This window comes from Molothrus aeneus, chromosome 32 (assembly GCF_037042795.1).
Source record: "Molothrus aeneus isolate 106 chromosome 32, BPBGC_Maene_1.0, whole genome shotgun sequence".
Taxonomy (NCBI): domain Eukaryota; kingdom Metazoa; phylum Chordata; class Aves; order Passeriformes; family Icteridae; genus Molothrus; species Molothrus aeneus.
Genome location: NC_089677.1, coordinates 1943156 through 2519871, shown reverse-complemented (window position 1 = coordinate 2519871; position 576716 = coordinate 1943156). Strand labels below are relative to the sequence as shown.

At 40.9% G+C, this 576716-nt stretch overlaps 12 protein-coding genes across 17 annotated transcripts; 5 read left to right on the top strand and 7 right to left on the bottom strand.

Moving 5' to 3' along the window:
• Positions 1–1087: 1087 nt before the first annotated feature.
• Positions 1088–4196, top strand: TMEM52B (transmembrane protein 52B). The gene is made up of 5 exons (XM_066568453.1): positions 1088–1135; positions 1721–1764; positions 2436–2474; positions 3378–3544; positions 3946–4196. Exons 1-5 carry the CDS (start codon positions 1088–1090, stop codon positions 4194–4196), a joined length of 549 nt encoding a protein of 182 aa, XP_066424550.1.
• Positions 4197–11372: 7176 nt separating this feature from the next.
• On the top strand, positions 11373–20510 carry GABARAPL1 (GABA type A receptor associated protein like 1). Its single transcript, XM_066568400.1, has 4 exons — positions 11373–11590; positions 15186–15264; positions 16394–16512; positions 17846–20510. The coding sequence occupies exons 1-4, from the start codon at positions 11501–11503 to the stop codon at positions 17909–17911; spliced, it is 354 nt and encodes a 117-aa protein (XP_066424497.1). The 5' UTR covers positions 11373–11500; the 3' UTR covers positions 17912–20510.
• Positions 20511–40085: 19575 nt separating this feature from the next.
• Positions 40086–53422, bottom strand: STYK1 (serine/threonine/tyrosine kinase 1). Its single transcript, XM_066568446.1, has 10 exons — positions 53380–53422; positions 46272–46376; positions 45271–45414; positions 44056–44304; positions 43625–43806; positions 41805–41888; positions 41365–41573; positions 41116–41156; positions 40736–40832; positions 40086–40290 (listed from the first exon to the last, which is right to left on the bottom strand). Exons 2-10 carry the CDS (start codon positions 46336–46338, stop codon positions 40086–40088), a joined length of 1278 nt encoding a protein of 425 aa, XP_066424543.1. The 5' UTR covers positions 46339–46376; positions 53380–53422.
• Positions 53423–58655: 5233 nt separating this feature from the next.
• SYCE3 (synaptonemal complex central element protein 3) lies at positions 58656–61418 on the top strand. Its single transcript, XM_066568447.1, has 3 exons — positions 58656–58742; positions 59545–59653; positions 60592–61418. The coding sequence occupies exons 2-3, from the start codon at positions 59545–59547 to the stop codon at positions 60759–60761; spliced, it is 279 nt and encodes a 92-aa protein (XP_066424544.1). The 5' UTR covers positions 58656–58742; the 3' UTR covers positions 60762–61418.
• A 4283-nt stretch (positions 61419–65701) lies between these two features.
• Positions 65702–82988, bottom strand: YBX3 (Y-box binding protein 3). 2 transcript variants are annotated; one of them, XM_066568426.1, is made up of 9 exons: positions 82763–82988; positions 78655–78718; positions 76890–76923; positions 72026–72115; positions 71266–71388; positions 69995–70089; positions 67791–67962; positions 66651–66751; positions 65702–66242 (listed from the first exon to the last, which is right to left on the bottom strand). In XM_066568426.1, exons 1-8 carry the CDS (start codon positions 82971–82973, stop codon positions 66686–66688), a joined length of 855 nt encoding a protein of 284 aa, XP_066424523.1. In that variant the 5' UTR covers positions 82974–82988; the 3' UTR covers positions 65702–66242; positions 66651–66685. The 2 variants fall into 2 exon arrangements, with proteins under 2 accessions (XP_066424523.1, XP_066424524.1); XM_066568427.1 differs by having other exon boundaries at positions 69995–70086.
• Positions 82989–117253: 34265 nt separating this feature from the next.
• On the bottom strand, positions 117254–173014 carry PACSIN2 (protein kinase C and casein kinase substrate in neurons 2). 3 transcript variants are annotated; one of them, XM_066568366.1, is made up of 11 exons: positions 172902–173013; positions 145204–145314; positions 134062–134218; positions 133093–133328; positions 132239–132394; positions 130993–131168; positions 128424–128544; positions 126228–126352; positions 125438–125554; positions 124293–124489; positions 117254–119414 (listed from the first exon to the last, which is right to left on the bottom strand). In XM_066568366.1, the coding sequence occupies exons 2-11, from the start codon at positions 145261–145263 to the stop codon at positions 119302–119304; spliced, it is 1458 nt and encodes a 485-aa protein (XP_066424463.1). In that variant the 5' UTR covers positions 145264–145314; positions 172902–173013; the 3' UTR covers positions 117254–119301. The 3 variants fall into 3 exon arrangements, with proteins under 3 accessions (XP_066424463.1, XP_066424465.1, XP_066424464.1); XM_066568368.1 differs by lacking the exon at positions 145204–145314 and having other exon boundaries at positions 172902–173014; XM_066568367.1 differs by lacking the exon at positions 125438–125554.
• Positions 173015–180202: 7188 nt separating this feature from the next.
• On the bottom strand, positions 180203–198119 carry TTLL1 (TTL family tubulin polyglutamylase complex subunit L1). Its single transcript, XM_066568415.1, has 10 exons — positions 198017–198119; positions 194908–195040; positions 193502–193710; positions 192141–192321; positions 190939–191073; positions 190662–190770; positions 187563–187706; positions 185661–185747; positions 184378–184541; positions 180203–182847 (listed from the first exon to the last, which is right to left on the bottom strand). The coding sequence occupies exons 2-10, from the start codon at positions 195018–195020 to the stop codon at positions 182718–182720; spliced, it is 1272 nt and encodes a 423-aa protein (XP_066424512.1). The 5' UTR covers positions 195021–195040; positions 198017–198119; the 3' UTR covers positions 180203–182717.
• An 18426-nt stretch (positions 198120–216545) lies between these two features.
• Positions 216546–219215, bottom strand: MCAT (malonyl-CoA-acyl carrier protein transacylase). The gene is made up of 4 exons (XM_066568448.1): positions 218563–219215; positions 218378–218465; positions 217893–218110; positions 216546–217621 (listed from the first exon to the last, which is right to left on the bottom strand). The coding sequence occupies exons 1-4, from the start codon at positions 219004–219006 to the stop codon at positions 217199–217201; spliced, it is 1173 nt and encodes a 390-aa protein (XP_066424545.1). The 5' UTR covers positions 219007–219215; the 3' UTR covers positions 216546–217198.
• Positions 219216–219272: 57 nt separating this feature from the next.
• Positions 219273–228696, top strand: TSPO (translocator protein). The gene is made up of 4 exons (XM_066568411.1): positions 219273–219354; positions 225180–225380; positions 227063–227201; positions 227950–228696. Exons 2-4 carry the CDS (start codon positions 225193–225195, stop codon positions 228124–228126), a joined length of 504 nt encoding a protein of 167 aa, XP_066424508.1. The 5' UTR covers positions 219273–219354; positions 225180–225192; the 3' UTR covers positions 228127–228696.
• Positions 228697–229757: 1061 nt separating this feature from the next.
• On the bottom strand, positions 229758–255319 carry TTLL12 (tubulin tyrosine ligase like 12). The gene is made up of 14 exons (XM_066568410.1): positions 255181–255319; positions 248271–248446; positions 246048–246246; positions 244702–244861; positions 243980–244110; positions 241374–241450; positions 237259–237375; positions 236937–237131; positions 235297–235408; positions 234364–234515; positions 234209–234290; positions 233698–233766; positions 232084–232222; positions 229758–230265 (listed from the first exon to the last, which is right to left on the bottom strand). Exons 1-14 carry the CDS (start codon positions 255298–255300, stop codon positions 230114–230116), a joined length of 1881 nt encoding a protein of 626 aa, XP_066424507.1. The 5' UTR covers positions 255301–255319; the 3' UTR covers positions 229758–230113.
• Positions 255320–260788: 5469 nt separating this feature from the next.
• On the bottom strand, positions 260789–453459 carry SCUBE1 (signal peptide, CUB domain and EGF like domain containing 1). Its single transcript, XM_066568428.1, has 23 exons — positions 453372–453459; positions 450506–450628; positions 422769–422897; positions 402598–402732; positions 355609–355734; positions 347506–347622; positions 344617–344706; positions 329257–329373; positions 308969–309091; positions 289669–289785; positions 287564–287686; positions 284082–284201; positions 282925–283017; positions 281262–281378; positions 279460–279618; positions 278251–278454; positions 276637–276798; positions 273220–273387; positions 272195–272356; positions 270597–270794; positions 268975–269127; positions 268426–268505; positions 260789–267395 (listed from the first exon to the last, which is right to left on the bottom strand). Exons 1-23 carry the CDS (start codon positions 453457–453459, stop codon positions 267243–267245), a joined length of 3057 nt encoding a protein of 1018 aa, XP_066424525.1. The 3' UTR covers positions 260789–267242.
• A 55263-nt stretch (positions 453460–508722) lies between these two features.
• On the top strand, positions 508723–573335 carry MPPED1 (metallophosphoesterase domain containing 1). 3 transcript variants are annotated; one of them, XM_066568422.1, is made up of 7 exons: positions 508723–508813; positions 522275–522537; positions 527513–527698; positions 540052–540273; positions 560768–560883; positions 565485–565598; positions 569074–573335. In XM_066568422.1, the coding sequence occupies exons 2-7, from the start codon at positions 522386–522388 to the stop codon at positions 569190–569192; spliced, it is 909 nt and encodes a 302-aa protein (XP_066424519.1). In that variant the 5' UTR covers positions 508723–508813; positions 522275–522385; the 3' UTR covers positions 569193–573335. The 3 variants fall into 3 exon arrangements, with proteins under 3 accessions (XP_066424519.1, XP_066424520.1, XP_066424518.1); XM_066568423.1 differs by lacking the exon at positions 508723–508813 and adding an exon at positions 509306–509374; XM_066568421.1 differs by lacking the exon at positions 508723–508813 and adding an exon at positions 509482–509778.
• The last annotated feature ends 3381 nt before the right edge of the window (positions 573336–576716 follow it).

Below are 576716 nucleotides of genomic sequence, written 5' to 3'. Positions count from 1 at the left end.
AACACTGTGCATAGCCATGAGCACTAACAGAAATTTTAAGCAATTCTACAAGACAGAGAAAATTAATGGGTCATTGAATGAAGCATGTGAATATAACCAGCTGTAGGATTAATAGTATCCAGGACAGGAGAATCAACGTGTAATCCCTCTGCTGCAAGGGATTGAGGGAGATTTATCTGGCCTTGGAGGAAGTTTGGGAGTGGGACCTGTGAGTGAACAGGGACCTGTGAGTGAACAGACTCTCAGCTGCAGGAATGACATAGCAGGACATGAACAGGACATGAACAGGTAAGAGGGATGATGGCAGAGCCTTAAAATGGGAATACAAGAGTTGCTGCATATGAATATATATATATATATATATATATATATATATGCATACATGTTGCATATATATACACATATATATGTTTATATACATGTAACTGCATATATATATATATATATATATATATATATATATGTATTTATTTATTGCTGGATATAGTTATTATATGGCAAATTCTTTCACTTCCAAGTCAGTAGATTGGATGGTCAGAGGTAGGACAATGTGAGTGCAGGAGCAGAAAAGGTACTGGAGGATGGAGAGGAATCTGAACTCCAATTAAACAGGTCAGTAACATGACCTTCAACCCACTCCCCTCAGGGTAGGGGCGGGGAGAGAAATAATTGGGAATGAACAAACTCAGAGACCCTTTCTGCTCATAGAAGGGAAGGGTCAGGCCCGCAGAGATCTCATGATGCCCTTCAGTGAACAAGTTAAACATCTAAAGCAAGAACTTGTAGCCACTGCTCTTCTCCTGATCTGACTGGAAGGTTTTAAAAATCCCTTCAAAAGAGGAAGAGAACTGGGCCAATAGAATAACAAAGAAAGGCAGAAAAAATCAGGAATTGCCAGTGATAAAAAGGAAAAGAGGGAAATCAAAAACCTGAAGGACAGAAAGAAGCAGAGTAGGATTCAATACACAGCACAGAAGCTGCTCCTTCTCCTGGCCACTGGACTGGTGAGGATGAACTGAAAGTAGAAAGGACAAGAAGACTCCAAGCAGCTTGAAACACCAAGAGGCCACAAAACTACCTTACAGGGATGCATAACTCAGACGTGATCTGCTTTGTTGTAGGGAGTTTCTTTTGGGTAAGTCATCTTTGACTTTCCTCTTCATGGGGTCTCTGCTTGGCTATGGAGTTACCTTGGAAAGATGGAGGGCCATTAGGAATAATAATTTCCCAGATATTAGAAAGAGCTGGACATTTAAAAGGTACACACAGCGAAGATAATATTTGCTACTATTGCAGGGATGGTAATTCAGACATCAGGGTACCCAAGGAAAAGGAATGAAAAGGGTAGGAGTGCTGGAGGGACAGAGCAGTTTTCAAGCCAGGGTGGGTATAATAGGAAGCAGGGTATTTCGATGTTCTTAATATTTGAGCGTGGAGAAGGATCTACAGCTGGAGAATGACATGGCTTGTAGTGGAGGAAGGGAAGGTTGTGGTGATAATGAAGTTCAGAACAGTACTAAGTAAGATTTTAAGGACCACAGGAAGTTAATAAGAGTAACTTCAAATCTACAGCAAAATATACAATAGAAACAATGGAAAATAGATAACAGTGCATCTTTACCATAGGAGATCCAGACTCATAATATGAAAGATATACAAGATGCATTTGACAAAGATTTAATTCACTCTAGCTGTGTCTTTGCTGCTTTTTTCCTTCTAGCTCCCCCATGTGAGAGGTGAGGAAGGCTGCCTTAACACTGAACTGTTAAGTATTTGTCAATCTTGCTCTTCTTTAGAGAAAAGGCAATACTGGACATGGGCATTATGACCTGATGGTTGACATTTTCCAGAAAATCTTATTTACTTGTATTAAAAATTCATATAAAATCACCATTACTGTCACTATGAACTGTATCAATTACTATTTTTATTGATCAACATGCTGATTGTGTGGTACTGCTCCTGCTGCCTATTTGCATTACTGCAATAGTTAAGAGCCTTTTGTAATTTCAATTGACTGGGATTATGAATTTAGAATCAAACTTTCCTTGAAAAAATGGTTTGAAATATACCACTTTGCTGAATATTACTATCAGTGATATCATTTTTAAGAATAATCAAAATTATATATTGACAAAAAAGAAAAACAAACATGAATGCAGATCTCTAAAGTTTGCAAAGGGAATTGGGCAAGGATAAATATCAGGAAAACAGTCAAGATATAAATCCAAGAGAAGGGTTGACCCAACAGGGATATTGATGAGGTTGGACAGCTGTGTCCTCTACAAAGCACAATGAGTATTTCATCATTGTGGCATCTGGAATTTGGACAGTAAGTGGGGAGCATGAGGGGAGAGGGAGGAGGGTACCATAGGGATCTTTGCCTTTATTTGGTGTTCTGTGGATAACTATTTCTTGTACCCTCTTCTCTTCAGCTGTTCAGGTACAGAATGGGACCGTCTGTGGTATATCTGGTAAGATAACATGTTTACTCTAAATATCTGCATCTCTAGACAATTGCAGTAGCAAAGGATGGGATTAAATGTGACCTGCTCAAGAGTGATGCCACCCCCTCCTTTTTCCTGGGATTCTCTAAATCTCTACAAGACCAAGGCAACCCCTCAGATATCTCACTGCCTTTAACAAAAGTTGACCCACCAGCCTCCTTTTTTATTCCACATATTTAGTCATATGAACACTATTAATAAAGTATTCATGGCACAATATGCCTTTCAAAAGACTGATTTTTAAAGTAAATTCTGTCTGATTTCTTAGTTATTCCCACCAGGATGAGATTAAGAAGGATGGTAGTTGCTGAAAATCTGGAAGGCTGAATTGATAAGGGTATGCCAGAAGATTGCAAGATCCAATTTTTCCTCTCTGCTTGTCACTCATGACGAGATGTCTGGCATTCCTAGTTTTGGTCCCCTAGTACAAAACAGATGTTGGCAAACTGAAGCCAGTCCCCTGGAAAGCCAATAAAAAGAACCAGGTTTCTTCAGCCTGGAGGAAGCTAAGGGGATAAAGTAATTGCAGTTTTCCACTACCCAGGGGGGATCTTGAGAGAAAATAAAGACAGAGACTTCTCAGAGGTGCTCAGTAGAAGCACATGAGGCAGCTGACCAAACTGCAGAGAGGAAAATTCTGATTAGACAGGAGAAAAGATGCTTCCCCTGACGATGGTGCAGCACTTGAACAGGTGCCTGGAGGGAATGATGGATCTGCATCCCTGGATACTGTCCAAACTCAGCTGGACAAAGCCCCAGGTGACTTTGTTCAGCTTTGAGGTTAGCCGTGCTGCAAGCAATCAGAGACATTAGGAGGTGTCCTGTAAACAAAACCTTTCTGTCCTAATTCTGTGTGCCCTCCCGTTGCAGGCTGGTGCTGGTGCTCGGGGGGCTCCTGCTGCTGTGTGGCCTGGTCTCTGTCTGCGTCAGGTGCTGCTTCCAGTGCCAGCAGGCAGGGGACGAGGCGGGCCCCCAGCCCTACGAGGTCACCGTCATTGCCTTTGACCATGACAGCACCCTCCAGAGCACCATCACTTGTGAGTTGGCCTTGCCCCATCCTGGGGACTTCAGCACCCTGCGAAGGGAGGGGCTGCACTGTAAAGCCCAGCTGGTGACACCCCGGGGCTGGCAGAGGGAGGGAAGTTCATGGCCGGATGGAGGGGAAGCGACCTCTGTGCGTGCTGCAAGCTAAGGTGTCAGCTGTGAGACACGTTTGGGTGGAATAAGAGTTCAGTGGCATTTCAGGAGAGAGGAACTGTGGGATGCTGCTGGCAGGATTTCACACACATACTCTTTTAGGGAAAACTGAAGGAGCAGGAAAAGGAAACATTCTGGCTGTGGGAAGAGAAGATCCTATGCCCTGTGGGTATCCTTGCCCTCCTCTAACCACGTGATGCCTTCAGGGTGAGGCAAACAGCTTTGGTCTCCTCTCTTCCAGCTCTCCACTCGGTGTTCGGGCCTGCTGCCAGGAGGATTTTAGCCGTGGCACGCTCCCACAGCGCTGCCCAGGGCACCCCTCCCCTCTCTGCGCCTGACACCCCTCCCGTGTACGAAGAAGCTCTGCACATGAGCAGGTTCACCGTGGCCAAGGCGGGGCAGAAGGTGCCGGACCTGGACCCGGTGCCGGAGGAAAAGCCGCAGGCGCCCGCTGAGGGCAAGGACGCCCAGCCAGCCTTCCCAGGACACTGATGGATGTCTGGTTTTACCTGATAGCAAAAAATACAGGATAGCTGCATGCAGAGACTAATTCAAGTGGGCAGGGCTTTAAGAATTTCAGATTAACTCCCTTAGTCAATTGAGAAGGGGTGGTGGGGGGCGGGGGGGGGGGGGGGAAGAAGCAACTAAAATTCAAAATATTTTCAGATCTAGCATAGTCTAATGGCTCTCTTTGACACCTCCTAAAGATAATTTGCATTCTCCAAGCCCATTCATTACATGCACACAACACTAGAATCACACTTTGCACAAATAAGCAGGCAGCAGGATCAAGGTGTTGAGCCATTTTGTAGGCTATTGTTCTGCAGGGTGCCTGCAGATGCAGTCTCATTCCTCTTGCCTTTAGCCTAAGTTTCCTCAGGATGGCAAGAGGTCTTCAAAACAGAAAAAAAAAAAAGAAAAAAAGAAAAAATAAAAAAAAGACTTTTGCAAAGGTCTGTTGCAACCCAATATTAACATCAAACTTCTGGAAATTGACAATCATTTATAGTAAATTAAAAAAAAAAGGAAACAATCTGCTTGTAAATGAAAGACAGCATAGATACAGACAGTATGTACACAGTGTGCTCTTAATGCCCTGCAGGATACACAGAATGAACAGAGTCTGGTTCTGAATGGGATATATAGCAATTCTGAAATGGTAGTCACAAGCTCTTATATTTGAATTAAAAAATATTATATATGTACCAACAGATTAAACAAGGGGAGGAGCAAGAACACTACCTCTGAAATAAAGCTCAATCATATTTTCAATGCATTCATATAGTATCATTTATTAATTCCTAATGTTGGTGTCAAAACCAGATCAATTGAAATAAGACCATTTAAAACATGCAAAACATTTCTCAGACTGAATAATTTGTGAGTCTCTCCTAGTCAATACAAATATGCTGAACCATCCAGAAATATTAATGAAACTGGATGAACATAGGTATGGCCCATCTGTAAAACCTTGGACTAGGCTGTCAGGAGAAGGTGAGTGTTGAACCACATCAGTGTTGTCTCTACCCTGGATTCAGCACCTGAAAACATTAAAGCAGCACAACATTAAATATCACATGATGATTCATTCAGCCATGAATAAATTGCATGTATATGTTTATGTTGATATGAAGTTACAGGTCACATCTTTTTGAAATGCCTGCATGGCCCTTCCCACTGAAGTACCCAAATTCCCACTTTAGTTAATATGCTGGTCTCTTTTCCTGTGAAATACAGAAAATACAGTTATTTTGTAGATAAGAAGAACAAGGACAATGTTGGACAAGGTCCAACTACTAGGACTAGGTCCCAAACATGTTTAGGAACTGAACTGCTGTTGAGATTACAACCACAGAAAATTTTAGAGAAGATAGAATAAAGCTAAATTAAACAACCAAAACATCTTTGATGATGCCCCAGACCTTGTCCAGTCACTGGAATTTTGTATTTAAAGGAATTTAATGAGGGTCTTGATTTTGAGGTCACAAACTTCTTCCTAACTTGTCTAGTCATTATTAACTGTATCAGTAGCAAGTGAGAAACTGGAATGGAATAAGTAAAGAAGTGACATACAAGTTTATGTCCCTTCTGCTATTACACCTTTCTTCAGTCTTAGAATTGTAGAATGGTTTGGATTGGAGTGGACCTTAAAAATCATCGGGTTCCAACCCCCCTGCCATGGCCAGGGACACCTTTGGCTAGACTAGGTTGCTCAGAGCCCTGTCCAGCCTGGCCTTGAAATAATAATAATTATAACTGCTTGTGGAACACCTGTTGGAGTGACCTCTTTTATTAGCTGCTCTCTGAAGTGCTGTTCAGGCCTGGCTGCACCAAGCTGCAGAACATTTCCTGGAAGGCTCTTGTTTACTCCACAGTAAAAGCCTGAAGCAAGCCGAGACATTTGAGTCTGCTGAACATATGTCAAGTACTGTCAAGCCCAGAAACTCCCTGGAAATCTTCACAGTGCTTTCCAGGGGGAACATCCAGCTCATCCTGCCTGCAAACCCGAAGCTGTCCTGGCATTTAACACGTGATGGTGACTCTGCTCTACAGGGCAGCAATTCTGCCTAGAAAGCCCAGTAGTCCCAGTAGTCCCAGTGCAGGAGCAGACATTAAAGCATCTTTCAATTCCTGAAAACCCTTCCTGCAGTCAGGCTCAGCTCTCTCTTAAAAAGGGGCTCAGGATTGGACAGATAGCCTCTTTTCCCTCCTGGACTGAACTCCTTTGTCCTTGTGAAACAGTAAATATCCTAAAGCGCAAGTCCAGGTCTGAGGTGAAGCCTTTCCACATGATGTTCCCTGAGCAGCCCCAGTGCTGAGCTGCACCAGTGCCTCAGCTGCAGGACAAACTCACCCAGCTCATTGTGGCACAGGAGCCCGCAGCCACACGCTTGACACTGGGGATTCAGCCTGGACTGCAGCCAGAGCAGCACCTTTTGAGTGGCTTCCCATCCCTTCTCTTCTAATGCTAACACCATCAGATCTCTAGGCACATGCATACATTCCTTCCACTAATCAGGATTATTCCACAAATAAAAAAATTAAAAAAAAACAAAAAACAAACAAACAAACAAACAAACAAAAAAAAACAAAAAAAACAAAAAAAAAACAAAAAAAACCCCACAAACCAAACCCCCCCCCCCCAAAAAAACCAACCAAAAAACCAAAGCAGCATAAGGCAGGTGGTCCATTGCCTTCCTTTTACAAAACAGCATTCTTTGCAAAATGGTATTTGTAATTTGCAGTCCCATTAACTGGTCACTTTTCACAACCATTAAGTTTATGTATTGGCCACCAATGATTACAATATTCAACAAGTTGTTTTCGTGTCAGGGGTTCATCCCTCCCAAACCCCCAACCTTTTCCAGTTCCTTAGGATACAGCCCAAAGGGGAATCTTTGGGGGGAACCTTCATAGCTCTCATGGGAGCTATGAAGATAGCCCCACTCCCATACTTACCATCTTAAGAAAAAACTTTTAAACACCTTTAAAACCTTTTACAAGCTTTCTATAACTTCTTACAATCTTTTACAACTTTTTAGAACCTTTCCCAAAAACCTCTGAGCCTCACACTGCAAACTTTCTATTAGTGAAAGTTATGGGCAGGAAAAATACCTTTAAATAAATTACCTTAAGTAATGTTGTATTCCTTTTCCCAGAAAGGGTAGAGTGATCTACTCACCAGAGCAGGAAACAGGAAATTCTCCCTGAAAGTATTTTGGTGTGCACTGGAGTGCTGATGGTCCACTGAGCTGGCACCTCTTTGTCCCATCTGGGGTACCAGAAACTAGGCATCAAAAGCTGGGAAATAAACTCTTTAACCAATTTGTTAGAGTAGAAAGTCAACATAACTTTATTCAGTATTCGGGTACATGGGGATATCTCCACAGAACATGCCAGTTATCAAACCTTTAACGATTTATACATTTGAGCAAACAAAGAAATTAGTGTTCATTGGCTTACAAGCTACAGAGTTCTTTTCATTAAGTATTCTATCACCTATTGTTATTTATTTATTGCTTCTAATGCAAATTAATCCACATTTTTAGTCTTTTTATTATTTATTTCTTTTTCCCAGATAAAGAGAATCTCAGTAATTGTCTTTGTTAGTTTCTCCCTCATCTCCAGTTTCTGTATGTGTCTTTGATTATAAATTCTGCATTTCTTGTGTCCAGGTCTCAACAACAAATTTCTCTCTCTGGTCAAAGAGCATTGAAGCACGTCAGTCCCTAAATTTGTAATTTGTTTTTCTAACACATGGGCATCACCCATAGCTTGCCTGTCATCTATTACTCAATTCATGGATTAAATCTCCTTAAAGCAATTCCCTCCCCACACTGCTGCACAGGCTCCTTTTAAAAGAAATATTAACTTGTTTGGTAACAGTGCCACCTTTAGGTTCCCCTAAAACACAGAGTACTTGAGAAAAACCGGTTTTCAGAAACATCCCACTGGCCCCACTGTTGCTGTCGCTCCTTTGTTTTCACAGGAACAATGATGCTCCTCCCCAACAGGCCACCCGCAGTCACTGGCTGGAACAAATGGATCTCAAACTCTTCTTTGCGTGTCTGGGCTGTTGTCCTTTGCTGCTGCATTTGATCATGCAGCAATTGTGATTGTGCCCCTTAATCTCCTCAGAACATCATTTGTATGCCTTTAAGCAACTTCAGCTGAAGATGGACCATACAAGAAGTATGGTAAGAAAGAGCATCTTTTTTTATTAAAAAAAATTTAAGAAATTGTAGAAAATAGAGCAGCAAGACAGCAGCCCAGCATGGACAATACTGAGTGCTTTCCTAGAGGAAAGGAAAACATTTACACAATTAGACATTGTTTACTGGGAGTGACTAACCCTGTGCCCTCATCCAAGACCAATGTGCCCATACTGGCTCTGAAGGTGCTACAGATCCAGTGCCAAGAGAAACTGGTGACCAGTCATGAGGGATACAGCAGGGACACCAGGCAAGGACTGTGCCATGGGTGGCAAGCAAGCAAATCAGAAGCATAAGTACCCTCAGGTATGCCATCTGTGATTTAATCACCATTCAGACCACAAAGCACAAATTTTCTGACAAAAGAGACTTTGATATGCAGAGTCCATAGTTAAGATTCTAAAAAAAATTTTTAAAAAATTAAAATTAAAAAACAGTCTGTAGAGGCATAAATTACCCAGGGGGAGGTAATAATGAAATAAATATGCAAGGGAGTCCAGAGTTATAATTAGGAGGACTGTATAGTACGGCACAGGCTGCAAACCCTGCCCCCAGGTTCTGTGCAAATATTTTTGTCTCCTGCTCCTATGGCTGCAGCATTGGCCACACTTGGGAAATCCCTTGTGGAATGTACCCACATGACCTGCAGACACAGCAGTACAGTACGTGCTCAGAGCTGTGCTGATACTCTAAGTTAAGAAAAAATATATTGTTTTGACAGTCCTTGAAGGAGCACTTTGTGCTGGCAGTCCAGGGGAGGAAAATTAGCCAACACCATTTCCAGTTCCTCCCTCTGGCAAACGAATCCAGAACGTGGGGTTTGTCACATGCCCATGGGCTGACATTTTAACAACCCTAAGTCAGATGTTTAGGTGTTTGTCACTGCTTCTGCATGTATCATCTTCCTGCCTGCTTTGCCAGTGACGTTATTGTTATTATTGAGGCTGAAGGAGAGAGCTGGGAATTCAGTGCCTGACGAAGTGGGGAAGCAGGAGGAGCGAGTCTTGGGGCTGCACATCCAGGGCTGCACATCAGGGCAGGGAGAGACTTCAGTGAGGAGAAGTCACCCAGCAATCTGCTCACAGGACCATGTCTTTGCATCAGAACAGGAAAAAAAAAACAAAAAAAAAACTTCTCTCTGATTTGTCATGAGAAACTAAAACCAGGTGTTACCTTAGCTGCCTTGGGAGCAGTCCTGGGGATAAAAAGAGCAATTCACAGGAAAAGAGGAGTTTGAGATCAGTCTGTTTAAATTGCCAGAATATGTTGGTGGCTTAGGTGAAACAGGCTAGAAAAGTTTCTCTCTTTTGTGCTTGAGGAAGAGGCATCACTACAGACCTTCAGTACACCTCAGCAGCTGCTGTGCTGCAGGCAGTTAGGAAGCAAGGAGGCCAACCACAGGCCTTATATAAAAGTTTAATGCCATGAAACCAGAATTTTCCTTGGATCTAAACCCTGGGGTTCCTTCAATCCAAGCTATTTGCTATGGGACTGCAAATAGTTCCTTCTGACTTCCTTCTGACTCACCCCTCTGATCTCCTCTGACCTGGCAACCACGGGAGAATGTTTACATGTCCTAGGACAGACAGAAACATGTTGATGGTGCTTCCTATACAAACCTGAGGCACACAAATAGTGAGGGCTGGGACACACTGGCTGGTGGCATTCCCGTTGAGAGCTGCTTGATCCTTAGGAGATTTGGGCATGCACCTGCTGGAACTGACCATTAGCAGGAGGTCACACTACCCCGTACTAAATAAAAGTATTTGGTATAAAAAAGGTACCAGTAATAAAAGCTTAGAAAGTAAAGGACCCGCCAGAGTTTATTGCAGACACACTTCAGCCATCCAAAAGTAGGTGTCATGATTCGGGTGAGAAAAATCACACCCCAACACACCTTTTTCTACCCCTGTTCATCCTCAGGCAAGACACTGGGTTGAATTAGGAAATCTGTGTCTTTTACCTCTGCCTTTGGTGTGGCCATGGAGAATCACCTGGCTGTTCCACTCATATTCTGCTACAGCTAAAACACCTGCACAGATAGAAGATGAGCCTTGGCAAAATTCTGCTTCCTGTAGGTAAAGGATGCAAAGCAGAAATAATTTAACACAATCCAACTCATTGTCCCTAGGGTAGCAGCAATTGATTTTTATCCTGATTTCAGCATGCTGAGCCATTCATTAATATCTGCTCTTCTGCTGATCAGTGAATAATTGTGAGTGATCTACTCCTAGGGGAAAAAAAACCCGGATATTTTACACATGAAAACAGTACGTGCCAGCTGAGTAACTGGGCCGAAATTGGCTCGCTGTTTCGGCTTGTCTGCAGACCTTTGGGTGTCTGTTGTTTGCAACACGCATCTGGTGTGACACATCACATGGCACACTTTCTGCCACCGACAAGCCACTAACAAGGCAACAGCCCCGATCCAGCAGCCACGGGGACGAGAACAAGCAATTATTTTTGTGTGTGCGTGTCACACCTCGCAGCCGCGGAGAGCGCAGGTGACATTCACTCGGACCAGCGGGGGCATTCGGGCCTCGCCCGGGGAGCCCCGAGCCGCGTCCCCCAGGACGGGTGCGGTGCCCCGGTACGGCTAGGGCCGTGTTCATAACCCTGAGTCACGCTGCGGAGGGCGGGCGGCGCTCTGCTGCCTTTAAGCTAAAAAAAAATTTAGTTTTTAAATATTTATTTGTTTGTTTGTTTGTTTACGCATTGCCGGGCAATAAATCTCTGCCCGAACGGGACGCGCCCTCCCCTGTCCCCTCACCTCTCCCCATCCCGGGCACCGCGGCACCTCCCCATGACGTCAGAGCGCGGCTCGGCTCGGGGGGCATCTCCCCGTGACGTCACGGCTCGGCTCGGCGGCGGGGCCCCTCCGCGTGACGTCACCCCGCGAGGGGTCGGGGCGGTGCCTGTCCGTGACGTCAGAGCGGCGCTGTGTCGGGCAGCTCCGCGCGGGGCGGGAGCGGCCGGAGCGCGGTGGGCGACGGGGCCGGGCGGAGCTCTGTGCGCAGCGCGGCCGGGGCGGAGGCAGCGCAACAGCAGCAGCCGCAGCCGCGAGCGGAGGGACAGCCCGGCGCCATGAAGTTCCAGTATAAGGAAGACCACCCGTTCGAGTACAGGAAAAAAGAAGGGGAGAAGATCCGGAAGAAATACCCCGACAGAGTCCCCGTGAGTGCGCGCTGCCAGGGCGGCCATGGCTGCGAGACCGGGCTCGGCCGCCTTTGTTTTCCGTGCTGGCCGTCGGCTGCTGCTCGCCTTCTTTTGAAGGCGAAAGAAATGAGTTTAGTGCAGATGATGGTGATCTCGCTGGTCTGATTCAAACCCCCGGCTGCTTTTCTCCTTAGTGCGAAGCTGGGGCTATTTATGATGCGCGAAGGGCTGCAGTGTGGGTAGGGGGTGGAATACACCTTTTCCCCTGGGATCCGCAGTAACTCCAGTGGGAACGCTGCTGGTCTTTTTCTGGCATGCGTGGGGGTGAGTGGGGAAGGAGCTCACCCTTGTTTCTGTGAAAATGGAGATCCGTGAGTGGGCTAACCGGGTACTCTTCATACTAAACATGGTCTGCATCCGGGTCATCTCATACGTCCCTGTTATTTTTATTTTTACTTCAGTTTGGCATGTCTTTTCTATATAGCCTTGCTCTTTTCCTTTGCATGAGCAAAAACATGATACTTCTCAACCCTTTCGCCCTCCTGTTTAATCATTCTGTGGAGAAAATGTCACTTGGAATGCAAGGTCATCTAGCTAAATTTTGCTTCCTCATTCTTAGGCCCCTTTGGAGTGCCTGTGGGAAACTTCTGGCTTCGTAATTCCGAATAATTATTGGGATGAAAACAAAAAGAAATGACAAATCTAATTAAGTGTAGAGTGTTTTTTCCTTTTTAATAAACATTTTGCAAGTATTCTTTTTTCCTATCCCCACTGTAGAGGTCTGCCCTAGATTTACTGCACAGGTGTACTGCATTTAAAAAAACTGGGATCGCCTTGTAAAACTAATGACAGAGGGGGAACAGTTACACTCCATGTTTTCCCTGCAGGCTAACAGCATGTTTTTTCTTGGGAGGGACCCTCAAATAGATTTGAAAAAGTGTTTGGAAGTCAGTATTTGGGTGTCTTTGTTCTCTCTGTTTTTGGGAGGCCTGGCATAGCATAGGTTGAGCATGCAGCTTGAAGTGTGTGGGGTTGGGCATTTATGATGAGGGCTCTGTAGGTCGGCCGAGAGAGAAGGTGTAAATTGAGGATTAACGTGGCAGATTGCACAGCAGGCCATGACAAATGTGTCAGGAAGAACCCTGTGGGGAGCCCAGGACGAGGCCCAGTCTGGCAGGAGATAAAGGAGGTCAAGATAGGGGGGGCATCAGCAGAACTTTGTGAAGAAAACTAGGACCAGAATAACAGGGTGTGCTGGAGCAAAGGATCATTGGAATGATGCATGGCAAGGCCCAGATGTGGATTATTAGGGATAGCCTCTTGACAGAGCTGCATACAAAGAAATGAATGCAGCACTCTGTTCTTCACATCACTTCTGTGTCTGCCCTTCCTGACAGCAGGATCCTTGAAGATGTCATCCTTTTGGCTGCCTACACTGCAGTACCGTGATACATCTCAGCATTTTGATGAGATTTCGCTGCCCTGCATTGTCACAGTCACCACTCAGCAGCAGCTCAAATGTAGATAGTCTGTATTCTGCCCTTAGGATTTTCCTAGAAGGCTTTTTTAGGTATGTGAATGGTTTAGTGCTTCAGAAGAGACAACCTGCATTATCCAGCAAACTGACTGCAGTTGCCAGTCAGATTAGCAGAGCACCTTCATTCCTTCTGTGCATCTTTGCAGGAAGGAGATGTTTCTTAACATCTCTTAAGTCAGTGGTCATCTGATTTAAATCTTTCCTAGGGGATTATAAGCCCCAACACTCACCTTGTTCTTATAGGCATGACTTCTTTTCCTTTATTATCTAATGATCAATCTACAAGCCCCCTCCTTCCCCCCCACCTCCAGTTAGGGTAGTCACAGCAAGCAGTTTGGCTTGTCAGTAGGACTTTTTAACTGGAGGCAAGAACTAAAGGTTTCTTCCCACTGCAGTTTACTGTGTTAGATACTGCTTTGTTTGGCTGTGCTGGTAAAAAGTGTGAGAAGTGCTGTTGCTGTTCAGTGAGATTGTGGTACTGTCCTTCCCTCACAGCATTTACCAGCTGCATCTTGTACAGAAATGCATGTCCTACCTCATACTGCCTGAAGGAGCTTGAGTGTCTTGTGCTAACTCAGGTACTTGAAAATCTTGAAGTCGCTGAGGCAACCATGTTTCTATTTTAAAATCAAACCCGGAAATTTCAGGGGATTTGGCTGTGCTGGCCACATTGAAATGGAGCACAGGGAAAATGTGTCCTACTTGGTACCTCTCTGGTGTGAGATATTTTGCAGACACTCACTTGGCTCTAGAAGGATTCAGGTTAGCACAGCACCATGTCCAGGCTAAAATACACCAAGCTCACAATAACATTTTGTTCTGGTGTGGTGTCTCACTGGTGGGGCAACATCGTTTTGCTTCCAAAGAAGGCTTAGTCCACAGCAGTTCAACCTTTTCTGTTACACAACAGCTGTATTTGCTAATTGGGGTTGCCAAAGAACAATGGGAACATGGAACCCTTAGAAATTAGTCCCACGGTGTTTCAGGTGGAGTATTTACTAGTATAGGGCCTAAGGGAATTAAAAAATTTAGAAAGTTCAGAAAATCCAGGTTTAGATTTAGTGTGGGTGGTCAGAATGGCTTCTGCAGAACAGCAAGCCACATAAATTGAAACGTGATGGATCTTTTACCAGTTCAAAAATACATATCACAAAAAGACCTGCATTTTTTTTTCTGCACAAACACAGCAGTTCCAAAGGTTTCAATGGAAAAGGAGATCAGGTCACTTTGGAATAATTCCTGTTTCTGAGGTAAATATTTTGCCTAGCTCTGCTAACAAAAATTATCTTCTAGCAAAAGACCTCTTGGTCTGTTTGATCTTAAAGCTGCTGTGCTTTGTATATTTCTGTGTTGGAAGGAAACTGGTATTTTTGTCAAGAGATCTCAATGGGTCCAGTTGCCCAGATGGTAGGCTGGTTTTAATTATTGTATGTTTACTTGACTAAGGAAATTTCCATAGCTATGTGAAATATGGATAATAAACTTAAAGGATATGAATTTCAGAGTAGATGATAACTCCTGAAGAACTGGAGATTAAAAAAAAAATCCCCAATGAGCTGTAGTTTCTCTTTAATTCTTTGCTTCATTCTAGAGCACTTGGTGTTGGTGAAAGTAGAAATTAGGATGTGGGACTACTGGGAGTAGGGCTGATTTTGTGCAAGGCAGTTTGGAACTGTAACCTGGAAACAGTTTAACTTACTTGTGTTTGTGTATTAGCCTCCTGACAGCTTCTTCACACAAAATTAACCTGAATTGGGAACATCAAGGTGTCCTAATTATTTTTTTTCCTCAGCCATTGTGGTTTATTTTTATGTCTCTTCTGGACTCTTTTTTTCACTCACCATGCTCGCTGCTGCAGGCCTGGGCTCCTAGCACAGCTATTGGGAGTGATTTTAGGTTGTCTTCTGTTCTTCTTCTTTGAGTCATCTCACCTGTGTGTTCTTTAATGTTGTGTATTTGTTACAGATTACCTAAAGGCCTGGTATGAGATGGTAATATCCACTGACACTTTTTGGACCATTTTGGTTTATGATACTCATCATCTGTTTCTTGCATTCTCTCTCTCTCTCTTTCCAGGTAATCGTGGAAAAAGCACCCAAAGCCAGAGTACCTGACTTAGACAAAAGAAAGTATCTCGTGCCTTCTGACCTCACAGGTAACAATGCCTACCTCCTTTCTTCCTGATTTTCAGTTAGAGGGTACACAGTGCTCTTGTTCTGAGGGTATTGTGTTTCCCATCATTTCCATCAGTATTAGAAGGGCTTACTCTGAGGGCTGGGAACTCCTCAGCAGTGAGACATGAAGGTTGGGGAAAGGAAGGAAAAGAAGTGCTTTTTACTCTGTGATCAGCGCAAAGAAAATATCCAGACAGGCTCAACATCTCATTTATCTGCTGTCCTTGTTATAGTTACACGTTATAGCCTGGATTACAACATGCAGAATTCTCTGAGATCTTTTGAGGTATCTCACTGGCTTAGCTAGCGTGTCATAGCTGAGTTCCAACCATGACAACAGTGACTAACTAAATTGTGTATCATGGGCAGTGTCATGGCCAGTCAATGATGACCTAGCTGCAGAGTTGCCAGAGGCTGTACGCTTGTTGCAGGAAGAGACAAGTTCTTGCAATAGTCCCATCCTTTTTCCACTGCTGTAGTCATAGCTACAGAATTCTTTTTTCTGAATGGTCATGGTGATCTTGAGTGTGATTACATCTGTTTTTGTTTAAGAACATGCAGGCGAACAAGAACATGAGTTAAAGGAACAGCATTTCTTCTTCTTGCAGTATTTAATGGACTGTGAAAAACTTTCTTGTGCAATATAGTTCAAGTAAATAATAAGGATTTTTTTTTTTTTCAGGAATGATATAACCATTTACACCAAGGCTAAATTCTCTAAGGTGTCTTTGATCTGTAGGATGTAAAGGTTAAGCTAGTTAAAGGTCTTCTCACCAATTCCCCTCAGTAGAGCATTTCATACCATAGTAGGTGGAGTGTGGCATAGTAGATGGAGAGGGGACGTGGCATGGGATGTGTACCTGAGAAACTACCAGCTCTGAGTGGATTGGCTGCTCATGTGGTTACAGTCATGAAGTTACTGCTTTCTTCTCTTGCTTTTTTCCTGCATTGTTCATGTTCTCCTACTTTTTATATACAGCATGTGACTTCCACCATCAAAAGAAAACAGTCATGGTTAGGGTTAAAATACAGAAATAAACAGCAACAACAACAAAAAAAACCCCTCCAACATTCCTTCTGCATCTAAAGGCATTCTTTGTTCCTCTTCAGTTGGTCAATTCTACTTCTTAATCCGAAAGCGGATCCACCTGAGGCCGGAAGATGCTTTGTTCTTCTTCGTCAATAACACCATCCCTCCCACCAGTGCTACCATGGGCCAGCTGTATGAGGTAAGCCTGGCCCTTTTCTCTTGCCTTTCATTGGCAGGAGCAATGTCCAGAAGTGTCAGTGGTTTCAGCTTGGTCACAGATGCCTGAACACAGGCACCCTCTTGCCCTGAGCTGTATCCCATCACCTGGTCAGGGGAGTTCCATCCCCCACTTAGGAGCCTGGGGAGCCTTATCAATTCAGCTGTTGTTTGCTGTTGAAAAGGTTGTGGCAAATACTTGCCCCAGCAATGATCTATTGCTCCTACTACTTTAAGAAAGTATTGAAATAAACCACTTCCTTTTCACAGATTGGGGCTAGGGAGGGTGGCGAACATAAGTTTTGTTGTGTATACAAAAGAGATTTCCTTTTAGCCAGTAAAAGTAAGTAAAAAGCCAGTAAAAGGGCCAGTATCACTGGACATCCATCTGTCTATGAATACTTTCTTGAGGAACACTTATTCTTTGCCTAGAATTACTTTTTCCTCGCTTGTACTGTGTAAGTGAGGATTACATAGGATGCTGCGAGCATTGCTGCCCACTATTTCTACTCAGCAGTGTTATTTGATCAATCTTAAAGGCATATTGGATGCCCATATTTCTCAGCTCTATAGCCATTATATCATGGGTGGCTTGCAGCCTGGATTGATTTCTCCTTGATTTCTCCTTCTGCTGGGTGTTTTAATAAAAGAGCTCTGACGTGGTGCTGTGAGCCTTGTTTGGCCTGTCACTTTTTGACAGTAACTGGATACTTCATCAGTCTGTGTACTGATGAAGATAATAAAAGATAACACAGGCAGGGTGCTTTTCAAATCTGAACATGTCAAAGGAAAGTGTCTGACTGTCCAGAGCTGAGGTCAGATCTCTGTTGCTGGCACTCCACAGAACTTTTGTGTCAGTGTAATCACTTAACATATCAGCTCTACTGCTCGTATATAAAACAGGACTTAGAAATACAGTCACTTGTCAGAGCGTTCTGAAAAATTAAAAATACCATCTAGAGGTGACTTTTGACTTGTTAAATCCTTCCAATTCTCTCTCTCAGTCTTAAGACCACACCACTGCTGACATACTGGTGAACAGTCAGAGCTGTTTCTGTTGCATGCTTGCAACACAGCCTGGCTGTGGCTCTTCAAGTAAATTCCCTGTGTACAGAAATGTGTCCTGCCTGTGGGTAGAAGCAGAGCTGTGGCCAGAGTTCTCTTTGGTCTAGGGAAGCAAAGCCTTCAATGTAAATGGAGAAGAGCAGTGAAAGAGAAGTTACCTGCTCGTGTTACAATGATCTCTGGGTTGAGCTTTCTCACATGCAGTGAGTTCCCAGCTTTGGCTCCTCACTTTGTCCCTTTGTCCCTGGCAGGATAACCACGAGGAGGACTATTTTCTCTATGTGGCCTACAGCGACGAGAGCGTCTATGGCAAGTGAGCAGCAGCCCCCCAGGCATGCAGGCTGGATGGACTGATGGAATGGATTGGCGGGGAGGAGGTTGCTGGAGAGGCAGGAGGAGAATGCATGAGAAGAGAAAAAGAGAACTGGAAGTGAACCACATGCACAATGTCATCAGCTTCCACGCATTAATTATCACCGTTATTTTTTAAATTGAGGGGGAGTCAGGGTAGGGGGACAGGGTGAACTTGAAGACTAAGGAGAGGTTCCACATTGGGGGGTGGGGAAACTCCACTGTTCACAATTCTTCTCTTGCCACAGCTGGAAGTAGTTAGTGCTGGAGGCTGCTAGACAAGCCAGTGTAGTGAAGCTCCAGGAGAGTGACTGGGCAGGATGGCCATTTTCATGTAACCCTTTCATTGGATGAAGAAGGCATGCCACATATTGTCACTGACCTTGTCCTGTCTTGTCCATGGCCCCCATTCAGTGAGCTGTGAAATACTTCACTCTGCCCACATGAGGCTGTCCTGTGCTGACAGTCTTCCCTCCAGGTACTACCTGTGAATTGTTCTGAGGGTATTGTGTTTCCCATCATTTCCATCAGTATTAGAAGGGCTGGTAGCTCTGTCCATCAGTATTAGAAGGGCTTACTCTGAGGGCTGGGAACTCCTCAGCAGTGAGACATGAAGTTTGGGGAAAGGAAGGAAAAATTCTGCAATTTTTTTTTCCTTTGTTGCTTTAATTGCAACTGCTGGACAGAAAAATGACCCTTTTGTTCTTTTCAGTGTAGTCAACTGATAAACTCGTAAGCACAGGGCTAGAAAGGACCTCAAGAGCCCACACCAGTATCCCCAACATGCCCACCATGGCTGCTCATCAAACTTGTTCTTACTGAACTTCACTGAGGAACATCCTGGAGGCTGCTGAGATTGTCTTTTCAGTTCCTAGCTAGCCTACAAGTGAGATTGCTTTTCCTGATACCTAACTTTAGCCACCCTTGCTGTGCATTAAGGCAACTAACTACTAGTGGTCTTGTTTTTGGTGAACACAGAAAATTATCTATCAGTGTTGTCCTTGTACCAGTCTTCTGCAGATTTGAAGATGGCAGAGTTCCTGTGGGTTTAACCTTCCCTTCCATGTCTCATCCCTGTACAGCCCTTGCACCACGTGCACAAGCGTAGGAAATCAGTCACTGCCACTTGTGTTCTGTTGGCTTTTTGTGATTAGGTAACAGTGCCTCTCTGTGCCACAAGAGAGGTTCTTTTAGACTTGAAGGGAGAAGGGAATAGATTATCTGTAGATTTTTTTTCTTATTTTGTTTTAAGCCAGTGTTGTTCTTAGGAGGGTGTCAGATGCTGTGCAAGCCTTATGCTGTCATGCCAAAGCAGTTTCCTCTCAGTGGCAGGAACAGCAGATTTTCCCATTACTGCCGTAACTATGATGAAGGAATAGGTCTTGGAGAGTGAGCTGACTTTCAGGAAAATTCTGGGGTCTTATCTAAAAATCAGAGGAGTAGGCCTGAATTACTGTAAACATTCCTACATTTAAAAGAGGGACCAAGAGGGAGGAAAAGAGAAGAAGGATGGAGAATACAGGTGAACTCCAAATTAAGTTGAAGGCATTTGCTCAATTTACTTACTTGTAAAGTTAGATCACCATTCCCTGTGTTCCTCAGGAATGAGAAATCAAGATGGGTGCTCCTCTGAGTGTGGGGAACAGGAAATCAGGTTTCAGTTTCTCTGACTGTTGTTATATGGAGGTGCATGAGGCAGGAGAGCTGATGGGAGTGTCAGGTGGGAGTTACTGGCAGAACTGCGTGAAGGTCAGGGAGGGCAGCATGGTGGGGTGGGAGGGTTACTGCCTGTGTGGGTGGGAAGTACCAGAAGAATGGGAGAGAAGGGAGGAACCACAGAGGATGCAGACAGAGTAGGCAGAATAGGCAGACAGAATAGGCAGACAGAAAATGAGGGTGCAGATGATGAAGTGGTTGGCATAATATCCCCAGTATTACATCCTGAACTTCAGGTTTGCTTTTCCATCCTGTGTTCATCTGGAATAAATGTGTTTGGATGAGTTGTACCTACTGCCAACTTGGATAACTGCACTGCCTGCACTGCTCAGTCCTCTCTTTTAGACTCACTCTCCTTCCACTACCAGGGTTTCTTCACATCCTTTGGGTGCAAATCTGCATCAATCTCTTATTTTAGGAAGCTCTGAATATTCTGAAGCAGAGGACAGACCCAGGAGGCTTTCTAGGATAAAAGAGAAGACACAGGCAGATGGTGTGCATCTTTCTGCTGCTGTCCCACTTGTTCATGCCAAGCACGTGGTTAAGCACACTCAGGGGAGAAAGAGTTGGCATCTGGGGTGCTTGGTTTTGTGTTCAGTCCTCCCCTCCCACTGCTGGGTTTAAATGACACGTGGGACTAATCACAACTGTTTGTTAAGTGTAGAGTTTACAATTTAATTTAGTTCTTTTACAGTTCTTTCAACTGAATTGTGGCATTTCTGTTTTTGTGCTAGTATTGTACAAGGTAATGATGGTAATTTTTTTGTGTTGGTTAGCTGCAGGTTCTTGTAAAATAAAGTTCAGACTAGAGCTTAATCAACTTATCAATAAAGATGCATTTGAAAATCACAGATTGGTCCAAAATGGGTGACTAGCATTTCTTCCCGATGTGGGCTTGTAAATGAAGGGATGACTTTGCCAGAACTTTTGCTGCTACTTTTTCCCACAACCCCAGGTTTACTCTCTCCTGGCTACCAGGACAAGTCCCATCTCTCCTATTTTTGGTGGTATTGTCACATACACACCTATCTGTGTCTTGCTATGCCACTAGTGGGACTTTTAATTAAGACCTGGATGATGTAAGAAAGTCTTAATATGCATAATGAATACACTGATGTATTTTCTGCCATTTTAAGGCCTTGATGGGCCAGTCATGGGGCCTCTGGGGCATCACCAGCCCTGCCTGTCCCTGCCAGGCACCTTGGGCCACCTGTCCCCATGCCCATGGCCAGGACTGTTTGTATCTGTCCTGGCACTGTCCCTGTCAGCCCCTCAGGACTGTGGCCAGCTCTCCTGGCACTGTCCCTGTCAGCCCCTCAGGATTGTGGTCACCTCTCCTGGCACTGTCCCTGTCAGCCCCTCAGGATTGTGGCCACCTGTGTTGGTGCTGCTGCAGCAGGGCTGGCCTGCAGCTGCCCTCAGCCCCACACAGCCGTGAGCACCCTGAGGCCCTGCCCTCAGCCCAACACAGCCATGAGCCTGCTGAGACCCTGCCCTCAGCCCTGCACAGCCATGAGCACCCTGAGGCCCTGCCCTCAGCCCTACACAGCCATGAGCCTGCTGAGACCCTGCCCTCAGCCCTGCACAGCCATGAACGCCCTGAGGCCGTACCTTTGCCAGGCCCTGGCAGGCAGGTGGGATTCCTGCCTCATCACCAATGGATGGGGCTGGTCACCACCTCTGGCTGTGCTCCACTGCCTCTGGGGGGTGCAGTAGGATAAGTCCTATGTGCTGTGCCAGCCAAGTCCCTCATGGAGCCAGGCGTCCATCCTGTGTCACCACAGCCCAGGCTGAGGTGGAACTTGCCATGGGAAGAAGTGAGAGAGGCCCAGGGTGCCTGCTATGCATCCTCTAAACGTAGGAGAGCAAAGATAAGGAAATCTGGGATTCCTTGAAAAAGAACCCTGCAGTAGTGACAAATGAGGTTGCTTTTCCTTGCGGATATCTGTGCATGAGGGGGAAGGAGTCCTGCTGGGAGCTGGCAAAACCAGTGGGTGCCATTTGTTCAGCACCATGACTCCAAGCCAGGCTCTGGCAGTGCGTGAAGAGGAAAGGGATGCATGCTGTCATCTGGAGAAGCAGTGACAGACGTGCCACTTCCTACCCCTCCCTCCCTTCTTCCATGTCACCTGTGGTTTGTGTGGATCCCTCTGGCTGAGGGGGCAGGAATGGGCCATGGCGATGCTCCAGGGGCACCATTGGCTCCAGCCCTTTGCATTGAGCGAGGGAGTTGCTTGGAGTGATAAAATCAAGAATTACAACACTGAAATCCACAGGCATAAAACTTGCTATGCTTAATAGGACCTTCTCTTCCTGCTGCATACAGAGGGGAGCCACTGTGAGAGCTTCTGTTGCTGCTACTGAGGGAGAGAGTAATTCATCCTGCATTGGAGCCTACCCACATCAGCAATTTCTGAGCTCACATCCACCACTGTGACTGAAACAAGCTGCCCCTGTATGGCAGAAGGGTGCTGTGACTACAGCCAGATGGGCACAGATGCAGCTAAAAGCATACGCTATTAGCTGAAATAATTAGAATTTCAGATTCACATACAGTAAAGATTTTTCTGTGTGGATTGTGGTATTGTCTGCTGGCTCAGGTAGAAAAGTGGTATAAAGTATATCTAAGTAGTCATCTCCCACTCCCTCTCTCACCCCTTTCCAAGGAAAATGGTGCCACAGATGTTTGTACCTGCCATGCTGCTTTGCATGTTTGTATCAGTGCCATTGCTGAGAGGCACTAACACAAAATATGCAGGCCAGTACATTGCTGAATGTAATTTACCTGGTCCAAATGAGGAATATCAGCTTGTGCTCCAAGGCTGTTTTATTTATAACCTTTGTTTTGTGGGTTATAGAAATGATATTAAAGCAAGGCCTGGGGGAAATTATAAGCTCAGCTGGCTTAGAGAGGTTAAATAATTAATACTCTGCCTTGGTCACTATTGCTGCACCTGGGATCCTTTCTCCAGTCATCCTGATGCTTTCCTTTGAAGAAAATATTTTCCTGAAGCAGAGACTAACAAGTTAAGAGATCACTTATTTTGAGGCCTTACAAAATCACCATGAAGGCCATATCTGGACTAATATAAAATGTCCCAAGTTATGCTAGACACTGATGTTTTCATTTCCATAAAACAGTCATGTCTGAGATGAAATAAACACTGATTAAAACAGAAATAAGACTACCAGAGGGAGAAAGTCCAGCTCATTGTTGTCATTCAGTCTCAGATGAGTGCTTCCCCAGGGTGAGGCACAGAGAGTGACTGGAGAGCTCATTGCTGACATGGCACTTCCAGGACTGACCCGAGCACAGCACAGCTGACCACAAGCAGCAGCTGCCCCAGCCCCTGTTGCCAATCTTTAGGAGGTGTTTGTGTTCCTGGAAGCTTGCAGGCATCCCAAAGTACAGCCCAGGCCTGGATATAGATGTGTTACAGGAATTAGTTAATATTCTACTGAAAAAGCTGGATCTTGCAGCACCTTTCACTAAAGGAAGGTTCTGATTCACCCTGATTTTGCACCCTGGCCAATGCCATCTGCATATTGTACTGTTCTTTGGGAATCAAAAGATTGTTAATGAATGCTAAAAGCGGTGCTACATGGAAGCAGGGGGAGAACATAAAGGTCCTAACTTTCAAGTGAGGACATTGCTAGAACTGCAATAAGGTTGAATGTACTGAATTATTAGCTGAAGGAAAAACTGATCTGATTAATTTCCTGACCACTCTTTATTCCCCCCATATCTGGGAGGAGTCTTTGTCAGAGCTCAGGACCCTGTTTTGGCTTTTTGTCACAACCCTCTCTTTATCACTTGAGCTGCCTCCTGCAGTGTCCTCACACCTTTCAGAAACCTAGAGGGCTTTCAGGAGGTTGCAGTGTTTGTGCCTCACCATCCTTGAGCCAATGGATATAGCCTTTTCAGGCTGATAAAACCTTGGGTTTGATAGCTTGCTACTTGACCCCTTTACCATTTTCCATGTAGCAGCAGACCTTAAGGTCAGTGAATGTAAATTCTTACATTAATAAATCCCTACTGTTTGCAGAGGATTTAACTCTCTGCTGTTTGCTAGGGCAAAAGCATTATAGGGCAAAAGCATTCCCACTCAGTGTTGCCAGCACATGTGGCAAGTGTCACAGCTGCCACCAAATCTGCAGACTGTTTCCTTGCTGCTGAAAATCTGGCTTTGCTCTCCCAAATAGGATCCCTTCTGCTAGTGCTCAGCAGATATGGCTGCTGTTCCCAAGGGACTGATGGAGCACAAAGGGTGACAAGAGGGTGGCAACTGCCTGCAGAACTTGAGAGTGTTTCCTAATGTGTCAGGGAGATCAGGAGTTCATGGTGTATACACTTGTACAAAAACCCTTTACCTTTTCCTTGCCTCTTTTGTCCTCCAGTATCCTGCTATTCCTCCAGCAGCACCTGCCCTTTTCCCAGCAAGATTAGCAGGAACAGAAAGCTTTCCCCACCCTCTGGTGACCCTCCAGCCACCTTTTCTCTCAGAGATGACAGAAGGCTGAGATGTTCTCTCACGCAGCAGCCATCCCCTATCTCCATGACCTGGAGTTCAAAGACATTTTGCAGCCAGTGAGCAGGGCTGAAAATGCCTCAGATCCCACATCATTCCCACAGTGGAAACACACCTGTGAACACACCCCCTCACCCACACACCAGAAGTGTGGCTGCTTCCTGTACCTTATTTCCTGTACACCACACCATGCTCATCCCAAACACACCTGGAACACAAACACATCCACATTTTCCGCCATACTTCCCACCACAGAGTGGAAATGAACAGTGAAACACAGGGTGGAAAAAATGCATGGAGTAATACACAGTCATGGGCTTCGGGTGATTACAGAAAAACTTGCAAGTGAAAATGGAGGGAAAAAAGAACCTGTAGCTCTCAGAAAAGTCTACAGCCACTGAAGTGTCTCTGATCTGTGGAGTGCAAAGGATGCCAAGAAAGCATTGTGTCACAGGAAACCCTGAAAGAAGGAAACCCACTACACACAGACATATTTCAGAGGTGAAGAAATATGAAATTGCACTCTTTCCCTTTGCAACTGAAGGTGAAAATCAGTCTGAAAAGGCAGGACCCTTCTGACTAGGACTGAATTGTGTTGGGATGAAAAGAGGGAGGCAAAGCTGGTGTATTTTCAGTTTGTGGAGTGCAGATGGAGGTAGTAGCATGGTGCAACAAGGTGTGGGAGGGGACTGAAGACCCCTCCCAGATGAGTGAGGAGACTGCAGGATATAGATGAACCTGGCAGAATTGCATGGGAAGCCCAGCACTGGAGTAACATATTGATTTCCAAGGCAGGAGTGAAAAGGACTTAAACTAATGCCAAAGGTATTGCAGAAAAAGCTCCTCCAGATTAGGTGGGTGGTTTCTCCAATAGGCATTCAGGCTGCAGGTAAAGGACATCCTAAATGCTTTTGCCTGTTGTCACAGAAAACTCATGGCAGGGCAAGGGAGGGAACAGCTCACACAGGGAGGACCCTTCTTTTTCTTTAAAGATGTTCTGAGCCCAAGAGCAAAATGAGCATATGATTGAAGGAGTGGTATCATTATGCAGATATGCTGGCACTCTAATAAAATATTTAGGAAAGAAAAACTAGAAAACAATGGGTAAAACAAGCCTTTTAGAATGGTAACCAAGAAAAGGCAGGAATGAAGCTGCAATTCACTATGTAAAAATGTATATAATAATGATGGAGAAGGTGGTAATAAAAATTACTATCTGAAATAAGTATTGCTCCACTTTCCAGTTGCTGTTCGGATGTAACATTGGAAAATTTCAGATCTCACTCACTCAGTGCATTTTTTCCAAGAAGCATACAGCAGAAAATGAGCAGTGACAGGTCTGATCGTATTTCATTAGTTTGCATGCTATTACTTCACACTTATATACAAAGTTCCATATGCCAGTCTCAGTTCTTTCAGAAATGATCTATTCAGACTCTCAGTGGCCCCATGGGGCAGCTCTCTGTCTCAGCCTGCTGCTGGGGAAATGGAGGTGCAGACATGTGGACTGGCTTGCCTCAAGGCCATACAGTGAAACAGAGTCAGAGAAAAAGCCTTGTCTCCCTGATCTCTAGAACTTCTAGTAACAAGCTTCTGCTCTTTACACAGCACAATTTGAAACGTGGATTCTGTACATTCATAGATCTTTCATTAATGAAAGAAACCCCTCATTAGCTCTAGGAACACAGTGTTGTAACATTTTGATGTTCTGCCATTTGTGGACTGAAAAAGCTCTGATTTCTTTGCCAGAAGCAGCAACAATAAGGTAGTTCCTCCTCTTGACATACTGCCAAGGAAACACTGCTGAATTGTCTTTGAGCAACAGCTCTCTGCAAAGCTCATTGATACATTTATCTGTGCCTTCTTTCTCTGGAACAAAATAGAAATCACAGTGCAGGCCTGGGGAAAAAAAAGGCTCATTTTCTTCTTGTAATTTAAATTTTGTTGGATTTTTGGCAACTTAAAAGTATTTGGTATCTGGTCCCCTATTTTACTATGAACATGTTTTATAAACTTTGTAAATTTTGACAGTTCCAGAAGGCAGAATGAAGTGGGTATTTGGGGCAATTTCTGGGCTCTTGAAAAATCACAAAGCCTCTGAGAAAGGTTCATATTTCAGCATCTTCTTTTATTGTAATAATCTCATATTTTTCCAGAAAGCAGAGCTGTAATTTGACATGGTGCACTCACACTTCTCTTGACTCATTTGTTGTAGGCCAGTTGCTCCCGTAGCTTGGACATTTTCTCTGCTTTCTGCAGTTGGTGTTGGGCTGTCCAAGCTACAAAATTACAAAAATCTCCTTTGCAAAGAATTCTGGGTCAGAGCCTGCTCCCCAGGGAGCATCTGAACATGCCACCTGGTCTAGCAGCCTATGCTTGAATAAGATAATAAAGAAACAATTCTAAAAGGAAAGTAAGCTATGTTGGACAAGTAAGATTGAGATAGCAATAAGAAAAGAACACCACTCAGTGACTTAAAATCTAAGCTTTGCTTGCTGAGGGAGATGATTTGTCTGGCAATTTCTAGCTGTGAAACACAAACACAAACACAGAAATAATCCAACTCAATACTCCATTTGTGTCTGTGAGGGCTACCAGGGCAACAAGTCTGTACTGAGCAGGGTTTCTGTAGCAAGGCTGCCAGACTGCCATGAGCAGGAGCTGCCTCACAGTTACTTCCAGATAACTTTGGTATGGATGTGAACAGCCCAGGATGCTTCAGAAACCTCAGCCTGTCAAAGCCAGTCAGAAGATCCCCAACAGAGAGTGTGACAGCCCTGCTCAAACAGATTTAAGAAAGAGCAACACCCAGAGCAGGGACACACCTGAGGTACTGTGGTTTGTGGAAAACCCATATCAGAGTGGAGGAAAATGAGCCAAATGCATGGATTGGCAGAGAGAAACGACTGCATTCCAGCTCAGCCTTCTGCACTGCCCACCACATTGAAGGGACTGGGAAAGATTGAGTGTAATGCATGGGAAAAACAAGGTAAGTGGGACCAACAAGGTCTCAACCTTCTTGGGAGTGGTGTTGGACTGAAATTGAGTTGGAAGGAAGAGAAAAAAAAAGGTGTTTACCTAAATAATTGTTTAATATTTTAGTTTTTCCTTTTTTTCTCAAAGACTGAGTCAGTAATCAAAAATTTGCTCTAGTTGGTGATAACTTAAATTAAATTCTCCAAGTCAAGACTGCTTTGGCCATGACAAGTTTCCTTACTCCACCTGGTAAAACTGTCCAAGAGCAGCCTGCTGGCACAGTTGTTCATGTACCAGTTCCATCCAGCTCAAGTTTAGCCTTCTGTGTGATGGGGTTCCTGACCTCAGCAACAATTGTTTTACTGCCTAATGTAGGTGGCCAGAAAGTCACCAATTTCATTATTTTCAGGCAAGGCTGCTTTAGATTTCTCCACATGTTAATTAATGGTCATTTCTGGTGTCACTAATATGTTACAGTGATGTAAGGTTGTTACCAGTTCCTCTGTGTTTCTTTCTGATCTGTACCTGAATTATATGGAACAGCAAGGATGTAGTTCAGAGCCTTGACTGAGCTTTCCCCCCACAGCTGTTTGTGCTTTCCTTGTTTTCCCTAGGACTTACCAGATTCAGGTGTCATTTTGTCTGAGTGATAGTTCTGGGCAAGTTGCATCACATGACAAGCCTAACTTCCATTTCCAAAGGATCTCAAAGCAATCTACAGAGATTGATACTAAAATGATCGTCCTGGTTATGGAAAGGCAGCTGGTCTTCAAGCTGCAGAAAACAATCACAGATCAGCTACCTACAGGGTAGAAAAAGCATTAAAACCTCAGGGCTCTGAAGCAGGAGAGAGGGAATACTGTCTGCTGGAACTGGATCAATATTTGCAGAAATACTGAAGATAATTCATCTATGAGCATAGTTTGAAAATAATATTCTGTTTCCAAATGGCATGGTTTTGATTGGAAAAATGAAAGATGTAAGCCATGCATAATGTGAGAGTTTTGAAAGCAGTAAAAATGAAAGACTAACTTGCATAAGAAAATAGCAGAAAAAAATATATAGGGTGGCTACAATTTGGTGATTGTGTGTTTTCTGTGGAGTTTTGTACTGCCTCTTAAAAAGTACAGAAAAAGAGATGGGTTGAACTAGTCTAACCTAGTGTGAGACAGAAAACCCCCAGTTATTCTGGTTTTCTACTTTCAACAACTATCATAAGCTTTTTTCTATTAAGAATTCATGCCTTAGTCAAAGGACTCAAATAACCAGTGCTAATGTAAATGTAAAAAAGATATTTATTTGTCTGCCTGGTGGGGTGTAGGAGCTGTGAATCTTCAGAGTGTGGAACAGAGATTTAAAAGTCATCAGATGGGACAGATTCAATAATGTTAGTGCAGGATCCCAGACCACAGCATTAAGTAGGATTCACTGCTATGAAATTTAGACAAAAGCTTGTCAATCCTGTCAATTCTGTGAAAGTATTTACAGTGTAAAGGAGAATAACCATATCCTTCCAGCTAGTAACAATGACAAAGTAACTAATACACTTCTCTGGAGCAAGAAATACCAAGAGCCTTTAAAGGGTAGGAAAGAGCATCAATGGAGCCTTAAGCATTTACACTGGAAGAAAAATATTAGCTGCTTGTTTCTGCTTTCATTGACATTACAGAAAAGCTCCAGTTTGGGTTTTATCAGTGCATGCTCTGCATCTAGAATCTGAGACAAGATTCTGCTCTAGGCTACATTCCTGGCACTGAGATTGGTACAGTTGCACAGTAACATTTTGCCTAGTCTATAAACACCAGCTTAAAATCTCTCCTTTCCTGGCGTCAAAACAAGTAATTTGATAAAAGCAGCTTTCCTTCAAGCAATTTTTTTCCTGATGAATGTAACACTAATCAAATGCATTTCATCAAAATACTTGGGAATTTGAAAGAAAAAACAGAGAAACAAAATTAATTAGCAGGTCTGACTCACCTACATGCTTTATTTGATGTCAACTGACAAGACTCCGGTCCAGAAGTAAAGAAATAAAAATTAAAAAGGAATTTAAATTAATTGAAAATATTAAAATGCACGTCTGCAGAAACATTACGTATAATTGGAAGTTTATTTCAAACATATTACTTGCTGCTAGTTAATTACTGTTGCAAAGCATATTTTAAAGGTTCAAAGTGCTAAGAACTGCCAGAACTGGCAGCATCTGCTCCTGTAGGAAGTTGATAAGACAGGGTTTTTTTACACACATGGTATTTTCTTCTGCTTTCCAAACTAGCTGCATAAAATAGGACCTATTCTTAGAAGTTTTCATCTGAAAATCAGCTGAAAGTTCCACCCCAAACCACAATAGTGGAATTAATGGATATTTCACCCTCTAATACCTAAAATGCTGGCAATACAAAAGAAGTCAGATCACAGTGAAAAATTCCCTTATTCCTCTGTAATTAATATTACTAAACAAAATAAACTGGAGATACAATTTTTTTAAAAGTGCTGATTATCTAAACTTGTTTTTTCTCCAGGTTTTTTTTTTTATCTGACACTGTGTACACAGCAGAATTGCTTTCAATTTGCATAAAAAACCATAAGAAAAAGCTTAGTCATTTAACAGCCTGAAGGCAGCATAGAACAGAAAGCCAACCAGGTTTTCACCAAGACAAAAAGCAAGGCAGATATATTTAATATTCTCCCTCATTTTTTCTGATGAGCAGCTCAGCAGTGTACAGTGCCTTTAAATGAAAGCTGTGCTGTAATATTTATTTTTTCTTCAAAATGTGTACACACTGATTTCATTCCATAGCCCAAATAATTTCCCACATCTCCAGTGCTGTCAGTATAGTTTATAAATCTAATAGTTGATTATGGAAAAGTCACAAACTTCCATAAGTAACACAATCCTATTTCTTTCATGCCTCAGACTCTATAGGGAGAGTGGGACAAAAATTGCATGTGCACAGAAAAGACTTGTATATTCATGAGGAGCTATCATACATATTAAACAGGAGAGTGCTCCTCAGAGGCTGAAACAACACCCCAGGTGAGGGGAATTTAAAAACCAAGGATCCTGCCTGGTTTGCTTTACATTCTGCTAGGAAGAAATATAGCAAACAACAGAGTTTATTAAAGTATTTGGAGCACCTCTCCTGTTTTTCTCACATGCTCTGTTGGGTTTTGTAATTCAAAGTAATAGCTCTCATAGAAAACTAAAGAACATAAAGAAGAAACTTTCCAAATTGCTTCTGAAGGAGTAACAATTTTAAAATAACTATGGTATTATGAGAATTAAACGTTCTTTAAGATACCTATGAAGAATACAGGAAAGCAATAAGCTACTATTGCATAACTTTAATTAACCTTACTTTTTTTTAATACCAAAAGGGTACTAAAGATGAGATTTTCAGAAATATTCTTTAGGCAACAACTGTTTTGTCATCTAAAACATTCTGGGTGTTACACTAGCATCTAAATTTTCTTGGTAAAAACCAGCTTTATTTCTGTAACAAACATATTTTTTCCATCTAATTCTAATAATTTATTTTGTGACTGCTTAGAGCAATGAACCTAACGACATTATTCACAGTTTTTTAAGAAATACTGTCATAAAATACCACCAGATTGTCCCTAAAAAGTCATCACAGTCATCCTATGATGTAGTCAAGGTGCTGTTGCACAGCGCAGGACATTTTGTGATTGTGGCCTACTTGTCACTAAAATTGGAACTATATTTATCTGTCTGCTTAATCCCATGGGAAGAAGTGCTGGATGAGGGGTCTGGCAGGACTTCTTTAAGGAGAGACCTGTTCTGGAGGAAACTGAGCAGGGGACAAACAGACCCCTCAGGGGTGGTGCAGGGCACTTGAACCATGGCCAAGGTGGGCCTTAGGACAAAGGGACTGGAAGATGAAGGGCTGCACTCATTTGGCTACAGAAAAAAGGTAAATTTGCCATTCCTTAATCCCTTGGGGTAGGAGACTATTCAGTGGCTGTGGCTGTACTTCTGCTGCAGTGTTGTTGCAAAGTATTTTACCCCACTCTCCTGATTCTGTTCATGCCACCATTTTGCCTTTTTATAAATCAACGGATGCACTAAGCAATAATCCTGGGGAGGAAAACAGAAAAAGTGACTCCTGAAGAAATTGTTAGAAGCAATTCACGTTTATTTTCAGCTCAGCAGGGTAGCAGGTTCACTCCTTGGCAGCTATTTATGCAGCAACATAACACTAGGAGCCGTGCTCCAGTTTTCTCCAGGTACAAACATAAACCACAGAAGAATTTAGGTTAGAAAGGTCCTATGGACATCATCTGATCACTTGCAAAAATAGGCCAGCTTCAAACTTCAGGCTAGCTTTCAGCCTTGGTGCATGTCACCAGTGTCACAAAAGAGGGAAATAAACTCAGAGCTTGCGTGAGCTCACAGATTACAAGCTCACCTCTCCCTAGGACTTCAGAACAGCAGTGCTCAAGTACCTCTGAAAATGACTGAGAGACTCCAAGAAATCTCTCCTCCCCCTTCTCCTCACTTTGAAGACTGTCCGTCTCTAGGGGAGGGCTATGAATGTGAACATCACCAGACTGATCCTGAATGGAGCCAGGAGCAGCACTCAGACCTCCTGTGGAAGCTGGCCTTGCAGTGCAGCAGGTGGCACAGGAGCAAGGAGCACAGCACTTCTCAGAGAAACTTCACAGGAATCAGACCTTAGCACAGCTGTCCAAAGAATACTTCCTCAGACAAGGTCCACAGAGGTCACTGAGCAGATTTCTCACAGATCCATGGGGCAGGGACTTGACAGCTGGAAGCATGGATGGCACCATTCAGCAGAACAGCACGGTTCTGTACAGGGCTGGTGGACTCGACCCTGTGGGAGACAGAGCACACAAGCAGGGCAACACCACAGAGGGATACCCGCTTTGGCAGGGGGAAGAACATCTCACATCTTTGGAGGGAAGAGACAAGCTGCAGTTAGACTTCATGAGCGGATGTCAGGGAGGATCCATCCTGGGACACCTGTGATGCCTGGAGCTCAATGTGAGACTGCATTTCACCAGTCTCACACTGGGCTCTCCATTTCCTATCACTACAGAGATAAATGTTCTGTTCCACGAGGGACTTTTTGCTGTTCTACTAAAGGCATTTGGGACAGAAAGTATAAAGTATCTCAGTTAAAGTATTCAGTTAAAATCATCTCTATGCATGTGTGAAAGGTGGAAGCCTCTGCTTCATTAAGGTTATCCAATCAAGGTCTCGTTCAGTGCAAAAGAGCATAATGAGGACAAAATTATGAAAGAGAAATCCACAGACACAAACATTCAAGAAATAACAGACAAAACTGCAAAGACCAAAAGTCTTCAGCTACTAATTGATGGGCCATCAAAAGCCTCCAGGCACAGCTTTGGACAGGGGCACTCTGGGCTTTGTGACAGATAAGAAAGTTGGGATGAAAGTGGAGCAGGAGGATTTGAGTACATTCAAAGAGGGCCTCTGTAAAACTTGTTGAGGAACTTTTAGGGGACAAGGAGGAAAGAGAGGGGAGGAGGTGAAGCAAGGGATGGGTTTGAGCCTCTGGAAGCAGGTGATGATTGCAGGCACAATCCTAACCCTAACCCTAACCCTAACCCTAACCCTAACCCTAACCCTAACCCTAACAGACTTTACCTTTACTCTTGATGTCCCTATTCCCCTCTGTTCTTTGTATTCACTGTTGCTTGGCACTTCTGTGTTTCACATTCAGAGAGAAGTGCTCCTTTTTATCCATCACATGCTTTTAAGTGTTGCTTTTTTAAACTTTGCTTTACTTGGAATTTAGAAGTCCCAGCTGCCACAAAGCCTGGATGTGGATCTGGATTTCCCTGAGGGTCGATTGAGCTTTCCTCACAGCACTTTGGAATAATTTATAATGACAGAGCATATTATTAGCAGAAAAGTAATATACATAAGAAATGATGTCATACATCAGCTTTTTGGAATACAAAATGGTTTAAGCAATGACAATAGCTCACAAAGAGGTCGATCTTTGGTGATTAAACTGCTGCTCTGATGGATGCTCCATAAATCATTGAGGGAAACTTGCTTTGAAGGGTAGTGAAGTCATCTAGCATTCTTCATATCCCATAAATAAGCAATTAGGTTTGACCAAGATGAAAAAGGTGAGAAATTAAATTTCCTTACTTAGCAAACAGGTAATTCTAGTGGGATAATTTACAGATTACATTTCTCTTTCACTGCAAGCACCATCAATGAAAGCAATGCAGGTGCACTTCATCTGTATTAACATCCTTAATTATATCCATTTATTTATTTATATTAACAACACAGCAAAACACAAGAGTTTTATAACTGGGACAAGAAAATTGAGGGGGGTTACCTTAACTCCACAGGAGGAAGCTGAAATGTAACAGTAGAACAGGTGGTGCCTGTGTCCTATTCTCCATATGTGACTCTGCGGGGTGGCAAAGCAACCATTCTGCCTGAAACAGGGCAACTGCAAGATGAGAAATAATTATTGTGGTGACCCACACAGGAAACTTGAATTCTTCCACTCCAGAACAAAGCTCTACCATTTCAGACTTGTAGTGACAACCATGGCAACCTGTTCCTGACATGGTTGCACCAAACTCTGAGGTATTTCTAATACCACGTTCATGGAGCAAGAGAATATATTGAAAAAGTTCAATCTGTGGAATCCATTACTAAAATCATATGCTTGTACTGCCAGCCCTTTTCCGCAACAACAGTTTCACTGACCTCTCCAGCAGTATCAGCCTTTCCAATCAACTCTTTGATTTGTGTAGAAAAAAGTTGCTTACATTTGCTTAAGGGTAGCTCAGGACTTCAGACAAAAAACAGAAACTATAGTATCTTCAGAACAGAAGACTTCATGAATAATTAATTTTGTTAATTCTGAGAATTATTAAAATCTGAAAATATAATTCTATTAAAATTTGTGTGATTATTTTTACTTTATAGGCTACCAGGAATATACATGCTTAATTTTCAAACATATAAATATTTTCTACCCCTTTGTTTAAGTTCCTTTACCTTATTTTTCTTCTTATACTCCATTTGTTTTTAAGAACACAGAGAAGAACTGGTCAGGGCAGTAATCATGAGATGCTGGAGTTCCTGAAAAGAAAGGAAAAATACAAAAACAAAATCACAATCAAGCCTGATCTTTAAGAGAAAAGACTTTGGTCTGCTCAGGAGTCTGTGTTCAGGGGAAAAATCCCATGGCAGAGAGTCCAGTAGAGAAGATGGGACTGGTTTTCAAGGATCTGCTCCACTGAACTCAACAATGGTCTGTCCTAAAAAAGCAGGATACAAAACAAAGGTGGCAGCCAATGTCTTCAAGAAGACAGGGAACTACAGGACTGTCAGCCTGACATGAGGAACTGACATTTTAAAATAAATCATTACAATAAACCTTTGGCTACTGAAAGGAACTCCTTGGGCTTGGACAGGTTGCTCTGTCTTGTTCTGTGTGGCCTAATAAGGTCTAAAGGAGATTTTTCACAGCCGTCACATCCCAAGATCTCCTCCTCCCTCCCTCACTCCACTTTGTGTGCTGTGTGGTTTAAGGGGCTGGCAGGTCCACACCAGCTTCAGGGACAGTCCTGTAGGAGTGAGCTGCAGGATGCTGTTGACCCATTTTCATAGAATAATTCTGTGATTTTTGATATTTCAAACTCATCCAGACAGGGTAGTGATTCATGGGGCAAAACAAGCTAGTACAATTCTTCCTAGAATCAATTGTGCACACAGCAGAAATCATACAAAGGATGAGCACTGACTGAACACAGAACTTTAGCCCTGTTTTACAAGTTTGTGGCTCGTTGTAGGCAGACTTTTGACGTAAACATCAGACCTTTCCCACTTGCCAGCAAGCTGGATCTAAATTCTGCCCCTACATCCCTGATTTCTTCCCTGTGCTGCTGCAACTGATTGTATATTCTATAAAAAAATTTAAATACAGAATTCAGGATTTAATTCAATAATATCAATAAAATCAATAATTCAGTGTAAGAGATTAAGTAACTACACTTATTAAACCTAACTCATCAAACTAAATGCTCTTCTCCAGCCTGGAGCTGAAGTACATTTATTCCAAAAATACACATTCAAAAAAAACCCTTTGATCACAGACAATTCATCTTGTATCTAGCTCATCTTTTTTTCCCACAAATTGTAAACCACAGTAAATACACACTTTGAAAAGGTAACACCAGCTCACAGGAAATGCTTTTTCTGAAGACATTCATTTAAACCAGGCAGGAAACATCAGCTTGTCTTGAAGACAGGCTGAAGTCAAGAATTGAGAGCTGCAGCTCAGCTGTGGACATGCTATTGGTGTAAAGAAAAAAGCAACAATTGACCACGACCAGGCTCAGGCATAAATATCTAATTGCTCTCATTCTTGTTGCAATGATTCAGGTGGAAAGTTAAGAGATTTCTCCAGTGGCAACAGCTCTGCTATAGCCTTTCCACATCAAAATATTTTCTTCTTACCTATCCAAGCATCGTCCTTCACCTCCATGTACTGAATTTTGAAGAACTAATCATAGGAAGCTGATCAAATAAAAAAATATTTCTGCAAGGTCATATGGGAGTTGAGCACATCCACTTCATTACAGTCACCCAATCAAGGTCCATTTAAATGCATAAGAGCATAATAAGCTACAGAGACAGAAACCTGGTGCACATAAAATAACAGAGGGAGTATTTTCCACATAATATCAGAGGATGGATGTGAAATTCTGCATTGTTTTATTTCTGAAACTGTTGTACATGAAAAGATTAGCAAAATGAAAAATCAAGACAGGCAATTTGTCTTTCATCCCTTCATTATTTATTTTGGGTTTAACATCAGCATGAACAATTCCTCTCGATGATCCTTGTGGATCCCTTCCAACTCAGGGGCATTCTATGACTCCATGATTCCATGAAGGAAAATGCCCCTTGCAGAAGCGGGGGGAAGGCTGTTAAAAAGAAGGCAAGAGGAAAACACTAACTCACCTCCTCCTTTTATTATAAATAGAAAGATCTGTTAAACCATCCAAAACTATGAGAGTAACGTGAAACTTATGTGAAAAAAGTGGCCTTTTTATATGTCTTGGACAGTTGGGGGGGGGATGTGTGTGGATTATTGCTATTTCTTGATGGTGCAGCACCTGCTATAAATAAAACCACAAGCTGTAGGAGGTAGCACATAAACCAGTGCACTCTCACATTCTCATGACTAAACCAAAGCCCTCACCAAAAATACAATTCTGTGAATTCAGAAAAGCAAGAGTACTGCAGTACTTCTCTTCCATGTGGCTGAAGAAGAGTCCTTTGCAACATGCCCACTGTAGCAGAAAGATTTTGCAGTTCAAAGACTTTCAAAGTTCATATTGCTCATATGTGGTTTAAAAAATTCCAAGCATGGTGAAGCCAAGTCATACCAGGAAAATTTAATATCTGTGCCTCTTGTCGTCACTTTTTTCACTCTCTGCCTGCTCTGGACAGGATTTCCTCATCCTTAGGGGATCCACTGGATCTAATTCAGTCTCTCACTGAAAAGGTGATCAGATGCCTGAAGAAGACAGGTAGGAGATAAGGCTTTATGTGCAATGAAAGGTAAGCTACATTTAAGAAGAACAGAGAAACAATCCACCAGAAACTAATTAAATTATGCAGATGGCCCGGTCATCTTTGAGAAAATTAAATATAATAATAAAAAGGCAACATTTTTGATGGGAACAAAATATTCAAATTAAACAACTAAAACACTAAAAACTGAAAATCCATGATTCTCCACAAACCAACTAAAAAATTTCCACCAAGTCCTCAGTGGGTTCACTAAGGAGAAATTGATGCACGAGTCTACACTGATCCTAAAATGGAGACTGCTATGTGGAAAAGATTTCTGTATAGGCTATTTTAAAAAGCAGGGAGAGCAGTTAAATTAGGGTAACTTCACGTGAACAATTACATGATGCCAGTATAAAATTTACTATAATTTAGATTCAGTTACTTCCAAACCAACATAAATTAACCAGGGGAAGACAAATCAGAGTAAGAATGCTTACATTCTTACTATGAATAAGGCCACTTTATTGAAGGGAAATGAAATCACATCTTATCATACAGCAGGAAAAGCCTTTCTGTGGGCAAATTCATAAGCAGGGTCTTGGCACAGATTTGCTTGCAGGGGAAACCAAAGTAGACCTTTTGTTGGAGGCTGTGAGGTGCTCAGCATCTGAATTCCCATGGATTGCCTTGATCAGAGCTTTCACAACAGAAATAAAATATGAGCATTTGTGTAAAGCAGAGCATTGCTTTCTGTGCTCTGAGAACAGTGCTGCATTTGTTACCTTTAGCTCTCTGTTTAACAAGGCTCCCTATGCATTATTGTCAGGTCTGCAGCAGCACTGGGGATGCTTTCACAGCTCTGGGATTGTATTACCTGCCACACACCCACCTTTCACAGGCAAGACCTTTCTGAATACCCACTCTTCAGTGGGAGGTTTGAACCATTCAAATGCTTTTTTAAGTGAAAAGTTTATTCACCAAAGATAACTGTGAATTTGACCTAATTTACCAGGCAGCTTTGAACCTGTTCTCAAGTGAGGGAGAGAGAAAAGGATGTTATTATTTTAACATTTGGAAAAGAAACTATCTCAATTCTCCAGGTCAGATTTAACCAACTGGTTTATGAAGATCCAAGTGGCAATTAGCCAACACTATGGGAAAAGTCAGAAAGCTGACTGCTTCCTCCTGAATGAACTTTGCAATGTCCCAGTGTGTAGTGGTGACACATGTACTGTATGAACTCATATTACATTTATTTATGGAAGCAAACATCATTTCCTACAAAGCCTAAGTGACATAGAAAGAACAACTATTTCATTCATGTCATTTTACATTAAAAATAGAAAACTTCTTACCATTGTCTTTGGAAGAAGAACAAGTTTTGATGGAAACCAGAATGGAAAGAGTCATGCTAAGTGGGGGGATGCTGAGTGAACACTGAATCCACTCTTCACACAGAATGGTAAAATTATTCCTTTAATGTGTATTTAGTCTTTTTTTACAAGGACCTTTAATGCTCAAAGTGCCAAAATAGTAAGAGAAAAAAAAAAACCCTAAGATACTGTCAATTTTAGAAACAGAAGTGAGAAAACTTGTTTCACAGACTGATTCTGCTTCTTTTTTAAATGAAAGTAAAATAGCCACAACTTCCAGTGCATAATTTTTTATGATGTCTGTATGTCCATTAAAATCAATGATCAAAAAATTTCATATAAGCTTTGGAGTACTCACCTGACCTGCACAGAAAGCACACTCTCCATGAAGATGTATGACATTTGTGTGACAGTTTCTTGCATCCACAGACATTAAGGGTTTTGCTTGGTTTTGTTGTTGTTGGGCAGGGAGGCGTGGGGATTGGTTTTTTGTGGGTTTGTGTGTTTGAATACAGTGTCCATGGTCCCAAGGGAAGCTAGAGTATAAAGCGCTGGAGAAATCCCAGAGAATTATTGAACACCATCCCAGCATGTTCCCCAGGACATCTCCTCTTTCAAATACCGAACTGATGCCAACAGATCCAACTGATCCCAAATGATCCCATTTTCCTAGGACAGAAAAGATGGGGAAAAATTTCCAGAACCCTCATGGTGGGTTGACTGGCTGAATGGTAGGTACCCATCCAGCCACTCGGTAATTTCCTCTTCTTAACTGGACTGGGGAGAGAAAATATAACAAAAGGCCCCCAGGTCAAGATAAGGACAGTGAGACATTGTTCACCAATTACTGCTATGGGCAAAAGAAACTCAACTTGAGAAAAATTAGTTTATTGCTAATCAAATTAGGAAGTATAATGAGAAATAAAACCAAGTTTTTCAGCACCTTCCTCCACCCTTCCCTTCTTCCCAGGCTCAGCTTCACTCCCAATTTCTCTACCTCTTCTCATCCAGCAGGGAGAATGGGGGTTGTGGTGAGTTCATCTCACATTGTCTCTGCTGCTCCTTCCTCCTCAGGGGGAGGACTCCTCACACGCTTTCCCTGCTCCAGTGTGGGCTCCCTCCAAAGAAAAGTAGGTCCTTCAAGAATTTCTCCAACATAAGTTCTTTGCAAGGGTTGTTTTAATGAAGTGCTCCAGCACGCATCCCTTTCCATGAGGTGCAGTCCTTCTCCAATGAGGGCTTCTCTCTCCACAGATTCTGCCAGGACAGATTCTGCTCCAGCACAGGCTTCCCTTGGAGTCACAGCCTCCAGACATCCCCCTGCTCTGGCATGGGCTCCTTTGGGGGCTGCAGGTGGATCTCTGCACCCTTCCTGCCCTCCAGGGACTGCACAGGCTCAGCCACCTCTCTGTGGGCTGCGCCCAGAATCTCAGGGGAATCCCAGCTCTGGAGCAACTCCTGCTCCTCCTTCTGCCCTGCCCTGGATGTTTGCAGAGCTGTTCCTCTCACATTCACACTCCTCTCTTTCACCTGCTGTTGTGCAGTATCTTTTACACTTTCTTAAATATGTAATCACAGAGGTGCTACCAGTGTTGCTGAAGGGCTCAGCCTTGACCAGCAGCAGGTCCATCGTGGAGCTGGGGGAAGCTTCTGGCATCTTCTCATAGAAGTCACCTCTGCAGTCCACCCCATCACCGAAACCTTGCCACACAAACCTAACACTCCTTTAACTCAAGTTTCTCATTACATTTTCTACAGCTTCCTGAACACACTTTACTCCCAAATGACCACTGGCAGAATGATACCAACAGGTTGATTTAACAATAATGATAACAGTTTCTTGTGTCTGGCATGGAGATTTTATAGATGTTTGAAGAACAAAGGGATTCCAACATATGCATCTCGTTCTGAGCTTGTAAAATACTTAGAAAGGGAAAACTCTGAGACTTTTTTCTCTTTTACCAAAACATGAAAGGACCCTTCAGAGGATTGTGTATTCCCTCACCAGGCTGTGCACATCAACACCAGCAACATCAGCATAGAGTTCAGGCACCACTGGCTCAGGCACCTGCAGCACTGTGTGCCCATTGCTGGTCTTCATGGCTGTTTTCAGGGAGCACAAGAGCTGTGCTGGGGAAGGCCGGTCAGCTGCACTCCACTGCCAGCAGGACTTCATGATGCAGTACCTGTAAATCATGCAATGATGAAATTATGCCTTCATGCAAAGAAATGTACCTTAGGTCTTCCCTTTGGATACTTTGTTCACTTCAGAGTATATCCTATCACTTAGAAGAAAAAAATTATTCCCCAGCAGTGCTGTACCTTGCAAGAAAGCACCGGAGCAGCAAATTGCAAGGGCACTTAAGCAAACAAAAACAAGTGTCATTTTCAACAGAAGGGAATGGAAACAAGTGTCATTTTCAAGAGGAGGACAGAAAGGTTTTGGCCACAGAGGTTTTATGCAGCAGAACTCAGTAAGGAGATGTGGCAGACACAAATCTCCTCAGCTAACAGATTATTCTCAGTATAGTCTAGACTCAGAAATCTTGTGTACAATCTCATTTTCTATGTCTCATTTCCATTTAGCTCTGCCAACCTCATGTTCAATTGTCCATAAAGAGAGTGGCTTACATGGCTTGCTGGCAGCTCGAGGGCTGCTTCATAATGTTCTGTTTCTGCAGGTATGATAAGATGTCAGAAGGTGGCACCTCAGGATATGGTGGAGCACCTGGAAGGGCAAAAGGAGCAATAGTAGCAAACTCTATGGCAGTGGTTACAGAGAGCAGCTTCTGTGCAAGGTTGTCTTCCTTCCCTATCAAAATCTGTTTTTTTTTCTACACAATTCACAATAACAGAAGGTCTAAAAGGAATTGACGAGACTTGGCAAATTGGAAAAAAAGAGGGTGCTTATTTAAATAGCCCAACTTTACATTCCAAAATTAGAGATTTTGGGTCTTGTTAATTTGCTGCTTCTTTATGTATTTTTTTTTATTAGCATTAAATCTTCTTACCTAATGTAATCATTTCATACAGTAGAATTCCAAAAGACCATCTGCAAGAAAAGAAAACAAAGTGATGTTTTTTGCTGGCTTAAATACATTAAAACTAGGCATGGCCTGCAGACAGTAGAAAGAATGAGCTGTAAAAGTGGAGTGTTATGCTGAAACTAGATCTGCCTTCCTGTGAGTTTCAGGACATGAAATGATACATAAAGGAGTAAAAGAGACAGGTGAACTTCTAGTCCCAAAATGAAGCCATACATGTCTGCCTTGATGGTAGGGGATTTGCTCAGGAGCCTCTCTGGTGCCTGCCACTTGACGGGCACTTTCTGTGTGACTGAGCTGGCACCATGTGCGTGAGTTTCGTAGGCCAGGCCCAAACCACAGAGCTTGGCAGTGAAGTTGTGATGGAGAAGGACATTCCTGGCAGCAATGTCACCATGGAACAAGTTCTTTTCTTCGAGATAAGCCTGGGAAATTGGAAAAGAAAGAAAACAGGAAATTTAATTGATACAAATTTTCACTGAGTTTATGCTTGTCTTCAACACTGTGGAGTTACATGTGCTCACCAACATAAAGGAAGCATATTTTCAGAAAGCCTTTATTCTCAGTGCTTAGGCCAAGAAGACTTAAGCCACCGCACAAACTTGTGTTGCAATCAAGTAAGAAGGAAAAAATGCATCCAACCTGAGCAGACTTACCAGAGCTGCTGCAACCTGCTGTCCAACCTCATATACCTGCTTCTCAGTGAGGTCATAGGGGACACCATCCATTGCCATTACATCCTAGATACAAAATAAGAGGCATTGGTTCAAACAAATGCCACAGCAGTAGGACTGTGGGGAATGTTTCCTTCTAATCTATCTAATCTTATGCTCCTCCTTCTCACAATTGCTCATAAATTGACTGAAATGTAGGAGGACGTGGATGGGTGATGCTGAGGGTATGTTGAGTAAGACAAATATATTAGAGACACTAGTGGGCAAATTGACACATGGGGAAAAAATTAATGTTAGACAGAAATTGTCAGAATGACAGTGAAGAATGACAATCCACACAGATGAAAGATATATTATAAATTAGAATGATGAGTAGAAAACTGCATTTCTAACACATTAATTGGGCACCTGGTATGAGACTAACTGTCTATCTCTCCTACCACCCTGCCTGTAACAGTGAGAGATGAGAGAGAGAATAAGGTAAACACACAATGTTCTTCCTGTGCCATTTTACAGCCCACAGATACATTCTACTTAAAAACTTCCTTAGATGGTTATGGTTTCCACATGTTCAGTAACCTTTGAAAGGTTACCTTCCATAACTGACCTAATATGAACTGTCAGTATCCACACCAGTCAGTGGCAAGACATTCCATTAGTCAAATCCTCAGATCATGAAGAATCACCTCCATTTGTTTGTTTTGAACATGACATGTACTAGCTTTATTTCCTACCACCTGGACTTTCTGCTGAACAGGACAGGGAGCAATCCTCTATTTAGAGTTTCAGATGTAGGAGAGTGATGGATTTAGACAGTAATAGCAGAGTTTTGTTTCTGTGCCTTTTGTAACAATGAGTCATAGAATCAGAATATGCTGAAGTGGAAGCGATCCACAAGGACCACTGAGTCCAACTCCTGACCCTGCACAGGACATCCCAACAACCCCACCCTGATCCCGACAGTGTTGTCCAAACACTCTTGGAGCTCAGACAGCCTTGGAGCTGTGACCATTCCCTGGAGCACCTCTTCAGTGCCCCAGCATGCTCTGTGGGAAGAATATCCTCCTGCTATCCAATCTAAACCTCCCCTGATATTTAGGCTCTTTTTTAGCTTGAGTTAACATTTTCACTGGATTCATACTATCAGACCTCATCCCACCAGATTTTACCACTCATCAGCAATGGGCAGACATGAAGCCATCATTCATATATAAGAAACTTCTTCCTGTGCATTATTTCATTTTTAACTATGCTGAATTTTATCTGTTCTTTTTATTGGCAAGTCTCTCAATCTTGGAAGATCCTTCTGCAATTCCTTTGGGTCTGCCCTTGGCTTTACTGGCTGGAATCATCAGCAAATATCCTCACGTCATTGTCATCCCATTTTTAGGTTATTAATACATGGAATGAACAGCACCATGTCCTAGATAGCTGACCTCCCTTCAGTGCAAGTGCCAACCTTTCATTCTTATATTCTATTTCCTGTCTTTACCAATTAGTTATCATCCCATGACCTTCCCCTGTGTTGTAACTGCTCTGCTTTCTTAAAAGCATTTGGAGTGAGACATGATTTAAACCTTTAGAAATTCAGATGGCTTTATGAATTCATTCTAATTCCAGTGCCTGTAATGCCCTTCAATGATCTGCCAAGTTGGACCTGTGTAGAACTTCTTTGGAGCATGGAAATAATTTTGATTGATATAGAGGGATGCATGGAGAGATGAAAAAAAATTATGACTTATGGATAGATATGTACCTAAGGAATTTAAGAAGCTGTTCTATTGTCATTTCTTTTGACTCACCTTCCGACATGTCCACAGAAATGTCAGCAGGTCACCAAGAGACACATCTTCCATGATCATATAAAGTGGGAGCTGGTCTACACAACATCCAAACAATTCAACCAAGTTCTCATGATGGCCAAGATTTTGATGGAATTTAATCCTTCCCAAGAAATCCTTTACTTTCTGGGGACTAGCTGGATCTGAGAGAACAAAAGAAAACAAATTGAAAACAAAACAACAACAAATGGAAGCAGCAAAGAACAGGTTGACAGCTAAAACCAACATGGTCAGCAATCTTTAATCCTACCAAGACATTCCTACAAGAACATCTTGGACTTTCTGTACTGAACATAGCTTGTTCTTGCCCAGCATTGATGGCAACGCTCTGCCCAGGACCATGTCTGGGATACAGAGACTGTACCAAAGTGGATGCTGACCACGGCCCATACCTTGCAAGGCTTTCAACACCACAGCCTTAGTCTTCCCAGAGCTCCCAGTTTCCAACTGTGCTCTGTAGATGCTCCCATAGGCACCAAGTTTTATCAGCTGCAAGCTGTGTGGTAAGAGTTTCTCTCGTGGTATCTCTAATTCTTTCAGAGTCAAGGATGCAGAATTTAGCAGGCTCTCCACAGAGCTCTCACTCAGCTGGATGTAGCGGTTCTCTGTTGAGCAGTGTTCCCGCTGATTCTTTCTTGTCACTGACAAAAGCAAACACATATGATGCATAAAAGCAGACAGATGAACTCTTGTAATAGATGCCAGTGCTCATCCTTCCATGCTCTTTAATTTTTGCTCCACATTGTTTCAGAAATCAGGGCAAAAAAAGAGACTGTTATTTTATCCTACTTATCCTGGCCCTTGAAGAGGACAAAGAATTTATCTCCCACTCTATTTGATGAAAAGACAGAATCAGTCTAGAAATTTCTCCCAGATTTAACTACATAACCTTTATAGATAAGACACATTTGGACTTCATTCCCATGTGCTCAAGCAATGAACATTTTCTTTTATTACCAGTTCTCAATTGTTTCTCTTAATATAGGCACAAGTTCTGTTTCCCTCTACATACACAAAATTAGCTCAGAACTGTATTTTCATTTCCACACAGCCACATGTGTACCAACAAACCTTTCCCTACCCCCTCACCAGTTCTACTTCACCCTGTTCTACTACCTACTACCCCCTCACCATGTTCTACTTCATGTTATCTCCATAGGAAGAGGGTGACAGCAGCTTGAAATTAAATTTCTTAAATGGCAGTATAGAAAATGCATTAACTAGGTGTAATCTACACCAAAATTACTATCATTCATAATTACCCCAGTAAAACTCTCCTTGCAGCAGCCTCCAGGAACTGTTACATAAATACACTTTGCAGCTCTTGTGATGTTACCACAGCATGTTAAACAGCCCACATGGCATGATGCTTTAGATTTTCTCAGGTCCATCTATACTACAGCTTCCACCACTGCTGCTGCAAAATGAAGTAAATCAGTGTTCACAATTTTTCTAATGTTTACTGGATTGCTGAATACCACTCAGGATCCTCATAAATGGTTTTGCCTAACAGCTCAAGTGATGGGGAAATGGAATTGGCTTCTGGCTGTATTGGCCATATTGTATTGGCCAATACTCTTTCCTCTGGTTGAAAAGCATTTTTTTACCTGGGGTTGTGGCTGGTGCTGATTGCTCCCGCTTTGCTCGCAGGCCGCGGCAGTGGAGCCAGAGGATCACAGTGAGCACAATGACAAAAACTCCCACCAGGAGAACTGGGACAACAATCACTTCTGTTTGATATTCACGCACAACTGCCAGCAGAGAAAGAAAATGGAAAACCAAGGAGTTGCTACATGGTTATACAGAAACAGTGTGCTGTAGCAACAATCCATTTCAGTAACTTCCAACCTCAAAAGTGTGTGTTCCGTCCTCTGGAACAGCTGAACACTGTTAGTGCTGCCACCTTATTTTTCAAAGGTGCTGAGTACCTAAACAGTATGAAATCACTAAGACTCCCACACCTAACGTCACTTATTTAGATGCTTTAATATGCAGGCCAGGAATTGTAGCCATTTGAAGTCACATCCACCAGTGAAACAGAAACAGCACTGGCAGCAGGACAGCAGGGAGATGGGACGGGCTGGATATTGCTGTGTCATCATGTGCAACTACAGCTCCAGCTCCTTCCAGTAAAATTACAAAGAGCATTTTAAAGGAAACTAGGTGTGGTCACCTTTGGAATCTGACTGGAAGACATTGCAATTAGCAAGGCTTGTGAAGGTAACTATCTATCTTTCTCATGTCTCCAGATTTGGAGGTGGTTGAGACCATTTTTTCTGTTCCCAAAGATGGCAGAAAATCATGAAATCAAAATTCCACATAACTGGTCCTTTGGGAAGCTGCAGGGAATCTTTAATGACTGCTGTACACCTCATTCGAAGTAGTAATTCTCTAAAATGGCTGAAATTATGTGAGATTAATCCAGCCACAGAGGCTTCATCCCCATAAACATTTCTTCCCTGAAACACAACACAGGGAAAGCTCCATCAAATCTTTCTGTGTGGGCTGGGATGCAGTGGAGGAGAAGAAAGGGCTTGGCACACTTTTTAGTGAACCTGGCCTTCCTGCAAGCATGTGAAATCCTATTAAAGGAATGTGTGAATCTTACCACATAGTTTGTCATTGCTATTGCACTCCAGCAGCATCCGTGAGAATCTTTTCACATCCCCTGCCATGTTCAGTTACAAGCAAGCAGGCCTCCAGCCCCCACTTTCTGCACAGACATAGAGAATAATAACAAAGTTTATTGGGAGAAAGGATGATGATAAATCAAGAAGTGAAGTGAATAGGGAGCTTTCTACCCCTTACAATCAGTGGCTGCAGGGAGCAGCACTGGGATTTGAAGGCTTGCAGAATGACACAGGACATCCACTATCATATCCTATGGATGATGCACTGCATGACCAGAGAGAATTTAGGGTTAAGCTTGTTCTACAGTGCTCCACAAGCAAATGAGGACCCCCTAGTCCTGAAGGCTGGCATATGTACAAAAATCCATAGGTATGAACCTAATTATATTTAAAGAACATCTAATACCTTCCTAGCTAAAACATTTCTAAGATGCCAGAATGGCTCAGCATTTTATCTTCTGGTCTATTACAAGTGAACAGATCAGCAGCATGCAGAGAAAATGCCATTCCTGACTACAGTCCTTGCCACAACTCCTACTGTTGCTGTACAAAGATAAGGAGAAAAAAGAGTTGTCATTAGGGCTCTCTGGTACCAACTCCTGAGCACTGCCAAGTCTGTAGGTATTCTGAAGCACATTAGCTGCATCTCTTCTGCATTTGTAGCTGAAAATCCACAGCCTGTACAAGCATGCACCTTGTTTAGTCACTGCTTCTTATAAACATTGCCAAAATGTAAGACTTAACAGCTTTGCAAACAGTATTATCTAGAACATTTTATAGGAATTGTAACTTCTATCCTGTAAGCACCTACTGTGCTTTCAGATATGAGTTCTAGGCAATTAACCTCAATGGCAAATATAGGACATTGAGTTTATGGAATTTAGTGATGAAATATTTAACAGTTTGTTCTCATGCTTAAAATTAATAAGTGAAATTATTTGTTACCAGTTGCACATCAGAGACAGCAGAGAGAGGCAAATGGAATATACCTGTGCTTTAAGGTATCACAAAAAGCCTGTTTCCTTTTTTTATTTAATTTCATTCTTAATGTGCTAGCAGATTTACCTGGTTCCAACGTTGGCTATACCAGGAATCCAGTCAAAGGAGTAATAACACAGCAATAATACCAAGCTTTTCAGGTACACTCTGAAAGCAAGCATACTGAAACAACCCACCTCAGCTCTAACACACACACACACACACACACACACACACACACACACACACACACAAATAAACAGGACCAGTCCTGGCTTCCTTCATTCTCAGGTACACACAGACTTCAGGACCATTAGCCAGCAATCATATTGTATAAGTCATGAACAGTCCAAGCTCCATCTTAAAACTTGCCAATGGCTTTGCACAGGTGCTTACTAGAAATGCACACTGACATTTACACACCATGCATGCACAGGCACACAAAAGCACATACACCCCCATTGGTGCTTACAAAGAGTGCAGCAAAGATCTATGGAAAAAGCTCTGACACAGCAGCCATGTCTACACTGGTCCCTCTCTGTAAAAAAGATTCCTCCCTACTCTTTATGCACCTCCCAGCAGTGATGCCAGTGGGTGGCACTCATGTTTTCCATCCACACTCAGGGCAGAATCGTGGGATCCAGGAATGAAAACACTGGCAGTCACTAGCACTTTATTTGCCCTGGCACTCCCATGCGCTGCGGTTTCTTATGGAGGTGTAAGCACTGGAAGATTGATTACAGAAGCCCACTTACACTCTTTCTCTCTATCCTCTCACAATACTCAGCAAGCAGAAAAAGAAGTTTTGCTCACTATGGTAATTCTGAAGTGCTTGGCCTTTCAGTGCTACTTTTCAGGCCAAGACTAAATAAATTCCTGTACTAGGCTGTTTCCGCAGCTTACTTGTCTAACAGTAACATCACTGCAGTTCTTACATTCCTATCCTCACAAGGAGAATGGTAACTCAGAAATCCACAGAACTCACATTATACATTTAATATTTTTTGCAATGGGAGATACACAAAAGTTATGTGGAACTAATGTGTTCATGTGCATACTCAACACAGAGCAGGACTTATTTTATTAGATGAAGACATTTTTCCAGTACCAAGACAGGATAAAGGAAACAAAATATCTTAAAAGGTTCAAAATCTGCACCTCACTGGCATTCTGATTTTCCTTGCCTGTGGGTTAACACTGTACCAAGATCAGTGCTGTCTAGATCATGTGCACATATACACTGTGTTACTTCAATTTAGAATGTGCATTAGAGAATTTGTGCAATTTTAACTAAATGTCAGCTTGTTTATTCCACTGGATTTCTTAATATTCTTTTACACAGACTGAATTCCACTCACTGAAATTCATAGAATCATAGAGATTGGAAAAGATCATTAAAATCATAAAATCAAACAGCCCAGCACCACCACCATGTTCACCACTAAAACATGCCCTCATGTGCCACACCCACAGGCTTTTTGTACATTTCCAGGCATGGTGACTCCACCAACTTCACTGGGTAGCCTATCCCAATATTTAATGAATCTCAGCAAAGAAATTTTTCCTGATCTAATATAAACATCCTCTGACACAACTTGAGGCTGTTTCCTCTCATCCTGTCACTTGTTCCCCGGGAGCAGAGCCCAATCCCCCCCAGCTGTCCCCTCCTCTCAGGGAGTTGTGCAGAGCCAGAAGGGCCCCCCTGAGCCTCCTTTTCTCCAGGCTGAGCCCCCCCAGCTCCCTCAGCCCTTCCTGGTGCTCCAGCCCCTTCCCCAGCTCCGTTCCCTTCTCTGGACACACTCCAGCCCCTCAATGTCCATTTCTTGTCCTGAGGTTCCCAGAAATGCCCCAGGATCTGAGGAGTGGCCTCAGCAGTGCCAGCCCAGGGGACAGTCACTGCCCTGGCCCTGCTGCCACACCATGGCTGGCACAGCCCAGGTGCCATTGGCCTCCTGCCCCCCTGGGCACACCTGGCTCCTGTCCAGCCGCTGTTCCCAGCACCCCCAGGGCCTTTACCAGCTTTCCAGCCCCTCTGCCCCAGCCTGGAGCTGCAGGGGGTTGGTGTGACCCAAGGCAGGACCCACAACCTGGCCTTGTTGAACCTCACACAACTGGCCTAAGCCCATGGATCCAGCCTGTCCAGATCCCCCTGCAGAGCCTTCTGACCCTTCTGAACCCAAATCCTGATGTCAAAGCTAAATATACAATGAAGACCACAGTACCTAAAAATAGCAGAAGCAGCTGCTCTTAGACAACGGGAAATACAAGGCAAAACCTTAGCAGAAGTTGAACTACAGTCACCTGCACTTGCAAACTGCTCCTAGCAGGCTACTTGGTGCGCACTACACGTGGCACAGCAGTTCCACAGCCTGGCAGCAGTGACAGGTTAAGTAGCCCCCATTCCACACCAACACTGCCCCTCTGTGCACATTTGCCAACAGGATGAACATTTGGGGAAAAGGCAGCATTTTGTTTCCAGCTGTGTTTGCTTGCCAAGCTGTTTTGCTGCCCTGGCAATTTAGACAAAGCACAGACGGCAACACAGCGACAGGAATAAGCAGCTAGAAGGTGGCAGGTGTGGGAGCTGCTTAAACCAGTTCAGGAAACCCAAATAGTTAATGTGAATGTAGCTGAGCTGAACTAAGTGTTCACCAATGCCAAAAGAAGGGATTATCTCCTGTCTTTGCTGTCTTCTTATTGCTTGTTTTGCTCTCAAATGTGCAATTGATCACATGGTAAATTGATTCAAACCACTAACCAAGCAGGAAAAATCCACTGCTCTTTTGCCATGGTGATTTCCTGCCATTTTAGTGGCAGGTATTAGTCAGGGGTGAATGGCTAATTCATCTAAAGCTGCAGTGTGAAACCACTCCCTGTGTCAGCACAGATCCACAAGCACTGTGTGCCAGCAGAAGCCTTACCATGATTTTTCCAGTCCCCTGTCATTCATTCTCAGATGGATATTGTCCCCATAGCAATAGCAGAAGCATTCACATAATTGTAAAACCCTATAGTAATCAATCCTCTCTGACATTTTATGGCCTTGAAGTTCTCATTATGTTATTTAAAATGCCAGGACGAAGACTTAAGAAGCCTGAGTGACAAACTTTGTGGTGAAGACTGAAAAGAAATATCAAGACTTAAGACGTCCATGGAATATATGGGAACAGACAGCTTGAATACTGCCCACACAGAAGCTGCCTGCTGCTTGCTCCTGCCATGTTCAGGAGAGTTAAGTTGTCCATATTCACAGCAAATATACAGTTTTGCCCCTGAATATGTCTAATTTGTAAGCTATGAGCAGTTCCCATCATCAGTGCAAACATTCAAATCCTTGTGTAATGATTAGCTAAAGGTCTAAAGAAACAGCTGATTAATTAAATACAACAAAAACAAAGACTAAGATTCATCTAGATCTTTATTAGACCCTATAAAAAATGCTATGAGCTGACATGGACTTAATGCAGTTATTTCTCCAGACATCCTGTCCCATGTTAACTGCATACCACTTTATTATAAAAATAATAACAATAATAATTGTTTTTTAATAATTGTTGTAAAAATAATAATTGTTTTTCATGCACTAGTTGGGAGGACCAGCTGTAATGTGACTACAGGCACATAAAGAACAGCTGAGTAATTCAGTAATTTTCGTCCAGCCCACTGCCTGACTGATAAAAGACAAATCCTTAAACGTTATGTCTTCTACTCAATTTCTTGCAGGGGCAAAACCTTGCTCTCCAGCTTTGACCATTGCTATTTCACTGCTGCTTTTATTATTTCCTTCCTCTTTTATCTGACCTTTAAACATGGTCAACAGTCAAGGCTTTGGCAACTGCTCTGCACAAGCGCACTGTGCTGGCTGTGCAGCAGGAAAGGAGAGGAGCTACCAGGGAACTGCAGGAACCAAAACAGCAGGAAACCACAGGTGTGGGCAGTTGTGGACATTGAATGTCAGAGAAGAGGGAGGAATAAAGCACCACTGTAAAGCAAACAGTGAAAAAGAGATTTTTTTTTTCCCTGTCATGTCCACCGTTTACTAAAAGCAGCATCCAAAACAAATAAAAAATGAGCCCGACAGGTTTCAGCCATCCATTTGTTAGACTGCATATTCTGTCTCTTCTGCCAGCAGAAGACCTTATAGAGACTATTTCCAACAGCCTGGCAGACCATGTCACTTTTGCAAGGTTTCCCTGGCCCACGGAGTCACCTCATCTCTCACTGCAAGGCAGCTGTGGGTCACCAAGCAGCATCTTCACCTGTGCTGAATGGGAAATTCTGACCAGCCACACCAGAGTCCCTTCTGTCCTTGAGATCAAGGACTAAAAATAATATCCTGTTGCTTGCTGTAGCAATGTCTCAGCTGTAAAGATTTAGTATTATAACTCACTTTTGAAACAGCTGGTATAACTCACTTTTGAAACACTTTTGTAACACCCTGTAAGAAAACAGTGTTTCAAAAATCAGATACAGAAACACAAGATTTTCTCTTGGTCCAAAATTAAAAGCAATACTGGAATATCAAACTTAGGCTAGCTGCTACAGAAGCATATTAAGAGAGTGGAAGAAAATTAGGCTGACCACTTTTGAAGAGCTAGATCACAGAGAAAACAGCAAATAATGAGGCCCATGCTGCTATTTGAGCAGGTGGTTACTTAGAGGAAACTTGGCTCCCTTTCAATAGAGCAGGAAAAACAGGCAAAGTTAACAGTCACTACTGCACTGAAAAATGAGTCAGGAGGACTCACTGCTGCTGTGCTTTATGCTAAAAATGTTAGCTCTAACTGGCACCATTTCAGTGGAGATATGCAAGTTCTTACGGTGCTAGGTTTTGCTTAGATCATCTACAAAAATTAATTTATTTGTGCTGCATAAGAAAATCTAAGTACAGAAGTGTGAAATGGTACAGAACCTGAATGAGGATTAAGACAAAGATATTTTTTTCTAATGCAGACATGGACTACTATAATTTCTGGAAAATTAACATATCTTGAACATTCCCAATGAACTAAGGCCACCCAAAGTAATTCCTCACAGGTAATCTGAAGAATGAGTTAAAATAATAAAAAAACCCCACGGAGTACATTACACCAAAGCCCTTAATGAGCAGGTTATTAAAAGTCTAGAGGCCAAACTTTCAACAGTACTCTATTATCTATGGCTTCCTTTTATGAAAGCAAAAATCATATACTACTTTTGAAAATGTCTCCCTGCTGACTGAGCTCTGATTTTGCTGGTAGCTGTCTGTATTAAGCCTGTATCAAACCCCAGCACAAATACAAAAATTCTGAAAAACCGTGACAGCAAAAGCTATGACAGAACATGAGAAGAATGAAGGATTTTTGTCTCAAAGGACCATGCATACAAATAGCTCTTGTTGTGAAAAATCAACTGCGGGATAAAAACACTGTATGACATCACATTGCTGCTTAATGGTTTCAGAAATCCAACATAAATCTGGTTTCATAAATTCACAGCCACCTGAAGCTGTGTAGATAACTTTAGTTTTAGTTTTCCAAGTTCTGGATGTTTCTTGGTGGATCTAACACAGATTTTGTTTGTAATTTAATCAGTAGCTCATGCACACACAGGTAAACACATAAAAATCTAGATATCTGCACCACTTTGGGTTACAGATCACTGCATTACAATCAAGCAACAGTGATGGGAGTAAAATGGTAATTAGTTCTGAATTCAGCCCGAGGCATGTATTACTTAACTAAAGACTGGACATATTTATACACACATGCATAGCATCACCCTGTTTCAGTGAACTGAGGCTAATTTTATACAAAACTTAATTACTTTATTAATTTCTTCCTCTTTAAAAAAGGCCTATGAGCCATTTCATTCAAATCAGACAGAGTGTAGAGGACATCCCTCTTTTATTTTTTCCTCAAACCCCAGCACCATTACGATCACAGAAATGGCTGTAAGTAGCTTCATTACCAGCAGTAAGCACATGCACATATGCACATGCACACACAGAGACATATAGACTTTACAGTACAGCCACCTTCTAATTCAGGTCACATTTATGTTATTAAAAGTCTTTTAAGAAATTAATTTTCATGGGCTGATCTTCCAGAAGTTCTTTCTCTCACTTACCTGAGTGACACCACGTCCTTTGCCCTGCGGTTGTCTTTTCCTGAAGCTCTCCGGCTGCCGGTTCCCAGTTTGTGAGGCCACTCCCAGTAACTCTGATGATTACCTTGGTAGGGTTGTAATTCTTATGATTAAGTTCCTCCTCACTGATTTTTCTACTCCAGTCCCACCCAGGTTCAGCTCCTTGCTGCTCTAGGTCTCCCCAGCTGTCTCCCCAGGGATGTCCAACACCGCAGCTGACAGGAAGGCACACACTTGCAGAACAGGTCTGTCTGGCTTCCACACACCAGCTGCTCATGGGCTGACGACAGAGACAGGCACAGCAAAGAGCCCCCCGGGCAGGCACCTGCAGTGGGGTTTGAAAGGCACACCAACACAGATCAAGAGGGACAGGTTATGTAATAAAAAGAATTCATACACTTCTGGCTACAGGTTCACATTTAAAAAGAATGGGCTCTTGGAACAGAAAATCTGTACAAAACCCCCAGGACTCCAGAGGCTGAAAAAGCATTCCATACAGTCTGCAAATGAAGAAAGAGATAAAAGACTAATGATATCAAAATATGCTACAGCAGACAGCAGAAACAAAGGGTTTTTCACATTCTGCCTTGCCCCTTGGTGTCCCTCCTGCTTGGGCTGTGCATGCATTCTGCCAGAACTTTGGAAAGTTCTGGCAGAATGCATGGACAAACAATATTCCTGAACTTCCCTGTGACCTTTTCCTGCCATGATGCCCTAGGGGTCTCCATTGTGCTCCCTGGTGTCCTCAGCAGCCGTGGGGTCTAATCTTCATCACACTTCTGCATTTTAGTTCTGGGGACTTTCTTACCAACCAATCCATGTATGCAAGCCCCAGCTGTTGGTCTGCCCTCCCCTGTCACTGATAAATCTTGTGTTAAGAGTTTCAGATTCCTGAGTCCTGCCTATGTGAGTCTACACAAGATTATTTGCTTACCTACTTCACAGGAGTGAGAGGCAGTTGCATTTCAAGAGTAAACAACAGTTCTTGTTGAGAGACAAACTTCATTTCACACTCAGCAACTCGATGCAGGTGGCTTGGGGAAGATGAAGCAGATGATATGATCTCTGCCAACTGTTTTGGCCAAACTCATCTACTCCTATTAACATTTTGTCACTGCATATAATTATGTTGTTGTGGGGAAAACTCTAGTTGTGGGACTATCAATACCTTTAGGTATCAAAAGACAATAGTTAATTTAAGAGAGACTTCTCCTTAGCATTATTCTTCCAGTTGTCATTAACCCATGTGTGCAAAATGGTGAAAAGCAGGAGTGGTTTTTTCATTGCTTGATCTCTCTACAGACACTGGCAGGAGTGGGCAAAGTAGTATCAGTAAAACAGTCCTGTGATATGGATTTTTATCCCCTAAGAAACCAGGAGAGACATCTTCTAGATTGAAAATTTTCTTGAAATAGAAAGATCACTACAGCTGTAGAATGTAGGCCTAGACTCTGATTTCAGCTTTCCTCTCATTCTGGTACTAATTTGCATTGACTCTCTGTAGTGTTTTCTCCATGAAGGAGCAGGGGATCTGTCTTATACCTCATTCTCCATTAAATAGTAGTAAAATGCAAATAACAGTTCCTCATTTAAATGAGTTCCTTACTGAAATGAGTTACATTCCACAGGCACCCTCCTCAAGGGCACCTATGGGAAAACCTATTCAGATTCCTGTTTAAAAATATGACAACTGAAAATCTTCCTCCTTTCAGTTTCTACACCTCTCTACTGTGGAAGAGAGTGTGAAAGGCAAAGGGTTAAATATTCAGGGTAAGCATGTGCAAAAGCAGCAATGGCTGCAGCTTTTAATTTTCCCCACCAGTGTCCCTGTTGTGCTCCCAGTCTGACTGGTTGGATAAGATATTTTAATGGTTCAGAGTTCAGGCTTCAGCCTATATAATCCTCCTCATTCATCAACAAGCCTTTCCCCCTGCTTAGTGAAGTGACAGAAGTCATTTATTGTCCTGCGAAAAACATACTTTTCCTGCTATGTCTTGTATTGTATGTGCATCCACAAAGAAAACATTGCCTGTTTAACATCCTCTATCCTTCTCTGTTTTTTCCTTATGATTAAGCACACTGAAAGGCAGCAGACTGGCAGTTTTATTAACATAACCATCCTCTTTATCTCCAAGACAGCCGGAGCACACGTAGAAACCATCCTAACCACACACAGCTGCAGCACCATAGCCTCAAGATGGGTTCTGAACTTCTTATTTTCACCTTCTAATATAAGACGTGAAACTGTGGCTTATAGCTGACAGGCTGTGACTGATCTTTTGGTAAGCATAAGCCCACAGAGGTGTAGAAACTCAGAAGCTAAGGGGCTAATGTCTAAGTCTCAAACAACAACGGCCAGGCAGCTGCAGAGCCAAGCAAGGATCATTGGTAACAACACACTGTGAGAAAGAACAAGATGTGGCTGGGGAAGGGGCCATGCAGAGGAAGGACAGCACCTTTCTGGGACACACACCCTTGATGTAGTTTCTGCAGATAAGCACAACACGGCACAGCACAGGAATTATCTTAAAGCGAAAGAAAACCTCCCATCATTATCCCAAGTGTCTGCTCTGCTTCATGAGCTTTGCCTCTCAAAGTAGCAGGTTTCCTTAATCAAGAAAAATTACAAGCCTTTTTTGTTTAATGGCAATTCTGTTGTGATTTTCAGTTCAGCCCTGCAGTATTTGTTATTTGAAATTTCCAAAGGTTGCACCATATGAAAATAAATAAAGTAGAAAACTGAAATGACCTAATGTTAGGAATCAATATTCATCAGCCAGCTGAAGGTCCAGTAATTTGCTAGCACTTTCTTTATTCAGGGATTTTACTCAGCTGCTTTTGAACCCCTGCAAAACTTTAGTAACACAATGCTCTGTGATAAATTTGCATTCATGCAACTTAGGTGAATAAATACTTAATTTTATTTTGAAGATAGAGTCTCAGCTTCAAACCAGCTATTCAGCTGGCAGTGAAATGAACGGTGATGGCAAGAGATGAGCAAGTCTGCTGCATAATGAGAATACTAATATACCAAATAATTTAAAAACAGAACTAAGTTTGTGTTTGTGAGGATGAAAAAGGATAACAAGAGACAGCCCAAACCATTAAACATTTGGATATTGATCTGGAATGGGACATGACTTGGACCATGGACAATTCAGAAATGGGACTCTGCTATAAACCAGATAATTCCTATCTATTAACTCTTGACAAACCTTGAGTCTTGTTGCTCTTTCTCCAGAAAAAAATCTAACCTGATTTTGCCTAGTGCTGCAAACACATTCTCCAGCTTTTTTGGTTTCAATGATGCAAAGATCATAGAATCACAGAACAGTTTAGAAAGGACCTTCATAGACCCTGCAGTTCCAATCCCCCTGCCATGGGCAGAGACACTTTCCACTAGTCCCTACAGCCTGACCCTGAACACTTCCAGGGATGGGCATCCACAACTTTCTCAAGACAGCCTGTTCCAACTTCTCACCACCCTCACTGGCAAGTATTTTTTCCTTATATACAATATAAACCTACTCTCCTTAGCCGTAAACCTGCTGCTCGTTGAGCTGTCATTGCCGGCCCTGGTCTGACGTCTCCCTCCATCCCGCAGGCAGGGAGAGACTCCCTGAGGAAAGCAGCAGAAGCTCCACGCAGCTTTAAACTCAGGGGTTAAGAAGTACTTTTGCGTTACTGTCAGGAGAGCCCCTGAAACCACCGCAGCCCATTTAGCACGGGAGCTCCTACGGCCCGCCGCGCCCGGGGGCGGGGCAGGGCCGGGCACGGGTCGGAGGGCGGCCCTGCTGCGCCGGGGCTGTGGACGCGGAGGGGCGCACCTCCCCTGCTCCGGGCCCGGGGATGGCACCGCGCCGGGCACGGGGCGGAGGGAAGCCGCGCTGCCCAGCACGCCCAGCCCGGTCCCGTTTGACATCCTCTGTCCTTTTCTGCTTTTTCTTTATGGTTAAGCACATTGAAAGGCAGCAGACTGGCAGTTTTATTAACATAACCATCCTCTATCTGCAGGACAGCTGTAGCACACGTAGAAACCACCCAGACCACACACCCGGCTCGGTTGGATGGATGGGCAGAGCCCAATAAGATGATATTTAATAAGTCCAAGTGCCGAGTCCTGCATTTTAGCCACAGTAACCCCCTGAAACGCCATAGGCTGGGGACAGTGTGAATGAACAGTGCCCAGGCAGAAAGGGACCTGGGGGCACTGGTCAATAGCCACCTGAACACGAGCCAGCAGTGGTGGCCAAGAAGGCCAGTGGCATCCTGGCCTGTATTGGGAATAGTGTGGCCAGCAGGAGCAGGGAGGTCATTCTTCCACTGTACTCGGCACTGGTGAGGTCACACCTTGTGTGCTGTGTCCAGTTCTGGCCACTCAGTTTAGGAAGGACGTTGAGAGGCTTGAGCACACCCAGGGAAGGCAATGAGGCTGGTGAGGGGCTTGGAACACAAGCCCTGTGAGGAACGACTGAGGAAGCTGGGGGTGTTTAGCCTGGAGAAAAGGAGACTCAGGGAGGACCTTATCACTCTCTACATCTCCCTGAAAGGTGGGTGTAGTCAGGTGGGGTTGGTCACTTTCTCCAGGCAGCAACTGACAGAACCAGAGGACACAGGCTCTGCCAAGGGAAATATAGGTTGGATACTAGGGAAAAGTTTTTTATGGAAAGAGTGATAAAGTACTGTCATTGTCTGCCTGGGGAGGTGGTGGAGTCACCATTCCTGGACGTGTTTAAAAAAAGACTGGATGTGGCACTCGGTGTCATGGTTTACTTGAGGCGTTACGGTATGGGTTGCACTCGATGATCTTGAAGGTCTCTTCCAGCCTAGTGATTCTGTGATTCTGTCTGTGATGCCGTACAGAGCCGGCCGCGGCGGCGCTGGAAGCGATGGGCAGGCGGGACACGGAGCTGGGACACGGAGCCGGGACCCGGACCCGGAACACGGTGCCAGGCCACAGCCACAGCCACAGCCCGGCGCCGCGGAGCGCCAACCGCGCCGCCCTCCCGGCCGCCGAGCTATCCCAAGCGATTGTGTTCGTGAAACACAGAATCAACCGAGCTCGTGCGCCCGGGCAATGAGCGGGCGGGAGGGGCGGGCACGGCTGCCGGGCGGCGTTTGGTGTCCCGTTATCGCCCGCCCCGTCCGTGAGGGCGGTCGGCGGCGCGGCCCCGGCGCACCGGGGGACGCGGCCGTGGCGGCGGCCGAAAGGTGCCCGTGGTGTGGGACAGCACCCCAGCTTGGGATCTAAAGGGGGATGGCCGGTTAACCTCAGTTTTACCTCGTTGTACGAAAAGACACTTGGAACACTTAGCGTCCGAGGTCTGCCGCCGATTTACAATGCTGTAAGGCCACTACAAACCACCGGTCGCGTTCCTTCCGCACATACCGGCAATAAACCCCGGAAAATAGATACCCACTGAGTCTGAGAAATCATGGGATAAAAACTCTGCAGTGTGATGTATAAAGTCACTACACTGAAGCTCTTCCGTCTCTTTCTTCACAGTTCTGTCCCATCCATTGATGGTTTTCAGAAAAGGAAATTAAAGGCAATACTTTCTGTTACATTTTCGGTGAACACTAAGGTTCTAAAACTCTATTTTTGCCCCAAGCACTTTTACATCCTAGAATTTCATTCCCTACAACTAATCAGAGCTTAGGGAATCATAATCACTTATCTGCCTCTATGGTGACAGAACTTAGTGATTGTACTTAACCTGTCTGGTGCCTGCAATTGTGAAATAAATACTGGTTACAAATGGGGATTTTACAACTAACTTTGAAAATAAGGACTTGCCCTGGGTCAGAGTATTTGGGAGAGAAGCTGGAAGACAACTGTAACAGGGTAATGAAGTTTGCTAGTGAAGAGTTTGACACAATGATCTTTTATTACTGATACCAAAAATCTTTTTTTTGCACAAGCACAGCATATTTTAGCTTATTCTTTCTACTAATTTCAAAATGAGTCACAAGTAATATGCAGCATACAGATGACCAGTAACCTTAAAGTCAGATTCTTACTGAATTCACATGTAATCTAAAAAGTATATGCTTTTATTTTTTTATTGCTGTGTTACTTGGTCTCAACTATGAAAATCAACTCACTTTAGAGTAAAATAAAGTAGGAAATTCCTGGTTTCCTTATAGATGGCTGAATCAGAATCTCAGGAAGGAAACTATTATAACTGGGGAAAGATGGTGGAGAACATTAAAACAGATATGGAGGAACTTCTGGAGGAAATGGAAAAACTAACAGGTACAGGTCTTTATTAGGAATGATATGAATTTTTGTACTAAAAACATTGAAGATTTATTTTTATATTTATTCTGTAAACTTCTGTGTGATAGAAATGTAATTAAAACAATCACCATCAACTAATGCCCTCGTGTTCTTAATTGTGAAAAAGCGTACAAATAATTTAGGTGGTTCAGATGGCTCAGAATTAAAAATCAATAGGTGATGACGCATACTTAGTTCAGAGTGTTGGTTAAAAAAAGAAATATTACTAAGGTCTTTAATGTACAATTGTTAAAATATAGTCTATAAAATGAGACTTAATTCTAAAACATGGATACATATCACCTCTCAGATCAACGTACTATAGTGAATTCTTGGTAAAATAAAAGGGGGGAAGTAAGTAAGTGTACATTAGTGCATAAGTGCTAAAACTATTTGCTCAGTTTTATCAGATACTCATTATTTCAAAATCAATTCCATTATTTAAGGTACTGATTATTTCAAGATCAATTTCATTACTTAAGTTGTCCTTAAAATATTTCATCTCTGTTGCAATCTCCTTGATCTTATTCTTCCTCACCTAACACAAGCTGTAACCGGTCTAGAGGGAGGACTCCTTATATAATATTCATATATTTTAAAACACTCTCTTGACGCTTCCCATTTGATTACCTGTTTTGTTGTCATTTTTAGATGAAGTGTCCATCCTTGTTTCATAATTTACATCAGTGTACTTTCATTGTGAACTATTTTGAGACATTTATAAGAAGTAATACTGAACATTCTGTTTAATCTAGTATTACTGTAGGCAGTTTCTGTTTTATTTTCCAGCCTTCTCTGAGATCCCAAGTGATAATAATTCATTTTATTAATTGAATTTGCTTATTGAATTTATTTATTGAATCAGTCATTGCTTTTTCCTGGCCAGAAAATAGTAATACATGTTGTGTTTGCAGTGCGTGCAACCTGGATGACTTTTGACTACACGGCCATCCAGACCAACCCAGACCTGTCCAACGCCATGCAGCACTCGGAAGATGTCTTCCTGATGTGCAAAGAGCAGATGGAGAAGAAATGGCAAGAGGTGCTACTGGAATCTAGAGGTGAAGGGGAAAAAAAAGAATAAATTGAACTTGGTCATGCTGCCAGAATGACATTCCTTGGAAAATCACTTAAGTCCTTTTTTCTCCCAGCTGTGGAGGTTTCACAGGCACTGTGGGAAATGGGCTTTCCTCTCGCTAAGTACTACTTATTTGTGAATGTCTGTGGAATTATTTTAATGAGATTACACATATAGCTTCATATAGTTGAGAGTAAAAGGCAGCAATGTGTGTATTTGCATAATGCCAATCAGTAGTCCCTGTAGAGTTTGCACACACAACTGACACACCCTCTGACCTTTTCCCTGGAAGATCATACTCCATGGTCAGCATAACTGAAATTCTTAGAAACCTGAACAAACTAGAGGGATGGTGAAGCTGCTATAGAGGACCACCCTAATGGCATTGTGCTAGCCCATGCTTTTCAAAAACTGAAGAATTGCTTACTTTCCCAAATGAAACACAGGTTAAATTCTAGATCTGCAGATAGATTTAGATGGTTTTATTTAGTATTATCATCTAGGTGTTCAATTACATAGTTTTATTATTTAGATAGATCATCTACAGTTGTTGCATCTTCTTCCATTAGATTTTTAACCATTTCTTTGAACTCATTTCCACAGAAAGATTGTTCCTCTCAAACCCTCTGAAGATGGCATGAAATAAATTTTTTTACCATTATAGACTGCAGTGAGTGTGGTGGCATTGCTGCAGAAAATACTAATCATGTTATAAAACATGCTTTTCTCCATACATTCTTACTGTAAAATATTAGAAAAGGACTAAAAAATGTCTTCTTTAGTCAGGATGTGGATTAAGAGCAGCACCTCATGGTTTCTGGTTTTACATAAATGAGTTATTTATCAGAGATGGAATTCACTGCACTAAGTTTTAAGGACCTTCCCTTTTATTAAAATCAGTCTCTTTTAACTAGAAAGTAACCATCATGCAGCAAGTGAGAACACCTCCATCTCCTCTGAAGAGGTAATGATTTAAATCACATCTAAATAATCCCTGAAAGTTTGCCAATGTTTAGGCTGTGTATTTCTTTGAGAGTGGTTGATCTAAATTCAGACAAAATGTTTATCCACTGAAGTAAAAAATATGCAGGCAATTTAACTTTGGGTGTTTGCTTTTTTTTTTAATACCAAATATTTCTAGAGATACAAATGGTAAGAACAAACTTTGAACTCTACACTTGACATTCCCATGGGTAGATCTTCCCTTCTCCCCAAGATTTTCTTTGCAGTTATGTGATGATTATGAGAGGAAAGTTAGGGATAGGCAGCAGTGCTTATTTCTAGAAAAACTATACAGCAAGATATTTATATTTTTACTTTGCTATTTTTATCCTTTATTTATTTACTGGGTTGTTACCATCTACCCTATTTCAGCCCCCCTCGAGCCTGCAGCAGAACCCAGATAGCCCACATTGCAACACCTTTATTTCTTGTCAGAGGGGTGTGTCCATGAATTTCCAGAAAAAATTAAGTGGAGTAACAGCCCCATCTAGTGCTCACATAACTGTACCAGTAAAATAGATTGCTGTCATCTCTTAACTCCCCAGCACCCATTTTCTGTGATGTGAAGTGTCAGCAGTTGTGTGGGGTGTAACACTGCAATGCTTTCACCATTCATGACACAGCAAAATTTACTGATCTTAGCTATGCACTGCACCTGTTGGCAGGTCAAGAGGCTGATGTCCAAGACTAACCTATCCAAGAGCCATCAAGTGGAGCCATAAATATTCTCAATACTCTGCGTTAGAGCATTGAGAATATTTTAGAGTATTGTTTCCATTAACAGTTTCTTACCAAGAAACAGATGAGACTTATACAAAGCTTCCTGTATAATTCTGATGGAAATTCTTCTGGTTCAAACTGTGCCCTTCTTTCCAGTGTAAAACAACTGAAAGAGTGCTGAAAGGAGAACATTTCACACTCAGGCATCTTGACCTTGTCAGAACGTGTCCTAGAGCTCTGTTTAGAATATTTATTTCATTTACTACTACTGCCCTCCAGTTCTTTATTATAGCCCAAATTACCTCAGAAAGGCTCAAGAATACATATGAGCTGTTTTACGTTTTAGCATATGTTCAAAATTTCAGTCCACATTCTTGCAGCAATTTTTCCTGAAATTGAATCTGTAACAGATTTATTATATATATTATATATAAAAAATATATAAAATTATATGTAAATATATCTATTTACGCATACTATTAAAATAATTTTTTTTTTTTTCTGAACAAGAACTGTACCACAGGCACTACTGGCATGAAAATGGCAGTGTATAATTGATTAATTCTAAGGACCTTTGTGGTCCTACTCAAGTCACTATTTACAAGTCAAAACTTACAGCCAAACATTGAAGAATAATGTATTTTGACACTAGTCAGAAAATATCATGAAGCTCTGAGTCTTTTCTATCACATTTTAAAACCTTAAGATATCAATTACTCATCAGCTGGTGGTACTAAGTCATCAAGATCTATTTTCTGCTCAGTACATTGTTGTCCTGCTCTAGGACTCAAAATTCAGTCATAGCAGCCTTGCTCCATTATTGCAAACAGCACAAAACAGAAAGTTTAAGCTACCACTTATTTGACATGGCCTCCAAAATCTTCTCATCCCATTTACACCTGTGGAAGGATCCCACTGCCACTTGGCTCCAGCAGATGATTTTCCCTACAGCTCTGAGGACTTCAGAGCATGGACTTTCTCTCTACAGATTCTCTACAGAACCACAGCAGTGCTGAAGGCTCATTGGTTCTCCAAAAAGCCAAACCAGCAGAAAGCAGAATGATGTCTAAGGCCATGGCTTTGAACTCGGGATCTGCAAAGAGACTCTGTAAAAAATCCACAAGTCACAGAGTCAGACATCCACATCTGATTTCATAGGCCTCATAGCAAACTATGTAGCACAGGCTTGATTTCCAGAGCTTTTTCCAACAGAAAGTGTTTCACTTCCAAGGCACTTGTTGCACCTGTGTAGTTCTCCCACGGCAGCAACACTGTCTGAGACAGAAGCTTACAGTACACCTATTTCTCTCACCAGACTGTGAATGCCTTGTATTGCAATTATGTTCAAATGAAACCATGCACAAAGGAAGGCCTACAGAACTGTCTTCTTCCTTTCTTTATCCTCCTCAAAAGTTCACAAGCCACAGGGAATGTTTTTGCAGCACATTAGCTACTCCACAAATTCAAAATCCATGGAGCTAAATGTTTTTTTAAAAAATCAAACCAACACAACACAAACTAAGCTCTCATCTGAAATTCTGCTCGAGGCAAATAACCCATAGCCTTATTTACAGCACAAGCACCAGCTGCCAAGTGATATGACCCTCATTATTAAGCACCAGGTTTATATTTTTTTTTCTGGGAAATTCAGCTAAGAAGAGTCTAAGAGGCCTAGTAAAGGAACAACTTATGTACAGCCCAAGACATCTAAGATGCAATTTCAGTAAGTGCTTTAAACTTTGCTAGAGTTAAGCTTACATTTTCATAACCAGGTAACCGAGAGGGATGAAGTAGGTTATGTCAGTCACTGGCTTCTGTTTTATGCAAACATTCTTACTAGAGGCAGGACAGAAATAACAAATAGAACTCAATGCCAGGACATTACTTGCCTCTCTCTCTCACTTTCTCCATTCATTAAAAAAAAAAAAAAAAAAGGCTAGTTAGGTACTTTTGTTAACCTGATTCAATCTGACCTACATTTTTGCAGAGATTAAGAAAATTGTCTTTAGCCTGTCAAATCTCTCAAGGAAAAACACCTATTGAAGGCAGTTAAAGTAGTTTTTATGACAAGTTCTGCAGTAACATTTCAGTATTTATGAATATCTTGCATCTCCTTATTATGGTGAAATTATCAACATCTCCTCAGTATGTCTGCACATTTAGTTTGGAGCAAAATTTAAGCCTAAAAAATTTATCCTGCTTAAGAATTTTTTTAAGGTACCATTACTTATATTTTCCTCACCTTATTGCATTTTGTGTCAAAACAGACATATTTCTTGATCTTCCAAGTGAAGATTTCTTCCTCAACCAAGCCTATGGCTTTCACTTCACAACCATTAAAAGGCTCCTAATCCCTTGCAATTCAGGCAGCTGTAAGCTTTGCAGCTCAGGCACCACTCAGCCTCTTCCCACCCTCCTTGTCCCCAAGGCAAAGGCAATAGGGTGCAAGGGCCCTTCCTCACCTCCCAGAAGCTGGAAGCAAAAACCTTTTGAGTGCAATTATGCCCTGCACTCTCCACTCAATTCCTGAAGAATAACAGGATTATTTGTTTGAGAAACAAATATGCTTATCTAGGATTTGGGCAACAGCAACTGCAAGACAGTGAGAAATGCTGGACTAGACAATGAAGGACACAAGATATGCACCCAGATTCAACAGCTGGAAGACAGCCAAATTTTAGGGAGAAACATTAAAACACCACTGATATTATAAGATAGCTAAGTACTTTGCCCATTAACACAAATGGCACAGGTACAGAGATTTTACTGGTTTGAAATAGAGTGGAGAAACCAGTCAAACATTATTCAAAACAGAAGCTTAGATAAAGTGGTAGTTACTACACAAGTGTCCTTGAGCAGAGTCTCAAAACTTGGATTCTACTGTTTACACAACACAAAAACCTAGCAAAACAGATGAGAAAAAAACATTCCAGGAACTCACTCCACATCCCCCAAACTCCTGCCACAAGACAGTAACAGGAAAACCCAACTATTAAACATCATTAGAGCGAAAGGAACAGAGGGAACACTAAATTATAGCTGTTTAGTATAAAACTTCTGCAAAGAAATCAATATACAAAAGTATATCCACATAACCATGCTCAGGTATCATCCACCAAGACACACCAAAGAGGAAGCTCTCTTTCACATATAAGCGCTGAAGGAACAAGATTAAAATAATGAATTATTTTATAAACAAACATGAAAAAATACTCTAAACCAGATTTTTTTTGGTAGTTGAAATCACTTTTATTTGTGAGGAACGTCACCCATGCTGCACAGTTTCAAATAGATCTTAACAAGGAAAGCGGAAGTTTGTCCTCCCCATATCCTGCAGTGAACAGGACTGGCACAGAAAAAAAACTCACACTTGGGAGGTTTAGCACCAGCATACAATACAAAAAGCATTTTATTTCAATTTTAGTTCTTTGGTTGTTTTTTTTTTTTCTTTTTCCCTTTTCAGTTTGATACCAAAAGAAAAATTGAAAAAAATCAATACTAGCAAAACAGTGAAATTCTAGGGAAAAAAACCCCCAAAACCAAATAGCTCCACAGTTGCTGTTAAAACTAGGGAGGTGGTTCTTTCTGAATCGCTCTCTCTTTCTCTCTTCATGCATCTGTCTTGTAGGCGTTCCCTGGATCTCAGCTGCTGGTAAATTTTCTTTTACATTTTGGTATTTCAAATCTTTGCTTTCGTCATCACTGTTGACAATTTATTGCTTGTGTGTTTCTTTGGTGTTACTTTTGAGTGATACTTTAGGACACCTGTTGAAGAGCCACATGTTAAAAAAATGCATTTTAAGTTTCACTGTCTCAATAAATAGACAAGATGTCAAATGAAAAGAATTATAACAGGCAGGATAAGCACAACTGGCTTATCCTGTCCATAATCAGGATCTTCCTAAAATAAAATAACTCATCAGCAGATGCTGTTACTATACAGACCAGAGAGCTTCCTGGAAAAAAAGAAATCAATTATAAAGTAAAACTTACTTTGTGACAAATACAGAGGCAGAGGGAAGAAAGAAGAGAAAAGCAGTATCTTGGTTTGCCTATACAGCATTCTCAGAGCTTATCACAAATATCAAGCCCTACACAAGGCGATGTGGCCAGAATCCTAGAAGCATACCCACTCTGCTTTCATTGGGAAACAGAACTGTCCATATTCCTTACCTGAGCCATGGTAAAGGTGCCTGGGGAGCCGGACATTACTCAGCGCCACTCTGCTCTGTCACTGGAGCAGGATTTTCAGCGGGTGTTTCAGTTGTCTTTGCCTGAGACACAACAAACTCTTATTATAGGCAAAGGCTGACCTCCACACCCTTCCTCTCTTCAGCAGTACAGCCAGCATAATGCAGGTTTTAAAACAATCAAGAAAAATGCATCTCCAGAAAATATTTAGTGTATTTCTTGTAATTGAGTATTACACAGCAGATTCTGTCAAGGGAATACCTGAAGTAGAGACTGAATGAGAAAATCTTCCCTCATTAAAGTATAATCTGTGTTTGCAAACAGTTTCCTGAAATTGTCTGGTTCAAACAGTTCAGGAAATGGATCTAGAGCTTTCAAATCCATCTCTCATGCTACATACAGAGTTAAGGTTTATGGAAGCAGGAAAACACAACTGTTTGCACTTCAAAAATAATTGTTACAGTCTGACCCCAATTAAGAACTATCCAGAAGCACTCCCTATCCTACTGCCTTTTAAGTTCCTTTTAAGATCAGGCGCTTATTCTCAGAGGGTCAGAAGAAGCAGGCAAGGAAATCAGCATGTCAGATTTGGTCATCAGACTTATCCAGCACATGAATACATTTATTAAAAACTCACACAGGGCAGAAGATCTTGGGCATTCACTCCATTAAAACCTCTGCTACATACAATCATTAAATCATTTGGGTTGGAAGGGGACCCTGAAGATCACCTCATTCCAACCCCCTGCCATGGGCAGGGACACCTTCCACTATCCCAGGCTGCTCAGAGTCCCATCCAACCTGGCCTTGAACTCTTCCAGGGATTGGGCAGCCACAGCTTACCTGGGCAACCTGTGCCAGGGCCTCACCATCCTCATGAGGGAAAAGTTTTTTCCCTCATATCCAATCTAAACCTACTCTCTTTCAGTTTTAACTCATTCCCCCTTGTCCTGTCACTCCAGGCCCTTGCAACTGTCTTACCTCATCTTTCCCTTCAGGCCCTGCAAGGCCACAATGAGGTCCCCCCAAAGCCTTCTCTTGCCCAGGCTGAGGCAGCCCAATTCCCCCAGGGTTCCCTGGCAGGGGAGGTGCTCGTGCCTCTGAGCAGCATGCTGTCCGTACCTCCTTGCCCTCCTGTGCCGGGGCGCTGGCTGGGCGCGGCCGGCGCCGGTAGTTGTAGGGGCGCCGGTAGCCGCGGCGCAGCGGCTGCTGGCTCATGGCACTGGCCTCGTGATGGTTCTCCTTGTTTTCAGCCTCTCCAGTTGCCGGGGCAGGGCGTGGGCGAGGGGGCCCTCTGAGAGGGGCAGAAAGAGGTGGTAAGAATGAAATCAAGAAAGTTAAACTACAGTAATTTTAGCCTAGCAAAACCTCCCAAAACCAAGAATCATCCTCAACTAGCAAACCATCCCCTTCAGGGTTTGGCTGACATATGGTTGGAAAGAAAAGACAAGGAAAGTGGGTGTCTCTTCACTGCTGAAGCTACATCACCATATTCTGCTGTCTATCCCACAATGAAGATGCAGCTAGCCCCTTTGAATTGCAACTAGCAGAAGAAACAAGCCAGTAGTGGCCACACAGGCTGATTGCACTGAGTTAGCTTTGGCATGGCTAAATACCAGCCTAGTTCTATTCCTAATTAATGGTGGAGTCCTTGCAATCCTCCTCACTTCTACCTGAAAACCATTCCTGGATCTTGGCTCTTTGCTTCATGTTGCCCTCTTAACCAATTAGGAAAAGCACCTATCACAGGTGAGCTGGACCTGATTAACACTAAGCTATCAAGTCCATGTTCTTGATGTATAGAAGAGCATTTCACCTGATTTCTAGTATAAACACTGTTTATAAACTGTTAAAACACAGCCAAAATCCAGTTCCCATTAGCTAATCCACAGCCACCTAGTCCCAAAAGCCAATTTAACTTTTCCAAAGGAACATAACAAAAGTGCCAGTCACTGGATTGAGTGCCTGTAAACAAAAGCAATATCTGTGAACTCAAACAGAAGCATTGTGCACTGATAGGCTGTATCATTCCTCTCATAGGAAAATTGCATCAGAAAATAACAAGTTTCCATTAGTCATGGACAAGTTACTCAGCCTGTGATTCAACCCCATGACATGCAAAAGCCTCACTGGACTTGCTATGGCACTATCTCTGACTGCCCAAAACTAATGAAGACTTTCAGGAATTAAATTTATTCAGCTTGGATGCCAACAAGCAGCAAGCATCAGTAGTATCCCATTTCCCACAGTCCTAGATAAAAGAGCCAAATTGAACATGAATATGCATAAACAGAAGAGCCCAAACTAGAGGTGGAAGGTTTGTGGTTTTATACCCAGATTCCAAAAGGATGGATCCATTGTTCATTGAACAGGCAAGTCATTACAATTAAGAACAATCTTGTTATCCCTATCAAATTCAGCATGTTGCTGCTCTTGCGCTGTTACGCACCTCCTACTTTTTGTTTTTGAACAGACGTGCACATGAAAAAATGGGGATTACATAATTTTTATAGTTCATCTCTAAATTCTGTATTGGAATTTGACTTCATAAGCTACTTGATAAACAAGGACAATATGATGAGGGGCAACTGAGTGAATGGCAGACAAACCAGTCTCTTGAGGACCTTTAAAGGCCATTTGTCCAACTCCCTTCAATTAGATCAGGTTGCTCAGAGCACTCTCCAACCTGACCTTGTAAGGGGCTTCTATCACCTCTCTGGGTAACGTTTTCAGTAGAACACTATTTCAGTGTTCTACCACACTCATAGTAAAAAAGTATTCCTTCCATTTATACTAAATCTCTTAGTTTAAAACCATTACCCCTCATGCTAATACAACAGGCCCTCTTAAGAAGTTAATCTCCATCTTTCTTATAAGCCCCATTCAAGTACTGGGCAGTCAGCTCCCTCAGCCTACTGGCCATGCTGCTCCTGCTGCACCCCAGGATATGGGTGGCTTTCTGGGCTGCAACTCCACATTTACCAGCTTACTCACACGAGTTTTTACCCACCAGCACCCCCAGCAGGGTCCCAGATAAAGTATAAGTTATTACTTATCCAGAAAAGTATGAGTGTTCATCTGGGAGGACATGGACACTGCAGCTCACTTCAATATGCTGCACAGTTGTGAGAAATAATGGGATGCTAAGAATTCTTTGCCCTTTCTAGGCCATTATGGTTCTGAACATACAAGCACATGAAACAAATTTCTCCAAGTAATTAAAATGCTTCTCGCTGTGCCTATCATTTGCATAAGTGCTCCCCCACTTGGAAGCCTGTACAGAGCAGAAAAGCACCTGAATGACCGAGCAGAGGAACTGTACACACCTGCGATAGCGGGGACGGTAGGTAGGATTCCTGTGCACTTGCTGAAGTTGTCCTCCTTCTGTGACCCCATCCTTGATTTCTCCCTCACCACCCTGCTACCAAAAGAAAACAAGTGTTGTATTTGACAGGCAGTATATTAACCATAACACTGAATGCAAGCTCAAAACAAATATATCAGTACAGAAATCCCAGCATATTGGGTAAAAAGAAGCATCAGATTCTCAAAAGGCTTAAATTTAGGCAAATTTAAGATGAGGACAAAACAAGAGCCATCAATGCTGCTCCTGCTCCTCAGACTAAGAAGCTGTTCTTAGAAACATTCTCTCTGAACATATTAACTGCATTTCACTACATGAAATGCACTGTAAGGGGTACATGTTATGGCAAGGGAGCTATTGATCGGGACAATTCTTTATTTGAAAAGCTAACAAAGACATCACACAGAAATTTGCCACAGACCACTTCACATTCTACACAGGGAACCCCACACAACAATATCAAGATGTTTTAATATAGAGTGTTTGATGTGATGTAATACAGTTTATCTTTGTAGAAAGTCCTTTCAATCTTTCAGAGATGCAGTGGTTATCTTTCCCCTTTAGTTGTTAATTGATAAAGTTGCACGTTTGTTTGGGTGTTTGTTCTGGTTTGATTTTTGTTTGTAATTTGTGTTTTAAATGCCAGCCATTGGTAATGTCTGTTTTAGAAAATGTTACATGAGTTAGAGTTTCTCGTGTATTATTCTTCCCCTCAAAAGAAGGAATTTAACAAGATACCTAGAAACAGAGGTGCACCTTCTGCATCTGATCCAGCAGGAAGCAAAAGCTGTGGCGTCCTAACAGCCCTTAGTAATCTACCCTAAGTTTGACAGGTATCCTTGCCATTTTGCACAACCACCATGACCATACACAATTAAAAACCCTGCAATCATCTGTGATGTTCTCTCTCATGTATAAAAATAATCAGGATAACTAAGTATCCAAAGGAACTAGGATAGATAGTAGGAACAGTTAGTATCTGAGAGCAGTTGAGGTATAATTGAGAGACTAAGAACTCAAAAAAATAACACTTCTCAGTTTACAACAGCTTTATACTGTTTATCCACTTTGCAATACCAAACTGTTCTGGTTTTGTCAAGATGCCTTGTACACCATAACTTGAAAGCTTATTAGACCTATGTTGCATGATCAGAAGTGCCTCAGACAGTCAAGTAAGAAACAGCCCTGTCAGTACCGTGTGTGGCAGCAGCAATGCAGGGAAATGGAACTCACACTCCGAGGTGGGCCCCGGCGCCGGCCAAAGTAGCCCCGTCGATAGCGGCGCCGGTCTGCAGCGTAGCGACTGCCTTCCACAGGGACTCCATCTGGACCAGTGACATTAGCTGCTTCTGCCCCCTGTAAGGGCAAAGGAAAGGTAGCCAGGGTGGTGTGAGAAAAGAACAACCAGCTACAGGGAGAAGATGAAACAGGAAAGAGGCTTATTTGCATAAGGAATCACTGTAACTTGGAACTTTCTCCTGCACAAGGCAAAAGGAGGTTTGTTATTCCCAACCCCTTAAACAAGAGAGTTATCATGAGTTAAGAGACTGAAATCCTATCCAACAGCCTGAGTTCAGAGGAGGAAGCAAGAAGGAACTGACAGTCAAAAATAAACCTCAAAAATGTTCAGGAAATTAGAAGCATAAGGAAATTGAAAGTTCTTACAGTTATTAAGCTATCAGACTCTAAGACAAATTGTTCAGGGCAATATAGGCCTCAGTTCATAATTACTGGGCAGGCCGTAGGCTTCCCATGTTCTCTCAAGGAACAACTGCAGATTCCAGAAGCACTAGGATGCAGTTTCCTAGTAGCTTTGATACATATCTAGAAATATGCCTTAATGACACCTTTAAAAAACAGATTTCCCCCAGAAAAGCTATATGAATGCCACCAACCCAGTGGTTAACACATCAGACAGAGACATCAAAGACACAGCTAAAGTTGTGTGATATTATCTCTGTTGGACCACACCCTGCAGCTCATGATCTCTCACCTTCTCTCCCTCAACCACATCAAATTCTACAGTCTCTCCATCACCAACGCTGCGCAGGTACTTCCGTGGATTGTTTTTCTTTATCGCCGTCTTGAAAGGAAAATGCATAAAAATATATTATTTTATGTTACTTATGTTACACATTCTTAGCCCCACAGATGAGGGAAGGGCAGTATTTATCTGCTACAATTCCAACTCTACACACTAGAGCACTCACTGCACTAAGGTATTTCAAATAGACTGATGTCTCTTATTTCACAGGCCCACCAATACTCAGTTCAAGGTCTCCTCTTCTCTCACTATCTATAAGTTCATAAAACACCTGCTGCTCCAGGATCTGCTCTGCCCAGCACACTGGATATGGAAATTATTGCAAATCTCTGCATGAACAGAGTTCGTACTCAGTGCCTGATTTCCTCCAAGCTGTACCAAGGCAGCACTAGCAGCAAGTGTGATCCCTGCCTTCTCATTAGGAGAGCAGTAGACCATCTAAAGAGAACTCAAGACCCAGAGCATTTCTGTAGAAGCATTAACTATATGGTATCATGGCAAGTCACAGCAACTTAGTCATAGCAAGAAAAGAATTACTGTAACTCTGGTGTAACAAATTAGCATTTTATCTAAGCACTGTCAATGAGACCACAAATATTAGGTGAGTCTGTAATAACACAGAATAGCACCAGAACAGACAGATTGAATCTTAGCCATCTCTGCAACAGAAACCCCAAAGTAGGACAATAATAGCTATTAATGATAATACTATTATTGTTACATAAAAAAAAAACAACATGGTTTGGATCAAAGCCAGTTATACACCTCCTCAGACTCACAGGAAACACTCAAAACTCCTGGAGCAATTTTCAGTCAACAAATGCCTTGCTTGTACTCTGTGGAGTACTTCTAGGACTCCACAAAAGGCTTTTATCAAGACAAGCCTATGGTCTGCTCATTAGGCAAGGCTTTGCAAACTGGAAGATGCCAGGAAGAAAAGACCAAGACGTGCGTTGAATAAGCTAATCCAGTCGCTATTTTCTCACTGAAAGATTATTATCTTGCACTAGATTATTAAAGACCAATTCACATTCCTGATGTGGGAACCTTTAGTTAGCATGAAGGAGGGAGGTGCAGAGCCAGCAAAGAAACACACATGGAAACACAGGGCATAAACCTGGCTTAAGAAATTGGATGTGCGGCAGAAACAGTTGTCCTCTTCTGTCTGCAGTTCAATAAAAGCTGCAGAATGACCATCAGTGGAGCTGTTACCTTTGCATAGCAACAATATTTAGTCAACAACAGCCCCAAAATATTTCCAACTGAAGGAAAAATTTATTCAGTTTAAAGCTCATCTTGACTACTCTAGGAAACTTACTTTCCTTGCTGCTCAATACAGTCTCCTTTGTGTTTCAGGCCACAGACCAGCATGTCCTTCTGGCCATATCCTTCCCTATATCTTGAAGCATCCCTGAACAGCCTAAGAAAGGATGCAAGAGTGTACATACTATAATTGTCAAAGCAAAAATATTCCAAGAGGTTTGGAGTTTTTTAATACAGAAACAGAATGACCTGTTCAAGTCAATTCCTTTGGGAATTACTTTAGCAAGCAGAGACTCCACAATTATCTCAAACAACTTTGTTTGCTTTCTCCTGACTTTTTAGTGTAACTGTCCCACTTCTAAAAATCAGATCAAAGTGTTTGCTTTTCCATAAATTTTATTTACTACTACTAAAACCCTTAATCTGCACTGAACTTATTGATTTAGTACTATTTGTACTGAAACAAATACTATTTGACTAAAACTTCTGAACTTGTGCTTTGCATGTGACAGAGATGTCAATAAGCTGTATTTCAAACTCTTCCCCCTTCTCTGTAAGTGCAGAAGAAGAAAGGACTAAAAAAATTTCTTTTCAGCAGAGGGTATTCATAAGATAGATGAAGCTCCTCAAATACCCTTCAAAAAGCATAATGAAAATAAAAGCAACAGTATTCCACATGTTTTGTTCCCAGCTTTATGGGCAGAAACTTCAAGAATCCAGATCTGCAACTGCCAGCAGAAGGTAGAGGCTGCAGTAGGCTGGAGCTTGTTTTATAAAGGCAATCAGGACAACTTTAAGTAAATCCTAGAAATCCAAGCAGAAACTCTAAAGCTTTACTACTTCAGCTGCAGATAAACATCACTGAAATAAGCCTCTAACAAGCCTAAGCTCTAAGCTTGATGAAAAGACTTTTACTCTGTGTATCCAGAGGGAAGAGAGCACTCTTCTGCCTTTTACTGTTTACCAGCATGCTGCAGGCTCCAGCTTCTCTGATTCAGAAGACAGATGTTTCATATTAACAGAAAACACTCAACAACAAAGCCTTTCCTTTCCCATGGGGAACACTGATGAACAGGCAACCAGAAGAGCCTCCAGAGCTAGTTCAGGTTCTTGTTTGAAAGAGTTCTTTCCATATGCTCATACCACCACATCATCAGCACATCCAGCCTTGTCCCAGTAACAGCCAAAATTTGTTACACTGATTCCTAGCGCAGGTAGTTCAGGCTGTGCATGATCAACATAATCCAGTGAAGTGAAGAGAAAGATTAACTCCTCCTCACAGCTCATTGATTTCAACTCTACCTAATTAAATGTAACTGCTCTGGCTGCTGACACTTTTCCTGTTGTTAAATTGTGAGACACACTGCAGCCCATGAGGCAGATGGATCCCTTCTGCTCACAGCACCTGTAGCTGACTGACACAGTGCCCTGGGCAGCACCTTGCACCAACCAACCAGACAGGGATGCAAAGTGAAGAGCTGCCCTTCCCAAAAACACTGCCTGGGGCCCCTGCAAGACAAAGGGTTAACTCAAAGCAAGCCATGCATGCCCTAAAAAGAAAAGCATTTTAATCTGTACTAGTTATAAATAGCATCCAATAGCCAGACACCAAGCACTAACCCCCATTCCAATCATGAGATCGGCCGTTCCATGCAGGGGAGGCAGGGAGAAGCTGTATCTATTCAACTAGGTCAGCCTTATTCTGAAGGGATTAGGAGTGTAATCCAGCCCCTCCCAGGCACGAGGGCACTAACAGTACAGAGAGAGCTTGAAGCAGGATGTTTGCTCACAGCATGGATTTGCCTCCCTCCTCAGACAACCTCATCAGGAGCTCTGGCCAGAATGTCCCAGGTCTGGGAGCGAGCACATCCATGTACAGGATGAGGAATATCTGACTGCTGCCAAGCCAGAGCAGCACTAGAAGCCTCTACTCTGCCATGCGCAGCCTGCCAGGAGGGTTAATCTGATGCAGGCCTGCACATGATGTGGCATTTCTGAAACAAAGCCAGTTTTGCTCACACCAAAAGGACTTCAGCAACAGGAGATGGGAAGTGCCCACCCCTCTCCAGATACACTCACCAGTTTACATTTATGATAATCTCCTCTACAGGTGAAGGAGACAAAACAGCACAGATAACACTACCTTTCTGTTTGGGTCTCAGCTGGCAACCCTCCCAAGCAGAATAACACTGATCCATGTTATCTGTCATCAGCACAACAGCCATTTTCCAGGATATTGTCTCACAAGTATCAAGGAAACCTCATTTGTCTTTAAGGCAGTGCTGCCTATCCAGAAGAACACGTTTCTCTTCCAGAACTGTTCCTACCCTCCTCTGGACACAATCCCACCAGACCACAGATGTGTCAGCATGCCCACAGCACAGGCTACTAAGGAAGGAAAATGACCATCAAAAATCCGTATATGCACTGACAGCTCTTGCTCTCAAGCCCACCAGCTGAACCAAGAACGTGTACTGTGCACACTTCCCAACATCATTTTCTCTCATAACACGCACTAGATTTATCCCCTTCCAGCTTCAGCCAGGTTCAGATAATGGGTGTACACCCTATGACCCAGAGAAACAGTTACCACTGTTACCACAGTTACCACTATTTAGTCATCAAGACACACGAACTAAACTAACTCTCAGTGTTGACTCACCAGCTAAGGATATATGCACATATCCTCATTCTCAGTCACCAGCTCTGGGAACAAACTTCCTGGTTACATTTGATAGAAATACTGTCACACCACAGAGAAAGCTCATGCTCTCAAAGATCACATGAGCCTGCAGACATTTTATATGGGACAAACTCCTAGGGGCAAGATTGCACTTTCCAGTGAATGATGCAAAACCAGATCTAAGCCAACTAATCATTTGACATCAGCATGGAGACAGCATCCTCTGTCTTGCCATTATTTGCCTGCAACCTGAGAGTCACAGTATAAACTTAGAACAGCCTCCTGACAGCTCAAGGAAAGTTAACCAATAATGAGCTGCTGGGCAAGCTCTCTCTGCTTGGGCATACTTGGCACACAGCCTTCCTCCTCTTCTGCTTAAGAGCAGCTGCCTTGTGCAGAAACAGCTGATGGCAACCCAGGCTGGTTAAGAGCCAGACTAGATCACTTTCTCTCTAATACCAGGGAGGGCAGACAGAACAGACCTGCAAGTGAAGAGAGTAGGAAGAAACAAAAGGCACAAGGAGCATGAGGAAACAGGGGAAGGACAAACAACAGCAGCAAGGTATTCACAGAGGAATCATCTCACCAAGAGGAGACAACCAAACAAAAACCACACCAAAAAACACCTTTAGTGTTCAAATTAGAGCAGACAAAAAGGGTTAAGAAGGGTTAAAATACCTAGCCCTTCATAGAGAAGGAAAACAACCCAACATTTCTCCCTGAAAATTTCAACATACACATCCACTCTAGTTATGTGCAGAAAATACTCTAAGGAGAAACCAGGACAAGGTTGTGTAGCTGTTGCAGGAAGCTACATTAGAAACCTACTGTAGCACACATGTCTAAGCACAACTCCTGCTGTCTTACCTGATGAACAAATACATCTTCTTTGGTATCGTTTCTGTGAAAAGAAAGTGAGAAGTCATGAGAGTTTAGACTTAAGAGACTTTAATAGAAATTCCTGGCTTTTCAAGTGAAAGCCTCCTTCTCCCAACCTGTAGCACATGCCCTAAATTCCATACATTCTGTCTAAGCCTATGCTACCAAAACCCTGCTCTGAACTTCTATGGTCATTTGCTTGAGAACAGAAAGGGTTCCCAGGCCTTCAAAAGGGTGAGAAGATGGGGGAGGTTCTCTGTAATCTTCTGGCAAATATTCCATGTTTTCTTTTATGCAGGGTGAGCTGATGACTGGACTGCTTGTTTTTCACTACTCTAATTCCCCAAAAACACTTCCAGAGGGACTGCAACCTGAGCTGTTACCCCAGAGGTCAAACAAGACTATCAACAGGACTGGCCACAGCTGTTAACAGAGATCTCCTTTCAGTGAAATTCAAAGCAAAGAGGCACAAGAGGTGTTAGGAGAGTCCACAGGAGGAGGACCCAGATACGAACGTGAGGTTTTCTGGATTAGGCCAGACACTTCAGGCTTCCACGTACAAAACACAGAGATAAGTCTGAGACCTTGAATCTGTGTTCCCATACAACAAAAAAGAGCCTAAGCCCTGCAATCTGTTCACTCAATTCCTTCTCAACAAACACAACAGGTGGGTCGAAGAGTTTGTGAAGATAATGCATAATTCCAAATTTGTTGTCCTGAATTGAAGCAATAGTAGATTTCACATTAGGAAGAAAGCTAACAAGTTATTACACCACAACCAGGCTCTTAGATCAACTGCTATTACAGATTTTAAGAGGACTTCCTAATTAAAACTCTTCTTCTAAGCTTATGTAACACTGGATAATAACCTCCAGAGACTGAGATTAATACCACACCACAACTGGCTTCAGATCCACGAAGGTGGGGTCTTCTACCCCTTTCTGCACTGTCCAACTCACCCAAATCTGCCTGATGTGTAACAGCTCAAGGACTTGCAAAGTGAAATAACTTGTCAGGTATGTTTTTTGGAAGACAAGTGTTCAGCATGCAGCAGTTACATTCCTCAAAAAAGCACACAAAACATTTAAGCCTCTCAACCACAAAGATATTTCAGCCTTAAAAGCCAGAGTTTCCTCCAGTAAACTGGAAGCATGGGTCTTCTGCACCTAAGGTTACATATGTCCACCTAGAAATGGCCAACCTCACCTACAGCTGTTTGGATTCTCAATGCTATTAAGAGGTTTGTTTGTGCCCAGAGAAAAGGGAAAAAAACAAAAGATACAAAGAGAAAATTTCTATGAAACCCAGGCCTGGCATACTTTCAGTGAGATACTATCAGGGAATCTCAATGAGTATCCACTGGACGTATTCTGACCAAGCAGTTAACACTTAAAGTTTACCCAAAAGTATTTCCCCTCATCCTCCTACCTTTCTCAGGCCTTTGAAAAAAGCCAGGCAGTCACTAAAGAGTATGTAGCTCATTAAGAGTGTAGTGGAAGTAAACATGAGAAACAGGTAACAGACCAAATTTATAGAGTTTGACCCTTTCTGTTTTCTCCCCATACACATAACCTTTTATTGGGGGCTGAGGTGCTTAAGAAAGTTTGCTGAGTGCCTGGCTTAAGCTGACTATCAACTGCATGAGCTTGTAGTCAGGTCCTGAGGTCTCTGTTGCAATCAGTAACACGTGGCCTATCTTGTGTACTATGAGTCTTAGTACAGCATAAATACAACTATCAGAATTTAAACATACCTGTTGATAAAGCCATATCCATTTCTGACATTGAACCACTTGACTGTGCCAAGAACTTTGGTGGCTGGAAAGAAAATTAAAGAAGTTAATCTAAAATATAAGGAAGTACAATAACGTTACATAAATACTTTTATAATTGCATATGAAGTTGCAACCAGACTTATTCTGTTCCCTTAACACTCAAAGTATGCCTTCATCTCCCAGTTCAGCTCATTCTAATGGAGTAACAAGACACAATACTTTAACACACTATTTTTCAGTCAAGGGTTTACCACACACCACAAAACCTAGCCCTATTTTCAGAATAGAACATCTATTCCTTTTTTTTATTCTCTATCCCAGAAATGGGCAGCAAAGCTGAAAATCCCACTGCAGTTCATCAGTTCTCTTCAGATTAGTAGCTAGACATGAAATACACCTGAAGGAAACTGTCTACAATTCCTCTCTTTTACTTACAGTTACCCTTCTTTCTTCCTTGGAAACCAGAACTGCCCAAAGAAGCAGTATCAAATACTGTGCAACCCTCTCAAGTGGAAAGGCAGCACATCCTTATTCTGGAAAAACTCCTTCTTGCATTGTCAGCATCACACTAACCAAGTAAGACCCCACAAGACTTGTTTGGTTTTTTTTTTATTACTCCTACTGCTAAGATGATCTGTGATTGTGATGCTTTAAGTTGTAGCTTTCATATTTTTCAGATTCCGTACTGTCTTAGTAACTCTGAAGTTCATATAAAATGTTAGCAACTTCTCTTCACAGCTGAATTAGACAAAACAATCCTTTTCCAGCCTGAGGACCAAGCTTCAGGTTACAGCTTCAGGCCCAAAAAGTACAAACAACAGCAAATTGATGAGAGCAGTGTGAGAGGATGGGACTTCATAACCTGAAGCTGTAATTGGACAATTAATCCCAATATGTAAATAAGACCAAAATTTATTAAAGTGTGAAAACTCGTGACCAGTCATACATCTTGGGTAGAGCCACAGCAGGATTCTTGTACTGCCCAAGGTGCATCCCTTGAAGGCCTTTTAATAAATACCTGCTTTATTCCTTTAAAACTGTTTAGCCTCTGCTCCAGGTTAGCCTCTCTAGGCATCAACTGTTTAGTTACAAAGTGACCAACTTCATGTTCCGTGACTTTCAGTATCAAGGCAAGCTCCTGCCTCCCCAGTAAAACAGCATTTACTTAGAAGCCACACTACAGTGTCTTATAGGACCTGGCAAAACCTGTTTCTCCAACTTGTAGGAATGTGTAGGAGGAACTCAACAGTGATGGAGGCAGTTCAACCTCTCTTTACCTCACAGCAAATGGATGGACACCACCGACTCATACTTTTAAAGCCCCTAGTTAAAGGAGAGTTCTAGCCTCTATAATTTAAGAGCTGTTACTTGTTAACACAGCTCAATTACAGCTACTTAAGCAACCCGTATACTTACTTGAAAAGGGTCTAGTCACCTACAGACAACTGCTTGCTAAAAACCTCACATACATGTTTTGGGGGTGGCAGGAACTCAAGAGGCAATAAAGGAAAACAGGCTAGAGAATCTCCAGTTTAGAAGTCCACACCACTCTGCTAGAGGCAAGAAGACACTGTAAATTGTTACCTTCATCTACTATACACCTGTATTCTTTTCTAAATATTCACAAGGAGATGACGGAGCCAGCCAGACCTTTGGGCTCACGGCCCCTCAAGTAAGAGCATCTGACAACAGCATTGTAGCACTGCTGCTGTTATTACTGTCAATAACAGGCCCTTTCTGATTGCCCTTTTAGAAGTGAAGGTTTTGGTCTTCCTTAATATACTTTTTAGTAGAAAATGTTCTTATTCAGAAGCAGTGAAGTCTTAACATGACTGAGATATCACCTCGCAAAAAAGACTCTGCCTAGCAGAACATGCATTCCCAAGAATTCTTGTTTACTGGAACAGAAAAACATTCCTTCAGTGCCAAACTAGTTCAGTAAACAGTGTTCAGCACCAGTATTTATAGCTGTGCTTTTAAGTTTAGTTTCATAGGGACATCACCACATACAGACACCTCCTGCTACCACAATGGCATTGGCTACAAGAGCTCCCTACACTCACACAAATCAACAGGAGGGGACAGGGGAACACAGAAATAGTGCCAACAGTACCTGCAGGTTTCAGCCTGCTTGAAGAAACAATGCCACTACCACTGCTTCTCTCAACATCATCCCTTCCCTCCTCTGCAAAACAGCTTTGGAATCTGTCAGCCTACTTGAACCAGATTAGGAAGAAGTCTAGGAAGCATGACAAAAACCCTCAGAGGGGTCAAGAGGCTGGGGAAGGAGAGGCTGTCAAAACTCACTCTGTGGCCAGCTAGCTGCTGCTAAGTGGAGGAGTATGCACACAGTTTAAAAGCAACATTGTTCCATGGGGGAGACTCCAATATATTCCCCCTAAAACAGCGTGCTAGCAAAATTAGACATTTACAGTCTCCCCTAAGTATCACTGTGGGCCAAAAAAACTTCAGACAAAAGCATGACACCAAACATCCATGGCACAGTCACTGGTAAGCCTGAGCAGGGAAGTCTGGCAAGGAGGAGGAGAAGCCCAGAGGAAAACACAGTAACCAGCTAAACTGTTGAGTCACAGAAGGCAGTTGATGTGCTGACGTACATCCCACCAGCAAGTGGAAGCTCACATACTTCTACAAGATGCTGTCCTCTGACTCTATCAGAGGAAACAATCACCAGCCACTCCTACCCATAACAAAACAGCCTCTTAACAAGGAGAGCCAAAGCTTCCTGTGACCTAGCAAAAAGAGAAAGTTGAGTAACCTTTACCCAAATTCCTAGAAGCCAGACATTTGGATGCCTCAAGCAAGCAAAACATTTTGCTTCTAATAGGATCTTTGTAAAAGAAGGTTTAAGAGAACATAACTACACAGGTGACCATTAACAGAGACACTTGAGGTGGACTTTATTTATAAATCAATTTTCAATTAGCATTTACAGTGATCCTTTTCCTCATCATTCCTAATAAAAAGCTTGCCTAGCAATAAGGCCATTTTACAAAGCCATCACTACGGTGGGTTTTCATTTTCCTGCTAGTTCAGGAAAGGTACTTCTACCTTCACTTCCCCTCACCCCTTCTCTCCAAGCAATAGGAATAGGTGAACAAGGTAAAAGCATTACCAGGAATGAAATAAGCCACATTAAGGCAAGAAGCAGCCAGATGTACCAGCAGATATGGATGTGTTGATTCTTGTGTACTAATTACTGACAAATGAGGTAACGGGGAAAAAAAAAAAAAAAAAAAGAATTACACAAGCTGTGCCTCCAAGCTCTGCTTTGCTAGAATTCTTTCTAACTCCACTCCAGAGAAATCCTTTACCTGGTTTCTCTTTCTTGCAGCAAGACCTCAGTTCTCCCCTTCAGAAGAGAAGGATCCGTGTATCCTTAAGGAAATCTGGGACTCTACACTGTAAGTCAGCTTCAACTTTGCTTTTACCAAACCCTCAGAAGTTACACAGTTAGAAACAGTACACCCCTATCGGCAGCAGCCTGCAGATTTGAAGTCCTGTCCTTTTCAACAGGTTGATCCTATTTAATCGCAATGCAAACGAGTCACACTTGCTACGCACTGGGCTTGAGCAGAGAGATGGCAACATGACATTTCGTTTGTCTTCTTACTGATAGTAAAGTAGAAACCAAACCCCGCCCCTCCAAAAAAAGCCTCAAAACAAACAAACCCCACTAAACCTGGAAGCATTACTAAAGCAAGATTCTTTATGGATAGAAAAGTTATTCCAGGACCTTAACATTAAGGAGAGGCACACAGGGTTTCGAGCAGCCCTTCCCGGGGGAGACGCCGCCGGCAGGTGCCGGGAAGGGGCTGAGCCGGCCGTGCCGCGCTCGCTGTCCCGCACGCTCCGGGCCGATGAGGCACACACGGGCTCCCGCCCAGCTCCCGAGCGCGTCACGGCCGGCGCCGCGCGGCTCCCCCGGCCCGCGGGGAGGAGGCGGCCCGGCCTGACTCACGGCGTGGGGCGGGGGGCAGCGCGCCGGCCCGGGCTGCGGCCACCGGCGGACCCCGTGGCCCGCTGCAGGTGCGCCGCGAAGTTGCGAGCAGGGCCCGGTACTCACCCAGCACTTTCTTCGCCGACACGGCCGCCGCGGTTGTGGCTGCGGCAGCGGCACCGGGGGCCGCCTCAGCAACAGCCGCACTCGGCGCGGCGGCGCTGGCGGGGCTCTTGGGAGCGGCGTCCGGGACGGCGGGCGCGGGCGGCGCGGCGGCCGGGACGGGCGGCGCGGCGGGCGCGGGGCTGGCGGCGCTGGTCTCCGGCGCCTCGCTCATGGTGCCGGGCGCAGGTGTTGCGTGCTCGGCCGCGCTCGGTCTTACTGCCCCCAAAATGGCCCCGCCGAAGTTTTAACACAGTCAGCGGGGGCCGGCGCGGCACGCGCGCTGCCTCATTAGCATTTAAAGGGGCCGCGCCGGCAGCCAGCGGGCGGTGTTGGGTGTGCGTCCCGTGGCGGCGCGGGCGCGGGCGCGGGCGCGGGCGCGGGCGCGGGCGCGGGCGCGGGCGCGGGCGCGGGCGCGGGCGCGGGCGCGGGCGCGGGCGCGGGCGCGGGCGCGGGCGCGGGCATGGGCGCGGGCGCGGCACGACACGACACGGCGTGGAATAGCACTGCAGGGCACGAGGAGAGAATCTACAATCTACAACTCATCGCGTGCAATCTACAACTTCTTCGTGAGGGGAAGCGGAGGGGCAGGCTCTGATCTCCGCTCTCTGGTGACCAGGGACAGGACCGAGGGAACGGCTGGAGCTGTGTCAGGGCAGAGTTAGGGTGGATATCAGGAAAAGGTTCTTCCCCAGAGCGTGCTGGGGCACTGAACAGGCTCCCCAGGGATGGTCACGGCCCGAAGGCTGCCAGAAGAGCTCAAGGAGCGTTTGGACAGCGCTCTCAGGGATGCGCAGGGTGGGATTGTTGGGAGTGGTCTCGCGCAGAGCCGGGAGCTGGACTCGATGATCCTTGTGGGTCGTTTCCAGCGCAGGGCGTATTCCGTGATTCGGGGACATGGCATTGTACGGCGTGGGTAGGCGCTCTCCGGCCGCTTGTCCATGCCTGTCCGTGGCCACACATAGGTGTGTGTGTCCGGGGCGGAGCGCTGCGCGGGCGCGGCGCTGGAGGGAGATAGCGCGGGGGCGGCAGCGGGCGGGTTTGGGGTGCGGCTGCTCCGTGCGAGGTAGAGCGCGCTGCTGAGGGGCTGCGGGGCTCGCTGGGGGCTGCGAGGGTTGTGTGCATTGCCGCGGTCACCCCTATTTCTTCCCACTTTTCTCCCGTCTGCACTTTCATTCCCCCGGGTGTTCTCCAGTTCCCACCCTCCCAGGGCATTTCGTTTTCACCGCTGCTGTCCCGCTGCTGCCTCGTTTCGCTGCCACTGCCCGTATCTCTCTCTCGGCTTCTTGCCCGTGTCTTCTTCCTTTTCCCTGTCCTTCTCCCAGTTTTTGTACAGCCTTCACGAGTGTAGCTTTGGTGATGTTTCTACTCTCTTTTGCAGTTTGCACTCAGCAGCACCCCATTTTAATTCCACATTCTCCCCATTTAGTCCATAATTTTCTCTCAGATGGATGCCTGAACTGGAGCATCGGGGACATGGCCTTCTCCATTTCCTCCACAGGCAAGGAAATAACGTGTTCCTGTACACACAAAGTTTTTCCTTACTTCTCTGATACCTGAACACTCAAGGGCACGGTCCTGTTTGTTTTCTCCTTTATCTGCCCTCCTGATCTCCACTTCTCAATAATTCCTTGATAGTTCTTGCAGCTAAAGAGAAGGTCTTTGGAGAGCATCCTTTGCTGAACATGCCTGAGACAGCAAAACCCGCTGCTATTACAGTTCTCACTGCATCCCTCTGTATACGTAAGAGACAAAAAATATTTTTTATCCCAATGTTGTGTTCATTACATTACTTTAAGAATATGCCACTCTGTTTCCTTTTTCATTTTTCAGCATGAAAATTTCTAAGAAGGTGCTCATTGGAATCAATTTCAAGAGGATAGTTTAATTATGTTATGGAAAATGTGTAATCAAGACACTGATGTGCACTTGATACATCAAATTTATTTTCAGTGACATTGTTAGTTGATTTTTTCTTCCTCAAGTTAATTTTAGAGTTTACTGAAAAACCCATTCAACAAAAAAACCTACAGTATACAAGCTGTGAAATATACTGTGACAGAAAATTGACAATGTTTTCCCCTGGGTTTTTTATTTTAATATGGAAAAAAAATAGGGTAATCTTATTTTTCCTTTTCTAGCTTCCAATATATAATACATTTCCTCTGCTTCAGTATTCAAAGTCATTTCAAGAATTATATTGGAAGAAATCAATCCACCAACTTAGGTAACAAAAACTTTTGCATGGGCTAAGTAATTTCTGCCTCTCTACACTCTCTGAATATTTCCCATCAACTTGTTGTAAATTACTATTTCATAGAACTTAGAGCAATACAGAATCATAGATTGGTCAAGATTGGCTTGTCCTTCATGTGTCTGGAAATCCAGGATTAGTTGCTCCATACCTTTCCCATGGATCTAGGTGAGGCTGACTTCCTTCCTAAGTAAACTGGAGGCTCAGACCTCTTGAAGTGTAGGGATAATTACATATTTCTTAATTAGATGATCACAATGAGCTGGTTTGCCTCCTCACTTGGTGTGCAATTATTCACCATATCATGTAGCCCTCAGACTGGATGCAGAATTATTCATTCCCTTCTTTCCCCAGAATCCTATGGGGATTAAACCAACCCCAGTGGATTTGGAGTGCTGAGAACTGGCAAAAGCATCCCATAAGATTTCTGGATCCTGTAGGTACAGTTTATTTGAGGATTTATGGATATGAATAACTTTTTCTATTTGTAAGGTGTCTCTTCAGGGGCCTCAGGCTCAGCTGAGAAATCTGAAGGGAAAAACAGGATTATGAAGGTTTTACATGGTAGGGGATATGCAAGGTGCCAGCAGGTCTGGAGCAAGACACACGGATCCCATGAGGTAATGGAAAGACAGATTGAACTACCAGATTCTGCAATTACAAAATGTAGTGTTGATCAAAACATAAACATTTTGCAGATACAAATCAATTTCTGTAATTGTATTTCTTGGGGAAAACAAACTAACTAACAAAAGACCCCTTTCAATAAAGAAGAAAGGTTCTGTTTCAACAATTGCAAAAACTAACATTTAGAACAGCATTTCCAAATAATTTCATGTACCAAAATTTTTTCAAATAATATACAAATATTTGTATATATATGTGTAATGTGTATATAATATACTAATACAAAAATAACGCCGAATTATTTTTCTTTTCCTTTACAGTATAGTGTGTAATACATATTAATTTTATATTGTCAAGAGCTGTTTCTCAAAGAACATCTTAAATATTGGAATGGAGGCAGTTTTACAAAATCTACTGAACTGTTTAAAGGTTGGGGTTTGTTTTTTTTTTAATACTTTCATTAAGGGGGAAAACCCCAAACCTGACACTGACTTTATTGGGAAGTATTGTGAATTCTTTAATCTAAAAAGAATCAAAATGGTTTCTAGATTAAGTATCTGCAGGGTCCAGCAGTCAAATGCAAAATGCTGCTCCACCAAGCTGAATGCTTCAGAGTAAGACATAAGGCGTAGGTAAAGGATAAAAAACATTTCCCATGAAAGCCGTGGGAGGTGATGTGGGACAAGGTAACAAAGTTACTGGCAGAGGAGCTGACAGTTACTGTCACTGTTCCTTGATTTCCGTGGTGTTCTGCAAGCACCTCCCAGCCCTCTCTGAGAAACACCAAGGTGAGCCTGGGAAATAAAACTTCCAGTGGACAATTTATGAGAGAAGTCTGTGAAATGAGATCACACTAGTCGAGCATTTGAAGCGAAATAAATTAACAAAATACTTCAAAATTTGTCAAAGGATCCATTTGGATATGTTAAGTGGGTCTTCATGGTGGTCTACATACACCTGCTCCATTGTGGGAAATGAAGAACAATTCATCCCAAAATAACCCAGAGCGTGGCATTGACCTGGGAATTGTCAGATTGAATTCACTCTAGACACAGAGGATATGTTTCAAACTTGAGGTACCCAAGAATTATTGTTCATAAACAATTTTGGATCCTTTCAGATCGAAGAATTTAAAGGACTGCCACAAGGATTTGTGTGTTGCAAAACACAGGAAAAGCTTCTGAGCAAATTAATGCTGAGTAGCTGGCTGGGTGTGATATATGAAAAACCTGATTCCAGGCCAGAGCTCAAAGATATGAAATTGGAAAAGAAAGGTGATGATGATGATGATGATGATGATCCTGTTCCCTGTCTGCTGCTTTGTGTCCCTGCTCCTGCCAAGGCTCATGGTGTCATCTGAGGGGTTAAGATGACATAAGGCAAGTGCACAGGAGGTTGTTCTAGCAGAGTGCAAGGTATAGTTGGAAGGATCTGATGAAGACAATTAGCTCTCCGGAGCGCTGAATTGTGTGGTGGGAATCACACTGGCTTGCTGCCGGACCTTTGTTTATTTACCATTTTAAAGATACTGGATGTCATCCAGCTGCTGGCTCTGTGAGGAGGCAAAGGAACGGGATGAATGTGTTTGCAAAGGGCTTTGCAAGTGGTAATTTAGGGGATAGTCACAAACAAGTGTAGTACCTAAATTTCACCTCAGAAATCCTTTCCCCAGCCGCTCACGCTGACCACAAACCACATCTTTACCAACGACTCGAATAGCACAGAGACCACACACAGAGCTGCACTGAACGTGCGCCTGCACTGTAGAACAAAAACGGAGACTGGCAGAGCCCCCTCACCTCCCTGCTCGGTCAGGGCAGACAAGGTGAGCTACGAGCAGCCACCAGAGATCTGCGGGGAGTCTTGGTGGGAGCTGAGCAGCTGCACGTCAGAGCCCAGGCAGGGGCTTGGCGTGAGCAGCTCAGCCCAGAACCGCACACGCTGCCTTCGCCCCTCCAGCACCTCTCTACCTCTCTTGGAAATGGCCTTTCCCTTGAATTTCATGGTTCTTTCTGAAGCCATTGCTGGGCTGTGCAATCCTTTCCAAAGTGACGGTCTGTGTGTCACTACGGGAGGCGGGACGGCGGGAAGGGGCAGGGCCAGGATGGACACTGGGGCCAGGTCGGCATCGCAGGGCGGTCAGCGTCAGGCAGCCGAGTAGACACCTTTGTAAGGAACGAAGGCCTTAGTGGTACCACACCAAAGATGGCGGCCCAGCCGGAAGCGGCTTCTGCCAGCACCCAAGATGGCGACGAAGGGATGTGGGTACGTGATGACACACCAAAGATGGCATCTCACTTAGCAGTTACTTCCACCAGTGCCAAAGATGGCGGAACAACCCGGTGATCATGTGATGCCGCACTAAAGATGGTGTCTCATCCGGAAGCGACTTCTGCCAGTATCCAATGTGGTGGCACGAGCAGGAAGTCACGTGATACCACACAAAAGAGGGCGTCTTAACAGGAAGTGACTTCTGCCAGCGCCCAAGGTAGCGGACTGCACCGGAAGTCACGTAACGGCACACCGAAGATGGCTGTGGGCACTAGGCCTATTTGACCTTCCAAAGATGGTGGTATTTTGCGCATGCGCTTTGGGTAGGGGAGGAAATCGGGTCCTAAAAGGAGCGCGCGCCTCTCGGAGATAGGTGTTCGATCACCTGAACCCCACCCCGCGCTTCCAGCGCGATTTTCCACGGCGTTTCCCGGTGTGAGGACACGGGCTGTGGGCCAGCAGCGTGCGAGGACACGGGCTCTGTGGGGACACGGGCTCTGTGGGGACACGGGCCGTTGGCCAGCGGCGCCGGGAGCAGGCAGCAGGATGCAGCTCCTCTCTCGCAGGAGGTGCGAGGTGGCGGCCGGAGCTGGAGGCAGGGTTTGCCAGGCAGGGCCAGCAGGGAGAATTCCCGCTGCCAGCCGCTCCCTGGGAGTGCTGGGCGGACTCGGGCCGGGGAGCTGGGAGGTGTGGGGGGTGTTCGTGTTCCCAGGAGCTGCTGAAATATGGCAGCTGGCAGCAGCCTCGTGTGTCTGTGTGGAACCAGCCACAGCGCTGGCAGCCGGGTGAGAGCTGGGAAATGAACATCAGCGGGCTGGAAACAAGACACAGAAATGGGTTAAAATGGGATGGACTTCTCCCACGCATCTAAAAATAAAAATCCTTTTGGTTTTGCTTTAGGAATTCAACACTGGAGTGACTCCCGAGGTGTTGGCATTTGTTTTACTGTAGTTTTGGTGAGGTGCTGCCTCCGTGCCTTTCTCACAGCTGCTGTTGGCTCAGCAGGTGCCCCTGGTGTCCCTGGGAGCTGCTGGTCTGTTCTCCCAGCCCAGTGGTACACTGGAGACAGCTCATGCTGCTCCCAAGGGGGATTTCTGCCTGCAGGGACAGTTCTGGTGCCATTGGAGCCCTGGTGAGAAGGGAGGGCTGGCAGTGACAGGTTTGGGATGCTCTTCCTGGGGCACGCACGTCCCTCCCTCCCAGGCAGGCTCTGGGCTTGGATTCTTCGGCTGACACTTGCCAAGCACTGGAAGGGCCTTGGCTGTGCAGGGAACAAAACATTTAAGGGGAAAGCAAAGCTGGGGATGTTCTGGCTTCAGAAAGAGGCTGCAGAAAGATCCTTTTGGAAGGGACAGTGTGCTTTTCCAGCTGTGCCAAAACGAGCCAGTGGGATGTGAAGGTGTGGGACAGTCTGGAAGGTTCCTTGTGCCCAAAGGATCATGGCAAGAGCAGCACTAAAAAAGTCTGAAGTAAATCTTGGAGTGCCTTTTGGTGGCCTGTTGAGCTTGGAAGAGATATTGAGTGTGGAATTGCAGGGAAGCTGCCCTTGCTGCAGTGGTCAGAGGGAGAAGCAGTGGCAGCTGTTTGCTAGCAGCTGTTTGCCCACCTTCCCCTCAGTCCCCTGGAGCTCCAGGTCACCACACCACCTTTGCTTTTCCAAGGGGTTTTTTTGCTAAAGGGTTTCTAAATGAGGCCGTGGGCTTTGCCACCATTGGATTTTAATTCTGCTTGAGGAAGTGTTTCATTGTAGGGTCTGTGATTTACTGGTCCCCATGCCAGGTTCACTGCAGTAGAAGCAGGCACATAAAGCCCAGGGCCTGGACTGGGATGCTCCAGTCCCCTGCCAGGCACAGGGGTCGTTGCTTGGTGTTGATTCTCCAGTCCTGTCTGCTCAGGCCTTGTTCTGACCTGCTCAGCCATAAATGCCATTGCAGGAGGAGCAGAACATCCCACAGCTCCTGTGGATCACTTGTTGCACTGACTTTGTGCTGCAGCCTAAGCTGTGGGGCCTGAATTGCCTTCAGGCAGCCAGGATTGTTCCCAAATGCCACCCTCTGACTCCATAGGGTTGTTTTCCTCCAAGCCCAGGGGCTGTTTCAGTGGTGCTGTGTGCTGCTCTTGCCTTTGCCTGCTGTAAGCAGCTTTGTGCTGCAGCTCAGTGAAGTCCAGTTCGGTGTTTATGGTGTGGGATTTTTGTGTGTGATAAAAGTCCCTGTCAATTCCCTCTGGAATGGCTGCATCCCTGGATTGGGACTAACTCAGCTCTTCCCCTGCAGCAGTTCTCTGCTGCTCTCAGGAGAGGATGGAGCTGAGGGTCCTGAGCAAAAATGATCCATCAAAGCCAGGGCAGTGCTCACAGCCTGGATCTGTCCCTGCTTTCAGAGTTCCCGTGACTGGGAAGCAGAAACACGGAAAACAGGCTCTTTTCTTTGCTCTCTCCACCTCAGTCCTCACAACTTCCCCCATGTGCTCCATGTCTCTGAGCAGCATTTCTGGACAGCTGCCACCGCCTTCTTTACAAAGAAAGGGCAAAGGTGCAGAGGGGGCTTTAGGAAGTGCCAATCCCTGATTGTGTCTCCCTGTGCTCGCTGTAGTTCTCCTGCCTGGAGAGACCTCCATGGCCTGGGATTTGTCTAGGAAAGTGATCTTATTAAATTTGTCACAAACTGATGTTTGTAGACACCAATTTCTGATGGGAAACGTCATTTTACTTTTGCCTTTTCCAAGTTTTTTCCAGGTGCTGCAGAGGATGAGCATCTGTGTGCTCAAACTGAGCCAGGAGTCTGTGACTTCCACAGGGGACTTAATTTTCTTTTCTTCCTCTCTTTTAAGACAGGAAAAATCACTAATTGCCCCAGCAATGCTGAAAGTTTTGGTGTTTGAGCAGCCAAACCCAGCAGCTTCTGACCCTGCTGGCCTGCCCCTGCTCCTGCCCATTCTGTGGGGTGGGTCAGAGGGACACAGGGTTCCTCTTCTCCTCTCTGCTGGGTTTAACTCCCTAGGGCTCACTGAGGCTGGGAATTGCATCCAGAGCATGTTGAGGCTCCTGGCGCCTGGGACTGTGGTGTTTGGTGTGCAGAAAGCATCCCAGGCTGACTTGGGTCTGGATGTGCATTGCCACAGTTTCTCGGAGTGGGAAAAGGCCAGGAGGGTGCTGGGAAGGGCTTTCTCCCAGGCCTGAGCATCCTCAAAACACCTCAGGGATGTTTTTTAAATGTTTTTTGTCTCTCGTTTCCCAGCCCAGGGCTAAGCTGGAGAAAAGGTGGAGAGTGGCAAGCAGGAGTCCCATGTTTGGATCCACCCTTGAATTCCAGTTCCTCCTGGTGGGTCTGTGCTGCCCAAAGTACAGAGAAAGGAGATGTTGGAGTTCCTGTTTGTTCACCTCCTGAGCTTGGAAGAGACTCTGAGTGTGAAATTCCAGGGAAGCTGTGCTTGCTGTAGTGACTGGAGAGAGAAGCAGTGGCAGCTGTTTGCTGTGTGCTGGTTTCCCCCTTGGCTTCCGTTCCCTGGCACTCCAGGTAATCCCACACCACCTTTGCTTTTCCAGTGCTTTGCTGAAGGGTTTCTGAATGTGGCAGTGAGCTTTTCTGTACTCCCCATTGTTGTTATAGAGCATGACATAGCACAAAGTACCACGACTTCATCAGAAGGGTGCAAGAGAGATATATTATAGCAACATGTTGCTTTTATACTCTTGCAAGATATTTACATTTACTCAACATACACAGTCACTGCCCATTGGTTATGAGAAAGAAACAAAGTTCTCAGTAGGTGAACAAGGAGCCATGTCATTCTGTGAGCCAGCTAGAGTGTGTATCTTTTCACTTTCTCTCCTTCATCACGTCTCCATGGTGACAACCATGGTGCCTTCCTCAGGAGAGATACGGGGCTTTCCTTATCATCAGGAAGCTTTTGCTGGCTCACAAGAACAGCAGAGAATGTCTTCCCTACAATTCCCCCTTTTTGTATTTGACCTGCAAATACAACTGCTAAGGACTTCTTCAGGGCCCTTGCAAAAATCCAAGCAGATGGAGAATCCATTCTTCATTCACTTACAGATAACCAACTTCTACCAACTCCACAACACACACCCTCACAATCCTAATGGTCATGTACAAACAAGGCACATAAAAACAGATCTTCAAATACCATTACAGACCTCGCAATTTCCAGATGACACATTTGTAGCAGAATGACACCTTCACCTCTAATCAAATAACTTTCTCCCACACAGGATCAGAGACCAAGTCATCTGCCTTGTCACCACTTAGAACCAAGTAGCATTCACTTAACTTTACAACTGGTTGCTGCTATCATAATGGGCAAGCAGCCTAGTTGCTCAAAGTGTGGACTTCAGCTACTAATTCAACCCCTGTGCAAAGGCAACACTTCTCCCTTAGGTGCATCAAATTGCCCTATTTTGGGACCGTCGGTGCCCTGCAAAAGGAAATGGTACAAGACACATTTCTCAGTACTACCAACCTCTCTATAGGAGAATTCAAGGAAAAGAAGCAAAAGTAACGTCCACTAACTTAAATTTTGGATTTTCAGCGTAAGCCTATAACTCCCTTTACTCTGTCTTAAATTACCATCTTTACCACACATTCCTTGAGGGTCTATGCTTCCATGTCAATACAATTACCTACTCATTTTTCTTCCACTGTAGAACCTGTCCTTTTCTGTGTGCTCCAAATAAGGTTTAACACAAGGGGCAGAGACCCAATGAGGGCCATTTTCTGTTAAAACACATGCATATCCTCTTTCCCATGTTACTAATTCCACTTCCCATGATTAAATCTTTTACCCATACCTTAATACCTTTCTTAAAGTTTGGCTGTTTTGAATTCAAAGACAAAAAATGACAGAATATAGGAGACACTTGTAAGTCAGGTAAAGGATGCAGAAAGTTTAAGACATAGACGGCTTTTTCTAATCTCACTTGAGGCGACTCCCTCTGCATTCCCCCTTTTTGTTTTTGTACCTGGCGCTTCAACACACCATGAGCACATTCAATAATTGCTTGGCCTGTTGGAGCATGAGGGATACCAGTAGAATGACCAACACCCCAGGCACGAAAAAACACTTGCAATTTCTTTGAAACATACACCGGGCTGTTATCCATCTTTACATGTGATGGAACGCCTAAGATGGAAAAGGCGTGGCAAAAATGATGAATAACATCCCGAGCTGTTTGACCTGCCAATGCTGAAGCAACCATGGCATGAGAAAAGCTGTCAGTTTGTAACGTGAACATATTTTAAACGGCCAAATTCAGGCATTTTTGTAACATCTGTTTGCCATTCCTGCAAAGGGAGTAAACCTCTACGATTAGTACTGTAATATTGTGAAACATGAGACATATGACAATCAGGGCAAGAAGAAATAATTGACTTTGCTTCACTATGTGATAATTTAAATTGCTGTCGCAGTGCCTGAGCACTCTGATGAAAAAATTGGTGAGATAGAACAGCTTGTTTTAACACATTAGGCACTTTTTTTTACTGCTGAGGCAGCCCCAAGGGAATCCACATAGGCGTTACCTTCAACAAAGAATCTTGGTAGCGATGTATGGCTACAAGTATGCATAATAAAATAAGAATGCTTTCGATTACAAATAACAGTCCACAATTTCAACAACATAACAAATAATGGTTTCTCCTTTACATTATACAACACAGCTTGATCCAACTGCTTCACTAAATTAGCAACATAAACAGAGTCAGTAACTATATTTACGGAACTAGGAAATAAGGTAAAGGCCAAGAGTACAGCACAAAGTACAATTAACTGAGGAGACCCTTGTTGAACCATTACTTCATATTCCCAGCAGTCATCTTTCTTCTAGGCTACAGTAGCTTTTCCAGTTCTTCCTGATCCATCTGTAAAAACTGTTGAATCTTCCACTGGCACAGAAGAGCAAAGTTTTTTCCCCTGAAAAGGAATCCTCTTAGTGAAATTCAAAATAGGATGAGAAGGTAAATGATATGCTATTTTACCTGTAAAGGAAGATAAAGCAGATTGCAGCTCATGATTGTTTTGAAAACACCACTCAAAATACTATTGTTGTACCAGTATGACAATAGTTACAGGATCACGGCCTAAGATTTCTGTGACCTTTGATAATGATGTCTGCAAAAAGCTCATACAGACCTGGAACTGTTTTTCGGGACTTGAAAGACAAAAATATCCACTCCAAAATATGCAATTTATCTTCCCATTTATCATTCAATTGACACAACAATCCGCATGGTATTTCATCATCTCTCAAAATAAATAATTGCACACCAACAGAAACATCTATCCTGTAACAAATTTAGATGTCAAGGCCAATTCAACTTCTTGTACAGCCTTTTTTGCTGCAGCAGTCAAATGTCTCTCATCAGTAGAGGAAGTTATCCCCGACAGTAAGTCATACAAAGGTTGCAGTTGATGATTGGTTATCACCAAGTATGGCCTAAGCCAACCTATTGCACCAACCAATTTCTGTATGTCAACAGCGGTTTTAATATCAATGTCCAGTTTTACAGGTTGAGGCACAATTTGTGTATTGGTGATTATCAACCCCAAATATTTCCAAGGCATCTGTCTTTGAACTTTCTCCAGGCGATAATCAAACCAGCTAGAGTGTACACATTGTCCAGCAGTTTGAGGGCATTGGGTCTTCACATGCCCTGATTCTTCACAAGCAGAACATCTGGGTGAGGACTTCATGACTGTTGCCAAAGCAACCATTTTATGCTCAACCAAACCAACCTTTGAGCAAGCAACTACAAGATCAGACAGTGAGGGATCTCGTGGTAAAGAATCAATAATTCTCCTGCAATCATCATTCGCATTTTCCCATGCTAGCTGTCTGCATAAAATTTGCCTCAACCTATCATCTTCTACTTGCTTCTCAAGGGCTGCAGCAACACTCTCCACAAACTGCAGAAAAGGTTCCTTCACCCCTTGCTGGATGGTAATATACCTCAGTTTAGGAGCTGCCATTTCCATTGTTTTAAGTAAGGCACTCATACCCAGCTGCTGGGCCTGTGCAAGAACCAGGGGGTCCCATCTTGCCTGCAAATCCAGGTTAGAGAACAATCCATTGCCCGGCAAGGCATCAATTCCCACAGCATGATGTGGATCATGCTGAGGTAACTGCATATTGTCCAATGCTACTCTTTCAACCATTTGTTTCTAGGTAGCTTGAAACACAGCATACTGCACTGGCTGAAACAGAATTGTAGCAAGGTGAACGGTAGCATAAGGTGCAAGTACATCAGCATTTAGAACACGAATCACTTGTATCACCTGCGAAGAGTTAACACCATACTGATCTACTTTTGACTGAAGGTCCTGCACAACCCTCCATGCAAAAACCTGATGACTATCTTGAATTAGGAGCAGCTTTGAAAACAAGAAAAGCCACAGGCCCACCAGAAGCAGCAGCAGCCATCTCCATCCTTTTAGGTGGACCTATTTTCTCTAACAAATTCCAGTCTCCCACTTCAGCTGCTTTCATTCTCACATGCTCCCAAAATTGCAAAGGGTGTCAAGGAGTCACAGCTACCTGGTAGGGAGGCAGAGTCCAAGAAACAGCAGGCCTGGATCTGCTACGAGGTCTAACAGAAACAGATTCCTGTGTCTTTTTAGGTGTACTTATTTAGGTGTCCTGGTTTAGGGCAAATTTGGGAGAGAATCTCCAAAGGGGGCCCCTCCAGAAAGCAAACCCACACAGCCCCTCCCCCCAACCGGTTCAGGAAGAATTCCTCGGAGAGAAGTGGAAAGAACCTGTTTATTTAACAGGCACAGCACCCCCCAGTACACAAAATGAACAATACCGGATGACACCACTCTTTTACCACTCTGAAAAAGATGACAAATTCAGAAAGTCTCTCCTGGGGGTGGTCGCTCTGTTTTCAGTCCCTCTGGTGCTGGAGTAGCTGCTGCAGCCACAAGGTGCAAACTCTCGGTGTTTCCCAGGTCCCAGTCTGCCACCAGGAAGAGCCCCAACTGCTCTTCTTTCCAAGCTCTGACATTGCAGAGGGGTGACCAGTGGTTAGCACATCCCTTTCTATATTGCTTGGATGCCCAGTGCTTTGTTGGCAACAGATAATATTAGGAAATGAACAATTCCAGGGATGTAATTTGTCATTATATTGCAAGGGTTCCATATTGCTAGAGTTTCATACCTCCTTGATGTTTCTCATAGGCAGCTCCTCTAGGCACTGACTCTTCATTGTCCTCACAGTAGCCAACTGACTCCAGTTGCCCTCAGCCAACCAATCCACTCTTTTATAACACTCTTCTTATTGGCTACAAGTGTGGCCTGTTAAAATCAGGCCTGCTCCTAATCCTTAATAATTGGCTCAGCTGCAGCTCTTTAGGGGGTAAGATTACATTCTATACTACCTTTATTGACTTATGTTCTAGCCCCCTACATGTAACTCCTGCTAAAAAGGCTCTGGAGGCTCAGGTTTTGATACTCACAGTAAGGTTTTATTTATTGTGTGGAAAGATTCAGATTTGCTGGGGTTCCTGTGTTCATTTCCAGCTGCTTCTCCTCATGAGACTTGGGAATAAAATTTTGCAGTTTCAGTGGCCCAAATAGAAAATGAACCAACTCCAAAGAGTAGAATTCTGGATATGCTTCCTTAGTTTGGCCTGGAAAGAGAAAGGAAACACAGTTTACCCTGAGTGTGTCTTCTCCTTTCTGTCACATGGAGGGAGTGTTGCAGACTGATGAGAAGAGTATGTGGTGTAGGGCATAGGAATCATTCCTTTTTATTTTGTGTCCATTTCTAATTCCTGATGAATTTCAGGAGGGGTGGAATCCCCTCTCTGTTAAATCAGTGCCTTTGAAGTTGATTTGAACAGACACACAAACCTTGCTTATTTTGGAAGTCCTAGTGAGGCGAGGCCAGCATTAAGGTTGCTTCTGCCTCTTGCAGGGTTGAGAATCCCACTAGTTCCACGAATGAAAACAACAGAATTGGTGTTTTGAAGGTCCCTTGGCAAATTGCTGATAAGGACAAGTCCCACCAAGGTCTTGTCTGTGGCACCTGGAGCTGCCCTGGCCACAGAAAGGCTCCAAATCCACTGGTATTTGAGGTGAGCTGTGGCAGAATGGAGGAGCAAACACTTGGGATTGATTTACTGCAAGAACTGGGTTTTGGCAGCAGCAATCAGCAGAGCTGTGGTGAAAAACCTCTCCAGTGTGTGCTTCCATGCAGCTCCTCCTCCTGCCCTGGGCTCCTGGCACCGCTGCCATGGGAGACTCCTACTGAAATGCAAAGCACTGGAAATGCTAGAGATGAAACATTAGTGTGGAGTGGGAAGTGGGAAACAACTGCTGGCAGCAGGGTGACCCAGTGAACGGGCAGTGCCCAGGTACTCAGCAGCCACGTGGGGAGGAACATGGCAGGGCTCCATCATGGAGTCCCAGCTCTGCTCCACCCTCAGCCCTGGGCTCTTGCCAGATCAGCTGCTCCTTCTGATCCTGAGGACAAATTATCCCTGTTTGCTTCTCAAGGAAAAGGCTGAGCTTGGTGTCCTGCATTAAGCAAAGCTGAAGGGTTTATCCACTGAGAGAAATGGTGATTTATAGAGCAAAGCAGAGTGGTATTCCACACAAGGGACTTGGGATGGTCCCAATCCATAATCTTTCTGTTCATTTTCTTTTGGATGCTGCAGCCTGCTGTCCTGAGGGAGCTGCTCCTTTCCATTTCCATTTAATTTTCTGTATTTCATTAATTCTCTGTGGAAATCAGCTTTTAATGAAAAGGCCCAGGAGGATATTGATGACATCCCACAGGTGTGTGCTCAGACCAAGGATTGTTCTGGCTGGCCGAAGCTGCACCAATCTCCCAGGAATCTCAGTCTGGATTTGTCTTTTCTTCCAGTTCTTCTTGGTTTGGGGGTGCAGTGCAGCCCTGCCCTGTGTATCTCCTAGAAGGGTTTTGGGGTTAAAAATGGGGATTTTTTTTTGTATTTTGCAGTACTTCTCTAGAACTCAATTAAAAAGAGTAAAGCCATATCAATGTGGCTTGGGCTGGTTCATTTGCATCGGTTAATTAAAGCAAATCATTGAGAAGGGGGTTGAGCAGCCCTTGGTTGGAGCTGGCAGCTCTTCCTCATTGTCTCTTCATTCTCTTCATTCTCTGAATTTCTCTGAATTATTTCCTAAGCAGTTACTGCAAGCAAGATACACAGTGAGGAGAAACAGCACTGCTGCCCTGCTGGATTGGGAAATCCAAGTCCGGTTCCTCAGAGGGATCGAGGGGATGAGGAGCTGAGCCTCAGGCTGGGATTTGGCAGTGGGAATTCAGTGAGGAGAGGAGAGAGGAGATCCCCCAAAACTGGTTAAAGCAAATTCTGCTGGGTTTGGGTGCCCCTGCCCCCAAAAATTATCCTGGTTAAAGGCAACTTGAGGAAGCAGCAGGATGTGCTGGGGGGGTTGTGCTGGGACCCCCAAACCCTGGGCAGGGATGGTGAGCAGTGCCAGAGACACAGGAACACTATGGAAGGGGGGGCTGTCACCTCCAAATTCCAGCCAGGAATGCTGGGCAGTGCCAGGTCCACAGGAACACCATGGAAGGGCTGTGCTGGGATCCCCAAATTCCAGCCAGGAATGCTGGGCACTGCCAGCTCTTTGGGACACTGCCTGATCCAGAGAGTTTTCTCTTTTCTGTCGTGCTCAGTACCTGGCACTTCATTAGAGTCCCACAGGCCAAAAATCCCATGGGAGCAGCTGGAATCACAGCCGATCACACAGAAGCCGGGCCAGGATTGGAAATGAGCTGTTCCACAGATTTATTTTTCCCAATGTGTTTTTAATTTAAAGCAGAACACTGCCCGTGCCCCGACCCCCCGTCTCCCGACCCCATACCCTTTATTTTTGGGCTTTCTCCATGAGAATGATCTGCCTAGGCTGGATAAAAATTTCAAAACAAACTCCCCCGGCTCTGCGGGGCCCGGCGGGATCTGGGGTGTCCCGGGGCCGCAGCCGGAGCAGGAGCGGCAGCGCCGGGCTCGGCCCCAGCGCCCGTCCCGGAGCGGCTCCTCCCGCCCGCGGCGAGCCCGGTGCCCATCCCAGCGCCAATCCCGCCCCGCTCCTCCGGCCCCGGGACCCCAGCGGACACGGGCAGGACCCGGGCCTGGACCCGAGGCCTCCGTCCCAGGGCCGGTCCGGCCCCGGTGTGAGGCGCGGAGCCCTGTCCCGGGCAGGGCGGAGCTCCGTGAGGCGGGGCCGAGGTGGGGCCAGGCCAGGCTCAGGTGCGCGGGGCCCGGCGCGGCTGCGCGGGGCGCGGCCAAGGTCATTTAATCCCTGGAAATCGCCTCAGCCGCCATTGGCTCACCCAGAGCACGGTGCGCGCGGGAGCGCACTGTGCGGGCTCCGCAAGTGAAGCGCTGGGGCTTCGGCATCCCCTCCTGCCCCCTCCTCTACCTCACCTTCCTTCTCCCCATATTCCTTTTCTCTCTCCCCCTTCCCCCCCTTCCCTTTCACCCCGAAACCTTTTCCTCCTTTGTCCCCAAACCCGACCCCCTCATTCTTTCCTCTCCTGTCCCTACCTCGCTATCCCCTTCTATTCCTCTCTCCCCCTCCTCTGCTCACCCTCCCTCTTCTCCCTGTGAAAAACGCCATTGACTTATGTTAAAATTTTGGAAGTTTAATAGTAATGAAAATAGTAATAAAAATTAGAACAATAAGAATTTGGACAATCAAAGTTAGGACAATAAAAGACAATAAAAAGCAAAGAATTACAGACGTCTGGGTGCTTTGCTCTGCCCCAAAGCATGTTTTGCTAACAAAAGATTAACCCTTAAAAGCAACAGCCTATTGCATATTCATATATCTCATACATAATTCAAACATTCCTTTCAAACTAAGGGTGCTTCTGCTTAATGTCAGCTTCCCACCTCATCTTGTAAATCAATCGTCTAGGTCCCTCAAAGTCTGGGCTATCCTGATAAGGAGGCAACAATTCTTCTAATGAAATCTTGGTGTCTTGTTACTCTTACCTCTATGTGAAAAATTTCTTGATTATCTTACTCATTCATTGAGCTAGTTACAAAAAGTATCTTACATCACATAGTTTCTATTTTTATATTATGCTATAGCCTAAAAACTATATTTACCACACTACTTTAAAAAGATTGATACAGTATAACTTTGGAACGTAACACATAGTATTCATTTAATATTTGCGACGAGCCAATCATATAATAAGCATACTTCACACCCCCACCTGGCCTTTCCCTTCCCCTCCCGCTTCCCTGCCCACCCCGACTCCCCTCTCTATCACTCCTCATCCTGCCCATCTGTCCCCTCTCCCCATCCTTCCCTCTCCCTCTTTCCCGCAGCCGCAGGGCTCGAGTTGCCGTAGAATAAAGCCCAGAGGGCCGGAGCCCGGCACCCCCTGCCCTCGCTGGAGCCCCCCCCACACGGGGCTGGACCCACTCGGGGTCCACAGTGCTGTTCACACACAGCGCCGGCATTCCGGCTCCCACACATCACACTGGGGGGGGCACCCCCCACCCCCCGGGACCCCCTCCTCCGGAGAGGGCCCTCTCCAACCCCCCCACCCATCCAGGACACCTTTTAAGGAGGGGGCCCTCCCTAACCCACTCCCATCTCCTCTGGAGGAGGGGGGGGGGGGGGGTCCCGCCCTCCCCAGGACCCCTTCCGCAGGAGGGCTGCGGCGGGACCGGCACTCGGAGCGCTGCGCGGAGCTTGAGGAGCTGGGATGGGGCCGGTACCGGGATCCGGGCCCCGAGATCTGGGTCCGGGTCCTGCGGTGTCTGCTGGGGGTCCCGGGCAGAGCCGCTTCTCCCTCGGCGGGCGGGGTGCGGGATTTGGGCTGGGCTGAGGACCGGGATCGCCCCGGGCGGCAGGAGCCGCTCTGGGCGGGCGCTGGGGCCGGGTCCGGACTGCGCCCGGTGTGGGACCGGGGCCCCGCCGGAGCTCGGTCCTGCTCCAGCCGCTCATCCGACACCTGCCGGGTGAGACTTGATGCTCTCCCGCCTCTCCCCCACTTTCTCTGCGGCTCGCACTCCTCGATGGAAAAACCCGTGGGTTTAAAAAGCCAGTGGAAACTGTTTGCTCTTTATTTCCGGAGCACTGGAGATTCTGGATTGGAAAGAGCCACGAGGACCATCAAGTCAAACAGTGATAAGTGATTGATCCATGTGGGGATTGAATTCAGGATCTTGGCCTTGTCAGCACCCTGCTCCAAGCACCTGAGCCAGTCTCAGGCTCACGAGGAATGTCCTGCCTGGGATGGGGATGGCCGCTGCCAGCAAGGGAATTCCTATGCAAATGTAGCTCCTTCTTTCCTGTTAATGCTGCTTTACACACCAGCACCTAGACTGGCTCTAGAGTAGAACTGGCTGGTACCTGACACAACAGCACAAAACTCTTCCAATAACCCTTATTTCCTGCCCTTTCTAGGATTTACCCAACAGCTGTAAATGTGCTCATTCCATGCCCCTTTCCAGGGAGAAATGAGCAGGACAAGCCCTGAGCATTCACTTGGTCCATGGCCAAAGTTCCGGAGAGTGTCAGGGCTGGTCCCAGCTGCAGAGAGGCATTTCCTGCAGGTGAGTGTTCACAGCCCAAAATCACTGCAGGTGCTGAGGCTGGGGCCACTTTCCTGGCCCAGAGCTGCATGGAGGCCTTGGTGACTCCCACTCCCTGCCAGGAACGTTCCGTGGTGTTTCCTCAGTGTGTCCCAGCTGGCTGGGAATGCGGGGCAGGAGGAGGCCGGGAGCCCCAGGAAGGGAACCAGCCCCTCTTGTCCTCGGTACCTGCAGGGGAGGAGCTGTGCCTGCAGTGTCCTGCCCGTGCCACACACGCACCCCAGGGATGGGTGCTGGGATGGACGTGGATAAAGGGCTGCCCACGGCTCCTTGGCCAGGGGCTGCTCTGACAGGCACCCAGAGCTGCTTCAGCCTGGACAGACCCCCTGACACCCCAAAATTATCCCGAGGAGCAGCTGGCGTTACCTGGGAATGTCAGCACGGGCCATTTGTGGAGAGGCTCAGACAGCAATTCCCGGAGCTCCCGCATACCCCCAGATATGTCCCAGTCCCCCAAACCCCTTCCCTTCCAGCCTGGGGACATCATCCATCAGCAGCGTTAATGTCAAGGGAATCTTCTCTCACAGAAATGAAACCCCAAGCAATGCCCTTGAAATAAAAGGTCAGAGTCGGATGAAGTTTTGTTTGCATGAAGTTTGGAGTTTTTCAGGGAGCCAGCTGGAACCACAGAACTGATGGAAAGCTTTCCTCTTGGGGTCTCTAGCTGGTCAGAGTGACCCCGAGATGTGTTAGAAAGTCTCTTTTCCCAGCCCAACGCTCGAAGAAGGAGTCAGAGCTCTTCATTTCTCAGTCTCAAGGTTGTTTATTGTCCGGTCGGCTGTCTGTCTCTGCCCAGACACGTGTAGGGTGGTTCTGGGGCCGCCCGCGCTTCAAAGGACAAGTCTGGACTCTTCAGTTTTTTGGTCTTCAGGTTGTTTATTATTTCTTATCTACAGAATTTTCTTTCTGCCCGGCAGAGGTCTGACCTGCAAGGCAGCCAAGGGCACACTGACCACCCACAGGGCGGTCGTGTCTTTTTATACTAAAAACTACGTACATAATATTTACCTTTATTTCCCAGTACCTTTCACCCATATTAGCAAGTGCACCTTCACCATGGACCAATCCCCAAGTGCCAACATCACCACAGAAAATGGATGACAAGAAGAAGAAAGAAGAAGGACAAGACACACCCTGACCCCTCCATCTTGTCTCCATAACCCTCCTGTACCAAAACCCTAAAACCTATATCTCACCCTGTAAATATATCCTTCTTGCACCATTCACTTCCAAGTGACTCTCATGTCCTCAATCAGGTGGCACATCCCTAGAGGGATCAAAGTCAAGCCACCAGGTGCTCCTGGCAACATTCCAGGATTTCCGAGCCCCCCAAGGGTTCTCTCAGCAACTCTGGACATCTGAAGTGATGTGCTGAGTTCCCACAGTTTATTGTATCTTATCTATAAAATTCTTTCTCCTGTCCCGCCGAGGTCCACTCAGGAGGACAGTCTGAGGCACTCTGCCTGCCCCCTGGGGCGGTGTTATGACTTTATACTAAAAACTACATGTACAATATTTACAATTACTTTCCAATACCTATCACCTGTGTTAGACAGTGAGCTTCTACTCCAAACCCATCTAAAAGTGCCAACATCACAGCAGAAGATGGAGGCCAAGAAGAAGGAGAAAGGCTGGACACGCCCAGATCCCTCCATCTTGCCCCCTGAACCCCCATTCTAAAAACCCCAAAATCTACTTTTTCACCCCGTGATAAATTCACTATCCTTCTACTTAAACTGCCGTGGCATGTAATCCTTCATGTAAAGGTTGGTAATTGTTTTTTCCAAGGGCTAAATCAAAGGCACAGGGGTCTTGGGCTCTGTGCCAAGGTCTCTGAGCCCCCTGACAGGGTCTCAAGTCCTCCAGGGCAGCCAGAGGAATTTCCTGGGCTCCCAGACTTTCCCACTGAAGGTGTGCTGAAAGCAGGAATGTGCATCCTTTTCCTGAGGGAAAAGAACTTGCAGAGGCATTGCTGAGGCTCTGAAATAAACTCAGCTTCTGCAGGGAGAGATGTCCTCTCCTGGGCACGGGAGCTGCCTCAGCACGGGCAAGGAGTGCTCCTGGCCATTACCTTCTTCTCCTGCCTTAAAATATCAACTGGATCCTGACCTCAGGGGGGATGAAATCAGCTAAATTCCAGGGAACTCTGCCAAGTGTCCCCAGGGACATCAGTGGGGCTGGGGGATGAGGGTTATAAATAGCAAATTCTATGGAATATAAACCTGTCCTTGTCCTGATCTCAATGAGCTTCCCTGGAACCTCTCCTGGTTCCTGCCACAGCTGGTGTTGAAGTGGCAGCTCTGCATGGGAATGTCCACACTCCACAAGGCACAGTCAGGTTATTCCAGCAGGAATTCAGCAGGGAATTTGGGGCTGTGGGTATAATTCATGTGAAGTAGCAAAGCTGATCCTGAACCCCAAATCTGGGCACCCCACAGAGAATAATCTTTGTGCTGCCTTGTCAGCTAAAGTGCCTGGGCTGGGAAATTTCAGCAGCTAAATGTATGGAATGATGTAAGTAAATCCCAGCATCCCCCAGAGGGACAATCCAAGTGCCAGGGTGGGAGCTCATGTCCTTCCCCTGCTGTTGGCAGGACAAATTCCCCTCAGCACAGCTGGCCGGGCTGGGAGCAGGAGGGGCGGGAGAGCGGAGCGGCTGCCCAGGGAGCGCCGGGACATGAGGCTGCTGGAATCTCATCTGAATCACTGAAAATATTCTTGCCCTACAGAAACCAAAGCAGATCCCTCCTGGCCAGGCTGGTAGGCAGCAGCTCTAGGGGAAAACACCCTGGCCCTGCCAGGAGCTCTAACTCTGCTTTTCTCCCAGCTGCTGAGCGGTGTCAGGGCCACTGTGAGGAAGTTAAAACCCAAAAAAAGCTCATAGGCCATGGAGTGAATGATCCCAACAGAAAAATGCAGTGTTGTCATAAAAAACTTAAAGATCTGTGAAAAAGGGTATGACAACACTGTGATGGGATTCCCGGGAACCTTCTGGTTTGCTCTTGGAATGCTCCTGCTTCTGTTTTTATATATTTTTAGACCCTCCATGGGCAGCTTGCAGAATTTATTCTGGGACTTAAAGGTTGAGCAGGGTTGGCTTCGGACTGACCTTCACCTCTGGTCCCACTTTGTGCAAACACAACTTGGGCCAAACTGGGTGAACTCATCACCTCAGCTTTTCTCTCCAAAATATCCCCTGCTTATTTCCCTGAAGATGAACTCAGATTTTGCCCAAAACTGTCCATTCCTCACCTCCACTTGCCCTCACAGTGTCCCTTCTGTTTCCCACAGATGCCCTGGTGACACCAGGGAGGTGCCTTTGCCTTTTTCCTGCCCCTCTCCAGCCTCGTCCCACACGGGGCCTCTTCTCCGTTCCCCGCCACTGCTGCCAAGGAAGGAGGACACAGCAGGTCCCGAGTTCACCTCCCAACAGCCATTCCTTCACCTGAGATGGCCTTGGATTTTACCTCCAACATTTTCCCTTCCTGTGCACTACTGATTGCCTCAGTTTGCCTCAAAAACACTCATTCTTTCACCTGCAAGTTAACTCTGATTTTATGATCAAAAAGTCCATTTTATCCCCAATGTATTACTGAGATTTTTAAAACCAAACAACACACTGGTTCTGTCTTATCGTCAAAATCTTTGTGTGTCCCCTAGAAATTATGTCAGATTTTTTTCTCTAAAATACTTCTCACCCTTACACATTATTGCCCAAATTTTCCCTTGATGTCCACTACTGATCAACTCATTTTACCTCAAAACATTCCTTCTTTCACCTAAAGATTACCTAAAGGTTTACCCCCAATTTTCCCTTTTCTGTCCACTACAGATTATCTCATTTTTCCCTTGAGATGTTAATTCTCTGCCTTACAGATTATTGCAAGTTTTACCCCCAGTGTTTTCCCTCCCTGTCCACTACTAGTTGTTGCCTGTTCACCTCAAAATATTAATTCTCCATCCTGGAGAAAATATCACTTTCTACACCCAAAATTTTCATTATGTGTCCACAAGTGATTATCTCTGTTTTCATTCTCTTCCCTGGGGATTATTTCACGTTTCCCCTCCAGATTTTCCCTGTCTGTCCACTTCTGCTTCCCTCATTTTTTACAAGCAAGTATTCATTCTCTACTCTGGACATTACCTCACTATTTCTCCCCAATATTTTCCCTACCTGCCCAATTCTGTTTACCTCCTTTTTACCTCAAAATATGCATTCTTTGCTCTACAGGATAACTCAGATTTTATGACCAAAATATCCATTTTGTACCCTATATACTAACTAGATTTTAAAACCAAACCCACACAAGTTATGTCTGCCTTATCCCCAAGATGTTCATTCTGCCCCCTACATATCACATCAGAGTTTTTCTTAAAAACATTTATTGTTCTAACATATTATCTCAGGGTTTGCCTGCCAAATTCTCCCTGCATGTCCACTCCCAATCATCTCCTTTTTACCTCAATATGTTCATTCTCCTAAGTTTTCCTAAGTTTTCCTAAGTTTTCCTAAGATTTTCCTAAGTTTTACCCCCCAAAATTTCCTTGCCTGTGCCCAGTGCCTGCCTCAGTTTGTCAGCGTTCACTCTCTCCCCAGAGGTTTACTCAAGTTTTACCCCCAAAATTTTCTTTACCTATCTACAACATATTACCTCATTTTTAACTAAAAATATTCATTGTCAACATTTAGATTATTTCAAACTTAGCCCCCAAAATTCCCCTACCTATCCACTATGGATTCCCTCAATTTTACTTCAATACTGATTTTCTACCATGTAGCTTTTCTCAGTATTTACTCACCAATTTTCCATCTGCCTACGACTGATGACCTAATTTTTACCTCAAAATGTTCATTCTCTGCCCTACAGATAATTTCTTATTATTTTACCCCCCAAAATTTCCCTACCTGCCCATAACTGATTCCCTCATGTTACCTTACTCTGTTTGTGCTCTCCCCTAGAGATTATCTCAGATTTAACCCCCAAATTTTTCTTACATACACACTACTCATGACCTCATTTTTGCCTCAAAGTGTTCGTTCTCTGCTCTAGAGGTTTGGTCAGGTTGTGCCTCCAAAATTTTCCCCACCTGTCCACTTCTGAGTACCTCATTTCTACCCCAAAATATTCATTCTGTCCCCTATAGATTACATCAAGTTTTACCCCCAAAATTTTCCTTCCTGCGAAATATTGACTCCTTCTCTTCCCTAAACATCACCTCAGCTTTTCCTCAAAATTATCCCCATACTTGGTCCCTGTAGATGAACTCAGGTCTTCCCCCAACTCTGCCATGAATTACCTCCATTTTGCCTCCAAAGTGTCCCTTCTGTTCCCCACAGGTGCCCTGGTGACACCAGGGAGGTCCCTTTGCCTTCCTCCTGCCCGTCTCCAGCCCGAGGTCGCTCCTCTGCTTGCTCTCTCTGCCCTTGTTCCACACAGAGGGGCACAAAAGAGGAAAGGTTTCAGAAAACTTTTCTGCTATTAATGAATAATTATTTCCAATTCCCCAGTGAGAAGAACATGAACTCACAGCCATCAAGGCCTGACAGTGCAGAGCTCAGTACATGTCAGTACAGAGACAAGTCCAGCATCTGAAAGAAAGAAAGAAGAAAAAGGTGATTTATTGTGTTTCAAAGTTATTTCAAGTACTCAGACTTAGACCAACCTTTGCTCTTGATTTTGGCCGGGTGACTCCTGAGCAGTGGGCACAAGTCATGTCATTCATGATGATGTGAGTGATGCTTTCTGGGGGAACTCTGCTGATTTCCAAAGTTTACTTCCTGCCCCATGCCTGATCTGCCTAGGAGAAAACCCCTTCCGGGAAGGGATTTTGCTCCATCTAATCCCATCTGTCCAGGCTGTTCCATGAGGATGTTGCCAGGCTGGGGCAGGACAGGCAGATGCAGATCTCAGCACTCTCAGCTCCAAACACAGCTCTGGGCTGCTTTGCAAGCAGCTTCTGCCATGAGGTTTTCTCCAGAAGAAATCAAGGAATTGCTCATGGCAGGGTGTAGATGAAGTTGTCACAAAGGGAAATAAAGGATAAATATTCCTGTAAGAGCCCTTGGATCTGCTGGGCTGATTTGGGAAGGGGACATTCATTCCCTGCATTGCAAACGCACAACAACCTCACACACCAAGCACAGAGTGTCAGGTGGGGTCTGACAGCACCACTCTGACAAACCTCCTTGTCCTTCTCCCTTTCAGTGACTTCTGCCTTCAAACTGAAGCCGACAAACCCAAAAGCTCTGTCTGGCCACCCAGGAACAAAAGGATCCTCCCAGGGATGAGGCACATTCCCAGCAAACACTCCCAACATGGTATAGAGGCACCTCTGGAGCTTGTGTTGGGGCTGGCAAGGGCTGCAGGAGGACACAGCCCCCAGCTGGGATGGCAGTGACAGCAGCAAATTCCCATGGTTTGATGGCACAACAGGGAGACAAAGGCCAGCAATGCCCATGGGAGCTGCAGGTTTAATTCTGCTCCCTGCACTGCCACATCCCAGCAGGAAATCTCCAGCGGAGACAGAAAATCCCAGGATGCACAAAATGCAACATCTGTGACCCTGATCCTGCTGAAACTTAGTGTGTGGGGCCAAACCCCTCCAGATAAACACTGCCCTGCCCTGGATCAGTCCCAGACACTGCCCCAGTCCTCACCTCCCACCTGCTCCCGGGGCTGCCACCACATTCCTGACAAGGAGCCAAAGGCCCCTTTGACAGGGCTCTCTCTGTGTCCCAGGTGTTGGGGACTGTAGGGAGCAGGGCAAGGACAGCCTGAAACCAGGGCAGATCCCTCTGCTTTTGGGACACTCTGGGGACAAATGGGGACTCACCCCACACCACAGGCAGGACCTGGGCCCTCCAGTACAGGCCAGCTATTCTAGAGCCTGTTGGGTTTTGCTGCTCAAACACCAAAGCTCTTGGCAAAGATGGGATGAGTTAAGTCATTTTCCCTGTCCTGAAAGAGAAGAGAAAATGGAAATTAAGTCCACTGTGAAAAGCAAAGGCTCCTGGCTTTCCCACTTCTGTTCTGTTTGCTCACTATAGGGTTTTATCCATAAAAAATGAGAGGTGGCACCAAATAAAAGTGCCCTTTTTCAAAATTTTTCCCTACATTTTTTTCATATACAAAAAGGATGCCCATTTTTTCTTATTGCATTCTTTGCCTAATTTTAACAGAACCATTTTCATTCCAGGCCCTGTCTGTGAGTTATTCCATGCTTTGCCATTGGACTTTGGACAAAGGAGGGGGAGGATCTGTTCCACATGGGTGTCATCCAATGCTCAGCTCATCTCCAGTGCTTTCCTTGGGAAAGGATGTACTGGAATAAAAGAAATAATCCTGGCCCACATGGTACCTGCCCATGGGAGGTCATTCCTGGCAGAAGGGACCTGCTGACTGCTGTGGTTCGATACTTGGCTGTGTTGCAGCAACAGGAAGAGCTGCACTTGGAGCGTTCTCTCCTCTCCTGTTCTGGGAGCAGGAGCATTGGTGTATGCAGGTGGGTTTGCCCAGAAGCTGTGTGTAAGAGGAGAGGACATTTGTCAAGGCCCAACCATGATAAACATCCTTCTCATATCAACACCAAAATCAAAGATTTTGAGGAATGATTAATTTTTGAATGAATGAATGAATGAATGAATGAATGAATGAATGAATGAATGAATGAATGAATGAATGATTTTTGCCTGACTCAATACCCATCTGACCCTTTACAGGACACTCATAGTTATAATATTACCTGCAGTTTCCTGGAGCCATGAAACAGCCAATACCTGCAGCACATTTGGAGAGAAACAAACTGCAGGATCTCTTGTCCAAGCAAGAAGTTACTTTCCTTCCCCCAGAGAGCTTTGAGGTGCTTCTTGGAGTCATTCTGCTAATCCTGGTTGCAGGTAAGGCCACAAAAATGTAATTGACTCTCAAGATGCCTTTTGTCCCCTTTTATATAGACCCGTTTAAAATGAAACATTGGGAGGGTTCTGGGGGGATGTTTTCCAAACAAAAGCTTTCCTTCAAAATAAATACACAAACAAACCCAAAATTACTTGTTTTGAAAATGCTGAAATGCAATACTAAAGGGCTGACTTTTCAGAATTGTCCTCTCATTTCTTTGTCCATTATTTCTTCCCAATTATGGTCTGAGCTTACTATTCCACAAGTGTTATGTTTCTCAGTTAATTATGTTTCTCAGTTAATTCATCCCCAAAGCCCTCTCTGAGGGTCCCTTGTCAAAACTTGTAGCTCTTAAGTGAATAGAGTACACCAAAGGTATTTATTCCAGGGCCAACGAAGAAGCTCTTCAGTCAGAGCCAGTAGATGGCACTAAACGATAGGGAATAAGGAAAAAAATCCAACCTGTAATTGGCAAACAGCCGGTGGGTTCTCGTTTCACTGCCGAGGCTTCCCCATGCTGGGGCCGTGCCTTGTTTCCAGGCACAAAGGAATGGTTTCTTGGAGAGCCCTTTTTGTTTTGTCTCATGCCTGTGTCCCTGGGTGCTTTGGGCACACAGGAAACACCAGCACTTCTGCCCAGTAAATTCATATTTTCACTATTTGACCCCACGAAGAAGATTCCCCAAAGAGGAGTTGCAAGCACAGCACCCAATCCACAGGCAGGATCACACATGAGCTGCTGGAGGTCAATTCCTCAGCAGCAACTGTTGGGGGTGATCCAGAAGCTGCACAACAGCTGATGGGGAAAGGGAAGAGTGGAATGAGCACAGCCAGCTAAGGAAATGAGCACCTACTCATCCCCAGTAATGTCTGGGCAGCATTTGGATTAATAAATTGAATTTTACAGAGAAAATAATCCCGGGACCTTGAGCCAGTGTGGTGGTCAAAGCCCAAACTGTGCACTTTGATACAAAGCCAAACCTTGGGGAGCAGAACTCTCTGGTCCACCTTTCACCTTATAAATGCCCTCTGATTATCCCATGTAGCATCATGCTCCAGCCATGGCATAGATCACAGTTTTATAAAGTGCAAGGAAAATTATCACAATTATTATATAATAAACAGAGAATCAATATAGTTACTGGAATTAAAATATATTAGAAGTCTAAATATATCCTGTTGATCCTTTTCCTCTCCTTTTCACAACCATCACCACTTGAGAGCCTCAGAAAAATTTGCAGGGGAAACTCAACAAGTTCCACTCCCTGCTTAGAGCTGAGCTAACTTCAAACTCGAATAAAATAATTCCATTTTCTTTTAGGGCTGAAAAATCTGATAAAACCCTGTAACTGGACCAATAAAAAGCTCTTGAATGGCAGGGAAAGTCTCAATCATGGCAGCTCTTTAAGCCACTCACTGACAACCATCACTCACACAGTTCTGTGCCCATCCCAGGCTCAGTAAAAATCTAATATCTGCTGCTCATGTGGTGTCTGACCTGCACTTTGCATTGTGCCTGTTTAAAACATGAATTGCAGTGTGTAAAGCAGGAATGCACTGGCATTCCCAGACAGATATTTAATACCAGCAGTGTCCTGTCTCCTGTCACCAGGTTCTGTTTGCTCTCTGCTGGGGAGGTGGCTTTGTTTGCCAGGTGCTTTCTGAAGTTTGGGGATCAGCAGGGCTCTGGAGGAGTGTTAAAAGTGAATAGCAGGCTAAGGTGTGGATCACAGGAGATCCTTGTGGGGCTGGGCTCGAGGTTTGCATTTGAACTGGATCTGCCTGAGGTTAAGTGACAGTGCAGGAACAAGGGCTGTGGCTGAATGGCAAATCCTACCCTGAAGCTTGTGTAAGTGCCTGGACAGCTGCAGGGAAATATCAAAGCCATTGGGTTTTGGTCTCCATTTCTGTACATTTATGTTTGTGTTATGTACAGACAGAGCCATTCAAGCCTTCCCAACAGGCAAAGTCAGTTTTGTGGTCCCATCATAAGGTGCAAGGTCCTTATAGACTCATTCCTGACTTGGGAAGTGCAACGAGGAGGGCAAGGAGCAGAGATGGAATGGAAAGGTGGAAGAGAGAGCCCAGCAGGTCTGGGTTTCCTCGTCTTGCTGTCCCTGAGGAGGATGGCATCTGCTTCCCTCTGGCACAATCCTCCAAGAGGTGGCTCCCAAGCTCTCCCTCAAGTACAGAGTGGCAAACCTGGACTTCCTGTGCTACAGCAGGGGCAGGGGCCTTGGCTGTTGCTGCTCAGGTGCACACAGGAAATGTCTTGTTAGCATCTGAATATTGTAAATGCTTCATTTTCTTATGAGCTTTAGTGAATAATAAGAATTTAAAAAGCACATTTCCTTATGAGCACTTTAGTGTTTATCTACCCTAAAGATGTGGCTGGTGAGGTGGAAAGGAAAAGAAAAACCAAACCCAAACCCAGCTGAAAACAAAGCACTCTCAGTCAGTGGAAAGCATTTTCAGAATTGTATTTGTGCGTTCTGGTCCTGTGACCAATTTTCCCACCTCATCTCAGAGTCCAAAAAGCTCAGCTACAGTTAAAGCAGAGTTGTGCCTGATTCAGCAACTTGGAGCAGTGCCTGCTCTCGGGGGGGTGGGTGGCAGTGCCACAGGGCCACAGATCACTCTTAGCACTGTGCAGGACAGGACTATAACCTGTTCTCCAAGATTACTCTGAGGCAAATAATCTCTCAGGGCTTTTCCTACTACGTGCAAAAGATAAACAACCAAAAATGATGAACTCTATCAAAAAGGTTACAAGCCCACCTCACCATTCAGGAATGAACACAATCATTAAGTTAGGCAAGGAATTTTTTAACATGCCACAGGAGAGGGGACAGTTGGTACTAAGTCCAATTAGCAGAATGATTTAATTTAGATACCACACAATCACTTAAGCTTGCAGTATGTAACTAAAATGTATCTTTACTAAAATTTTAAAATAATAAATTGACAATCCATATCAAAATTTGGATGGAATGTGTAAGTGAGGCAAGATAATCTCAGTTCTTCAAAGTGCCAGTTGGGGAACTTACCATCAACTTAAATGCACATGGTATATTGTATTTACTTAAATGTGTCTTACCCTTAATGATGCTTAACAAGTCAAAAGAAATATTCCCTGAAGTTGGTGATGTGAGCTATATTGTCTGTAACATGAATAATACAGAATTAATTCATTCATGTGAGAGTTGTGAGATCAAAGCTGCTGATGTTTCTGACTCTCCTTCCTCTCTGTCTTTGCAGCCCAGCAAGGCTTCCCTGCAGTGTAATAGATTTCTCTGTGCCTGAGCAGGTTCTGTCCCACTGACCCCCTGAGAGTGGCAGCACACAATGTGCTGATGTGGTTTTGTTGATATCAGCACTAAATTCCTGAGTGACATCTGCTGTGACAAGAGACAGACCTGCTTGAGCAACCACAGGTACCAACCCACCTTGCAGAGTCCTGCATGGGGGTGAGTTCAGTACAGGGGAACTGTCTGAGGCACTCCATCCTCAGGCTTCCCACCCTCACCAGGTGTTGGAGACACTTTCTAATTCTTTTCTGATACTAATACAGAAAAAGCATCACAATGGCCTTACAGAACTACCTGGTCTCTTCAGTGCCACTGAATTTCAGGAGCTTGCAAAATATCTTCTCTGTGATGGGCCCCTTCCTTGTTACACCTTCTACCCCATTGCAAGCACAAGTTTTGGGTTCCCCCCCTCCACAGACTGGGCCATCCAGCTGTCTAAGTAATCAGTTCCAAAGCTTTGCCCCCGGCCTCCACTCTGCAGCACCTTCCTTGCCTTACATCAGCAGATTCCTGGTCTCCCCCAGCAGCTCAGAAGCCCCAGTTCTTGCTGGTCTCTGGGGAAGTTGTTTGGGGTCACTGCCAGTCCTGGCCACGCTGCTCAGGGCAGCCCCAGAGGGGCACTGGGACAGTCCCCAGCACTGGACAGGGATCTCTGCAGGAGCGTTTGCCAAGTGCTGGCCCCACACTGGCCCCACACTGGCAACCCAGAGCTGTGCCCTGACCCTGCAGCTCCTGGCTTATCCACAGGAGTCAGGCACTAGTTACCCTGACAAGGATTTAAAAATATAACAAAAACCAAGACCAACCAACCAACCAATCAAAAAAAAACCCACAAAAGAAAAGAAAGGAGTGGTACAATCTTGCCATTTAACTGGGACTTTTAACATAAAAAAAACCAAGGTGCTGCCACTGCAGTGTCCTGAGACCCCAAAATGCATCTCTGGGAGCCAAAGGCAAGTAACACCACAGGGGGGCTGTCCCTCTGTCTTTGATGACCTGTCTCAGGAAGTGGCACCTCTCTGTCCCAAGCTGGGATGTCAAAAAGCTGCTGCTGTTCAAAGCCACGTTGTGCAGGCAGCCCACAGGTCTCCATGCAGGCAGCCAGAGGGGAATGAGCCTATGGCAGCGCTCAGAAACACTCAGCACCTCTGTCCCAAGGTTTGCAGTTCACTCTGTGGCAGATTCCTGCTGCAGACTGCAAGCTCAGCTGATTGCCAGATGAGTTCTGGACAAGATGGAATAAAAGCATCTCTGTCTGTGAACTGGAAGGAGGTCAGCAGGTCCTGCAATCACAGAGCAGCCTCCAGGTTGTGGAAGACAGGTAACATAGAGAATGGAGAACATGAAGGAAGGGATGAGCTGGCCCATCTCCAGAAAGGAAAAGGCACTACTTACAATTCACTGGCTGCTCTGCACATTGAGTAAATAGAAAAAAAGCCCAAAGTAAATCCAAACAACCAAACCACAAAAAATTCCCAAACCAGACAACTTACCTTCAAGGGTGGCTGTGGATTAGGCACTGAGTGTTCTCTAATTTGGTGAGCAATGCAGATTCTTACTCAGACCCAGTAGCAGACCAGCACTGTGAGCATCACTGGCTCCCCTGGCCTGATACTGTTTATGTCCTAAACTCTCAGCAGTTTCACCTTGACAAAATCAATCCAAGGCCCACAGATTCCTTCTCAGGTACTATCCATGGTATGTTGTGCTGTTATTTCCTTGCCATGAGAATGAACACCAATTTGTTCAAGACATTTTGGAAATACCCCCAATATCCTATTCTTCCCCAAATGGTGATTGTCCAGGCCCAGGGGAGAAGCAAACTGATCTAAAGGAAGCCAACAGAATAAACCCTTAAAAGTGATTAATTTTTCTAGGGAATAGAGGTGGGTGTCTCATTCTTCAGCAAGTTTGTGATTTGAGTGGAGTGCAGAAAGAGGGAAGGCACAGAGAGAGAGAGAGCAGCTGCAGTGGTGGGAAAGTGGCCCACAAGAGCTACTTTGCCAATTGTACCTCAGTGTGGCAATATCACATCTTGCTGGTGGTTTCCAAGAATGGCCAGAACACATATTTGTATTCCCAGAGCACAAGGGAATTGCTTCCATGCCAGCTGATCTGACAAACAGATATATGGAGGAACACTGTTAAATGTGTATGCTCAGAAATACACACCTGGGAAGTGCAGCCTGCCCTGCATTAGGAGCCCTCTAATCACGTGTAAATGAGAGCAATTCACTGCCAGAGTGTGATGGGGGTGTGCTGGTTTGCAAATCAAAAGCCAAGGGCTCTGAATTCACACTAACCCAGAACACAGTTCCAATCTGATACGAAGAGGAGTTGGTTTCATTATGAGGACAGTCACATATTGGAGCAGTTTGCCCACAGCAGCTGGGCTGTGCAAACTCTCTCCTGGGAGGTTGTCAGCAACGTTCAGCAACCTGTGCAAGTTCAGTGTTGAGCCAGAGATGGGACTGAAGACATTTGGAAGCCCTTCCTCCCTGACTGATGGTGTGCTAATCCCCCCTTTTCTGCACAGCCATTCAGATATGGAGGGGTTCTTCCTATATTATTTGGGCACGTTTTGGGCACAAGGACTGCTCCATGAGCTGATGAAGCACAGGAAAAGTAACCTTCTCCTACTCACCTATCCAACTGCCACAGCAAGGCTTGGGCTCCTGCAGCTGGCCAGACAGCCCTGTCAGGGCATTAAATACAAGGGAGCACCATTTGGGATTATCTCCTGAGAAGAGTCTGTTCTTTTGCTGATTTGGTAACCAGAAATTGGCACTTGCATCTGCCTGGAGTTGTGTGCTATTACAGCTTCAGTGAACACCTACTTTCTCAAAGCTCCAAAACATTTGCTGCTATTTCCAATACTCAAAGCTTTTAGTTCTGTAAAATTCTATCAGTGCTGTTTGTCAGTTATTATCAAGCCTCCCTCCTTGTTTGGTTTCTCCTCATGGTGCTGCTAAGAAATGGTGGAATATAGGTACAGTCCCAGGCCATGCCAGCTACATCTTCACTGCTTTTCAGTGCCAAAGGGTCCCTTAGGTAAGTACAAATTCTGCTTGATGCCCCTTGATGCTCAGTCACACTAAGCAAAGTTTGTCCCTGCTCACAGCTATGCTGTAAATATGTTGCCTCATGACAACTGCAGTTCAGCAGGTTTCAGGCCAGCCCTCTGCAAATGGTAACCTCAAAGGGACAGCAGCCACAGATGTATCACTGCAGTATAAATAATTCATACAGAAAAAGCCTTCACTAGAAGAGAAAGATCAAGCATTCAAGTGTTTCTCCCAGCACATGGAAATGAAGTTTAAGATCTACATTAAAAACCAGTTGATGAAAACAGTTCAACTTTTTTATTTAGTACTAATGCAGTGTTTTTCCTGATAATATCATGAATATCCTGATAATACCACTTCACACAGGTGAGGTTTCATGGAGCTCTCCACTCTTGGAAGTGTCTACATCCTAACACCGTGCCCAGTGCATAGCCAAACTCTTGCTATTTACTGGGATTTAAAAGGGACTCACAAAGCTCCAGCTGCACGTAGCACCCCACTGCAAAACCCACCTGCCTTTGCCCTGTTTTATCTCTGCCAGGGCAGTCAGATTTCAGTGTTTTCTGCATACAGACTGTAGAAATGTCTATCACCACAATGCTTCACAATTGATCTGTGTTTTACCTTGCAGGCTTGGAGATTTCATGTGTCAAGATGATCTAGCTGAAGTAACAAGTGACTTGGATGTTCAAAGAGTTCTTGCTAATGTCCCTCATAAAAGCTGAAGTAAACTGCTATGAAATAAATGAACATTTAATCACTTAGTGACTACAGTAATAAAAAGTGGGAGGATACCTGTGTGTCCTCCAGAGGGATTCCTGAATGGACTTGTAGATTTATTAAAAGCTTAAGTAGAAGGGTGGCAGTTGATTATTTATTGATTATTTAGTAAGTTACTTAGGATCACAGAAGTGTGAAACACCTGCAGAAGTCCCTTACAGAGTTCTGACTGGTGTCTTGCCCTCTGGGACAGCTCACTGCCCACGAGGACCCCCAGGCCCTTCTCCTCAGAGCTGCTCTCCAGCAGGTGACCCCCAGCCTGTCCTGGTGCCCGGGGTTATTCTTCCCCAGGTGCAGGACCCTGCATTTCCTTTTCTGGATTTCAGACAGCTCCTCTGCCCATCTCTCCACCCTGCTGAGGTCCTTGGGAAGAGCTGTGCAGCCCCAGGGGGACTGGCTGCTCCTCCCAGCTCTGTGCCACCCCTGAGCCACCCCAAGGCACTGATGAATATATTAAACAGTTAATCCTGGGGGACACCACTGGTGACAGGCCTCCAAACAGACCCTGTGCCAGTGTTTATGAACCCCTGAGATCTGCTATTCAGCAGGTGTTGATGGGGGAGATGACAGAAAACCTTCAGCCAGCTGTCACAAACAGCACTACATTAATCACTGCCAGTCAACAAGAAAACTCAAAGGCAGAAAATATTCAGATACTTTATTTAAGAAGAAATAAAAGCTTAGCTGCTCACCCATGCTATCTGAGGCTTGACAACACCACAGAAAGCAGCATCACAGTGGACTCTGTAACCCATAAAAGACAGTTTCCTCTTCTTCCATGAAGATTTTGCTGGAATGTTTTGCCAAGAATTCCTCCCTTTTTTGTAAACGGCACAATGTCACCCACGTCACACTCCTGCTTGTGGCTCTTTTACACAATGCAGGTTTTGTCACTATGAATTGCAATGAAATGCAGAGATTATTTGTGCTTTAACACACACTGAAATAGTAAAAGGTGCATTCCGTGTATTTAAGAGATTAACAGACTTTATTGTTTTCTAAAATATTTTACAACACAGAGACCCAAACCAGTAATTCCTGACAATTTTAGCAACTGTCCTGTGGATGAACAAATATGTTGGTAAGTTTTTGTTGACAGACATATACATACATCCACTTTCTAAGCTTGCACATTTGGATTCACTGAAAATGATGACTAAATATATCTATAAGCTCAAAAATTATAGGGTCCAAGATTACCAACAGTGTTTTATAGTTACCTCAAAAAAGATTTGTTAACTTCATTACAGTGTAGCTTCCTAACATGGCATTATCTACTTACCTGATACTTAGTTTTAACACAGATCTGCTGTAGTTTTACAACCCAGTTTTCAATGTCACAAGTGCATATTTGACACGACTACAGCTGGCCAAGTTGTAACTGCAAACAAATGTAGATTTTACAGTGTTCTGCTACAATAATCCATGTTTGGACTAAAGCTAGTTTATACTTTGACTCATTAATTTATCCACAAATACTGATTTTGAGTATATTAGTGTATTTACTGTACTTCTGAAAAATCTTATCACAGAATACTTTGTCTATGGTCCAGTAATGAATATGGCAGGAAAGCAGATTTAAATATACAGATAATTTAAACTCTTAAAATAGTCTAAATCTTATTGACACCAAAAGGCTTGATAACTAATAGCCATGCTCTTCATATTTTGGAATATCAAATTATATGTACATATACACAACATAGATAGGCTATTAATAAAAGCATTTAGTCTATTTTACAGTCTTCTCTGTTCAGGATAATCAGCTTTCAAAGACTGACCATTTCAAATCACCCAAAAATCATTAGCAGTTAAAAGGAGATTTTTTTTTTTTCCCTGCAAACATGTACTGGAAATAGCCACTCTTCTGGGGCTTATGCATAATTCATATTTCTCTTGAATGCCACTTAAGATCTAGATGAAAAACTCTTAGTTCAAGTGTCAACCCACATAAAGAACATTTGTAATAGAATCCCAACCCATGACACCTGCAGATATCTCTGCTACAAATAACCTTCTGTAACAGATATTTATTAAATACAGTATTTTGTTTTACAACTCCATTTACAACTTCAAGCCATGCTGACAACACAGAAAGATTACTACAACATGGAAAAAGCTTTCATTCAGTCAAGTGGTAACTAAATCTATGTCATAATTTAAGTATTAATTGATAAAGCATAAAAAAAGGTGCTTAACTACATAGCATTTAAATAAAAAAATACTGCATCTTTCAGACATTATTATAGTTAATTCTTTATTTGTTCTTATCAATCTTTAAAATTCAAGTTGCAAGTTACTGAAAGGTCACTTAAAATAACTGATTAAACAAAAGTGAGCGTAAGCCACATACCTGGGGTAGGATGAGGCATAAGCATAGAAAATGCAAAAATGTTTAGGATCCACAATAACAGACCATGTGGGAAGAAAAAGTTTAAAAAGTATTTTTCCTATCATACTATTTTTTCAGCCTTACTCCTTTCCTTTGCATTGGGTACAAGTTGTGAGAACAATGTTAAGCTTTTGTCTTTCATTCAGCCTTATTTGGGTATCAAGTTCTCACCTTATCATTAAAATATATACACTCTATACATCCATTCAGTTTCCTCTCACTTCACCTAAATACACTGTACAGGCCTACAGAGCTCTTGTGACACTTCTGTGTTTATTTTGTCCTTTGTCACTGGATTGGTTCCACATAGTTTGCTGGGTATAAACCAACTTGTCCATTGTCCAGGCGTCCTTTGCACCAGCCCTGCTCATCCTCATTCTCTATTTTGGTTAACTCATCCCCTGAAGAAAAGAAGGAACATTTTCCCCAACTCAGTGAAAGTCAAATAGATGTTTCATTAGGCTTATTGTATTAAGGTTTTAAGGGAAACATGGAAGAAAATGCTACAAAGATTAAATAGCTCAGAATTTGCTTGCTAACTTCCAGATTATGTATTCATGAATGTCTGAACTATAAGTTAACTTCATTTTGACTGCAATGCACATCTGATATTCCACATCCTCAGGGAATACTTTGACTTTTGAGAGCCTGCAGACTCCAAGATGCTCCACAGGAGCAAAGGAAGTTCCACCTCAGCCAGGCAAAAAAGGCCACATTGAGTAACAATTATTTCCTCCTGTGTGACTAATTTGTGTCAAATGTTTTCCCTAGATAAAACTGATGTGTGTTTTATCTTAGCAATAGGAACTAGATGATGAAGATATTAATCAATTATTACAGTCTAAAATAGTAGAGAGTCTTGGTGTCATTCAGGAGAATATAAACTAGCTAAGGAATGTAATTTTTTTGGTAGAAATAGACAAGCTTCATATTAAATCCTCTCAAGATACTTATCTTTATAGCTTTTCTCTTCCATAAAAAAGTTAAAGTTTCATCTCTTCTAGTTTTTATCAGAAAACTAATAAATACCCATTGTGAACAAATGTTTGGCACTTCAGACTCTATTTGGTTTATGGAAATATGTTACAACTTTTCCACTTTTTCTAGTGCTGCAGAATGGAAGTGAACAATTTCAAACCTTCCATGAAGTGTGTGTTAATAAAGAGTGGAAACAAAGAGTACTCAAATTTCACATTTCAATGACAGTATGCCCTAACAAATGCATTTGTATCAAAGCTTGGGCTTGGATCCTGGAGGTCTAAGAAAATATTAACACTTTTAAGTGTCATCTGCACAGCAGTTACAATGAAACCACTGTGATGATAAAACAAGAACACACAATAACATACTCTGACAACATTGCAGGGACAACCTTTACTATGACTATTCTCAGCCACTGAAGGCTACAGGAGGGCGAGACAGACATATTGTAAATAATTATGTCCCATCCTCTTACATGCTTATAAAACCTCTCATAGGATATGAATAAAGTTATTCTTGCTCCTTGGAAGCCTCCCACAGCTGTTTGCCAAGAGAAAAGACAAAACAAAAAGCACCAGATGTAGAGGTACTCTACTAAAAAAACGAGTTTTGTGTATTAAAGTACATTTAATGGACACGGTGCAAAGCATATGTCCTGGTTTGAAAAGGAAGTGAGTTTTTTGGGATGCTGTGGTCAAACCAATAGGTGCTCAGATTTGAATATTGGCATCTGGTGTGGCCACTGAGGACATGGATACGCCTCTGAGAACACAGGGGGTTAAAAGCAGAGAACTCCCAGGGGGAAGCTCTCTTGGGTTCTCTTGGTGAAAGAGGTCAGAGATCCCCTGCCCGGCTGCGGGCTGGGTGGGGGAGAGGAGGCCATGCGGCCGGGTGAGGTAGGCCGGGCTTTGGGCAGAGAGGGGAGGCGAAGGCCCCCCGCAGGATGGAAGGGTAGAGGAACATTGGAGAGGCATCAGGCAGCCACCCCCCCCCTCTCCCGCAGGGTGGGGGAGAGAGAGAGAGAGAGACAGAGACAGAGAGACAGAGAGAGAGGGAGAGGGAGATATGGTGCTTGTGCCACTTTGAACTTTGATAGCACAGCCGGCCAAGGAGGAGAAGGGGGGGGGTGCGGCAAGAAGGTGCCCCACAGGGCCTGAGATTTTTAACCCTTTTCTTGAATGATGGAAACCTTACAAATGAGGATCCTCCTGGAGTTGAATGAGAAGAGAGATAAAGATGAGGTAAGAGGAAATGGGCCACAAGAGAAGTTGAGAAGAATCTTAGGTGGGAGGGATGATGGAGTAGCCTTTGGCTGGACTTTTCTTGTATAGCCAAGGACAGAACCATTTTTCCTGTGACACAGAGACTGGATTTAGGGGGAGGCAATGGCTTGCAGCCAAGAGAGTGCAGTGATGTTATGTGAAGGAGTGCATGAACAGAGACAACGGGTGAGGAGGGTGGTGGTGCCCTCCGTCTTCAGGGAAGGAGAAGATCTCTGTTCTTGAGACCCCTCGGCCCTAGGGGGTGAATTTGGGGGTGGGACTGGTGTCCCAAAAGTGAGAGACTGTGCTTTTTTTGGAACTGGGCAAAGCATCCTTAAAAGGGGAACCCTAGAAGCAGCTCTGGTCCATGCGCAGTGGTGAGAGCACTGGGCATGGAAGGAAGATGTCACGATGGCAAATGATCTCCGGGCAGTGCCATGTGTGACATGGAAACACAAGAGGTTTCAACTGTGTTTCCAGGGGAAGCCTATGGCACAAGAGGGACTCCTCTCTCCTTGATGAACTGAGGATTATCTAAGGGGTAGTGATGGACTGAGAGTTGATGATCTGAGGGGTATTGGAAATTTGGTGGGGGGAGGAGGAATGTTTTTGGAAGGTTTTCATTCTGAGTTCTGTGTGTGTTTCTTTTTATATATAGTTGTAGGTTAATAAAGTTTTTCTTCTTTATTCCTAAGTTGGAGCCTGCTTTGCTCTATTCCTGGTCACATCTCCCAGCAGACACCAGGGAGAATATATTTTCATGGGGACACTGGCATTGCGCCAGAGTCAAACCGTGACAGCATATATTCCGTAAGATGTATTTAGAAGCATTTTGTAGGTAAATTCTTTGAATACCCAAGGAAATCCTATCTGAGAATATCCATGTACATTTGAACAAATCCTTAAAATGTATTAATCCTCTGTTGACAGCTGCTTAGGAGCCTAGGGATATCTACAGAGGAACATAGGATTGAGTACATTTTAAATTGGCTCCCACCTGACCTAGTAAGTTCTTTTCCTTAGTTTTTTGTATGTTCAATGTAAAGCTAGTCACACTAACACTTCTGCCTAATAACTAAGTAGCCATCCTATTAATTCAGCATATCTAAGGGAATTCATGGTCTAGCACATCATCCCTTTCCTACAATTGTATCAATGACATCATTTGGTGTTGTAATATTCTTTAATGCTCTTCCTTCAAAGTACTGAACTCTTTTTAAGTGAAGTCTGCATATATCTCACAGTTCATACCTCCTCTGCTTTATTTCTACAGACCTCACACAGTGAGAGCCACTTGGTTCAATGGTTCAATGCAAGTGACACAGCTGATACTCCAGCACACACCACCTAACTTTGTATTTAACCGTTACATCTGTGTATATAAACCATTATATCTGTGTATATAAACACTGCATGGTTTTGCCAAGGAAAGACTCATTACTGTAAACCCTTGCTGCTTTCACAGGTACCAGAGATATATTTCAAGAGGATTAGCATGCTTCCATCCCCTGCTGAGAAAAACGGAGCAGGTAAAGTCTATAGAATGAAAAGTAACTTTTGGCTTGTGTGCATTCCACAGAAGTACCAGATGTTTTGTTACTACTGGACTTCTGTCAAGGCACAATTTAGCAAAGTTCATGGACAAGTAACCCATTCCTCCACTCTGGAAGCCTGCAATACTTGTCTACAAAGAAGAAAGTCAGATGTTCAATGGTTTCACTAACAAAAAAGGAAGGTGGTGAGTTAATGGCACAGTACCACCACCTGAGCTGGGGGGTGTTTTGGTTCAGAAAGCACAAACTGCATTTAGAATATGACACACTATTCTGAGCAGCCCCTTCATCAGCAGAACAGACATCCTGCAGTTCCCTGATTAGCTACAACATGGTCTGGTTTCCTAACTTTAAGCCCTAACATCCACCTAGAACCACAGCAGGTAGTATAGAAGTAGCACTAACTTTAAGTAACCCTAGTTGAAAGGGAGGCAGACAAAAGCTTTCTGGAGTTTCTTTTCAACACTTGAATCCTGTTTTTCTATTACAGGAGATGGGAATAAATGACAAGCAAATAGGAAAAGAGACAAACTCAAAGAGTGTCTATCTCTCTCATTTGCACAAAGTGAAGTTCTGCTTGCTTTTGCTAAACTACTCCTGCAATCTTGTTCTTGAATTCCTGGTTGGAAAATGTCTCCTGCAATTCTGGGCAAGACAGTGGAACAATTGACTTGAAAGTCATGAACAGGGGGTAGATTTCAGCTGGAGGCAGCAGCACCTGTGGTGTGCAGCCATCACACCCTGATGTCACTTTCCTGTGTGTGGAAACAGTGTGTGATGGGTCTCCCCCATCAGCTGCATCTATTCTGTTCTCTCAACTCCTGTAACAGTGAGGGAAAAAAGGGTTTAGGGCTCAAGGGAGATACAACACCTTAAGAAGGAAGAGGTGTACTAAGTGTACCCTAATACAACACAAGACTGAAAAAACTCAGGTAAAGATAATACCTGTGCTTAACATACACTGAAGAGGGGTGAACAGAGACAGTTTAAAAGGTATCTGTCCATGGCTAAATTTTCAATCCTAAAAAGTTAGCAGTGCAGAAAGTTGGATGCCAAAAATCGGATGCTTTCTATTTAAACAGAGAAGGTATCAGTTGATTTAATACAAGAATAGCTGCTGTGGTATTTTCCTTTAAAAAACAACTCTGTAGGGTTGGCATTTCCAGACAGCTAAAAGCAGCAGCTGTTACTGTCATCAAGGAAGAAAAGGGAGAGAGAGGATTTTCAGTTCTGCAGATAGATTTGTTTCACTTAAGATAGGAAGAAAGGAGCATCTCAGAGGCAACCCAACACATTTCAAAGAGTTTAGGAGTCAGTGCTGCCAAACAGGGGAGACCAAAAAGTATTGTTAGGAGGGATGATGGTTAGATAGGACCCTGCATGTGGAATTGTACATCCAGAGAAAATAAAAGGTGAAGAGAGAAAAAATTGCCCGCCTTTCTCCTTTTTGATAAATATTTTCAAGTGAACATTGCAAACTTACCAGCCTTAAAGCTGAGCTCGTCTTGCTCCTGGCCCTCATAGTCATAGAGTGCACGTACTCTCACCTCCATGGCAGGAGGGGTGTCTTCATCAAAGGGATTGGTGTCTCCATTTGCATCAGTGGAGGAGAAGGGGTTGTTGGACTCGTCATCAGACCAATCTGTAGGGTAGCTTTGGTTTTTCTCATAGCTGCTAACACTGAAAATCAAATTTGAAATTATTATTTTTCACTTTTAAAATAGGAATCTAGAAATACCATTAAGACAACCCTGAATATGATTAAACTCCACTCTAAAGCCCAGCTTTGAAACTTTCCTTCTGGTATCTTCTCATCTATCTTTAATTGACAATGCCCCATTAAAAAATAAAAACATTCTTGCAAAGCATTTAAAAAGTTACAAAAAGGAAAAACTAATACACACGTCAATCTCCCCACAAACTCAAAGGACTTTTCTCTCAAAAAAATCCACATAATCCATGGGATTATTTACTCTGGAAAGGTAAAAGGGATGCCACAGTCAATGAGAGAGATTATCTGGTTTAGGAAAGACATTTAAATTGCTTTGCAGAACCTTCCTCCCAAACCACTGTGCACCTCTACAATAGCTTCCAACACTTTTTCTATATTGCAATCCACCAATAAAAAACTTCATTATACTGCAACAACTTGATCATTTAAAGGGAAGTTCACTGTTCAGCATGCACATGCCAGTTAATAGAGTGGAATATCCCTAGAGTGTACACTGAAGCAACAGGCAGCTGCTCAAGAAGGTCCTAAACAAAAAAAGAAAGCATCTTAAAAGCAGATTTATTCAGTGAGAAGACACAGAGCAGTAAAGCTCCAGAAGCAGTTTTACTAGAAAAACACATCAGTTTTAACATTTTATAGGACTGGGAAAGGAAGGAAAAAAAAGCAACAGCAGTTCTGTTAGCAACTGCCAATAACCACAGTGGTTTGAAACCAAAGATCAAGCCACAGATATGGCATCTGTTAGGAAAGACAAGTTAGGTTACAGTGTTGCTTACACAACTGCTTAAAAACTCATCATGCACTGACCAGCGTAGTGTTATAGAAACCGAAAATAGAAAACCCTGGATAGAGACAGTGCAAATGTGAAAACAATTAAAAAACAACATTTCACCAACTTTTTGATCTTATTGTCCTCCTTTTCACTGACAGTACTCCCAGTATCTTCTTCATCTTCAAAGGGATTGTAACTTGATTGTACTGACTGCACTGTGTTACTCTGGACACTAAGACTGCTAATTTGGAAAAGAAAAAGCATTATGGTGACCCTATCTGTATAAGAGAACACTGTCACTGGTGTCCCACTAAGCAGTTTCTTAGCAGACCCCTCCTTCAGTCAAAAAAAATTTAAATAAACAACTAAACAAAACCAAAACATCTATCAAATGCAGCAAAAGACTCAAAAAAGCTTGGAAAGTCTCACATAGGGAGCATTCCTCCACAATTAGAATATCTTTTGTGGACCACAATTTCTTTTTTCCTACTGACTGCAATAAAAGGCAATGCAATTTATTTGGCCAGCTTCATTCCTTTTTAAAGCAGTCGATGCTAACAGTTTTGTATTAATCACATCCAGAATTCTGATGTGACTAAATGTTTTGCAAACTAAGACCTCAAAGTATTATTGTCATTTCTAGAGGTGGGAAGGTAGGAAGAGACCACCAGATCAAGTACAGAAAGTTCAGTTTCTCATGAAGCTTGGTTTCTTTCAGCTCCCAATGGAAAGAGAACTATATATGAAGAATAATTTCCAAATTAATTTGTGAAATGCAGTGACATCACTAAAAATGCTCGCAGATAATTATCATTTATCATTTGATTGGACAGTGACTTTTTGATCCTGTAGAGCTTAGTGCATTTGAAGGCAACAATCTTCCAATTAGTGTTTTTAGGCATAAAAAAAGCTACCTGCTATGTTTGTTAGGCTGTGAAACTTGGTCTCCTGTCTGATTGATGCCAGTCAGAGTCACTCCATCAGAAGCCTTCTTCTTTTCTCTTCTACTGAGAGTGCGATTCAGGTCTGCAGACCACTCCTACCAACGAATGCAAAACGTGATTTAGAAATTAAATTGAACAAGTAATTATCACATTTCATTTCCAGACTGACTTATGGAACATACATATCTATATATACAACACTATCAATAATTATTAAAGACAAGTCACTCCAAACATTTCATGTACAATTCTCATCTAGTTCCTACTCCAGTAATGCAAACAGGTGTCTGTGCTACTCACAAAATCCCAGTTACCTGCACTTCCCTGTTTAGTATTCTGAACCCCTTGGAAAGACTTAAAATACCAGACATGTGGCATACAACTGGAGCAATCAAAAGAGCTGGCCAGTAAAGATATTCAAAAAGATGTACTGGGAGGGCTCACAGTTTCAAATAATGCCAAGACATCTGGCCTTAAAAGATAACTCTAACATTCAATTAAAAAAGGCACTGTAAGACAGGGCTTACTTCTCAAGAACTCTCAGATGACTTACAAAGAAGAAGCTAATTTAAATCTGTTCCTAAGATTTAAGCCCTAAAAGTACTTCATTCTGGATTTAGTGAAATTCATTGTCCTAAAAAGCCATATATAGGAGTTAAGGCTCAAATCAACACAAGTATTGACAAGACTAATGATGCCCCTTGCAGACCCTTCTTGATGTTTTGAACCATTCAGAGGCAGATGGGACAGGCATGGTGAGACCTAAACACAGCTCCTGCATCAAGCCAAAGTTAAGCTTTGATATCCTGTTATACTATATATGCTATACTGATACAAAGCGGGAACCAACAGAAAACAAACTGGATGCAAGTAAATATCCTATGCTGAGACATGTTTCCTCAGAAGTCTTAAAAGTAAAAAAAGTCAGGAGAGAGTTTGCTATACAAAAGATGACATTTGAGATACATTTTTATCAGGAAATGGAAGTTTTCAGAGTTGCTATTACTCCCATGTAGCAGAGTCAGTCCAGTGCATTCTGCACAATTCTTCAAATACCTCATTATTTTAACTTTGTAAAATACATACTGGATTTCTGAGTTACCACAGTTAAAAGACCACTGACCTATGCATATTTGCAGTTTACAATGCAATTTCACAGTCATTTGATCATGACTTTTTTACTTACGTCATCCTTGTAGCATGTAAACAAGAAAAAACTTGATTAGGAAAACAGAAACAGGAGCATTTAATTTGTTAATTATAATGTTTAAGAAAAAGGATAGTAATTTCTCCACACAGAAGTAACTGCACTTCAGTGTTTCAGGCAAAGAAATTCTACAGGACTGTTATGAATTTTCTTCCTCAAACCTCCAATCTAAAGTTACTCAGTATTTTCAAAACAAGTGCTATTTTCCTTTATGGTTAATAAGAGAACAGTGAAACACTCCAGAGTTTATACTTCCACTCCATTAATTTAATCTCTAGAACTTATTTTAACTAAACCCATGATTCTGGTCCAACTCATTCCACTTCTAGCTATCATACATGAGTAGTATGATCTGCATTGACACATTTTTGTACGTATTTCTTGTAGGCTATGGTAACAGACCACCACTTAGAAAAACTCCTTTCTTTCAAAAATGGCATCCAGCAATAAAATGACTAACTGGGTAAAAGTGGAACTTTCTTTTTTTAAATAGAGCAGTATTGAATTTTAAGTCTCAAATTTCAAATTTTGAACTGTTTAGTTCAGACTTTTTCCGAGTCTTTGCAGCAGACGCTACAATTACCTGCTAACAGTAAGGAAATTCAAACTGAAGTCTTCTACCAAAGGGGAAAAGTAAAACATAAAGGAAAACATATGCAGGTGTCAGAGAGGTATCAACTGAACAATGGCTAAGAACTTCAGTAATCACTTAAGCTTAGAAAAAGGCACTGTAGTTTTCTGGTTTAGCCATTTTCTCTTTAAATAGCGCTCAATATAATCACCTCCAAAAGTTGTGGCCCAGTGAAAATGGAGATAAGAAAACACTATGACTTGCAAAACAAAAAGATTCAGTGTTGGAAGCTGGAAGTTAAGAATTACACCAGAATGACATATTACAAAAAGCAAAGAGGAAAAAAACTAGACAACACAATTCAGTTGTTTAAGTACTGTGACCTTACCTCAAACTGAGGCCAATTCATTGACATCCCTGGACCTTGATTAGCTCTGAACCACCGCAAGTCTTCAACAGCATCTGCTGTTTTGATATTCTGTTCCAGCTCACGGTAGATATTTTTGTAACTGAAAAACAAATTTGTCTTCTAATTTAGTATCACATTTAGAATCATGGCAAATCCTTAAGCAGTTTTTAAAAAAATCTATTTTAAAGTTCACAATAGTATTGAAGAAACTTATAGCAAGATAGACTTTTAAAAACTCACAGACCTGTTAACTGCCTGTAAAAAGGGAAGAGTAGTCCAACAAGTAAACTTGCTCAAAGTTCATGACACCATAAAATCCTTGTTTACCAGATTTTAAAACTATGACTCTTGTGTAATTTAATTGGCTGTCATTAAAATATATATATACATAGGACTGTATTTAAACAACTGAAATGCAGTCTTGGAAGTTTCTTGAATTTCAAAGCTTATCTACAAGACAGTAGAAACTGGTTTTGTGCTAAATCCACAGGACTCTGTGAAAACTTCTGGTTTAATCCAGTCAGGATTGTAAGCAATTATAAAAATAAAGTCCCCAAACCTGCAGCAGAGGTAAATGGGTTAAACATTTTCCTATGCAGGTATAATATCTGAAAGCTGCTTTTACTGGTTTGGGTACTGTCTGATTTTACTAACTGTACTATTTGAATCAAACACCGTGAAAAAGAACCTTACTACTTTTTCTTATCTCTCACCCTAGTTGTTTTTCATTAACAGAACAGAAGTCATGTTGCAGATACAGCTCTGATCCTAGACCATGCACATGCTAATGTGCATGACAATACATTTATATCAAAGCCACCAATAAATATGGTGCAGTATGGAACTCAGAGTTTAAAAAAAATCTCAACACAACAGTCACAAGGCTTAAAATAAGAGACACAGAAGCGCTATTATATGATTTTATATATAGTTAAGCTGCTATTATACTCAATATAGAGTACTTGTGAAAATCCTTCCAGACCAGATCACACAAAATTTAGAATTAGAATTCATTAGTGCTACATTGTCAAGGAGTCAAACTTTCTCAAAATACACTTCCACATTTCTCAATTTCTATACAATACTTGACTGCTTTAACATATACACAGTGTGGGTTTTTTCCTACATCAGCAGTCATTTCAATGTATTTAAGCAATAGAGAGGCATGTATTTTGAGAAAGGGAATACATCATTACCAGCCATCAGTTAAATCAACAACAAACTGTAGGTCTCCATCTCTGAAAAGCATGGCAGGATATCTTCTGGACTGTGCTCTTTAGCATCATTACAGTTAAAAATCAAACTTTCTTTTCATGACTAATTCTACATATTTTTTCTCTGTACTAAAGAGGCAAAGATAAGGAAACAGATCAACAGTTACAGCTTCTTTTTCCCCGGTTTCACCCTAATAGTTCTGTTCTTTCTTTGATGTTTATTATGACCACTCCTGGAATTCTAAGGATCTTAAAAGGAAATCATTGCCTCTCCACTTGGTCATTTTCTGTGGTCTTCCCCCAACCTTGTCCATTCAGTCAACTATTTCTCATTTATTTCTGATTTGTAGTTTCATTTAACCTGATGAAACTGAATCAAATGAGCAGCAATTCTATCTCTATCCACTCTGACAGTAAAATGAATCAATCTCCCACATCAGTTCCATAAGAACTTTGAAGCCACCCAAAATGGTAACGATGCCAAAATAAGTGGTTTTGCCCTTACCTATTCCTTGCTCTGTTTTTGTTTTTGCCTCTGTGCCACCCTCTTACCTCATGTCAGCATTAATATTTGTGTGACAGTATAGCAAGCCTGTTTGGGACACTGCTCAGGTTAAAATCAGTTCTTCCTTTTCTCCATGCACTTGAAGTGCTAAGCAGAGTGCACATGACCTCTGCTGTTAGAAGTGGGATGTAAAATACTGCCATGGTTACAGCACTCATTGCAAGTGTTCCTGTGTCTGAGGAGCTCCCTAGCAAAAGTTTAGCTTTCTTGGAATAAAGTGAGGGCTCGGGCAGAAAGAACAAAATACAAGACATTCTTGATAAAAAGCAGACTTAGGAATTAAGGTGGACAAGAGTTCAGCAGTGCTTAACTTATGGATCTTAAATTCATCCCCAGATCAAGGTAATTTCATTACTGAGCTCTAATATTTTAACAATAAATGTATTGACTACAAATTTCATGCTGTTTTACACTAATAAATTTCAGTTTGTTCTCTAATAAACATGTAAGACACATAATAAACTGAGACCTTCTTTTCCCAATCTTTGATCCAGCGTTTTTTGGTTCTAAATGCTGAATCCCTTCTAATTCAACCATATTTGATTATAAAACACCATAAGAATGAGGGTCTGTTGTTTCTGGCAAGCGTTAGAGATAGGTGCTAATCTCATTTTAGACAAAACAAAGAATTAATCTCTCACTTACACTTTTAAACTGAAGCAACACATTAGAAAGAAATCAGAACTCTGAACTTTGATCTGCTTGAAGCATTTATTACTTTCCACAGAAAAGTATATTAAGCATTAATTTTGAAGTCTAGCAGTTTTACCTTGCAACGTTGGACAAGTCAAGGTGTTTCTGGACTTCCAGTAACACTTCTCGGAAGAAACGCAACCGCTTTTCCTCAAACTGCTGGCACTGCTCAAATACCTGCTCCATGTTCTCCATATACTGAGGAGTGGCATTATCTAATTCTTTCAGTGACTTTTCATACTTCTCTTTTGTCTGGGAGTACAAAACCAAACTGTTAGCAATATTTTGTATTAGTGCCCTGCAACACAGACCTATCAAGGCAGTAATGGCTGAGGTTTAGACCACAAGTTGCCAGGCTGCAAACTCTTCTCATGACTACTGTACCCACCTTAGGGCACAAAGAGAATTATCTAAGTAAAATGCAGAAACAGTTACAATAAACCTCCAAGCCTCTTCTCTGGCTTTTTAACAGAAACCATGACAAATGTTAAATTAACTCTAAAGTTAAAAACTAAAGGAGTTACAGAGTAAATCAGAGCAGGAAGTCTTTCAAGTTATTGAAAGTATTTGGAGATCTTTTAAAGTGTTGTCTTTTCTCCTCTAGTAATTTACATAGTGTACTGTGAGTTATGATCAAAACCCCAAACATTATGTTCAGATCCTTGTGAACATCAATTGCATGCACTGTGAGCTCAGCTAACAGATACAACCTCAGACTCTGCACTAATTTACAGAAGTAGTCCACAGGCAGGAATTAGAAGATCCCAACTGATGGAACAAAACATTCCAGATCCCAGAAAAGCATTCTCAAGGGAAAAAGACATCCTTGAGGAATCACACATTAAAAGCCTCTCAGCAGCAGCACACTGAACAGATAAAGCAAACTGTGTAACAGGACAGCATTTACTTAAGTGGATTATATCAGTTTCATTTTTTATAAATGCATTCTGCAGTCAAGAATGATGACATACTTAGCTGTCAGCAAGTTTTAGGCATCTGTCTCTCAGCTTCTTGAGTGAAATAGCTCAGTCCTCACTAGTAAATAAGTAGAACTCTGCCCTAGAAGTTTGCTGGCTTACTGTGCTTAGCTCCCTGCTGAAAGTACTTAAATGAAATAGAGGCCATACATTATTCATTTTCAGAGAAGAAAAATTTGGCAAGAACACATTCTTGGGAGAAAATTAAACTTTGGTACAGAACTGGAACTGACTATGCTATGTGAACTGGTGTTCCCAACACATTCGGGAGGAAAAAAGAGCTTAAACACGCACAAGCTATAGGTGTGCATAAAAAAACCAAAACCAAAAAAACATTCAGTATACCTTTAGTACATCTTGTTTGCTTCTCTCCACTTTGTCTTGTAATTTCTTGAGTTGTTCAGGATTCAGTGCTGGATCAGCTTTGCTGTTTGTTTCTCTGGATATAGCCAGTTTCTCCTCCTTGCAGGCAGCATGGTAAGCTTTCTTAGCAGCTTCCACCTACAAAAGGGGTTTGAGTCTTTGCATCTGGAACAGAGTCTTTGCATCTGGAACAGTCTATAGCAACCATAAAAACTTAGCCATAAAATCATGTTGCAATGAAGAAAAGGTCGGATTTTGTTTTCAGTATGATTTTTCTTTTTTGGGGGAGAGGGGGAAATTGTTTTCATTTAGGCCAAAGAATGAACAACACATAAGAATCAACATAAGGAAATCATTGGAGCATTCTTTCACCATACAAGAAATGTCACTCATACAGCTTAGAGAAGTGTTGAACAGACTCAACAAAAGCTTTATAGAAAGTCCCCAACTAAACACTTCTCACTCATGCCCATGCTCACCTGATCCCCCTTTTTCTACCAACCTCTTATTTAAGAATAATGTTATATGAGAGGGGGGAAAAACCCACAAACACATTTTCCCTCATCTATTTGAGCAATCCATGACTTTCATTGCATGAAGTAAGATAGTGTTAAAATGATAGTTTAAATTTCACTTTTCCCAGATTTTCACTGAATTCATCAAGATTAAGAGAGACCAAGAGAAAAATATTTATTTTCAGAAGAGGACAGAAAGCAAGAGATCTTTAAGAGAAAGGAGGGTCCAGCAGAAAGAATAGGGAGTTTACTCCCTTATAGAGATTTGAAACATTAGTATATTATAACACAGGATATCTAATACATAATCTACTGCTGTACCTCTTTCAGCTTTTTTGCCCAGGGTTTCTGAGCTTTCCTAAATCCATCTTCTGCTTCTTTGGTTTCCTTAAATCCTCCCATCATTTGCTTATGAAAGGCTTCCTTCTGCCAGTTCTTGATTTTTTCAAAATCTTCATTCATCAGTGAACCTTTTACTTCTAGATGTAGTTCACTCACTTTTTCAGCTTCTGACATAAAAGCACACCAAGCCCTTTCTACTGTTCCATACTGTGGGCCTAAACACAACAAAAAGTGTCATTCTCAGTAACCATCACCCACATGGAACTTATATTCCCAAGAAACTACCTGAAACTATTGACTTATATTCACTTGTAAACAATGTTGATGCAAACCTAGAAAAGGGAACAATTTCTTTTCATATAAATTTAGAGTATTACAAACTTTTAAGCCAGAAAGAAATAATATTCATTTAGTCTGGAGTCCTTAACCCTGTACCACAATTCTCAGTATTCCACATGTGAGCTCCCCTTTGAACTGCCTTCAGTTTCTCAACATACTGTTTGAAGGGTGAATAACCATGGAAGGATAAACTATTCCAGAATATATCAAATAGCATCACCTTAGCCTTCCATTAGAGCAATGCCTAGGTCTTTAATTACACCAGTTTTTCCCCCACAGTCACTGCCCCCTTGTTATTCAGAATCCCTTTTCAAACTGTACTGGTAATTATCGAGAAACAGACAGCTCTCTAGAACATAACTCGGTACTGGAGGCAAGATTCATCTGCTTCAGCAAGAAGCACGTGAACTTGCAAAAGAGCAGGGCTTTGCTTGGTTGAGTTTTTATCCAAAAAAGCTTGGTCATTTGTCACATTACTGAGCCTCTTGCAAAAACTCCATTATAGGCTAAAACATACAGTATTTCTACTTTGTACTTACCAAAACAAAGATATACAAAAACATTTTTTTTCCATTTGAGAAAGTTGTCAGAGTTCAAACTCAGCATTACCTTTCTCCACGAGTTGCTTCCACCTTTTAGCCCATTCTGTGAGCTGCTGAGCATAGACCTTCTCTATCCGTGCCCGTTCATGAATACAGTTCATGAGATCATTGCAAAGTCTGTGGCCATCATCAATTCGTTTTACTGTCCTCTTGTAATTTCCAACCTACCAAGAGACAAAGACTTAATTTCTGCTTGAAAGCTCTGAAAACAAGATAAATCTTTAATTAACAGAAATACTGTAAACTAAGAGTAAGATAATACAGCAGGAAATAATCAATTATGGAATCAGGTTCATTCATCTTAAATCAATTAATCATAAAACCTAACTGAAACATTAAAATTAATCATAAATTAATCATAAAACCTAACTGCAACAATGCAGTAAAGGCTACAAGTTGCCCTGTAAAAGAAAGTTCTTAATTTTAAAAGTGAAAGCTTTATTACATTTTATTAAGTCTGCAATGTAATTTTGGGCAGTCACCACAATTGTTCTGCATTATTATTTCTTAGTAATGCTCTAGGATAGTGAAGAAAATTAAGAGAAATAATAGAGTATTCTTTCCCTCTTCAATATTCATTATCAAGTACCTAAAACTTTAATTTTATGCTGTGTTTAATCTTTCAGGATTAATAAAACTGCAGAGACATGCAAAAGAGCATTGCAACATATTTATCAACCATAATAATAGTTTTTAAGAATGCAGTCACTGCTGAAAAACCAGATAGCAATTATTTCCAAAGTGTACTCTAGAATTTAATGTGGGAAGATACTGACAGCAAGGATGTGGAGTTACCATACTTAGAATTGTAAATACTAAAGAAAAAAAAACCCCACAGTTGCTCAATGTACAACCTATAATAAAATGAGGACATGAAGCAAAATGTACACCATATAATGAACATCCATTATATAATTAACACTCCCCTTTCACTCTTGTGCACACAGCAACGTGGAATAACAAATCTAAATGTCTGAAAGGGAAGAAAGCCTTACACTGCTCGCAGAGTAACATTTCCACTGAATTCAAGGTCACTCAGGCTGGCTTTTGTAAACATTAAACAAGACCTAAGAACTCTGTTACGAGAACTTGCACAGGCTATTAAATATCACAGCCAGTTTCTTATCTGCCCAAACCACCTGACTGAAAAACAAAGATTAGCAGCAAGGCTAGTTGATTAAATATTCAAATACTCAAAGTGTGCTAGTCATTTTTACATTTGAATCATATCTGCTTCACATCTGACAGAGAAAAACATCCAACTTTTAGGTTCACATTTATTCAGAATTTTGTCAGCAGATGCACATGCAAGCCACTTGCTTGAGAAAATGGTATACAGGGGAATACTCTTAAAAGTGAAAAAAAAATCCCTATACTAAGTGCTGGATGAATAAATGACTATACTATAAATACAGACATATGCTAGGTCTTCTCATCAAATCCAAGGAAAAAAATCAAATCAAAACCATCAATGATATGACAAAACCATTTCTCTTAGTGGCTCCAAAGAATTCATCTGAGCATGTTTTTTGGTTTGGACTAGATCCATTTCAACAGATCAAAGAAATTTAGTTAGCATCTAAGTAAGGCATTAGTTAGCAGTCACTGATTTGTCTAAATCACGTAAACAAATGCATAGACACACCCCCTGCCCATTTAAACATAAGCCATACTATAACTGAAGATAAGAAGCTACCAGAGAGAGTCAATGCATCCATGTCAACTGATTGCATCTATTACCAAGAAAGCATGAAAAATAACCTTCTATTTTCAGGATAAATGGAAATGGAGAAGTAGGCAGTTATACATATGTAATCAAAGTGTTAAGGGAATTAAATACCTCCAACAGTCTTTGTAATGAAAGACAAATCATTCATCTGCTCAGAATTACTCCAGCTGTAGGTTCACAATCAAGCAGACTTTCAAAACAGGTTATGTTAGCTTGGCACAACTACTGAAGCCTTATATTAGCATCAATTTGTGTCTCCAGTTATGTGCCCAGGGATTTATGTCTGTAGCACGAACATTTCCTTTCATAAATTCTCACTATTAAATTAGCATTTTAAATGGTAATATTGAATGAGAGCTGGCTGCCTTGTGCTATATTTAATCCTTTCATTCTGAGCAAACTCTAACTCATGGTAACATCAAGCAGTTGCCAAATTTCAGGCAGGTATTCAGAGAACTGAACTAAGTTTACCTGTGACCATTCACTGTTATCACATAAGGGCACCTTTAAAGAGCTGCACGCACACCACACATAATTCACCCTCCTCCTCACAGGAGGACTGAAGGAACTCAGCATCACAGTTTAAAATCAGTATAAAGAGGAACCAGGCCCACAATACTAGAAAATAACCTGGTATCGCAAAGAAAGCCTTTTACACTGAAATTTGCCCCATCAGGAATGCTAGAATTTTGAAAATAAGGCTTTTTTTTCTGTGTTCCATGATAGAGAACATAAGTTATATAACTTGGCACATAATATTTTGAAAACCTAGTGGCTTCTTTTAAAAATTACATTTTAAGTTAGGGACACTGCAATGAGGCATTTTAGAGATGTGGAATGTGCAGGTTGTCACTGTAGGACATAAGATTTGAGACACAAGGTCCTTAGACCATAGAGCCAAGTAAAGGGAAAATAACTTCAGTCTTTAGGTTGTCAAGGAACTACTAGATTAACTGTAGAGAAGTTAAAACAATAATTGAAAACTTAGAAACATATTCAAGACACTCTGAACTCTGAAAAACATGACCTTATACATTGTTTATTCAAGACTCTTTTCTCCAATTTCCAAGGTAAATGGTAAATTCTGCAAGACTTCCCTCTTCCCCTTCACAAGAAGTATTTGAGCAAATTAAAAATGAAGAATTCTTTTATTTGTAGCAACTCACCAGGAACAACACAAACAAAAAAATCCTGTGCTTTGTTTCAGCCAGAGCCATTTTACATAATGCCTGGCAATTTTCAGACTTCTCAATTAGCCCTGTACAGTACATGAACATACATGATTTTGCTAGTTAGAATAATTTCCTGATCATTCTGAGCATTGCACTATTTCTTGCTAAACAGACAGCAGACAACTGTCTAAGATAAGAATGAAGTTATGACATGAAGTTCTAAATCTTCATGTCCTACACATAAAATATTTGTTTCAGAAAAGTAACTTGTAAGACTACAACTTTCTAACCATTTCAAGTAGAAAAATAGATATTTAAAAACTATACCCCACTTTCATTTTAGCATCAACAATACATCCATCTGAAAGAGATAGTTTATGACATGATATCAAATTCACTTGCTGTTTACCCTTAGTTGTCAGAAACACTTCAAAAGGAAATAATCAAGAGTTTATTTCTTAAAAATACCATTATAATGATCACTTTTTGGATGCAATCAGTTCATTCTGGGAAAATTGTGATTCATAGTTTTGTGTCACTCTTTCTACCTGTTCTAATTTGAATTAACCATCAGTTTTAACCCTCTTCCACTGAAAAAAAACCAAACCAATAACTGAGTTTTGCTGCTAATAAATCTCAGTTGATCCTATTTTGCCCCATTTATCTCTTACAGGCACTATAGATGCTGTCAGGTCTCCATGTAGCTTAACCAAGAAAGCATTCCTTCTGATTTTATAACTTCCTCTCAGGCATGAGCACAGCAATGTCACCTCAAATCCTCTGCCAAATCTAAGATTTAGGGAATCTGTAAGGTCCAGAAAAAAACCCAGAGGCACCCTCTGATGAGGCATTGATCATCCTATACTTCGCAGTGCAGGCAGCTTGCCTTTTACCAAGGGAGCCAAGCACTGCCACTGATAGGATCTTGAGTGGGAATTTATCTAAGAGTTTGCAACTTCATTATTCTACAATTTCACAGCACTAAACACAAAAGGAGTGTCTTAAATTATGTAGGCTCCTTCACCTCAACTGTTAGACTCTTTTTTTATTTTAAGGCATATTCATAGAACAGCAAAAAAGCCTAGAGTGTTAAATACACCTTGCAGGTTTTTCTGGTACACTGAGAGAAAAAAAGAAGAGTATTTTCATTTGTTAGCAGCCCAGAAGGTGGCAAACATTCAGCTATTGCTAAACTCCTGTTAGGTAATTTCAGCACACCATGACAAACATTATACCACAAACACTTCAGGAGTTTCAAATGCCTGAAGATAGATTTGTCAACTCTTTTTCCAAGCTTGCAGAGCTTATTCATAACAAATCAGCCTTTATGAACTGGAACCATTCAAAAGAAACTCAGCAAGGTATTTTTAGGGACAAATACTCCTAGGTATGAAACAGAATAATAAGCTTTCAAGGTTCATAGTCAAACCCACACATACCAATGGCCAACACAGGGACACACACTATTTCCAGCATTCCATTTAACCATGAGGAAAATTTCTTTCCAGCTACATCAAACGGGAAGTTTCCAAACATTTCAACCAGCTTAAACATCTACAACCACTGTGTGGTTTTTATAAATAAGAATAATTATCTTGGTGCATAATTAGCACACACAGTCCAAGCACCTATGAGCATTATCTCAGAGTAAGTTTAAGTTTATGCATACAAATTCACCCCTGGTTACAAGAAAAATCCTGAGGAAGCTCTTAAACACACAAAATCTTAAGCCAAATACACCAGTAAAGCAAACACTGGCAATATAAACGAAAAATATTCCATTCCTCAAAGTTAGGAGGAGATTTAAAAAACAGCTATGTGACAGGAATCTACTATTGCAGAATCCAAATATTTTTATCCAGAATGTTGCATTTGGGTCTTGCTTTGGTTGGTTGGGGTTTTTGTTTTGGGAAGGAGTTTTTTAGTTGTTTGTTTTGTTGGTTTTTTATGTAGTTAGGAGAGGGCAGGGGACAATGGCAATGCAAACAGAGGCTAAATTTAATTCATCCATACTACACAGGGGATCAACTTCCAGTTTGAGAGGTTGAAAGTCTTATATTGCTAATGGATTGTCAGCAAATCCTTCAGAATGCAATAAAAGCCCTGTGTTCAGCTCTTCAGAATGCACACCAGGTCCTGTCCTCCAAGGGAATCACTCACAGGGCTAAAATAATCCCAGCTGCAGGTTTAGCAGCTGTTCAGTGACTATTTCTGTTTGGGTAAGTAGGTGTTTGAAACACCCCTGCAATAAATGGGCTCCATGCTGCTGATGTTAGCAGAAAGTCAGGGAGATAAGGAAGCACACAGTCTCTGAGGGACCTAGAGCTCATTTAAAGTAAGTGCCTCCACAGGCAGGGGAGCTGCTCCTTTTGATGTCTTACCTTGCAAGATATGCATACACTTCCACTTTGATCTCTAGGAACACTCACTCATTGGCTTTCTTACCTTCACAGGTATGTAACTGAACAAGAGCATTGGTCTCATCTTGCCCAAGGCATTTTTTTTTTAATAGATCCCTGATAGTGATTACCAGCATAAGGCTGGAGCTTAATAAACAGAAAGCAAACTTTATGATGCATTTTGTTAATTATTAATATACCAAATTCTTTCATAGACATTCCAAACTACTCCAGCAGGACAAGGCCAATAGGTCTCATGCCCACTTTTCATGTTTAACTAAAGCAACACAATGTTGGAACTAACCAGTTTTTGGACTGGTCTATTTTTGGATGCAGAAAGTGCCCTAGATGATTATGATGCATTTACAGCAGTCATGCAAATGCTTAAACTCCATATGATAGCTCATAAAGAAATAGAAAGGCTTTCAAACTGTATCTTTTCCACTTTCCCTTGGAAAACCTGCTGCCACCCCGCTTCAGGCAATCAGCAACAATCTTTGATTACCCAGAGCACATGATCCTTGTCATCCAATCAAAACAGATGAAGGAGTCCCGTCTTGGAGCATATCAACAAGATTCCTCAGTCTCTAGGATTTCCACACTCAGAAAGAGTCATGAGCTTAACCTGACACATCAAGGTACATTGAGGCTTGACAGAAAAATAAATTAGGAGAGGGAAATTTCCATCTCTTAGGCAATTTAAGACACTACTACAACTGAAACTTTGATGAAATTCTCCAGTGCTATTGTGGGAATTACCCTTCAAAAAGTCTTTTCTTAGTATTTTGCAATTCTTTGTTCTCTAAGCAAGCTATATTAAAACACATACAAAATTCTCCGACTCCTAAAGTACTTTTATTGACTAAACACCTAAAGAAATTAGAGGAGAAGAAAAGGATTTGTTCTACTGAAAAGGATTTGTCATTCTGCTAGAAGACAAAAAGCCTTAAAGTAGCATCTTGGTTTTACGAAATATGAAAAAACCACTTCCATTTAATTAAGAAAGCTGCTGCTATTTCTTTGGCACACTTAACAAACATGTATGATTCTGAAAGCCTGTTTTTTTTCACTCATATCAGCTGTTCTGATACAAGATACTACCCCTGCCTAAGCCTTGACCTTCCCACATTTTTTGACTGCCAGATCTACAGTAAGCCATCACCATGAACACAAGTTCAAACAGCAACTTCTCCAATTCCCTTTCAACAAGACAGCAATTTTCCAACCACAAATCAGAACCTGATAACAATATCTATGTTGTAATAAAAACTACTAACCTTTAGAGGAAACAAGTCACTATTTGTATTGTATTTCCAGCATTGAACTTAACTCTAAGTGCCAGAACTGGAAATTTCCATGAACAGTATTGAAATAGCAACTTAATAAAAGAAGTTTAACAGATGAAGTAACCTGCATTGAACTGCTCCATGGACAGTCTGAGCATATGCAACCAGACAATGTTAGAGTAGTAAATCTACTACCAGGCAACTACAGACTCCAGATTTACATTTTTTAGTAAGAAACCATAGCAAGCAAAGGCAGTGACATTTCAAAAAGAAACCAAAGCCTTCTCAGTAAGTCAGCAAAGTGATAGAGAACAAAGTGTTTCACGTCCTAAAGACAATGAAATTTCTGACAACAGCAATGGCAAAAGCTTTGAAGGTCACTTATCAACATTTTATTAGGTACAGTTCTCATCAGCTCAACAGCACAACCAACTTTCTACAACTAAAAATGTTTTAGTTTCAACAGATATACAGTGAGCAAAAACCAGCTTTGACAGTCAGTTTTTCAGCTAGGTCCCACAGCCAGCCACCTCACTCTTTCCCAAATACCTTTAAGAAAAAAATGGGCTTTGCAGCACAGTTCAAAGGTAAATAAATCTGAACTATTTTGGAGTGTGAGGGAACAAACTCGAAAGCTCACCCTGCCAGACTGACACTTCTGTGCCACAGCCAAGTTCAACTACATTTACTGCTTGCAGCTGTGGCACTAAAAAATATCAAGGTGGCTTTTAACAAACTACAAGCTCACTTTAAAAACAAAGAAAAAACGTGCTGTGTCAAAAATCTTGAAAAACCTCTAACAAGAGTATAAATGTCAGAATCTGTAGTAACAAAACAACTTCCAAACTGATTAGGAGTTATTTACTTCCTGTAAATACCTGAGGCATGAAGCACTCAGCTGACACTCCAGAGGCACCACAGCTTTTCTAATCAAATCAAACAAAACACATTGATCAAGGCTGTTTAACCCTTTTGAGAAAGATTAAGACCAGAATTCAAAGTTGCAGTCTTCAGAAACAAACCAAGCAATTCAGAACATATAAAAAAGGATGGGTTTTAGACTAAATAGCAGTCAAATTTAGTTTGGATAGATGACTCCAAACCAGGAGTATCATGGGATGGTTTGGGTTGGAAGGGATGTTAAAGATCATCCAGTTCTACCCCCCTGCCATGGGCAGGGACACCATCCACTATCCCAGGTTGCTCAGAGCCCCATCCAGCCTGGCCTTGGACACTGCCAGGGATGAGACACAGCTTCTCTGGACAACCTGTGCCAGGGCCTCACCATCCTCAAAGGGAAGAATTTCTTCCTGATATCCAATCTAAACCTGCTCTCTGTCAGTGTGAAGCCATTCCCCCTTGTCCTGTCACTCCAGGCCCTTGTCAGGAGTCTCTCTCCCTTTTTCCTGTAGGTTCCCTTCAAGCACCGCAAGGCCACAATGAGGTCACCCCAAAGCCTTCTCTTCTCCAGGCTGCACAATCCCAATTCCCTCAGCCTTTCCTCCCAGCAGAGCTGCTCCATCCCTCTGATCCCCTTGGTGTCCCTGCTCTGGCCTGGCTCCAGCAGCTCCCTGTGCTTCCTGGGCTGGGCCCAGGGCTGGATGCAGCCCTGCAGGGGGGGCTCAGCAGAGAGGGACAGAGGGGCAGAATCCCCCCTGCCCTGCTGCCCTGGGGATCTGGGTGCAGCCCAGCACAGGGGGGCTCTGGGTTGGGGCAGGGTCAGCTCTCACCCACAGCAGCCCCAAGTCCTTCTGCCAGGGCTGTTCCCTCTGCTCATCCCCTGCCTGGATTCATCACACACAGGGATGTGCCCAAGACAGGGGCAGCACCAGCACTTGGTCTGGTTAAACCTCATGAGATTCCCATGGGTCACTGCTCGAGCTTGTCCAGATCCCTCTGGATTGTCACTGCACCCTCAGCTTGGTGCCATCTGCAAAGCTGCTGAAGGTGCCCTTGATCCCTCTATGCCATTAATGAAGATATTAGATACTGGTCCCGGTATGGACCCCTGAGGGACACCACTTGTAACCAACCACTTGTCCCTTGGGATTCTGAGCCACTGATTGCTTCCCTCTGGATGCAACCACCCAACTAATTCCTTTTCCATCCAGCAATCCACTTACAGAATCCATGTCTCCCCAACTTGGAGAGAAAGATGTTGTGGGTGACCATGTCAAAGGCTTTACAGCAATCCACATAAATGACACCTGTACCCTTTCTCTTGCCCACTGATGGAGCTGCTCCACTGGAAAAGGCCACAAGGTTGGTCATGCAAGATTTCCCCTTGGTTGTCTCCAATCACCTCCCTGTCCTCCTTGTGCCTTACCAGAGCTTCTAAGAGAGTCTGTCCTATGATCTTCCCAGGCACAGAGGTGAGTTTGACAGGTTAGTAGTTACCAGAGTCCTCTTTCTTACCCCTTTTAAAGCCAGGTACAATGTTTCACTCCTTCCTGTCACCTGGAATTTCACCTGATTACCACAGCTTTCCAAGCACCATTTTAACAAGAACAATCTTTGCGGTTATACATCAAAAGAGAGAAAGCACAGAAAAATCTATAAAGAAACCAACTGATTGCTATACAGAAGTCTAACATTTCCTTATCCAAGGATAAAGAAAGGTATGCTCACGCACTATACATTAGTCTACTCACATTGCTTATGAAACAGACTGCAGTCCTGACCTTTTGGAAAGAATACACAGACAAATCCAAGGAAACAGACTTAAGTAGTAGTATTTACAAAATGATGTAAAATAGGTCACCAATAGCACAAACACAAATAAGCCACCTATAATAAGCATCACATACATTTAAACAAACCTTCATGAAGGACCTCATTTAAGGTAATTGCCATTTCTGATCATCCTTTATTGGATTTAATTCCTCGAGTTCAAATTTGTCCAAACATAACCATCCTAGTTTACAGAAAATTTCATTCTTATTCACTCAGCTTTTATTCTTCCAGACATGATTATTTGATGGAAGACAACAGCTCGGTACAGAACAGCCAGCCAGAAATCATGTTCTACTGCCAAGTATACGATGCACAACGCACATCAAAATATCTCAACACACATCAAAATATCCCTCCAGAATTCTTTTTTCCTGCCTGCCTCCTCATTTTATTTTGAAACACTTCTAGCAAGCAAGCCTGCTCAGGAAGTTGCCTCAGCATAAAACAAACTACACAGTAAAACTGAGGTTGGAAGGACCCTCTGGAGATAAGGTAGCCCAATCCCCTGCTCCAAGCGGGTGTGATAGCTCAGATTGCTCAGGATCACAGCCAGTTGAGTCACCTCCAAGAGCAGTAGTTCTCAGGGCTCTTCTTTCTACCCCTTTTAAAGCCAGGTACAATGTTTCACTCTTTCCTGTTACCTGGAATTTCACCTGATTGCCATGACTTTCCAATTATAATTTCAACAAGAACAATCTTTGTGGTTATACACCAAATGGTCCCACAGCCTGTCTGCAGTCATCCTACAGAGCACCCCTACAACAAAAAGGGTCAAGGCTTAAAAAAAATGACTTTAAAAGAATTTCTTTATAAATAAGACAGATATATTTAACATAATAGTAATCATCCCCTCAAAAAACTGTACTCAACAGATCCTCACTAGCATTAGGCCTTTTAGAGAATATGCTGAAAAAACATGGGAGATCTGCATCAAAATGTAATATGCTGTCACCACAAACAGCACAGTTCAGCAGTCTAGAAAAGCTTACATTTCAAAGGAAGTACAGTATCAGGTCACCAAAATCAAGCTGTGTAACATAGGTCTCTAGTAAATTCAGACAGGTTCCCCCAAGCCATTTTCATGTTTGCTATAGTTCAAGCTCAAAAGACCTCCCTCTCAAATGGCAGAAGTTTGTCCTACTGAATACAGCTAATTTGGACAGTGTACTTACCTCCAATTGTGTCAGTATTGACACTGCCAAACCTTTCTCTTTACTCAAAGAAAAAGACTTGTTTTTGTAAAAGTATTTCTGCTTTATGAATTTTCCTTTCTTCACGGCTTAAATTATCACAGCATCTGAAAGTCTCCGTCAGATTGGGGCAGTACAAATTGCTGATATTACAAAGTACTTCATATTATCTTTCTGTATGCATGCTTTTACACTGAGATAAGAATATCTTGTCTCAAGAAAGTTTATACTTTTATCTAGATACAAAGAGGAGACAGGCAGTACATCCACACAGTATCTTACTTTTGTAATTTATGTACATTTACAGTAGTTTGGAACGGTTACTTCAGATTTAACTGATCATTTTAAAAGCTACTCACATAAGGCCTTCCTTGACAATAAAAATTGACAAAGGTTCAATTCTGAATTCCATACCATACCTAAGTGGATGATCCTCAAGTTTGTGCCCATTAAAGCCCTCAAAAGAAATAGGTCAAAATCCAAAAGGTAATTTTTACCCTGAAGGCTATTTCTGCAGATCACAATAACCAATGTGTCTTGTATTGCAGCTCTCTCCACAACTTACAGTGCACAAAAATCAGATTTTCTACAACACAAGTAAAAAATAAAATCAAAATATTGAACAGAACATTTGGATTACCTCCCAGAAGCTGTCACTAGAAACTTCTACTCCAACAGAATCATCATATGAGCCAGACATTGTTATATATGAAGAGCTTGTAAGTATTCAGAGCTTAAACACCTTCAGAATCTGTAAAAAAAAATTATGAGCATTAATAATGGAGTTTTGAAGTTATGAAAAAAAAATTATCTTAAGCAACTTCATTCAGTATTTTGATATCTAGAGATGCCAAATAAAAAGAGGTAACCACACAGGGCATTTTGGAACAGAAAACTTCTACCCCACAGTTTGTAGCTCTTATCCTGACATTGGTTGTCCAGAAAACACTCAATACATCTGCTTTTATCACATTTCACTAGACTCTTGAGTTCATTTGATAATTTAATGACAAAATATCATTTAATGATAAAATTTCCTATCATAACCAAAAGAAAAGATTGAGCAGTGAGATGCTTACTCATTAACTACTCCACTTTCAAAGTATTCCTACAAGACAATCAGGTGACCTTTGCTTCTGCAACAGTAACCTGCACTGAGTCCTATTCCTTTTCCACTGGAAATCTGTTATACAATGAAACCCACCAAAAATATTTAAGGCCAAAATTTGATGATTTAAAGAAAAATAAATGTCTTCTTGTCATTGTTCTATTTTAGCAAAACAAACAAACAGAAAACCCATCAGCTCCAAATTCTGAGCTTTATTAGAAATAAGTAATTGCTTTAACAATTCAGGCATTTTCACTTTTATAGACACAGCTGCAGTGAAGAAAAATATAATCTATCTTCATCAAAGCAGATGACTTTATGAATGATCAGGTATGAAAAAGGTTAGGGTTACCCTAAGCTAACATGTAAGATTAACATCAAAAACATAACTGAGACAAAAATCCAGGCACTTGCATCCACAAAGGCAGTCTGTGGGCTGGAGACCAAGAGGTAGGAGAGAAAGGAAACAGCTGCCTCCCAAAACACACACACAAATCCCTGTCTGATCTCTGCAGATATTTCACCAGGTTCCCCTGTTTGGATGTCTCCTGACAAATTTATCTCTAACCACTATGAGGGATATATACAGGTAAATAGATTTTATCCACTCCTTGGTGGATAAATCCTTTTATCAGTAGTCTGTAAGTTGAAGCCCTCTCTCTTTTTTTTTTGTCTTGTCAATCTTGCTTCCCCTAAAATACCATGGCCCTTCCAAAAGGGGGCTGAAAACCTCTCCAAATCTGACCTTCCTGCCCAGTGGTTATGACAAGCTGCTGAGAGAAACAGCACTGAAAGCCTTCCAGGCAAGGAGAATTCAACACTAAATTAGCATTTCTGGGATACACTGAGAATAACCATGCCATAACCATAAGGGTAGGCACTTGTTCACAACAAAACCCAGCTACTGAAACAAAATAGTTCTTTGGACAGTTGCAGCACAAACATAACAAAATTACTCTGGCTGGGAAGACAAGATGTTTCTCCTTATCAGTTTTTCACCCAATTCATTTACGTAATGCAATTCACAAAAAAGCTTATATAACCTTACACTGAATATGGAACTAAAAACCATAACAGGAACATCAATTGTTAGAATTCTATTTTTAAAGAAAGCCAAAATATATTAAGGGTTCTACAAAATGACAAACTAGAAAGGAAAATCATTTAGAGGCAAATTATTTTTACATATTAGTGTAACAATCTTTAATTATGTTATTAGTAATTACCAAAGAAAACAGCTTTTCCACCTCGCTTTTACTGAGTCAAGAGGGAAAAGTTTAAACATTATGCAATTGTCAGTTTCTCTAGCAGCACACCTTTACATGGAATGTGTTCTTTCCAGACATATTTTATCCCTTGCAGTTTTTACAACACATTGAGGAAAGCAAAGATTACATCTGTGATAACACAAGTGTATTTTTCCTCATCCTTTTTAGACAGCTATAAAGGAGGAAACCAGACAGTATAAGGAGGAAACCAAACTGCAGTAAGCTTGCAACTAGCTGGACCAATTCATAAGAATAGTTTAAAATTAAACAGCCGGGCATGCCATGCAGAACGAGGCAGGAATGAGGTTCCGAAGGTTGTCAGGAAGGGTGAGGGAAGTTTTTCTCCTCTACAGCAAGATCTTTCAACCAAAGTGTTCACTGCCTTTTGGAAGAGATCTGTCAAACAGCTGCAGAGTTCAGCAACTTGGAAAAAGAAACTCTGAAGTATAAACTTAAAGTTTCAGCCCATCCCATGCAGTCATCCATCCCACTCTCCTAGCAGTATTTTTTCCCTCCAATTACAGATAAAAAAAAAGACAATGAAAATGTTCTGAAGTAATAATACAGCGTCCACTTACCTTTAACAAAATAGCTTAAACTGTATCATTCCTATAAATTTACTCTGAAAAGTTACATGGAAAGATTGAAAAAGCTCAACACAGGAACATTTTCTTAAATGAAGGAACAGGTTGTGGTGACTGGGTTTTAAAAAAACCCTTTTATTCCTCCTCAACTAGAACTACATAATACATGGAGTTATCCTTTTTTTCCATAGAAGCATTAAAACGATCAGCACTCAGGAAATACTGATGGAATTAAGGTTTTAATATGCCAAATACTATGCTGTGAGAAAGTATGAGCAAGCGTATTTAGGGAAACATTGTGAAGTCATAGCAACAACTGGTACAGAAAAACAGTTTTTACAGCCCTATTTAAAAATAAACTGTATACTGAGATAGGAACATTAAGTGGTGTGAGTCATGCTATCTTCACAAAACAGAATTATTACAGAAGCCAGGCCTTTAGCACATTTTTCGTCAGGGTTTGGTCCTCCTATCTTCCAAATGAATTTGCAGAGGTTTTACAAGTAAAGTTCACTGCACTTTTTTTTTGTTTTGCAGGGTCTTCCATTTTACTATAAAAGAAAACCTATGAACAACTACAGATGTCACATAAAATCTAAAAAATTTAGATGGATACACCAAGAAAGATGAGTTCTGCACAGATTCTCCACAAGATTCACCTGCACAGACAGAGCTGGGGGTTCTTTGGTCGGCTGGATTGCAGCAGAACCAATAACTCCATAGAAAGCACAGTGCCCGCACCCACTTCCTATATTCTCACAACAGTTTGGCTTCATCCACTCTTTTTCTCCTCATTCCACAACTCCAGGCACATCTCTTTAGCGCTTTTTCCTTGTCCCCCAGCTGCTAAGCAAACAGTAGCACAGTGCTGCAGCCATCAAAAAAAGCAGCCCAGAGAAAGCCTTACCAGTTCAGAGCCCCTGCTGTCTTTTGTCACAAACACACTTTAGTCACAAGAGCTTATACAGGCTAAAAATAAGTCACAAAGTCCAAGTGCAGAAAGTAACTCCATCCTAAACAGCACATACTGTAATAGCTACAGAAATGATGCAAACAAACAAGGCTCCAGTTTCTTGGCCCTGACTTTTAAGCAATTCTTGTAAATTAGGATACATTGATCTTTGCCACAAGGAAATGGACCTTAATAAATGAATGTGGCTTTTTTTTTTAAGCTTCCTCTTAGGGAACATTCTAGCCATGCTTTACGCTACAGACCTTGAATTTCTTCCTCACTGCCCTGCCCCACTGTGTGAAAAGAAGTGCTATAAACATCCTGAGGGCTTAACACACAAGGAGTATTTTAGAAAATATTAACTAATAACGAGCAAGCAGACCTTCAGATACCACACACAAGAGCAGCTGAACACAAGATGCTGCCTCTGCTCTCAAGAAGTTGGTTTTTGATATTACTTTGAAAGCAATTTGCAAAATTCCTAGCTTTGTTCTTGTTGAAGTAATTGGGTTTTTTTTTTTGGTGCAACAAGTGCATGCTGTTAAGAAGCTAAAATAATGCAGTGAATCTCAAAATCTCTCTTAAGGCATTTTTCAACAGGAAGATGGGAAAAAGCTTTTAAAGAAATCATTCAGTTAAAATCCCTCAGGCTTTTAATAACAAATAACTTTGATGAACTCTTACTGTGAAACAGGTAGGGTTATTTAAAGTGAGATTTTAACATCCTGACTGCTTTTGGAAGATGATGTTTATTTTGAAAATATATTTCACTATACTCAAAAAGCATTAAAAAAAAAATCTAATTACAGTCCCATGTACAATAGGCTGCTTTAAAGCATCACTAGTCTGTGGCCCTAGGTGACAAACTGGTCCACAACAGAGAAACATCTCAGAGTGACACAATCTTCCAAGCATGATCAGCACAGGTTGCTCCCAGCTTTCATACAGATGGATCTTGAAAACCACCAGGGATGGAGATAGCACAACCTCTCTATGCAACCTATTCCAGTGATTAACTATCCTCGAGATACAGAAGGAAAAAAAAATAATCCATACTTAGAAAACCAAATGGTGTTGCCATGCATGTTCTCCAAGGACTCTAGAGATGCAAGCTGAGACAGAGATGGTCTATCAGCCTCTAGAAAGGAAAAGCACCTGGTCACATTACCTTTTAAACTTATTTTTGGAATGACAGCATTTGTCGCCATGGATCTGATTCATCAAGAGTCCAAGTTTCATGACTAAGGGGTATTACTTATGTATAAGGACATGCCTCAACTTCCAATTAGCTGCTCCTAAGAACTTTCAGCTATAATATTTTTCATTATTATTCACTGAAGTCTCAGGTTTTGTTCCACACAGAAGGAAACAAGACTTCCTTGTACAGAAATAAATACAATCTATGCTTTAAGTGTGAACTACTGTGGTTTGCTGCCAAGTGTACCTGACATGAATATGCCCAATTGCATTCTCTGGTTAAATAAAGCAATTTAGATCTTACTTTCTTTTCTATTTTGTCCAAAGAACTTGCTCTATAAGAGTTCTCAGTTTCTTCAGGGTTGGAATCTGTTTACTGTTTACATAGAAAAAAAGTGACATAACTTTAGCAATATTGTGAAATCATGTAACAAAAGCTGTTATTCATAGCTACTGACACTGTAAAGTCCATGAATTAATATGAAAAGTAAATACAGGAAAAAAAGAATGGTTTGGTTTACACATTCAAGTGACACCAAAAAAACTCCAGCCCCTGCGTGAAGGGAAGAAATGCATCAAACAATGATTAATCACTGCTACTGAATGCTGTAAAGTCTTCTAATTGCAATCAGTACACATGACTGCATTTTATTAACAGAAGTTAGGCTTTAGATTTTTAAAGGTAGAGTCTCAAATTGGTGGCTTGGGCCTAGCTCTTCTTCAACCTATAAAATAGGCAGAATAGCACCCTCCTCCACAGGGATTTAAAATAATCCCTTAGTCTCCATCAGAGACAAACACAAGAGAAAACAACTACAGCAACAAACACTAGAGAAAAGTCCATAAAAGGAAATTGAAACACTGTTTCTCGGGGAATTCAGCCACTATGTTATAGTTGGCAGAGCCATGCACGAACTGATTTTTGGAAAGAAGTTGACAGCAACCTATTTGGTGAACCGTGAGCACTAAAAGAAAAATCTAGGAAATGCATGCTGTTACAGACTCTGCAAGCTTATTTCCTACCAGGCACACTCCTCTGAGACTGAGAGCAATGCTTATTCCTAGATTTTCTAGTTTGGGTAACTGAATAATTTGCCACCTAGACATTTTTCAATTAGCAAATAACATAAAATGACATTAAATAACAAAAAGCTATCAGTTCGTAGTTGTCGTTCATAACCCTGAGTAACATAACCCTCTGCACTTCTCAATTAAGGAAACCCTGAGTTTTAGGTTGCTTGGTCCACAACAACCTCCTTGGTATTGGATTATATTTCCCCATGCCCACGTCTGTTAAATGCTGAATGTGAAACCACTGAAAGTAGCACACATTCACTGCCCCAAATATACAAGCCATGAACACACATTCAAGCCATAGTATCAGCACACATCAGAAGATCACTGAAGAGATTAAACTTCTATGATAATTACCACATGTAAAAAAATCCCCCACAACTCTAGAGAGGAGACAGTCTCTAAAATTAAACTCTTCAGGCACATTAACACTGTGAGATGCAATCTTACAGCAGATACATTTCACGATGCATAATAAAAGGAGTAAAAAAAAAACGTTTTGGTCATTATGGATTATTTTATTAAATAAATGAAACTTGAAATTACTGATCAAACAACTGGAGTAACACACAGCACAGAAGTATATCTGAAACATGAGGCAACAACTCAACATTCTCAAGAAGACTCTTAGCCTGCAAAATGTGTTTCCCCCATGTAAAATAAAACCTCGTTCTCACACTCCAAAGCAGACTGGCAGAGCCCTGGAGTTAGGAGCTCTTATCTCCTGTCCTCCCTCCCCATAATTAGTGGCCAGACATGCTGGTTAGACATGCTGCTGTTACACATGCTGGTTTTTTGCACATTCATGACCTAACCATCCCTAAGAGCTCCCACATGCTGCCAGCAGAGCCTCCCTCTGCATTTTTCCAATTAACCAGGAGATACTTGAAATAGCAACACTGACTTTGGGGAAAAATTATTTTTTATTCTCAGCTTGACAAGCCAATGCGTGTAGGTGTATTATTTTAATTGTGCAATTTTTGTTCTAACCAGGGAAGCTATTAATTGCCTTCAGAGGCTTTGCAGAGGTTTTTATTTAAAGTTAGACACTGACCACAGAAATTATTAACACTGCAAAATACATGCTTTAAATGGCATAGATATACCAGCTAAGATGCAAAGTTGATGAAGTGATGTGGGGAGCTTTAAAATATTTGCATCTATTTAGAACAATTCTTAACATTTTCAGACTATACTTTTTTTTAATCTAGAGGTATGAGGGAAAAATCCACATTAATGTTTTCTTCACTGCAAGGAAAAAAGTGCATAAAATTTGGCTTTGAGTAAATGTTACTGCCAAAAAACCAGCAGAAGAACTCAGGATTATTTGTCAATTAAAATAATATTAAAAAATATTCTTGAGTTTTCAAATCAGAGGTTTCCTACTGTTTAGGATCAAGTGATTAAAATGATAACATGCAGGAAGAATTTTAATTTAATTACAGGTCTTCACCCTTTCAGAATGTTCATTTTTTTAACGCCTGTGATATCACAAACTAATTTATATGTCCTGTCAGTCTCCCAAAATGAAATTAACCATAATATCTTGCCATCCCTCCTAAATAAATAAAATTGATATAAATGCTTTTGCATTTGTTTCAAAAAAAGCATGAAGGCAGCAAAAGACCACGTCTTCAACTTGCAAATTACATTTTGTAAGCATTTAGTTAGCAAGAAATCTTTAACTGTCCAGAAACTTTTAAAAATAAATAATTGACTCTTTAACTGACCCTTTAATTCCCTAATCTAGTAGAATTAGATGGCTTGCTATATACACTCATAATGAAAACTTATTTTTGTAAAATGTCAAGGGAAATGTCTAAAGCATATATATTTCATATTTAGTTTCAGTAGAATTTTACAACGGTGCAAAAACGAGGAGAGCGCAGATCAGGATATTGATGGATTCTCCAGGAGAGGAAACATGAAACAGCATTTCCAGCTGCACTGACAAAACAGTTGCAGAGAGCAGTGACACACACACAACTGCTCTAAAAAAACTATAATTAAAAAGCAAAATAGGACATTAAAAGAAGCACTGCCTCAGACATCAAAACTTACTTATGTGACCACCCAGCATGAACACTGCTCTACTTCAAAACAGAAACCTCACAAAAGGACATAAATAAAAAGCAATACAATAACCATTCTAGAAATGGATGTGTGTTGTGGACAGCAGGCTGTATGAGCCCAGAGCCATCAGTTCAAACATGATTAACACACTCCCTTACATTCAAACAAACATTACAAATCATCACACTCAGCCAAAAATACTTTTGTATCAGCTGTGACAAAGTAGAGTACATTTTGGTAGGAAAAAGCAACTATGGTAGTTGTTTGAAAAGTCATTCCACATTCTGTTTACAAGCTATTTACCTGAAAAGACATGCCTTAATTCACTTGTATTTTTTCCAGCTATGGAGCTGGGCAGCATAACTGCACAGATAACCACAGTACCTGCACAGCACTGCCCAACCTCCATTTCCACAAACACAATTCTCTCATCAGCGTGTACTTTAGCACTTCCTGTGGGCTGATGAAAACCTTGTAGCTCAAGTTAACGTCTTTCCTCCCCCCTCCACACTGCAGCACTCAAAATAACACAGGGTTTTCAGTCATCATATGGTTCTGCGTAGCTGCAAAGCTGAATACTTGGTGTACTATAACCTTTAGGTAAGATCATGGGTGGTCCATTTTAAGGGGAAGTATTTTTAATCATACAACTGGCTTCAGTGGAAGAGAGTGTTTTGAAATATTTCAGTGAAACACGTAGGCACACTTTGCAGATGCGTCACTTAGGAAACAGATGTGTCGTTTCAGTGTTTCATAGTCAAAAGCTGTACTTTTCCATCTCAGGAAATACAGAGCTGTAGTATTAATTAATGAAATACTGACATGCATTGAATAGAAGTATATCTAAACCCCTAAATGAAGGGGAAACAGGGCAGTCTTCCTGAATCTGAAGGTTGCACTGAGGAGATAAGTTTCTTTACTTGAGGAAAGAACCAATTCAGCTACCTCACCTGAACCAAATTCAGCCTAGTCTTTAACACAGACTTGTTTCCAAAGCCTAAATCACTGTTAGAAACTAAATCTGTGCATTAACAGCATGCCAGAATACCCTATTTTCTGCTTATCTTAGAGAGATACAGATGACTATGATTAGCAAAAAAACTAGGAAGGCTGACTGGGGCAGGAGAACCTGCATGGGTGAACCCATGAAAATCTGTGAACTCTTCAAGTACTGGTGAATTTTTCTGTCACTTTTTGGAGATATAAATAAAAGGAAAAGGGGAAGTGATGATTTCCTTACCATGGATAAAGAGAAAACACAAAGAATAACAGACCTTCCTATGGAGTGTTTCAGAAAGACATTGCTGAAAGTGAAAGAGAAGACCCCCAGACAGTAAAATAACAGACCACAATGTGCTCATGTTGTATTTGATATAAACAATACAGAGACATCACATTTCCACCCAAAACTCCTTGGAGCTGAATGGATTTTCTCTAGTAAGCAAACCCAGCAATTTTCTAAGCTAGATCCTCAACACAAGTAGCCTATAACACCAGAAATTAATTGCTAGTATATCTTTTGCTCAAGGGACAGCCAAAGCTGGCAAAGAACTGTACCCCAGGACTTGTACCCTAAAGCAGAAATTAAATGACCACTTCCGTAACTGTTGGCTCACATCAAAGCTGGGAAAAGGCTTTAAACAGTAGTTTCCATAATTACCAATTTTTTCTGCAGGCATTATCCCCTCACTGCCACAGCCACGCTGACAAAAAGCAGGTCAAATCATCATGAAACATTCTTTGACTCTCAAAATACATTAAAGGGTAGTTCAGCATTTGGGGAAAACACTATCAATGTTCACCTGCTAAAGAAGATGGCCTTACAACTTAAAAGCAACATTTTCAGCTATGACAGTCATCAGATTATGCACCATTTTATCAATTTCATTTTTGGAACTGATACAAAATATACAGATCTCTTCAGAATACAACTTGTAAATGCAGAAAGAAAACCACAGGCACATTTAACTTCAGCTATCCTTCTTTACAGTAAGTTAAATAAGTAATTATTCATTTAGGAACAATAAAAGATCTATTCAAGTGTTTAAAATCAATGCTATACTGTAACAGCACAAAAGAGCATGTGACTGTATTTCATATTTAAGATTAAATAAGATTAATTCAGATTTTAAAGCAAACTGAATGCAGCTTCGAAAGAACTATTAGGAGAATTTAAATTGCTTGGTGTGGATGCCATGGGACAAAGAGAGAGAAATGGCAAGTGTTTCTCACAGTGGCTTGTGAGGAGTTTTAGGGAGCTGAAAAGATGTGATAACTTGTTGAATATAAACAATTTGCAGGTGCTGTTTTTCTACTTTATTTTTCTGTTCCTCTCAAGGACAGTGCGTGAGAGAGATGTTTCTGTTAGCCAGCCAATAGAACAGAACCTATCGTACCACTCTATAAAAACCGCACGGTTCTTTGGAATAAAGCCTTGTTTGCCTTTGCGGCGATCCTGCTCTCGCCCGTTCCTGCCCTGACCCCGGCGCACGAGTGACAGCTTGGCTGTGTTAAAGTTGGAGAAAAGGTTACTCAATACTTAGTTTCATTAACATGGTCACTGACAAAAGAAACTCTTGAATTCTATTTAAACAGATTTTCAGCTCAGTGAATCTGAGGTAAACTTTAGGCAGGTCTTCTCATGTTTCTAGGCAATTAAATTTTCTGGTCCTGAAATGGTAATTACTGTAACAAGGTCAGAAGACCTCTACTTACAACTTAGTAATCTATAAAACATGAGCTGCTGACTTAGTAGAATTAAACATTCCCTAAAACATGTAATTTTTTTTTTTTTTAATAAATATAATGAACTGGCTCCTTACCATGTACTAAATTCATTGGTCTAAGCTACCTGGAAGTATCATACTTAAATATTAGGATCAGAGATCATATTTTTGGCCTTCCCTGTACATGCAATCTGACAAGCAAAGAGAGAAAGAGGGAGTTGTTTGTTTTGGTTTGTTTGGGGTTTTTTAAAAACACATACAGTACACTTTCCACCTACTTTAACCCTAATGCAACTGAAAAATCAAGAGTTTTCAGTGTGCAAAACAAAGAGCTGCTTTAAAAGAGGCACGTGAGATCCAGGTTAGGCAAGGGACAAGGTGAGAGTTTTTCTTTGGTTCACAAAGGTTTCACTAATCTTATTAAGGGTTTAGAAAAGAAAGCACAGCAGAGCAGCCAGGCTTCCCCATGATTTTCAGCAATCTGGATACATGTTATGTGACCTTACACAGCTCTCATACACACAAATCACTCAAATGTAGAATCCCTAAACATAAGAATGTGAAATGAATGCTTAAATTTGGTCAACTAACCTCACAAAGAGTAGTCTTTCCTACCCTGCTGCCACTTTTCAGGAAAAGGAAAGTTTTTTATGCCATTTTATTTTAATGCTTGACCAAAGTACAAGTAGGTCACCCATCGACTCTGCAACCTAAATTGGACTGAAGTTCAAGGAAAGTGGGACAAGAGGTCCCACGAGCTGACAGTCCTTGCTCACACCATCACCATTGTGTTTTTGCAGTTAATAAAGCTGTGCCATCACTGAGTGTGGAGCACTGAAACAGCAGCATGTAACCTGCATATGGGAAACAATCAGAAGACAGAAAAAAGAAAGGTAGATAACCCCAACCAAGTTCAATTTAGTGCTCTCTCAAGGCCAGAGTCTGAAAAACCCAGCTGTTGAAAATTCAAGCACACAAGACTAATATCAAATAAGACTAAAGTTGATCACAGTATTGAAACAAAGTCTTAGTAAAAGCAGGAATTGCACAACTGCCTTTTTTGTCATATATGCTGCTAACTTCAGCATTTTAAATGGTTACACAAGGATTCTCAATCAATTGCTACTAAAGGTACAATAACACACCTTTTTTTCTTTTTGAATTTAACTCATACGTCAGTAACACCCACACTCACAGCTGAGAAAGCAGGCACAAATAGCTTAAGAATAAAGTGATCAAATTTCTCAAGCTATTTAGTTTACTGCAAATCATTCTACACATGATCACAAAACTGCTTAATGTTAGATTCCAAAAAGTCTGGAGTCATTATATTCAAATGCAACATCATCTTTTAAGTGAAAATAGAATTCAGATGATATTTTTGCATGATGCATAATATCATGAAGCAATCTCAATAGACCAAAGTCAGTATCATGTAATAAAATAATTCTGAATTACAATATCCAACTTGTACATGCTCAAAAGGAAGAGCTTGAGCTGGATTTCTAATATGTACTTTGTGCATAAACCATATATGTAATGGTCTATATGCACACAAATATATAAACCCATACATAAACTAGAGTTTTAGCTTAAACTGTTTAACACATTGAGATTTTCAGCCATCTTATAAAAGGCACTACCAGGGTCCATCTCCAAGGGATTTCACTAACTATCACTAGCAAGTGATCTCGTGCTTCTGAGTTCAGCTTGAATGTCTCACTAGATTCCATCCCACATTTGCCTCCCAAGGTTTGTATTTGAGCTGATAGCTGGGATATCCCCAGGGCCTGTCCAAGGCCAGGGTGGAGTGACAGTGCACACAGACAGAACTGCACCATGACACTGTGAGCAGGGCTCTGTGCCCCTGCTAACAATAATATCTCAGCCAGTGCTCTATAAAATAGTTTGTGGTTACTGAAATGAGTCACCTGTCCACATATGACTGCCATTATAAAGCCGTATCTCCACATGGCTCGTAAGAGGCTGAGCAGCAAAGGAATCAAAAAAAGGATTAAATGATTCAACAGCGGAAACAGCTGCAAGATGAAAGCTTCAATTATAGAAAATACCTTTCAAGTTTAACTGAAAATAAGATTTCTATTTCCCCAAGAATAAGAAAACCAAGTGATGTGCTTATTCAATTAATAATAAATTCCACATTGAACTATCTTTATCTTATGGTAGAATAAAATAGATATATAAGACTTGGAAATACTGCAGGGAAAAACATTAGACAATTAAGAGAACATGACTGAAATTGCATATAGAAAGATATTATTGATAATATTTTACAAGCAACACATACGATGCTTTTCATAATCACACTCTTTAGCGTTAAAATTCAAGTCAAGAGCATTTCAGCTGAGAACACCTGTGAAACTCAAGTACAGACACTTCTCACTTCTGGCTCTGAAGGCTTAAAGCCTCTATATATAAACATTGTGAGAAAAAGTAGGCCCACCTCCAGGAAATCTCCTAAACCCACAAAGCTAATGCCCCCTCTAGTAATAAACAGTACCCATGGTAACTCCTTGGTCACTTCAAGCTTTCTGGAGAAGGTGAGAAGTTTCTCAAACCCACAGAGACTCCCTCCAGTAACTCCAGCCATGAGCTCATTAACACTCGTTCCTAATAAAGGCAGCACAACAGCTCAAGAGTCAGGGTCACAAAGAACCTTCACACAATCATGGCTCAGACCACAGCTGTTTCAAAGTTGTTTTGTCCTTACTCCTAAAGCTTGAGGGTAGAGAGCACATGAAAGAACAATTGTAAAAAATATTTTTAAAATATACTTTGGAGTATCTACTATGGTCATCTCAGAACAGGCAAAGTCACGTTTAAGATAGTTGTGTAATTTAAAAAGAGAAGACTAAAGGCACAAAAGAGAGATGGTGAGTATAGCTGTAAGGGTTTTCTTGTCATTAAATATTATTAACCTGTGGTACAATATCTGAAGGATAAACAGACAAATACTCCTATAGAGGTTTCTTTTTTTCCTTTTGTGTTTAACTTGAAATCCATTTTATACTGAAAAAAATCTGTGCAACTGTCCATATCTGAAGGATAAAAGAGCTGCTTCACCAAGGCAAAATATCTAGTTGATGCATCAGTCACCCAAAATTATAAAAATAGATAATACACTTTAAAACCAGTTATATTTTACTTCTAAAAAATAGCATTGGTAAAGAATGTGCTATGTAGAGTATTCAAGAGCTTAATAACATTGATTCATTAGACAACATGCATTTATTCTCTATCCTGTGATTTATGAAACTGAAAATGAAATGTCCAACTCTTGGCACCTTCCAATAAATTGCCTACCTTTTCCCCTTGTAAGAGCTACGAAGAATTTGAATATTCAGTATATTTCATGGGAAAACCCCTTCATTTCTACTTTGTATTTATCACACTACCTTAAAAAGCCTGTAGCCATAATTCCAGCTGAAAATGCCAATTTCAGACCAAGGAAGGCTAAAGTTTATTGATCCTGTCATGGACCAGTGACACTTTAGCATTGGAAATTCTGCTCATTTGAGTCTGATAATTGATGATCTAGTTAACTGTGACAGAGGACAGTCTAGCAGACTTTGTTTTCATCAGGAAAAAATCCATTACTTTTCAGGCCCACAGAAGATAAACATTAGATCTGTTTGCATTTTTAATGCCAGATTTTAATTGGGAGTTCGACACAATAACTGATGAAAGTGGGAAAAGATGAGGATTATGGTGAGGGTCACAGGATCCTGAAAACTAGTCCTGGGAGCAGATGAGGCTGGATTACTCAATATCTCTTCAAAGAGTGTTCAAAAGCCACACTTCTCTACAGTAATCAGATCTCACAAGAAATATTTCAGCAGAGTATTTGTCCAGTTATAATGATCACAGAACTGTGCAGCAGCCTGACCTGTCTAGTCCAGTCTTTCATGGGGAAGGGAGCCTTGCTGAGATCACCCAGCACCCTGTCCAGTCACAGCTTCAAAGTGTTCCGTGGTGAGGACTCTACAATCAATTATCTACCAATTCACAAGACATTACTCCTGAAAGACAAAACCTAGAGGGTCATTCTCATGGCCAGTAACATTTCATTTGCTTTTTTACCTTCTGCACACACACAACTGTAGTCCATTTTTCTTTTTTCTTATACTGAAGTACAAGGCTACACAGATGAATGCTGCAGCCAAAGCCATTCACTAATCCTTTAACTATGAATTCTAATATGTGAAGAAAAATTTTATGGTACTGGTACAACACAAAAAGTTCACACTATACTTAATTCATGTAATGACATAGGTCTTTCACTGTGGTCCATTTTGCATGACATAAACTGCAGATACTCAGGTAATTAGGCTAGAAAAAACACTCATTTGGTACACACATACTCAACAATTAGTCTTTGTCCTGGCCATCGTACATCCTGGTATAACTATCTGCTCCTTATCACATGAACATATTTTTATTGTAACATCCACTGGCATGAGATAAAGCTCTAAATCCAAACTATTTCAGACTTGCATTTCTACCACTGACACCTAAAACTCCTTTCAAAAGAAGGCAGCTGTTCTTTCAGAAATACTTGTGTGCCTATTCTTATTGATACACAAATTGAAGAATTTTAACAACACCAAACCAGTCTAGCCAACATTTTGTTAGAACTAACATCCACCTGCAGTTCAGCTGTAAGAACTTTTTCTAAAAGAAGAAACAGTAGTTGCCACACAAATCTTCTGTTGGCCTTCACTCTGAGGCTCTCAGTAATGATGCCTGGTACCAACTGGAACAATTTAGAACTGCAGCATGACTGTTATGCAATATCAGAAGAGTCCTACAGTTTTTTCAAAGTTCTCCCTGGATGCTTGTGGGAGAGTATGTGAACTATATCCCTACAACATTCACCAAATAAAGACGTTTCTAAAGATAGCCTTTTCAACCTAAAAATAGTGCAGCAATAAAGAAGGCCATTTGAACAGGTTTAGTGCTGGCTCACAGCTGTGACTAAGTCCTAGCAAAATTAGCTTTAAAATTACTTTTACTAACTCCCCCATGGTTCCAACTAACAATCAAAATGCATCACCACTGCCCATTTTCTGGTGTCTGGAAAGGTGAAAGTCAAAGGAAGACAGCACCAGCACAGACAGGTTGAAGAAAGTTCCTCCTAATGTCACTGATACAAAGTAATCATGACACAATTACACAGGAAGGGTCCTTTTAGCTATGAGAAAAACTTCAGGCTCAAGGGATCCAATATATCCAAGTACAAAGCCAGCACTTTTGCCTATAAGATAAAGGCACTGAAAGCTTATCCAAATTTTGGAAACCTCGAAATTCATATTTTACATTCCTCTAGTTAAGGCATTTCAGCAGTAATATTCCAGAATATATTCAATGATTTCAGGATTTGGAGGCAAGTTACTTCCATAAGGCTTACTCAGCCTAACACAGATAACAAGTAATTCTGTATCACATTCTGAATTCCAGACAAAACCAGAAGGAATCAAATAACAAATTCTTAAACGAATTTTCAAATACCTAAGTTCTTGCTTGAATATTTAAGTTTCAGCAGCCTAGCTTTAGACAAAACTCCATTGCATTTTCATTTTATATATTTGACATATATATGCCAAATCCCTACTTGTACTTGTCTTTCACCTGAGATGATTTTTCCCACCCCCCCCTTAGGACAGAAAACCAACTGGGAAACAAGCTATAAATGTCTTTTCAAGCTTATGTGGTTGGACTTCCAGGAGCTCTTTCAGTATTCACAGCAACATAAATTCTATTGTCAAAGCCTAGGTGGAATATGCTATTCTTTGCATATTCCAATAATTCTCTTGAGCCGCTTCAGCTGCATAACTAGAAAAAGTAGCTCAAATTTAATTCATTCTGGGAAGCAATGTGGAGATTCCTGGAGGATTGCAACAACAGTTGACAAAGCAATTTAACAAGAGCTCTAAGTTCTACATTGCTTATTTCTCCCCATTTGCAGAGTTAAACACTGCACAAGTTAATTGGTATTGCATTACAAAGAGTGTTTCATAAGATTTTCATAAAAGCTTTTTTTTCCCTGAAATGAGATTACATAACTTTGTTCTCTAACTATTCACTGCAATAAAAAAAATTGAAGGATTAATGTGATACATTTTTCCTTGGCAAATTCAAAACATATTTTGAGAAGTGTGTTTATAAAATCTTCAGCTTTAAAGAGCCAATTTGTACAACAGATTTTGATGGTATTTTTCCTACCTAATAAATTGCATCCCAGTGAGTATAGATAAATTAGATGCTTTACACAACCCTGAAAATTAAAAAAAACCCAAGCACACTATGAACTTCAAAACTGAAATACTAACATGATTCACAACTCATATCAAATAACATCAAAAGATATTTTACTGGGATAGCAATAATCACTCAGAAAACATAGTATTTTATCTGTATGTATGAAATAATCCATATGTGAAATAAATACTGCAAATGCAAAAAAACCCCACAAACCAAATAAAATACCTTTAGATGTACTTTAAAACTTCCAAACCTGTTCATTTCTTTCTTGATGTGCAATAAGACACCTTTGCAGTGACATAAAAGCTTCTAAAATTATTACTGTAAAACTAGTAATTTTGTTCAGCAACACTTTAATTACATGCTAAATTTAGTACTACTTTTCCTTAATTACAAAAGTGTTTCTGCAATGCCTAACAACAAGTAGAAACAAAGGTGCTTCCTATCCAGCCTCTTTTGCAAGAAAGGGGAGGAGGGATAAAGGGGAGATCTCCAATCAGAGTTTTAGTTTCGGTACAGGGCTAGTAAAAAAATCCCAGCAAAGTGTATCTCTCTAGAAACAGAAACCACATCATATTTTATCAGACTAATCAAAGTATAAAGCACAGAAACTACAGGTTATCTTGCACAGCCCAAAATAAATTCAGAATTACTGTATGATACTTGTTTCATCTATTTGTGTTTATCAGTTATGGATCTGTTTGGGACTGACCTGACAAGGATTAACATTGCACAGCACAGATTTTACTCATGGCACCACACACCATGGGATTTACATTCTACCAAAAACTATGGAATAGCCTATTCTAAACCAAGAGCTAAAAATGGAGCCAATTGATACAGACTAAATCACATGTTGCTCTCTGATCTAGGGATGCAACAAGCCAAAGCAGAAGCAGCTGCACATATACTACTTTGGACAAAGAATTTCTTAGCCAAATTCAAACCAATTTTATGAACAAATCTCATTTCAAATAAATTTTAAGGTTCACATACAGAGCACCTAAAACTATATGGACTGTCCTTTAATTTCTTCAAATTTTTGTGTACGAACATAACTAATAAATTTGGTCCTAGCTCAATGAAGAGACAAGACATTCATGGATATCCCAGGCACCTTTACCAGTGCAGACAACAATTAAACAAAGAAAACCACAAAATGTTCTGCAATACTGTTCTAAGATGTTCTCTGCTGGCCAATCTAAGCACCTGCTGAAAGAAAAATAAATCTGGTGGTGTAGTAGTGCACTCAGAATAGCCAAGAAAGTAGATTGGACAGTTAGTATCACAGAACAAAAGTAGTTAGTATCACAGAACAAAAGTAACCTAACTAAATCTACTTCTCAAATTCCAATAATTCTAAAAAAAACCAAAACCAAACCCAACCAATCAATCAACCCAAAAAAGACCTCCAAACCAACAAGACCTAAACAAAATCCACCAAATTAACAAAAACTCCTCACAAAACCAAAAAGCACAAAAAACAAACACCCAAAAACACAAACCCAAAGAGGTTTTAATAGGGTATAGAAGCAGCAGCTTTTCAGTCCAGGAAATTATAGCAATGGCACGGGGTTTTTTTACACCCAGATTTTACCCTAGGAGAATGAAAAAAAAAAAAAAAAGGAAAGAAGATATTAACATTATAAAAACACACTTGATTCTTTCCACAAAATTACATCAATTTTGGAAATTAAATATTGAAATGAAATTCAAAGCTATTTCTTCAACACTTGGTTTAACAATAATGTGGCAACAGATTAATCTAAATCATCTCCTAGGAGTTTCAAAACAATTATTAAGCATTCACCTTTTTTTTCTGTAAATACTGTATTTCATTACGTAAGAATAAAATATCAGCATTAAACTTTAGAAACATCTACATTATTTACAAATGAATATTCTAAAGGTAAAAAGGCAAGGACTTTTGGCTCCTTTCCACTTGGAACTTGTTTAAGTTTAAGAAGTATTTCAATTGTCTTCTTCCACTCCAAAATATTTTAAGCAAAAAAATCCAGAAAACACCCACAAGTTTACCTTTAAATTGATTAATTTAATATAATTTTATACTTATTTTCTATTCACTCATGCATTTAAAATTGGTAAAATTCAAGAAACAAGGTGAAGCATATCTGCAATTCTCTTAACTGTAGACAGTGTAAGGGTAGAGTGTGAGTGAAGAAGAGTCACATCTTTGTGGGTTGTATTTCAGCAGTTCAGGTAGCACAGCGTCAGCTGCCAGGGCAAACAGCAATATTGCATTTATATCCATTCCATTCCCTTCCTTCATTACACCTGACCACCTTTGGCATGCATCTGATTATAAAAGCATCTGTTTACATTCAACATTCACTTTACAGGTCAACTTTACAGAAATCCTTCACTGAACTCCATAGCTCAATACGTAGCTATTCACTTTGTTCTGGCACAAATTCATTCCACTGACAGTGACTGATATTGTTTGTGCCACATCCCCAGTCATCCCTCCTGACCTATCCCTATGCCATCGATTCTGTTTGGGAAGTCAGGTGCTAAGCTTTATCCAGCTGAAAATGATTCTGCAAAAATAAAAAGTTTCTTGCTGGACCAAAGAATTGACCCCAAACACAGCACAGCCAGATCAACACCACCACCACGGGGCACATAGCAAGAACAAACAGCTAAATAACAGTGAAAAACTGATTTCCTGTTTTAGTCACAACACAGACTATCACTGGTTTTGAAGTAACTTATCACTGCGAGTAGAAGCAGCAACAAACTTTGGAGCCAGTCTAACAAGCCACAAGACTTTATGCTAACACAAAGAATAGGTAAGTACACAGACCACACACAAGATACCCTTCAGAAAAGGCTGGCACCCTGAAAGAAAGGCAAAAAGATTTTTTCATTGTTTATGTGTAAGCAGCAGGCATACAAGAGATTATTGCCTTTGGGAACATAAATCAAGCCCATTTAAAAACACTGAAACTTCACTGTACATATCACACAGCTGAAGAGCTTGTATGTGGTTATGTAGGAAGAGAGGACTGGTCAAGAAAGGAGTGGTGACACTTCTGCAATAATATTCATTATTCATTTTAAATATTAGCAACTTTAAAGAACACTTAACACTCCACAGAGTCTCTGCACCACACCAGCACTAAGTGGTATCCACCAGAGGCCACTAATGCACACTACACAACACAACATACACACAGCTCCTTCTGCAATGAGCTGCTGTGGGAAGGAGAATGGCACGTGCTTGTGGGGCCCCCTGGTCCCACCCACGTATGTTGCATGTTTCACCTTCCCAACTGCTAAATTTGTATGGGATTTGATAGGCGACAGTGTCCTTACTCCAACAGCACATTGCATTCCCCATGAAGGAACTCCATGCATCCATACCCCCAAAAGAGAATGGATGACAGAACTAGAAGTCATCCTGTCCTGAGAAGCTCAGCTTCGGCAACCTGATAAAACAATATTACTTTAGCATTGTTTTAATATTACTATATGAGAATAACAGATAATTACACAAAACTTTTTTTAATAGCTGTCCCCAAAGCCACATTAGAAGAAGAAAACCACATTACTGGCAGAAACACCTCTATGTGAAGTGGAAAAGAGGGGAAGTTCACAGTAACAAATATAAAAAAAGCTTGAAATGACAGAAGATAGCAGAATGAACACATATATAGTTGTATTGGTAGACTGCAAACATATTTAAAGCTTCTTTATTATCCTTACTGGAACAACCTTCACAACAATGCTATCACTCACTTTAATGTAGTAACAAGGCAGAAGATGAATGCTGACAAATAATCTTCTCTGAGTGGTATGATTTCAGCCTTCAAATTAGAAATTAAAAGGACTTAGGAGCCCAAACCAGGTTTTGTTCAAGAATTTTAAAATACAATTTGGGATGCTCTAGCAGGCTCAGAACAAAGAAACACCCCAGCAATGACCGGACACTCCCTCCTTCATGCTCCTAAAGGGAGCCTTCACCCCCATCCCTGGAAAATTACCTGATGTGGTACAGAATAACCTCCAGGTCCTGGCCATGCCCCTTCTGCCTACTGCATAAATTAACCTGTCCTGGCCAGAACCAGGATAAATCAATTAAAACAGAGCAAGTGAGATTCCATCTGAGCATACCAAGTTGATAATTATTATTGCATAGTAAAAAGAAAGATACTATACGACCAAACCCTTAGCATCACTTTCTTTTTTATGAGGACACCATCCTGAGTGATGGTTTAGTTATTCTGATCAAGACACAGAATAATACAAGCTCAGTCTGATGTTACATTTGTTTTAAGCCCTGCAAAGACAGAGTCAAGAAATATTACAAAGCTGGATGTGGTAATCAAGCTACTGCTAAGCTATTTACCATTATTACTGATGACCTGTGAACAGATCAGGAATCGTGACTGATCTACTGCCCAGACAGATTTAAAAAAAGCCTGAGGAAATATAAAATAAGAACAAAATCAGTGCTGATAAACCTTTCTAGATTGTTTGCTGAAATGAGCACAACCTAAAGATCCTAATTTGCAATTCACATTGGGCTGTACCAAGACAAAATTTAATTTCCCTATCATCTAATAAATATGAACTAATATTTTAAGCATCAAGTTTGAGGAATTCTGAAATGGAGCAGAACACTCAGCTGAATGTGCTCAATGAATTTTAGGATATAAACTGCTGTTAGGTAGGCAGCTAGAAGTATATATTATCTGACTATACATCAGAGAGATTACCCTTTTAGGGGCAGCAGGACTAATTAGCTAACTGGGCACCTAACAGGGTTGTGGTAGACTCTACACCCATTTTACCTAAAGGGGAAATTTTCTCTGTGGATGTATCAAATTCCAACAGGGATCCATTCACACAAGTCCTAGGGATGGTGTTTTTTAGAAAAGATCAGATGATTACAAATGGTTCTTTCCTGGATTAAGTTTATTAATCATTCCTTTGCATTTCTTCTGCATACTATTAGCAACTGGATAATCAACCTAATTACATCTTTTAAGAGAAGCAGCAATTAAAATCTGTTTAATCAAATAATAATATCTTAAAATGTCTATAGAATGCTAATGCACGATCCACATACCAAAACGGCCTATTCATTAAAGCCATCTCCAAAACATGCTCCTGAGGATACAGCCAAATTTGCAGCCCATGGAGGACCCCACAGTGGAGCCATGAAAACCCAAGGGGGACTGTGACCCCCCATGGGTAGCCCAGGCTGGAATAGGCTCCTGGCAGGACTTGTGACCCTGTGGGGGACCCACACTGGAGTAGGCTGTTCCTGAAGGACTGACTCCCTGGAAAGGACCTACACCAGAGCAGTTTGTGAAGAACTGCAGCTTGACAGAACTCATGTTGGAGAAGTTTGTGGAGAGCTGTCTCCTGTGGGAGGAGAGAAAGAGTGTGAGGAGCAAAGAGTAGCTGAGATAAACGTGTGAAGAACTGACTGCAACCCCCATTCCTTATCACCCTGTGCCAATCAGGCAGAAAAATCAGGAGTGAAGCTGAGCCTGTGAAAAAGGGGAGGGTTGGTTGAAGGTGTTTTAAGATTTGGGTTTATTCCTCACTACCCTACTCTGATTTGATATAAAATGAGTTTTTTTCCCTGAATCAAGTATGTTTTGCCCATTATTGTAACTGGAACATGATCTCTCTCTGTCCTTATCTCAACTTGTGAGCCTTTTGTTATAGTTTCTCTGCCCTATCCAGTTAAAGAGAGTGACAGAGTTGTTTGGTGGGCAGCTGGCATCCAGCTGTGGTCATCTCACCATAGGCCATCAATGGCACGAGAACAGAATAAAACTTTTTTTCACTTAACTTCCCCTTCAGAACTCTGTTTGCTTAAGACAGCATGGAAGTGTGCTTTGGGAAGTGGCACTACAAATCAAAAGTTATTTGGTTGATCATTCTTTATCCGTATGTGCTGGTTGTTACTACTTTCAGTTGCACCAGCTTTTGAAAACAACAAAAAACTCAACTCAGAGCACTAACATAATAATCAGTGAGAAGGCAATACTCCCAGGTGTGAGTGTAACAGTTTCTAAGAATTTAATTGCACAAAAGAGGGAAAGCTAACCACTCAATTTATTTCTATCTGTATCTGAATGACACTAGACTGACAGCATTCTTTATATGAAGCTCTCAAACACACAAAAACTAATGAAAAGTTGTGTAAAGGAAATGGTGACCCAGTTTCTCCTACACAAAACAGCATGAACAGTGTTCACATTTTGGAATGGAACCGTAACCTCACTCAACACATCAAGAACTTAGGAGTAATTTCCTTCAAATGAATTCCCTCTGGACCTTAAAGCAAGCTGTTCAGCAGCACCTAGAAATTAAGCACAATTATATGTTGACCAGATGTCAGATTACTTTGAGTACTTAGATTATTTCAGGTAATTGAAAAATGAGTTTTGAAGCTTTTATCTCTAGCTATTAAGGGATGAAGAGAACCTGAACACTTTGGAAAAAATGTTTTTGAGAATATTATTCAAGAACTGTGGAAGTAAGCATGCCTACAAGTTGATGTTGCATACATGTGGTTCCATTAAATACAGAGTTCATTTAACAGATCTTCACCTGTTTACTATCCATTTATCATTTCTCCCAAAAAGAAAGCAGCATTGTTCCACTCAGCAGGGAGGGAGGTATCTGTAAAATTGCCAAGAAAGCCTTAATTAAGGGAAAGGATGAGAGGTTTAAGTCAAACCAAAACCACGTCCCATTTGTCCTTTGACTCACTGCAGATTATTTATTGAAATCTGTACTTCACATTATCCCTTTTAAAAAGGGCATATTAAGCATATTCACCCTGCACCTTTTATTTAACCTATTAAGTTAGAAATTAGAAAAAAACCCCAGCTCATTATATTCTTTGTCATATTACTTTAAAGTTAATCAAGTATGGCTGCTCTTCTGCTATCAAGAATAAAAAAAATATTTTAAAAAAACCTCTTATTTTGATATTCACCTGCTACTGCTATGCCAGGTAAGAAGTTCTGTGCAAGCTTGTTTTGTAACCCAAAACCCTGGCTGTGAGATGCCAGGCACAAAAACTCTGCTAGGCCTTCTGGAGCCCAGTCAACATTCATATTTTGTTGGTACAATCACCAGGTGGCAATAGATCTACCTGGTATGTGGGAGAGATTAATGTACAATCATACATGAAAGTCAGACTTATGAGCCTTGTTTGTGCTACTCATGCACAAAGACACAGTAAAATAAGACAGAAAGAATATCACACTTCTGCAACAAGGACTTCAGGATGAACAGTACAGTAACACCAAGGGCAGCCAGTTTTATTAGTAGCAAATGACTTATTACTTTATATCAAAAGCTAAGAGCTTGCAAGTACAGCAGGATTCCATGATGCATTAAACACAACAGGCATAAGATACTTAGAACATACTTTCATATCCACAGTGTCACTTAAAGTCTGAGTGGTGCCCATTTTCAGGGCATGTACTAGGTTACATTTATGTCAAAAGATGACATAAAATCCATCCTTTTTGGTTTCAGTAAAACTCTGTCAAAGAAATATTTAATAATACCATAGAGATTTCTCATTCACACCATTTCTGCTGTTCATACTGTAGTCTATCATTCACTGCTCTAGGGTATGTGATAAAAGGCAAAGAATGTTGTTTAAAATTTTTGGTCTTTAGATGCCTTGGAATTAGTTCTTTAAAGCAGAGTCCTACACAAGCAGAAAAGATTAACAATAAGCACTGGCCCAAAGCCAAACAGTTTGAGATACAGGTTTCCAATACTATCAAAATGTTTACAATACCTTGTGTAAGCCAGAACAGTTAAAATATTTGCATAATCTAAAAACTTGAGCCAAACCACCTTACTTAAAGCCTGAGAGACATTTTCTTTTTGCCTTGGAGCTCATTACTGCGCAGTGTTAAAATAGCCATGTTAGTTCTACCCTTATTTACTAATTAGGGCTGGGAACCTCCTCAAATATTGACACGTCCTGTCCACCAAGATCCACAGGACTCTAAGCAAGTGCACCAGTGCCTTAAGCAGAATCCCTCACACTCCAAGGAGCACTCATCAAGACAGATTCTAGACCAACACCATTAGAGAAATTTGGATTATTCCCCTTCCCTAAGCAAGGCACCTTAAAGGATAACACATAAAGGAACAACATTCAAGTCTTGTGACATATTGGACTATGGAGATTATGAACCAACCACAGGGTACAGCAGCTCCAGGTTATTCTTCTCAACCCCAGTGAGCCATATAACATTCATATTAAACACAGCATTCTATTCAATCACAGAACACTTAGCTCAGTTTACCTCAGCACAGTTACATCACTCTTGTAGTTCCTACTTCTTCCTTTTCATCTCCTGGGAATAGTTCATCGTTACATTAAAATCAATAACTGGGTTTAGCTGAAAAGAACGGTGTCACCTCCTGAAGTTCTGGGGATTATGACAGAGTTTGAATTAAATCCCATGTTACAAAGAAGTTGTTAATCTCACAGACTAGTCTTAAATTCAAGCATTAGACATTTCATTCCAGGCCTCAGGCAACAAGAAAGTCATTAAATCATAGTATTTTTTTTAAAAGCAGAGATTCTAAGAACTAAAAAGGCACTCGTGTATTAGTTTATATGGATGTTTAAAACATATATTAAAAAAAACCAAACCAAACCAAAAACCACCTTCGGTCTGCATCTACTCTTCTGGCTTAATGCACGAGAAGATGCAGTTTTTCCAGGAGCTGCTACAGTAAGAAAACCAGACACCAAGCCTGAAACAGAAAGCTACCTTTTAGCTACTTTTCATTACAACACAGATTTGTACAAGCACAGGCAATTTTTGACTGGCAGCACTGCTAAGCATTTCATCCAATTCCTGCAATGAACACAGAATTTTCTTAGCCTTCATTTATAGGCTACCCACTCAACCCACAGTCACCTCCAGGCTCATTTTAACCACCATCAGGGAAGCACAGAATTGACATGTGGATATCTTTAAGCACGTAGCCCACTCAGCTCTAGAGCAGGAAAAGGCGTCCATATGCTCCACAAACAGACCACGAGAACAAAACTTCTCATTCCCGACACTAAATCATCCAAACATGTCACCTGGTAAAAATAACAGGTTCACTGATTCCAGACCAACATTCAAGCGACTTGTCACAAGAAAAGAAAGCAGACATCTACCCACTAGAAAGATATATCATCCAGGTATTTTCTGAAGGCACTGTTTAAAAACATTCATAGACCATGATGATCTAGACCACAATCAAAAAGCCATTTTATTATGATGGTATTTCAAAGGCATAAAAAAGGAAAGAATTGATCCAGATTTGTAAACTACTTCCCAAAGGGAGTTTGGAGGACTTCAGCACAGAACAGTCACAGCAAGGTGGCACCTGCACACCTCTTCTGCTCACCACACTGAAGCTGTGGTGAACAGAGATCAGGGATCTCTAAAATGATGCTGCACTGTGCTCAGCAGACATGCTCCTTATGCTAATATGTGCTCCTGTTTAAGCTGATTCAGCCATAATTGGCAGAATATAACTACTATCTTTGAAGGCAAATTGCAAGTTTGACAAAATATAATTTCAGGCAGGTACAGGTATAAAACAGAGAGCACATGAGCGTTCAGTGTTAATAACCTTAATAGTAAAGAATGCAATTAACAAGTTTTGACCAACTGAAACACAGCTGTCAAACTCTTAGTTTGAGAATGATCCTTTTATCGCACTAAAACCAGAATGAAAACTCAGTTGCTTACATAATGCAGCCTTCACACTGGCTCTTATAATAATGCACTACTATCGTTTTAACTTTTAAAAGGGAAAGGTTTTCAGCTTTAAAGAAGAGCTGAACAGATGCTGGCATTAAATCCCAATTAGCAGAAGGGAATCCCTCACCCATTCCCCCATAGCAAGAGAGAACAGTCTCGTGACAGCCTTTTCAGCAGGAGGTTGTGGAGCACAACAGAAACAAAAGTGCCTTGCACATCCATGGCTTGTTTTTTTTACCCCAGTGTGCCTCAAATGATCAAACTTACACAAACAGGTACAGGAAACGTAAGGAATGGTGAACTAGCTTTAAATTATCCTAGCTAATCTACGATTTTAATAAAGTAGTTCAAGCATTTAAAACTGCAAGACTGCGTTTAGTTTAAAAAATGTTCAGTTTACAAAGGACAGCGTATGGCACTTGCGTCTTTCTGGCTTCCTTTAGTGCTCAGGCAAAAGGATGACTAAATCTATCAGCTTCTGAGTCACTCGCAGCAGAGACAGCTGAGAAGGACAGATACAGCGAGCCAGGCAGACACTGTACCCATCCTGTTCTTCCCTAACCAGGTAGCTTCAGTGCACATAAAGAGATGTCTGTCTCTCACACACACATTTCGCTCTGGGACATGAGGAGATTCTTTCCATAAGCCAAAAAAGGCAAAGTCAAGATAGAAGGCGGCAACGGCAAGACCAAGAAGCTTGACTGAGCTGGGTCATTACCAGTACTCAGGAGGGACTGAGCTGCCGAAAAGCTCACTTTCCCCCGTAAAACATCTCCTCCCACCAAACCAGAATCGTTACCTGCCACCATCCGGGGCGCCGGGATTTCAAAGCCTCGAGTCAAAACCCAGCTGCTCAAGTTTAGGACTCCATCCTCGCCTTTCTTTTCTCCCCAAACCAAAGCCGCCACCGAGTGGGTCACTAAACTTCCCCGAGCAGGGAGCTATCACCTCCTACAGGAACCGAGCCGGTGTCGTCATCCCTCGCAAGCCCCGGCCCTGCCCTTCCCCGCCTGGCGCCGTGCAAGGAGAGCTTCACCTTCCCCGCGCCCGCCGCAGCGCCGTGGGGTGGGCGACCCGCACCCAGCGGGCTCCCCGGGGGTCGTGCCCCGGCCCGGACCGCTCGGCCCGACCCCAGCACGGGCAGCGCCGCCGGCGCGGCCGCGGCACCGGCGACTCCCCCCGCCCGGACCCACCGCCCGCCATTGCCCAACGGCTCCGACGGGGATCCCAACCCGGCCGCCAGCTCGAGTCTCTCCCGAAGGCGGGGCCCCGGGGCGCGGAGCGGCCCTCACCTGCAGCGCCGGGACCTGCCCGTCGCCCGTGCCCGGCGGGGGTGGGGGTGACGAGACGGCGAGAGCGCGGCGGAACCGACCCGACCCCTGCGCTCCGCTCGGCGCCGCCACCCCCGCCCGCCCCCTGGCGCCCGCCCCCTGGCGCCCGCCCAGCCGCCTTCCGATTGGCCGAGAGCGCGGGCAAACTCCCGCTCCGCCGCCGTCTATTGGCTCCTCGCGACTGCCAATCAACTCCGCTTCCCCGTCGGGGGCGGTGAGGGCCGGTGCGCGCGCCCGCGGCCAGCGCGCGCTCCCCGGTGGCTGTCGGGGACAACCGGAGCCACACGCGCGGCCCCGCCCCCCAGCCCTCACCCCGGGAGGCTCCGACCGCCCCCGGCCCGGGCTCACCCCGGGGGGCTCCAACCGCCCCGGACCCCGCCCGGGCTCACCCCCGGAGCAGCCAGCGCCTGCCCGGCCCGCCCGGCCGCAGCGTCAGCCAGGTGTCCGAGTGTAGGAAACCGTGACAGGAGCACTGCGGAACGTGGCAGGGCGCGGCGGGAATAACACTGCGTCCGTGTCCCGTTTCCACTGCGGGGCACCATGAATAAGCAGATGTTGTTTCCCGAAGCGAAATGGGAGAGAGTTGACAGATCACGGGAAGTGTCCGGGACTTTTCCGCGCCCGGCAGCGCTGCAGGCGCTGATTCGGCTCCGCACAGCGCGGTGCGCTCCGCCGGCACTGCGGCACCGGGAGCGCCCGCTCGGGGCCGGGCCGGGCTCGCAGCTGCCCCGGGCACGGGCTCAAGGACAGGGGCCACCTCTGACATGGCACTGCTGGTTTGGGTACACCGCTCTCCGCGGAGCTACGCGGTTCTCGCCCAGTATCAGAACTGGTACTCACGCCTTCGCCTATCTTTCGGATTTATTTGTTTTAGACTGAGAACTATGTCAAGTTCCAGGCAGCAGCCACCACGGTGACCTTCCTTCGTCCCTTCAGCCTTTGCCTTCGCCGCTAGTTTCTGCATTTCCCTCCCATCTGCCCTTCTCATCACTGCTGTGCCTCCAGCGCTGTCCCCGGGGACAGCCTGGTTCGAGGACAGCGAGGGCTCTGGATCACTGGGTAGGGCTGCAAAACAGTACTTTCCTCTTGGCCGTGTTTCTTATGCAAGTCCGCATATAATCAGATCGACGCCAAGTCTTCCTGTACTCTTTCACTCAGTCTGTGACTCATTAACTTTAGTTCACTTAGATTAGTTGAGTAGGATTGTAAGACCATAACACCGGGATAAACTTTATCTTCTGAATGTCCTTGACAAATGGATTTGAATTAATTGCTGTTAACATTACTGTGAAATTTGGCCAGGTTAGTAAGCTTCCTAAGATTGAACATGATTTCTCCCTTCCCTAGTCTCCCTCTCCTCATTCTCCTGTGTTGAAAGTTAACAGTTCACATTTGAGAGGAGGAATCTTGTAATTTATTGTTTCTTACACTTCTGACCAGAGCTGCACTTTAGTTTTCTACAGTCTCTCTCATTAATGTGAGATCAAGCTTTCTTTACAGCACACTACAGGGGACATACACAATCATAAATACAGCTCTTTCTGTAAGGAATTAAGGTTCTGTTTTGCCTAGAGCATTGTCAAAACTGGAAATTCTCCATGCCAGAACACTTAGACTTTCTTCAACCTAACATCAAAACAGTCATTCATCTCTTTGTTTGCTTGAATAATGCTCAAACTTGTTCAAAGATGGAAGAAACAGACCAGGAATTCAGCGTAAATCATAGGACAGAGCTCATACTGTGATGAAAGGGAATTCCAGTTTGGCAGAGGACAGAACCTGCAGCCTGGGGTGGACTGGCACAGAAAATCCCCAACTATTCCACACAGAGTTCATTGAGTGCTACCACCTTGTGCCCCAAAACCACTCCACTGTGCACAAACCCTGTGCTGATTGCATCTATGCTACTCACTATGAAAACCAGGGCCCATGTTCTTATCTTGGGCCAGTTTGGGCACAATTACTGTAGAAGGAGTAAGAAATGTATCTTCAAGTCCTGAGTCTGGTGACACAAACTATCAGACAGTCTGTTAACAATGAAGAAAATATTCTTCAAATCAGTTATTCCCATGTATTGACTTAGGTAGGCTGATGTACTGCTTATACCTTATATATATATATGTATAACATATAATTATATATATTACATTGTAATATGTACATGGAAATTGTATACAATGTATTACTCTATTTACATATATTTTACTGTATTTCCATATACACTTACTATACTTTTTATATAGATAATATATATAGAATATACACACACACATATAGGTACAATAAATTTAGCCCTTGTGTCATAGTAGAAAGGCAGTGTGTTATTTGGGAGTCACCTTCATTTGGAATTTCAATTGGTTCTGGCTTCCAAGGGAATGGAGATTGATCAGAAATGAGGAATTTATACAACATTTTTGTACAAACAACTGGACTCAGATTTGTTTTTCAGTGTTTCACTTAAACATCTGTATGATTCAACTAGCATCTTTATAACTGCTATGAAATATATTTATAAATGCTATTAAGTAATAATTTTGGAGATAAAAAAATCAAGACTATTAGCTGGAAAAAATAAAGCTTACCAAAATGCAATTTTTTATGAACATCTTAATTTACTATTTGGAAGTTTCTCAAGGCGCCACTTTAGGGAATAGTATTTTTGAGCCTGCTGAATATTCTTTTCTGCTTGCAAGATGTTTTCTATCCTTTTGACACTTAAATGAAAAATGCCTAGACACCTTTGGAAGCAGTAAGACAATAATGTTGCCAGAGTTTTGAAAATACATTTTTAACTGCCAAGTTTTTACCCCATTCCAAGTGTAGTATTTGAAACAATTTGGAAGCAACATTATTAGAGTCACCTTAATGTACTTTTGGAATCAACACTATTGCTCTTCCTGTGAAGAAAGCAGAATTTGTCTGCACTGGGGTTAATACACATGCAGGTATAGTAATTTCACTGCACTATTCATAGTAATACAGTTTAATGTCTTCATAAATATATACAGGGCTTGAGGCTACATGCACTGAATAAATACATATATGCACTTGAAAAACTGCTTGGGGAAATACACCTCAAAGGTTAATAAAGTGCAATTTCTTTCAATTTATCTAATGTAAATTGGCTTTATGTATAATCAAAGATTAAGTTTTTCTCAGTGAATTAAAAGAGATTAGTGGCCTAATTATATCTATCATCAGTGATGCAAGATCCCAGCAAGATGACACTATTATGATGGCATGAATAATTTACTTATGTAAAGAATCACACTCCACCATATTAATAATTTTGATTTTGGTACTTTGATGTTTTTTTCCTAAGTATTAAAAAGCAGTTGTTCTCTGTACATTATCAGTTATCATAAAAATGTGACATGCAGTGAAAGATTACCTTAATCTTTTTCCTTAGAAGAACAGCTGACAGTCTCTCCAGCCCCACTGGTGAGCATTTGATTCAGGCTGTTAAGAACAGGACAGGAAGTTTGTAGGGGAAAAAAATCCTCTCATTTTAGATAAGTATCCCACGGTTATTTTTACTTTTAACACAATCTATTTTTAAATATGCTTCTTGTTTCTTCTGCTGTCCTCAGAAATTCCATGTGTCCTTTTAGGCACTAGTACTTTCCCTGTAAAGAAATTCTGTCTCTTGCCTTCACTCAGAACAAATTTTGTGTTGCTTGACTGCTGCCATAACATTTCAGAATTCTCTTCAAACTCTTTCTCTCTTGCTAAGAAACTCCATGGGTTATAACCTTTATTTACACTTCAAATGTAAATTTAAATCCTATATTTAAAAACCAAAAACCATATTTTGCTTGCAAATGTAATGCCATTAGTGACTATATATGCCAACCAATGACAATAAATTTCAGATTATTAAATTTAATTCCACTCAAAACAATGAATTTCACTGTTTCACTCCCCAGCTTTCACTGTGAAAGAACCTCTCAAATAAAAGCTATGTTCTCATCTGAAGTACTTTTTATTGTCTCCTTGCTTTTCATGAGTGTTTTAATTACTGTTTCATACTGTCCAAACTTTTCTATTTTACAGCAATTGTCTGTGACTACCTCAGATGTGAATTATTTACTTTTAATAGGAACAAAATTGCAGAATAATTAAGGCATACAGGACTTTCTGTCAATAGCAAAGGTATCAATGTGATTGTCATTACTGGGAAAGTTCAAGTATGGAGAGCTTGCCTAGGCAACTTAAAAAAGTTGGAGAAACATAAGAGTCTAGCCCACACAACTTCCTACAATTCAGTATAAAACAACCAATTTTTCCAAGATATTCATTTATGCTCCTATTTCCTCTTAATAATGGAATTTTAACCAAAATTGTGGCTAAAGTCAGCTTTTCCCAGCTATCCGCGTTTGTTTTCTGCAGAAAAGACAGGAATAAAGTTTCTGTTTGTTTCGTTGGCTTTTTTTTTAAGAAGCCACACAGGTCAGCATAAATGGATACCTCTGCACCACAGGATACAAAGTCCTTCCCACTGACCCAAAGGCTGGAGTGAACTCCTGTCTCAAAGCAGGCACAGAATATCAGCTCCCTTCTATAATTTCCATCCAAGTGAACTGAACAGCAACTGCTTAAGCAACAGCACCAGTTTAGAGTGCCACAGTAAAGCCCTTCCTCTACCACAGATAAACGAGCTCTGCTTGACATGTTCTGCTGATGAAATGCAGGGTTATATATCTTCTGTGAATTGTCTATTGTTTTGCTGAGTTTATAGCAGGAAGTGAATCAGGAGACATGGGCATTTTAGGCAGAAGTTCTATTGTAAAGCCAACAGTAGTGAAGTAGCTTTAGGAATAATACTGTTTTTTATATTAAGTTCCTCAAGCCATGTACAGAAGCTATTCTCTGGGAATCTTATTAATTCCTTCCATGTCAAAGAATTAATAGGGAGAAAGGTTAGTGCCCAGGAAGCAAGCCCCACTATTCAACTCTAACAATAAACTCCTTCTACACTGATGCCATTATAACAATTCCCGTAGCTGTTTAGAGCTTGTCCATTTAATTCTTCATACAATACTGTCCTTATGCCAGGGAGCACTGGAGCATATGAAGAACAGTATTTTAGGACTGAGACACACATTTATTATCAGCTCTGCCTGGCAAGTTATTATACTAGCTAAAGTCAGAACTTTTGAGAACTGTTATTTCTGATTTATTTTGCTGCCCAGAAAGCCGAAACAGTTTCTCTGTGAGATACATTTGGAGGATGACTGGCCCAAGGCCACAGTTAGTTACTCAGAACTAAGAGCTTGTCTGCTCACAGTCACTCAGATTTAAGTCCTCTCAGTCAGAGCTGAAACAGGCTTTAACCTTTTGGAGAATCAGAGTCCAGCAAAAAGAGCTACCTTACCTCTGAATGAGAGCATCCACATGAGGTTTGTCAACTTTTATTACATGTCAGTATCACTCCTGTAGTCAATTCCCCTGAATTCCTGCAGCAGACACCTGCCTCAAGCAGGGAACACATCTCCCTCATCACCTCAGTTCCAGCTCTTAGCAGAGCCTGCTCCAGGCTCCCACCAGCGTGGGCACCACTTGGTACCATTAGTTCTGTCCTACTACAGCAAGAGATTTAGTTGAAGATGCAGAAGTGAAAAGGTGAAGATTCTATCTCTGAGTAAGCAGTTAACGTTTTCCCTTTCAGTTTCTCTTCCTCCTAACTCGATTTTCACCTTTACCTTTCAAGACCAGGCATGAACCAGCATCTCACAGCATAATATCCGCATATCATCCTCTTCCTCCTCCCACAAAACTATTAGCTATGACTGATTTTGTTTCCTTGGCATCCTTCAAGTCTGCAGAAAAGCTGCTTTATGCACACTCATTCCAGTTAACACAGATTCTTTCCTTACACAAATTCCTTCAGAGAATTTCTCAACGAGCCTTAAAAACAGACATTACATAGCAACAGAGCTTCCTAATTTTGAGTTTCTCAAGAACATTTCACTGACGTACACGAGGCTTCAAGTTCTGCAAAGAAAAGGAAGAATTGCTGCTCACTTACAGATTTTTTTCCTGGGCTTTCTGTTGTGGTTTTAAGCCCAGCTGGAGATGAAACACCACCCAGCCACTCACTTAGCTCCCTCTCTTCCCCTTCCCACACTGGTGGAGTGAGGAGGAGAATTGAAGTAGAACTTGTATGTTGAGATAAGAACAGTTTAATAATTGGAAGTAAAATTAAATGAAGTAATATTGGCTAGCAGTAGTAGTAGTAGTAGTAAAAAATCACAAGTGATGCACAATACAACTGCTCACCATCTGCAGACCCCCTCTTCCCAAACCCCAATCAGACCTGTTGAGTAACTCCCCCAGTTCAGAGACTGGCCATGACATTCCATGGTGTGGAATATCCTGGCCAGTTCACACCTCTCCCAGCTGTGCTCCTTCTCTCTTCCTTTTGTGCACCTCCTCACCAGCAGAGCATGAGACAAGACAGAAAAATAGTCCTGGACTTAGGATAAACACAACTTAGTAAAAACCCAAAACATCAGTGACTTATCAACACCATTCTTATTCCAAACTCAAAACATAGCACTGCAACAGGTACTGAGAAGAAATTAACTCTATCCCAATTGAAACCAGGACAGTTTAGTACTGATAACCAGAAAATCAATCTTTCTATATTAGAATTCCATGTTATTTCAGTTTTGTTCCTTAAAACTCCTTTTACATACACACACTTTTCATGTTAGATGTGAAAATATAATTAGGCTTCAAACTTCAACCTCTGCAAAAAGCCTGTGAAGAAAATTAAATGAGGAGAAAGCAGTCTGATGTATATAATCACTAGACAATTGTTTTTTAAAAAAAAATGGAATGAGATCAGGAAGAGAGGGTCACTGCATTTGCAGTGTCTTTGAATTCCTGTTCTTTAAAGAGAACATTGCATGACTAAATTCATGTTTGGGTGAGCAAGATAAATTACTAGTAAGACATGGGTTGGAGATATAACTAAAATGTGGTATCAACATTTGAAATCTTAATTCTACTTCTGAGATTATTTACTACATAGTCAAAGATTCCTATCATGTTTTTATTTTCCTTTCCCCCCCCTAGTTAGTAATATTTCAATGCTTTTATTTTGAGGTAGTACTGAAAATTTACTAGATATTTTACAAAGATGTTTTATCCTCAAGGGTTTGAAATATGCTTTCCCAATACTACAGTGGGCCAGAGAGAAGGATTTACATGTTTAGAACTGACAAGTCTGCTACAAAAACATTTTCCAAATAAAAAACTTCTTTACAAATACTTTATTTTGCTTAATGTATCTGCTGTACACTGGGACAGAAATCTTTGAAAGCAACAGCAAGACTTCCAGTCCTGACTTTTCAAATATTGAATACTGAAGATGCAAGCTTAAATGAGCCAACCCTTTCTAAGCCAGCAGAAACCCCCTAAACAATTACATAAGAATATCCAGTATATTACATACTAATATATTCAGTATATTAGTATATTACATGTATATTAGTAATATTACAGAAAGCGCCATTACTATTTTGTGTTGTTAGTGTCTGTGCTGTAATAACACCACTGCCTATACAGAGTACCACCAACAAACCAGTTTGGAAAACAAAGATTATTTAGATGCTATTATCAGTATTGGGTCATTGTGAAATTACACCTATAAGTATCTCCTGGATTCAGTCTCCATAGCCTTCCACAGCAATAAATCCTAAAATCCCAGACCTGGTTTTGCTGTCATGTTAAGCCTTCCCAGGAAGGAATGCTCCTGTTGCAATACAAGAATACCACAATAACACATCCCAGCCACTACAGAAAATAATCACAAGCAGTGAGAGAAAGCTTCATTTTCCTTCTATCACAGTACCCTTGTTATGTTACCCGTCTGTCAAAAATATAATCATACTACAAAATACTATTTACTACAGGCCCAGAGTCCCTAGGGCTGTTACTACTTCCCACTTTATCCCTAACAGGAACTTAGGGGTAAAACCGGAAACATCTGCCCACTAAATATCAGTAATTAAAACACTAGGATGATTAACATATCTAACTACACCTCTACTTAAGAGCAGCTTGCCTGTCAACGCTCAAATATACAAGGAAGACTCACAGTTAGGAATTAAGAAAAACCAAATCAACCCTCTACCACCACCACCAATAAACCCCACACCAAAAAACCCAAGCAGAAAACCCCAACCACAAAATATGAGACCTGGAATTTAGGTAAGCTTTACAATCCTGCAGTGATCCTCTTACCTTACACTTATTTATTTCAAGAGTCAACTAGAATAGGCTTTTGTAGAGGCCAATGAGAAGATTCAAAGCTGATGAAGAGAGCATCAGTTAGATTTTATTTTAGTGGAATATACAAGATTAATGAAGACTGCTTGGAGTTACTCAGCCTACAAATTTCATTCTTTACTGCCAGGATAAACCCCAGATTCTGTGTAAGGGTATTGGTCAGCCCAGCCCACACCTGCCCTTCCTCCCCAACACAAGCTGCTCTGGCCAGACTGTGTTCAGCTGTCCTGGAGTGGAGACCATGGTTTGTGGTCTGGTTTAGATGTTCAAGAAACTAAAAACTTTGGGAGAGTTAAACTTTACCAAAAAAAAAAAAAAAAGGAAGAAGGGGCAGGGAGGGAGAGAGAAGGAGAATAAAACCAACCAATGCATGTTACCATTTATAAATAACCACCCAATATCTTGTTTGAAGTCAAGTGGAAGCAACAGCCAATCACAGACCCCACTAGTTTATTCATATGTCTTGCTGTTAGAAGACTGAAATACCCATTTTTATGTTTTGCTCCTAAGTTTTGGTAGCTAAGTTTTGCATCTTAGTTTTGCTAGCTAATCATCACAACTGTTATCATAGCTACCGGAAATAAATTGCCATGTGCAACAATATCTTTGTAAATTAAATATACAAAAATATACAGATATTTGGCTTATATACATGCATAAATACACTGAGAGATTCTGGTGTAAATAAAAATTTATCATTAGCTTCAAGCAATGAAATTTATCACAGTATCTTTGTTCTGTCTGTTTTTCACAGACATGCACTATCTCAAAATAAAAATTAATGGCTAGTGAAACAGTCCATCAATATACCATTGAAATACTCCCTCAGTTCATAAAACTTCCTACTTTTAAAGAGTTAGGAGCTCAGAACACTTAAAGGAAATAAAAACCCCCAACCCTCAGCATATAAGGACTTGCTTTTCAGTTTTTTAATACTGGTTATATACTGGTTATAAATCAATAGCTGCATTAACTGGCAACAGCCTCATGTACATGTACTGCTATTTTTTTCTAGTTGCTTTTCTTTTACTACAAGAATATGAACCATCACTGTGAAAAATTAATGTTTACCACTATCATCCTTTTATAGAATCCACAGCTCATTTATTATGGGCAGGAAGGGATAGGCTACTAGAGGAAATAAATACTATCCAGAACAGCAAGGAGTTTCTTTCAGAAAATGCATTTGAGTTGCCACTTTATAAATTATATTCTTGATCATTATTGAGAATTTGTTTATACAAATCATATAAACAGAACTGTATATACATACACACTCTATATCTATTGTTGTAATAATTATCAGGTCAGTATATGTCTAGTACAGTTCCTGGGTTTTGAGCATTTGTTTCACTTTTCAAAGGCTGTTTTGTCTTCATTAGTATTTCCTACATGCAATGTAGCAAAACATAGGAATCTGTTCCAAAACTTCAAGTTATTCTTGATGTCTTCCTACCAAGAGTGCAGCTGTTTTTTCTGTCATCACTTCCAGGTGGTCAGGACAGGCTTTCCTGAATCTCTTGCACGGCTTCCTTTGACCCCCGTGGGCTGCCCAGGACGACCCCGCAGGTCGCGGTCAGTCCCGTCGCTCTGCGCCATCTCTTCATCGTATCTGCAGGAAAGGAAACCCCTTCAGTGTCTTGTGCTGCTACACAAACAGCTGTGGGCCCTGTACATTCTACTTCTACATTCTATTCTGCTTGCTGTCTAGAACTGGAGTTTGATACAAGCTGCTTTGCATATGGCTTCATGCAGGCATAGCATGACATGCAGCTATGAGTCTATGAATCTATAATTTTACAATACAGATCATCCTGAAATATCTTCAGCGCCAGTTTGAAAGAAACAAGTCAGCTGGCAGCTTTAGTTAAACTCCCAAGTTTGTGAAATTTTGTGCTTGTGAAGTTCCCCATGTACTTCTGCAAGTCTGTGGTTAAGCAGAACATCAGCCTGCTGGCAGTTCAAATAACTCCTGAGCTATTGCTTCAAAGGGAGGATTGTTACCTGCAGTGGTAAAACTCCCCTGTTGCATCGCAAAGAGAGAAGGGAAAGAATGAGGTGAACTAAACAGCCATGTGATCAAACAAAATGCATCTGATGATATGTATTTGTAACACTTAAGCACAGTGATGAGTGGTTCTGTAGATATCTAAATCCATTATAGCCTCAGATAACCTCAGAATAAACTGACATTTCAACTGCCATGCAAATTCCAAGCAGAATTTGGTTATAAATAGGTAATTGTAATTAACAGAAGATAATACTAAAGAATTTTGTAGGAAAATCATAAAATATACTTAGTTATACTGTTTTATAGGTATTCATAGCTACCATGTGTATAACATTCATTAAATCTTAAATCCTAATTCAGACCACTTATATTTAACTGCTTTTACTAGTAGAGAAAAAGTATTTAAGATGAGCAAGAACTAGTGGATCAGCTGTGTACATAAAGGGCATTCTTGACATACTGAGCAACTGCACCACTAGTGCTAGAGAAACTATCCAAACACTTTCTCAAAAAAGATAAAAACTGTATCAGCAATATGGTATTCAAATCAGTGTCTTCTGCATAAAACCAATCCATACTAGATAAATCTTACAGACATTCCTATATAAAAAGTCTCAGTTTCCTTCATTTCTCTCCCTATAATACCGATCGAGGAAATGAAAAAATATCTGACAATTCTATGATTTATTATTACATTCATTATTCACAGGACTCAAGAGGCATTATTTCCATGAACTGAGAGAAAATTTGCATCAAACAACTTTTAAACCAGAACTAACTATTTTAACTGTTTAAGTACCATGTATATATTATCCTCCATAAAATTAAAGTTCTGCACATGTAGAAGACAAACATTCTCTTTGCTTCTGACCCTCAGTTCTAGCTGCTAGAAGCTCAGAAGTTGCAAGCAGGAGCTTATCAGACAACATTGTCTCTGGACATGAGGCAAGGGAACTCTGCTTTAATGCACTCCCACCTCCAATGCAGCTCCAAAGAAATGAAGTGGTACTTTGTGCCCATTTTTCATATCAGAATGAAGTTTACTTTATCTTTTTGGTCTACATTACACATCAAAAAAAGTGAGGGGAAAGAAAAACATTGGCCTTTCTATGAAACATTGATAAAACTTACAAGACTTCATAATTGCCCAGAACCTCTTTTGGTGGAGATTTATTCCATTTGCAGTCAGGAATTTCCCCGTTAGGCACAGCAATGTTAAGCGTGTCATTAATAAGATTATACTTTAAGATGCGATCATTAGCGGTGCTGGAAGTAAGAGAAGGGGAAGCATTAACCTACAAAAGGGAAAAAAAACCCAGTCAGTATCAGTTTTTGGAGTGTTCTCCAAACAGCATGCGTGATGTCTGTGTGTACCATTTGGGAAATTGAGCCTTGGTGGCTCAAAGCACATCTTTCAGTTCCTCGGGCACTGGAAGGAATTCCCCACTGAGCATTTTTCGTTTTACTTAAGACAGGAAAGTACCACTCTGTTAAGCGTCTGCAGTGTCAGCCTGAAGATTTCTGTTGAGATGAGATTCACCAGGATCAATCAGACAAGGCAGAATTTTTATTTAATTTTCTGTTTACATGGTTACAAACCCCATACATTTGAGTCCTTAAAATTTGCCCAGTTTACATGAGCCACTGTTGCCCACAGAAATCTGTGGCTCTCTTCTGCTAAACAACTTTTCTCTAAGTTCTTACCTGAGTTCTCTCATTATATTGTGAGCTGGAGAGTGCTCTCTATTCAAAGCACTACATTGTATCTTGTTTTAATTAAACAGGGATTCATTTAACATATCTTTGTTCCACATTTATTTTGGAGACGTAGTATCAGAGCGATAAACAGATTTTTTTTTATGAAGCTCACTTCAACTTAGATTGAGAAGGAAGAGGGATGGAAAAAATTTATATTGAACATACAGAGCTAAAGTATATATACGAAAGAGAAAATTAGTAAAAAATAAAAATCTTTCCAAATATTCTAATTATACTTTGCATGCCCCTTTTGTTTCCTCTTAATCTGTAACATTAAGGCCATGAGCATTTAGAAATTAAATTTGATGTTTTGCTTCATCAAGTCAATGCCCATTTTTCAGATACTGATCCAGTATTTAACAGGGCTGCTAACATTCAGACTGCCTCTGAAGTGCAGTTGCATGGATGCACTGGATTTAGAAACCAAAACAGAAAGCCACAAACAAATAGAAAAACCAAAAAAAAAAAAAGAAAGAAAAGCACATGCTAGCTTGGTCATCACATGAGCTATGTCACTTTCCAGTATTTTTCTTAATCCTCTTACCCGATAAACAAACAATACTATCTAAAAAGAGAAAAGACTACATTGAAATCTACTTAGTTTTATTCCATGAAATGAGAAGGAAGTTTTTTCCCTGTATTTTATAGAACTTTACCTCAATTAGCCAGGGTTTAAGCTTGTCATCAATGATAATGTCATATCCATAACACTCAAAGCAGTGTTTATCATTATTCATTACAGGCTGGGGAAAAAGAAAAGACAGTAATATGTATTAAAATCTACTCTTCAGTAAGTAACCCAATTACCTACTTTCTTTGCTAGAAATCACATTACAAGCCTTCTACAACACTTTTCAGTATTGTAACTCAAATATAAGCTTGCCAACTAGTAGGTTCAGCATTGCCTCTTTTTCTGAGGCTGGATGTAAATATTTCAATACTAATGATTGCACTGATGCCAAGTATTGAGTTATGTTATGTTAATTTTCCATTATGTTTCCATAGTGAAAATCAGTGGTTTTATACTTTACAAAAGTAATAACTATATTTAAAGCCTGCATGCATCAGGAGAAAACAGAAAATTTGAAAATTTACAGCTTCATATAACTGTGAATTCTTTAAACTTTAGAAAAGCAATTCAAAGACATTTCTTTTATTCTGCTGCTGTAACTATGCAGAAATTTTAGGTCAAACAATTACAAAATGCATTTAAAAATTTTAATTACTCAAGGTAACTATAACCCCAAAGCCAAGAGAGAGCGCAGGAATCAAGTTTGCTTAGACGCACATCCCCTAGAGAACCAGGAGCTTTCCAGCATCTGCATTATGCATTATATATGCATTACATAAACATTGGCAGTATGCACAGTAAAATACTTTCTTCTACATGAAGCTCATCAGATCTTTTAGAGAAAACTTTGTAAAGGTTTCTGAGATGTTTTCCCCATAACTAATAATGAAGCTTTTCATTTCTTCAGGGACTGAAAGAGGAGAGGAGGAACAAGAATCTAATTACATGTGCCATTGTCAGAAGGACAGAGGAACAACAGATTTCATGCTCCATAATTTTTACCACTTCTCCTCTTCTAAGGTTCTGCTAGCATTTGATTATATCCCTTTTCTTCCCCCAAGTACCTTCAGATATGATTGCACAGCAGAGGCCAGGTTAAGGCATGCTTCCCCAGCTCCCACTGATCTTAGCTGCACGACCTTGTCCCTGTTTCTCGGACTGATTCTGGTGTTCATCTGCTCCTTCCATGACTCAGCTTATTCCCCTGGCAGAACACCAAGCCATCGATAAAGCAAGGTTGTAATTGTCAGTGCACAAGTGAGCTGATTCAGCTCTAAATGGTGCCAGGACCAACCCAAAAGAGAGGACAAGACAATGTACTTGGGACCAGGAGAGTCCTTGTCAACTCAGTTGCCCCAGCTGATTCCCAGAGTGGTACCTGCCCTGTAATGTGATCACAGAATATTACCCCAACACTAGAAAGTCACTCAAGCAGAGAACTGGCTGCTGCTTCTTTTTTTTTTTTTTTTAATAAATTCATGATAACTCTGTGACTTCTGCATAAAAGTAGTGAAAGTACATTATGTAACTCTGATGAACTAATAGCCTTAGGTTTGCTTTGATAAACTGTCCTCCAGAGGTGTTTTTTCTTTGACACATTTGTTATTGCTGCAATGACGTCACACATTTTGGCAGAACTTAATACTATTCACAAGGGCAGTATCAAGTCATGTTAAATAGTTCACAAATCCCTCAAGGAAAGAGATTTATTCACTCCTTCAAATATCCCCAGACAGCTCAACCCACTCACCCACTCAAGATTCAGTTCCCTCATCTCAAGAGATATCAAGAAATCAAGAGATAAGAGAGCTGCAGAAATCAGCATCAACACCATCACTCAAAGAGCAGAAAAGAGATGCAGGGGTTTGAATGGCAAGCTCACTTCCATGGTTATGGTAAGCCTGCAGCTGGAATGGTTATGGGAAGCCTGCAGCTGGAATGGCTATGGGAAGCCTGCAGCTGGAATGCTATTGCTGGCAGCACTCACCGCAACAGCCTTCAGGGACTGCACAATGATCCAGTGGATTTCATCAAATAATTTGTTGGTGACTTCCTTTCCACGGGTGCTCTCCAGGTACAAGCGTAAGTTACTCACTGTCCACTTGCCTCCATGGATATGGTTGTAATCATCCTGAAGAGTTAAGAAGTTCACTCAGTCTAAGATTTCGAAGTTGTTCAGCAGGTTTTTTCTCATCCCCACAAAAAGTCCCCTTATATTTACAAGTACTGCTCTAAAAATAAACTTGGCTAATTGCTCTTGCAGCTTCATGAACACCTCAACTTTGAACTGCCCTCTACATAAACAATTGCTTTTATTATAGCTTTAATATGCTTGTATCACACATCGTAAATAAAGTAATAAATCTTTGTCAGGAGAAAAAAACCTGGGTACTTGGACAGTTTTATAATAAAGTATGAGTTATGATTTGGAAATAGAAGTTTTAAAATGTGAAAGGAAAGAACTGAACGTTTTGCTCCTCTGGGGATAAGGAAAAAACAATTAATGAGCAACAGCAGAATTTCACTGAAGGTAGCTGTTGTAAAATGCAGCACTTGAAAGTGTTTGTCTGTGTTTATTTATTTAAAGCACAACTTGTCTGTTCCCTGGTATCTTCTTAATGGTGCTACTGATACAGCTACATTCAAGAACATAGTGAAATGACACCTGAATTGTTTTTAAAAGTTAAAATTTTCAAGTAATTCAGTACAAAACCCCACTAAGCATTACTGAAAATGAACAGGGGAAAACAGGTTACCTTATGTTGTCTTTTCAGAGGCTATCAAGGCTGTGCATTATTTCTCTTTAAATGAAAAGACAGGAGCAAAGCGAGGGGTGTTCATACTGATGGAAAGGCACATGTTCAGCCCTCAAGGAACTCTCAGGACAAATGCTTTGTCCCTTTATAAAGTGTTCTCCTCAGAGCATTTCTGAGAATTAATGATTGTATGCCTGCTGAATTACAAAACACAGAATGCATAGAGCAGAAAAAAAGCTCTCAGAAGAACAAATTCTGTCGTCCTCTAGGACAAGGTCAGAGAAGCACCTATCTTATTATTAGGCTTTCTCCTACAGCTCCCCCATTAGTAAATTTGGAGAACTGGACAGTACAAATAAAGACCTGAAACATGGTTCTCAGGATTTGCTCCATGATAAAAATGTCATGACACCAGATTCCAGCAAGGGAACAGAGATCAAAGTTTCAGCCCTCTTTGCCCTTCAGAACAAGTAGTCAAATCAAAACAGATTCCAACTGGGTAGAGCTTTACATAATTACAGTTGTTTCATTAAAGACATTAAAACAAAGTGAAAATAATTATGTATAAGAATTATTGTTGTTTTGTTTGTATTACACACACAAACAGCACCTCATCATAATTTTTATAAATTACTGACAGCTCAAATTAGGTACAGTTTTAGAAGACTAAAGCTGTACAGTCTAAAAGCCTCCAAAGTTACAGGCACATTTAAAACAGAACAAATAGAATGGGTAGCATTGCTTTACACTAAACTTCCTTTCTGCCTTTCTGCAAAACTGAACAGATATCAGTGGTTTACAATTTATAAAAAGCTTTTCAAATATTCTAGTAATAATTCCACATTCTTAGGCTGCTACTTCTATACCCATTTCTGTTGATCTTTATTCTAAGTGACGTCACCACCACAGTCACTTCTCTTATCTGGGAAAAATCTTGAAGGCCATTCTATAACTGGTAGAGAAGATGGAAAGGGTGCATAATAACAAGGCAGGCAATGTACCACGTGCCTCACATCTTCTCTGCTACTGGCAACACCACCAGGAGTTTTTCTAAAAGTTGTATTGGACCAGCTTTCACCATAAGTAATTCTCACTGTGCCCTGTCAAACCAAAACATGTTTGAAGCACTTCACAAATCAGCAACTGAACAATAAAATGTTTGTAGTACTGAAAAATGGCATATTTGACCACTTACCCTGATTAAGAACTATCAACATTATCATTTACATTGTTGTTGCAGCAATATCCAGACAAAGACAGTTCTGCTATGCTGCACATCTTAGGGAACAGCAGTAGAGAAGGCATATTAAGCAAGGTTTCAATTTAAGATATATTGCATATCTTGTGTATGAGTGCATGTGTATACCTACATTAATATAATCAGGAGCATGTGTGTGTGTCTGTGTCCATACATATTATTTTCCATACCATTAAAATAAAGCTTCTGGCATTAGGAAGTGCAGCAATAGAGTTTTAATGACTGTACCAGAGGCATGGTTTGTAAATCACAAATATCCACTAAAAACACCAAAGGGACAATCATTATCAAGTCATTCCCTGAAGGAACAAGGCTTGGGAAGTGACACTTTATCCCCATCTATGTCACCCCTGCCCCACTAACCTTCCCTCCCCACTGCTGAATTTCGGCCTACTTTGACATAAGGATAGGCTGTCAAAGCTCTCATGTTTCCACATGAATATCAATGGCAAATTACAGGACAGAACTGTTCTGCAGGCAGAGCTCCAGCTTTGTCCATGCAAGAGGAAGCCACCAGATGGCCAGGCAGCGCTTATTTATCTCAAGTTTGCAACTGCACATTCCCTTTGTTTCCCACAGAAGGAAGGCAGGGGCAGGAGGCTGGCGAAATACTGGAAGAAGCTGGAAAATCCTGTGATGACTAAGTGCTGGAAAGAAGAAATTAAATTAACTGCCAGAGAGAGAGAGAGGGAAGGGGAAATGAAGACGGGGATATTAAACCACTATTATACAGTACATAACCACATGATCCAAGCTCATAAATTTCATTGTTCAATTCATAAGTGAGTATGCTGCCTTCTAAATTAAAGGAGACCCCTGCTCTCAACTACTGGGAGTCAATACTGAAAATATCACACCTATTACAGAGCTGCAACTCATTATCTTGACTTCTGATTTGTGGTTTTCTAAAATGTCTACATTCTAAAATGTATTTATTTGTAAGTGCAAGGTGAAGTATTTTAATTGCAAGATGATGAGGAGTATGACAAAACCTTTTGATTCCAAGTTTCTGGGACAATTAAAGAAAATCAGTCTTGCTACAAAAGAGCATCTAAGAAATCAGCACACTTACCCCATGCTTCTGAATGGCAACGTTTGTAAGGTGTACAAACATGTTATCCAGTTCACTTGTACTTGGTGTGTATTTCACTGTGCAAAATCGGCAAAACCCAAGCTTGTACCTTAAATGCAAAAAGTCATTAAAATGTGTTAAATCCCCGTGAGAAGCAAGGAAGTGAGCATCCTAGGATACCAGTTACTGGTTAAACTTCCTTGTGCAACATGCACAACATTATTTTGACTACACTGGGCATTATCTCTAAACAAAACACAAAGACATGCAACCTTACATGTAACATCTCAGTGGACGATAGGTAGACACCAAAACATAGAGACGAAGATCAAATTTCTTTCCACCAATTAGTAAGGGATTGTTGATGTAGAGTGAAATCACATAGGCTTCTTTGGAAGATTGAGACACAAACCTGAAAGACACAAAACATGTCTCATAGTATGATATTTGCAACAATACAATCCCTGAAGTCTTTTGCTTCTTTAGAAGTGTTCTGTAAATTTCGAGTTGACTGAAATCTTGCATCTTTTAGCAAGACGCTGTATAAAGTTGTAGAGGTTAATAATACACACTTGGCATCAGGCCTTACATATTAAAAAAAAGCTGAAAATACTGTAGAGATGACCAAGATCAATTACCCATTTAAACTCACACAGTAGCTGACCAAGCCATTCACAATGCAGCTCTACAAGCCAGCCTTTTTCCCTTGAAGAGAATTTAGAGCTTGGCAAAGTCCAGACAAGCAAAAAGAATGTAGTGCATTACCTTCATTATTCAAGGTCTTGTACTACTGGAATATTTGCATTTCTGCTTGGTGTGCAACTGCAAACCACTGTGAAAAGTTAATATAACTTTCAGATTGTGACATTCTTCAGTTTCCAATCAGACAGGGGGAAAAATTCTCAAACGATATTTAGCCAGTGACTTGGTCACAGGAAAAACCATTAGTTGTGTGATCAAAACTTCTAGTCAGAGAAAAGCATAAAATTGCTAACCTATTTCACCCATTCGGAAGGAGATCATCAACATGAGGTGCATTATTTTGTGTTCCAAAAGAAAATACATTTATTTCATAGAAATGCATTCTTCTTTGGACCAATTTAGAAAGTGATTTAATATATATTAAACAATTATTGAAATTGCTGAGGGGAAGATTTTTCTCTTGCTTCCTGTTATTTAATACTGTGATGCAGAACAATTTCTTTCTGTGCAAGTTTTTCTCCAACACCGAAAGTAATTTTATAAAGAATATTATTTGAACAGTTCTGTGTACCTCCTCATACCAAAACAAGCTGTATTATAACCTGTTGAAGGAGGAAGCCAGATAACAACTGAGATTAAATGCAAACCTAACTATGAAATGACACAGCAATCATAATAATAATGGCATACTTTTCCCATGCATCAGACAATCAGCATGTTGATGCAGTTCACCTAATTACAGAAAGTACAATAAAGGGTTTGGTTTCAAGAACTTACGAAGATGTTTTGCTGTCTCGAGACCATTTTTTTATTTGGGAGAGTTTGTTGATTAGAAATATTCCTTTTCCTTGAGCTTTGCCACAAGGTTTCATAATCCATGTGCTGGAGGGATTCTTTCTGAATTCTTCAACAAAGAGATTATAATCGGCAGGAAGCATAAAAGTCACAGGAACAAAATCTGAATTAAGGGGGAAAAAAGGGTGCACAATTAAAGACACTCTATCTGATAAGGCTACTGACACATAAAGACTAAAAAAGAAAAGTTCTGTATTTTCAGTTTTCCAGTCTGGCATGGTCCACCTTCATTAAGAGTCATGTTGCTTTTTATCTCATTTACATAATAGTTTGTACTTAAACAATTGCAAAATGCTGCACGATGCTAACTTCAAAGTAATAGAGACTAATTCATGTGAATAGATTTTCTTCTTCCATTTATATGCTGTGCCATTGCAGTATTAGATATCATTTCAACAAAACAATTAAAATTTCTCAATTTCCTCAAACAGCTTCCACCATTCTTTATCATGCTCTGTGCAGGCAAAACCCTCCTTTGGCTGTGTAATTTTTATTTCCACGTAACTCCCGTTATTCTTATTTATTATATCTTACTCTGAACATCTTTTATTTTTCTTTGCTCCCACACACTCAGTTTTACCATGATTACTGAAACGTAAAGAAAAGCATTTTTCACTTTTTGCTATTAAATTATCTTCAATTCCATTCTTGAAGACCTGCCTTCTTACATGGATGAAGTGTTTTCATTTCACTTTTCCAAGATGTAATGCAACTCCACATATCTCACTCTGTTTCACTTCAATGCTTTCTGACCTCCAAACCAACTCTGCTTTCCTCATTCCTGATCTATTCTTGGTTTAGTTTTGGGGTTTGAGTTTCTTGGGTATTTTTTTTTGTCTGGTTTGCTTTTTATTTTTTAGCAGTCCTTATTAGTTCCCCAACTTCTCCCAAATTTCCCCTCTGAGGTGTTTGTTCATTCAGTTCTGTCTAGAGCCTTCCTTCAAAAAGGTTTAGTTGTTGCTCCATTGTAAGATTTTCACGTAATAGTTTTTCACTTTTGAATTAAAGAAATTGTAACCCTCTCTTATGTGAAGTAGCAGAGCCCTTTGGTTTCACCACTAACCTAACTGCAAAGTATCTTAAATCCACAATTTTCCCTCTCCAAAACAATTTTTGAGAAACCCCAAACGAATCAAACCCTAAAGTGGAACAGAGCACTTCAAGGTAGCCACTTTAATGTCATAACACTCCAGAGGTTCAGTGCTTCACACACAAAAAAGCTGTCTCTCTTCCAATTATTGACTCTCTAAGAAAAAAGTTGAATGCTTAAAATAAGAACATACCCAAATAAATATATTTCCCATTTTCATCCTTTTCTGCAAGAGGACTTCCTTCTTTCTCAAGTTCTTTTCTGTATCTCTTGATATTCTTTACCATCAAATCTTTCCTGGTCAGTTCATAGTGGTTTGGGAAATGATTGACAATTTGGTCATCAGAGAGACGGTAACCAGTTTCCACACTGAACACATTTCTGATTGTTTGGACACTCATCCTGAAACCAAAGACAGACACCAAGTGATTTCTCTCAAGAAACACACTTCAGGACGACAAATTAGAGATCTTTTCCCTCCAATTTCTTCATCTTTTCTCTCTCTCATTTCTCTTTATATTTAATATTTTGCTGCAGTGAGAATCCAACACATCCTGAAGTTCTATTAACAAAGCAAATGAAATCCTGCTGAAGGTTTAATCAGTCCCTCCACTATCACTGAAACTGGTGCAGGAAGTGAGGACAGAAAGATGACAAGTGGGTCCTACTGGACTCTGGCTTGTAGATAGTCAGGTCAATTCCCAGCAGGGCCTAAAAATGACTGAAGTGCACCCAAATGCTACAGAATCCTCTTTCTAAATCTGTTACTTCACACTCTTGAAACTCACCTTTCCTCATCAGAAAAACCACAAACCCAACCTCTTATTGACTGCCTTGCTACTTGGATTACAAAAAGAATTCAAACATATGACTTGAAAACTGGTTAAGAGATCTTGCTAAAAACACCTGTGTCATTGAGTTATATACCAGATGAAAGTGCTGCAGTGACAGAGTCATTAAATCAGTCATCAACTACGATTTTCACAGAAGATAAGAGCGGGGACATAAATGCAAAGAATTTTCCATATTAGATGTCTCAATGCAAAAATTTAAGAATATTTCCTGAATACTACCAATCTGCTACATTATCATTTCAGAAAGAAAAAAAACTAACCCAAAACAATACAACACAGCAATTTCCATGAGTGTTTCCCCACTCTCCCAACTGCATTCCAAAAGCATGAGCAGATTCCTGCCCATTTAGATTCCTGTCCATTTAAATAAGTCGTTCACAAAGGGTACATTTGGCAGCACAAACTGCCATTCTGATGTATATGAAAGGAACATCACAAATTGTTTCATTTATTTAAAGAGCACTGTTTCTGCCCATTAATAGATTACTGCATTCTAGGACAGCATTTCATGGGCTTATATTAGAAAAACACCAAATGTGAAGATAATTTACTCTCCTCCTTTTACCACAATCTTGGTCTAATTTCTCATTCACTCTCAGTATTGAAATGTTGAATAGTTAGCCTGAATATAAATTATTATCATGAAGAGAAGGAAAGTACAGTTTATTACAGAAGCTTGGTCTCTAGTAACAGGGCAAGCCTCCATAACATTGATAAAAGAAACTGGGAATTGTAGCATACTTACCAATAAAAATTCCAGTCTTCATTTTCTGCCACCTGAATCCACCCTCTTTTTTCAAAGTTGTTTATTAGAACAGATTTTTCTATGTCAGTTACCCACTTTACTTTTCCTGCCATTATCCCGAAGTGGAATCAACCTGTTCAGACAGAAAATTTTAAAGTTGAAAATAGGGGAAGATACAGGGAAGTAAAAGCAGAAGAAAAGTGGCACCTAGAAAACACTTTCACATAAGTATTATTAGCTTAAAACCCAAGGGAAAGAGCACCTAAGCTCAGACTGAAACCCTGCACTTCTCAGCTGGAGAACTGCACACAAGGACACTGGTTACAGGGAGGGTTTTCACACTCCCCACCTTTTATAAATAGGCACAAAACCTTTCCTTAAATATATTACTGGCAGAACCCCCCCTATTCTACATTGAGTAATGTTTAAAGAACCAATACAGACATTGCATTGTTTCTAACTTAGGAACATATATTTTTGCTGTCTTTTGAAGCAGGAAAGTTCATCTGGATCATGTGGTGCCTGTAGAATAAAAACCCGTGATTCCAAGAGAAATACCTTACATGCTCTATCAACAATCAAGACTTGCAGTACCTCAGGGGAGGGAACTAAAGCTACTGATCTTGCAACTGATATCCTCCTTACAGGAGGATTTCCCTAAACGTCAGGCTGTTAGAAGAGTGCTTACAAACTGCAGTTCAACTCCTGACACCAGATGTCACTTTCCACATTAGATCTCTCACTTGCCCAGGTCAGCCTTTTGTTAGGATCACTCAACCATTCTGGCAGGAAGGGACCCCAGCAAGTCCCCTGGTCCAGCCTCCTGCTCAGTGCAGGGTTAGCTACGAGGTGTGGACAGTTTGCTCAGAGCTTTACCCATTTATGCTTTGAAAAGCCCCAAAGACACAGCACACCTTCTCTGGGCATCCCATCCCACTTCCTCACTAACCTAATGGGGGTAGGGGGTGGTTCTCTCTATATTTTTATTATTTTCCCTATATTTGTTATTATTACTTATATTACTTTTCCAAGAACAAAACTCACCGTGCAAAGGAGTGGGAGGGAACTGGATTATCACACACCCACAAGCAACACCATCTACTGCCCCTTCTACACACAACTTTCCATTGAAAAGTAAATTTAAACATAAAAGCACCTTTACTAAATGTAGTAATGTAATGAATGAATGTTAATTCAATTTAATAATAATGCCATTTCTGCAAGTAACATGTTGGACTGGAATTCAAGGGGTCTTCATTTTCCAGGGCTAGATATGGGAATGTACATTTGCCACCAAGCTCAGGCCCCTATTGTTTCTTTCTGGGAGGTATAACCCATATAATCCCACACAGACTATTTATCCTGTCAAATCCTACAAAGCCAAAATGTTTACTAACAAACTTCAATTTGAGAAAGTTTAGGACACATATTTTTATTCATGTTGGTAAGCAATCTGAAATCAAGCTTAGATAGAAAAGAGTATACAAAGGCTCAGGGTCTGTCTTCTTGTGTGTAGAACTTAGTTATACAAGGTCATGATCTTTCTCTGGGCCTTCCAGATATTACCAGAACAAAAGTAAATGAAACAATTAATTTATTTGTACTGAAGTTGGCATAACCCATCATCAGTGACTCAGTAATACTGCACAGCACCTTGTTGTGGTTTTAAAAGTTCAGGGATTAGTCTGCTCGCGATACAATTGTCCCTTCAAAAGGAAATGCAGTAAAGGCTACAGTGGTATTAACCAACCACAATGTAAACTTTTCAAAAGGCTTTAAACCAACATTCTTCACATCTCCAAGATACCCCAAGAGGTTCACCAAAATTCAAACCAAACATTATACCTGTTTCTCTGACTCCTTGAGCAATTCATACACAGGAAGGTGAGCTAAAATTAGGCCAGAGCTAAACACTGGAGACAGCTTCTACCAAAAATCAAAACAAAAATTACAAGAGCACAATTCTTTTCCTGTTTTGGGATCTTGGTGCCTCACCTATCCCTCCTGCTATAGAGGGACTGAAGGCAGACTGAAAATTCATCCTTGGTTTCTGCAGAACTTAATCAATCTCAGATGATGTTTAAGTGGCCTGTAAACAAAATCTTCCAATTTTGTACAAATTGATCACCAAAACCCACAAACAAGAATGCACAACAAATAATACAATTTTAATATAATGTACTTTTCTAGAGGAATCCTCTAATCTGGAAATAGGTATTCTAGATAATCCGATGAGATTGCACAAGATAGATGCACACATTCACACATTCAAATCACAAAAGATGCACGCATTCAAACTTCTGGTCAGCTGAGACCCTTAGTTTACAAAACATCAAAGAGCTGCATAACATAGCGGTAGCCTGCATATTTGTAGTAAGTCAAATCCTTCACAAAACACCAGAGCTCCTACTCAAGAGACAGCAGGCATGCGACAGAGACACAGCAGGCCTGTCACTTCTCCAAAACAGGGCCTTTCCTGCCCAGACTGATCCCACGGGCAGCAAGGAAGCCTGGCAGCAGCCTAACCCCCAGGTGAGACCTCTGGCTCTGGGACAAATTGATGAACTGAGATCCAAAAGCAGCCTGGTTGGCATCACCACCACTCTAAGGAGCCAGTGGCGCTGATGATGGCAGACTTCACACCACAAAATAGGGGTGAAGTTGCACCTCCGGCACCGGACCCAGCAACCGCTGCTTCCTTCCAACAGTACAAAATGTAACTGTGCTTCATTATTAAGTTTACTACTGGAAAATCCACTTTGGCTGTGCCATCAGAGGAGGCCAGGAGGGCCTGCTGCGAGATTCCCGAAGCGTTAAGGAGGAGAAGAAGCCCAAGACTGAAAGAGCCACACGGCTGTGTGTGCGCGGGTGTGTTTGGGGTGATGGAGGGGTGTGCATTTCTGTGCGTGTGGTGGTGTGTTTGTGTGCATGTGTGGTGTGTGTCTGTGCGTGGGGGTTTGTGTTATGTGTGTGGGGTGTGTATGTAGGACAGGTACGGGGCTGTGGAGGAAGGGCATGGGACTGGGGATGTGTAGAGGCGCTGTGGGTGTATAGGGGGGATGTCGGGGAGGGGACGGACACCCACGACCCGCCCCAGCCCCGCGCTCACCTGAGACGGGAGCGCGGCCGCCGCTCCCCTCAGCCCGGGCCGTCCCCGCCGGACGCCGCCATCGCCCCGCCCGTTCCGGCCACCGCCCCGGGGCGGGGCTGTGGGGCCGCCGGCGGCCATGTTGTGTGCGGGGCGGGCCGCGGAGCACGGCGAGGCCGGGGCCGGCCCTCCCCCGAGGGGCAGGAACCTGCTGCAGTCCCCGACGGGGAATCCCCGAACCCCGCCCAGCCACCTCAGGGTTGTCCCTGCTGTCTGGGGCTGTTTTAGTCTAAGCGTGTGCGACTTGGGCCTGCACCCCCCCGAGGGGCAGGAACCTGCTGCAGTCCCCGACGGGGAATCCCCGAACCCCGCCCAGCCACCTCAGGGTTGTCCCTGCTGTCTGGGGCTGTTTTAGTCTAAGCGTGTGCGACTTGGGCCTGCCCCATCCTCAGGAAACAAGTCCCTAACTAACATCAGTCCATGAGTAAATGGGGTTTTGTTAAAGGCCATCGCGTGACAAAACCTTCTCGGATGTTACCAGAATATAAAACCCCCAGGGACACTCAGATGCCAAAGCTCAGGTCCGCGTTTGAGCCTATCAGGTGCTAAAATATTCATCACCCTACAGCTGCAGGAATAGCTGCTTTTGTACGGAAACTGTTCAGAGGAAGCAGGCAAATTTTCACCCAAAAATTTAATCACAGAACCCAGACTGGTTTGGATTGGAGGGATCTTAAAGCCCATCCCGTTCCACTCCCTTCCAGGGACTGGACACCTTCCAGTATCCCAGGTTGCTCAGAGCCCCGTCCAGCCTGGCTTTGGACACTGCCTGGGATGGGGCAGCCACAGCTGCTCTGGGCAACCTGTGCCGATGAAAACAACACTGTGGTCAACAGCTCTAATTCACTCAGTGTGAGCTGAGTGAGAAAAATAGTGCCTAAGAAGATATGTTTTAGTTCCTGTGCAGAGAAGCCTGACCTGTGCATACAAAAATCCTTCCAAAAAGAGATTATTAAGACACCTGCCATATATGAAGGTCACCAACATTCTGTGATGGGCTTGATACAAAACAATAAGATACTACAGAGTGAGCTCCAGGGATCTGAAAAGTCTTTGAGGGAGACTCCGTAAAACAAATTACATCTAATACTTATTTTGTCTCTGTAAGACAAAATTACTCATTGATAAATAGATACATTAAGACAGTAGCTGATATAAACAGTTTGCAGTGTGTTGGAGTACATAAGAGCCTTAACTCATAAGAGCCTTAATTCCCCAAATAATCTGAGTGGAATAAATATACATTATGATTTCCTGGGTGATGCTACAGTAATAGGCTGTTTCAAGGATGCAACTACAAGGAAAGAGTTAATTTAATAATTCATATAACCAGAGCTATTAAATATTCCCTAGTTTAGCTATGAAAGCAGCTGCAAAATGCAGTGTCACGTGCATGGCCACGTGCAATGGAAATTTCCTAGCACAACAATACCTCTGGCAGCAGAAGAGCGCAGCCTTCACAGCCTTCTTTCTATCAAGAAGGTATGTCTGCTGTGGCAGCTGACAGCTAGAAAAGTGAGCCTGCATCTTCATGCTGGTCAATCCTTTTTGTTCCTGCATCCATCATACTTCAGAGGAAAGCTGAAAGAAGTTCACTTTTTAAGTGTATTAAATATTTCATTAAGGACAGAAACAGTTGTTGTGTTGGTGGTGGTTTGGTTTTTTGGGGTTTGTTTGTTTGTTTTTTGTTTGTTTTTGTTGTTGTTTGGATTTCTTAATTATAAGAATTTTTTAGCTTGATTCAGCAATTTTAATTGATGTTACAGTTCCATTGTATTAGATGTTGTTTTGCTGTCTCTCTGAAATTTACACTGACAGTATTACATCACAGCTAATAATAGATGCTGTGGTTTTCAATATTAAGGCATCTCCACTTTTTAACATTATTGTAAAAAAAAGGGAAGTGGGGTATAACTTGAGAGCAGCTCAGTGGTGCTTACTATTATTGTATCAGGAAATGCAGTGGCAGCCCTGGTGTGCTATCTTTGTGATGGAAATGACTCCTATGATGACATTTGGGTATTTTATTTTAAGCTTGAGGCAACTCACAAGGTTACCTGTATGTGCAAAATTCACAAGTGTCAAGAGAGGAACTATTATTGATTTGAAGTGGTAAATACAAGAATGGAAATATCAGAACTGGTGAATAGAAGGAAGTCGTGGCAAGCAGTGACAGTGCAGAGGTTAATTTACCTTTTATTATATTGTACCTTCGAGGCACTTTTCTTCCAGCATGTGCAAATGTAAACACTGCACAGTCCTTGGCATGAGTTGGAAGATAAGCTTTGTAATGTTCATTTTACAGATGAATAAACCTCTTGTACGGTGCTTGGAGGGGAGAGACAAGGGGGGGTTCTACTGCACAGTGCTGAAAGAAGTGGTTTGCATAAGACACACGGACACAACACAGGTAAACACTTTTATACATTGAAAAACTTAGCCAGGAAAGTCTTAAGGGCATCCCAGGTCCAGGTGGAGTGATGCATCTATGTTGCTGTTCTGCTTCTCCTGGTGTTTACTTTCACTCAGAAAGATGAAATCATACTATAAATAGAGGGCAAAGTCCGCTCTCAAACATTACCTGGTGTAGTCTGCTGTTTGACATGACAATAAAGTGTGGAGCAATAGCGGGGTTGGCTCTTTAGAGCTCTTTTGCAGTACACTGTGCTCTCTAGTGATGGGTGATACTGACTGAATCACAACACTGCTATCACCAGCACAAAAGAAAAACACCGAAAGTCCCATGACCTCACTAAACCTTTTGGGCAAGGTGTCAGTAGCGTTTCAGCAGATCTCTCTCTCTTTAACCTCTCAGTAACTCTGCATTGGCTGTGCTGCCAGGGCTTCTGTTCTCTGCTCCACGCCCTTTTCCTCAGGTGCCCTCGAGACAGCTAGGGATGCAAGTGTATTTTTGTTGCTAAGCTGAACCAAGAGGAAAGCCTGCTCCTCCCTGTTTAAAAGTGAACACCACCACATTCCCAAACCAAAGCCCTGCGCGGGCTCTAGCATGCTCAGCGTACTGAAAAAAAAAAAACAACAACCACGTGGGCCCACTGAGAGACAAGGGCAGCCATTTCGAACAGGGCTCCTTCTGCAAAAGGTGTCCGCAGGGCCTGCTCACGCCACTTGGCATCTCCATCGGTGCGGCAATGCTCACGCACGCCGTGGCGGCCAGGGGGCCGTGGTGACCAGGGGGCCGTGGTGACCAAGTGCCGCGACGGCCACGCAGGGGTCCATCCCACCACGGCCGCTGTCCCACCGCGGGGCGGTTCTCGCCCGGGGCCATCCCGCCCCACGGGCTCCCCCCGGGGCGCAGGGCGCAGTCAGCCCCGCTGCCCCGCGGCGCTTCCCGCGGCGCCGGCAGCGCCGGGGCTGGCGGGCGGAGGTGGCGGTGGCGGCGGTGGTGTCCCGGCGGGGCGGGGCGGTGTGGTGCGGTGCGGCCGGGCCGGGGCGGGGCGCGGGCGGACAAAAGGGGCCGTCGGGCAGGATCACCGCCGAGAGCGGCCGGCGCGGGGGGCGCGGGGAGCCCCCTCTGCTGACGCTGCCGTGTGCCCGCGACGCGGCGGGGACTGCGGGCCCAGGTGAGCGGCGGGGGCCCGGCGGGACACGGGCGGCGCCTTTCCGCGGGGGGAGCGGGGGGAACCCGGCCGCGCTCTCCGGGCAGACCCAGGCTGCGCTCCCGGGGCGCTGCGGGGTGCCGAGGGCTGCCGGCGGTGCCGGGACCCGCCGCCTCACCTGTTCCCCGGCCCCGCGGCGTGCCCCGGGACGTTCACGGGCAGCTCCTCCGCATCTGCGGCTCCGGGAGGCGGGATCGATGCCCTGTAACAAACGCGGCGGGCGGGGATGGACGCTGTGCCCGCGGGCGGGAAAGCGTCCGGCCCCGGCTGCTCAGCCCCGGCAGGGACCTGCGTCCCTCCGAAGGATGCTGCGAGCACCCGTGCGCTTTGTACTCCGGTGTTCTAAGCAAATGAAGAGCGGAATGCGTGTACTTTCACTCTTAGCAAAGCAGGAAATAAGCCCTCAAAATAAGTCCAAGATATGTAGCAAAATATGCCAGAGTTAAACATAAAATATCCCTGAATAACTCGTTTACCATATCTGTGTACGTTTAAAACGGTGCTGTTGATGACAGGAATAATCTGCAACAGCAGAGATAGATACAGAAATCTGTACAGCAGCATATACTCAGTCATATTTAAGTAATTTCACAAGGAGTGATTTCATCAGCATGGTGAGTTCTGTGATTAAACAGATTTTGAGGTGTTTAATTGGAAAGTATTAGCCTGAGGTTGCTTCTCAAGGCCATAGCAGAAAGACAGACACATGTATAACAGGAAGACAGAGTAGATTCCATTGTCATTTTCTGTCACAGATACATGGACAAAGTTATTTTGAATTAAAATATTGTGGACACATTAATTTTTTTTCCATTTAATGCATGTCAGCTGAATGAGAGTTGGCAGTGAGTATAATGAAGAAGAAAATCAGTCTTTATGCAAGGTGTTTGATATCTTCTGATGTAAAAATGTCACCTCTGTAGGGACACAATCTCTCTGAAAAAAGAAATTTAACAAAATTGCTGACTTCTCTTGTTTAGTAGGTGTCTGTGGTAGTTCTTTTTAATGATTTCTGTATCAATAGGCTATTGACCATAAGACCATTTAGAGCAGACAAAAAAAAAAAAAGAATATACTCAGCTTCTGCAGGGTAACAGCCTCCTGGGCAAAACAAGATCTGGTGGGAGTAGAATAGGAAATGTGAGCTTGACACAATACAGGAAATCTAAGTAAAACTGCAGACAGCATGGCATTTGAATTCTCCATACTGGTGTTCAGAACAAGGACAGCATCAATACTGAGATAAATTTGAGTTCTTTGACTCACAGTCACACTGTTCTTGCATACCAACAGTTTCTCTCACCTTCCCAATGTGGCAGCAGTAACTGGAATTCCAGAGGCACCTGTAGAAGATGCCACCAAAGGTCTTTGAAGATGATGAGTTTTCTGACCACAAGTCCAGTAGTGTCCCTAAATGGGACAGGCTGGAGGTGCAGGGTGACAGTGTGGGTACTGTGCTGTGCAGTGCTCAGGGGACCAGGGATGGAAAATGCAGCCCATGGCTCTCCCAAGTGTGCCAGCTTATCAGGTTTAAATTAAAAATGTTATTTGGTCCATTAAAACTCAGCATCTGCCCCAGTATTTTTATAGGTTATGACCTTGGTGGCCAGCATCCTTGAATTCTACATTTAATATCAAGGCATGAATCCCATAATCTATCTGCTGAGGATGCAAGCAGGTTCACTGCAGCTTCACCCTCCAAGTGAATGGAGTGGTTGAACAAGGTCTCAAAAATACATCAGATTTTAATTTTTAATGTGAACACATCTTAAAATTAAGACTCAGGTTTTACTATGCAACTGTATTAATAATTATGAATTTTCCACAAACTTTTTTGAACACCAATAATAACTTTTCTGTCTGAATAGTTTATTTTAGGAACTTTCAAAATTAAAAAAATCTAAGACACAAAATTTTGGAGTAAATGTGAACAAAGAAACATTTTTCCATTCACAGATTATTGAACCATATATATTGTCATACTTACCTCCAACAACTTGGCCATACAATTCAATAATCAATTTTAAGCAAGTTCTTATTTATTATATAAGAATCTTGACCTTTTGGTGAGACAGAGAAGTACAAAGGGCAGAAGATGTTTTGAAAAGGAAATGTCAATGTTAGGGCAAAATCTGAATAAATCTAAACCTTAAGTCCTTATCAGCAAGTAGATATCCCTGAGATGGGTGGTGGTGTTACAAAAAACCCCAGAACAGAGCCTGGCAGAATATGTGTGTGGTTTTGGGTTTTTTTACTAGAATAGTTTCACTGTGGTATCAGTATATTCTTATTGTCAAGGTTCTTAGCTCTTCCCATGAAACCTCTTGGGAACTCAATGTGTTCATTTTGATAGAAGCAGACACTCCTTGTTTCTTTTTGAGTTTAGAAGACATTGAAATAGGTTTGTGAGAACTGAAGGAATCCATAGACTCTAAGGAAAATGATACTTATTAAAATGATGGCTTTTTAATGCAGACATACCTGTGCTATCTACACTTTAAGGTGGAAATCTCTTGTTCTCTACAGTCACAGTCTCTGTCACAGTAAGGACTGGGGCTCTCTGAGTGCTCTAACAGACAACATGGAAATGCTGATGATCCATAAAAATCTTGAAGTTCTTGAAGTCTTGACTCAATCAGAGCCCCTTAAAACATTTTCAGTAGAGACTGAAATACAAAATATCTGTATGTGCTCTTTGCTGTAAAAGGTTTCCTCCATTTAAAGTCTGCTGTATGCATTTCTCTTGCTCCTGAGGTTACAGAACTTGCTTAGGAACATGTTTTTTTATGTTTAAATATAATCAAATGCTCAATTCCTATTCTCTTTTGAGGTAAGAGAATGTATGTTACATTCCCAGTGGAGGCATGTTATCATACTAACTTACTGAGCATAAAACCAGAAATGAAGTAAAATGTAAGTACAGTGTGTATTTTTTAGATTTACAAAGTGTCCCTTAATAGCTGTTTGAGGCAATATTAAGAAGTGTTTTGTGTAAACAGTCTCCAAGGTCATGTTAAGCTGACTGAGAACATGGTAGGAGACAAAGAATTAATTTATCTTTGCTTCTTGACCTAATACTGATTCAAGAGTTCATCTAGCACCCTGGGTTAACTAACCTGCACAAAATCAGTAATGATAACTTAACCTCTTATCTTTCTAAGAGAAACTCAGGTTGCTGATGGTTACATTACAACGTTTTGCCCTGAGCTGTGGTGGTTCCTAAGGCAGATGTCCCTGTGAGGGAGGGGCAGGGATCTCTTGGTGCCCATGGGCTGTGTACTGCCCATGGCTCACAGTGTCTGGCCTGCAAGGGAAGAGGGCCAGAAGTCGAGGGCAGCTGCTGCTCATTGACAGAGGTCACAGGAGAGCCTACAGAAAACCAAACAAAAAATGCCTGAGATTTCAAAGTGTATATTCCTGCCAGCCAAATATGGCTGTTTCTCTGAAACCTTAACTAGCTCTTAATCTTCAGTCGCTATGTCAGAGACTTGTCCTTGTAAAATAGCACAGAGATTTGTGCTTGCAGCCGTGAGGATGATGTCATGTTTTGAAAGAGGTGGCTATGGATTGAAGATATATATGCAAACAACCAAGCCTCTATTTGTTTTTCATTTAAATTTAGTTTGCATGGGCAGCTGGTAGAATCTGAAGCAGTTTGAGATAGGCTTTGATACAGTGGGGGTAAAGGATGAGGGTCCTGTCTGTCAATCCATATTTATGTAGGCAGGCACTGGGAATTTTGAGCCTGAAGACTGGAATTAGATTATCAGTAGTGGTTTTCTGTTTTCATAACCAGTTTTAAAATATAGTAAATCATATATTGGTATATTTATAGCTTTACGGTGTCACATCTGCATAAAATATGTCAGGTTGTATGTGTAAGACCAAAAGTGCACATAAACTGCATTGATAAGTTGTGAAATACATAAGGATAATGTATAAACTATAACTAATGCATTCAGTGCATTGTACTAAAGAATCGTTGTGCCTGACTTAAAATGTTAACACAGCAAATCTAATTGAACTGACTACAAGTAAATTTCAGATCCTTTTGTTTTCCCCAACTCACCTGCTGGCTTGCCTGGTTTAGCAATGTTCCTTTTTCAAGACGATTTTCTGTTCTCTTTTGCTAGATTAAAAAACACCCTCACAAATAAAACCAACCTGACTATGCAAAGTAAAGACATCATCAACATAATCTTTCTACTGAAGATGCTTCATTATTCAATCAGTCTTGTGTTCATAAATTGCCATAATTTCCATCATATAATTAGGCATTTGGAGAGCTGTTTTTAAAATTTGATCTAGACCTCTTTTCATCGGAACATTAAGTATGTATTTGACTTGAAATACATTATTTATTCTGCTGAAGGCATTTTACCATTGAAACTAAGCTTTAAGCATGCTCAGTCAAAGCTTTACAGGGAAGTTTGAGCTTTTTTGATCGGGTTGCTTGTTTGGAAATGATCTCTGTTGCTGTCATGGGGTCATGCCAATGCCTCCTCAGAGGTGTTGTGAGGTGTATACTTAATCTCTGAATCACAAGCAATTACTCACATACATGTACAACCTCTTTGGTTTCTGTAAACCAAAATCAGTTTGCCCCTTCTTCCTGTATAAATGAGAGAAAGAAGGGAAGGGTGAGATGGGGTAGTAGAAGATTAACACATCCTCCTGTGGAGAAGGATACACGCTCCTCTTGATCAGCTCTGCACAGATCCAGACCTGAGGAACACAACAGGTTCATATTAATGTAGCTTTTGTATGCGTTTCTATATTACACCTGTACATCCAGATTTTTTAACTGATGACAGAAATCAGTAAATGGCTTGAAGACAGCTAATTCTCAAGAAGATAGTTGCTAAGCTTTGCTCTGAATCTAAATTAGACCCATCCTGTACGCCTTCAAGACAGTGACCCTCCCAGACTACCTTTGCCTCAATACTGCCCATCCTGTAAAATACATTTGAGCACTCCTGCTTGCTGGATGGGCCTTGCATTGAGGCAGCTTGGTGGGCAAAGCCAACATACAAGGCTGCAGCTGAGCTGTGGAGAGCATGACCTAACAACTCTTTTTTAGCCTGTGGGAGGAAGGTATTATCATGGTAACAGGTGTGAGGTAGCATATGTTGCACTTTGGGCTTTTGTTGTGGTACTGTATGGTTTGTTTACATGTCTGAGTTCTGTACTGTGTTGACTTATTATAGGTCTTTTTCAGGACACAGTTTTCGTCTCACACAGATATAGACATTTCCGTTGTATAGCCCCGTGAATGTGAAACTAGCATTGAGTCTAGAAATGAAGAAAAAAAAGAGAAAAAGAAAATACTTTTTTTAGTATTTTTTCCCCCTCACTATGTTGTTGTGAAAGCTAAAAATAGTAATACATGTGCAAGAGACAGCTAACCTTTTATGCTTGGTCTTAATACATTTTATGCACTATAGCACTTGTTTTACTAGATAACTTTTAACAACTTTCGGAACTGTGAAGAAACACAATTAATACATTTCCATTGGTACCCACAGGCTACTGGAGTACACCATTACATCCCTAGATGTTTACTTTGTACGTGTGAGCCAAGCAGTTGGCTTGTTAAACCTCCAAAAGTCCAGCACTGCGTGCTTTTACTGTTTCTCTATGCAGCCTACTGAGATTAACTGCATCCAGAGAACTCACACTTTAATTGTCTAAGGGAGTACTTCAGCATCCCTGGGATCCTCCAAACCCTGCTCTGCCATTCCCAGTTTCCCATTCATGGATCTACAGGACGCCTCGGAGCTCCTGCCCAAGCTCTGGTGGAGTTCTGAAACCAGGGGCTGCCCTGGGTCACCCAGGCCATACTGCTAGTGTCACATTGGACCTTGCACCAGAAAGGGACAGGGATGCACTTGTGGGAACGTGATCAGCCCTTGGCCACCACTACGCCCAGTAACCCACTGGTCTAGATGTTGCCCTGGGAAATGGAAGATCCGTTCAAGTATCTGCTGCAGTGAATATGGAATGATTTAATATGACACAGCTTCACTTCAGTGTTTGTATGAAGCCTTGGCACCTGATTCAGAGCTACAAAGCCCTTGGGGTGACTTGGTATCTGGAAATCAGGTATGGTGCTGGAATGCACAAAGTTCCTCTATGGACATCACCCTTTTTTTCCCTGATTTTTTTTGGATGTAAGAGAGAGACACACAGCAATACATAAAGGAAGCATTTAAAATGGGACAGGGCATCTTTTGAAGCAAATACATCACCTAAAACTACTGTCTCTTTTAAAAAAGTATTATCTGAACTAAAAGAGCCTTTTAGCTCACCTGTAAAATACATTCATATAGGTGCTCTCTTGGAAGGAAGGCTGTGATATTTCCCCTTAGAAAGAGGGTTGGGTCACACAACTCCCCTCAAAGCCAGTGCAATATAATTCAGAGGACCTGATCCCAGCTTCTCTTTGTCATGGCTAAACCACACAGCTTTTCAGAACTATCAAAACTCTGGATATATTTAAAACCCTAGATTCTAAACATCTTTGTAAGTAAAGCAAAAATGCTACAAATAGAAGGAAAAAAATCCAGAAGATGAAACTACAAACTGTATAAAACACATAATATCTGCCAGCTGACGCTGGTCTGTAACATGCTTTTCTCCAGCCACATTAAACACCACTGTCTGCTGTAAGAGGATTCTACGCTTCTGTAAACCAAGCCTATTTTCATTTATTTAGTATCATATTTTTGTGAGTTTGCTTATGCAGTAATGTATACACATTAGTTATGAATAATTTTGCTTTGTTGAAAATGTAAACGTCATTAAATATTGAAAGAAGATCACAAAGGCCCTAACCTCATCCCAAGTGAAAAATTTAGTTTTTACAAGACTGCAGCAATGTAGCAAACCAAATTCATACCAAGCAGCATTATGACATTACCTTCTGCTTGGTTTAGTTTAATTTCTGAGAATATTTTATTTGCATTTTATTCATTTGACCTGCTTGAGAGTGTGTTTAAAATGAGAAAGAAATCGAGCCAGCAGAGCTTCCCTTTGTTGCTGTCCAGGATCACTCCATCAACAAAAGGGATCAGTTTTTTAACGATGGAGCCAGGAAGCAAAGAAACCATGAAAAAGCTGGCCAAACCCAATGCCAGATAAAACCAGAGCATCTCCAGAAGGTTGTAATTAAGTTCCTCATCAGGCAGAGCCTTCCACTACAGCAAGTGTCCAAGGACGTGTGTAATTGGAATAATCCCCATCCGCAGCTCTGATGTTGTTTCCCTTGATAAACCAAATAAAACAATCCTAATGACTACAAAAACATCAGCTCTACTCTCCAAACACTGCTCTCTGTGTTACACAAATGCTTCCAATATTAGACACAAGCCACGTGTGCTGAAGCCTATTAAATTTTGACATTGATTTTGTGGTACTGGTTGTGAATAACTTTCCCATTGTACAAGCAGGCAGCTCTACTGATTTTACTGGTTCCTACTGTCTGCTCCTTCATGTGGAAAGCTATTAATGGGTTTAAATCTTTCTTATATTCTATTTCTATGGTGAGTTGCTTGTAATTTCCATGTTGGTAGCCTCCAGCTGAAGAAGATGTGTAAATTTGGACCTGAATTAGACTTAGGAAAACCTGTTCAAGTTTGTTTTAGGTACTTTGCTGCCTGGGGTTCTCCATGGGTTAGAGTGATTTAATGCCAGGCAGGTTGTTGCAAACAGCATAGGAAAGCATCTTGTACTAAGTGAAACTACTGAGAAACTATACTTGTACACTAGTTATATTTATGAAGATTTTCCAATTCCTGGGTCGTTTTGAGCCAGTATAAAGTAGCAGCCATCTAAATGCTGCATGTTTGAATTGCTGGACATCTGCTGGGTCATTGAAACTTTCCTTTGACTACTCTTAAAATAGGAATCTTAGAAACACTCGTGTTCTGACTGGAGAAGTAAAAAGAGTAACTTTAAGAGCACTTTAAACAATTTCCACCTAAACTGAAAAGACCTTGCATAACATGAAGCCCTGAGGTTGTCTTTCATGACTTGTTGCAGAGTAAGATGTCTCAAATCAGGAGAACCCCCAGGCATTTTGTCCTCTCCAGCTACCCCAATGGAGCACCAGAAGAGGAAACCTACAGTAACCTCCAGACAATTCCAGACACCACAGAGCAAATGGAGTTTGATATCAGGTATCACACTATATTAATACTCCTTCTGTCCTCCCCAAGTACAAAGTGCCAGACTTTCCAGAAAACTGCTAAGCCAAGTAATCGTAGTGCATACTACTGGAAGTGGAATAGATGCAAGTGTAGATAACCTGTGGTGCTTAACACTGACTGTGCAAGATTATGCTGCATTAAATGTCTCTAAGTTTTTATCTTGCACAGGGGCACAGATATGGCTCTTTATTAGAGACCCACCTGTTACAGCAAGCAGCTGAAGAAGCCATTTTTACATAATTCTCCAGGCGCCACTTAAAACAAACTAGTAGTGCTGCCTTGGGTTTTTCTTAATCCCATACATACATTTTTTCCAGTACAAGAATCAGGGGTTGCCTTTCTCCCCCATCTGTGAAAATTCCTTTATGTGGTTTTTCTGGTGGTTTTTTGTAGGTGGACTGCCAAGCCCAAGGGGTTTTTTTCAGCAGACTCTAGAATTAAGCTCTTAAGCCTACTTACTATTTAGGAGATCTAGTGAGCAGATCTCGGCAGAAATGCAAATTAAAATAAAAATGTATATTCATATTATTTGTCTACCAGAACAAAATCATGTGTCTAAGAGAAGCTAAATCTAATGGGAAATTTTCGTCAGGAAAGCATAACCAGTGTTTAGCATCAACATGTGCCACAGATGTTGTTCAAGTTTCTGTATATCCCAGGACCTCCTTAAAACCTTAAGGTTTTGGTCAGTTTGTACCTGGGCACCAGCCAGTAGCTGGAGACCCACACTGCACAGTGGAACTCATTGGAGTAAATCTGTTGGATGACAAAGCCAACACTTTTGTAAGAAGAAATATCTTGCAAGGTTTGAAGTGAAGGCAGTTTCAATATTTTGACTTGGTGAGGAAGGGAGCAGGACAATCAAAAACCTCAAACCAGAATCTCATTGTCTTATATAAAGAAATGAAACACCTAAAAAATCAGCATGTTTTTTCAAAAGTGCCAAATATGCAGCTTCTTATGAAAGCATCAAAACACTTCATGTATGGGGCTAAAATACTTAATCAATAAACCCATAAGCAATGGGAAACAAACCTCCTGCAACATTTCAGTTTTACATTCCCAGTTTAGCCCAGCTGTTGGGGGAATTACATTACCTGACTTTTGCAGAGTGCTTTTAGAGAATTGCTGTTGCAGGGTTCTCCTCTAACGTGCACATCCTGCCTGCCTTGCAGCTCAGCTACTCAGGTTGGCCGTCAGCTGGCCCTGATTGGAGATGAATTTAACAGGCGGCACCACAGGACATTAGAAGAAACACTGCTTCACCTGGCACGAGTGTAAGTTACCTTATTGGCAGATCCTTTTAATAATCATGTTAGACAAACAAGAATGTTTCTGTACACAAAATAAAAAAATTATTGCTGCTACTGCTGCCTCATATAGAACATAGAAAAGCAAAGCAGCTTGTTTTACAACGAAAAGTTATGTAATAATGTAAAGTGTAAGTTGTTTCAACAGACTACAGCCATTTAAAGTTGAAAGACTTAAATAGTGTCTTGCTATTTCAAATTCCTCAGAGGCACAGTAACTTTAGACACAATTTTAAGCACAACTGAGTGATGAGAGACTTGCAGCCCAGTGTGGGATTAACATGTTACTGCATGTGCAATAATTTACCCATGCACATCCAAGAAAACATGGCTAGAACTAGTTTGAACTGCCTTTTATCTGCTGTGAGCTGAAGGGTTGTCCTGCGCATAGTTATTAACTGACATGCAGCAATGTCCTGACATGAGATACTCAGCTGTGTCTGAAGCTCCAGGTACTGTACCTTATTTTCTCCTTGCTTCTGGGAGGGGAAGGTCACTCATTGCAGACCTACCAGAATGCAGTTCAATTACAGCTGTGTAACATAACCTATAAATATATCTGTATATAACATTTGTATACACCTTCCACCTCAGCAAAGCTGGATTCACACTCCAGAGAGAGCCTATGACACTGCTGTGTCAGTCTTGTATTGCTGTCCTGATTTATCAAACATGAACATCTCTCATTGGGTTATGCTCTATGCTCTTCCAAGTTTGAAACAACCACAAAGATTGTCACTTTATCACTTAATTCTGAACTTAAATTATCTTTAGATTTCAAGGGTCTTCTTCCTAAATATTTAGAGAAATGTATATGTACACATACACTTTTAGGAAGGAATATACTAAAGGTTTTTGTTTGGGTTTTGTTTTGTTGGTTTTTGTTTCCTAAACATTGGTATTTTATTTGCCACTTTTTAGAATAATTGTTATATCCTCATGCTTTGTTTTGTTTAAATCATCAGGGTTGCTATCAGTGTTTTCCAGACATGGAATGTTATTAAAAGTGTTATAAGAAGCTGTGGAGATGTGAGCAGTAACTGGACAAAGTGGATCACTGGCTATGGAGGCTGGGTACGCTCTCTCCCTTTTCTCCCACCTTTTTGTTGGCACGTAGGCAACAGGAACACCTGACCCCCTTGTAATGTCAGGGAGTGAAGTATATCATGTGGCTTCAGGCTGGGCTTTATCCCTTAGTTTGTTGGTACCCCCTCGGTGCCCTGTTTTTTTTCTCTTTAGGCTGAAATTTCTCATTTAAAGACTACCCAAATCCCACACAACTCATGGGGTTCTGTTCAGAGGGGAGGCACCTGCCACTATCAGATGCTGGAAGGGTCTCCCTGGGGAGATGAGCAGAGCTGCTGCCAGCAGTACTTACCCAGAGAAGAGAGGAGGATTCTTTAGTGGCTGGAGCCCCCAGTAAAACTGACCCCCCTCTGCATTTCTGCAGCAGAGCCAGACCGCACTCTCGGACCCACACTGACCTCCCACATGGGCACTCTTTTAGTTTCCTTGCACCTTCTTTTTGCTGCTTGTTATTTCTAATTACCAACCCCTTTCCTCCCACAGACTTGCAGGCTTCCTGTCAGGTGCCTCTGCCAGAAGCTGGTGCCTGCAGCCTTGCTTGTTGCTGCCTTTTGGTGGGCCATGAATTATGGACTGTAGAATTAGCACACAGAATTACCACAGGAGGTCATTGCTGGACACTGACCAACATCACTAACACCCCAGTGGTGGCAGCTGGTTTGTTTTTCAAATTTACACTGATAAAAATCTCTTTAATATTTAAACCTAGGCGAGTGCTGGGTCACTGCTTTTTCATATCTTTTTTAAAGAAAAAACTTTTAAAATAAGGAGGTTGTTGCTGGATAACTACCTGACTTGCTAGTTTTGAAATGTGACTCCAAGCAATTAGAAAGTCTGTCTTTTTTATGTGTATTTTAATGCAGTATAAAGTGTCTATTTCCTATAAATGAGTTTATTAAAGAGATTCTGGATGTGAAGAAAACTGAAGGCATGCTGGCCATCCTTTAAATTTTAACACTGTAAAAGCAATAGTAAAGATTAAAACCATGATACTTTTTTAAAATTAAATTGTTGCTTCAAACCTTTTGCAGTGTTGTCTGCTTTATTTTCCGAGACTCTGCTGTCACACATTAATGGCAGTATCTTCTGCCCCTTTTCAAAGTAAAACTAGGAGCTGCCCAGAACAAAAGCCCAAGAGCTGATGGATTCTGAGAAGGGATTTTCTCAGAGGATGCATGTCTTTTCACAAGGCATGTGCTTGGGGGGACTGGAAGCCTGAGGGGAACATGAGCACAACTTAGAGGATGGAGATGGCCGAGGTGTCACCCTCCTGGACTCCATGGGTGGCCATTAGGGCACAGCTGAGTTTTTCCTCTCTCAACATCTCCCATTTGCGCCTGGTGTTTTCTCTGTATCTGAGTGCATCTTCTCTTTTTGCTCTTGAAGCTGGTTTGCAGTATCCAGCTATAGACTCTCAGTGAGAGAAAACGAAAGTGCAGCTCTGTGGTTTGGATATTCCCCTCGGCATAGGGGATGCCTGCTTTTTGCCCAGACAAGCAACTCCTACCTTTAGTGTATTTTTAAAACAGGAAAATACAATATTCAATGGATTTGTGAGCTAAGCATTTATCAGAGAAGTTGGAGTTTCAAGTTTGAGTCTCTGTTTTAAATGAGACAAGGAATTTAAACCCCTCTTTAGTGAAGACAAATGCCAAATCAAGCCAAATTTAAGCATGTTGAGGAACATGCTTCCTCTCTTTAATGAATGGTGCCTAAATCCCATTATGATGCTAACTGCCCATCTCAAAAAATGTTTCTGGGAAAAAAAATGAAGCTTCACTAGACTATTTCGTTTGACCGTTTCATGCAAAGGATTTTGAAATTTCTTTGAATGACTTGAAATACAGAGCAAAAGGAAAGCAGGCAAAGAAGGAATATAAAGGGTGATGGCTCCAGCATACCCCAGAAATTCAAGCAGCAGCATATATTTCAGTGTCATGTTTTTTCAAAATGCTCTCAAGCTGATGTGCCCTTCAGCAGCAGGTAGGCAAGTTTTTTCTAGAAAAGCACAGTTCACACACCTGGAACTGGAGTCACACACAGGCCAGAAACTGGCCCACATAGCCAAAAAAACATACTGAAATTTTATCAGTGAATTAACTGCTCTATTGAGCTGTATTAGCAATGTGATAGAAAAATATTTTAAAGTTATTATTTAGTAAAGGGTAAAATTTAACATCAGGAGGGTCTAATAAATGAGCTATTCGTATGTAATAAAAGTACCAGCTGTGAAAAAATTGACTCTTCCCAGCTGAATCAATTTAATACTATCAAATAATTCTTTCTAGATAAATAACCTTTATGCACAGGGGAGCAATGAGGAACAGGAGACTCTTCACTGCCTATTTTATCCATGAGCTGTGTGGGGTGATTCTGCTTTTTTCCCACTCTTGTGTTGAATTACAAGAGAGGGGAATTTCATCATCCAGCATGCATGGAGCATAACACAGTGTCAAGGAATACAAAATTCAATCCCAGCAAAGAAACAAGTGAAACACAAAGCAAATGGCATCCAAAGCCACGGCAATCAGCACTAACTGGAGTAGCTGGGAGCAACTGGTGCCAGGCTCCTGTTGCACCTGTGGAGCACAGTTAGTTAATCCTTTAGTCACAGCCCCACAGTGACTCAGGGGACCCAACGTTAATTCTGTTTTTTTCGCTGCACACTTCCTGATACGTGACAGCATTTACGGCACTTGATTTGCTTCCACATCCTGTTATGCTTGTTCATAGGTGAAGGAGCCATGCTGGTTTCTCACCTCTCAAATATTCAGTTTCCAGAAGCAGAGGGGATAGAGGAGCAAGAGCATTAAAGAAATGCTCTGAGATCCAGGATTTGTAATTATTTGGGCGTTTTCTGCCCAGGCACAGGCAATGTTATTGCACATGTGAGGTGACGCTGTGCTGACGGGCACCACACAAAATCAAACCCTGAACACTCTCCATACAGAGGTACAACACCTCCATCACACTTCCTCTGCTCCTAGGAATTGCAACATCAGCACAAAAGCATGATTCCCTCTGGCTTCTGGTTCTGGAGACAAAGCTCACTGAGGAGCAGCCTTGGCTCAACCACTGCACAGAAGAAAAGCAAACACCCAACAGTGGTGACAGGTCCTTCTTCCCACTAATTAAACAAGACCCACAGCATTGGAATGCTCTTATGATACAGATTTCCCTTCAGCATTCTTCAGCTGACAAAAGTGCAAAGGTTGTCAATGGTTTGCAAACAGGAGATTTCTAGCATGGATTTCCCAAAGAGCTTTAATTCCCAGCAAAGTGTACAACAAAGTGAAATGAGGGGGAAAAAAAAGGAAAAAAATCATGGCAAGAACACTACAAATAGAAAACAGGTCTCCAATATTTCCTCAGAAAGGTTAAATAATTAAAAAGAAAGTCCAGAACTTTCAAAGCACACATTCAGTTTCACCTATCATAAAAGCTGGTTTGAAAGTCATCAACCTTGCACTTAGTCCTACAAGGTGTGGTCAGAAACTTCTAACGCAGGACAATCCAGTGTTTAATAATATGAATGGGATTTAGTTGCAATATTCTAACCAATACTTCTAACTGAAGATTTTGGTATGCTTTTCTGAATAATTAACACCTTACCTGTAACACAGGAACCTTCACTGAAATAATTTTCTTTACAGTTTTTCCAAACTTTAATCTTCAGCCTCTAGCAGTTGAATGGTGAAGCTGAAAAACTCTGCAGTACTTTACTAATTGTTAATGTTTACACATGCTAAAAGTGGAATTTGTACTGTGAGGGCAGGCACAGCTGCCAGCTGCAGTCCACAAAAGAACTGTTTAATAATACAGCCCTCTTAGTAATGGTAATAAGGGCCAGTGTTTTTAATTCACTCTCCCTGTCATAAATGTGAAGTTACAGAATGATTGGTACTGTAATTGGAAGTTCTCCAGCATTTCATAATACATTATTGAAGATACTGTCAGTCATTTGATTTAAGTAATATATCCTAATTTTTTCTATATATCTGTTAAATACAGCATAAAAATACCAAAATAAAAAATAAAACTGGGTAATGGAAAGCTCTTTCCAGAAGGGTTTGGGGCAACCTGCTGATCTCCAGCTCATCATTTCCTGCTGCCAGGAAATGTACATAATATTTTTGTAAAGCTTTTTTTCCCAGTGAACATTTCTTGTGTAACTTAGCACAACCAGTGTAGCATTGGACAACTGGAGGGAAAGTTACTTCCATCCACATGTGGACAGAGCCAATAATGATGCACCCCAAATCATTAAAAATAGCAAGAAAAGCTTCAGTTTATTTATAGTTTAACCTTAAGAAAATAATGTTTCTAGTAACATCATCTGCCTCACTCAGCTGCTACCTGGCAATGTTGACACAAAGTAAGAGAACTTTACATAGATGAATACCCCACAAGCCAGCTGAGTAAGAAAACAGGAACATCAGAACACTGAAAGCCCTCCCAACAAATGGCTCCTCTAAATGCACCCTCCAGCCCAGAGCAGGGCCTTCCACAACCTGAAGCCAATAACCCCTGCATTCCTGCAGATCCCTGCACTGGACAGCCAAGGCTACCAACTGGAACCTGAATCCACACCCAAAAAACTCCCCCAAAAAACAACCAAACAAAACAACAAAAAAAGAAAACCACCCAAGAGGGAAAGTTGCTTGCAGGATTGAGGCCAAACTGTGCTACTTGGCCTGTTCATTGACAGCTTTGCAGTCCCGACACAGATGGAAGAGCCAAACTTTGCTCTCTCCCCTTTCCACACCTGAGGAATTCAAAGGAAAATGTTCATTGCAATTATGCACATAGTGAGTGCTCTTTACATCATGAGAAGCCATGAATGTTTAAGGCTTCCTCTTTTGGGAGCACAAAGTTTTAAATGAGAAAAAAACTGAGTTGTGTGGATTTTTCTCAAAAGGTTATTTAGGTCTCCGCTGCTTCCTCATCTTCCAGAGCATCTACATGTTTATATTGTTTCCAGGCCTTTAAATTACATTGTTTGAGAATGGCTCCCAGTTGATTCCCAGGCCCCACTTCATACGTGTAAGGAAATTCTGTTCCTTGCTTTCTTTCGTACACTGAGTGCATGGTCTGCTCCCACAGAACAGGTGACACCACCTGCTTCACTAACAGCTTCTGAATGTGCTTTGAGTGCATGTACTTTTTGCCATCGACATTGGAATACACACAGAGCAGCGGTTTCTGAATTTCAATTGATTTTAGAACTTCAGCCAGTGGCTCTACTGCTGGTTCCATAAGTCTGGTATGAAAAGCCCCACTGACTGGAAGCACTTTTGTACGTTTAAAATAATATTTTCGGGCATTCTCCTGCAAAAACTCCAAAGCCTATAAAAGAGAGAGAGAAGTGAGTCTTGCACAACAAAGGTTTTCTCAGTTACCCCACAAGAATCACCTCATCAGACTTACTGTGATAAAGGAATTCCTTTCACTACCCAACAACTGACCACATGCCGGGAAAAAAAAACCCCACAGATCAAATACTTTTCTTTGGACAAACTAAGGCCATACATAACACCCACAGATAAGCGCAAAGTAAGAGCTTTTAAAAAGTGAAATGCTCAGTTCAAAGGAAGAGATAGTTACTCTGAAGCAATACCTGTAAGTGTCCTGCAATGACTCTGCTGTCTGGAAACAAATAGTTTGAAACTGTGCACACGGGGTTCTCTATACCCAGCGATTCACAGTGTTTACGGGCTTCCAGGCAGGCAAATTTGTAATTTGCCTCTCGCCGGCCGACAACCGAGAGCATTCCACTGGGGACAGCTTCCGACGCCCTTTGCATGGCTTCGGCGCGCACTTTCACCGCGTACAGCGCTACGGAGAGAAACAGAGATGCGGCGTAAATGTGAGCGCGGGCACCTGCGCGCAAGAAAGGGAAGTTGTTCACTCGTCGTGAAACGTCAATGCTTTTAATGCCGTATTACACGCGTTAAAGCGAACAGTCGAAGTAGAAAGTAAAATTTCTCCTCTAATTAAAAATAAAAAGCGGGAAGGACACAGTGATAACAGGCAACGCTTTGGAAACAGCACGGGCCCGGGCTGGGAGATCCTAGCAGGGAGTTCCGCACGTCCCCCAGGCACCTTCAGCAAAGCCCAGGGCTCCAGCGAAGACCAGCGCCGCGAACTCCCCCACGCTGTAGCCGGCGGCCGCCACGCAGCGCTCCACGACCTGCGGGAACAGAGAGCCGAGCGCCGCCTCAGCCGCACCGCGGGGCAGGCCCGAGGCGCCGCCGCCCCGACCCCTCGCGCCCTCCGCGGCCCCTCACTTCAGGCTGCAGGTGGTTGAGCTTCTCCACGGCGGCCAGGGAGGCGACGAACACGGCGGGCTGGCAGTGCTGGGTGCGGTCCAGCGCGTCCCGCGGCCCCTCCAGGCAGAGGGAGAGCAGGTCGTAGCCCAGCACCTTCTCGGCCAGGCGGTACATGTCCCGCACGCCGGGGTACTGCTGCAGCCCGCGGCACATGCCCACGAACTGGCTGCCCTGCCCCGGGAAGAGCAGCACCGTGCCCTCCCGGGGGCACCGCCGCTCCCGCCTCGCCGCCGCCGCGCCCGGTTCCTCGGCCTCCACCGAGCTCTGCAGGAGGTCGCTCAGGGTCGCCGCCCGGTCCCCAGCGCCGGGGCGGGAGCTGCCCCACCGCCGCGCAGCGCCGCGGAGGCCGCCGCATCCGCTGCAGCCACCAAGCCGCCATGGCGCCGCGGCCCAGCCGCCCATGGCCGCCGCCCGGGAACGGGCGTTGCCACGGGAACGGGGCGGCCCCCGCCGGCAGCCGCTGCCGGGCCGGGCTCCGGCAAAGGGGACGGGAAGGGAGGGGGGAAGGGAGGGAGGAAAGGAGGGAGGGAGCGAAGGAGACCGGTCGGGCCGCCCCGGCGCTCGCCGCCCTCAGCCCCGCGCGCCGCCCTGGGTCCGGCCCGCGCCAGGCGCCTCCGCCCGCCCAGCGCTGAGAGCCCGCCCCGGGGCGGGGGAGCCCGGCCGGCCGGCCGGCCGGCCCCGGGGGCGGCGCTAGGCTGCCCGGGCAGAGCAGGCGCGACCGGCGGCAGCAGCAGCGCGGCACGGGAGGAGGTAATGCCGGCATTGCTCGCGGCACGGCTCGGGGTCGGACGGGACCGGGAGCCCGAGGGGCGGCGCAGCCCTGCGGCGGGGCCCGGCTGCTGGCCGGAGGGGCCGCCCGACCCCGCCCCGCCCGGGTCCCGGCGCTCCCACAGCGCTGCCGCCGCCGGGACCCCGCCGCACCCCAGGCGCCCTCGGCTCCCCCGCGGGTCGGCGGAGAGGGTTGAGGGAGCGATCCCGCACTCTGCTGCTGGCGACAGCCCCGTGCCGGCCAGCCGGGATCCCCGGGCAGGACGGGACCTGCGGTGCCGGCTGGAGACGGGCGGGGCGGGCCCCGCTCACGGGCGGATAGGACTTGGGCAAACACTCATGGCTTTTCCGTGCCGGCGTTTAGCATGGAAAGTGCTTTAAAATAAACAAACCAAACCACCAAGCTGTGAAGCTTGCTCTTAATTTCGATCCGGCACACGAGGTTTTCAGCGGCTGGCAGCTGTGCGCGCACCGCAGAAGGGCAGAGCCCGTTCCTCCGGTCCCACCGGGCCGGCGGCTCTGCCGCGCACACCGGGCACATTCGCTCTCGGCACTCAGGAGAAGTTTTCATGCTGCTGTTTAACTAAAGGTATCTTCCTTCAGTGTCGCCGAGGAACGTTTCTTTAAGGGTGAAAGAAATTACTTTGATTTTCAATTTCAAATTTTTGGTTGATACTTATAAATCAAAGCCCAAAAAGCACTGTGATGTAGTTGGAGCATTCAACGCTAAGATTATTTTTTTTTGAAAGCGAAAGTTGGCGTGCCGGAGTTGCAATTGTGTAACGACTTTGCATGAAGTAAGGTTGTGAAACAGTATCAAACATTGAGTCAGAGCAGCTCAGTAAAACAGACTCTAAGTACGGCTTGGGAGAAGGAAAATGCGTCATAATAGCAGGAAATTATGTTGACTTTTAATTTTTCTCACTTTTCTGTTCTCTGTGCTATTTTGTAAGATGATTTCTTCCATTTGCGTCAGCCTCCAGGTAAAATACCTGGAAGCGAGCTGCTCAAGTGTACGGGCAGTAACATAGGAGATATCTGACATACATGTGACCATATCCCAGCCCGTGGCTGCCTCTACCTGTAACACAAGCATCAATGAGAAGAGATTGAGAGTAAATGGCAAATTCTCCCAGCAAAAATCTTGCTCCAGTTTGCATTTCAGTTCCCTGTATGTGAATAAATCATAGATTTATTTGCACAACTTGTGCTCTGCCATGTTGAAATCTCACTGGAAAGGGAGATTTTTTGTTTCCATCTGTACACCTTACATTATAGTCTTCAATAAATACCGTATTTTTAAAAATTCTAAATACGTATTATAAACACATATTATACACTTATTAGATATTTATATTCTATTTGTATCCTATAACATTTATTGTTTGAAGTGTCTCTATTACTTGAGATTAGATAGCCTGCTTTTTTTTTTTTTTGATTTTGTGGTAGCTGTATTTTTTGTCATAGGCTGTGATATAAATTTGATTTTAGTGTTGCAGCTTCCCAGGAATTAAACCCACAACACGCATAAATAGTTTATCAATATAAATTAAGTACGTTGTCTTTAATTTTTCAGACAGCTGTCTTGGGAAGAAGCCTTCTTCCTGGGGAAAATTTGCATGCTGCCTCTCAGACCTGGGCAGAGCCTTATTTGCCCTTAAAAAAAAGTATGGTAGAGGATGAGAGGGAGAGTATGTGTCTTGGGGACCCCCCTCCATGGTATGGTCCCAGCTTTGTCAGTCCATCTCCAAACACTGGGCACTGGGAACCCTAGGGCTGCCAGGGTGATTTAGCCCTGCTGGGAGTTTTTTGTTTGTGTTTTTAATGCAGTTTTAAGCCCCATGTGATTGGGTAGCCAGCCCCAAGCTGCACATGAATGGAACTAATCAGAAGTTTTATCAGCACAGGGGTGTAAGAAAATGGGATGAAAGCAGTTCTCCTTTCCTACCTTCCTTCTCCTTCCTGCTGACAGAATGCCCCAAGGAGGGAAAGGCACCTATCCTTCAGAGACCTCCTCAAGGCAAAGAAGTGTTTCAGCTCATTTTTCATCAGGCTGAAGCAACTCAGCTGCTCTGTCATGATATATCTAATCCCACCTACAGAGCAGCCCATCCCTTTCTTTGGGTGCACAGTGATTTTCCAGAAAGAGGACACAGAAAGCTTCCGGGAGTTTTTTCTTCATGTTATGCCACCATAGAAAAACAGCAGAAAGAAGCCCATTAGGCAGCAAGTTTAACTACTGCAGTTTTTTCCCCTTTATTTCTCCTTTTACTTATGTAGCTGGAACTAACTTTGGATAAGTCAGATATTTTGAATACTTAGAATAATTATTCTAACATGTATATAAAGCAAAGTAGCCCTCACTGCTCTGCTGGAGGTGCCTGAAGTCACACTAGGGCTAAACAGAAAAGGGGCAGCATGATGAAGAATATATTGCAGGGCAGAGATAAAAAGTGGAAAAGAAGTAAACAAGTTAAGTGTGTGTGAGAAGAAAATATTTCCAACCTTGATGGTTCTTAGAGGCAGATATCTGCTGGGTACACTGCAGATAGCATTCACAGACATCCAGCATTCTTCAGTATGAAAATGAGGGTGCAAGACTGTTGTGCAACTCACCCTGGAGCTGGGATATGATTGGGAAAGTAGTTATTATTTCTAGGTTGAGTAATGCAGCCAGTGGGGCTGTGTTAGCAAGTCTGTGGTGTTCAAGTTCTCACCGATTCATTTCAGATCATCAGCTGTACACCGAAAGGAAGGCAGGGCTGATGAACCTCTGTGGTCACATTACTTTTAGAAAATGTACAGGCTGTTCTGTAAACATTGCACAGCTCTTGTACTGCACAGGTAAACGAAGACTGCAGCACTGGCCAGTACACAGACTCTCCAGTGCACCTTGCCTCTTACTCATTCTCTTGCTAAAGACCTACATCAGGTAACCAGACACAGACAGATGTGGCTTTTTCCATGCTGTTTTCTGAGTTACCTGTGCTTTTTTATGGAAAGTTGATACCAGTATTTAATTTCTTGGGAATGAAAACACAGGAACTCCCACTGCTGATGGACAGCTGTGATCTTGCTGCCAGCACACCTTGCTGCATGGTTTCATTCCTCCTCCTTGCAAGATAGAGTATTTTGCCATGCTTGGGAAATCCTGAGAGATAAAACTGGAAAATACAGCACATAATTAATTAATAGCAATAGTCGTTAAAAGACTGGGACACCAAAATTCAATTCCAGCCAGTATGTTCAATCTCTTAATTTCTATTTCCACCCCTTTGATGTGCATGAGTGGCCTCACTTCTCTCTTTTCTTTGCTTTGCACCTTCCCTGATTCTATTTGCCTGTCTGGTTTTCTTTCTCTTAAGAATTATTTCAGTGTTCTTTCTCCAACATGCATGGGTACATCATTTATTCACTAATAACTGCCACAGAGCAGTATTGTTTAAATTTTATAGTATTTAGCACTTTCAGACTTGGTTCCCTGGGAGGAAGTTGACAGAACCCCTGACAGAATCTGTTGCTGATTGCTGTGAGGAGACCATCCTTATATTATTAACATCCAAATAAAACATAAAGCCCTTTGGGTTCTCGCTTATCACTTTTGAAAAAATAGCATTTGGCAGCCACTCTGGAGTTGCACATATCACAGCATGTGTAGAGAGCTAAGCCTGGACTCCCTGTAGGCAAAGCAAAAGGGTTAAAAATTAGTGAGATCTTATTAACTTGCAATTTTTAACTTAACCTTTGGGAATTACTCATCTGAAGGCAGCCAAAGAAGAACCATTGTGCTCAGAGCTCTTGTTCCCATCACACCTTGTTGCTCCTGCACATGGCACTTGCTTCACATCCCAGTAAAAGCAGAGCCTTTCATGCTGTCTGTGGGGATGACAGGTAGTGCACACAGCAGCTGGCAGCCTGCTTCCTTGGGAAAAAACAGCACAGATCTTAGTGCAAGAGAACAGGAGAACTCCTCTGCTCCTCTTAAGATGCTTAAGTGGAATCCACTAGGCAGAAGTATGGCAGCAGTGAGCCCTGCAGATTTTTCCTCCCTCCCTTGTCCATCCTCCACCCAAGACCCAATTGGTCCTGTCACAGCAGAGTACCACATTGTACTCCTCTTCCTCCTTCTCCCCAGCCTCAGCTCTGAATTCTTCCCTGCTTGGCTCTTTTCACCCATTCAGTCTTTTTTTGCTTTTTGACCTTGACTTGTATCTCTTATGGCTTTGTCTGCTGCCTTTTTGTCTATATTTCTATTCATTGCCCATTTCCCCCAAGCCCACAGCCCAGGCCTACCTGCCCCCCTCTCAACCTTCTCATCCTGTGTACCTTACCAGTCCCTCCATGCTCAGTTTGCCTTCAAAACTCTGCTCTGCTTCTATCATCAGGATTTCTCTCGATCCCATGCAAACTGCATTGTGGTCCCAGCCACTGAAATCTCACATTAAATCTGTGTGGGCAGAGCCCTGAGTGCAGGGACAAAAACCATAATGCAAGAACTTTCTTGCTGCCCAAGCTTACCCTGATCTCCGAACAGAAATTCACCAGGTCAGAGCTGTGACAATGCAACCTCATCTGTGCCATTTCCTATCGGTTTAAGCACATCTGTCACAAGTAGGATTTCCTCTTCCCCACTCCCTGCCTCCTCATCCCAGCAGTCATGACTAAAGCAAAAGAAGCGTTGAAATCCAGGGAAACACAACAGCCAAGATAGTATCAATATGGCACTTTTCTCTGACAAGCATCTAAAATGCTCATTGACCTAAAACTTTATTTTCTCTCCTGGGCCTTCTGCAGTTGCTCTTTCCCCACTGCTGCAGTCTCTCATAATCTCTCTCTTGCATAACAGATGAAGAGGAATTGGGTGTATTTGCCTACTGTATATTTGAAAAAACATCTTTCAGTTCTGCCCTTTTTTTTATTGTAGCTCTAATGTTTACATTTCAGTAAACTAAGCACAGCTCTTCTGTAACATTTGGCCTCTGGCCAGAAAATCTGCAATGAAACTTTGTCCTCCTTCCTTGCTTGCTGCTTTTCCTTCTGCCTGTACCCTAACTAAAGCAGCATGGGCCAGCAGAGCAAAGCATTACTTAGCCCTACTTCTGTAGGCAAATTTAATGGGCTTGGCAGCAACAATTGCTGCAACTGATTGAATGCTTCATGAAGGAGCCAACGGTGTACTCCCCACGTATCCAGATCACCTTCCTTGTTTAGCAAAACATCAGTTAAGTACTTACCTTCTTATTGTCCTCCCTGGTGTTTGTGTTCCAAGGCAGCTTCTCAAGCGTCTGCTACTGTCACATCCCTCTGGCTCCCACTGAGCATCCTGCAGACAACACCTCACATTATTTTGCTTGAGCACAGGAAAGCACATGCTCTTTTCTTCCTTGGCTCTACCACTTCATTGAGGGAATGGGCTTTTTGGTGAATACAGAAATACACACTTCTTACTGCATTTATTTATTTTCCAAGTGCGGTTCATATAGCATTCAAACTGCTTTATTCCTGTGCCATACTTATTAGTGAGGATATTCTGTAGGTAAAATTCAGTAATCTTCATGCACTCAGCTGAGAGAGAAGTAAAGGCCCCACTTCCCTCTGGATCCCACCTCCCCAGGGACAGATTCCTTTACAGGTACAGGTAAAATTATGGTACAAGGTCCATTCATTTCAGCTGCAGTCTCTCTCAGTGACAACACTGGGCTGTGGATCAGATCTGACATGGCTATTTTTAAAATCTGTTAGAAATGGAAACTTTTGCAGTTGCATTTTAAAAGTTCTCTGCCAATCAGTGTTGGATTTTTTTTCAGGTTCACTGTCTCAATGGAAGTGGTACCAGCCTGGGCCCCAGCAGTAGGTTTCACACTCCTGCCACATGCAGGAGGATTTTTAGGAGGCAATATAACCAAAAGGGAAATCCCAACATGGTATCAAACTCTACAGAAGCCATCCTGGTGTCCACCTAACTGGATGTTTGCTCCTGTTTGGGGAACTCTCTATACATCTATGGGGTATGTTTTTCACATTGTATTAAGGCACTGGCCTGATCTCAAAGTTGCATTTGGTATAATGCTGGACCAGAGGAGATGACTGTACTCCTGTGGCTTTATGTTAGTAAGAAACTGTGTCAACCTGCTTCTTTAACAGGTAAAAACTTGTTCTGGGAGTCACGTGTGGGTTTGATAGGACATTTTGTATGCAGAAGTACCTGCATCAAAAGCAGCAGCTTGAAAAGCTGCCATTAATTTGTTTTCCTCATTCATTCTGAGGGGAAGACATGCCAAGCTGGAAACAGCAGAGCAAGGCAGCACTGGGATTTCTTCTAAGTATATATTTCAGTAGTTTTAAGAAAATTTAAAAAAAAGGGGTGGGGGAAATTAGGATAGAACTGTTCTAACAGAGCTCAATAATGCAATGGATGAAACTGAATGCTAGACTGGCACTCCCATGTTCTCTCATTTTGGTTCAATTTTCTTTCCAGAAAAGCTTTGTAATGTTTATAGCCTCATGTCCTGTCCCTCCCCACCAGACTTCTCTCTTCCTTTCCCTCACAGACTGTACTTTTTAACTTAAGTGGAATACTTGTGTATTTGAAGAGTTAACATTTGAATGAGATCATTACTGACCTGTGAATAAAAACATGCCTTTTATCAAGGAGAAAAGAGCTGGGTGGCTTTCCCAACTCCCTTCAAATTGATTGCACAATCTGTAACCCTGTGTCTGGATTCCTCACCACAAATCTGTGTAGCAGGTTAAATACCTTAAAGTCCAGATTGTGACAGTTTATAACTTATTTTGGTAATAGCAGAATCACTGTATCCTAAGGTGGATGGTCTTGCTCATGTATTATACATCCAGCCCAGTGGAAAGATCATACTTACTACTAGCCTTCTCTAATCCATCATGCACAAACATTCCTTGAATGACCAAGACATTTCATTCCTCCAGAATCTCTTAAATACATGGAAAGCAACTAATAACTAGCAACAAGATTTAATTAGCTCACCTGTCTTTCTTGACACTTTGCTTCTTAGATTTGTACATCACAGTATTGGTCTGAAGTTGAAGTCAGGTGTATGAACAAGTTGAAGTCCACACCGTGCTTTGGAAATTACTTAGGAAATGGAAGTTTCTAATGCTTACCCTGCCCCAACTTTATTCTGTTCTCATTATTCTCTGCAATCAAACTGCCAAAATAGCAAAGCTGCATTGTTTAGTCCCTGTGAACGTAATGAAAGTAACCAAAGGGTTCTTCCTGCTCCCCATACTGAACTGTGCTTTGGGATCCCATTTAATGCCATTCATTTCATCTATTTAAAAACTGGGGTTGGATTTATTTCTAAAAAATCTTTAAAGCACCACATCCCAATACCAAAACAAAGTTTCTTCACCGTTTGCATCTTAGACTTGTTTCCATTTCAACATGGTATTCTTTTTAAAGACAAATGCATTAAGTTATCTGCTTCCATGCACTTAAAAGTAAGAATTCTGGCATGACTGGAATTTTTCTCTCTCCATGTTATCCAGAGCAGCTGATCTAGCCTGTGCTGTCAATTACTTTGCCAAGTAAGGCTTAGACCTCTCAGTCTTCCAAGTTAATCTAGACCCTGGCACTGAACTTATTTCATGGATCAAGAATATGTGGTAGCTTTAAACAGTGTAATGAATGACACTTCCCCTTTGCTTTCTGCAGATACGGCTCCTACCTTGTGTGGAAGGAACTGGGGGGCTTCAATGAAAAGTCAGTCATTCCTCTGGGTCTGTATGCAGGGAACCTGGCATTAAACTGGGCATGGACTCCAATATTTTTTGGAGCTCACAAAATGGGATGGGTAAGTGGAACACTAAGGTATTGGCATGAAAGGTTTGTGTCATCATCTTTTCTTCCTGAAAATGGGCCTGAGTGCAAAATATGGCTTGCAGAACTTTTCTAAAATTCTCTTTAATGCATGCCAGCACCCACCTGAGAGAATTTGCAGATTCTGCCAGCCTTTGGTAAGAGCTTTGTGTGACTATAAAACAAACATTTATACTCACTGCAATTCCTAGGTTTCTCTGGCAAGCAGCAGTGATAAGCAGCTTATTACAACATTATTTAGGTGATCAACACCCCTTTTAGAAGAGACTTTCTGCAGCTCTCTGAAGAGAAACTGCTCAATTCTCAAAAATAAGAATTAGTAATGCAAAAAATAAAATAGCAGTACATGCAATGCTGTAACAGGGAAAGACTGCAATCCATCACAGATTCGTTCACACCTCATCTCTTCAGGTGGCATGAACAAACTGGACAGGTTTGCTTGCTCCAACTTACTCTTGGAAGTATCTCACTGCCCACTAAAGAGGGTATGGGTGAAAGAGACTTCATTCTTCCTCCCTGCTCCCAGCTGTAGTGCCCTTTCTTGTATGGTTTTATGACTCAAAGTGGTTTGTAACTCAGCAGAAATCTATCTTTTTCTGCTGGCTGGTTTTCTGAGAAGGACTTAACACACAGAGGGATAGAATAGGTGCCAGAGCTAGGTGGAAAGTGACACACAGGAAATGCAACGAGTAACACAACTTTAATCACCTTCTGTGTTTCAGGGGTTGGTGACTCTCCTGCTGACAACTGGTACAGCAACAGCTACTACTGCTTCCTGGTACAACATCAACAAAGCAGCAGCTTATTTGATGATTCCTTATTTAGCCTGGCTAAGCTTGGCTTCTGCACTCAATTATCGGATCTGGAAGGACAATCGCAACAAGAAAAGATCTGAATAAGCAGTTTTCAGCCAAAACTATCTTTTTTTTACGATAATTTTTTATATAAAGTCATGGCCTTAGTTTATTATTAGCTGAACTGGTTCAGCCCTAACTTTGGTATTTACAAGTTGACTAAACAAATACAACTTTACTAGGCAAGCCATAAAGGGGTGTATGAGTGACTGGGTTTTATAGCAAACTAAAACAAAGTCTTGATTGAAAAGTGGTAAGTGCCATATTCTAGTATTATATATTACGTGACAACAGCGTTGTAACCATTACCAGAAGAAAGCAGGGACTCAAACTTCCTTATGTTCGGAAGAAAAAATCCAGCCACACACTTAACAGTTTCCAGAAGGTGTTCCTATCAGTGACAGGGATGATTGTGGCCTGAATCTTTCATATTTACCACTAGGCACAGTGCTTCTGTGCTATGATATGTCCCACTACAGCCATCAGATATTTGTCTTCTGGCCATTGTACTCTGAAAACGTTTAAGACAATTTACAAACGTTTAACAATTTGTGCCTTCCCACTTGGAAGAACTGTACGTGCATTCAGCTAAATGTATTAAACTTAATAACCTTGTTCCTTGCTGGTATTATTTAAAATTGTTTTGAGCAGAAAAACACTGAAGGCAGCAGGATGCTACAGCCTCAAAGACAGCCCCTTCATCTCATCTCCTCCTTTGCAATGGCCAAGACAAACCAGGAAATTCAAGCAACTGTAAAGAAACTGTGAGAACCCAGTCACAACATTTCTTTGATCAAATTTAAGTAAGGAGCCCAAACCAGTTGGGGTTCTCCTGAGCAGCAGGCCAGCATGGTGTGAGCATCACTTCTGGATGTGCAACCCTGCTCTCCCTTCTGCCTCACCTTCACAGCAATTGGATTTTCCCAAGTTTATTTCTCCAGCCTATACTGCAGTCAGTGGAACAAAGTAGGTTCCTGCAGACCAGCCTGAAATAGCCTCAAATATTCCTTCATGTTCCTGATCATGATGGACAATGTGCTGCATGTTTGCAAGCTGGAAGCAAGGTTTAGAACACTTACACAATTTTATAGTTGTACTTTCTTCTCGAGCACATCCTAATTGCTACAAACTAGCTTAAGTAATTACTACTCATACAATACATATGTCATGGCAGGCAGCAGAATTTTTTGCAGCTTGCACATATAATAGCTAAATTTCAGCCAAATGACCCTGATTTGAGGAAAGAGTAGGAATGATTCATTTCAAATGGGCAATCCACTGCCAAATACCTCTCTCTTATGCCCTAAACTTCAAAGTCCAAAGACTGTTTGGGCTTCTAGCAGAGTTTTCAAAATTCCTTTCATTCCTTTAGGTTTCTGCATTCCTGTGCTGCTCCAGACATTGCCTCCTGCTCACATCCTCAAAAATCTGGTTTCTTTAAGGGACAGGCTAAGGATGATAGCCATCAGAACAAGCTTCCTAAATGCTGTGGGGTTGTTTTCTCTCTTTTTAAATAAGGAAAATGGGATGATCCATAAAATCTTTAGTCCCATTAACCCCATAGTTCATTGCACTGAAATACCCTATTTATTATTATCATGATTTCCCACCCACCAGAATGTTTTCGATCTTTGTACAGGAGGGGTAGATAAGAAAGAGACATACAAACCCCAACATGATTCAGAAAATTATAGTTTTAATGTTGACACAAGGAACTTGTGCAATGTTTCCCAGCAAGCAAGCAAGCAGGCTACCTGAAAAACAAATTCTACTCTGAGGCCTCCAATATTCAATAAACAAGACACTTTGTCAACACACAGCTATGTTTTACAGAAAGAACAAAAGCAAGACAAGGACAATGCAGACAAAGGGATTATCAATACAGTATATGGCATATTCTTCTGAGACAATTTTTTTTACCCTGGTGATCAGTACAGAAAAACAGTTGCATCAGCAGCTGATAGAACTGAAATATAAATCCTGCTGATAAGCATATCTGACAAGGATATTGATGGAGTCAAATCTCCTGTGGTTAGACAATGTGTGTTACATGACAGTTGTCTGTTTCATCCAGAAATAAGGTGCTGAAGACATCATTAAAAAAGGTAGGGTGGTATTTGCAGGCTCTGTCACAGTCAGGATTAAAGTTCACCTCCAAGATCTGAGGCTGCATAATTCTTTTCCCTGTCAAGGCAAACACAAACATTGCTGCTTAATGCAAACTCTACAGAGATCCCAAATCACTATTTTTCTTCAATCCAGAAATTATAGAAAATTATTGGAAAAAACATCTTTTGTGACCCAAACTGCCAAGCCAGTAGGGTGTTTTTGTTTCAGTAGGTTGGTTTTTATTGGAGTGACTGAAGTATGTTCTACCTTCATTATCCAGAGGACAATTATCCAACAGATTCTGGAACTACTGTGCTAATTCAGTGCCTCCTCTGGAATGAGAATTTGCAGCCATTCAATATGATCTCCCTGAATCAGCTGTTTTGCTTGTCAGTCTCAAACATCTTCAAGAAAACTCTGCTTCTCCTTTCACATTTCAGTACAAACCTTGCTTTCTTAAACCTCCTAGGTATTTAGCTGTCCTGTTCCTTTAACTGCAGCCACCCCCATCTGCCACTTCATACCACTCCTAAAGGAAGTCAGGAAATTTAACTTTCTCTTAAAACTTCATCAGTTCTGAATCAAATGCATTCTGTGCAGAGAAAACCAAAGGATTTTGTTTAATGTCTGGTGTTGAGATTGTTAAGTGAGGAACAACCTTCTGATGGATAAGTGAATCCTACTGTGCTTTGCACAGGAGCAACAAATCTCTTTGTCCACAGGCTGCCCACAGCTTTACAGCATTGCCACTGGCACCACCCCTCACTTTCAAAAGGCCAGGGACCTGTGCAGCTCATGTTCAGCCAGGCATGTAATGTGAGGTTGGTTCTTTTACTACAGTAGCTGTCCTCAATCCAGTAATGTTTGTGAGCTGCTTTGCTTATCCCATTCAGGACGCCTCTGGGACAGGTGAAAGAGGATCCAGTGTGAACATAGCAAAGCACATTTAACCCTTGCTCCACCTCATCTCAGCAGCAAAGGCTCCATTTTATATCTCCTGTTTCTCAATCATTTCCCTCCATGAAAGCAACTCAATCTTCACAGAATCAGTCCCTGCAGCAGTGGCCATGGGGCACTCACCCAACACACAACATCTAATTGCTCTGCATGCAAACGGGCCCAGGCAATCAACTTCTGTGTCCCAGAGAACCCAGTACCACACAAAGAGAGTATGCTCAGCTCCCTTCAGTATCCCTGGCAGTTCTCTTCGTGTTGGCACCTCTGCTACTTTTTTACCTCTACAAGGAACACATGTCTGAGTCAGGGACATTTACAGAACACTTCTGAGCCTCCTAGTGAGACAACAAACTATTCTGTCTGGCAGACTTTGCTACCAGTCCTCCATACTCCACAGCTGCCTGGAAGAAAGGCTTCAGGTAGGCAGCCATGCTGTGGCACTAACATGAAGCAGCCTCACTCACATGTTCTTGCAGAGACTTGGTAACAGCTGAATGTCAGCCCTGAGGACATCAACAGCACTGAAATGGTGAATGTGGTCCCTTCCCTGCCACAGTAAGTTACTGTGCACCGAACACTGCTCTAAGTCTGGAAGCCATAGGCAATTAGATGTCTCCAAGATTTTCATAGAGAGTTGTGTATTTCAGACATTTGTTTGGGGTTTTTGTGTGTGTGGTGGTTTGATTGGATTCTTTCCCCCCCCCCCCCCACCCCCCTGTTGTTTTGCTCTGTTTTTCTCCAAACAGAGAACAACGGCAGCAGGGAAACAAGGATGCAGCCCAGCAGCTGGCAGCTGCATCACTCCTGTTGACCAGCATGGCAGATGGTATCCCCACAAATTTGCAACTTCAGGTGTCAGTGGGAGGCACAGAGAACAGACTTCTGAAAAGGTCCACAAACATAAACAATTCAACACTCAAATAAAGAGCTTCTCACCATCTCTGCTGGTGTCCCACTTAAGCATCAAGTCAATGGCATATATCGCTCTTGAAGATGGATAATCACAGATGCCAAGAGGGGCAGGTTTAGATGTAGCAGCTTGGAACAATTCAGCAAATGCCTTAAAAATACTCGCCTAATAACAGAAAAAGCAGTGAATTCTGAATGAGCAGTGAGCTTCCATAAAAGCAACACACGTTTCTAATCACTTCATTCATGCAGTGTTTGAAAGGGTTTGTATAAATTGCACTACACAACAGATGAAAATCTGCACAGTACTGGCTTCCAAATGTGCATTTAGACCTAATGCCAACACAAAGAAAGAACTCAGCACCAGGCAATATCCATGGACTTTTCTGGGAAGCCAATGAATACTATGAAAATCCTAAAAATAGTGCATTTAACATTATAATTAACCCCCTTCTCAGGCATTATGCCAAGTATTGCACTTATGTGTAGAGGAGGGGAAAAAGAAAACCTAGGAGAGTTCTGTGAAAACCAGCAGTACAATTGTGAAATTCTTGCTTTTTTCCTGCCTATTCAGCTGTAGTCTTGCTTTGTTTTGTTCTGCAATGAAAAATCTTCTACCTATTTATACCCCTAAGAATGGTGGGGGGGACATAGAAATTTGAAGAATGTATTACATAGGTATTTTGAAAAACAGTCAAATATCCAATCTGGAAATGAAATAAACCAGGAAGAACACAGAGATGTGAGTTTTAGCATTGAATTTATGCTGCAGTGAATAATTCCCTCTATTTTTTGTACACTGTACTACATTGGATAACCTACAGGATGTATTTTTACATCTCTCTTTTCACCCCTTATAGTCTCTTTCAGACTATTTTAAAACCTGTCACAGTCTGAGTATACAAGGATCTAGTTAAAACAAATATGAATTAATCTAGGAAATCAAGTCACAGTTGGATAATTTATGCACTTTTGAATGAATATGCACATATAAAGGCTCAGCTATCATTCACTCTGTTTCTTCCAGCTCCTAATAAATATGGAAGAATGAAAGAATTCAGTTTTGTGCATGTTTCTGAAGCAGCTCTTCACATTCAGCTTTTTCTTTCAAGCACGAATCACAGGAAAAATGAAAATCAATGAGAAGGCCCTCATGTGCCTTCCTGCATGTTTTATGGAACTGTAGTATTTGGAGCTTCCTTTTTACAGTAAAAAGATGCCCTGGTATGAGAGAGCCATCTGTGTTCTTGTGAAAAGTCATCTCTGCAAGGAGCAGGGACAGGGCTCTGGCAAGGCTTCTAACACAGAGAAGCTGGAGCAGCAGCAGAAAACTCTACACTTGGGAGTAGTCAGGACTGGCTGTATTGCTACGTCCAACATAAAGAATTATCACAGTGTGATCATGAAGTAAAATTCTCAAATTATAAAATACAATCCTCTAACAAGCAAGTATTTGAGGGCAAATTACACAGTTTGAAGTAAAGGTTAACATATGATCTCCTTTGTGATACACATGAAATATGTCTTCTAAGAAAAAAAATCCTAACAATCCAAGACTTTTGGAAAAGCTGATTTGCTGAGTATAAAAAACCCAAAACACATAATGACCATTTACATGAAAAAGATGAGTTGCTGACTTACTTGCACTGTTGTCCAAGGATATTCAGGATATTGTTTTTCAAACAGAGGAATAAAGTCTTCACAGTGCACCTAAAACAGTTCAGTAACATCAAAGGCTGTCTTGGTCAGGAATGACAAGAGAATGGAGCATCAAATATATTTGCCATTCCTACAAATGCAAGTAGAGAACTAGGGAATTAAGACAGCTCCTGAATACCTTCCTTGTTGCAGGATTTCTTGTTGTAAAAGATCACAATAAGGCTTTGACAATGACAGGCTGTTGTTTTTTATAGTTCTTTTATTGTCTCTCTCAATGTGGATTCCATTCAGAACATAGGTTTGTATTACTTTAGATAACCACAGGTAACTGGGGCAAAGAGGGGAGAGAGTCTAGGAAAGTATTTGCTTAGGACTTCAGGTGTTTTGAACACCCTGTTGAAGTGGATGTGAAACAGACTATTTGCTAACAGCAAACACCAGAAGATTTTCTATCAACAGAAAGGTGAGGGAGTGTTTTGGACAGTTTGCTTACCTGTTTCAATGTCGCACCAGGAGTGTAATTCATGACAGTGAAATGCTTCTCGTAGTCATCCAAGTCATCAAGCGAGAACACCCTAAGGAACAGAACAACTCCTCAGTTTAAGGGCTCCGTGTCAGCAGGTGCAGCCTGCGAGGGGAGGGCAGCACCTGTTGGAGAAGCGCAGCCAGAACACGTCGTAGCTGTAGAGCCGCAGGGGCTGCACCGAGCGCAGCAGCACCACATAGCGCACGTCGAACTTCACCAGCCCCACGTCCTCGCGCTCAAACAGCACCGGCTCCTCGATGTACTTGCACACCACCTACAGCACAGCACAGCACAGGGACAGCTCAGGTGAAATGCAAGTGTCACTGCACCTCGGTGACTTAGGGCAGCCCTGCCTGCATTTCAGCTTTTCCCCAGAAAGGTGCACAAACAGACAACGTTGCTTTTGTTCACACTCTGACTACAGGTGTGAAAATATGGAGGCCAGGATATTCTCATTTTTAAAAATCACAGATTTCTAACTCTGGTGACCTTGCTGTTTTGCAACAATTGTGAAGCAATTCCGTGTGCATTTCTGTACCTCAGAAAACACATGCAGTCCACACGTCACCAACAAATGGTGCTGAAGCGAGCTCCAGTGCTCACACACAGTGAGGTACAGGTGGATGTTGCAGGCTCCCTGTAAAAAGCTCCATAACTCATCTCCTGTTGGCAAGGGTGGTCCTTTGTGCCACTGAGCAATAACAACCAACCAGGGGAAAGAAGCAATAATGTTCCCAAATTGATGAGCAATGCTAACTACAGCCAGTGTGTCTGTCTGCCAGCCTGAGGACTGGCTTTACAGCAGCACCACGCTGGAGTACACCTTATTGCCAGGGCAAGTTTTATTCTTTACATAAGGCAACATCAGGCTCTGAGTTCATCTTTGCAACAATTGGAGTTTACCAATTTGCAACTGAATCTACTCTGAACTGTATGCTTATGGCCAGCATATGTATTTTGAAGAATAAATTTCCTTTGTATTTTCAGACCTCGTTCTATGAAGCAGTTTTTTCAGCTTTGCTTTTTAAATCCCATTCAAAACTATGCCCTCTCACCTTTGGGCTGCTTTCCCTGTGCCTGATGATACTGTTCAGGTTGTTGGTGATGTGGGTATCCAGGCTTCTGGCCAGGTTCCATGGTTTGCATATCCAGTGATTATCTTCTCCTCTGGGAGAGAAAGTGAGAGAGCAATACCTGTAAGTATCCACCTCATTCATCCAGCTAAATATCCATTTGGCTGGATACATGTCTTCTCCTGAAAAAATACTTTATAAAGCTGTGGGCTACACTGCAAGAATTAAGACTTCTGCTGACAGCTGGGAGGAGTAGGTCTTAGGAATAAGGGAGAGAAAAGGCAGTGGTACCTTTCACAAATTTTTTTTTTTTTAGTTAGGGCCTAACTCTGTCTCACTGTTTATCTCCTTCTACTGCATCTGACTCCATCAAAAGGGGAAAACAACCCATCAACAGCAACACCATGAACATGCACAAGCAAGTCACAGTATGGAATTGTTCTGCTAGGAGCCTGAGAACACTCTGGCAGGGTAGTGTGCAATTTTCCAAGTTGGTCCCTACTGACACCTCAAAATCATTCACATTAAATGACACCAGAACTCATCTCTTTGGGAAAAAAACCACACAGTTTATCAGCAGCTCACACAACAGGAAAATAAAACCACACCACCATTGTCTCACTTTCTAGCCCCCAGACACCTCCTGGGGCAAAATTCTTTGAGATATCCTTGAGAAAATCCAGCAATATGCTGGTCTTTCCACCTATCTTTTCAAGTTAGGACAGGGTGATGCTTGACGTCCTTTCCTCAAACTATTAAAGTATCATAAAGTGAGCTAAAGATAGCATTTAACTTCTGTTTTGTTTGTTTGAAAATTCCTACCACCTCCTTCCCATTAAGCTTACATACACACTGCATGCACTGTCAGTCCCTGATGCTGAAAAGGAATTAAACTACCACACACGAGGGACACGTGGCAGGTGTGCTCTCTCCTGGTCAATGCCAGTCCATAAGACATTATGAATAGCAAATAATGGCCAAATGAAACACCTGGCAGGTGTCACCATAATACACAAGCATCACCAAAGCAGCAACCTTTCAACCACAGTACTCCATGACAGACAGAGCAGTAGCTAATGCTCTCTTTCTCTCTCACAAGAGGAGAAATCATAATTTCCACCCAAGGGAGCTGCACCAGCAGAAGTGTGGATTTAAAACCCTAAAGCTCCACAACTGCTTCAGTCTAACACCAATTTTACTTTCACAACCTTACAGAACCCAAGTACTTTAAACATTTTCCATTCCGGCTTAAGTACAAGAACAACTGCTACTGTTCTCTTGAAATAAAATCCCACACTTGTTGCAAACACATTTTGAGGCTCTGTATACCTGTTAAACACAAGAGGCAAGATCCTGACTAGGAAAAGAGCAAAGGACTTCAACTATGTATTCAAATCACAGCAAAGTTTCTGGGTTTCAAACTGCATTGCTTAATTACTTTTACCTAAAATAAAAACCTAAAAAGCCTCCACTTTTCAGGTAAAATTCACTTGAATATAAATGCAGCAAGAGCTAAATCATGGTAGTGCAACAGCTGCCAAGACCAAAATGTGGGCTCCTGGTCTTTGAGGGAAGTGAGATCAAGACAGGACAGAACCTAAGGCAAAGGAAACACAAGTCACCTTCTGTCTCGTTGCTGGAAGCAGCTGATAAACTGCGGCAATTCTGTCTTGAGGTTAAAAGTCCGAGGCAACCACCTGGGCCCATCTGGTCCTCCAGCTCGTCTAGCAATGGATGCCAGGCAGTCTTTGACAGTCAGGAGGTTCTCACATGGGAACTGGTTCACCATTACCTCAGGCCTCTCCTCACTTAGCTTCCTACAATGCAAACAAGTGCTTGGTGAAGGGGGAAGGCTGGGGAGGCCTTTGGGAACACAGTTTTTATAGCAAAGAAATTTAAAAATAAGTATTATCAGGGGAATAATGAATCCCATAATTAATTAACCTATAATCTTTGAAGTGTGAGAAGTTGTAGAGGATGTCTGCCTCTCCCTCGTTGTCTGTGAATACAAAACGGGGATGTGTCAGGCTGTTGAGAACTTGAGGAATGTCTGTGAAAACCCTAGAAGAAAGAAGCACACGAAAGAAGAAAAATGTCAGTTTAGTTCCTGAAACTGATCAACTAATGCTTGAACAGAAAAAAAACTTTTATGTTTTTCCTGTATACACTCTCTGTGACAATCTCTTCTTGATTCACAAAAACAACTTAAATTGAAGTGGGAGAGATAAAAAACTTGTGAGAGATTACCTAAAAATTATCTATTTTGAGATAGAAATATCAGAAGTAGTTTAGCTCTGACAGCCTTATAAAAACAACAGTTCAGAAGATGATGACTAAACCCCTGACACAGAAGCAGTGCCATTAATTCACTGTTCTACATGAAATATCCAGAAATAAGAGTGGCCTTGTGAATGCCTTCACTCCTGAAAGAGCTCTAGAAATCAACTTGCTGTCATCCACATGAAAGAAAGTCATAGGAAATCTTGTCAGCTTAATTCTGTAGCTTCAGAAGATTATTTTTGTTTGTTCAGAACTGTAAATAACACAAACATATGAAAGTAGGTACATTAGGTATATGCTGGGAATACAGAAAACTTTGAGGCTTGATACAAACTCCCTCTCAACCTCATTTAAAATCATATAAAACACCAACCCAAACCTCACATACATTTCAGAATGTAACCAAGAATGAGGTAAATTGTTGTATATCTTAGGAAAGTTCCCTCTCAAATAAAACCAGTGACTTGGGTGCTAAAATAAGCAGATAGAAATAATGGCTATTTTGATGACTTTATAGCTTTAAGTGAGGCCACTTAATTCAGAATTCAGCATGTTAACTCAAAAAGCAAGACTGTTTTTTATATCATTGTCATGGTAAGGAAACATTTGAACACAATAAAAAACCACTAATTTTTTCCATGAGAAACTATTCTATTCTTCCTTCTCTCCAGATCTATTCTTATCAGTTGTAGAACTTTCCTCTCCTCCTCCACTACTAACCAATTGGAAAATATATTCCCCTGAGAGACACATCTCTAACTTCTCTAAAAAGATGAGCTGCAGAAATAGCCCAGTCACAGGGGGAAATACATACTTTGCTTTTTAAAGAATTTAAGGTGTTTTGCATAGCTCCATGTGTGAGATATTGTAATATTTATACTATTTATGCTGAAGCCTGTAACTGACAGAGCTGACTTCACTCTGGATGAAGGGAATCAGCCTGTTGAAAGAAGCCACCAGTCCTTCCTCACTGTTGCAAGAGAACAAAATTAGTATTTCTACAGAGTCCAAGTAGCATTTCTTCCTGCAATTTGTGGCTTCTTGGCTTCTCCTTGTAAGTCTGCACACAAGGGGAAAGTGTAATACTAAATGTACTGGATCCACTACAAGTACTGCCAAACCCACAAGCTCCCCTAACATCCACTGGTTTGGAGCAACTGTTAGTCCTTGCTGGAGCAAGAGGAAATCAAAGTGGTGACCTAAAGACAAAAGGCCAATTATATAATGCTGTAACAAAGTTCTGAAGCATCCAAAATCTCCACACAAATAGGCAAGAAAGAGCACATGCAGCACAAGAAGTACTAAAATTGAAGTTGTTCAGAAAATCCCAAACTGGTTCTTTACAAACACACCCTACAAGTCACTATCCTGCAAAGATCCAGAGCACTCAGGATTACATATTTGAAGACTTGCTTAAAATGCAGCACAAAAGTAATAGGGGAGCTCAATTTAGCTTTAAGTGCAAGAACATCATTGCAATAAGATGAGGGAGGTTAAGATTAGAGAGGAAATAAGGCCATTTCATTTGTTCTAAGGTAATACACTGATAATGCCACAAAAAGATACACAGAGGTAAGGAATGCACCAAGTCCCATTCTGGCTTTGGCAGAGGGCAGAACATCTCCACTGCAATCCTGTATTATCAGCCAAGCTATTTTGGACCTTTCAGTCCAGTATCAGTGACACACTGAACTAATGAAGCCAGCTAACCATGCCTCCCAAATGATGGGTTTTTTCCCCTGGTCTCACTGAAGTCCTGGTAGGGATGCTATGAACTTGGGATTAAAGATGACATTCAGTGAAATGATACAAGTAAGATAAATATGTTTAGATGTTACTTAACTTTAAACTCAAAATATTTAAAGCTAGGAAGCAGTTATGAGAATCAACTCCCACAGCACAGAGCTGACAAGACCAACCAAAACAAAGAGTTGCCTCATAACAGCTCTGTGGACATTTTAAAACAGTAACTGATGTAGCTGAAAAGAAACATGAAAGAGAAGATCAAAAGAAACAGAGATGATCAAGCCCAACACCAACTGGAAAGACTTTCCCTAATAAATCTGTCTTTGAAGCATTTAGTTCTTTTGATTCTTTTTTTCCATTCAGCAATCAGCACAGCTGGATAGAACAATCTCCCTAGGGCAGCAGTTACAATGCTACAAGCCCTAATTAAACCTATAAATTTGCTGTATCAAACTAATTGTACTCACTCCCCTGCTTTTCAGGGCTCAGGTTAAACATTTATTTGATCTTCCACTCTCTGTCTTAACTCTGTTTGGATACTAGATGACTAAGAGTTTGTTCCAGTTTCTAAACTTTGCAGCTTGAATTTCTTCTGAATCCCCTAAAACAGCAGCAATCCACAAAGGAGAGCACAAACATTACTAACAGGCTACACCCATCTACCCAGCTCCACATGTTCCCATCTGTCTGCCCAGGATGACAGCCCTAAAACCTTTAGAGAAAGCCAAGAGCACTGGAAGGCTGCAGTTCCCACTCAGTCATCTGGACTCTGAGATGCTGCTCTACCTGTGGAGGAACATTAGTACACAAAATTCAGAGCATGAGAGAGACCTCATAGCCTTCTGTCCAGATATGAACAAGATAAAGGAAAAGGGAGGGAAGCCCTTAAGAGTACATTGACTGGGTGTGGATTAAATTTCTTAGAAGAAAAGTGGGAAGATTTAATGTGCTTCCCCCTCCTTCTCTGCCTAATGTGAGTGCCATTCATTTGAAATGTAAGATACAAACTAAAGAGGTAAGTAGGGAAAAATATGTCAGTGTTTCTCAACACCCTAAGTATTGCTTTCTGCCTCTATCAGAATGCATCTGACTTTGACTCCTGTATCTGAGCACATCAGATGAAAAGTATCAGCTTTTGCTTATCCTCACAGTCACGTAACCAGAGATTTCAACCACAAATGAAACCTTGACTACCACTGGGCAAGTTAACAAATGTCTCTCCACAAGAAGTGACTTCTGATTCTCAGTAGTTCTTCAGTGTGAGTACACCTACCAAATACATTTTAGTGGAACTTTACCATTTAAGCAAAAGGTTTCAAGCAAGAACTGTGATCCCAGTGTCAGAGCACAAACACCCCGGAGTGCAACTCACAGCACATGCTAAGCAATGGTTTGTTCTGGAATAAAACCAGTAACAAGGCAGCCTGGCCATGCAGCACCACCGTTTTTGCTCAAAAAAATCCCTTATCTTTGCAATGTTCTTCCAGCTTTCTTCTGAAATGGTTTCACAGCATACAGCTAATTTTTGTAGTAAACACACGTCCAATTTAAAACATCCCAGGTTTTTATAGGATTCCTGTTTGGTAATGCCACCTGAACAAGGGGAATAGTCTGTTATATTCACACAGCACAGAGCAACCCCTGTGGACATACATGCTATAATGCAGAAGACAAGTCTTTAGCGTCTCTTCTACATCTTATATCATTCTTAGTGAAAACACCACTGTGCAACTTAGTGTTAAAACATGATGCAACTTTTCTTTCACCCAGAAGGTGGCACTTACTAAAAAAAAGAAACAGAAAACCAAACTAAATTTACTTTTTAGAAATTATGTAAGTGACAATTCATTCACTTTGAAGAATAAATCCAAGAGCGGTAACTAGTAAGTCAGAATTTTAGGCAAGTGGCTCCATATAAACTCACCTTTAACTTGCCTCTGTTGTTCAAAGATGGAAAAGGCTGTTTGGCCTGAACACACTGCAATTACTGCACATAATTGTGGTAAGAAAACATTTTGTTTGTGAATACATACTTGAAAACTTTGTCTTTGGCATAAACTGGTGGATTTATCGCTACAGGAAGTTTTTCCTTGTTTTCTGCTAAAATTGCCTAGAAAACAGAAAACCACAAAAAGTTAATTCCAGTCAGAATGAAAGAGTCCATTGCATGTCTTACTCCATTCTCTTTGGTGCAAGTGAATTTCAGCAAAGTTACAATTCCATTATGTTGTGTACTATGTTGTTCAGAAAAAAAAAAAATCAGTACAAGAACAGAGGCAGAAGGAAATCCTAACAGTAAAAAGGAGTAAGAAATAAGGCTTCAAGACCAGGGCACATCAACACTGCTGAATGACCCTGAGAAATTCTTGTCTCCTAAACATGAGAAAAAAAATTCCTCAAATCACAGCCAACCATATGCAATAGAAGACAAAGTTGTTGTATTTCCAACAAAATGGAAGACTGACCATTTAGTTGTGATAGTTTGTTACAGATGACTAAAAAAATTATAGGATGTTGGAAGCCAATTCTGCTCCTGTGAAAATAAGCAAAACGTTTTTTGCAGTCTTCAGCAGCAACCATGCCTGCAATGTCTCTCTCTATCCTGTACAGCCCCCCTCTGACTGCTAAAAGGAAATACACTTCTGTATCCCTGCTGATGCCCTGCAAAAAGGAAAGCAGCTCTCAGAAACTCTGGGACAGGAGAAGTACATCTTGAGAAAGAAAAGCAGCTGCTGCTGCGCAACAGCTCTTTGAATTCCAGCTGATCCAGACTGTCATAAATTGCAGTGAGGTGTCTGTCCAGCCACATATGCACCTCTTTACCCTTAAGGTTGGTATAGCAATAAAATCCTGCTTAAGTGGAAAGACAAACAAAACCACAATGGTAATCAAAGATCTTAGACATCACCTTCTGAAACAGACTGGGCAGGAACAAATACAAAATAATGGTTGCAGTCACTCCAGAAAAAGAAAGTAGCTTGTACTTTTAAGGTGAGAAGATTACAATTCTCAGAACAGTACCAGAGGATGCATTACTGTGTTTTTTGCAGCTCAAACACAGGGAGCTGTTGAAATATCCCTAGCCCCATGAGATATTTCCTCCATCCCAGACATTTCATTAGAAGCTGCCTCCCCTGACACTTGTTCCTGCAATCAGTGCCCCATCATCACCCACAGCATCATTTAAGTTACAGTCTTTGTGGTCTGTGTTGGAAACCAGAATTGGATAACAGAATAAAAAACAAGTATCAAAAAGTTAAGTCAAAATGTTGCTGAGTTGTCACAGCAACTGGGATTATTTTACATATAATGAGAACTGTCAGCAACATGGTATCTCTTTCTAGCTGTATCTAGATGTATCTCTTTCTAGCTGTGTCACCTTTGGTGTCTAGGGATGTGGCATGCCCTGAGACACTCCTCACTGGTTTGTCACTAGCTGAGACTTTCTCTTACTCTAGAATGTCTAGCAGTAAATGAAAGCTCAGTTGGTTGGTTCTCGCATCAGTAGAGCTCTCATCTCCCCTCAACAGCTGAGTGGCAGAGACAGTTTAAAAAAAAAGCTACCTTGAAAAGATGTTTTTAAGGTAGAGTGGTAAAGGAGGATTCTGGACTCATTTGCCACACAGTTCTTTAACTTGACCCAATCATACCAAAACAGAATTAAAACATACAAAAGTTGCCTTTTCTGAGACCAAGGCACTTTTTGCCAAGAGAATACATATAAGACAAACTCTGGGTGCATTGCTGTTCCTCTGTTAATGCAAAGTACGGGTCTTCCAAAAATGCAAAATCACAACCAATCAATCTGCCTTAGGTTACATGACAGCCCAGTTATTATGAGTGTACAACTTTACCTAGCAGAAGGTTAACTTCACTTCTGACTAGATATTGTTAATAACAAGCTGGATGGAGCATTTTCTGCCTCTCATCCACCATAAAGAAACACAGGGTTGGGGTTTAGAAGCTGCATTTTGAATGCTATTAGTAGCCAGTAGCATCCTCATAGGTATCAGTTTCCTCATTTTTCTAATATGTGAATGTCATGTAGACATTGTTCATGACAAGGAGATTCCAAACATTCATTTCACATCCTTAAAATATCCCAAACGTTTATTAGAAAGGAAACAAACTGAATCAGTACTTTAGAAGAGTGCCATCAACTTAAAAATGTTTTTGCTCCAATATTTATTAGTTCTAAACCACAACATAGCCCAGCATCCAGTCTAAAAAATTAAACTTTTCTTAAAATAATAAAACAAATCTTTCTGTAATTCAAGACTGAACAGCAATGCTACAATAACAAATTCAATCAATAAGCCTATTAGGCAATGTATCAAACATCTACCTGGAAGATGGATGCCTCATATGAAGTACCTTGTAGTGTGCTTATAAAAATAGCCATGCAATACAGCAATAAAATATTAGAACTTGTTTATGTTGCTCCAGTATTTAAACACTTAGATATTACGTATAAGACATTTCTTGTCTCACTGTGCTTTGAATTGTTTTTTTTATTTTAATGGCTGTCCTTTGAATCAGTCTTTAAAAAGAAGCAAAATCAGAATTCTTGCAATGCTTTTCTAGACTCTGCCTCTTCTTAAAAGAGATAAGATATGGAATTAACCTGTTAAAATCATACCTGGTAATGCTCATCTGGTGGCTCTGGAGTAGAAGAGCTGACATCCAACACTTCAGGCACCCAGGGTAACAAAACACACTTCCTGATCAGGCGATCCGTCTCCCCGTGAGCGTAATCACGAGTGACTTCATCTGCACCAAAACCAGGAGAACCTTTAGGAACTGCCTTTCATTTCCCACTGAAAATCTTCAAATGACAGCTGCACAGTCAATACCAGCACAACTTTTGTTATTTAAATAAAAATTAGAGATAATTAATGAAACGTGATAAAAGAAGTATTATTCAGGATGTTTATCTTCTCCACGTGATGGAGGTAGAGGGTGGCCCCTGATTAAGATTACAGGAATAAATCATTGGCCTGGTGTTTCCCAACTTTCAGAGCCTAACTTTCTGACTCAAAGCTACAAACACAGATTTTAAGGGATTTTTTTTTAATCCCTCAGATGACTGAATTTGCAGTTTCACTAAGGTAGTGATGCAAGACTTAAATTCTCTGTCAATAAAACAATAGCAACATTTTTGGACTGCTAAAAGGTCTGTATCCTAAAATACAGAAATATTAGCCAGAGAGAACTTTTATATTTGACAGTGTTACAAGAATGCAGCCATTTTGGTCTTGAAACATTTGTTCTACTGTGAAATGTTCAATGATTTTTTAAGAACTGGCCCATTTTCTATCGCAAGCTTTAAAGAAAACCCCAGCTCCTCAGACACACACTCACCACCAGTTTCAAGGTCTCTCAAAGGCCAGAGAACCGTGTAAGCAATTTGTTGAGGCATATAAAACAGAGGTGCTGCTGCAAAACTTGGCTGGTCTGAATGCTGAATGCGTGATCCAAATTCATCCATGATGTACCAGACAGGAACCTTCTCCTCTGCAGTCTGCATGAATAAAGAGAGGGGGACATCTCGCACACATGAACTGCAGGAAAAGCTCCATGAGACAGAGGCACTGGCAGCACCCTTACACCACTTCTCAGATTCCTGCTTCAGCCTCCTCTTTCTTGTGCTACTGCTATTGCCTACCAGACCCACTTTCCCTGAACCAAACCAGCTGCTTAAGACAGCTAAACCAGCAGAAGGCTGCTTGGTAGGATTAGTTTTCCTTCAGTTTCTCTCAGAATCAATCAGCTAAAAAGTGTCTGAAGTTTAAGTGTGAAGGAGAGCAACACTGCCACCTGCAACAACAGCTGGCTGCAAGTGTGGAGGCTGCATCGTCAAAGCGCCCCTTCCTGCAACACTCATCACGAAAAAATCCTGAATGAGAAAATAAACTTTAAATTGCTTGGTAGCACTAATGTGGCCTTTTTATAAAGGCGGAAATGGAGCAGAGAGAGTAGACTTGAGATATTTCCTAGAAAATTGAACAGAAGACAAGTTCAGCTACAGGATGAATTAATTGTCTTCTGGAAAATCACTTTCCAAGTAGTAACACAGATAATTCCATTTCACTCACAAGCTATTCATGACAAATTGAGAAACAAAGAGATAGGATAGAAAGACTCAGAGATACTGTTCAGATTTCCCTTTCATTTAAGGAAAAAGTCACACTTTTTCCCTTCTCAGGGATTTTTCAGACCTGATTCTACTGTGAGTTAAATTTGAGCTTAAATGATAAAGATGACCAGTCCAGAGAACAATCTCAAGACCCTGAGCTAATAGGGGCAGTCTGATCATGCTCTCACTTCTCAGGGCTAGCCCTGCCCATTCTGCAAGGGGCTGAGGCCAAAGAATTCATCTTTCTCCTCTTTAATTCAAAAGACTCAAAAAAACATTGGAGCTCCAATGCAAACAGTACAATAGGGTTTTCACCTGCACCCCAAGGGTTGTATTCCCTCAAAAATGGCATGTGTGCACTTGAAGCATTTGAAGGCTCAAGACACGTTTGCACAGTGCTGAAGGGCTAGAGAGGGCAGGGTGACCAAATCTGGTGTGGTCTTACCCACACACCCTAAAAGCAGCATCTGCTCTCCTTCCAATGAGAAAGAATGCCTGTAAGGATCTTTGCTAATATTCATGTATTGGAACATATCCACCCCAAAATTTTTAGCATCCCGTACAGTCTTACCCCTTGCGAGAGCTGGTAGGTCTGGCTGTACTTCCACATTTCCTGCAGCACTTGCTCGATGCTGCCCTCGTCAGGGATCTCTCCGTGGAAGGGGATGCCCATGAGGTTGGCCATCCTGTGCAGCAGGCCGGGCACGTGGCGCAGCTGGTGCCGCACGTGCTCCACGCGGAAGGTCCAGGCGTGGTCGACGAGGAACACGCTGCAGGAGAGTTGGGGTGGCATCACACCCCGGGGTGCTGTTACCCCCAGGGCTCTCTCAGACACACACACACGTGCTCTGAACAAATGCTGCCTTTCCCTGGAGATGGTGTGATAGCTAATCTGCTCTGAGTCACAAAGTCACTCCCTGAGCACATACTGGGGCATTGCAGGAGCAACTTTCCAGCAGTAATTTACACTCCGGTTTTGCTCTAGAAAGCTTATGGTGCATTAGTGAGCATTTCCATAAAAATGAGGAGCAGATAAAGAACAGGCACTCAGTTTATGAGTTTATTCCCTTTAAAAGCCAAGAACACAAATGCCTTCCCTTTTTACCACTATGAACTCTACTGCAACAACCTGATATTCTTGCCTTAACCAGGAAAACGATACACTGTTTTGAAAAATTACTTGAGGACCTTGTTAGCCACAGGGTTTGTGATATCTACTGTCATCTGTAAAGCCACGTGGAGAAGTCTGATCATCAGAAGCCTGTATGTGCTATTATAAGAAAATGAGCAATAAGTTTTGATCATTTCCATTTGTTTTGTTTTTTTTTCCTTTGGGTAGGGGTGGGGTGTGTCACCAAATCATTTTTAGAAAAAATTGCATTGCTTAAAAAATTTACAATCTAACCTAAAATAAAACCATACATATCTGGCACAGCTTCCCTTGACAAGTTTAATCCTTGCTTAGGCTGCATGACTTTTAGAAAAAAACCACAGTTTTTCAAACAGAAGGGTTCTTCACATTTTGGTGATATCGTCTGACTGAACAATTACAGAGAAAAATCTGAATTCTACTTGCTAGCAAAATCCCCACAACACACAAAATACCCTCCACAACACCTGTATTTCAGAAAGCTGAAAACATGTTAGCTGTCACATAGGGCAAATATGGTTGAACAATTATTGTATCCCAGATTCCACACACACATGAAACCTAACTTAATTTTAAAATTAGACTCCTATGAATGCTAAGGTCAAGTTCTTTCAAAGAATGCTAAGGTCAAGCTCTTTCAAAATGTTTGCAAACAGGGGTATTGGTGTTCTGCTCCCATATTCAAACTACCTGAATGCTGCAAAGAAGCCCAAGATTATCAAAGGAGCTGGTTTTGAACTTGATAATTCAAGTGTATTCTCAGATTTAGAAAGGTGATTACTTAGGATAAGGCAGGGCACATACCTATGAATCTTTGTTGGTTTTACTCATCAAGCTTAATTTAAATTTTTAGGTTTTGCATGTTTACCAAAGATCTAAAAAGTATGAATGGTCTCAAAGAAGTTTTACAGAACTGAGCAGAACTGAACTTAGATCTCCATCAGAGATGACTTCATCTCACTGCTTTTTATTAATGTATGACAAGTACCCTGTTCTATATCTGAAACCAGTAAGAACACAAAAAGCAGTACTATAACATAAAGTTGTTTCTTACACAACTTTATACTAGTCTTATACATGCCTCCTAGTCTTATACATGCCTCCTAGTCTTACATTCATGACAGATAAGCTGATTGTTAGCGAGAGAACAGTAATTTAATATATTGAATTCCACACACATGCACACGACCACTCTTGAATTATTTTTCAGCCAACTGAAGGAAATGGAAGCCCACAGAATATTACTGTGAGTACCTTGGCATGAGGTTTGTGGAGATCACAAGTATTTCTTTAGTTTTTTTTCCACAGGCACACAGTCTTGCAGATACAAAGGTTTGCTCTATTTCTGCAGAAATCATTTCAAGGTTGCCTTTTCCTTATTTTCTCCCCGAGTTTACTAAAAACCAATTTCTAAGTATCTTCCTGCATGACTTAAAAATGAAACACATTAGGATATTTGTGCTCCCAGTACCCTTTGCAAGGGGTGCTTCATAGCATGCATCTTTCCTCAAACATACAGCTATGTCTTAGAGGTGGAAAAGAGGATTTCTGAATAGGTTCCAACAAGTCTCAAAGCAAGTCACTATTATTTTAGGGTTTCACACTACTCAAAGACTGAACAATATTTTCAAAATCACAACTCACCTATTGGGATTAGAGGCTTGAAGTCCATTCTCATTTGTTACAATAACTTTGAAACAAGGTCCATTTCCAGGATTTGGTTTCTTTTTAAATTGTTCTTCCATTTCTTCATCAACTTCTTCCTCCTCATCCACCTCTTCTACTTGCATTATTCCAAAGTAGTCACCAGCATCAAATATCTGAGATGGAAAGTGCAGAAAATATCATGCAACGGGATAAGATAGAACTCTGATATGCACAATGAGACACCTGTAGACATTTCTTTCCTGTAATCTGATAAAAAAACGGCATTTTTAACTTAAGAGATGAATGAACAACAGTATTTATTCTTTCACATTTTAATAGAGCTGTTTGTTTGGGAAGTTTCTTTAGTCAATATTGGCAGGAAGCTTTGTTGGTTTCTTTGGCAGCAGCAGGCCTACTAACGATTGCCTATCAGTTTAACGTCTCATTAAGAATTTTAGAGGCTGAAAACAGAATACCCTTGCTCAACCTTTGCTAAAATCAGTAGTTTAAGACCTGCAAAACTGAGTGTTACCCAGGCTCTACAACCATACTAAAGTACATTAAGATCCCTGAAGAAAAAGAGCTTTTCCCAATTGAGTTCTGAACCAGTTAAGAAATCTCAGCCTGCTTCTCTCTCTCTTCTTTCCCTATTAAAGGAACTATCAGTGCTCACTCACCCCCAGGTAAATTGGGATACTCCTTATATTGCTATATATAAAATTAAGTTTCATACACTTATGTCTACTAAGGTGCTGAAAGGGGTTTGTTTACATTCTTGCCTACTCTGGATGCAACAACTCCATCTAGAACATACAGAAAGAGGGCAGTCACCACACAGGGCTCCCTTCCCAAACAGTGGGCTGGCATATCTGGCAGAACTAAGACTCTGCTGACAACTCTCATCATTTCAAAATGAAGACATGCTTTTAGAAGATAAAAATAGGTAAAGCCTCCAAAGACTGTTGAAATTTTTCAGAAAGAATTATTTTGCTAGAATCACTCACATACTACCTAATAAACCAGGCATGGGCAGACAGATCATTTCCCTCAATCTAATATGACTAAAATGTAGCAGGGAAGGAGAAAGGTCTAAAGTGTGAGCTCTCAAGTTACTGGTTCAACACTCCAAACCTGCAATGGTTCAACACACAGCCTGCAATGCCACATTATTAAAATTCATTACTTCTATATATTGACAACTTCTTAGCTGTAAAATGCCAGTGGCAGCAACAAGCTTCCATTTGTTCAGGTGAGTGTTTCTACAGGACAATTATTTTTGCTAAGCCTTAACAGGAAGATGAGGAAATCAACTCCACAATTGTGAAGAAAGGGCACCTAGAAAAAGCAGACAGTTGCTCAAAGAGGGAGTGTCCACCATTACAGGGAGAAAGTCAGCAGGACAGCAACAGCTACTTCTCATCTACTTACTTCTCATCTACTTCTCAGCCAGATCAGATCCAAGTGAAGAAGTATCTGAAATTCCCTTCTGAGGAACAGGGGATGGTATTTTCCTCTGGGATGGTGGAAGCAAAGGGGAGGGGACCATGTTGGATAAAAAATAATAGAATGTCTTGGGTTAGAAGGGACCTTAAAAGATTGTCTTGGTTCCATCCCTGCTGCCATGGGCAGGGATGCCTTCCAGATGCTAACAATAGCTAACAGCTATTAGCTGTTATTAGCTAACAGCTTCTTAGCACACAGCTTCTTAGCTAAATGCTAAGGAGATGCTAACAGTATGTTGGCTAATACATGCATATGCATCTTTTTAGGGTAAAGAAAATTACTCTCCAAACAAACTTACTAGAGATTAAAACCACACCCATTAAAAAAAAAATCAGAAACTTAGTTTCTTTCACTTCAGCAGGTATCAAAATAGCAGTTCCAATTTATTTCTAGTTTTCCAGTTGCTAGAAGAGGATAACATTACTCAGTAATAAGCAGTATCAAAACCTCTTGCTGTTCTAATAGTAGCTTTCAATTCTTTTTCAAGTCTCTGCACAGTTACCTTGAAAATTTGTAGTTATTGAACTTCATGTAGCTGCAGGCAGGTCCCAGAAAAAGGAAGAGCCCTTCCCTGTGCTCACAACTAATTTTTGTCAGATTGGCTCCCAGCTGGGTGAGCTCCCTGGTCAGGTTAGGGGCACAAATGCTAATCCCAGCCCATGGCAGCCAGCAAAAGCAGTGCCAGGAAACACATTCCACTCTTCCCTGAAGTGACACTTCAGTGCTCCTGCCTGGATCAAGGGCCATCCTCAACAACCTCATTAGCCAGCAAAGAAGCAACAGGCAAGTGAGTGGGAATCATCAGAAAATGAAAAGTGCAAGTGTGACTCAGGGGAGCCACTTGGTATGTGCTGCATCGTGGCACTGTGTGTGTTTTCCACACTTGGTTTTTGTCTTAAGGAGTTTGTGAAAGGGACAGGAGGCCAGCCAGCGGCTGACTCAGCTTCAGCCTTCCCTCAGGACAGGCTCCACCTGTTTACCAAACACCCACAATGAATATCGAGTTCCTCCATAACACTAAGGGGAAGCTGTTGCATTTATATTTTATTTTATTTTTTTGTATTTAATATCATCTCAAGACTGAAAAATGAAGGGATTCCAAATGCCCTAAGCCAAAGTTTGGTCTTTCCCTCTGACAAATTATCAGATACACCAGGCTGTAGCAGTTGCATTTAGCAAAAATCTCCACTTTTAATACCTTTACAGAATTATGCTTAATGAAAAATTTCTTCTAGAGAATTTATAACCACTTAAAAGTGAACTATGTGTATTCCTCACCCAAAGCAAATCACACTTCTCGCAGCAGCAGCAGCTCAAGACCACCTTTAATCAGTGGCTTTTTGTGAGGGTTTTGCTGTTTTTTAAACTCGTAATTGATAATACAAGCAGTTCAGCAGTTCACGGATGGGTTTGGCAGAAGCACCTCGTTGTCAGTGTGGATACACAGACAGTTCTGTGTGTCCTCTCTTCCTCCCTCCCTTTGAGCCAGGCTGTCACACTGAACCTATTAACACAGCAGCTCCATTAAGGGAATCTTAAGTAAGCTCCTTAAGCAAAAACCAGCTGGATAAGATCACACCACCAATCTGAAAAGTAATCTCTGGCTTGAAGCAGAACAGGGAGAGCTCACATTAAGTATTCCACCAGTGCAACCAATAACTTCTAGACAGCAAAAAGGTACCAACACATTCCAGTGGCACAACTGCTTGCAAGCAAAACATGTTTGGGCAAAATCCCTCCCTCTGCATGTTCAGGTACAGTTCCAACCTAACCAACCCCAGCAAACCAGAGAACTTGATACCAAAGCAGGTACATGTCACGACATTAACCACACAGGCATCTCTAGCAAATTCTTTTAGGGCACACTGCAAACTGCTTTGAAGGCCACAGGTAACCTCTAAGCAACAGGCTGCCTTCCACTGCTCTGGAAAATAAAATCTAGCAGTATTATCATGCTGCATTCCTTCTAGTAATTAATTAAGAGCCTCCATTTCTAACTGGGATGAAACTCTAAGCAGTCTCTTGCCAGCAGCATGTGAGGGCTACAAAAACCTTCCTGCAATACAGAGAAATACAACTGCAAAATAACTTAGTGTATGGCTGGAATAGAAAAAGAAAATATTATGAATAAATTAGATGCAGGCACTGTATTTTCCAGGCTTATAAACATACTATACAGTTTATTCAAGAGCATAAGAAACATTCACTACACTAGAAACAGAATTTCAGCACTTATAATGAATGATTACATATGCATATATTTTATTTTTCAAGTTTCTGCCAGAAACACAAAAAGAATTTCCTCCCAACAGATGCTGAATGTTAAATGCAAATGAATAACTAAAGGCAGGTTTACCAATCTAGCAGTTACACCATGTTTTGAATGAGCAATCCAATTACATAATGCTCTCAGAAGGAAACCTGCTCCAGCAGATCCCAAGGTAAATTAAAAAAAAACTAAAAACAACCAAACCCTCCACTTCTCACAGGCTTTGGTGTACACAGTGGAGCGAGGGTTGAAATATGTGTGACAGTGTTGAATAACAGTTGCTTGGGCTGGGTTCTAGAGGTATTGATGCAAGAGATATTTTTATCTGTATTATAGATGCAAATTTTTCAAGTTCTATGCTAGAAAGTTTTAATCTTTGCAGCAGGTTAGGACAAAGGAAAAATTCCTCCCATTTAACACATGTCACAAGAAACATCCTATGTTCTACACTGCCCTGGGGTTTTGCCCCCTGAGTTATATTTTATTACTTAGATTCCCAAAACCATTTCACCCCTTCCCCTCACCTCCTTTTCTTTCTTTACTGCTGCTCCTCCAGCCATTCTGCATAGTCCAGTTCTAAGTAAGGTCCTGTGACTCTGTCTCTACCTCCTCAAGAGGTTATCCCAGTCCACAGCACTCCTCACAGTAACTTTTCCTCAACACCCCTGTTTTCTCCATATCCTTTTGCCCTTCTTCTGGGCAAAAACCAGGAGCTGCAGCAGTAGAGACAAGCACTCAGCAGCTTGCTTTATCTTCCAAAGCTCACTGAAATAATTAAGTCTCTTTTTCCACACACACTGCTACATTTAGTACAGAAGAGCCTGCTCAGCCACTACTGCAAGTAAAATGAAGCAGCAGGAGCAGTCTGCTGCCTTAGGGCATGTGCTTTCTTCCTTATGCCTTTCATCATCCCAGCCTCCCTAAAAACATCAGCACCAGGGATCTCTCCTCGCTCTATTGTCCTACCTTTTCAGTGTTACACCCTCCCAGCAAAGCTGCTAACAAGCAAGGATTTCAGCCACAGGTTACAAATCTCAAGCCTGCATTAGGTCACAGCACAGGTTCAGTTTGCTACCTCCAGCTTCACACCGGCATGTGGAAACATAACAGCTCTCAACTTTGGGTTTTCTATACTGTCTTCTGTTCCATCCTCTTCCAGGACATCCCTTCTCATACCCTCCTACCTAAGCAGAGCAGCAGATATTCTGTGGTGGTGTTCCCAGGGGTCCCAGGATGAGGGAAGAGATGAGAATGTTGACTCCATGTTTCAGGAGGCTGATTTATTATTTTATGATACATACTACACTAAAACTATACTAAAAGAATAGAAGAAAGGATTTAATCAGAAGGCTAGTTAAGAATAGAAAAGGTATGATAACAAAGGCTTGTGACTGACCGAGACAGTCCGGACAGCAGGACTGTGATTGGCCATTAATCAGAAACAACCACAGGAGACCAATCACAGATCCACCTGTTGCATTCCACAGCAGCAGATAACCAATGTTTACATTTTGTTTCTGAGGCCTCTCAGCTTCTAGGAGAAAAAATCCTAAGGAAAGGATTTTTCATAAAACAAGTCTGTGACAATATTCCTGCTCCACTTAAGTTCCTTGCATGAATACTTACTGAGGGAGACGTAATTCCACAAGGAGTTTGTGACTGGGCATATGCTTGAGATAGTATAGATTTTCAGTAATCTTCTCTGTAATAAACACATATTCCTGTTATTAACACCACCACACAACAGACTGAAAGCTGCAGGAACATAATCAGACCTTTCCTGACTATAAACACTCATATCATGACTTGCAATGCTTTTCTCCTGTTCCTACTTTGGAGCTGAGATGGGGAAAAGAAGCACTCAGGTAATTAGAAATTACTTTACCTGTACATGGGTGTTAAACTGCAGTTCCCTCATCTTCTCTACCATTCTATACTACCAGCTCAAACTTCTCACCCCATCTCACCCATTTCTTCACTGCTTATCCTGCCTTCCAGCAAACCACCACTAGTTGCTTTCTCCAGTTATAAGATCTCTTTCTCTCCTCAGGACTAGAAATTCACCTCATTCATATCCTCTTCTCCAGGTCAACTCCTCCAGTCTCCCTCAAGCACTCTCAATTCTCCAGACGAAAGGTTTTTGCCTCAGTTCCTTGTTCCTTTACTCCCACAAATCAAAGACAGCTTTCCTCATCACTGAGGCTGGGCTGCAGATGTGCAAACAGAAAAAAACTGTCTAAATACAACCCGTGTCTTTACAATCTGTTTAAAATCACTCTTTTTCTTGTCTTTGTTTCTCTTCCCTTTCTCATCACAAAGCTTCAGGAAGCAAGCAGATGGTTGCTATAAAGGTGAAAAGGGATACTCCACCCTGCAGTGTGCCTGTGCCTCCACATTCCCTTTAGCTCAGGGCCAGGGGTCAGCTTCACCTGAAGAATACTGCCCAAGCCAGATAACTCATGCACACATGAGGTGAGCTGGCTGAGCTCTGCACAGTTATAAGTGACTGACCGCAGGGCAGATCTGCGTGGAAGTGAACTGGAAAAAAAATTAAAAATCAGGCAAAAGCCAATACAAACCATAATGGATTACGATATGACAACATCCTGAGTCTAACACTACTACGGTTGCTGTTTTTTCTTAACTCTCTTTAGCATAAAAAGCTGAAGGGTTGAGGACATTGTCCTGCATTTGCCTGGGACAGAGATAATTTTTTTCTTTTAAGCTGGTAGAATGCTGTGGTTTTTTCGATTCATCACCTCTCTCCAGTACTGTATCGCTAGTTACGAGGCTTTCCAAACGCTTCCAAACTTCACGCCGACAACAAAAAGACGAAATCAGATATGTACAATACACCTGACGTCTTTTAGAGCCCCGAGCTGCAGTCTCGGTAACACAACCCGCACCGTGCCTTTCCCGCTGTCCCCTGCTGAGCAACACCGGGACTCTCTTCTTCGCCCAGGGCTGCAGGGGCTGCCCTCAGCACGGCTCTCCACGGCCATTCCCACGGCCGCCGCTCGCCCATCTCGGGGCTGCTCCCCCAGCGCGGCTCTCCCCCAGCCCGGGGCTGCCCTCCGGGGCTGCTCCCTCAGCGCCGCTCTCCCGTGCGGAGCCGCCCCAGCGCCGCTCACCCACCTCTCCGCGCAGTTTGCGGCTCAGGCTCTCCCAGTATTGCGTGGGGACCTGCGATGCGCGGAGCGCGGCCCCATGCAGGGCCACGAAGGCCGCCAGAGCCTCCTCGCCCTCTCCCGCCATGGCCGGGCCGGAACGCGCCGGGCGGGGCCGAGGGCGGGCGGGGAGGCGGGAGCGGCGCTCGGGGCGTTCCCGGAGCGTTCCCGGAGACGCCGGGGGTTCGGCTCCGGAGCGTGGTGAGAGCCATGGGCCCCGGTAGCGCCGGGGCGGTTTCAGACACCCTGGAGGAGAAGGGCCCGGAGGAGGCTTCAGTCTGCCGAGCAGATGGGGGTTCTGCTTCTCTTTTGTTCTTCTTCTGCCCTTGAGCGTTAATAAAATTCCCAGTGTTTGTGGTGCAGTGCTGGCCACAACATGTTTTTTATTTCCCCGGTGTTTTAGGGGCTCTTCTGAAAGGCCCCAGCCATACCCCCTGAAGTGGGTTCCGGGTGGGATGTGAGGCATGGCAGGCACTGATTGCTGGCCACAGCCGTGGGAATTGCTTTGTGTGAGTTGTGATGCTCAGGAAAAACATAGTGTCAGTCATTTATTGAATTAAACCTTTTTTATTTTGAACGTTGACAAGGAAATTTTAACATGTAAGCCTGACTTAAACATCTGTCAGTACAAGAGGGAGTGTGTTTTTTGCAAGAACCCGTAGTGGAGTGCTGGCTTCTCAGTTCTTTCATTGGATGGTTTAGAAGAGATTTCTGAGAAAATCTCTTCCTTCCAAGATTTTGTGGGGAATAGCCTAAACCAGTTTAACCTGAGGCTTTTAAAACATTACTACTAGCTTTGGTCTTGCCTCAGGTATGGTTGTAAAGCTCCAAGAGCGAAGCCAGTTGTCTGACACTGCTCAGAGCACAGGTCAGGGCTTTGCTTTGCCCGCTGCTGCTGCTGGGAGCACCCACACCGCTCCCTCTGCACATTATCTGCTCCACAGACTGTGGAAATTCCTTTTCCTGCCAGCCCATCCTCAAATCAATTCAACTTCAGTGCTGCTTGCACTGGCAGTGCAGCACTGTGCTGGGAGGAGAGTCCTACAGCCCTGGAAATAGTCAAGTTCAAGAAATCAGATCTAGTGGCTGGTCAAGAAAGCTTCGCTTTCACTGACTCCACAGTCAGTGGAGAATGTGCCATGTTGAAGAAATATCTCTTTGCCCTCTGCCCTGTCTAGTGTTGCTGGACCGGTGTCCTCTGTAACTCCTCTGTAACTACCCAAGGGTAGCAACAATCCCTTTCTCCACACAATCACAGAATTATTCAGGAGGAAGGTCTATAAACTAAAGGGCTACAATAGGTTGGCCAGGCAGAGAGAGAGTAGAAAATGATTATAAATGGTGCATACGTGCTGTAACTATACATCAGCACTCAGCAGCTGAGGATCTAACTCAAATCTCCAGGTTGGATATCTGAATAGTAAATGCAGGCAAATTTTCCTCTTTGCCTGAGACTGTGTCTGCCTCACCATGTGCTGTGTTCCCACATTTCCTCAGCATAAAGGCTCCACTAGGATGTCTCTAAGGAGACCTCCCTGATTAAACAGCAGAAGATCAAAAAATAGTTGGATTTCCAGTGTTCCCTAACTGTGTTCCCATCCTGCTACCCTGAGTTTCAGCATATTTTTTGCTAATATTGTGGTTTGGGAAAAGAGGATGGCTGTGGTGTTGACCTTGCCCTAGTATTGTAAAATGTGGAGGTTTGATCACTTACTAGTAGTCCTCCTGGGGACCTTGCTTACTGAAAAGGCCACCCTTCCCTCACTTCTATCTTTGTCATGTTATGTAGTTAAATCTTTTACTTACCTTAAAAAAAAAAAAACAAAACAAAACAGACCAAGGAGGAAAAGCTTAGGGCGTCTTCATGTTTTTGCTCAGTAGTGCCACAGTGATCATGCCCTGTCTAGAGGCAAGGGGAATGTGATCCTGTTCGAACATGAAATTTACATAATTCTTTTTCTCACCAAGTGTAGGCAGCTGCTTTCTCACTGCTTGTTTGCACTTCCACATCCCTTTGGATGGGAGTTGTGGCTGCTGGCTGGCTGCTTGGGTGAGTTTGCAGGTCTGGGGGCTGCTGCTGATAAACTCCAAGTAATATATAAGACACAGTGAGAATCACTCATGGTAAGAGTTGAGTGTAAGTGGGCTCTTCCCTGACTTTGTCCAGCACTTACCTAAATGTGGTCTTGCTCAGCTGCTGTGTTTGGCAGCTTGTTTTACTTTTTTGCTGGTTTTTCACAGCAGCAGTAATTCCTGGAGCAGGGAGCAGGGACTAGCACTCACCATTGTCCCACCACTGCTTCAAGCACCGTGAGGCTTTCAGGAGCAGTCCTTCCTGCTCTGATGGATGCCAGAGCCACAGCCCAGTACCACTGCCAGCCTCTCATGAAAGCAGGTGTTTGTGGACAATCTTTGTAAAGAAGAGTCACCACAGTATTTTATTCTGATTGTTTCCTTAGGAACAGTGGCTGATTCACAGTGCCTGAACAGTGCAGCCCTTACTCGGGCAATGTGCCTGTTGAATTTAATGGGTTACTTTACATAGGAATTCACAGAGAATGCAAAAAGATCCCAGCAAAGCTGAGCTTACTAGCACTACCCCAGTCTAAAATAAGAGGATTTAGCCTTCTGGCACTATCCATAGGAAGCCAACCCATGGAGCCCTCGAGCCTCTCTGTCATAGCAGGCTCCATGACTTATCCACCACCACCACATTTAGTTCCTACCCTGCAGCAGTCTGCAGCAGAAATTTATCATGAGTTACCATATGTGAAGTAGCATTTGTCCCCAACAAACACAGCTAAAGTTTTTCAAAGTTTTGTGAGTCTGGCAGTTTGTGGCTTTATTCCAAATGTTTATGGCTGTCTCATCCAAATAGATCTGATGTGCATTCCCCACTTCATATTCCTGTTGTTTAATGTTAGAACCTTCCTCTTTGCCAACATGGCATGGAAACCTCAAGAGAGGTAAGGATATAAGGGGCAGAAGAGACCTTAACAACACAGTGAAAAGGAGATGAAAGGACATATTTTTGGTGCACTTTAAAATAAATAAACCATTTGTTTTCAAGTCAACAACTTTGTCAATGGTAAAACTAGAACTTCAGAGCATGGAAGGCTGTGTTAGGGGCTCAGATGATAAGAACATAATTTGCTGTAAATATTTTATCATAGCAGTATATGTGAGTTTAAAACTTCAGAGAGGTTTGTCAGAAGGCTGTTTTAGGAAGGGAAAATGAATTCTACTGCATCAAAAAAGCAATCAAGCAACCACTGTGTATAGCTTTTGCCTGCTTGCTTTGTGGACAGGTACAACTTTTGGGAAGGTTTTGCAATATCCACATGCCAGCTGGAGTCTGTATGACATCTATCCCATACTTTGGCTACCCTGGGAAAGTGGGGCTGTGCTGTCCTGTTGTGTGGCTGGATGGTCACCTGAGTGAGGAGGGAAACCCATGTTTTCACCTTGGAATGGGTGCCCAATGTGAGCGTGGATCTTGGAAAGAGCTTCGGGGAACACTCGGCAGGTGGATGAGTGATCTTAGCAGGTTGGACTCAGCCTTCTCTCTAAGTCTGGCAAGAGATCAGTGTGTGAAGGATAATAAACCAAACAAATTGTCTGGCACAAACAATACTTCCCCTGAGTGTTTTCCCTGAAGAGACAAATTTACTGCACCCACATTATGTGCTGACATAACATACACTGCCAAGTGCAGGTGTTTTACTCTCAAAGATACTCTCCCACTGCTCATGCAGTTCTGGGGTAGAGGCAGGCTGCCCTCATTCGGGGGGTACAACAATGAAAAAACACCTTGCCAGGCAGCTCCAAGGATCTTCTGTCCATGTAGGCAATCCAACATTGCCCTCAGTCCTGAGGCATCCTGCTGTACCTCCAGTTTTTCACCAGCTGCTTGGGTGCGTTCAAAGACAGATCTCTGTTCTTCCCTTTCCCATGTCTTTAGGCATACATACCATGCTGTGTAATATATTATTTTTATAAAAGTTGGACCAGTACTTAGGAATACCGTTCTACATGCACAAGTGAAGTACAGGTGCTGTTATTCTACATGTTAAGAAATGCTTTTGGAGTGTAGCATACCTCATCCTGTGCTGACTGCCCATTTAGATATTGTATTTAAGCGGCAAAAAAAGCAAATTATGGTTGTTGTACAGGATAGGCCCTTTCTGCGGCACCAGGAGTCGGCTGATGTTGATTCCTGGATAAAAGAAGAATAAATAATCTATGCCCAGCCTGCCTTCACTTACCTGCTGAGTTGTGCCAGAGTGCTGTTCCTCAGGCTGTTACGTTTTGTATACTTGTTGGGAAGTCATAGCAAGATTGGAACTGAGAATGGACCCTTCTGCAATTTACATCAGGCAATGCCTGTTCCAGTAAATGAGAATCTTGTATTTAAATGAAGACTGTCATGACTGCCTAAACTTAAGTGGCTGTTATAAAATTGCCTGTTCTACTCTTGTTTAGAAAGCAATCAGTTTGACAAGCAGGACTTTCATGAAGCTGTGCTGGCTGTGACCGATGCCTGGGTTGTCCCCCAGGTGTTTTTCAGTAACTCCTAGAATAACCTTTTCCATGATTTTCCCAGGCACTTGAAGTGACACTGACAGGCCTGGAGTCTCCGGAGTCCTTGTTCCTTGCCCTTCTTGAAAATAGAGACAATGTTTGCCAACTTCCAGTCAGCTGGGACCTTCCCGGATTCCCATTCCAGATTTTGTCCTTGTGCACAGATACTTCATTACCAGTAATCAACTTCATTTCCAATGACTTTTAGGAATTTTGAGGTTCAGCTTTTCTGTCTTTGATAGGAGCTGGCTTTTCTTGTCACTCATTTAAAGCTCTGAAGCCACAAGGACAGCTGAGTGCCATTTCATATGGCACGTCTGTAGTCCCATAAAAGTGATGTTGTGTCTTCTTGGAATGCAGTGAGGATAGCTGCCATTTTACCTGAGTGAATTCCTACCAGCTAAAAAAGGCAGTAATGGATACTTTACAGCAAGTTTCTTGATGCCTTTCAACCTGCCAGACACCAAGCGTCATCAGTCATACCAACAGTATTTATATAATGAACAATATATATAAACTCAGCAAAGCTGATACTGTCACATCATAAATGCTTTCTCTTAACAAGCTGAACTGCTTACTTAAGGATAGCAGCAGAATGGCACATGCCATGCTGGAACATGAGAGGTTTCTCTCTCTTTCTTTGAGGCTGCTTCTCAATAGAGGGCTGTGACAAGGGCAGCTGCATGAGCTATACACAGTAATACCAGATTTAGTTTAACAAGTAAGTAAAAGTCCTGGAGGAATATTAGTCATCTAGTCCTTCGCTGGAGCCAGGATTTCTTCCTTAAAAAACACTCCTTGAAGCCTGTTTGGAAGGAACTTTTATCAGTGTCCCACAGACTCCAGCACCTGGATGAAAAAGCTCTGTTGCTTAAGGATGAAAATTAGACCAAAATATGTAAAAGCAATCAAAAAAGAAAAGTTTTCTTCTGATTCTTGTCCACACTTGTGCAAGAAGCCTTGTCCTATACACAAATAAATGGCAGGCAGGGGTATCCATTCCATTTTAAGTTTATTATGAAAGTGATTTTAACAAAAAATTTTATTACATGCTTCATTTTTTAACTTTGACATAGAAATCAAAGCTATTAATATACAGAGGCAAAAGGAAATGTATTTTCTTATAAGGTACATTTACAACAACATTTTCTACTATAAATCTGACAGAATTGTTAAAATATTGGTAAAGCTTAGCACTGTATTTTATTTTCTAAGTATCAAATTTTGTACAGTTATTCACTACCCTTGCTCTAAACTATTATTGTACATTTCATATGGAAATAGCTGTTTGTACACAATTTACATTGGTAATAAAGCTTAGAAGTCCCAGCAGCATCTACAACAGTTCAGTTTAAAATCTCACTCCTGCACAGTGGTTTACGTGGAGCAAATTGATGCAGAAACCAGTATTACACCCTGTGTGCTTCCCCCTGAAATCCAGCTTGCCAGAAATTCCTGCTTAAACTGGTGCTGGATATGGTCATAATGAACTTTTTTGCAGGTGAAAGTACCACTGGCCTCAGTGGTTTTGGCTAAAAAAGGCTCTGTGATCTGATCCAATGTGAGGAATTATCACTTCCACTGCGCCCTACAAGCATAGAGATCCCACAGCTTTTCTTGTCTTTCTACTATCCATGTGTGTAATCTATTAAATTCCCTTGTATTTCTGAGTTCTGTGTTGTTTCTTATCCTAACAATGGAAGAAGAACCAGCACTAACTTTAAGATACATATTCTTTTTATGTTATGAAAATGGAAAGCACTTTAGAATGACGCTTGATAGTCAATTCTGTTTAAATTAGAATGTTCAAGTGCCCCAGAAAACTCTTCCTGTCATGTCAGTGAGACTGAAGAAATAACAGGATCTGTAATCTGGAATGATAAATCTGGCAACTGCCTCACATCCACCCCAGTCTCCTAGAGTATCTTTATAATCAACATGTTGAGACCCTGCTGCTCTCAATGCAAATTAATGGCCTTTCTAAGTTATAAAACATAGAAAACAATATTTACAAAATAATTTTAATTAAAAAAGTAACAAAAACAAACTCTAAAAAAGATATTTTCACAATAATTAAAATAAAGTTTAATTAATCAAAGACACTTTTTTCTAGATATTGAGAAAATTGAATTCCAATTGTTTGTATATCTTTAAACTTGTTATCTCTGCTCTCTGAATACAGATGGTTTAAATTATTAGATCTAAAGGTACTTCTGTACATTTAACTCTTGTATATTACATATTAATTTTATAGATTAAAGGCTTTATGATGAAAGAATAAATAAATGAAATAACAAACTGGAATTGTATATATTCAGATCCTTAGATAACAGGTTTTTGACATTGTTTATTTTCCACTCTGCTTCTGTTCAGATGAGAGATAAAACACAAGACTTGTCTCTGGATCCAAGTCTCTCGCTGAGGAGTAAGTTCATAGTACCTTACAGAAATTTCCCTTCTTCCATAAATTCTTCTGGAAGACAAAATATTCCTTTTCCCAAGTGCTTACAACAGTTTGTCATTCTAGAAAACTACTTCATTAAAGGTCCAAAGTACTGAGATTCTATAAGAACTCCTCCAGTTACTCCCATTCCTATCAATCAGTGGTTTTAAACTATGAAAAAATGCAACTCCTTGAACTTGTGATACAGATATAAGGAACTGTGTGTGTCACTCATTCCCATCATTAAGAAATCACCCAGACCCCTGAGGTGGCTGAGGAGTTTGTCACTGGGTCCAGCTGTTGAAGATTTTACTCCAGCTAAGTTTGTAAGAGCAATCAAAGATATTTAGAGTCCAGACATGGGAGCTGTCATAGAGCAGGTGAGTTTTGCTGTCAAACACCTGTCAGCAGACCCTGTATAAGAATCACAGCGCTACTTTTGCTCCTGAAGTTCCAAACCTGTTATCTGCAAGATTAAAACTGGGTTTTTTATAGGTAAAACTGATCTGAGAAATTTGAATGTGTTGGGCAGGCTTATAAAAAGGTACAGGGTGGGGTTTGACTGTCCTTTTGGAATGCTGAACACATGTAAAGGATGTTTCTCACTCATGTGGCAGCATCCTTGCATTCTGCTCACAGACAGGTGAGCTGTGCTCTTTAAAACCCGCTGACAACTCAGAACGTGGACCCCCTGAAAATTCTCTGACCAATCCTGTATTTATTTAAGCTAGTCTAAAACTAAACCTGGCTTACAAGGTAAGCTAGTTTTAAGTAAGCTTACTCTAGAATAAAACTGCTGTGTAAAAAGGATTAGTCTAAATTTAAAGTAGTCATAACTTTATTCTATGGAGATGGCACAATGAGGAAATAAATTTCTTTTGAAAAGTTGGTCGTTAGGTAAAAATCTAATGTATTGTGGAAGAAGGAAGACAGGGCAAGAAAATGGGATGAAAGAAAGACTTCAGTTATTATTCAGTTATTTTAAATCCAGTTTCAGCGAGCTAAATCTCCAGGCAGGATAAGTCTTGTTATTGAAGGCAAGATGCAGTGTGGCAGAAGAGGTGGCAATGCACTGAACACAGAATCCTGCTCCTCCCTGCGTTCAAATGGCACACAGAGGCACCTTGTGTCCTCAGCACTTTAAAGGCACAACTCGGGGCTTGATGAGCAACTTGTGATTGCTGCAGTGTCCTGGACTGCAGCAGGTGTGCAGGCAGTGATTTGGTGGCCTGTGAGAATGGTTAGGGATGATTCACCACCACCTCACTAAAAATAAGTGCACTATTTAAAGCAGAAAGAGAGGCTTAAAATGGTAAGTGCTGCAGGTGCAGCTTTTAAGCATATAGACATTTGCAAATTGAAAATAAAAAGCTCTGTTTGTGCCACAGAATTGGGCAATCACAAATGGGCACTTCTTCAGTCTACCTGTATTAACACATAAATTTGTTGTTGCACCTGTCCTGCAGACAATGTGTAATTCTGTAAGAACAGCTACAGGGCTTTATTTATTGGTATGTTCAAATGAAGTATTTCACATTTAGGGTAAAAGGTAAAATGTTATATTCTGCCACGTTCCCGAAGCTGGTTTGCTTAAAGGCAGCTTTATTTCTCCTTGTACAGTTTTTGATTCCCAAATGTGTGTAGGTCTCATCTGTAGAAGAAAACATTCTTTGTTGCTGTGCTGTTATTGTGTACTAGCAACAGGTTTTCTGACTTCGACAATGAAGGCATCCTACACTAACAAATGAAGAGCTGAACCCACCTCCTATTTGGTGACTTCCAGTTTCTGTAACTGTAAACCTAGTATGAAAGTCAAAGCATTTTTAACTTCTAGAGCTGATATAAAAATTCTATGCTGTTTTTCCAATCAACTGAAACCAGTTCAGACTGCCCTATATACCACTTGTCATTACTTATTTCATTAGAAATTTGTACATCCAAGAGCATTTCTATGCAGAGTGGCAAGCATTCAAGCCTGACTCATTTTCTAAATATATCAGATATGAACCCCCTCAATGTTCAAAAGCATTTAAGTGTCAACTTCTGAGAGTCAAGTTATTCTCCTTCTTTCAGCATCTTCCTTCAGCAACACAAAGCCTGTGTTTGCCTCAGAAGTCCACAAGTGCCTTGTCCTGACTGCAGAGTCCCTGCCCTGATGTGGCTCTGGGAAATATCAGCCTCATTCTCAGGTTGTCTGTCAGGATGAACTGGACACAGCCCCGCTTTTTTGTAGTGTGGTTTTAAGTCAGGGCAAGTGGTGTCAGAGCCAAATGCAATTTCTCTTGCCTGTATTCACTTCTCACAGCTCTACTGAGGTCCCACTACCAGTGGCCAGAATTGGGACATGTCCCTCTTATGGTTTCTCTCTGGCACTGGATTTCCCATGGAGCTTGGAACCTGGAAAATGCTGCCAGTGGTTTCTGGATTCTGGCATCACTGTCATACAATGGTACTATATCCAAACATGTTGGTTGTTAAACAAAAATTTTAGCAAGGATTTTATTAAACTCAGTGTACAATACCAGATTCTGAAGTTTGCTTTCTCAAGTGTGAAATACTAAAGATCACTGTAAATCATTTGCCAAGTGAGGAAGCTATTTTTCACCATATTTTCCATATATTTTCCTTCATATCTTTCAGTAGAATGGCTGGAATCCTGACTCATTTTAATGGATCTGAATAAAACTCTGGATAACCTATCAGACTTCGAACTACTGTTTGGCTAAAGTAGTTTTTTAGCTGTATACTCCTGCATAATTGAGTACCTAAAAAGAATTTTGCTTTTTAAAAACTTTTTTTTGTACAAATGAGTACTGTCAAAGGAAAAATTAATGAAAATTTGTTCTTTTCAGTGACCCTTGGTGAATCATAAATAAAAGTAGTTTTAACATCCTTAAGAAAAAGTTACGTCTAACAGCCTTTAACAAAGGACCTTTATGGAGAAGTGACATTTTTTAACAAGGGTTAATGTATATACTAAAAAGAAAGCTCACCAAAGATCTAAGGTCCATGAGTGGAAAAAAAAATGGTTAGACTATAAAGTCAGGCTGTTCAGGCATAGAAAGAAAAAAATTATATTCTTTATCAGAAAAGGAAAGAAGGCAAGCAAAATTACAAGATGATTAAGTAGAAAAACTAAACAGAATACTTAAGGTGTGTTCTCATAGAAATGGAATATTCAACAGCTTATAGTCAACAGAAACCAACTGTGTAAGTTTAAGCAGTACTTGCTCAAGGACAAAAAGAAAGTGTCAGAAGATAACCACAACCACCCCTAATACATGTCTTGGAGAACATCCAAACATGTGTTAAACTACAGGGTAGACAGGCAAAAAAAAAAGCAGCAAAGCAAAACTGTGTGTTAGTCTTTTTCTGAAAGGATGCTGCCAGGAGAGTTCATTTCTCCATTAATAAACTTGTAGAATCAAAAGGGAAAATGATACAGAAGAGGAAGGGACTGAAAAGGAAAGAGGCTGAAATACTAATAGAAAATAAAGGCTCCTCTCCCATTTGATTTAGCTTCAGTGCCAGGAAACAGCAGGAAACCCAGAATTTATCATCATGGCAAACCCTCTGTCACTCTGTGAGCAGGGCCTGAGCACAAGGCTAAAGCTCTCCTGCAGTCCCTGTGCTTGATGGGCACTGTGGCTACAAATCTGGGATAAAAAGGAGAGCCAGGTCTCTGCAAACACAGAGCCTGCCCTCCAACTCTTCTGCAAACCCGTGTCCTGTTCACCCCTGAGCCCCTGACAATCTGGGCCTTGGACACAGTTGTGTTCCCAGTGTTTCAGAGACAGCAGGTCCAGCAGCAGCTCCCCCCACGTGTGCTGTCCTGAGGGTGACTCTGTTGGTCTGCCTGTGGGGCGTCCCCAAGGGAGAGGCAACAGCTCACCCTATACTGGGCAGCAGCTGCATCTCCATTGATGCTATTTTTCCTGGAATAATACATATTGAAAGAGATTGTCCCAGAGTAAACCATTATCCAGTATTTTAAAACCTCAAAAGGCTTCAGTTGGGTGTTAACAGAAGTGACAAGCACTTGGAGAAGTTATTTAATTGTCTACACAAAGTTACATATAGATATGAGTAAATAGGGTGTGTGGGAGTAAAGATTTAAGCATGAATAATATTTACAGTAACTAGAGATAACATTACTAATGTACCCACAAATAGAAGTATATATTTATATATTTATATATTGTACTTAATTAGATGCTCTCTTAATGGAAAGAAAACCAAGACTACTAATGTTGTTGTTCATTTCTCACATATCCTATTGTAAATGTCTTTAAAGGGACCGACTGATGCATGGAAATCCAGAGCTAATCTGTTTCAATTAAGTAATTGACAGTGGCAAACCTCTGAAGAAGTTTAGAAGAGGACAGATAAAAACATTAGGACATTAGGGCATGGGACTCAATCTCATGTAATTCATAGAACAAAATTATACATTTTTTCTTCTTTTTTTTTTCCTTTTTGATTTCTATTTAGACAGAGGTTCCACCAAGCCACAAATGAGAAATAACAAAATTTAGATTGTTTCGTTTTCTTCTAAAGATTCAAATATAAACTTCAAGTGCAATTCAAAATCCAAGCATTATTTATACTACATACTTCTTTCTATAACAGAACTTATCTGCAGGTAGTTTAATCATATTTGAATAGATTCCTCCTTTTTTTTGACAAAAGTTATTGTTGATGAAAAATAAAAAGCTAGAAAGAATATTTTTACATAGTGAGATTTCAGATGAAAAATGAGGATACACTAGTGCAGACACAAATTTGGATCTCCAACTAGATGTACTCAGGGATGCATTTTTTTTTTTTAGTAAGAATCCCATTCAGAACATTGACTTTTAACAATTATAAAACATTATAGGTATTCTTCATTAACAATTGTGAACAAAGTCTGCAAAAAAGAACTTTCAAATTAGCAAATGTTTCTACTATGGAGGAAAGAATATTTGACAGGAATGCAAAGTAACCAAAAATTGAATACCACTAGACTATTTGTATGGTCGTAGAAACCTGGAAACTTTCGATCGCAGTAGCTTTATAAATGATCTTGGAAACATTTCTTTTGACTCTTGTGCTGTGTACTTGAAATAGTTTTGTGGGTGTGCCAGTACATCAAAGAGAGCTTTAATCAGTTTCTTGTCCTATGGAAGACAACACAGATATGTTAGATAAAAGCAAGGTTTGGATTTAGTGTCTGCATAGGTTTCAAAACTGAAGAACAATCAGGTCTGTTTTGCAAAACTTGAGTCTGGGTAGAAGAGTGTAAGGAAACTGCTCCACGTTGCAGCGGGGTTTCAGAGGGATGAGTCTGCCTGCTGTGCTGGATGCTTTTTGCAGGGCTGCTGGCAGGACCACTAACCACAAACTGCAGATGTCTGCATTAGAACTGCAAGCTGCCTCTGACTGTCCTTCCCACCTGTTCCATGCTTCTGTCCAGCCATCCCTCCATGGATGGGAGACAAGGCTGGTCCTCAGGGATGCTGAGCTTTCTAAGGACCTTCTGTACCTTGGGAAAGCCTTGATTCTGAGCCTCAGCTGAGCCTGTGCCTGGCACTGTGCACTGCAGCTGGGACCTGAGCAACCCAAAAGCTGGAGGGAGAGAACAGTGCTGGGCATGGATGGCCAAGGGAGCTGGCCTTCCCTCAGCTCCTGTCCTTCCAAGCCCTACATTTACATGGCTCAATTTTGCCCCCTGACCAGCCGTTTTTTCAGTTTTAATTAATTAGCTATTACAGGTGTTGCTTGTATCTTTGGAAACCCATTTCTTATTGAGGCAAGATAGTGATTTAGGTAAATACATTTTTTAATGCACACAAACTTAATGAGTCATTTAAACATTTAAATGCCAGACTGAGGCTGAAGAAGGCTCTTCAAACAATAGGTCCTTCATTCTTGGCAGATTAATTTTTTGAACATACAATCTTATTAATCATATTAACATATATTTCATTTAGTTCCTGCTTACACAAAGGACATAAGCATGTTCTGAGCCCAGCTCAGTTACTTGATTTTGGGCTGCTTCCAATACCAGCATACCAGAACACAGAGAATTAAATTTGGGGTCACGCTTGAACTTTAAATATGACTGTATCAAGGTATTGAGAACTATTTTAGGAAAATGCTTAGGAAAAGGAATTCTTAGTTGGCCTCAAAAAAGCAGAAATTTCTTACCTTTAGGATTTCTTGATGGTTTTCTGATGCATATAATCGGCCATCTCGAACAATGTCTTCTATTAGTTGTTGGTAATCCTCTGAAAAATAAAGATCAAGTGAGTGATTGGGACATCCTTTGGGAGGGCAATAGTCAGACATGATCTCCTCTTGAAGACAGAGCTCAGAAATTTTGCATCCAGTTAATTATTCAGTGTCTCTCAGGTTGCTGTATTCTAATTTAATCACCTTAAAATTCTCTATTTCTTTATAACAATGGTTTTGAATTATTGCTATAAATACCTACATCCTCAAAAAACTACTCCCTCCATATAATAATGCTGTATTATCTCCACTCTAGAGATGAAGAAACAGGGATACAATATAACTTTTCAAACATTATATATGTTATATGCATGTTATTTCAAAGTCTTTGCAACTAAAATTAAATGAGGTATATAAAGTTTTACCTCATTCTTCTATCTCTGCAAGCACTGTGAGAGAGATTCTAAAGGAAAATTTTCTGTAATTCATCTATAACACAAAGATGAAAACCAATTCCATTCTCACCATCATAAGTCACATAGGGAACCTGAAATCCTTTGCCACTGTTTCCTTCATTTGACTTGAACTGAATCCAGAGTTTCCTTGATCTTGAGGTAAATGCAATAGGTCTCTCATAGGTCTGACATGTTTCATACGTAGTAATTGAAGTAGGAGAAGCTAGAAATAAAGTTAAATGTTGTTCTTTATATAACAATTTTTGCACCCTTCCTCATCTAGGGGTCAGGCATGTCAAATTGACAAGACACTTCTCAGCTGAAGTGTCCTGAGAGCAGAAGCTTTTGTGACCGAACGGATGTTGTCCTTATTTGCCTATAAAGAGAAGTAGGCTTTTCCATAGAGGTATAATTTTTGATATTTAAAACTACTGTCAATATTAATTTTTTTTTACTACTCTAGCATTGTATCCCAGAGTGCCCATAAGCTTGTCCAGACAGGTAAGGACAAGTGAGCTGCATGCCAGACAGACATGGTAGCCAGTCCCTCACATGGCCAGTTTGGGGAATTCATCTGATAGCAACAAACCACTTATAAATAGAAATACAATAAAAGCAGAAAGTAATGTTTGGCATGGTAATTTTGAAGAAAAGACTGTCACATCCAGCAGAGTCAGTGATCCACAGAAGAGTTAACCTGGATGTGAGGAGGTGGTTGGTGACAGCCAGCACAGCTTCACTAAGGGCAAATCATGTCTGAAGTGTAACTTTACCCTGATGTGACTGGCTCTGGTCACTGTTGAAACCACAGTTTGGGGTCAGAAGGACAAGTGATGTGTTTTGTTATAGTGTTTGCTTTTAAAAAAGCTCATCTGCACAGGTATAATTTCCTTCCATCTATAGTGACCAGATGTCTTCTTTCTGATATACAGAGCTGTCAATACAGGCCCTCAGGGATAAAAAATTGTGAAAACTGTTCTAGCAAATAAAAAACACCATTTTTGTGAGTAAATACACTGTTTTGAACAAAAACTCCATATGAACAATTGCCTTTCAGGTTTGGTGCTTCTTAGCAAAAAATATATAGCAAAAAATCACCAAAAGGATGCCCACATCCTCCAATGCAAAAGAGGAGTGCATTTCATCGGGATCTTAACTTTAGAAGTTGTTGAGTTAAATTCATAATCAAAGACACAATGCACCCCCTCCAATCCATAGAAAAGCAGGATAACTTTGGATTTCTTGAGGGTGTCAGTTGTACCAACACACTGCCCATATTTAGCAATAACTGCAGCATATATATATATATATATATATTTATAAAAGATAAGTGAGAGCACAGTTTGTACAGATTAGAGAGATAGTTCTCCAAATATAATTTATCATTGTTAATTTCTAGAATGGCAGTGATTTATCTCATGTGGTAACTGGGCCAGACATAAGCCCATTAACTGCTTTGTGATTCAGACAATAAACTTGAACAATTAATATCACACCAATAACTGTTATTGGTGTGATGTTAATTGTTAGAACACTAACAATTAAAGCAAGTTAGAACACTACCAATAAAAAAAATTAAAATTAAATTTAACCTTTTAGGAACACTAGCTACACTGAAGACTGTCATCCCTTCAATATGAACTATTCACTCCATGAGTTTGCAGGAAATATAACCCATGTCTGGCAGCTTACCACTTTTTCTCATTACTAAAACATCACCACATTCATCTTCAATTGGGAGAAATATCTCAGGTACTACGATGAGTATTCTTCTCTTTGGGGGTGGATTTATATTCCAAATGCATTCCACATTAGCAGGGTAGTCTCCAGGATAGTTGGGTGATTCAATGTAGCCAGTGTAGTCCCCCAGTTCTCCTCCACAGTGCTGGTCTAGGGAGAAATAAATTAGTATTTGTGTTAGTTGATAAATTCATCTAAGGTGTTTTTCTGGATCTGTCATGAGCAAGTCTAAACTCCTCCTTGTGGCTTTAGAAATGCATACATTCTCCAGCTTTAAAGGAATATTTGATCCACGAGGTTGCTCCAGCTGATTGCAAAACCTTAATCTCCGGTGCACAAACTGATTCAATGCTTCATCCAGGCTGCTTTAACTTTGCTTGAGAAATGCAGGTAGATAAACATGATCCAGTTGTGGTTACTATGGATACTGTGCTGATATGCAGAAGATATTCTGCTTTAACTTACTTAGTTTTTAATCGGCTTTAGCTGAATGAGAGTGCTGGTGCCAACAGCTGGCCTTACTTAATTACAGATCTGCCTTGCTTCATCTTAGATTAAACCACTTAATAAAAGATCTCTATTGAGGGATCAGTTTTTCTTTCTGAGTTTTCAAAAATCATGTTGAATTTGGCACGAGTTACTTATGGTTGATCTCCCCAGGCCTACTCATGCACATAAAATTAGATATGTTTAAATATTTTGTTTAATTCAACCCCCAAATAGCATGCAAAGTCAGAAACTGGCTTGAAAACTGAGATGACCCAAGACAGCAGAATAACAAGGGTGGTTTTATTTTACAGGAAAATCAGCAAACTTCTTCAAATTCCATACAAATATATAGTTTACTCAAATGACATTAGAAATTATGAAGGGCTTATAAAACACATGGCACATAATCAGACTAAAAACTTACAGGAGATCTGCACATGAATAGTTAGTTAGATAACATTGCTTAATTATTTTAGGAACATTCTCTTAAATTAGCATGGTAGAGATGAAAAAAAATGCTTGCCTAAAATTATCAGTCATTCACAAAGGATCAAATAAAACTGTACTGAAATCCTTGGGGACATTTAAATTTTTTAAGATAGGAGGCTGAGTACTGCAAAAAAGCCTCCAAGAAGATCTCACTATCACAAGCAAAGCGATACCTGGCAATTGCAGCGTGCATGACCACATCTTCTGACATTTTACAATTATTCTAAAATAGCAGTTACTCTGACAGAAGATATTCTGCTCTACAGAGACACAGAGAAATATGCATCACTGTTACACAACTTACAGGATATGGGAAACTAAAGGCTCTGTAGTTTTAACTTGTAGATGGAACTCTGTGAAATCATATTAAATCTAAAACACTCATATGCCTCAAGTGGTACTTTCCCAACTTTTTTTCCTCATTGTTTTCCCAAATTTTACTATTCCCTCTGGCAGCAGATATTTGCTAACTAGGAAATACAAATCTGAAGTCCAGCCTGACAGATGCAACCTTTGAGCTGCAGTTCAGATCCAAAGACACGCTCTGTGTCACTGATATAAATGTGACTTACTTTTGCAGTGTGTGACATTGGTGGAGCCATCAAAATCTGTACTGGTGTTGCCAGGGCAGGTGATGCAGTAGTTCTGACCAAACTCAGGCTGGTATGTTCCCACAGGGCACCGGATACATCTGTGTGTTGTGGAGTTGTAGTAGTGTCCAGGAGAACAGTGAACTGCAAGGTAGGAGGTGTATTATTTTCAAAAAGTAGCAACCTCCAGTGCAGAGGTTTCTGCCTGCACTGGAGGTTTCCTCTGCCCTTCGTGGACATACCTGGTCTGCAACATTCTTACTAGGCCATAAAAAGCAGAAAAGACACCAGCTCCCTGAATTTCCCAGTATAAAGACTCTTCCAACTAAAACCCAGAGCAAAACCCATATGAACTACAAATGTGTGATATGTATCTCTCACTGTATTTAATATATTTGTAATAAATGGAAATGGATGCAAATCCACCTCAACAAGAAAAATTACTTTCACAGTAGCAGGAGAGAGGTTTCCAATAGTGTCTGTTTGCCAGGGCCAGCATGTCATTTCAGTAACTAAACCAAAATGCATTAGGGCAGATTCCTTCTTCAGCATTGGCACTGGAAGTTGACATTATGGAATACAGAATGCGTTGCACCCTTACAGTTTTTGCCTAGCCCATGAGTAATCCTTAACTTGGTGTAACTTTTGTACTGTTTAGTTTTTGTGATACAGTAAATAAAAATATACAAGACATGAAAGCTAAAGCATTGTCTAGTCCAAGTTTGTGTTATTTATTGCCACACAGTGGGGCTGATTCCCTTACCAATAGCAGTGCTGACCCCCTGCCTGCCTGTGGTAAATTCCAAACAAAACCATAAACCCTGTTCAGCCTGCACAACCCCAGGAGACCATTCCCAGTTTACAGATCTCTTGACCATTTGATTTAATCACACGCCCGTGCAGCAACAATGTTTGTTTTGGAGCCTTCAGGAGCCCCTTGGCACTGATGATAATAAACCAAAGGCCCAGAAGTAGGAAGATGAATTGTGGAAGGATTTTGAATTCACCTTTGGTTTCACAGTCTTGAAAGGAAACAGCACCTTCGTATTTGGTCACAAGCCCACCGCCACAGGGAAAGCAGAGGGTCCTTCCTGGTTCAGGCTGATACGTACCAAGAGGACAGACTGTACAAGGTTTAAAACCATCTGAAGAGTAGTGCCCAGGAGAACACTGCCCTAGAAATTGAAAATGATCATCTCTATTAGTGTGTTGACATTTCTGGATGAAGTATAAAACCCACAAGTAGTTAGCAAGGCTTTCTTTCACTTAATCATGTGACATCAAGACAGCTGCAGATCAAATTCTAATCTTACCTGCATATTTTGTATTGTTCCTGTATCTTCTTCCTAAAACCCCCACCAGTAAATAGAACCAGTTTCATAATGTGCTTTTTGGCAACTATGATTCTGTTTGGATTTTTTTTTTAAGAAAGGGGTCTACTAAGATTTGATTAGAATATTTTGTACTTTCACGAAATCTTTCATCTCAGTATTTCAAAAGCACTTTATAGGAAGAAATGGAACTGAATCATGCCTATGAAGCAAGTTTTTGTACCTCCAAGTTAGAGATGTAGACAGTGGATTGTGGGGTTTATTTACCAGATGGGATGGTAGCAGTCCAGCACCTTGTCTATGAGAATACTTAACACCAGCAGCTTTTCACATAGTTGTGAAAACTACTGCTTGTCAGATGCTCCTCTGCCAGGAAAACAGACATTTGTGTAAAGCAAATTGCTTTGTGAATCAATCTACTGACAGAAGTTTCCAAACTCGCTCTCCAGGCAGTTTCTGATAGGAATTTGTTTGGCTTGGTTCTTGCTAGCTTGAGTACTTTCCTCTGTGAACCTGAGAACCAGGATGTCAGGTTTTTCAAGACTGTGGCATGAATGTGTGTCTCCACCCCACTCCAGACTGGGGCACCAGCACTGTGAGGTGCTACATATTCCATGAGGTTGCCTAACCCCAGTACTTTATAATTTAGCTTCCCCAAGAGCTGAACAGCAGACAGAAACAACTGGCTTGCAAATAAGAACGTTTTGAGAGCTCTAGGTATTGTTGCAGTCTCATAACAACCGTGATACTTGCTAGGAAATGTTTGGGGCATTCAGTATTTTGGGTGCTTGGCATGAGTGAGGAACTTTGGTACTTAGGATGAACTAGAGCTCCTGAGTGAAAGCCAAGTCCAAGTTCTGTCCCCACAAAAGCCAAACTCCTGTGGACACCTGTGGGGTCAGGATCTCCAGGATCTCCTTGTGCTCCCATACCAGCTGGCTGAAATATGACTGTACAAACTGGCTGTAGTAACACAGACCTCAGAGAAATATTATGATGTTACTAATTTGAGGACAATTTTGCTCTTGTTATTAGGAGCAAAACTGATCTAACTGGCCTGGTCCAACTGGTTACTGGAACCCAGACTGGAACGTGTTTCCTTGTAGGATTGGTGACCCTTGTGGGGGACACATGCTGGAGCAGGCTGTGCCTGAAGGACTGACCCTCTGGAAAAGTGACTTGGAGAACTCTTGCCCATGAGATGGAGTCACATTGGGAAGTTAATTAAGTCTCCTGTGGGAGGGGCCCCATGCTGGAGCAGCAGCAGGAACAACATCAGTGTGATGAATTGACCATAATCCCCATTCCCATCTCCCTGCACTGCTGGGTGGGAGGAGGTAGAGCTGGAAAGGAGGGAGGTGTGTGGAAGAGGTGTTTTTAGGAGATATTTTATTTCTCCTTGTCCTGCTCTTATTTTGATTAGTAATGAATTCACTGAATTTTCCCAATTCAAGTCTGTTTGATATTTGGTGAGGGGTCTCTTCCTGTCCTTAAGTCATGAACCTGTCCCTCCCCTCTCCAGCTGAGGAAGGCAGTGAGGGATCAGCTTTGGTGGGTGCCTGGTGTCCAGGCAGGGGCAACTCATTGCAGCACGGAATTCACTTGCAGCTACAAGTGATTTCTGTACAACAGGCACTTAAAATCTCTGACACATGGACTGTACATTCCTCACATTTAGAAGTGAGGATTTCAGTGAAAGTTTATGGGTTACTGCACAGGCATTTCTGCTCTGGAAGATAGGATGCAAAAATACTATTGATTACTGGCAGTGAGTACAGACAGTACAGAGTTTCTAACAAAGCCACATGTGCTGACACAAATTTTGATAAAATCTTTGACAGGGAAATTCATGAAGTCCAAAGTATATTCTCTTTTGCCACTTCCAGAGGAAAAGGGGAGAGCTGAGCAGAAAAACAGACTGTTTTGATCTGACAATAACCATTGTGAGATAAATCCACTTTGCAAAAATAATCAGAAGGGTTTTTTGTTGTTGTTGTACAGAACAATAATTCCAATGTAAGCTTTGAAACAAAAGTCTTTTTCTTCTAGTTGTTTTGCTGCTTTTGTCAGTATGCCATAGACAATCTTTATAAACTCAGACTGTATTTTGATATGCTTTTCTTGTGTTATGGATAAAAACAAATCAGCATAGCAAAAATGCACAGGTGTTTCAAATTTTTTGTCGGATAGTTCCTTCATACAGCAAATCAGCAAAATCTATCATGTGTTTGGACTGGTGACACTGCAGTTATTTTTTATTCAGTAGATGGGAAAAAGTATCAGTTTCTCAAGTGATATTTGCCATGTGTTCTCTTTAGATATCCTTGAAGAACTCAGTAATGTAAATTACATGGATGAATTTTCAAGTTAGAACTTGTGTAGCAGATAGGACAGATTTATTTCAAAGTCACATAATGTATCTGCTATAAACTAGATTCTGATAGTCTGTAATGAAATGAGGTAAAGAAAATAAACAGTTGTATCCTAAAAACTTGGACTGATCAAGTTACAGTAGAAGCATCAGGTATTATCATCATTAAAATTTAGTTTATAAATCATGAAGTTGAATCAGAGATGCTACATCACAAAGTTACAGTGCATTCAAGCAGCGCTGAAAATTGCAATCATTAGTTCTGAGTCTGGGTTACAGATCCCTACAGGATAACTATCTCAAATTGATAATTGCTGCTAATTAGAGCAAGTAAGCTGCATCTCATGCAAAACACTAAATGAGAAGGTTCATTATTAGACTCACCAATACCAGTCCAAAGCAATCCATCCCTTTGGCTCACAATACATTGATGAGTCCTAACAAGTCAAGGCATTTCCATACCTGAGGTGAAGGAAAGTGCTTTGCTTGGCTTGCTCATTTCCATCCCATAACTCACACTGTTGCAGCAGATCCCATCGTCTCATCAGCAATGGGAGCAGATGGCCTGAGCCAAACCATCCATTGCTCGTAAGTGCACAGAGATTTCTTCTATTACCTTTACAAGCCAGAACTGTGGCAGGCTCTCTCCTCTTTCAGCCTCCTTGCCTCACAGGGCGTGCGTGTGGCAACACCTAAAGCTTTTATGATCAAGTTCAACTTGCCTCCACATTCCGAGACGTTGCGGGCGCCCGTTACTCCCTGGCCATCGTTGCTGGGGCAAGGCTCACAGGTGAGCTGGCCTTCTGTGTCCTGGTAGGTTCCTGGCGAGCACGGGACGCACTGCTTGTGTTCTCCGCTATAGAAGGTGCCCGTGCTGCAGGTAACTGAGGAAACAAGGGGGAGCGTACGTAAGGATGTTCACTTTGATCACATTATTCACCCTAACACCGAACATTTAGAGAAGGTGGATGTCTTTGGCCCCAGGATTATGATGGCACATGTTTTGCAGGTGTTAGTGGAGGGTCCTGATGTAAACAGACCCATCTCCACTGGGGTTTAGGTCAATTTTATCAGGGTGAGGTCCTGCTTCTAATGTTTAAAATATTAAATGGCTTTGTAGTGCACTCAGGTGTTTATCACACATGTGTGTTAATAAAGCTGGGTGCAGTCTTGAAAGAGTATCTTGCAGTTAATCAAAGCAGTGCTGCATAAAGTGTGGGAAGTGTGAGCTTTTAGTTTATAACATGTGCAGTTACAAGTTGGTTTTATGGCAGATGACAACAAAAAGTCTGTCCCCTGAGATCAGTTCTAGAGATTTCTCCACTGGCAATGTATTCCCTGTAATAACTTCTGTAATAATTTCTGTCTCTTGCCACTCAAATACCCCAGTTGTACAGCATCCTAAATACAGATATCAATACACGCGCTTTTCTGGCTTCAACAGGGCACATAACTGCATTTCACATTTTTCTCTGCTGGGTAGGGGTGGTTAAAATGTCTAGATAATGTCCAGTTTCTAGATATTGATAGCAACAACCTTTCAAATACAGTTTCTATATCACTCTTCCCATATGATGACAACTACTTCTGAACCCACTCACTGGAAGCACCTATCAGATGGGACCTCTTTTGGCTTGTAAGTCACTCGGTATCTCAAAAGCTGGAAAAATAGGTATGCTGATTTTGAAAAGATGTCTGTAAGTGATTAGAAAGCTTGCAGTGCTGAGAACTGCCATTAATAAATTTGCATTAGCACACTGTCCCCAGCAGAGCACTAGAGCCTGATAACATGGGAAAAGGCTTAAAGGAATTAGGTATTTTGCATGAAATAGATTTCTGTACTTTTTTTTTTAATTGGACCTCTTGAGCATGAAATATAACATATCCATGGATCATGGATTGTTTGATGGTGAGGAGACTGACACTGATGATATAAAAGTAAATACACAGCAACTAGGCAAACATCATATTATTTTTTTACCGAATTGTAAATATATACAAATATAAATAAATGTCAATAAATGTAAATATATTTTTATAAGATGGGAGCAACTGGCAACTAACTGCCAACATTGTCTTGTGGCAGGTTTTGATATCTACCACCTGACAGCATGGGAATGTATCCATATTTACACTTCTGTTTTCCTACAACCATCTAATGAATTCCTTTCAGAGTCTGAACCATCAATAGTCCATGCATATATGCTGAGTAATACTGATCATTAAATTCTAAATCATTATCTCAGAGATTTCCTCCCGAGTTCACCATGGAAAAGGTAATTTCAGACTGCTTGATTTGTGGGATATGACTAAATATTCGAGCTCTTTGGACTTACCGCATTTTCCATCCTGCAGTACTTGCCCTGTACTGCACGCTTCATGCCCTTCAGTAGCTTTAGCTGGCTTCTGAGCCACTTCATATTCTGTCCCAGAAAACTGAATGTAAAATTGCTGTTTATTAATAGATTTCCTCAATGTTTTGATTGCAGTTTGCAGCTTCTGCTCCATCCTTTTCCGAACACAGTCAATGTTACAGGTGTCTAGATGGGAAATGATAACAAAACTAGAAGCAATTGAGATTCATGTTTAAAAGAGGTGCTTAACAAAAAGTTTAGCCTGCATTGCACTATGACACCTCTGTTTGTTTCACTGTCTTGTCCATATAAATTGAAGCAGCAGCTCACTGTATTCAATATCAGGCCTTTCAAAGGGACAGGAGAGTATCCTGAGGTCCACGGAGCAGTTCCATGGCCTGCAAGTGCACACTGAGTGCTGCAGAAAGCATCAATCCCAATGTGCTCTCCTTCAGGTGTGTGTTCAGTCTGCCACCATTAATGCTCCTGAATTTTCTCTGCCCATGCTATTCTCAGTTGATTAGGAACTCCTGCCACTTCCCTGACCAAAACACCTTTGTGTTAGTGACAAAAAGAAAGGTGTTTTCAGGCACAACTGCTGTTTGAATCACTTGGCTAATGATGTGCCCCTCAAGGTTAAGAAATCTGCCTTTGAGGACTGACATCTTTATAGGATTCAGTCCACATTTTCTTTGGCTGGAATTTATAACATAATATTCCATCTCATTTATAACTTGAGGCAATTACTTTTATTCCAAAGTTTGGTAAGAAAACATGAATTTTTCAACTATGTGATAAAACTCTCTGCTTCACAGAGTAAATATTCAGCAACTTACATTTCAGAGGATATTTTTATCATCATTTTTGTAGAACTTCTACCTAATCTTTATGTTCCCTGTACATTGATTAGCACTTCTGCTGTTTAAAGAAATCACACTGGATTAAAGCACATGTCTTAACTCAAGGCCTTGAAGGAATTTTGATGCAGGTTGTTTTTGTTCCTTTGGCTTAATTTCATCCCTGGCTCTTTTCAATTAAAGCTCTGAAACTTTGAGTTTGGAGAGGTTGTTGAACAAGGTGTTGTGCTAAAAGGTGGTCATAGCAGCTTGATGAAATAACATCAAAGAGATTTTAATAACACCCCGAGGAACTAAATTCTGATTTCTCTCCACAGACCAATCTTTCACAAACCTGAGACTTCTTCAGACTTCATCTCCACTTCAAACTCTGCAGTGATATGGGACACTTCTTTTGATGGCGACTTGCGGCCTCGGCGTTTTTTCTTGGAAGAATCACACTTGAGGTTCACAAAGGTCACCTGGCAGTTGTCTGTACAGGGGAACTGACCTCCTTTGCATGAGAGAAGAAACACAGGGAAGAAATCAAGTAGCAAAGTAGCAAGTGACAGGCTAACAGGTGATATCTCACTGGGTTATCATGAAGGCAGTGACAGACTTCATAACATTTCCTGTGTACTGTGAGACACCTTCGCCGGGCAGTGTTGGGATTGCTCATTTTGCTATGAATGCAGAAGGCAAAAGCACAGCCTGGTGATGCTCAGCTGCACAGTGGTGCCTCCAATGCCTAAAACTGCCCAACCCTTTTTGCACAAGGATTAGAAATCTCTTTACAGAAATTATTTTAAATCAGCAAATACTATAAACTATATTTGATGGCTGAACAAAGCAAAGGAGTCAATTTCATAAATCTGTGAGAATGTCAGGCCTGGGACTCTATCAGTGAGTATTCTATCTCTTTCAGAAGTGACAATCATCAGATAGCAAAGGCTTTAAAAGGCTTTGATTGTGAGGTTATGAAAATGTATTGGAAGGTTTTATCTGAGCAAGAATTGTAGTTTGTCACAAGTGATGAACCTTCCAGGTCAGGGAAGACAGAGAAGTTTGTAGCACTCAAAACACCAGAAGGATTTCATTCCAAGGGTGTGGTTACACTATGTAATCTTATTGTTAGATTCAGAGGTTCAGATGACATAACATCACAAAGCAAAGCAAGCAAAGGACAAGGAAATGTATCCAAGAAACACATTCCCATAGTGAGTGTATGGACCAAAATATTCGGCTTCTATGACTTTAAAAATGAGTCTGATGATCACATCTTATTCACAGGGTAAGCATCTTGATGACTAAGACTTAAGTCAATACTTGTAAAATGAGAGATACAAAATGTAGATTGTGGGATAAAGATGAAATATGAGTCTAAATTTTAAAAATAAAATCTTTAAACTATTCACTTTTTAAAAAAATAGGTATTTTTACTCTTCTCTGTTCAGGGCTCAAGTAAGATTTCTCAGTCGCTAGTGAAAGTGGTGGTAAGACAAATTCATAACAGAATGCATCACCAGTAGATGTTTGGTGTAAGCTGCTAAGTTAAGTAGCAATTTCACTTTTTTAATACCACATTTTTGTTAATGACATCTAAATCTTATAAATATTTTTTCTAACATCATAACTACTCACTCTTTCATAACAAAAGATCTAAGGCTGTGTAACATCAGATTTTCATAATAACCTTCCTTTTTAGGGGTTGTCTTTGGTGCTATAATAGGTTACTAATCCAGCATAAACCAAACAAATAATAGCTTTTCTTTTCTTTTCTTTTAAAAACCTCATTTGGGAAAACCAAACCAAACTGACATGGTTTCATATAACTTTGCATTAGTCACAGCTTTTTGTCTCAGGGTATTTGTGCCATTACAAGGCCAGAAAAAGGATCAGCTTCATTCCCAAATCATGTACTTTTTTTGAACAAAGATTTTTCAAAGCAACTCGTGAGATTTTCAGCACCCAAGATCCAAACCCAAGGCACTGTTCAGCCACAGAGGGACCCTTGGCCTTAACTTAAATTCAGACCAAATATGTAAACCATTGATTTTTTTCCCTATCTGCAGCATAAAAACAAAGCATGCAAATGAACAAGAAAACAAACAAACAAAAAAATTAAGTGCTGTTTACATGCTGGAAGAAACCACCTACCTGAAACAGCCTGCTTCCCAGAATCTTTGGTTTTTTCTTTGCTGCGAGGCCGTAAATGGCATTTTGCATCTTTGATTTTAAAACGAGCTTTCTGCTTGATTGGAGGGGCTGGGGAATCTGTTGATGTAAAGTAAAAAAGCTACCATTGCAACAGAAATGAAACGAGATCTGGATCTTATTTTTAAAAACAGTCTCAAAAGCTTTCTTGTGACTTAGAAGAGTCAGCTCAAGAATTACAGAGCTTGTACAAGGGGGTTCACTTCCACAAGTTCAATTTTTAAGAGAGTTCCTACCCCTGGGCCCAACCAGGTCAATGAATGTGCCAGCACCATGCTTGCTCTGCACATCTTCTCAGATTTTGGGTGAATTTGTCTTTTACTATGAGAAAGATTAATTCCTACCTTTATTTTTTTTCTGGGCTCTCTGTCTGTGAATTCCCATGTTACTTGTAGCTCTGCTCCTGCTAGTGCCAGTAAGGTTAATTTAGTGGAGCTATGTTGCTGGCAATTGAAAACCATCCAAAGGAGCTGCCTCTATTGCAGTCTGTGGCTTTCAAGCTTTATCTCTCAGTTTTAAACCCAAGGCAGCTTTCATAGTCTTGTTTTAAAGGCTGTTATGCAGTCATGCAATGAGTAGAAAATGGAGCTGCTGGCTGATTTCCTCACGAAGTCCCTGGAGTAAAAGACTGGCCTGGATGTCACCTGCCAGCAGCTCTGGGATGCCTGCTGGCCCTGCAGAATGTGGAGGGTGGTCCCAGGTGATGCCACAGTGTGGGTCCCTCTTTCCTTGGTAGGGCTTTGCTGAGGCAGGACTTTAGAGGTGGCCTGATCCTGTGCCACAAACAGGCACATCTGCTGCCAGGCTGTGTCACTCCACAGCACTGTACCTCCCAGCACATCCCAGATATATAAGAAATACATGGAGAACTGGAAAATGGGAGAGAAGTACAGCAGGTATGTGTAAGGTGAGCTGACTCTTCCTACTGGTGGATGTTGTTTCAGCTGTTTCTAATTTTGCCAGGCTTCAAGTTTTTGGGGAACATTGGCTACCTTTGATGCCTCAAGATTTTTACTTTTTATAAATTTTCAATATATTTGTAGCTTTGTAGACCATTAATACATGGTTATATAACTCCTGGTATTTTTCTTACCTTTTCTCTTAGATTTTAGAATAATAAGCTAACCCTACTAATACATATTTGGAATTCTGTTTAGCCTTATTCTTAAGAAGAGAATTCCTGACAAGGACATCTTATTTTCTACCAGAACTTAAGAGACAAGAGAAGAGAGCAAAGAAGCCCCAAGGGGGCTGACCCATGGGTGGATTACCGGGGTAACTGATTTCCTATTGGATGTCCCAGCCAGATATCCTAATTAATTAACCTTACAGAATTACAGAAATCCTGTACCACATGTGCACGGAGCCATATTTTGTGCACCTGAAAGCTGTCATTGAAGAATTACTTTTTTACCTTCCCATTTTTTTGCAAGAATTACTTTTTTATCTTACACCGCTTCAACCCTGTGGCAAGGCTTTTCCGTCTGTTATTAGGCAAGACCTTAACCCTTGCCTTACCTAGGAATGAGCCTGATGTCCTGCAATCCCCGAGGTCCATGCCCTCCCTCTGGGGCCCAGGACAGGGGAGCAAGCAGGGCAGACCCACCTGAGCAGCTGGGCAGGGTGGAGTTGCGCCTGGGCTGTGCCTTGCCGTGCTGCATGGGGACGCCGCAGCTCAGCGTGTAGCTGTTCTCTGAGTCTGGGGGACAGAACACAGTCAGCACACGGGCAACAGCCTCACCAAACTCTGGGCTTCAGCTTCTCAGAGCTGCTAAACAACGAGATATTTTAAGTGCTGAGCTTGGATTTTAAGTGGCTGAAATACTTTGCTAAAAACCTTTGACACTTCACAGTGTTGATGGCAAGGTTTGTTTCTTCCAGCACTGGAATGATACACTTCATAAGTGATTTGGCACAAGGTTAGGGGTGCACAAGTAAAAAATATTTTGTGTTTGTCCATGGCAAAGTCCTTCTGCTTCCCTGTAATTTAGAAAATAAACCATGTATTTTCATAATAATTTTAGCTTCAGGCTCCAACAGAACTTATTGGCAGAAACAGAAATGGTGTGCTTAGAACTATAACAGTATTTACATATTACAGAGATAAAACTCTGTCTTGGTGCTTACAATTAGAGAAATGCACAGTTCCACTAATATCTCCTAAACTGGTAATAAAATGTGAATAAAATGTTAGCTTGACTGCATATAATGCCAAGACTAAACATGAAAAGTAGACACCCAAAAATAATCCTGTGCCAGAAGATCTGTGAAAAAGGAGTAGCAATCCCCTCCTTCTTCCCTGCAAAAATGTGAAGATGAAAATGACCACTAGCAAATGGTAAAAAATAAAAAGAGGGAGGGGAATGAAATGCCCTATTTTTTATAAATAATACTCAGCTGGACTGAGAGATGTGCCCATGTTAACCAGGATGGTGCAGAAAGAAATTGTTATATATTGAATTGCTGTGGCAAAAGGGAAGGCAAAAATGAACAGTTGATTTCAGTGAATTCTTGTTATTTTTTAATACAAGCTTTTTGTTAGAATTTTCCCACCCTCTCAACTGACGTCTCAAATTAAACAATGAAGGACCAAACTTCTCATGTGGAGTTGACAATCAGCTCTTCTTGATTTAATTTATAATGAGGTTTTGCTCATTTACTGTTGTCCATAACAAAAAATGAATGCAAGGATCATGAATGCATTAAGAGAGAAAAGTCAACAAGTCACATCCTAGATGAAGAGGACAAATAATTTGCACAAACCTGGAACAAAAAGAGTATTGGATGGGCATGACAGGAAGCAGCTCTCTATGCCTCCTGTCTTACTGCACACTAGCTGAGCCTTGGGAGTTGGTTTGGCATTTGGGAGACATTTCACCATCTCTGAGGAGAAAAAAAAAAAAGAAATGTAAAACAATTGGACACTGCTCAACCCAGCACCTTGTGCGCACACTTGAATACAATGGTGAGAAAAGGCAGGAAGTGGCAAAAACCATAATGACAGATACAACTGTTTCTGAAATAAGCATATATCTCATAAGGGAGGGCATTTGGATTGGGATGTTGAGCTCGCGCTTGAAAATGAAACTCCCTTCACATTTTTAGACCTAAACTCTACATCAGCCTTTCTCTCCTATCCTCCACGTTGGGATCTTTGTGCTCTATGAGCACAATTCTGTGTGCTCATCTTGATCTCAGAAGCAATAGGTAACACTAATCACCTGAGAGGTTCTTTCTCTGCTTTGGAGGCACAGCTCTCTGATTTAACAGACCAACTACACACTGTGCACAATGGTCTGTTTACTTAGATGACCACTAAAATTATATTTTTAAATTCTGTAACTCCCACTGACTTTTGAACTTTAGCTCCATGCTCTAGCTTCTGGAGCTAGAAAACTTCCCAGCCAGGCAGAGGTGAGGCAGCAGATGCTAGGATGGAGATGGATCGTCCTGCTGGCCCTTTCAGACACTGCTGAAATGCCCCAAACAGTGCTAGAAGGGACCCTGTGCCACACACAGAGATCACAGAGCCATTTCTCATCAGTGCCTACAGCATGAGGCACATTGCAGCTCATGTGAAAGAAAAATCCAGCTTCTCCTCTTGGCTTCATGGCAGGATAAAGACAGAGCACCCTGCAGGTCTCACAAGTGACTCTTCACACTTGGGTAAGGCAGTACTTGTGTTTCAGCTGAAGACACATGAAGTTTTTGTTAATTGTTGGAGCAGTCTCTGTGTTTCACTCTGAGAAGATGGAATGACACTGATAACCATAACCTCTATTTATTTTATTTTGCCACTCCTCTGGATTGAAGTGTTACTTAAATACATCTTTTCCCTCACAAATGACAAGGCTCATTCTTGGCTGCAGCTGGCACATGCCATCACTTCCGACAGGGAGGAAGAAGCCTCACTGCTTCCCTCCTTTCCCCAGAGGGCTCCCCTCTGCACTGTCTGCTGACCAAGTGCAGCTGGGCACCTCTTCAAGCAGCTACTTAAATCTCAGCCACGTGGCTGTAGGGCAGTTCTTGCTTCAGCCCCATAGAAATGCTGTTTCAGGTACATGATTTTTCTCCAACTGTTTCTTGCTACTTCTTCCAAACCTGCTCACCTTACAAGAGAGGTTTGGCTGACATTTGTTCTTCTCATTGCTGACTGTAGTACTGTAAATGTCTTTCTTCCTACCTGTCAGCTTGCCAGCAGATCCCACTGAGGTAGGGGTTGCTTCTGACACCAGAGCTGTAGCAGCTAGACTGGTTTGGGTCTACCAGGGCTTGGCAAAAGCCCAGGAAAGCCAACATGAAACCAAGCAGTTCCAAGCAGTAGCTGGAATGAGTGTTGCCTGATTTGGCTTGAGTGCAGAGGAAGAGTCCCAGCAGCCTCCAGCTGGTTTGTATTCCTGGCCTCACTGGTCATTAAATATAAATATATACAAGTCCCATCAACATGCCTGATGTTCACATCTCAGATATGGGAATAATCATCCCTCACTTATCTCCCTCCTAAGTCTTGTATGCTACTCTGGTGATATCTTTAAGGAAACTATTTCCTTGGACTGAGGAGGCAACAAAACATGAAGTGCCACTGCTGAGCAAAAGAGGGTTTTGTTACTGCAAATGTCTCCAAATCACGTGGTATTCAGGATCACTAAATATAAAATTATTCCACTCTTTGTTGTGCTTTTGTAACAATTGAGAATATAGTTTCCTCTCAAAAACGTTGGTAATAAAGGCAGGTGATCAGCAGGGAGATGATGCTCATTTTAAGCCTCACTGAAGTCACCAACGACTAGAGTGTGTATCAATAGACAAGGGTGTTCTATTTCCATCTTCAACTGAGCATTATAAATAAGGAGGAGAAATTTACAAGCAGGAGAATATTTTCAAAAAAGCAACATTCTTAGTAGGCTGAGAGGGAATATAGCACAAATAGTCTAACTTCATAGCAGACTTCCAAAAATTTTAGTCCCAGCTGCTAGCTTACAAAATCCTTTCCAGAGGAATAACTGGTATATGGCAAGGGAGACCTAGTGGATAACTAAAAACCACAGTGAGCTATTTCTTGCTGTCACAATGCTTAGCTCTCTACATAGCAGGGAAGGTAATAGCCAGGTAAGCAGGAAAGTGAAACACTTAATTGTGCTTAGGAAGAACATAGAGGCAAAGGCTGGAATTCAGCTTGAGGCTCTCACCCCCCACCCCACCTTTGTTATAAAGTGCTTACTATACTGCTGTACCCATGTAAAAAAATGCCACAATTGCATGATCACATGAGGCCAGTGCAGTACTCTCTGCTCCAGATTAAGCAGTGCTTTCTCTCAGTATGTGCAGAGATTCCCTGAAGGGAGATCCCCCTTTTTCTTGTTCTGTCTTGCTCCCAATTAGGTATTAGGTATCATCCCCAGATGTGCCTATGAGAAGTTATTTGTGTCTAAAAATGTGGCCATGAAAAACCCCAGGTATGCTGTTCTCATTAAAAATAAAAAATCAGAATTAAAATCTCACAGAAAATACTTTGGCTGTAGCCATGATCAAGATTTGCTGTGCTTCACGTAAGACTCCAGAAAAATAAGTTATCTCTTTAAAGGATACAGAAATTCAGGTCTGCCACAAAGTGGCACTAGCAGCAAGTACCAAATTTTTCTGGTCTCAGGAATTGTGTTCATTTTGATTAATACTTTTAACACAGCTAGTATAAAGTCAGTACTTTATATGAAGCAGGACTTCTTCAGAGATAACTTGAAAAATTGGGGTGTGGTTCTGTGAATGTCAGTATTATATCCTACCATGTCCTACTTGTAAACAGTTAAATATTTTGAATATACTAAATTAGTGTTAGAGGTAAATAGAGTTATAGCTGACATTACAGAGATGGGAAGAGGGCAAATTAAGGACAAAAGTATAAAATACCTAAGATGATGATGACAACAACAACAACAACAACAACAACAACAACAATAATAATAATAATGATAATAATAATAAACAACTTAGATTTCTGTGAATGGATTAATAAACTTAAAAAAAACATTCCACACAAATAAAATCTAACATATTGATCATTCACTAATTGACCTAGAATTGTATCCTAGCCCAGGGAGCTCCAAAGGTGTTTCTGAGTTTATAAAATGAATGTGGGGATCTAGATTGTGAAAATGCAGCCTCTCTAAAACAAAACCATGGGCTTTTGCACCCTCCTGGAGAACACATTCACCACAGTCACCTCTGAGTCACACTTCCACACTTACCAACACAGTCCTTTTTATTCCAGTGCAGTTTCTTTCCAGGTGGGCAGACACACTCATAGCTCCCCATGGTATTAAGACACCCAAAGTCACAGCTACCATTGCTGATGCTGCATTCATCAATATCTGAAAACATATTTAAAGTTGTGAAGAGTCTTAACCATGTGTATATACATATACTGTACATTAGGACACGACTTGCATAAGGAAACTATTTCTACTGCATCTTTTACATTGGAGCCCATATAAACATGTATAAAGGCAGACAGTGCCAAACAACTGTAGTGCATATTGCATGTATTTGTCCTTAAACTGTACAGCTCCTACTCTCCCAAGGATTTATGCATTTGACACAGTTTACTTGCCAGGACCAGTTACACTGAAATTCCTGGATACAAAACATGCTGCTCAAAAGTGTCTGCAGCATCTGGACAACAATGGACAATACAGAAAAATGGCATAAACCTCTGTGAGATTACATCACTTCAGCAAAACAAGGAGGTAAACTCTCCACAGTGATTCCCAGAGTTTCTTTTAGAAGTTCAAGTGAAGGAGGAAATGATGCTTTCGAAAGAAACTAAGCAGTTAAAGGGTAGTTTAGAGTTCCACTCCTTGAATAAAAATAAAAGGTAAAGCTTGAAAGAAGGTGAAGAAGTTATGTATGTTATCACTGATATTCCACAGAAAATATTTTGACTTTTGATGCATTAGAAAAGTATTTAGCCAGTATGAAGTGTATCATTTTTAGTCCATGCATTCAGCATTCATATACTCGTGCCAGCAAGGTCAATCTCTCATCTCCTCTCTTTCCACCACCAGAAAGAACATTTATTTATTTCATGAGCTGAAATGACACCAAATCAACAGCAGACAGACAGAATTCCTGATGCTCTGGCTCACTGGCAGACCTCAAAATTAAGCATCAAAACTAAGCAAGGACTAAAACTAATGACAGACCTAAGTGGTAAAACTTGGGGCCTGGACAAGTCTGGATTCAGAGCTGTGATTTTGCATCTGCTCATAATGGAAAAAAGCAGGAGGTTTGGATCCAGTTATGTTTTTGCTCAAAGTTCAGCACTGAGTATTTCCAGTGAGAGTTTTGGTCCTTCTTCAGTCTTACTGAAAAGACTGAAACTGAACTGAGGCTGAAGGTTATTTAAAGACTGAGGCAGAACCCCAAACTTTGAGGCTTTCCCTAAATTAGTGCATTAAGTAATTAAGGAATTAACAGTGAAACTGAAGATCAGTCTCTCTACACCTCATATAACACAGGTCCCAAAAACTTTCAGACTCTGAATTTGCATTCACAACTGCTTTTAAGTGGGGTCTGTTCCCAAACTGCTTCCTTAGATGGACTCTTATTTCTCTTCCTGTCTGCCCCTACTCTTATCAGGAATTCATGTGATACTTCTCCACAAAAGAGAGACCAGCATCCTACATCCTTCTCCCAGAAAAGAAGCCATGCAGAGATACCATTAGCAGTGTTGACATTACAAAATCAGGTGAATGCAGCCCTCAGAAGTGAGGGGCCAGCCTTTGTTTCTGCTACATTAGCTGAACCTCTGATTTGGTCACTGTGGTAATGCTGCACTTCAAAAATATCCCTCTCCTACAAAATGAAACATTACAGGACCAATTCTTTCCAGTCATGCCAAAAAGGTTGAAAGCGGGTCCCCAGAAGATGGGAGGAAGATCCACCACAGCCTTCTGTTAGGCATGTCAGACGCAGTTTATGCCACAGACTGCTAAGGACAAATGCCATCAGAGCCAAATATGCAAACTTTGCAAAACTGACTTCTTTCCCCTATTCTCTTTGTTGCTAATCATATGATGCCTCCCTGCAGTAGTGAGTAACCTCAGTCCTGTGGAAGTTCTGATCAAAAATGGTGGGACATTGGTTTTCATTGGTGTTTTTCTCTTGGGAATGCTTCAGCATATTTGAGATACTGAAATTTTAGTCGCACCCAGCTCATGATATTTTAAGTGTATTTTAACATTATATCTTTATCATCTTGAGTTATAAAACATTAATCTAAAAGAATGAGTGTCTCCGTAAACAGTTCCCAAAGCAAACAAACACACATGTAAGCAAAACTCAGTTTCCAAACCTCCACAGTGCGTCAGTCCATACAAGGTGTAGCCTTTGTGGCAGAGACACTCAAAGCTTCCAGGGTAGTTGATACAGGTGTGGTCACAGGTCCGTTCAAAGGAACACTCATCTATATCTGAATGAATAGAAAAACCATTAAGAAATCAGATTTAATCAGGTTACACTGAATGACTGGATTTTCTCACTAGGTTGCAATGCCTTGTTACTGATAGAATATACTTTACCATCCCATGTAAAATCTGAATAAAATATCATTCTCATTCCCCTAGTGCCTTGTAAAGAAAATACTCACAGGTACATGGAGAAGAACAAGAAGAGATAATTTGGTAAAACCCAATGAAGGTTGTATTATGTACATTCCCCATTAGATGGCAACCTTTAACTTCTGATCATACTGACCCAGCAGGGCTGGGCAAGTATGGAGCTTTTGGGGAAGTTAGTGGCAAAATGGAAAAAAGGTTTAGGTTGAATCAAGCAATTCCCTCTTTCACTGCCCAATATGCTGACATCCTGCCCAACAGGACAGGGAGTTGCTCGCAGACTTCTGCTCTGCCTTACAAGACTGTACAGACTTGCAGAGGGTAAGCAAAATACTGCCGAAGAATAAACCCTCATAAGGAATGAAACAGGCTGCACCTAGCACTGAAAATATTAGCCCAAAGCCCACATTCTATCCAACTCAAGAAAAGATTACCTCTTCCCCTTAAAAAAAGCCAGGTAGCTCTAATTATCACTGCTCAGTAATGTGAAACCCTGGCTTACACAGCCTCTTCCATCCAGCAGGCTATGAAAAAAGCAACCGAGAGCACATTGCTTCCAGGACAGTACAAAGGCTTTGCTGAGCAGGTGCTGTGGAGGTTGATATGACAGCAGCCCTAACAGAATGGACTTGCTGGAAAAATTTAAGGTACCTTAAACAGCAATCTCTGCAAAATAACACTTTTGTATTAATTTTATTGTTGTTGTTCTTTTTTTTTTTTTAATTTAATAAATCCTCTTCTGTAATTAATTTTTCTGCTTACAGGTCAGAAAATGGAATACAATGACATTATTTGAGAGTGGTCATTTCAACAAATCTCATTCCTCCAATGTTCCTGAGTTATAAATGAATGGAATAGCATTCCTATGACAATTTCCACACTTTCTAGAGCTAGTTTTTAAGAACAAAACCTGAACAACACCATTACAAATGTAACTTAGACTTTCATATTGTGCATGCTTGGAAAGCTGTTGGTGTTTGAAAACACTTGAAAACTCACCATACTTCAGGGGATTCTAACCCAATTCCTATATTCAAGTATTATTTACAAAGTTTTGACATTTCATGAAGCATTCTAAGTCTCATTCTGTTATTATAAATACAAATGCTTACCTTCCAGAACTATAAAATTAAGATTTCTTGTATGAGCACACAAACCCAAATCTGTGTGAGAGTTTATGCACAAATTTAGAATGACACATACAGCTATATTTTATATGACCTCCAACTTTAAATGTTTCAAAACATTCCCACAAAAGATAATTCACAATGTAGGAAGCAACTGTTCAGGCAAATTCATAACATAAAATGAAATAAACATGATGAACAGAAATCTGTGCTGTCCGGTTTTATGTGTGCATCACAATCACTTTATCTGATAAAGTTACAAAAAGATGACAACTGAGCTTTTCTCTTTCCTACACCCATTTAATTTTAAATACATTTTTAATCAATTTTTAAATATTATCATTTGAGTTCTGAAAGTAATTTCTTTTTAAGGTTTCTTTTATAGTCTTGGAAATGTGCAGCTTTTGAATTCACAAAAATGGCAAACTGTTTCAGCTTTCTCTAAATAAATACACAAAGTAAAATCATTTGGGAATGAACACTGCAGCTATAGTTTAAAGGATTTTTAATGTTTAAGATGCCAAATCACACATCATGGTTTCATTCACGTGTAACCTTGTTCACTACATGGAATTGCAGGAGGTTTACAAAAGCAGTTCATTTTCTGGCCTCTGACTTACCTCAGGAGTCTCTTTTTCAGAACCAATTTCGTATTTCTGAACAGCGATCTTAGCCTGCACTAGTTTAGTCCATAGTGTTTATGCACTGCTTCCCATGCAGAACTGTGTGTTGCTACATATAGGGCTTGTTTGTCTTCCATTAAGGAGGATGCATTTCCCTCTTTGCCCGTGGAAGGACAGTCTGCCTGATGACGTGACCACTGCTTGCCAAGTACCAGGCACTCAGGATGGCCAAATGCATTTCTGCTCCATAGCTTTTTCCCCCTTGAAACCCCTCAGCCCCCTCCTGCTGCTGCTCTCAGACACTCAGGCTGCTGAGTTCAGCATCCTGCTGGAACAAGGGAAGCCCCTGCGCAGGCTCCCCTGGCTGAGCCTCAGCCCTGGCAGCTCCCAGCTGAGGCAGGCAGGGAGGGAGCCAGCTTTCTGCACAATCACCAGCCCCCTGAGGAATTCAGCACTTGTCATAGAAAAGGCAAAAATATGCACCACATACTCTTCATTACAAGAAATTGGTGGTGTGATACAGGATGCTGAAATCCTCCCCTACTTTTTTTTTTTAAACTCTGAAATCTGTGCTCTGGATGATGTTATCCCCAGGGTCCCAGGAACTTTGAAGCTGGCCCTCACACATCTGTGGTGCTTCACAATACCTCTCCATGTTTAGCCTGAAAGGATATGCTTATTTCCCACCACCCTCACGACACAGGTGTATCTCACAAGACACCACAGAGTTGGGAATTTGACCTTCACAGCCCTGGGTTTCAAATCCTCCTTTACCACAAGAACAGAGAACAAACATGGGGATCTAAACCCTGTCTCCTTTGTACAAGCAACTCTACAAAATCTGGTAGCCTCATCTCTTTAAGAGAAGTCAAAAAATACAAAAGCAGAGATGTGGCAGGTTACAGTCACGCTCCCACCACCCTGTACACACTCAAACACACAGACATTTAGGTATTGTGTTGCTCTGAATTTTCCCCCTCCCACATCCCAAAATAAATACTTATAAATTAACTTCCTGGGTCTAAGGTACTCTTAAAATTATTTAAAGTTATTAAAATTTATTTTCTAGACTGTTTGGAGATAAAAAGTCAAAATCTTGTGGTTTTGAAGTACTGCAGTGGAAAACTTCAGCTTAAAGGTGAAGTTTGTATTCTATTTTTGGTTGCATTTGGCATAAATTCACATGCAGTCCAAGCTGTCTCCGAACATTTCAGATTTGCCAACGCACTTATCTGACATCAAACACATTTTTTAAATTTTACTTAGCCAAAATTTCATGGCACATTCACCACTGCAATCAGCGTAGGTGACTGTGCCATTCCAGCAGATTAAGAGGTGTCTTCACAGCTGAGCTGTGTGAGGCTTACAGGGCCTAGGGGGCCAAATTCTCTGCTGGTAGCACACAATTAGTCTCCTGCCAATTTTTTTTTAGGAATACTAATGATACATATAAAATCTAAGAAAGGAGCTCCCTACTTCACAGCAGACCCAGTGGAAGTGCTAAGTTCAGGGGTTGGAGCAGGAGACCTCCAAAGGTCTTTTCCAGACTCCATCAGGGATTCATGGGCCCACTGCCAGTGCCAGAGTTCTCTTCATGGTGTCCTGCACTGCTGACAGCTCTCCTTCCAGTCCCTGTTTCCAAGACATCCAGGCATCATCTCAGGCTGAATAAAGTCCAGTATCTCTTCTAGCAAGCCATGTTCTCACCTCCAAAGAGAATGTTTGAGGAAACACTCCTTAATTTTTCCCTAGAATGGATTCAACTAAAAGAGATTGTTCAATGGTTTAATAAAAGAGCAGGATTTCCCTGGGGTTTTGAGGGAAGCAATTTTTGGCAGTAGTGGCCATGCTCAATAATATTAGTTTGGCTAGGTTCCTATTATTTCAAGTCAGCATTTGGATTTTATTGTTGATTTTTCAATCATATGTAGCTTTTTTTTTTTTTTTCCAGTTCAGGCTTTCCCATGTTAAACGATCCCATAATGATCTTTATTTTTCTTGAATGTAAAGATTTTTAGTGGGTGTCAGATTGTCAGTACTGCAAAGTAAATTCTTCTATCTCCAAAAGGGAGCTACCAGAGATTGAATTTCTTCTAAGTTTCCTCAAACAGATGTGTCTCAAAGGTGACCTGAGGGAGCAGGGAATAAAGCAGCTCATTTTCCATGCTCATTCAAGTCCCTGCCCTTTCCACTAGCGCTGCCACTAGACTCCCAATTACAGTAGCACCAATTGTTCTGTGGTTTGTGTGATGTGGACACTGACTCATTTGTGGACATAGAGTGCAGGGCACCCAGAAGCCATCACACAGCAGCAATTTTTGCTAAGCCTGGACCTGAGCTGGATTCCAACCAGCAGCACTGAAGTGAAAGGCTCCTTTCTGTACTGTTTCCAACCCTCAGACACAGTACCCTGTACTCCTGATTGTCTTCGCCATAAAATAAATTTCTGAGTAATAAAAAGGAACCAGTGATCAGGAAATCAAAGCATAAAGCAGGACATTTCCAAAAAACCATTAGCATTACAAACAAGCAGCCCAGCACCAGACACACCCAGGTGAGACTGGTAAATCCTGCTGGATTTAGAGGTGTTTTAGAACTGCAGACTGATGCGGGAACTGCTGTGACTCCCTGACAGAATGCACATATGCAAACTCACTTGCACAGAGGTGGGATTTGAGGGTTGTGGTTAGAGAACTGAAGAATTCAATGCCCAGCTTCCCAATTTCACATTAAAAATCTACTTCAGAAATGAGGATTGGGCCATCTCTGTTTTCCTTAATGTAATTTTGTTAATATTAAGAACAAGTGAAGAAATTGTTTAGAGAAAATTAATGGTCATCTCAACATCTTTTCTTGAGACATACACTAAGTAGCTAGGTCAAATTATGAAACTGGGAGCCCCCTTCCAAAACACAGGTCATATATCATAGCTGCCAAAGAGTTTAGTCTTGAGCCTGGAGTATTTTTCACCTGATCTGAAAATAAAAGCAGTAAGGAGAGATCACTGTTATTTGGTGGTGCTATTTGTGCTACAGAGAACAAGACAGGAATGGCTCAAAGGCAGTCAACAAAAGCTATAACAGGCATGGGGAACAGAGTGCAGACTGTAAAGGTCCTGGACACTGTAAGCAAAAAACCCATCTTACATTTGATTTGTCTGCGTTTGGTGAGGCAAGACATGAAGTATGCACTAGATAACTGCCTATTTGCAAAATAGATAAATTAAATTTAGATATACTATTTAAAATATAAGTAAAACAGAAAAGAAATATTTTTTACTAAGAAATTGAATGTACAATAAAAATAAAAGGATATATCTATCTCTACTCCTTCATCAGTAGAAGTGACTGATGACACCCTGAATGCTGGTAGATCAGTCAAAAATGGTCATTTTTGATATTACAACATTACTTTAAAGTGCTATTACAGCTGTGAGTCCATACAGTCCCAATCCTCCCAGTAAGCTTAGGTATAACTTGATTATGGCAGCAAAGATTTTTTTCTATCTCATAACTGCTGCCCAGGCTGCTATGGAGAATATCCACCACAAGGAACCTGTGGCTTTCAGATTCAGGTGTTGGTGGGGGTTGAGCCCCAGGCTGGGAGCAGTGGCCCAGGTGTCCCAGTGCAGTGGGCACAGCAAAGCCACTCTCAGGGCACTGGGGTTATCTCCTAACAAGGCCACATTCTCCTCGTGCAAAGGCCCACTAGATGTAGCTCTGTTTTGTCCATCTCACACAGCTCTGGTTTATTTTTAACCCCCAAGCCAGATGTGGACTCAGTGTGGAGCACCCCAGGCCATGCACACAAGCCAAACTCTAGTCAGAATGTTTTGTATTCACCTTTCTCAGCTTCCAAGTTATCGGCTCCTGTGAGAAACAGAGCCTTTCCTTGTTCTCATTCATTAAGCACACATACATAGAAACTCTAAAGAAGTGTTACATGATGTTTTTAAAATAAACACTAATGCTTTTTTTGTATGTAATTTGGCTGAAAGTTATACTCTGTCTTCTCCTGCCCCCACCTCCACTTTCTGTGGGGAGCTGATACCACCCATGTAATGTTGTTCACCTCACGGCTGAGCCAGCCCGGTTTCCAACAATATTTGACAGACATTAGGGAAACCACATATCTTAATCTGAGTGGTTGCTGGACCACAGGGAGCCATGATTCAAGCTATGTTCCCCAACAAATGCTGGTTTAAATTCAATGCTGGGAAGGCATTGTTTTGCTGCAGCAGCCACGTGATGGGGTTTGCACCACATCTCAGGTTTTTTGATCCACGGTGACTTTGCCCTGTTCACAGTTAGTAAAATGCATCCTCCATGTGAGCATGTAGCTCTTTAATACACGGCCAACCCTGACCAAGAGGAATGGCTTACAGCTAACTTCTCCTTAAGTCTCAAAGCCTACAAAAATAAAACCAATGAAAAGGAAGCAGGGAAAGATGTAGTAATGTACAAATCTTCTACTTCATTACCTTCCCATGGAGTGCTTCTGGAGCAGGCTAACACCAAGGGGGAAAAAAATAGCCATAACCCCAGGCCTTTAAAAGTAATTGAAAACCCACACCCATTTAGACTACCCACTGCATTACTGAGCTGCAATCATCCTGCTGCTGAGACTTAATTGTTAATAATATACCTAATGACCTGCAGAAAAAACAGATCTGGCATTAATTGCTGTACTTTTAATGGGAAGTGCTAAGTGCCCAGGTAGCACAGTCTCATCTTGTAGTTCAGAAATTGGAGTGGGAAACCGTCCATTATGACTAATGTTGACTTGGAGTAAAGCATTTATTTATTTAAGAACTTTATTGCTCACAGTTAAGTATGTGATTAATGAAGACCAAATGTAACCCACTAATCAGGGGCTGAAAGACTTCTGAAGGAAATTGATTCTGTTCGCAAGGAAATGTGCTTTTTATTAGAGATGATTTGTTAAAATGCAAAGAAGTAGTAAAACAAATAAATGTATATAAACAGCAAAAGAACCCTTCAGTACATGTTTGAGACAGAGGCAATAAATAATTAGAAACCTGTGACTTATTATGTAAGCATCCCACTGAGGAGGTATTTAAAGGATTTAGCAGTACACAACGAAGTGACTGCTACTCAGCTTCAGGGATAGGCACACAGTGTATAGCTGTACTAAGGACAAATGTTATCATCTGCCTCATTCTACCTCACAGCATCATGATCCTGTCTGTATGTTTTTATTCAGTATATTGAGATCCTGGAAACAGCTTGTTTTCATCTACCTCCCAGCTTATCTGTACTTACAGTAAGCTCAATAACCCCTTATCTCTGCTCCTGGGGCTGTCACTCCTAGGACAGGCCATGTCTTTCTGTGTCTTCATACAGTACCAAATGCAGTATGAACACTCCATACAGCTCTGGTGCAAGTGCAGTTTAGGGAGCCACAGGTTCCTCTGTTGTTTATCATTTTGGTCTGATCATTTTAGATACTCTCGTTTTCCTTTAAGGAATATCTGGGCATCAGTAACTTCTGTTACTGTGTGTTCTCACACTTCTGCTACATGTCTGAAATTGAATAATGTCTTCCAAGACATAATCCAGAAACTGGATGTTTATTTTGATAGAATGAGGACATTTAATGCCAACATTAAATACTCATACTCATTTAGTGCAACCTCCTGTACTTAAGCAGCCTCCAGCATTTTGCTTGGTAAACTCCAAAAGCATGCTTGTCCCAGAAGGGATTGTCCCAGAAGGTGTTTTCCTGAACAAATCCCTTAATCTTTTTCATCAATTTAACTTTCAGAGTTTAAATCGGTGTGATCCTTTTTAACTGATAAATTTTGTAAAGGCTGAATACACTTAGAGGCTGAATTTATCTTAGAAAGTGCAATGCATACCTGATCCTTTCAGGAATAAGCAGGTACCTCCTTTTAGATTTCTTGTATTATTTTCTTGGGCCTGAGGTTACACACAAGAAAGTAGGAATGAGTCCAACTAAGCAGCTCCCTTGGGCTGGCTGGCTGGCTCTACTAATTCCTGTGAATTCACCTCAGTTCAAAAGACAGCAATCTTTCATTGGCCCCTTCGGTGTTAGAGGAACTGCAGCAGGCAGGTCCTTCTTTGATGCTAAGCACCAAGGGAACCACTCTTCACCCAGCAAACTCATCATCCTCATTAACATCACAGCAACTACTTTCCCACTATTTACCTAGACGTTAAAGCAAAGGGAACTGCTTTTAGGAAGAGCAAGACGGTGCATTTGGGAAGGTCTTTAAAGGCAAATGGCAGCTTGTTTCCTTTATCTCTGCTATCAGACCTTATCAAAAGAGACCAGTTGCACTTTCTGTGAACCACCGTGCTATCTCTGGAGTTTGAAAACAAAAGGAAAGCAGGTTAAAAAACAAGACTTGGCAATAAAATTGTAGGCCTAGATTCTTTGCTCCCTCTACTCAGTAAACACAATCTTTTCTCTAGGAATTCTTCCAAGAGAGCTTTATGTGATCTCACGTAGCAACAAATTAATTTTTCCCTTCTCTTTCCAGTTTCTTTCAAAAATTCCATATTTAGTTTTTCTTCCACACAGAATCCACAAGCTCCTTCTCTTCCACAAGCTTCCCTCAGGACTTCCTCTGAGTCTGCAGAAATGGGGCTGTGAAACAACATCTGACTGCAGTAAATGCCCATTCCGTCGTGTGTGTTCCCTTAACGCGTGTGCCAAGCCCAGTGACCACCACTCGTTCCTCTTCCTGTCAGCCCCGCAGAGCCAAGTTTGCTCCCAGGTGCTATGGCTTTGTCCTGCCTCATGCATCAGCCATGGATTTGCTTGCTTTTGCATCACCAAGAACTGTGTCCAAGGGGTAGGAAGGTTTATGCTTTTGGATGGAAACTGCAGAATCTGGCAATTTCAGCCAGGCAAAAGTTGGCAGCCAACTCTGGGGTCTTTGGGGTTTCTTTGACTGTAGGTGATGGGATTTGGACCAAGGCTTTTTCTATAATGAAATACATCATCATTATCACCACCATTATTATTATATTATTATTTCTCTGCTGTTGAACAAAAAAAAATTCTGACATGTTTCCCTGCAGCAGCATGGAAGACCTCACCATCTGATATTTTTGGGGGCAGCACAAAACTTACAACCAGAATAACAGTAGAGGATTACCTGACAAATTCAATTTTGGCAGATAATTACTTTTTCTAATATTTTAAACATGGTTGAGCAAAACTATTTGCTAAATCTTAGTTCTGCAAGCAGAGTTGGGGAATTGCAGTGTCAACTTTTCACCATGTAGCTGCTGAGGAGGGAAAGGTGCCTGGCCTCAAGTGCCAAGCCAAGTTTCCCTCTTCCTCCGATTCTTCATCTGAGCTCAATTCTGAATTCGGTCAGCTGTCCTACCAGAGAGAAGAATGAGAAAACCAATGCTGGTCACCAGAGACAGCTCTGCAGATACTTTCAAATAGAGAAGTTAAAAAAAGAAAGGGATTTTTTTTTTCAGGCAAGAAAGGTCAGGTCTCTTATGGAACATGGAAAAAACCTACTAATAACTAGACACAATGGTATAAAATTAGTAAATCTGCCCAAGGTCACAGGCACAAAGTGAGCCCAGGGAGGTGTTCTATAAAGGCATTTGGAAGGGAAGATTTCAAATTGGTATTGGTTTTCTCTGTTGAGCACATCACACTTAACCTCACCATAAGCTCATGGCAGTTCTCTCATCCTGCCTTTTCTCCATACTGCTATCTTTGTGAATAACAATTTTGAGAGGATTTTCAAATGATTTTTAAAACATATAAAAATGCACTATAGGGATCTGAATCTGAGTAAAGCACCATTATCTTCTAACATCCAAAGCTAATAGTATAAAAAATGCCTAAGTACACTTAATGGTATAATTCATTTTTATAACCTATTACTTTAAAAATCAATAGGAAATGAGTTAAGCTAAGCATTTTGTCAGATCACAGGAGCTACAAAATCTTCCCTTGATTGCATCAGGAAGGAATGGAAGTGCTTGGTGGAAGGCCAAAGAAAGTCCAAATACATTTTCAACTTCAGCAATGGCAAATCAGAGAAAGGTCAAGAAAGCTGTGAAAAATGAGCCTGATTCAAAACTGTACTCCCTGAATGCTTAACCTGGAGAATGCCAAGCGCAGCAACAGCCAGTGGCATTTTTGATAAAGTCAAAGCTGTTATGTAAGTTAGCACCAATGAAGTTGTAGCAGTGTGGGCACCTTGGATGAAAACTCTTCTCAATGTATGAACATTTCAGGGACCAATCTGTGCAAGCACATCTACAGTGCTCTGTAAAAGGTGCACTTGTGCTAACAAATGCATTTCTTGGCAGAAGTGGGGACCACCATCCTCCACACATCGCTGGTGCTGAATTTATTTGTTTTATAGCTTCCTCACATTAGGTACAGATTGTCTTTGACATAAAATTTTGAAACAGAAGTATTTATGGTATGAAAATACAGATCTTCTTGAGCCAATCTGTATTTCTCTGAGGGACAGTTGGACACAACCACTTCCCAGCCACACAAGATGCTCCAGGCTTTGAGGGCTGAATCTGCTGTGACATGAAGTGAAAAAGAGATTGTGACAAGAAAGGCAAAAGCCTAATTTTCTGTGTGAAGGACATCTCGAAACTGGAAACTAAAACTGTGCCAATGCTTAGACTTCCCAGACATTACCCTTGCTCTTGGGCCTATATTTACCTGTCCCAGCTCCTCCCCACCCCTCTCCATTACTTGAGGGCTTTGTTGTGCTCAGATTCCTCTGTTAATCTCAGGAACCCAGTAGGAGGCAATTGGCTTTGGTTCCTATTACATTTATCCTCTTACCATTGTTTTTAGGACAATCTAAAATGCAATTGAAGTCAATACTTTTACAGTGTTTTTTTTAAAGAAAATAAGTACTTTTATCAAGACGTTGCCAGGATTTTATAAGCAATTGTATAATTTTCCAGTATATATCATTTCCCAAGGCAAAGGCAAGCTGAGTTATCTACTGCTATTATAGGAATCAACTGTGCTCCTACGTCAAGAGCTTGGGGTAGGAGATGCCATATATCAAGAGAAGTGCATTAAAAGAAACTTCAGGCAGGTTTATTTGTTTTCCTACAAAAATAAATATGTTTACTAGTCTGCATTCTGCTCAAGCCACTATTTACAAAGCGATTCTGTAAGAGCAGCTTAACAGCCTGTTGAGAACATAATAAAAGTTTTACCCTTTCTGTATTAAGGAAGGAATATTCCCTCCATCCTGCAATACATTTGATTTTTAGCTATATTTTTGAAAAGAGAAAACTGTTCAGGTTGCTAAGGTGTTGTCTCTATCACCCTTTAGTAGGAGCTGCTAGTGAGACTTCTGGAAGGAACAGGGACTAGTCTGGGTGAAAACATGCCTGGTGTTATTTGATGGTGCTGAAAGAGCAAGTACAACAACACAGTTTCAATTTTCAGCTGAGAACTCAAATGCAGCACTTCACTTCCCGTGGACCTGTGCATTCCCAGCTTGCTTCAAGCTCTTGCTGAAGTCAAGGGACCATTGAATACACACAAGAATAAAACCCTGGCCAGAAAGGCTAGCCTCTGCAGAATCCCAGCAGGTATCCCTCTGAATACACCAACACCATGATTTGCAAACATGCTTCAAAATTCCTCTGCCCAGCAAAACCCCAGAAGACACCCCTCCATTCCACTGACTCAATATTTGGGCTTAGATTTTTGGTTTTATTTCACCTGTCCTAACTAAGGCCTCATCTCCAAGCTACCAAAAGAAAGAGAAGTGGTTCATAACATGGCTAATGTAAGGAAAATCACACTCCTTTGTTTCAACAGGTTAGGCTTTTACTGTCATTAGAAGAAAATAATCCAAGCAGGGCACTTTTGAAAGGCCCAGGAGTGTGGATGCAAGCACAGAAAAATGAAACTCTTTAATATTTGGGATAGGGCTGTCATTTTACTGCAATTCTGTTTAGCACTCAGGGTAAAGGCTATCTGACCATAATCAGTGTGACTGAAGGCTTGAGCTCCGTAATATGGCATTAATGTGCCATAGTGGAGAATAGATATACATATATAGTCTTTCTCTAATTCTCTTTAAAAACAATTCCTATTGAATTACAGCTTTCAGCATGATTTATCAACAGATTATTGTTTGTGGAAGAATGCTACCTTCCTGCTCAAACTATTCCAAGGCTGACTCATATCCTGTTAATTCATTAATACATAACATGATTCCAGTCCAGAAAAGTAATTTCTGCACTATACCAGTAATAAATCCTACAACATCAACTGAAAAATATATCTCAAATTCTCTTTCTAAACACTAATGGAACGTTTTGCTTGGCTTCCCACACACATCATCAAGAGGAGGGGGCCAGACAGAGCTGTAAAAAGCAATTTGAGAGCAGTGTACTTTATAGGGTTTAACAGTATAAGAGCTACCATACTGAATGAGACCTTAGGTCAAACTAATCTACTTTCTAACTTACAACAGTAGCCTATGTCAGAAGCTTCATGGGAAAATAGAAGTGAAATAATCTGTCCCATCTGCCCTTTCCACATTAGGTCTCATTCTATTAGAAAGTGATTTAAAGCCTAGATTGTGAGATTTAATATGCCTTCCAAGAAGCAGCAACCAAAGAACATTCCCCTTTAACTTATGAAAACACTGCTGCAGAGGGGAGAACTGGAGGTGGTAGAGGGATTTGTTTGTTTTCATGTTTCAGCAGACTTAATTGCTACAACCAACACTGCAGATACTATCACTTGGCAAACAAACTTGTACTGGCTAGAGCTGTTTTTACTTCATACCTGGGGCATTTATTGTTCCTGGGTATGATCTTGAAACCCTTTTTTCTCACAGAGGCAGACTGTACCAATATTCACAGTCTCACTGACACCCAGTGTAACAGAAAGGATTTGAGAAGTATTCCTTTCATTGACAGTGTAACATGTTGCTTACCCAGTGGAGTATTTTTTAATCTTGATGCGAGAAGCAATATGGTGCTTGTCATAAGTGAGATATTTTTGTAAGGCTTAGTGGTGCAGAATGCCAGAGAGAAAATCTGCATAGGGAGTGAACATCATCAGTGACAGGGAAATCATCCTGAGTTTTCTTTCTCTGAGCTAGTCTGATTTCCACAAGCAGCTCCCAGTATCTCCTCCAGAGCATCAGTGCCTGATTCTCGAGCTACACTGCCCTGGCAGCTGAAGCAGTATTGTTGTCTGTGTATGAAGAGTTCCCACAATTAAAACACACTTGGGCCACACTCAGCTGGACTGGATGAAAATCAGCCTGTAACAAGCCAAGGTATTTTATATGGCAGGGCACATCTGTCTGATGAGGATGAGTATATGAGTGCATTTGCTTTTCTGTGTATTTAACGGGGGAAGAAAAGGAAAGAGAGGGGGTAGACCAACAATGAGACTTTCCACCCCTTTTCACTGGAAAGTTGAACCATGTTGATAAACTGAATCTGAGGGGCCAGATGCTCCAGCCCTGACTTCTATGCTCTGATGTGTTTTGTTGTCTTAGATGAGTGATTGTGTCCTATATAAATCAATGCAAGGGCTGCATCCTAATCCTGGGACCTTCATCAGGTCATGTGACTGATGACAAGGCCCGTTGCTTTGTTGAGTTATATGACCAAATGTGAGTGACAGGTCACTGTCATGTAACCCAAGGGTGCAAACCTCTTTGGCTATTTTTTATTTTCTAATTTGGTTACTCTGTGTCAAAGATGGCTGGGGATTCAGTGCTGCTGGTGTGGATGCCCTGATTTATTTGGGATTAAACTGGTCCTGTATATCCACATTTATCATCAATGTTCCATACAGAAGGGTATAATGAAATCTTTGTAGCTAATCTTTAGGGGCTTCTCTAGGCCAAAAATAATTCCCACAAACACCTTCTATCTGTCCTTCCCTGTATGATTAATCCCTCATTTCATACTCATTTTCAAAACGGAGATACCGTGCTGGGAGATCCAAATCTTACCCTGGGAAGGCAAATAGTGCATATTTTGTACAGTTAGAAGATGGGCATTATGAGAGTTGATTAGCTACCCAGTTAAAAGGGCAATGTTTCAAGACCAGGCCTGCAGGATCCTTGGATCACAGACAACTACTGTTTTTCAAGGTGCTATTTTTCTTTCTTTCATTCTGGGATGAAAGAAGGCTTCTCCTGACAGTAGGCATTGGAAGCCCTATGTAAAGCAGATATGCAGATATATCTCTACAGATATGTAGAGATATAAAACAAAAACCAAACAAAAAAAAAGAACCCCAGGAAACAAAAAATGCAGAGCTGGACAAAATTTGAGGTGTATTGCAGGACAGCACAGCAAAATGCTGCCAGAGTTACTAAGGAAATTGCTTCAATATCTCCTCACTGCTCTAGGCCATTACTCCAGTTGCTCCACTCCATGAGCATCAAGTCTTGAGGAACACTTGTCTAGGTGAGACTGAGGAGAGAGGAAGGGCAGAACAGTGGGGCATAAGAAGCACATTTGTTTTCAATGAAAGACAAGTACAAATATCAAATATGATGGTTTTAATGCTCATGAGAGGGAAAACTCCCTTGTAGTGAGAGGGAAAACCACCTCAAATCTGCTGAACTTGGACCTCCACTGGAGAGCTTTTTAGTTATCTAAATATAGCAAAAAGTGCCCACAGAAAATTACTAGAGGGAAAACTCAGTTATTCGTGAAGTAATGGGGCAAATTCTGTTTGGGATTTCCTATTGTAGAAACATGCATCCCTCAATCTCCTTTGGACAGACACCAGCAATATCAATAGCAGACTGTGAGACCCTGTGTTCCAGTGCCTGGCTACAAAAGGGTCAATTACATTTGTTTAAAATCTGCTAGGAAGGTAGTAAAGAATAACCAACAGTCAAACAGGCAATACTTCAAAGCAAATAAAAAACGCTGTCATCCACGGCTGTAAAGAGGACCCAAAAAAGCCAGGTGGCCCATACAGGTATTCCATGTGCCCTGGAGGTACTGTTCCCTGGTGGACAGTCATCTCCTTTCATACAGTGGCTCTACCAATTCAAATGGTTGGTGAGAAGGCAACTTGAGCAGACTTTACTATGTCTGTGATATCACCAAACCCTACTTAAAGCCTACTCTGGAGACTGTAACGGGACCCGAATGATGCAAATGCCTTGAGCTTTTGCCCTCTACAAAAGTTCAAATTCCTTGGTGTAGGAGGATTTGTCTCTATTTTGAATGGAGATGGTGAGGGGTAGAGGACGAGTGTGGACTTAGCAGCCCAAAATATTACACATTGATCACTGGGTGTTCCTACTAAAAGCACTTTTTTTCCCCCCTTTTTTTCTTTCTATCTCTACTACTCCCTGGAGAGATTTGCAACAAATGCGTGTGCTGTCTTTCCCTGTCTTGCTTTGCAAAAAGCAATGCCTAGAGCAGGAAGAGAAAATTAATTACAATAGAATTTCACACATTTTTCTGGGTGCTTAATGAAGCTTGAACTGGAGCAGAGTAGAGAGACTGCTTATTGTTGATTTTTTTTCAAGATCACTGCACAACAAACAGAAACTGAATAAGCAATTAAGTTAACTGGCTCTAAAACTCATCCTGGCTGAGGATTAAGGTAATTATGTCTGAGCTCACACACATTCATTGCAGCATTATTTCATTACAGCAAGTCTTGCCTGCTTGCTTGTTGCTGATGTCATTCTAGAACTGATCTGAGTTGTTGTCCTTCTATTACCAAAAAGGTTACAAACACAAACTCTCCTTGCTATAAATATAGCTATGTTATTTTTACTACGTGTTCAAAGGAGATGCAGACCTCTTTTTGCTAGGTTTTTACAAATAGGTCCAACTGTTTCTTCCTGCACCAAAGTATTTACAATACCTTAGACTTAAGGGATCAATTAAAGTAATACACAATAGATGGGTTTGGTATGGTTTGGTATTGTCATACAGTGATTTCTCAGTCAAAGGGGGGGGGGAAAATCTATTTTTCAGTCTGAGCGAAAAAAAAAGACGCTGGGAAAACAGTATCAATCTGCACAATATTCCATACTGCAGTATGGATTCTTCACCTTCTGAGTTACAAAGAAATTTCCTTTTAATGGCTGGAATGCAGGGGAGGGGAAAGGAATGGAACCCCCCACATTCTCCTTGTCTAACAAGGAGCCACGGCGTGAGAACCACTCCCTAGCAGAAGTAATCTGTGATTGACAATGGTTTTTGTGGCAGCCAGGGCTAAAAATGGTTTAGCTGTAAACAGACAAATTCAGAACATTTTAAGGCCCTTTCCTAAGGCAAGGGCTGCTTACACAGGCACTCAACATGCAGGGTGGCACCAAGAGAGCACCAAGCTTCAGAGTTCCTGAAAAAATCAAGGAATTTTTGTATCAGGATATGAGCACAAGCACAAGAGAAAAAGAATACCTCGTTATGGGCAAATGAGCAGGGGAAGATTTACCAAAACTGGAGATTTGTTCTCTGGGCAGTCCAGGCATTTATATGCATGATCTTAGGCAAGCTGCTATATATGGCTTCACCCTTCCTGCCTAAAAACTGAAAGAGAAATACTTTCATCTTCACGGAGAGCATGAATGTAGGGAAGGCACTTGGTATGACTGGGGTGGGAGCTCTGCAAACAACTAGAACAAAGTCTGTGACTGATACAGTTTCCCTGTACTCTCAGAGTCAGCTTTGAGGTCTACAATGAAAGGACATGAAGGAAATTAGGTGAGGTGGGACAACTTCAGAATTTCATTGGGAATAGAAAGGAACATTTAATATTGAAATGTGTAGAATTGCCTTGTGCTGATATTAATGATGCACACGTTTGGAGATGAATGCTCTGTACACTGGGGAGGCCAGTCGAACTAAACAGGACCCAGTCCCAAACAAGGCAGACTCCTAAGGTCCTAAATCAGTGTTTTGTAAACATGTTGATTAGTAACTGAAAGAAATCTTTATTTAAAATATGAAAACCAGAAGAGAAGGGCAATGTTGACAGAAAGATCATAAATCATGGAAACTCTATTATGAATCAAAACAACAGATGTAACATGAACAACAGCATCCTTTATAAACAGAAATTAGACTGTTCTGTTTCACTCTTTGGAAAGGCTAATATGCCCAAAATAAATTTCCCTGAATCTCTCATTAATGTTTTACGGTCAGTGTTGACCAGCTGTTACAAAAACCAAAATGTGGATGATTTATATCCCAGAAGAGTCACTCACCCCAAACCACATTTTCCTGGTGGAGCTGACATTAAGAACTATAACCACTTCCCTGACTATATTCTTTTCGCAGGGGAAGAAGCAAAGTGCAGGTGATTCACATATCAGCAATTTCTTGCTCTGCATTCACTTTCCTTCTCTCTTTATTAGCAGGCTAATACTGACTGCATGAGTCACCAATTATCACCTTCAACACCAGACAGGAACTAAATTATCACAGTGATCTCTCCACAAAGCAGGCATCATACCATGTTTGCTGGGGCCCAAATACCTCAGACTTTAAACAGGAAATGACTTTGTCCTCCAGATTTCATGTTATGAAGAACCAGAGTTTCTGGGATGGAGGAACTTGTCCAGCCCAAAAACTCTCTGGACTTGCACTTATCTATCTTTTACAGCAACAGATAAGCTACAGTTTATCAATCAGTGTATCATGTAGAGGCAAGATGGATTGCCTGCCCTTCCTCACTGACAATGGAAAAAGCAGGATAACCAGACCATGGTTATACTTCCATGTCTGATCACATGAGGGGGAGAAGATCAGCTCCTGCTTTAGTCCTTGCATGGTGTGTATTGTTACTGGTGGCTCTCTCATTCCGGAGCTCTGGCACATGAAGAAACAAAACTCACTTGAATAGCATTTACAGAGCTGCTTCTAGATTCTCACTATCATCACAGAAACCTGATTATTTACAGGGAGCTTTTATAGCCTATAAAATAGCTTTTATACTATTAATCCTCTGCATAATGAACAAATAAATTCTGCACCAGCTCTTGCCTAACTTTTCTTGAGTTTTTCCCTGGTGTCATAACAATTAGTTCAATGGGGAAACCTCTGACTGATACCACAGTGAAAGCATGTCATCACACATGAAACAAATGAACAAGGTCTTTCCAACCATCTCTAAATACATCATGAAAGGAATGTTTCTTTTTAATATTCTGTCCCTGTTTTTAGTAGGTAAATCAAAACCTGGCAACTTCCCCATGTCGGACACAATGCTACAGTGTTATTTCTGCTGAATCATGTGGCATGAGCTGTGCTAATCTCAGCTCTTCCCATCCTGTCCAGCCTAAAACCAACCTTTCACTAACTCCTTTGTGCCTAATCACACAGTCAGGGTGGAGGTGGCTTCTCAAATGATGGATAGAAGTACCAATGAGAAGCAATGGAAAAATTCTGAATGGCACATATATATTCAGATCGTGGTTTCTCCTTTGTGGATAAACAAAAAGATAAAGAACAATAATTTAAAATACTAATGCTGTTTTGGACTTCATAACTTTTACTTATTCAAAACCCATGCAAATAATCACGTATTAATAAAATGGCATTTTCTGCACAAAAATTTAATTGAATACATCATCTTTCCCTTTCTTTCTCTATTGATGCATGCTCATCTTTCTAGCCTTTCCTATGAGTTTTTTAAAAAGTAAAGCTACAGAGTTTAAATGTCATTTCTCCAAAGTGGGACATGGTCAGTACTTGGAAATGGTTATGCATCTAATTAGTCACAGAATACATAACATCAGATGACTTAGGTAACAAATCATGACATGCACAGCAAATGATATAAAACATGCTTTATTTGAATTCCCACAAAATGCCACCATTACCTCTTCATAAATAGTTTCTCTCAGGCAAAGGTGAGCTCACAAATCCAACCCAGTTTTTTTAGTTCAAATCTTGCAAATGCTGTATTACAGTCGGTTACCCTGAATGATTCTGGTCTAAATAAGATAAGCCTCTGTCCCATTCAGAGCATAGCAAATGAGAGGATTTGAACATAAGACTCTCTGCCTGAGGCTATTCCACTACCCCACTTGGATTTTTACACTTCAACAGGACACTGGCCTTCCTACTACTAAAACCATTGAAACAAGACATTTCTTCTGATCCCACCTCAGAAAACAGATATCTCACAGGTGTTTTCTAACCTTAATTCCTATGGCAGTACAATTAAAACCTGCAGTACAAATGACTTAAGTATAAAAACAACAACAACAAAAAAAATCCACTGGAAATAACATTCTCATTATGTGAAGAGTAAGGTTAATGAGCTATTACCTTGGCAGGTCCTTTCATCTGTGAGCAGTTTATAGCCTTTCTGGCAGCTGCACTCAAAGCTGCCAACCGTGTTTCGGCAGAAATGGTCACAGCCACCATTGTTTACCAAACACTCATCAATATCTGCAAGAATGAACAGCAAAGATTTAGTTCATGATAGCAAAAATTTAATTTGTGACAGCAATTCAGTCGCTCAGGGCAGGAATACAGGAATACTCAGATCCCCAAGGAGGCTGCTGTCCCTGTCAGGAACCAGGCTGGTCAGATGTGTTCCTTCCCAGACCTATTTCACAAGGCTTACAAGGAGAGCTATGGCCTGATCTGTTCAGGAGATAAAGGTGTTTCTCTCAGAACTGGAACCAACAGATGACCCAAGCTGAGGTACTTTAGTGTTAAGAAACATTCATGGGAGCTTCTCTGTAGATGGAGTGCTCTGCCTGACTGCAGACTTCAACCTGGGAAGGATGTGAATAGTTTTACTTTGTATAGGAACTAACAAAGCATAAGAACACACAAAAAAATTGAAGAAATAACAAACGTGAAGTAAAAGATACTTGAATTCTGAAGAAATATTTCCATCATCCTTACACAAACAAATGCAAGGATACATTTTCTCAGAATGAGCATTATATGTTATTTTGCTCATTATTCAGTGACACAGTGACACAGAGTGTCACCCATTTTCATGTATCAGACTTTTCTCACTTGGTGTAGCAGAAAAGGAACTGAGTGCATGTGAAATGTTGCTTCTTCAGTTATTCCGAAGACAGAGCACCTATTGCCTTAATTTGAAAGCCATATATATATATATAATTTTTATATATATATATATATATATATATTTATATATTTATATATATATATGCATTTATATATACACACACACACAGTATGAAGGACAGCTCAATGGCTCTTACTTCAAATACTGATTATGAAGTGGACAGATGAACTTGATAAGACCTCTGTTCTGAATTTCATACTGATTATTCTACTTCCCACTCCTTTTAAGTTCTCCCAAATGTTATGAATATCTGGAATGACCAATCCCTTTTCCAATCCATAAAAGGTTGTAAAGTAAGTATATAACAGGCCAGAAAACATCATTTGAAATACAGGGTATCTTTCCATTCTCCCCCAATTATAAACCCATGGATTTACATTTATTTGAAAAAGGGGGAAATAAAAGTACTTTTATTATTTTTCAGGAGAAGAACAGTGCCAAGAAATAGCTCTTTTAATGAATGCATACAGTGAAGAAGTAATATGACATTGAGCCTTGGCTTCCCACTTCTGGAATTGAAAACAAGATCTTTCAGGGAACTAAATGGAGAGCAATGTTTCCTTTTGGAAAGCTTCTTGCTATAAGATCTTTGAAACTTTGAGGTAACAGCTGGCCATTTAAAGAGTAAATCTTGCAAAATGCAAATCTAGATGCCAAAAGGTCTAACATATGAAGATGGGAATTTATCAAAACCAGCAAGATGATGGTGAATGAAGGGCATGCTTTAAAAATTATCTGAATTCGGCAGAATTCTTAGTGAAAGTAATTCATTAATTTTTGGAAACATATGATTCCAACATGGGAACGAGGCATGGTGCTTACCATATTTCTGCATGTAAAATATAAACAGCAGCAAGAGGAGTGAGGTGGTAAATCTAAAAATCTGAACCACTGACAGGGAAATTCAGCCATCATTTCTAAAGAGCACTTTGTTGCACACACATTGACAGAAATATGTCCAGGGCTCAAATAAGCAAGAACAATGTATATTGTTATAAAGGTTTTTTTATGAGTTGCACTTAAGGCAAGGAGATGGGAAATTTGTTCTCAGACCCTCTGAAGTAATGCTGCTGCTTATTATTTTGTGTCTGGTTCTGCAGAGGAGTGGCTTTTGCATTCAACCCAATTAAAGAATGAGGGTAAATTGCAGGCAGCAGCTGTGGAACACCCTGAGTGCTTTTTGCAAAAAGCAGCTCAAATCTTTGTCTTGGGTAACAAAGTTCTCAAAGTGCCCCAAAATCAGGAGTCTGTTTGTTGTCTGTGGTGCTCCAGTTCTGGCATTTGGCTGGCCAACAACAGATAACCCTGGGCTCCCAACCTGATAGATCTGGTGAAAAACACACTGAGGGTCACCTTTTGTAACACAAGGAGACTGGAGGCAGCAACCTTTTTGGTTTGGCTGTGATCATCTGCACAGGTCAAGACTGGCAGTGAAACGGCAAGAATTTTTGGCCCAATTTTCCTGCAACCTGGCATTTCCTTTTGTAGAAGTGATTCCTCCCAGCTCCCTAATGTGCAACTGGGACTGTGGTTTGGGTGTTAGGATGGATTACCACAAAAAGTCCCATCCTTTAGCAGAGCACAGGTGTACCTAACTACAGTTTAGCATGCCCTGACAAAACTGTGGGACAAATGGAATTATGAATTAAAATTACTAATACGTTATGCATCATAAACACACAGAAGAGTCATCCATCATGAAGAAAGTATCTTTTACTCGTGATAAGAACAACATGATCTTTGGACTACTCTGCTGCCTGAGACTGCTTGAAGTAGAAATTACTTGCAGCCTGTCAAACACCATTCTGGAGTAACGATTGATGTTTTTAAATGATGGCCCCTGGATTTCACATGTTAAATTCCAAATTCCAGTCTCTTTTCTGTGTCTCTCATGACCATAAGGGGCAAAAATGAAACCCTGCTGGCATCAGAGTGTAGATTTTAGGCTGTTAATAACTGTAATTCCATTAACAATGCAGCATATTAGCTTTACACCAGCAATTCTTCGGAATGATTCTAAACCAGGATCTGAGTAAAACCTGTGAGAGTCCACAGGAAAAGAAAGTATTTATTCATTTCTTCTAACTGGAAAACATGACATGACCTTTTGAAGCAGGGACCATCAAAACAGAATAGAGGTCAAAACTGTTAGCTGCAAAAACATTCTAAATAACATAAACAGTGCCAATGTCTCTGCTTTCACTGTATTTCTTTCCATGGTCATAGCGAGACTGACAAGGCATGTAAAAATTATTTCACTCTGTGGAGAGCAGCACATTGCTGCATTTCATTGGAAGAGAGCAGTATCCAACTGTATGTATCATGTCTAGCTGGTTCAGAGAAATTGCAAGAATTCTGTATCCCCACTATTTTTCTTTACTTGGTCATAAATAATATGTGTTATGAGCCATGTGAAAATAAATTATTCCACTGCATGAGACGGTAAGGCCACATTTATATTTAAACTCAATGGTATCCAACTTTGTCAAGTGCCTCTTTGAACTTCACAGAGGATAAGTGTGTCTGCCTCTCATGTTGGGCAAAAATACACAGTGGAAACCCATTGTGGTGTCTCTACCAGCTTTGACATTATTTAGTAAAATATTTCCCTACTATTATTGGAACTGTCTGTGGAGCAGCCATAAACCTGCTGTCTTCAAACAGTTCTCAAGTGGCTCCTTGAGATGCAGGTTGCAGAAAAATAGCCATAACTTCCCACAGGCTCTGCTCCCCTTTATCCTCAGAAATGCAGGAGGACGTAAAGAACTGTATTTCCTCTGTGGGGTTGTACATAAGATGCCCTGATGATACTGTGAGAGTCATTTCAGACCAGGAGGGGCGTTGGGAATAAACCCCAAGGGATTTATCCCAGTGCAGTGAGTCAATATTGTTAAATAATACCTTGCTCATCCAAGCTCATGATCTGCTACAAAATGGGATACATGCAGATATGAAAATACAGGCCAGCGAGAAACCAGAGAAGTATTGAAAATTATGGTCAAATCTATCAGGTGAAGGTGAAGGTATGGTATAACAAGCAACTCATCACTCAAGCCTCCTGTTAGCTCTGAAAATGGTTCATCCAAGCAAATAAATACAAACAAAAGCAAAGATAAGATTTGCAACAAGGAAGCTAACACCTTCTTTAAAATTGTAATATTTGAAGGAAAAAACTCCAGATGCAAATATCTGCATCTGGAGATGGAGCTCAGCAACACCATCACAAAAGCTGTGTGTCCATGTGAACCCAGGAATGAATCCTGGGTTTGTAAATAAAAACCAAACACAAAACCCATAATATAGTTATTGTTGTAAGTATATTAATCTATAATAATAGATTCTCCTATTTTTTCTGAGGATCTCAAAATGTGAGGGAGGCAGTGGAATCACCTTTAAATAAAAATATAGAAACTCAGATGCTTTGTGCTAAGTTGCATAGCTACAATGCTACAATTTGACTCGGCTAAGCAAGCAGACTGTTATTTTTCTTTTCATGATCTTGTGAAGATTAATGGGAATGCCTGCTCCTGTTCCACTTGCACCTTTTTTAACCTCTGCTCAGTGCACTTCATGTTTGGAAGGAGTTGGTTCTGATCAGGGTGCATGTATGCACTTGTGTGTGCACATATAAACCCACAGAGATTTGCCTTGCTGCATATTGGCCAGGGAACAAATTAAAAAGCAGGGATTTTAGGTAACTTAGAACTTAACATTTCACATAAGCTGCTTAAAGGCAACTGAAAGGGTAATCAACATGCAATCTTCACTTAGCTGCTGAACAATGATGAAGATGGAGGTTTCCAGCGCCTCATCACAGGCGGAAGTGAGGATCCTCCTTTCAATGGCTGGACAAATATTTGAACCGATTGTGCCTGTCTAATCCTTTACAGATTTGAAATGCTACCTAGCTCCAGGAAAAGAATATACTCCCAGATCAACCTAAAATAATTACTGAAACTTCATAAGCTTCTTGTTTTTAATAATGAAAGCCAGCATGCTGGAATTAGTAATGCCATTACCGGTATACAGTGGACATCAATATAAATACATTTTCTGCAAGGTAGGCTGGTTTGCTAGTTCTTTTTGTTCCCTGATTTCCTAATTTTCCCTTGCTTTTCTTCCCTTGCTCTTCCTCATGGTTTTACAAATCACCACTGTCCCCTAGAAATTGGAATTAGTGATGCCTTGTTGACACAGATATTAGTTCCCTGCTGCACACAGACCACAAAGAATAAAGCAGCTACAAAACTTTTTAACCCCATGCTGGAGGTAGGGAAATAGAGAAACAGAAAAAATAACTAACTCATCCACACTTGAATCCAATTTCAGTGTACAACTCAGCTGGTTACCCTGGGGTGCCAATCAGCACAGGCTTGCACAAAACACCTAGCACTGCATGCTGTTCTATGTTACAAATACTACAAAGCCACCAATGCTCAGACTGAAATTATTTTGATATTTGCCCTGCCACTTCTCAATAAAACTTGTAAACTCCTCAGCATTAACATAAGCAGAAGCTACCAGGCTCCACTTGCAATACTCTAAATGTAATATTGCGTAGCATCTTAAGTAATGCATGCCAGGGATATCTCATTAAGGTAGAAAGATAACTTCATATCCCCAGATCAGTAGATTCATTGGATCAGTGCCACTATGAGAAAATCTAAATCAAAGTAGAACACAGGCTCTGCTGTTCCATCCAGAAGCATCAAGCCAGCTGTTGTGGGGTTAGTTTCCAAGGAGTTGGAAGTCCTAGTTCCAGTTTTACAATGGATTTATCCAACATTTGGGCAAGGTGTAACACTTTCCTGCTGTATTTCACTTGCAAAATTGAGGATTGGTAATTATCACTTGGCATTTTCAGGACCAATACTTTCAAATGCACTATTATGGAACTAAGTGTTAGGAATCCAAGTCATTTGCTGTCAAAATTTTTAAGTCAAATTACAGTTGTTTTAAATTTCTGGTCTGGGCTTCAGAATGGTTTGATCCAGCAGTAGGTTCCTTGCTGGTAGTGCTTTGCACTGGAAGATTTTGTGAATCTCTGCAGGACTGTTAGGGCCACATTTACTTTAGGAGGTACAATTTCTGTTCCAACACTCCACCTGAAACTGCACAGTTCATTGCCTCTTGCATGTTTCAGGGAGGAATAATTCTATTTATGCAGTACCTTCCACTTGAGGATTACAAAGGACAGCAGCTTATTTTCTTCATTACATTAAACCTACACAACACTTCTTCAGGAGAGATACATTTAATTAATTCTTCTTTAACAAATGTGAAACTGAGGCAGGTAGGATAGTGTGCAACTTGCTTGCATCAGATAACTACAAAGTGAAATAAAGCATATATAATTTGAGTTCTGTGCTTCAACAACATCCTCATTTTCCCTCCCACAGTGCTAATGAACTGTAAAGTATGATAGTCATTACTGAACTGAAGTTCCACTAAGTAGCAAATGAAGATTCTCTGTTTAATTAGCTTTATAGCTGGGTTGTGGGACAAGGCATTTTCCTAATTAACAGGATTAAATCTAGACTGGGCAGACAGGAATGAATGTAATTAAAATTTAATCTTCCTCATCCTGAAAACAGGCTGCCCACAAAACAGAGAGCTTTGTGTAAATGCTCTTAGAGCATGGAAAGGTTGAGGCAGGTTTCAACACATTTCCCTCATGTCACTTTCTCAATTTTCACCTGTTATCTTCGCAATTTCATGAAGAAACCTGTCTTCCAACACAGATGGTAATCTGTCACATATGGATTTAGGTGTCAGCTATTCTCCTCCAGGACATATCCACTCTGACATTATCCACCAACCAATCAATAAAAGAGTCTGCCAGGCTGCCAAGAGATCAATCACCTTGTAAAACAAACATTATGTCCTATTATTTTCTTATTACAGTTAATTAGATTTATAAAATACAAAAACCTTCACAGGTGAAAAACTCAAAAATGCTGTCATAATAGGTTAGGCGCAGATTTCTTATTTGTAAAGGGGAAGGGATTTACTAAATCTAATGTGAAAAGAAAGGATTTTTCATTTAAAATTTTTGCTGAACACTGAATTCTTTTCTAACCCTAAAAACATGTTAGTGCAATGCTACGAACCCAAACAGTGCAAGCTGAGGCTGTGACACCAGAATGTGAAGGGAACTGGAGACATAAAGATACAGACTGATAGTCTTTTCAGTGTCTAGGCTGAGCTAAATGTTAAAACTACCCCTCCTCCCTAGTGCCCCCCTGCCAAAAGCAAAGATAAAGCTCACAGGAATCCCAGGAAATAAAACTACTTTTCCTCCTCCTGTAACATTTTATCAATCAAAATGCTTTCATCCATCAAAATACTCTTTATAAAACATTGGAGAGGGAGAAATAAGTGTGCTGTTCAATCTCCCATGTGTAATTTGGGACACCAAAGAATGTGTCTCTGTTTTTTACAGAGCATGTGGAAAGTACAGGAAATCAGATTCTGGGGAACTTGGCTGTACCTGTGGCCACGTGGGTGAGTACAGGCGGATCTGGAGGCTGTGGGTAAAACAGTGGGAGAGAACTGTGCAAATACTTTGGGCTGACTGCTTACCCACCTCAATTATTCACACAGCCACTACCACCAGAGTAATTCCATGAGCAATGTAATTATTCACACAGCCACACCACCAGAATAACTCTATCTGTAATGTTTATGCAGCAGGAGCAGAGGCAGAACAAAATGGGTTGCTGCAGGTTAATAACAAGAATAAAAGAGTTAATTCAGTGTTTCTTAAGGAGTAAATCAGACAGAACTATGGGGCTGACATCCCTGGCCATTTTCTCTGTGCTAGGTGTCACCAAAAAACAAGGCCTGGCTTTTACTGTATTTAATTTTTCAATATACTCTGAATGAAGAGCAAAGGGGCAAGTGAAATAACTGCACTATTGGACCAAGATATAAGAATCCCTAAGTTTAGTGTATGAACTCAATTTACATTTACCCATGGTTGTTTTCATTTACCCCCTTGGAATTATTATCTGCTCAGGAAAGCTCTGTGCTTATTTCCAAGAATCCCAGTTTGCTTCTAGAAAAGTGTTTGTTTAATTAAATAAAATTGGTATTAAGGGCAGTTAAAGGTACTGATGTTCTCTCTAAAATCCCAGTGAAACTGTGATAGCTTTTCTGGGATAAAGCTACTCCTTCTGAAAGGGGCACTTGAATACAATTAGTCCATGATAATTTAAATAGCTCTTAATGAATCAAAGAAATTTGGATGCTGACCAAAAAATTAACCCTCCAAAAGTTTTTGAAGACACTACTTCAAGCAGCCAGGGATCTGCTCTGTACCAGGGAAGACAGAGGCATCACTGAGAGCAGGATCTAGTCATATTAAAGAAAGAAAAACCATATTTTATAATGAAAAAGACAATGATAAAATAATGAAAAAAGTGTTTTAAGTTTTGAAAGTTGGAAATTATGATCATGTGAGCAGTCAGCTCCCAAGTAACAGAAAGCACAGCACACTTTCCCATAATATACTGTGGTTGTTGATCCTCAGGGGGCTTTATATTGCTGAATAAATGCAAGGTCTTTTCAACAACTGAAATGCAAAATATGACCCTCTGAAGCATTAATTTAAAGGATTTGGCATTTTCAAAGGGGAGGTTCACAAAGACAAATAACAACTGCAAGTTTTTAGGGAACAGGGATATTGCCTAGTCATGAAAAAAACCCTAACTTAGTATACATGAATTTATTTTGTGGGGATAGATGGAACTCTTGGGAGGGAATGAAACAGAATGATTTACATGGCAGCTGACCCAAGTCTGCAATTTTTAAATGGAAGATAATTTGTTACATTATATTTGTCTGTCATGAACAAGTCTACAGCAGACAAATGAATTGTATCATCTCTTTAAACCAAAAAAAATCCCAAACCCAAGGCCCAGCTGAAAACCTAAAAGGCAATTCCCTTAAAAATAGGGAAGGGGCAGTGAAAGTTTCACGCATATTCTGAATTAGATAAATTTGCAGCAGCTGTTAGAAGGATTCTGCTCTCCATTCTCTCTCTCTCTTTTTTTTTTCATTCAATTTTTCTTCTTTCTGACAAATTTCGACCGTGTTGATATCTAAAATTTGCATGTCTTTTTTTTTTTTAAATAATGGGTTTATAATTTGATTTTTCATCACTGAGCTTGAAACTTCAACTGTCTCTTGGAAAGTCTGAATCAATTATGTGTCTAAATCAGTCACATATATATTCCTCAGCGTGTGTCCAATTGCTCATTTTTCTGATTGCCCCACTAGGCTTCTGACCACTGTCACTACCTACCACCAAGGGTTTTCCATCTTATTTTCACTCAAATCCTACTCATTCACTCATTTTCTGCTGGCAACCATCAGCTTTTCCCCCTCTCCAACATCTCTTCCACAATTTATGGTTTTACCATGAGCTCTTCTGAGCCTTCTCCTCAGTCCAATACTCTACCACCTCTCTTATCACACACCAAGAACAGTCAACTCCCTGTCTGCTCTAAAAAAGTGGGGGAAAAAAATAGAAACCTAGTTTTGAGTCACTTCCCAGTCTTAGCAAGTCTAGAAACAGCTGTTTCCAGGGCAGCAGGGCTGGCCCAGATGGTTGTGGTTCTCTCTCTGGACATGACACAGAGCTTCTAATGAGCTGCTACAGCTGCCTGCTGGATGCTGCCCTGTTTTCCTCACACTGGATTGATCCTGCATGTTCTTTGTCTTGAGACCTGGACAACATAGATGGAATAGCTTAAAATGACTGCAGCCTCAGCAAAAAGGCCTTAATGTTTGCTTCTTTAATCCACATTTAGGTAGTTATTTTGAAAATGCTTTTGTAGCTACCGCGGAGCTCCTGCTCTCATCCAGTTTGTGAGTTTTATCCACCTCTTCTAAAACAAGCATCTCCACTGATAAGCTGAACTCGATTATTGTTCTCCCATTGGTTACTCAGTTTCCCCCCCTCTCAGTCCTGATGTGTATGATGGTTTATTTTGGACACAGATGGTCTCACATCTCACTTAGAGTCACATCAAACAAAAAATAACCTCAAAACTGCCTCTGTATTTTAATATTCCCTTTTGGCTTTTTATTTGTCATTCCTAGCAAATAAGTTCCCTTTGTGTTTTCTTCTCTCATCAACTCCAAGCCTACCTATTATCTCTGCAGCATGCATGTGGTTGATTCATGTGCCAAAAACTTCCCTGTAGAGGCATTCAGTGGGTCCAGTTATAGGAACCATCTCAGGGCTTCCCCAAAGTGTTTGTTCTGAAAATCTTGCCAGTACTCAAGCCCTGAACAGGACCACTGTTTTCATTATAAAATTCCTAATTTTCCTCTCATTTAATGTTGTTTTTGTTACCTTTTTTTTGGCTGGGCAGACACATCTATTGTTTCACGGAATGAAATCACCCACTGGCTGCCTTTGGTTACATGTTTGTCACAAATGCCTCTATTTTTTTAATTAAATGTTATTGTTACTTAAAGAGGAGTCCTGGGAAGAGGAAGAGACAGGGTGATCTAGCTGCAACAGCATTAAAAAAAAAAAAGAAATCTGCTGGTTTCTGCAGTTGAGCGGTTTGGGATTCACACCAATCTGCCTTTACCAAGAGTGCTTCCTGCTTGCTTCCTGAAAATGGCATGTGGTCTCAAAACCCTGTAACTGTGCAGAATACTAGGTAATGGTCAAAACTGGTTTGTCAGAAGGATTTTAAGGAAGTTAAGCTATTTTAATGGAACATTTAATTGCACATTTAATCTGTGCATCACACATCAATAGAAAAGTATTATTTTAAATTAATATTTTTGTTCCTCCTAAAAGCACTAATCTAACTACTGCAGAACCCACATTTTCACTACTATCATTCTTGATCTCAGTCTCATGTTCATGAATTAATTTAGGGACCAGCTTCTCGTGCAAGGCAATGGTGGCCCTCTGTTCATGCAAAGTCATAAGAGGTTTTTGTATTTATTTTTTTCCTTGTTTTTAGGCTAAAAGACAGACCTCAGCCACAAGATTTGTATTTGCCTTATGATCAGCATGGAGAGGGAAAAGGTATTTTTTGTTCTGACATGTGGCTGTAGTGGCTTGTGATCACACCTGCTCTATTTTCTGATAGCTCATTGCTTGCAGGTACAGAGAAGCAAACTCAAATGGGGCTTATTTTTGAACACACACTTATTTCTAGTGGCAAACTCTGGGAGTGTAAACTGCTGTTACTTGAAAGCAGAGTTGTGTATGAAATCTGATAGAAGTAGAGTTGTTTATAATGAATTATGAAAACTAGATCTTGATTTGATTATTGGGAAATTTATTCTTGGCTGAAATTGATGAGAAGTAGGGAGAAAGCCATCTGGGGGGGAGGAATGGCTCAGAATGAACCATTTCAGTCAACGCATAAAGGTTGCTAAAAGACAACACATACTTTAATAGCTAACTTCTAAACCTCTACCCTCTGGCTTCAGACAGTTTGTGGACTGGCTTTGACAAAATCATTTGATAAATTCAGTTGGCTTTGGCCTGCCACTGAAAATATCAAGGCACTCTGATTCCCCTGGAGAAGGATGTTTTTCAGAGGGAGGAACACTGAAGAAAACCAGACAGGGACTGAGAATTTGTCTTGCACTGACTTCCACATCTGAATGGACAACAAAGGCCTCTTAGCACCACTATATTAACATTTTTTCTTATATTTTGTTTCTATTATTGAGCTCAAGAAGAGGCACTGTGATCCTCTGAGAGGAAGTGGAAAGGCTAACCCAGTTCAGAGATATTGTCATGACAAGTAAAGTGGGTACTCCACAGGTTGGGATTAAACTCTTTCCATGTCCTTAGGAGCACGTTATTGCAATAAGAGATGAGTTCAGAGGGTGCCAGCTGTCCCATGTTATTTCCCAATGCACACCTCTTTAAGCTTGTACAAATAGGACATAGCTGAACCATATGATGTAAGACCTCTAATCCCATCAGGAATTACCAAAGGCTGTGCTTATTTTCCCTTGGGGTCACCTATTCTTCTGACTATATTCTAGAACACCCTTCACTGTGTGGGATTCCTGAGAGAAGAAAAAGGTGTGAGGTGCAAAATCAAATTTGATGCCTCTGGGGGCTGATGCATAGGAGAGAGGATGGGGATTCTAGTTGGGTATCAACAGTGGGGGCAACAGTGGCCTTGGGGATCAAATGAAGAGTCACACAAAGTGAGTCTACACAAAGGCTTGAGGATGACAACGTCTGTTTTAAAAAATGAAACAGCAAATTTCAGTGCCTTTCCTACTGAGGTTCTTGACTTGGAATCCCATGAGCATTCAGTTTTCTGAAATGTCTGAGAAATTTTCCCCTAAAAAGTCAGAAGTGTATCTGACTTACTACCCTAAAACATTTGTACTACTTGCCCCCCCCAAGGATCATGGGTAAAGTGGTTTATGTGCTCAGGTCAGCTTCTTCATAGAGAGTGTAAGTACTAAGTGTATCTCAATCTTGTTCCACTTGCAGAGTTTGGCTTTTTTTTTTTTCCAGCAGAGTAAGTTAAAGTATGCTGAGAGTAATCCTGTCTTTCCCCTAGGTACTTTTGACAGACTCCAAAAAACATGCACACTACAGCTCTGGGATATCCCAGAGTGATCCAGCCCAGATATCTTCATTTATGTGCAGCAAGCAGACAGATGCCACTCATCAGCTTAAAGGAAAAGCTGCCCTCTCTCATTCCTTGTCACTGCACCTTTGACTAAGGTAAGGCTAAGGGACCATCTCCTATATGCTCCTTTCCAAACCAAACTATGAATCCAAGGCACTATATCAGCAGAATGTTACAAAATTGAATGTTCTGTACACCACATTGCTGTGACATGAAGCACTGACATTATGAACCAGAGTCAAATGTACAAAGTACAATCACTCTATTAACTACTTAAATTATCTCAAAGATAAGAGATGGCCATGGTGCAATGATCAAGGAAAATGTAATCAGAAGAAAAGGGAATAAGACAAGCAGGTCTCTGCCCTTTCTGGCTTTGCCAGACGTCCTCTTCAAAAACCCACTGCTGCTTGTAATTCTGAAGCTGACATTTATGCTGACATTTGCTGGTATCACAGCACTCTGACTGCAGAGGAGGAGGTGATGACTGTCAGCTACTTCTTTCATTTGAGTTCATTCTTTCCATTCTTACCCAACATTTGCATGTATGTATGTTTTTCCTTTTTTTTTTCTTTTTGAGAAAACATTGGAAAATAGTAATGTCTTGTTATGGATAATGGCTCATAATGCTTATGTTCCTCAAAAACCCAATGTGTCTGTGTGGATAGAGCTGAACTAACCTCTTCACATGTGTTCAAAAAGTAATTAATGTTGCTGGAGAAAGGTGAGCTGGGAAAAGCTCTCTTTGTAAGCCCCAGGACCTGCTCTAAGAACACTGACACTCCTTGCACTATGTGAAGCATCACAGATATTGCACACACTGCTCATGGGGGGTGCATGGAAAGAAGCTGTGGATTCAAAGCAGGAGTAGTCAGACAGCTATGAACAGATTTGCCTCTAAATGTTAAAGTTTAAACTCTTCAGGAGATAATTTAAATTCCTTTCCATTTAAAATGGTGATGTATGTGAACGAATTCAACCAAGGAAAGCTTTGTATTTGGGTGACTACTTTTAATGAGATCACTTTACAACTAAGGGGAAATAAAAGTTCATTCACATGAAATCATTTGGGTCTGTCTTGTATTTTTCTCTTAGCTCAGACCCATTTAGTTCAGAAGGCTCTTCCAAACTTACAGTCTTGACTCTAAAGGCATTGAGACCTCTATTGTTGTGAGAAGTGTGGTCATATAAGCCAAGAAAGTTTCATCTGCCTTAGTGTAAACTTGACTGATGCATACATTTTAGAGGTTTTCTTGCACTGGGGTATATTTTACTGTCTAATTTTTACTAACATGCAAAAAAACCGTCAAATTGATCAGGGATATGAATCAAACAAAACCTGAATTTATCAAAGGTACTCTGAAATTTGCCTAATCAATCACAGTGAAATAAAGGTATTATCATAATTCAGGTGAGCTAATAGTGGATGCATGAGATTAACACCTATATCTTACTACTAATAAACAGTAAAAAAAACCTGTCTTCTGTGTGGTGTACTTTTTTAAAAAAAAAGAGGAAACATTTTCAGTTTCATACGAACTGATTAGGACTGACAAGATGCAATTCTAAGTGCTCTAGTCAATTTAATCCAATTTAAAGAAAAAAAAGCTGAAACAAACTTTATGTAATTTCGATTAATGGAAGTATGGAGGAAATCATAACTGTTCACAGATACTCTGTAGCCAGGAAATGAAGCCAAATTGGCCAGCTAAACCGTTCACAGTGAGCTTTTCACTTAGTGTTAGTGTGTTCTGAATGAAAAGAGAGAAAAACCTTCAGCATCTAAGTCATAATCTTATACCAAACCTATGTCAAGCATTAATTTAAACCACTTAATTTAATGAAACTTTTCAGTTCATATTTAACAAAACATGACATACTTTATTTCATTGGAACTCATTTTTAAAAAAAAACCCTTTTCTCACGGAAACAATTCCATTTTCAAAATTTAATTCACCTTCAGGGTTTCATTTTTTGTGTACTCAAAACTGATTTAAAACACATATTCCTGCTGTAATAGGCTGCAATTAAGCAAGATTTTAAAAAATGTAATTACTATATCAAGCTAGCACAGCCAATCCAAAATTTCCCTTTTATTTCAAATAAACTTTGATGCAGTTGTTTGAGATTTTTCATTAGTCTCTACACTCCTGCTTTTTTTTTTCTTTTTTTCCTTTTTTCTTTTTTTTCTAGATTGCTTAATGATAAAGGAGGTTTCAGAGCTGAGTTACTGGACAGATCATTTACGAGTCAGGTATTTCTGATACTCCCACTGCAGCACAGTCAAGTATTTAAGCGCGTCAGTGCCACATTTCTTTGCTACATTGGAATGCTGAAGGATGGGGGCCTGTTTTGAGGAAGTGGAGAGCCCATCCCATTGCTGGGTCACCATGACAATGAGACAGCAGGAAGGAGAAATGTTTGCCATGCAGGCACATAACCCCAGCGTAACACCGCTCTGGTTAAATATGCCAGAGTGCTGAGAAGGGCTGACCGAGTGTCACACAGCCAAGAAAATGCTCCATCTCTGGATGGGGATGTGGAGGGAACTTTCTGTCTCCTAAACACGTCTGTGAGATCACCTGTGCTTGGCACAGACCTGTTCCTACACAGGAATTGATCCTGCTGCACTTAGTCACAGCTGGTGGCACATTATGAATGTGTAATTCCACATTGCTACTAAACCCCCTGACAATCCAGCCCAGCTGAGGATCCCAAAATCCTGTTGTCAGGTTCCTTCCCCTTAAGGATGGATCTTCACAAGATGCAGATTAAATGATGACATATGGGTGAAATGATTCAAAACAGGAAATCAGCTGAACAAAATAATCCACATCTTGCTATTACCAAACATCTATGACCATGCAAAGTTAGATAGCACTTTATGGATGTTTGTGGGAAAGCCATAGTTGAGATGTTTGCTTTTGCTTTGAAATCCAGTTTCTCCTTCTTAAAACTCCCATTTGCTGTGCTATGTGACTCCAGGAGCTCAGCAAGGGCTGCAGTCTGCACAGTTCCTCTCTGTAGCTCTAGGTGCAGAGTGCTGGGAAGTTGCTTTATTCGGGCACAAGAGTGCCTATCTATGGGCACAGTTTCTTTGTTAAGTCCCAGAGCAGAAATGGAGTATATATATCATATACACGGTCACACATTTTACACCATGCTAGAAGCTTGTGGCCCTTCCTCCTGCTCTGATTCTCTTCTTAGAGAAGCCACAAGGGAAAGTCCCTGTCTCTCTCAGACATCATCTTTTGCCATTATTCTCAGTCCTTCTCTACTTTAAGTCCTGGGAGAAGAATTCTCCCTGGCCCAGCTTGTCTCCTGTAACTGTCCTCGGGAAGGTGAGCTCTTTATTGTTTGATCTAGTTTGGCAGATGGATTTAAACAATCTTCAGAAATCTCTGCTAAGTCTAATCTAGTCTGACTTCACTCCTCTTGAACCCTACAAGTCTTTTGCAAATGAGCCTCCTTCATTATCAGTTACCCAAGCTGTATTTAGTATAATTAAAATGCTGAACTGATGAATCTTCTCACTGAGGGCAGAATGGAGCTGGATTTATGGAAAGGTCACTCAGCAGGAAGGAGGCACAGAAACCAACAAACAAGGGAGATGAGGACCACAGAATCCCTGATATGCTCAACACAGAGGATATTAAAAAGTTGGTAGGAGGTAATGAGCAATAAGCATCCTGGGCCTCTATGTCTTTTAATCTTCAGTCTCCCTTTCTGCCTGAATTGGCTGAATTCTGTGGGATAACTTGGTAGGCATTCAAGGAAGTGACCTACACTGTTTCCTCATGTGTAGCACAATAATCAACAGCATCAAATGAACTGAGCATCAAGCTGGCATCACCCAGTTACAATGGCAGTAGAAATTAAATAGCATTAATTAGAGGGAGAACATGGAACCCTTTCTGCCTGAAATGTCTCTTCTCTTAGCTGTCAAAAGCCTCCATGGTTTGGCTTATTAAGAGCCAAGCTGACAGGAAAGCTGAAGGGAATAAAGGAGCATTCTCCATTGTGTGCCAAGCCAACTGAGGGAGGACTTGAGTTCAAGACTGACTTTTAAAAGACAGCAAAAGGTTCATGAACTTTTATCCAAGCACCATTAATACATCTGAAGATCATTCTAACTAGACCACAGACAGCACTTTTGGTCTTATTTCACTGCAAGACCAGGTAAGTAATGTACGTAACAGAGAAATCAGAGATTTTTAATCAGAGATTAAAAAGATTTTTCCAGTTTCCAGAAAGCAAACCAATCCTCCACAACAGTGGACAGTAGTCTTCTTATGTGCTCTGCAGATACCTGTACGTATTCCATGTTAAAATTATATCCACAACAATTTTCCCCCTGAATTTACTGACATTTGATATAAACCAGACTGTTCTGTGCATTAAAAAAGGAGCTTGATTCTTTGAGGAACAATGAACTCTCATTTCTCAGTACAGAAGAGGTCAACCTCTTGCAAAACCACTGAAGGCAGGTTCTTTGTATTACTTGGAAGTTGCTCTCCTACACCTTCCATTCTCTGACACACTGGGAGGGGCCAGGAGAAATACCAGATTTTTAGTCAGGACTCAGTTCTGTACTCTGTGATTTAAATTCCTGCCAGCTTCTACGATAGACCTACAGAATGGGAACTGTGATGTTGCAAACAAAGCATAGAACAATTATTTACATTTAAAAGGGTTTTTTTGCCACCTTTTGGCAATCAAGCATGTTTGCATAAACTCTTTTTTAAGAACTTGTCTTTACATTTTTATGTATACTTTCCTTTTTTCTATGCTAAACAATTAATGCAATTCCCAACTACTAAACAAAAACCTGTGGACATTATGGACAGTAAACTTTTTTTCTAATTACATGTCTACACAGTGCCTAAAATTGACTAGAGTCCTGACGGTTGAGCAGAACCATCTAGAAATTTTTGTTATTTAGAAAAATAGTATTTCTATTTTGTGAATTTAAAAAAAAATACTTCATTCACTTGTAAAAAAAAAAAGGAAGAAATGTGGCAGCAGATTTCCATAAACTACCAGTATAACAAAAGCACATTATTGTGAATATATTATTCACCTACAAGTGAGCTAGAATTACACATTAATAAATTACCCTCGATCCACTTTTAATACCCAATACCCAAAATGCAGATGTTTCTTTGAGTCTTATTTAAGTCACTTGAATCTAAACTTCTACATAATTTCAGGTAGTAGCTGCACTATGTAAAATTGCTTAGAGAGGAAGATGCCAAAATGGACTAAAAAAAATCACAGACTTTGCAATAAAAACATTATTTTTGGTCAACATTATTTGCTAAATTAAACCTAACCATATTAATCATTTTGCTCGACCCACAATTGCATTTTTCAGTTAATATATTAATTCTCCTTCCAGTTCCTCTTAGCTTTTCTTACATGCCCTACATCTCTACTTTCCCTTAACAGACAATGGCATATCTTTCTTCTATATTTAGAAACATAACCTCCCTTAGAATGATGTTATATGAGAAACCTCACTTGGACATGCTGTGATGCTCCATGGACTTGAAAACTGTGCCCAAGAAAGACAGGATGTGACAGCTCCATGATCCCTGAAGATGCTTTAAAGGGCATCCAAGAGACAATCTCTTGCTCTTACCACACAGATGTAAAATTACAGCTGAAGGAAACAGGGGAGTGGGTATATGAGAAACTGGGGGCCAGTCAAATCAAGGAGAGTAAAGAGGAAAAAGAAATCCAAGGAGAAAACTTGCACTGATTACTCTCTTTTCTTTTCTAGAGATTGCAGAAGAAGGAATATGTGCACACTGACTTTCTCCTGCCTGGTCTTTTCCAGGCTTTACCTATCAGCAAGAGGAGCCAAGAGGACATTAATGTCACTCCACCAAAAAAGTTCACTTCTGCCCTCAGGAGATGCAAATCCTACAGATCACTGTCTTTGACTATGGGCTGCCTGCAAAAGCTGTGCAAGAAACTTCACTGGTCAGTTTAAGTGCAGGATCATTTGTGCATAGGTTTAAATGCAAAATCACTTCAGCTTCAGGAGAGCAGGATTTAGCCCAGAAATCTCACAGTGCAATACATAAGATAAATTTTATTAATTAAGTCAAATTCAAAATTCATATTTTACCATTTTAGGATAAAGAGTATTTCCTAAAATGTCAATAAAGGTTAAAAAGAAATGGCTTGTTGCTTTATTAAACCATCTGTGTTAATTTCCAGTGGCTGCTTATTTTAAGAAAGTAAGAAAGAATCAGCAGCATCATAAAAATACAGATTTTGTTTCTTATATTTTCTACTCATAAAAAAGAGGAAAAGCAAAATGTGAAAGAGCTTAGGGCTAAGGTATTTGGTTTGAGGATCAGTAGAATATTTCATTTTTCTGTAGGAATAATTATAGTCTTGATTATTATATAAATATTGTTTCATGTTAGTTCTCTGGCCAAAGGTCTAAATTTAGAATTACTCTTTTTATTCATGACACAGTTTCAATAATAAACATTATGATCAAGCCTAGGTGCATGTTACATTATTAAAATGCCTCCTTTTTAAGCACTTGGTGGAATCACTGTTACTGTTCTGCTACAGCTTAGCTAGTCTGCTGGTAAAAATCAAGGTTTATTTTTATGTGGCTTGAACTAAGATGACTGAGTTTTGATGTGTGCTCACCCTTAACTATTAACATTGTGTGCGATGGCAGCTTAAATGTTTTATTTTCAAATGAACAGGCAAATGGACTGTTATTTCTATAAATACTAACAGGATCATGCCCAAGCACCGGGATTTTTCTGCCTGGAGCAAGAGGAAACCACACATTTTCTGTTTATTTTTGTGGGTTTTACTATTTTAAGTAATGTCAAGCCCTGGACTGAGTATATTCTGACATTTCTGGTTAATTTGAAGGAAAAAAAAGTCACAATAATTGCTTAGCAAGTTAGGTCAACTTAAGCTAAGTCACTGAGTGATGAAAAATATTCTCTGTGACAAGAATATATGACAGGTCCTCCCGGATCTCCATCTCCCAAGTCTTTTGCAAAGAAGCTCAAAAGGAATACACAGGAAAGTGGGAAAATGGTTGATGGAAGGCCTGATCCTACCAACATGTACCCAAATCTCCTCACGTGCCATTGAAGTGTGACTGTGTTGTGACATTTGAGAGCTGTCACTGTCTCCTTAACTGCAAGCACATGCTGACAGTGCTATCAGATGCTCTTTTCTGCTCTCTTTTCCCCTGACCTCAGCTTTAACACACACATGAATGGCAAGGCTCTTGTGCTGCCTTTGGAGCAGTAAAACCTGAGCATCAGCTGTGTGGTTTAAACTCCTGCATTTGTCAATGTTATTTTGGTTTTCCTTTGGAGCTGGCTATTTATCTTTTGAAGGTGCAGAAATGACCAAGTATCTGGGTTTTTTTTCTGAGCAATACCTGGGTTCACTCAGCAATAAGCAGTTGATTATTCTCAAGTAACGAAGTATTGCTTGACAATTGTAACTCGCTTTCTGAATAGACAAATGCAGACACCATTAGATGACTGAGGTTTTACAAAGGTATCAGAATGTCCTTTGAAACTAAAGGCTTTTTGCTGCCCCGAGTTGTTCCTCTAAATCTCTGCTCAGCTTGAAACAGTTTGACCTCTGCATCTCATTTCTTTGCAGTAATAAAACCCTCTAATAAATAAAAAAGAAAAACAACTGAACCAGGTAAATAACATAAAAATTAGGGAAGGAGAAAGCTAATGAACTTAATTGCAATTACTGTACCGGTATTGAATCGACTTAAAAAGTATTGATTAAATAACTGCATATTTACATCTTGTACTGGACCCGCTGAAGGCAAATGATGCATTGCAAAGCAAACAGAGGCTGACCTTTGCACGTTTTCCCATCAGGCTGCAGGGTAAATCCAACTGGGCAACTGCAGCGCACCCCTGTCGCGGTATCCTTGCAAGTCCGATCACAGCCTCCGTTATTGACAGCACATGTTTCTGCAGAATGAAAGAGAGACAGAGAGGGAGAGAGAGGGAGAAAGGCAGTGTAATGAAATGCTCTGGGGGAGGGGAAGGGCACTGCCTCTTTGGGGCAATATTACAACATATTAAAAGCAATGTAAGTTTTAAGTTAGCCAACTGAAGCAAGCTCAAGGTCATCAGGGTCCACGTACTGGTTTTGACTAGTAAATCATTTCCACAAGTCATGATTTCTCTTTCCTCCCAAACTGGAGATTTTACTTAGTGTATTTAGTTCGTGTTTTTTCAACTCTCTTAGACAATAGGATGGGTTATTACATATGAAACAAGTTTAAAAAGAAAAAAAAAAAGTGATTGCATTTAAAAGCAGAATCAAACATTCTGTTTTGCATCAGTCAATGTCTAGTTGAGGTATTTTAAACTTCACTTTTAAATGATGTTGTAGGCATAATGAACTTTAAAAACAATAGAAAGCAAAGCAGAGTGCTAGGCTTGGAACCGAGAACTTAAAACCCTTAGTTAAGAAAGAGTTAATGGAAAATGAACTACATATATCACTTTGACAAGAATCTACATGCCCAATCTGTTCTTACTGAACTACAAGCAAAAGGCATCTGGGTTTTGTCCACTTAAAGCTTTTTGCAAATTGAAAGGAGTTTGGAGTGGGTGGGAGGGCATAATTGAGGTCACTGAACCCATTCCAAGCTGTGTCATTGAAATTTCCCAGTGCTTGTAGTATGTAGAATGGTGGCTGGGCAAACACAGGCAAGGGAAAGTTGCAATACTTCTGAGCTTTTACTACAGTGGGCAGTGACTATTAGGTACCACTGGATTAAAAAAAAAAATAAAATCTCCAACTTCATTACAGAAAAAGCAAGAACCCCTCCCTTGCTGCCGTTGTTTGGTGTTACTCATGTATGCACATGCACACACCGGACACATGCATATGCACACATACTCACAAACACATCCATAAAGGAGATAAAAGGCAAGGGAAACGATTAACTTCTCTTTGATCCACAGAATGGAGTGGATGTAAGGATGCCAATTTAGCATGTCAGTTTGAACTGTACATTTTTCTGAAAAGTATTTACTTCAGAGAATAAGTCCTTTTAATAGTATCTTTTTCAGTTGCTCTGGATTTGATTAAATTAAAATACCCCACTGCCCCCCAAGATTGCCATTATTATACTCAGCTCACCTCTTTCCCTAAAGAGGCTTTGTCATTACTTACTCAGATTTACAGACTCCTATTGCTGAATATTCACAGCCTGTGTCACAATTGTACCCTGTGGACAGGGTCTGACAATCAGCTATAGGATATGCTAATTGGGAATTGCTTTAGAACAGTACATTGATCAAAAATTATTTACACAGAACAGAACAGGCTTTATTTTTCTATTGACTAGTACTAAAAGACTTTTATTTTAAAGTGCTTTGCCCTCAAGGTGAACTTAGACTGGCCATTTTTAAGAACTTCACTGCTTAAAAAAAACAAAGTAATTGTTTTTTTCTCTTTTGCACTGGCACAGGCCTCTCCACCAGTGTGAAATAAGCTCCTGGCACTTAAGAACAAACTGAAACACAGATCTGGGGCATACACGCATTAACAGCATGGGACAGGTCTCTGAGCCCATACACATTCACACGGTCCTCCAGATAGATTTTATATTTTTATGTCTGTTTGCTATGTAATGACATCATGTAGAAAGAGCTACCAGTATAGAAATGGATTTGCATGCAACTGCCAGGAAGCACAGCTAACAAAGGGATTGACATGTTATCTGGAAAGGATTTCTGAAAATGGAGATGAGTCTGAAAGGATTTCTGAAAACGGAGCAGCTCCTGATTTTCAGACAGTTCTTGCTCACCTTGCAGGACCTCAACCTAACTGTTTAAGCAATATAGTTCTGATTTTCATCTACTTCTCTGGAAAGCACTATTTTATAGACTTACAGGCTGAAACTTCTGCTTGAAGAATTCTGCAAACGACAACTGTGGCATTTCCATTTGAATGTGAACATGAGTGCGTCCTCGTAGACCAACATATCAGATAATAATTTTATGTTTCAGGGAAGGCAAAATGTATCAGGTCATTTAAAATTTTTAACTTGGGCACAGTTTAAGGGCAGGAGGATTTGCCAGGAGTAAAGAGTTAAGGTTAAAACTCAGGAAAAAGCACTGAAGGTTACGTTTGACATGGCACTGCAAAGAGCAGTAAATCTTCTGTTAGCAGATTAACTCTGGCATATGAAGACTCCTTTATTGCAGTGTGTCAACACAAGATGAACATAAGCAGTAATATTTCTGCTTTCTGGATGACATCCAGTGAAAATGAATAGACACAACAATTTTTTTTTCTCATGGCATGGATGACTGGATCTATAGGGTAAGGGTCATTCAATGAACAAGAGTTATTTCTACGTATAAATAGAAGGAATCAAGGCAGCTTTTCTTATTTTCACACAGATTTAGTAAAACAAACCAAAAAGGGTAAATACCCTGCAACCTTCCTAGCAACTCTGACTTTCATACATGATGAACTCTTAACAGAATGAAGATCCAAGTGAGCAAGAGGACATGTGACAGTACCTCTCACACTTTGGATAATTGGAGAGATGTACTGATGAAATTCCTTAAACTCAAGGTCGTGAGAAAACATCGGTAAAAGAAAGCAAACATGAATAGCAGAATGTGGGAAAGAGGCTACATCAAAGAGAGGAGCTGAAGGCTATACACAACACAAACCCAATGCATGACGACATGTGTTTCTGAGTTTCTGAGAGAGGTGACACCAACTCATCCCTCACCTCAGCACTACCAAACCTCAGCATATATTTGAAACACAAATACAACTTTTAGGCCTCAAGCCAAGAGCAGAAGTAAATGACTTATTTCCATTCTATCACAGTGGAGAAGCTATGGAAGGGAAAGAACAGACGTTAGAAATTGGATCAAGTCTTCATGGTGATATTGGTCCTACAGATAATTTTTGCTGATTTTTTTCTCTGTGAAAGACAATATAAACATTTTAGCCTTTTTTCTTGTTTGTTTCAAACTTTTTTTTGGTTTTGGTTTGGTTTTTTTTTTTTTTGTGGTTTTGTTTTTTTTTTTGTTCTGACAAGGTAGCAAAAAAAACAAAACTGAAGACACAACTAAAGCAGCATCATGTTACTGGCATTTAGATTGCTTCTGAATTATGACAAAGCTCAAAGTCTGAAACAATTAGACCTTACTGTTAATTTAAAGTGATATATGAAGCCCCATCAACATCCCTACTGAATTCATACCAGAAAATTCAAGCAGAAACAGGGATCTAAAGAAAAGGGCATCTATTTATATGAGGCGGTCTGGGAGACATTACATTGTATTTTTCCAGTGTAAGCTCCTAATTTTGGAACAATCTCTCATGTGTCTGCTCAATGGACCCACAGACATCCATTGATCCAAAGAAATATCCATTGATCCAAAGAAATATCTAAAGTCATTTTCAATGTGCTATGGTTTAATCCATAGGAACTCTTGCTTTAACATTAGTCCACTGCACTATGGGATATGCACTGCTTCTGGATATTAAAATATCCAATTAAAAAGCACAAGCTTGAGCTGCTAGTCCTTCAGCACCAGATCAGGAACATTGACTTGGTTACCAGGTGAAGTTACTCCAGCGCCTGCAAGGGTTTAGCAGGGAAAGAGCAGCTCTTCAGGTTCTACTTCTGAAGCTTTTGAACGAAACCAGAATCTCTATCAGGTGGCAACAGGTCACTTTCTTAAAGAGTCACACTAGACAGGATTTATTCGACTTTGAAACTATTAAATGCCTGAAACTCCGAAGAGATCTCATGGTTTGAGAATATTTCTGAAAGCCTGATTTTTCAGCTTCTTCTATGAAACAAGTAAATATAACCATTTAAAATACAAACTTCTAATAAAAATCTGTTTGTTTGGGGTTTTTAAAGTAGCCAATTATTTTATAAAGCCAATTTCTCTGAGTTCAGGTTATCTCATGAATGAAAGAACATAACATGATTTTAAGGGTATTGGTCAAAATCAGGCAAATATTGGATTCTCTGTTATTCATTGTTGGTTCAGTCTGGACTAAAATCACAACCAGTTTTATAGGAACTAAGATATGATGCAAAGCAGAACAAAATTCCATAGGTCCTTAAGATTAGCAGGGTTACATCTGAGGATCATTCAGTAATCTATGTCTTAACTAGGTCATTCTCTATAATATTTGATAAATCATGAGGAAAGGTTTTAAAACTGGACAAGGTAAACACCAATAAAGGCAAGAGGAGGGGATCTAGCACCAAGGTGCTTTATTTAGAGATATGGAGAAGTGATTCTCTGATCTTTTTGGTTACTCATCATGGCAGTCTGAAGCCAACAGGATCCAAAAAAACCCCACTTGTTCCCAGACTCCTGATGATAACACAATGACTGCAAAGAGTGGATAACAATTGTAAACATAAGAGCTGCTCTCAAGAATGTGTGTAAAACATGCAAAGAAGTCTTAACAGAAGAAAAAAACCCAGCTGACATAAAAACAAGAGATCTACACAACCTAAGTGAAAATGGGAGAGGGAAGCCACTAAAGTCATCACCTACATTCAAGGCAGCCTTGCAGCATCTGTCTCTTAGGAAAAGCATGAGAGGGACACTGAATGGCACCTTCTTGATGAGAAAAAGTTGTTCTTGGACTAAATGAAATGACTGTTCTGTAGGGCTTATGATTGCCATTTCCTCTGAATCAGAGAGGAAGGCTGGACTGACCCCCTATCTTAAGGCCTTGTGCAGAGGAAAAGGATTTTTTGCAGCAACTGGTAGACTGCAGATAAAAACATAGCAGTCCAAACCAAAGAGTATTCTCTAAGTTTGCCAGATTTCAAAACTGTTTAGGTTGACATGGTAAGCAGTAAGTACAGCCAAAAGGAAGACCTGAAAATGGAAAAATGCTTTTTTCCACCACCTAGCTCCTATGATTACCCAAATGATAACACTAACCAAAGGGCAAGTTAAAGAAAACCAGCAATTCAAACTGCCTTTATTTGGAATTCATTTGCAGTGGACTAAAGCTCATTGTGGTCACAGAAACAGGATGACTGGGCTCAAAATCTGTGCCACATTATTTTGAGCTTATTCTGAGTCAATATTTATGCTAGGCAAGAGCAATTCTTGGAGTAGCCTGGAGCTCAGAATTTAGAGAAGCCATCAAGTCCTATCAAGTAAATCACAATCTAAGTAAAGTTATGAGTAACCATACTCAGATTGTAATCATGTCTCCTTCTACACTTGGTCTGGATTTTGCACAAGATCTGAACATGGCATCTTATGCTCAGAATAACCGCCTTGAATTCAGGGGTCAGACACATGAACAAGTTAATCTTCATGCAACTAAAGCTAAATGGTGCAAGCAAGATAGCAGCTTTAGTGCACTCACAGTTTTAGCCAGTGCAACAAGAAGGTATATGGATTAATTAGACCATGTTTTTCCTAAAAAGGTACCTCTGGAGTAATAATTCCTGGCAACTGGAGTGGCAAAAAGGGTAAACTACTCCGTGTAGCTGTTTCTCAGCAGATGTACTGTCACTAAAGCTGTTGTAAACTGCTACTGTCTCTGAATCAACTGATAACCTGTTTACCTATCCTAAGCACATAAAAATGAGTTTATTTCTCATTTTTAAATTTCTCTTTATTTAATTCACAGTGAAACACCAACTTTGAACAACTGCGAAAAGATTAAGGACGTCTGTTGAAGATAGTCATATATATGGCTTTGAGAATTTTGAGAAGGTCTAATCTGAAACCATTGATTGCCATTGTCTGTTGTGATTCCTTGCATCACTGTAGTGTTTTGGGACCAACACCAGGACTCCGTTGTGCAAACTTTGTTGCAGCTTTGAAAAAGCGATGATGGTATGCGAGCAGTTCTATGAGAGGACAAGATCCTGTTGAGCTGAGTGGTATGGGCTCCCTTCCCTTAAACAATGTTGAATTAATTTAGTTTAATACACAAAGTGTCTGGAGTCCTTAATTTGTGCCTCCCCTCCCCTCCTGAAAAACCACTTTGCTCCATCTGGCTCAAAGGCTGCCTGTGCAGACATCTCATCTGTTTCCTTCATATTGGTGTCACAGCACAATCTCCACCAAAGAGAGCTCTTTCTGAATTCTTTTTGAACTGGGGTTCTCTCTCTTACTCCTAACTTTTATCTAGAGAATCCGGAAATAATTTTAACCACTAGTGGTAGGTGAAGCGCATGACCATGCCTAAGAACAAGGACTACCTAACTGAATAAAAAAGACCACACTGAAGATCCCCCGCAAATTCTGATCAAAAATGCAGAAATCTTGAAAGCCTGAAACTTGGAAGAGATTCAAACTTAACTCAGGAAAGGCCATTAAAAAAGAAAATAATTCTGTGGATTATAAAATGAGCTTGCCTTTACATAAGAGGTAATATGCAGTATGAGTAAGAAAGCCATGAGACAGAGAACAGATGATAAAGAGTGCTGTTGCCATCCATAAAAAGAATTTTACTGAAAGCAGCAGTACATGAGGTACACGTGCTATGTGGCAGTAGATCAGGGTACAGGGAGGGACGCAAAGGACAACAAGCACAAAAAGAAACGAAACACAAAATATTTCAATTTTCAGTTAAGGGAGAACTGTGCTATTCTCATGCAAATTATGCTCTGTGATGCTGAAAGTATAGAGAAAGAGCATTCACAAGAGTATAATGAAAGAAACAAATAGCTGTGAACAGATGAAGGAGAAACTGAAAGAGCTCCAAATTCAGGGAATGAAAAAGTTAAGACAGAAAGAGTAACTTTCAGGATGTTGAATTCTTCACTTTGTTATGCTTGTCTCCTCATTTCCTTGCAATTTCATGATTGGTAGAATTTTATTTGCATGAAAATACTATGAGAATTCTGCCCTGCCACATAGGGAATGTGTGAAGAAAAAACTAGGTGAATCTTACACTGAATCATGAACCCCTCAGCTCTCAGTTCAGAAAAACTCGATTCCTCTTCAGGGAACGCTACATATTTAGGGAATGTCACTCGATAGATTGGATCGGGTGTTTTATAAGCATCCTATGAGTCCAGTCTGGTTCTTAAAATTAACACTTGTAGCTGTGGTGCTCTCTCTAGATAGAGAAGCTGCATTTAAGAAAAACTGAAACTCTCTCAACATTGTGAAGGAGCATTATCTCCTGACCTTGGATAAATCCTTTCATTTAAAATGGGAAAGCAAAACAATGGAAGGTATTGCCAGGAATTCTGGATAAGGTCAGAGTCTTTATCGTCAGCAAAGAAATGAAAAGGGATTTTTACAGGAAATAGCACACCATTCACAAACTCAATGAATAAAAGTGACGGTAACTCAAGATGAAAAGATCTGCCCTTGGGAGACAGAGAATGCATGAATGACCTCAGGGATTCCTTCCCCCTGTTTGCTATGATTTCATACAGCAAAGTAGAACTGACAGAAGGAGTTAAAGTGAGGTCTTGGTTTCACAGTCAGTAACTGAATTATAGAATCTCCTAGCAATATGCCTGCTAATGAAATGTTTGCAATTCTTTATTGATTAAAGCACAAAAGGATTATGATGCATACAGAGACACACGCTTGGCTTTCTGACAGTGAATGTTTATAAGTCAGGTAAAAGCCATTCAGAAAAATAAAGACATATTTTAAGTAATTGGAAAGAATCCGAGGAGGCACTACAACAAAGCTAGGCACTGAAGTACACACTGGAAAGGTGCTCTTGGCTTAAAGTGACCCTTGGTAGCCTGTAACTGATAGAATTTAACTGCTTTGAAAGAACACTTCAAAACAAACACTAGCTTGTCCATCATCCTGCTCTTTGAGACAGAAACATGGGAGTAATATCGCTCTCGTTCTATTTTGAAAGAAGACAAAAATAAAGTCCGCAGAATCCGTTTTTAATTCATGTTGGAATGAAACAATGTAAGGCTTTTGGAAATTTTCTGATGGCAAACCAGATCTCGTACACTCTTTACTCCAGTGTTTGGTAGTTTAGGCATTAAATTGTATGTTAGAAACCCAGGTCACATTTTCTATGCTTTTAAGTTTACTGAAACTGAAAAATCCCTAGCCTTTATCAAGCTATTGATTACCAATAGTGGCCCCAAGGGTGGAACATATACATAAGGCAATAATGAGTTAGTCTGACTCTATAGACCAACATTTTTCTTGAATAGGGGTGGCAATGCACTGTGAAAGGGTCTTTAGAACCACTTCCTTAAATTTTAAATGAATATTCAAACAAGTACCTTCTGTCTGTGTACATTCTGTCTCCCTATTTCTGAAGACCATTCCAGGCAAAAGCACTGTGAAAACCCAGAGTTTCCCCACAAAACCTACTTTCAAGTAAAAAGCCTTTTGACAGAAAACTCTCATCAGATGACAAGATTCTTTAAGGTTAAGAATGTGTGGCTTTCATATGTTCTACAGCTCCTTTTTCTGATCTGCAAAGAAGCTAAGTATGGCTCTACCACAGAGTCCTGAAATCCAGAAAATGATAAGATTTCCATATTATATACACTGTCACTGTGTGGTTTATACAGTATTTCAAGATAGATTCTACAGATTCTATAGTATTTCAAGATGCTTGATTTTTGACAAGTTATTCACACTGAGTCACCAGCAGAGAGATCTTTGGATGGTGAAAGACTATAGAAGGAAAATCCCCATATTGATATGCAATCATTTTAAACGTGGCAGGAGAAAATAAATTTAAGTAAGAGACTCTGGTAATTGTAGTTAACTTTGTGGATTCTATTTTCCTGTAATCAAAAAAAGCTGAATGTCTCTACTGAAGAGAAAACAGTGATTCAAAAAGTCCTGTGTGTCATAAAGCGTGGTGGAAGTAAAAAAAAGCCCACTAGAGAAATCAGAAGATTTCTTATTTTTCAGGTGCTCCAGACAAGTCAGTCAAAGCACATTTGATGTTCAGGATGAATAGGGCAGCCTAATCCTTAGATAACTGGAGGTTAAGAAAAGATGCTATATGGCTGACTATTAAATTCAGATGACTCAAGAAATATGATGTTGAGTACTACTTTTGGTTCAAATGGCTAAACCCAAGCTCTAAATTTGTAAATCTCTCTGCCTTTTTTGATGTAACAGATATTTAAATGCTTGCCTTTGCTACAAATGCTGTCAGCCATGGAACAAGCTCAAGTTGTGGGTTTTTCATTTAATATGATATGAGCAGCTCATTAAAATCCATTGTAGGTACTGGGCTAATGATATGAAACCTAAACAGCTTTGACCAGGATAGGATAAACACAGTTACCTTGGCTGATGTGGCCAGGTACCTTCAGGAGGCACAAGATTGGATGAAAGAGCTGACCAGCACACAGAGAAGGGAGTACTGGCATGTCATTCAAGTGGCCAGAGCAGGACTTGCACTTTTGATCTATTATTCTGAATTGGCTTTGGCTGTTTACTGCAATGTTTGGGATCCTTGGCGTTGAGTTGATGGGGAAGTACAATTTCCACAGCAAGCAAATGCAAACGAAGAGATGATTCTGCCCCACATAACTTGAAGGGAGGATATTCTCGGTCATAGATAATCCACAGCAGAAATGCCCAAATTGCAACTTCCACAGTTCACATCTCTAGCTATTGGTGTGCAGAGGGAATGGTCTTAGCTGACTGCACACTCACCTCTCCAGGCAGGTAGCTGGGTGCTCATAATAAATGGCTGGAAAGCCACTGATAAGATAATGAAAGAGGAGACATCTGCAGAAATCAAATGATTCTTGCTACAACAAGGAAAATACAGAACTTGTGAAAATACTACCTTATTTGCTGGTTAAGTGCCAGGAATACAGCCACACCACAACCCTGCCTGTGAACAACTCCTAGGAAATCAGAGATGAAATGTAACACAGGTGCACATATATCCCAGCCTGGCAAAGCTGGTCCTTGGTTTCCAAATGGCACCCCAGAAGCAATCAAGGCAGAAGTAAAATTGAGAAGTAACAAAGACCAGCACAGTTCCAATGCACTTCACAGCCTATACCAGCATTTCAGCTGACAGTAGAATACCTTGGAGGGTTCTTAGGAACCAGCTTCCAGGGAAGAGAATTGCATCACTCTCTCTGAGGTGGGTTGCAAATAACCTTACTGATGACCAAGAAGTCGATGTCCAATGACAAAATCCTCAACTGCCCCGACACAAAATTAGCTGACTATGTCTTGTGAAGGAGTGAATTTCTGTGCAGTTTGGATTTCTGAAGATACTTCTAGCAGTGGTGTCTGTTTTGCTTCCCTTAAGCATGGAAGGGAAATTACTACAATTCCTCAACTTCAGGATGGGCTCATTGTCCTGTTGCTCTTTGCTATACTTACAAGTACTTTGTACACCCCTCTTCTTGTGATGAGAAGGAACCAACTTTCTATCTTCTAGGCTCAGAGCAAGAATGTTTTATGGTCAAAGTGAGTTCTTACAACAGTGACCTCAGAGAAGAGATCACTCTTTACAACTTCCGGAAAGGTGGTTGTGGTCAGGTGGGGGTCGGTCTCTTTCACCGGGCAGCAACTGACAGAACCAGAGGACACAGTCTTAGGTTGTGCCAAGGGAAATAAAGGTTGGATATTAGGAAAAAGTTTTTTACAGAAAGGGTGATAAAGTTCTGGAATTGTCTGCCTGGAGAGGTGGTGGAGTCGCCATCCCTGGATGTGTTGAAAAAAAGGCTGAATGTGGCACTCGGTGCCATGGTTTACTTGAGATGTTAGGGCATGCCATGGTTTAGGGCACGGGTTGGACTTGATGATCTTTAAGGTTTCTTCCAACCTAGTGATTCTGTGAATTCTGTGAAGAATGAAAAAAGGATTGAAGGTGAGGAAGATATTTAGTGTTGCCAGTTGTTCCGAAGTCACCTCATGTTAAGCCCAAATGAAACTGATTCATTGACTGCTAAAGAGTAGAGGAAGGAAAATGAAACACAGTGAGAAATGAGTCAGTCTGCCTCTTCAAGAAGAGCTGGCCAGAGGACAGGATCTAACAAACAGCCTGCACAAAACATCTTGGTTGTGTTGCTAAAACACTTTACAGTCTAGTAAGGCCTGGGATGATGGTGATGTAGCGAGTGACTGCATTTTTAAAGACAATATAAAAAAATACTTCATAAAATTGCTTGGTTCAAAGAGTTGATGTCAAGGGCAAGCCAAAGAGCAAAGCATTATCTCTGACGAGACTCCTTGAGCCTAAATTTCAGACAGTTCTACAGTTCTGGTTCCTCAAAGAGGAAGTTTCCAGCTGCTTGTCACCTTTTTGTAAGCACTTGGCTTATTTGTAATGAGGGAGCCCAATGGCATAACTGATGCTATGAATTCTATTTCTGTGACTAGAATATCAAGTTCTAAAAGGTTTCTTAAAGGTTTCTAAAAGAAAGATTCAGGACATCAACAGACAATTGCTCTACAGTGGTCAAGGAGAATTAAGCCCAAAAGCCTTAATTATTTACAATTTATTTATGATAAAGTGCTAGGCTCCTGGATGATTTATTTTTACAGTTTAGATAGTGATGGGGCTGTTGGACTTATGAATTCTATCCAGGGCTATAACAGCAAAAAGAGATACGGAAACATGAATAAAAGCAACTTCCATTGATGAAGATGTGACACTGGACAAAATATTTTGAAGGTAAGTGTATTAGTAGAGTTAACTGGAAGTTTGGTGCTTCTTAAGTTGTGTGCCCATACTAGAATGTCTCTCATACAGTTAAGCAGGGCAGATATACTGTGATTCACACTCTGGAATTTAGACTGAAAGATATGTGAAATGCACCAGTCCACTCCTCTAACCAGGCAGGGCAGATTCATCTTATGATGCTAGGATAGAAAAAACAGTTGTAGCAAATGGGTTCCCAAGGAAAAGAAGGTAAGAGAAGATAGAGAAGGTTGCTGTGATGCTCCTAAGAAACACACAAAATATTTTCAGAAAATATTCTGCTATACAAAACACACACACAAAACAGAGATTTGAACATAATTTTAAAGAGCTGAAGGCTGTGCTCAACTAACTGCAAGATAAATGACACCAGATGTTTACGAAGACATGAAGACATTGGTGGTGCCCTTCTGCTTTGTAGCAAGTGCAAGGTGTTCTGCAAAAAAAGGAATGTATGAGTGCCTTAGAGATGATGGTACAGCTCTGCTTTTGGAGCTGTGCACTTCTGCCGGATCCATGTCCTTTCTCAACTACTGAATGCTCATGGCTCAAGGTGCAGCTCACAGCAGCCACCACAGAACCGAGGCAGGACCTCTCCAGGAGCCCCCCTGGAGTACAACTAAGGCTGCACTGCCTCCATTCCATGATGGCAATGGCCAAGGGGAAGTGAGGAAGAGGGAAATGAGCTGTATGAATGTTCACTGACCAGACAACAGCCATTCAGTGCCATCTCTGGAAATGGATCACTCTTGACTGTGAATCCAAGTGCTTTTCTTTGATTCAGGGAAATAAGGTTTCAGCTGGAAGCCCTCAGGATCTGTCCAAAGATTACGAAGAAGTTGGATGGAAATTCCTAGGCATCTTTGGACAGTTCTAAAGGGAAGTTTCTTGTAGGTCATCAGAGAAGACCAGTTTCTCATCTGCCTCAGAAGATCTAGATAAGAATGCATCTAACAGGAAGGAAAATTGAGTATTTACCAAATTTTCTCTATTTAAGATTTAGCCACAAGTCACAGGACTACACCGTGACTCGGACACAGCCAGTCTGAGGTGCCCAGTCTTAATGTAGCAAGATGACTGCTCTAGGCAGCCCTGTCTGACAGCAACACTCTTCTAAAGCAATCTTTTCAGGCTTATTCTGAGCCTTGGCTGACTTCAAGGGTTATACAGATCATAGTCATTTTGCTAGCATGCAGCAAATGACAGGGGACTAGCAATTATCATCTCAGGACTTGCAATTGAAGGCACCTTTCATCGGATTACTAAAATTACATAAAGTCATCTACTTTTCTTACTCTCCCAAGACTGTCTGCAGGAGGGTCAAAAGTCAGTCTATTTAGAAAAACTGGGAAAAAAGTTTCCTGAGGAACCGTCCAATATTTCCTAAAACAGCTGTTTATAAAATATCTGAAGACATATGGAATTTCATGGAAATGCCACTACACTTTGGAAATGAATAAGAGTGCATTAAAAAGAATAAATCTGAGTATCAGCAATCAGCAGAAACATACAAGTAGAAAAGTTCCTAAATATTAAGCCACCCACTCAGATCTCACTCACTAATTAAATTTATTTTCTTCTCTAGTTAATGTTTTTCTAAGGAATCAGTGATTTAAACACAGCATGTCCAGAAACTTGCAGCTGTCAGCTGATACCTGCTAATACAGGAAGTACTGAAGAATTCAACAATGTATTTTGCAAATTGGATTTTAAACTATATCTCCCTAAGCCTATTTCTAGGGTCTATGTTCAGCTTGGAACTTGCAGACCTGGTGTAATTAAGAAGGCTGTTACTAATATTTTTAATGCTAAACTTTTTAATAGTATTTGCCTGGACTCTTGGAAGCAGTGTAAGCTTATTTTCAGGTTGGATATTTATTTTTTTCAGAGGGTGAGGCATCAACACAGTGCACTATGTTGCTCAGTACCTCTAGAGTACTGCACATACTATTTGTGGCTGGGCAAACTCACCATTGAGACCCAGAGGGTAGCATTTTTCAGTGGCCTGGAGCTCTTTTGGCCCACAAATTTTCCTGACTTCTTGTGAGACAATGTGTCTCATTGAAATTATAGCTATAAGTGTTAACAGCACATTTATAAAGCAAGATGAGCTGTCTCATTGCTTTTGTTGGGTTAAATAATTTCAAATTGTGTATCCTTAAAAAATAAAACAATATGGGTCACTTGCTAGGTCTGCAAACTAATTGGAAATTAACAATCACAGATAGTCTAAAAATAAAGGAACATATGCCCAGATTTTCACATCAAGGAAGATATTTTACCTCAATCTTGTCATCTAATACCATTACAAAGTCATAACACTATGCCATTTTCTATGCAGTGGTTGTATGCTGGTCTCTGGGTAAATGGACTATTTGTCATGTATGACAAGATACAAATGATATGGAAACTTTATAAATATTTCCACCTACTCCAACTATTAGCACAGCAATCAACTAAATACTCAAAGTGAGGCTTTGGTCTCCTCAAGGTGGTCACTCCAGGTAGGTATGGATGCTCACAGGCAGGCTAAGCTTTTCAAAGGCTAGCAGGACAGTCTGCAAAGGACTTAAGTGGTTTTAAGAAAAGAAATAGCAACCCTGAGGGAAGAGACCAGAATTTTGTCCTGTCTCTTCGGAGATGAATCCCTGTGGTGATGAATCCCTGTCTTGTACATGGGTCCCCATTGGGTACATCTCAGTCTGTGCTACACTGTGCTCTTTGTCTCATGCAAAGTCTGGCAGAGGCCCAGCCACTCGACCCTTTCTATTCCCAAAAGGCCCTTCTCACTAACAGCCAGAAATATAAAGTGGATGAGACAAGCACAAAGGTGTGCAATGGGAGCAGAAGCTAAAGAATTATCTTCACTGTTCAGTGCACTTCCTACTCTGTTCCTCTCTCAGGCTCCAAAAACACAGAGAAACAAGCCATGCCTCAGAAAGAAGAATGTACAGAAGCTCACTAGTCACTAGGGAAAGATCTTTCAGTGGTTACTAAAATAGCTGCACAAAGGAATTAAATGAATTTCCAGTCACAACATTTACATTTCAATCAAAAGAACAGGAAATTTTAATTAGGCAAATACACTTGCTCATTTAACACCACAAATGTAATAGAACATTGGTTTATATCGTCATCATCATCGTCATCATCCACTTTTAAGTCAATAGGCAGGTCTGCAACAGGAGATTTTTTCAGGAATTCTAGAGCAACACATACACACAAACACACAAATCACATGTAAAAAGTAGCTTGCATAAGCTAAGTAAGGTTAATGGCAAAAGCTTCTTTCTATGCAGAGAAAATTGAGCATTAAAGCTGCAGCATTAGGAAAAAAAAAGTTTAAAAACAAGGAATGAAGTTGTAAAACAGATGAGAACTTAACAAAATTGGTGACCTTTCCACACAGATGAAGTCAGGTTAAAAAAAAAACCAGGCCAAACCAAAACCAAAGGAGACCAAAACCAAATGAGACCAAATGAGAACCTCCCCCCCACATACATACAGACAAAAGTGAGAGCACAACAAAGGAAGTGGAAGAAAAGTGTTACCCATAAGTAGCCGCCGTTTCACCCGCTTGTCCACATCAGCTACTGACGTGGCATTGTACTCAGAACTCTCAATTGCAGCCTCATCCTTCTCTAAAACACAAGTAAGGGACAAACATGGAGCAGTTGGTTAATCACAAGCCCAATTTTCCGCTGCCTAAGACAGTTTCTTGGCATGGCACAGCCAAGGCCAAGAAGCAAGGCATGAAAGCACTAAATCCCCGTTAGAGAGTTAATTCCCTTTGAGAACCCAGGAAAAAATTAAAAGGGTGTTTAGGAAAAGGAGGAAGAAAGAGGGTGGGAAGGAAGAATGATCAGCTCAGAAGTAATTAATCACACAGAGGAAGCTGGATTTCTACTGGAGAACAAGACAGCTAACATGGGTGCCCCAGAGAGGTGTTAATGATGAAAATTAAAATTCCGGAAGGCTAGTCAAACAAACTACCAAAGACAACCTAGGCTAATGGGGGCACCAGGATGTGAAGGTGGCAGGCAGAAGACTAGGAAAGACAGAGAGAGTGAGAAGAGTCCGGTGATGGATGGGCACAGATGCACCACAGCCTTGTACACATCGACACACTGAGAAACGAAACAACAGCATGCAAATTAAACAACAACAACAATAAACAAACAACAAACCAAACAAACAAAAAAAGATCAATTTGGGCAGTGCTGGTTGCCTGCTTGTCTATGAAACACTACTAGCTAAACATTCAACGCTAGGAAAGATGTTGCAAGAAAAGGGTTTAGTAATTTTATTAGCATGCAGTGAGCAGGATGATGTCATCACAGGTCACTTTACAAGGTAGTCTCTGACATCCTACATGTAAGAGTTTCATACAGCATAATGAGGACTTTGGTTATGCTTCATTAGAAATACACAGAAACAGTCACAAGTATGGGAAGAGATGATCAGTTTGTGAAATAAAATTAAAGATTTCTGATACAGGAGAGCAATGGAGGAGCAGCATCTGGGTAAATAAAATTATTTGTAGGAAAAGGGAAATGCTCATTAGGAAAACAAAAAATGAAAATGCAAGTTGGGACTTTCACATGCAGCAAACATAAAAAAAAAGTTAAGACAAGCAAATGAAGACAAAATATGTTAGACAAAGGGTCAACAAGTATTTATCTGGCATTGCAGAAGTTTGCATTCTTGCAGTGATGGCTGGAATATATACACCACTGAAGATAGCAAACACTGGAATCACTGAAGTGAGGAGGAGGAGGAGGCTGGCAGGTTTTGTTTGTGGCAACTCTACATGGTTGAGTGGTAACAAGAAGTTGTTTTGTTTTGTTTTTAACAAGTTCTAGATGGGATCAGGCTGCAATAGAGGCTTTTGTTTGAGTTTGTTTTTTTTTTCTCTGTAAATAATTAATAAACGTCAGTTATCAGACAAGACAGGCAATCAGGAACCATCACCAGAAAGCAGGAATAAATAAATGTAAAAAAAAATAAATTAGAAGTATTCTAAGAGAAAGAACTATTTTAGAGGGAAGAAAATCAGCACAGGCAGTAATATGTGACTTACATCACAAGACCAAGGAATGTAACATGGAGTTGTATGTATTACATTACAAAAATGGGAAAAAAAGTAAAAAAAAATAGATGCAATGTAAACATCTTTTAAAATATTTTTTTACATGCTGGACAAATAAAATATCCAACTATATTAGTGAACAATAATAAATAGAAGATCAATTATACGTTTAATAAAACCTGCTCTCAAGGCTCTCACTCTTGCAAGTTCTCCCCATCTGGAACTGCCACAGGACAGGGATTGCAGGATGGAGCTCTCTGTTATCAGAGGCACCCACTGAGAGATCCCCTGCACTCAAACACACCTTGTGCAGACAAAAAGGCAGAGCCCAGCTCTGAGCCCTGCTCAGCTTCACCTCTGCCAGCAGAAATCTCACACTGCCCCACAATTTGTGCAGTTAAACCCCTCAGAAATGAGCAAGGCTCTGGGCAGCTACAGACCTTTATGCCATGGATCTGACCAAGACACTGGCTAAAGGTAACTGACAGATTTCCATGGGTTTCAAATGCTCTGTCTTGCAGTACTGGAGAGAAAATACGATAAATATGTGTCTGTGTTCTTTTAACCTCAAGAAATGACTAAGAATTTGTAAGAACTTGAAATTAAACAAACAAAAAAAAGTCATCATGTCCGCAATGCCAATGAAAACCATTATGGATTTCAGCTTCTGATCTGTAAGAATTTTCAAATGTTAACTTGCATCATGCAAAAATGCACTTTTTAATTTATTTTAAAGTGGAGTAGAAAGAAATGGAGTTAAGCAAATCATACATTTTATAATCATAAATGTTTGCAAAGCATCTGCCAAGATGCTCCATATCTTGACCGGCTCTTTCCTGCTGATATTCTGAATGAAAGCTTAGTCACTACAAGTGTTGCAGTTTTTAGAATCGTGAAACATACACCAGGGAAGACAGCACATAATGACTCCTTTTCCCTGGTAACAGCTCAGAAAGGGAGGTAATTTTTCTAACCTTGCTCAAGCAAGGAAATCTTGACTGATGAAAGTGAACTGAAGAGCTGAACTTTCATTTAAAATGATGAATGTTCTACACCTTTTTACTTCAAAAATAGTTATGAACAGAAACAAAAGTCACAAGCAGGTAACAAAGGGATAGATACTTCATTAACAAACATTTTGACAGAACACACACAAATGCCTCTCTGTGTGCTTGGCTGAGCCAGGAGCTGCTGAAACGCCCTTCTGTCAGCTGCTGGAGCACCCCTCTGTCACACAGGCATCACACACACACACACACACACACACACACACACACACACACACACACACACACACGGCACAGAGATTCTGAGCAACCCCAAATCAAACGAGCTGCAGAGAGGTACTCACCAATGCAGGTTCGGCCATCTGAGTGCAGGGCATACTTCTGATGACAGCCACACACAGGGCCAGTATCTGTGTCATCACAGGTGTGCTGGCAGCCTCCATTCCCATAGTTACAGGTTACTAGTTAAGCCCCAAATGAATGTGTATATATGTATATATAAATAAAATGACAATGAAACCAATTAGAAGAACAGTAACATACCAAGACATAAGGCAACATAACATTTGTGCTTGCAATTATTTATATTTTTTCCTTCTGCCCCCTCCCTTCTACCTGTCTCATGTCCTATCCTCAATCCATACAGTGAAGAAGCAAAAGAAAAATAAAAGCATTTTCCCCACTCTATTTGTATTAATAATTTTAGTGTGACTCTCAGCCAATTCTATGTCTTCCTAAAAGCTACATGCTTCATGTCCATGATGAAATTAAGTCTGCCAATACAAATGTATACTTTCAGGTCTATAGACAGAATCTCTCTTTTGTTGCCCCATCATTCTCCCAGTAGAGGAAGCAGAGACCAAGCAGCAAGAACAGAACCACAAAAGTCTTGGAATCTACTATATGAAGTGCTGGCCCCCCTAAAGCAACAAGTTTAAAAATAAACCAGGAAATGTTTGGGTTTATTTTTACTTCTCTGCAATAAAAAATACACAGTTGTTATGGCTCTGACATGTGCTGGCCTCAGCCAGGAAGGAAGCACTGGAGATGCCACTTTCACTTCCAGGAAAGAAGAACAGCTTTTACACCAATTCAAATGTCCTCTGGTGAAAAAGTACTAAAGATATATTAAAAGTAAATATTTTTCATGAGAATAGGTAGAGTTTTGAAGGTTACACGAATTAATAGATCAGATTCAATTGATTTCCTTTGTCACATGATGGATTTAATTTCTGCCAGCTAAGACAAACTATATTTAAAATATTAAGCTGGCTAGCACCATTTAATAAAGCCTCTCACTTGCCCTTGTGTCATTTCATCCTTTGCAGCTGCACACCTTGATGCTGAATAACAGTTCTGATCTGACTGATTCCTGAATTCAATTTACTGTCTTTATTTGGACTAGATTCTTTACTGGTAAATATATACTGGCAAATATGGGGTAAATCCAATATGCCATTATTTAGTTATATACTCATCATTTCAGAGGACTTAAATGTTTTGAAATGTTATGGTAATTTAAGTGAAGATTACATTTATTTAAATACTGACTCCCAGTAATCAGAAGGAACTTCCTCACATTGGTCTTAGCAGAATTTTCCTTCTAGATAAAAATTTATAAAAGAGGCAGGGTAGCAAATTGCAATATACAACAAAACCAAGATAATGTATTAACAGTACAGTATTTGAAAATCATATATCTAACTAAAATCTGAGGTTGTATCTAATGCAAGATGGCTACATTCATATATTTTCCCACCGAACTCAGAGACCCTGCTTTAATTCTAGCTCCTGAAAATGGAGTAGACCGGAATTTTCCATCACAGTTACTAGAAATGAAATATCCCACCTCTGGTGTGAGTGCCTCAGTGCTGAGCAGCCATGTCACTCTCAGTAATCACTGAAGTATTTATCTTAAAATGGAACAGTTCTAAAAAAAGCAAATGAGGTAGACCCACCACAGCATATCCAACAGAATTCCCATTAAAACCTCCTGCCAGAATGGGAACCACAAGTTTACAATTTCAGCTCCTGGATTCTGGCAAAGATCTCAGCAGGAATTGTCCACCTCTCAAGTGAGTACAGACCTGAGGCCACTACAGGTGCAAGCATCCTTGGTCCTTCCGACTCTATACTTGGAATAAAAACCCTTGTGCTTTTCAGAGATAGAGATGGAATAGCCTTGGTGCCTGGTGGCAAGAACAATCTCTGAAAAGAGAGACTGCCTGGATTCCCACCTCACTTTCCAGGTATATCACTGTTCTATCCAACTGGAAAGAATGGCAGTGAGAAACATGGGGAAACCTACCTGATCCATGTTCCCTTTTTGCAGGTGATAGTTTGTGCACTAAACTGGTAAATGGAAATGGTGGGTTCAGTCCAACCAGACAGGGGAGGGACTATACCCCAAATCATGAGAATCCTAAACTTGCAAGGAATTACATTACAAAACCCCCTAAGCAACAGCCACCCTCGGGCATTCTTTCTCCTTCTCCACTTTTATACCTTACCTAATAATTTATTTTTGTGAAAAAATAGCAGAAGCAAATCAGTCTGCTTTGCATCCAAAGGAAGCAACATTTATTTCCCTTCAATACACTGTAACATTTTTATTTTTTATACAAAACAAACAAAACTCAATGTCAATTCTCTATTCTTAAAGTTCCCACCTTTCCAATGAAGACATGCTTATTACTTGACCCCATATGCCTCTTGGACTATGTGGAGTTTCTGTCCTTGTTGGACTGCAGTGCCATCACAAATTAACTTAAAGGTGTTGTTTATGCCAGATGTTTAAATACATTTCTAGCCAACAGTATTTTTATTGAGGATTTTAAAGTGCAATCAGCAACAAAGTGTGTATTTAAAAAATGCGACTGCAGTGGTTATTTTTGGCATTCCTTGCTGAAAGCCTCTGCTGGCAGAGATGAAAATATCTGAACAGGCTTGCTCTGACCCACGTAATATGAGGAACTTTTCCTTACTATATTTGTCTATGAAAAAATTGCACCAGACTGATGGTATTTATAGCAAATCCTGCAGAATCACACACTTTTACAGCTTCCCTGCCTATAAAAGTTGCTGGTTCCCATTCTACCCAGTCCATGAATGCACATGTAGGTCAGTTCCTTTTCCTGTCTCCTAGAAACAATAGTAAATCACGTTTTTGAAGGATTTGAATTTCTGTCTAGACTACAATTTATTTATTTATTTTAAGTAACTTGAGTCAACATTTTGAAGTTTGACAAGCTCTACAGGTGAAATTGCTACAAAATCTAGTTTAAAAATATGTCACTTCAATTTTCTTCCAGTCCTCATTCTGTAGCAGTGACACAGTGGGAAGTTTCTCTTGCTTACAGAAAGAAAGTCATAATTATTTAAAAGCAAATGGACATCCAGATCTACTCCATTTTTGTGAGAAAGAATTAAAGCAATATTAATGAGAATTCACAAAGTGTTATTTTAAAAACTATTTCTGATAAATTTGGACTCTGCAGCTATGCAAACAGCTGTGTGCTCATTCAGAGTCTGTGATATTGAAGAGGCAAACAGAGGCAAAATGGTAAATTCCAACAGACAAAGATCACCTTAAAATATCATAAATCATGTTAAAATGAAAGGGATGGAAAATAGTGAGGGTTTTTTTGGCTTTTTTTTTTGTTGTTTCTTTTGTTGTTTTTGTTTTTTTTTTTTTTTTAACCAAAGGAGAATATTCTCGTATCTTTTAGAACTCAGACATACTTATCCCCATATGGCAGATTTAAAACCAGAGTAAACACCATCTTTTGACAGTGCTTCAGCATTTGTATGTGTCCTAAGTGCAGTCAGAATTCTGGGCTCTATCCCTTAGTGGGAGGAATGCCCTGTACAACAGCAGAGAAGCCTTACAAATGACACAAATGACACACACCCTCTGTGGGACAGGTTCAGTGCTGGCAGTCAAACCACCAGTCTGTTCTCCCAACACTCTTCCACGTGGATAAAGAGCTTTGGGGCTGACACTGGGGCTTCAAAGTGCCTGCAAACCAGATTAATTATTTTCACTGACTACAATGCTCAGGGTCCTGGGCTGGCCAGACACCCTTCAGGCCCTGGCAGGCAGCAGAATGGCTCTACCTGTCCACCTGCCCACACTGGAACCAGCAGCATTATTCAGTTTGACTGGGCTAAGCCAAACAGTCCTGAGACAGAGCTTGGCATGTGGGCCAGTGCTTACAGACAGAGAAATATATGGACTAGTGTAGAAATGACATTTTGATAATGAAAAATGAGAAATAACTGTCTGAAAGAGAAATGGCATCTCAAAGAACAAGAAGGATTTTAATGTACATATGCTACTAAGTATTGACAGTGATATTCCATGCTAAACTCCCCAGAAGACAGAAGGTACCAGAATTCAGCCTCACTCTACAGCCTAAATCCTGCTTTCGGTGCTTCTCTGAAATTTCACAGAATCCATCTTACATGACCATGACAAGAAGTACTTGAAAACATACGGCAAATTATTTAATCTAGCATTTATTACTTGGTAACTTAACAAATAGCCCAAGACAACAGTGTTCTGATCCTGTCCAAATATGGACTGAAATATATACCATGGCTCAGATGCCACAGACAGATGTTTTTGTAGGATGGACTTCTCAAATGAACATATTGTCATTCCCGATAACTTGAAAACTGCACTGTTTCTTAACTAAACTGGCCATTAAATACATAATTCGCATAAATATATGTGCACCTCTATGTGATAAAGCTGTGCATGCAAAATTGCTTACATGATTTATTCTAGTATGGCTTTACATTTTTGACATTCTGGGGATCTTTGTACTGATAGCAAACAGTTGCATGAGGACAGCATCTGCAGGAGCTGAAAAGCTGCCACTTGGCATAGGGAGGTTGGCGTTTTATTGTAAAAGTACTAGGCAGGATTATTAGAATCACTTTGCACTAGCCTTCCTGCTCACTTAAATCATTATTATCGAAGGAGGCAGACAGAAGCAGCTGTAGGTAGGGTTACCCAGCATTTTTCACCAAAAGATTCGGCTTTTACTTGTTTATAACTCTTTCAGGTTGCAACTTGCAGGTATGTGAATCTGCTTTAGATTTCCTCTTATTTTTAAGCTTCCAGCTAAGAAAGAGAGGAACATAAAATGTCTTGGTTTTTTCATATTTGGGGAAAAAATCTTCAGTTTATTAAAACCATCTAATGCAATTGTGCTCAGGAGCAGGATCTTATTATCTGTCATGGATACAGACACAGAAAGAAGAGGTAAATTCCTATGGTTTTTTCAACATAATCTGGAGCCAAATCGACTGTTCTGAAGTATCTTCTTTCTGCTGACAGCAAGTATCTATGAAAATTACTGACAAAGCAAAATCTTCTGGGCTTGTGTACACCAGAGGCCATTAAAGTACAGAAGTAGCAGTAAACTCCACAAAGCTGAAGTATATTGATGCTTTGGAGCTAAAGGATGAAGTTCATCTGAGGGATCATGTATGGATCTGTATGATTCTGCTTTGTGTGTTTCTAGATGGCTTCTTGAGGTCCCTTTCAGCCTCAAAACTTCAGTGTTTTCTTAATATGTTGGGCAACTAGAAATTGCATACTTAAAATTTACACTAAGAAACCATTAAGGCTGCAATCTTGAGCACTCAAAAGCTGCAAAATACCAGACTTCTAAATAAACCTATTGTGTCATAACTCTCCTCAATGACAAATGCAGAAAATGCTCCTGTCTCATTTAGTGCCTAGTGAAGCTGGGGAAAGTCAGGGCTGTGGAAACAGCTGGGAATCTTCGCTCATCTGCTGCAGAGTGAGTAGCAAACCAGAAATGGACTGTCAAGAAAGAATGGTCTTGATCAGACAGTGAAAAGAGCCCTAAAAACTCTAATCTATTTCTGCCTTCACTGAGGAATCCCTACTTAGAGCTTGGCAAGTCACTTGAATCTCTTCTATTAAAGGTTACTGATTTTATAGTCCTTTCTCTATGGCATTTGCAACTACAGCCATCAGGAGCCATCAGGAGTTTGGCTTGGATCATATTAATGTGCTGTAAATGCTTAGCCGGCTTCTGTGTGGCTCTTGGTAATCACCTATCACTACCAAATGAGTTTGATATTAATATCTTTATATTAATTTCTCTTTTGTAAGATGGGCAAAGTAGTACTTTTTAACTTGAGAAGAGTATTTTGAAAATACATTACAAATGTCTACAAAGCACTTTGATATTACAGTAATGAGTATCATGGGAAAATCCATGAGGGAATGAAAAATTTTGTATTCACAATAGGGTTTAAGTACTGTGCAGTAGGAAAGGCATGACACTAAATTACGGAGAGGAAGCTACTGAACACAAGCCTGTTTAATGAACACTGACCATAATGGGCACTGCATGAAGCAAGAGTGACTGCCATGTGAAGGTAAATGATAAGGTGGGATGCGCTTATGTAACTAGCATGTAATGACAATTGTGATACATAAAAAGCATGGAGCCTTCCTCCAAGTGTTTCTGCTTTCTAACTTATTTTAACATCTTCCTTGAGGAAGACTTGAATTGTTACTAAAGGCCTTGGGCCAATATATTTGAAAACCTCTCCCAGTGGTCTGACTGAATTGCAAACTGGCTGATAAAAAGTTCTCCAAGAGAGGTACTAGGTGTACTGAGAAGTACACTCTCTGTCACTTGTTCACATAAAAGAACCAGAGCAGCAGGCTCTGACAAACCCTGAAAGGCCTGGACTCCTGGAGGACCATGATAAAACAGCATAACTGACAAGGATATGGGCTTTTACAAGGGTGTCTTAGACCCTACCTGTCCCTGTTATACAGGGCTACAGACCCAGCTCAGGCTGGCAAGTGGGAATTGTCTAGCTCTTCAACATAGCTGCACTGAAATGGTTAGCTGTGAAAAAGTTTTTTTTAAAAGTTGAGATTTAGTTTCAGAATTAGGCTTCTATAAATAGCCCACTGTAATCTCACAATTACTGTCCCAGGCTATCTGGCTACACCTTTGTACTTCTGTGCATTTGGAAGGACTAGAAGTAATTATTTTAAGTAAGAACTCTGGATCATACTTGCAGAATGTGCTGTGGGTTTAGAGGTTGATGTGCTTCAAAGTAAGCTCTGCAGCCTTGGAAAACTCAGTGTCCCTACTTAGAAATCTGTCACCAAAAGTTCATTATACTTACAACTACAATTTGAACACCAGAGAACATTGAATAAATTAAAGTTTTTATTCTAAACTCTGAGGCATTTAGAAATAATGTTCCAGAAAAGGCTCTAATCCTCCTGCCACCATCTATTACTGAAAATCCCAAAGAATATGAGAATTTGAGGAAACAAATAATAACAACATTAGTAAACATCCTCCCACACTTCACCAATGTAGCTGACATTGCACTCCAATTAACAGCACGCAATATTCACTTCTAATAAACACTGAGAATGAAAACTACCATAAAGGCATTTTTCTCTGTGCTTTTGCCTTTGGCCCTGTGTAGCCTCTTACTATGGAACAGAAATCAGGCTGTAAATACTCTGTGGCACTTCTTCATGACATTCAAAAGTGATTCTTTTCACTTTGTACTTGGGAACTAACATCATCTATGTGTGTTTACATAGTGGAGATCTCAGCAAGAAAAAAACTAAAGTGTAAGAAAGACTATTCAAAAATACTGGCCCTGTGCAAAGCAGCAAACATTTAATGTTGTTTTACTACACTTCTTTTGTCTCTCTCAAAGCTACCAAGTAGGAATGCAAGCTATTGGACTCAGATCTGAGACTCACTGAAGCCATCAGAAAGACTCAGTTCTGAAGCTTTTAGATGACAATGCTGAGGTCAATTATTTGAACCTGTACAGAACAATTTCTAATTTTGTGGGTTAATGAGTATCTGCATCTTTAGCATCCCAGCTTCAGGAATATAACACTCTGGGCTTTTCTCTGAAGAACAGTATATTTGATGCAGCTGCATGTTTTCCAAGTAATAATTCTAGACTGTGAGAGTGGAATCAAGACTAGAGCAATCATTTCTGTCTTTTAAAAATATTGGAACTGACACTCTTAATTTGATAGCTCTATTGGATTTATCATTAAATTAATTGATGCATCCACCTTTGTGGACCTTCAAAATATTGCAAGCCAGAATCCATTATGCTTTATTTGTATTGCTTTACTAGTAAAGCCTGGATTAAACTGATCCTTCACTTTTCTGCATTTATAGGAAAGTAGAAAAGTTATGATTTTGATAACTGAGCCACTGTCAACATTCTATTATTCAATCCCTCTAATTCATCTCCAAATGCATCTTCTACAGCAAAAAAAACCCTCATTACCAAAATTATCAATCACCTTTGGCCAAAAAAAATATAACTTCTTGTGGAACACAACAACAATGAAAAAAACAAGACATTTTGGGGCATTTGAAATTTAATCTTCATCTACCTACATTTGCAGTCCTTCTGGTTTTTCGCAAGTTCAAAGCCAGGTCTACATTCACAGGCAACCCCACCTTTGGGTGTCTCCCGGCAGATGTGTGCACACCCATGATCTTTATTCATACAGTTCATACCCTCTGTGGAAAAGGAAAGAAAAATAGAAAATATTAGTATTAAAATAAAATTGCAAAATAATTATGCATATCCAGTCCTCCAATAATTTTATCTGTAACTTTTATTTTTCATCTGGACTGTGTTCCACAAGACAAAAGAACAGAGCTGAAAGGAGATACATAGTCAACAAAACAGTGTAATAAAAGACAAACATGCTCTGGGGCAAATATGAGCACTACTGTGTGTCTCTGTTTCATGTAGAAACTTGGGATTTCTCTATTCTGTATCTATAGTCTAATCTTTCATGAAAATATCAGGGATTTAAAGGATACTCCAGGAAGTTGTCTGTCCCACAGAGCTGAATAAGTGATCTTACTGTTATTTTTTTCCTTGTATAAATTCAATGGCTGTTACTGTCTGGTGCATTTTTATATGCCTGCTAATGTGCCTTATATTTTCTAACACACAAAATCTGCCAAATATTATAACCAAGCATTCTTGTTTGGATCCATTTCTTTGCTATTTGTTTTACATCTCAATTCTCTGTCATCCACCATAAACACAGCACATCTCCAACAAACCTACTACCACTTTTGTCTTTGACTCTATTAAACAAAACACACCAGCTGTTCAACAAGCATCCAAGTGCCATGGGTGGATTCCTGCTAATGTTTATGCCACAGAATAGTATCAACCAGCTTTCTTTTAATCATTACAGAGACAAATTTAGCTTTCTAAACCATGTCAGTGATTTAGATACTGAATGCACCTTATACTCTTAGAGCTTTTCATTACCGTGCTAATTCAAATCCCACATATTCACAGAAATCTTGAACTCACTTCTTATGGGTCAGCATCTAACATTCCTTGTGTGAACGAAGGCTAGCTAGATTTGCATTACAAAGCCTTCCCAGACTTCCCCTTGGATATCTGACCTGTAAAGGAGAGACGAATTCTCTCAGAATACACTGGCAGAGAATTCCCATTTTAACTCAGCTTGCTACACTGCTGTAAGCAACATCAGCGTGGACTCTGCAACTCATTTGGCATTTTGCAATGTGTCTGCTCCCACCTATTCTAGCCTAATTTTTCAAAACTACTCCAGTGCAAAATGTTCAACTTAAACCTATAATGCCAGTGTATTGCAAGTAAATGTTTTTTTGTGCCTAGAATTTTGAGGAGGAAATGCTACAAAAAGTCAGTCAGAGATTGCCTCAGGGGGACAGAAGTTAACAGCTTCAAGAAGTTATTCACACTGTTCAGCTTTACCTCTGAGAGGTTTGTATTAGCAGAGTAATGAAAAACACACATCACCAGTCTGATTGGGTATTTTTGTTCACCTCTCCTACAAAACACACCAGGGTCTTAAATCTTGCCACCTATGAAAACCAATATTATAGACAACAGATGTATTTATTTCTTCTAAATTCCCCTCTGTGTTGTCCTTGAGCCTAAAAACTTGCCAAAAAATAGTAAGTTACTACAACCAAGTAAGTTATTCTTTGTAAACTGCAGCCTGGACAACAGATGCTGCCCTGAGATACAATATACACTACATGCTATAATATACCACCCTCCACATCAAAGCGAGGTATGAACGCTTTGTTGGGCTGAACAGATACAAGAAACCTGGGAATGGCCTTATTGAAGGGTTTGAGGCATTTTATAATCTCTTTCTCTCCACTTCTCCCAACAAAGGATTTCAGACACAATGTGTTTGACAAACTGCATTCCTGTGCACTGCGCTATGCTCCGAAAGGGATCTGGGAAAGATAACACATGGCTGATTGAGTCCCACTGCCCAGGCTCTGAGAAGAGAGGAATTATGGAGATGAAAGCAGATATTTAATGGCCCACAAGTGTAATCAAGCAAGTTATTTTTCAGTGTTTACTTGCAGATACCAAATCTCTGCCTTTATGGGAAGACAGATACTGTGCACTGCTGAAAGTATTGGGAGAAATTGAAGATCAAAATCATTAAACAAAAGTGATCCTGATATTTGTGTGTAAGACCACAATATTTTAGTTACTGTATTAATTATTCCATCTGTTGTATTAATCAGAGTTGTCTAAAAATTATTTCAGTTGCATGTTTAGCTGGAGAACACCATAGAAATCTCCTGAGTCTCAAAATCATTCCTTTAGAAAATATAATGGTGAAATGAAAGACCATTATTTTTCAGTCATAAGCAGGAGCTCATGCACAACAAAAATTCTCATTTCAGTATTTTTCAAAATCCCTAAAAATTAAATTACAAGTAGTTTCCTAAACAAAACCTTTTTAGCCTGAAAAGATTAGTGAAATAAGAATGCAGCAAATTAATATTTTACCTTGCTAAAAATGCAGTTTAACCCAAAACTGTATCTATTTGCAAATAATTTTAATCATTCAAAATTCTAATTTTTCAGCAGATACAGTATTTGTCCAGATGTCTTCTGTATTAATCTACATACACAAATAATTTATGAATCACCATTGAAAAAAGTTTACTTTTTTGCTAATTGACTCGAGGCAATATAGAATCTTTAATGATATGTCACATAAGTCACACTAAAAATACAAAAGTATGCTAAGTATCTTTCTAGTACTAATCTTAGCTTCTATACAAATGCATATAAATAGGAGAGAAAAATACTCCTAAAATGATTTTGTTCAGTATTCTCTTGAATACTGAAGAGTAGAATGTAGTCCAAACTTTAAAACAGACTAGAAACACATAAAGCACCTCCAGTATTTTCCTATAAGAAGGTGCACTGCTGGTAGTGAAGAACTGCTCTGGCTGAGTTCACACTGCTGCCACAGGAGCAGTGAGATGTTTGAACTATCATATTTCCTTGCTCGTGCCCCCTGAGAAAGAAAGCTTTGCAATATTTTAGTTAATGTTTAGCAGCCACCTAATGCACACATGCTTTTTCCATAAGGGATGCAGAGTGGGAATAACAGCATAGGAAAACTTTCCCTAAGGTTAAAGGGGGATTTAAGCCTCTCAGTGCTTGCCTTGCTGCTCAGCCCCAGGACAACAGGTGACCCAAGGAGGACGTGGGCAGTGTGTTCCACCCTCACAATCATGGCCAAACTTTAGTTATTTGCAGAAAGGGGTGGAAAACTACTCATTCAAATTAAAAAAAACCCCCAAAAATAAAAAACCACCCCCCCACACACACACATTATTATGGGAAAATTGCATGGGATTCTGCTGTTCATTTATCTGTTTGAAGTTTTTCTCTTTATCAGCATCAGTCCCAACTCAGCAGAGGTGCCCTGTGTTTCTCATGGTGCCCCTTCCTTGAGCTGACTAATGCAGTGCAGAAACAGTACAGAGAGGGAGAACACCCATCAGTACAGAATTATGCCCACAGCAGTTTTACCTCAGTGTGTTGCACGGTCTGGGCAAAGTATCAGACAATGGATCTTCCATCCAAGCCCTAACCAGAAGGTATTCACAAAACTATTTACAAAACTTGTTACCAGCCTCTCTCTCCATTGTGTGCACATCTGCCTCACTCTGGTTTGGAACACAAGGAGCTACTCCCAGCTTGTCTTGATTTTTACAGTACTCTGTGTGTCCCAGCTTCTAGAACTGATGGCACTATGGGTTAAGTGAAAAACCACAGTTCCCAAATGAAGGGAAAGATTAAGTGTTGATAAGAGAGTTGATAAGAGAGAAGTCTGTACTCACACACACACACACAAATCCCTACTTTATCAGCATGACACTAAAATGTCCAGTGTTGAAATGTTCTAGGTTTTACACATTAACTGTTCATAAAAGCAGTGTCTTAATCCCAAATGCTGCTACTCAAGGTAATCTCTAAAGCCAGCATAAGAATGGGTGCATGTCTCTTCAGCAGTGCTGGCAGACAGTCAAATAAACTTCGAAAACACAGACACATTCTCAGCAAATTCACCTTACAGACAGCAAAACAAAATCCAATGGAAAATATAAACAGGAAGGGAAATGTCAGTTAAGAAAGGAAAACACTGATCTAATTAAACTAAATCCTCTCTCAGCATTTTAGATATGACTTGAGAAACTCTATTCTATTGCCTTCCTGGATTTTTTCCTGACTCTAAGTTACAAAAGATTGTTCATGGGAGAGTGACAACTGCTGTTATGGATACCCACAATCCACACTCATTTTTGTTCCTGGCCTAGGAGAGATTTGGATGTGAGTCTACTACATTAATCCAGTCTGCCATCTAGTTATCACAAATCTCTTAATAGTGCTGTTCTGCAAAATGTTCAGTCTGATATAATGGCCTCTCCATTGTATTATGCTCTAAAAATGTTTTCAGCTCAATGGCCCTGAAAGTGCTTGAATCAGGCTGACTGTGACAACTAAAGCATGGATCAACCTTTATTTCTCATTTAACACTGTCTGTTCTCATCTTAATTAAGACTTTTAGCATTTAGCAATTATTTTACCATGTGGCTCATCATATATGCCTAGATTATCCTCTGTGTTGCCATGATTTCACTCACTTTGTATTTATATTGCTGCTGTTTTTATACATGCTGAAGCATGCTGATTCCAAACATCTGAAAAAGACCACTTCATATTGCATCAATAACTTTCAGAATATTTTCAGACTACATGTGCTTGAATGTGCTAAGAAGTTACAAGATATCTTGAACTTAACCCATACATACACACTGACATGCCCAGCAGCATTTGCGTAATTTACACACAATCTTGAAAACTACATAATCACATTATCCTTTCTTGTTGGTAAGTTATTTTTAACACAAGGTACACAGTAAGGTCTTATTAAACTTCACCATATATAAGATACAAGATACATCTTCAGTAGCAGAGAGAGGAAAGAACACAAGAGGAAACAAGCTAAACAACCCAATTCTCATTTTACTTGTTCTGTAAACTATTAACATCATAGGAATTTCTTTTTTGTTCTCTTTTTAAAAATTGTGTAAGAAACTACAGTGCTACAATAAAACACACTGGTCAATGACCAGGCAGTTTAGAAAACTGACAAAGACAACTCTCACAGAGTTCTTACTCTGTGAGGAATGGAAGTCAACCAAAAGACAGCAAGTTTCTGATGGAGGCAGGAACATGATGTTGGCGAAAATGTGAGATGGCTGTTCTAAGCCATAAGGTACATAATGCATGTATGTTTTTATCATATAGAAACAGACTGTTAACCTTTTGTCTGGCTTGTGGAAAGCAGCTCCTCATCTACACCTAGGAGTGTCCCTGCCTTTTCCTTCTAACTCCAGGATCTCATGTGCATCTCAAGGGTGATGAAAATCAGCATTTGGCTAAACAACCCAATTAGAGTCAACAAATACATATGGTCAGATCTTAGGACCATTAAAGCCAAAGGACTGTTTTCCAACAGACTGGATCTGACCTTTATGCTGCACAGTTGTATCAGATCTTCCAGACACTTTTGGCTCCCTAATAAGAACCTGATTCTAGGTTGTGAGGAATGTCTGGGTGACCTCTGCTCCCCAGTGAGAGAAGTAAGATGTTTTCATCTCAAAACAGAATGTCCTTTCTTGAGGATCAAAACCCCCACCAAGATTTGCTCTCTTCAGCAAGAAAATGGAGGGTGAAACTAATTGGCTGAGGCAGGTGTCCTTCCTCAGCTGACTACAACACCACAGGTACAAAGCATCCATCTAGGAACAGACCTTCAGAGCTAAGTGAGAAACCCCACACTGGGCACACTGGAAATGTAATCATCTATATGAACATCTAATGTTTTTCATACTGTTAAGTGAATGCATACAACATTTTCTTCCCATCCTCATTCTTGAAATAAGTTACTTGGTTCATCCTAAAATTTTAGGAAAAAATAGTTGTTTCAGTGACTACAACTCACCCCGACAGAGGTTGGAAAGAAAACAAATAAAGCAGGCAAACTGACCCAAGGAAACAGAATTCTACACTATTAAGTAGGTTGTCTGGAGAAATATCTTGGACACAGTACAAGAAAACAGCTGCTGGTATATTATAAAATAAACAAATTGAAGTTTGTTTAGCCATCACATGTCTTTTCAGTTTGGATCTGAAATGTGCTTAGGGCCAGCATCTTCAGAAGGCAGACTTGTAGTCTGATCTCTGACAAGATGTTCCTGCTCTGAATGGCAGCCAGGAAACCACATGGAGAGGGTTTTTGTCTTGAAATTTAGAAATGGGAATGTATCAGAAGTATAACTTCATTCTTTCAGGAGTAAGAGCACAGATTTGCAGTTCTGCAAAGGTGCTGTGGTTTCAGGAGAATGATGAGAATGAATGGACCAAGTTTAAGAAAGGAAGCATGGAAGTGCGGAAAGGAAACAGATTCCAAAATTGCCAGAAAATGTCATCGATTCCCATAGGACCAAGAAGAGAATAAAGAAGACTGGCTGAAATCCATCCCATGCTGGTTGTGACCAACTTGTGGCTGTATGATGGCTTTTTGGTGAACACATGAAAGAATGTCTGCAATCTCAATCTGCTTTCCACATTGCAGAGCTACCAAGAGAAGCTGAGGCTTACGGAAACTGTTTCCAATAGTCTCTGTTACCTTCTCACACACAGATATGGATTATCTAAAAAAAAAATTAAAAAATCTGCAAGATAGCCCAGAACCTGTGTGCCAATGCTGCTCTGGCACAATCAACTGTAAGTCTCTGCTAGTGTAGATTTGGCACTTGATGTTAAAGGGAAATAAATGGTAAGGGAAGAAAAAGGTAAGGACAAGAAAAACACAGTCAGCACTACAACCTGCTTTTAACTTTGCTTCATCTTTAAATAGCAATTCCTTAAAGAGTACAGCAAAGCAAAAGAAAAGGGAGGTTTTCAGGGAGTCATAGCCACATGATGTCCCTGGGCAGATGGGGGTGACTCTGAGGGGAGACCAGGCCATGCAGGAGGCAGAGAAGAGAAATGCACTTTCTGCATCTAAGTCTTCACCACCTCTCTTCTATTTCTTGGTGCCTTGGTGGGAGCAAGTTTTGCTATCCTGAGCACCAGGGCTGTGGTACAGAGCCAGTGAAGGACAGCATCACCACAAGCTTGAGCACCTTCAGCTGGGCAGGGGTAGTGGAACAATCACCTCAGCCCACTCTGGGGTCTCAGACACGCACTCACAACAGCAGAATTGAGGAAACACAAAGAAATCCAGAGTTGGCACAAGAATAAGTAACTGGCAGTGTTTTTAAAAAATATTAATATGAGGTCTTTGGGCTCTCAGTATAGTAGAGCTAGGAAAACTTGTCTCACTCTTTTCTAGAGTCTCTCTCTTTGTACCTGAATATAAGATAGGAAAATTATACAGCAGAAGATCAGACAATGGCAAGAAAATGTTTTTTCCTTCCTGGTCACAGGAAAATGCAGTATTTAATCAAACATTCATTACCTCTACCAAGTGAAACTTCTCACAAAGATGTAGCAAAGTTTGGAGGTCTCCAATAAAAAGACTTAAAATAATCTCAGAGAGTTCAGGGAGTTCAGAGAGCAGACACTTTCACAAACAGAAATTTAAAAAATCAATTGAAAATATGGCTTTTCATTAGTGTTTCATAAGAAGGTTTTGAACAGGTTCTAAGCAAAAATTAAATCACAGCAGTATCATTTGCATAAAGATAAGGCAAACAGTGGGAGGATAGGACTAAAAAACCCCAACTAAAATATTGTAATTTCTTCCTTCTTCTGCAATATGCACAAGTAACATGAGACAGACATGAGATAGAAATATTCTAGAAATATTTCTAATAAAAGATCTTGAAGATAAATATTTCTAGGGCACTTTTTCAATCACATAGAATACGTTCAGATAGATGAATAAGAGTAAATATTTCAACAACACATTCCTTTGCAGGAACTCCTTTGCATCCCAAATTCTTCCCAGGACAATTTCACAACTTCTTACAAAATAATGTAATTAGCAAAATGATAGAGGGCATTATAGTATATGGATCTATATATATTATGTACTGTAATAGGTGTATGTATCATTATATATATGCAGCAATCTTTATATATAATGACTATTCATAATTATTTGTGATTCTATATGTACTAATGCATAAATAACCTATTTAAACTCAAAAATATGTTCTGCAAGGAAAGAAGGCTGCTCACTTTCCTCCAAGTAAATACAGAGCATAATTTTTGTAGTAGGGCTAAACACAATCAAGATCTAAAGCTCATTCTGTCACTTTGTTTCTTAACAAATAAAAAAATCACTCTGGGGCTAAGGAGTTCCTCCATGCTCACTAAGGTGGTTACACTTGTCAAAGATAAAGGCTAAAGCAATAGAGTTTCCAGCTTCCTGTTCAATTTTAGGGAGTCACTTCAGCTTTGGAAAGATGAATGTGAAGCAACCTCCATAGGTAGCTGTGCTGTAGTCCCCAGAGCTTCGTATTTTCATCAAGATTTTGTGAGAAGAAAAATACAGTGGTCAGTTATTGTCCAACAACCAAACAGCTGATTTCTACCAGCTGTGGTGACTTCCAGAAAAGTCACGTGTAACTTAGAACCAAAATATTAACAGTGTATTTGGAGCCAGAGAGTAAACTACAATTTCTCTCAAAAATAAGACATTGGCTATATTTAAGTGGTACATTTGCACACAACACAAGTTCATTTTAGGTGCAAAGTGCTCAAGTCCCAGGGTTTGTACAGCCCACTTCCACGCAGCCTTGGCATGCAGGAGATAGTTTGTTCCTTGGAGAAGTCAAACAGGAAGGTGTGCACTTGGGTGCCAGAAAAAGCACCACAGAGACCAGAATGGATTTCAAACATTCCCAAGTTCAATACAGTCCCTTCTCCTTTTTCTTACAAAAACACAGATATATTTCACTGATGAGTCTCTGAGAAATAAAGTAATCCATTTTAGAACTGCAGTGGAGTCAAAAAGAATAAAATTGTACCGTGCCTTAGAAAATGCCATTGCTTCTAAATGCTGATATAGCAGGATTTCACATACCTAAGGACAATGGAAGATGAAATATGAAAGACAAGATGTATGTTTGCAAACTGCCTTGTGAGGAAGCAATTCAATTTTCTATCAAAACGTGTTAAGATGTGTGTAGTGTCTGAGGTAAAAAGCAATGTTATCTGGAGTACTGTCATAACTAAATAACTACTTTAATAAGCTCAGAGTGTTTGACTCCTCTGTCTCTTGATTGATTATTTAGTGAGTCTGGTCCTAGAGCTCATAAATTTCAAAATTCTTTCAACTTTTTTTTTTGTCTTTCTGATCAAAGAAATGTTTATGTATCCTTCCCATACTGTGTCTCTTTAAACCATTGGCTTTTTCAAAGTGGTTTTTTTTTTAACACCATAATGTGATGTACACAGAGAGGTAAATGATGTCAGAATCCTTTCTGCCCCAAACCAGTCTGTAAATCTTCAGAAAAGCAAAGTTCATGGGTGCCTTTAAAAGGGGCACAATCTGTTTGTGCTTAAAAGAAAGTCCCCTTTTTTTTGTGTGTGCAGAATAACAATGCCAGAATGTGTTATTCCAAAGAACTGTTGCCATGGTGATGCCATCAATAACATCATTTTCTGCATCCTTGTCCTTTAAACACATAAGGAACGCAACAAGCATTGGTAAATGTGAAAAAAGAACAATTACCTTTTCTTTCTCAACAGCAGAGGAAGCCTTTATTCACCTCATCAATAGAAAATTATGTAGAAAGGAATAATAAAGACTGTTACAAGAAGCACCAAGAAGCCTATTAGTAACAAAGGCTTTTTTTTCCTTTCCATGAATAATTACAGCTCTTCAAGAAGAAATCAGCCCAGGCTAAGGACCCTTTGCAAGCTTTAGATGGTAAAACAAACATTTGATTATACAAGGATTTCCCTTTCATGTACCTTTCCAAGGAAAAACAACTAAAATCCAGAGTGAAATGAGAGAGAGAAAACCCAGAGAAACATCTGGTGCAATTAAATTTACAGAACCCTGCCCATTCACCTAAAAGACTCTACAGAAAGAGCTAGACTAGTGACAGAATCAATATAAATTTCAAGCCAGCAGGTTAAAGTTGTCTATAGTGGGAAACTTGGGCTTTTAAAGTCACATAATAACAGGAAGCTATTCCAATTCTGTACAAATGGGGGAAAGAGGATTTCAACATTGGATGTGTTACCAAACAGTTGGAAAACACTGTACAGTTTAAAACCTCAACAACCAAAGCAAAATTGTAGATACACTTCCTACACAAAGTCAGTTCATAAATAATGGAACCTTTCCAAAGCAGGATTTGACTGCAGGAACTTTTAAGAGTCATATAGCAAATAATTAGGAAGTCCTTCTGAGCCATTACACTTTTGTCATGACTCTGATGGTGATGTTCAAAGAGGAGCCCTGAATGTGCTGCTTGGTGCTTTCTACATAAAGTAAAGGTCAATGTATACAGTGCACTGGCTTGTTTGTATCTTTTGGACCTTTCTTTCTGTACCTATACTAGGGTGAGAGGCTGAAGGTGGGTATGGAAAACCTCCTGCTTCCTTCTCCTTGTCATGTAAGAGGAAAGTGTGGAGGAAAGCAAGAAAGGAGTGATGTGAGTTGGAGATGAGGAATGTGCATGTCCCACAGACTTAGACGAAAGGGCTAGTAGGGTTAATGATAGCAAAGATACATAGCAGAAAATGGATCAGATTTAAAGCACCAACATGAAATTACTAAGATCATGCAATTTCAAGCTCTTGAGCTGAATTTCAGTGGTCTATAAAAGACAAGTAATTAGGTATATGGCCACATTTACAATGGAAAGTTTGTGCTGGGTAGGAAAGGGAATTCAAGATGTTTGAATCTTTTCCTACACACATGATCTTACACTGTCCTTTGATTTCTCGCTGCTTCTCCCTCTACCTCTAAAGAGAGATAATGCTTGCTCATTTTGGATAGCTCCTTCAGCTTTCCATGTGCCACTGTGGAAATCCTAGAGGAATTGTGACCCAGTAGAGAGGAACAACATATGGAGATGGCAGGAACCAACTATTTTCCCTTCTATTTAGAGCTTCTGCAATGTTTTAAAGTGTTCCGCTATTCACTTCAGTTTAAATGCTAACATTGACTGGGTTCTCTTTAATGGAAAAAAAGCTTCCACATTCTTTCTAGATTTCAACATATTTAGGAATCGTTTAGAAAACCCTGTGGAAAGACTTTAATACAGCAGCTGATGGTCTAGCCCAGCTTATCTGAGGGGCTATTCACCAAATTCTCCAGAAAACAACAATTAGTGAAATCTGTTTCTTAGATCCAAACATTACTCTTTATCTCATAAGCTGAAGGAATAAAAGACAAATTCCTGAAAGGAAATGTTATGATTCCCTTCCCTTCTGACTTGCCTGAGACTTGGAAAGAAAATGTCTACTTTTTGTAATTTCCTGGTTGGCCTTAATAGGCTGAAAACTGAACGGTAATTCCCAGTTTACCAGTCCCTCAGATCAACACTCCTGCATGGCTGTCAGCAAAACAAACCAATTGTTTTGATGAATTGCTAAAAGCCTCTTGAACCCCTCTGAGATCATTTCAAGGCCACTGGAAGTTTATATGCCTAATTTATGAAGTAAGTATTAAAAATGTACATGTGTCTTATTAAGCAAGAGTTTCCTAACTCTGTTGAACTCTGTGACTGAAAGGACACTTAGTATTAATTGCTTGTAGGTTACCTCAGAACTCAATGCACAAGGGTCACTTCAGTGTGATATTGTTCTTACACAGATCTTTGAGAAAATCTCCTCTAATTTTTATTCTGAAGAGAGAAGAAAGCTACTAAGATGAGATATTTTAAAAGATATGCCAGTACTTACAAATTATTCTCCTTCGCCAGTAATTTAAAAAAATTCTTCACAACAATCAGGCATTACCTAAATCATTTCTTTTTTCCATCCCCTGAATACTCAGACAGAATTTCCTCCATTTGATCCTGTACAATTGTACATTTTTAAGGCAGAAGCAGAAGGAATGATGTTAAAAAAAAGAAAAAAAAAGAATCAAACTTCCTTACGCTAACCTATTCTAAATACTAATGGTGCTTCTCAAAAGAGAAAGATCTTTCCATCTAGGAATTCCAATCAGGAATATTTGCAGAAAAGACTGAAGATGAACCCTCACATCCATAGTGGCCTCTGGCTGGACTGTTACAAAAATAAAGCCAACTATATAATACTATAATCTGATTAAAATTTCAGATTTTTATGGCCTCTGCAAGGATTCATTTACCTGTACATGATCACAATTTCCACTTCATGGGGTGTATTTGCCCTACATTTAGACCACAAAATTATTTTTTAAATGTTCTCAAAGATGGCACTGAAAAGATTTAATGACACCTTTTTTGGCTACAATCTGCAAAACAAAAGCTAGCAAATATGTCTTACAGCTGCTCTTTCATCACCTTGGAGGTAACAGAGTAGGCTTTTTGTAACACATCTTTGCTAAGAAACTTGCCAGATCCTTGGCTGAGAGAAAAATAAAAACTGTAAGTGTGTGAGCATTTCTCAGATGGAGAAAGCAATTGAGAGCTGGGTCTGAGAGGCAAAATAAGGAGCTGATGGAGGCTGGACAGGCATGAAGGGACAGTCAGTCATTGTCCCTGAGTCAGAGGCCTGCAAGGAACATGAGGAATAATGCTGGCACTCAGCATATAAGCAGTCAGCAGACAGGGTAACAGTCCATGCTGGAGAAGGAAAGGCAAGCCCCATCAAGGGAAGGAAAGCAAAGCTATTTTTGATGAAGTGCTGGAAGTGATCTAGAGTGAATATGGAATAGGGAAGGTAGTGTGCTGAATAGACCAGTAAGCTACATTCCTTGCACCTAGAAAAACAGGAAAAAACCCAGAAGAAAATACTGAAAGAGTAGGATAATGGAGTAGTAAGTGGAAAGGCTAGCAGACAGAAGCATTCCCTGTCCAGAGCCTTCAAGCTCACCAGGAAAAGGTGTGCCACTGAGTTTTCCCATATTCCTCAATGACAGGGCATGACAATTGCTTACATGTCACTAAAATTCTTGGCTTGACAATATGTATGCATTCCAAGATCTCTAATGCAGTTTCTAATGGGAAGGCTTGACTTCATCTACTACATTCTCACCACAGCTCTGTGTGCCCAGGCTGCTTGTGGGATGACATCAGACTGAAAAAACATAAGCATTCTTCTCTGCCATTGGCATAAGGGCCATCATTATCAATATTCAGCAAAGCATAACACTGGAAACTCTGTATGTTTAGAAGCAAAGTACTGGGCAAACAACCTGTGATACAAACAGGAGTTTCAGGCTCCAGGTAAGGTAAGATACTGAGATCAGCATTCTTGAGTCCTTATGAAGTGGAGTTCTTTGTGGGTTTGAAAGTATGTTTCTAACTGGCTGTGTTATTACCATAACCTGGAATTATTTGTAGATCTGGGAAGTTCCCACAGGGTGTAGTCTGTATGCCATTTTAGTACATGTCATATTGTTGGGTTTGAGCATCACTCGTGGGCTTTTTTCTACACTCATTGAAACAATGAAAGAGGCAAAGAACACATACTTGGGTCTGACTTCAAATTTATGAATCCAGTTTGATGGTAATCCACATCCTAGAAAATTACAGGGTACCACAATCTGAATTAAACACAACATATGCAGAACAAGCTCCACCTACATCACTTGGCCAGCCAAAGAAGAGAACACAATGCTATTTGAGGATGTGTGTTTACCAGATTGGAAGTGCTCCCTCTTTGTTCTTCCAAAAGTGATGAAGACTGGTCAAGTGGGGGATGCCAGAGACAACTGGGACAGCACTCCCTAAGCCTTTCAGAGCTGCTACAGGAAACCTTACTTCTTCCCCTCTGACTGAAATTCTTCTGTGAAACAGCTTTTATGACCTCGCCTTCACAAATTGCTCATGCAGGTTTATAAGGTCTGGCACATCTGCTAACAAGAGTATGTCCCACCCCAGACTAACAACAGTGAACTTCCCAGCACTAGGAAGCCATTCCACATGACTTACAACATGTCACTGAACTTCCATCTCCAACTTCATGGCATGAGCAAAGAGAGAGAGATTCTCCTTCTGTTATGAAACCCTACTGGCAGCCACTCTACTTTCTCCCTCCACTATGGCAATTGCCAGATTTCGTAAGTACTGAGAGAGTTGTTGTTACTTTTGACCCTGACTCTTGTCTTCCAGGTCTTCTCTCTTGCATGTGAGTTCTATTGATGGCAATTTGGAAATAGTAAGGAATGTAAGAGCGATGTTATTTAAACCCACATAATCTCATAAATACGTATTACTTTGTAAGAGGCTTTGCACTAATGTGTTTTTCTAAGATGACATTTGCACACACATTCCTACCAAAGAGGGGTTTTTGATGAAATGTTCAGCAAGCTTAGATGGATAATTTAGAAGTCATTGCTCTTTGCATGGAATTTCTGATGTTGCAAGAGCCTTCGGATCCAAAAGGGACACTACAACACAATAATCAATGGCAATCTTTTTACTCAGCAGAGAACCACCACTTAATTTCCTTAATGGAGGACTAGCTAGAAAGGGGTCTCCATTTGAACAGAAAAGAAAACTTGGTTGAACTAAGCCACTAATGTCAGAACAAAAAGGAAACCAGAAAATTATTTTGTGGTCCTTGATGACAAGTTATCCTAGAAGAAGTCCCTGAGAAAAGCATATGAAAGGGCTTGTGAATGAAATTGGCTGTTTGAACAGAAAATTATAAAGGTTCCTCCTTCTAAGATGGTGCAAGCCACTTGTTGAATGATTACTGCAGCTACTGGTTCATTGTGAATGTACAATAGATGAATTTATTGTCACTCTGTATAAATCACCCTTGTTAGTGCCACTGAAAATTATACAACAGGGATTGTGATAGCCTGACATAGCTAATTAAGAACAAATTGTGAAAGCTTACTTTTTAATGACCACTTCTGCATAGATACCTTGTCAAGACAAACAAGTAGTGGACAGATTTGTTACCAATGAAAAGTATTCTATTTTGTTAAATTCTGACTTCTTTGGCTCTGTAAGAATTTTTCAGAGTTTAAAAGTGAAGAAGTTAAGTAATTTCTTATACTCTCAGACAAGGTTTCAAGTTATAAACTTCATTTTCTAGGAGGAAGGATAAATTAATATGCATCACTATACCATGCAGTGGCAAAAAGAATCAGTATTATAGGGAGCAGAAAAGACCTCCTGCAATCCAGGAGGAGGCACAGGACAAGAGGAAATGGCCCCAAGCTGTGTCAAGGCAAGTTCAGGTTGGACATCAGGAAGAATGTCTTCACTGAAGGGGATGTCAGGCATTGGAAGGGGCTGCCCAGGAGGTGAGGCATCCTCATCCCTGCAGGTGTCCAAGGAATGACTGGATGTGGCATGCAGTGCTCTGGGCTGGTTGATTAAGGTTGGACTTGATGGTCTTGATGGTCTCTTCCAAACAAAATTATTCTGTAATTATGACTGCTTTCAATATCTTCAGAAGTTTTTTAACAGACAGGAACTGATCCCAGGAGGTTCCACCTGGACATGAGGCAGAACTTCTTCCCTGGGCAGTGACTGAGCACCGAACAGATTGTCCAGAGAGGGTGTGGAGTCTCCTCACTGGGGATATTCCAGACCCCTCTGGACACAATCCTGTGCCATGTGCTCTGGGCTGACCCTGCTTGAAGTGAGGCTTGGACCGTATGAACCACTGTGGGCCCTTCCAGCCTGAGCCATTCTGTGATTCTCTGATTCCAAAGATAATAGAGAAGTTTGAAGAAAATTAAACAGCATTGTTTTCATAGCAAGGCCAGTTAAGTCAGTGGTTTTAATTGCTATTTCTCACAGCAAAAATACTCCTTCCCAGAAATTTCCAAACCAAATGCATTTAACATGAACAAACAGTAAACCCAAATTTGAGACTACTTAGATTACAGTAGTAACTCCAAAGAAACTAAGGGATGTGAAAGTGGGAAATCTGTGTTTTTACCATCCATCTCAAATAGTTTCTGTCCATAGAAGAAATGTAGTCTCTCTTTTCTCCTTGCATGGTTAAGGGGGAGAAATAAACTCCCCTAGAAGTCAGAATCTCTCTTGGAAACACGACATTAAATGCAGAGACATTGTTCCAGTGCTCAATTCCCTAAGCCTTTTAAAGAGAGTTTTTTGGTGAGCTACAACTTTGCCAACATGATGTCAGGTGAATGTATTTTGAAAGATGATTGAATATGTTCAGTGTGCTGGAGAACAGTCTTCTATCATGTTAGTTTTATATCTCACACACAAAAATTCTTCCTCATATCAAGTCTGAATCTATTAGTTCATGACCATTACCTCTTGTCCTATTGGAACAGGCCCTGCTAAGATCTTTGTCTTTCTTATGACCACCCCTTAAAAGTACTGAAACACTGCAATAAGGTCTCTCCAGAGCCTTCTCTTCTCCAGGCTGAACAACCTTAAATCTCCCACTCTGTCTTCACAGGAGAGGTGTGCTGTACCTCTGATTATTTTTGTGGCCTCCCTCTGGACCTGCTCCAACAGTTCCATGTCATCTAACACACTTTTAATACCATAAAGATGCATTAAAAGGCTTGGACATAATTTTGAGAAAATATGACTGAACATTTCCATGACTAATAGATTGTAAAAAGTGCATGTGAATCTCTGTTCAAATGTCTGACTAAGACAACAGCCTAGTACAGGATGACCATAGAAAACATTATTTGTTTCAAAGGAGTATAGTTGTTGTGGATCTAAAACAAACAAACCCAAAACAAACAAAACAACTGTCCAGCATCCAGGCTACTCTGCTTCACTTCACTTAAACTGTGATGTTCTTGTCCTGTGCAGTGTACAACACTGAAGAAAAAATCTCCTTAGCAAAAGATTTTGCACCCAGAGACACAAATTACAAAATACAGCAGAAAAGCTGACATCTATTTCATTCAAAAAGTGCAACACTACATCTGGAGCATCTACCAATGCTTTCTCCCAGACTTCAAATATTTTCATCCTACTATTCTTAGTCTTCCCTGCCACCAAGACCACTGGTGACAATTTATACCATGGTTGTGCTTCACTTCAGTTCACATCAGTCTATGCAAGTACCAAGAAATGTAGGTATCAATTATCTCCTCAAGCTGTTGCCTTTCTTTTTGGAGGTATGTAGACCTTTTTTCAGCTTCTAGCACTGCACTTTATTAGAACAGGTAGATTTTCTTCATGAGCTGCTCGGTAAAGCTGGAAGTGCAGTACTGAAGGTGTCAGGTTTGCTGGCTCAGCTGGCTGCTGTCCACAGGGACTGCAGTCCAGGAGAACATGATTCTCAAGAAAACAAAATGATTAGAACTACCTGCATGCTGAAGGAAGTGGAGGACAGAGAAGATGGATGGCATGGAAGGTTTCTGACCCTTCCCTCAGGACTCTCCCATGTGAGAGGTGGGGTGAGCCCTTCCTCTGGGCAGCTGCAAGAAGGGTGCAATGGGAAACATGAGCTGAAAACTCAACAAATAAAGGAATCCTAGGAGAAAAATCATGACAAAAACTAATGGTAATGCTTTACACTGACAGAGTGAGTACAGAGCTCTGAAGTGTATTTGACTTATGTGGTAACTCCATCATTGGATATCATAGGTAGGGCTTCACAATAATTACACGTCTTTGCAGCTCACCTGATAATTAAGCTCAATCAGATCCCTGAGTATTTACCATATAACTGCTGTGTGGTTTAGAAGATGAGATAGTTGTGTAATTTGCTGGTATTTTCCAGGGCTAAATCCTACTATTACATGTTGCAGTTCTTACCACAAATCATCACCAATATGGTCTACACCAATGTTGGTTCTCAGCAATAAAATTCCATAGGGTTGAAGACCTGAGCAACAATGCAATAGATACTTCTAAAAGTGCTGTTAATGCCCAATGTACATCTGTATTTTAAAGTAAATACCCATGAATGTTGCATTCCCCTTCTAGGCATGCTTTCAGTGAATTTCACTCAGATAATTTGATGGCAAAAACATTTTTGCTGAAATAGCAAATTTTAAGCTGGAATTACACATTATTTATGAAAAGAAATATTTGGGGAGTATGTGAGTAAGAATTCACACCTGAGTACTAGCCATGGTGGTAATATAAATCATGAAGATATGGCTTCTAGAGCATGTAGACATGGAATGAAAACTGGACTAATCAAACAGCCTTTACCTTGTGAGTGAAAACTGAACTGTAGCTACTGGAGTAAATTTTCCTTTCTGCTACTGCAAGATTCAAGGCATGATACTGATACAGTGATGACACTGGATTACAATTAGGCCACTGAAAGCAACAAAGATCATCTTCCTTCACTACCTATCACTTATAACTAGGGAAGGAATAATTTTGGTCTAAAAATGACACCATTTTTTCTTGCAACCATTTAAAAATATCTTCCCACTAGAAATGAAAAGAAGAACAAAATTAAAGTGTAGAGAAAAAAAGGCCATGGAAATAGGTCTACTATACAGGCTTAACTTGAAATACTGGAATATTACTGGATTATGTTCACAAAATGGTAGCAAGCAGAAAACATGCTATAATTTTGTACGCAGTCAGATCTAGACCTGAAAGTCCAAACGGCCTTTTGGCTAGTTATTAGGGAAAATTTCTGGGGGTGGGGGACAACTCCTTCCAAACATTGGCTTGTCCAAGCCCAAGCAAATTTGCTTTCAGGATATGGCAGTGTTTCTTTTGGCCTGGAGATAGTATATTGAAGCAAAATCTTGGAAATTTCAGTTTATTGTTTTGTTTTATGCACCTAGTGCTCAACACAGAATCCAGTGAAGAGATACAAATATGATTTAGGGGCTGGAGCATTTGACCTCTAAGGAGAAGCTAACAGAGCTGGGATCATTTAGCCTCAAGAACAGAAAGCTCAGGGGGATCTCACCAATGTGTACATCTGATAGTAAAGGGGAAGTAAAGAAGGTGGAGCCAGAAGATGGAGCCAGACTTGGTGATGCCCTGTGATGGGACAAGAGGGAATTCCACTGAAATATAAGAAATTTCATTTGTCTGTGGCAATGTCACAGTATGACATGCTTGTAACATCCCATTTTTTCAGCGAAGAATGGAAAGGCTAGAAAAGGGTTATAAATGAGTCACTGTCTCTGGATTTAAAGGTGACAGGAATGGCTGTCTGAGATGCAGCATCTAAGGTGTAGGCCATGCAGTCTTCAAATAGAAAAGTCAGTTGGGGAGAGTTTTAAAATAATTTGTATGCTATTTTGGAATTTGCTTTGTAAATAAAAGAAAATGGAACTTTACATGGCACCCTAGCCTGAAAAGGTATAGAAGGGGAATGCATACTCAGAAATCCTCCCTTCTCCCCTTATATCCCCTTCTGAACTATGAACTGATCATTGTGTGAGGTGACTCTGCTGTAAAAGTTTGTAAAAAAATTAACTCCTGAGCCAGAGATTTGATCTTCAAGGTCCTTGGAGAACAGTTTTGGTGTCATGCAACCAGAGATATTGTTTCCATGTTCATTCAGGAAAAACTTTAGAAGCACTTACAAAAGCTAGGTGTCTCCAAACAATTTTTTAAAAGTTTGGACCTTTTTCTCCTGCCAGCTCAATGCTGAACTTCTCTGAAAAGAAATAAATATGGACTAAGAAGCACAGAACATTCTTTTGACTTCATTATATACATTCATTTTGAGGTTCTCCTAGGGTTACAACTGCAATCTAGATTCAGAGAACACACTTCCAACACAGCCCAACCACTTTACACACCTGTGTACCTGCATACTTATCATCATGTCATCAGAACACCAATTACAGAAACTCTTGGTGTTATAAAATAATTGAATAACATAGACTGGAAGGCTACTTTAAAGATCATTTGTTTAAAGCTTGAAAGTTATGCTGGGTCTTGCATTGCTGTATCTTGCTTTCTCAGTGGTACCTATTTATCAGCACAGCAGCTATGAACCATGTTATGCTTGGTGAAATGTCTTTTTTAAACATTAGAAAATTAGTTATGAGGATTTTTATGATAAAATTCTCAGCCATTTGTTATGCAATATTACTGATAAGCTCATGTTGATGACATTTGTCAACTGTATTTTTTTCACCTTATTTTATTACAAAAAAAATTAAGTAATGAAATTTACCAATTTTCCTGTGTGGAGGAGATATTGAGATAGAATCACCTGAAGAACAATTATTACCATCCCTCTTTTCTCCACACTGGAGATAATGATTTTATCATCCTTTATTCCCCTGCTTACTACAACCAGTGTTTCCCTCTGTGCATCTTGTCAAACACAGAACAATTGGGCTTGGTTCAGATTTACCTTCCAACATTTTGGTTTTCCATGTCTATCAAGTCAGTCTGAAAAAAATCCAGTCTTATGACAATCCACATGCTTCTTATGCCATTAGGTGATCCCAGCTATGACTGCCCTACTGCTCTAATAAGGTATCTGTATCCCATTGTGAAATACTCCATTGCTTGGGTAAACCCTTGGCTTTAATACAATATCAAAATTTGTTGAAATTTCAATATAACTAAGTTTTCCCCCTTTTAAACCCTCTCTATATTTTGCTTCAAAAAAGGATGGAGAGAACTTTGGCATCTGACCCTAGCCAGGTCCTGTTCCTGGGAGCAAGGGGATGCCCTCACACTGCCAGAGCTCCAGTGTCCCTTGCCTATTGTTAAACTCTGCTTGTGGAGTGATGAAAGAGTTAGAAAAGATCCACAAAAATATATTTGCAACAGATTGTCCTAACTTATGTATTAGATCCACACTTCCCTGCACCTGGATTCCTAACCAGGAAATAGGGAGAACTGTTGTCCAAACCCAAAATGTTGTTTTGAGGGAGAAGGGATTTTTCTTTGCTGTATCTCTTCATGTGATATTCACAGCTAATTTTTTTCTTTAATTTATGTACATCCAGTTAGAAACTTCCAGCAACATACATGGTGCTGAGAGCTTTATCCAAAGTCATCTCTATTGTCAATGTGGTGGAATAATACTAGAAAAATAGACACAATTTTTCTGTACATATTTGTCTAGGTATTTAGGTATGTACAGAACTAGCTCACTGGGAAATTTTTCCTTTATGACCACATACATCTTTTTCATTAAAATCAGAGGGTTTTTATGCCTAGGACTACCTGTGCTTGCACCAGACCTGGTGCAGCCAGAAGAAAAGCCTGCCAAGACCACAAACTAACCCAGCTCTCCAAGGATTCCTAGTTTGCCATAAGGAGTGGCTTAAGAAAGCAGTTTTTTTGAAGTCAACTTATGAGCCCCTGTGGGCCCCTTGCTTATTTTACGAAGGAAAAATTCATGCTACCTCTTTACCATATAACCCAACATCCATAGACAAGAGGAAATGCTTTGAGAAATTTTCAGAAATTTCTCTGAGAAAATTGCAGAACCTTGTACACCTTTCTTGTGCTGCTGCATGTCCACTAAAGAAAAAGATAACTCCCTAATATTTTGTCCTGAAGAAATCATTCTAGGAACGAAATCTAACAGTACACACTGAAAATACAACATTCATAAAACCCTGAGCAAATATTTGTGCTAATGAAGGTTAAGGAGTTGGCAGTTCTGAAAACTGTAGTCCTCTATTTATCGACAGCCTAATTTCAATGCAGGCAGCTGGAGTGGAAGCGTCCCTACACTGGCCCGCCAATGCTTTCAACCCTGACCCAAAGAGACCCTCTCCAGAAGCAAGAAATAATTAATTCTTTATGCTTGTTCGGCCCTGGATTTATTTCAAGCAAGGGCTGCCAATTCCACAGAATCTGTACCCAGTGATTTTATAATACAGTCCACAGTCAGCCGGGATGTGAACCGAGACCACCTAAGTCATTCCATTAAAACAACACCCTGGAGATGAAACAGAGGGCTGGGAGCAAAAGGCCAGAGCTGTTATCCACTTCAGCTTATTTTTGTAATTGGAAGGTGGTTGCAAAGGCAAGGAAAGCAAGTTGAGTCAAACCTAATAGCCTTGAAAATTACATAAAAAAAATTAGGAGGGAGTCAGAGAGCACTAGAAAATGGCTTGGACCTCTATATACTTGCATGACCTATTCTTCTAAACACAAATGTTCCCAGTCCTTTCTATGGAATGAAATGAATTGTTCTTGAAGTAGGAATTCACTTGCTGTAGGCATGTTGAGTCTGATGCAGTATTCATTAGTAATGAGATGTATTTCCATTGACTGAGACAGTGAGTTATCAGCTCTTCTTTTCTTTTTTTAGGCCAGCTCTCAGGAATGGATGTGTCAGTATTTCAGGATCTAACTTCTGTGTTCTACGTAAGGAGTAAAATTTTCAGAAATTACTAAGCACTCTCCTTCTGCAAATTAGTCCATTTAATGCCAGGCTGTGGCCAACCAGACCTGCAGGCACACCTGTCACTGCTGGAAACCAGAAATCCAAATGGCTCCAATCTGAAGACCCACTGCACTTTTTTTCCTTGAAACTGTTGACAAAACAGTTCAGTAATACTAGAGACTGTGACAAAATGCCTGTGTTAGACAAAGCGCATCTGCATCAGTCTCCAACATAAATTTTCATTTCTCTTTTCTTAGGTATGTATAGAAAACAGACTTTCCCTCTGCTAAGGATAAAGAGTTTCCTCGCATCCTGCCCATGCAGTCTGCCTTAGGAACACACCTGCTGCTCCAGAATGTCAGCTGAGAACACAGCTCTTGCACGAGATTCATTCCTTCTGGAGTCAGAAGTTCATTTCACTACTGACATCTGTGAAGCACAGGCGTGTTTCATGATCTAACAGGGGAAATAATGCAAGCTGTACAAAATGTGAGCTATTTGCAAAAGAATTTTTATACCATTTGTGAAATCTATTGCTTTTAAAATACATAATTCATCATGTAATAGCTCATTGCAATCTATTACATGTAACTAAATCAACACCCTTCAGTAGAATAGCATGTTTGAAAAAATCAAGGAAACTAAAAGAACAAACCTCTGTGGTTATGTGTTTAATTCTGCTAAATTCAACATAAAGATGCATTGATAACAGCAATGTTGGATTAATCCCATAACTGTTTTTGTTTGCTCAGAAATGTACAGTTTAGATGTGATTCTTAAAAAAATATAAAAATGACAATTTTAATTTTGAATTTTTTAGTTCACTTCTATAATTCCTTTCTTTAGAATTGATTAGGAGCCCAACAGAGGCCCTAATACTCTGTACCACAAGCTGCTACTACTACATGCCAAACACAGCTCCATTCATTTTTCATCCTATGATTTTATTTCATAGAAAGACAGCTCTGCTTATCTTTGACCAACAAACCACACTGATGTCATATCAAATTATTATTATGGAGTAAAAGTAAGTATGCTTCTAAAAGTTTGTGTTACATGACCTAAACTGTAAAAGGGTAATTGAAATTTATTTCTATAATTCAAAAAGTGATTTATCAACACTCCAGTGCATCATATTTAACAACACATTTCCATCCCTCTTATTCAGACATCCAGACATAATTGACAAGTCTGCTACTTGTTTTTTCTACCTTATCTCAGCACAGAGCTGAAGCATTGATACTGAGTCTGCTTCCCCTTGCCTCACCTCACACCTGTGCCAACTTAATGTCTCAGGAAAGCAACAGAACTGTACAGCATGATGCAGAAAATGGGTGTGCTTATATTGCAAACATGATCATAACACCAGAAATGCAATTGTTAGGCAGCACAGCACGCTGGAAGGAAGAATTAACCAGCAGCAAACACTGAGAGAGGGCCATAGCAACAGGTCTGCTTGTTCCCTGTCACTGGACAGAAATCATCACTGCATCTTTTACCTCAGAGAGAAAAACTTAACTTTTTGTCCTACCAAGTGCAACAGAAGTAATTCTTCTTAATAGAGGCTTAGTAGCAGCCCAACTACATGAAACAGAACTTTATGTCTGTTTGGACAGAGGGAAAGACAGTCACAGAATTTTTTTTCCAGCTATATTCACTACTAACTTTGAAACATATTTGATGCTTTTACTAAACAAGCCCTGCTTTAAATATTCAGATATCTCTCTTGTGGTTAATATTTTGTATTTTTCCTTCACTACATCTTCAAACACATAATACCACATAATCTTCAAGCAAGCAAAATCCCAGTATCTCTCATAGCTCTCTGACAGACATCTGCATCTCCTGCTGCCCCCCAGGTTTGCTGACCTGTTGCAGCCATGGATTGCCCATGCCAAGGCTGCAGCAGGATTAGAATGGGGGGGACTGTGCAGACAATGGAATCATGCAGGAAGCCTGTGTGAGAGTGCACACAAACCAACAGTTCTCCTTCTCTCACCCCCTGGGAACAAGAGGACACCAAATGCAGGGAGCAGGAGCCAGGATGAGACAAACAGGATGTGGCAGCTCTTGAGACAAGAGGCTGCAGGCCTGAAGAGCTCCTCTCAGAGTGCCTGCATGCATTCAAGGTAAACAAGGAGAGTGTGTGTAAGAGGGATCTGCTGATGGCTACAAAGCAGACAAGCCACACCAGGCTTGGGAAACCCCCCTGAGCTGGAAGCAGTGCAAGGAAGTATCACGTGTGCCTGCCCTGCTTTTCCTCTTCCCTAGGTACTTAAGGCTACTACTGGAGACAGCTATTACAGCAACAGGCACATGTACTCTGATCAAGTACCACAGTTCTTGTTATCTAAGAAGAGTCCCTCTGGCATGCTCCCTGTGGCCTACATATTCTGTTTTTTTCCCATTATTAACAGATTATACCTTTCCAGACTTTCCCTGGATAATGTAGAAATTATTTTACTCATAAGGCACATGAGACATTTCTTAAGTGCTATTCTTTTTAGCTTTTCTGCTGCTAATTCCACAGACATAAACTAGCACTCACACACTTGCATATTTGAATCCCATTTACTCTCACCCAACAGTTTTCTGATTGATAACAAACCACTTTTGTAGATCATTAAGGTTGGACAAACCTCATAATACAGAATGCAGTTAGATACATGTATTCAAAATACCAGCAAATACTTTTTAATAAAGGCTAATTTGCAATGGTTTACAATACCTTTAAACCAATTTTTACAATTTAAAATAAAATTTGGGGTGCAATGGAGTTTTATTTCATAATTTAAAAGGCAAATTTCTTTTCAATTTACTTAGTGGGGGTTTAACTGCCACTGAAACAAATGTGTCCTGCTCCTTGCTGCCTTAGTAGACCTATAAGAGGATTTCACTGGTTTCTTTTTCAAGTGGAAGTAAGCTTATGCTCCCAGCTCTTGACATGAAGTTGCAGTACAGAATTCACATCAAATTCAGGGGCAAAAGGCTGCATCAGCACTATTTACTTTAGGCACCTAATACCAGCGTTCCTGGGAACTTCTGGAGATGTGCAGAACTCAAATGCTCTGAATCACAGCTTCATTAGAGTTCATAGTCATCGCTATTAATGACTTCAGCATGAATACTAAAGCTCCAGAGAATCTCTTTCCATCATATCCATAGGGGAGGATGGCTTTGTGCTTTAAGGCTAGAAGACTTTTGGGTTTTGTTTCTTTTAGGTCCATTCACATGGATATTTTTGCAGTTGGCTTGGCAAAATGAAGCATCAACAACTTCATTTAAAGACAATCAAAATAATTTTTTTAATCAGCAGATATTTTAACCTTTTTCTCCCCAACATCCAAAAAAAATGTAAATGTATTCATCTCAAATTACTGTTTCTCTGAGAAAGTTTTCTGATTTCTCAGTGAATTTGCTTATCAGTCCAGGTTATATAAACATGATTTTTCAACTAATGAACAGTTTGTCTGTGGGCTCTTGCCCAACACAGTTAGTGAAGGCTGGGAATCTAGTGGGCTAGGAATCAGGAGGCAGCATTCTCTCTCTAGGAGCACATTGAATACCAGCTTCCTTGCCTGTAAAGCAGGGATACACATCTTTTGTCTGGCTGAATGGAGTCTCTCTCAGTCTCTCTCTCTCTCTCTGTATAGCAGTTGACACAATAGACCCAGACCTAAAAGCTATTGTAATACAAATTAATACTACTTTTCCACAAGCCCTTCACCAGTGCTACCTAAATATACTTTTTGGCCATAGTACCATCCACAAAACAAATGCACTGCATTAGAGATTTTCACCACCCGTGCTGCAATTACCACAGTGATACAACTTTTTTTAGACCTCAGTGGTATAAAAAGAAAATAGCATCATCTTGTTCAATGCCAGCTCCTCTGCTAAAATATTCATCACCTAAGTGATAGTTGTGTGCTTTTTCAAAGTGTACAATGCACAAGCTTTGCTACTGGCAGACTATGTTCTTACTATGTTTAAACCCATGTAAAACAGCCATAATTATCAAGCATGAATGGCCAAAAGTGAAAAAAAAATTCAAGAGACTATAAGTTTTGATTCAAGCTATGCACAGAACTTGTTAAAAAGAAAAATTGAGAATACCTCATAACTGAAAAATGCGAGCCTAAGCATCTGAGCTATTCAAGTAGCTGTTACTTTAAAATAAAATGCAGTCATAGTTATAAAAGAAAATAATGGAGTGATATTTATTGTTATTACCTGTTACTATTGATACAATTTGTGGTTATTATTTAAATGCCATTTGTTTTTATTGTTGCTTACAGGGAAATTATGTGCGTGCAACTGTGCAAGAGTTATTGTGGTAGTGTGTGGGCATGAGAATGGAGAAAGCATTCCACTGACCATGAGATGGCAACCAGGCCCTAAATCACAGTTATTTTCTGACTCCTGAATCATGCTGCATGATAAAAAGCCATGATGAAGTTTCTTTATGGACATAAACCATACAATTCTACGTAAGAAATCAGCAGAAATACAATCAAGAAAGTGATTCACTAGATGGGTTTGTGGATCAAGCTAAAAGTTAAAGCAACTTCTGGGGGAAAAAAAAGGAGTTGATGAGCAAACCTTGGGGGAGATGGTATTAGGTAAAATAATTTATTTCACATAAGGCATTCTGTTACAGCCTCCTGTCACTCAATAAGGGAGGTAGAATTTCTCTTATCAGAATGGCCCATCTTTTGGTATTTGTGTTTATTGTAGAACCTGTCAAGTGCTCTGCTGCATCCAATGATGTAGCCATGAAGGGGTGTCATCATAGATGTCCCCACAAACCTAGACACAGCAAAAATTATTAAATTCATGAGCAGTTTTGCCTTGAAAGGGCACTGATTTAATATGCTGCCATTTGTGCTCCTGCCAAGAAACCCTGTGCATTTAAAGCCAATGCTCTAGAGATCCACAGGGTGAAAACTTTTTGGCTTCAAGATATGGTTTCGAGTGTTGCATGAGATCTAATGAGATCCAAATGACTCTGCAAAATTGCCTTGGCTGGCCTCTGCTCAGGCACTTTGCTCTGAATTACACCATCTGCACTTGCAACAGGGATTCTCTGAGGTGTGGTGGAAAACCCTCGGCTTTGGCTGGATCTGTAGAAGTGAGAGAGAGCTCACGACTGGGTGAGAAGATGGAAGGTGAAGAACACTGCTTAGACAAGCTGGGTTCCACAGCTCTTAAAACAGATGTTCAAAGCAGCTGCCAATGTCTGTCTGTTGCTGCACTCTCCTTGTATTCTGACCAGGATATTCAGGAGCAAGAGAAATTCTTATCTGAAATCAGTTTCACAGCATTCACGGAATGGCTAGGTTGGAAGAGACCTTCAAGATCATCAAGTCCAAACCATGCCCCAACGTCTCAACTAAAGATTACTTTGAGAGCAATCTTTCTGAATCTGCTGTCTCTTGCAACTGGACACAGAACTCTAGGGTTATCTGGGAATTTCATTCATGCTCCCCATGACTTCAAGGATCTAGGGACCTGGCAATGGCCTAGATTTTTGCTTTTCTCTTACTGTGGTAAATTACAGTTGAGGCTTTTGTGGTTCTACTCTAAGTTTTGAGTTTGTTTTGCTGACAAGCATTTTGTGGCTCATGGTATTTAGTTGCATATGGAATACATGTTCTCTGAACCCTTCTGAACTGTGTATCTCCTGCAAATGACTTCAACTGATGGCCTTGGGGATCTTTTGTAGACATAAATTGCTATATTTCTGTTATTTGTTGCCCAGACACCAATTCAATGAGGGATTCATGCTGCAGAAGTCCCTGAATTAGGAAAGAATCTAAAAGTATTGCAAGAATAAAGGAATCATCATGTTTTTAATACATTAAAAATCTGTAAATGGCAACTACAACTGCAGCAAAACACAAATAACTAGTTATTAAAAAAACACTCTTTTTTTACGTGTTTATTTTTCCTCTCAAATTTTCTAATCAGTCAATGTAGAAATTACATAAGACTGCTATTGTGTTAAAAAAAACTGGCAGAGCCTTAATTTGAATAAAATTTTAGATCTATGGGATTTTTGTTTTATTTCAAAGTATCTTCCTCTGAGACCTATTAAGACGCTCATTGTTTCAAGGCAAGATATTTGATGTTTGTAAAGCATATTAGATACTTGCTTTATATTAAAAAGGCAATGATTGGCTTCACAAAGAACCATACAAATACCTTTTTAATTGAAATCTTTCCATCTCCCCTGCTTTCAAGTCCCCAAAGGTACCAAGCTATGAATTTCAATGAGGGCTTTGCAAAACAGTATTTAATTAGTGCTTTTCTGTCAGCCTATCTTCCATCACCCATCTAACCATTCTTGTTTCTACAGAGACACACAGCAGCAATTTAGTATTATACAAAAGGAGGAACATTCTCTCACAGATAACAGTTTAAATCCTATCAGTTCAACCTACTTTTGGTATGGCTGTTCTCCAAACCCATACAAAATGGTGTCTGTTCTTATTATGGAGGTAGCAGACCTTATCCATTTAAAAAAAAGGGAAAAAAGGGAAAATAATAATAATAAAAAATCTGCACCTGAAGGAATGACAGGCTTAAACAGCAGCAGTCTATTATATCATTGCTGCATTTCAGCTGTTCCTCTAAAAGTATCATCATGAAAAAGTGGACTAGTGCTGATCCACAGCACATGATGTAGATGTACACAGGATTCTGACTGGCTTGCAGACACTCTTCATGCTCTTTCAGTCAAATATTAATTGGTCAGTTCTAGCCCCAGCTGAAGAAGTCTCTTGCATTCCTTGCCAAGTAAACCCTAACACAGCCTCTCCTATTCCTTGTGTCTAAAAAGGAAAATGGCCTCTAAGCTTGGATGCAGTAATTCTTGATGTTATCCTCTTTCAGTGGGACTAGAGCAGGGTGACACACCCGGGCTCCAAACCTCTAGTGCTTCAGAATGCTGGTGTTACACTACAAAAAACTGCAGTGCTTTACCTAGATTAGGCACATCAGACATCACCCCAATTTTCTACGTTGCCGTGCTACTGAAGTGTCATCAAATTTCTGATGCTTATCTTAAAAGATTTCTACATGCAGTTTCTCATAATCTTCAGAGAAATTATAAAGTCCTTACTGTGAATGATCTAACTAAAATTTTTAAAAATCACTTCTTTATGAAGATGTAATTCTGAGGTAAAGTTGGTTTATGGCAGAGACACAAGAGACACACACATCCTTCCTGGTGGTGAATGGAAGAAGGGGAAATGAATGATGAGATCCTGTACACACATCAAGTGGAAAACATGAGAGTACAAACAAGCTACCTGCAATAGAAATAACTTCTATTGATGATGCAGAGTGATACTGCAGGGTTTATATATGAAGATGATTAGGATACAGTAGAATGTAAGGAATGGAGTAGCATCTCAGCAGATAAATGCTGCTTGGACTGCTCCCTGGAAATGTTCAGCTTTTGGAGTAAATGGAACGATTCAGGTGAATGCTTCCATATGATGACTTTAAACTTAATTCAGCATGAATAACAATTTCTCGTTCTGACCAGGGGTCAGAAATGAAGGAAAAGGGATGCCACCAGAAAATAAGAATGAGGAATTTTAAAAGATGTGATAAAGGACATTTGCTCATACTACACCTGTGTTTTCACAATACTTTTCCTTCTTTCAATTACCTTCTTAACATGAAACTAAATACATTCAGAAACCTGAAGATTAAAGCAGTACATCTTTTTAAAATCCTGATTTCAAGCAGAATGGGGAAAAGCTGTGATAGTATCCAGAAATAAGAATAAGACCCATGAGGAAAACTGACAGCATGACATGAATTGCTCATTATGGTAGACCTTTCTGTCCTAATCTTAGCTACAAGTAGTGAGTATCAGGACACTAACTTTGATAAAGAGGGAGCAGAGGATAAAATGAAAGTAGCAGTAAAAGCCACAAAACACCACAGGAGGGTGCTACACACAGTCACTGTATTCTTCTGGCAGGAACAGCTAAAGGCAGCATGACTGTGTTTTCTTTAAAGTTGGAAAGCAGCAGTAAGTCCTTTTCCCTCAGAGCATCCCAGAATAAATCCATTTCTTAAATGGAGTAATCAGAGACTCAAAACCAAAAGGCACTAGTTGTGTTAGCCTGAGACCCATTGGTCATAGTGGTACTGACAACTGGGCCAGTTGAGAACACAAGGAACAAAAATTACCTTAGCAAATGACCCATCCAATGCAGAGAGTTTAATGATTGTATAAATATTGCACAGTGCTTACACTGTGTCAGATAATAACTCCCCTCTACCACCTATTCCTTACGTGCTTAATATCAACACATCTTCAGAAAGTTCCAGGATTCTCAGAATAAGGTTGGTATATGAAGGGATTTACACTTTTATGAATCAGCATATGACAATACACTTTCTATAACCACAGATAGATTTTACTGTGCCCAGATATGTTTTCTTTCACACTTCCCACTTTACTTTTCAGTAGCTAAACAAACCCAGAGCACTGCACTACATACAATACAACACATTTACCACTAATTACTTTTTACTGAGGCTATTTACAGCAATTTAAACGAAAAAAAATTAACTACTCATCCCTCTTCCAAGAGATTTTTGCTAACTTTCCAGGGTAGAGGCTACTCCCTTCTATATCCCAGTGAGGGTAGGAAAGCTCATCAAAGTAATCTGATGCATCTTGTGGGTTCCTGGAAATAGAAAATTGATATGCTTTCTTTAAAAGTGTCCTCTAGTACAATGGAGGGTCCCTTGCCCAACTGCTCAAGTATGTACACTGCCCAGAACCCATCTCTTCATTGCCTCATCTCAGTGGAGCTTCTGTTCAGGGCCCTTGGGGACAGAAGAAAAGGACATGCTAACCCACAGAGATAGTGGAACTTCTGGTCTCTTCTTATGTAGGAAAAGGGAAGATAATGCAAGGGAGACTTCCAAGCAAGGGTCGGGAATTTTTCCTTCCCCCCACCCTATTTCTTTAACATCACTCATCCCATTCTCTCTCTGATCTCAGTCTAGTTTTATCTTCCTGAGGTGGTGTTCTTTTTGTTGGGTTTTCTTGATAATTTCCCTCATCACGGAACCATAACTTATCTCTAGTTGGACGGGTACAATCAGGATCACTATTTCCAGCTCCTAAATTAATGTCATGTTGGTCAACATCTACTGCATTGCCAGATCTGTTCTAATATCCCTTGCAAGTTACTGCTCCAATTTTCTTCTCTTTACTTACAGAGTAGTTACCACCTGCACCTTCACTTTCTCTACAAACCCCTCTTTCCTTATTTCTCTCTTATATAGAACTTCTCCCTCTTCAAGGAGTCCACCTGCTGCTGACTCTTTGACCCTGGTTGTACATCAGCATTTCCACTCTCTACAACAAGCCTTGTTTTGTTTTTCGAGACTTGTGCCTCCACCTGTTTCTATACCCTCTTACTTGATGAATTCCAGTTGTTTTTCAGGGAAGTGGTGAAGGGAAAACAAGCCCTAGCTCCTCATTCCCTTCCCCTGATTGTAGTGTTCATCACTACTGGGAGCATCACAGTTTGTTTCAAGTAAAAGCCAGCGTGTGCTGTATGAACATCCCATACTGCCCAGAAATTCAAGTATCTCGGTCCAGAGGTAATGGGGTAATGTTGTTTCCTAGGATCACAGCTCTAAAGCACCCTGGGATATTTCAGGATGAAAGGTGCTCTATTAAAAAAATAGGTAACTACCTCTGAAGCTGCACCATGAGAAAACAATGCATAGCCACGTCTTAAAGTAACTTCTGGCCTACTAGTCCACACAGGAATTAAAAGTTAATGCAATAAGCATGGAGATAGCAATATAAGCAGAACAGAAAAAGGCCTAGAATGCCAGGAAATACTGTCAACATGCAAACTAAGATGCAGTCAGCAGCCCTGCTTTCTGCAAGGTGGAATTCTGGTGTTTTTGGCTCTACTGGGGTATGACCTTGCTCTGAGAAAGTCACCCAATATTAATCAGAAGTGGAAAGCAGGATACAACAGAGCTGTGGAATAAATGAGCTGGTGACTGAGAGCACATGCCATAAAAAGCAGTGCCAGTGGGAGAGTGGGGGTCCTCAAATCACCTGGTCAATTTGCTGCTAAAGAAGTATCAATATAGAAGCTCACAAATAATTTAACAAAGTGAGAACACATCTGTTGCCTAATAAGCTGTGTAGAAAGGTGTGTTTTTCCAATTCAAATGCCACTGTCAGAATTTCATTCCAAAGGAGATGTACAACTACTCTCCCATACTCCAAGGTGGAAGTACAGAATTAGGCAAATGCTTTCAGAGAAGCTTCTGTCAGCCTGCAATGAATACCTGTGGTCACTATCACTCTAAAAATTTGGCAGCTGAATTTTGTTTCTAACATTGTTTGAACATACCACAAGGAAAAACCATGCATACAATGCTACTTTCACAGAAGATAAAGTATGGCAATGATAGCCACCACATAGACTTTTTCCCTCCAGACTTTTTCTGTAGGGAATGGAGTTTGAATGGGAAGAAAAGGGGAACAAGATCTTTCAGAAAGCGATGCAGAAATACTAACTACAGAGAAGACATCCCATTTTTTGGCATTCAATTTAATAAAGCCAACGGGCTGCTTGTCACTCTATATCCTACACAAATACTGGAAATGCAAACTGTCTGGGAAGAAGAAATAGAATGCTCTACCCTGGTATGTGCACTAATTTGCTAACTGCTCTGTGGCTTCAATCCAGCAAAACACTTAAGCACATGAATAGTCCCAATAACAAAGGTCTGAAAGACTGCCCGTACATTAAAGTAAATTGCAATGTAGGCACAAGCCTCTCCCTTGCTTTCATTAAAGCCTGCAAAACTCAGTGAAGAAAATCAATGCTGCCTCCCTTGGGTATAGCAAGCAAGGAGTGGGGTCACAGCAGCCGCTTTCAAGGATAGCTTAGGCAAACGTGTTTACGAAATGCATGTGTATTTGTATACACAAATTTTAAATATACATACACTGGTGGTATAACACTGTTTTCTAGGCCAAAAAGAAGAAAAAAAAACCCCAAACCCAGCTTGTTTTCTAGTTGAAATACAAAAGGGCTATTTAGCTATGAAAAAACTTCCAAACTTTTTACTGGGCTTGCTTTTATGGTTAGACAGTTTGCCATTCTGTGCAAACAAAATATGTTGCTGTGTTTTCCCTGAGTTTAGTTCAGAAGAGGAATCTGAGTAAAATGTCAGCCTGAACCATGGATTGTAGCTTACACAAAACAAATGTCAGGGTTCAAGCGGGTGTGATGATAACATTTGGTGGGGGCACAAGGGAGAGAGATGAGTGATTCACAGTCTGGAAGGCAATATTGCAGGGTCTAGGTCAGGGGAGAAGTGAGAGCTGCTCAGGAAGGATGGGTGTACATGGGAATGATGAATATTTTGCCATTTGAGAAAAGTTACCTGCAATCAGAACAGTTTCTGGTTACCTCAGGGGACAAAATCCTGAACAACAATATTACCAAAAGGACCGTTTTAAAGCATAGTTATAATTTCTGCTTTTACTCTCACTAGTATTTGCATTTCTCTTGCTTCTCTGTTCAAATGCTAGGACCAGCACCTAACACAGACATACAGTGGGCATTTGTAGGCAAATACATCTTCCTCAAAGCAGCAAATTTGATCCCATTCCTGTCACAAACAGTTAATTTTTTTTCTGGGGCACTCAGCATCAGATTTCATGTGGAGGCACCTGAAATAGCAGTCCTATGTTATTAGCCATTTAAGACCAAATGCTATCAAGAACACAATGAGTGGAAGTCTAATCTGCAAGTTGTACTTCAGAGATGAATGAAATGTTTACAGGGCAATAGTGGTGTGAAAGTGGAAGAACCTGCTTCTCTCAGAACTCTATATGCTCTGCAGGCACATTCAGGGTGAGAAACATCCACTGTGTACACAAACCACACTGCTGCTGTCACATCACTGCTCTTTTTTCTGTGCATTGAGGCTTATTTAGCATCACAGTATAGTTTCTTTACTCTAACACTAGCAGGCTCTCTTGTGTGCCAAAGTGAAGGGCATCACCTGTTTATAGCTCTGCTCTCATTAACATAACAATCATTAGTAGCATTTGGGAGTTGTAGGCTGTGTAATTGCTCTGCAAGTATATTCTTCAGGACTGAATTGCCTTTAATCTACTTAGTACCTCTTGGTTTCTTTCTTGCTTTTTACTCTCTTTCTCACAGCTCTGCATAGAATCTAGAGTCACTTCTCTCCTATAGTTTGGTGAAATGATTTGCTAATTTCTTCTGCAGGAAGTGAATTGTAGCACAGTTATTCCTGACTTTCTGCACCTGAGCAATGGTGCAACCCAAAGAAATAATGATGATTTGCTTCACCTTCTGATTCAATCTCTCCTGTTGGCAGATGTACACTGTCTGGTGATGCCTGTTCAAATCCTACTGAAACTGCTGGGACTCTGTGGGCTTCAGAACCGGTCTGATCAGGCTTGGCTCTCATCTCCACTTCAGAAAGAGCACTACAGCACTGACTGGAGCAGTCTTTGGCCTCTACAGATTTCACAGGCCAGAAATGCTGTATTATTTCATCCTAGTCATCATGTATACACTAATTGGAGCTCCATTTCTTATAAAGAGCAAGGAGGTGAAAAGACAGAATGAGTGAAGATGGAGATGCATTGGCAGAACTGCACATGGGAATAAGCATGAGATCTGCTAGCAGCATATGTGGTTTGTAGCAATCCCTGGCTTTAATGATTTAAGTAAAGAAAGGTGAAGAAAATCCTTAGGAATCTACTACAAGCTGTTTGCCAGAGGTCAGCAGAAGACTAAACACAGTGCAGTCAATAGTGCTGCGCTTGTGAGAACACAAAAAAAAATAGAATTCTTCTTGATAAGCAGTTGTATTTGATTTCTATACTTTGATGAAAAGCATCAGCTAAACACTGAACATGGATTTTAATTTGGGTGGTATTTATTGGTGGTCAAGGTAAGCAGAAAAAAATAGCAGTGTTTTTCCTGACATCATCCCATACTGGAAAGCAAGGAAATCCTGGTTCTGCCTGTAAATAGGACTTGTGGAAGTCCAAAGAGAGAATAAATATGAAAAAGGAAAAATGAGATGTCCTTCAATACAGCCACACTTTTGATCACAAAGTTGTTTTTGAGACAGCTCAACTTTGTATAGATCAGTACAGAAGTATCTCCATGAAATGAGTCATAAAAAATACTAAGGGAAAACAAGGCCTTTGCAGGTGTTTTGGAGGAAATGAAGAAACAAAACAACCCCAAAAATATTTAACCAAATGACATACAAATAAGATGGGGGTATATTTATTTACATTTTGGGTTCAGGCACTTGACAGCTAATAGGAACAAGTGAATTTGATGGACTTTCAGAAGTGCTACTACATATACACTAGAGCTAGGTTAAACAAATCCACAGTCTGGACAACAGGAAAATTCCTTTAGTCACCTAATATCCCTTTTGCATAAAACCAACAAAAACAACATAAAAACCACAAAAGAGCTCTTCTGCTCCCACCAGGGAGGATCCTTAAGATCCTTTTAAAGGCTCTAATTACTCAGTATTACAACTAGTGTTCTTTGATTTTATTGTTTTTCTGGCATTTTACTTTGTTGTGAGACTGTTTTATGGAGCATTTTGGCAGCTCCTGATAGGCAATCCTCCAGATTATTCAATGTTCATTGAGCCAATAAGTGGTCAGCTTCTCTGAGAGACAGCACAGCAATGACAGCTCACTATCTCCTTCTGGAATTCTAGGAAGATTGAACAGCACACGGTATTCTGAACTAATGCCAAATGCTCAAAAGTCCTGTTTAGATCTACACAAGCAGCAGTTTCAAAATAAATCTCCAGGGAAATGTACTACTCAGGACTCAAGTATGAGACACAGATTAGCTTAGGAAACTACAACTCCTACTTTAAAACAGCTCATGACTGGTTTGTTTGTATTTTTATGATATGTTTTTCAGACTCAGATTAGAGCAGAACAATTAAATTACCATTAAGTAAGCATTTAGGCCAAATGATAGCTTTTCCTGGGAAGCTTAGAGGGAGCTCAGAAAGCATTTTGTCTGGAAAGGTGAGGAGCAGAATCCCAGTCCTGTAGAAGAGCAGGCAGACAAACAGCTGCTGCTCAGGCAGGCCAGTTTCACCTCCAGCACTGCCTGGATGTGCCCTTCAGCAGAGCTAGCAGGACCCTTTGGGTTTGTTCTGCTCATTTTTTTCCTGCAAAGCTCCCCCAATACTGAAATATTTCACCTGTGAAAGGAAACTGGATTCAGAGACACTACCAGGAACACCCTCCTGCACCCAGCAAATCAGGCTCCATGTTTGAGCTGCTCCTTGCAGCAGCCTCTCTGCCCGATGAGAGGCTTCATGGATTCTCAGTGCCATACAACAGCCACCCATAGAGACAGACAAGGCTACCTAAACGCCACTCCACACACAGCCAATGACAATGTCTGCACGCCTAAATACTACTACTACTACTACTACTAATGCCACCACAGAAAAACAGAAAAATCAACTTCAGAGAACAAAATCTGGCTTAGTGAGAGAATACACTTCTTTCAAAAATAATGCTGGCAACATTTCATTGGCTTGTTCAAGTGGTTGTATTCCTCCTCACTTCTCAGAACCTATCCATTTCCAATGCCAATTTTGCTTCCTTCCCAGTACAAAGGCACAGTGCAGAGAGTCAGCAGTCATCCTGAATTTCATTGAGAAGTCAAGCTGCCTGATACCATCAGGAATTATTCAATTTACAACACTGAGCCAATAGAGAACAAAGCGAACAAAAATGTGGGAAGGAAAGGCGGGAGAGAACAGGATTTGTGATATCCACTGTTATCCACTGGGTTCCGTGTGCTACACTTTGACCTCCAAACATGTACACATAAGTTATCAATCACTGATGTTAAAGTGCACCAGGGATGAAAGATAAATTAAATAACATACCAACAGAATGGGGTTCAGGGTATCTGCATTCTATTCATAGTAGGAGCATACATAAAAACAGACACTTGGCTTAACAAAACAGATTTGGTGAAATCAACACAGCATCAGTTAAACTGCATGTACTGACAAATGATCCCTTCACAGTTTTCCTGGAAAGTTCTTGTGATTTCTACAGCCTTCCTGTGTAACTCTAAGCAAATTATTTAACTTTTCTGTCCCTCTTATCTGTAAGTTACAGCACATAGTGTAGGTCCTCTTTCAAAATGGAGGTAGTTTTTGTAAACTCCTACGACATCCCCTAGCCAATTAGTGATTAGAAAAGCAAGTAACTAGGAGTTCACTTCTGAAGAAGCAGAAGGAGAAGAAATACACAGCATAAGAACATGCACATTCCTGCTTCCTCATCTTGGCATTTGTAGCCTTACAAGGAAATGTCAGTTTAAATAACCAATCCTCATTACACTAAATACTGAAATGCCAACACTGATCATGTGGATTTCTGTTAAAAATTAATGTTTTAGCAAGAAGGCTCTTAGCTTTGGCCTTTCTAGCACTTTGCAGTTTGATATGGATTGAAGATAGCAGCTATTTTTCCATCCTCTGCCCATGTAAAGTGTAGGCAGAAAATCTGCCAGCTCTGGTAAATCAGCTGTGTAACACAATGCTTGCAGCACCGAAGTGGATAACACGGGCTTACATGGCATGTGCAGTGATTTAGCAAGCTATAAACACAGAGAACTTTTAAAGAAGGTACTCCATATCAAAGGGGGCCAAAAGTGCTGTGGCTTTTACTACAAGGGGAATGTTTTATGATGGAACAAGAGAAGAAAGATTACTTGCAGCTTCTCAGCCCTGATAAATCAGGCACAGCCTTTGGAAAATGATTAGTCATACTATGCATGGTGCACAAAACCTAGGTTAATTGATTTGCTGCACAAGCTCAATGCTTTTATCAATAATGAACATAGTTCAGATACTCTCCTCCCCCTGTTACAATTAACACCTCTGTTTCTGCATTTCTGGAATCCTGGGAGCAGCAGAGCAGGGAAATCATCCTGATGAGTTGCTCATGATTGCAGGCTGACTTTGAAATCTCAGCACACAATCCATTCCACTGAGAAAAAAAAAGATTCCAAAGACACTGCTACCATGACTGTCCTCTGACTAAACTGTGGCTTAGACAAGAGAGAAGTTACCTAAATGAAAACTCTAAGGGAGTTGACATTGGAAAGAAATGTTACTGGTGGGACAGGGAATTAAGGAGAGAAAAGAAGTATGGATTTTCGCCATATGTTGTTTCTCACTCTTCATTTTCTATCTATTCTCCTCCTCTTCACCTCATTCCCACTTGGCTGGCTGTTTCTCTTCCTCCTCTTATTTTCTGTTTGCCTGACATACCTTTGTCTCACTCCCTTCTTCTTTTTGTTTCCTCTTAAAAATATTTCATGGTGTTCCTACAAAGTTCCTGCTATGAAAGCATTCACAGTGACTTCTAAGGTATAAAATTTAACAAAGCATGCAAGTATTCTTAGGCTTGAAATATATATGACTATTAAATACATGCATCTCCCTTCTTATTTCAATTAACTCCTAAATTAATTCAGAATAGCTCAGAGCAACCTCAAACACAACTACATGGAACTGAATAATTAATAGAACCAATGAAATGCATGCCACATCAAGGAGGCTAACCGTTTTTATGAACAGGTATTTGCTATTCATATCTTGAATTTCTCCTGGTTTATAACCACCAGAAACACATAGCAGTACCAGTCTCTAGAGCTCCTGCTGGATCACATCTGAGATTTGTCCTGGATAGCAGAAAAGAGGAACAGTGCCTGCAACACGGTCTGTGACTGATTTCTCTACACAGTGAAAACCACAAGCCACGCAGTGACTACAGCAGGTATGAAAGATGCTGAGCATCTTTACATAGTACTCAGAGCAGACCCTGCATTCAGAGAAAGACACATGACAAATACAACATATGGTATATACTTAAAACAGAGTCCATTTGTTGTGCTATGTGTGCATGCAAGCTTTTTTCCAGTACTATTCTTCCCAGATCTTTCTCACCTGATGTTTCAGTCAACTGGATGCTAGAGGCCTTTAAAAAACATGTCAGTTCTTTTATTTAGTATAATAGTATCCAAAGTAGACAGTATGAACAGAACATTGGTTCCCTTCCAGTGCTATTGAATGATTGAGTGTGAAAGCCTCTTTTGCCTATTTTCTCTTTTTAATTTTTTTCTTAAGGTCCTGCTTTCCAGTGTGTTTTCCCATTCGTGCGTGTAGTTTTCCCATCCTGTCAGCACTGCCAGTCACTCAGCTGCTGAGCTCCTGCCTGCTCGCTGCACTTTCTGTCACGCAGGTGTGGAGAGATTTCTGATCTGACTTACAAATCCTGTGCTGCCCCTGGCAAGCTGGCTGGCTGTCATGCTGCTGCAGGCTGTTTCAAACAGCTGCTCTTTCCAAGAGCACCTCCAGCTTAACTTTCCCCCTTTAGTTTTCATCCTTTCCACACCAAAAGGCACTGGCAACAGAACCATGCAGAAACAATGACTGTACCATTAAACTATTTTAGATTCTTGCTCACTGAGAAATTACCTGCATGTCCTAGTTTATCACTCAGTCGTATTCAACTGTGCATTTACTGTTCAAGCACTATATCCATATGACTTCTAGATTACCTACCAGCTGATGTTTCCTAGTTCATCTTGGCTATGATTTTTTTAGCGTTGTTTTGTTTTCTGTTTTCTTTTTAAAATATTTATGCCTGTTCTGATCAGTATTCTTAAATCTGGTACCCGTTGAAGGACAGCTTCTGCACAACACTCTTGGAATTCAATTCCAGATTTTGGCAAAATCTGGACATCTGCTCTTGTTCCTGAGTGTTGGGAGACTTTTTCTTTGAGTTTCAATTAGCTCCTGATCTACTGTATCTTCATAACTGTTGCTTTTCTAGTGCACTCAATCTCAGCTGAAGCAAAGCAACAATAGGTATTGATTACTCAACAAAATTTGGTTTTATTTCTGAATTAAAACTAATCCAAAGTCGCAGAAAATTCTGAAACAAAAGATTTTTCTTTTGGAAGGCAAGTGAGCTAAAAAACCAAAGTAGAATTTGCAGAGACTTGGTCCCATTTTGCTGAGTGAAAGTATGATACGAATCTGAATTGGTCCCTAGGAACTCAACACAGGACTGAAATCAACTTTACTTGGCTGTATTTAACTCTGCAACTTGGGATATACTGAAAATCTATCTTGATTTCATGTCACATAACATTTTCTCACATCCCGGTTTTTGTCTGGACTCCTCTGAGCAATAGAACTGCAGCTGCTCTCATGGATAGGATCTCTCCTGCAGTTCAGACACAGTCTTTGACAATTCTATAATATTTACACTTCCATTTTCTTACATTTAAATGGAAGATTGCAGCCTCAGGTTTTAGATGCCTTTAAAATTTTTGTCAGCCAAAAGTAGCATGCCTTTGTCTCCATCCTAAGCATTTAAGCTGACATTTACTGAAGGTCCTAAGTGAAAAGCTAAGGGGAAAAAAATCAACAAAATAGTACTGAGAATTTTGATATTTAAAACTCTGCTTTTGCAGTTTTATTTGGACAGGCTTAGTTTTATTTGATAGTGTTTAGTCCTTAGAGGGCAGCTACAAAGAGATGGAGGCTCTCTTTTTGCAAGGAGCCACAGGGAGAAAAGATAAAGAGCAATGGTTGCAAGTTGCACTGACCAAGGTTTTATCGATCTTATGACCCAAGAAATATAATTTTTACAATGAGAATGACCATTCAGTGAAACAACCTCCCCAGGAACACAGTGGAGTCACCATCTCTGCTGATGGTGGTTTTCAGGATGTGACCAGACAGGGCACTATTTTCATCCAGGCTCCCTTTTCCACAGAAGGCTGGAGGTCCTTTCCAACCTGGGCTGTTCTAGGATCCTGTGAGACTACTTACTATCACATCTAGCCCTAAACTTTCACCTAAAATTGATTTTGTGATTCTATGATGATTACTGCTTCCCCTTACAGCTGAACCTAAGTCAGGTTACACTTAAACTGGTTTTACACCAGTTTCATTTTACTAGTCCCAATCATCAGTCAGTTGTGTATGAAAAGAGGGAGATCAGGTCTACCAGAAATTACTTTTTACTCATACCAGGTATTTTCACTTGTTGCATCTTCCTTCCAGACAAACTAAAACTCCTTTGTATTCCAGAGGAATAGAGAAAGAAAATGCAAGGTACCCTTCACACAGGCTCCTGGAGCAAAGAATGCTGGAAATGAAAGTACAGCAATTTTCATGGGTTATACACAGTTTTAAAAAGTTATACATTTCTAACAGGGCACAGTGAGATTTCGAATAGCTTTTCTATATCTATATCTCCAATATTATGTGAAAGATAATAAATTGAATATTTTATTCTAAATGTATCATGGGAACACATAAAGAGACAAGTTTCAATTACACTTAGGTCATAATGTGTGCAGTTTTAGGAAAAGGCTTCCAAGATCACACTAAGTTTGTCCAGATAAAACTGCTGCTGTCTGAAATGCTTTCTTATTATTTTATCTATGAACTGATTTCCTTTATAAAATTTTCTTTACATACATTCCTTTACAATCATATTAGGATTCCAATTAAAATAAGACAAATAGGATTGTTCTGTGAATGAGACACCTGCACTCAGGGTAGCCATGGTGAAGCATGTTCAGGTGGAGTAATTTAACTGGTTACATCATCATGGAAGAGCTTTCATAGTTGGGATGAGAAACTCGTGCAAACTCGTACTTCATAAGGTCTGGAACAGTGCTGGCAACACTTAATTATTTAAAGTCACCCTTCCACATGAATTTAAATATGAAGAGATGATTGTGCTTTCTGTAGAAAAAACACCTCTGTCCTCTAAAGTGCTTTGCAGAAATTCTGAGTCACAATAACCTTCTTGTCCAGAGTCCCACAAGGGATCAGCACCAGAGATGGGAATAAAGAATCCCAGAATCCCAACTGTAACACCTCCTTCAGTGACTCAGCACAGCGCTTCCTTCCAGGGAGTCCTAACACATTATTCTACCACTACAAAATTGCACTGAACTAAGAAAAAACATGAAGAATAAAAATAAATCATGGAAAATAGGAAGGAAAAAAATTGAACAAAGATGGCTTTGTAATCCTCAGAAGAAGAAACTCAGTAGTTTGATGACCAATGGACTCCTATGCTACTACTGCAAAATTAACAAGGGTTTAACACAAAGTCAAGTTTAACAAGTTTCTGTGTATCAGCAAAAGCACGATAAACAATTCCACAGGCTTGCTTAGCAAGTGCAAGACAATGTGGCTTAGTACATTTCCTTTTCCTATGGAAAGTGTCTAAACCTACACTTTTACTACAGGAAGAGACAAGCTGTTTTTGAGAATCTTGTTAAGTTGTGGTAGCTTGACTTTGTCAAGTTCCCTAACTCTGCTAAAGCTAATGGGATAAGGGGAGGTGAAAAAGGATTTCCATGCTAAGCAGTGTTTTAACAGACTTGAAAGTGACAGTGACAACTGTGTAAAAAGCTTTTTCACCACTTGATGAGGCCACCATGATTTCAGCCTTCTATAGCCTGGTACTTCTCCACCTCTTCTCATCTCCACATGTAATTGCCACTCTTGATTCACCTGCCTTTTCAGCCTAGTTGGTACTTGCTATATAAAACCATTGCAGTGAATGATGAGCAGACATAAGACATAGTTATTAATATAACTATGCCAGATGTAGACATCCAAGGGCTGGAATCTAAAGGCCCCGAAGTATTCCTAGCCACAGAGCTCCTGAAGTATGTTGCTTCTAGGCAAAAACCCTTTGTGCTTTAGGAGACTTGCCCCTGGGGGTGGGGCTCAGCTGGGAATTTGGGTAGGTGAGGCAGTTTGAAGCCAGGGCTCCTGCCCACAACACCTTATGTAGTTGTAACACAAATGGGATGTACCCAAGCCTTCATTGAGTTCACTCTGACCTTCAGTGGAGATACAGGCACTCTGTCTATTTTATCTGTGTACCTACAGGCAAAGTCTACTTTAATACTTTTTAAGCCCAATTTAGATTTTTCACCAGCTTTCCTAAATTAGGACTTTAAGGATCTGCCCCAAGGCTTTTTGAATTAGGGTTTTTAGTTTATCATCAAATTCAGTTAAAACGTGCTGTAACCCACTAACCTGACTCGGTCACAGCTAGTGTACGATAGTGATATCTACATTTATTAAACACATGCTCCCTCTGGAGCTGGAGATGATACAGTCAGTAACAGCTGTTTTATTCAGGTTGCTCTTTAAGTCATGAGGAAACACACACAACCTTGTCTCTGGTATGATTCCCAGTGTTCATACCCACTCATGCAATTAAGATATACAAAGATAAACAACTGATAAGTTCTCCATAACTTCTACAATCTATTCTCCCTACCATTCTCTCTCCCTGTTCTTGCCATCATTATTGCGAGTAAACTAGCACTGAAATCTGACTCAGCAAAGCAAAATTAAGTTTTATGCAAAAACAAATGAGGTAAGTTGTACTGGGCATAGCATCCTCCCAGAAAAGATACTGGGACTAAACATAAGAAATCAGTAGGCCTGTAATGAAGACAGTGAAACAATGCAAATGCTGGGACACCAGGGTTTGCTCTGACTTTAATGTCAGCTTGGCCTCTCACTAGTATAAAATTATTATTTCTCTGTGGATCATTAATCCTTTTTGTCTACAAGAGATAATAACACTTGTGGATGACAAGCCAACGTGTCATTTGAGAAACAAGAACATAAATCCCCATCATGAGCTGCAATATGCTTTTAACCACAACTTGTGGGTAGGAGCACAGTGACACAAAACACCCCAAAAACACTGGGACAAGCACAGAGCATCTCTGGAAGCGAAGAAAATTCACAGAGCAGCCTACAATTTTAAGGAGGATCTCTCTTATTGGAAGACACCATTCTTTTGCCTGCTAAATGCAAAAAGGGACTTAACTCTGCTCAACTCTCAACATCCAAAGCCCTTTTTAAACTCTGAAACCATCCCATGACTTGAATGTGCTGGTGAGCTCCAAGCATGTGATCAGTACCAGCTCTGCTGGTGCCTGAGACGGGTGAGCTGGGCCTGCAGACAAGGCATCCTTAGGCTTTGTTCTGCTCCCCTTCTTCTGAACACATCCCAACTCCAATCATCTCCTAAGCACCTTGCAATGCTTCTGCCTTTTTTCCCAAGGCATTTGAAAACAGGAGGGGAAAGGTGGCAGCAAACTGCATGAAGACCCTTGTGGCTGATGGTTTGAGACTAGCTGAGTCTTCGGAGGACTTTAGGTGATGTTCAGGACACCAACATTCTGCAACCACTCTGCAATGAATGGATCTTATTATGCACAAAGTCAACAAACTTGCTAAAGGGCTTTGGCAAGTCAGTTCCTTCGTGTTTGGATTGCAGTGCTGGCTGCATGGGGTGCCTTTGTCCACTCCAGCCCTGTTTACCAACAGAGGCACAGTCACAATATAGCCCTGGCACCATCCTGGATAAATACATTGATGTGTATTTTTGTGTTCCAACAGTTTCTGTAGCAGCACTTACAAGTGAGAGCTACGAAAGCAAGTAAACACAAATATTAAAAAAGCCATTTGCTTTCTCACCATGCATGTTTACTGTTTGCAGTTCAGGCACCTCTGGCAAGTGAGAGAGATCATTTCATCTCAGTTCCTTCCTCTAGCATACCCACCTGATGTATTTCTGTTAGGGGATCATGACACTGCAGTGTAATGTTTGCTGTTATTGTAAACTGACACTTTACTTTTGAAAAGCTGCAAACCATTCGTTCATAAAACACACTGCAGTCCCCACTCATCTATTTGGTAGTTTGCTTGGTTTTTTTTCAGATCTAAAACAATTTCATATATTGCTTCAAATTAAACATCCATATCTTATATGACATTTTCTTTGTAAACAAGTTAACACAAATATATTTTCCATGCATATTTATTATATGCCCACAGCAGTCAGTATTCAAATCCACTCCCCTAGTCTTTCTGACAAACTAGTAATCCTCATTGCCATAAAAGCACACCCTTTTCCTGCCATGAAACTATTCCTTAGAATAAACTTTTGCCTTTAGAGTCTCATTTTTCATTTATTTCATTAGCTTCCATCTCAGATAACTAGATTCTTTTTTTATTACAGCTGGGAATTTTTATAATGTGCAAATTGAAATAATGGTTGTAGTACAGTACTCTGCAAGTGCTTTTCATTAAGCCTCCAGCAACTATTCCTTGCTCTGTTGGATATCTCTGTGTCAGGGTTACTTTATGGTGGACAGAAATCTGGACAATTTAGGTTTAAAGAATGACAAAAAAACCTATTGGATAACAACCTCAAACATGCACTGGTTCATCTAGCTTAATTGCATATTCTTATCATAATCAAAATACTTAAAGCTTAATAATCATGCTAAAAAGTGGACCTGTCCATAGTATATATATTCCACAGTTATATATATTCCATAGTTTCATGATTCTGAAAGTCAAAATCACTACTTGTCATTACAATTCTGTTTAAGCAGACACACAGTGCCAGAAACACATCTACATTTCTGAGATGCTACGTTGTAGCAAAACAACAATGTTTTGCTCTCTTATCAACAGAATGACTAAACTCATACTCTGTATTCAAGCATGATTTTCTGGTTAGTATTAGTCTCTTAAAATAGCTCAGAAGCATTTGTGTGGCCTTTTGAAATTTACAGCACTGTTGATCACCAGTCTCATCTTGCTACTTTGTCATTCTGTATTGCTTATTGGTAAATGAGTTTGCTAGCATATCTTCCCACTGCTTCCAGGGTCACAGAAGCCTGAATGAACACTGAGAGAATCCACTTAATTGCAAGGATTTATGACTATGCTGTTTTCTTTTCTCCCTTTCCACTCAAACTTGTCTTCCGTGTCTGACATCCATAGAAAAGGGAAAGCTGCTTATTCTAGTCCAAAACAGCAGCAGACAAGGATCACAGTTTTTCAGGGATTTCTTGTTTCTATTGCTAGTGCATAGGCAACAGAGAAACTGATTTTTAATCCACCCAAGGAGAGAGTACTGAACCACAGAAAATCCAGTGCCAATATAGTATCAGCCACGATCAGTCTGCAATGAAATAATGAGCTACACAACTGGCAAAAACCCCCACAAGCTGTGTAACTTACAGAAGTAACAAGCTGCTTGTTTGGATTTAAGATACCATGCTTTCTAAGGTGAAACACAGGCACACCATTATCTAATAAACAGATTTTAAAGTTCTGGAAACTCAGAACCAGAAAGTTACTATTTGAAAATCTGTCTCTGCCTACACAAAGAGTCTGCTGTGTGAACCAAGTATAATTTGTGTGTCAAACCAAAGCCTGTCTCTTTGTCTTATTTATGGCTCTGCTACAAGTTTGGCTAGCAGAGGAATCAATCAAATCCAACCAACCAGTAAAATGATTTTGGGAACTGTGGAGATTTAAAAACAAAAAACCCAACAAACCCCAAACTGTTTCAGCTTTTCTGATTGAGCATGGTTATTCTAAACAGCACATTTTACCCACTGAAAACTTACCAATGGAGCGATGAATGCAGGTGTGCTGGTTATCACTCAGAAAAAAGCCCTCCTTGCACTGACATTCGTAGCTGCCCATGGTATTCACACAAATCTGCTGGCACCCTCCATTGTTATCCAGACATTCATCAACATCTACAAGACAGAAGGAAAAAGAAATTCAGGGTAATGCACAGATTCAGAATACAAATCTAGAAGAGTGAGGAACACACAAAAAGGCACACTGTAAATTAGGCTAATGAAGATTACCCAAATTAGTTAATCCAAATTAATCCCTCTAATTATTTTTCCTGTATCCTAGGGTTGAAGTTGACATGAAAAAAAACCAAAACAAAACCCCAAACAGTGGGGAGAGGAATCTCCCTAAGTCTTCATGTATTCTGAGCTGCAAATTGATTTCCAGTGCACAATGAACAAGAATAACCTAAAAAGGGTGTGACCCCATCTGCCAAGTGTGCTGTTGCACTCTGTCATTCCCACTCCACTTGGAAAGACATACTTCAGGTCTACAGTAACTTCTAGTAGGGATAGCAGGCAAACACAAAGGGCATTACTGGGTGAAAAGAGTCTTTATAGAGTTCTGGTCTTGAACAGAACAGCATGTTTCAATTACTGGAGTCATAACCCCCTACTTTGTCACTTTGTTTAATGTTGTTTAGTGAAAAGAAGGCTTCTTAAATCTAGATGTTCCATGTCTGTATTGTCATTTTAATAAGCAAATATATAAAACCACAAAGGCAGCATTAGCTACTGGCTGTTTTGAGGGCCTATGCTCCATCACTTCTCTTTGGTGTAACTGTTTTTAGGCTGTAGTGTTTAACAGACACCTACGTATCAGCACTGCCACTATTAGGTATCTGACCCACATTCAACTTTGCAATTTCCCTGTTTTGCTCATGAAAATATGTATTTTTTGCTTTTTTCTTGCCACCTGAAAATTCCATGCTTTCCTTTTTTATGAAGACCCTTCAGCCAGTTAAGATATTTCACAGTATGTGCCAACATGTTGGCAATGGAGTTGGTGTGTGTTTTGCTTTCATTTTATTTTTGGAAAGGGCAAAAAAACCACAACAAAGCTAAATTATCCACAACACTCCAAACCTCAGAAAAGCTGGCATAGCTCCTGCAGAAATTAATTCCACCAGGAGTGGCCACAACACAGTAAGGTAAACCCAAGCTGCTCTTGATGGTACTGTTGCAAGCAAAGCCAACTCCAGGCAGCTCTGAATGCAGGGCTGGCCATGAGCTCCAGCAGCTTGCTCAGCTATTGCTGTTTGTGCTGCCTTCGTGTGACAGCAGTTGTAGCTCTTTCTCACAGAGAAAAAAGCTCTGGGGTAATTTACAGCAGCACCCAGGGAAACCAGGCAGTCTCATTCTGTCTTGAACTATAATGTAAGTGTGTAGACAGTTCTCCTTTTTTTTATTTACCAGGAAACGTTAAGTGCTATTGACTTAAATTTTCTGTATCAAAATCCCCCCTGCACTCAGTTCTTCCTCTTTTCCAGATGCGAACATTGTCACTACCCAATCAGAGATTTTGGGAGTGTGGAGAAAAAGGGAAAGTGAAGACTTTCCTTGCCTACCCCTGCACAAGAAGGAAGCCTGGAATCTAGATTCTCCTTTTTGGAAAATTAGCTGAGCGCTTACTGAAGGAAAGTCTCAGTTGGTACATGCACAAACCTCAAATTATGCTACAAAGTATGTGGTCTTCCCAGAGCTCTGTTTATGGTATCACAAAGTAACTCAAACAGTTGCCTTTCAACTCTCATGAATACTCTGAAACAAATGCAATGATTTGTAAACTTTTTTTTCTGCTCTTGATAACAAATGCTAATCACTTACCATTTCCATAATGAGATCAATTTATCTATCACCAAGCCCTAAATCCATATGCTAAAATAAAATTATTACAATCAAAACTCTTTAAAAGGATTTTCTATGAGGAATTTCTTCCAATTGTGTTCAATTGCTACTCTCAAAATTATTTTAGTATGCATTGATGAAGGACTTGAAGAAAGCAAACAGCTAGGATCTAGGACTACTCTACACCATACATATGCCTTGCAATGGATCTTGGCTTGATGATGCAGGATTTACATGTTCTCAGGTCTCAGTTCTGAGACTGGGTTAGGCTTTTTGGAGCACTTTGTATTACTGCAGTCTTAAAGGGCAGTATTGCTTACTATTCACCACACCAAGCAATCTATTGGACATGGATGCCTGGAAAATATTTACTGAATTCTTCACTTGGTAAACTTTCTTTCCAATAAAGTCACTTTATGATCAACCTATCAGTTCATTAATAACCCAGTTGAGAGAATAGCATAAAATAGTCTTCTGAAGTTATGCAAGAGAACTCCATTGACTCCAAGAAGCTCAAGCTTTGGTAGATCTGGCAGAGTAATTCCTTAATGTCTCTGAATTTTTTCAAATCTCACAAATGAAATACCTGCCCAAGGGCCTATTTCTTTTTTTCGTTGTGCAATTCTTATTCAGTGCAGCTCAATTTATCCACCTGAAAGTGGAAACATTGGTAGTGCAACATGGATGAGACTGAATTTAGGACGAGATTTTCTAATGATTAAGTTCCACATAAACACCAAAATAAGCAGTCAGATTTTCAACAAAGCTTTTTTTAGCTCCAGTTTTGCTGGCTCTCTACATGTCAAACATGGCTGTTGACTGTTTTGAAAAAAACTGAGAGTAGATTCTCAGGAGCTTTAATTGGTGCCAACTCTGTGTGACAGTTTATACCTGCACCCCAGGGCCTAACTCTGGAGATTTGAAAAAAGTCACTTATGGCATAAAAGTGACTCAAACACCTACTCTAAGCCCCAACTAAACCCATATTAAAAACTTCTAAATTTATTAAGCACAAATACAAAGCTTACTTGGTTTATTACTCTATTCTTAATGAAACAGAATTTTTCTCTTATTTTGAGCAATAGACAGGTCTTCTTTCATAAACTTTTACACAAAATCAGGTACCACTGATCATTCAGGATTGTCAGGAGACAATAATTCAGATTGTCTCTCTGACGATGGCAGCCTCAAGGTAGAAGGAGCAAGCTTCCATTACTTTAAACTGGTGTATGGAAAGTCAAATCCATTTCCCAGCCTCCTTGTATGACAAAAGTTTCAGCTTGGTCTCCCCACCTGATAGTGTGCTGGTTCCTAAAGTACATTATCCAGTGCTCATAGGAGAGCTGAGTCCCAAAATCCAATTGATGCAGGAAGATTTCACCAAGTCTTTACAATCCAAACCCACTAAAGAATGTTAAATTATTCTCACCTGAGCTGAGCTCAGATGGTCATTCCACATGGCTACTCCAACCCTCATCCTCAAAAAGAGGATGAAGAACTAGTAGAGAGTGAACACACATCCTTAAGACATCCTCTGTAATGCTCATCACAAAGAACTGTCCTGTGATTCTGTTTGCCAAAGACAACTGCTGCTGGAAGCACCTAGAAATAGCTCAGTTTCCACAGCTTTTAACTGCTCCTTACCAGCACAAATAAACAGCTCAGATGACCACCAGCACAAAAGCAAGAATTGCTGCTGCAGAATTTAGACCAATGACAAACCTATGTTTGCAGGAAGAGGAGCCCCTGGACTTCAGAGTGGCCAGTCCTCATCAAGGACAACCAGGACTAGGGCAAGAGACAGCTCAGGTAAAGGCTGGGAAAGGAGAAGGATCTTTCAACAGAGACAGAGAGATAATGGCTGCATAAATACATACATATGTAGCTATATCTATATCTCTATATCAGAAGCATTATGCAAATGAATGCAGATTTCAATTTGCATAAGACCTCTAGCTTTTTGGCCCACTGCCTTCATATAATCAAACTCATGTTCTGTACATTAGTAAGATGAGATCCTCTGGAGAGTGGTAGTGTGGAACAGTATCAAAGGGTAGGAAATATTACAGTTGATAAAGATGAATGCTTTATGTATTAAATAAACAAATGTTTTCAGTTTCTCATTTAATTTATCTGATGAATTTTTCAAATTAACTTCACTGGTGTTTCACCCTGATCTGGCACAGAGCTTCCTGCAGTGTTTGGCCTAAAGAAGCTCTTTCAGCAAAGTGTCCTGTTTGGATACCATGGAGGGAGAAAGGTCTGCTAAGGGTACCTGAAACCAAAACCACAAGCAGGAAGACACAGAAGTGGAAACACTACACAGAGTCAATGCCAGGAACAGTATGTCCACTGTTTTCTTCCTCTCCTGATCTTCTCTTCCTTCCTTCTGACATTTTTATGTCAGCATTTTGATGAACACTTAAGACCCTCAGAAATCTGAGTCTTCAAAACCAGCAAAGCATTTGGGAACCATAGTAAAAATGTACTTGCTGTTGCACCAAGACTTCCAAAAACAAGATTTTGACTCATGATCTAAGGAGCTGCTATTTTATTTCCTCTAAGCTACTCTTAGAAACTTTTGGAAGATATCTCTAAGATGCCTATTTAACCAGTGCAGAACATTGTGACAGAGAGATGAAGAACTGATAGCAATACTGCAGACTTGACACAAATGTTAGCAACAAAACACCACTTGGGATATTTTGCATTTGTAAGGGAAAAGATTAGCAACCACAGGCTTGGAAAATGTAAGTGCCTGATTCTGGAATTTAAAATAATTACATTCTGAATATTTCTAGTCCGAAAGCTGGCTGAAAGTCTAAATAAAATTTTAAAAAATCACAGTGTTGGATTTACTACAGTCATAATTATACCAAAATCACACCTAGCCTAGCATCTCTGACACTGTCCTTGTAGCTTGTACTCAGGAGAAGACTGTAAAGATGGGACAATACCATTGCAGACATGTTCTCCCAGGTTTCAGCATCACACACCTATCAACTCTCCTAAATCACTTCCTAGACTATTGTCCTGCTGGGTCTTTCCTGTGTGATTTCTCTAATCTCCAATGAGCCCAACATGAGCCAATCATGTTGGGCTCATTGGAGATTAGAGAAATTGCTTTTGTTTATTTCTAAAATGCTGCTTCATAGTCTGGATGAATGCCCCCAGATTCCATTATTGTGAGAAATAGTAAATATTCATTCACTACTTGCTTTTTCTGCATTTTTCTTCATCTTACAAATCCTCCCTAGCCTCGTACTGTCTCTCTCATCTATTCTGAACCTTGAAGCACAGCAATACACAAATAAGATAATCACAGAAACAATTCAAATGACTTCAATATATCATGTTTAAAACAAAATGCGCTCATTTCTGTGAGTTAACCTTTAATGACAGCAGCATTTGGAACACACTCTTCTCACTTCTATAATCCTCCAAGTACCGTGATGCTCTGTTGGAGTGGGTGTCTTGGAAGATGGGATCTCAAGATACCCATGTAAGCCCAAAGAGCAAATCTGGCATGTAGGAGTGGTATCAGATCAGAGGCTGCAGGCAGGTGCTCCTGCTGGAACGCTCCTACAAGCAGTGACACGCTGTGAAGGTAGGGAGGGTGATCCCTTGCAGCAGCTGAGGGGGCCATGGAAACCAGAATCACTGCTAATTGCAAGAGCTGCCAAACCATCTTCATATAAGCACGCAGGGAGAAGTATGAGAGGCAAGAGACATTGCTACCTATGTACACAGCATTTCTATCTCCAGCAGATCTGAAATCAGACTTCATGAAAAATTTAAAAGCTGGGCCTGAATTCTCTGTTATTTGCACAAGGCTAGATTGCACTTTTGTCCCCTCCTTCCAGAAACTGAAAAATCTGGTGAAGAAAAGGAGAAAGAGCACCACAGCCCTGAATTCAATGCTTCATTCACTCCCACCGTTGCAAAAATACTCACTAGAGCCCTTGGTGAAAAAAGATGCACTTGCAGAAGAGGGATCCTACAGTAGTCAATGTTTACTGAACTAGACATAAAAAACGCCCCCCAAACCAACAAAAAGTGTGCAAAACTACCTTTCCCCAAGAAATAAAGCACATTTTGCAGATGGGAGACATAAAGAAACAATCACAAGAATGCTCTTGGGTAACGAATACTACAATCATTCTAAAGTAATTGATGACTTAATTGATCCCTAGAACCACTCTTTTCATATGTACAAGGATAGAACACTTAAAGTGATGGCTGTGATCTGTCCTGGAGAATTCAGTTTTTTAATGGATTACAATCACCTATCCACTCCCACTCAGCACCCACTGACTGGGCATCTTGTTTGCCCGCACAACTTGAAAAGGATGCTTCAAATCTTTTCTGTAGTTATTTTCTGACACACAGTGGAATGTCTTAAATTTCACAGTAGGCAAACACGGCATAAATGCCGCTGCAAGAGACTTCTTTGCTCTGTACAGCCTAGGAAACACACACGTAACTCTCAGTTTAACTCTGCTGCATGTGATTGCTGCCCACTTGCTGAGCTGAAGGTAACAGCCCCATGGATATTGTGTGGATGTTGCATCAAGTTCAACTCTCTTGATGTCGTTTGTCCTTTCTTAACCAACTGGGCACCACTCTCTCTCTCTCCTCTTAAGACACCAAAACCATTTTCACAGCTTTTAGCATTTCCAAAATAAACATCCAAATCCCTGAATGTGACAGTTGTAGCTTCTATGCTTTCACAGGTGGCCTCCTGACAACAGTGCCTAAACTCAAAAAAGTTCCTGCTCAATTATTTGTTCATGTTACCCACTCTTTTGATTCAGGCTTTAAGACGATTGTGTGTGAATTGGATCACACTTCTTTTCATCTGTGCCATTGTCCAGGGAATGCCAGCGGCCTCCAGCTAGGCATGAAGCTCTTCTGTGAGGCACAGACATCCACAGCTCCATTAGAATAAATTTGCAGTTCCTACAGACATCTAGTTGTTATGAGTAGAAAAGTTGTCCATTTTTTTTAAAGGTTGCAAAGTTAACAGGTTTAACCAATTGCTGCTAAGTGGGAGTTTTAACTATTTGTTGTTAATAATTTCATGTTGTAATCACCTATAGTTAATAGTTTTTCTTTAATTACCTGTTGTTGATAGTTAGAAATCCCTCTTTGTTGAGTATCACCCTGCTGCTTCCTGGAAAATGGCACCCGGGACTGTGAGGAGGAGGTGACATCGGGCTGGTATGCAAATGTAGAAACACCTCACCAAATCTAGCAGGAAAACCCCTAAAACAAGGAGCCACCATGGAATTAAGAGATCTAAGTGATGTCTAGAGGTGAAGAATGGAATCTAGTGTCTGCTAAGACCCTTTTTACCTTTCACCCTAACCAAAGATGTTGGCTAGAAAGATAACCTTGAACACCAAACTGAAACGCTTCAAAGTGTTTGGTGGTCTTGTGAGAATAGAAGCCCCAGCTGTGCCTGTATTCTTGTGGACACGCCTGCACTTGCTCTTTCTCCTTCTCTGAGTCACTTCGGGGAGCGGTGACAGTGTGTGCGTGGCCCACCCGTGCTTCCCACCCGAGCTGATTTTTAATAAAGGCACTAAAAAGAAGAAAGATCTCCTGCCCTATTTAGTAGGCACTCCAAGTGGCAAATGCTGGATTAACATTACTCCATAACCTAGTGGAGGGAAGCTAATTACAGATACAAACAAGCAGCAGTCCTGATCAATTGAAGGATAAATTTGAGATAAGTAAATTATATAGTCTATTGTCATATGCCCCATTGTCTTTTTCCTCAGCATCATTAATTGCTGCAGGCTGAACTGAACTATCCTTCCAGGATAATTACTGCTTATACCTGCTTCCTTTTACATTTACTTATAGACCCTACCAAGATTAGAAAAATCTGGTTTGGGTTAACTCAAAACTGCTTGTTGTTTTTCTAGTTGTATTGTTATTATTGTCTCAATAATGAAAAAAGATTTTTTCTTTTGGGGTAAACAAACCATGAAACTTGACATGGAAAGTGAGACAGTATCTCCGTCTCAAGTTGGTAAGATTTTCCAGGTCTATAGCACATGAAGTACTTCCTTCCTGAGCTCCGGTAATAAGAGCCTAGAAAATGGCTAGATTAAAGATTTTTGTTGTTACCTGTCAGTAACACAGTTAGGGGCCTCTCTAGAGTCAGATGAGTGATTTTAACCTCAACACTGCAGCACCCAGTAGGCTATGAAGTCATTCTCATGCTCTATATGGACAATACTTGAGGTCCATGAAAAATGGAAGAAATGGGAGAGTCTCAAGCACAACTTTCAATACAGTGTAATGAGAACTATAGCAGGAAAAGAAAAAGACTGGCTTATTCAGGTGAATTGGCATAATCAGACACATTAAACTTTTGGGGAACAGAAAAATGCTGAAATCCTTCCTGTAGGTCATATCAAAACAATTACATTTTCCTGAAAGTATCTCCACTGGCGAAAACTGTTTTATAAACACAGCCTCAGTTTCTGAATAGTTTCAGAGAATGAATGCTTCCTTTGGCACAAAATGTTTGGGCAAATGAGCATTTTTGCCACCTGGGAAATGAGTTCAGCATTTCCACTCTCCTAAACATGAGCAACACAAATCCCAGTATTTAGAACAAATATGTTCTCTGATTTCTCTGGACAGAAATACCTGGAACATATTTAAGATCTTACAGCAAATAGTAATTATTTTTTTAATATTATATGGCAACACTAGCTTACTACTCAACCCAGCTGTTCTATATCACACAGTACAAAGCTTGACTGGTTGGTTGGGTTTTTTTTGACTACCTGGGTTTAAGAAAACAGTTGGACACCTGTGCACCAGCTAAGCAGCAGCCACCCATTAGAACATGGAAGCTACAGTAAGTTGTGTTAGTACTAAGCAACTCAACAGATGGACACATCAGCCACATTCATCTCTTATAAAGCGAGACCAGCATTGCCCTGAGCTGGGAATTACCAATGAAAAGCAACAACAGTCAAAAAACCTGTCTTCAGAACAGCCACATTCATCTCTTATAAAGCGAGACCAACATTGCCCTGAGCTGGGAATTACCAATGAAAAGCAACAACAGTCAAAAAACCTGACTTCAGGAACATCATATTTATGTAGAGAAGGCAAGAATTTAGTAAGTTTGGAGCTGGCTTGGTAGTGTACAGCCAACACAAACAAAGAACTCAAAATAAATCAAAACAAATAACCACCTTAACTCCACCTTCCCTGTAAAATTCACCAGACGTGCATATTCTTTTTGCCAGCACTCGGGAACACATAAATGGATTTCTCTAACAGCTATATAACACCATGCAATTTTTTAAGGAAAAACCAAAAGAATTCTGGAGATCATGCAACCTCTCTGCTCAGGCAGGGTCATCCTCGAGCATATTACTCAGGATTGTGTCCACATGGCTTTTGAGGGTCTTCCATGGAAGGAGACTCCACATCCTCTCTGGGCTGCCAGCGCTCAGTTGCCTGCATAGTAAAGAAGTTTTTCCTGATGTTCCTCACGGAACACTTCCTGTGTTTCAGTTTCTGCCCATTGACTCTTATCCTGCTGTTTGGCACACTGAGAAGAACTTGGCTCCCAGCTCTTGTCAGGACACCCTCCATGCAGATACTGACAGACATTGCTAAGATCCTCTTTTGGTCATCTCTTCTCCAGGCTAAACAGACCCAGCTCTTTCAGCCTCTCTTCATACAAGAGATTTCTAGTACCCTGATCATCTCCACAGCCCTCTGCTGTGGCCCAATCGAACAGACTCTTGCATGTAAATGAATCTGTAAATTACAGGAACAATGCAGAGCTTTCTACAGGCATTCCACTGAAAGCTTTCTTACCTTTTCCTCTGAGATACCTAATATTGGTTGTACAGAACCTTAAATCAGAGGGGAAACTACATGTTAAAGCAAATGGACTGACCATCTACTGACAAATTCTGCAACTTGAAAGCCCTGAGGTCCCACTCAAACAGTATGTGTGAAATTATGAAGTGGACACTTGCTGCAATCTACTCAAAGCAAAACTCAGTCCTTGCCTGGGGTATTCATGTAATTTCAGAGCACAAGAATGAGTACTCACATTCTTTCAATGTGTAGTCATTAATAGCCTGAGCCTGTGGTCCACTCAGGTTTTATAGACTAGAGGAGATCTTCAAGTTATTTTTAAAATGACTAAAACCAAGTCTCTTAGACTTCCCTAACATGTTCATACAGGAAGTTTAGGAGTTTTTTGTAAGTACTGAACAGCATTTGGTGACATATAGCCACTCTCAGGCCTACTTAAGAAAGCACTGCAGTTGTACAGGCAGCAAGATACCATGATTTGTACCTGTTGTGCACATAGAAATTTTGATGCACTGGGACCAGAGTGCTTAGCATCTTATTTAACAAGCCCTATATGATTGGTCACACACTACAAATCCAACCCCCCTATATCCTTAGTCGGGTCCAGACCCCTTTCATTGCTGTCATACTCATAATTTTTCTGGAATTTCTGATTAATTTCAGAAGCAATTTCTTAATTCTGCCTTCAAAATAACAACACAAATAATTAAATAGTTTCTCTACTTTTTCAAACATTATTGCTCCAAACTATGGCACAATTTATGTAACAAAATATATTTTCATATACAGAAACATAGAACAGATAGGGTTGGCAGGAACACCTGGAGATCATCTAGCCCAATACCCCTAGAGCAGGTTGCACAGGATTATGTCCAGGTAGGTTTTGAATCTCTCCAGAGAAGGAGACTTCACAGCCTCTCTGGGAAGCCAGTTCCAGTGCTCTGTCACTCTCACAGTAAAGAAGTTTTTCCTTATACCAAGGAGACTTCATGTGTTTCAGTTTGTGCCCCTTGTCCTTGAAGATATTTGTGTGCATTTATAAGATCCTCTCTCAGTCATGTCTTCCCCCATTTGGTTCCTCACAGGAGAGATGCTCCTGCCCCCTCATCATCTATGCAGCCCTTTGCTGGCCCCACTCCAGGAGCTCCATGTCTCTCCTGTCCTGAGGAGCCCAGAGCTGGACACGGCTCTCCAGATATGCCTCCCAGGGCCGGGCAGAGGGGTAGGATCACTCCCTGAGCTGCTGACAATGCTCTTCCTGATGGTCCCCAGGATTCCACTGGGGATTCCACCTCCTTGCCCTCAGGACACTGCTGGCTTGGGAATATTTCAGTGTCCACCACGACCCCCAGGTCCTTCTCCTCAGAGATGCTCTCCAGGAGATCACCCCAGCCTGTCCTGGTACCTGGGGTTGTCCTGCCCAGGTGAAGGACCCTGACCTTGCCTTTGCTGAACTTTGTTGGGTTCCTCTCTGCCCAGTTCCCCAGCCTGCCTGAGTTTCACAGAATGACAGCACCTTCTGGTGTGCCAAGGCACTCCTTCCTGTTTTGTATCATCAGCAAATGTGCTGATACATCTCCCCTTCACCCAGGGCCTGATGAGTAAGAGGAACAATACTGGGGCCAGTCCTGACCCCTGGGGTACAGGCCTCCAGCCAGGCCTGCTGCTCTGCTGTTCAGGCAGCTCTCAAAGCACCTCACAGCCCACTTAACCAACCTGCCCTCCTGAGCTCACCCACAAGGATCTTGTGGGGGACAGTCAAAAGCCTTTGTGAAATCAAGGCAGAGAACACCCACTGTTCTCCCTCATCTCCAGCCCATCATTCCATCACAGCAGGCTATCCAACTAGTCAAGTGTGATTTCCCCTTGAAGAATCCATGATATAAACAAAGGGATCACCCTCAGCAGCTTTGCAGATGGCACCAAGCTGAGGGTGCAGTGACAATCCAGAGGGCAAGCTCGAGCAGTGACCCATGGGAATCTCATGAGGTTTAACCAGACCAAGTGCTGGTGCTGCTCCTGTCTTGGGCACATCCCTGTGTGTGATGAATCCGGGCAGGGGATGAGCAGAGGGAGCAGCCCTGGCAGAAGGACTTGGGGCTGCTGTGGGTGAGAGCTGACCCTGCCCCAACCCAGAGCCCCCCTGTGCTGGGCTGCACCCAGAGCCCCAGGGCAGCAGGGCAGGGGGGATTCTGCCCCTCTGTCCCTCTCTGCTGAGCCCCCCCTGCAGGGCTGCATCCAGCCCTGGGCCCAGCCCAGGAAGCACAGGGAGCTGCTGGAGCCAGGCCAGAGCAGGGACACCAAGGGGATCAGAGGGATGGAGCAGCTCTGCTGGGAGGAAAGGCTGAGGGAATTGGGATTGTTCAGCCTGGAGAAGAGAAGGGTGCAGGAAAAACTCATTGTGGCCTTCCAGTAGCTGACGTGAGCCTACAAGAAAGTGAGAAAGGGGCTTTTTACAAGTACATAGGACAAGGGAAAATGGCTTTAAGCTAAAGGAGGGTAGATTTAGATTTGAAATTAGGAAGAAACTTTTCCCTGTGAGGGTGGAGAGGTCACAGGTTGCCCAGAGAAGCTGTGGCTGCCTAATCCCTACAAGTGTCCAAGGCCAGGTTGGAGGGGCTTGGAGCATAGTGGAAGGTGTCCCTGCCCATGGCAGGGGGTGGAACTGAATGATCTTGAGGGTCCCTTCCAACCCAAACCATTCTGTGATTTTATGACTTTTTTCCTCCACATGCTCAGAGATAACATCCAGGATGAGCTGTTCCATCACCTTTCCAGGAATGGTGAGGCTGACTGAACTGTAGTTTCCTGAGTCTTCCTTCTTGCCTTTTTTGAAGACTTGAGTGAATTGTTTCTAATAATTTCTTTCCACATCTCATAAGGCCTCTTAATAATAAATTTTGCTTTAATCTCAAACATTGCAAATTCTCTAAACAATCATTCTTGTAAAAGTATGTCCAGTGACTTTTTAATGAGTAATTATTATTATTTTGATGTTAGCTACAGTCATCAAAAAAGTCATATTAAAACATGCTGCCATCAACTACTCCATGTTCCTCCCTGCTCCTCTTTTATGCAAAACTACGTCTTCTGCTCTGATCCAACTCCAGTAAGAAACAGGGAATATTTTGAGATGCTTGAAAAGGAACTGGACTGAAGTCTGCAGAAGGTAATGAAAGCAGTAAAAACAAGCCTCTACCTTAGTTTTGTAGTTGGATCCATACTTTCAAGTTTGCACACTGAAGTCAAAAGAATAATGTAAAGATGCAGAAATTCATGAAGAGTGTTAGACAGCAAAGGCAGGGCACTATGGAAATCTGAGACACTAAAATCTACTTAGCAAGAAATTCACTACCAACCTTTCATCTAGAACTCATTCCTACTGGAAAAGAGTTAGGTCTCATTTTATAATACAGTCAGCAACTATGTAGCAGATATTCTTTGTGATGTTTATTGACTATATAAATCATATCGTTTATCATAAATCAACACTGCCAAGTTCTGACTGCATTCTAAGCATAGCTCCTCTTTGAAATCAGGGATCTGATGACTTCTTTGTCTGATGTCTTTATGTAATCCATATTAATTCAGTGTTTCAACTGGACCTATGTAGTTTCTAGGACTCAAAAAGGCACCATTCCTTTAGGGAGGGCTTGAATGCCATACGCACCTGACACACCCATTAGAGGCTGGAATCCTGCACCCTCAGTTGAACACACATTCTCCCTTGGTTTAAGTAAGCACTAAACACAATGCAGCTCCCTAAACTTTGATAAATTCAACATATTTTATAGTTCTTCCATTAAGGTATACATCAATAGAGGCCACACTGACTCAGAAATTTGCTATTATGAGAAAGTTAAAACGAATTAACAAAAGACACAAAAGTAACACAAATGAGGTAAAGCAGTAAGGATGCAGTATCTCTGAGCTTGTTGAGCTCACTATCTAGACTATCTACAGCCATATCAAACTAACTAAGAGCATCCATATGGGATATAACTTACACATATTAGCTTCACAGTCTAAGCTGCTTATTCTTTACTTTCCTGAGTGTTCCATGTAGAGAAATCTTTGCTGTGATTGATTACCTCCTCCAGGGAGTAAGTATTGGAAAAAAAGAAGAAAAAGGCTCAGACAACAAGAAGACTTGCAGAAACAAGAGACTGAGATTGATGTTGCTGTCACACAGCTCCCAGTTTCCTAATTTATTATGACAGTCTGAGAATCTAACTTCATAGCTGACAGCCACCAAGATTTATTCTACACTTTTGATTATTTCCCCATACCTAACAAAAAAGCTTTGGTCTATGCTGATTTATACTCTCACTTGTTTTGGTACTTTTCAGATCACATTGGCTTAAGAAAGCAAACATACAGCAAATTAACATGTAAAGAAAGTTATATCCCATTTGAACTCCAAAGATTAATGTGGGGTGACCAAACATTAGAGTACTTTTAAAGGAGGAAACTTTACACAGAAATAGAAAAAGCAAGATAAGGAAGGCAGAGTGTTGAGATCCCAGCTTTGGAGAGGGCTGGATACCAATGACCTTTCCATTAATCACCAAGAGAATTCCAGACTTTTACTGGATGTTGGAAGATCATCAGAACTCAGATGTTATAATCCCATCTTGAAAGAGAGATTTAATTTAGTTTTCTGACTGCCTGCTACCATTCTGCACCATGGAGACTTTCAGAAGATGCAGGCAGCCAAGCAACAAAAATAAATCCATGTATACAGAAGTTGTATGTAAACATCAAATAGAGAATTGTCTCTAGAACATTAACATCCCAGTTATCCATATTTTCTCAGCACCTACTCATCAGTCAGCACAAACTGCAGAATAGCAATACATATTCTAAAATCTGATTCATACTACTGTACCACGAAGACTGGATACTTTAAATTGCTGTGATGAATCACAGCTGTTATTAATCTCATGTACAGACCAAACAAGACTGGTAAAATATCTGAAACCAGGAATATGGTAAAAATCAGTTTGCTGAAGAAATGTATCAGAAAACAAATTTCTTTGTCACTTAGGCTTGCATATGAAAACCAAAGAACTTCAAAAAATGTTTTCAAGTTTTTCATTCTGCAAGAACACATTTGTCACTACAAGGCAGTCTGCTGTGCAATTTGTAGCATGGATTTGTGTGAATGTGCTCACTGCAGCTTGTCTTGGGAAGGTTCAGTGGCTGAATACCAGAAGCTCCCCTCATCTTAAGGCTCTTACTACACCCCAAGGACCTGATCACTGCCTGTCATCTTTTACAGAAAGGCAGAGCTCACAAGAGTTTAAAACATGCAGATAAATGTGCTGATAAACCTTGCATTTCAGCTTGTCTATAAATATATATTTTATACATTCCCATTCCCATCTTGTGGCTTGGACCACTCACAGTTAGAACAGCTCCTTGCTACTCAACTACTGAGACCTGATTTGGGGTCTGGCCTGCTTCTCTTAAGAAATAAACCACTTCCAAGTCCCAAAATCCTGTTCAAGTAAAAGTCTGGAAATGAGTAAGAACTTTAAGATTTAGATTATTAACCTTCTTTAGAAAAAAACCATAATTTTACATTTGTTTTAATAAAAAATGAAGAGTTATAAAAAGAAGGCTACTGGGTATATTCAACCTTCCTCCATCTGCCAATGGGCTTGGAATTACTAACCAGGAGAATCTGGAAGACAGTTTATGACTGATAATATTATTAGAGGACCTGCTATAATGTGCTAGAGAGGGACAACACATAACTGTCAGCTCACCTAATAGTCTTCAGGAACTAGGAAATAAGGGCAAGGAAAACTGGAAGATGGCCAAGAAAATGAACCATTTTTCAGCTCCTCTTTAAAATATTTTTATGAAACTAAAAACAACTTTGCAAAAGCTGTTTAGTCTCATATTAAAAAGTTTAATAAAAAAAATCTATTTGAACTGTCGGGAAACATAAAGAAAAATAAACATCAGGAATACCAGCATTTGCTTGGACTTTAAGCAAGCAACGATTGTGCACAGCTGTCAGAGGAAGAAGAAAAATACAGCTAAATTAAAAGGAAGACACTGATCTCCTTAATCATACCAGTAATTACGCAATCCTGAGTTATGTGATACTTCTGGACAAGATACATCTGGCAGCTTTAGGAATGATTTCTCACACATTTGCAACTCCCCTCCCATTTCATGTTGATAGTCAGATGAGGCACAATCCCAAGTCGCAGTGTGTATGTTTGAACAACAGGATAGGAACAGGTAGAATTTAATTTCTAATGGGTTTGGGTTTATTTTGGGAAAAAAACCCCAAAAACATAGAACCCTGGAACATTTACTGAAAAATGATTGAATCATATGATGTGATATACATACATTTAAAAGTTGGACTCGATGATCTAAAGGTTAAACTCAATGATCTTGGAGGGCTTTTCCAATCTAAATGATTCTGAGATTCTATGCATATAGTAATGTTAGTTTTTTCATCTGAGTCAGATTGCAGATTACTACCACCCAGCCAAGAATTAAACCTCCATGCCAGGGTTAAACCTCTTCTCTTTTAAAGTAAGCCAAGAGATTTTAAAGGAGTACTTCAAGACAGGCACTTGGGTTTAGATCTTAACCTCAGACCTTAGAAGAAACGAAATTGTGTGACTTCAAACATGAAATTTTATACTCGTTTGAGATCCCAAGGTCTATTTTATAACAGGCATCTCAAGGCCTGTGCCTCATCAGCTCCTGGTTCATCTCAGAAGTTTCTCTTTTAGCTGCAGGCTTCCAAATGCCTGGCTGGAATTGCTGCTTTGCTGCACCTACCAGAGCTGGCAAATCAATACCACTCCTGAAGCAGGTTCAGATGCTCCAGGGAAAGTGCCACCACTCTTTTCCCACAGGGGTTTCCATGTGACTTAGCCACTTTGTCAAGAGATGCAAAGACCATCTGACAACAGACAAATAAAAAGCTAATTTCCATTATTCAGGCTGGAAAATCAAGCCTTCTGCGCAAAGCACACCTTCAAGGTTGCAGGACTTTGCTATTCAATTCACGGCTGACATTGTGCCTGTGTCTGCCACACTCGTGTCTGCTCAGCTCCTGCAGAGAGCTCCATGGAACTTATCACACACACTAGGAATTGCACTTCTGTCCCGATTTCTGACCAGAATTTCCCTCTGCTTCCCAGGATTCTTCTCAATCAGACAAATAATTAGCTCCTGAAGAACCATAAGCTATATTGAATCATCAAAACCTACTTTTATAGTTATCTGCAGGAGGTCACACATACAAAAGAATCAATTGAGATATCATATTACAGGTGTCCAAACTTAGTAATTGCTATTTTTCTGTAGGAGAAACCAAAGCTACACAGACTATTTGAAATAAAATGAGGGATGCAGAAGGGTAAGGATTCTATTCCTGCCTATGGTGTAGACCTTGTGTGAAGACTGAGAAGTAACTTAATCTGTTTGCCTAGTTACTAATCTATAAAACAATGAAAATTTTATTTCATTTCCTTACAGGACTTTCTGAGGACAATTTTATTACTATTTACAAGGCATTAAGACATGTTCCTACAGCAATTAATACCACAGAAAAACTTTTAAATAAAATAAGTATGTCTCTGAATACAATAATTTTTTTTGTCCATGCTGCTTTGCATCTTTTTTGATACTTTCTAGGAAGAATTTGCAACCATCTTTAGTATGCTTACTATAAAGCAGAGAACTTAATAGAACCTATCCTAATCTTTAAAAAAAGGAAGAGTTAGGATGTGTGCAGCCTGGGAGCAAGAATTGCTTATGCAAAAAAGCAATGCTTATTCCCCATTTTAAAAAGTGACTATCACAAATCAGACCTCAGGAGAAAGAAAATATGAAAAAACCCCAAACAACACACAAAAAGGAGAGAAAGCAGGTGGTAGCTATTCTCATTTACATCAAAACAGATAAGCATTATAAAACCCCTCAGATTTGTATTTCATGTACAAGAAGGGAAATCCTATTTCAAACCTACTGTATGACACCAAATACTAGTCTTGCATCCACTGAGCAGAATATAGAGCAATTTTTGAGAAAAAACTACTCAAGGGAATACAGAAAATGTTTATTTTTAGCTAGACAAGGATATCATCATAGGGAGGGAAGGGAGGAAGGGAGGGAGGGAGGGAGGGAGGGAGGGAGGGAGGGAGGGAGGGAGGAAGGGAGGAAGGGAGGAAGGGAGGAAGGGAGGAAGGGAGGAAGGGAGGAAGGGAGGAAGGAAGGAAGGAAGGAAGGAAGGAAGGAAGGAAGGAAGGAAGGAAGGAAGGAAGGAAGGAAGGAAGGAAGGAAGGAAGGAAGGAAGGAAGGAAGGAAGGAAGGAAGGAAGGAAGGAAGGAAGGAAGGAAGGAAGGAAGGAAGGAAGGAAGGAAGGAAGGAAGGAAGGAAGGAAGGAAGGAAGGAAGGAAGGAAGGAAGGAAGGAAGGAAGGAAGGAAGGAAGGAAGGAAGGAAGGAAGGAAGGAAGGAAGGAAGGAAGGAAGGAAGGAAGGAAGGAAGGAAGGAGGAATGTGCCTTGATTCCCTTTTCAGTGTCTGTAAGTAAAACCAGATATTTTACTAAGACATGTAAAGACCATTTATTAGTTGCAGACACAACCTTCCCAGTCCATGGTCTCAAAATGAGAAAGACAGTTGTGACCTCTTTTAGTGTCCTATGGTTGTACATTGGGAGAAAGGGAGCTCTTTGCTATTATTCCCAATGTAGTCACCTGTTTGTATTTTTGTTGGCCTTTTTTTCTTAATTAAAAAACCCCAAAAAAACAAAACAAAAAAAAACCACAAAAAAAAATCAAGTGGCTGGATATAAATTAATGAAAATGTAATTAGAAATGTGACTATCTCTGTAGATTTAGCCTCTTCATTTCATGACCAGAGAGCAATAACACAGACAGCAGGTCCAAAAAAAGTCCCACAGATCTCCTCAATGGCTCATCATTGATCAGGTCACTCCTTTTGCTGTTCATTGTTCAAAAGAGTTTTTTCCCTACTATAATGGAAGTTGTTTGGACAAAGTTGAAACTAGCAAGCTGTTTGAAACAACACATACGCACAGTTATTTGAATTCCAAATATTTGAACTATTTGATTATGTCTGTGTTCTGTTTTAGTAAGAATTTATGAATATTAGAATAAATAGAGCTTTTCTTTATTTTTTAAATTAATGTCTGGCTGCTCTTTGTATGAGAAATACCTCTTGCACCATTAATCATTTGACCACCTCAGGCTGAGGCAAATAAATCTATTTTAGTCTGTTCTATTACAAATGAAATTTGGAAGTTTGAGTAAAAACCCCTGTCAATGGTCAGGATATATAATCCATCTGAACAAATATTACTCTGAAAATAAATGCAGTACAAAATACATCTACTGAAAGGCTAATCAAATCCTTGCCCTGAAGTCCTAGTTCTTTCATAGCTTCAGTTAGTGCAGACTGGTGATACTGGACTTCAATATTTCTCGTTTGCTGCCTCATTTCTTGAATTTAATTGAAAATATCTCAGTTTTTATTAAAGTAGAGCTGCTGCTGACCCAGAGAAAAATATCCCTTTTACACACTGTTTTATAAACATCACCTTGAAATTAACTTAGGACTGTACCAAAATGTGGCCATTGCATTTATATTGGGAATAGTGAGAAAGAGTCTCTAAGCAAAAAATGACCAACAAGTAAGAAGCTATGGGAAACTGGACATAGAAGTGTAGGTTCATTTCCAGGCAACTGGTGTGAGGAATTTCATAATAAGAACATATACCTATGTAACTCTCAGACAAACCCACCCTATTTGAACCAGAGCAATGTCCATGAATCAAAAATACAGATCCCCAAATCCTCAGACTGCTGAAGCAATGAAGATCCTGCACTGGGCTTTCACAGTCAGTGGACAGTGTCCCTCCAGTTATTAGTGATCAGTGTTTCTTCTGCCTTGTTTCATTGTCCAAGTATTCCTTCCTGGCTTACTTGTACTTCTAACATTCTGTAATTTATGTTCATATACCATATCCCAGAACTGTACTGCCTGAAAAGGGGAAAAAGGGGAGGGAAAGCTCTAAAGATATGACTGGGATGACAAAAGTTGGAAGAAACAGTATCTCATATATATTAAATATCTCAGTATATTTAATATATTTAACAGATTACTTTTCTTGAAGAAGAAGCCCAAGCACCGAGCACAGGCTTTGGGGGTCAGGGTTTCCCTCAGCAATATTAAACATGGGCATTCTGCTTTGAGCATGTCGAGATTAAGAGTGACAGTTGGAAGGGTTTGACCTAAACCACAGTGGGGCCAACACACAGGTTTGAATGTATTCATTGTGATCTGGATCAAGTCTTTACTGAAGAATCGCCAGGTGATAAAATGCAGAAAACAGATCAGGCCTTCTTGCCACAGCCATGAAATGAAAGTTTCTTGCATTCACCACTTACCAAGACAGTTGTGGCCATCGTGGGCTAACATGAATCCATCATAGCACGTACACCTGTAGTTGCCTGGAATGTTGATACACTCATGGACACAACCCCCATTGTAGAAGTCATTTTCACACTCATCGATATCTAAAACAGAAGAGGGGAGAAAAAAAGCTTTTGTAAAATGAGAATTCTAACAATACAGAAAAAATTCTCCAACTGAGCATGTTTTTTCAAATATGCCCATCCTTAATCTTTCTTTTAGGCTCATTTTGCCTATTTCAACACATGGTCAGGGACTGAAAATATCAGGGTCATATTTGTCTGAAAAGCAGCAAGCCAATGTATAGAACACTCTTTCACAAAATAATTGGAGTATCATCACAGTAAACAATGATATGTTGTCAAAAATAAAAAAAGGAACACTTGATTTTGCTACACTTTATATTTAAAATGTAGTTTTTATTTTCTGGCTTCAATATAATAAAGCAAGGAATTAATCCTTTGACTTGTAACAACTATGAGAAGCATAGTATTAATGTGGCATGAGACAAAAGTATGCCTTTTATAACAAATAAACTATAATCTTCTGTATTAATCACATGCAACCAGAACCACAAAAATGTCAGTATTTTCTTCTCAGAAGATATGATAGAGTTGTTTGGGGTTTTTTCACACTGGCCTGTATCTTAAAGAGGATCATAAAAGATGAGAGATGGATTCTGCTTCAATTACAAACAATCCTGTCATGATCTTCCCTCCCTCATACAAAAAAAAAAACTCATTCTAGAAAAAGTAAACTTTCTTCTTTCTACAAACTGTATTTTGGCTTATACATGGAACATCAGTATTACAGTCACTCTTGTGAATAATTAAGTGGTACACATCAACCAACTAAAAATACATAAATAATTAAAGATAGCCTCATGGCTTGATAAGTATCAGGTCTAAATTTGTGTTGTGCTAGACCAAAAACCACAGCTAATCTCCCTAAGTTAGGCAGCACATGATAAACAGATAGTTATTATTTTAGAAAACCACCTGTTAGAATATCAGAGTTACCCCAGCATTACATTTCAAATGTGCCTTCCATTGCAGAGGTGATTGACATTTTTCTAAATTAGGTTAATGTTCACATAGATTTTCTCTCTCTTTTTTTTCACCTTTTAAAAGCACTCCATGAAAAGCTCTTGCTACTTGGTATCACACCCAGATGGAATCCAAAGAGGACAAGGTGGTCTGGGCAAAATCAGACCTGTCTGAAGAACCACCTCAGACTCAGCCACTCAGTGCCTTCACCACTTCTGATGCTTGGATTGAGAATTGCTGGGTTTGTCCCTCCTAACACAATCTGTGAGAGCAGGGACAGGCTTTTCCCAAGTTCTGTCGCAAGTCTTCTCCCTCATGTTGGCCTCTCCCAAAAATCTACCTTAAACTCAGAATTTTCCAAGTCTCCATCCACCTGCCTTCAACAACTTTGAAGTCCCCCTTGTACAACCTTCTCAGCAGCTTGAAAAGGGAATGACAGGCTTGGTTTTATTTGCAAAACCAGCTGGCTATTTCGTAACTCATCATTTGGCACCATAGCAATACCAGAAATAGGAAGCTGGAGAAATGATCTTCAAACCAAAATACAAGCTGCTGCTTAAAGGTAAATTTCCTAGTCTTTAAAGCACTGCTCTTTTTCTGAAGGTTCTCATTCTTTACTAACAATTTCCATCCATGAGCTGTACAAGTGCCCACTCAGCACAGCCTGTGGTTGTGCTCTACCTTCCAAGTCCAGTATGAGAGCAAAAAGAGAAATCTATGATTTTTATTGAAAACAAGAATGAGCAAGTCAAGTGCTCATCCCAAACAACCTGCAATGCAGTCTCTGAGAAGCTGCTCTCGTTAGGCCACAGCTCCGTGTGCCTGGGTGCATATTCCCAAAATGTTACAGTCTGCTTTCCACTTCGGAGAAATTTGCACCTTCCACAACCATTCATGAATATTTCCAGAAACTTCTTGTTGTTCCTTACAGGCTACAGGGACAAAAAGAGAGCTCTACAATAATGCCATGTTTTAACAGGTCAAGTCAATACTCAAAAAGCATCTAACAGGATTTTGATGGCAGGTGTTTCAGGTGTTCCCCTCAGGACACTCAGAAAAAATGACATCTTCATTTCAAGGTTTGTTCTTAACTTTTATCCAGCGAGGAGTCTTTTCAGAAGAGGGCATTCAGAAGAAGCTGTTACCACCTGTAAGATTTCTCAGCATCAGCCTGCCAGGGGTTGAGCAATTAATTCCATTTTTTTTTTCAAACAATGAACCAAACAGTACTATTTGTTTAAATAAGCAGTAGGGGAGCTTTCAAAAGGGAAAAAAATACCAAAGAAATGGGAAGCCTTTTGAATGACTGCCCCTTGTATAACAGTTATTTCTAAAAAGCTGTACTGTGATTAGCAGCACAAAGTGATGATGCAATACAAATACTCGAGTTTTGGAAAAGGTAATGCAACAGATACTGAAACCACAAAAATAGCAAAAGAAACAGATACTTTACATCTCATTCTCTTAGGAGTTCAAGTCACAATTAATATTGCAAAAGGATTAGAATATTATTTCTCCCTTTTGCAGCCCAATAGCTGGAATTTGTATCTCCAGCATGGCTAGCAAAAAAACCAAGGGGCTAAGACTGGTGTATTTACATTTCCCAAAAAACCAAAGCAAAAACACACCAAAAAAACCCCAGCCCCTCTCTCCCCCCTAAAAACACAAACAAACAAACAAACAAACAAAAAAACCCAAACAAGAAAACCTCATAAAAACATGCACAAAGCCTACAAAGTCCAAATGTTGAACATTTATGAAGCTCCAACTGCCAAGAGAAATGCAAGCAATGTGACCACCACTCCATCTTCTCTTTTACGTGGAGGAAGACATTCTTTAAAGAATGCCTCAGTGTGCAACAGCTGTAATTTATGGACAGAATACTACATCTGACATGACAGAATACGGCTTCCTTAGTAAGCTTCATGTAGAGTAAAAGTAATAGGAGTATATTCAATCACATAAAACCTGCAGCCTTGCTCTTCATTTTTTCTATTATAAGCCTCAAAATTCGCAGGGGCCATCTGTGTTCATTTCCTTTTGAGTAGGTCATATCCTATCATTCTTTTTTTCCTATAATTGATAGAATTGGGTGTTAATCAAAACCTCAACTCCAAACACCCCTGCTTTCTCTGCTAATTTTATAGCTTCAACTATCCTTAGCATTTTTAGCATTTGATCTCTTAATATTGTCTTTCATCATGCAGGAATTACCATAACAAAAACAAAAACCAAAACCAAGAGGAAAAAAAATAAATGTAGGTATTCAGCCATGAAATTGTGAAGGATGCAGGTGCATCTACTGATGAATTTGCAAGGTTTCTCAAAGAGAAACCCAAAGTTTTGTGTACACTGGCAAAATATTTATAAAGTCTTCAATTCCTTAAATTCCAGCTGTTCAGATGGGGAACTCTTGGGGTGTTTAGTGAAGAAATCACCTTAAAAGAGAATTGCGGTATTTCCACTCCAAGAGAAATTAAATCCATGTGGTACTACAATGGCAGGAATTGTGGTAGTCTCAGACAAGAATTAAATGCACCAAAATGATTAAGAAGGTGTAGAGAAATTTTCAGTACTGACACAACCTGCCAAGAACCCATTTGAGCTTAGTGTATTCAAAAAAGACAGCACCTCCCATTCCCAGGGCTGGATGTAAGGACATCCTCAGATGCTGGCAAAAGAATTTTGATCATCTCTTTCTGGAACTAGTTCAGAAAAATCTCAAAAATCCACTGCTTGTTTCAAAAGTTTTAAAGTGAAAAATGATCAGGAAAGAAGAGGTAAAAAGAAACTTGCTTACTTGGGTGTACTAATAACTGTAGTGGTTCAGCTATTTACCAGGGTGAAAGAGGCTTGGAAACTCCATCCTAATTCTTTCTGGAAAGCAGAGGTGAATCTCTTTGTTACCATCTGGAAATAACTCTTTGAGCACATCCCTAGGGAACACAGCCATGCTCTTCTACTGCCCTCCTCAAGGAGCAGTGGTGTTACTTAAAGAACACCCACTCTATGAGACTGCAGTTATTATGCAATGCAAGCATCTAAGAACTTCTAAAAAATACTCTAGACAAGTATCTGAGGATGTGTTACCATGAGGATGTGCTCTCATTTACAGTCCTTGTATTTCAGTTATAGGAAGAGAATTTGAATTTGTTTTAAGTAACCTGATTCTTTTTAGTTTGATGGGACTTGTATTTCCCTTATACATAATGGGGTTAATTCTTCTTTGTTATTAGAGGTGAAATTTACACTGTCCCATGATTGGTTTAATTTGTGTATTCTGCCACAAAGAGATGGAACTCTCATAAGCCTCACAATGCCACCTTGCAGAGAAGCAATGTTCAAAATAAAACAAGAATCAAACTCTTTTGCTTCCCATATCACAGTATTTCAGTTTTCTGTTACACAAAGAATAGAAGACACATCAGCATGCAATAACTAATGTCCACAAGACAAACCAAACTGTAAAAAAAACGAGGAAGTTGCAAAATGCCTGGTTCCCATTTTGTCTAAACATTTTCAGCACTGTCATTAATTGACTGAGTGCTAATCATCTTTTCCAAGCAGTAACCAGCTCTCCTAGAAGGTGGCACAGAATTTATGCCAAGAAAGTAAAAAGTCTACCTCCAGAAAAATTAATTCCCACTCTTCATTGCATCACTTGAAATTAATTAAGTTCCTGAATGTCCAAAAATGTGTGTTCCAACATATGCAACAAACTTTGTCAGCACAGCTACAGATCATCATGGGCACAGCTACTGAAATCAAAGCAAATGCCTGCATGGATTTGATGAATTTTGGATGAGTGTCACAGCTAAACTGTCACAAGAAGCCTTATGGCTATTAACATGCAAAAGAAAGAATGACTGAGGCCTGGAAGTCAATGAGCCAAATTCAGTGTTTAGTGTTGAATTCCACAGATTTCTGTAGAAAATGGGAAAGTGTGCATTGACACAATTTTTATCTTGGCATCTGTCAAGGCCACAGATCCCAACACTCACAATGCAACAGAAGATGTTCAAAATAGGCGTGGGATTGAACAAAATCTGTGTCCATTTTAAAGTATTTCTTGACTAGCAATATAAGGGCAAGATCTGGAGCTAATTTAGTAAACAAAAACTTCAATTGACTTTGAACGGAGTAATTTATGTGCTTGAACATTTTAAAACAAATAGCCAAAGAAAGCTGTCTGCCCACATCAACTTCTAATTTACAGAACCACAAACAAAAGCGCTTGTGCAGGTATATTATGCCGATGTAGAATTTCTCATAAAGAAGCTGGATCCATTAAATAGCTAGAAAAAGAAATATTAAAATCTTTGTAAATACATCTTGATGCCTGAAGCCATGTATTTCTCCAGTATCTAAAGAAAGAAAATTTTGATATTCATCTTCCTTTATCTAATTGCTTTAAGGAAAATACTGCCAAAAAGGCACTGTGGAGACAGTAAATAACATTGCCCTTACAAACTTGACAGGAAAGAAACTGTGTTTTACCTTCTTGCTTGAAAAGGGGTTCCTGCTAGCCCCTACCAAGGGCAAAGCACACCAGATGCAAAATTCTCTTTTATCAGTTGCCTTCTGCTAAAAAATGCCCTCCTACAGTTCTGCAACAGCAGTATCTTGCCTGCTTTTCCGCAACTCTTATGCAGCAAAGAACACTGCAAGGTGCTGGAGCCCATATTTCCATGTAGTACTATTTTTCACTTTTATGGCTTCTCTACTAAGAGCTTTCAAAAAAATGTTATTGATTCTTTATCGAGTTTTGGTCACTGTTCCTCCTAGGGCTAATGCACTATCCTCAAATTCACAGAAAAATACAGGGAAAAAAGGCCCATTCTTAGGTTCTAAATCCTACACAACTAAGAAGATTTACAGTGCAGAACTGTCTTCCTCACTGCATAGCTTCATGCAAGCTTGATCTCAGATGCTTGTGAAAGAAAGTAACCTTGTAAAATCCAAAGATAAAACGGCCTGAGATGAAAACCCAATTCTACAATTATTGCCACTGGCTTAGTGAAGCCAGGAAGATGTATTTTCTGGGATTCACAGTAGAGAGATACGTAAGACAGGATCAGCACTGAAATTTTTTGTTCCCATTTCCAATTCAGAGCAAACAGCAATGTAGCACTGTCTCCACTGCTTTAAAGGAAACAAGCAGAAGTGAAGTTACATGCACACTGACAAGAATTACAAACAAATTCAAGTCCTGGATCACAGTCAGATCAGCATCTTTTTTTTCTTCATAATTGGGTTTGAGACTGAAAAAGGCATGAAAATAAGTAAAAATTACATGGGAATAGTCACATTTTTATATATATTCTTTGGCAGAGTCTACATTTAATATACGTTCAGCAGATATACATCACACTCTGGACAACCTGAACCTAGGGCATTTGTATTTCCCATATCAAGTTGCACTTTCCTTAAGAAGGGAACCAGTTTCAGATCCAAAGGCCAGAATAAAAGCTCAAGCATAAGTTAAAGACCATTCTGGTAAAGTGCAGGTGAAAATTGCCAGAAGTTCGGCTCTCAGGGAAACACCCAACCTGAGCAATATTACTAAACACATTAGATTCTTACAAAGAGTTTAGCATCAGCACATTTCCACACATTTCAAGTCTGCTCTAGTCTTAAAATTTGCAAAACATGACCAAAGAATGAAGAATTGGGGGGGAAAATGTGATCAATTATCAATTTAACTAAATCTGACCTGATGAAATAGCATTTTCATCTGTTTTGTGGCATCGGAATTCATCATCTACTCCAAGTCCAAATTTTATGAGAATATATTGACATACCAAGACTCTCAATATTTCTACTCCTAAAAACCCCTTCACCTCCAGAGAAAAATCCATTTTTGAAAATCTCTTTCCACGAAATGCTTGTTAAATCACTTTTTCTAGAAAACAAATTATTTGTTGCATCTGGCCCTTCCTGCAATACTTTATTTTTTGACTCATAAACGTTAACATCTTTATTCTTTAGATGCTGTGACCTTGTAAATGTTACAATCTAATGAATCAGAGGAACACAGAGTGCAGATTTTACAGCTTTCAAGTAGCTATGATGTTTTCAAGACGCTTGTGCCAAAGAAAACTGTAAAATTTGATAGCCATTAGGGCTTCTCTAAGAGGCAAGGTCAAGAGTGGGCAGGCTGGGAGCAGGGTAAATTCAGAAAGAGCAGCCGGATGTTTCTCGGTGGAGAAGGAAAAAGAACAGGTATAATATGTTGTTTAACATGAGGTTTTTTCAGTGTAAATCCCTCAAGAGCCTTTCCACTATGGGTACTGCCTCTCCCATGTTTTTCCCATTAGTGCGTCCACAAAGAAAAAAAAAAATCAATTTTACAACTTCCTTCAAAAATGTCACAAGCCCCTATTTCCCAGTATTAAACTGGCAATAAAATGAAAAGGCCATGCCAGTTTAGTGGACATGATTTGGATACAATCTGTGGTATTGTTGTGCTGTTTTTCTGGAAGCTATTTCATCCAGTTTCCAGAAAAGATCAAGTACTCTGCAGCAGTTTTGTTTCCTTTCCTTCTGTGATGGCTAAACACAAAGTTCATCATGCTTTATCTCTTGCTAAAGTATTGTCTGAAAGAAGCGGGGTGAAATGCAATACAAACCAACTATGTAAAGCTATGTCCAGCTGATTAAACAAGACACACACATTTTTAAAGTGCGAACAGTTTCAGATTTAGAACTCTCTTGCCTAAAAGTATTTAGGATATGTCTGAAAGACAGATGAGATATCATCACATTTATCACTGTCTGCAGATATGACTTTTTAAAATTTAAAATTATTTTAATATTGTTTAATAATTTTCCCTAACCACAATTATTAACTTATCATTTTAAAGAAAGCAGAGACAACTATTGATGATCCCTGTGTCTGTAATTTTTTTCCTTTTTATTATACTGTGTACAGCAAGCATTAATCAAATTTTCAAGGCACACAGGGTAAAGGTAGCCCTACAGGAATCACCCTCACTGGTTGGGGAAAACCAGCTGTCAGACACAAGTCCTTCTCTAAGGAGGAGATGAAGTAAGTGGACTGAGTTTATCACCTGTAGAAAATGTAGGTGTGCTTAGCACTTGCTACTTTTCAAATTTTAGTTAATGATCTTCAAATATTGTGCATCATACAAAGAGAATTAAAGAGCCACATTTAAAGACACGAGTGACTAGACAGTATCAAGCACCCAGTGCTGTAAGCTGACTTCAGCTGACTCAGCTCATACATTGGAAAAAGCAACAAGGCAATAGATGATGAAAATGCAAAATTTCTGCAGTAGCTGAATGGCTATATCTCACATTTTTGGTGAGTAACCATCCCATTCTTCATTCATCAAAAAGAAATATGGTGTCTAGAGACTCCCCTCCTTACAGTTTTCTTAAATTCACCTTCCCTTCCTCCATTTCATGTCACTGTTCTCTTTCCTGTGCATTTTCCTCCTTATTTAAACTCTGAGTTCGAAGAGTGGAAAGAACATTTTTAGTGGCTGGACATTGATATGCCAATCAAAGTGACAACAGGCACAAGAACCTACCCCTTTGATTCCTTCTCTGAGGATGCCTGATGTTCAAGGCAGGTATTCCTGCCTCAGTCCACATGTACCTTGCAACTGGAAAGTTATCACTGAAGTACAGTGAAGTAAGAAATAGGCAAAAATATTGGAAAAAAGGTAACTTACAAACTGAAAGCTGAGGCTCTGCACACATTTGGTGTCACTTGCCAGCCACCTAAATACTCTATATGGTGGCATACATAACACCCCAGCAGCAGGAATGGGGAGGAGGTCAAACAAGTGATACAGAACACTCTTCACTTAGCACCTTAAGAGTTTCTGACTGCTTAATTGGCAAGTCTTCCTATTGCATTAACACTGGAGTTTTACAGAGCTTTTTACCTACAGTACCTTTTGGGTGCCTGAAACCTTTGGAGAGCTAGAATCATTTACGGGAAAAAATAATTAAGCAGAGTTCTTTCCCTAAGGAATATTTTATGTTCTATTAATGTATCTGAGTATTACCCCTGTGTGACATCTGCCATCTTGACTATGGAAACTTATTTGGGACCATTCCAGCTTCATTTATAGTAAATAGAGTTTTTTTCCTAGATAAAGCCAAAATGATTGTAATCCTGCATTCAGGATCTTGAACCCTTGATTAGAGCTTGGAGCAGCTTGACATTTGTCTTAATTGATATTTAAACAGATTGGCTGCAAGTTCTTTGAAGCTCAAGTGAGATACCCAAATAAAGATGGATACCTGCAGAGCATGTAACAGTTTTAGAGTCTGTCTTTATTTAGTAGCTGCCATGCCCGAGAAGCTCAAGCAGAGAGGTTTCCTGTTCACAAGCTGTTATGAATGTGAAACATGACATTTGACAGCATTTTTTCCCACCACTTCTAAATCACAGCCATTTGCATCCCAATTCCCTCTTTTAATATAATGGGAAATGTTTGATTATACGGCAAATCTTCGAAGTTCTTGGTCATCTAATAGGAGAATATTTCTATGTTTTTACTGACACTGCTGGTGTGCACGCATCCTAATGATAATTGTTTCAGTAAGTCATGGCAGGACATTGTTCCTAGATCTTTAAATTCAAATATGCACCTATCAATTTTGAGAAGAATGTTTCAAGTAATCAAATTATCTCATTGATACAGATATAACTCACCTACTTTTTTCCCAGACTCTGCAGGCATCTCATTCTCAGACTACTTATCTCCAACCTTACTTGCATTTAATTTCTAAATGTCTGTCCACTGAAAGGGGAAAAAATCCCAGCCTTCAATTCTGAAGTAAATTTCTTTGTTACCTATCAGTGAATGAATATTAACTTTTTTTTTATGTGGCCCTTCGTGTAGGGGAACAGAAGGTTGCTTCTTGCCCATTTCAGAACGAGTCAGTGGCAGACTGTGCACTGCCAAATAGATGATTTCTTGGTATCATAGAGCACATGCTTCCTTAGTCCCTGGCAGACTGATACTTCTTCAGTTTCAGGCTGAAAAAGCCAAGACCACAAACAGCATGGGAGGCTGCAGAGCAGTGGTTTTCAGCCTTCCTGGATATGAGGAACTAATATGTATTCCAGCAGAAGTGGAGACACTCCTTTAGCAAATTCACATATTCTGACAGCAGGTTACCTTTCCAAACTAATTTTCCCACCTGTACTTCAGGCTCCTGGCTGAAAACTACTCTGCTATGCTGGTTCACCACTTGGGGAATATAATGCAACTTATACATTGCAAGATTTGTGCAATACAGGGCTTCCTGTCATCCGGTATCACTTGGTCAAACTTCCTACTCTGTGCAAGACGCATATCAGATATTAATTTTGCCAGCCTCCAAAACCTGGCAGTACAGTCCCACACAAGTAATCTGTCTGTGAGCAGAGCAGCTCTACCTTACACTGCTGATGTGGCCTGCAATGAGGGGATCACCTGTTCAGGGCTGCCTTTCATTTCAACATTTACTGAAGTCATGTGGCTACTTCTAAATATGATCCACAGGGAAACCATGAACTTGTGTTCCCTGCCAGACACAATACTTAGGAAGCCCAAGAAACCAACTCTGCCTCCTATTTTGCCACCTGTTCCCTGAATACAGACAAATTCATACCATTCCCCAACAACATCCTTCATGATCTGAAGGCCTCTCAGCATTTTGGTTTGCAGACAACAGTAAAGAGCAGCCCACAAGGAGTGCCACTCAGTCCTTCACAGGGATAAAGGCCTCACCCATTAAACTGCAGCTGGCTGGGTGTTAACTTGGTTCATCAAAACACAGATCCTTCTTTGGTTTAGAATCATTACGCTTGGTTTTGCTGTAGATAGTTTTTCTACCTGCAGAAGCTTTTATCTTGTCTAGCAGGGTGTACATGATGGTGAAAAGGTTGTAACACACCTGAATTGTGCGAAATGCTGAAATGCTCTGAGAAATGAAAGAATTGCTCATTCACTAAAAAACAATGAAAAAGAAGTCCCTTACACTCATGGTAATTAAGACTCCAAAGTACCTCTGGTAAGAGTAATCTGTTAATACTAGCATGTTGCCTGATTTCCAATATTAATAATTTCACATTACATTGCTTTTTATCCAAGAGACAGTACTGAGGATTTTTTTACTTTCCTTCTCTTTTCTATGCTGTAAAGACATTTCTTAAAAATAATATTTCAGTGCTCCAGCCTAGATATAAATGAATGATTTGTATTTGGTTTAAGTTTTCAGGAGAGTGGTGTTAATTTTGGTCATGAGTCTATTGCACAGCTGTGGGTATTTTTAGGAAACAAACAGTAAAATTAGTTGAGATGATCCTACACTAAGCCATTTACATGGCTCATTTATGTACTTGGTACATTCACTTCAAAAAGATCTGAGAAGACTAAATTGAATAATCAAATATTTACAATACCTTTTTTTTTAAATCTCAAATGTCTTGCAAAAAAGCTTAAATTAATTTTTGTCCACCACCTTTCAGTTCTGTGCACCATCTAGAAGGTATAAAAGTTACTAGGCTACAAATTTTGTTACAATTCAAGAGTTTAAGATGATCAATCCACATTTTGTTCCTGTTATGAAAATTTAGGCTTGTGTTTTAGCATCTCACTTGCATTAAGTTAAACCTTACTAAACCTGTGATAATAATGATGATATCCTAAATGTGAGCACACACAAGCACTGCCTGAAACAGTTCACAGCTCTAAAAGCTTTCTCCATCAGGACTGTACAATCACAAAATGTGGAGCTATTTTCAAGGTGCCAAAACAGTTGGCAATTTTGCTGCACAACTCAGAAATCTGGCACAGCCTTTCTCAGCTTCTTAACAACAATTCTGTCTCCACAGTTTGTAAAGTACCTGCCATGCAGTTTTGCTTGGATGTACAGACCGAATGTTTTCCATTTTATTTGAAAGCATGGACCTGGCCAGTACCAACAAGAAGCCCTAGATGTTGCTGTAGTTGATGAATGCAAACGGGTTTTATTTTCTAACAAATACCACATTGATGCAATTTTTTGATTCCAGCCATTTTTTTCCTGAAACAGAGAACCCAACCCTACTGATATGTGCTTACAGTTCTAAAATTTTATCCACAAAGAGAGTTCATCAGTTATGACGTAGCTCTCCTCAGTCTTTGAAAAGGCCATGCAGAAATAAGTCCTGTGAACCAGAGCCCTATTTATCACCAAAGACAAATAATCACAGAGAAAATTTAGTAAACAGTGGTAAGACTTTAGATTTTGACCTGTGGATGTACAGCCATTGTCCAACAGGGACATAAATGTACAATAGTGAACAGTAGCAGGCAATCCACGGGCTTTTCCATCATCATTACCCTTTCCAGACTCTCAAACATTTCCTGGACTGTTTGGTAACTAGAGCAGAAAGCAATACCAGGAAGAGGAATTAATGAAGTGACACACTCATCTTGGCTGGACATGAGGTAAGTGAGGGTTAGATGAGGCCAGGCCAAGCTGTACAAACACCAGTTTAGTAGTGAGGAAAGTCCAGGAAAAGTGTTAAGGACAAAATTTAACATTCAAATCTGAAAAACATCATTGCTGACTTGTGAATAATCAAATATTTTCATTTATAAGCTGTGCTCACATCTGATGTTTGGACAAGAAAGGGAGATAGGGCAAATGGATGCAATTTCAGCTTTGCCATGAAATCAGACAATTTGGCTCCACTGTTCAAATATCCTGTACTAGAAAGCACACACAGCTTCCATTAACACTATTAAATGAAAAAGGAATGAAACTGCAGACACAGGAATAATAATATGGACATTTGCTGTAAATTGAAGAGTGCTCATATTCATAGCCTGGAAATCTCCCTTTGGGAATTTTAAGCAATTTATTTTTTGTTATGTTGGGGAGAATGTTAGGTAGAGAGAACCAAAGAATGCCTACAACTTCTGTGCAGTATTCAAATAATAATCTACTTTTGACAGAATACACCACAGAAAGCCAAGCTGTACAACTGCACTGACCTCTTCCCTGACAGCAGAGAGATAAAAGTGGCTAAGGCTATATAAATAATTGTTTGGTCTTGTAGACCTATTTCCAATACTCTCATGTAGATCATTTATTCTGAGATGCCTTTCATAACAATGTTATTTTATTATGCAGAGATAGCCAAAATGCTCAAATATCTTGCCTAAAGTCTTGATTAACAACCCAATTAACAGTTTGGGTTCTTTTTTTTTTGTTTAATTGGACAGTACATCCAACATAAAACTAGACAATTGAGATGTCACTTGAAATGTTCTTCATGAATTCCACATGCTTCTTCTTTCTTCCCATCTTTCCAGAGAATCCCTATTTTAGCACTGTCTCTGGTGTATATTCACAGTATTTCTAGGATACATAAACAGAAGTCCAGGAGAGAACACATTATAACATCCTTGGTTATCCACTGAAAAGAGGCAGCAAGGTCTGACTAGTTACCTCACCCATAAATAATACAGGACTTCAGCCTCAATAAAAGGCTCAAGAATGAAATAATAGGGTTATGGGTGAGTATCCACAGCACCTGATTTAACAGTGCAGCCATCTGAAGTTTGGTCAAACATCCAGGTCAAGCTTTTCAAAGTACCTATTAATTTTTCACAACTGACTTGAGACTCTCCTTATTGAAGTCTCATTTTCAGAAAAGTGTGAAGGCCCATCCTTCTGAAGAGACTGTTAGTTACCAAGACAAAAACTCAGGTTTTTAGGGTTTGCCCATGTAGGGAAACATGGTGTGAGGCTCCTGCTAAACCACATTAGATGGAGGCTGCAAAGAGACAGGTGTACACAATTACATGTTCCTGTACAATTCTTTACCAGCATTCTGAGCACAGCTGATTGCCTGTCTACCCCTCTGAGTTTTGCAGAACACCTGGAGAAGCAAACATACTTATTTTCCATTCCTATTCTGAAGATGTCGTTAAAGACAGTGATTGAAATGAAACTCCTGGCTCAGGTCTTTAAGTCTCTAGCTGCATTCTTCCATTTAATGTTTTTTTATAATCTACTGTAAGCATCCACTGTTGGCCACTGTCATAGACTGCACATCAGGGTAGACAGATATTTAGTTAAACTTGGTCTGGCCATCTTACACACTTTTATATTAAAATACACATAGGTAGGGACCAGATTCTTTGCATCCACTGTAAAGAGTCCTGATTTTGCCTTCCTGTACTAGGTATAATTTAAAAATCTTTGTAAATTCCATCAGCATAGAACATGAAACTAACTGGACAACAAGGAGAAATTCTAAAGAATGCTTTAGGGGAACTCCAAAGATCTGATAACTAGGCAAACAACACTGACATTCAAGAAAATCTGCCCACCTCCATAACTGGCACAAGTGACTTTTTATGGAATTTTCTCCCAAGTGCATATGGGGTCTAGTAGGCTTAGTATATAAAGGACTTTTAATTTGTGTTTAGTTTGTGCAAGTAGGTGATTCAGCCACTGAATTAAAAGCATTGCAAATTAAATAAAGGTATGATCACACAGTCTAGCAGTGCTTCCTGAGTAGATTGCACTAAGAAAAAAAATTAAAGAACTAAAAACATAAAACTGAGATTGTAAAAACATAAAACTAAAACTGGGAGGATGAATCTTATAATGATCCAGTGACACATCTCATCCAACTTTGTAGATGCCCACATCTGTGTCAGAAAGAAGACTCTTATTTCCAGGACATGATTTATCTGTCCTATTTTTGCCTCCAATAATGCAAGGCAAACTGCATGAAGGAAATTTCTCCCCCTCAACCATAAAGGGAAAGCAAAGCAAATGGTTTAAATGGGCTGATCTCTACTACTGAGATCCACCTCTGCAAATATGAAATCCACCCTCCATCCTCTTTAGACAGCCCTGAAAAGTACAGGAGCTCTGTTAATACACCAAATGCTCATCAGACAGAGCCAGGGCCTGCCTCCCTCCCAATACAACAGACTTGATTTATTCTGAAATTTAGGTCTCTGAAGGAGTGCAGAGACCATAATCAAGTGCCTGAGCCCAATTTCAATGTTGAACTAAAAGAATTATAGGGTGTATTATTAATGGTTGTGACTGACAAACGTTTGCCTGAGGACAGACAAATGCAGGAAGCAAATGTTTCTATTGATTCACATGTTAGTCTTGTGACTTGTGACCCCAGAAAACTTTTAAAACAAAGGCAGAACCATGTTTTCAAATTACCACAGGAAAAGTTAAGTAATCCCACCCCCACCAGTCAAACAATTTTACAGCCAGCAGCCTGCACAAAACCACATGGAGGAGATATTTTTAATTAAGTGCAATATAAGGAAAATAATGGTTACCCGTATCCAGTCTAAACAATTATTAGCGAAAGGGCCTTAGTATTTGAAAGTAAGCCATTTAAGAAAGGCTTACTGTCTGAAGTATAGGCTGTTTCCGATTATAAAGTAGAGCTTTTAATTAAGATTAGTAAGGCCTAATTCAAGCTATAATCTGGTTCCTTTAGTTAGCAAATGTCTATTAAAACCAAGCAATTAAGGTTAAATGGGTTGAAGCATTTAAAGCACTCCCTCCTGCTTCAAATACTATAATAGAAAAGACTATGTCAGTGACTAATACAGACCAGAAGACATGTCTTTATTTCCCTTAAGTTTTTTACTTCTTTGTTGATCATAAAGTTTATTGAAGAAGCAACTCTTGGTAAACTAGGTTTCAGGTGAACAATATGTTGTTAATAGTTTAAAAAAAAATTCTGCAGTTTTATAAAGTTTGTTCGTATTATGTTTTTTTCTTTAATTTTCTAATTATCAATAAGAATATGCACTAAACTTCCCAGAGGTGTATTTCTGACTTTTGATAGTTGTGCTCATACTTGGCATGGCCTTAAGCATAGATGTTGTGTGTACTTGACAGATAAAGGTAGAAGTAAACTATGATTTGTACTACTTACATAAATGGACTCTTAAAGTATTCCCATCTCATCTTCCATTTCCCATTTTTCCCATTTTCACAGCTTGTTCAAAGACTGAAATTCTTCATGCTTGGTCCCTTCTTTAAAATCAAGTTATTTTAGCAAGTTCAAGCCAAATGGGGTGAGCAAATCAAGGCTGTATTCCTGAGGGCATGAGAGCCTCCCCCACATCCCTCTGCCTGGCTGTGCCAGAGCCCATCTCCAGCAGGACCCTCTGGGTGCATTCACACTCAAACCTTTCACCTGCCTTTTGGACTCTTTAGAACTCCCCCAAAGCACCCAAATAAATCACAGTTTTAAAGACAACAGGCTGTCCTCTCCATCAGATAAAAACTGCTGTGTGCAAGCAGGAGCACTGAGGTGTTCTCCCAGCTACAAACACTGGGGCTTTCTGTAGCGAATGGCAGCATTAAGGAAAACATGCCAGTCCTTCCAGAACATGTCCCCCCATCCCTTGAATCCAGACTCTGGCTAACTCAGGCAATTTTATCATGTTATCCTACTCAGGATAAAGACTGATGTTGTGGAGCAGGCTACAGCAGCTGTCTGTTGCCTTCCATACAGACCATCAGAATACTTGTCTTAAAAACAGCTCAAAATTAGGACTAGTACCTAATCATAACATCAATATTCATGGACATCACTAAGAGCCTTTTAGCAGTACAGGAATGTATTCTGGTAACTCTTTTCTAGTAACTCTTTTTTGGTTTTGTGTGGCAAAATCCAGTGAAAGAACTCAGAAATATGCATTGGAACCTTCTGTATTAAGGTAAAATGTGTTATTAAGCTGTTCTAGAAAATTAATGCTACTGCTGTTGCTATCCTGAATAGACTTCTGTGTATTTCCTATTTAGAATAAAAGCTGAAGCTTTTGGGTTTAGCTCTGTAGACCACATATGATGCAGTCAACAGGTATTTTTTATAATGCAGTTCTTGCACTTCCCTCAAGACAAAGATTTTTTTTAAAAACATTTCAAAACAGACAGTGAAAGGATGCAAAGTGCCAGAAGGATCAAGAAGAGAAATCCATTTAATATACACCTAGATGTGATTGTTAATACAAAACTTGAATGACAGCAACTTAGAGTTTACCCATATCACAAAAAAGTATCTTCCTAGTAAACAATCATACTATAAACAATTTGATGAGGTTGTTTCCACTGTTTAAGATTTTGAGAAAACTGTATTATTAAAGTTCTTCCATTCACAAGTCATAATCTCCTTAAACGTAAAACTGTGTGTATACAGAATAAGCTGTTGCCATTTTCACAAAGTGAAACATTCTATACTTAATGAATCAGACTGTATCCAACCAAAGCATTTTAGTATTCAGGTTTTTATTTCCAAACAACAGGCTGAGGTTGTCTGTTCCTCTTTTATACCCATTCCCTGGCTCATTCTTACAGCAAAACAGTCACAGGTCAGAGAAATCCTGGCAGCCCTCCTTCCCTCATTTGTTTCTCGCGCTCTCAATACGTCTGCACGCTCCCATCTGAATAGAGGTAAAATAGTTTCCTTAGGAATTCGAGCCAAGCAAAAGCCAGAGGGCTCCACTTGTATCTGCCCTCTAGTAGCCAAATAATGCAGTTAGCCTCCCTCAGGGCTTTGGGTTGGGTCTGCAGCACAGCCAAAGGAGGATGCCTTTCCCCAGTCTGCCCATGCACACAAAGCCACCAGCAGAGCCCTGGGGAAAATCCCAATCAGGGGCAGGAGTGAACTGTTCAGAGCACCTGCCTCTGCAGAGCATGCTGTACCAATATCTGCACTAAAGATCAGGTGAACTCCACCACTGTGCAAGCAAGAATTGGGCTGCTTTAAGAGAAAAGTGGGGGGGGGGGGGAAGGAGATGCAAAGAGGAGCTTTGATGGCATGCATCTTTAGACAGGTTGGAATGCATCAGGAAAAAATGGAAATTTCCAAATAAAGTTGGACTTCGGTGCTTCATAGCTAGAGGAAAACATTGGCATGTCTCCAAGTGACAGGTTTTATGGAATCCTTTCCCAACAAAGTTCTGCAAACAGAAATGTGCAAAAAGAATAAAGGCAAAACTCTGCTTGGAAGAGACACTGACATCTCTAGAAGTATGAAGTCAGATATTGAATTCCTTCTGTTCATGTGCTGCCAAACAATTTAGATATGCATTACCTAGCCTACTTATTCAGCAAAGCAAATACCCCACTTACTTCAATCCCTTTTTCCACTATAACAGGGAGAATGAAAGTTCTGAATGTGACCTCTGCTTCTAGATAATGAAATCAGAACAAAGGCACTTCAGTGCAGTTTCCCTCTTACAACAGCAAGAACTAGAGTGCACAGCAGTAATGTCCTGTAGTATTTTCAGCAATGATATGTCCAACAAATACCTATTTCTGCAGAGGTTGCCCTTCTCTGAAGCACTTTCTGCAGCAGGACCATTCTCTCCAACAACATTACTAATCACCAAAATGGTATTATGCATTGCTCTTGGTTTTTCAGTTAAATTTCTGTGCTCTCTGAGCATGATGTTAAATGTAAGGACTGACAGTGGTTCATGCAGATTAAGGCATGGGAAGGATAGTATGAAGCTTAGTAACCTCACTCTGAGAGAGTAAATGAAACTTGGCTTTTATATTCTCTGAGATAACAGCTCATCTGCTTAAAATATTTACTGTAAGAATCAGAACAATCTGAAAGTTGTCTATTTAATATTTCTGATTCTTTGATGGCTATACTATAAAACATTGTCAATAGCTGTGAAAGAATGGTCTTGAATTTGATAAGTTGTCTATGGGTCCTACAGCACCAAACAAACTTCACTAAGTTAGGTCTGAAGCATGTGCAAGATCAAGGTCTTAAATCACCTTTTTAAATTATCTATATATTTTTTTTAATTCCTTGGTCACTGAAAGAAAAACTGTGACCTTCTACAGGCTCCAAAAAAGCAGGACTACAACATAAAAAAGGCAGTAGCTTCAATTTAATAAAGCACTTAAATACAATTACTTTAAAAGGTAACAATTTCTTAAGATTAAACGCAGGCTTGAGCACTCAGGTGATTCATGGCACTTGAACAAAAAAATTCTTCCAACTGTACTGTAAGGGTATTCCTTTTGCTCAGCATCTTAAATGTGAAGAAAAGTCTTGAAATTTCAAGGGGGTCTGTCAGACCCTATCTTCAGTTTCTTATAACTCTGCCAAACATTTATGTATGAACTACATTTTTTCTTGCAAGGTATCTGCTTTAGAGCAGGTAATTTTTTTCAGTTGAAATTAAAACGAATATATATATGCTAAAACAAGCTAAGGAAAAAAACCCCAGGAAATTAGCTTTTTTCTAAAGGGATTATATGGAAAAATCACTGCTTTGCTATGTTTTAAAAAAAAATCTCCCTCAACTGCTTCAACAGATTTAATACTGTCAGATTTTGTTTCTAATAAGGTGTCAGGGAGTTACCTTTCAAGAGATTTTCTCAGGACAGAATAAGATGGTCAAATTACAGCTGAAAATTTACCAAAAAAATTACCCATCTAAAAATTCATTAGCCCCTTCCCCTCCTCCAAGAATATAATAAATCCAAAGCTCAACAGGCATCTGCTGAAATTTAGGCAGCTGAAGTTTCCAAAACGTCCTCCATGGTAGATGTTTTTTTCAATCTTATGCTGTCGTTTCACACCACAATGGCTCCAGAAACTAAACCAGATTAGGAAATCTGTTCACCTTATTCATCACCACCTTCTCCTGGCCATGAGTCTCAGCCTCTATATCCCAGTTCATTAACTTTTCAGTGCAGAAATGCTTACAGGGCATTTTGGGGGTATTATTTCAGTGATATTCTTCACAGACTAGCCCCACATCAATCACCTTGTGCAAAAGAAAGAGCAACATCAAGGAAAAGGAGCTTCCTAAACCAGTGCAGAGGGAGTACTACTCCTTTTGCCACCAGACTCCACGCACGTTTTCCCTACAGATTCCTGCCATACATCCTCCATCTCAGGACTGCCTGAGGTTGGCCAAACCTGGCCTGCATTTAAGGCTCACAGCTATCCTGGGCTAGAACAGCCTGGGACTGGTACCATGGGTGCAGAGGCTGTACCCACCATCCTCAGGTATCCACCATCTATCATTCCCATTACTCCACAGTGTCCTGCCAGCATGGATGCTACCTGGCTCAAATGCAGAGGAGACAGAAGCAGCATTAGTGCAGCTTTTTTGAGGAAGGGAGCAGCAGGAGGTCACATTCCCTAACTCCTCCTCTGCCATCATCCCAGCAGAGGGTCCCTGGCCATGTCTTCCATCAGCCTCCAAACAAAGAATGTGTATTTCAGCAGGGCAGTGAAGACACACATGGAGACAGTGCCCATAACCAAAGGGGAGCTAACAAATGATGGCAATCAGCCAGGCTAAGATGTTTTCCAGCTAGCCACTGAGAGAAGAGCCATGGCTCTGCAGGGGGTGGCAACAGCAGGGAATGTGCTGAGGAACAGGTGAGCTCTGAGCTGTGGATGGGGGCCAGGAAAGAGGTGGAGAAAAGGGAGAAAAAGCAAGAAAAGAGAGCTGGTAGGAGCTGTTTTGACCTAAAGACAAAACCCAAGGGAAAGGACCAGCAAGGGGCACTTAGAGCTGCCAGCTCTCCTGGCCCAGTGGTCTTGCTGTGGGACACTGGCTCTCAGAAAAACACTGCTGTAACTGCAGCAAGCCACTGAGAGGACAGGGGAAGGAAAGCTAAATGAAATAATTGAAAATAGATGAGAAAAGAACAAAAGAGAAGCGGGGTTTGCAGTAGAGAAATGACAAGGCTAAAAGACAGCTGAGTAAGAGAGTACACAAGACAACATAATGAAGACTGCAAGGAAAGGGGACTGTAACAGAAGTAAAGGTGATGGGTGAGAAAACAAGGAAAACTGGGTAGTATCTGGCAGATGTAAAATGAATGAAGACAAAAGAAGGACAGACCTATTGAGCTTAGTACACTTTATTTATGCTCCTTCATTTCATTATAATTTTCCTGGCAGTTAATTTACATTGTCTATCTGGGTGGAAAGAAGTTCCTTCTAAATACCAAGTTTATATCACTCCAGGAGGCCACCCTGGGCTCTGCATCTTAGCAACTGTTGGGCCTGATGAAATTTTATAAATAAGTTCCCAGAGTACCCATAGACCATCCAGCAGACAGGGAGCTTATCAACTATTTAGAGAAGTGTCCTTGGAAAAAACCCTCCTTTTTTCCAATTTGAGAATTACATGTAATGCTGTTGAAGAATGAGGCCCATATTTCATATGGAATGGTATTTGTTTATGCAAAATATAGTGATATTTATATCCAAGAAGCATTCTGAGAGAAAAAAAAAAGTTGGAGTGAATGTTCTTTTTCTAAGTCAAAATGGAAGATTTCCAAAGTGGACCACCGGGGGAGCTGTTCACTGAAGCAGCATTATGGGCTGTCAAAAAGCAGCTCTAAGAGGTAGGACAGGGTAGGGAAGAAAAGGGAGAGGAGAAAACAATAGAGTTCGTGACACATGGGGATGGATGGCCCTGGGAGCAGTTAAACAGGGCATGTCAGCCCAGCTAAGGGATATTCTGGTTTTAGTGGATGAACTACTGAACAAAGTTGGGAAACTAAAGCAATTTGAATAAATAAATAAATAAAATCAAGGCTCAACTCGGACCAAAACAAAAGCCCTATTCACTGAACAGAAAGAAGCATGAAGGAGGAAAAAGAAAAAAGTTATCATAAGCTGTTAATTCACTTAGGCTGTAATAAAATTCTGATTTAATACAGAATGTTCTCAGGAGTACTTTCTTACTTGAAGCTATTTCTCCACTTCTCCATTTCCCAAGAAAATTCATCTCCTGATGCAAGTTAGAAAACTCACAAGTCAAAATTGAGTATTAAATAGTACCAGACAATTAAAACAAAAAAGGAGAAAGAAAAAAGCAGAGATATAGAAGGCTTCAGAATTCAGTTCTGTGAACACTTTTATCTGCCTAAACCAAATAAAATGTATCAATCTACCCAATAAGTGAAAATAAAAAAGCAATTACCAGCTCAAATCAAAGAAGCTAGTTTATATTCTCTCTCCTTCATTTTTTGAAAGCAGCTTCATTGTGAAAGCTGCTTTCAGTGAAATCAGCACAGAGGCTCATCCAGAGTAAAGCCATAATTTGTGTGAATCAAACTGGGAAGGAAGATTTGATCCTGGAATAGAAATCCCCATAAAATTTGGAGGTGGCAGAGTGTGCTGCTCTGCGCTCAGACAGGCTGCTGCAAGCCAGCCTCACAAATCTAGCAGCACAGACTTGGAGCACCAGGTGTCATCTGGAGCACGGCCTTAGGGGAGGGTGACGTGAACTTCAACACGAGATATGAGCACCATCTGTCAAGGTATTGCAATCCCAGAAAGCACAGCAGCTTCAGCACCTAATATCCCCTGCAGACTTCATTCAGGGAGACCAAGGGAGTCCTTGAAAATATTAATTCACCTTCTACTGCAATCGGAAGAATCATCAATCAGGAAGAAGCAGGAAGAAGTCACTTAAGCTGCCTTGTTCAGTGGCATTACTGTTATTCTGCAGAGACAGAACAAGTCTAAGCTCACTAGAGTTGTGCAAGCATCAAGATGCCCAAGTTTCAGAAACCAAAGGACACTCAGTAGCATTCCAGCTCTCCCAGGACATCATTGATGAAGATGACTCACTTAAGAAAGAACTGCTGAGAGTGGATTGATGGGAGACCATGGAGCTCTTAAAAGAAATGGGATCATTGTTCCACTTAAAGGACATCCAGAAGCGCCTTACTTATCCCTGCAGACAAAAGGAGGCTCTTGTATGAGATACTGGACTGGGAGCTGGGAAATGAGAAGTCTGGAAAGTCCTGTGTTTCCAAATTGATTGATTCAGAGCAGCCCTGTCACAATATTTGGATTCACTTTTGAAGAGCATGAGAAGAACTCAACAGGTATTTCAAAGGCCATAATAAAATGAAAACCCAATGAGTGAAACCAGGAATGAGCTTCTTAAGGAAATGAAAGATAAAACAGGTCAACAAGATTAAAATTATAAGAGGAGTTTTAAGTCAAGCCTGGAGAGTCAATCATTATTATTTAAATGAAAGTGAAGAGAGGTTTTTCCAATTGCTTAGATTTATTTAAAATCCATTAAAAACAGATCTAACAAACATGTGCAAGTAGAAACTTGGTTTCACATCCACAAAACTACTGAAGATGATAATGACTGTTCAGAAGGGACAATTGGTCTGTGTTTCCAAATGGACATATGCAGAGACTGAATATACCTGTGACTGAGGCAGGAATGGTTTATTTTGAGATTGTACCATGGTTAAACCCAGTGAGGTGCTGCCACTGGGGCAATCAAGAATAAAGGCCCTCATTGCAGATTATCACTATCACCTACCTATTTATCTAGAATGATTATTTACATTATGAAAAAGACTACAAATACATGAACATGTGACCGATTTAAATCTCTAGAACTGCACAATCCCACTCACTTAGCAGTCAAGCAGAATTGCTGGTGCTCTAGCACAAATTTCCAAAGTGAGGAGAAATCTGAAAATCACCCTCCCAGGGCATACTCTACCAGGACACTTTGCTATGGTATGTGTATGTTGCCCTCAGCAAGAAATCCATCAACAACATGATGAAGCTTCACAGGAGAATTAAAAAAAAAAAAAGAAAAAAAGTCCAGCTGAAAATTGTGAACACTTCTGCACAAAAAGTTCAAGAAACACTGCAAGAAACATTGTAACAACTGTATGCGATAAATTATTAAAAGAACTGAAGCAGAAGTCTGATAATACCATGAAAGACAGTTGAAAAAAATCCTCCAAGAGGAAAATCTCAGTCAATATGGGAAAGCACTGAGGAGAGTTTAACAATTCAGAAGTAACAGGTCCCAATAAACATGTCTTAAGGGTCCTACATGTAAAGTATAATCCAAAAGGAAAAAACCAACAGCCACTGCAACTCACTGAAATTACAGTCCCACTGAGAATAAAAAGTAGGCTAAGAAAAAAAAAATCAACCTATAAAATAAACTTAACGCTAACTGGATATAAAATGGGTATAGGTAAACATCAACCAACAACTATACAGAGTATTTTAACCATTAATGGCGTGAGAGTTTGGAGTAGTCAGAGAAGTAGTATGGGGTAAAAACCTCAAACAGCTGGGTTTGAGAGCTAAACCCCTTCCTACACAGTTCAATGACAGCATATCCTACAACTGCAAACACACAACATTGCATCGGAGACGAGGAATGCTCTGTCAAGGCATAAAGAACCCCAGGACCTGGGATCTTTTTGAACTTTCCAGAATTTCCATCCCTTTAACACAATTTTGTTGAGATATCAACCAGTGAGGAAGCCAAAATTCAATGTTGAGAAGGTAAGAACAAAGTCCTATGGATCATGAAAGATCATGCCTGCAGCTGAATCCAGTCCACTGCATTTCAGATCCTGACTAAAATCACAACGGGGAAGACTTCTTAGGTAATAACAGGTAGGGCAGGTAATGGCAGGGCAAGTAAATTAATTAATTGTGAATAAATGGATTTTGTATATTGACTAGAAATAGAGAATTATTTTTTAAAGATTATCTGGGTTCGACACATTATTCTGTCCTGTGAAAATGCCAGCTAGAGAATTTGTGTTCAAGGGATATTGATCCATTACATGATATGGGAAAATATCATGGCAATGCTGACCATGAGGCTTTACAAAGCATAACAGATACCTCAAAGAAAGAAAAAAGGTCAACTGAAATCTACAGAGTGAAGCAGAAGACAGAATATAAGAAGAATGAGGAACTCTTCTATCTGGAGAAACAACTGTGCTCTGTGGAAACAGGTCAACTGGTTCCGGCAAGAAAGCTAGCCAGAAAAAAAAAAAAAAGAAGAAAAAGATTTGTGAACTGAAAAGTCATCCTTAATCTTCACAAACTCTGGAGAAACCCAAGCCAAAAGACATTTTGAGAGAAAATCAAACTTCAGAAAGAAATTCCCTACTGATGAAACTTAATAGACTGTCAGGAAAATGTTTCATTTCCATGCAATTGCTTCTAGAGTTCTTCACTTGTCCTTAAAGGAATATTTGTGTCATATGCATTTTTCCCCACCCTTCAGCTCACAGCAGCAAACCTGAGCAAAGTGGCTGGGCTCCACATTTACTGCATTGATCTAAGGATTCCATTGTTTAGAAAAACTATAAATAAATACACAAGAGTACACAAATATATATTGATATACTGGACACGTTTGTACAAATATGTGCTCCTCAGAATCATCCAAAAAATGCTACTTCCCATACTCTACCCTTTACTCTAGAATGGATTTTCAGTGAACAAAAGCAATATTTAAGACGACCATTTAGAATAAACAAACATGCACCTTGCTAAATTAATTGCAATGCGTCAATACAACCTAAACTGGCAGCTCACTAAAATTTATCAGAATGAATTTGATAGCATGCCTTTAAGCTCACTGTGCTGCATGAATGGCAATTCTACTCATTTAGTAAAATCTGGTTGCATGAGAGAGCCTGGGCTATAAGTGAGTTAGTTATGATATACTCAATGTTCTTCACACATGAAGCAACACTGGTAGATTGCTACAAACTTAGTTAAAGAGGCTCATTATCTGTACAAAAACTTTTTCTCACAGGTAACTAGTTTCACTGATCAAAAGGCTTATTTTGAAAAGCCCAGTTATAAAGACTGGGCTTTAAAATCAAGACAAGAATTATTTAATTAATCAGATTTAGTTTTAGCACAACAAAAACAATCCAGTGGGTTTCATCTTTCTCACTTTTATCTTATAAGATAACTTCTAACAGCTGATCACTGAGGTAGTCTTGTGACAAAATACTAAATACCAATCAATTAAGCTAGTCTGTTTATTTCCATAGGTTTTGAATATCTAACCTCAAGATGAAAAATAACCCACTTTCCATGTACAGTAGGACTGAGGCAGATCTTAGACCTGCCACTGACTCTTTCTGAAGCTTTCTGCTTTTATCAAAATTTAGTATTAATTACCAATTTAAGACATGGAACCAATGCAAAATCTTTAGAACTGTTGACATAATATTGTAGGAAAAAATGTTATATATCATGCACAGTAACACCTGGTTTAGACAGCTTATATTACCTGACTAATGCTGAACATCCATGCAGTTTTGCAGTCTGTCCCAGTTTACTTATCAGGCTTATCAGACACTAAATTCTATTAGATATTAGTTTGATATCAGACACAGATGTTCCATTATTCTGTACATCATTAAAAGGATCGCTCTTGCTTTTTACTATTTACTGAGTTTGGGATTTTTGGGGTTTTTTTAAGTGAACCAAGGCAAGTCAGGCAGAGGTATATGTGTATTAGACAAGCATGAATATAAGCCACATCTACCACTAAACAGAACTCAACAACTAAAATATGAATAGTTAAAGCATAAAGAAACTTTTAATGTAGAAAAGCAATACAAGAAGTACCATTGCTGAGAATGGCCGCTCCACAGCTGTGGCCTTGAGTACATTATCTCAGAGTTCTGTAGCTCTTTCCCTGGAAGGGATGAGTAGAGAAAGAACTGGTGCTGAATGATTATCCTGTTTGCAAGAAAGAAAATCCAGCTTCCAGAGGAACAGCAGCTCAAAGATGCTAGAGCACCAAAAGGTGGACAATCAGAATTTGTCAATTTAAGTCCACGACAGAAAAATGTGACAACCACAAACATTTTGGAGGTCCCTGGAGAATAATACGTGATTTCAAATTTTTGTAGACCAAATTAATTTCTAGGTCTTCAATCTTTTTAATGGACTGGTGATAGATGTTTTTTAAAAAGCTGCATTCTGCTGTAGAATGAGAGACTTGGAAGGAAAATATTATACCTACTAAGTATCTACAAGTGGGAAAAAGTAACAATCTTTTAGTTGTAAGGCATTCTGCTGTGATTACACTATTTGTTCTTTTCACCAGAGAATCTCTCCACTGAGATTCAACAGACAAGATGAAGTGTGTAAAATCCAAAATATGAGTGTACATAGAGCCTAATAAAACCTGCTAGGTCTTTTTCAATTACAAGACTGATGTGAGGACATAGGGAAGTAAAGTAAGTTTTTTCACGTGTGCTTTAAGTGCAATAGTCTGAAATGCTTCCTTTTAAAATAATGTTCCAAGGACTAGAACTATACAATCATGACTCATGTAGAGTGTCAAAGAGAATCGAACTCCAGCGTCCTGTCTGAGTAGGTACAGAAAAATACCTTCTGTAACTTGTCTGGGGAAAACAATGGCGAGTCCTTTCCATCCGCTCTCTGCTGGGGGGCTGGCCAGGGGCCCGGCCCGGCCCGGCCCGGCCCATCCCATCCCATCCGCAGGCCGCACCCACGTGTTTGGCCGCCGCGCTTCCAGCCCCAGGGGCAGCGGGCTCACCACTGCCCAGGAGGAACTGGTGCTACCAGAGAACGCCATCCCCTCACTCACTCTTTTCAATTTTATTCTTAAGAGCAGGCTGGCGGGCACAACGTTTGCAGTGCCGGACAATTAGCAAAAGCAGCAGGGGGATGCTTGCCAATAAACACCCAGATTTGAGGTTAAGCAGCTGTAAATCTGCATTAATCGTTTCAGGAATTCAGCTATTTACAAAAGCTTTTAAAGAGCAAACAAATAAAAGAAGGGAGGGGAGAAGAGACAGGAGAGGAGCCGATCTGTCCTTACCTTCACACTGCTTCCCTTCCCCTTTGTAGCCCGGCTTGCAGATGCATTTGTAGGATTTTGGTGTGTTTTGACAAATTGCGTCGATGTGACAGTCATCCGTAGCTTCTGCACACTCGTCAACATCTGGAAGCACAGAAGGAACCCCAAGAGGACAGATAAGAAGGGAGACCAGAGCCACAAAACACCAAGGATAGATACTCCCCTTGAAGCTATTTGCCTGCCTGCCTTCCCAGTGTCATGCTGGAAATGAGAACATCTTAGGATAAATAACTAAACTAGACAACGTGATATTCTCTTCAAGTCGTTTAAAAGCACTGCTCCACGGAGCTGGAGGGACTCGGTCTCACATTTCTGCACTATGAATAAAGTACTTAGACACTAGAAATTAGCTTCTGCTGTTTAAGTCTGGTACTGGAGACCCACATCTTAGTAAAACAAGAGAATGCTTAAATTACATATAAGAGGAGAAAAAAAGACTCCTTGCATGTTCTAGCACAGAGATTTTCTTAATTCATAAAGATAGACCCTAGTTTAAATAAACTAAGCTGGTGGGGGAATGGGAAAAAGAAATATTTGAACAGCTAAACCACATTAATACATTTTACTGAGAAGCAAAATAATAAATAAATGGAAGACCATATGAAACTCGGTAAGGTAGAGTGGAGGAAAGCAACATGCAATATCATCATCTACTTGGACTAAACTCATTTAGGGGAAAAAAAGTGCCAGCAGCCATCCTGGCCCTTGCTCGGGTGGGTGCCTTACTGGATGGATATGCCCTACTCTGAAAGGGGGACCCAGACCACTTCTCTTGTTTTCAGAGTAGGAAGCCTTTACAATCATTTTAGTGACGGGCATTCGTTCTCTCCTCCAGACTTAAAGAGGATGGGGAGGGAAGAGGATGAGACAGAGTGGAGATCTGGTAGTCGTGGGAATGTTAATGAAGCGAGCATGGGGAAAAAAAAACCTTCCGACCTATTCAGGGATGGGGTGTGCTGGGAACATGGGAACACTTATAGCCCTGCCTAAGCTGCCCCGGCCCCGCACTGCCCACAGCCGCTCCCCGGGCACACCGGCACCCACAGCCCCCGACGCCAGGGGCGGCGATGCCACCGCGCCCCGGGCACAGCGGCCGGGCCAGACCGGGCCATCAATCCCGCACCTCCCAGGGGGCTCCTCCCTGCCTCACGCCACAGCCACATCTGGGGCTCCCGGGAGGACACGGGCAGGCAGCCGGAGAGGGACCCGCGGAACTGGACAGAGCACAGCCCCCGCTGTATGGTCAGGAAGTACCGAGGAGACAGGGGTGCTGCGGAGGGAGGCAGACGGGCATCCAGCGAAAGGCATGTGCAGTTGGTTTAATGCCAATTAGATTAACAGATCCTCAAAAAGGTGCACTAAAGTGAAAACAATTTTATTGTTAGCTTGAAATCCTAACGCTAATTGTTTCAGAAGTGCTCACTCGGCCATCTCCAGTGATAACACACGGATCCTTCAAAGTCACCGGGAACAGGAGGGGGCTATTTAGAGAAGGGAGAATAAGCAGACATTGTAGCATGGCACACAGCAGAGAACTTCTCTGAGAGGTGCAGACCGGGGCGGCCCCGCGGGGCACCTCTGGAATACCAGAGAGAGAATTCCCCGGACTCGGTATTGTTATTGTTGTAGAGGTTTTTTGTTTGGTTTTTTTGGCGTTTTTTTTAGGAAAGAGGGAAACAGAACACCGAGCGTCGTAATTTTCCGGACTAAGGCAGAGCTGCTGTAATCTGTTGCTTTCTTTCTTGTCCATTCGTTTATTTTTACCGCTGAGCCAATTCAAATCTAGCTATGATTTACGTGAATTAGCTTAGGTGTTGCTCAGATCAGGCACAGATTCAGTCAAGCACAAAGAGAAAATAAGTTTTTGTGGGGTTTTCTCTGCGTTTTTTTTTAATGCTTTGGTTCATACTTTTGAGTCATTAAACCGGCACCCATCTCCCATCAAGATCAGCAAAAGTGACAGCTGGACTCTTTATAATGCCGTCAAAAATTCAAACTGCATTGAGCCAAGGGGAACATTTCACAGCAACCAGAGGATGCCTGGGAGTCAGGCGTGAATGCCAATGAGTCAAATGAAAGGGCAAAATCAAGTATGAGCCCCTGCTCTGCTCCACATCTCACATTGCATTAGTGGGACTGTAAGAACTTCTAGGCTGACTTCGTTCATTTTGTTACATTTAAACTCCTCTATCCGAGGAACAGGGATTTTTTCCACACCCTTCCCCCTCCCTCCCCCCGACGCCTGGCCCCGCTCGTACTTCATCTTAAAAGATTTCTCATCGCGCAACTTCAAAACCTGCATGCATTTCTTTCAGAAATCACTTCGGGCTTGCAACATTCCAAAGCAGATAGGACTGGGGGGTGTTCGATTTTTGGTTGTTTTTTTTTTTTTTTGAAACACCGAAGCAAAGACAAAGTATAATTAGAGCTATTAAACTGATACGAGCGCCGCTGTTTAAAACACCAGGTCTTTGGGTTAATGCGCAGACAAGGAAAACCTGTTAAGATATCCCAGCCAACGCTTGCTCTGCGGAGTCTCCAGGGCTCAGCACATACTTATCTCGTAGGCACTCAAGAAAAGTAACTTTTTCTTCCCCATCTCTCCCTGCAGAAATCCCTCGGCTCCGGCTGTGGCAAACACGCGAGAAAACGCCTCCCCACCGCAACTTCCAAAACCCTCGGCGCTACGAGCAGCGAGAAGTGACCTCCCCCTGAACACCTTACAGCGGGCAGAGGAAAGCGGACAGACACGGTCCCCCCGGGGTCGCGGCTCCGCGCCTCCCGCGCCTGGGGAAGGCAGCACGGCGGCGGAGCCCCCTCTTCTTACCTGCGCCCCCGCTGCCTCCCGCCAACCTGCCGGCCCAGGCGAGAGCGAAAAGCAAACAGCAGCGCCGCGAAAAGCAAACAGTGCCCATGATAATGATGCGATCCCCGGTGCCTGTCTGCGATAAGGGACGCGCTCGGGGCCGGCCGCGCGGAGCCGCCGGCGCTGACGCCCTGACAGCGCCCCGCTGATTCGCCGGGGCTCCCGCGGCGGGGGCGGTGCCGGGGCGGGCCGGGGGCAGAGCCACCCCCGCGGCTGCCCCCGCGCCCCGCCGCCCCGGGAAGGGGGTGCTCGGGCGGCGGGGAGCCGGTCCGTGCCCCAGGCGGTGCCTGCTGGCGGGGCGTGCGGCGCTGCCCGCCGAGGCAGAGCGGCCCGGCTCGCTGCCGCTGCCGCCCCGACAGGGAGCGCGTAGGGACCCGCAGCGACCCCACAGCATCGCCACCCTCCGCGCTGCGCCCCCCCACGGCTGGGGCCGGCGCTGCGGGCGCCGCCAGGGGATGCACGGACAGACGGACGGACGGACGGACGGACGGACACCCCCCACGGCGCGGCTGTGAGGACAGACAGGCCGGCGGACACTGCCCATCTCCTTGGCAACGGCGGCCAGGGATATTTCACCCTTCTCGGGTTCAGGCTAAAAGACAACTTTTTTTTTTTTTTTTCCCACCCCCTTCCCCTCTCCCCTGCCTACCTCCTAGCTTCGGCTAACTCCGCTCCCGCTTGCCACGGGTCATCACCAGCCGCTGGCTTCCTCCGGGTTTTAAGGGCTTTGCTGCGGAGGCTACTGCGCCTTTCCGCCTTTCCAGCCCTAGGTTTGCTCCTCCAAGCCCTTCACTCCGGTCAACCACGGCTCCTCAAGGGATCCCTGCGGACCTGGCCCTGGCCGGGGAGATGCTCTCCCCAAAATCATCTCCGCTGCAGACGGACATGTGAGTGTCATTGTCACCACAGCCTTGGAGGCGAAAATCCTTCACTTTTAAACCCAAACATGACATATTTCTCCCCTCCGAGGCAAGCCCCATGACCCTAAACTCTTTCAGACTGTCTTTAAAGGACTGAAATAGCTGGTAGACTATTGTTACGGCCGTGCCGCCCCTCTTTGCTTTACACCTTTCTTTCACGGGTACCCCACTGCTGAAATGCTTTGCTACTTTAGTAATTCCCCTTTACTTCAGGGGAATTAGGAGTTTCAACTCCCAATTCCCCTGGGAGGCTGTCTGTCTGTCGTGTATGAGTTCCACTTGTCGTCTGGAAGATAAATACACCTTGTCATAGCCTTAGATGCCTCTTTTTGACAAGTTCCTCCTAAATACACATATATGTCAGTACAATACACTTGCCCAGAAAGTAGCACTATTAAGTATTTTTAAGCTTGAAGAGATGGGAAAAGAAACGTAAGAAAAGTTGCTCAGCCCAGCTGCGTGTTTAGTAAAACTCCACACCACGGTCCTTATTCTCCAATAAAACTAAGCCACTACCGCACGGTGCCAAAGCTGTTTGCTTTCCGCGTGTTTACACCTCTACTTTGGGCATTCCCGTCCTTAATCCCTTACGGGTGGGGTTAGGGCTATTGCTATTTTGAATCCGGACGCTTATTTTTTTGTGTGACCCGGCTGAGGTGCAGCGGTGGATTCCATGCCCGAGTCTTCCATGGATACACCACGGCGCGTCCGTGCCGCGGAGGTCCCCAGAGGGACCACACGGTGCCTTGGAGCGCCACCTCGTGACCGTCAGGGCAGAGCCACCCAAGGGCCGTTCTTCTCCAAGATTTTTGGAAGTAAGGCCAAATCTTCCCTCCCCCCCCCCCCACCCCATTTGTTTCTTTTAAAATATTTCTCGGTTGGACTTTTCGTTCAATTTCATGGAATCATACTAAAATTTATCATGGGATAAATAATGAAAAAAGTTTATATTTCATGAAGAAGTCCACTGGAATTGCACTGGAATTGTCTAAAAATCAACTATCTCAACTTTTAAAAAAGCCACAGTGCAATAAATAAGTTTGCTAAAGCAAGAAAATCCTTCCAGTTAGGAGTTACTTAGTGACTTGCTCTCTGCCATGTATTATAAGTGTCATGTTAGCTGCAGCTGCTGAGTGTTACAGAAATCACCCCACATGTGCCTAACTCTACACATTTATAGTCCATAACACCTGTATGGCACTCAGGAAGGGAGGTGCCCTTGATGGAATCTCACACTTTTTATATATTCTCCGAGGGTCACATACAACTGAAAGCTAAAGATCATTCATAGCAGCTGTCCCTCTTCTAGTGAGTTTGTTGTGTTTTTCCTTTACCAAGATCCGGACAGATAGAATACATGAGGGAATACAAAAGTACTGTATTTATCAAAAGAGAGCCTGAACTGTAAGTCAGGATTATCACATAAAATAAAGAACATCATCTACAATGCCAGGCTGAATATTTCCAGATGGGTCTTTTCAGAGTCTTCCTTGCTAAGGGACACATCTTAGAAAGGGGATCCTTGTGGATCCCCACATTTTCCACCGGTAATTATGTTTCTCTAGTTATAATAATCTAACATAATCTCTATGTCAATTCCAAAAATTATTTTCATGAAAAATTTAATATTAGAAGTAATGACTAAGCAGGTTCTTCCATTGTGGACAGTAACAGCCAGATTCATGCCTGTAAACCTGCTCTGGGTAAGAGAGATAAGGAAGAGCTACCCTGGGCTGCAGGTGGAGCCAGCCCAGTCTGGGGCACACCTCCAGTGTTTCAGCTTTCTCATCTACCAAAGTACTTCAGCTGTGCCTAAAAACCTTTGGGCAGCATGTTAATTGGCTTCTAATGTTCTTCCACACTAATGCCCTTAAAGCTTTGGGGACTATTCCAATAAAATAATAATAATGCTTAATAATAAAAGAGGTTTATTTTAAAAAAGGATGCATCTCTTTACAGAATAGAAAGTCCATACAAAGCTGCATATCAGGCAAGAGCATAAATAGAATTGTGGCTGCAGAACAGTACTCCCACTTTCAGAACACCTTCTCCCACAGATATGCACCATTCCAAAAGTGCTGTGAAAAGACAGAACAGCCTCTGCAGAATTATTTGGTTTCCTGGTTTGCTATTAATGAACACCTGTATATTGGGGCCACTGCTGCCTCAGGAGGCAGCACAAGCTATTGATAGTGCTGGGAATCACAGCAGTCACTCAACAGCCTATGCAAACTTGAACCAATTGCTTTACTTCTCCATTTCTATCTCCCTTCCTTCCTCCTGTCCCTCTTCTTTCTGTCCATTTGCAGTAAAAGCCCACTGTAGCAGAGCCTGTCTTTCACTGTATTAATGCAGCACCTCTCAAAATATCACACTAAACTTGTTTTGTCTGTCTCTCCAATTAGGGCTTTCATGAGGCCAGTGAGGCACATAAACCCTGACCCTTTTAACTTCAGTTCATCTATTTTTCTGAACTGTACTTCAAAGAACTGGGAGAGACCTGGCTCCTTTGGAAAGGAGACAAGGAATGCATGTGCCAGAATTTGTGCTGGGAGCACCTACATTATGAACCCTGAAATATATATATCCAAACTTTACTTAAATACTTTCTATTAGGAAGAAAGGAACCATGCAAGCCCAACTCTTCAAAGCAATATATTAACCATTCTGCATTTGTACACATATTTAGGGGAAGCTTTTGAAACTAACTGGCAATAGACATGCATTGCACCACATACTCAATGCTGTATTACTTCTTTCCATGAAAATACAGCATGTAAGTTTCCTAGAAGTCAAGTAGCAGCATGCAGCTGAAGTAATTAAATGATTTGTTCCTGTACATGAGCGTAAAAAACCAACATAAGTCCACCATAAGCCATAATAAAGTTTTGCACAAGAAAATTCAGCATGTTAGAGGACGAGGATTTTTTTTTCTTTTTTTTCCTAATTGGAGGCAACAAGGAATTACATAGCAGCTGCTGTAACAGTTAAGAGGGGACATTCATTCCATAGCTTTGGTGAGATCACAATCAGTTTTATCGCACTCCACCATCAGTGAGACAGTGTGTGAAACCTTGTGGAAGTAGTGGTTAAATTTGTATATTCTGGGGAAAAAAAAAAGGTGTAAGTTAGTGCCAGACTTTGAAGACAGACATCAACCCATGCTTGAGGACAGCTACTCTCTGGCTGTTACCTTCCTCCAAAATTTGTCACCTGCTTCATCCAACTGTCCCTCCCCTTTCATTGCCAGGGTGTCAAAAGAGATGAAGACTCATGCAAAGGCATTTCCTTACACCTGTAATTATTTTACACAGTGGGTCATAAGGCTTGTAAGGCTCAAAACGCCTTACTGAGAATTACTATCTACAAATTCATAAACTTCTTGCCTCCTAAGTGTCTCATGAATGGTTTTCCATTCAGAAAAATGCTTCAACAGCTAGAAAGTGGCAGGAGAGAAGGGAGTTACTAGGAAGAGTAATGGAGATGTTTATTTTTTTCTCTCCTGCTTGAATTATAACCACTGAGAGCGAAAGATGAAAACATTAACGAAGAGATGGAAAATACTACCATCACCATGAAAAGCAGAGTAGATCCTTCTTTTGTGGTACTCAGTCAATCTTAGTAAAAGCATATTTTGCCAAGATGAAGGTTACATCTCAAACAGGTGAATAAGGACTTGATGCATAAAGAGCTGGATAAAACTTCATAACCTTCATTATTCAGGAGACTGGTTACAGCAGTCTCTCTCAAAATTAATAAGGTACACCTCTAAAAGCTGCAAAAGAGAAAACACAACACAAAGTTGTGCCTACTACCTGCTCTGGGATTATACCTTAGCAGGTGGGAGAAGATGACAAGGACCTGTAGACACATAGAGCTGAGAAGGATACCTTCTAGAAGACCTGTTTGATAACTCTGTTGCCAAAATAGTTTTAAAAGTGGCAGTGATGTGTCCTTGTGTTCACAAGGATATGAAAGTGGCATTCTGAAATGGTTGGGTTTTAGGAAGTGGGGGCATAAGGGAGCCAGAAGGGAAATATCAAGGGGGAAAAAAAATCAAATTGCTCTTTGTCCATCCACTAGCTTTAGGCTTCAGTAGGATGAAAATTTTAACTCATTTGCTCCTCCACTGGAGACTTCAGAACAGTGACTTTTGCTAGTACAAGTTCTGGCTCCTAATCTGCTGCAGATTACTTGACATTGTATTTTAGCATTAGCATTTCAGTTACTTTGAAAAAGAATCTCACAGATTATTGTGATTGCTGCTGCTCTAACATGCAATCCTCTTAAACAACCAGGTTTGCACACAAAAAATGTCAAGCAATTCAGAGGAAAGTCCTGTCTTTGGTATTTTAGGCTTATCATAGTTAAAATCTTAAATTCTGGATAGTCATTAACTGCTCTGGACTGCACAAACAGCAAACAGAGCTCTAGTAACTCAGCTGATGAGAGAAGGCTTTTGAGTTGTTTTAGAAGACATTTTCTGATCTCTTGTTTGAAAGTGAACTTTTTTCTCAAAAATATCTACAGCTGGCTCTGATTTCTTCTTCAAAGCACTTTGGGCCCTCAGGCTGAAGTACTTTCCGTCATACCCATGATCTGTGGTAAGCTATCAGTTCCCTTTCCTGTTCTAATCAAGGTCCTGAACGTGCAAGAACACTGAAGCATGTACATATTTATCAGCAGGACTACTCTTGCCTATAGACTTCTGCAAAGACTGCCTCAGCAGGCTTGGGATTGTGTAGTGCAGGACAAAGAGAAGAGGCCGTGCCCTCCACTCACAGTCCCTTTATCCTTCAGTGCAGCTCAAAACCAGCTGTGGGGAGTGACGTGGCTCAAATCCACATGGGCAGTCCTCTCTGCTCTGTGGAACACACCATGGCACCACTTCAGAGGCAAAGGCTGATTCAGCTTCACAGAGGACTTCATATTGTGAAATTTTAATTTTTTTCCAATTCAGAGCCCTGAGGGCCTACCTGCCCTCTCTTCTCTCTCTCTCAAAAAAAAAAAAAAAAAAAAAAAAAAAAAAAAAAAAAAAAAAAAAAAAGCCCAAACAACAGCACAAAAGCACCAGGACTTCCAGAGGCTCCAAGAGATGTGGGTGAATTGGCAAGACATCTTGCCAAATCATGGTAAGATCTTGTAAGACTCCTGCAAAAATTCTTTTGAACCTTTCCTGAACCAAAACCATTTCATATTTAACATTAATACAGCAACAAGACTCCAGGAAAATTCCAACAGAGGCTTTTTTCATAAAATAAAAATTTTTCCTGATTTCTCCACAATTCCACAAACAATTAAATGTTATTTCTCAGGACACCTTCCTGCAGACAGGAAGAAAAAATATCTTTAATGCAGCCAGCTCCTGCAATTTTCCTCCTTCCCTACCCACCCAGCCACTGACAGCTAGAGTGAGATTTGTGTACTAATTTGAAATTCTGCATTCTTCAGGGAGGCCCACAGTACCAAAGCTGCTCTCAGGATTTTCCCTTTAATTTGCTGTAATGTGAAGAGAGTCCAGTGCTGTTGAAACTTAGATAGTTTTGCATTGCAGCATCTGTTCAATTTACTGCAGGGACAGAAACTCTTCCATCAAAACCAGCTGGAGGGCTAAGCACCAGGTCAGAGCATCAATCCCTTTACCAAACCAAGTCCAAGCCAGTGGGAGCTATATAGTACAGATTTCCTAAAATCAATGTGCTCATTTTAGTTCAAGTGTAAACATGTACTCATCCCCTTGTTTAGCTGCAGTCTTTACTGCACACAATCCACAATTTAAGAACCCATTGCCATATAAACTTAATCTTAAAAAAGAAGCATGTTACGAAAGATGTGCTTGAGTTCAAGCCCTGACTTTATCCAGTAAGCCTGGCCTATTACCAGTAACAATTTTATCCTGGACAAAATCTCTGTAGACCAAGTAAAGTTTTATTCCAAAGTAGGTACTTCTGTTGAAATATAAATGCATGTAATTCTTTGTACTGTAATTAAATGCATTTTTATTCAGTTGCTCTGTTCCTTCAACACAGCTGAACTGAGCTGGGCTTTGATCAGGAAGCCTGCATCTCCCCTGCTGTGACTGTAGCCTTAACCTCTTCAGTTGTGAAAAAATACTATAAAACACTGTAGCTGTCACCTGGAGAGACCAGTGAGTATCAGGGGGATAGCAGCAGAAATTGAGGCCTGTAGTCCTGTAGCATGAGCATAAGATGACTACAAGATCTAAGTGAGAAATAACTTACAGAGCAGCGTGACACCACAATCAAAAGTTCAGAAAGATAACAAGCAGGGTCCTGTCTCCTATGGTCCTGTACTAACTCTTTTCCAGCTCTAGGCATGCTCAGATTTGCTAAGGATTGTGACAATTAAGAAGTTTCAACTGTTTCCCAATAAACAGAATAGTGCTTCTGAAACAAAAAGAATTCAAAACAGGGAGGAGATTTTTTTCTTCATTGTCCTTTAAGGAAAAAGGGTAAATCTCACAATAGGATCTTTCAAATACTTGGATGCAGCATTGTAAAGTTAATATTCTTGTAAAGACAACCAAGTCTAGAGATGCCAAGATTATGGTATAATTTATTAATTAGAATAAATTAAATTAATAATACATTAAAATTTTAATAATTTAAAATTATAATAAATATACATTATTAAGTAGAATTATATAAAAATGTAGTATTACATTAATTTTACAATTTATATTATATCAGCTGTGTTTCTCACATTTGTAGGTACTCTTAATGCTTAAAATGATGCTGAACACTGTTATGAGCCTTACCACCAGTGAAAATGAACATGTTTTAGTTGGAAAGACTAGACAAAGGAAATGAGAAATGAAAGTTCGACCCAAGGAAACAGTTGGGTGCTCAGGGTTTTAATGGGAATACTATAAGTAAAATTCAGTTCCCACAGAAATGTGCAGCAATAGGAAAGTCCACGTCTTGTGTAGAATCATGTTGCATTTGTCAACACACCAGATAAATCTGATGGAACCAGGCTATCATAATCTTTGTGGTTTACAAGAAACTTCCAACAGAGAAGATACTGCAGATAATATCCAAGCTCAAATCTTTGCCTCAGACTTTTCCACCATATCAACCAATGCCTCCCCCTCTATAAAACAAAACAAGACAAAAAAAAAGTCTATACACCCGAGTGTGTTGATCTTTGCAGTTCTAACCTGAGTTTAACAAAACAAAAGGTCAGCAAACCTTCATTCCTTCTAGCACATTTTCCCCAAGTCTCAGGACTCTATTTCAGTCCCGTGGTGGCTGCAGGGGTAATTGCAGTTGCTGTGAGGGAGCCTGTGGCTCAAAGGCCACGTCGACACAGACAGCAGCCCCGTTTCCCAACACTGCTGTGAAGGAGCCGGTGGAGATCCCTCTGCAGCACAGAAGGGGAACAACCCTCCCCAGACCCCTCAGACTGCCAGCATGCTGCACCTCAGTGGTAGAGTATACATCTCACAAGTTTTCCCAGTAATCATGTTTAAAAGGACCAGGAATTAAGGCATTCTGGTTGCTTACTTCATCCATAAAAGCACACCCTGCTTGGTTACACACTTGCAGAGGCTTTGAAAATACATCATTCTATCCAAACATATAGTGATGATTCCAGAACCACTCGGAAGCCCCAATTATAATTTTCTGCTAAATGAGTTCTCCTCCCTAAGGACTCTCCAGAGGAGCCTATGCTTTAGTGCACTAAGCTACCTATGAGATAGCTGAAGCTCAGACTAACTCAATTCCTGACAGGCAGCTGCAGTTTCAGCTGGTGTGAAATGGCAAATAGAAGAGAAGATTATCAAATAGAATTAAATGCAGCATCCTCAGGAGGCCTGGATATAGAAAGGGTAAAATTCCACTCACCTTAATCCTGCATATTATTTTGTTCTATTGAAAGGCCATGGCTGAATGAATAATGACAGGAGGATTTAGCCTCATATGTTCATTGCTTCTCTTTTCAAATTACATGAAATACACAGTGCAGACCCATTATTAGTGTTGCTGTTTTTTAGTATTGTTACGTCATTAGAGATAGACTGGATTAACATAGGTATAGTAAATTGCAGTGAAAGTAGCTTACAGAAGATTACAGCACAGTAAGGCTTCATAAAAGTGTGCTCAGAGAGCTGATAAAATCAGAAAAATGTATACTATTACAAAGTGAAAATACAGCTGGCACAAGCTACTGACTGCTTGAAAGCTCCCAGGTAAATTATCATTGTTCTTTAACTTAAATTACACATCTAAAATAATTTGGAATTAATTTCAGTCAAATACAATAGAATCAGAGAAGCAAAATCAATACTTGTGTCACCAATTTCTTGATGAAAGAAACCCTGGACCAAAAAGGCCAGATGTATGTAGATATATCTACATGTGTCAAGACTGCAGATAGTATATGTAAGATCTTGATGTGCAGAACCTCCATGAAACACAGCATCCCTGTTTTTTTACCTGGAAATAGACAATTTCATCTACATGTTTTTATGGAGCTGACACTGAACATGACAGTACCTACCTTCTACAGTTCTCTCTCTCTGTTCTGTCTTCAGCTAGTGCTTAATCAGGGCATTAAATGTTTGAACAGGATCTTAATTTTCATCTGCTTTCTACCTCTGCAAGTCCAACCCCACAACTCAGAATAATGTAGAGCTTTCTGCTCGCTTTATTGGGCCTTAAGTTGCATGCTTAAGGCCAAATAAAGGGTGTGCATGTGTCAAGGGTGTGCAAACCCTGCCAGACCTAAACAGCAAGATGAACAGTTCTGCAGAGTGCAGAACAGCAGTGTCAGCCCTGTGGGAGGCTTACACTGCATGTCCCAGTTCCACCTGAACACGAGTGAGGTGTAGTAGAGCTCACATCACTCCCTGCAGGGGAGGGATACTATGAGCAGCTAGGCAACAACAGCAAGTGCTGCCATCTGTGCCACTCGGGGTCGTCTGGGCCTCACTTCATGCTTCTACAGCTTGCCAGCTACAGCTGATCAGCCTGCACACTTCATTTTGGTCAGAAAACAAAATAGTTTTGTCTTTGGATACCAAAGTTACATAAAAGTTGCTCCACACTAGGAACTGAGAGGGTGCAGCTCCAGAATCACTTCTGTATCAAGCTATAGAAACTCCAGCAAGTCTCCAGTTTGCAATTTGAAAAATTATTTATGATGAGGCCAGTATTGTAAAAGTCTCTTCTGTTTAAAGAGATTGATAAATATTCATGAATTAGGTCTCATAACACAGAAAAGGGGAGTATTATTCTCCCTTAGGAAAGATAAGGGAAAGATCATACAGAGAGGTTAAATTACTTTCTCAGGTTCATGTGAGAAGTTTGGAAAACCCAGAAACAGATTCAGAGCCAGGATTTTGGAAGGAATTTCAGGTGTCTCCATTATAAATATAAGAGTGGCTTGACACAGGGACTGCAAGCTCTGTGCCTGTTTGAAATCAGGCCCCTCAAGAGGGTCCACAATTAGGCAACTACTGCTACTAATGACCTTGGCAAAACTTAGTCCTCGTTCTTGACTCCTGCTCCACAGTCTTCAGTACTGCAAAGTGCAGTGTGCTGTCCTAATAAAATACACTGGGAGCTAATTAAAGGCTGTAACTTATCCCTAGCCACCCAAAAATTAAAGCTCCATGTTCATTAAACACTGTTTTCTAATCAGTTCAACAGAGCTTAAATGCATTATTTTTACACTAGAAATTTGGGATAAGTCCTGGGTATTGCAAAACAGTTATGCTCCAAGAAATCCTTTCACTCAAAAATAGATGATTACAACAGCTTCTATAAATATAAATTGTTTTACAGCCAAAGACAGACATCTAGTTTTCACTGAAATTAAGCCAGCAAATCTCTTCTGCCAGTACTATAACAATAATCATGCTGATAGTGTTATTTCAGTTTACCAAAAGCCAGGATCCAATATGTTACAAATTAAATCAAGCACCAAACGATAAGCAATGTGAAAGGAAATGAATACTAATAAAAAAATTTAAATGTTTACATTTGTTTGCTGGGTTCAGATACAAACCCAACATAAACAAGCAATCCTACATTGAACTATAGCTTTATTTTCCCCCTGTTGCCTTCCACCCTACTCCCCTTTTTTTTTTTTAATTTAAAAGCAGATTATGCAGACAAAGATATTATGAGAGAGCATATTTCAGTTGTAAGGTTTTAGGACAGGGAAGGAAAACAGAGCTCAGACCAATTAAAAGCTTTAGAGAAGAAAGGCAAATCAATTAAAAATGCCAGAGGGCAGACATTGCACAGAAAGAGAAGAGACTTTGACAAATTTGAAATAACTCTGTTCTCCACAGTCCATAATGGCAGATGAAAATAAGCTGCGCTCATACCCACAAATATTCAGAGGAGAATAAGGCATTTGATACCTCATGGATAAAACAGATCTGTGCTTCCACATGCTGAATAAACAAGCCACAGGACTGAGTTAGTGTTTGGTGGGTACTTTGGAGAAGAAAAGCAATGTATAAAATGTGAGGTGTTATTTTTAAGACACACAAGCAGCCAGCCTTCCAACTCAGCTGCTGAATTATTAGTCTTATTGATCTGCTACTGCATTATTTTTTACACCACAAAACCCGTTCTCTCTCAATAGAACACAGGCACTGAAAAGACAATAGTCATAAAAAGATTTGCAATCTGGAACTTCAAAGAAATCATATTCCAATTTTGGCAGCTTACTAGGAATAAGAACCCAAACTGCCATTGCTGAATGTATCCTTTGACTGTAACTATAATTTAAAAGCATTGTCCGATGTAATTTCTTCCTTTTTTTCACACAGTGATCCCAGGCCAATTATTTATCCCCCCTCCCCCATAAGAATAGTGTTTTGAAGTCAGCCAATGAAACATGTTTTATTTAAGGACTATATTCCTAAAGCAATGGAATGGATTCTTTGGAGACCTAAAGGTTGCAGAGCACTTCATTAGTTCCACATAATGAAAGAATGGTGCAATTGAAGGAGGTCTCTAAGGGAGAATAGTGTGAAAATTAGAGACTCGTCTGCTCACTTGCAAAAAGAAAATAAAAAAGAAAAGGAAAAAGAAAAAAAGGAAAGGAAAAAATTGAGAAAAAGGAAAAAAGGGGGAAAGAAGAGGGGGAAAATGAGAAAAATGAGAAAAGGAAAAAATTTGTGGATTTTCTAAATAAAGCACACTGTCTCCATTCAGCCCATGGAGAAAGGGTGCCTACTCAATCCTCTTACCATTGACAATATAATAAAACCAGAGGAACTTTTTTGAAGTAGATCTGCACATTCCACATTTGGATTGAGGGGCAATGGACTGTTTAAATTGCTATTTACATTTCCAGCTGTTTTACCAGTGATTTGCCCAACTTAATAGCTCTTTAAGCTTTTAAACAAGAAAATAGCTATTCTCACGACTCAAAGAAGAAACCATGGTTATTTCAGTCTGCCTCTATTGTAAAAGGCTTAGACCCCTCTCTCTTTATAGATGCCCTTCCCTTTATAGTACTTCCCTTTTCCATCTCCTCCTTCTTTCTAAACCTTCTTCCATCTTTTTAGTTCACTTTTTACATTATATACTTTTAGCACCATAATGTATCTTTGCTGATACTACTGATTCAAGGAAAGTATTTGCAAGTAGTCACCAAGGTTCCCAAGAGAGACTTAAGTTAGCCAGAAAATTAGATTTGCATGTATAATCTTCTGCTAGTTATTGGGGAGTTAGTCCATGTTAAACAAATGCTCTACAGCTATTGAAAAATGTATATTTATTTATCTATCCACTTTCCTCTGGGGATATATTAAAAAAACCTAGATGTGTGTACAGACATAATGTAAACTGTATTTTCTGCTTATTTTTCAGGGAAAGTGGAAGAAGAGGGAAAAGGGGCAGTCCGCAGATAAGAATGAGACCAAGATGAAAGGTTAAAATGGGAGAGAGGTTATTTCATGGTGGCTCTATAAAAAAACTACAGTTATTTTGTTGTAATTGGAACCTATTAGTTTGTTTATGTTGGTGCTAATAAACTGTAAAATAATGAAGAAGAAATTAAAAAACAAAACCCACCTCCTCCTTTTCCCCTGATCAAAGCTTCAATGTTTTCCTTTTATTAACTCTAAAAGTCCCCTGTGTTTACAGATGACTGCAACCCTAGTCAGACAGTGGAGCAAACAACCAAATCTAAACCTTGCAGGAAGTGGTAGCAGCAACTCTGATTAAAATTTTTAAAATGAGTACGGTTCAGTAAAGAAAATTTAGCAGTGGTCAGAAAAAGATAAGTTCTTTTTAGATTGTATCCCAACTCAAATATTTTCAGAGAAATGAATTGCAACTGGCATAACACCAGTTATCAGAAAATCACATCTGTGATTTTCTTTTGAAGGTAACACTTCATATTTAACAGTCATACAATCTAAACTACACATATTCTAAACTAAAATGCCCATTTTTTTGGTAAGGTTTGTAAAAGTTAGTTTATGATCCCCAGAGCAGGCATAGTGGCTGCTGCTGAGCAAACGTTTGTTCTGGTGTCACACACTGGCATGTCACTGACAACACAGCAGTGTCACTAGGCAAGACAGGACCAAGAATCAATGTGTATTTGAATTACTGTGGTTCTAAGAAAATTGGCTTCTAACTGGACCATCTGTTCCCTTCAGAAAGGAAGGGAGAAAACCTGCACACCTGAGTCATTAAAAGGTGACAGAGTTCTAGAGGAAGCAGGTTTAAGTGTAAATCAGGTGCTATCTTTGTCTACAAAAGGAAAAAAAAAATCAAACAGCATAAAACCCAAGATCCAGTAGAAGCCACAAAAAAACTCGAAAAACGTTCAAAAACTCTAAGCACAACTAGACTTTATGAAATTTTTTAGTGAAAAGAAATTCCATTGTCTTTTAGTACTCTGCAGGAGGGTTGAAAACAAGCAGTATTTAGCAGAATTTTTCTGGAAAACTCTTTCCTTAGATTTTGAAAATTCTGAGGGAGCTCTGCTATTAGCACTAAAAAGAATGCAAATATACATGGGGAGGGAGCAATGGGACAGAGAGGGGGAAAGATTTTGTGAACATCTAATGTGACAAATCCAGCTGTGTTTTAGTACTGTTGAAAATTCAGCACTCTGCCTAAATATATAAGAACATATGAAAATACTGAAAAAATGGTTTGAAAGGAAGTGCCTCAGAGCAGACATATATCTCATGACACTTAGTTCTAAGAAACTTGATGCTTTCCCACCCTACACAAGACAGATTTTTGGTTATACATAAAATATCTCCTGTTTTTACTATATTTCTGTTATCGTTGTGCAGCAGTAAGAAAGGAAGACTGCAAATCAGATCTTGTTCTGTGCCAAGGAGCTGCCTTAGGAATTTAGGTACACTAGATATATTTCCCTAGCCTTGGTTTCAACAGCTAAAAAAAACCATTAAAATCCATCTTTGTTGAAGTTTCTTACAAAAGAAGAGGAAAAAAGCTACAGGGTAGAACGTGGAAAGAATTAGCTTATGGGCCAGTCTATTAACAGCCAACAAACCTGTGCAGTAGAGTAGCCACAGGAAGTCACACTGAATAAAAAAACGTTTGAAAGTAAAATTTTCCAGCACTGGGCAAGATTAAGAGAGACGAACTCCTGTGAGCAGCTTCACTAAAACCAACAGTTTACAGTAATGAAAGAATCAGGACCATTCTTGAGCTGCAGGAGCCCTGTATTACAGAATTCATTTATATGAAAACACTTTGTCTCAAAGATGGAAGTTTAACTGCCAAAGGAGCCATAGTAAAAGGTCAACAACTCAACCTGAGCACTCTGCACTATATGAAGAGTTTTACATTTTATCCAGCAGTCAGCTGCCACAGCCACCAGATTCAGCAGTATCTCCTGACAAATCTCATTAGGCTTCTTCCTGCTCTATTAAAATCACTGCAGGTTAGGAAAGAAGGATCAAATCTATGTTGTGTTGCCTAATAGGTTTTATATTTACATATTTACTAACATAGGAAATATTTAACCCAGGAATTACTATTTGTCTAAGAGAAATCAGATCAGTTTCTGCAAACCTGAAAAGCACTGATAAACTGCTTGGTTGCATTGCTCTGTTAACACTGATGGCAGTTTTAGCTCTGCTAGCCCTGAATACTCAGTTTCAAACTTCAGTAGGATTCATAAGGTGTAAGGGAAATTATCTCAGATGACAAAAGTTCTGCAAAATGAAAACTGACTTTGGTCTACAAGTTATGGCACAGAGCATGGCTGCAAGTCAAACTTTTACCCTTACTCACACCTCTGTCCCTTCCAGTAACATTTACTGGCCACACACAAACATATTGTGTGATCTCAACCTACCAAAATGAAGCCTAGGAAAAAGCATAAGCAGGGAAAGAAAAGACAATTAGTGAAGCAGCAAATGGGATCTGAGAGAGCAGAATGTCTCATGCAGCTATTGCTACAAACTCAGTGTGATGGCTCAGAGCTGCGAGCACTAGGAAGGCACAAACCATTATTCTAACTGCAATGGGTAAAACATGGGCTCTTGCCAGCTGGAGGTATTGCAACCAAACATAGCAGGAGCCATCTTAGTCTGTGTCTCCTTGTTACAGAAACATCTGAGGCAACAGAGAAGAGCAGTCACACACAATATCCAGCATTATGTAAAAACAGCTCCTCAGCAGCACTGGGATGTGCTCAATCAATAGCTAGAAAATACTGTTGGGTTGAACACTGAGTGTAGCAGGTGCACCTAATAAGCAGCTATTAAAATGCCTGTTCCCCCAGTCAATTCCTTACAGATACTCCTTGGGCTACAGAGTTTTCAAAAGCTCTGTCACCCAAGGCTTCTGTTCTATGGCTCTGTTGCCACCACCACAGCAGTCACACGAGCACATGTACCTGTGATGGGTAATCACTGTGCTTCCTGCTGCACAGCCTTCATCTCTGCTGGCTGACAAATGCTGAATGCAGCTTCCTAGCTGGGTCTGGTGCCCTTCTGTGCTCCTCTCCCTCTGCCCTTGCCTTGTTTCAGATTGAACAGGTATAGTTTGTGCTGTTTGCTCAGTCAGCTCACACCTGCCTTGCCAGTTCTTCCTTTTAACTGTGAGTAACAGCTTGGGAGCTGGGAGCCAAAAATTGACTGAAAACTTTCTAGTCCTGCTTCCTTGTTGGTGTATGGCTTATGTGTTGAAGTACAGGACATACCACCTGAAAAATATTTTAGTCCCTTAGGTCAGAAGTACAATAAAATTAATTTGACATCAGCCCACTCCACCGTACTGCTAAAAGTCCTATGCTGAAAGTCCAAAATATGAGCATATGTAGAAATTGTCTGCCCAAATTCTTTTTAGAAGGCTCAGAGGTGGAAAGCATTATCTGAATAAAGATGCCAGGCAAAGTGAAAGTTTCAAACCCTTATTGTGGATCACACTGCATAGTATCATTCTGGAGGTTTTTTTTTTTGTTGTTTTTATTGGGGTTTTTTTGTTTGGTTTTTTTTTTTTTCGTTTCTCTTTTAGAGAATGAACTTCAGTCACTGAAGATACACAATGATTCTTCATGAACATCTTAACTTGCCCTCAAATGCTCTATGGCTTAATACATCTCATGCCTGCATGTGAAAGTCTGTCACAAATTGATTCCCGGACTGTCAGTTCTGGCTATTTGTAAACAACTAAAAATGATTAAATAGTACAGAAAGACGCAAAAATCCTGATGATTAGAGCTCTGGAATGCTGCATTAGGTGGATACAAATATAGTTAGGACTCTCATCCTTTGCAGGACAAATCCTAAATTTGCTGCATTCAAAGAACCTCAGAAGCCAAATTTATACAACCAAACTCTTCCACTGGCTGTGTTGAGGGGAAGCAGCACAAGCTGCGAGGTGTAGGTGCAGCCCTGTGAGGCTGAGAACCAAAAGGGATGTCAGACCTAGCACAGCACATTGATGGAGATGTCGGCTGCATCTGGATACAAGAGTGCTGTGCTTCTCTAGAGAAATTGAAAAAAAGTTTGTTCTTTGCCAGAAGCTCTCTTAGCAGAGTCACCAAAGCCTGTTTCCAAGGCAGAACTTCTGCCAGAGCTTCTCTGGGGCTTGGTAGCATAATTTTGGCTGACAGCGCTTCATGCTGCTTGAGCAAAGGCTGGCAAATGTATGTGTTATATATGGAACCAAAACTAAATTTCTCATCACTGCTTTGCCTTCTGGTTGGAAGTTAACACTATTGCTCAGCAAAGGGCAACATTAAACAGTAATTCCCTTATTTAAAACAATAACAAATGTCTCCTGCATAGAAAACTAATAGGCCCTGTCCCCAGATGGTGTAAATTAGCATGGCCCCACTAATGTCTGATTTATAACAACTGAAGATCCAATATACCACATGATTAAATGTGCACTTTACCATCCTGGAAATGTCTTGAGGGCCATGTAATTGTGTGGTAATGAACTAAACTTTTAATTAAGTTCTCATTTTGAATTAGAATCAATAAGTCAATAAATAGGCTTCACTTGATTTAGATGATAAATATGCACAGCTGAGACTGCACTCTATGTCCTCCCTAGTTTTCAGGGTCTCTTTTCTCCTCCATATGTCAGAATCTAATGAAGGAGCTCTGAAGTATGGTCCTAATATATTATTGTCACACATGGTGATAATACTGGTAGAGTTAGGAGACTGCCAGGTTTCTATTATAAATCCTGTTCCCAAGGTTTTATAGCATGCGTGTTTCAAACTGCAGTCAGCAATGTTGTTTTTACAAGGAGCTGTCAGCCCCAGTGTGAATTTTTGTCAAAATAAAATTAAAAATGGATTTGATAGATTCAATCTGTCAATTTTTCAGGATTTCTGAAGCTATTTTTGCTAACCTCTGGCATAATATACCTTGGATTTGAAAAATGCAGTTTCATAGCAAGCTTTTCAACACGGCTAATTGCTGATTTTTGTTGGAAGGAGAGAAAGGGCAAATAGATTTGTATGGTGGCAATGACTCTTCTATTTTAAGACTAGACACAAGACCTTTTTGACCATCCAGTCTGACCCTTTGAATAGCTAGGTGACAGAATTTCATCCAGTAATTAACACCTCTGTCCCAGTAACTTGCAGGTTGAATTACAGCAGTTCTTCAGAAAGTTATTACTTCTCCCTGTAGGGAATGTTGCAGACAAACTATAATCCAGCATTTGGAATGGCAGAGCTGAAGTTATCACTTCAGACTTGTATTCTTCCCTCTGATTCTGACTCACTGTGTGGTCTTAGGAAAGTAACTTAATTTTTCTGATTTCTCCATTTTTCCATCTTCTGCAATGAGGAAAATAATATTTAAAAGCCTTAGAGGAGGTGATGAGATGTAATAAATTATTTGAGGAATGCTTTGAACTTTTGAGATGAAAGATGCTATTCTGTGAAAGTGAAGGAAGACACTAGCATGTATTCAAATTTCAAAACTGATTACTTTTCAGAATGTGCTGTTTCTCTCCATTTGTGTCAAGCTAACAGCTGCTGCTGAACAAATTGGGTTAGGTGAAGAACTGAAACTCACAGTCCATTTTAGAAAGAAATAGTTGTAGAAGTTGGTATGGATACTTTTACTCCACTTGTAATACTTTACTAGAAAGGTTGGTTTTCATTATGACCAGATTTTGTCTTAATTTCCACTGGATAGAGCATCTTACAGTGGGAGACTCTCAGGGCTACAATAACTGGCCCTTCCTTAAATATCTAGTAGCAAATATCTAGTAGCAAATTGGGTTCTGGAGAACAATTACAATTATTGGGGCAATTTGCACTTTGGACTCTCACTGTGGCTAGACACTCAAAAAATAGAGGGTTTCATCTTCAAGAGCCTAATAATAATGCTTGGCACTGGCATAAAGAATAATTCACACCATTATACCTTAAAAAAAAAAATCCAGCTTCATTAAATTGGAATATCCAGGACTTTTTTCAGAGTGACTGTTACAAGTAAGTTCCAATAATAGTCCTTACTATTTAGGGTCTATATTTGCCCTGATAAACACACCTGCTTCAAAAAGTGTCCCTTGGCACTCAGGCTAGTCATGCAGGGTGATCTGCACACACACACTGGGTATTGTGCTGTTCTAAATTGGCTCCTCCATGTCCCCAAGAGATTATTTATTATTTTATCACAGCTTCCTAATTCAAAATTTCCAAAAAACAAAGGAAAAAGTAGGGCAGTTATGGGTTTTTGTCCCTCTCGTTGGGCCTCAGGGGGCTCCCCTGATGGGGGAAATCCTCCTGTAACAGTTCTGTGCCAGGACAGAGAGACACACGGGACTTTTTCAGTCTTCACCTTATTGTTATCAAAAATTCTGGCACGCCGTCTATACCAGACTTAGTGCCCAAGAAAGCACCACAAAATGGCTACAAGATGTACAGTTCCAAGGTCTTTTAAAGCTGTTTCATCCAATTAACTCTTAAAATGTGCTTTATTTCCACCTTTCTACCAATAACTTATCCCTTGTCTGTCCACGTAACCTCTGCACTGCAGCTTTCCTCACCCAATCATCCTGGGACACCAACACTGCAGAAAATGGAGAAGTTGAAAAAGCCCGAGACAATGCCTGAAATCCTCCATCTTGCTTCCTATCCACTTCCATATTAAAAAACCCCAAAACCTACATTTCTCACCCTGTGACATACTACACTATTCTCTATTATCGCTTTCACACTCTTGTAGACTCCAGTCTATCCCAAAGTCTCAGAAGCCCTCTCCATAGGCAGAGGTCAAAGGCAGTGCTTCTCTGGGGGTCAGGACCCCTCAGAGCAGACAGAAAAATATTCCCTGTGCCCCAGGTTCCAACAGGCAGTAGAGAGGGTAAGGTCCACAGTCCATAGTACTGCAAGGTGTTCAGCCAAGTAAAATTACTTCACTGAAGGACCACTGCAACGGATCCCCAGGGATATGTGCTGGGGATATCAGCTCCTGACCCTTCACTATTCACCAGGACATCTCCTGTGCAAGACACCACAACTGCAGCATGATGGCTCCAGGAACAGGATCTCAGTGGAAGAGAGATAAGGATTGCACAGGAACAGTCATGTAGCTGCAGGTCAATGGCAGCTACATACAGTGACTTTCTTGCAAGACTCAAGATGTAGGGGGAAGACTCTAATGAATAAATTTCAGATATATGGAAGTGGTGAGTCTGGATTAATGGAACTATGTAGCTGGTCTTAACTTGTTTCCTAAGGTCTGTACAGCCAAGTCCTTTAGAAATACACTTTCTACGTTAAGAACCTGTGTTCTTTGCCTCAGTGCTTTTTTCACTCCAATTGAATTAGGAGTTCAACACCAGCTGAAGGTTCTCAAACCCTTGTTAGACCCATATTTCTCAAAAGAGAAATTTCTGTGATGGTTTGAGAGGTTTCAAATTCTGAATCCTGGGCACAGAGAAGAATAAATGCTTGTATGAAACTCAGCGGGACAGTTTTTGGTTGGCTTTGTTAGCTTCAACTGCACAAAATAACAGACAATATGTTTTTGCTCACACACAGTTTCAATGTTTTTCAGCAGTTTAACTGGGGACCAAAAAACAGTGGGGACCAAAGAAGAGTTGGGAAACAACTTCTAAAGAGTCCACATTAGCAAAAGTAAAAATTCTCAAACTGGGGATAGTTTAGATTCAGGACAGGATAAACAAAAGATTAAAGAACCTACACACTGTGATTTCAGTAACCACTTAGATACAGCATACCAAATTAATTCCTCATTTATGGTATTACAGTGGGGTTTCAGCAAGTTATGAATTTAGCATGATGACCCTGTTCAGTGAGAGATTAAGAGATGTACAAATAAGCATCACAAAACATTACAATGTCATTTCACAGAATGCTTTCCTTTCCCTTCAGACATCAATGGTGACCAGAAGTAGTTGGAGCAGAGCTGGTCAGCAAAGGATACCAGTAGAAAAACTGAGGGGGAAGAACCACAAGGCATTGCTCTAAGCGAACAACACTGTTTTGTCATGACTGTGTTTGAGTATTTACACTCCAGATTAGTTCTGAGTGTTAAAAAATTACCTGAAGCATGTTCCTCTGTGAGTTGAAGCTCACCTTTGTCACAGATAAAGAGTATAAATTGCCATGTAGTACTTATTCATTGCTGGCTCACTATTGAGCCAACATTATTTCCCCTTAGTCTCTAGAGCTAAAGAGTTTGTGAATAGGGTGGTACAGGCTATGCTGCTGAGATAGAATGCTGAAAACAGAAACCATATCAAAACAAACTGCTGGCGGCTATCTGTTACTGCTAGGATTTATTTTCTTTTCTTCCTGAATTCAGGCTTGTGGGTAGGTGTCCCAAAAAGCTTTGGACTAATGCTAGCTCCTCCTCAATGAGGAATAGGTTCTTTTCCTCATTTACCAATGTGCTGCACCAGATGGCCAGAAGTGGGAATCTTCAGGCAGATGTACAAGACTAGACACAAAGAAATACAGGAATATAACTGGACAGCTAACAAAACATGATAGCACAGGAAAATTAACTTGATTCTTGATAGTATTTATTCCACTGCCACAGTGCTACTAATCTCAACAGAATTAAAAGCTCTCAACAGAATTAAGAGCATTTTGTCAATGATGTGTGGCACAGATCTCTGCATATGGATAGTCAGCTTTCCACCAGCGTAAACCACCCATGTAGACCAGCCCACCATGAACAACTTGGGTGTTTACAGGGGTTAGCCTATCATGTAGATTAAGTCTGAGTTGAAGCAGCCAAGTGTTTTGATCCTCTGGCAGAGTGCAGAGCAGATGGAATATTAATCCTCTGAAATATCACACCATGCAATTTATAATAATCAGGGGAGTGATGAGAAAAACCCAGGACAATATTATGGAAAACGGGCCATTTTAATAATCTGGCTTTGGCAGACTTGGAGAAATGGACAAGAGATTCCAGACATATTTGAAGACTTCGAAGGCACCAAGGAAATAATCCATTTAATTCAATAAAAGCCCAGTCTGGAATTGCCTCATCTGCAGCTTGCTTGACATTTGCTGAAATTTTTGGTGCCAGTAAAATAAAATTGCTCTCTCAGTATAATTAACTCACTAACACATTATTGAATTAGACATTAACTGTGTGTCTAAATTTTTTGTCTCAAAACCAAGAACATGAAACATTTTAACCTAAATGAAAGATGAAAATTGACTAGTGACATTTAAATGCAGGGACTAGTCTGGACTCTGTCTCTCAAGAGACTCTGCCATGGGCTCCTACTGTATTTTGTGCCATTTCAAAAGCACACTTAAAAAAATGTTCTGGTTTTGGCTGGGATAGACATAATTTTCTTCTTAGTTGCTGGTACAGTGCTATGTTTTGAGTTTAGGATAAGAATAGTGTTGATAACACACTGATGTTGCTAAGCAGGGCTTACACTAAATCAAGGATTTTTCAGCTTCTCCTGCCCTGCCAGGAAGCAGGGCTGGGGTAGCACAAGAAGCTGGGAGTAAACACAGTCAGGACAGCTGACTCCAACTGGCCCAAGGAATATTCTAGACCATATGACCTCAAGTTGAACAATGAAATTGGGCGAGTTGGCTGGAATGTGGGAACCTGCTTCTCAGGGACTGGCTGGGCCTAAGTCAGCAGGTAGTGAGCAATTAGACTATGCATCACTTGTGTTGCACGTTCACTTATCTCCATTATTATTTTTCCTTCCTCTTCTGTCCTATTAACCTGTCTTTATGGCAGCCCATGTGGTTTTTTTTCTGATTTTCTCCCCCCCCCCACAGTACAGAGGAAAGAGGGAACAGCTGTGCTGCGTTTAGCTGTCTGCTGGATGAAACCACAACAAAAAACTTCAATTCACACTGGGTTTTGTTGGTTTTGGTTTTTTTGTTTTTTGTTTTTTGTTTTTTGTTTTTTTTTTCAGATGGACTGCTATGGACATATTGTGACACCTCTATCTGTAATGGAGCCTTGTTAGCTACATCATAAATCACATCAACACAGAAGCAGATGGCCTGTGGGTGCATGTCACTGAGCACACACTGCAGCTCCCTATGCAGTGGCTGAGCCGTAACCCAGTACTAAACCATCAAACCATTATTTACGACCTTAGTTGTCTCCCTAGACCAATGGGGATAACCCAACCTCATGTTGCGGCTGATGGAATGCATCCTCTGGACACTGAAAGGCAGGGACACATCTTTATCAACAGTCACCACCTGCCAGAATTTCTCAAACGATAGGAAAGGTCCACAGCCAATAAGCCTCAAGAGCTTAGCATCTAACAGAAGTACAAAGCCAAGTGGGACACTCCCCTCTCACCTGCTCAAGGAGCAGAGGCTGTCAGTGCACTGCAGCTTGCCCATGAGCTGCATCCTGATACAGCCAGATAGTGTTGTGCAAAACAGGGACTGCATAGAAGAACTGGGCTGGTTTTGTGTGATATAACTATCTTGCATTTGTTCCCCAGGTCATTTGCTTGCAAATTGGTCTCTTCATCAGTGAAATTGAAACGCAAATCAAGATTAGTAAAGAAATCGCTGCATAGTATAGCATCAGGCCTATGTGGCATTTCAAGTAAAAGGAATATATTGAATAAAGATTAAAGAATAATTGGTTAAAGGACAAAAAGGAAGGATACTATTTTAGTTGACTAAAAGTACTTCTGACAGAGAATGGATGGATTCACTTTTACTTAGAAACACCATCCATTTCTTGAAATGTCAACAGAAAATAATTCAGGAACTACAAATGTGGTCAAATTTCAAACAAAAGATGCAATTTCAAGTCCTGAAGCAAGAGATTTCAGTGGCATGACAATATCCTTCAATTGGTCTGCAGATTGTGCCACACAGCTGCAAACAAACTTTGTGGGTGGTAACACAAAGGAGGCATAGAGACTCTCTGGATATATTACAGTATTATGGCACAATTCTGTTTATTAAGTCAATCTTTCATTCTCTGTTTTAAAATGTCTACAGTTATTTTCCCTCTTCCATTCTCCTCCAATTCAGTTGCACAAATGGAATATTTGCACAAGTCTGGCCCAGGCCAACAAGACTGAATCTCAGCTCTCTCCTGGGGAGGTGATACTGGACACTGCATGGCTGCAGCACTTGCCCCCTCCTGATTTTGGTCTGTGTGCCCAGGTGTTGGTAGTAGAGGGAGGGCTACAGGGGTGGCTTCTGTGAGAAGCTCCCAGAAGCATCCCCCATGTCCAGCAGAGCCAATGCCAGCCCAGGCTCCAGGACAGACCTGCCACTGGTAAAGGTCAAGCCTAGCAGAGAAGGTGGTGACATCTAAGGGATAATGGATTTAAGAACAAAAAAAAAGTTTTGCACAGCTGTAATTGGGTACAGAGAAGAGAGAAATGAGAATACATGAGAGGAACAGCTCTGCAAACACGCAGGGCAGAAGGGAGGAGGGGCAGCTCCAGGCTCCAGAGCTCGGATTACCCTGAGATTCCGTGGTGCAGCCCACAGAGAGGTGGCTGAGCCCCTGCAGCCCTTGGAGGGCAGGGGGTGCAGAGATCCACCCTGTGCTGGAGCAGGGTCGTGGTAGACTCTGCGGAGACAGGATCCCAGGATGGAGCAGGTTTGCTCCCACTCTGGAGCAGGCTGTTCCTGAAGGACTGACGCTGTGAAAGAGACCCACTCTGGAGCACTTTTGTGAAGACCTGCAGGGAAGGACTCACGTTGGAGAAGTTGCTGGAACACTGTCTCTTGTGGGAGGGACCCAGGCTGGAGTGGGGAGAGAATGGGTGGAGCCCTTCCCCTGAGGAGGAAGGAGCAGCAGAAACTGTGAGATCAACTCACCGCAACCCCCATTCCTTGTTCCCCTGCACTTCTGCAGGGAGGAGAGAGGTAAAAAATTTGTGAATAAAATTAAGCCCAGAAAGAAGGGAAGGCTGGAGGAAGGGGTTTTAAGATTTGGTTTTATTTCTCATTATCCTGCTCTGATCTGATTGGTAATAAGTACAATTAAGTTCTCTGAGTCTGTTTTGCCCCATGACGGAAATTAGTGAGTGATCTCTTGCTGTCCTTATCTCAACCCAGAAGCCTTTAATTATATTTTCTTTCCCCTGTCCATTTGAGTGAGGAGAGCAGTGATAGAGCAGCTTTGGTGGGCACCTGGGTCTAGGCTGCTCCCTACCAGCAGCCTGCAGGGCTCCTGGGAAGTGCCCAGAACAAGAGGGCTATCCACTGGCATATCCCACTCCTACCAGCTTCTAGCTGCTTCTGTGCAAAGAAAACAGGGGGTTCACTGGGTGTTAACTAAGATCCCATGGTTTTTGTGCCTGGGAATGCTTCTGTCATTGGAAGGAGGCTGGCAAAAAGCTCCAGTAGTACCGTCTTGTTAGCAGGAGCAAAAGCCCATCCTACAGGAGCAACTTCCCCCTACTTACAGAAATTGCAGCCCCTTAGATGGGCTCTTCCATTCACAAGAGCAGTGATACTTTTATTTGCTTGTCCTGTCTTTTTCCTTCTTACATACTCCCATGTACTGTTCGTAATTTCAACTTGTATCCTAAAGCATTCCATAGAGGTATCACTCACTAACTTTCAGGATATGTTCATTTAAGTCACCAATAATGAGATTTTTTTTAATGTTTTTTGCAGTCACATGTAGCTCACATAAGGATTCTGCAGTGGTTTTCTTTTTTGTCATAATTCTCACAGGAAAATGAAACCATTTAAAAACAGAATAATAGAATGTTAGTGATTGAAGTTTGTTGCTAAGACCTGCTGTGGGTTGAGTAATTGCTCAGTAATTAAAGCTCCAAAGACCATTTTATACTTTTCAGTCTTTCACTAGCACTGGTACAGCATTGCTTCCTGTTCCAACACTGATGCAGAGGTGATAATTATTTGCAGGGCTGCTTTCTAGCTCTCCAGACAAGAGGTGCTGGTTAAAAAAGTACATCTCAAACACCAGGCGTGTCTTAGAAAGGCAGTAAAGGAATTATCAAAATACTTGTCAACATCTGGATTGATTCAGGATTATTTCTGGTTATACATGCCAGAGAATTGCTGGGTTCTAAAAACAATTGAATCTAAATTGGTTATCCTAAGGAAAGACAAGGAAAAAACCCAAACATTTTACACATATGTGCCTCTATAGTCCTGGTCTTTACACTGCCAATACAAATTAAAATAATTAAAGCAGAGAGGGCTTGTTGGTAGCCCCCAACATTTAGGATCAATATAACAATAAAGAGTGTATAATGCCACTTTGGGTGAATCATTCTTCTTGATGTGGCCAAAACCCACATCCTTCTGTAAGTAACTGTTAGTTATATAAGCCTAGGATACCCTGCCTCAATCTGTATCTAATATTTATATATTTAACAGAATTATGGGATAATACTAAAACCTACCTGGTTTTTACTCATTCTGTCAAGCTCTGACAGCTGTGTCAGCCTCAGGAGACCATGGAGTCCATTTGGCATAAAGCGTGGAGCATTGCAGTGGATTATTTGGGGCTCAGCTGCAGAGCTGGGGAGTCTTCCTGCTTTCAGGAATACAGGATACAGCAGCTCCATGGGAGCTGGGGGTAGGACACCTTCAGGGTGACCAAGGCAACCACACGCTCTAGTTGTCTCTCTTTAGTTTTCAAACCACTGATAGAAAAAATTGATAATGTTTTTGAACCAAGCCAACAATACTGAGTGATGTGGAGCACTCCAAAAGGCAAAGGCCAAAATCAGTGAATATTTTATCAGGCTGCAGATTTTTGCTGCTCAAGTTAAGGGCATGCATTCACTCTCATCTCTTTCTTTCCCACTACCCACAAAGGACAGTTACACCAAATTAGCAGGAGACACACTAATAGAGTAGAGCAGAGGAAAAGGAGTTAAAAAAAAAAAGTCCTTTGTACCTCAATAAGATGGTCCCATCATGGACTTTAGTTAGAACTGGTGATCTCACTGGAATACTCTGGGCAGTCTCAAGGGGGTGACATGCAAGACCACATTGAGCTAAAGCAGAAATCAAAAGAGAGCCTTCAGATAAGAATGGCACAAATATTTTGAATTGTCACCTTACCCATCTTCTTAAACCTATTTGTAGAGATGTCAGTGCATGTTACCTTGCTCCTGCAGCCACCCTAGTGATGCTGCAGTCAGACAAGGTGTCACTTCTTCACTGGGTTGTCTCATTGAGGCTGCATAAATTGATATTTTTTCCTCAGCTACTTGAAAACCACCATTCTTTTTAATAAGGTGGTGCACTTTGTATTAATTTGACACAGTGAAAGTTACAGGTACTAGAATGCAAGGAAATTGCCTTGAACAATTAAGAGATGTCTTTCAGCTGAAAACAAACTTGTGATTGGTCTTAATCTCTGAAAGCTACTACCAGTACTAAACTTGCAAAAATGCAGGCTAGCAGAAAGCAGCAGAGCACAGCAGTAAATCTGCAAAGCCATTAGTCTTCTAGACAGCTGTTACAAATACAGCAGAAACTTATGGATCTACATAATCTCAAATGTAAAAAGTCATACCTTTCATTCAGAGGAGTGTTTTACAACCATTAATTAAACCTCATGACACTGCAGGGAGTTAGTAAAATGCTAATGCCAGTTTGGCAGATGTGTAAATTAGCCTATTTATCATTCAATATTTGAATGTACTTGATCACATCCAAGGGAAACTGAACTGGAACCTTTTTATCTATTGATTTTCCTATGCTAGAGGATATGTATGATACCTCAAGAGATTTGGAGAAGGAATGTTCTGTTTTAAAATGAAATTATTTGGAATAATAGAGCCTCTTTAATTTCCTACCTTTCCACAATAAAATTTAAAATAAATATTCTCCTTCTACTGTACCTAACTTCAGAAAAAACATATACAAGTTGAGGAAGATATGAAATAAGTCACTATTTTTCTGTTTTATTTACCTACTCAACATGTTCAAGGGTCCTTTTTCTGCAGAGATAATTAAAGAGAAGTGTGACTAAATTATCAACCTACTTTCAAGTCAACCCATTCCTAAAAGCAAGGAAGCAGCACCAGGGGCACAACACCACATGACTTATGATTTCCAAGGAGGAGGGGAAGGCTGATGAGAAGTAAGCAAATTGCTAATTTTCAGGTAATTTAGAAAACCTTAGGTCCATTTGCTCTGGATGACAAATTTAGTTAATGCTGTAAGCTTTCAAAAGATGAGGCACATTGAAAGAATACATGGAATATAATACTTGGTGTTGTGCAGCCTCAGTAGCACACTTGGTGGAGGGTAATTTAAGATGTCTGGCCTCTGAAGTCAATAGACACTTGAAAGGACTGGTGGTATCTCTAGCATATGGCACTTTTCATAAGTGTTATGCAAGGCCTGACCCTGCAATTTGGTGGGCAGGAAAGCAGCTGAAGCTGAGTGGTCTTAAGGCTTTCAGCTCTCTGCCCACTTTCCATCTGTTTCAAAAATCAGGACCCAGCAGAAAGTACATTGCAGAATAATCACACAAACTTACATTGTGTCTCCCCATTGAGCTGTACCCTATATTGGTTGTAAAACCTTTGGAAAACATAGCAGATGCTGAACAGGTAACTGAAAGAGACAATGTAATGACCTGGCAAAGCTGTAGAAGCCTGAATATGATTGCTACTAACATTACAGCTATACAGCTTACTAAGCCGGGGTAATCAGATCTCCTCCTACGGGCAGAAAGCTGAGTCCTGCACTGCAGAGAGATGCTTACCTCAGTTCTCTCCATCTTTAGTCAGTCATGCTTTGGCTACGCAAACTCATCCAACTTCCTTTGAAGCATCATGTCCTGACAGCTGCTAGGAACAGGATATCTGACCTGATAGGTATAGCAAATCCTAAATTCCTAGAAAGGGTCTCCTTTGAGTGTACTCTTTGGTATTTCCTTTCCTATGGAAATGGGCAGAACCGTCAGCCTCCTTGGAAACTGCAATTAATCCAAGGTGAGGAGCCCATTGCTGCAACAAAGATGCAGACAAAGTTGTTTTTTTTCTCTCAGCATGTCTACTATGCAAACATTCTGGTCAAGCCACATTCAGTAGGTTAGCTTTGAGCTTGAAGCCAGGTGCTGGAGCTGTGCTCCAAGGCTGTGCTCCTGTCTGTGATCCTACTAAAAAATACTGTGCTAAATAAATATCTGATATATCTGGGACTTATTCCCTGAAAGGATCACAAAGTGTTTTGGGTGCTATATATAGGAATCACTTCATCTACCACCAAAATGTGGTTACGTATGAAGTGAAAGGGAGGGCAGAGAACAGAAACACTGCAGCTATGATGTGAAAAATAGATCAGCTAATTTTAAAGGCAGATGAATTTCTTGAGCCTGAATCAGAGCCTTTGAATCTATTTAACGGAAAACATCAGAAATATCTTCGTTGATGCCCTGTTGTCAGGTTCTTGGCTCCCCATTACTGCTGAAACACAGTGGACCTATGTTTCTGTGGCCCTATTTGAATTCAGGTTCTGATGCACATTTGCTCTTTAATCATAATATGATTATTTTAAATGTAATTGTGAATACCAGGAGGACTTGCCATGATGATACCAATATCAAATAGTGGAGGAAAAAAGCAGCAAAGAAAGAAAGACTGTTAATAAATTACCTGACAACAGCCATCCCTGTAGTTCATCGGAACAGTGACTAATGCATTCACCCTCCCAGCAATCCTGCAAAATAGAGATCATCAGTTACACTGAGGAGGAACCAAAGGCTCAGAAAGACTCACACCCTCCATGCTCAGCAGCTGTTCTTCCTCTTAGATCACAGTATCAAAGTCCCATCAATGCCTCTAGGCAGAGGCTGAGGATCATCCTGTCTCCCTGGGGACTGGACAGGCACCACCAGGGTCTGAGACCTAAAGCACTCCCAAGGTCATGGACCAGGACTGACAGTTTGGTAGCTTCTTCCGGCTGTTGCTGTGGAAATTAAGTGTATTCTGGGGTATTTTCTTAACTACTACTAGGCTGTGCCCAGTCTTTCAGTTCGTGTTTGTCACTGGCCATGGAGCTGGAGCTTTCTTTTGGCTCTTCCCTAATGCCACACCATCCATCTCCCCCCGGGCCTTTAACCCTGCCCTTTGGCTCAGAGTAGCAGCTTACACTGGGAATGAGGCACCTCCAAAGCAGAGAGAGCAATGTTAGGGCTGGAGAAGGAACCCAGTGCCTCACCAGAGCCTGACATTACCAGTTATTCAAATTGTATCATCCATCTTCTGCCTATAACCAGGCTCCGGAGGGATTACACAGCTCACAACTCTGGTAGCCAGTTCTGGAGCTTTTCACCTCGAGGTTACAGTTCAGTCTCCCTTGGTTATGATTGTAAGCCACCCTTTGGTGCTTTCCCTGACTTATGTGTGTTTGTCACAAGGCAGTTACTGCTACCTCTCTCTACCTCTCACCTGTTTCATCAGATTTTTTTTAAATGGAACTCATTGTTTAGGTGGATCAGTGAAAAAGGATATGAAGAAAGTATCTGTGCATGGTAAAAATGCACTAGAATTTTTAAGGCTTTTACTTTCAACAGAATTTTGAGGGACAGAAACATACAAAATATTCCTCTTCCTTTTTCCTAAGTAGACAGGAGTTGAACAAACCAAATCTAGCACTGTGCTGCAAAGAAATGACCATGAGGTGAGCAAGATCCAGTCTCCTGGAGATAGCCAAAAAAATATGTCAAGTCAGTGAACCTGTGAAAATAGTCTTAAACCCCCAGTCTCACCAGGAACAAAGAATTTGCAACCCTGGATCAATTAAGAGACTCCTTATGAGGGCAGTATTTTTGCAAACACATGGAGTAAAGGAACTGAGAAAGCTTATTTGGGATGTCTCCTGTGAAGTGAAATTCAGAGGCAGACTGATACCTATTTCAGGACAGTATGAAAGAAATGTGTTCTGCTCCTAGCAATGAGACACCTCTTCTGCAGATAAAACTAAAAGTTAGAAATTATTAATTTACTTGCATTGAAAAAACCCCCAAACAAACAAACAACAAAAAACCACCAACCAACCAAAAAACCCCCCAAAAAAGAATCCCCCCCAAAACAACAAAAAACCCAAAATCCCCCAGCCCCCAAAACTAATCAATGTGAAAATCTATCTTTTCTCTGAAGTGCACATTTAAATTTAACCAGTTATAACTGAAGCAAATACATAATTTAAACATTCCTGACTTGTCCATTCTGATTTAAAACATTTCTGACTCTCTTTCCTAACAAGCTACTGTAAGCATATGGGCAGCTCAGAAAAGTTACATGTAGCTGACTTTAGTGAAGATATGAAGTTTTGGTATTTGAAAATTTTTTCCAAAGTTCAGCTTTCAGGGTCATGCAAGCATGTGAAAAAATCTCAACTTCCATTTAGAAAAAGGGAGAAAGCAAAATGTTTTTAGCCCCTGTGGTCACAAAGAAGGACTTTGAAAATAGAGATCATAAAGTCTCACAAGGCAGAAGACAAGCAAAAAACCCCTATTTGTATTATTTTAAAACTATCACCTTTTTTAAGCCAATAACATAATTAGGGGGCAGGGTGGAGGTCTGCTCCATGATATTTGAATGTCTGGTTTGGAAATGCTGGAATTGATAGTATTATTTTCTACTTATTTTATATTTTTAGTATTGAGTACTAAAATTCCAAGTTTCAGGGGAGTAGAATGCTTTCTTCTCCTGAGGTGATAAATCCCTGAAAAGAATGGAAATTCTGACAGAATGTAACTACACTGTCTCAAAAGAGTCACCCTGATTTTTAGTTTCTAATTAAAAGCATATTTCTTTCAAAATTGGCTCTTATATAATTTGTAAATCATTTTGGTGGCAGCTCAGAGGGAAATAAGGGGAATGTTGATCTTGGAAAGCTTGATCTTGGCACAAAAGAAATGAATTTTCATCTGAACTTCGAATTCTTAAAACCTCTTAATCCAAACAATATATATACTGGGTCAAAGACCTCTTTAAAAGAAGAAGAAAAAGCAAGTTTGTTAAAAGAATGAACAAGTGTAAAGTTGCAGAGAAATTGTCAGGTATTCTGCTGCCTCCCTGTGGAAGCTGCGATGCTTTAACTAGAATTCCTTTTGAAACCAGAATCAAGTGCAACAGCATTTTTAGTTCAAATTAATTTGCAAGAGTATTTCTAATTATCTGCTGGGTTTAAAAGCACAAACAATGCACAAGAATTAAACAGATGGATGCTGTTGAAGGACATGGGTGGGGAGAGGGCCATGAAGGAGCTGTGGGTGCTGCACAGGCCCCAAGAGCTGTACCTGTTGCTGGTCTAGTGGCCAAGGCTGTGCTTTGAGTGATCAAGGAACCACATCCTGCTACACATTCCCACTACTCCTATACTAAGCTGAAGAAGAAAAAACAAGTTATTTTTCTACTGTTTTACCCCAAACCTGCTCTCTAGTTAGTGCAGGTAAGGAAGCAGCAAAGTGCTGCCAGTGGGTTCAATTGCTCTGTAAATGGAGCTTCCACTTTGGGTCTCCCTCATCCCTGTGGAGCACAACGTGTGCTGCTCTTCTGTGCCATTTCAGAGGAAGTGTAAATAACTAACTCTAACCCTTCACTGAAGGAGGAATACAATACAGGAGAGGGTAGCATACCAAGGCATTCTGGAAAAGGCTCTTGCAGGGAGGGAAACTCTGGAGAGAGCAGCACAGGGGACTGTACAGGGAGAAGACAGGGAAGCAGTGGCACTCCTAGGCCAGCACTAGAGGAGACATGAGCCAGTGCTGACTCAGCAGGCACTGCCTGCCAGAATAAGGTCATGTCAGGGTCAGCACTGCCCTGCCAGCCCTTCTCCAGCACTGAAAGGACTGATCAGATCTGTGTTGCTCCTCGTCTTATATTTCTACTTCCCAAATTTCTTCAGCAGCTGGCACTCACTGCTATGTGATCCAGGTGCAATGGAGCCTATCCTGGCATTTCTGTTAAAGAAGAGATGGTGATCTGATTCCATCTCATCTGAGCCACCTGAGTGAGCTTAACCATCCTCTGGAGATGCACTGCTCCTTACTTAAGAATTGAATTACATTCAGGGGAGGTGGTGGGAGAAACCTTCCTCTAGAGATTATAAAGGAAACTCAGGAGAGCTTCTTGATTTATGTGCTTGGAATTATACAGGATTAATAACAACTGCATGAGCACAGACTGGGTGTTCAGCCTACCAGCTCATTAAACATATCCAGGACAAGACAGCACTGATTGTTTTAGCTTCTCTGAGGCACTTGTCCAAGAATCACGATAAGGTGAGTCCACAAGAACGCAAGTTTAATGGGGATTTGTGTCATTTGCCCTCTACAAAGTGGATAGTGTGCTCTCCAGGCTCAGGCCAGCACAAACTGTGAGATCATGGCCTCGCACTCAAGCTCTACAAAAGATCTCGAAAACTGCAGAAAGCCACAGCATGTGACCTACCAACTGGCAATGAAATATCATTGAGATTAGGTTTTCACAGCAATAATTCCCCCTAGACATTTTCTGTCACATCTTTCCCATGTGGCTTTAAACATATCAGGGCATGCCTAGTCCATTGAGAAATAACACAGAGCAGGACATCACTGAGCTTGGAAGATGCTTATGGCGACATCTGAGCAATCAACCTGCACGAGTAGCTTAATCTTCAAATAATCACAATATTTTGTTTTATTAGTATTAAATGTTGCCGCAGGCTGAAAAATTATCAACTCCTAAAAATATAAGATTGCTTTTTTTTGGCACAAAGAGCCTCAATCTGTACGTAACTGTCATATTTCTGACCATGCTGATGAGCAAGCATTAATTCCTGATTTGCTTCTTCCTTACCCTGCTCCCTTTTTCATTCCTGTGAGGGTGGTATATCCTCACAGGGAGACACTTTTTCTGTCTAGGATGGCCTTATGCTTAAAGCTGACCTGGACAGTCCTGGAACACAGGCTTTACCTAGAAACCACAGTCCCATTGAGTTCCTAATTCCAGAAAGGGTCAGGAGGACACTGGATCTCACCTGATTCACATCCTACCAATGTGACTTTTCTTATGCAGACCACATGTAAGTTGAGCAAGAAACAGCAGCACCAGCAATGGCTCAATTTTCCACTTCATATAACTATGGAAGCACTTTGGCAGGACATTTGTTTCTGACAAATTTCTCACTTTTTTTTTCCTCCCTCTGTTGAAACTCTAAGAGAAAACTTCAGTTTTCAGATTTTTTACTAAAAAAGTGAAACAACTTTAAAAAACCCCAACAGACACTTCAGGGGAAGGGAAAATAATTTTTAATCCTAAGAAAAGCACTACTTTAATTCCTAATACCACCTTTAAAAGAAAACACTTCTGTTATTTGCTGCCTTGCATTTCTGTCTTTCTCACAGGAAGAAATATTAAAAAAAAAAAAAGATTTTTGGAGGGATTTATTTCAGTTCTGTGATCTCTAAACCCCTTCTTCTCAAAGAAAAAGGCACAGAACTCAAAATAAGAGTGTGTGGGAAGAAATGTTCTGTAACCATCTTCTTCCATGGAATAAAAAGGACAATGTAAGTAAGGAGAAAGAAGCCTGCTTATTTACTTACTTCTTATCCATTCTCCATAAAAAAAAAATAGATGGAACACCTTTCAAGTAAAACAAAGCAGGCAATTCACTTTTCCAAGGGAATATATAAATTATGGAGAAAAACTGGTTTGGTGCTTTCTGATGTTTACTCCCTTTTTCACCTGTGGGTAAGGAATAAGAATGGGAAAGTTCTACAAATGCAGGAATAAAAAATATGGCTCTTTTGAATGAGTCAGCAGTTCCTGTTACTTTTTTTTTCTTCCAAAGAACCTCCAACACTTTCTCAAAACCTTAAAAAAAACCCATAAAGCATTTATCTTTTAACGCATCAGTTCTGAGGCCACATCAGTGATTAATGAATGGCCTGGAAGATGCCACCCAATGACAGATCAATAGATTGAATGAACAATTTGTGTTGTTATTTTCCACCTATCTACTTATCACTGCCTGGATACAGGTATTTCTTCAGTCTCGGGTCAGACTCTGCTTAGCATTTTCACCTAAATATTAAAAACAAGGGGCATGAGGATCGAGAAGTTGGTAGAGTGTAGAGATGAAATAATACAAGTGTGTGTGGTGTAGTCTTCAGCAGAAATACTTCAGTGCACATTTAAGGTTTCCAGGGTTGAGGATCTGAGCAGTGTCATCATCCCCCTTCACTCTCCCAGCTATGACATGGTTACCTGAAGAGTTGAAACAGACAAAGGATCCACATATTTCCTTTCTTTGGAAACAGGACAAACTCCTACAGGACTTCTTTCCACAAGACCCTATTCCCATATATAACAATCTGTTAGATCCCAGCTGAACACAGAGCCCATAGTTTAGGCAAACACCCAACCACAAATCTGTGGGAAAATGTCTGAAGCAGGCAGATTTTCCAGTTAGCCTGAAAGAAACAGGGAGAAACACGTTCAGGCTGTAGCCTGTGTGTCATACAGTTCATTTATCCCCTTTCTTGTCTTTAGGGAGGGAAAGGAAACAGCTCAGTTTCTTGCTTTGCCTACACAGGTGATTTACCTGGGGACCTTCTCGGTCCTACCAGTTTTTAGCTAAGTGGCACTTGAGCAATCAGGATGAGCACAAGTGTCCTGTGGAGGAAACTTCAGGAAAGCACAGGGCAGGGAGTGCAGCTTAGCAAGGTTGTCCCTGCAGGGCTACCAAAGCCAGGACAGCAGAGCTGTGAGAAACACAGTGCTTCTGGTCATCTGGTGGCTGATCATGGAATCAGTAAGGTTGGAAAAGACCTCCCAGGTCATTGAGTCCAACCAGCAACCTCGCAATGACAGTCCCACCACCAGAACATGTCCCTAATGGAATGATGAGGTGAATGTGCTACAAACAAACCATGGCAATCTGCTTGTAGATAGGGCCAGGAACTTGCAGATAGGGAGCTAAAGGAAGAAACTGTCAGTTCTAGAAAATATTGCTAATTGACACAGAGTGCTGCTTAGCCAAGGCTGAGTAAAATTCCTCAACTTAGAGAAAAAGAACAAAGACCTAATAGAATTATGAATACTGTTTTGTTATAAGAGAGGAAAAAAAAAGGGGGCAGTGCATATTAGAGGAGGGCACAGAGTAGGTGATTTGAGAAATCTGTACTTTCCACATACATCAGCCAGTAGGGGAAGGAAGAGGGTAATGTGTCTGGGAAATGAGTATAAAAAGGGGGCTGCATCCCCCAACAATTTGAGAGACCCCATGACCTCTTCCTTTATTCGAATAATGTTTGAATAACTCTTCTGTCTCCCTTTTGGACATAAACCTGCAGCGTTGTGAATTTTACCAGACACTAAGCACCACATCCACGAGTTTCTGGAACGCTCTGACGGTTGGCAAATCAAACCCTTTCCAGGGCAGCCTGTCCCAACGCTTCGCTACCCTTTCGGTGAAGAATTTCCCAACGCCAACACCCAAACGAGCGCTCCTTCGGCAGGCACCACTCGCGGCCTTTCCGTGAGGGGAAGGCCCGGGCCGGGTGAGGCCGAGCGGCCGCTCCCGCCGCCTGCCACGAGGGGGCGCCCCCGCCCCGCCCGGGCCTCCTCAGGCGCCGCCGCCGGATGGGGCCGGGGCAAAGCGGGGCGAAAACCGAGTGAAAAACGAAGTGTAAAAGGAAAGTGAAGGTCAGTACACCTCACAGGAAATGCCTTCCCAATATCCTTCTCCAGACGAAATATTTTTAAGAGCCCGTTAAAAAAAACAAACAAAACAAACAAAAAAACCCTCAACAACAAAACAAAACAGTAAATATCTTAAATAACATGGCTTTTTAACATATTCATATTTTTGACCTTGATTCCAAGTATTAGGAAGAACATGTGAATGTGAGCACTCCCCGAGTCATCGTTGTGGTGCAGGAGAACTTAGTCTTTTACTTCAAAAACCGTGATGAATAGCTGTTTCTGAGTTTGGATTGAAACAGCTTCTTGTTTATGTTTTAATGAAAAAAAAAAGATATTTTGTCACCTTGGTCTAAAAAAATAAAGGATATCTATGAGTACTACTGATTTGTTTTCAAATAATAGGAGTAATATACAGAGAAATGTAATACAGCTGAAAAGCCTGTGAAGCGCATCCTTGTTTTTTTTTTTCCTGGAGTGAAAAAGATGATTTCACTCATTAAGTATTAATTTAAATGAAATGGATTTGAGTTTAATGAACAAAATTAGATTTTTTTTTTTAAAGTAGTTCTTAAACAACAAATTTCTGGCCAGCCCTGTGAGTTCCACTGTATCAGCAATAGCCTGGAAATTTCTCAGTTTCAGGGACTGTTCCTTTATTTCTTAACACTTCTGGGAGTCTATTTCTCTTTACCTAGATAAGAATGCCTTAATTATGGTTATTCTGTAGAGAGTGGTGGAATACAGGTTTCTGTGCCCACACTTGCTCTCAGCAATGCTGCTTTTAATGACCTTAAGCCATGCTACAGAGAGTAATCACTAAATTCTACCTAAAATTGTTTGGATTTTTTTTTTGGTTCCTTTTCTGAAATAAAAAAATTATGTTTCAGATAGGAAAAAAATAATGTTGCCAGGGGAAAAAATAATTCATTCAATGCACTGATTTTTCAGCACAATCCTAAAGAATTCTCCAAGAGGTTAAAACTACTGAGCTGAATGAGTTCCTTATCTTCTCCCATTCCTTTTAAATAAACACGTACCTGAAACAAAAGAGTATCTGCCTTAAGGAAATACTAAAGAGAAATTGCCTGTGTTTAAATATGCCTTTGATTTTCAAACCTTTAGAATTTCTATATTCAAACAGTTCTCTGCTATCACAAAAGCTGAAACTCGGCCATTTTTGAGGGGGAGGTAAAATTCTGATTCCAGCAAGGAAGATGCTGCACATTGTGATGGACGGCAAGAGAGCAGGTCTGGAGCTTACACTGTGGGAATGAGGTCAGTGACATCTTCCACTGCCAGCAGGAAAGGAGCAAAACCAGGGGAGAGACAAAGGACACAGCCCAGTGTCCCCAGAGTCCCTACAGAGAGCCCTGGGCAAAGCCCATCCATGGGTATCACGGGCAACTTTGAGCTGAAGGAGACGGTCCTGATCTGCCTTTTGCTTCTTGGCTACTGATTGTCAAACCACCCTCAAACTTTGCAGGTATTTATACAAGACCCGCTGTTTTCAAGGGGGCTGGGGACCACTGTTCAGCAGAAATTAATACATTATTTAATTTGGAAAGCATATTAAATTCCTTTTTTAGTTCATTACACTTCACTCCCTGGTGAAAGCAGCTCTGTCATTACAAGTAAGATTGCTTTGATATTTACCTGAGCTCAAAAAAATGCCATTTCTCAATCTTACTGAAGACGACAAGTAATAATTAGGAGGGGGAACACTGTCTGAGGAATAAAGGATAATAACAAAGGCAGCATTGCATCTGTTGTTAAAATACTGCAATAAAATAAGACTAGGCATGTACCATCCCATTTTCTCTTACAAAGGGTATGGATTGAAGGCTGATTAATATCTTGTATGGCATTACCACCAGCTTTTTAAAATGAATATTCTTGCCAGGTCACATTTGGGAGGTGAAAGGAATATATTTATTTTTAAATTTCTGTCACAATAAAGTTAAAATAGCACAGGTATGTATGTGTGCACTTTGTAGTGACTCATGTATCACACTCTTCCAATAAGGATGCACATCCATCAGGGATCAGGGGAGGCAGCAGGGCAGAAAGCAAGCACTGGCATGATGTTCCAGGTGCGGGGTGAACACAGGGTTCCTCTTCTGTGGCTTTGTTCACCCCTCATCATTTGCCACAGCTGTTTTATCGTAAACTCCTCAGATGCAGAGACCCTTCCTCCCCAGGAACACAGAGTGCCTAGAGGTGGAGTTTTGATACCAGCCTAGGCTTCCATGCCCTACTCTAATGCAAATAATGAATGAAAAGCTTATATTGTGTCTTCATGCTGAAGACAGCACCTCAAATGCAATCATGATAAATGAAAAACAATCTCTCTCATTTCTCTTTTTTGTTCTGCCAAAGCCACAAAGAAAGCAAGAAAGAAGAAGGTAAAAATAGCACATTTAATCTTGCACTCCTAGTAGGGCTTTGATGACAGCCACACACAGTGGATTATATATACTTCATTTTCCAGCTAATAACATGAACTATTCATTCCTTTCCAACAGACTACACATTCCAAAAATGTTTCATGTATGTTTAATATGCTGATTATTTCCTCCATCGTTTTACTAAAGGCAAATTAAATAGACCTAATGATCCCTTCCAGTTGTATAATCCCTTTCATCCAAAGGTCCTAAGGCACACTAGAGTTGTTAATTTGCCATGAAAAACACCCTTCCATAGAGCTGTGCTAATAAATGATTTTGGTAGCTGAATCTAATATGCATTTGGCTTCAGAATGACCGACAGTTACACTTTTAGCTTTAAGGAAAGGGAAAACATTGCTTTTCAAGTGAAAGGAAACATTTTGTTTGACCTGAAGTGTTTTATTTCTGAAGAATGAAGATTTGGAAAGAAGTGGCCAGATTCATAAGGAAAGTTGTTTAAATGAAGTTGAGGTTATTATTTGGCCTTGTGTAGTTTAATGGTTAGGACAGTTTTGGAGAAAAAGAAAAAATATGAAAGGGGATTTGAAGATAGGTGCATTCCAAAAAATCATTTTCTCTGTACTTAGGACTTTTCCTGGAAAGGAGGGAATCCATTAACCTCTCCAGAACCAAGCATCAGAAGTACAAACTCAGGTTTACCTCACAGGGACTTTAGGTACAAGAAAAAGTTTAAGGGCACATCTGAGCATCACATAGAAATCCTTTATGTAGCAACTCAAATCTCCAATTTAGATATATTTTTCCCTCTCCCAGTAGTTTGTTTATTCTCCTTTTTCATCCTCCCTCTAGAATTGGGTTTTTATGGGGGGAAAAAAAAGCTTATTTATTCTATTCTTCATTCAGTTCCTTTTTTGTCAAAGTAAATCAAGGCATAAGATTTCATGACTCAAAACAAGTCACAAAACACTGAGTTCTAATGTTAACATCAATGAAAGTTGCATCCAGAATCACTTATTGGTGGAACTGAGTCTAGACCAGAGAATCTTCCTCTGTGGTGACTTTGCTACAGCACAGGTGCCTCACCAGCTGCAGAATTAACAGGTCTAGGGTTTTTTTATACTTTCTTTTTGGTTAGTGATAAACACAATTCACTTTGGAGATGTTCTTTTGTGTGGTTTAACAGTGTGGGAAGTAATGAAACAAAATTAGGAGAGTAATTAGGAAAAGAATTTAACAAATAAATTTAGGAAGCTGCAAATCATTGCCTAATATACACGCAGAATGTAGTAGGAATTTTGTAGACAAAGCACCCAACTTTGTAAAATCTTCCGACTAAGCATCCCCTTAGCAGATTTAATTTCAGCATGTTTGCAGCATGTTTAATGACATTTTCCTCTCAGATGCTATTGCTTTGTGATTTGGGTCTCTTGAAGATTAATTTATCTTCTATTCTCTTGCTCCAGATCCATAATTAGGGTCCTTCTATTAATCTGGGCATGGTGCAAGTGCTGAGAAAGAAGAATTAGAGCCTGCTCCATAGAGCTTACAGGGACGCTGCAACTCCATCTTGTTTTCTTCTTTTACCCTGAATTTTAAGTACCTCACTTGTTATTGCTCAGATTTAGACAAACCTAGCTCTAATTCATTACTTTCACAGTAAAAGCCAAAAACATGAAGGTTACAGTGTGGGGACAGACCTCATTTCACAGTGTCCTATTACAAGTCATGCATTCTTAGTGCAAGTACACTTTAGCTATAACCCTAACACCATCAGTTATCAAAAAGATATTTTTATGCCACTGTAATTTCATCCACTTTAGAGGAATAACTCAAATCTTTCCTGATCCAGTGCACTGAGCTCTTGCCTTTTAAAGGATTTGCATCACTGAAACTAAATGGAGATTCTTCCAACTTCCAGACCTATTTCAACAGCTACAAGTGTGTTTCTCAGCCCATTTTGCTTTATGGCTTGAATAATATCCAAATTTTAGGTCTCAAGTGAGAGTTTTGGTAGTTGATTGGGAGTTTATTTATTTGTTTTTGTTTAGTCTCACTTTTATAAAATTCCCAACATTATTGCCAAATGGATTCACATTGTGTGAACCCTAGAGGAACTTAACAGAGTGCCCAAATTCTGAGTTTAGAAGTGTTACTTAGGCATCCCTATTTGTGAATTGGCCTGCCCATGTACCAATAACTGTATTGAGTGCTTGCCACTGTCCAAAATGCAGATACAGATGTGACCTCTGCAACCAGAGCACCTTGTTCTTTCAAGAAACGCAATAAAACTGAGAGAAGTATCCAACTTCTCCATCAATACACATTGGTACAGAACTGTTGTTTTCAACTGCATTGTGCTAAGTTAAAATATCCTCAAACACAAACTTGTAGAGCTCCTTGAAAGCAGTTTACATACATTATTTTATGTGTTCACAGGATACATACACATGGTATTTTTGCAGGCCATGATCTGAGCCACAGAAAACAGGAGAAGGAAATCTCCTGCCACCTGTAACCTTAAACCCGTGGAATCTTAAGGGAGTGCTGGTATAAGAAAGCATTACACCCAATGAAAACAGTAGAAAGCGAGGCAACATTATCAGGTATGTCAGTGAGGGGAGATAAACAGGGTGTGTAACAATAAAACAGATAAAGATTGTGTCCACAAACATTAAAAGCTTCTTTCTAGTGTTTTCACTTGTGCAATCATGTTCTCAGTGTGCACATGCACACCTATTTCTCCCAGAGTACCTCTACAAGTCATTAACAGTTTTTAACAAATTTTCCAGGCAGCAAGGTTCCAGATCAACCAAAATTTTCAAGCATTAGTGAATGAAGTGACCAGAAACATTACAACTATATCTGCTGAGGAAAAGAGTGTTATTTAGATTAGGATATTTTTAGATGTCAAGGATCCATGTGTGCAAGAGTGACCATGCAAACATCTCAACCATGACAAAGTTTTCAGTCAGAGATTGCTCTTCCTTGGGACACCACAGTGAACAATAAGATGTACATCTCCACAAAGCACCAGCCTAGTTTTGATATTTAAGGGCTGGACTGTTTATTTTGGACATTTAATATAATTAATGGCAAGATTCAGAAGAATGAGATTACTGCAGTGCAGCTGCTTAGTGAGGCCGCAAGGCACAACATCAAGCACAATGTTCCAGACACATGGGCTTGGTTTAAGAGAGCAGGGAAGGAGGATGGTCCATACCAGTTTGTAGAAGCAGAGTGTTTGCTGGGTTCAAGCTGACAGAAATGTCACCAGACAGGCAATAAGTGCTGAAAGGCAACTGATGACGTTCTGCTCAGTGTGAAAACTGATACAACAATTTAAAGTGGAGAGGGAAAGAGAGACTGAGCTTTGGGACTGACATCCAAGGACTGTGGCTTCTAGTGGCTTAGCTTGAATAAGCAAGGTTGCTGTTATAAAGCCAAAGGAGAACATATTGTAGTATCTATGACATAAGACACAGTATGGCAAGGACCCCTATTTTAGCAAGAGAAGAAGCCAGTCATGTTTTGAAGAAATATTTGGCAGAGTGGGGAAGAAAAGGAGAGAGGTGTCAGACCATGCCTCTCAAGTTGTGAACCCCTTAGACTTGTTTGGCTTCAGCCTGCTTGTTATCCTCTCTCTGCATATGACACCACCTTTCACATGATTAGCAAAAGCAGATATGTCACCTCTGCTTGAAGGGGGGAAAGTCAAACATATGGCATCCCTCTCAGAAACAGGAAGGCATTTAAGGATTAATTAATCATCTAGAAATATTACCAAACCTACCTTTGCTAAGTGGTAAAAAGGTTGTTAGATATTTTAATTATATGGGATGACTACTCTGCAGAAATGTATGTGTTGAGGTTTGACCAAGAGCCATTGAAAGTGGAGGAAAGCTGCTTAGAAAACAAAAAGTAAGGGTTGAAAAAGATGGGACTGGAGGAATGATCTGCCTTGAGAAGGGAAGTCTGTGCAGGAAAAATGAAAGGGGCAAAAGTTAAAAATGTAAAGAGCATATATTTAAATTAGATTTTCAGGGTGAAGCTTCAAATAAACAACCACTGATCTCAAACAGATTGCAGGAAAAGATCAGGGAACGTAGGTACAGGAATACACACAGTCACAATCTCAGCTGTGTGTGTGTACAGGAAAGAGGCATATAGGAGAAGTAACAGGGAAAATACCAAAGGTGTTTGGCAGCTGCCAAGTGGGAAAGGGGACATGAAAAGAACAGCCATAGAAGTTCAGTACTATGAAGATCACTTGCAGGAAGAGCACCTCAGTCAGAAGGAGTTCTTAGAGAGGTGGTGTCTCTTGAATATTGCTGCAAAATATGGAATTAGCACAAAGTAGCCCAACTTCCAGCTGGATTTGAGTATGTACAGCAGCAGAGAGGGATGTTGTACTGCATAGGTTGTACCAGACAGTGACAAAAAGCCAACTCAGTCAGAAGGACCAGACTGGACAACTGAGACCCTTGGGGTCACACAGGAGGTATAAAGTGGCCAGGATTAAAGATAAGCAAAATGCAAAGGGTTGAGTATCATTTGCTCTATCAAAACCTGCAGGAAAGGGGTAACAAAACTAACACTAAGGCAGAAAATGAGAAAAAATTCTTCCTGTACATCACAAAGAGCAACAAAAAATTAAGTAAAAAAAGACGGAGCTGAGAGGATTAAATCAATGTATGAAACAGAAACGGGACCAATACTTCAGGATCAGCAAGAAAAGGTATCTTAGGTTCTTATTCTGAGAGATAACTTGGGTAGGGAAGATGGATGAGTATCTGGTCTGAGAGCAGTTTAAGCAAAATGACAAGATCCAAATAAACGTGTCTGTGTATCTTCAACCCCACAACCAAGTTACCCCCCAGGATATTTCTTCTTTGTTAAAGCCATTCTTTTAAGAAACAGTATTCTCACACCTGCCTGGGTGTTGAATGTGTGGTATTTTCTGTCAGAAGAAATACAGTTTTCAAGAGTGCAAATGTGAGTTAGCATTCTCCCTTGTAATACTTTATAAATAAGGTTAGCTTGCCCTCCTACACACAGTACATTTAACATGTTGAAGACAAATTGACTCAATAAAATCTCCTGTCTCAGAAAATAGTGAGAACAACATGTTGATGACATTGAAACAGTAAAAGATTGTATTCTAAATGTTCCAACCTCTTTGACACATTATTTCTAAGGTTCTAACATCCGGGCATGAGATTCCTATTTTCCAATCTTCATAGTATTATCTTTCATGCTTTTTCTTGGCACCATGAATAAAAAAAGTTCCTAGTGTGGAATTTTCCTTTGTATTGTCCCTATTCCTTAAATTTAGTGTGAAAGGATCCACATCTCCCTGTGCCAACATTTTTTTCTTCCCTACTGTCCATTTTGCAAACAGCAAGATGACAAACAAGATCCATGCAGTGAATAAAAGAAACTAGCTCCTAAACTGTGAAAATTATTTTAGCAAGTTACACGTGTGTGTTATAACACCTGCTACCTGCTGATTCACAATTTGGCTATTGCAGGTTGCTCCAGCTGGAGGAGGAACTGATTGGTCAGCTATTTCTCTGATGCCACCCTGTTGGCCTGAGCAGAAGAGAATTCAAAGAAGACTCTTTGTATCTTTGATTCTGGACAAATAACTTTGTTTGGATTGAAATCTTCATCACTTCTACTGTAGTGTTTCTTGGAGAAGCTTTACAGCTCCTTATGGCTTACTAGAATTATAAGGGAGGCTCTAGGATCCAATTCAAGACAATTCACAGCCCTATCTGTTAACTTCACTTACTCATCACAGCAGCTTAGGACAGAAGGTTGACATCTATATGTCACCTTCAAAAGGAAATGAAAGTCAAGGAGTCTTTCTAGAGGATTCAATACAAATTACATAATTTTAAGCAGCTCTCTATAGTATAGATCTATAGTATCTATCTATCTATTGGATAGTATCCTATCTATTAGGGGTTTTCATGTGCTACTCCAAATTGTAGCTCAGCACACCTGTCTTTGGAGTTTTTCAGTCCCTGCCCAGGTCTCTTTCAGGCTGCCTGCAGGGACACATGACTAAAGGCTCCTGAACAGTGTCAGGTGTATGAGCAGAAATTTCTGGCTGTGGCACCCCACACATTGTGTCCTAATGAGGGGGGGGGGGCGGGGGCAGCAGCTTCTTACTGAAAGAGCCTTTGCAATTTTGAGATTGACAAATACTCCCTCAAATTTTAGGATGAAAAAGGGAAAGGAACAATCTTAACCCTGGAAATGGTCTCAGTTGGACATGACAATTTATATCTAGGGCTGAACCCCAAATTATCTCCAGTGACACTATTTGCATTCACATCAGATCCAGGCAGGGCCCTATCCAAGGTTTAGCCAGTTTAAGTTTTCCAATCAAATTTGGCTCAAAAGCAAGATTTGCAGTTCAATGGAAATTTGAGGGGGCTTTTCAGACTTGATTCCAGTCCAAATCAAATCTAAGTGAGATATTTTCAGGAATTCTTCTGAACTGGAAGTTCCCCAAACCATTCAGCTGCTCAGTGATTATCACAGATAAAATGAGCATTGACTTCACAAAGCAGTGATAGGGACTCAAACTCCCAGTTCCAAGTAGTTCCATCTGTGATGTGTTCTGTAGGGAGGACATGATAATCTCCAAAGTTTGCCAGAAACTTAGGAACTATCTTAGATCCAGTAAAATCAAACAGGGCCTAAGATGCTTTTAACAAATCCTTTTTTTCTGAGGAATGACACTGTTGCTACTGAAAGAGAGTCATCTCTAGCACACCCTGCAGTCCTGATCTCCACAGCTGAGAAACTCCAAGCTTCCCTTGAATGAAGGGCTCATGTGCTCTGGGTCTTGTCTCAGCACAGCACCCACACCCAAGAGTAGGGGAGTACTTCTGGCTTACACACTCAGAACATCAGCAGTGGATAGTCCCATTTATAACAGGCTGTATTTAAACTTATCCAGCAAGCATAGGACATTTTGGTTTTCTTCCCTTTGGAATTAAGGGCTTCTGAATGACCTAAAAAATTGCTACTCCACAAAAAATTCCTGGTAGAAGATTTTCCAAAGTCTTCAACCCCCAGTCAAGAGTGAGGAGCACTAGCCCACACTCCAACAGCTTCAAAAGGAGCACAAACCACTAATTTCTGCCCCTTGTTGATAAGAAAGTCAGCTGAACTGCTAGCATCCACTCTGAATTCCTCCACCATCTTATCAGAAGTTGTTGCACTGAGATGGCAGGTATTTTACTTTCCTAGAGTCTCATAATCTACTCAAACACTTTCAAATCAAAACTTCTTTCCTGACCTGTGTATGACTCACCCCAAAATTTCATCTCTAATTAATCCTCTTTGTTACATTCTGCACTACTTTGTATCTATGAGGAAGCAACCTGGGCAAGGCTATTTCCAAAAGGAGGTGAGCCAAGGAATGCTGGGGCCACCGAGGCAGGTGCCTCACTGGCCAAGCGCCTTCCGACAGAACTTCAGAATACCTGCAGGCACAAATCCAGAGATGGTGGCCAGGTCCAGTGAAGAATCTGGGTGCTAAGGCGAGACTGTGATAATGAGGCAGGTTCAGGTCAAGCTAGGTAGCCAGAGCACAGCTTCAAATCTGGCTGCATAGCCGGGCTGTAACCCATAACTTTTCCAGCAGATTAAAAAGAGAATGAAGAGCTGAGGCTGAGCTTAAATAGAACTCCTGGTCTCTCAAATATTGTGGATAGAGGGCTCAGGTGGGGCTAACTGGGGACATTAAGACTTACTAGTGCAATCAGGGCCCTGACAATGCCTTCCCAAGTGATCTCTGTGTAGTTTTGGGAACTACTGTGAAATTCTCAAGCAGATAATAAATATCAGGAAGAGCTGCTTAGCAAAATCCTGCTCAAGAGAGGCTTTTCCTATGTCTCAATGATTCCTAGCAACTTCTGCATCCATTTGTAACACATGCAAAGGAGATCATACCACTTTACAACACCTCAAAATTTCCTGCAGTTTTCAAATTATGACATTGCACTACATCATTCTTTTTCAGTAGATCTAGAGCTAGCTAATAAATCTTATAGTCTACTGCTTTCCTCTCATCTTTTATACAGAACTTGATGGTAAACTCTGAGCCGTTCCACTGTGAATGCAGTTTTCACTCAGGTGTAAAAAACCTCAGGAGTTTTCACTCACACTGGGACAGATTGTATTCCAGGATGGCTGTTGCAAATGGCACAGTACTCTGGTAGCAGATTTCCTCTGTGGGAATCACTCAGTTTCTTGGGAATCCCTGGAGCAACTGTTCCACTGGATTAGCACTTCTGAAAAATACAGGCGAGGAGGAAAAAATCACCTCTCCCCAAACGTGCTCATTGCCCTGAATAATCAATCCTTTGCTCCTTTTTTGTTCAGGCTGTCATTTGCAATCAATCCCACAATGAAGTTATTTGGACAAGACATCAATATCAGTCAATGTTAAAGCCTCAGTCCATGCTTTTGGGTTACTACAAAATCATAGCTCCCCTTATTCCAGTCTGTGGTAGAAGTAAGTTGCCCCTCTGGTTCTGAATCTGAAGAACCACTGCTGGTCCATTCCCACCAGAAACCTCTTTCCTACAAGTAGCTCTGAACATATTCTACAGTTTTTACCTCTTACAGAACATAAGGTAATTTTTTCCGTAAGAGTTCACCTTTGACTCTTAATAGGCTGTCATCCTCTTCAGTAATTTTAATTCCTGTATCAATACCCAGTCCATAAACAGTATCATCTGTGTCTAATTGAAAATGAGGTTTGCAGCCCTGGTCAGTTAACACAGAAAAAGTCAAAATAACCATTTCATCTCTGAATAGTAAATCACGCAATGACCATTGAACTAATATTGTTTATGCAAATGTTATGTGATATTGCAAGAAAACAGGAAAAACTTTTTCTGGTAGGATTAAAGTCCCTCAAAACTGCACATCTGGAGGTCTCTGGGGAGCTCTCTAGTGTCCATTGATCCTAAGAGTAGAATTTCCCTCCCCGCTATTATATGTGCCCGTCCTAAATTCATTCTTTTTAACACAATCCCCATTGCTTTGGGTGCAGTTTCAGGCCAGCAGCTTTGGGTTGAACCCAACCTATTTGTAAATATATCTTATTTTGTTCAAAGATACCAACATATGCCCAGGGTGTTATTTAGGTGCAGTGAGTAAGCCAGGAGTAGTCCTGGACCAAAGCCTCTCTTAGCAATGCCTCAAATGTAGCTGCCCACTATGACAATCAAAGGCCACCACATTGAATACTGCAAACCTTGCTTGCAGTAAAAGCATTTTCTCTCATTTTTAGGGCCAATTTCTATTGCCAATCTTCACTTAGTATTCAGTCTGAAAATCAGATTAAATTTTTACGGAGTCTTGGGAATCATCTATTCATGGAAACTCAGAGGAAGCCTTTTAAAGTGCTCAGGGTAGTTTCTACACAGGAACCAAATCTGCCATGGTTTTTTTTTCTAACAAGAATTATGGTTGACACACAAGAACAGCTGAAGGCTCAGTTATGCCCTTCTGATATGTTTTTTCCATGTCCTTTGTGGCCTCTTCTTTCTTTGCTTGATGGCAAAAACAGATGAGGTGGGTGTTTGATGTGCTGTTTCTCTCTCTGAGGGCCTGGAGCTGGCTTGGAACACTGCAGCCTTGATCTTTGCTGAATCAAGTAGAAAATCATGACACTCAAGCAAAAGGTCTTTTGGGCCATTTTGCAACTGGCTGTTTAAAGCAACAGTACTGTATCAGAACAAATCTAACAGAAACCTCAAACTCCATCTCTTTAGTGTTTCCACTATACAACTATGCTTTTTCCCCAGTGGGCTTACATTTTTATGTTTTACATGCCTCCCTTTTTTTCCTTTTTGCTTTTCACTCCACTTTAGCCACATTAGCAGGCATATAAAAAAATCACCCCAGCTCTAGACCTACAAAAAGTCCTGCTTTAAACTTTGTCTAAAAGATGATTTCAGCCAAAGTTTTCTTCCTCTGGAAAATTATCATCATATTGAGCTGCTTTTGGTATTGTAGGACAATTTGTTCAGAGTTGTAAATGACTTACTCCACAGAACTTACATATTTACTTACAGTATGTACTGAACAGTTCCTCAGAGAATTTGGCACAGGCTGGATTTATAAGGTACCACCTGTCAGCTAACGGTCACCATTATTCACCCAAATTGCACAAGCAGACAGACTTAGTCTGTTTAGCCAGGCTGGCCTAAGGGTTTGGTCAAATACAGGCTGAGGAGGGTCCTGGCTTTTCCATTTTGAATATGGTGCCCCTTGTTTCTGGCTAGTTGTGTAACAGCCTTTATTTTCTTCTGTCAGCATTTAGTCAAACTATTCCTTGCATTACTGTAAATTTGCTTTGTCTTGTAAGCAAACTGTGTTAGTTTTAAGGATGTCTTGAAGGATGAGACAGGCTCTCTTGCCAGCCTCAGAGCTGTGCTAACAGAGCTCGTGGCAGGCAGTTCTCAGCCTCCTTAGGAGTGCTTGCTTCCCATCCTGCTGCAAGAAATGAGAGGATGAGAGGTTTATGGGGAAATTCCATTGCTTTTCTATGAGCCAGTAACTTCTTCACTGGCCTCGATCCAGAGACAACATATATATATATATTCATCTCCTGATAGTTTATCTGCTTCGGTGGTGTATGTGCATTCCACAGATTTCCACAGTGATCTGCAAGTGAGGTGAGGACTCTGGTTTTTCCCTCCTCCTGACTCCTGGCTGTCCTCTAGCCACTACAGACATTAAGCCTAAGACTCAAGGCTTCCTCAAAGATCAGGAGAATGCCATGTCCTTCTGGTGGCCAAGGCATGCAGTGCTGTCCAGACTGTATATTCTGACCCCCAACCTTTTTGTTCCTTATCTAGCCATCCCCTACGTGGGGGACAGCAGATCACTTGTGGGAGAAGCTAATCATTCCCTTAATGCTTAACCCAAAAGTGCAACAGAAGGGGAAACACTGGAGGCCTTTCCCCAGGCTGTAAGAGAGTGGTTCCTGGATGCTGGACTCATCTCGCCGAAGGTCAAATACTGCAGTTACTGGAGTGCCAGGAAAGGGAAGGAAGACTCTGCTGGTGTTTCTCTCTAAATGATAGATCCACACTTCCCTTACCTCTGAATTCCCTTGTCGTGATGGGTTTATTTGACTGAATTGTGTGCTTCTCTGATTTAATTGTTATGTTATTAGGGTGAGTAAAATAAAGCTGCAGCTTTTCTTTTGCTGTATTAGTGCAGTTTAATTACATTTGGGAAAGGCAAAAAGGAGAGTGGGAGCTTGCCAACATTAATGCTGTCTGTCATTCACAGCCCATTGATGACAAGGAGTTGAAAGCTTGGCAGTTACTCTGGTAATCAGCAACCTGGCTGATGACGAATGGAAAAGATTATGTGAAATTTCCTGAAAGGGGGGAAAAAAGAGTTCTCCAAAGAAATAAAATACAAAATGAGAACAAAGGGCAAAAAAACCCAAACCCCAACTTCTAAGTCCAACACTAAATCCTTTTTATAATGTTTACATGAAAGACCCTACATGAAGCAGATGTAATAAATGAAAATTTTCCAATAGTAAACTGTGTTTAATGCCTATAAAAGGAATATGTTCCTAAAATAGGAGCACAAATATGTCCACTCAATTGTTGAAATGGACTTTTTCCCCTCAGCTGAAGAATACATATCACTGATAGAAACCAACCAGCCAAATAAAAAGCCTTTGATTGCTATAAATGGCCTCCCAGTAATATTTTTTCATTTACAACCCTGAAAAGCAGCTCATCTTTTAGTGCTGTTCCAAATATATATTTCTACAGTTTTAAAAATGCAAATACTTTGTTTTCTTTTTTTTTATCTCTACTTCATTTTCTATTTTTAATACAAGAGGATGTAGATATTTCATCTTTCTATTAGGAACATAAGCAACTGCTATTCAGGTTTTAGAGTCACTTGCAGTATCTTAGTCTCTGACATAGTAGTGAAGTTCAAGAAAAACTCATGTTAAATGAGACTTGGAATTACATCAGTGTTTAAGGAGAAATTCTACAGGAGAAATTCTACATTCCACACAGTTTTGTTGTGACCTGTAATGCACATTATTTGTGACATTTCTCATTTGTCTTAATTAAAAGCTGAATATTATTCCAAAGCCTTTTTTTATTGGCATCTTTGGGAAGAAACGATGGCTTATTTGAGGTTTTGTCCCATCATTTTTCAGTAGCTACTGGATATACCTACTCAGTTTCACAAGTCACAGAATTGCACTTTGGTATTCAAGACTTCAGCTTTTCATTTTGCTCACAATGGGGAAATGAAAAGGTCCTCTGGTATCTATAGTATTATTAGACCGTATTTTTAAGAACAAGAAAAACCCATACGATTGGACAATGTGCAATTGTTTGCTGGGCATGCAAGCAATTGTGAGACTTTTGTTCCTTCTGTTTTGCCAAACACAGCATAGGACAAGAAAGAAACAAATGGCTTTTAATCACGACATTAAGCAACTCAGGCAATTTAAAGTTTACCAGCAGGCAATGTTGACTGTGCAGGGCTGTGAATAGGGAATTTCTGTCTCACACTGCTGAACAAATACATCACTATGTGGCTCCAGGCTTTTTCCCCACAGGCAGAGTACCACAGCTCCGTATTTTATGAGGAGTTGCAGGGAACACCTAACCCCAGCTGAAAGGAGATCGCTAAGGTTTACTGCAATACCACAAAAGGCTGATTTGATTGATAAGTTTAGTGTTAAGAATTAGCTGTTTATTTATTAGCTTTAAAATATCACACAGGTTAGAGACCTCCTCCCCACTAAAGAAATGACAATGCGTTATTAGTCATTCATCAGACCCACTTCCAAATTTCTGTGGAAAAGATGTAAAATTTAGCAAAAAAACCCCTTTAAACTTTTATTCTTGTGTGCGTGTTAGCAGCGTGAAGCTCCACTGCCTGAGGAACAGATCTTTCCATCCTGGACAACACATCATTCTCTCCATGTAATAACCATGCCCAGGCACAACCTGATGTTCCTCTGTATTTGTCCAGGTTTCATGGACATGCAGCCATGCCTCAGAGCTCAGGTGCACCACATACCCTCCTGTCCTGGCAAAGACCACCCAGACTGTGTGGATCAGCTGCTCCTTGTACTCGTGCATTCCATCTGATGTCTCAGGAAAGCACCTGGGAGGTGCAGGCTGGAGTGCACAGGCACAGACGAGCTCTGCAGGGCATGTGCAGGAAGTCTGACATGTCCCAGAAGCGATGGGGAACAGAGAACCTGCGAGGGGATGGATGGCACATTTCAGAGCTGGAGGCTGTCACTCAGCAGTGATCTACTGCTCCTCTTCTGCTGTGACACTGTGCTGACAGAATCTGCACTAACTCTTATCTGGGAAAACTGCTCAAGAAACATTAAAAAAATCCTAAACTGGGCTGGATTTGTTCATTTAATGGGTGGTTTTGAAGCACAAGTTTAATTTAAACTACACATAAATAGTTGCCAACCAGCAAGAAGCCAAATCAAGTACAAAAATTCAGCCGAAATGATGCACTGTTATACAGGTTTATGTTTATTATCTATTTCTGCCTTCCCCAGTGATCGTCTGAACTTCATTTGCCCAACTGCATTTCACTTTAGATAAGAGGATCATTTCCTCCCCTATCGGTTGAAATTAATTTTTGTCTGTTGCTACCTAAGTGCTCACATAGAGCATTTTCCATCTTCAAAAGTAATAATTAAAAAATGATATATATAAGCCCTTCCACCTTGAAGTAACAATCTGTACAACCAAAGCTAACTATTTAGGGGTCCCTTGCTTCATTGTCCCAGAATTTGATCAAAATACCTACAAATACGGATTGTCCTTGCTGGACAACATAATTCCATAGCATCTTCCCCAAAAAATTTTTATTTAAAACAAAAAAATCGCATAACATTGTCTGCACCTCTTCAATTGACATAAAGAGATGTTTGCTGTTCCTGAGCTTCAGAGGGTGACACCACCAGCCTGACTGAGTGCCTTGGCTAAGCAGATGGAACAGGATGTAACTGATGCAGGAAAGCAATTTTTGAGAGCTGCAGTTTCTTTTGCAGGCAGGGTGAATATCTTCTTTGTTTCAATCCATTTGAGTAGTTCAGTTAAGGACTATTAAAGCTGAAAAATAAACATTAGAGAAGAAAAAGTAAGATTGCCTATTTTCCTCTGTCAATCTACAGCTAAACCCAAGTGTGAGAGGATAAGATCTGCTTTCTCTAAGATTGTCAAAGCCATGGCTACCAGAAGCCTCCAATTTAATTACCCTTCTAGGGGCAATTATTTCAGTTATTTCAGAAAATATTTTAAAATGCAAAGATACTTTTGAAATGCATCAGGCATTTTAAGATAGTTATAATGAACAATTTTAAATGACCTCAAATAAATTTTAGTTGAATGTCAGTTTTCATACAAAGACAACTTGATGCAAATCATAAATAACTAAAAATGTCAAGTACTATTCACCTTTTAGTAACAATAGAGGATAATAAATTAATTTTTAATAAAATATTTTAAACCTAAACCAGATGTATTTAATGCATATAGATATTATGCTAACTATATAGATACATTAACTCTCAAAAGAAAGAGAAAAAGGTCAGATCTGCTAATACTGACCAGCTGATTTCTGTTTATACATTCACCAAAAAAGAAAAATCCATTTCTCTTACAAAAGACAACTAAAATTTAAAAAGTGAAAAGAAGATCGAAATTATCAATATCAAATATTTCTTATTGTTTTTTTAAGGAATAGTTGAAATTGAGGATTTTCATTTTTCTGTGAAAATTAAGGATTTGCATCCAGCCATCCTTGCCTCACCTGGAACATTAAATCGACAATTTTTGATATTAAAGACAAAAATAAATAAGAACAATGCTTAGCACATTTTCTTCTTTCTTTCTTTCTTTCTTTTTTTTTAAAGTAGGAATTTATTACTCGTATTTCCCGTGGGGAAACCACACAGCTTCAAGATTTCCAAAAAAAGGTGCCTGTAATTACTTTTCTAAGCTTGTATTCATGCATCTGAATAAGTGAATTGATTGTGAATATGTTCTGCAGCTTCTAATAGGTCCTAACCATGAGGCCGATCAAAAATTTCCCAAGCACATTTATATTGTTGCAAAACCGCTGACATGTCAAAAAGCAAACTTTCAAGATAAATACGTTTGTTTTGCCAGGAATGGAAGCTGTGGGGGAAGGTTTTCAGGTCCAGTATTGGAGTTCTGAGTCTCTGCCCAGGGCACGGGAACTTCTCGTGGGGTCCCCCTGACCCGGGCAGAGCCTGCGTGCGAGTTTGGCTCTGCTCCGTAATACAGGACCGTGTGTGGGGCTCGATGGCTTCTTTTCTTTCCTCCAGAACGCTTCCCAGAGCTCTCTGTTTCATCCTGACCTGGAAGAGATGTAGAAAGTACAATTATTCTGTCCATAATGGATATTTTCTAGCTTGGGATTTTCAGACTGCTGTTTGATCAGCAGTAAGTCACCATGTGTACCCAACCCAGATGTAACTCCACTAATCGTTGCTCGATATCCAGCACGCTTTCTTGCCTAGCAGGCGATACGGGAACGTGCGAGCAGGAATTAAATTTATTCTTGTAAGGATTTGAAATTTTTTCATTTGAGAATCGCTCTGCAGTTGTGCAGTAAAGCCCTTTACATGTAATTTGCCTCTCCTCAATGCATGCGTTTAACTCTCTTGCTCTCTACTCATAATATCATAGGAGTGCAATATTATATATTTATGATTCTACGATGGCCTGATTTCGAAGCCGAGGGAAACTGTGAGTGCTTGGTGCCTCTGAGAAATACACCAGGAGCTGTCAGGGAAGGGACCTTTCCTCGGCCACCCTCGTGTCCCCCCTGCCAGGACCGGACCTCCGGAGTCCCCTCGGCGCCCTTCTCGCCCACCACCATCTGCGCTGCCGAAGGGACGGGCAGCGGCTCTCTTGGCCGCGGGGCGCTGCCCGGAGAGCCCCCCGCAGCCCCGGTGCCAAACTTCCCTCTGACCGCCGCGGGAATGAGGGGGACCAGAGGCACCCCCACCCCCAAAGGCCGGCGCGGAGCGTCCGGCCCGCCGGCCGCACGCACACGCTCCCCGAGGACGCCGTGCCCCGGGCCGCGCAGCCTCCCCTCCCGCCGGAGGCGGCCCCGCGCCGCCCCCGCTGACCCGCGCCCGCGGCGGGAGGGGACAGCCCGCGCTCACGGCAGCGCAGCCCGGCCGCGGGCACCGAGCTCCGGGGCCATGCAGCGCCGCGGCCCCGGCGCATCAGCGCACCGGCCGGGCGGGGAGGAGGCAGGGCCGGCAGTGGGGGATTCCTGGCCCCCCAAAGGAGGTGGGGGAGGCGGGGGAGGGGAGGCGGGGGGGAGGGGAGGCTGAGCTCCCGGAGAAGGAGACGATCGCTCGCACAAAATCCGGCGTCCTCAAGCCAGCCCCGGCGGGCAGGGTACGTATCTGGGGAGTCCCTCCGCCCCGCTGCCCCGGCAGGGATGAGGGTCGGGGCTGGGGTCCGGGCGGCCGCCCCGGGCGGGAGAATCGCGCGCAGGGCCCGTTCCCGATGCGGGATCGGTGGAAGGCGGTGAGGTTCGACCGCCTCCCCCGGCTGGGGACCGAGGAGACGGGGGGGGGGGGGGGGATGGGTCCGCCTGTGTTGCCGTGCGAGGGTCTGAAGCCCCCCCAGCCGCACCCCCCACCTACCCACCCCCAAGCGCGTCAGGGTTTTGCTTCTCCCAACCAAGCTTCCCCTTGGCTTCTTAAGAAAAAAAAAAAAAATATACACACACACACACACACACACACACACACACACAAATATATATACACATAATATCTATGCCCCAAAGCCAGAGAGAGTGAGGCAGGCGGGGGGGGGGGAGCGAGGGGGGGAAGGGCTTTTCTGAGGATCGGGAGAGAGGCGGAGGGAGAGGCGCCGGGAGCTTCGCAGCATCCCGTGCCCCGGCCCCGTGGCGCTGCTGCCGCCGGCCGTGCGGAGCGGCTGCGAAGCAAGGTAAGGGCTGGCACCGCGCTCCGGGGACCCTGCCTGTCCCTGCGGGGCTGCTCTCCCCGGCCGTGCGAGCGCTCGTTGGCGAGGGCAGAGCGGCCGCTGCCCCGCCGTGCCCCGCCGCCGCCCAGCCGCGAAGTTACTTTGTTCGCAGAGTTGCCGCGGAGGCCGGGCCGGGAGCCCCGGGCGCCCCGGCCGCTTGTCCCTCGCATCCCCCCGCCGTGCTCAGCGTCACCGGCCAGCACCGCCAAGGAAGCCCCCGTGGAAAAGCCGTGCGCGCCTTCCCCGATAGTCTCCTCGCACAGCCGGGGGAAGGGGTGATGGAAGAGGAAGAGCTTCCCTTTGTCGTAGGAGAGGATTGAGTGACCTCCAAAGTTTTGTTCCGGGAGGAAACCGCTCGAATAAGTTTGGTAGGATTCATGCCGATTTGCATGTGATTTATTGCGCTGTTATTTGGTATCTAGCACGCTTAAAGCAGTATAGCAGACTAAAAAAAAAAAAAAAAAGGATAAAAGGTTGAGGACATTTAGATAGAAATTTCAGTTCTTTTCTTTGCTTTCTTAGGATTAGCGTTTTCTATCTCGCACTTTCATATGGGTAGTGTGGAATGCATTTATAAATGGGTGTGCTTGTCCGTGGGTAACACTGAGGGTACAGATGGGAAACGTGAAGAAACTGGGCAGATTTTAAATGCTTCATTCTCTTTGGCAGAAGATCAATAGTTGAAGATTCCTGCTTGCACAGTCTGTACCTTAACAGTATTATCATTGAGAGATCTGCTGTTAATGTATGGTATTGATAGCCATTGCAACGTCAGTTTAATGAATTTTATGGTTAATTTAGACTAATGTAAAGGAGCTCCGGATATTCTGGATAAATTGATAACTAGGCAGGATTATTAAACTTTGCAATTAGCTTGTGATGAAGTGAACTCTCACTTTTTCTAAGGCAGATATTCAAAATGCAAGGCTATATTTTAAAAGTGTATATCTGAAATCTGACTACCAAAAAATCATGCATCTTTAGAGAAGACCAGTTATGGAGTCATTGAAAAAGGGCAATCTGTGTTGCACCTATTTGTAATTAACAGTTTCGTAATGACAGACATTGTAAATTCTCTGGTAGTGTACTACAAAAATAGGGGGGTTACTGATTTCTATTTATATATAGATTTTTTTGAAATTATTAAATGTAGTAGTTTTCCCTTGTATCATATATATGTGAAATGATTAATATTAGTTACTACCCATAAAATTTCAATGGTATGTTTAAACAGCTTTGGCTTGGCTCTTGGGGTTTGTTTCATTGTCTCAATCTATCCGAGACATAACACATCTTTAAAATTTCTTGCTTGTACACTATCCCCTCTAACTCCTTTCTTCTCTTCCTGATCTCCTGTGGTATAATTCACAGCAAAGTAACTGCAGAGAATACCTGTATATGTTCGTGTGAAGTAAAGTGCCCATTTTAAAGATACACAAATGTTCTTGGTGGACAGGAGCCATCCCCTCATGCCCTGTATGAAAACCTTCTGGGCTGCTATTAACAAGAGACTTGCTTTGGTGTTAGTTTGTGATGCCAAACAAACAGTAGAGAATGCAAAGATAAAGCTGGTGCTCTGATCTTTGTTTAAACAGGTCATGGTTTTTATTTAATGCTGCATGCTCATTATGGGAACTGTCAGCAGGAATGTAAAGCAGACTGGAGTTCTGATCTGGCATACATTCATAGATGACTCTGACATTGATGTTTCTGCTTCTTCACTTAATGATTCATAGAATATAGTGTAGTTTGTGGTCATATTTATTTAATTGAATGTACTATACGAAATCAGAACAAAAGATTAATGTCCTGCTAGGAACCAAACATGTTCAGATCTGCTGCCTCAGGTGCAGTCCTCTTGACCTGAAGAGTTACACTGAAGTGGACTTTTCTATTTAGTAGAACAAGTAAAATTGTATAAAGAGATCATTGGTTTTTAAGTCAGCTTGAGTTCTGCCACTGAATTACAAGGAAGGGGACTCAAATCCCCTGAAACCAGGTAACTGCTTAGTCAATTACCCAGTCAGTTTCTTTTTTTCAGACATATGGAAACAATATCAAATAGTAATTAGAAAGTGCATTCATAATTGAGAATTTTAATGCTTTTCATCCACAAGAACAGTTTTCATCTCAGTTGGTTAATAAACATAATACAAATAATTCAGTGCAGTCCATTTGATCCTTGCTGAATTTTGTTTTGAAGAATTCATACAGGATGTGCAAGGTAAGCTGAAGGAAAAGCCTTTTCACACGTTCAGTTACATGAAGGAATATTAGAATATTGCAACATACAGTATGAGCTTTCAAAATAAGACTCCGTGTAGCCCTGGAAACTTTAATTTGGGTGTTCTGGATCATACATCGGTTTGGGTTCTGTCATCATTTTCCATATGTCTATTTCATCTGTCTGAGAGGAAAGTTTCTAATTATTATTTCTAACTTAAAACCTTCATTTTAAATCCTGGCTATTCTAGGTTATTTTTTAAGATATAAGCAAAGTTGGTTAATGTAAGACAGTTCTTTAAGGTCGCTGGATTGTTATCCTTTTACTTCCCATTAGAAAATCATCTTTTCAATCAATGTAATTACAAATAAAATAGCATGAGAATGTGATGCTCAGGCAAGGTTGCAGAGTGACAGCCCCTGATCAGATCCACTGCAAAAAGTGGTAGAGCTGTTGCAGTACTGGCTGTTTCCCTGCTTCTGCAGTAGCCACCTCTGGAGTCAAAGCAGTTCATTCCTGGGTGCTGCTCACTGCTTGACCTCATTGTTGAGACTGTCAACAAGTGTGGCAGTTTTGCCATGCTTTGACAATGCAGTGGGAATTGTATTAGGATCAACAATTAGCCATCGTGGTATATATGAGGCAACTTTCAGTCATAACTGACTTGGAATTCATTATAGTAACCTAAACACAAAATGCTTATCATCTTCCATTCAGTCACAATTTAAAATGCTATGATTTACTATGGGAGTAAAGGTTGAGTTCATAATATCATTTAAATATGCTGTATTCTGTGTCAGATTAATATCAGTGCAGTAAGGGCTCGTCTTTACTGAGTGAGAGGTGCAATGCAGAAATACATTTCAACTGCAAGCATTAGCTCTCGCTTGTTACATATGTCTAATTTGTACATTTCTGCTAAAACCAAGAGTGTATCACTTTTCTTTGCAAGCTTACTTTTTATGTGGTGTGTCCTCTTCACCTTTTAAATTGAATTCCTCTGTCACGCAGTCAGCCCAGCTTCCCTTACGGCATCTAGGGTCTTGTCACTGAACCAAAGACTGAAGCCAGCAGAGCAGCTGAACAAGTGGCATATGAAGGAGGAGATGGTGACTGATATTTTTGATTGTTTTTTCCATGTTTTCCTAATTGGCTGTTTTGCACAAGCCTCCTTTTTTGCCTGCTCTCAGAATTGCATCACTGCGCTTGATGCGCTGTGGAACTCCAGCACCCTGCACACCACTTGATTCCTTATCACCTTTTCCCTTGTCTCACCGACTCTTATCAAATCCCATCTTCTTCCCACTTCTGTCTTTTGTGATGCTAATCTTGCATTATTTTTTCCTAAAAGAAAATGGAAGGAACAGAGTGTGCTGCCATTGCACTGATAATTCCTGTGCTACATTGTTTTTCTCCCATATCCTTTGTTGAGTTTCTGGAGGCTGTAATCTGGGGCAGAGACTGTTTTACTGTAGGGCTGTATCATCATTTGCTGCTGGATTTCACCTGGTCTGTGGACACTCGTAATATATTCATAAAAGGATTATTTTGGCTTTGTGGACAGCCTTTCTTCTGGTTCTTTGGTAGAAAAGCAAAACATTTCAATTTGGAGGTTTTCTATACTGTATTGCTGTTCTGAGTTTTGTCCCTCAACACTGTGTCCCTAATACGAGAGGATTTTGGTAAGACACCTTGCCTAATGTAGTAGGGATGGGGTAGATTAAAGTTTAGCTACTGACAGAGATTAACTGGCTTGTACCTTCAACAAGAATGACAATAAATGTCAATTTCAACACATATTAGTAGAAACCTCAGGTTTGTCAACATCAAAAAAAATGTCCAGATTTCACCATGTTGATCAAATAAAACAGAAGGGAAAAGAAACAAAAACGTGCAGTGAGTTCGTTTCAGAATTTGGTTATTTTCCTCCCAGATATTTTTACATTTTGATCTCTGTTTACTTTCCATCTCTAAACTGTGTAGTTTTATTTTAGCATTTTTTTAGTGTCCCATGAAAATCTTTTCACCAGTGCAGCTAAAATTTTTCAAGTGAGTGTTTGAAGCAGCCAGTGAATCAGCTGATGGGCCGTGCACAGTTCAGGGGCAGCCTTTCTTTTATCTCACATGGACCACGTAGGGGGGCTCTTTGTGGACATGACTTCAGGGTAGGAGTGGTTGTTGACTGTTTTTTCCTTACATCAGTCCTAGAGGCAATACCTGGAAAAATAAAGGTAACAATCCCAGTGACTCCCTGCCTGGACATGAATCAGATGACATGAAGGGTTTCAGTGGGATTGATGAGGGAGAAGTGGAAACAGCAGAAATAATATGACAGCATAGTAAATTTTCAAAGTTTTGTGTATAAGAGAAAAAAATGTAGCTGTGAAGGATTTGTATGTTTAATTTTATAATTTATCTCCAGGTCTTAGTAGAAAAAGAGACACTGATGCCAGAAGTAGTATCACTATAAATATATTTGCATGTGAGCTGTGTTCTACATCCCACCTTTGACATATGTGCTGGCACTTTTGTCATTTCATTCATCTTGAACTACAGGGATGCATAGGCCACTTCTTTTTTGTGCTCTTGTCCTTTCAAGAGTTGTTAGCATCAGATTTCTTTCTGAAATCAGATGAGAATATTGGCAGTAGAAATGAATCCATAGCCAAGCGGGGCTGCTGCACGAAAAAGGAAGAGCCTGTCAATTTATTACACACAAATTCCACTGAAAGCAATTTGGATAAAGTGAGTGTCGCAGGCAAGTGGCTTTCACCCAGCAGGGCTTGTACTAGGCTAGGAAATGAGGATGTGGCCAATTGTCACATAAGAGTAAAGAAAAAGAACATTCTTCAATTTAAAATTAAACCAAACTGTGTCTTAAATATGTTTCAGTACTTAGTCTTCTTCTCAGTAAATAATATCTTGAAAGATTCAGGAGTAGATGACATGCCCAAATTGCAAACTGAAATGTAGAATCAAACACCCACAACCCTAATTTATTTCTGTTGGAATGTCCATTTTTTGTAATTTCCCGCATAACTTGTATTTTTAGCTACTTTCCTTTAGAATGAGTATTCTCATTTGGGGAATTCTAATTTTTTCCTGAATGAATATATACACACGGTTTACAGTAACATAGCAGAATATATATTATTGCCAGAGACTAAGGCAAAAGTGAGAAATTATTTTTGTGGCTCTTAGATATTTATTTAAAATTTCCTTCCCTAGAGGTAATTACTTACAAAGATTATCTACTCTGCAGGTATTTTTAGATAACTAAAGGTAGTATTGAGTGAAAATATTATATTTTTCAGGAAAAACATTTGATTTTACTTTAAAAAAGTATCCATTTAAATATTTCATTGAAATATTACAATGTTTTTATACATTCAGGCACTGTCGTATGTAGGATTACAATAATGCGTTTAGCCTCAACAAATATTCAGTCTATTTGTAAATCTTAGAGCACTCCAGTATCTAAAATATATTGAATATAAGGTAAAGCAGAATTTTAAGGTGGAAACAAAGCAATATTATTAGGTTTTGTTGATTTTTCAAATTGAATAAATGAACAGTTTATTTGTACGGATGAGAAATTGATTCAGAAAATGATACTGCTAATGAGCCAGAATAAAACTACATTTTCATAAATAGAATATTCATTTACTGTATAGTTTTGGGAACTAAGTAGGGAAATGAGAAAAAGTAATTAAAAATCATATGATCATTCAAAATAAGACTGACAAAGAAGGTTTCTAAGTGGTAACTGCTTTAAACAAATACAGATTTGGATTTCTTAGGTAAATGTGCCATTTTTGTATTTTCTGAACTCAGTGTCTGTATCTTTTCCTGGATGCCTTGTCAGAACTTTGGTGTGCTGTAGGTACAGTATATTTTTGGATATAAACTTCATAGAAGTGGATGTTACCACATAGTCCCAAAACCCAAATAATTTATCTCATTTTGTACTTGCTGTCTCCATATAATCTTTTTATTACAGTTGAAGCTCACAAGTATGTTCGTGTTTTTTATAAAGAAAATAATGAGAGAAATGTGCAATATTTATGTTCTAGAGCAAAGGAAGTAACTAATTTGTAGAAAAAAAAATCCAGTCAAGAGTTTTCTCATACTGTATGTGACAGGTCATTATAACCTGCAAAGGAGAGCAATGATGTGTGTTTTAGAATGGTGAGAAATAACCTGGGGGATTTAGTTGCCTTTATTTTTTCCTAATGCAGGTTAAGGTGGTTGGAATTATAGAGAAATAAGAGGTCTGTCAAAGTCACTGTTGTTTTTTTTTCCATGTTAGAAACCAGATTGCTCAGTGCCCTGCAGATCTGCAGTTAACAAATATGTGAGATATATGATGAGGCACTGAAGTATTCATTGATATGTGAAATATGAGATTCTAAACAGAAGAGGACAAAAAGAGTAGGGTTTTGAGGCTTACAGGTAATTCAGAATTACGTTCACCTGGTTTTGCTTATATGGGTGGAAATAGCTATGACTTCCAGGGAAAAGATGGAGTCACAGAACTGAGTGTTATTTGATTGATATCAAATTTAGATTTGCTGGCACAGGAATGTTTTCACCTCAGATGTTTTCTAAAAACGCCTAGAAGTGCATTTTAGTTTTGTTTATTTTTTTAAATGCAATGGGAAATGTTCCTATCTCAAACAAATCCTATTAATTTAGGAAGCCTAATGATTCCATCAGTAGAAGTGTGTGTGATCAAACTTAAAATCCTCAAGTGTCTCCATGACATTTGACTGTGCTTCCTTCCCTTTAAAGTCCTCATCTGTCAGGTGAGAACACCAGGCTGCCAAGGGGAGGCCCAGTGGTTTTGCTTTCCCAGGACCTGCATGCTGTTTCAGAAGATGAAGAGGAGGAAGAGGAAGGTGTATCTCTCTGGGAAGATTTCAACAGCAGTGTGATTTCCCTGGGTCGTCCTTTCCCACAGAAGAATGCCTTTTTAGGATTATTTCAATATTCATTTTCCAGTGGCAGAACTGAAGATAGCAGACTGATTCCATTGATTGGCCTCTATCTGAACTGTGTGAAATGGGTATTTTAGCAAAAATCCTTAGTATTTTCAGCCTATTTCTCAGAGTAAGTGGTTGCTTTTCTAGTCTCGGTATGTTCACTTACTGGTGGTCAGTTTGTAACAAGCATTTTCCGGAGTTAAAGCAAAAGCAGGAATTTGTGATGGTGAAGCTGGTTATTGCAAAAATTTTGCTTTGACATTTGTAGTGATTTTGGAGGTTTAAATAAAGGGTCTACTTCCTCATGTAAGGGGTGATCTGACAGTTTATGAGGGGCACTGTAGTATAGGGAAGACCTGGGCGCTTGTAAAAGCTCTTGAAAGAGTTTCTGCTTAGCAGTGTCCAAGATTTGCATGAGAAGAAAGTGTGTCACCATGTAGTCTATCACAAACTCATCCTCCTCTTTAAGGTGCTTTACTGCTCTTGTCTTACTGGCTTTCCCTGAAAAAAATACAGCTTTGATGTTTCATAGCTGCATGGAAATGCCTCCTTGTTTTTTTTGTTTTTTTTTTTTGATACTACATTTTGTTCTTTCATTGCCTCCCCAAACATCAGCTTGAGAGGCTGGCTGAGCAAAATGAACATGTTTTCTTTAGCTGCCTCTTTGCCCCTGACCTTGGTACTGCCTAGAGTCCCAGCATTCTCTTCTCTCTTTGTCTCACTGGTGGTGGAAAATCTGGCAACTACCCCTGTTCAGCTTCTTGCTGTGATGTGCTACAGTCACATTGTGCTTCTTGACCTTCAGATGTTTGCAACTTAGCAAAGTTCAGTCCTCAACAGAGAACACCTTTATAGTTTTCTCCCAATTACTGACTTTTAAAAATTATTATTAAAATTATCATAATCAATATTTTATCTTGGTTTCTATTTATTATTTCAGTGACATCTGCTTGATCCATGTAGCTTCAATTCTGGATTCACATTTTGTGCTGCAGGAATTATTTTCAAGAAGTGTCAGTGGTGTTTTTAGACTTGAGACAAAGGGTGGATGATGGAGAGAACAGTGGGGCAGTGGAGTGAGATTTGGGAAGAGACAGTGGTCATGAGAGTGAACCTAGAATAAAGCAAAATATGTGAGTGGAGAAGTGAGATCAAAATAAAACATTGGCTTGAAATGAAAAAAAAGATAAATAGGATGTATAAAAAGGCTGGGAAGTTCATGTAGATGGGGAAATATTTATGCTGGTGAGATATAACACCAGAAATTTCAGGCTGAAAAAGTAAAAAAAAAAATAAAATCTTAATACAAAGATTTATTTGAGGATCTCATAAAGTACTTAAATATATCTGGATAGTCCTAGCTGCCTAGTCCAGTAATTCTTTAGGAGAGGTGTTTCAATCCTCACAGTTTATGTCCTGATGTGAAGCCTTCTGAAGGCTGGAGCAGTGTCCATTGCACACAGTGGACTTTGGGGCCCATTTGAACACATGCTGGAGAAAACAGCAGGAAATTATTGTACAGAGAACATTCCTGCCTTCTGTAAGAAGATGGCTTAGCTGATTTAATAGCTTTTTCTCAGTCTGTGATTCCAACAGCCAGGTTTGTGGTATTTATTTTAGTATTCATGTTCTTGCAGTCCTTTTTACATTTCTCTGTTTTTCCCTGGCAGACATCCCGCAGCTCCATAAGTCTGGGGGAAGAGGATGGTTAGCATGTTGTTGCTGTGGGGATTTAAGTCTTAACTCTCTGTGTTGTTAATGCTGGGCATATAATTTTAAAACTTGCATGCTGCAGAAGCCGATAATTATTTCCCTGCAGCATTTTATACTGTGGTTTGGGAAAGCAATACATTTCAGAATATTAAAAGAAAGGAAAAGTTACAATTTGGGGAACTATTGGAAATGGAAAGAGAAAGAGGGGAGTAATGGGTGTCAGTCTGGTTATCAGTCAAGCTGGAAGGAGACAGCTTGTTCTGTCGAACACCAAGAATGTCAGTAGTCAGCCAATCACTTATGCAGGAAGAAAACCATAGACTGAAAGGTAAGGTTCAAAGACATCTGTGTATGTATCTGAAATGAGCTTGAAATCAGCTTGATACTGAATTATCAGCTTGATACTGAATTATGCTTACTGATCCTGTGTGTTACATAGATGATTTCTGTTTAGCACAGGGCATTCAGGGCATTTCAGTGACTGCTGTTCTTTTTTTTTCTTTTTTTTTTTTAGACCTTTCCTTTCCTTTCCTTTCCTTTCCTTTCCTTTCCTTTCCTTTCCTTTCCTTTCCTTTCCTTTCCTTTCCTTTCCTTTCCTTTCCTTTCCTTTCCTTTCCTTTCCTTTCCTTTCCTTTCCTTTCCTTTCCTTTCCTTTCCTTTCCTTTCCCTTTCCTTTCCTTTCCTTTCCTTTCCTTTCCTTTCCTTTCCTTTCCTTTCCTTTCCTTTCCTTTCCTTTCCTTTCCTTTCCTTTCCTTTCCTTTCCTTTCCTTTCCTTTCCTTTCCTTTCCTTTCCTTTCCTTTCCTTTCCTTTCCTTTCCTTTCCTTTCCTTTCCTTTTTCTCCTCCTCTCCTCTCCTCTCCTCTCCTCTCCTCTCCTCTCCTCTCCTCTCCTCTCCTCTCCTCTCCTCTCCTCTCCTCTCCTCTCCTCTCCTCTCCTCTCCTCTCCTCTCCTCTCCTCTCCTCTCCTCTCCTCTCCTCTCCTCTCCTCTCCTCTCCTCTCCTCTCCTCTCCTCTCCTCTCCTCTCCTCTCCTCTCCTCTCCTCTCCTCTCCTCTCCTCTCCTCTCCTCTCCTCTCCTCTCCTCTCCTCTCCTCTCCTCTCCTCTCCTTCCTCTTCCTAGATCTTCCTTCCCTTTCCATCTTGTTTTTATGTTTTTTATGTGTCCAGGGTTGGCACTGAGTGACTGTCACTGAGCAGAAGACTCAATATACTGTTGCATTTTTTCCCTCCTTTTTTTTTTTTCTTTTTCTTTCTTTTTTTTTTTTTAATCAAAGGAAAGAGGTTGTCTTCCCATTTTTAACCTGTATATAGGATGAACTTTTTGCTGGATGTTTGCTGCCATTCTCTCAGGCTGGCCAAATGGTGTGTGGTTCACTCGCTCTCCCGTGGGCAAGGGTGGATTCCCTGTTTAAAAGAGCTCTTCAGCAGTAAGGGTGTGTCGAGTTGGTGTACTGGATGTGTTTCTGTTCCCAAACAAATTTGTCTTTTGAGTTAAATTGTGTTGGTACGTGCCATTCCACCAACCCAGAAAGAGGAGGAGAGCCAAAGGGTGGATATTGGGGTACATGCAGGTTTATCTGCTGTTTCTGCAGCAGGCTTGACATCTGACTTGTGACAAGCTGTAAAGGACAGAAGCCAAAGAGGAGACTGACAGAAGCTGTTTCCTCAGCTGCTGTGAGCTCCTGAGAGCTTCCCAAGGCTAAAGGGAGATTCTAGGTCCCTAAGGCAGTGCCTTAACTTCTTTGAAACCCTGGTTCAGTTGTGTGTAAAGTGGGCACAATCCCCAAATTGTAAAAAAAAGGCTGTGTTTTTCAGGTAGTTTGAAATCCTTATATGGAGGTGTGGAATCATAAATTATTTCTCTTAATGGAGAATATTTCTAGAGGTCACCAGTTCTAATAGTTTCTTTCAAACAGAAGTAGGTTCACTTAGAACAGTTTGCCCCCTATAAAATCTCTGACCTTGACTATTCAAACTTCTTTACAAATGCATCATTTAATACAGGAAGCTCCTTAGGGAAGGTTCTTCACATCTGCTGTCATAATTTCTTATTTCCTAAATGCAGCAATTTGTACTTGATTATTCTTACAAGGATCGTGCCTCCCTTCCCTCCCCCTGCTCTGGCACATTCCTTTGTGCTGCTGCTTCTTCTGCAGCCTGAACTCAGCATCTGAGAGTGTTTGAAATCCCAAATTTTCTTTGTTGTTATTCTAGCATTTCCTTACCACTCCGTTCTAGGGGAGGGCATGTAGGAATCTGCTCCTTTATTCTGAGGCTGTTTTGCTGTGGCTTGTTAGTGACAGCAAGTTGTCATCATCTTACAGCCATTCAGCCAATAACAAAAACCAAGCTGAATCTTTCATTTTGGCTTCCTGAGAACAAGATTTTCCCAAACAAAAATACTCTGCCACTTCTTGGAGCACTTAACATCTGCAGTAGTTAAGCAGAGGGCTGCAGCCCAGATTTTTAAAGATGCTTAAGTGCTTTACTTCCACTAAACTGAATTGGACCTAAGTACTTATAAATAGGTTTAAAAATCAGAGTGACTGTGAAGGCCTCCCTCATCCATCACTCGGCAGTGGTCCCTTCAGAATGGCAGAAAGGCACATCAGCATGGTCACAGAAAATACTTCTAGTCCTGCTCTCCAAAACTCTGCATATTAAGTGAATTGTTGCATTCTAGCATGAATTTCCATGAAATAAGTATTTGAATCAGATTGCTTGTATTCCCTAGAAGAAAAGAGCCCCTGGTTGCATGGAAGTCAATGTTTAAGTCAGACAACTTTTAAAAAGGATGCAAAGTTATAGTGTAAAAATACCCACCTTTTTAGCTTATAATCCATTTTTTATTAAAACTGGGAAATAGGAGTAAAATTCGCATTTAAATTATTTTCTGCTGTTTCTAGGGGATACTCTTTGCATTCCAGTTAGTTTCACATTGTTCTTCCCCTACCCATTTTTGGTACTGCTGTTCTAGACTTGCATAACCTTCGGGGAAAAAATTATTCCCAAACATAAAACCTGTAGGGATTTTACATTTTTTAAATATTTAGTAACTTTTAACTGTGTGTTAGCCTTGGAATCATTCTGTTTTCCTGTGAATTCAGAATGCTGGGCTATTACTGACTGTAAATTATTTGAAGAGGGGAGCCCTTCATATATATGTCCTTCATTCAAGGAGTTGTGTGTTCCTCAAGGAGTTCCATCAGTGATGCTATAAAACTAGGATCGAGTGCACAGAAAGCCATTCACTCTTCTGTTGATGTAGAGAACAGGCACTTGCAATGCTTCTTTCTAATGTCACAGACTTTGAGAAAATATAGTTTAACTGGTTCCTGTTCAATTTACTTGCATTTGAGTGCTCTATAGTCATGTATTCCATTTCAGGTTTGGTGGGGGTTTTCTGAGGGAGGATGGGGAATAAAACTTAATCATTCTATTTAAAAAAAGAAGAATGTAAACGATTGTGTTGCAAAAACATTGTGATTTGATGTGGCTTGGTCTTATCTTTTGGGTTTGGATTGAAAGTCTGAAATACTTGAGCTATGTTCTTGTTATAAAAGAATGAGCCAATTTGATTAATATGGAGAATTTATTCCATAATTAAAATACAATCGTAAAAAGGCCACAAGCAAAGATCAGATTGGTGCTGAACCAGGCTAACAGCGTCGAGTGCGACAGGGTGACTACTATGGCTCCTCTCCTCTGTGCATCACGGAGAGACAGCTCTCACAAAGTCGTTTTTATACATTTCTAAGTGTAGAAAGTTTACTTGCACTCCGTGCTTCCCACCCCTAGTAAAGCACGTTCACCAGGTTGCTGACTAGAGAACTTTGTGTACTTTGAGCAGTCTGTCTCCGTCCCTCGCCTTCCCCTCCCGTTCCACAAAGCACTTGTGAGCAGAGGAAGTGCCCGACAGTCACGCTGCGTGTCTCCCTGTGCCGCAGGTGTTTGGAAGGGCAGCGTGCTGGCCGGGCCGGGGGCTGCCATGGTGCTGGCCCCCGCAGCAGGGAGATAGCAGAGATGGCGGCCTGAGGGCGCCGGCCCCGCGCGCAGACATGGCCTTCGCCCAGTCCCACATCATGGCAGCCAGGAGGCACCAGCACAGCCGGCTCATCATCGAGGTGGATGAGTACAGCTCCAACCCCACACAGGCTTTCACGTTCTACAACATTAACCAGGGACGCTTCCAGCCCCCGCATGTGCAAATGTAAGTATTATAGTGCTGTTATTGCTCCGGCACAGCCTTCGGAATGGTTATTGCCTTGTCGATGTGGTATTCCATGGACCAGTCACAAAGAATTCAAGGAACGCTGTTTTGCTGCCTTTCTAATAATATTTACTATAATGACAAGAAATCAGTCCATTTGAAAAGTACTTTGTTAAAAGATGGGAGAAAGATTTCCTCACTGGTGTAAGTGTAATACATAGTACTTAGGTATTGAAAAGAGAAATAAAAAACAAGTGGTGGCAATAAAACACGAGATGATACAAGGATGATACTTTCTGCAATCTCAATAACTAATGTTTGTTTGCTTTGTGCACTTGCATATTAATGTACATGGTTGCTGAACATACCAAGCCTGGATCTGTACAGCACACATTCTGTTTGGTTAGTTATATTAAAGCTGCATACAAGGGAAAAATCATATAAATACATAAAATACTGTGGGCACCCATCCGAAAACTTACTTTCCAAAAGTGCCAAGTGCTTAAAGAGTAATTAAAATAATGTGTTTGTTTCTGACTTCTTATATAATGACAACATCAGTAAAATTAACTGCTCTAGATGATTTACTTGTAATGTAAAGTGGAGAATTATAATTACAAAATGAAACCTGCCATAAAGTTTAAAGCCAGAAGGAAGAGTAAAACAGTAAAGCTATTACAAATAAATTAAGTATAAAATTCTACTGTAAAATATTTTTATAGGGAATGAAAATGTCTGCACCATTTTATTGTGTATATTAAAGAGAGAAGCAGCCTTATCTTTAGATCAGATGGCTGGTTTTAATTTTTTAAAGAGAACCCTTTTCCTTTAGGAGGACTGAACAAATAGTCACCTAATTTACATTTGTCATATATAATATGATTTGATAACTTAAAACTGTAGGTCATGATTTCTGCAGTTAAAAAACTCAGCACTTGTGACTGGTAGAATGCTGTGTGTCTATTTAGTGAATGCTTTTTTGGCATAAATTAGATTATATAAAAAAATCTGATGACTAACATGTATATCAAGATGGTGAGCAAACACTTGGTTTTTGGGGGCAGTATATTATGGTCTGTGTTGGGGTTTTTTAGATCCTACTGAAATGCAAACAGTAAAATGAGTTGAGTGTTAGCACTGGGAAACATCTTTTGTTTATAAAGCTGGCAAATGGTAGAAAAAGTACAAACAAACAAATGTGGGTTCTGAAATACTTTTTCAAATGAAAATGCCAAATGCAGGTTGCCTGATTTGTTGAGGCTTAGCTATTTTTTGTGAATATTCAGACAGCTCCTGGACACTCAGAAATCTGTTTCCTGATGTTAAAAGCTAAATGTTTTTTACTGGGCTGAAAAAAAAGTTATTTATTATTCACTTGGCTCTCAACAATATGCTGCTTAAACTTCTAACCAGTAAGAAATCGTGGTACTGGAGGCTTAGGCAGTCAACTACCTAAGCCTCCTGAATCGAAACCCAGCACCCAAGCAAGGAGTTGAAAATAAGATATCCTTAGAAAATAGTTCCTCAGAAGAGTTTAGCAATCTCTCATGAATGATTAATACTATTGAAGAAGCTTGTGCAAATAGAAAAACAGGCCAAATCAATTGAAACATGTACCACAATCTGACCTACGCTTTCTCTTTGTACAGAAATAGTAAATAATGTTTCTGAATACCAGCAGGATTGCTTTTTCTTCCTACCAGTGAACAGAATAGTAACAAAGAAGGGAAAAGTAGACATAAAAAGGGTGACAAAAGCACATTTTATTCACATGATTGTTGTGGGTGAAATCCTAGCCCTGCTTCTGTGCATGCAAGTTTTGTCCTTAACTTCAGGGAGGTGAAGGCTTTGTGCATGGTTCAAAATACCTCCATTAGTGATGTTGTGGACAATCAGCAACATTTCACACAGATGTGTTAACATCGGAACTCTCAGTAAACTACTTTAACCATGGGTGAGGGGGGGCAGAGGGTTGTATGCTCCTTTTCTGCTGCTCTTCCTTGGTCCTCTGTGCAGGTTTGGATTTCTTATTCGATGTTTTAGCTCCCAGAACATGCTGACAGCCCTTTCTAGACCTGTCGTAGTCTGGCATCCCTGTGCTTGTGAGATGACTGGGTTGCCTCTGACAAGGAGGATGGTAAATTCTGCCAGTGTTTTCAAGTCCATCAGTCATTTCTGGAAAGTGCCTGTCTCACTCCTTCCTGAAGTACTGAAATCTAGTGTATAAACTAACCTCTAGTAGTGTTTTTGCTCTGAGATGTTCCAACTTCAATTTTCAGTTTCTCTGCAAGTTTTCTTACTGATCTAATGAAAAACAAAAGCATTTGCACAAAAATAATCAGCAGATCTGTATTCCTCTGCTCATGCTGCAAGCTGTGCATTGGGTGTTGGTGTGACAGCTGCTGTGGGAATGCGTTACACAAGAATATGGGGATTGAGCCTTCAGAAATTATTTCCAGTAATACAACTTAGATGAGTTTGTGAAACTTGACATATGCTTTTACCTATATATGGTCTCAGTGCATGCATTTCACTTCAACATGAGAAATCTGCATCTCATTTATTTGGGTGGGTTTTTTTTATATTGATGCCTTTTCCCCATGAAAATTCTCTGGCCTATTGCAGAGAATTTGAAAGTTACACATACCTCAGCAACCAGGAAAATGCTGTCCACACCTTCCCCATCCCCATCCAAAGCATGTGCATTATGTGCTGCATGGGGTTGCCATGGTAAGTCTGCTGTTCTTTCCACACAGCTTCCTATGTGAAACATACACTGCTCCCTAACACCCGGCTCGCTGCTGTGCTGAGCTTTAAAAGATTTCTGAAGGAGAAGCTGTACCTGCTTTAAAGGCTTCCCTAGCATGAAAAGTCAAAGAGTGGTGTTTTAGACCAGTCTATATCCTTCTGTTTGCCAAGGCAGTATCCATGATTTGAAGCTGGCTCAGTAATGTGATCTGTAACTCGCTTTGGGAAGTGTTGGGCGGGAAGAGCAATAATTCAGTTTACTGCACTGGTGTTTAATCCTTTTAGCTTGAACAGCTACAGTGATAGCCAAGGTCAGCCCTCATCATTTTTATCCAACCATCCTAGTTCATTTTGTGAACTGACTGCACCATCCTTCACCCAGCTCCCACCTGAGGGCAAATCCTCACCTCCCAGTCTGAACCCCACCATTCACCACTCACATTCCTCTGCACTCCTGCTGCCTCCCCTGGAGCTTGCCCTGAGCAGCTTTCTCCTCCTCCAAAACAGAGGCATTTTTAACATCTCAGCTCTTTTCCGTCATCTGCCCTTCCCCACATGTCCTACACAAGGTGTTTCCAGCTACTTGGAGTCGAAGCACCGCACTCTTTGCCACCCAAATTTTGGAATTCCCACTACATCCCTGCTTACATATGCCCCTGGCATGTAGTTCATCAAGTAGGATTTGATCACAGATGGGTTTACCCCTCAGCTCATATTCAGCTACTTTCTGCTCAAAACCTGAACTTCAGAAAGACAGCCCTAAGGTGTTTGTATAAAAAGGCTGCTCCTCCAGTTTTGCTGTAAAAACCCCAATATTTCTTCTTCCCATGTGGCAAAGATGGGTACAAAATAATTGGTTCATACTCTGGTTTTGTAGTTACATTGTAGAAAATGCTAAGACCTTTTTCTGTATTTAAAAAAATTTCAGTGTTTTAGATTTGTTCCTCACCCTACCACTTATCCTGTGAACTTGTCAAAACCAGCTCAGTTTATCTGCCTATAAATTTCATAGATTTTTTGACACAGAGAAAAGGTTGAGTGATTAAAGATTATTATCTTACACCTTTTAAGCACTAAAATGCTTTTTGAAAATTTACCTAGTAAACAGAAGTAGTATTATTAAAAGCAAAGATCTCTATAATTTTTTCTCCTGAGTTTGTTTATATAAAAGTAAGCTCCTGAATTAAAGCACAGCCAGCAAGGGATAGAAATATGTACTGTATACTGCAACAGTGAGCAAAACTAATTTTATTTGCCCTTTCAAAAGAAATGTTGTAAAAGTAAAATAGTTCATAACATTTCTGCATATCTCTCTGGTTTCTAGTGACATTAATATAACTCTTGCATCTCTTGCTTTTTGATTTTTTTCCACCAGAATTCCCTAACTGGAGTAGCAGATACAGTATAGCTGCATATAGATAGATTTGCTTCTATGTATTCAAACAAAATACGGATTGAGGTTAAAAAGATTGATTTGAAAACAAGTATTCCTTCTATGGCAGACGGGTGTTCTCTGATTTCCTCTTGTAAAATACAAGTGAGACTCATCAAACTGGGCCAGATCTAGTTTCTTCAGTTTTGAATGTAGAGATTGGGTTCTGAACAATGCAGCCTCACCCCCCACAGCATCTGATTTCATTTAGTGTAATTAAGCCCAGAAAGTCGTCACTTTGTCCTGACAATAGTCAGGCTTTAGCATACATTTACAGCTGTTAGGAGACTTTTTATGTTGCTTTGCATTAACACACTGAAACATATCTCCAAAATGTGTTAATTAAATTTCCTCAAATTGAGTAACTTGAAGAAAAGAAGTTATAATTAGGAAAAAAAAAAGCATCTAAATGTATTTATGTATCTAAAATAAATCTTTTTCCTGTGTACAGTGTAATCATATTTAAACAATGAAATGGGATAGTACTTTTCCTTTGAAAATGGCAATACCTTTGATTTATTTGTATTTGTGTCAGAGTTACTGCCATAGTCCAATCTCTAATCTCTTTAAATTAATCTATCTACCCAACAAATACTGCAAATGTTGTGATGTGAACATCAAGAATTTTTACACCTCCCATTAGTGTTAGGTTTGTTTTAACAAATCCTTCCATCCGGCAGATTTAGAAGTCTGTGTACTCTTTTGTAAAGGTAAAAAAGTAGTGTCAGAATTGCAAAGCAGACACTAAGGAGTAGGTAAATACTTTATAACCTTGTTATGATGCATTTCCTGCAGGGTTGATCCGGTGCCCCATGACGCTCCGAAGCCTCCAGGATACACACGATTTGTCTGTATTTCTGATACTCACTCAAGAACTGATCCCATCCAAATGCCATATGGAGATGTGCTAATACATGCTGGTGATTTTACTGAGCTGGGGCTTCCTAGTGAAGTAAAAAAATTCAACGAGTGGCTAGGTAGGTATTGAATTCTGTGTGGATTCGACAGTAAATTTGTTTACTGATTGTATCTGCCCCTTCTGCCTCCCAGTTAAAAACCATCACACACTCAGAAATCATGAATATTAATTTCACTTTTAAATTTGAATGGCAGTGAGCAGGAATCAGATTTTTTTTCTTAGATTCAACAAATATTTTTGCATTTTTCCAACTGAGCAAATAGGATTTGTGAGACTATTCATCTGTTCTGCCTTCACACTCTCAAGTGTACATTAAGCAACTTCTTGGTGTTAGCAACAATTGAAGTCAGGAGGCTTTAATGATTTACATAAAACCTCTTGCATACATTGTTACAGCTTTGCTGTGTCCCCTAAAAAGTTGTTGTGACTGAAAACATTTTTCTGTTTAACCCCAGAGGGCTCATAGGTTTGAGGGTTTTTTTAATATCTGAGGCTCAGCTGCGCCACAGAGATGAATTCTGAACAAAGCAAACCCTGTGTGCCTGTGGTTGCTGCCTTGGATGTAGCAGACCAGATGTAGATGCCTTCTGTAGGCAACTTTTGGCATTGCTAACTGAAATTCTGTTCCACTGGGCAAGAGAGTGATGATTTACATGTGCTTCTGCAATGTTTTGTGTATGCTAAAAAAAAATTAAAAAAAATAAAAATTGGAAAGCATGCACTGTATCCAGACAAAAACCCTCATCAGTGCTGTTCTTGCAGCATTGCAGATACCTTAATTTAGAATAAAAGTGGCTTCTGGATTTTGAGACTTCATTAATTAAAAAAAGGTGAGAGGGAATGAAGGAGTTGGAGAGAGAAAGGACCCAGTTTAAGGGTAACAGATTTCAAGTTTTTGTGTTGATTTTCTTTCTTGTAGTTGATATTTTTGCATTTTTTTCCTTTTTTTTTTGCTACATATTGCAGCAATCCACTAGGAAGGCACAAAGCAGACAGATGCATGTAGGCTGAAATGAAATTTAAAAAGGAAAGTCAGGACTTCACAATTTAAACAAATATTTACTAGCAAATAATTATTAGCAAGGCTGATAAATATTTATTTGAGCTCAGGAACTCAATAATATGCCCCACATGGAACAATTGTTTTTTTCTATGACTATGAAGGTAGGAACAGCACGTGGAATAATTGATATAGAGCCATCAACTCTGTCTCTGCACCCAAATGGAACAGGTTGGTTATAAAACAGTAAGTTTTGACTCTATTTTGTAGGTCTTTACCATATATTATAGTAATATGCTGAAAATAGCATTTACAAATTATTCAAACCATATGGTTACACATTCTAAATAATCCTGATTTTATTTATCTGCTGGTGTGGGAAGAGAAGTGCTTTGGGATATTGCTGGTGAGCAAGGATGGGGCTGTGCTCTTTGCTTGCTGCAATTGGAGTTTTTGTCTCCAGTTCTCCATCTGCCTCCCTGCTGGTCACAGCTGTACGGTGTTCTGAAGATGTCTGTAAGCTGAAATCCTCTCAGAATGGTAGGAAGATTTCCCAAGGCATTTCTGTGATGTTCTCTTCATCATTTTTATTCCAAAAAAAAAGGCTTAATTTTCTGACTTTTCAGGCATGCTTCCAATTTCATGGTAGCGTGCGCTTGGGAAAAGGTGATCTTGGTGGTTGGAGTTATATTTTTGCAAGAGCAAAAGATTTGAGATACAGGAAGCTATCAAGTTAAAAGGTTTTTTTTAGTTTCTTGGCAATTTAAAATAAAGATTTAACTTAAATTTTTAATAAAGTTTTTGTTTGGCTGTTTTAAACAACCAGTTTATCAACTCTTCAATATACTGAGTGTTCACAAAATCTGCAGTAAATGGCAGAATGGTTAAAAGCATCCCCATTGAGAAGGAATTTCAGAAGGTTTTGCTGATTGTCCATTTTTTTGTGAACGCATTAGTCTCCAACAGCTTTGATTTTTCTAGATGGCTGCTTCCAGTACCTTCCATAATTTTGCAGCTAATCCAACCTTCTCCTTCTTTCTTAATATTTTACTGGTTTCTTGAGAAAGTAACTGACAGACTCTGGCACCAACTTTTCCTCCACTGACATTCTTCCTTGCTGCTGCCAGATTTCCCTGTTTATTCCTTCATGTGCAGGGCTCGCTTTCCCACTTCTTTGTCTAATCTGTGTCTCCTGCTGTCCTTAGATTACAACTTTGTTTTTGCTTTGCAATAAACACCAGGTTTGGTACAGCTTCCCTTGATCTCAGCTTCCCCTCAAGCACAAGATACAAACCCTCCTCCCGCTTTTGCTCCAAGTCTCTATGTGCATCATTGATTCCTACCTTTCAGTTTTCAGTTCTGCCATACCCTCTTGGGTCTGTGCCACTCTGATCTCTCTGTTTCATCTTTCCAGATGAACTCGCCCTTCAGCAAGTTCAGATTTTATCTTTGCGCTTTACACAAAACTCCTGTGCCTGTCTGATGGAAAATTTATTTTACATTACCGTCATTAACTTCCATGGGCCTTATGGTTCTATCATGCACATGCTCAAGTGTTGTGCTAATAGAGGCACATTGGCTGGATGAGTCATCCCCTAAAATCTGTTCTCTTTTTCTGACTGTCCCTGGTTCCCAGGAAGGCCGCTACCAGCTCGGTAACGGCGCTTACGATCCCAGTATTGTCCCTGCCTGGGGCTGCTACCCAAGTGCTCTGTTTTGGCAGCCCTTTAGTCACCAAGTTTTATACTTCTGACCCCTAAAGCCCTCTAGTTCATTTCAGTTTGTTCTTTCTGGTGATTAATTACTTTCTGTCATGCGTGTTTTTCTCTAAGCCCTTTCTCAGGGAGAGAGTTGAGGTTTCAGTAGGGCTGGCTTGGTGTCTAATTCTGTGGAAGAGATAAAATGTTGGTGATCACTGTATGTGCTTATTTTCTCAGCCTTCTCTGGTAGGCAGTCCAGCTTTACTTTTAATTTAATATATAGATTTTTCTTCTCTGAGTTTTCTAATTGCATTTTGGGTCTGTGCAAAGTTTGAGCACAGACACAGTTTTGCAGCAGAGTTCCAGAATATGACAGGGATGTTGAGATGAACTGTGCTTATTCTGAACCTGTCACCTACTAATTTCATTTGGTATTTCCTAATACTGGAAGAGGCAAGTGAAAAACCTTATCATTCTTTATTCTGCTTAAGAACTTTTAGGCTCTTTCCATATCTGCCCCTAAGATATTTTTCAGGCTGAAGATTGTTCAGAAGTCCTTAAATGCCTTTGATCATCTCTGTCACTCTTTGTACCTCTTTGTTCCACATGCTTATAAAAGGAGTGAGACCAGAACTGCACATGTTCTGAGAACACTACAGATTTATTCCCTGCACAATGAAATTTCCTAGCTCTCTTTTCCTTTTTGGTCTTGTGGATTATTCTGTTTTTAACAGAACAATGAGATGGCATTTTTCAGGGTAACTTAGGAAATTAAGGGAATAGGGGATGAATAGTCAGTTTACAAAGCATACAAACAGTGCCAACCTGCTCATTGCCCTCCCTTCTTTTTTTTCTGAATAGACCCTTCTCCTGTTATCATATCTCAACTTTTTCCTTTTTTTATCTAGTTTGTTCTCTTACTGTATTTTTCTTCCAAATTTAAAAATTCAGTTTTGGAGAACCAGAATAAGATGAAGTACAAGGTATGTTTTATGGTAGGAATGAACAGAAGGCCAAGAATCCAGGGAAACTTTCTGATGATTTATAAGAATGCCTGGTATGACTTTGAATGTGTGCTAATTTTCCAGCATGTTCAGGGGATTTTAATGATAACACTTCCAACAGACAAAAATAATCGGCAGCTTTTTCATTATTTTGAGTTTTGTTATTTATTCCCTTCCTTACCTGCATGTCAATCAAATGTGTTGTAGGACAAATACAGAGACATATGTCCTGCCTTAGTACACTCATCAAATACTGACTCCAAAACCGTCTCTATTTTTTATCTCCTATATTGTTGGCACTGAAAATTGCCTGCCTGGCTCAGTTGCTCATGTAATTCCCTTTGCTCAAGCCTGTAATATCACTTCCAAATTGTATGCTCCAGGACCCGCTGTCACTTTGAGCTTGTGGGTTACTTTCCTGGAAATTTAACTAAATAGCTGATCTGTGGTATAAGCTGCAACACATACTTCCATCTTTTCTCTGAGAATTCTCTTCTGTGCATGGATTGGGAAGATTACTTAAACTAACACATTGTGTAATATATATTGTTTCAGTGTGTTTGCTTGAGATTTTCCAATTTCTAAGACAGGCTTTCTATTTGAGATTCAAGTTCAAGGTAAATTGGAAATAAAAAAATAGAAAGTGGCTTGCAGTTGTAATGGAAAACAATAATTAGCTCTTCAGAGTATTTTCCTGAAAATATTATTACATGTTGTACACACACAAATACAGACAAGAAAAAGGATTACATTATTTGGCATGCATTTCAGAAGTTGACCTAGGCAAACTCAGCACAAAGGATAAGATTTTTTTCAGACTAAAAAATATTTTAGAGTGAAGATGTCTACCAACTGTAATAACTAGCATTACTAGAACATTACCTCTTTCTAGAATTAGATTGTATATGATCTAAACTTGTAGTATTAGATTCTGTAGACAGAATCAGAGATTTGTTAATAAACATCATCTCTGCTTTTTAAAGGTCTTGAAAAAAGATCTTCAGAAAAACTTGTGGTCACTAGACTTAGCTTTACTTTTGCTTTACTGCTCAGCTTTGCAAAATGATAGTAATTATTTTTCTTCCTCTCTTAACAGGTATATTTTTATGTTCAGTAATACTCATGTTTAAACCAGATTAAAACCATGTTGAAGATGAAAAAAATCAGCTTCAGAGCAGCAAAAGGAATTAGAATTTATATATTGTAGTCATGCCATTTTGACCATCGATAATTACACTATTTTTATGTTAATGTAGAAACCCCTTGAAAGAAGTATTTAAGCATTAATTATTTATTTACAAAAGAATGGCTTTGGAAATGCAGTGGAAAACGTTTAGCTGTGCAGGGATTCAGAACAGATGTCAATTTTAAAAGACTGGGCATACTGAAAACAAATGTTGGTTTTTACTGCTGTTCTTAAATGTAAGGTGGCTTGATGCATTTAGACATCCAAGACTCAGACACAGAAAATTGCACTGCAATGCACTCTCCCAGTATTTCTCCAGTTCTGGGGAGTTAGGATGTCCTAGGAACTTCAGAATATTAAACTGGCTTTGTGAGGAGTATTTAATTTGCATCCCTGTATTGGGAAGATGATCCAAATGACTATTTTCCACGTAGACTTCCTGTGCCAGTGGTGAGAAGCTGTAGAGTTGATACATGCTAAAGCATTGTTCCTTCATTTCCAACTTCCAAACCCATGAGCTTCTGGGGGATTTCTTGAACTTTGTACTAATATTGAGCTTGCCTCCTTCCACTAATGCATTGAAAAGTACCCAAACTCCAGGATTCTGAGCCTGAGGTTTCATAAATACTGAGATCCCTGACCCTTCAAATGAGTAAGTGAATAAAAATACCTAGTCTTATCCCTGACTAGCAGACAAGGGTGGCTTTAGGAAGGTAGTGTGGCCCAGAAGTGAACAACCACAGAACTGGAAAGATCTGGGATGTGAGTCTGTGAACTGTCATTGCCTCTGGCAGAGAGATTTGAAAGAGCCTGAGGAAGACAGGCAACCAAATTCTAGTTAGTCATCTTCAGATTTGACAGCCTCTTTATTTTTCCCCCTTGTGAAATTGTGAAAATTATGCTTGATCCACCTACTACATGAATGTGTTGGAGGATTAATTATTCTCAGCACAGCACTTTGAACACCTATTGTGCAGCACTGTACACAAACATTAAACATAGTTATTAGTGCTGTGCACCTCGTACGCTGACATGACACATGGCTCTTTGTAGTCTTCCCTTCCAGAAGGTGACAAGTGGGAGATGCTGAAAGCACCTCTGTGGGATCTGAAGATCTGAATAGGAATCTGTATCAGTGTGCACAGAGATCCATGTAGGAAGTGTAAAACGTTTTTTAATTGTTACTTTTAAACTCAGTTTTCCCAGCTCCTTCCTTTTCATGGTCCCCAGATACAAGTTGTAACCAAAACTAGAATATTTCTGGGGGCAAGAAAAGATGTGGTAGGAATTATATCTCCTCAGAAAATTTAAGACTATAACTATCCCAGGAAGCAAAAAAACCCCAAACAGAGTTATGAAAATGGACTGTGACTTACATAGTGATTTTCAAGCCATCAAGTGCCATAAGCTGAGGGGACACATCAAAGGAAGGTTCAGTCCAGGCAGACATTGCAGTTGTGCAATTTTTTAGACATCTCTTACAGACCACAGGTGAACAGAAGGTGCAGATCCATGTAACCTTTTGTCTTGATTCAGTGCAGCTACTCTAATGGCCTAGTTATGCATTGGGCTGGTTCTGCATAATTGCAGGGAAATTAAATAAACCAGGCTAAAAGGAGCCACTTTTCCTTTAGAAGTAATTTTGACCAATTATAGTGTATGGGTGGGTATAAAGCACAGTATATCAAAGAGCCTAAGTTGGATTATAATCAGGTGGTTTTTTAGTTTGATTTGCCTTCCTCTGTTTTTAAGGAATCCTGTTTTATCAACGTGAGCAGTGTTTTATGTGTTTGCTGTTTTAGTGTTTGGTATAATTACTGGCTTTTTCAATGCAAGAATGGATAGAGCTGGAAGGTTACAGATGACTTCAGAGGGAGTGTTCATTTACAGTATTATTCCAGATTACACACCATTCAAAAAGTATGTTAATGTGAATTTCCCAGACATCAGCACCAGTGTTTAAACACAGAACTGTCAAAAAGATGCTAAAAAGCAATCTGAGACAGTTATGCAATCTTTCCACTGTATCACTCACTGCTGTATTCTAAAAGGTTGAAATGAGAGGGAAGAAGCACTAAGTGGGCACTTACATGATTGTCACTTCTTTTAATGAATACTAAAAATTTTGCTCAGTACAAAATACCGGGAAAGAAGCAAAACACATCTGCCTGTCCAGGTTTGCATTTAGCTTGGCAAAGTTGGGAGCTGATAACCACTGTGAGCTTCAGAGGAGGTCCAAAGTTGATAAAGATGCTTCACTTGGTACAAGAGGAGCCTGGAGTATGGACACCATGAGTTTGCTCTTGGATTATTTGCAGTGTTGATCTGGTTTACTTGGTTGATAATAGAACAAGATGAACCCTTAATAACACAGACTTCCACTTTGAACAAGCTCAGCTGCAAAGAAATAGCAAACAGACAGTGTTGCTCAACAGGCTGCATTATGCAGCCTGTAGTCCAAGTAATGGCTCCCCAGCACTTCAAGTTATTTTGTAAAAATTATGTTCGCCATAAAAAGAACCTACTGGAGTTTGGAAGTAAAAAATTACTGCAATAATTCTGTAATTGGTGCATAAACATGCAAAATTAGATGTTTGGTTGATTTTCTTAAATAGTAATCTGCAGTAATGAAAGGAATAAACAAAGATGTTCCTCGCTGAAGAAATATATATGTTCCTATACATATTATATTACCAGAACTGCTGTCATATTCTTATCCTGAACAAATGAAGGCTAAGAAACTTTCTGAGGAAGCTTTGCTGTAAACTGACAAAAACTCCATGGATGAAGTGAAAAAGTCTGTAAGATGATAACACATCTGCCTATATATAAGTTAAATATGATAACCTAAGCTTGTTGATAGTAAACTAATCTCAAATGATAAGAAACTATATTGATGGAGGAAATTTAGGGCCAATTTTTCTGTGTAAGGAGTTGTTCTGGGAGAAGAACCACTGCTGCCTGACTTCTTGGATCTTGTCTCGTAGATCTGCTGTGGGTTCCAAGTTGCCTCATTCCTTTGAAACCTCTCCTTCAGATTGGGAATTATTTACCTTAGACACTTTCAGGAAATTCAAGGGAACATAATTACCTTTGAGGTCTTTATATAGTAAATGGCTTTTCATTCTGCTGGGCAGTTTCAGATAGATATAGAGTGACAAGCAGGCAGAAGTCTAAAGCATTGTACTTCAGCAAGTTCCATATTTTCCCTAAGAAAAAAGATATCTTTTTCTAAAACTGCTAAATTAAGGGCAAGATATTGTGTCTCCAGCATTTTATTGCATATAAGGGGAGATTACAAAATGGAAAGGGGAAAATAAGGCAGGAGAGATAAAGAGTCATGTAGCCAAGAAGAAGGAAAAGGATGGGAGAAATCTCTTATCCCACATTAAGACAGAGGCTGACAGAGGTGGATGGTGGCTTGGAGCCCCATTCCAAATTGGCAGAAGGCAAAGGTTGAATGTGGCCTGAAAGAGAAAACTCAGAAGCCCAGGGCTGAATCAGAGCCAGTGTGTTTCTGATAGGATTTTGATTTGTAAATGTTTCATTCCAAATCCAAATAGGATGAAGTGGATATAGGTTGATTATGGAGGAAAATAATTTTAGTTTCTTACAAATTAAACATTATGAGAGTTAAAAAACCCAACACTTACTTTAGGGGAAAAAAAAAAGAAATTTTGCCTAGAAATGAAATTTTTATTCACCCCAAAATATTTTAAATGTACATTTTGCTTCATTTTTTTTTCCCTTGGTAATGTCAGAAAGACTGTGTGAATTTCCAGATATAACCTATTCCATCCAAGTGGTATTTTAATACAGAAAAATATTTAGGTAAAATTTTTCCAACTGATTCTAGTTGCAGTTTATGGCCAGATTAGAGGCATATTTTAGTAGAATCTTCTCAGGTGCCAAGAACAGAAGGATCCCTGGACTTTGGACAAAAACACTTGTCTTGTTTTGGCTGGTCAAAAGAAGAGATCAGACAAAAAATGTAACTTCCCCCAAATTCATAACTTATCTTCTTTTTTCTTTGTTTGAAATTACATCTTTGACTCCCATAGCATATGTTCTTGCAAGTGTTTCTTGGCACTCCTGAAGGGCAGATCTGTTTCTTACATGCTTCCTGCTTTATTTTTTTTCTGGGGAATTAATTTTGTCCTGGATATGTGTGCAGGATTCCTGTGACAGCCATAATTTTTCTTTAATATCATTGTATACACAGAGCTTCTGTATTAATACTGAGTTTGCTACCTGCCCACCAGCAAAGCCATATGCTAGAATCAAATGTTAATTGGTTATCAGTTGGGGATTTAGTCCTACTCATCTGCTGGATGGGTAGTATGAGAAATTTACACCAGAGTTAATGGAACATACTCTCTAGACTTGTTAAATTGCCCGTCTGCCATAGACTTGTTCCATAGACTTGTTACAATCAAAACACAAAATGAGGTTTGGATTTGTCTTAGCATTGCAGGCTCTTTAAAATTCTGGTTTGTTTTCCAGTGTGGCTTGACAGGAGTCTAGAGAATCAGGGAGGATGGAAGGGACCTCTGGAGGACATTGAGTTCCACCTTTTCCTCAAAGCAGGCATGGTTAGAGACCAGAACCTTGGCCTGGTGAACTCTGAGTGCCTTTGAGGGAGGAGATTTCCCAGCTGCTCAGAGCGCCTATTTCACTTTTTTACCATCCTCATAGTAAAATTTTTTCCTTGTAGCATGTTGTCACTTGTGCCTGTTGCTGCTTGTCATGCATCTCTAAGAAGGACTTGCTCCTGCATTTACCTGGGCTCAGGTGGTTGCAGACCAGCAGCAGGGTCTACCCTGCATCTTTTCAGGGTCTGAACAGCCTCAGATCTCAGTCTCTCCTCTCATCCCAACCACCTTGGCTGCTCTCTGATGGGCTTGCCTCAGTTTCTCAGTAGCTTTCATGTCACTGAAGAGCCCAGGATGGGACCCCACACTCCAAAGGAGGTCTCACAAGTGCTACGTGGTGGAGAAAGATCACTTCCTTTGTTCAGCTGGTTTCTGAAAACTCAGTGTGGTGATTAACACAGCCAGGGTGTCATGGCCACAAAGACTCCTTGCAGAGTCTTTTTGAGTGCAGTTACTCCATCCTGGGTGCAGCTGTGGGAATAACTGATGAACATGGAAGCATTTGAATTATCTACAATCAAGAGCTGTTGGGATAAAAAATGGAAAGTGTTTATTCTAGGACTGTGCATAGGAACACAGCCATACAACAGCTATAAGATTATGTGCCCTTGGGGATGTCCTGCTCCTAGCCAAGGAAGCCAGGGCTACAAATTGTGCAGAAATCTGTTCCTTACACATAACTTCACAACAGCAGTGCCTAGGCAGGAACAAGATTTCAAAGATTTACACCTAAGTCCGACTTTGTAATTCAAGAGCCCTCAGAGTATAAAGCAAAGCACATTCTAAAGCCTTCCAAGGAGCAAAGTTTGAACAAAACATTGCTAAATCTATGAATAAGCAGCAGAAAATACCCTGTTAGTAAAAAAATTAAGATTTGAAAGGTAGAAAGTGTAGTTAAGGAGACAAAGAAAAGGAAATAATTTTACCAAAGCCTGGTGTGGAATGAAAGAATAAAACAAACAACTGAGATGCATACTCATCAAAAACACAGTTGTTAATTGAAAAGCTGACAGACCTGTAACTACAGCAGTGCCTCTGGCCGCCACTATGATAAATGTAACTGTACATTTAGAGTAATTTGCTAATTTGCCTAAGTAACACCCACAGACAGCAACATGACATAAATACATTAGTGGAAGCAACAACTATAACCAGCTCATACAGGTTCTTGGCTGCTAGATGGATGGATCAGATGAGCTGGAAAAGATTTACCGAACAGAACAGAAATGGAGCTGGTAACGACATTGTGGGATACAGGATTTCTTTATTCCTTTAAGGCCTGAAGATGCCCCATGTTGCAGCATGTAAATAACATTTTTAACTTGTGTATGTGTGCACACACCTAGAAAGCTTGTACAGGTGGAGTACACATCTGCTAAACGCCAAGTGTTTCAGAAACTAAACAGAGAAGTCTTTCAGGTAAATCATTGAATCTTGAACATTTAACATGTAATTATAAATATCTGAAAAGAGTTTTTGGTAAATATTCTAAAGACATGTATGTATTTGATCCATAGGAAAGACTGGAACCTGTACCATCAGCTTTCCTAATACAGGTGTTCCTAGTGTTTGAAACTTGTATTTCAGAATCACCCACATCTTCATCTGGCAAAGTTCAGCCCTGTGTCACCTCCCTTAGGCTAGCGCTGTTCCGTCTTCTGTTTCCATAGCTCTGAATCACACTGTTGCATTTTATTCTGAAGTCCTACTCATGCCAACTTTTGGCATTGCATATTAACGAGTTTTTTGTGTTCTCTAAATAGCCTGCCTGCAGGTTAAGCTTGGGCCATCGCTAAGGATTTTTATGTCATCAACAATGCATTTCTAAAATTAAAATCCCAAAAAATTGCTGTTACGCAAGGCAGGTTTAATTTTCAGTAAAATATTTCTTTATGGTCCCAATCTCCTCTTCTGACCATCTTGATCCTGATACAAATTAACAGTGCAGAAACAAAGCTAATGAATGCAGCTTTGCACAGTTTCTCTCTTTGTTTCTTCCAGATGTGCTTAGGAGGTTTGTGCTGAGCTGTTTGAGACAGGCAATGCCAGCTCTCAGGGGCAGAATCCAGTGAATAACCAAATGCAGAGTCAGGTGAAAAGTTTCTGTTTCAGTGCTGCTCTCAGAAAGAGCCCACGTGTGTGGGCATATATATTCTTGCCTTCATCAGGAGGTTGTTCTAAGGTTTTTCACTAAATACGGGTTGTAAAATATTCTTGAACATGAGTCACTTTAAATTATAGTCTGCAGAGCTAAGGGAGTCACTGAGAAAATGGAGCAGGAAAAAAGCCCATGGGATAGAGGCAAAGAGTGAGATTTCACTGTGGGATGTGGATTTTTGACAGCCAAACTGAGTCCATGCCTTGCTTGAAGGCTTGATATTAATGTCAGGGCACAGACCTCTCTGGCTGACCCAAGTTCTGAGTGTCAGTACAGGCTGACAAAGACCTCAGCTCTGGGAGAAGAGAGCTGACATGATTTTATGAAGCATTACAGCTGATCTTCTTTGAACCCTAATTTCTGTCTAAGAGTTATCATCACTGTCACAGTAAATGATACTTGCAGCACAAATGGCAATTAACTAGAAGTAAATAGTAGAGCAGAAGTCTGCAGACTGGTTTTTAAGGTTGATGAGTTGAAAGTAATTTCAACACATTAATGCTAAGCATGCTAAATCATAGTGTGCCATGAAAAAGACAGTAATGTCATTTACCTGAAATCAGCAGGAATTACAATAACATGTAGTAGGGGTAGGCTCGATTGTTTCAAATATGTGAGCATATTACAGGAACCGATAACACTTTGTCTATCTGTTTGCTTTTATCAGATTTTTCATAAAACAAGTAATTTGTTTGTTTTTCACTGTTTTAGGTAGCCTGCCCTATGAATACAAGATTGTGATAGCAGGAAATCATGAATTGACCTTTGACCAGGAATTCATGGCTGACTTAATCAAGCAGGACTTTTACTATTTCCCCTCTGTTTCTAAGCTGAAGCCAGAGAGCTATGAAAATGTACAGTCTCTTCTAACAAACTGCATCTATCTTCAAGACTCTGAAGTGACGGTGAGGGGATTCAGAATATATGGCTCCCCTTGGTAAGCAGGTTTTTAAGCATACATAAAAAAAATATTGTTGATTGCTATCACATCAGCCATTTTGTCTGCATCAGCTGTATTTGAATTGCTGTTAGGAAGAAAAGTAACACTCACTTTGATAAAGTTTTTATGTTTTCTTGTAATGAATCATTTCTGTGACAAAATAATGTACTGTACTGTGGGTATGGTTAACCAAATAATGATGGGAAAAAAAGAGAGTGTGCTCTTCAAACTCTCAGCCAGGAGCAGTTGTTTAACAGTCCATACAGGGGGCTTTTGTGTCATAAAATATATTTTCTATCCTTGGTGAATTTATCTAATTACAGGTTAATTTTATTGCAAGGGTACATTCTTTTGAAAATTTCCATCCTACAGAAAGTATTGGAGGTTCATTAGTGTGTACAGTAGTCGCTTAACTCAGCAAGCTTATTTCAGCAACTCTGAAGGTCTTTTATTGCATATCCCTCAGAATTTTACTTTGTTTTATAAAGTAATAGCTTTCCTCAAGGTCTAGCTGAGCTTCTAAAATCAACAACTCAGTGGCAGCTTAATATTTCATGGATTTTGCTCTACTGCATAGTGATCACTTAGAACCCTTGACAGTATTGAAGGCAGATGGACTTCGGTTCCTGACTTCCTTGTATGTGCTGCTTCTGTGTCTCTTACTAATGTCCCATTCCTGTTTATTATTTCTGCTGATGGGCCTGTAAATTGGATCTTTTATGAGCATTCGGTACATGTTTAAAATAAGTAAAAATGTATTTTAAAAGGCAGGGTTTTAAGGGAATATATTATTCTTCCTTTTAACATCACATCAGGCTGAAATGTAGCAAACAAGTTGTCAAACCTGATGCATATACCCTGATGTGAATTTTCAGTGTGAATAAACTGTGAAATCTCTTGGATTTTTTTTTCTTTTTTAATGAAAATTGGCTTTTTCCCATTTGGTTACTTGAGATGGGTGTTAATTTTGTCTGAGCTTATTATTCTACATTTGTCTAGATTAGTTTCTCTCTTAAATGCACCCTTCTCTTTCTCCCTTTCAGACTTCCAGATCTTTCTGGTTTTTTTCAACCTACCAACCTGCTGTTTTATAGTACATCTTCCTCTTGTGTGTACAATGTATGCAGTCAATGTGCATTTTACTTAATTTTCCAAATTATTTGGGAAGATGTTAGATGGTATCAGTCCCAATATTAACTCCTGAGAAATGCCACTTGGCATCTTTTCCCATTTTGATGTTCAACTGTAAATACTGTAATTACGTTCTGTTTACAATATGTCTGGCAACCTCATGTCTTCATTGCAGTGTTGGTAACCAGGCACCATATTTCCAGTGTCAGTAATAATTTTCCAGGCAGTGAAGTACCAAAAGTTGCATGGAAGTCTAGAGAAATGAAATTAAAACAAAATACTATATATAAAGTAGCACTATGTAGAGGCTAAAGAGAACCACTTGAACTTTCTGTGTGTGATTAGATCTGCAAAAACCTTTTGAGAAAACCTTTAGTCCACCCACTAACCCATAAATAATGTTTCTGTAAAATCAGCTCTACCACATTCCCTTTGTGACAAATCCTGTCACTCTGCACAAGTTGCCTGAGCTATCTGCCATGATCTATCCTTCAAGTAAAAAGAACGCTCTCCATCACTTCTGCAACTCCAGGTCATAGCTACACTCCCACACTCCATGTTTTACAATGCTGCTAAATCATCTCCCACCCCTTTATGGTCCAGGAAGTTGAGTGTTGCGAGGTCTCCTGAAGATACTTGCTTTCTCCATCTGGGAAGGAGTCTTGATGAAAGTCTTCCAGCCAAACTGAGTTTTTTTGCTAGCTATTGAGCAAGGCAGAATCAAGTTTCCACGCCAATTGATGACATGTCCAGTGGAAACATCAACAGTAGCAATAAAAGCCCTTCATCAATCTATCAGGGCAGCAGATGCAGAGTCCCATCAGCCAGGTCACCAGTCAGAAAGCTTGGGAAGACAAACAGCTCTTGTGTGGGGGGTTTGACTAGCTGCTGCTGGATTTCAGGCTGCGGTACACTCCTGTGCCTAGTGAGCACCACTGTTCTTTGGCATTTCTGTTGCTATACTTAGTTTGCCCCAAAAGGAGAGTTTTGTCATATCCTCTCTGGGAAATCAATCTCGGTTTCTTTCTACATCATAGTAATGTCATCTCTAAAAAGATACAGAAATTCGCTGAACTTTACATAGTGAATATTTTTTTTTAACTAGTATTAAAAAGCTTGTCCATTATAAAGAAAATATATATGAACATAGTCAAGACTGTCCACTAGAAAATATTTATGAACAAAGTCAAGAGTTCGCAATTTTAAGTTCTTTAAGGTCTCAGAACTCCATAAGAAAGTCAAATTTCATGCAGTTGCTTGTCTAATATCCTAAAATAATTTTCTTTTTCTGTTTTAAAAATATGCACTTAAACTTTCTATTTCTAGTTGCAGCACTGACCTTCTGTCTTACATCACCTTTTGTAGAAATAATTAGAAGCTAGAGATATCCCTCATTCATAAAACATGTTGATCAATAGTTGCAAAGTACTTTGAGAACACTGGAGTAAGGTCTGAATTAAAGCCAAGCAGCATTAACTTATTGTCTTTTACCTGTAGCCATCTGCATTTTTATATATAACCTGTACACATTAGATTATACTTCTATTTAAAATATTTTAGATGCAAATTCAACCATGAGAGCTTGATTGGTTTGTATAACATGCCAGTCTCTAAGGTCTTTTAAATATGTACCATTTGTGTGTGGTTAAATATTTTTAATAGCACTTGGTATTTTGTCCTCTATTATTATCTAAAACCAAGTGGTTATTTTTAATTACACAGAAGAAATGGGACAGTGTTTTGTCTCAGAAACCAATGCTCTAACTCTCCTGGGCTCCAAGGACAAGAATTCAAGTGCCAGATTAAGCCTCTACTCGCTAACAAAAATTTAACTGTCTTAATTGTTAATTACATAAGTATTATCATTGAGCAGGGAGCAGCCATTTTGAAATGCCACTTGCAATGCACAAAAGCAGTTACTTAGGAATTAGTACTTGCAAAAGCCATATCTTGGACAGTGGATTATCAGGATAGATGATAAGGAGGAGAAGTGTGAAAACATTCATGAGAAACTCAGGAATACCAAGACTTCAAATGTGTCCAGAGCAATGCTGAATGGGTAGCTGTTTGGCCTAGGGGCATGATGCTTCTCACAGTGCTTTTGGGGCTGGCTGTCAGATCTGAATGGATGAGCAGGGCACCAGTAAGAATGCAATGTGTTTCAAAGAATCCCATGATGGCTCAGGCTGGAAAGGACAACAGTGGGTCACTGGTCCCACCTCTCTGCTCCAGCAGGGCCATCCCACAGCACAGGATTGTGTCCAGAGGGGTCTGGAATATCCCCAGTGAGGAGACTCCACACCCTCTCTGGACAATCTGTTCAGTGCTCAGTCGCTGCCCAGGACAGAAGTTCTGCCTCCTGCCCAGGTGGAACCTCCTGGGCTCAGTCCCTGCCCATTCCTCTGGTGCCATTGCTGGGCCCCACAGAGCAGAGCCTGGGCCCTGCTCGGAGCCCTCCCTGCAGGCAGGGACACCCAGGGCTGAGGGCCCCTCTCAGCTGGGGCTCCTCTCCAGGCTGGACAGCCCCAGCTCCCTCAGCCTTTCCCTGCCAGAGATGCTCTAGGCCCTAAATCATCTCTGCAGCCTCTGCTGGCCCTGCTCCAGGAGCTCCATGTCCCTGCTGACCTGAGGAGCCCAGGACTGGACACAGCATTGCAGATGTGCCTCCCAGGGCTGGGCAGAGGGGCAGGATCACTCCCTGAGCTGCTGGCACTGCTCTTCTTAGTGCGCTTCCTTCAGTACAGCCCAGATGCTAGGAACTGTTGGCTCTTCTTCAGTATAAAGGCTGGACACCTTGATTTATTTTTGCAAAAACAAGTCACAGGAAAATGCACTCGGTTTTCATCCCAGAAAAACCCAGGGCATAGCCAGAACATATTCACAGACCTGGAAACAATCTTGTGCACACACCAGCTGTAGTTGCTGTGAATGTAAAAGAGAAGACTTTAGTTCCTCAATAAAATTTGCTGTAAAGTGGAAAGCTTCTAGTTGAAAAGTACTTTTAAACGCCCCTTTTGTTCTGAACTGTTATGAAGATAAGACAAACTGGAAGATAGAATAACTCAAATAATTCTGTGTAATAATTCCATATAATGTACTTGGGACTGTTAAGATTCCCAAGGATGAAGCCATTTTCTAGAGGGTTTAAATTTACTTTTCAGTAAGTTATAGAAGTAAAAATATAGCCAGTAGGAACACCAGAGAGGTGGCAGAGAAAACACTTTTAAGTGTGTTTCCAAGACCTCTTTCTGGTCATGGCTGACCAGATCTAGTGGTGGTGAGAGGTAGTGAGTGGTAGGTTGGACAGGAGATCTCCAGAAGTCCTTTAGTCCTTTTTGAGCCATCTTTCTGTGATTCAGTCAATCCCACTATGGAACTAGAACTGTGTGTGAGGCAGACACCTGAAATGGGCAAGTATCAACAAAGGCTTTTGCAACAGGGAGTTTGCTGTTGTTATCACACTCACTACAAGCAGTAGATGGTCCTGACAGGTGGTTCAGGAGTCAGGAAGCTGGGATAACAGTGGAAGTTTGAATTTGGATTTGAAGCAGAAGGTCTTTGTCATCAGACAGCGTTATCAGATAGGGTATTAACTCTATGATGGCATCATTCATGGAAAAATACTAAGAATTTATTAGTGAGTATTTGAGTTACAGATTTTCAGCCTTCTACTGTAGTTCATCACTCCCCCCCCAGTACTATGCTGCAGGTAAGAGTTTTAGTATTAGCCACAGCTTGAAGATAGACTCTACCATCCACTCTTGTTTCTGTAACTGCCAAAGATTTTAATTGCACAATTACACACTCTGTTTGCACAAAAAGACCTGATGCATTCAGTGCACAAGATCTGCTGTGTTTGCTGAATAAGTCCACTGTATATTAATCCTTTTACAGTTCTTATTCAGAAATGCCCTGTAAAAAACAAATGCCTATAAAGGTGCATGTGCAATTATGTATGGAAATGAGAACAGGTCTCTGAGGTTTGTAGAAAAGATGTACATCTGCTAAAGGACTGTGTGTATGCTCTGATCTGGTAGAAAATGGTGAGTGGCCTTTCTGTTAAGAAGTGGATGATTGTGCATTAGTGGCAGGATAAGAGTACACATTTTACTTGATGGTGCAAAAGAAATGCAAGTAGCAGAAGGAGATGATCTTCTTCTAGCTTTCCATAATAGTTGTAAGCAGATGTGTACAGCTGCAAGAGAAACTTTGGTCCTTCTGCTTTCAAACAGGCATGCAAGGTGGCAGGAGAGCATGTTATCTCTTTCGGCACTTTTTTTCCATTTTCCACCATGTGGGAAAGGAAGGGACAATCACAACTCTCTTTGCAAATCTATGACAGTTTCATTATTATAAATGACATATTGGTCTGGATAACTTAAAGAAGCCCTTTTGGATGAGATTGCCTCCAGACTCGATCCACAGTGGATTTTTACTTGGCTTCAGTTTTCTGGAGGGATCTATTCCTGTGAAACAGAACCTCATTTTTCTTTTTGCAGAAGTAAATTTTTTTTCTAGTGTCTATGTATTCTCATTTCCTCCTTCGTTAAAGGCCTTCTGAACTCCAGAAACTCTTAATTTCCCAGTCAGGGAAGATGTGAGAGCAAATATTAATGTCAGCCTAGAAAGGCATTTGTGACCATTTGTCCTGCAGTGACAGATGCCTGGGCTGGACTCCTGGGGTTTTGTAGGTTCCCTCCAATGGAGCGTTGATTAGATTTGGCCTGGCATGTTTACACATGGATCAACAGCTTTGGTGCCACATTATTTTTCCAAAATTGGGAACTGAGGGAAGAAAGTTAAGGTATGTGGGAAGCAGTTTCTTTCTGTTCAAGTCTTGTTTTTATTGAGTTTAGCAAACTAGCTGAGGCCCATCCCGTGAGCTCTGGCTTCAGAGAAGATGGATTAATTCCTTCCAGTCTAAAGAACATCAACATGTAGGTTGCATTAGTATTAGCCCAAAGCAGCCTTGACAGGAACCTTATTCTCCAAATCATCATCCCCCTTTGGCTGGAGAGCTGGAAATTGGTTTCAACCTGTTGTTCCTTTCTTGGTGCACTGCAGTTGTCTGGACTATTCCAGCCAAGTGTCTTTACTCAAGTTGCGCATCCAGTGTGGATGCACAACTCTTGTCTCAGTTGTTATTTTCTTGTCTGATTTGTCTTTTATCACAGAGTAGGTGACTTTGTTATTTGACTCCTTGTCAAATGTTCTCTTTCTTCTTTCTGTGTGTGCGTGCACGTGTGGACATGCACTTCCCATAGAAAGGCTGGTAACTTCCATGTGTAATCAAAACAGTTTCAAAGAGCATGCAAAGGGCCAAACTGAGGCAGCCTTATTTTGGTTCCACATAGACTCCAGGCCTAAGTCTCCATTTCAGTGCCTTCCTCCTCCATCTTTTCAAGAACAGCTTTTCATTCCTCACTGAACTCAGTTTCCATCAGCAAAGATTTATAGATTCATTTCATGAGAGGGACATGCTTTCATTTTGCCAGTGATGGATCACCTAATGTTTACTTTCTGGGACCTTGTACAAATTTTTAGTCATTGAGGTGAACATCAATTAAAATGAAACTGTATTAAAATAATATATTGACTTCATTTAACATAATAAACCTCCCAAGCTGGGAGTGTGGCTTCCATATAGAGCAGCAGCAGCAGCAGCTCAAGGTGTTACACTGTGGGTTTCACTCCCCAGAATTCACAGAAAAAACTTCTGCCTCAAAGTGACCATTCCAATTCTTAGTTCTTTCAAATCAAAAAACCTATTTATCATCTTCCACATAATAAAAATATATAGGGAATCAAATGTTTTATTACTGGACAAAACCATACTAGATGTTTTTCTTAGTAAAATACTTGATCCTTTTATGCTCTTTTTGTGCTGCACTCTCACTTGGTCAAAAGATAAAAATACAAATAACTGAAGTGCACTTGCTTCTGTACTGTTTCCTGAGGAAAATTCCCTCTAAAACACTTCCAAACTTCAGATTAAGGAGATTTCTGAGCAGGTGGTTTGTTTCCATGTTTGCTACAGTTTTGTTTGGATGGATGCAGAAATCCTGGATGTGGATTAATTATAGACTGCTGGATTTTGGCTGCTCAGAAATGTTTTAAAAGTGGTAGATGTGCCCTGATTGTTAAAGTTGGGAACTATTTTGAGTTGTTTTAATTAGTGACTTTGAGGCAGGCAATAGAAGTGAGTAATTTAGGTAGACTTGACATGGTTCTTGAAAAAAATGAAAGTCGTCAATGGGAATAATAGACTCTACTCCCTATTTAGAAATGAGGCATCTCAGGTTTCAGAAAGTTTTGAGAGAAGTTTGGCATCTAAGCCTACCTGATGTGGCTGTTTTACTATGGTGAGAATGCTGAAGATATTTTATTTCAGGCATTCAGTATAAGGTAGGTAAGATGTGACAGATGTGTAAGAAATAGCAACATGTTCAGAAGAGAAAAGTTCATCATCCTTTTAAAATATATTATCGTCTGAGGCACATAGATACAGGTTTAATTGTATTTTAACAGAATGCTGGAGGGATATTTTTTATTTCCTCTTTCATACTTACAAGAAGCCATTTTCCATTTTGGAAGTGGTGCTTCTAAAACTACTTAAAACCACACTGCACTTGTAGTTTAGTCTGCAGCATATGGAAGATCATAAGCATGGTTTTTCCTGCAGAATTATTTTGATCTATTGAGCTCAGCTGTTCAGGGAAAGTGGTGTGGAGAACTGAACAATCCTGAACTTCTGGAGTGTGAAAGGTCTTCCAGTGGCAGAAAGTGAGATTTAACATCCTGGCTGCTTTAGCATCAGGAACAGATCACTGGATCATTTTTCTCCTTATTTTTTCTTTTGTTTAACAACAACAACAAAAAATAGCTTAAATTGGTGCATTTGATGTGATAAATTTGTCTTGGAAAGCGTTTCATTTTCTGCATGACTTGAAAATACAGGAGATGTGAATGTCATTCAGCAGGCTCTGAGTATACAGGTGCTACTGCTTGTGTGAGCAATCATACTGAATTCAGGAGAGCTCTTTTTAATGAATGCTTCCGTACAAATTAAGTGACTGAAATGAATTAGCAAGAATCATTAACATTTCTGAAAAAAGTGCATGGAAGAAAATAAAAATTTGTTTATTCCAAGTGAATTTTCTATATCATGTTGAACGAGTATAGTTGTTATTAACTATATAAACTCCGCAGTAGATATGTGAACAAATGAAAATGTAGACTGAACTACACCTATTGTAGTCCATAAATACAGTCAAACCAATAAATTCTAGTTATTAGGTATTCCTGAGTCACAGCAGTTTAGAATATCGGGGTTTTTTATTCTTTTCTTGTTGATGAACATTCCAGAAAATGTTTTCTCTCAAATAAAATTTCTTCTCAGCATTGCCTGGGGCTGAGGAGTCTGGAACAGTTCAATCCCAGAGCATCACAACAGAGGAAAATCAGTACTTTAGACACCTCTTGCCTGTTGTGTATTAGGGATGTGGACCAGTTCCTTAACACACTTTACTGTGACCTCTTGCAGGGGGAGTTTAAGCAGTTAATGAAGCCAAAAGTGCTTTGCATCCACTTTGCAGTAGAGCTCTTCCACCATGTCTGTACAAGTGTGCAGGACACACACATGCACGTATGCTGAATATAGACCAGAAATTACGTTGATTTCAACATAACAATTTTGGGCAAATACTATTTCTTGTAATGTCTGAACATTTTGTGTGGCTTTGGATATCTTCACGTGAGTGGAGATTTGCATTTACTTGCTTTTTGATGTTCTTCGCTTTAGTTAAATTTGAGAGCAGTTGAAAAATATATTGCTTTAGTTTAATTAGCTTGGTAGGGAAAAGTCCTTTCTTGGGCAGTAATTATTAGTTGTATATTATTAAAAGGAAGTAGTTCATGTTCAGTTACTTAGCAGAAATAATTGAATCTTCTGATCCAGTAAACTAGCTCACTTTGGATTCAGCTGGTTTTTAATTTAAGACCTGTAGAAGAGGAGACCTGTAATCTCACTATGGGGAATTGGCTTCACTTTCCTGCAGTCCATAAACCACAAGAGTGAAATTGCTATCCCCCACAGCAGTTTTCTCTTTATTTTTCACATTTGCTTGAAAGTTTAATTTTATGAGACAGAGCTGATTTTAAAGTTTAAAGTGCTTTTTTGTTGTTGTTGTTTTGCTGCTTTCCCCCTCATTTTTTTTCTCCATGAACAAAAGGACTACCAGTTCTATCTGTAGTCTGAGCTGTAGTCCCAGACAGCAGCAATTTCAGGATATTTCAAAGATGTAAACACAGTTGGGCACTGTGATGAGCCCCTTGGCAATATTCCAAGAGAAACACAAATAGCCAACTAGTTTGGAGTGGGTCTATGTGGAGCTGATTCTCAGCTGGAGTAGCTTGGCAGTGCTCCACCAGCTTTCGAGCCATTTACACCTGGTGAGAATCAGCCTCCCTACTCCGTGGTAGCTTGTATGTGTGCATTTTCCCCAGGTTTTAAAACAGTAAAGGTGTTACTACATCAAGAAGGAAATGGTGGCTCTACATGAAGAAGTGTAAATAGAGCCACTGGCACAGGAACTAATTGTAACAAAGCCGTCTGAATTCTGTCATGGTTTGACACTGGCACAATGCCAGTGCCTCCATGAAGATACCCTCTCTCTGGTAGCTGCTGTGAGATGTGACCAGGAATAAGCAAAGCAGGCTCTTACTTAGGAAAGAAAGAAAACAAAATTTTATTAACTACACTACAACTATAGATAAAAGGAACACACACACAGGGAAAAAAAAACTTTACAAATACATTTCCTCCTCTCCCTACTAAATTTCCAACACAATACATCTATTCTTCAAATCACCAACTCTTAGTCTAGAACTACCTTTCAAACAATCAATCTTCAGTTCATCAAGAGGAGAGGAGTCCTTCTTGTACCATGGGCTTCCCCTGGAAACACAGTCGAAGCTTCGTGTGTTTCCGTGTCACTCGTGGCACCGCCTGGAGTACATCTACCATCGTGACCTCTTCATGTCCAGTGCTCTCACTACTGAACACGGACTAGAGCTGCTTCTAGGGTTGTCTTTTTAAGGATGCTTTGTCCTGATCCAAAAAAGGCACAGTCTCTCCTTTGGGACACCTGTCCCCCCCATATTTTTTCACCCCCTGGGGCCGAGGGGCACCAACACTGAACTTTCTTGGTTCTGTGGCCATTGCCTCCCCCTACAATGCAGTCTCTGTGTCACAAGGAACATGGTTCTGTCCATGGCTATACAAAAAGAGTCCAGCAAAAGCTACTCCATCATCTCTTCCTACTAGGGTTCTTCTCTATTCTTCCACTATTTCTCACTCGCCCAGACCTCTCTCACACTTGCACATTCCTTCCTCATCTTCCACTCTATCTTCTAGGAGAGGTCAATGATCTGTAAAGTTCTCATTCTCCGAAAAGGGGTTAAAAGCTCCTACAAGCAGCCGGCTGAACCCCCCCCCCTCTTCTCTGTCCCAGCCGTGCTGCCGGCACAGGCCCATGTTTATCCAGTTTCAAGGTTACAGTCCCAGGCAGCGGCTCTCTCTCTCTCTCTCTGTGTCTCTCGGGGGGGGCTGCCCGATGGCTCCCAGTGTCTCCCTCTCTCTCTCTCTTCCACCCTTCTACCCCCGGGCTCAGGCCTACCTCTCTCGGCCACATGGCTTTCCCCTCCCCCTGTCCAGCCAGCAGCTGGGCCGGTGGAGAGACCTAAACTCTTTCCTGCCGGAAACCCAAAAGGACCCTCCCAGGGGAGAGCTCTGCTTTTAACCCTGTGTTCTCAGAGGTGTGTCCATGTCCCAATGGCCAGGTTAAATGCCAATATTAAAGCCTGAATATCCATTGGCCCAAAACACAGCATCCCAAAAAACACATTTCCTGTCAAACCACCACATTTCTTTCTCTTTTCCCTGACTGGATTTTAAGGGGAAAAGTATTTTACCACTTGTGAAATTGTTTTAACATCAGAACACTTCCTGTGAAATTGCTGTTCATAAATTATTTCATTTAATAAATTAGCATTGTTTAAAATGAATTAAAATGAGGATTTTTCTTCACCACTAAGAAAACAGAGAAAATTGGAAGCAATGATGGAATTGTTTAGGGTTGTTTAGGGAAAGGCCTCTAAGATCAGGTCCAAACATAAAACAAGCACTGCCAGGGCCAACACTAAACCCTGTCCCTAAGATCTACACATCTTCTCCAGGGCTGGTAACTCAACCACCTCCTTGGGCAGCCCCTTCCAGTGCCCAGAGCACTGAGTGGCATGTCCAGTCTTTCCTTGGATGGGGATGGGGACTCAACCACCTCCCAGGGCAGACCCTTCCAGTGCCTGAGCACCCTTTCCATGACAAAATTCCTCCTGATATCCAACCTGAACCTCCCCTGGCACAGCTTGAGACAATTTCCTCTCATCCTGTCCCCTGTTCCCTGGGAGCAGAGCCCAATCCCCCCCAGCTGTCCCCTCCTGTCAGGGAGTTGTGCAGAGCCAGAAGGGCCCCCCTGAGCCTCCTTTTCTCCAGGCTGAGCCCCCCCAGCTCCCTCAGCCCCTCCTGCTGCTCCAGCCCCTTCCCCAGCTCCGTTCCCTTCTCTGGACACACTCCAGCCCCTCAATGTCCATTTCTTGTCCTGAGGTTCCCAGAAGTGCCCCAGGATCTGAGGAGTGGCCCCAGCAGTGCCAGCCCAGGGGACAGTCACCGCCCTGGCCCTGCTGCCACACCATGGCTGGCACAGCCCAGGTGCCATTGGCCTCCTGCCCCCCTGGGCACACCTGGCTCCTGTCCAGCCGCTGTCCCCAGCACCCCCAGGGCCTTTCCCAGCTTTCCAGCCCCTCTGCCCCAGCCTGGAGCTGCAGGGGGTTGGTGTGACCCAAGGCAGGATCGGGCCCTTGGCCTTGTGGAATCTCAGAGCACTGGCCTGGGCCCATGGATCCAGCCTGTCCAGATGCCTCTGCAGAGCCTTCCTGCCCTCCAGCAGATCCACACTCCCACCCAGCTGGGTGCTGTCCATGAACTGACCGAGTGAGGCCTTGATTGCCTTGTCCAGATCATCAGTGAAGACATTAAACAGGACTGGCCCCAGTGCTGAGCCCTGGGGAACCCACTGGTGCTGGCCCCACCTGGATGTGGCTCCATTCCCCACCAGCTCGGTTTTATACCCAGTGAAGCACGGCCCACCCAGGCCATGAGCAGCCAGTGTCCCCAGGAGAATGTGTGGGAGACAGTCTCAAAGGCTTTCTAAAGTCCAGGGAAACACAACCACCTTTCCTTCATCTGCTGAGGGGGTCACCCTGTCACAGAAGGAGCTGGGTGGGTGAAGCAGTAGCTGTCTGTCCCAAACCCACCTTGGCTGAAGCTGATTCCCTGGTTGTCCTGCATGTGGTAACACTCAGCTCTTAGGTGGATCCCCATCCAGCCCCATAGACTTGGGTCTGCCTCAGTGTCAGTGGTGTAGCAGTCACTGACTCTTTCCCCCTGGATTATGGGGCTCCATTCTGCTCCCTGTCCTTGTCTTCCAGCTCAGGGGCTCTGTACAATGAGAACAACCAGTCTGACTGTTACAGAGTGAGGCAGAGAAAGCCTTTTCCTCAGTCCTTGTCACCATGTTTCCCCCTGTATCCAATAAAATACGGAGATTCTCCTTGGCAATCCTTTTGTTGCTGATGTATTTATTTTTTTACTGTCTTTTACATCAGTAGGCAGATTAGGCTCTATTTGGGAATTGGCCCTTCTACTTTTTTCCCTGCATAACCCACAACATCCTTGCAGTCCTCTTGAGTTTCTTGTCCTTCTTCAGAAGGTCCTAATTGCCCTTTTTCAGACAAAGCTTTCCAGATATTACAACACAGGGTTGCACCTATGCGTGTCAAATATTTCTAATTGTGTAATCTACATCAGATAGGTACATTTTTAAGGTATCTCAGATTCCTAGATAGCTGAAGGATAGCTGTTAAACATGTACATTTTTGGTATAGAAAGCCATATTACAGCAGTTTGTTTCCACCATTGCACTGTGGATTGACTTTAGGCGTGTGGGAAAACGTAAATATGGAATTTAGGATTGCTTGGATTTTGTTCACTTCGGGTAGACACATGGCATATGAACTATCAGTATGTGCTTTTTTTAAACAAGAAGTAAGTTCATCTGTTGCTAGATTGGAAACATTATTAATAATACACTTAATGCATATCTGCACACATGTTGCATTAATTTATTAGTTTTGGAAGCGTTTTCATGCTTGTTTAAATCAAAATGCATTTGAATTTTCTAAGTAAAAGAAGGTAAAAAAAATTAAAAGGGAGGAAAATCAGAAAAGAACTGGGAGACAGTCCATATGGCCTGATCACTCCTGGTATTTTGAGACAAGAATGTAAACCTGGTGAATTACTAGAGGGAGTAACTCTTGGGCCTGACTGTAACTGGGGGGCTCAGTAACTCAGTGGCTACTGTGAGAGCCTTTTTTGTTGTTTCTCAGGGCACCTATTGCATATGCTACATATTTTAGTCATTTTTCATCTGAGAGAGCCCCTAAAAGAGGTATTCCATCTCCTCAGGTGGCCAACACCTGCAGTGTCTTAGCAGACTACAACAAACACCAACTAGCTGGAAGTGAGGAAGAACATTCTTTTTCTTCAGCTCTCTGGGCATCTGACAGTGAATAAGCATAAAGATGCCATGCATAGATGGGCATCAAATTTTTTTTTCCTTCTGGGTTGGCCCCTCCTTGGCAGGTTTTACATTGAAAATGAGATGGTGACTGAAAACAGAGGGGCAGTTAGTTTCTCTCCTAATCCTTCTTTCTGTGGCTGCCAGCTATCAGTATCTCAAATATGGGCTGGATAACCTGGCTGTTTCTATAGTTTTACATCTTGAGAATTCAAGAGACTGGGGGAGCAGGCTCTGAGACATCAAGAACTCAAGAACTCATCTCTGCATCAAATCCCTAAGACTGTTCTGAAAGTCTGTATGGTTCTACATCTGCACCCTCAGCATTGCATCTTTTGACTAATTATTCCAAATTAGTTTCTACCTTTGTTTGCTTTATTATTTTTAAAAAATATCAGATGGGGTATAATCATTTGCTTTCCAGGAGAATGAGATAAACTATCTGCATTTGGTACTGGCATATTTTAAATTCAGTCTTTCATTAATTTTCCTCCTTACCTGTTACCTTCTTGTTTTCTTATTATGAAGATAAAGTAGATTTCATTTTACTTTTCATTGTTTTATAACAGATTAATATTTAGAAATGATCAGTTCCTATTAGTCATAGCTCATTCTTTCTTCTTTGCAGTCAGAGCTGTATGAAATCCTTTACTAAACAAAAGATGAATGATTTCATGTGTAACTCGAATTGCAAGAGAAATAATTACTGACAAAGGGCCATATTCAGATTTTTATCCTTCTTTCCTTTTGTGAAAACAATAATTTAATTTGATTCAGAGTTCCAAGAGTGAGAACCTTGGATGCAAAGCAGGTAAGGAAAACTTCCCCATGGAAGCAGAGTTGTGTGTCATGGCCAGTAGAAGATTTGAGTTGCATCATTTCCATTTATTAGTTAGTATAAGGCCTTAACTTTCATTTAAAAAGATCTGGCTTCAATATTAAGGATGAAAAAAAAATTTCTTTTTTGCACAGTTTAATTCTTTTTGCCCACTGCTATTCTCTAAAAATCACACCACCCTCTCCTCTCTTACATGGATGTTACTCATAATATAAATCTTCTCATGCTCCTGAAGATTTCTGAAACATGTTTTTCCTTACATTTCAGTTATGTTTGGCTCAGATGCCCAGGTACTGAAAGAAATTTCAAAGCCTATAAACAAACAGTGCCTGCCAGTCAGTCTTAGCACCAATGGCCTGATAGCTGCTTTTGTCCTTTTCCTTCCTGCTTTGGATGGCCCTTTTGCATGCAAGGAAGAAAAGATAAAAAGCTCTGTGTTATTTCACAACTACTTTAGATGAAATGGCCAATACAAAAAAAAACCCCAAAAATATGAATTTTTGTGAATACTTGGAGAGAAAGTAAAGTTAAAAATAATAGAAATACTCAGTAAAATAGTTATTTACTTAATTCCTTTAATTCCTTAATTTCCTTTAATGAGGAAAGGCTAAAAAGACAAACACAGTGATTGGCTAAATTCAGCTTATGCAGTGGTGGGGAATGGAAAAATATGAACACCTGAAGAACCTGCCCAGGTATGCAGTGTGTATAGTACTGTACACCCATGTTCACAGGACTGTAGCTCGTTATGATAGTAAGATGATATCAAGACCAGGAAAAATGAGACTTAAATGTCCAACAGAGACTTTTTTGGGCTGGGAATCCAGATGTGTTGGAGTTTTGCTTGTGTTTGCCACTGTGGAATCTGCTTTTCTTGCTCCGTGGGCTTTGACCAGCCACTCCTCCCAGTATGGCTTTCAGCATGGGTAGTCCAGTCTTCTAAATATGGAATATTTGCTTTTTTCAGGAAGAGGATCAGGATTGAGAAAGGTGATTTGGTCCATTCTTTTCCCACTGAGTTTCTTGACAGTCACCAACCAATATCTGTTTATTTTCCTGTAGCAGAAAAATGACAACTGTTGTGGAGGAAGGACTGGAGCAAGTTGCATGCGTTTGTGAACCTTTGAAATTTATTCAGTAAGCAAAGGAATTCTAGTAAGAGAACTTACCTTCCAGCTGTGGAAAAAGAAAATATTTTTATAGGAACCAATAGAAATTAGGAGGTACAATGTGTTTCAGTTCTGCACTTTTTGCTACTGGAGTGTTTGCAAGATGCTGCCCACCAATCCCATTGAAACACCGCTGCTGTTCAGTCAAACCGCTCAGAGCTCCCTGTGGCTCCTGGGCTTTCCCCTTGAAGTCAAAGAGGGTAATTGGTGCCTGCTGGTGGCAAGATTTGTGTTACTCAGCTGGGCAGCCTAGAGGCAGCTGCTGCAGTAAATCTTGTAGCTCTTGTGTTAGCTGACACCCCCCAGCCCTGCAGGCAGTGCCAAGGGGGCGATGTTTCTGGAAGTGCCACTAGTTTTCTGCCCTGTTTGTTTGCAGGGGTGCCCAGGTACTATGAGGAGTCCCCTTGAGCTGGAAAGGAAGGAAGCCATTCTTTGAGTTAAAAGGTTTCAATTGATTCAAGGCAATGGAGAATCAAATTTCAGTCTTTCATCACTTGTAATAGAAAAATCCATGTGCATTGATAGTTCTCCCCAGTCAAGTATCCCTTGTTTTTAGGGCTGCCTATCAGATTGAGATGGGTAGCACTGATTTGAAAATGAAAAACCTTCAGTTTTCTCATAAAGGGCAGGTCAGATGTGTATGGTGCATCCCCACCTTTTGCAGTAGATCACATGTAATGCTAAGTAAAGCCCCATTTAAATGACAAAAGAATTCTTGGGCTACATGTTAGCTCTTTCCCATAGTAGCTGAATAAAAGAAAAAAAATCATAATAAATAATTAGGGTGGTAATATGTTTGACCATTATTTTTTTAGTATGACTTTTTCTGTTATTATTGTAACAGAAATGATCCTTTCAAAGGCAACTAAAGTGCTAATGATAGCTAAGAAGGTCATTCCTAGGAGGTTAAACTGGTTTAATTAGAATTTATGAGAAGGTTACTATAGGAGTGCAGAAAGATGTTAAGGGGTTAACCTATAAGAGATTACATTGTAGTCAGTGTTCTGTTAAAGTTTGAATTAATTTTTCCCATGGGTTTTTCACATTCTAATTTTCAACTAAATGAGACATCTGTTTCAGAAAAGGAAAATTTGCTATGGTTGTCATAGCAACTATCATTCTGTAAGAAAATTATTCCAATGGTTACTTTAGAACAGAAAGATAGAAATTCAGTACATAAAGCAACATCCGATTTCTAGCACAAACTCTGATAATTCAGCCCTTTTTGTGTGGCAGATTATTTGGCCTGCAAAACTTGTTCAAATGTTTTAAACATAAGGTTAATTGTGCTGTAAACAAATTCACCTCTGATATATTTTCCCCCTTGAATCTTACATGTAGACAATCATTATTCTTATCAAAATAACAAACTGGTTGAATTTCAGTAGAGTGTTGGAAACACTCAAGCTGTTTGCTTGAAAAAGGTAAGACCTAAATCAAAGTATATTTCTACAGATGAGTGCTTCACTTCAAAGGTGAAATACATTAATGATGTATGTCTTCAATTGCCAAATAAATTTTTCTTGGGTTGGCTTCTTTTTTTCTGATGATAGTGGATTTTTCTCTTGTAGAACATACCTGGCAATATTTTCTTCGTCAAATTTAATATTATTGAAAAATACATTATCAAAATAATTACACTTTTCCTGAGTAACCTCTAACTAGGAATACAGAAATTCAGTGTACTCTATATAAAGAGTTCAGGTTCTATCATAAATGCAAATTTTAGACAAAGTTGTCTTTGCATGACGTTCAGGTCATGGGCTCATTCGTGGGTATTAGAGAAGAAGGCTTTTTTTCCTACTCAGAAACTTTTATAGCTGTTTTGTAATAAATTTTCAGAAGAAGGGGCTTGGGGATTTCTAAAATCCCTATATGCTTATAAAGATGGTATTTGCTTTGGGGTGGGGGCACTGAAATGTGTGATTTGTCTTTCTTCTCTCCAATGTAAAGCATGCCAACATCCTCCACTAAATCCTTTCTTGGACCTGGGTTTTTTGGTTTTTTTTTGGTTTTTTTTGCCAGAAATATTCCAGACATTTCCTTCCATCTCAGGATTGTCACAAAAGACAGCATAATGGCAAATCACACAAGTTGTAACATCTCCCCTTCACAAAAGAACAGCTCCAGCATGCATAACTTACCAGCCCCGCTGCAGTCACCACAAAGGGAGCGAGGGAGGGAGGAGGGAGGGACGGGGGAAAGTGCTTCTTGTCTTAATAAGCAGATCATGCCTATTCATAAGGGGAAATGGGCTTTTTTAGAAAGTGGCCGTGTGTAGTCCAGCCCTGGTAAGCCCTGGTAGAGGCAGGCAGAGGCTCTCACAGCTGCCTATGTGGTTTGTGGTCGTCTGGATTTCAGCAGAATTAAGCTGACTTCTGGTGAGACCTGTGGCAGTCATGAATATTTCTCTTTAAAAAATGCTTCATTGTAGTCTTAAAATAATTATTTTGTGAGTTTTTGACCTTTGCTTCTTGGGCAAATACTGGTCCTTTCCCTTGGTTTCCTTTCTGTGTCTGGCATACCAATGGACAGTGCCTCCCCAACTTCCCATCTGGGACCCACGGACAATCCTGTCCCTGCCCACCCCAGGCATATCCATTGAAACTGTCAGTGACTTAAAATACATGATTTACTGTGCTGACACTTCTTTTGCCACCTATTTGCCCTTGCAAATATTTTGTCAGTGAGATCTTAGAGAACTTACCCTGGGCCTACAATTTGCCCAACAGTTGTGTATTTTCTTCTTGGTGAAGAAAAATACTTGGCCTCTTAGGTGAGGAATGCAATCCCAAGGCAGGAAAGGATGAAGAGTTTAGAAAAAGCCAACCACTGTACATTTTTATGAAGTCTTCCACTTCTGGAATATCCCAAGCACCTCACAAACTTCAGGTTTTTTATTTTCAAGGCATTCCTGTGTGTAAAAATAATTTCCTTATCTCAGTGGTGAGCTGAATGTAAGGAGGGGCAGATCCAGCTCCACAGAGCTTGTGTGGTTGCTGTGTGGCAATGTCACATAGTAACATTGCTGGTACCTTGCTGCACAATAAGCCAGTTAGGAGAATCCCATAATTGTTTAGGAAAAGACCACTGAGGTGATCGAGTCCAGCCATAAACCTGATGCGACTAAACCATGTCCCCAAGTACCACCTCTGCACATCTTTTAAATGCTTCCAGGCATGGTGACTTAGCCACTTGACTTATCAGGGAAGAATTTTTCCCAATATCCAATCTAAACCTCCCCTGGTGCAACTGTAGGCCATTTCCTCTTGTCCTATTTATTGTTACCTGGGAGAAGAGACCCAATTCCCACCTTTCTAAAACCTCCTTTCAGGTAACTTTGGAGAGATAAGGTCTCCCCTGAGTCTCCCTCTAGACCGTGGCAGCAGGAAGTGAGGAAAGGCTGCTTGGAATGCTGAACAGGGAACCAGAAAAGTGTGAGTTTGTGGCCTGATGTAGGGAGGTGCCTTAGGCAGCTGCCTTGGCCTGAGCAATGTTACTCAGAATAAGATTTGGGCTTCACTGCTAGTGCTGTTGGCATTTCTCCTTCACACACCTTCTTCACCTCCCTCATCACAGCTTCTAGCTTCTGGAGGCTGGGACATGTATTTCTGGTCCCAATAGCAGATGTTCGAAGTTTCACCTTTTTTTTTCCCCTGGGACACCTGTTTCTCAAAACCCTGGTTATCCAGGGCATGTGATGAAGAGGCAGGAGATGAGAAAGAAAGCTTTTCAGTCATCAGTAGTTGAGCTTCTTTTTCTCTGTGGAAGAAAAAGCTTTTGTTCATTGTTCTTCAAATATGGGTATGGCCATGGGACATCAGTCAAGAAATTATTAAAACTTCCAACCTAAAACTAACCCCTCAATTTTATGACCTAGAATTAGAGCCTAGTCAGCAAGACATAATTTAACACTGTGATATAATTGCTGTGAAATATAGTTTTTTAATCAATGGGGTAGCAAGATACAGATAAATTATATTCTGACTGGCAGTGTTACAATCCCGCTGCTCCATGATGAGCAGCTCCATGAGTACATTTTAAAAAATGTAAATGCCTGTCTGATAAGGAATCCTGAATATGGAAAGACTTACTTAAAAGCAAGTCAACACAGCAGAGGACAGAAGAAATTTGTGTGTAAGAGAAGCAGCAGCATTCTTCTTGTTCTGATAGGATGTATCCAATTAGGGAAACAAAGCAGCAGAGATGATGTCTCTGACTTTGGAGCAGAATCTGTCATGGTGCCAGGGTCTGTCCTTGCCCAGCTGGTCATAGGCTAAGGGCCAAATGTGCTGGGAGCCAATGTGAAACATAAATCACGTGGAGGTATTTGAGACAGCTGTTCTTCTAAATGTTGTGAGAGTCAGCGTGATAATCCACACATGGAAATCTTGGTATCCAGGCCTTGTAAGTAGTTGGAGCAATACTGTGAAATATCCTCTGTGCTGCCTACTGAAAGCGGGGACGATTGCTCGTATTTGCTGTACAAGTTAAACTACACTGCTAGTATGGAAAGAGTGGATTACTGTGCACACAAAGAAAATTAATGCTATTTGTGTCTTCAAATTCCATGGTAGCAAAGAGTCAACCTCAGTATTTTAATTAGATAACCAGTACATGGAAGTAGCACTGAAGACATTCTCCTCCTCTCTTGGCAGGCAACCTTGGTTTTATGGCTGGGGCTTTAATCTTCCACGAGGCCAAGCACTATTAGAGAAATGGAACCTTATTCCAGATGGAATAGATATTCTTATAACACATGGACCACCTCTCGGTAAGAAAATAATAGTGCTCTTAGCTGTGTATTTCAGATGATTATACGGTAACTGATGGCTCTCCTTAGAAAAGGAGTGGAATCCTCACTTACAAAAGTCAAAAGCGACATGCATACTGATTTCAGCAGCACCAGGACTTCAGCTCATGATTACCTATGATACCTCTGCTCAATGGCAGGGAATTAAATAATGGCTTTAAAAATAAAATGTTAACACATAAAGCCACAATGAGCTTTACAAATAAGCAGGGTCTAGTTTTCCTATGCACATCTCTAATCTGCCACTGGTGAAATTACTAGATTGAAGGCATGGAGCCTGTTTGAAGAGAAATGCAGGATTAGGATTTTATTTTTTATCACTTTCTCCCTGACTTGCTACTGCATTCTCCCACCAACAAGTACCCAGAATCTCTTTTTTCCCTCATTATGCTGACTTGGTGCACCTTCTGCCTCACAAACCCATATGCTCCCCATTGTTTGCCTGTTCTTTGGACAGGATGGTTGAATTGCTTATCTGTAATATAAATTGGCAACATGAAGAGGTCAAAAAGAAATAGTTTTGCATGTACATTTTCCAATTATTTTAATATAGGTGATATAAAAGCTATGTATCTATAAGAGATTTCTTGTTTTCCTAGAAAATTTGGACATTACCTTTGCTACAGAAATAATACAACCACACAAACTTGTCCAGATTCAGTAAAGGCTTAAGGCTTTTAAGCTTTTTTTCAATGCATTTAACATACAGCAGTCTATATTTAATGTGACTGTGTTTGACTCTCACTAATTTAATAAGTGGACATGAACAAGAAGCATATACTCAAGTGTTCTGCTGAGCCTTACTGTGCTTTGTGTGAAATGAAGGCAGTTGGTTTCTTTAAACCTTTAGATTCACCAATTTCCTGAAGCTAAAACCCTCATCTTCCACCCTTTCTTCTCTTTCAGAGCTTGGAGGAGAAAGTATCTAAAGGGTTTGTGTGTTGTTTTCTTTAGAAAGACATGTTTGCATTCCACTGCTCACTAATCCTGGGGGAAGGTAGTTCTTTGTGAGCAGTTTCTCACAGTTAGGGGTGTGTGTTTTGATTCTTCACCTAAGTGGAGTCTCATGCCATGCCATGGACTGATTTTAATATGAGCCTGTATTGTAAAAGTGGATGTCAGAAATTAAGTGTTTCAGCCCTGAGATATCAGCTCCAAGCCATTGGTATGGGGGTAATCCCTCCTAGGTTCCAAGACACAATGCTGTGTTTTTCATGTAGTTTTATTTATAAGTCATATTTAAAACTTTTTCAGAAGCTTTTTCAGCACTTTGAAAACCCCTTTTAAAGCCAGCTGGCCAGCTGTAAAACAATCCAAACTTCAGCTGACTGGAGATTCACTCGAAATCTAATGCTGGAAAGTGGAGATTCAACCACCTTGCTGCTTTAGCCACCAGGCCTCTCCAGTAGCCTCAGGCATCCAGCAGAGGGAGGAGGACCCCTAAAGAGCACTGCAGAGCTGGCACTCAACAGACAGACTTTAATAATAAATTTAATAGTAAATTTAATAATTGAAAAGTAAATTAATAATTGCAGTAATTCTGAGGAAGGGCCACCCATCTCCAGTGATTGTAATGGAGTAATGTGAATTCCCCCCATCTCCATGGCTCAGTATGTGGGGTTTTTTTTCCTTTTAATTCTTTATCTTCAATCATCCCCCAAGAATTTCCTTTATTTTTTAGAAGTTCCTGTTTCTTTGTCTCTCTCTTATTGATGCATTAATAGATGGCTCAAGCACAGAACCCTCTGCCTGAGGGCAGGAGCTGTTGGACTCCCTGACACCCATGGCAACAGATATATGACACTTCAAAGAACTGAGCACTCTGCTTAACTTACAGAACCACCTCATTGTGCAGCTCTGTCCACGGACCCTTTGGGAGACAGGATCCCCCTTGAACCTCCCAGCCAATTATTTTAACAAGAAAGCTGATTCCTGTTGTTCTGATTTTGGAACTCAGAACCTCACTAGTATTGTTCCTAATGAACATAAAAAGCAATCAGTCCTCTTGCAAATTCTGGGCTTTTTTCTCCAGCATGGCTGCCTAAATTCTGCCCATCATCCATTTTCTGTGCTGCTCTCTGATTCCCTCACTTCAACAGTGTGCATCCTCCTGAACTAATTAATAATACATTATTACATAGATTTGAAATGGTCTGATTTAGATGCAGAAGAACCATTAAGAGTTAATGAACTTTGATTTTCATTTAGCCATTTAACAAAAATCTAAGTAATTTTTCTCTTCTGTTTTAGAGTAGTGCTTTGGAATGAAGCACTACTTCATCCCAAAGAACTACTCTAAAACAGAATAGATGGGAGGTTCACAGAGGATGGGAAAAAAAAGCTTAAAACAGCGATTTTGCACCGTTTTATTAGTAACTGTTTATTATTATTAACAAAGATATGCAATGTGTTTCATAGCTTATGAAATATAGAATTTTTTGATTATGGGATCAGTGTTAATGCTCATTTCCGTATCTGCGTATTTTTGTTTCCTAAAGATCTCCATTTAAGATTCTTTTATTTCTCTTCCAAAATTTCACTTTATTTTCTTTGGTTTTAATTTAATTTCACCCTTAAGTCTTCATTTGCAGCTGTCTGCTTGATAGTCTGTGACAAAGATTTATACTTTCCTGACAGCTGCAGAAACCTGTTTCAAGTAACCAAACATTAAAAAACCCCTAAGATGAACTCTAATTGTTAGCTAGGTGTAATCAATTATTCTTAGTCTGTGTAGTCAGGTGTACATAATAAGCTGCAAACATATGGGAAGGCTTCAGAAGGGTGATAATGCATGTAAACAAAAACATGTTCAACATAAATAATGCTTAATTTAATGGAGAAGTTAATTTTATGGATTTTTGTTTGTGAAGTTTTTGAAGTGGAAATACTTTCAGCTTTATGTTCACTGCAGACATTTTGACAATTAACTGTTTCAAATCACTGGAGTAATAACACCTATGGCTATAATATGTTTACTCTGAAAAAAACCCCAAACATGACTTTATTGCAGAGGAATTGCTGGCCTCACTTTGACATCATAAGTGCTGTTTTTCTCTGGTGAATTTTGACCTCCCTTTGATGGCACATGTGAATTCAGGAGGAGTGAGCATTGCTCAGCCTGGCTGTAGTTCAGCAGGGCTTTCTTTTTCTACATTCCCTGCCAGGTGCTGAACAGCACCTTCAGGTCTTTGACCATGATGAGAACTTCCTCTTTTTGGCGCTTAGGATGCCCCACTCCCAGGTTGTTTCTTGTTTTTTTTTTTTTCTGAAAATTGAACTTAGCTCTCTGAGTAGCTATGAAACAAGTGCAAACTTTTGCCATTTTGGTAAAACCTCACAGTTTACTGAGCCCAGTTTTCAAGCAGTGGCAGCTAAAGAGGTATTTCTCAATGTGAGAACCTACCCTGAAGCTCTAGCAAATCTGAGAGCTTTTCCAAGAGTTTGAATACCACACTTCTGGTCTTTTAAACCAGTTGGCTGGCTGCTTAGCCATGCTTGAGTGGACATCAAAAGTAAATGTATGAAAACCAGGTCCAGGCTCTGTACCTCTGGCTAAAAGCACAATATATTCACACTACTGCAGAAAATCCAAGAGATGCAAAGCTATGACAGGCACACAGGGAAAATGTAGAACAACAAAATAAATCCAGGAAGATTTTATCTTCTAGGTTTCCAAATGTGAGCCTGATGAAAATGACTGAACAATAGAGAGAAAACAGATTGATTGTTGCAAACACTCCCATACAACATCCTCATACTACTACTTGGAAAGAAACATGGACTTCAGTTGGCAGTAAACTTCCCCCTGCAGTATTTTTAGACAAAGAGGCGAGTTGATGCAACATTTCTGTCTATTTTCATAAGAAATACATTTTTACACAATTTTTGTGCAAGTAAATGCAGCACTTGAAATACATCTTCTGCAAAAGGCCTGAGTTTCTCTTCCTATCTGAGATTCATCAGTTTAGGGAAGTGGAGCTTGCTGTGCCATGAAGTGGTTTAACTCAAGGAAGTCACTTTTTGGGTATGTAGTGGATTCCTCACCTGAGCTCCACTACTGTAGGATTCAATGTGATAACAATAGAGTTGTAGTATTGGCAGCACAGATTCCATTACATTGGTTCAAGTGTTCAATCTAAAAAAGTAGGTCCCAGGACAGGTTTTAAATAGTTTAATGTTCTTTTAAATTCTTTAGAGGCTCTCTTTGGATTTACTGCACTTTATACCTCATTCTCTTCAGGAAGAAAAAGGGGTAAAGCATTGAGTTATCCCATTAACAGTGCAAAAAATGCTTTGATTGCAGTGATTATTTTTATTCTTTGAAAAAAAACTGGAAAGAGTTATCATAGTCCTTTTTATCCAGATGAGCTTTTATGGTTTTCCACCAGTATTTTTCTTTCCTTCCTCTTCTGCATACCAAGGCAGACACAGTTTTTGCCATTTCAGTTCTTCTGTGGCTATTTCTAAAAGGCCATGAGACATGAAATCTCAAAAATGCTGTATAACAGCACAGCTTTGTGGATTACCTGTCTTCTCTTAAAGCTTTCCTTTCTTTTCCGAAGGTTTTCTAGACTGGGTTCCTAAGAAAATGCAACGAGTAGGATGTGTTGAGCTGCTGAACACAGTCCAGAGACGAATACAGCCAAGGCTTCATGTTTTTGGACATATCCATGAAGGTCGGAGCACATTTCTTTTTATATATATGTTTTTATAAATAGCAAACAGAGAAGTCTTAACCAGCATTTTCAAACTTAAATGTCCGAACTGAAGCGCTTGAATTCAGATACATATTTAGCTGTATATATAGAGGTGAAATTGGCTGATATCCACATTTCAATGCTTGTACTTGAGCTATCTTTCATTTTCTACATCTATAAAACAGGTTGATGCTTCCTTCACAGGGATGAGTACTGTGAATTTTAAAATGAGAATACAAGTCCAGTAGTTACAGAAAGTGACTAAATATTAGGATGGAGGGATTTTTTTTCCTTAGTAGAATCTGTGCTTCACAATAATTCATGTAAGACCTCTGTGTGTTAACTTCTGTGCTTGTAAAAGGGGTAGGAATATTTTGTGTTGCTTCTAAGGCTTGATCTTCAAGATTGTACAATAACTTGTCTCTCCCCATCCGAGCGTATATGAAGTTGAAATCAAGAGGGGTATCACCACTGATATCATCTACTGGTGTAGAAGTTCCAAGATATTTATGGATGCATTTGGTTGCTTTGTCAGGGGAAACATTTTGTGCTCAGACAAAAGAAGTGGTTCTATTGACTATTTGATATTTAACTGGAGAAAAATAAAAAAAAAGAGTTCCCTTTGCACAAGCCAAGTAAATGGTGACAGATATGCTCTGCTGAAGTCAGTGACAGCAGGAGTTCATCTCCAGGCAAAAGGAAAGGTAGATGCTGCCTGTCCTGTTCATAGAGCAAGGCAGAAGGCTTCAAGCAGTGCTGCCACCCCAAGCAGAAGTAGTGGGCTGTGCAGGAGTGAACCACTGGCGTGTACGTGTGTATTATCAACTGCTCCATCTTTGGCAGTGTTAACTTACTGGCAGGAAAAGGTACTCCACAGCTGCCAGTTTTCTGCTTCTGGGACTGCTCCAGCCTTTGCTGTAGGATCTCTGTAGGTCTCAGCAGTGCAGAGATGGAAAAATTGGAGGAGATGGCATTCAGATACTTCTGGTTTTGTGAAGAACCCTTCCTAAGATATCCCTCTCTGACTTGCTGCTGGAGGCTTTCACCACAGCACATAGTAGTGACGTGGCTGGTGGTGTAAAATTAATGGATAAGATGTTCAGATCATTATTTTATAGCTCAAGGATTAGGTCCATCCTCCTCCTGTGTCTCATCTCCAGTGACCTGTTAATGCCTGGTTAGTGTCCAAAGTACTGTTAAATCACAGAGTAAACAAATAATGCTGCTAGAGCAGTCTTTGATATTCCAACCAAGAGAGCTGGTGAATACAGTTCAAACTCATTGTCATTTCAGAAATTATAAGCCAAGTGGGTTGCAGGGGATATAAACAAACAGCAAGCCATGAAGCTTCAGGCAGGTAAACAAAATCACATCTGCTATAACCAAGTCCAACTTTGGCTCTCAAGGGAAGAGAGTAGCACCTCCATAGAATAGCGAATTAATGTAGTTGGCACAGTAGGTATCAAAACACAGAAACAAGGTACTCTTCTTGTTAACTATCATAATTTAGAGAAAACAAATGGGGAACTGCAGAGCTTGTTTTTCAGTGGGCTGCTAAATCTCTGCAGAGGAGAATTCCCATTGCAGGCAGCCTGTGCAAACGAAGCTGCACTTTGTAGAGAGAATGCATGATTTGAACAGATGAGTTCTTTCTCGGAGTGAGCATAGCTACATCTGCAGCAGTCATTTACTGAACATCTGGGGAGAAGAGGTGCTTATAAGAGATGTTTCTTCCCTATTCCCTCTCTGCACTACCATGTCTGCCCAAAACTACCTCTACACATGGGCTTTCCGCTGATGCACCCATGGAGGGGACAAGCAGCATGGCAAAGGCTCTGGCTAAAATTCTGGTTTTCCCAGTATAGCCAGTACTCCACTGAGGTCATGGTCAAGGAAACCCTGTTGGCAGTGGGACAGGAGTGAAAGCTGCAGCATTAGGAATCTTCCAGCAAAAGAAAGTATCTGGTCTCTTCAAATATGTAGCCAAGGATTCAGAAAGTCCCAGCCACAGTGCTGACTCTTCTCTGTGCATTTTGTGTTTTCCTCAGAACAGTCATTCCATGGCAAACAGAAAGGGATTTAAAGAAATTCCTGTGACAGGAGCCTGACAGAGTTTTCTTCCCTCCCCGGGCTCTAATTATAGTGTAGTTTTTCCATGGAAGGTGCAGGAGGCCCTGCATTATTCAGGGTGTTTCAAGGAACCAAAAAGAAAGGAATTTGGCTACTGTTTCTTTGTTTGCAAATTATGCAATTTTCAGTGCTGTGAAAGACACAAAATTGCATTCAGAGAAAACATAGGGTCCTCAGTACCTAGGGTTTGAATAGCTAGAGCTTAGTGTGTATATAGCAATGAATACATTTCTCTATTAAATTTATGAAAGGTGAGATTGAATCTTAGTGCAAATGCTTTCTACCAGGTGATTTCCCCAAAATCATGTATTTCTGATGACAAATGCAGTTCTTCATATTGATCATAATATTTCAGTGAAAGTTTCCAACATTAGGCCTTTAGCTTTCATATAATCAAGCTTATGTTTTTTTTTAGAGATTCATTAAAAGATTTTTGACAGTGGAGAGTGTCTTCTCTTTCATAACACCAAGGTTGTCAAAGGGCTTCTTCTTCACTTTCTGAAACAGCATTTCACTGTACTACTACAGGAATTAGAGCTGAAAGTTTGGTTTTCTGCATATTTAACTCTGGAATTGTTTGCCTTGGGTGTCTAGCCAGACATGAGATGTAGCTGAAGCTTTTTCACCACTGGTGAGACACACAGATGTGTGTGTTCTGCTGTGGAAATGTTCTGGTGTTTTAGGGTGTGAATTCACCTTGTCTGTTAGACAATGCACTCAATAATAAAGCCATCTTTTTTCAGCCTGGGCAGGCATTTTAGTGCCTTTCCATCAAGTTTGGTTAACAAGTTCAAAGACAAAGCAAGAAGAGGTTCCTACTAGGCAAATCCTGCCCTGATGCACATGCACACGTACTTGCTTCAGTCAAGCAATGTTTTTTCTTCATTGGTTGCTTAAAGGATGTTCAACACAGGGCAGGAAAAAAAGGTGGGAAGATTAAAATTGCCCAAAGTTTGCTGCACTGATGACTGCAAGCCTAAACTATCAGAAGCATCCTTTCCAAAACTAAAACGGTTTTAAGAGAAAAATCTCTGCAGAGAGAAGTATCTGTCTTTCTAAGGAGGTTTAGTGTGCTGGCTGCCAGAGATAATAGCCACCAGCTACTGAAGGCCCATTTTGCTTTTCTTACACAATTAAAAAGTTATTCTGTAGGACAATGATGGTATTGATTCACAGAACATTTATGTTTTGCACAAAGATAATTTTTAAATTCCTTCTGAGTAATAAAAAATGTGGCACTTATCATTGTGTGATAAAGGTAATTAAAAATGAAAGAATATAATAAGGAATAATGAGAGTAACCAGGATTTTTCTTCCTTTTTAGGTTATGGTGTCATGGCTGATGGAACTACCACCTATGTGAATGCATCTGTGTGCACTGTGAATTACCAGCCACTTAATCCACCTATAGTTATTGACTTACCTACTCCAAGGAACACATGATTATAATGAGGATTTAAAGTTGTACCCAACACATAAGCAACTTTATATTGCTGGCTGAGAATCCCAATAGGGAACCATTCAACAAAAAAGCAAAATCCTTTTTTTCCCTGCTAGCTCTTTACAGATAAATTTGGAGTAACAAAAGTGGACAAGGAACAAAGACATTTTGGTGCCAGAACCAGATTAAAGACTAACATTTCACCATTAAAATGTTTGTGAACACAGAAAAGTGAATGCATTCCACAAATATATATATATATATACATATATATATATATCTATATATATATATCTCTAGTAGGGGCTTTTGTACATACCGTATACTGGACTTATTAAAAGAATGATGTCTTTCAAAGGAGTGTTTCTTTAAGAAAGTTTGCAGTTTAAACGTAAGTGTTTAGACTAGGATTTCCTCATTTCAGATGTTTTTCAGTGAGCTCTTGGTAAAATAAAAATGATGGTAAAGATGTTTTCCCTTAATCAACATGGCAAATATAAAAGATGGTGCACAAATGACCAGTCACAGGAGGAAAGCTATTTCTCCATGTCCTCCAGGTCTAAGTCTTTGCATCTATTCAAAACCAATGCAATACAGGCCCTAATTCACTGTACTGAAATGAAGTTTTACTACATCTGGCATTACAGATGGCAAGAGAAATGGTGCATATTGCCAGCATGCTGTAAACAGCTCAACATTCAAGAAGGGAGACTGTGTTAAGTGCAGTATAAACTCAGGAATTTGTAACCTGGCCTCGCCTGTTTAAAAAGAAAAAAAAAAAAAAAGGATGACATTTCCCTTAAAAAAAAAAAAAAGAAAAAATATAACCGTGTTTTCATATGGTAAAGAGAGATGTAATTGTACTTAAGGAAAAAAGAAAGGACCTGTAAAGAGCCCACCCAATGATTAGTAATGGTATTTTAAATAATACCTACTGGGACCATTGGTTTAAAAACTGCTAATGGGACATGCAGCCAATGATGAGATTACTGGTTTGAATTTGGCCTTGGTCAGGAGTGGTTAAATGTCATTGTGATAATTTTGTCCTTGGGAAACATGGATGTCAAGGGGAAGGTATCAGCCCAAGGTGTGGTTCAAGCACTCCCTTTTGGGTGGCTGTGAGTGACAGGCACACACCAAAGTGTGCAGAGCAGAGGTCACCTCAGGAGACCTGGTACTGCTGTTTGCCCACTTGTGGACACTGCTCAGAGAGGCTCAGCACAAACCCAGTAGAAACCCATCTGTTGTGTTGCTTTTGGCACCAGACAAAGCAGGGAATGTGGCAGGAGCTGGTTGGGAATGGTCCACAGTTATGGTACTGCCCGTGCAGCTCTTCTGTAGTGCTAGCAGAGGTATTGAAGCTGCCAGGATTTCAGTCCTGTCCTAGGCAGAAGTTTAGGAATTGATTAGAAAGCTACCAAAAAAACCCCAGGGCTTCAGACATGTCCTGCAAGAAATGGATTTCTGTCTTGAACTAACAAATATGTCCTTTTGACTTGATGGAGATAATTTAACTGCTGTATTCTGAATGTGGGCATCCTGAATTTGGGGCTGACAGCATCTAGGCATTAATCTTGTTCACACACATTGGGCACACCACAGCACTGCCAGCTCAGAGCTGGTTGCAGATCTGTGCATAGCCCACATCTGCACACATGCATTGTAGAATTGTGTGTGTTACATGGACGTAAATGTGTTTAATGTAGCAGCTGCATGTACATTATACAAATAAACAATTTAAAATACCTGTGTTGCAAAACCAGGCCATGTGAGCCTCGACTCTCAGCTAGGTGGGCACAAACTCTGCTTTTCACTGGCTTCCCATGTGCAGCAGCTCTTCCAGGTGCTGCCTGGAGCCGAGATGTTCAGGCCCAGTAACTGACTCATGCTGTGGACCCACAAGAAGCCACTAGACCCCCCCGAAAACATGACAAGTCACAGGTCTGTCATTTTTGTAATCTGTTGGGGTGACCATGTGTCTAAACTAATGTGCTGCTTTTTTTTTTTCCTGAAAATGAAACCCAAAACAATAGGTGACACCTGCAACTGGTTTTTGGGGGAGTGGTTCACAAGTGCATGAGCAGTCTGCCATTAAGTCAGATGGGGTCAGTTTTGTCAGAGCTACTTGTGTAGAAATTTCAGGATCAGCTCCTAAATCAGTAAGAACTGAAATTCATAGTTGAATATGAACTCCTGTCATCATTGGGAAGATGAACAATAGCATGTAGTTAGAATAAAAGTGGCTTATCTAGTCACAATTCAAGTGGTTTGCAACAAATGTGGCAGGAAATTGGCTGTATGTTAAAGTCTGAAATGTTTACATTCGCTCACAGCACTTAAATGTTGAAGTGAAGGGAAGAGGTCCTTTTATTAGCCTCAGCAAAATTTCTATGTCAACCATAAAATATTCTCTTAAAAATAATTTTTCCTAAGGTATCTTCCAAATACTGTGTATTTTTATGTGGAAAGGATATGAAAGCAACTGTTACTTCAAAATATCATTTAAAGTACTTGGGGTATGAAAGCTTAAAGATTATTTAATCATTTTGACATAACTTGAGTGTTGTAATTTTTGGTCAAGCATGTTAGACAAATAAAGGCTTAAAAAAAAACAACACAAAACAAAAAATAAAGTCTCTTAATGTGCAGCTCATGTGATCAGCTCCATGTTGGAATGACTGCCATCTTCTCCGGGAGTAGGAGCCAGGCTGTGGGACATTAAAGTTGTTATGGAGGGGCCTGCACTGTCCCTGAGCTTCCAGCCACCACATCTCCTGCAGAGGGAAACAAGCTTGAGGTTTGTGTTGCAGAGAAGGGAAAACAGCAACCACCGTCTGTAGTGGATGTATTTTGGTGGGAGAGTGTGCCAGGTGTGCCTGGGAGGCAGGGAAAAGCTACTGTGGGAGTGCTGCAGCAGAGCTCTGGAGAGGTCAGGAACTGGGATGCCATCCTTTGGGAGTGGGCAGCAGCTGGGGGAAGGAAAGTTCCTGCTCTGAGTTGGGTGTCAGGACACATCATCACAGAGCGGGAGATTAAGGCCAGCTGAGTATGTTTATTTTAATTTTGTGGGCAAAGAAAGACCTGAGTTTCTGATCTACCTCAGATAAGGGAGGCCATGAAAAGGAAGATTTCCACAAATTTGCCTGTGCAGTTGTCAGCTCTATTTAAATGTGGGATGACCTCTCAAGTAATTTCCTGCCCCACCTCCCCTTTGCTGACCTTCACTGATATTTATCCAGGTAGCAGTGCTCCTGAAGGAAGGTGTGCTGATGTGTATCACTAATATGTGCAGTCCCGTCACCAGGCAGAATTGTTGGCTGAGATTAATTCTGGTTCATTTCAGCAATGAATAGGGGAGATATCACTGCATGTCAATGAAAAAAAAAAGATGACAAGATTATTTTTACCTCTCTCAGTCACATACGGCTGAGGATGTGAAATGTTCCTTGACTAGAAGGAAGGAGCAGGCTGGAACTCAGCACCCACCCAAGCAACTGCTTTTGGTGCTCCAGGAAGGATCAAAAACCCTGTCTCAGGATCATGCTGGGGACACAGCAGGTGGGAATGTGCTCTGGTCTTGCTGCACCAGGGATCCAGAGGAGATAAGAAGTGGTTTGTCTTTTCCAGTCACTGACTACTGCCTACAGTCAATGCAAATACTTCAGAGGATGGAGGAATGAGACATCCCTTAGAAGGCAATTTTTGGAATAATCTACCCATGGGGACCTTTGCCCCCATCCCATTTATTGCTGTTTGTGTGAAAATTTCTCTCTTAAAAGCTATATTATTGCTTTCTGCTCAAGTAACTCACACAGAGCAAATAGAACTGCAAATGGTCTTTCCTTTCAGGTACATTCTTGTCTCTTTCTTGCAAGTCTCTCTGCATCTGCAATTTTAGTGATATTTTGGAACAGGAAGCACCCTGGATGATTATGCAGAGTGCATTAGAACAACAGTATTTTGCTAATCCTTGTACATGTGCTGCTGCTTGGGTTTATTGACTGTCCCTTTGTTCTCTTTTTATGTGCAAAGTGAAAATAGGAGTACTTATATGCACCTCTTTTGTGCCATTTGTTATTTTGTATATTGGCCATTATGTTGCTTTTTACTCACTTCATCTAGAAATTAAAATAATTTCAATTCTAGCTAGCCTCTATACCTAACTTCCTTACTTTCCCATTTTGGAAATGCTCCCCTCCTCTCTTTTTGATGTGTCATTTGGGAGTTGGTGAGAGGCAGCAGTGCCAGAAGAGGACCTCCTCTTCCTTCCTATCTGACCATTTAGACACAGTTCTCTGCTACTTTCTCTCCTGAGTTTTTTCCAATATCTTCATTTTTTTTAGGAGTTTTTGGGATAATAGCACGTATTTGTAACCCCTAATGGACCACTGTGGTGACCTGCCCATGGCCCTAGCTCGGTTTTCTCTTCAAAAGGTGAGAACTGATTTGGACTTAGCACAACTATCACTCCTTCCTCTCAGGGAGCCTTGCCCAGGCTGTGTCTGTGGTGGGGATCTTCTTCCCCCACTCTGGCCTGTTCCTCTGGCTTTGGTGTGCCCCTGGCAATCCTCATCATCCCTGGCTGGGATAAGGAATTGTGTGACATTTGTGTAGCCTTCATCCTGCTTTTGAGGTTTTTGTTTCTTAGCTGCTGCCCAAACCATGACCCTTCTATGCCCCTCATGAATAACTCTTCCACAAAGGTCTTTATCAAAACCTTCACAATTGTCTACACCAATTATATCAGCAATAGCTCTTCTGGCCAGGACTTTGATGTACAAAAGCTTTCAAAGAGATTAAAGGAACAGGCTTTTCTGCACAAATCAGTTGGCATTGTTTCCCCCCCGCCCAGTGAAGTGTATTCCCTCTCCAGAGCACCATGGACTAAAGCTGAGCAGAGCAATTAACCTTACCACTAGGTGTGTGCACACCATGCCCTTGTGCTCTTTGCTCTCACCCAGGGCCACGTGGGCCTGGTTAGTGGACAAATGCTCCCTGCTGTGGGAGAAGAGCCCATTCTCTCCCTCAGAGCTCTGGTCTTGCCTCTGCATGGCCTCGGGAACAGGGAGACAGCCATGGGAAACAACGACACAGACAGGTTGCTGTTTCCAGAACTCTCATTACATTTATCCTGTCAGTGTCTCTGTGTTCTGAATGGGGTGAGCAACTTGAGCAGGGCCAGATGGGAAAATGCTGGTTGCTATAAACATGTTGCAGTGGCTTATGGTAGAATGAAGCTTCAACATCAGAGTAAGGGAAAAGCTTTGTCCAACCACATGAGCTGTCCATCACCCAGGAAAGGTTGGGGAGAATCAAAGGTGATGTTAAAGCACCCTCCTACCAGTGAAGCCCCACGTGCCCCTTCCCCACTGCAGTTAGAGCCTGGCTGGGAGGGCTAGGGCTGGCACAGCTCACTGACAAGTGCAAATTTGGAATACTAAAGATATCAAGATTGGTGGTACAAAACTCTCCACAGAGGCCACTGGAAGGTTGAGAAGGGGTCTCAAAGGGTGCTGAGATGCCCTCTCTCAATGAGTGCCCCCTCGTCCACAAGGGAATGTCTGCATGTGTCCTGGTGGGGACACTGCCTGTGGGGGTGTGGGGCTGAAGCTGACGAAGGGGACTAGGGGACTCCTGTACCTCTGCCGGGCACAGAGCCAGATGACCACGGTGTTGTGTGCTGTGAACTTCAGAGAGAGGCTTGTCCCTGCAGGATTTCTCTTTCAGCCTGGTGGTACTGCTGCTGTGCTGAAATGCAAGGGACAGGAAGCAGCAAGGTCAGGTCCTGCACAGCCCTGCACCTCCGGCATGCAGAGGAGGCCTTTGTGCAGACAGAGATACGTCCTCTGTGCCCTGTAGTAACCCACAGTGGCAAATTTCAGGGTCTCCTGGCAGCTTTACCTCCCACCATGATGACCTGGGCCAAATTTTCTAGAAATAATAAAATTATGCAGGATAAAGCAGTTCAATACAGGCAATTAAACCTGTATTTATGTTTCTTTCTACTCTTTACTAAGGCTGTTGCATGGCACAGCCATTCTGGTTACGTCTGTTATGTGGTATTTTAAAATGCTGCTTCACTGTGTCAGCTGCTGATTATGTTGCCTTTGTCACCAGCTCCTGTGCTTCTCAGCTGGTCACTCCTAGTGGTCCCTGCCATTTCACAGCACTCACATTGGGGCTCCCTAAGAAGCATCTTGCCATGGACACTCCCACTCTGGATATCTCTTTGGGGCTCCCCAAGGGTGAGGGTCAACCCATCCTGGCCTTGTTTTTGAGCCCACAGATAAAACCTTCCCCAGCAGTTTTAGCTCCAAAGACCTGCGACAAGCCAGGAGTGGTGTAGGAAAAGGAGACAGGTCCTTCTGCTTGAGAGGAGCCTGGGGACAACTCCCACCATCACCTCAAGCCTCTCCAGGTGAGTCAGTAGCTGCATATGGGGTAGGTTCCCTCCACTAGGAAGAAGAGCCCTGTCCTGGGGGAATGAATACCAATGCCAGACAGAGCAAAGGCAGAGCAGGACAGCAAGGTAAAGCATGGCAGGGCAGGGCAAGCCTCCAGAGAAAATGGCCCAATGGGGTCCACAGCATCAGAGCTTGTTCCATCAGTTGTGAAATGATACAAACCTTTGGCACCCCAATAACCTTGTAGCCTGCCCGTGGTGCTTCCCACCCCTCATTCACACACCAGGGGATGCAGCACCTGTGCCATTGCTTGCAGTGACATAGATCCTCTGTAGTGACATACGCAGGAAAGGGAAAGCTGCCGTGGAGCCACCAAGGTGTCATGAGAAGGAACTGCTTCCAACCTGCTTCCCCATCACTTCAGCCTGTGCTCTCTGGATGTCCATCTCTGAGCAACAATGGTTTACCCCCATGCCTTCAAAAGCACCTTCTTTCCCCACCTGTTCCAGTAGTGTAAACATAATTATGTTTATTGCTTGTTCAGAAAGGAAGAAAACCTCTGAAGAGTTACCTATCCTGTTCGTTTCTGCAGACACCCTTAACAATAATTAATCATGTGTATTAACATGGGGTCAAGAGACTTGTCAAAACTGCAGCTCTCGAGTGGTAAACAGAGCTCATGCAATTAGCAGTCCCCACTCTGAAAACGCTAGGATTGATTCATTGTTCTTTCTAACACCTAAGAAAGTCAGGGAAGTAATAAATCATGAAAATATAGACAAGGCACTCAGCAAACAATGATGAAGACACTTCATCAGCTGCCTGCAGCTCTGCGTCAGTGTGTTAGCACTGGAGTCAACACTGAGCTGGTTGCTCAACAGCTGGAGCCACCAGGCACTCACAAACACTGCAACAAACTCCAAAATTTTGTGCCCTCTTCTGCATTAAAAGTAGGGAATTTCTTAACTGCTTTTAATCCAACTGCTACCAAGCTTATGCCATCCTTTAAAATAAAGGTACAAGATCTTTTAATGCCCAGATTTTAATCAGAATAGTAGGACTTTCTCTGCCATCCACAAGGCTGTGTGGGTGGAGTGGAAAAGGGTGCAGCTGCATTTGCTG

Bases quoted from the DNA above. Each gene is read 5' to 3' on its own strand.
- TMEM52B (XM_066568453.1), top strand. From the start codon at position 1,088: ATGCATAACTCAGACGTGATCTGCTTTGTTGTAGGGAGTTTCTTTTGG. The intron at 2,475-3,377 runs GTAAGATAACAT...CTCCCGTTGCAG, and splicing joins GACCGTCTGTGGTATATCTG to GCTGGTGCTGGTGCTCGGGG. The intron at 3,545-3,945 runs GTGAGTTGGCCT...CCTCTCTTCCAG, and splicing joins CCTCCAGAGCACCATCACTT to CTCTCCACTCGGTGTTCGGG.
- GABARAPL1 (XM_066568400.1), top strand. From the start codon at position 11,501: ATGAAGTTCCAGTATAAGGAAGACCACCCGTTCGAGTACAGGAAAAAA. The intron at 11,591-15,185 runs GTGAGTGCGCGC...CTCTCTTTCCAG, and splicing joins AATACCCCGACAGAGTCCCC to GTAATCGTGGAAAAAGCACC. The intron at 15,265-16,393 runs GTAACAATGCCT...GTTCCTCTTCAG, and splicing joins CGTGCCTTCTGACCTCACAG to TTGGTCAATTCTACTTCTTA.
- STYK1 (XM_066568446.1), bottom strand. From the start codon at position 46,338: ATGGCAGGGGATGTGAAAAGATTCTCACGGATGCTGCTGGAGTGCAAT. The intron at 41,157-41,364 runs GTATGGCTTCAT...CTTTTCTTGCAG, and splicing joins CCTACCATCAAGGCAGACAT to ATGGTCTTTTGGAATTCTAC. The intron at 40,833-41,115 runs GTAAGAAGATTT...TTGCCCTTCCAG, and splicing joins GTATGAAATGATTACATTAG to GTGCTCCACCATATCCTGAG.
- SYCE3 (XM_066568447.1), top strand. From the start codon at position 59,545: ATGGCTGAATCAGAATCTCAGGAAGGAAACTATTATAACTGGGGAAAG. The intron at 59,654-60,591 runs GTACAGGTCTTT...TTGTGTTTGCAG, and splicing joins GGAAATGGAAAAACTAACAG to TGCGTGCAACCTGGATGACT.
- YBX3 (XM_066568426.1), bottom strand. From the start codon at position 82,973: ATGAGCGAGGCGCCGGAGACCAGCGCCGCCAGCCCCGCGCCCGCCGCG. The intron at 78,719-82,762 runs GTGAGTACCGGG...TTTTCTTTCCAG, and splicing joins GTCGGCGAAGAAAGTGCTGG to CCACCAAAGTTCTTGGCACA. The intron at 67,963-69,994 runs GTGTGTACAGTT...TGCCCCTCTCAG, and splicing joins TACCGTCCCCGCTATCGCAG to AGGGCCCCCTCGCCCACGCC.
- PACSIN2 (XM_066568366.1), bottom strand. From the start codon at position 145,263: ATGTCTGGCTCATATGATGATTCTGTTGGAGTAGAAGTTTCTAGTGAC. The intron at 124,490-125,437 runs GTTGGTGAAATG...TTTGATTTTCAG, and splicing joins GAGGACAATAAGATCAAAAA to TGTTAGCAGCTATGAGAAAA. The intron at 119,415-124,292 runs GTAAGTTTGCAA...TCTTTTCTTCAG, and splicing joins CGAGCTCAGCTTTAAGGCTG to GGGATGAGTTAACCAAAATA.
- TTLL1 (XM_066568415.1), bottom strand. From the start codon at position 195,020: ATGGCAGGAAAAGTAAAGTGGGTAACTGACATAGAAAAATCTGTTCTA. The intron at 185,748-187,562 runs GTGAGTGCTGCC...CTTTTTCCCCAG, and splicing joins AGTCCCTGAAGGCTGTTGCG to CCTGTAATGAATAATGATAA. The intron at 182,848-184,377 runs GTAAGTTTTATC...CCTTTCCTGCAG, and splicing joins CTGGGCAATTATGAAGTCTT to ATACGATGAAGAGATGGCGC.
- MCAT (XM_066568448.1), bottom strand. From the start codon at position 219,006: ATGGGCGGCTGGGCCGCGGCGCCATGGCGGCTTGGTGGCTGCAGCGGA. The intron at 218,466-218,562 runs GTGAGGGGCCGC...CTGTTCCCGCAG, and splicing joins TCAACCACCTGCAGCCTGAA to GTCGTGGAGCGCTGCGTGGC. The intron at 218,111-218,377 runs GTGCCTGGGGGA...TTCTCTCCGTAG, and splicing joins AGCCCTGGGCTTTGCTGAAG to CGCTGTACGCGGTGAAAGTG.
- TSPO (XM_066568411.1), top strand. From the start codon at position 225,193: ATGGAAGTGGTACCAGCCTGGGCCCCAGCAGTAGGTTTCACACTCCTG. The intron at 225,381-227,062 runs GTATGTTTTTCA...TGCTTTCTGCAG, and splicing joins ACTCTCTATACATCTATGGG to ATACGGCTCCTACCTTGTGT. The intron at 227,202-227,949 runs GTAAGTGGAACA...TCTGTGTTTCAG, and splicing joins GAGCTCACAAAATGGGATGG to GGGTTGGTGACTCTCCTGCT.
- TTLL12 (XM_066568410.1), bottom strand. From the start codon at position 255,300: ATGGCGGGAGAGGGCGAGGAGGCTCTGGCGGCCTTCGTGGCCCTGCAT. The intron at 246,247-248,270 runs GTGAGTTGTGAT...ACTCTCCTGCAG, and splicing joins CAAGCCTCTAATCCCAATAG to CGTGTTCCTCGTCGACCACG. The intron at 244,111-244,701 runs GTGAGTGTGTGT...GTTTTGGTGCAG, and splicing joins GAGAGACCTTGAAACTGGTG to ATGAAGTCACTCGTGATTAC.
- SCUBE1 (XM_066568428.1), bottom strand. From the start codon at position 453,459: ATGGGCACTGTTTGCTTTTCGCGGCGCTGCTGTTTGCTTTTCGCTCTC. The intron at 402,733-422,768 runs GTAAGTGGTGAA...TCTGTCTTGTAG, and splicing joins CGATGGCCACAACTGTCTTG to ATGTTGATGAATGTCTGGAT. The intron at 268,506-268,974 runs GTGAGAATGGAA...TTTATTTTTCAG, and splicing joins TCCCTATGTGACTTATGATG to AGGATTACCAACAACTAATA.
- MPPED1 (XM_066568422.1), top strand. From the start codon at position 522,386: ATGGCCTTCGCCCAGTCCCACATCATGGCAGCCAGGAGGCACCAGCAC. The intron at 522,538-527,512 runs GTAAGTATTATA...CATTTCCTGCAG, and splicing joins CAGCCCCCGCATGTGCAAAT to GGTTGATCCGGTGCCCCATG. The intron at 560,884-565,484 runs GTAAGAAAATAA...TCTTTTCCGAAG, and splicing joins AACACATGGACCACCTCTCG to GTTTTCTAGACTGGGTTCCT.